Genomic DNA, 478,959 nt, shown 5'->3' with positions numbered 1-478,959 from the left:
ATATCATTGCACGCAGAGTTTGGTGAACGTGTTGGTGTGTTTTATCATTCCACGCAGAGTTTGGTGAAGGTTCAGCGTGCGGATTGAAGTGGTTATGGCGACCCCACAAGAACGTAGTTGGTGTGTTTTAGAATATCATTCCACGCAGAGTTTGGTGAAGGTTCAGCGTGCTTATAGGCGAAGGTTTCAAAATCAGGCTCCTTCACACACGTCAATTTTGAAGTGGTACCGGGATTTTGTGGATCGTCATCAAAGGATAGGCCATTCAGGGAGACCATCTGTCAATGCGGGAATTGTGGAACAAGTGCGGGAGGCATTTGTTCGTAGTCCTAAGAAGTCTCGTAGAGCTAGTCGGCAGTTGAACATCCCTAAATCCACCGTATCTAAGATCCTGCGTACGCGTTTGAAGTTTCACCCCTACAAACTGCAATTAGTGCACAAGTTGAAACCTGATGACCCTGTAAAACGGTTAGATTTCTCTGAACATTTTATGTTACTAATGGAGGATAACGTAAATCTGTCAGGAAAAATAATTTTCAGTGATGAGGCAACATTCCACGTTGGTGGAAAAGTGAACAGACATAATGTAAGGATTTGGGGGAGTGAGAATCCACATGCAATTTTGGAAGTTGAAAGAGACTCCCCTAAAGTGAATGTCTTTTGTGCCGTATCGAAACGTCAAGTATATGGCCCATTTTTCTTTCGAGAGGCCACTGTGAAAGGTACAGCTTATCTTGACATGCTCACTGAATGGTTATTTCCACAATTGGAAGAAAATGAAGGCAATGAATTTATTTTTCAACAAGATGGAGCACCTCCTCACTGGCATTTACATGTTCGGAAACATCTGAATGAGCGGCTTCCAGGAAGGTGGATTGGACGTGCCGGAAATGATGATAATGTCTTCTACAATTGGCCGCCGAGGTCACCTGACTTGTCGGTCTGTGATTTTTTTTTATGGGGTTACATAAAAGATTGTGTCTATGTACCCCCATTGCTTCAAAACCTGCAAGAACTGCAAATTCGCATCACTTCTGCAATCCAGTCCATCCCTGTGGATATGTTGGAGCGTGTGTGGCATGAATGGGAATATCGCCTTGATGTCTGCAGGGCCACTCGTGGGGGCCACATTCAATGTCTATGAGTTGTAAAATAAAATATTTGAGTTTTTCTTTCAAATGTCACCAATTTCATTTAAATACGATTATCCAAAGCGACGTAATACCACTTTAAAGTATGACAGTATATTTATGGACACGCTGTATATATAAACCTAAAAAAGGCTTGATTTAGGCGCATAAACCTAAAATAGGTTCTAACAAGCAAAATAGTTTTTTAGGCTCTATAAAACTTCATCAGTTGTTGCATTTTTTAACGAAACGCTGACATAACTTACTATTTCTTACATACCTGTAAAGAAAAAAATAGGTTAAAAACCTAAAATCAGATGTCTACTAAAGAGACAAATCTCGCGTTGTGCGTCAGATACGCGGGGTAAGTTCTGGGGGAGTTTTGTGAACTGTTGGTGAAGAATAAAACAGTTCTCAAGAAAATTGGTTCTTCCGATAAGGCATTCCTTCGGCCTTGGACTAACATCAAAGGAAACAGAAACGCAATGTAAGTCACACCGAGATTGTGATATTTAAATATTTCTCACAGCTGGAGCTCATATTGCATTTATTGTTAGTGATGTATCATTTATCTGAATAAATAATTTTATTAGGCCTAACCGATTTTTCGGGGGGGAGAGAAAATTGACCTCCTTCGGATGTCCCGTTTTGGGGTCAAAATATTTTGGTCACCCTACTGCAGCGTCAAATACGATCAGTAGATAAAACTAAGAACACGTTGTTTTCCCGCATTTTAAACACTTGCTTTTCAGCATAGAAATTACATAGCATTTTCAAATGTTCTTTTATAATTAAATACATTAGAAGAACTTCAACCAACAACTTGCTGGCTTTCTTCCTCCGTGATTTCGAACAAATGAACAACGATTTCACAAGTCACGTGATCAAGTCTGCAACGATGTGTGTCCCGCCCTGTGGTCCCGATTGCTCGTGTACTTGGCGGTTTCGAATTCCACTAGGTGACGTCACTTCCTTCAAGACCATACTTCAAATCTATTTTTTGTACCTTTCGGACACATCCTTAAGTAGTGAATTCCATGGATGTTTTATGATGTATTTCATCCTCATTCAACTGTAATCGCAGAGATATTTCGTATCCTCGTTTATGTAATAATATGACACGTAAGGTGATTGTGTTTAAGACGCACTTCATATCATTAGCGGAAATGTTCCTCTCCTCTTTGATAAGATTAGTAGAAGTTGGGAAATAAGGCCCGGCCCACATATTCGTAGAATTACAATTGTCATAAAATTCTGTTACATTTGTTACGACAACTTCGGCACGATTTATCACGTGTGTAAGATGACTAATTCCATAACTATCATGTTGAATAAAAATCTAGGAATACTTGAACAATTTATCACTATAGCTCTCAGATTATTTTCACCTAAATAGTACTTTAGAATATCCATGAGTTTTTGTCCTAAAAATCTGAAATTACAAAGTATTCCACTTATTGTGCATTTTATATAAAGCATTATTTTCTTGTGCAGTAAACTATCCTTTTACCGTACAAGGAGAAAAAAAACAAATTCAATTAATAAATATATTTTCGATGAATATTTTTTTAAAAGAATGCCCCTCCACTCGTGCTTTATTCCACAGCATATTGTTGGTAAATCAGTTCACTTAATGTTGATTTCATTTTTGTTATTTAGCGTCGCTTTTCTGTCATTCTCAGCTAATCGCGACGATGAGGAGGATGTTTCTTATTTGCTTTATTTTACTTCGAATATCTGCCGCTTTTGGCTAACCGCGAAGATGAGAATTAGTGATGATGTGATGAAATTGATGAATAGTCAGGCCGAATCCAGGACCCTTGACGTCTTAGCACGTTGTTATAACCACGTCGCCACGTATGTCCACCCCTTCAATTAATCGTAGAAACAAAATGACATCATAAAATTCTGGGTCCTACTAATCATATGATCATAGCTATTGCAACGCATTATTAACCGAAATTTTATGATTTAAAAAGATATATTAAATACACACCATTATTGCGCAAAGTGATCGTCATTTTTTGACTGATACTTAGTCATATTTGAACATTAGAACATAAAGGATTACACTGTGACGAGACTTACTGTTTGATTGAAAATTATGATGGCGTAGTGGTAACGTCGTCGCTTTGCAATCAAGGGGTCGGGTTCGATACCCAGTGGAGGCACATAATGGTTTGGTTCGGATCCCGCTTTAAACTGTAGATCCAATCCCGATTAGCCTTCTGTGCATAAAGTTGACTTCAAATTGAAATCAAAACCAAAAATGTGTGAATGTGCATTTAGAATTAGCAGATCACTACACGGAAAAAAAGAGGGCATACTATCCCAAAATGTAGGACACACATTATTTGCTGTAAATAAGACACATTATTAAAACATCTTAGCATATAGCAAAATATATAATTGACAATTGAATACGAAACACCTTGCAGAATTTCCTTCCATCGGTATAAACCCCACAGCAAGAAATTCCACCAGGCATTGCACAATGACATCAACAGAATATCTACGGTATAGGGTGCGAAATCCTGGGAGGACAGTGGGGACCAATAAACTTGTCCGAAAATATCCTCCCACCAAAAATTTCCGGGTGGTGAGAGTTTTCGTTACAACAAAAATGTGAGCAATTGGTTTTGACTTCAAATATATAGCGCAAACACTCTAAGTAGTGTTTTTGTCATTGTTGCATGCTTTCTCTCTCTTTCAAATGATCATTAACAGATCTACACCATTAAAACTAATTCCTCTACTAACTGATTAAAGATTTCTATAAATTGAAATGCTTTTATTATGTATAAGTTTTGGTTTAGTTTTTGCTTTCCATTAATATAAATAAATTAGATTTCACATTTATTTTTTTCTTACATCCATGTTTTATCTTTATTGCGCGTATATTCTTAAAATGTACAAATATTTCATATATATATAAAAGTGACCAATTAATTTCTTTTTATGTATTTAATAATAAAGCATTTTTAAATATTTAGCAATTTACGTTTATATTTAATAACATTATAAATAGGCCTATATATACCATTATGTATATATGCATGTGTGTGTGTGTGTGTAGATTAAATTCTTCTCCCCGCCATCAGTCTTCAACGATTTCCCTTCTCTCTCTCGTCTTGTTTGTTTGGCACACACCGCCTATGAGCGATTTCTTGCCAGGGGTCCTATTTGGTAGAAGTACACTTCACTCAAGAACTCCTATACTTATACATGAATAAAACTTTTCTTCGTCGTCGTATCGTCTATTAATGATTTCCACTCCTCTTCGTCTGGTTTGTGATGAGAAAGTTTGCTTACATTCCAAGTCTCTGTTTGTTTATGTTACAATGTTGTGTTTCCTTGCAAAGCTGCACAATATCCACATGACGTTAGACCGTGGTTCGTAGAGTAGAGTCGAAAGGGACATCGGAAATGGGATATCCACACGTTGTAACTGTTTATAAAGAGTATTGCGATGTTGTTGTCGAAGTGGGCATTGTAAAAACAAATGTGTGGTTGATTGTATAGGTTCTCCACACTGACAGGAATTTGCAGGCACGGTATATGAACTGGGATGTATGGCAACGTGACCTGTACTTATTCTCATGGTAAACACTAAAACTGCACGGGGTAGTTTAATGTATTGAAACCATGGACGTCAACGATTTCGCTCCCTGCTATGGTCCGAAAACTTTGTTGTAGCTTCAGTCCTTTGTTCAGTCTATTGACGTGTAACTCGCGTGATTTATCTGAAACGCATATTTCCTGAATTCAAATTATGTGAGTCAAAATATAGGGCGTTTATGATTTTTTCTTTTATTTCCAGGACGCCCGGACATAAGGCTAAAATGTAGGACATGTCCAACGAAAATAGGACGTCTGGGAACCATATGCGGCTGTCGCCGCGGGTCGGGTAGCGACGGTGCGTGATGCGTTACCACGTTCAACGCACATCGCTGCTCCGTGGAATATTAATCTGCATAAAATCAGTTTCGCAATGAGAGTTTACAGTGATAATGGGTTTTAAAAGCAGCTGCAAAGATGTTCAAAACAAGACCAAGATCCTTGGGCGTCGCCAGAATTTTTTGCAGGGGATCGGGCAAATGATAAATGTTGAATAGTAGAAAAGTAATAAGTATTATTACTACAGTTATAAATGTTATTATACAATAATAAATATTATAAACTAACAGAAATAAATTTTATTCGAAATAATAATAAGTATTATTATTATATAAATGGGGAGACTCGATCTACCAAATAAGTGAATCAGCACCACTATTTTCCATTATTTATTTTGCATTATTTGCAGTTAGTATCTGAAATGCATTTTGATATTAACTTTTGCACGTCTCGTCCAAGAAAAGGCTTTTAAATGTTAGAGGGATTTTTTCTTCATAAAGTTTGTTGTGTGTCCTCTCACCTACAACTGTAATTATTAGTATTTTGAAAACTGTGGAACCATTTGTTCTTTGGATGAAATGGTAGAATATAATCTTGTTGCTATATTTTTCACTCAATCTTTTCGATCCATAGCATTTTTACTTAGATTATTCTCTTTGAATACTAACTAAATGAACTTTATTTCCGTTCTTAACAATAAGAGTAACAAACTTTCGGCTTTCTTGTATTTTTAAATGAACAATGTCCATTTCCAGGGGGGTCCACCGACCTGTTCGACCCCCCCCCTCCTGACGCCCATCCCAAGATCGTATCTGTAGGACTATTCAATACTAAGAAAAAGTTGCTTCGGTAATTTAAAAAATTAGGGCCGATTAAAAACATCTGAAAATTAAGATTATATTTAAAACCTTTCCGCCTGAACCGTATTTAAATTTCATCATGGTCCATAAGTTTTTTTTTATTTATTTATAGAATATCATGATTTTCGTGAGGCGGGACATGACCAAGGGGGGGGGGAGAGGGGCACCTGGCCCCCTGATATATCTCGAAAATTCGAAAATGTAATTCGAATGGTGAAATTGTACCTATATTTTATTAAAATTAATAATATTTTTTTCTGTGATTTACAGGCTATAAGTTACAGCAATCAACTGACATGTCCAACAAAATAACGAGAGAACAATTTTACCAGACATAAAATACATTATGTTTAACTAGGGGTGTGCAGGACTGGATTGGGAATGGAAATTTTATCATCACGACGATCGGGACTGAAAAAATTCGCCATTTTGCAACACGGTGAAAAATCTCGAATTCTACCCACTATTTCCCCCCAAGTGATTAAATATGTAGAAAGCCCCCGTGGCGGAGTGGTTAGCACATCGCGCTGCGACACCAGGTGTCCCAAGTTCGAATCCTGGCTTGGTCATGGACGTTTGTGATGTATATTCATCATATCATCACTCATCCCCATCTTCGCAAATTAGCCAAAAGTGGCACAAGAAGCGAAGTAAAATAAATAAAATTAAAAAAAAATATGTAGAAAAATCACTGAAATGTGTAAAAATGATTGATTTGTTGTTTTAAGTCCACTTTATGCACAGGAAGGCTAATCGGGACTGGACCCACAGTTTAAAGTGGTATCCGAACCACTGTGCCATGTACCTCCAGAGGGTATCGAACCCGGGACCCCTTGATTACAAGGCGACGACGTTACCACTACGCCATCCGGGAGGCCTTAGTGTGTAAAAAATATGTAAATATACTGAAATATGTAAAAACATGTAACTATATTAAAATGTATAATATGCGTATTCTTTATCATTTAAGTGCTTTTTTAGGTTCCTGCCAGTAAACATGTAATTATACTAAATTAATTTCTCAATATTATTATATTTTAAGACGTTTTCTTGAAATAACAATATTGCAATGTACTCCCTCTGTCCCATAATTATAGTCCGGTATGCCAAAATTGTAGTACAGAAATGACAGACGAAGAGGCAGATGGAAAGCACAATTTGTACTGATCCTTGAGTAATAAAGTTGTATGACTCATTCCCTTCTTTTATGTTCTTCTTCTGTATACACCAATGCCACAGTTTGAATATCGGGCAATTATTATGAGACAACAAACAAAGGTGTACCGGACAATAATTACGGGACAGAGGGAGTACTAAATTGGAAAATTCGTATTTTGTAATCTGTTAAAATTATATCGTGAATGTGAATAACAACAGTTTTGAGTACGGTGTGGCCAGATATTTTTCACTGCGAGAGATGCATTCATACTTCTACATTGTTGAAAAATATTCTCATTGAATGAACGTGTTAATGATAAAAGCTGGCGAAATCACCTCTACTGTCATTGCGGCAAGTTTTCGTAGTTTGGCATTTATTTTTATTTATTTTTATTTGAGATTACAGCTTTAAGCAGTTTTTCCCATGTCTATTGGACAGATAGAGTTCTTTTTTTTTAAAAAAAAAAAAACTCGCATCTGAATGTAAACAAGTAAACAATGGGCTATTTAAAAATAGAACTTCAGACGCGAAATAGGATGCATTTGTTTTAAAGGTTAAATAACTGTTTCCCAAATTGTTTTGTGTTAAGAAATGTCCATTTTCTTTGGGAAGAATAAAAAAATATTTTACCTGTGATATTTATTTTGTGGTGGGGGAAACTCCCGGCTCCCCCCTGTTAATTCGCACACTGCTTATAGATGACATTCTCTAACGAATAATTCCGTCACTTTTTAGTAATTACGAACTTCCTGGATCCAGACCAAAACTTTATTTCATAAACTTTCCACCAGAGGCCTCCGTTTAAACCTCGTAATTTAGTTTCGCCCCCCGCTTCTCGGCTCTCTCGCGTTGGGCAGATCACATTTGACAGACGCGGATAGCAGTGTATACTTCACAGCGAAGAAAAGTAGGCGATTTCTAGTCATAATCATCAAGGTTTTTGAAAAGGTACGTAAAAAAGCCAAATGAACGAACATTAAAGCTGGTCCACATGTAATGTTTTTGTCGACAGTCTTGCTGATCATGCCAGACGAATGAAACCAAAATAAAAGTGGGAACGGCAAGTTTGACGTTTTGCATGAACTGAACTAGGTTTCACGACCGTTCGAAAGACTGACGAACTGGAACTTTTTCAAGCATAACTGAAGACAAGTCGTTGCATGTAAGACGCACATCCTACTAATCGGTCAAACTTCGCTTAATTTTGCACTGGGATTCCTTGATGTTGGATGAGTAATATCTTGGTTTTTCAATTTCTGCGGTTACTAGAGTTAATAATTGCAACAGGTGTCCATATCCATACGAAAATAATTATGCCTATACTAATGTTCCTGCCGTAATTCACGAAGCAAATTGAGATATGAGAATTTACCCCTCTTAAGTAACCGTGAGCGATGTACAAATTTATTTTTGAAATCTCGCCGCACACATCGAAATTATACTTGTAAATATTTTGGGGACGACTGAATCAGCATGAAAAGTGTAGTCTTATCATGCAAGATTGACGACAAAACATTACGTGTGGGCAGGCTTAACGCGATTGCATTTAAATGTTTAATTCTCCCTTTCAAGACCCTTTTTAAAACTTTAACAAAATTCGTACTTGACTAGGATACATATTTGACCATCGAATTCTTGTGCTAAGCGGCAAGTTACTTTGCATACGTGTTCTGTCTGCAGGAAAAACTGTCCCGTGCTTTCCAAGATTTGAAGTTTCGTAGTACAGTAAGATGGTGCTTTCTTTGATTTATCGAACCTTCAGAAAAACTAAAAATAGTGCTGGTTTGGCGTAACTCATACATTTGGATGTTACTTGATTTACAAAAACATTGGAACTCGATGCAATGTCCGACGAGACTTATCTGACAGCGTGGTAGTGCAATTGGCCTGGACGTCAAATGAATTGCAGTACTTCTGAAACCTTCCCTTCGCGACAAATACGCTACGTTGTTTATAACCAGTGTGCGAATTAATGTGGGGGGGAGGGTGTGCGCCGTGGATTTCCCCCACACAATAATTTCTATCCCCGGCAGTAATCCCTACCAGTGATGTTTTTATCCCCGCCAAAGAAAATTGAATTGCAAGTATATTATACCATTTCTTAACTATGGAATAAACGCCACTAAAATATCATTCGCGAAAACAGTTGATTGATTTTTAAAACTACTGCATCGTATTTCGTGTCTGAAGTTCAATTTTTAAATAGCTCATTGAAGATTGTTTATATTTGTTTATTGTCGTCGGGTGCAGAGGTTTTACTAAAAGCTCCCAGAGCAACGCCGTTGCTCAGCAGATTTCTTCAGCTTTATTCGTTTGGAGGTACGTAGATCACATTTTTCTCGTCTCAAGCAGTCATTAATTTGGTCAAGTTTTCCCGATGTTAGTAATTCAATACATGGCCGTAGATAGCAAAAAATTTCGGGGGGGGGGTTCACTCATAATTATTCTCATGGGCGTCGCAAGAAATTTTAATAATAAAAATAACTAATAATTATTAAAATTTCATAATAAACTAATTGTTCCCAAACTCATTATTATTGCTGTCCTTATATCCTTGAGGAGACTTTTCCACTCTTCAAGCAGAAATGTGAATATGCAGCACAACTCTTTTTACTTTATAATTATTTATTTATTTTTAAGTTTCATGCAGTGTGTTCTGAAATGCACAGTTATTAAATTTTAGATACCTCAAGAAATAGCTTTAAAAGTAAGAGACATTTTAGTCATAAAGTTTGATGTTTGGCCATTCACATAAAACTTATTTTTTGGAATTTTGAAAACTGTGGAATCAGTTATTCTCTGGAATAAATAGTAAAACATAACCTGGTGCATGTATTCCTCAATTTTTCTATCTAACGCAGTTTTTCTTTGGTTGTTCAGTTTGAATACTAACTGGCAGTGGCGGCGATTAGGGGAAGCGAGGGGGGCAGTTACCCCCTGCTTTTTGCCACTTTTGCCCCATACTATGATAATTTCTTTCTACAAAGGGAAATATACTGTCTTTGCCCCCCCCCCCCTAGTTGTGGCACCTTGCCCCCGGTTTTGGAACCCAATCGCCGTCACTGCAACTGGGCATTATTTCAGTTATTAACAATAAAATTAACAAAAGTTCTGCTATTTTGTAACTTGCAATAAACTATGTGAATTCTTGGGGGGGGGGCGTTCTGTGTACCAGTTCGATCCACTTTCAGACACTCATATTGTTCCTATATTTAGCAAAAAGCATTACATACAACCACTATGCACTATACAAGTATTTGCTTTATAGGACCGCATATAGGTAAAATGTATGAACTATACAGAATGAGCATAAAGTCTCTCCCTGATTACAAACTTGTATTGCTAAAGAACTATGCTAGATACAGATATGCGGTTTGTTGGAAATGGTAGCTTAACTCATAATGTTTTGTTATCAGTTCACTTCGACATGTGCTCCCTTTGTTGCCCTTAGAACGTCTAGGCGATACTCAATTTCTCTGTCTTTGCCAACATCTCTTCCGTCACCGTCTCAATAGCATCCCGTATTCGTGTCTGAAGAGTTTGCATATCAGGAACTGGTGAACTAAACACTGTGTTCTTAACGTAACCCCATAAAAAAAAGTCAAGAGGGGTTATGTCCGGCGAACGCGGTGGCCATGGTATGGGAATCGGAATAAGAATAAAACAAAACAAAGATGAAAAAATAACTTGATGTATTGCATTACTTATTGCCATAGGTTTTATTTGCCTATCTACCGTGAAAGTTGAGATATAAATATTCATAATCAGGGAAATACTTTATGGGCACTCTGTTTATCGACCGCCGGGTGAAGGATAGTGAATGTAACGCGCTATGAAGCAGGATATCTTAGGTTTGAACTCTTTTCAAGGGGGATTTAAACCATTATCGAACAGGGAATTTAAAACTTGGAACGGGAATTTTTGGACAATCACAAGGGATTTTTCTGTCTGATCCAGGAACAGCACTGGTGAAGAGGACAGCAGAAGTGAAAATGAAGGGGTCGCGGGTGGGCTGCGATTCTGAGAATTAAATCAGTTTCACTCAAATTTCAGAATCAAAATGTTTGAAAATTCTAGCTCTATCATTTCAGGATTGTCTCCCTGTTGAATTTTTGTGAAACTACGAATACATTTTCGAAAATGTGTTACAAAGTTTGGTTTCTGAAGTTCCATTAATCCAACATGCCAGAAGTTTCGGGGGGGGGGGGTTAAACCCTAAGTTACTTTTATGTATAGACAGTGTAACTAATACGAGTACACACCTCCAAACATAAAACTGTAATAGGCTAAGGTATCATTTCATTGTATATTACATTATTTTATTTCATTGTATTAGTATATTGTAATGTTTGACTGACATGTCCAATATCACAGCATGAAAATGCAAATGTGATTCATGAATGAAATAAATCTAAATCTAAATCCACACATGACAGGCAGGGAGGGCATGCAGCTAACATCCAATGGCTAATCCAAGGTGCAGGCGATACATGTCACTGTGTAATTGAACGCATTTTCGAAAACTTTGCTCCGTCTGTTTACCATTACTTCCTAACTTCTGTTTTCCATAACTTCATTAAATAATCAAATTACATTTTAAAATATATAATATATTATATCGACTGTATTTCATTCAGAATGCAATTGCAAATTGAAGATTTTGATGTCATACTACTGATGCTATGAACAATGATTTGCGTAAGGCAGGAGGGACAAAAATTAAGAGACATTAAGAAGATAATAGTTTCCTATATAAAATTCACATATATGTGCTATTACGTGTTTTATTAATATTTATATACAGTATGTAACATTCTTATTCGTAAACACGGATTTTCAAAACACCTGTTCTTCATAGAATTAACCAGTTTCCGACATGTTTCGGAGCTTATTTTATTCCACTAGGCTTGCACAACAGTTTTCAACTCTTGTTTGGACTTGACGTCTGCTTTATGGACTCGCTTCTTCAAAATTGCCCATAAATGCTCAAAGGGATTTAAGTCTGGACTTCGAGCTGATGTTTGTAGTACAGGCCCTTAGCCAGGAATTCTTAGTAGGGGGGGCGAAGTCAATCCTAGAGGGGGCAAATTTTTAATATATTGTGTTGTATTGACAGTTATAGCAAGGTACAGAGAGACACTTGCCCCCCACCTCCTCCAAAAGTAATAAGTAACAGGAAAGGGATGTTATCTTGAAACTCCAACGAACAATAAAAGTTCAAGCAACATCAAATAGCAATATTTCGATTATAACCTTTCGGACTACCAAAGAATACAAAGATAAAGTTTAACATAAATAGGCTAATCGGGACTGTATCTACTTTATATTTACAGGTCAAAAATGTTAACAGATGATTAATATGTACTGTACCAACAACTTTGGGCTTCTCTGCAGAACTGATTAAGGAAGTCATTTATAAATCGTGCTTCATAATGTTTCCCACTAGTTTCCAGTATGCAAGATTTTTACGCACAAAGGAATCTAACGAGAATCCAACAACACCATTGTGTTGTGTTATGCAAGAAAAATCGAATTAATTAAATAAGAACGGTTACATATTATCTAGACTTTGATGAATTGTGTAAAAATTGTAATACATATTTTGTAGGCCTACTTGCTAAAACATTGAAACATGGGTCTCTTACTCCACCATGGATTCTATTTGCTTCAAATGAAAGACTCTTGCATCACTACAGACAATGTTTGCCTACTGGTTACGTTAACCATTTTGCAAAATATTGTGTTGTTGAAATACATGTGTTTGACACCCGACAAACAAATAGGAATCCCTTGATTGATCAATGACTTCTTGGAGTACAGTGTCATCATTAATATTTAATATCAAGTTTTATAGAGGGAAATTTTGTATCCTCTTTACATTATGAAAAATACCTTCCTTAATGACTATGGTACGAAACCGAACGATATGAGGCCTCCTTCGCCTTACCCCATTTCCGCGGCACGAGGTCTCTGGGCCACTTATCGTCACCACTTTTTGAGCAGAAGCGTACAAACACCAAACATCGGTTTCTTTATACTGATACTCTTCTCAGTCACTATTTACTTGTCTAATTCTACTTTCGATGTTACAAGCAATCGAAATATGGCATCTTCTGTTCTTAATGTATGCAATCCCATTGATAGCTTCGCAGTTGCAAATGGCATTAATTTTTACTGCCGTTTAAAATTCTGAGAGCAATATATAACATAATATGGAAACGATATCATGCAAACAGTAAGGGTTGAAACTTAAATTTTCCTTTATAAAATGGATATCATAACACACACCTATGTTGCTTATCATATTTGATGCGTTTGCATAGAGAAATGATTCATAAGATTTGAAATTGATATTTACACTCAATAAAATGCTTAGTGTAACTCTTATCAAACTACAAATTTTATAGTTTTCTAACCGAAATAATAAATGTGAAACACTATCACATTTTCATCATGTTTGATAATAATTTGAGCCAGTAAGCTGTCGCACATCTTTCATTAGCCGATCTCCATCATAACACACTACGAAGCCAGGGGTTTCCAGGTTCGAGCCTGGGCATGAGTGTTCTTTGTGAGCAGACGCGAAACCACAAATTTTTATCTGGAGAGGGGGTCAAGTACCATGACAAACGTGCCAATAATAATAATATTAATACAGTGGTGGTAAAAAAAAGGTAAAGTGTTCCCCTGTGCATAGCACCACGCCATAGTGGTAGTAATAATAGTAGCATTAAAATACGTTATTATCGTCGTAAATCATGCAAAAGGGGGTAGAAGTCGGTGCTAAAGCATTTGTGTTTCAACAAATTATGTGAAATATTAGTCAAACACGTTCAATTTCATATTAGCTAGTAATGGAAAACAAGCACGCAAACTGTATTTTTCAATGACAGAATATGCATCACGGACATTATTCTTTTTGTACATATGACACGTACAGTATAACTTCCATGTACACTTCATTCAGATCGTTTTGGCTCCCAAGGCTGACTTCCGCCGCCCCCTAGCAATGGCTCTGAACTTGGACTATATGAACAGTAGGTATTTTGTTTGCGAGCGAAGCGAGCAAGAAAATTTTACGAAATGTACTTTTATTTGTATAAAATTTGAAATCGAAGGTGCAATTGCCCCTCTGTGCCCCCTGCAAGTGCCCTTAGCCGTCTGGAAGAAAAGTGCAAGAAAGACTTGAAAATTAATTCCATCTCGAGTATCCATTTGTCCTGCTGTTCTTAGATTCTGCTAGTCATGTTTCTTTACTTCAATGTTTGCCCCCCCTAGATTGGACTTCCGTCCAAGATTGGGGGGACAATGCCCCTGCCACCCTGTGGTTGCAACACTGTTTGTGAGTGTCTCTTCATCAATTTCACGTCATCACTCGTTGTCACGATTAGCTAGATGTGGCAGAAAAGCAACGCTAAGTAACAAAAATCAAATATCCGCTCCCTCTCTCTATCACATCAATCGCTATTACCAAAAGGTAGACTTTGGAAACAAAAAATTATGCAGTTCAAACCTCATAGCAACACATCCAAGAAAAACATCCAAACACATTAGGCACCTTTAATACAATACTACTCAAATTGTCACAACTGTTCTATATACTGAAAATTGCGAAATCAATTCCCGAAGTCTGAAACTGGAAGGGAATTCTTTCTCCCCAATCCTGATACGACATTATACGGAATCCACCTTCATAAATCACAAAATCAATAAATGTTTTTGTTATGTTGCTTGAGTAATACAGAATATAATTGTAAATATTAGTGAGAATTCCAGGTAGGAATATGTTCTGTATTTTTCACAGGGGGGGCAAGGCAGGCTCTCAGGGGGGGCAGTTGCCCCCCCTGCCCCCCTCTAGCTACGGGCCTGTTGTAGTAGTTTGGGCACATTCTATATTAGCCAATTCATGTTAACTCGCGCCTTATGATTACTGTCATTGTCTTGTTGGAATCTGTAGATAGGCGGCATGTCCATTTTTTGGGCACTCTGCTTTACATTGTTCTTCAATATGTCCAAATAGACATATTAATTCATGACACCATCCAGGCGCGTGCCCAGGATTTTCGTAAGGGGGGGGTTATGAATCTAACACATTTTCCAGTTCACAGGTCAAATTTCTTGTAATAAATTAGATAATTAATATACTTGGATTTTACCCCCAATGAACGCAATCAATGTATTTGCTATGGATGCTTCATGTTTTTATTGCATCGTATAAAAGCACCTGCTTGAATATTTCCAAATTATTAATATTTTATATTTAATTGCTCAAATATAATTTTTTAACAAAAAGTATGTGCACTCAACATTGTAACAACATTAAAGAGATTAAGACTACTTGATGTCTTAAAGACAGTAATAAATAAGGTACCACAGTTCAACAATTTAAATTCTGAAATTTAGGCATCGAGGTTTCTGTGCGAGTTCTGACAGTATGTCGTCACAAGTAACTTTTATATCACGGTGAATGTTCAGAGCAGCTAACCCATTTAATCTTTCTTCGCAAATGGTATTTCGAAGATAGGTCTTCAAGTGCCTCAAAGTTGAGAATGATTTCTCATTTGATGTTGTTGTTACCGGGATTGTACATAATATGAGCAAACGTGTGTTTACCCAGGGAAATATTACTTCACTGCACATATCAATTGCTTCAAGAGCATTTACTAGACGTCTTTGCATTGCTGCAAGATGACGATACCACAGTTTCATTTCAGTGTGAGCGTCGTCGCCTTGTAATCAAGGTGTCCCGGGTTCAATACCCGGTGGAGGCTAATAGTGGTTCGGATCTCACTTTAAACTTTAGGCCCAGTCCCGATTAGCCTTACTGTGCATAAAGTGGATTTAAAATATCAATTCAATCAACATTGTACTTGTTGTGGAGATGGTTTTGCTAAATATTGTGTACATTTTTGGCATTGTATTATTATATTATTGGTCAAAACATTTGTTTGACAGTCGACAAACAAATACGAACCGCTTCAGTAATTAACATTTTCTACTACAGTGTCATTAATGTGTCATATTCATTTTCATATTAGGTCTATGGAGAGGAATTTTGTATAATGTTAACGTTATGGAACTGCGAAACCAACTGTTGAAGGGGCCACTCCCCCCTTCCGCTCCGAAGCCCAGTACCGCACCACAGGATCTGTCACTGAGCCCGACAAAATCTTGCCAGACAGTGCTCGAAATGCAAATTCGTAGCCGAAAAGGGAGGGGATGTTTGATCGATTTTGGAAATACGAGGGGTACATCCTTGTATGGATCAACATGGAGACAATACAGTAGGTGGAGGATGCTCAATATGAAAATTATTCTAATTGGGGGTATGATTTGTGAAACTTTCTTAACTGAAGGCAGCATCCCCTACTTCGACCACTGATGCCAGAAAAGATGCTTTCAGAAAATGAATTTATTACTGCACACGTATATTACTTATTGTATTTGTTGCGTTTGTACAAGAGAAACATTCAGAAGATTTGTAAGGAATATTTACAGTTAATAGGATGCCTATCTAGTCTATCCCGTGTCGTAATACAAACTTTATCCCTTTCCTACAAAATAATAAAACTGTCCATGCCAACCGTGATTTTATAATGTGGTTGCATACATATACACTAGAGACATTAGTGCCACTGCTCCGACGCCAGGGTTTCAAATACCTTGGTGGATCTATAAGATAGGTAATATCGTTTTTCGAGGGTTTGTGAACAAAACAAAAAGTAAATGATTTTAAAGTCCATTTTATATTCAGATACGTTAATCGGGACTGGTCTTAAAGTTTAAATCGGGATACGTACCACTGTGCAATGCACCTTCACAGGGGATCAAACCCAGGACCTCTTTGATTACACCACCATCGGTGAGGCCCCTGAAATCATTGAGGAAACTTGTTCATCATAATGTTCTCTCGCCCTGCGAAAGTTTATTGGTGATATAGGGTGACATCCTACACACGTCTTCCAGACATACACACGCGGGCACACCCCTCCCCTGCACACACACGATTGTATGCTTACAGCACATGCTGTGCCCTCCCAGAAAAACAATTCTAAATCCGCCTATGGATATATCTGCTATCAAATAATGAACGGCACTTACCTCGACAGTTCCTTGACATAATTTTGCAACAAGGTTTGCAATATCTTCTGTTATGCCTTCTTGTTGAATATCAAGAGTCTGAAAGTTCGCACGTTTCACTCTCGCAATTCGGATGGAATTCCTCTTAACTTAAATCGACCTTTTCTGACGTTCTATTTGTGGAAGGTGAAGCTTCAACTTCCATTTTTTGTTTCTTTTTGAAATAATCTAATAATGTATTTCTCCTCTTTTTTTCTATCCATCTTTAGTTCCACGTCAAAAATCTATTACACATGCAGAAACCTAACACACAACACGACCACTTCGACTTGCTACCTTGCAGACTGCAACTCGCTGCAACCCCAGTGAACACCAGGACTTGGGAGAAAGATACCGGGCGGTCGAATGTCTGAACCATGCATCCAGCTTGGTCCAGCTCAAATTACGTCACCAGTGTTGACAGCAACCAGTAGTGTCAGTGTCAGTAGTGTTGGCAACTGCTAAATTATTTACGCACAAATTCAAGCGAGATCTTTCACACATGTTACAAGAAAATTCAATAAACTGAAGGCTGGAAATTGGTTGCAAAAAAAATATCTAATTTGTAAAGAGCACAAGAGTAAAACGTATAATATTTTGGCATATTAATTGCTTTTATTTTGTTTATGAAACTGACTGGGCCAGTTGCGCTATATAACGCATCCCTCCCTTCCTCCCGGCATGCTATTGTACAAAACATCGATTGCCTACTTCGTAAAACCATGCCTCGCTACTGCCTGCAGTGGCGCAGGAACGTTTTTCATTTGGGGGGGTACAAAATTCAGCGTCTGCACCTAGAAATACATTTCGGTGGGTCCAACCAAGTGTTGCAATAATAACAATAATAATAATAATAATAATAAATAATAATAATAATTATATTTAATTTAATTAAATATGTAAGTTAATTAATATTGTATTGTTGTTATTACGTGAATAGGTAAAATATACGTAGTAAAAGAATAGAGATATAACAGCATCTAGCTCGCATGTAGTTAAGATCGCCAAGATTTGCATAAAAACAACTGCCCTGGCAAGGAATTTAATGTCAAATAGAAAAATAATTGAATATTTATTGAATAAGAAACAAAAGTTAGATCAAATTAACGAAAAGTACAGTTTCTGATTAATATTTTATGGATATTATCATTAGTTGTGTGCATAAATCTTTGGAACCTTTCAAAGCCGTATGAGCCAAATTCATTGCCTTCCAATAAGTTCAGCGGAAATAACCATCGATTATATAACAAATGCTAAACAATTATATTTTGATTATTTACTTTTACTTCTTGGTAAGTCTTTCTGGGAAGTGTCCGGACCCCCTCCTAAATACGTCCTTGATACTTAGGTATAGTGAAGACATGGGAAATATTCTATTTTAGAACAGCACACACGAATGTCCTGTTATTTAATGCAAAATTTGCATAACTATTTTTTTTTCTTTGTTTTTCTTAGAATTTATGTTTTTTTAACAGATTTTAAAACCAGATAACAATTCTGAAACATATATAGCTCTGGACTTCGTTCTGGGCTTATTTGAATTTAACGGAACGGAAACTCAGGAGTTCGAAATGTGAAAATTGCGAACAAAGATACATCTATTCATTTTAATGCAGGTTGAGATTAAAAGGGGTGAGGAGGATCTTGAGCCACCCCAACCAGGAATAATCATCTCCCACCCACTGGATATAGAAACCACATTATTGAATATATCATACTTATAGAGTTCCAGTTGAGTTCATTCTAATTTTAAATTCCCATAGCTACGCATAAAAATATATTTAAACAATTTATGGCAGATGTGTGGCCGCGGTGGCTCAGTCGGTAACGCGTCTGACTACCATGCTCAAGGTCCCGGGTTCGATCCCCGGCCGGTTCAAATCCGGGAACTTTTCTAACGGTGAAAGCGGCCCCGGCGCCCACCCAGCGTCGAATAACATGGGTACCTGGGGGAAACCCTGGGGGCTAAAGGCGGTCAGGGGCGTGATGCTGATCACATCACCCCCACTCACGACCGGATCAAGAAAGTGTGGGGCGTTACCCCCACACCCCCTATACGCCTTCATGGCGTGGTGCTATGCATAGGGGAACACTTTTTTTACTTTTGTGTACCACATCCAATGTCTTTTAGAATTTGGTATTTACTCAGACATCTGTAGGGCGTTGTATTAAAAAAAAAAAAAGAAAAAAAACTGAGTTGAGATGGTTCCCGATCAACTCGTAAAAAGTCTAACTTTGAAATATTTGTGAAATATTTGACAAAGCATTTATTTGTTTGTGCTCTTCAAGCACTGAAAGTACTATCATTACATATACAAAACCGAAATTCTTCAGATGTCAGAGGAAGCAAGGAAAGGCATACGCTCAAAAGTTGTTTTTTTCGTTTCAATCTTTGGTGGACAATGTGAAGAACCGCCCAAGGTTTCTTTTCGTATAGAGTAGTATTAAATGCAGATACATGCGTGTGTTTTAGGGTGACATGTCAATTTCTCGTTTATGTGAAAAGGTAAACTTTAATATAAGCAAAAGCATGTGCACGTCACAGTTAAAGATTTTCGCATCTACAAAGAAAATCCAAAACACATTCCCACCTCGCCGGCCTCCGTAGCGGAGGGGGTTAGCATCGGTTAGCATAGCGCGCTTTGACGCCAGAGGTCCCAGGTTGGGCATGTGAGTGTTCATCAATTTCATCATATCATCACCCATCCTCATCTTTGCGATTAGCCAAAAGTGGCAGATATGCGAAGTAAAATAAACCAAATAAATCAATCAAACATTCCCATCTCACTCAAAGACCTTGCGAATCCAATCCAAAATCTACCAATAGAACCTGCAGTGAGTTTCATTTATCTCGTGCATTCATCTGACTAATGTAATTTTCTTACAGTTTAACTTTAGGGTATAACTTAAAATGGCGTTGTGTTTGTGTTGCATTCGATACCAAAATTAGATTTTAAGTGATTAATGTCCAATTATAAGTATACCGAATACATAGGTAAAAATAATCCCCTCCCCCCTCCTCTGATAATATCGCAAATTGAACCCTGTTTAAATGTCTAGGAAAAATTTCATTTCACCTAGGAATAATATCGCGATGCGATGAGTCGAGAATTGTCACAGCCTATCTCGTCTCCTGTGTGGCGAGGTCCTTCTCGTTCATGTTTGTGTTTATTTTTGTTTCGGTTTCCACTCAGAAGTTATTAAAACTTACTCTAGATTCACTTCATGCTCAGATAGGCTAATCGCGACTCTATTTTCAAAATCTCTTATTAATATATAGTAGGTTTAAGTATAGTTTTCCGAACACCCTCTTACAAAGTTATGATAAATATGGGTGAGGTACAGCAGTACATTGTACCCCCAAGTTGGTCTGTAGTGTCTCGTCTCGTTCGTGTAAGTATTTTGTTTTGGAAAATTCCATTTTAAATATTCAAAAGAAAATGGGATCAGTCATATACTCTTCTGATGAAGATTTGTATCTTATCTTCGAATCGACGCGACCACTTCTTTAGAAAAGTGTACCCCCCCCCTCCCTTACGCAAAGGAGCATTCGTCTGCAGCGTGATTGTCTGAGAGCAAATCTGATTCCATCGTTCCACACACATTTTAAACAATTTTCATCTCCTTAAAGAGGTTTCCAAGAACTTAGGTCAATGAACTAACTAGTAGCAACCACAATGTAGTAGAATAAGTTTATTTGATTTGGTGGTGTTTTAAGTTCACTTTATGCACAGTAAGGCTAATCGGGACTGGACCTACAGTTTAAAGTGGGATCCGAACCACTTGTGCCTCCACCGGGTATCGAAGACGGGACCCCTTGATTACAAGGCGACGATGCTACCACTGCGCCATCGGGAGGCCCGTAGAATAAGTTTAGAATGGTTTGAATTTCTGTGGTAAGGAAGATAATGTTTAGGCCTATAAGTTATAAACAATATACAGTAGACGCGATTATCCGAGCTAATTGGGACCGAGATTGCCTCGGATACGGAAAAACTCGGAAAATACGGAGATAATGTGCTAATAGGTCGTAAATGACGAAACAACACTTAAAACTGTATAGTAATTATTTATTACTACTACAACATAAATGAGAAGATTACTTTTTCCGCTTAGAATAGGCCTACACAGACTTAAACACCACCGTAACAATCGGATACACCGACAATGTAACGAACACATGCAGCGCGGACGGTGACTTGACTCCATAAACAAACAGGGGGTTGCGTTATGAAGCGCGATGTTTTCCAAACACTTCTTCGGTTTACCCGGAGCCACGGTTAATCGGGACTTTGTTAATCACGAGTCTACTGTACACTTTTTTTATTGGGTGAACTTAACATAGGTTCTTTCACCTTGCGTCTGCTGTTAAATTAGCAAGGGGGGTACAGGGGGTACAACTTGATTTACGGATTTAGGGGGGTACAGTACCCCCCTTCAAAAATTTAGGGGGGTACAATGTACCCCTGTACCCCCCCGTTCCTGCGCCACTGACTGCCTGCAACAATTATTATTATTATTATAATTATTGATATTTTGAAATAAATATGCATCCAGGTGCGAAATAAGATTTTGACTTACTTTGCCTACTAATTGTAGTGATTCAAATCTCACAGAACTTTGCTCTGCTGGTATAAATGGTATAAGAAGGGGAAAGAAAGAAATGGGAAGTTAGCAGCACTGTCGTAACAGGAAAGGGAGGGTCATTCTCCTAAGAGGGTCATCGTGGGTGAAAGAAAGGGGAGGAGGGATTCCTTCAGTTCGCATTCCAAGGGGTACGGCTCTTTTCTTGACCATACTGAGAAGGAAATTCTCTTTCCTTTTCAGTGACTAAGGAATGAATGAATGCCTGTGCATTGCTGTAACTCAACTCCAATATTATCAAAAGTAATTGAAGAAGCAATACATTTCTCATTGCCAAATGTAAACATTTTACAATATTGGCAATTTATGAAATAAAATGTATTTCTGCTTTGAATTTTTTTAAATGACGAAACCAATGGGGGGGTTTTAACCCCCACCAACCCCCCCCTGGGCACGCCACTGACACCATCAATAAACTGGATGGTACCAACACCTTTGGACGACATACAGCCCAAATTATTAATGACCCACCACCGTGTTTAACTGTTGGAACTGTGTTAATGTGATCATTGTCTTTATTTGATTTTCTCCAGACCCTGTTTATCCCATCTGACCTGTATATATTTATCTTGTACTCGTCTGACCATATGACAATATCCCAAAATTCCTGATCCTTGTGGATGTGCTCTTTCGCGAATGAGTCTCTTCTGCGATGTACCTTATCTACATACGGCCTCTTTCGTGGTATTCTGCCATGATATCCATACTTCCACAAGGCACGTCGGACAGTTTGATCGGACATCATCTTTTGCCAGCAACATTTTCTACTAACGGTCGTAACTGGGGAACACTTGGTCGGGGAGTTTCTCGCACTCTTTTAGTCTTTTTAAAATAAAGCGTTCATCACGTTTATTCAACCGTCTGTCTCTCTTTTGGTTTTCTCGGCACATTCTGTGTTGAACCTTCCTCTCTAAATTTGTTTACTGTGTACGAGGGTCACTATTTATATTTTGAGCCTTGACAACACTGAATGAAGTTAGGCGCGATTTGACGTTTGCACGGAATCGTCTGGCATTATTGACCATAACGTACTTCAAATGTTTTGTCAATAGCTTCATTTGTGTTGTTTATGTTGCCTTGCAGATTGCGCGACAACAATAAAATGGAATTAACTCGTGAACATTTTCGTGCGATGATTTTTTACGATTTTCGACGTGGATTATCAAGACAAGAGTGCATCGATCAACTTACTTCCACATTTGGCGATGAAGCCCCATCCTTGCCACTGTGAAACGCTGGTATAACGAATTTAATCGTGGCCGCCATTCGCTCACTGACGAGATTCGCGAAGGTCGTCCAAAATCAGTTGTTCAAGAAAACATTGATGCTGTGCAAAACCTAATACTGCAAGATCGTCATGTGACATACTGTGAGATTGAGGCAACCATAGGCATTAGTTCCACCAGCATATATAAAATATTACATGATCATTTAGCTGTGAGAAAGGTATGTTCTCGTTGGATCCCACACAATTTGACAAAAACTCAAAAAGACGCTCGCGTCAATTGGTGCAAACAAATGCTCAATAAATACAATCGTGGTGCTTCAAAAGACGTATATGAGATTGTAACAGGTGACGAATCATGGATATATGCATATGAGCCGGAACGTAAATAGCAGTCGACTGTATGGGTGTTTCAAGATGAACCCAATCCAACAAAAGTTGTTCGCGCTCGAAGCACATCGAAACAAATGGTTGCCTGTTTTTTCGGGAAAACTGGTCATGTGGCAACTGTGCCTTTAGAGGAACGTAGAACGGTCAACTCTGAATGGTACACAACAATTTGTTTGCCAGAGGTCTTCGGTCAAATACGGAAAACAAACGCCGTCGGATCATTGTTCATCAAGACAATGCCAGCTGTCACACATCTCGTCTAACAACCGACTTTATGAACAGTCAAAAAATCGAATTGATGGGTCATCCGCCGTACAGTCCTGATTTGGCACCCAATGACTTCTTGTTCCCGAATGTCAAGAATAAATTGCGTGGACAACGATTTTCGTCGGCGGAAGACGCCGTTGATGCGTTCAAAAACCATATTATGGAGGTGTCTCAAGAAGATTGGAAAAACTGCTTTGACAAATGGTTCGAACGAATGCAAAAGTGTATTGACCATAAAGGAGAATACTTCGAAAAACAATAAAGCAGTTTTCAATGCCAAATTCCTGTTTTTTCATTGTTAGGCTGGCTCAAAATATAAATAGTGACCCTCGTATTGAACTGTGGAGTGTGATTTATTGACTGTTTGTCCATTTTTTCTTAACGAATAATCTCTAAGGGAGAAATTTATAATATCTTTCAGATCGGAACTAAGTTCCTTCACCTTGCCCATTTCGAACACGCTGATAGATAGATTGACGATGGGCCTACAACAATACCTACGCCAGCATTCTGCTCGACGGGGAGTGCGCCTGCATGTTCAAACTTGTTACGAAGTTGCAAACTGCCCGAATAGCGGTGGCGCTGTATGCGAGGAAGATTGAAACTCTTGCCTGTACGAATAACAATGTTGCATGAAACAGGGTGTTTTTCTTTTTTCACACAAATTATATGCTCTGTTTATACACTTTGAACATACATTTTTATTGACATTTGTTGGTTACATTTTTATTGACATTTGTTGGTAAAACCTTCATTAACATTAATTTCCAGGTACATAAGAAAATTATTGTTTACTAGTAGATGACATTTTTCCCTCTGAAATTCTATTTGTACTGCCTGTATACTGCACTTGCTGGCTGCTAACGAAAGGCGATGAGAAATGGAGACGAAATAAGTCTGTCTAATTTCTGTGTTCTGGGGATTGCTGGATTCAGTGTCCTAATAGACCGGGTTAAAAATGTAAACATAAACATTGGTGAGGTTTTGCCCGGTCCCCTCGGAACTTCCGGTTTAGGCCAGTCCCCGTTGTTGCCAGTGCAGATTCACCAGCATACGAAGTAAGAAATGAACACTTGTTTTAATCAGTTATGCGATGATAGTCAAGAAAGGTATTTGTTAAAGTTCTACTATGAAGGAGTGGACGTCTAGAATCCGTCGGATGATCAACTGCAGAGCAGATTATTAAAATATGACGTGTCTTTGTGGCTGCCAGTTGTATAGCAAACTACGTACCACAGAATCTACGTACATACAAGTATCTCATATACACGCACGACGAACGCTTAGATATATATATATTGAATTATTTTGTAAATGGAAAAGTGAGGGAAATATAATTCTATAAAACAAGCGATATTATTATATTATAAAGTATGCTTAAGTGAATCTTCGCCAACAAATCTGCAGAAGTAATGACACATAACAAATGATAGTAAATATATGTGCTTTCAACGTCGCCTTTCTGCCCGAGCGATTTAGGGAAAACCTATGATATGGCATGCCACTTTCACTTGCACGAATTTACTTCAAGCAGCAAGGGAGTTTTCAGATTGAAGCGACAAGCGATAACGGGGTTTCGCACAGAAGCATTCGATCTAAAGCAAACCATTCACAAGTCACGCTTGCGCAAATAACAGGCCGGGGCAACACAATGCACGGTACTGATAAAGCGGCTCAGTCCGAGCGGCAAGCGACACCTGCAATTTGTCGTTCGGAAGGTATTGTTTATTTTTTAATATTGATTTCCATGAGACACGCATCGCTGCAGTCTTAAAGCTTCCTTACGTGTCGCTTGGACTGGACTGTTGTTTTCTCAGAACCATACATCGTGTCGCCTCGCTCTGTTGTACTCGTATGCAAGATGAATTGTTTCTTTTAGAGTAAAGGGGCTGTTGCTTGTCGCTTCGGTGTGTAATCTCCGTGCCAATTAAAATAAAGTGAATCCTCAGTGATCAAAGAAATTTTTCGAACCGAAGCGACACAAGCTGCACATGTCGCTCAGATTCCCAATGTCGTGTATTGTGCCGCCTGATCCCAATGGCGTGTATTGTGCCGCCTGAGACTTGATTTCCCATGAGCGGTAAATGCTTATTTATAGACTAAATGGGCCTGTGTCGCTTGTCACTTCGGTACGAACCACTGCTGTTGCGTGTCGCTTCGGTTTGAAACCTCACTATGATGCGTGCTTTTCACCACAACACGATCAACATGTTTGTAACAAAATGCAAGTCGTAAAAATCCTTCCCGGCTACCAGTTCTTTCTCGTTCTGCTTGTATCAACAGGTTTCCCTCTCTACGTCCTTCAGAAACCTACGAAGTGATACTTGACTCAATAAATTTGTTCCCGATCGAACTGTGCAACCATATGCTACACAGCTGACACCCTATTTCCTTGTAAAAGAATCTCCACTTTGCCCTTTCATATTAACGTCCATAGCATCCTCAGCGTAACCGGATGTTCGAGGGGGACCAGACGAGTGCGCATGCTCCGCAGTAGCTCCGCCTTTAACACCGTCACCGTCTATAGATGAGGCTCTTTCTTGTCCGTTCTTTTTGTGTTATCAAGTATATTCGAATCCCAAATTAATTGTTTGTTGTTAAAACAAATTCTCACCCTCCGGAAGAGTTTTGGGGGGGGGGTTCAAGAAAATATCGTTGGTAGGCGGAATTCACCCCCCCGTCCCCCCCGGTATTTCGCACCCTGAAATTCATCACTTTAACCAACCGAATGGCTATGCTACTGCCTTGTTTGGGAATACGGGGTGGTATTAGTCATACATATGGTAATGCGCACTCTTGAATTTAGGTTGTAGAATGTAAAATGAATGTTGTTATTTGTCGCGAATGGAAGTTTTCTGTTTTCTATTAAACATGGAAGCTGCCGCAAATATTCCCACTTCCTATCCTTAATGCCATCTGCGTAACGTCGTGTATATCGAATAAGTTTTTACGTGTGCTGTTGGTGCAATGTGCTCATCTGCAGAAAACATCGCACAAAATAATTGTAATATTTTAGATTTGACAGCATGTTAAGAGATTTTGTGTCAGGCGACTTAAAGGTAACTTTTTAGATTTGTGTAGTACTATAATCATAAGAATAATCAGGAATGTCGTTTCTCTCTTCAATTTTCCATTGCTGTACTCCAATGAAGTGCAATTCTCCATAGTCATTAGAAAGAAATCGTTGATTGAAGGTGAATATCTCAACCCGGTAATTCATATCCAGGAAAATAAAAAAATCAGGTTAGTGAAGACATGTTCTTTGTCTAAGAATTTGCAAGCAATTCCATCAACGTTTGAGTAATGCCACGTTGGAAATATTTCTATATGAAGGAAGTGGTAAGAATTAAAACTAGAATAATGTAGCCAATTTCTTGCACGTGGATATATAAAATCTGTGTTGTGTGTATCTGTCAAATTTTTTACAAGATCAGTCCTTGCTTATTCACTCGAAATGAAGCAAAGAAAGGAGGTGGGATGCATTAGCTTATTGGCTGAAATAGGCCAGCCTCAAAGATAAACGGGATTTTCCCGTCGGACGCTGCTATATAAGTAGCGTACAAGCATAAGATTTTAGTTTTGATCCAGGTTTCTCGCAGGAACAGCGCCAGAATTTTTCGACCGGTGCTCCATATTGATAAATTAGGGTGGGCAGTACAAACGTAAGGCATTAGGTGAGTTTGGCTAACACGTATCTCCCCTTCTCTCTCTCGAGATTTCCCTCTACCATGTGTAGAAAGAGATTTGGACGCAAGGAATTCATCAAACCTAATCATCGTATCTTTCTTACAGGGTACTTTCGAATGCCAACCTCCCTCCTGAATAGTACACCCTGGAAACTGTATTCTTGTAGGCAAATGAATCTCTGGCGCCTGTAACCCTAATCAAGATAATCCTCTTAGTGTTTTGTGTCTCCTTGCATGTTTGTGTTCGACCTTTCATGACGTTCATCTAATTACCATTCAACCTCACCATCACTATTGGTCAAAACTAGCAGAAAATCAACTTGAAATATAATAATGATTACTTTCCACAAAAATAGTATCAACAGTTCATAGCAGTTCGTAAGTTGGGATAGTAATTTCAACGGTACCAGTTAGATATTGTGAAAACACATTTAACTCGTTTATTTTCCAATTATTTACATTTGTACCTTATATGCATAGCGGAACATTTTTCAACTTGGGATTATGTTTTTTCACTGAAAAAAGCGTAATTTTTAACATTACAAGTATTTATTGGTCGTTGCTGTATGGCGGATAAATCTTGACTCACGTTGTCTATCGTCAGCTGATATGCAGTGTTTCAAAATTTATGAACCAAAAAATACCGCACAAACTATTCACAGAAGGTTTTTAAGCGAAAATTGATCCACAAACCATTCACGGAAGGTTAGGTTAGGTTCAGTTAGGTTAGGCAAACAGAAAATTAAATTGGAAAAAAAAAACGCTCACACGTCATCTGGTAAAACGATCGGGTGGTTGCTACACTGACAGGGGGTTACATATTCGAACGCACAGAACATTTGATTCAATTAGTCTATTGTAATGGTGGCACGAGTTATCGTGCAACGGAGATACATGAATGTCGAAAATTACATTATTTAACGGCCGAATAAGTTGCACAAATGGAAAAAAACACGATTGATGGGGAGAGGCATTTGAAGTTTTGGAAATGAGTAAGAATTAACGTTTGTAGAACATGTGAGGTTGTTTTGGTAATGGTTCAATTTTTTTTCTTTTCAAATTCTCCTAGCTGGCAAACATTGTCTCACGAAATTTGAAACTTCCTTAAAGGAATGAGCACTGTTTTGATTTTGAAAAATAATTATTATGTTGAAAAGAACAACTCGACCGTACGCAAGCATGTGCACTTCCCATGGACAATGCATTTTCCATTGACATGTGACTGTAAGTACGGTATCGTAGACTAGTGGGAATTAATGTAGAAGTAGATCTGAACCTTAGTGGAATGCATTTAGGGACTTTATTTTAATGCTAAGAGAACCAAACCAAACCTGACCTGCCTAACCTGACTACGAAAGCATATATTGAACAAATTCTTAAGTAATTGCCAAGACTCCGCAGTATGTGTTAACAGAAGTTAATCGAAATTGAACCATGTTAAGATTGCATTTGTAGCATGATGAAATCGTAAGAAAACAAAAGGAACTTGGGCTGTTGTTTTTATTGAACTACAGGAAGCAGTAATTGTGCAGAAATTTCATTCCGAAAGAAAAGTTGCAGAAGGTGTCGTACTCTTAAATAGAATCAACTTAAAACAACCAATATATAACAACCAGCATAAGAAAACAGTTTCAGGAGAACACACGCTCCTTTCATCACATTTATTTTCATTTTGTCTTTACTTACCATCTTTACATGTTATCTTTAGTCAAATTAAAATAAATGTCTGATGAAAGGAGCGTGTGTTCTCCTGAAACGTCACAAAGAAAAACTGTTTTCTTATGCTTGTAATAACCGTAAACTACAGGAAAATAATATAACAACCAGGCACGCATGGATTAAACTTTTCTCCACTTTATTTTTAATGTAGATAATCAGGTGACTTCAGTGAGTTTTGCTTTTGAAACAGAATATAGTTTTAGACACTTTAATAAAACTAGGGGATGTGAATTGTTTGGTGACATTTGTAAAAATATAAGCAAAATAGCATAATTTTGCACTGTGTTACAGGCAGTTCATAGATATATCGGATTAGCAAAATTATCAGTAATTTTAGTGTCATACTTATATCAACAAATATCAATTGGAGTGCTGATTAATATGTCCCATTCCTACTACGTAATTAAAGGAAAGTGTCAGTGCACTAAAAATGTGTGCGAAAATGTACAAAATAAATATTGTTTTGTAAATGTGTGTTCGGATTTCTTGAACAGGAGATGTCATCTACACCAAATTCAAAGAAAGATGTTTCAAAGGTTCAGGAGATGCTGGAGAGGATGTCGACTGCATCCCCAACAGCCGAATTAGTGCAAGTGGAGGAGGTGGTTAACGATACAAAGCCACTCTACAGAGTTGCGGTTGATGGTAAGTAATTTCATTGTCCAGCAGCTGTTTCAAGTGACATCAAACTGTTAACTTTGCTATATGCAGTGTAAGTTCAACAACTGCAGACATCTATGCACAGGTCCACTTGGAGAAGGCAGTTGACCCAAGGTCTGTGGCAGAGTGGTTAGCATTGCACACTACAAAGCCTGAAAATCTATGTTTAAATATTGGGTTTCATTTATGTTCTGCTGTCTGTTTCTTCACTTCACCACAAATCCTTATTGTTGTGATGAGTCTAGACCAATTATAATAATATAGAGTTGATGCCCAAAACCAGACTGGTCAGCAAATTAGCCAATGTACCTTGCTGGTTGCACTAGACACATCTCTGCACAATTTAAAGCCTGAAATTTAGATTGGGGCCTTTAACTGACTCTATCCCTCGAGAATTACATTGATTTTTTTAATAAATAGATTTTGATGTTTTATGTAACATAATTGGTTTTATACGGCGCACGCTTTTAGAAGGAACATGAGTTCCAGTGCTACTGCGCAGTTGCCAAACTAACTGCTAGCACAAGGGAAGGACAGAAAATTCGCGATGTGTCCATTATTTTGATAATGCATGCACAGTATATATGAGTACAGTGAAATAATATAGTGAATATTTCTACACAGGATTGTGATATCATATCACTGTAGCATTTACGAGAAACTCATACCTGAAAGATACTTGAAGGTATTCATTCATCACCGCTCTCGTCGTCTTCCTCTGTCTCCGTGTCACTGATTTCACTCATTTCAGAGTCACTCTCCTGGAGGTTAATGATTAGATTTTGCACCCTTGGTGCCTGTACTACTGGTGCTAGGTTTTGAGAGTGACATTATTTAAAATAGAAAGATCATACGGAACACACAATATTGCACGAAAGCTGTATTTAATATTTTCACAAACTGTTCTTTGTGGCGCAGGAGTGAACGATGAGCGAATAATGTTACACTGGCCTTGCTACGAAAACGCTGAACCCAAACTGACCCAGACTTTCAATGTTCGAGAACGCCCAGAACAATGAAGGGTCATTGTTTATATCGAGGCAAATTTAACACAATAACTCAGTTGTGTCAACACGGTGGCAACGAAAAAAAAAAAAAAAAAAAACAGGCGGAAGGAAATGAAAGTTGATGTTTCCCTTGTTTCTTCAACAAACGATAACTCCGGCTGTAGGCGACGGAAATTCATGGGACTTGGACAGTCAGGTTCAAAATGTCTTTCCTCATCTTATGATGAACCTTAAGTGGTGAGTTTTATGAAAACTTCTTGCGTGCAAGAAAAATACAGAACACGCCGTTTAACTTCCGCGCCGCAGTCTCCTAACTGTACAGCGTTGCACTCCTGCCATTGGCTGACCGCCACGCACACCCTCTGCGTGGCCCCGCCCGATATCGCTTCTAAAAGCGTGTGTCGTATAGTATACAGAAACCACAAATAATAAAGATATTTGATCCGAAGTGAAGGAACTCCAATTCTGGGGTATTTTTACTAATTTATTTCCATCAAAATTTTGTTTCTTAGACACCCATGAAGGGAAAGAACACAGAAAATACTAATTGCGTTAAACCGAACACTCATAAGCAAAATGTCAATAACTTTAATTTAAATTAAAGACACAGGTGTATATTATTACATAAGATGAATTATATTAAATAAATTAAAATTAGAAACAATATCAAGAAAATGTCCCCTGCTGGAGCAATAGTTAATAATAACATTTGAGTTGCATTGAAAAAGTAAACTTATTAACACTATTGAACCTAACGTCAAATTAGTATCCATTTGTCAAGTTGCCAACACCATAGAATGTATCTCCTAAACAAAATAACATTTGGACCTTGGTGATTGAGGAAAAATGGAAAATTTTGGAACATAAAATCATGAATTTACTGTATTCTTCACCAGCAAATTTTATTCTTTAACATGCGAGAACCCTAAATCTTCTCTTCCAGCAGCGGGAACAGGAGAGACGAAGGATGAAGCCAAGATGAATGCAGCAAAGGTAGTTCTGGAGAACTTGGTTGGTGAAACGAAAACATCTGCAATCCCATCCCAGACATGCAATGGCATTGGGTAAGTGTGACCATTTGGATATATTTTCCCAGCGTGTCAAATTATAACATAACATTTGAACTTGAAAAGAGATGTTTTACACCTTAATGCATTAATTGTTAATTGATTAGTACATCATTCTTCATAAGTTTTCATCCCCTTGGTTTTGTTTTCACAGTAAGCTGACTTCACACTAACCTGAAATAATCATGAAAAGTAAAGTGATTTGGAAATTAAAATTTCACTTGCTTCACATACTTCATGGACAGTGTTGACTAAACTGGGAAAAACTTTGATTTTAACCCAGGTAAAACTACAACAGCAAAAACTAAGCTGGTTTGGTAGCTTTGTTGGTAGAACAATGGCACAGTATGCCATGGCAGAGATTCAGGTTTGAGTCTTGTTTGAGCCTACATTTTTTGCTGGAATTTCTACATGAACTTAAGTAGCAAATGTAATTTAGCATTTTAAACTGTTTAAATTGGCTGAAAATTTATTTTAAAATTTCTTGGAAAACTTTGGTCTGCTAAGATAGCAGTAGGTAAATTGTTTTCATTCTTGTTCTCCTGCAAATACTTTTGTCGTCAGTTGTACACTGGACCCAAGTAATAGTACTGTGGCTACACCTTCGCATGCATCAGATGTGATAATCCACTGGCAACACTGCGAGGAAGATCAGCTCTGCTTATCGCTCCAACACCGTGGAATGTTGAAATTCACATTCGAAATAAGAGCTAGATAAGGTACTTGTTTTTAGTGAATTTAACAAGATGCGAACTTGCATGGTCGATTGATTAATTGATTTGCTTTTACTTTACGTTGCTTGTCTGATACTTTTGGCAGTACCATTGACCCTCTGTACCCCCTGACGAAAGCGAAATCTTTTGCTTGGTTTATGAAGATTTTGTCATTTGTGAATGTTTTCAGTTGATTTTGCTTGTGGAAATGTGTTATTGTGAAGTAAAGTAAGTTTGTTACTTTACCGTGTAGGAGAACAGTCCAAAGTTTTGTGATTATGCAAGTCTATTAAACTATTGATAAAATCTAGATAACGGTGAAAGCCAAACCACACGAAAATTCACATGAGTGCTCTAGAAGGAATTCCAAGCCCATGTAATTTTTCCAGATTTTTAATATCCTAGCGAGGAAAATTGAAAACAGCTGCCCTGGGTGACAGCCAAAGGTCCAACCGAATCAGTAAACCAAAACTATAACTGGATGACAACTTGTTCAGTGCAAATATGGCCAGCTGATGTGCCAGAAGTGTTCCCAACCTTAAATTAGTTTTTTTTTTAAAATTAATTTTGCAATAACAAATTCATCTTTAATTAGCATGGCATTATTGACTATGACAACTGAATGTGATTTAAATCACTTTGAAGAAATAATTTATATAATAATGGACATAAGGGTTTTGTAGATATGAGAATCACTTTTGGTGAAAGTACATTAATCTCGTAATCATTTAATGGTGTTTATTAGGCTCTAAGAAAGGAAACACAATATATGTACTGATGGGGTGAAGCTCATACAAAAGGAAGTGTAATAAAGGGTGTTCCATATATTGGCAGACCTGTTTTTATCAAAGTTGGCATCTGTTGTCATGCTGATTAATGTAGCCTCAATTGTTTTCACTCGTTCGTTGTGGTTTCCTTCCGAAGATCCTCGAATAATCCAGGAGCGTGAAATCCATCCATCCGCTGAGAACGACTGTGGGGTTTGACAGGTGGAGTGTGATCGTACACCCTGCGATTTCTTCTTATGAGGGTTTGTGAAATCACAGGTGTACACCAACAAACCACGAACCCTTTTGGAACTGAAGGCGGAAATCATACGGGTGATTGGAGGCATCAGGACAGACATCTGCGAGAGGGTTATCAATAATTTTGTTGAGTGTATAAATGCATGTAGACTCTGTAGGGGTGGACATATGCCTGACATTGTCTTTCATACGTAAATGGGAGATGTTACTGCTTACATATATGTGAAATATAACTATTTTCATGATATTTTTCCTATTTTTATTTAATTTTCTAATTCGGCATCCTATATGGGACACCCTATATGTAAACTGTAAACCCACTAAAATTTATCTTGACTATAAATTTTATAGTCAAAAATAGCAAACATTTTTTGTAGAAAAATATACTAAGTACTAATCATGTTAAAGCGTAAATAGTGTCAGTATCATTAAACTGTAAATAAACATGGCAGTTGATATTTTGCAAACTACCATTAAAAAATTATACCAAAATTAAGCTACAAAGACTATAAAAATATTGTTAATTACGAATTATAGAGTACATCCAGAATGTTTTATTTTCACTGGAAGAAATGTTACTGGTATTTTTATACGTAGTTTTATTAACACACTCAACAAACATTTCCATAGTAGGTTCATATATACAGCATCAGAAACAGAAAAATGTATATTTACATATAATTTTTTATTTGCTTTAATCAAACTTTTCAAATATTTTACAGGGCCATTTACTAGAAAAAGCCTTTGTATGAAAAACACATATGCCAAAAACCATACAAGCAATTTTAAGCATGTTTTTTAAAATAAAATAAGAAATCCAATTTAAATATAGAAATATTTATCAAATGATTTTTCAAAATAAAAAATATGATTTTTTATTTACCCTGCTCACAGATCAATAGTTTTCAAGATATAAAATTGTTTAGAGCTGTGGGTAATTTCAAATTTAATTCTGAAAACAGGCTTGGTGTTGAGGCTAATACCACATTAAGTAGACTGGTGTCGAAGCGTAAGCCTGGTTAAGCGTTCATTTCAACCGTAAGTATAATCATGTGATTCTTTAAGTGGATGAAATTTTGTTGACAAGAAGGTTTTATTGTTGATTTTTCTTCGTTGTAGGATGGATCTAAGGTCTCCTACAAGTGACAGCAGACTGCCTGAGAACCCAATTGGCATCCTGCAAGAGATGTGCATGGCGAAGAGATGGCCAGCACCCTCGTATGAACTCGTGTCAGAGCAGGGAATGCCACACCAGCGGGACTTTACTATTGCATGCGTATTGTGCAGTTATACCGTACTGGGTGAGTAGAGCATAAAAATGATTTCTAGTCTGAATTCACTGTGTACAGAAACTGGTAGTGTAATTTTCAAATTTAAGAACTCAAATCTTAATAGATAATGATTTTTTGCTGACATAGGTTCATTGGGACTGGCCTACTGTTCACCTTACACTGGAGTTCTAACTGGCCACCTAATGCTTACAAGCTAACAGCATTAGCCACTACTCTTGGTGAGGCTCTGTCTGTGTTTTGAAATTATATCTAACTTCTTAACCCTGAATTATTGATGTCTTAATACAGGGTGTCCCAAAATATATTCACCAAATTTAAACAAAGATAGCATTACAATTTCTGCATAGAATGGGACTAAACTTACCATTGTACTCATCTAGTGTTAGGATTTTGATGCAAATGCATCTTCTTTTTTTGGTAAGGCAGAAACATTGCATAAGTAGATAGAAATGTGTTTTACATGTAAGTGAATTAATTGGGATACCTTTGTTATAGCATTTGTTTGAATTTTTTGACAATTTTTGGAGTAAAGGCCATTTTTTAAACTTTTTAAACTGTTTGTCATTTTTTGACCATTTTAAGTCATTTTATGCATTTTTCTACATTTTGGTGAAAGTAACCCTTTGAAGGAGAGACGTTCCCAACTCTTGTCTCATTGCCTTCAGTGTAGTTCTGAATGACTGTGTTTGAAGAAAGAAAGAAATTCTGTGCAGTATTGTTGATACAAGCTGTTGTGTAACAATTCAGCTCAAACAATGTGATTGTAAAAATATTGTCGCCAGACTGATTATTGTTAAAAACAAGGGGTACAAAGTTTTGTGCTCTGTATTGGACATTTTGTCAGGGAAGCAATTTGCACTCCATGCAATTGAAAGTGAATTAACAGCAAGTGTCTCAAGTGTTATTGTTCTTTTCAAGTATGCTCCTCTTGTGTTGGTGGAAGTTGAGAAATTTTTCCATGTACAAGACACTCTTGTCCGAAAACAGACAATCATTCACTTTTGAAAATTTGCATATGATTTTCGTTGTGTACTGCAACTCTGTACTTTGAAGTGTAAAAGATGACAAAAAGTGAACTTTCTTACTTGTACTACCATACGCAATGAACATGTGATTGACACTGTAACGTTAATTTTTAATTTGAATTTCTGTTGGTAGTTTATAAATTTGTTTTACAAATATTTCAGAATTTTTAGGTCATTTTTCTAAGTTTATAGGGCATTTTCTTGGATGTATTAGGTCATAAATGCATTTTTTTAAATATAATTTTTTTGGCAATTAGCCCTATTAATTACTAATGTGTTTGATGCTTTAGCTTTATGTATGTATTGAACATGCACTCTTCTCCATGATGGATATTTTCCTAAGTGTGTGGTTCACTGTAAAGTATCTCCCCAGGTGAAGGTAGAGACTTTGAACTTGTCATATGTAAATTCCTCGCAATAAAGATTCACACACACTGAATACTCCTTCTAGTACCTTCGATTCGTGTAGCATTTTTTGGAACACCATGTATATTTTCAGATGCAAAATAATGGTGAAAGAATTATTTCCCAATGGGAAAATTGTTTAGTTACGTAGGAATGTTATGTTTAAAACATATTTAGCATAATCTTCTACCAGGTATCCAAAAAAGTTCATGCTGTATTTTGCAGTGAGACATAAAGCCACTGTAATTTCTGGCAAATGTATTTTATTCAGAAAAATAAGCTCCTTCAGCTTCAATTACATTATCCCAACGAGATACAAGCTTATAAATCCCGCATTTGCAAAAGTTCTGGTCCCTAGGAGCAAAACAATTGTCCTATGACCTGCGTGACATCATCTCGGTTTAGGAACTGTTGCTCACGCAAATGGTTATCCATGGCCAAAAACAAGTGAAAGTCAGATGAGGCAATGTCCGGGGAATAAGGAGGAAGAGGTAAAATTTCCCAACCAAGTGTGTTGATTACCTCCTTGGTCGCTTTCTCCGTATGAGGTCTAGCGTTGTCTTGAAGAAGGATCACTCCTTTCCTGTTGACAAGTGCTGGCTGCTTCGTCGTAGTGCAGCTGCAACCCTTTGCAACTGGGACGAGTACACCTCGGATGTGATGGTTTTGCCATGCTCTAGCAATTCAAAGTGCACAACACCAGCGCTGGTCCATCAAACACAGAGCAGAACCTTCTGTTGATGAATGTTTTCTTTGGGGGTCAATGCAACACAACCAGGGGACGACCAATGATGTTTCCTTTTGCGGTTACTGTATAACACCCATTTCTCGTCACATGTCAATATCTGGTCCAGGAATGGGGCTTTCTTGTGGCGTGACAGCAATGATGCGCAAATGGTGAGCCGCTGGCGTTGGTTTTCCTCGGACAAAACGTGAGGAACCCACTTACTGAGCTTCCAAGACTTCCCAAGGTTGTGCAGAAGAAATCGAATGGTTTCCTCTGTCACTCCAAACCCTTGTGCAAGTTCTTTGCACGTTTGCTGTGGATCGCGCTCGATGATCTCCTTCAGCAGTACTTCGTCGATAGTGGCGGGGCGTCCAGCTCGAGGCTTGTTCTGGAGGCTCTCATCGCCCGATGCAAAGCGACTGAACCACTTTCGCGCTGTGCACTCACTCACTGATGCCTCTCCAAACGCGGAGCATATCTTTCGAGCAGCGGCTGCAGCATTGCTGCCAAATTTGAACTCATACAGTAAACACGGCCGTAAAATGTCCTTTGACACTGACATGTTCCCTTCAGGATTGTAGTTTCTTCAGACCTGCTGCCTATGCGACCGACACACCTCCCAACTCTGCACCGACTGACGATTGCCGGGAATGTAAACTTCTGATGTCATCCAGACAGGGTTGCCGACACATGCCATTTGACTTTCACTTTTCGTTCCAGCGGCATGAACTTTTTTGGATACCTGGTACATAAGCTGTTGTGTGTATTGCAGGCAAAGGGAGCTCCAAGAAAGTAGCGAAACACCAAGCTGCACTTAACATGTGGAGGAAAGTTCAAGAGGTTGGCCCGAACCTACAAGCGTTTGTTCCTTCTCCACAGTCTTTAGTTTCTTCACAGAGTGAAAATTTAAGGCTATCCCAGGTAGGTCTCTTTGCAACTGCATTCTTACGGGGTGGAAATTCCATGAATTATGCATGAATTTTTTATTGTGTGTAGCGACTAGGCGTGCAAACTTTAAAAGAATAAAATTCTGGTATAACAAGTCCATTCAGATGCACTGGTATATGGGCATTAATTATGCTAAGATTGGAAATTTAAATCTTCCATTTTTCAGTGGGGCACTTTTTCAAATTATTGGCACTTTTTTTTTATTATTTTCATGCTCCATTGCAAGCATTGCAAACAATGGGAAATTTTGTAGCAGTAAATCTTGTATTTTGTAATCTTTCTTTGCTAATTAGTACTCACATTTGTTTCACAAGGTTTTCCATACATTTGCAATGAAAAAAGGAACAATTTTTCGATGAAATTCGTCCAAGAAAAATGCTTAATTGTCATTGATCTTAGTTCATGGCTATTTTGCAGTGTTGCCAAATCACTTTGTACAAAGATCGAAAATATCGCAATAACATAAGGACAATAAACATACAAAATATATTCAATTGGGTTAGTAAATAATAGAAAAATGTCTTAAAATTGTATGAAACATAATTTTATTACATATTTGAACTTGTAAAATAAGTTTACAGCAGTTTCTATTAAAAGGTACATTCGTGATGTAAAAAAAGGAGTGATTCAATAGTCTGTGTGTCCATATCACAACTTGAAAGTGAAGGATACCCGGTTCGAGGCTCGGGATTAAAAAATGGCTTCCAAAAAGATGCCAAGATAAGTGTCGGGGCCACAAAATTATAAATTTGGCTGTAATATGTCCAAATTAGCGTTCATCATGGACAAAAAACTGAACAGTTGATCTTGAACAGTGACATCATTTTTATACTCGGGAATCTACATAGCAGAAGTGGTGAAGTATTATGACGCTCCAGGAGAACTGAGAACTCCAACCGGTATTATCCCTTACTTTGGAGGAAGCCCCCTCACAGGTCACTCTCACAGCGCCTGAAAGCGCAGGTGGGAGGAAATTTGCCGGGGGAGATCAACTACCCCAAATAAAATATGACGTCAGAAACCCCATCTGAGTATAAGTAATTTTCGTATGACGCTCCAGGAGAACTGAGAACCCCAACCAGTATTTTTCCTTTGTTTTGGAGGAAGCCCCCCTACAGGTCACTCTGAATAAAATTTAAATTACCATAAATCCTTTACCACTTATGATATTTAATGTACTCTCAATGAGTTACAAACACACTGTACACAGTTCAACTATTAATCATAGAAAAATACAAGATTCTTGTTTCTTTAACAAAGAATGCTCTAACCAGATAATGAAAACGTCGCCTGTCAGTTGATGTACATCATGACGCTGCACTCGAATTTTGTGTAATTTATCTTGCAACACACGCCTCACACGAATGCATGCATATTTGTACACTGTTAATTTTTGGTAGATCTACCTAATTTGCGTCGACATGAGCTCATGCTAAAAGTTTGGAAAACAGCTTACCTTCTGTAGCTGGGAAAAGACGCCATGCCGTTGTCCCTCTGTGGACTATTTGGGCACGATATTTTTAACATATCACTTACGCATCTTCCTTCTCCAAATCTTGAAGACGTTCCTCACCCATTACCGGTGTGGAAACAACACTCAGTCCTTGTCTCACAAATGTGTGATCACCAAAATTTTACGGGAAAAGATTATCCCTTCTCTTCACCAACAAGCTTCTTCCGCTCCATTTTTTTCCAGCCTCAACCGCTTTTTTTTTTCTCTTCTTCCAACCTGTACCACCGTCTTTTTTGTACAACAGATTTAACTCGGATAATTTGTTAGTTAAAATAGTTGTATATTATCACAATACTTGCAGATGCATATGTCCAAGATATTTTTGTAATAAACGTTTGAACAAACTGTCTATCTTTATTCATGCGATAGCATGGAGAATATTACGCTGTAAATTTTATAGGTTTTCGCCATCACTGCAAATTGTCCTTGCGTGCAGCCGCCGTCACATCAAAATGTCCTTCTGCATAGCGAAAGCAAACTGTTTTTGGCGGTAAATTTTACGACAATGAGATCTTCAACAACAAGAGATTAAAATTTGTTATAAAGGCACTTGCAAAAAGATGACTTTGAATTTAACTTCAAAATAACATTCACGTACAATGTGATTTAAGAATTTTACGATTTATAATGACTTACAAATGGTGCCATCTAGCGTTATTTTCTGAACTTCGTATTGTACCGGTTTACGGACGTAAGTAGATTATTTAAATGTTCTCAACATTCATTACATTCTTTTAATATTATGATGCCATATGAATATTTGATATGAAGTTAGAACTTTTAAAAAATACAAATATGGCCATCTAAGCGTGCCAACAATATTGTCAACTCTTATAATATTGGTACTTTTGTGACGTACTTGTAAGAGCATTGTAAGATTACACGTAGGCATGGCCATGCATTCCAAATATACATTAGATAATTTGTGAAGAATATAATTTTGTTCAAAAGTTTCATTATTGTCTTATTTGTGAATGCATAATTTATGAAGTATTGTTATTTTGTATATATATTGACTGATTATTTTTTCTTTTAAGAAATCGCAAGCTGGATAGATTTGGGTACATGTTTCAGTATTAACTTTCTGTTTGCAACACACTTTGACATTGGGGTCGCAATCTGCTAGTTATTGTGCAAAATTTTATCAAAACTGAGGCAAGTAACACATTTTGGTAAGGATGTAATACTTGTATATCCTACCAACCTCATTCATCAGAGTTATCCCTTGTGGTGGTTACGTTATACTGGGAGATTCAGATATCTCAGGTTTGAATTCCGGCCTGGGCATAGGTGTTTGTAATGTCCATTCATCAATTTTCAAAAGCAAAGTAAAATAAACTAAATCAATCAAATCTGGGAAATTTAGCATTCAAATCCTTTAGTTTAAAATGTTCTGGGAGACTAATGCTCAGACTACCAGGTGTTATCTGTGGACTTGCTATTGTTAAACTAGGGCTGAGCCAATACCACGTAGAACCGGTACCAAAGCCAATATTATTACTTATTTCCACTGGTACAGATACTTGCAAATTGCAATAATTAAAGTTTGTTCAGAATATTCATGTGTAAATATTCTCCTTATACATGAATTTACCAAGAAATTTACTTTAGAATATTCAAGAATTGCATGAGAATAATAAAATGGATATTATGCAATCACCAAATAGTTTTTTGTGCAAGATAAAAATAAAGTTTGAATTTTGCATAATTTTCAAGATAATTAGACTCTGCGTGAGTGTGCAGTTTTTTTTTGGGCTTTTTTGGCGGAGACTGTGAAAGACCAATATGCCGGAAAAGTATCTGCTGGTATTGGTGGATGAATTCCAACGGATACTTTCAGATACAGACACCACTGGTATCTGCAGATACAGATACATTGGCATTGGCACAACCCTAAGAGACCCCTGTGTACAGACTCGGCTTACCAACTTTAAAGAATAAAATTCTGAGAGATTCGGCCTTTAGATGAAAATTTTCTGGAAGAATAATGTTCTGAATATCAGCTATTATCTGTGGTCTTACTATTAATACAAAATTGATTCAACTTCATGAAGACTACGTATCAACCACAGTTTTTAAGTAAACAAAAATAAAGTTAATATAGATAGACTCTAATGAAACCTTAATATTATAATGGGGTGACTACTCACTGGGAATGCCTTGAATTCTGGGAATTGGGCGTGAATTTTTTTCTCTGTAGATGTGAAAATTTGCGACTTTTTAAAAAATACAAATGCCATTGAATTTATACATATTTATAAATGCCCTGAGGCATTTTTTTCACAATTTAGCTTTTACTTTTATCGAGGAAGAATAATAAAGCTGCGTTGGAAATGGAAAATAATTCTCTCAATCCATTTACTTTGTTAGTGTCCTTTGCAGTATCCGAGAGAGGGTAGATTATTGCAATACAAGATGTCTACAAGTTGATTAGGTAAATTTGAGTTCGAAATTCTTGCACAATTAACAATTTTTCGTAGATGAATGTATCCCTTAACATTTGTGACCTATGTTTGGATAGGATTTTTGAACCTGAGTATGTTAAATGGCAAATGTAAACACCACACTTTAAATTAAATATTTAAATACATATACCATTAATTGAATGTAATTAGAATTGTTTTGATACATTTGAATCACACTCTCTCTATGATGTTAATGCATTTCTGTGTATGTGTGTGGGGGTGATGTGATGTTGAAATGGAGGAAACATCTGCTTGTACCCTTGAACGTTTGGAAAGTTCGCCTTGAAAATCTGGAATTTACTTCAATTTTATTATGGTCTTAAGGTGGCCACCCTATATAACAAAATTCTTTAGAATGAAATAGGATACTATAAATTTATTCATACCAAACACTAAATTTAGAAAATAGCATTTTAAATGCTCTTAATCCCACTGTAACGTACTACTGTACGGACAAACTTGATCTGTGTAACGAAGCAACATTGGGTGGAGAGAAATAAAGAAGTCTTGAGACTTTGATGCAACAATGTGTTTAAACTTTCTATTCCTACTTCCTCCCACTTACCTCAACATTGACTAATTTAGTCTTCGAAATAATCTTGTGAAGTTTGTTTTGTTTACAATAACAAATTTCTCCGCTTGAGACATGCATACCAAAAGAAACTAAAAATATAATATTAAATCTCTTCATTTCGGGTGAAAGCAAAGTCTGTCCGGGAGACAGAGAGTGAGTTTGTTTCCGGAAGACTCCCGGCCATTCAACAAAGGTTGGCAAGCCTAGCAGTAACCTTTATTTTTTTGACGAGTTTGTTTCTTTTCAATTTTATTTTTCCAAAGTAGAGTTTTTATTCTAGTACTTTTTTTTGCCAAAGTAAATACAGTTATTATTTCAAGTTAGTATCGTAGTTTGTAAGTGAAATGACCTACGCCTGTTTACGAAAGTTATTTTCAATTATTTCTCGCACACTAATTACTGATGTTACAGTTCATACTTGATCTCCCGACAAAACACTGCCAATTTGCTCTGTGATACAAAACGTTCTGATAGAAGGTGAAAAGTCATGAGAAACTTCAATTTACATGTGGTTTCATGTACCTGTCAGATTCATAACATGCTCTATAGTTTTTTAGGTTAAAATTTGGTAAAATACATTTGTTATAAATGCATGAATATCGTATATTTAAATTTTTAAGCCTACAATACAAAAATGTTGAATTTTCGTTTTTTTGTTTTTAGTTTCTTAAGCATGTAATGTGTTGGAATTTGTGGAAGAGGCCACAGTTCTAATTTTATGCCAAATTAGTCTTATTTTGCGATATGAAATGCATGAAAATTGTGTTTACATGTCCATTCATATACAGAAACATTTTTTTGTTGTAACAATTTACATTTTTCGGTGTTACTACAACCCCTTGGGAGACTGGCCGCTATTAGTTGGTTGTCTCTAGGAGAATTTTCTCCATTAATTTTGTTTCGCAAGATACTCTGGGACACAATCTCTCAGTAAGGTGTACCTGGGACTGCCCAAAATTGAAAACTTGTTCCTTCGATAGCCAAGGCCTGTTGCACAAGTCTTGTCCCATTGATTTGTTAATGTGACTTGAGACAGGAGTCCTTATGATGATGGATCAACACCTAAATCCCTCTTCCCTCTAGAATTCAACCTGGCTGCATTTAACACACTAGCTTAGAACTCCATAACCATTTGGTAATGCATGAACATTACATTGTGCTTAAACATGGGTGAATGAATTAATATAGCAAGTCAGGGGTTATTTTGGTTACTTGCCGAACTCCATGGTGGAGTGGTTAGCACAGTGCACTACGATGTTGTGGGTCACAGGTTCGAATCCTGCCAGGGGTGTTCTTTGAGTGTGTCACTTCATCAATTTCTTCATATCACTCATCCTAATCTTCACGATTAGCCAAAAGCGAAGTAAAATATTGAACCAAATCAATCTTATCAATATTTTAGTTTCTTCACACCTGCAGCAACTAATTATACCTGCCACAAAAAGTAAATTTAGATTTTGTGCACAAAAATCCAGCCTGGGTTCACTTCAGTAGCGGCTCGTGCCTAAAATAACAGGTGAAGAAGTACATTTATAGGCAATGAAAAAAAATAGTATATTGAACTGATTCATGCTTGACTCACCTACGTTTTGTAGATCAAATCGATCCTATCTTTCAGGGCTGCAAATCTATCGATAACACAGTGCGACAAATTTGAACTTTGTGTCTTGCCGTGAGATGAAGGAAGGTGTTCTTTACTAAATCAAATATGCTGATTACGAAAATGAAATCATGTTCCATCACGTACCATTTTTTCTGGAATGAATATGCCACATGTACCACTTAGCCTATATTTCATGCAGTCAGCAATATATTATAATTCATGAAAAACAAAGTAGCAACATTCCAGACACTTGGAAACTACTCCATTACGGTACAGGAGGATCCTGTAGCTGGATTAAATACAGATCATGGAACAAAATTAATCTTTTGTATTACAACACATAAAAAAAGGTACGAGAAAGCTGCAAAAAGCTTGAAATGTAAAGGGTGTTTTTTGAAGAGTGATAGAACTTTCGATAGGGATAGCTGTCATTTGTTTTGTTTTGATGACATGTTGTTTTGTCATTTCATATCAGTGAGCATTGGCAAATGATCATGTAAAATATATTTCCAAAATCAATGTTCTGTTCACCAAACGTATAGAGCACTTCGGAAATATCGGTGCTGTCAGTGAATTGGCCTCCAAGATCATGTGACCCAGCAACAATTGACGCTTTGGAAGCCAACATAACTCGTGTTATTAACGGTGTACATCCCCGATTACTTGAAAAAGTGGTTCAAAATTGGTCTGATCGAATCCGGTTCATCACAGCTAGTCGTGGTGGACATATGCCGGAAATTATTTTCAAAAAGTAAATGTCAGAAAATTATCTTTCAAATGAAAACATAATTGGCTTCAAACTTATTTTTTAATGTGTTTTATTTCAATTCAAAGTTCTATCACTCTAAAAAAAAAAACACCCTATACCTACAAGTTAGAAACGTGTCCTGGAAACTTTCCTTTGTGGGTGGATGGTGAAACTTCTTGTATGAGTCCAGCAGTAATCTGCAAAATGGTTTCCTGACCATCTTCCCATATATCGTCTTTCCATGTCAGCGATATCTTGGTGAAATCGCTCACCATGTTGGTCACTCGCATCTCCGATAATAGGCGGGAAAATATCCAAATAAGAATGCAGTAAATGTATGTATTTTCAAAGACATGTTGCACCCCATAGCCTTGTAACAGTCCAGCATGTGTTCAGTCAGTTCCCTGTAATTGTGAGACCTGACGTTACCCAAGAAATTGTTGCATACATCTTTGAAGACAAGACAAGCTGTCTTCTCAGTATCTGTCAGCAACTCTTCAAAGGTTATGTCTTTCATCAAGTCAGGAATCTGAGGCCCAATGAAAATGCCTTCTTTAATTTTGCGTTACTAATCGAAGGAAATTTGGACAGTAAAAATTAAAAACCCCTGCCATGTTTGTTCATTGCTTTCACAAAATTCTTCAGATGTAGCGGTAGTATCAGCACACTGTCTTTGTCCACATTTTTTTCACCCTGATTGAAGCTTTCTCTCAATGGCCACTGTTTCACTACATAATGGCCTTTCCTTGCCCTACTGTCCCAGTGACACAAGAAACAGCAATATTTTGTGTAACCAGTCTGCATTCCCAGCACAAGCTCCAGAACATTGTGATCACCACAGATTTTCCATTTGTGGTTCGAATAGCCAATATACTTCAGAAGTAGTGTCTCATGTTCTCGTAGGTTTCTTTTAACTGAACGGAATGGGCCACTGGTATTGAAGGTTAATCTTTTCCGTTATTCAAGAGAACAGCTTTGAGACTAGTTTGAGGAATCATTGAATAGGTGCCATTTTTTCGGATTGTGAATCCTTAGAAATTCTGTAAACAGCCCATTAATGTCATTACAATATGCTAGACACTCTGCCATTGAGAATAAAGTGGAGAGACCAAGCTGTCGTGTACGGAATGATATACTAGTGTTTGGTTGTAGCAGGTATTTTTCTTGAAGACGAGACCCAAGTAATTCTGCTTGCCTTTTTGAAAGATTCCGATCTTTTACAAGATCGTTCGATTCTGCCTGTGACAATGGCTGTGGTTGGGGCTGTGATGTAGATGGCGTGTAATCAAGATCTTCGTGATCACTACCATCGTCTCTTTTCATCTTCCAGTGTCCATTCCACTGGTGGTTTTGGAACTGGGTGCATTGCAGATTCCAAATTTGTATATGAAACTGTGTGTTTTTATTTACTTTAAATTTCTGTTACTTGCGTTAAACAAAAGTAGCAATCTGTTATGTGGTCTCTGTTTCTTCCACAACTGTGGTACGGCAAACGGCATAGTTATGTGGGTTCCATGCAACCAACCTCTTAAATAGCGGGAGCAACGTGAGCAACAGTTCTGTGGTGCCCAACACTTACCCTCGTCTACCTTTGATTCAAAATACAAATCGTATGCCTTTTTGACGAGCAGAGAAATGAGATGTCTTTGCGACTCCGTCGTAAACTCACCACACACCAAACAGAAAAGGTTTGGTGAATTAACACACTTCCTAGACTTCGCTGAACACAAGAAACATGCACAAACAGTGTTCTTTACGTTAGGGGATTTGCACGACACACACTGCAGGAATAGACACTGCTTGATCCCACTAGCAACTGACTGATGCAAATAACTGCAACTCCACAATACCACAACCAAGTGGCTCTCTATCCCTTCCCTCTCCACCCCTTCTCCTTTGCAATGTTGAGCCCTAGTAACAAGCTGGGCTGATAAGCGCCATGACAACAATAACATGCAGTCGTGCGCTGTTGTGTTTCCAGAGAAAAGTTTAGGTGATATTGAGAAACTGTTTTCACTATCGTCATCAGGGCACTGAACTCCATAGGAATAACATGTTTTTGTTCTGCGGCAATTTTCATTGTCCCACAGTGTAATTTCTTCATGGAAGGGGTGACATTCAATAATTTCGTTCAAGAGCTCCTTTTGGATTGAAATGCATGCAATGAGTTCCTTTTGTAATGTCTTAGTCACCACTGAACAAGGTTTTTTATTTTCTTGTAATGGTTCTGTGTTTCTAACGAACTTCTCGGTATTAATAATTCAACAAGTTCCTTGAAATTCCCACGATTAAGCGAAGACACTCTTTCGTCGTGACCCCTGAACGAAAGGTCTTGTTTACATAAATACAGCATTGTGTCAACTATTAATTGTAGGAAAAGCCTATTTAATCGTAAATTTTCATTGAACCGTACAATTAAAAGCCTACTATTTTCTTGAAGGGCATCTGCTATGGTATTCCAGGTTTTTTAAAAAACTTTGAATTGTAACTTACACTTTAAATGTTCCACCAAATCATCAGAGAATGCGTTATATTGACAAAATCGTTATACCCTTCTTTATTCCACACGTTGTATTTGTTGCTAAACAGTAAACAAGACCAGCAGAACAACGATTGCAAATATAGACTGCTACACAACCAAGGAAAGTCGACAAACCAGGAACTTTTAAATTTAATGTTGTACGATTTCCCTGCCTTTTGGTTCTCTCGCTTAACTGATATTTGAAGAATGTCAATGGGACTCCCACAATTTAAAACTTCTTTTTTGTCTTCATCCGTCCATCTGGAAAATGGTGTCTGTAACAAATTTCACACTAAATCATTTACTGGGTTCACTGTACAAATCACAGCCCAACACACAAACACAACATGCGATAGGAAACGCGAAACACACACGCAGAACAAGATCTCGCGAGAACGCAACGATTTTGCCACAACCACTGGATGCAATGTTTTCTGTCAATGAGAGAACTGCTGCACCTGCAAGGCGACACCCGTTCAAGGCCAACGCTAGGTGATGTCACTGTTGCCATGACAACCAGCTAAAGTCTTCCACAACCTGGCGGCGTTTGCTCTTGGGTTGTTTATGCTACGACAAACTCTTCACGTGCGTAGCGCCGAGCGGTGTATTATTTGATTATTATCGTGTGCGTTCTGCTGGGAAATAGTTTAATTTAACAAACAAATGAAAAATGTCAATGTTAATTTGAAAATTAGGTGAAAACATCTGCACTTGTTGCACTTGGCCAGAAAAAGTAAATTTCGATTTTGTGCACAAAAATCCACCCTGGGTGAACTTGCACAAGAATTTAGTCAGATTTGTAACTATTACTTTGATTCGATTTTCAAATTCTCTTGAAGTATAGATTGATTGGTTTTACTTTGAATTCCTGCCCCTTTTTGCTATTCGCAAAGATGAGGATGAGTGATATGATTGATGCATGGACACTCACAAACCAGGGATGCCTGGCATTTTAGCAGGCTGTTCTAATCACTCCACCATGAAGACCAGTCATTGAAGTAAGTATCGTTTAGTGCTTTCAAACAATGTAGAGCTGACAACATATCTCGCTGAAGTGAATGAGAGATTATTTTCAAGAAAGACTCTAAATTTAGTTAGAATCCCAACAAGGTGTTTTTATGTGAAAAATAATGATTGTGCAGGTGTCTCGCTCTCTCGCACTCTCTCTCTCGCACTCTCTCTCTCGCGCTCTCTCTCTCGCGCTCTCTCTCTCGCGCTCTCTCTCTCGCGCTCTCTCTCTCGCGCTCTCTCTCTCGCGCTCTCTCTCTCGCGCTCTCTCTCTCGCGCTCTCTCTCTCGCGCTCTCTCTCTCGCGCTCTCTCTCTCGCGCTCTCTCTCTCGCGCTCTCTCTCTCGCGCTCTCTCTCTCGCGCTCTCTCTCTCGCGCTCTCTCTCTCGCGCTCTCGCACTCTCTCTCTCGCACTCTCTCTCTCGCACTCTCTCTCTCTCTCTCTCTTTCTCTCTCTTCTCTCTCTCTCTCTCTCTCTCTCTCTCTCTCTCTCTCTCTCTCCCCCCTCCCCTCCCCTCCCCAACCCCATCTCCCTAGTTAAACGTGACAGTGAGAATAATTGAGTGATAGAATGGAATATGGGGGAAACACAATAATAGCAGCAATGCCTTGCACATGTTCGAACCTGAGACTTCTGGCTTCGTAGGCAAATATGCTGTCTACTGGTAGAATTAAGTCACATTAAGAAATTTTGGATAATGTCTCATTTGGGGCTCGCTATTTATCCCATATCAAGGTGTAAATGTTAAATTCAGTGATTACATCATTATAAATGCATACCTGTCGAAGCTACCAGACGAGTGGCAAAAAATCGATCACTATCAAAAAGCTGTGCAGAAAAAAATGAACACTTAAGTGAATTAGAATGAATCACTTCTCTCCACATAACCACCAAACGGATATCTGTGAGATAGTGTTAATCCTTTCTATTTAAACAGACTTGTGTAGTGATTGTAGTTGAGTAATATTTGTACATACTTTGTAGGTGGTGCAAGATGATTCAATTCTGAGCAGATATGCACATTTGAAAAGCAGAAAAATTGCCAACCTGAATCCGGGCCATAGCTTAAAAGTGCGGGAATTTTATGCCAACCTCAAGGCTAACAAGGGATTGAGTCTTACTGAGTTGCAGGTACGCTGTCTCGTTATATCAATTGTGTAAAAGTAGTTTTGTCTTATGCATTCCTTATCTTGAACAGGATCAGTGTCTTACTGATTTTCTTCAGCTCAATCTCATAACACTATGCTTCCACCTTTATCTTAACAGCATGCAGAACAGTTTCTGGGAGGCTCTTCCCAAGCTCTTCCCTCCTTGGCAATGTTGCCAACTTACCTCTCTTGGAACCAGATCTGGCTCTTTCTCTCACTTGTTTGACTGTGAATTGGGGCGCCCGCCCCCTGTGCCCCACTATGATGCCATCACTCGCTACGACCCACATAGACCAACTTTTACCATGAGTATACATTTTGCACGTGACATTATTATATTGGCTGCTTCACCCCCCACCCCATCTTACATCCCCAGCCACTTTTTTTTATAGTGAAGTGTTAATGTGAAATTGACATAATATTGTTATCAGAGATTCCTTTTTTTCAATTTCATATGACAATCGGTGGATTATTAAGATGGCCGATGCTGCTGGATGTAGATGGTGAAAACTAAGAATAAATTGTCATACTTTTTAAGTTAACAGTAATAGCAGCACCACCACCCTTTGACAACTAAAATTACCTTAGGAGGCACTTTGTCCAGCCTTAGTAAATCTGGCTCCTTAAGTCAGTTTTAACTCCATTTAAGGTGAAATTTAGCTCTTTTATGCACATCAGGTTTGGCAACACTGCCAGGATGGCCGTGGGAGGCAAGGAGAAATGCATTGCACTTATGCGAGTATTATTTTATTTGTTCTCTTGGGAAGATCAAACTTTCGATGGCATAGAAAGAGATATCAATGGAAAGAGGGCAGTTTGAAGATGTGTTTGTAAAGCAGAAAAGTCGAAACTTCCATTTAAATAGTCGTAGCTTAATGTTTTTCAAACATAATTTCAGCTTAATAATAAACATAAGAAGAAGTGCTTCCGCTTTCAACATGGGGAAAAATTATACTCTTGTATATGGCCAGTTTTTTTAGTATATCCCATTCGGACGATACGGAAATAAATGCACAACTGGTGCACAACTGTAACTCCTCCCCTTTGCAAACAAGGTTTGCTGCCCTCCGTGAGAGTGGTTACCACAGCATGCTACGATGCCAGGAGTGCTGGGTTCGTATCCCGGCATGGTTATTCTTTGTAAATACCCGGTCATTAATTTTATATCCTCATCGTCGCGATTAGTCATACTTGGCAGAAAGCAAAGTAAATTAAACCAAATCAGTGGAACCAAACAATAATCTTGTACACACTTTTGCCTGCCGTGTCTTTTGCATGACTCATGCTTCGAATTATTCTACTACGAGATGAATACAGATTATGCAATTCAGTCTTCCCTACTAGGGTGCTGCAGGGGGGAGCATTTCGTTTGAGTGCCAAATAGTTTGCATGGACAATACTAGATAGCGGTCCCGGGTTCGATACCCGGTGGAGGCACATAATGGTTCGGATCCCACTTTAATCTGTAGGTCCCGTCACAATTAGCCTTACTGCATAAAGTGGACTTAAAACACCAAATCAATCAATCAACACTAGATAGCATACTGAATTTAACATCTTTGCTTGAACAAATGATGTTTGAACAGCCAAAACTATCGGTATATACTTGAAGCAGAGCAGTACATGCATAACTGTAATTTGTCTGTGGCAGGGGGCCGTCAAATATGGATCGTGAAGTGAGAGACGCAGTGAAATTGAAACTTAACTCAACATGGTCATCATGTCCATGTGAAAATCTAGTTTAGCCATCTTACCAATGCAGTGATATATGAAAATAGTGATTGTGGGCTGAAACTGCCAGGACTGATATTTTACATATGTGGGTCTACGTTATTGTCACATTAATTGTATATGATAGAGCGTGGGAGTACGAGTGAGCACAAGTGGTTCTATGCAGCACTCCATTCTCAACTCTCCTGTTAAATCTTTTGTAGGTCCAGATATTTGTCCATGTATTTTTTTTTTTTTTTGTTGGGGAATGCCACAGTCTTTACTTCCAACCCCTTAAGGATCAGCAACTTGTAACTGTTGTTACATATTCCTTCCTCTCTCTCCACTTGATGTATTACCTCTGTGTTGCCAGTGTAGCATCTTTATGTGACAGAACAGTCATTTGGGGAATTATAATGTTCTTAGAAACAGGAAAGAAAGCATCCATAGATGTGTTGTTCAAAAGGCCCTTTACCAACCACGTATGAGCTTATTGTACCGCAATCAGAATTCCAGCTGATCCAAAGACTATATTGTGCATTAATGTTTAGTGATAAATTTTATGTGGCATGTTTCAGTGTAACACAAAATTTGTAACTTTGTTGTGAATATACGAGGGTCATCCAGAAAAAAGGAACGTTTTGGTACAAAACACGAACGACAAATGTGTGCAAGAAATTTATGGTACAGAAACGACATACCTTACTCTACTTTTTCACATATTCACCATACACATTCAAGCACTTACCATAGCATGATACCAGTTTGTTGGTACTCGGTTGCTGCCAATGTATTCAACCGTGTATGGCACGAACTTTTCTCACATTCAGAAACCTTATCACACACTGCACCTTGCAATTGGCAGGATTCTAAATTTTGTCGCAAATGTTCAGGGCTCACAGCCCGATCTTACACGTCTGCACAGTCTTGCTGCTTGGCTCAAACTGATAGGACGTAGCTGATGAACTCAACGGTGCTGTCGTAAAATTCATAAATAACTGAAGTGGAAGTGTATGGTAATGATGAATGCCACTTTGCCACGGCCGATGAACTCAAATGCTGTCACTACACAGTTGAATACATTGGCGGAAACAAGAGTTCAATGATGTTATCAACATACTGGTATCACGCTATGATAAGTGCTTGAACAGATGTGGTGAATATGTGGAAAAGTGAAGTATGTAGTTTCTGTACCATAATTTTTTGCACACATCATTAGTAGTGTTGTGTTTTACACCAAAACATTCCTTTTCTTTCTGGATGACTCCCGTAGAATACATCAAGGCGATGCCAGAGGTATCGGGTTGGAATCCTGATATGGGAATTTTTTGCGAGAGTCGCTTCGTCAATTTCATCACATCACCCATTTCCATCTTCGCGATTAGCCAGAAGTGGTAGTCAAGTAGTCATGTTGTAACATATTTTTTATTTGGCATTGGATCAAATACTGGTGAGATCTTTACGCATCTGATGACAATCAGCCGAAATAGACAAACTTAATTAGGCATATTTTGGCATATTTTACCTATTTTGCATTTTTGCAAATGTATTTCTTCAATTTTCTCATAATAAGACATATTTCTGTAATTTCGTGATTGTCTTGCATATAATCGGTTATTTTATAATTTATGTTTAGTTATTATCGATGACAGGTTGAGGAAATTACGGACAAAGAAATGAAAAGCAGATGCAGTCTTTTCTTACCAACTGGAACAGAACAATAATACCCCCCTTTATTTATCCTGCCAACAATTGATAGCCTTGCTAACATTATTGAGGAAAAATGTTCTCAGTCGTTGTTGTGCGGAAACTGGAATCACTGTAAACCAGTTTCAATTGTCCTAATTTCTTTACCTTTTTTTTCTCTTATCGCAACAATCGGTCAAAAGTAAAAATAATATTCGGTACATTACAGCCCCTACTGTATCGGCAATCTAGTACGGGAGTTTCAAGATCACTTGTCGTTTGAGCCATGCACGTATCAGCGTATATTTCTCTGAAGCAGGCAAACTAAAAGAAGGCTCTGTGCAAGTAGTGACATGAGACTGCTGCACCAATGAACACTTGAGAGGGAATGGGATTGCATGGAGGGGGTAAAGCAACTGCTGTTACCAGCCTTCGCAGCAGCGTGTACTGCTTTGCTCTGCCTACTTGATTTTCCTCCCTTCTCTGTTGTGCATATTTTTGGCATTACTGGAAATATTTCTGCGTTTTTGACATATTTTTAATTTTTTGACACATTTTTCACAAACTTTTTTCATTGATTGATTTTGGTGTTTTAAGTCCACTTTATGCACAGTAAGGCTAATTGGGACTGGACCTACAGTTTAAAGTGGGATCCGAACCACTATGCTCCACCGGGTATCGAACAATTTTTTTTTTTTCCATACCTTAGTTATAGATGTTCAAAATGACCGCCATTGGCAGTAATACATTATGTGCAATCTGAACAGATCGACAAACAGCAGATATGGTTTCTGTGGGAAAGGAAGTGTAGATTGTCTCAATTGCATGTCCCACTTCAGTCAGTCTTTCTGGCTTTGTGGCATACACAGCATTCATCACATGCAGTAGATTTAACACAAAATCAGGAGATCTGGATGGATATTTGACTCGTTTCTCGAAAAAAAGAATTTCTCACCTCTCCCATTGTGTGTACACTAATGACGACCACTTGGCAGGCTGTGATGGGATTAAAAACAAAAGGTCTGTGCTCTCGCACATGCCCAACAGACATTGCAGCTTCAAATGCAAAAAGTTCAGTAAAGTAATCTTTAATAATTTCTCTGCTATTAAAGTTCAAAGAATGTAAAAATTATTTTGGGGCGCACTGTATTACAAAATATTGGTAATAAGCATTATGGTTTGATTTTTTTTATTTCCTGCAATTCCCCCCACTCCCCCCAACACACACACACACACACACACATTTCTTCTCCACATGAATCAGTCCATACAGCCTGGTGACTTCAACTGGTTTCGTCTTGGACCAAGAAACTACTTTGTTAAACATTTATTTTACAATTACAATTGTATAAATTATAAGTTTTATTCATAGAAATAATAACACTAAATTACAAGGTCCCCAGAAATTGTATCTCTGAATCGATGAATCTATCATTGCAAATTATTTTTAAATTTGAATATTTGGCATAAATAAGTGTTGTCTCTCGCTTAATTGTCCTTTTCCTAGCTGAATTTTGCCTCTCTTCGTTTCAGAATGTGCAATTGGTTGATTCAGAATTCAATTACGTAAAGTTCCTGGAGGAAATCAGGAGGGAGCAGGTTTTTGAGGTGACCTACGTGAACATCAATGAAGAGTCCGTCACAGGTATGCAGTTACTAGTATATGTATTATTTTGCATTACAGATTAATTGATATTGTGTCCATTTGTAAACTTCAGTTTCTCAAAACGGTGAAAATATCTGTTCTGTGTATGGTGTGATTGAAATTTTGTGCACTGTAGTACAGTTTAACGTTTGTGAAAACTGTTACTTTCCTTCTTAATTATATGCACAAAGATGTAGTTTTTTTAGTTATATTAGTATCGGAAAGTTAACTGATAGGGATTTTTTACGTATACCGATAAGCGACTGATATAAAATTGACCGATACAGGGTACTTGTATTCAACTGCTCCAATATCAAACTGCAAATGTTGCTTGAAGAACATGAAAGGTTTGTTCGCCCTCTTAGTGTATTCAACTAAGTGATTCCAGATGATTTAGTCTTTGAAAGGGAACTGTATATTTGAAGGGTCAGGATGGAAAAACCGGGAAAGTCATTTTTCTGTCGTAAGCAAGGTAGTGTCCTACACCGTGGCCATGTGGTCTAAGGTGTCAGGTTTGGGCTACGTGACGTGCACAGGTTCGAGTCTCCTGGGGCAAAGCATAACTTTTCTCTTGGGATTTCAGCCTGCGTATGGTACTGGTGGCCGCCCACCATCATGAGGAAATTGGTGAGCTACGAATGAGCAGTGTAACCCTGTCATGATGACAGGTTCGTTGTGCTGACCACACATCACCCCGTAACTGTTTGGATGATCTACAACCTTGGGATGTGGCAGTGAGGCTGGCAATCTGTTATTTCACAATTTTGTCACAATGTCATTTATACACCACTTTTGATTCCGAAATGTGCAGTTTTTGTACAGAAATCTTGATGTTCTATTAATGTGTTTCTAATTGATTTTATTCATAAAAATAACAAAATGACTGAATATTGCACTAAACTAAGGCTATTTTTAATGTATCAGATGGTAAGATTATGATTCATATTACAGATACGTCAGTACCAGTAGGTAAAAATAGAAGGGTAAAGTCCGTGAAGGCACATTTAGGGTATGTGGGGGTAAGGCCCCACATATTCTCGATCTGTCATTTTGGAGGTGATGAGATCAGCAGCATGCTCCGGCTACCTTTCTCCCCCCCACCCCAGGGTTGCCCCCAGGTAATCATTAATTTGAGCCTGGGTGAGCCCTGGAGCTGCTTCAAGCACCAACAAGGCTGAAAAAATTCTGACCTTTCATCACTCACCTGAGAATGGAACCTCTCTCTCCCACGTGGCAGTCAGATGCCCTACTGACTACACCAGTGCCTCTCAATTCCGATAGAGTACTCGTTAATCTCTCCCATCTCTAATAATGAGAATGTGAAGGTATAAGGGGTAATGTACTTTGTATTGAGTGCTCTTAAAAAAATTGAAGATTCTGAAAATCTCCGGAAAAATACATTTAAAGTTCATGTAGGAATCCTACACAGTCGACATTTATTTAAAATATTGATTTTTACATTGAAACATTTCTTGTATGTTGAAGTTTTTTGTTAACCGCATAACCACACCTGTATCTGGTTTGTCAAAAATTTAGAGAACGTTTGCATTGTTCAACTTGCACATTTTTCAATCTTGTCTTTGAGGATCAGAATCAGTGGCAGCGATAAGGGGGCAGATGCATCCCCACTTTTTCGCCACTTTTGCCCCTGCACTATGCTAACATTTTCTACAAAGGGAAATAAATTGTCTTTGCCCCCTTCCCTTTCCAACTGCCACCACTGATCAGAATTACATACTTGCCAAAAGTAGCAACCTTTAGTTGTACAGCAGAATGTTGGATACAACGTCAAGAATTAGTAGCCCAAGTTCGGATTGTTTAATTCAGAATTAATCATTGTTAGAGGCACATAATTTTGGTAAATAAAGAGGGAAAATTTTAGTATAAAGAGCCAGTTTCAGGTTCAAAAGCGGTAAATAAATAACATTTTGGTGTTAGTGGTGAAATATCTGATCAAAAGCAGTATATAAAATGACATTTTGGTTTTAATATTGTGAACATAGTCCTAAATTTGATTTAAAAACTGCACTTATTACGCAAAATACACATCCCTTCTAATGCACATTTATGTAGTTACCAGAGTATTAAGTTTATTCCTGTGTGAAGGGGTCAATTTTTGCTTCTCAAATATTTACAGCAGAATTAATAAATTTTCCATGAATTGCATAACTCACAGGATATCAAACTTTATGGTGTTGCATTGCTGAAGAAACTCTTTAATTTTGTGTTCGAGTCTATTTCACATTTTGCAGTTCATTTCGCATAATTTCCTGGCAGAACATAGTAGAAAATTCACCTTGCACCTTTCAGAAACATGAAAAATTAACATTTCCACATTTCATGTTTTTGTCAAACAAAATATGCATGCTTCTTAATCATGCTACACAGATAATTTTTATATAGTTTGATTACTATTTGTGGGTTAACACATACTGGAGTCTCGGTGATATGATATTTGGTTTGCAAGCAGTCATTTGTTAAATGTTAATCTTTGATACAGACTGCGGCCCTCATCTGCTTCACGTATGTGTGGTGCAAAGAGGTGTTATGCTAAATCCTTTTGTTAGTTTAGGTGAGTAAGGTTTAGGGCTCGTAACATTAAAATAACGTCCCTAAATGCACGGCCATGAAATAGGCATGTGGCAGAAGTTCATGCTGTTGCCAGGTTAGAGTGCAACCCTTTGTGTTCAGAGGTTTAATGTATGTTCTTAAAGGTTCGCATTACCACTTTTTGTGGATGGAAACTAATCTGTTATTTTTAGTAGTTTTTATTTTTTCTGCGATGTTTCTTCCTGGTTTTCCAGAACTTTTCCAAGCTTACATCAAGCACAACTTCACGTAGCTAGTCACTACACTTCTAAGGAATGAATAACTTGTTCTGATTTCCTCCTAGGCAAAATCTTCCACATGTAGAGTGACCAGCCATGTGAGGTTGTATGTTGTGTGTGTATCTTGGTGTAAACTTGAAAAAGTTCTGAGAAGCCAGGACGAAACATCGCAGGGAAAAAAAACAAACTAAAAATAACTTAGATTATTTTGCATCAGAGGTTTAAGAGTAGTCACATTTAGATATGGGACTCCATTTCTGCGGCCTGTAACAAACTTTTAAATTCACCTGATTACCAGCTCTGTATCAAATGGGAGTCTAAAGTGTCCCGGAGAGAGGTCGGTCTGACTGCTTGAACAAGGAAAGTCAGCCCGGTTTCAAACAGTGTGCGGGAACCAGTCTTTTGTCCTGCTCTCACTTTGTGGCACCAGTGCAATTCTGCCCAGCTGCCCATTTTGATGGCTGTGCTTTTAAATGCTTCTATTACCTGATTGCAGAACATCTAATCTTGAGCATGGAACCCCCTTCCTGTTGTATGAACATCTGCTATAACTTGACAAGTTTAAAAACAAGATGCTGCAATCCATTGTTTGCGCACCTCGCATCACATTTCCCCACCCCATTGTCTGCGGCGACGTTAGTTCGCAGTGTTGCAAACCTGGAGAGAGAGGAATCGTCTGAGAATTTTCAACGAAATTTGAATGTGAAAGACATGAATTAGTATTCCCTCACCTACGCTACCTATTGATTATGCTAAATTCTAAATACATTTTCATATTTTCCCTTTAAATCTTAAATGAATTAAGTTATATGAGGGATATTTCTTACCAGCATAAGAAATGTAACAAATAAAATGATAGAAAAATGAAAAATATATAAACGATAGAACTGAGCTCACCTTCTAAATGTTTTCCTGTTCTCCTTCAGTTTCACTCCCACTCATCAGAGTCTGTGTCCGTGTCTGAATCGCCTTCACGAAGTCTAATTATCAGTTCATCTACACGCTCGTCCTTAAGTCCATCTCTTTCAAAGTAAGAATCTTCAATTTTTTTTCACGTGTTCACAACATTTAATCCATTTCTGTACAGAATATTCACTAAATAATTTTCCCAGCAATTCTTTCTTTGCGTCCAGTGAATCCGAAATGAATTCCCTTGCCTTACCCTTGATTTCCCCCCTCACACAAGTTCAATGGGATTTAAGTCTGCGTGGTAAGGTGGAAGTCGTCTTATGGTGTGTCCCGCATTTCTAAATTTCGTGTCAATCGCATACTGTTTCACATAAGGTACACTTTGAATTTTTAAGTACAATTTCCTTTTGTTTATTGTTCACAATACTTTCACTCTATTCTCCGCATCAATTTCAGTTTCGTTTGCAGGTTTGTCTGTCGCTGAGAGCCACTGTACCATGAAAATCGTCATATTTGTTTTAGCTTAATTTTGCTGAGTTGGCACCACTGGTACTCTCAAGGCCAGACCAGTGAGTAGAAGAGTGGTGGGGAGGATGACATAATAGGAAGTGCTCCGCAGCGATCTGCGCATATCGGGACTTAACTTGTCAGGCTATAAAACATAGTGTCAGAGATGGCACCATGGTAGCTCGGTCGTTAGGCTGTCAGATTACCATGCGAGAGACCCTGGCTCAATACCTGGCGTAGGCTGTCAGATTACCATGCGAGAGACCCTGGCTCAATACCTGGTGGAGGAGATCCGGTATTTTTGCACATGTTGAAGTAGCGCTGCCACCCACAAAGCATCGTATAAAGTGTGTACCTGGGGGAAACTCTCTGGGTAATGGTAGCCAGGGGCATGGTGCTGATCACATCACCCCCACCTTCGGCTGTGATCAAGAAAGTGCAGGGCCCTAACTCCTCACCTCCTATATACCTTCATGGCATGGTGCAAAGCACAGGGGAGCACTTTATTTTTACTTTACTGAAATATCTGTAAACTGAGAACAGCTGATCATTGCGTGGCCTCTCACATAAGCTACTTTTCAAATCATAATTTCTCTAAGCTGGGTCTTTCCATGTCAAATCAACCAATGGTCTGAACCTTGAGATGTCAGAAATTGATAATGTTTGATACAGCGATAGTACCAGTAAAATTGACTAAAACTGCAAAATTTCAGATTTTTTGTGCAGTTTGAGTTATCGAATTTCAAAAAAAGCAAAAATTCTAAAATTTAACATATTTGGAAATCTAAACAGCAGTAAATGCAAAACTATTTGACTTAGAGAGCTCAAATTGGTGTCATTCTCTTCTGCTTTTAATGGGCTTTAATTTGAAATGCAACATGGCTGTTCTATTTCAATTTTGTAATTTTTAAAAAAACTCTAAAAAATGTTTTTTTGAAAAAAAATGTTTTGTAGACATCAATTGACTATTTGTGTGCAAAATTTCATAATGGGACTGTAATGGGTTCCTATGGAAAATGAATTATTTTGCATTATAATGTGTGTGAAATTTGCTAATTTGTTGACTTCAATGTTAAAACCATAACTTAAGTTGAGTGGTTGATGTTGAAATCTTCATATTAGTCTATTTTATAATTTTTGGACTACAAATAATATGGAAATTTATAATATTTATCACTTTTTTTTGTTTTTGTCCTCTTGATAGGTAGAATGATTAAACAAAAAATCTGAAAAATCTTAATCCTAAAGGTTCAAAAATGTTTTTTTGGTTGGTGACATGGAATGACCCAGCTTTAAACTTAGTCCCACAATCATTCCCAGTATTCTAAAGCACTGCTAATAAAACGTGCAGAAAATAATTAAACATGTGGCACCATTACTGAATTAGTCTTTTGGTTCACAAGCTTCTTTTACTTAATTGTAGGTGAGCACCAATGCATAGTCCAGCTCTCAACTCTTCCTGTAGCAGTCTGCCATGGTACAGGGAACTCTACAAAGAATGCTCAGCAATCGGCAGCCCGGAACGCTTTGGAATATCTCAGAATAATGACAAAGAATTAATTCGAAAATGGGAAGGTGCGGATTTTTATTTTTGACGTGCCTTGCGAATGGCCTTATGGGATTTTTTTCTTTATTTTTTTCCATTAAGATACTGTTTCCATAACTGCAGTAAGTATCTTAATGACTATTCTTGTTTATGTAATACTTTTTTGCGAGCTAGCGGAAAAGTAGTGCTGAGGTGTGGTACATAAGTGTTTAGTTATGTATAGTGGCAACACTACAATATTGTTTTTTTTTTTTTGCAAGCACCGGTAATATTGGTGTATGCTGTGATAATTGCTTTGTATGTTGTGATCACTATTATAGGAAAGCAGTGTTCTGGGAGAAGACATGTATACGGTTAGTAACAATTATTTCATTTTGAAATTTTTATTGAATGATGCCAAGTTAGTTATAATGCGAAATAATATATACCCATACTTGTAACTACATACCTGTGATGGACTTCTCATCTACGTCCGCATAAGTGACTTCAAATATCTGCTCCAATCTAATTTCTACGTAAAACTTTACATACTTCAATCCTGAGTCAACCAGTTGCACATTCTGGAACGAAGAGAGGCAAATTCAGCTGGGAGAAGACAATAATTAAGCTACAGATAACATGCCTGAAATCGGCAAATTTAAAAATAATTTGGAATTGACACACATTAATCTGTTGAGAAAGACTACTGCTGGATGAAAGGAATCCCAACTTGAGATCCTAACAAAACAGCATGCATTAAATTCAAAACTGGAATCGTAATTTTTACTATATCGTGTACATTTCTTCCAGAACCCTGCGTACAGCAAGCAGTATGTATGTATATTGTGTAATTCTTTGTTTATAGTTCCAATCTTTTTTCAAGCATAAATAGCTTAAATTTATATTATTATTGTCTCTTTTAAATAAATACACATTAAGTGAATGACTACTTTTTCTGAGAGACTTACTTGTTGTGGTTCTATTGATTTCAGTGGCCCTGCCACCATCCACCGTGGAGCTTTTCACTTGGGAGTCTTGCAGAAGTTAGCAATTCACTTACTTGCATTTATTATAAAACCATGTCTTTCATAAGTTTTTTTACATGAATTGATTTTGTTAAAATCACGTATGTTTGCAAAGGAAATGTAGGGTGTATTTGTTCTTCAGTCATCTCGTGTATTTTTCCAACCTGTACATTTCCACAAAGGGAAATAAAATATTTTACAGCACATCCAAAACATTTAGTAAATCTCTTTTTCAGTACAAAAGATAATTCATAAAATTTTGCACTTTCAAAAGTTTGTTTAGAAAGAAGAAAATGAAGTCAAGTTTGCATAACTTTACATTTGATGTTACTTTCTTTTACATAGAAATTGATTTTCTTTTTATTTGGAATATTTTAATTATAGAAAGTGTAACTGTTTGTAGTCAGCCAGCCCTAGGGAGAAAGCTGATATGATTCAGAGAAATCTTATGCTGAACCCAAATGCCCTTCCATTTGCAAAACTTTTGTTTCCACAATAGAAATATTTACAACAGTTTCTATATTTCAAAGGCATGTAAAGTACTGCATATTTAAAAGCCTGCCCTTTATGCTCCATTTCATCATAATGGCAACCAAATTAGTGTTGCCACATTTTAAAATTCACATAACTCGAACAATCTCTGGAACATTAACAAGAGAGCTAGTTCCCAAAATTTCTTATCAAAATGTCACCTATTGAGACAAAGCATATATGGGTAGGAGTTAAATAAATCCTTTTTGATATTGCACTAAAATTTCAGGTTATACAGACATATTTCATGTAAAACTGAAATGGTATACTCTTCTATAAATTGCCAATTATATGAGAACTCATTAGTTGTAGGAAAAAGTTAGTTTGGAAATGCATCCCTTCCAAAGAAAATAAGCGTAGGATAACAATATAGCTAAATAGGCATATTTTCTGATGTAATATCAATTTAACTTGATTCTCTTGGGGAAGAAAATGTTATAACATGTCAACAAGAAAGGAAAAATGTTAAAATTGCAAAGCGAGGCAATTACATTTTTTGCCCAACTTTCTAATTCCTATTTTAACCATTTTTTTACCAGAATTTATCGGTTTTTGTATGGTTTGTTTTCCCTTGAGAAAAGAGAATGCCACAGAAAATATTTGTAGGTTTCCTACACTCTTCAATGTTATAGATACTGAATTAATTTTAAGACATAATCATTCATATCGGACATATGTGAACCAATCTAGGATTTGTGATGTTAAAACTTTGTGAACATTTTAAATAATTTTGAGACAGTCACGCAATGCGAATTTTCTTATGTATTGCACGACTGTGTTGCAAAATTATTAAAAAATGTTAATCTAAATAGTTGTAATTGGAATTGCCCAAAGTAAAAATTAGTTTGTACTTGTTGAGTGGTCTTTTTGTATTGTTAACTATAAAGTGTAAGAAACTTAAATGCATAAAATAAACTATATTTTGTATTCTGAGACTTATTATTGCATTGATATGTCTACGACATCAGCACCATACATACATTTTTTACTTCCACAAAAGAGTTGGTAGAGCATCTGGCTACCATGTTGAAGACCCGGGTCCGAATCCCGGGCCAAATGATTTGGACCAGGAAATTTTCCAGTCGTTTTAGTTTCTGCATGGCTCTGAGAACCACCCAGCCTCATATCAGTTGGTACCTAAAGTGTAAAGGTGGCTAGACATGATGCTGATCACATCATCCCAACTATGGCAGAGATCAAGAATATATGGAGCTCTACCTTCACATCCAATATGCCTTCATGGTACGTGTGCACAAGCACAGGAGTACCTTTACCTTACTTACCTATAACTTACTTAAATGTTGCATATGGAGAGTAAATTTAAGAGAAATTTAGAGAATGTGTGTTGGCTTGAAGGTGTAAGCAAACAAGTTCACAGGGTATGGAGCATGTTTTATATATGTATAAATAGTGTAATTGTTAACAAATGTTATAACTAGTATGAAGTGATACCGTGGGCTTCGCCAGAAATTTTGGTAAGAGGGTCCAGTTCATAGATAAAACTTCAAGTTGAAAAAATAATTATCATGCTTATTATAAAATATTTATTATAAATAAATTTGGAATAAAATTTGTTCATAATTATTTTTAGATTGCCTATTATTGGTTTTAAGTTATAAACTGTTAAAAAAACTGAATAGCATTTCAGTACATTAACTTTTAAAAACACATCTTCCAAGAAAAAGCTTTAAATGTTTCAGAGAAATTTTAATCATGTGGTTTGTTGTATGACCTCTCATAAAACTAATGTTGAAAACTACGAAACCATTTAGTCTTTCCTGTAAATGGTAAAACATGCAAATATAAACTGGTTCCTGTTTTTTACCATTTTTCAATTTAATGCATTTTTACTTTATTATTCTATTTGAATACCAAGTAACTGAACTTGTTTCAGTATTTAACAATAAAAAGTTTTATGATTTTTTTTGTAACTTGAAATGAAGGATGCAAATTTCCAGAGGGGTCGTCGTGTCCGTGGCCGATACCAATGGTTGAAAATTGTGACATTGAAAGCCGTTTAAAATATTGATTAATTGGAGTGGAATTCTCACCCACTAATACCGGGTGCGTCAAAAAAACTGTGTATAAACTTTGAACTGTCGGATAATTTATTTTGCAACCTACAAGGTTAAATTTCTGGGAAAAGAAAGGCTACAGTCCAATTTGAAAAATAAGTTTACTTTCTGGTCAAACTGAATGTTCCAAATGGTGGTTAAAGTAAATGTTCAAAATGTTGCCCCTTCATCCTCGATAAATTTCCGAGCAAGGGGTCACGTGGGAATGGTGTAAGTGCTAGTAGTGGGCTACGCATTCTGAAGAAAGGCAAGTTGCGTGTGTACATTCCAAGGCTGGTGCAACAGATAAGTGACGACCCAGATTGCAGGGTACAGTTTTGTGAATGGGTTCAGGAGATGGTTATACGTGAATCATTGTTTGGTCGGATGAAGCACAATTCAAACTTGATGGAACTGTCAAGAGGCATAATTGTGTGTACTGGCCTGAAGATAATCCCCACATTACTGCTGAAAAGGCTGTGAATTTGCCTGGTGTAAATGTATGGTGTGATTTGTCTCCTAGGGGACTCATTGGTCCTTTCCGTTTTGAAGGTACTGTAACTGGAGAAAAACACCTAACAATGCTTGCTGATTCAATTTTCCCTGCCATTCGTGCAATGTACGGTAATGACAGGTTTTATTACCAACAAGATGGCACCCTGCCGCACTATCATAGGGATGTGTGACCATACCTGGATCAGAATGTACCAGACCAGTGGATAGACTGCAGGGGACCAATCGAGTTTCCTGCACGCTCTCCAGACCTTACGCCGCTAGATTTTTTCTTAGGGCACAGTAAAAGATGAGGTGTACCGTCGTAAACCACGTAACCTGGACACACTTTGGGATGAGATTCAAACGGTGTGTGCAGAAATCCCATTGGACACTTTGGTGCGAAGTACGGATTCAGTTGTGACTCGTACTCAGAAATGTATCGAAAATAAATTATCTGACAGTTCAAAGTGTGTGTACATTTTTTTGACGCACCCGGTATTATATGCATCAATTTCCCAGAGTTTTCCTCTAACATCAGAGTATTAAAATCCCCTTTTATGCAATCGCAAAATATAGTTTTTCCACATAATATTGATGCAAAATCAATAGAAACCTTTCATTTTGCATAACTTCCAAGATAATTAGACTACGTGAAAACTAGTCATTTTTGCGAACAATGCAACTTGAAGGGTCCAAATGCTAAGAAATTATCGGCCACTTAATAAAATCCAACGGACACTTTCAGACACATTGATATCGGCTCCAGGGTGCAAAATAATTTGTTGATGGGGGGGAGAAAGATCTTAATCTACAGGGTGTACCAAAAGTTCCATTACCCCTTCCTCCCCTTTTGAATTGTAGACAAACCTGCAAAATGTTATTTTAACAGCATGCAAGTAAGATATACTAGAAATGTACATGGAAAATCGGTAGACAAGGCCTAGAATGAAAGTTAGTATTTAATGAGTAACAATTCACACCCTTGCAGTCAGACATTGCAATAACATGTGATTTCATGCTACCTATCACCTTTATTTTCATTGTTCCGTATAGAGGAATAGGAGAGAGAGAATGAGTATCTTAGCCTGTTCTAAATATGTTACAAATGCAAGGGATAAATGATAGGTGTTAGTCGTTGGGTAACAACTTTAAATTCACTATCAATTAAATGGACAAAGTTATTAGTGTTCCCTGAAGATTTAATTACTACTCTCAAATTTGTAATTTGGCCTAAGTTTATGTACAGTTAGAAGTAAATCGCCATTCTTAGGTATTTAATGAAAGAAAATTCCTACAACCCATGCCTTATCCTGAAGAAAATCTTGCATTGTGTATTGCCTCTTGATTATCATTGCCTGGCTTGTCTACCGAAAAGAAATATAAATTATTTGGATTTTATAGGAAAAAATTGCAATAAAGCGGTATTCTATTGACTGGACACGAAGGCCTATGTGACATCTTGTTTCTCGCTGTGGTTTTGCTTAATTAAACTAAGCTGTTCTCATTAATACTCTCAGAATTTCATTTTCCAGTTCTTCTTTGCCTTGTAAATAAGGTTTCCTGGGTTCGATTGTCGTTTGGATCCCACTTTAAACTGTAGGTCCAGTCCCGATTAGCCTTACTGTGCATAAAGTGGACTTGCAACACACACATCTTTTTCAGCTTGTTCGTAAATTCCTTCCTGTAGGCTTCCGTTGGTAGGTTATTTGTGTTCATAGCATATAGGTGGTTTGAGTGGGTCGGGCTGTTAAGTTCATCAGTATTTGTACATGTTCAACTTTCGCCTGCTGTTGTGTATTCAAAGTTTTCAATAAGTAAAATGATTTAAATCAGCTGTAATTTTTGGCAATGGTAACTTGTGCATTTAATTTGAACCAGATATTTCAGGCAGAGGTGATTCTCCCCCCCCACCAAATATTTATGGGGGGGAGTTTTTGTTCCAACAAACAAGATAAGCAATTACTTTTTATTTCAAGTATACTTTACTAAGAGTAATATCGAAAAAACACACAAATTAGTGTAGTTGTGTGTGTTCAATGCCTTTTCTCTCAAAAGATCATTAACAAATCTACATCAATATGCACAATAAAAGGAAAACAAGAATGGAAAACAATAATAACTATGAAAGTAATTGATTTATATTAACATAAAGCAAAAACTAAATAACATAATAAGACCACTTCAACTAGTATTTCATAATTTATTAACATCTTTAACCAGTTAGTAACGTAATTAGTTTGCTACGTTATAATATCTGATATATGTAAAAGTAACAAATTATTTTCTTTGTGTAATTAATAATAATAATATTTAATTTAGTAATTAATTTTTACTTTTAATAACATTATAAATATGTATATCGTATAATTTATATGTATATTTGCAGGGAGGGGGGTTTGTAGATTAAGATCTTTCCCCCCCCCACCAGTCTTAAATGATTTCGCACCCTGACTGGAAGTGTGACCTTTTCGAACACACTCAAATGTCAACTTCCCTCCTAAATAGTACACCCTGGAAACTATTCTTGTAGGCAAATGAGTCTCTGGTGGCTGTAACCGCAGTCAAGATATTAGTTTTGGTGTCTCCGTCCTAGTTTGTGTTCATCTTCATGAGGTTCATCTAATTACCATTCAACCTCACCGTCACCATTGGTCAAAACTAGCAGAAAATCAACTTGAAATCAGTCTTGATTACTTTCCACAAATAAGAGTATCAACAGTTCATAGCACTTCGAAAGTTGAGGTAGTAATTTCAACTCCACAAGGCTTCATTATTTATCAAAACGGAACTCCGTGAACAACGATGTTGCATTATACAAGTCTCAAATATTTTTTTCCATACGTGAAAGAAATAATTTGAATCTCAGGCCAATCCATGGTGTCTGGAAGAGGGCGATGGTGACAGGGGGACACCCCCCCACATGGAAAATGGATCTTACCACAAACTTACACATTACACACATATATTGCATTTCATTCACAGTAATGTATGTTAATTATTGGAAGGTTGGGTGTTGTAGGAACATGACAGCTTCAATTTGATTCAGTGTTTCTTTGAGAGGGCAGCACTATTAAGGGGGGAAATATGTCTCGTTTGCCCCCCTGGAACAAATTACCATGCTTGCCCCTCCTTGGAAAAAAATCTGCGGACGTCCATGGACCAATCATAATAATAGTGTAATCCACCTCTTAAATGGACATATTTTATGTTACGATAAAATGATACGGTTGACGGGGTTATTTCTGTATATAGGCTCTCCGATCGTATAACGCTCTCGCCTTATAATTAAGTGGTCCTGGGTTCGATTCCCAGTAGAAGGCCAATGCACACTTGTTAGGACTATTGTTTGAAATGGAGATCGTGACAATTAACCTATTTGAGCATGTGGACTTGAAAGAAAATCACTACTGGATTATTTACAATTTTTTTCTTTAATTTGGCTGCCTCATTATAGGTCTCTGAGACCCTCAAATCAAGCTTTCTTTCCACCCCTTTCTTCTTTGAAATTCATGCAAGTTAATCATAAGAATGGCATAGCTGATAGTGAAAATTTATATGTTGGAAGAGAACTTGTAAATAGTGCTACCACTAATTACATTAGTTCAGTAATTCTATAGATTTTTTCCAAACCTACAAAACTGTTACATTAAAATTTGGTCACCTCGGTATGGTAGTGATTGTGAATACTCGTTATTAATTAGAACAAATTAAAAATTGTTATTTAGATACATTGCATTATTTGAAGACGACAGCTATGTAAAAAATGTGATGGAATAAAGAAAGTGGCACATCAAATTACCCACGGAGTGGTTATCGCAGTGCGCTATGATGCAGGGGTTCAGGTCCGAGCATCGGTGTTTTTGTGACTGTCCATTCATCACTTTCATCATATCATCATTGCGATTAGCGAAAAGTGAAGGAAAGCAAAATATTTTTTTAAAAAAATTAATCAAACATAAAATTCCGCATGTTATCTTTCCTGGTATTGCAGTGTGGACCCAATTAAAAAGGTCGATATAATTCCGTGCGTACCTGGAGGAAGCAAGGCGAAGATGATGTTTTATTTTTTTTATTTATTGTTTCTTACCTTGATCATACCCAGACAGATTTATGTCTAGGTCCGGTGCTGACAACATCAAGAACTCCCTTCCATTTATGCACAGTTCAGTTAGTCCAACCTTTAGCCCAAGTCATGTCAGATGGTTAGTTACATTTTTTAATATTTTTCCACATTCCAAATATCTTTTTTTTTCTTATATATATGGCTGCTTTCGAAGCAATTTTTCCCCATTGAAGGCTGGGAGCTGCAATCCTCCAAATCCTCCTAAATTCTGATTAACTCTTGATCATAAATCTTATAATTGTGAGTATCCCATAAAGCTTATTAAGCCTGTTGATTGCTTCTAATCATAGCAGTGTTCATTAGATCACATTTTAAAATAGAGTTCTGATAGTGCCTTTAGCTTTCCAATGACAAAATTAAGAAAGAAGAAAGAAAAGCTTGAATTGATTTAATTAAACAGGATATTTGCTCAAATTTTCATAAACTTACTAGACAAAAGTTTCTCCAAATAACATCAAAGCTTGTTATGGGATGAAGCTTGTGAACTTTCTAGTATCGACAATATTCACAAGTAAAATATGCATGGAGCGAGGACCAACCTATACTTATAGAACCATTTACATTTCCTAATTGTATATATTTATTGAATGTAATTGGGTGGGCACAGTAATTTTTGGGTGGGTGTTTGCCCACCCCTGTCGCCGTCCCTGCAGGCAATTCCCATGTTGATGAGGTGCAAAGAAAGCAGCGTTCTTTCCAAATGTTACAACCTTATCAATATATCTTCTCCCTAGAGTAAAGAAGAACATTTTTGAATGAATGGTTTGATTGGTGTCAAAATGAACTTGTAACAGTTGGGGAATCATACAGACAGTTTGCTGAATTCAAGCCCCATAAACCATGGTTTCATCATGTCAGTGGTACAAGAAATGTAATTATATTAATTAATAGACCGAGATCGGGTCAATTATGTATGCACTAGGCAACATTTATTCAGAATTGGAATAACGCATAATAAGATATAGGGCTTCCCTGATGGTGCAGTGGTTGCGTATTGCCTTGTAATCAAGGGATCGCAGGTTCGATACCTGGTAGAGGCACTTTAAACTGTAGGTCCAGTCCCAATTAGACTTGCTGTGCATAAAGTGGACTTCAAAACAAGAACTCAAGAGTAATAAGAGATGTGAATGTGGCTGGGAAACTGCAGACGTGGAACATGTAATACTGGAATGCTCAAAATATAATGGAGAAAGAAATATCTTCTATAAAACTTTACAGAATTTAAAATTCAGTGTCTATAGTGGAACCACGAGCAAAACAACCTGCGCAGACCCGCGACTCCTGTGCACCGTACCCCGCCAGTAGACGAGGGGGGAGAATGGACCATGCTTCCTTATGGGCCGAGGTGGAGGGAAGAAGGGAAAGCTGCAAGGGGACTTTTCGTCCCAAGGGTTTTTCCCTTGTGGTCGATCTATAATAAATTTGTCAAGTTCGGTTGTCAATCCAGATGTTCTAGAAAAGTGTAGCATACAAATTTAAAGGGAGAATGTTTTTCGTTTTGTCTGTGAAATGAGGGTGGGGAAGGTGAATTTTTTTAATGTAAAGCTATTATTTATATTTTATATGATTTAAAACTGATTAAAAGCTGTTAGGTCCAAAAGAAAGAAATGAATAAATTAAATATCTGCATCACAATATAGGGCCAAACATGAAATAACGTTGAAGAAAATTACTGCTATAGCCATCCTTTCAACATGTTGATCTTTCAAATTTCAACTCTACAACTTTCTGTGCTTCTCTGTAATGCTTTAGGTAAAGTAAAAACTATCCAAATAAAAGTAACTTGCTTAAGGAGTGAAGTAATGTAGGCCATCAATTCCTCTCACGCATCATCGTTCGAAGGTTCAGACTCGCTTGGAGACATCACAGTAGCATTTTGGGGCTCGTGCTAGGCTCTGGTTCAATTATGTGAATTGACAGTGACGTGTGGAGTTGGGAAAGCGATGATTCCATTTCAAAGAAATGTGTAGTAGTAGTAATAAGTCACATTAACAATAGTAATAATAATAACTGTTAGCATCATATTACTTTACATGATCAAGTTAGAATATAAAATATTGAATGAGCAGTATAAAGTATTCAAAAGCATTTAAAACTGCTGTGACAGTGTAGCAATTCATTCAATTTCATTTAGAAACTGAAGTCACAAGTGATTACAATATAAGGTTGAATGCATTGCTGCAAGTGGGGGAGGGGGATGCCATGTTCCCCAGCTAAATAATTTGTGCAAAGCGTCTCGTCGTTTAGTAGAAAGGGCATCGGAGGGGCAGAATAGCAGATTGAGCCACAAAATTACTCAGAAGTTCAAAAGTTAATACAGATTTGTAAATGATAATAAATAATTATACAATTTCTAAAAGCTGTGGAGGCCACGGTGAGTTGTCACTTTAATGTTGGGGACTGCATGGTTCATCCTCCCCCCCCTTTTTAGAGATGCCACTGCACAATTGTTCCAAAGGTTTGAACTCCCCCCCCCCCCTTACTCCCACTTGGGAAGAATTTCCTCTTCAAGCACTGGTTGAATTGGCACTATTAAGAAATCAACTGCTGAACCATGCATTTTCTTGCTTCTGAGACCTTATTTGAAGAAAATATTTAATTGATTCGAGAGAAATTGTTGGCTTATGAGTTTACATGAAATTTTTCCGTCATTCACTCAACGTGGGTATCCAGTTTTCAGTTTTGACTTGGATTGAGATGAAAATTAGGTTAATATTTAATAAATATCAGAATCAACACCAAGTTGACATAAATGAAGGTAAACAGTGGTAAGACAATCCTTATGCCATTTTCAGTTTTATTCAAAGTGATTAGGGGAAAACTCAGTAGGTTTTTATTTTCCTGTGGTACTGACATACGTTTCTTACAATTCACCTTTCCCATTGGTTTAACATTACAAACTGCAAATAATAAGATATTGAGTTTTATGAAAAGTTCTTCATGAAGCTAGAAGTATTATTCTATTTTTTTTGTGTGTGATGTTAGTGATCTTATTTCCTAATCTTTGCTAGTTTCTTCGGGAAGTACTCGAAGGGGAAACACGAGTATTCTGCTCAAAATACCCGAAATGGCTTCATATTTCATTTCCCAGCACTCCTTCAGATGGTCAGACACCAGTTTCGTTAAACTTGTTCCGTCTTTGAAATCGTGTGAGATGTGCACCGTTAGAATGATCACTGAACGTTTCACTGGTGCCATCTTGTGGTCAGCCAGAGCATGAAAGAACATGGCTGCCTCGCCACAGAGGTTGTTGATATCCTCAATAATGAGAACCTTATCGCTATCCAAATATTGGATTGCGGTAGAATAGAAGTCGTTAGCTCTGGACCCTTCAGCAAAGTGAAAACCAATAATAGAAGATGATTGCCGGACGGACGTACCCATCAGGTTCTTTGCCGCTGCGCTCAGATTTGTGACCAGGCGTCTAGTAGTTCCATACGTCTCTGGTGTTGATAGGAACAATAAGACTGCCGGTTGCTGTGGATTCGCTAACATGACAGGCCTCAGAGCTGTTGATATTTTCACCCACGTCTCTCTGGGCTGTGTTGGAAACTGTTTTCTGAGATTTGTTACCTCTTCCTTCAACCGAAGCTGAATTACACCATCTTCATTCGTCAGACCATACAAATAAACATACACCACAATTGCTCCTATCACAGAAGTAAGGCAGAGAAGAAATCCATGGTTTAACTTCAGCTGAAAATGAGAACAGTACAGTTTTCGACGCAATTACAGTAAAGATTACCATGGATGCTTTAATTTGGTCTTGAGAAAAGAGCTAGGCTATCTACAAAGCCCGGGGACTAAAACAGAAGAAATAGTTTGGGATATGCACATAAAATTGTTCATGCCAATAAGAAGATGGAGCTTCAGAGTTAATTCAGAACGGCCCCTACATTTCATCTGCAATCTGCAGGAGTACCGTGGGTCACAGTTGTGTGCCCAGGATTTTCGAAAGGGGGGGAGAGGAGAGGGAGGGAGGATACATATACTTTTTTTAGTAGTCATCCCTGTACCATCTTTTCCTGTCTGTAATGTTCCTTTTTTATTTTTTATGAATGCTGAAGGCACAAATCTCCAAGGGATATCCCCATGGATGTCTAGGTGATATCCTGTTCTGGATATTCATGGGATATGTTGTACAGTGGGATCCATGAGTATTACCCTGCAAATTGTCCATGTCTATTTTCATAAATTTTTCTCTTCCATCCTGTGTGTTTTTAAGCGATGGATTTGTATGTATGCTGGTTCAGAAGTTGTCAACAGCTTGTTTTGAGTTTTCTTTTAATTCTTGAAGCTCTTATTGGATCAAATAAGATGTACGATCATGGTGATGGACAATTTGCATGGTAATACTCATGGATCCCACTGTACAAGGTACGTCCACGAAAGTAAGTTCCGTTTGCAATTTATGCCAGCTGCACTGCAATCGCAAGAGTGAGCATGTGCACCGAGTATAGAGCGACCACAAGGAATAAACCTTGGACGAAAAGTCCCCGTGCAGCTTTCCCTTCTTCCGTTCAACTTGGGCCATAAGGAAGCATGGTCCACTCTCCCCCTCCCCTCCTTGCGGGAGTATGGTGCACATGTGTTGCGGGTCTGCGCAGGTTTTTATGCTTGTGGTTCCATTATAGTTGGACCCAATGGCAAGGCAGAGACATGAGTGTTAGAGAAGACAGAAGTGCGTACGCTTCATAGTGGGTTGCGATAATGTTCAAGAAAATTGAAACACCTGCCACGTGTAAAGTGCGATCATTCATACGGTTTTTGAATGCACAGAATATGTCGGCAGCTGAAATTCACCATCAAATTGGTGAACAGATCATGTGTGTCTCAATGGTACGGAGATGGGTTCGACAATTTAACGAAGGATGGAACAATGTGTGCATGCTGAGGAACGCAGTGGGCAACCATCTCGGGTGACAGACGAATTGGTCCATGGTGTGGAAGAGAAGATTTAAGAGAAGAGACAATTCACCCTGACGACACTGTCTGTGCATTTTCCACAAATTTCCTGGTCGATGCTTCATGAAATTGTGTTGGCCAGACTGAACTTCTGCAATTTTGTGCCAGCTGGCCCCACGCTCGCTTACAGAAGATGACAAAAAGAATTCTCAGCGATTTGGCGCTACAATCACCTGCTGACGTATGTGAGGTATTCGTTTTGGCAACCTTGGGAATTTGTGTAAAAGTTATGCCGTGCCATGTGTGTTTGTAGATACAGTGAGAGTCAAAAGTTTTTTTTTTAAAAGACTAAGTATTTTGTGAGTGCAAAAAATAGTGATTTTTTTATGAAATATAAGTTGTAGAGGAGCAATTATTCTTACGCTGTGAAATTTCATGGAATAGTAAGTACGATGGCAATGTTTGAAAGTTATATGTGCCATTTCAAAAACTTTAAGACGACAATTGTGTGTTCATGAAGTACGGTTCTCATGAGACATCAGGGATTCCTAAAACATGTATTATTAAGATCCAAACCTCCAAGTAACACCCCCATTCTACGGTTTGCTATCCTCAAAATGATCAATCGTTGAGAACAGGACCAGCCACTCATAACTTTATCTCCATATAAAGAATCATTGCCAAAACAAAAAAGGTAAACTAGGAAAAAAGCATCTGCCATGGAACAAAGTGGCAACCAAGGCAAGGTCAAAGAGGAACGTGAAGATGAAGAGAAGGCTTTGGAAAGTCTCATCGCTTCTCATGATTAAGGATATCTGTTGTTTCATTGTACAGGTCTTTCAGAAAAATGACCACTATTCTAGGAGGATAAAGTAACTGTATCTATAACGGTTACTTTTGGGTGAGGAACTGTAACTTAAGTAGCCTTTAAAAAAAAGTACCAACACTGGTTAGTAACAGGGTGGATGAAAATAATGATTTTAAAAAATCATTTTTGACGATTTTTAAAATTTAAATCAATTTTTTAAAATATTTAAATCGATTTTTGATTTAAAGAAAAACACTTACAATTGTTTGTATGGTTGGCAACATATGGCACCATACATATAAATATATATATATTTTTAAAATGGAAAGGCTTTTTCTTGTAAACTGCCCTGTAAAATATTTGAACAGTTTGATTAAAGCAAATAAAACATTGAATGTAAATATACATTTTTTCTGTTTCTGATACTGTATATATGAACCTACTGTGGAAATGTTTGTTGAATGTGTTAATGAAACTATAATAATTTCAGTAAATTTTCTTCCATTGAAAATAAAACATTCTGAGTGTACTATATATATGAATGGCTTATTGCAGAAAGGGACCTGAGTCACTTTTGCACAATTCTGAGAAAAACAATGAAAAATCGTATAATATTAATAGTGTAAGAAAGAAATGTGCCGTTGTTGGCTCAAATATTCAACATAATGAATAGTTAATTTTGCAACCCTCAATGCACCCCCCCTGCAGTATGCTGCTAGACACAGTGGAGATGAAAAAATTAACTCCGATACCTCAAAAATGTGACTCGGGTCCCTTTCTGCAATAAGCCATTCATATAGTCTTTGTAGCTGAATTTTGGCAATTTTTTTAATGATTGCCAAATATCAGCAGCAATGTTTATTTACAGTTTAATGACATGACTTACGGTTTAACGTGATTAGTATTTTGTGTGTTGTTCTATGCAAAATGTTTGTTATTTTTGCCTATAAAAATTATGTAATTTTTAAATCGAGAAATTTAAGTGTGTTTTCAGTTTACATATTACATTTTCTTTCATATGAGCTTCACCTCATCAGTACATATATTTTGTTTTCTTTCTTTTCCTTTCTTAGAGCATAATAAGGACCATTAAATGATTAAAAGATTAATGCACTTTCAATAAAAGTGATTCTAACATCTACAAAATACTTATGTATATTATTCTATAAATTATTTATTTAAAGTGATTCGAATGAGTGATTTTTTTAAAAAAAATCACCTGATTTAAATCACAATTTAAATCAATCCACCTTGGTTTCTATATCCGGGTTTGATATGTGGTGGAGGCACATAGTGGTTTGGATACAACTTTAAACTATAGGTCCAGTCCTGATAAGCCTTTCTGTGCATAAAGAGAAATTAGAAATGAACTCAACAACAACTGGTAACTAGATACCTACAGTGGTTTCGTTTTGGCTCTGGGCCAAGATAGTGCATGACTGCAGATGGCGCATGGCACGGATGCCGGAATGTGTGAATGCAGTTGGCCACCACTTTAAACAACTCTTATAACACTCGTTATGCAATATAAATATAATTGCCTGCATGCTAAAGGTATGTGGTACAAATAAGCAGGACGTCACGGGTCAAAAATGCTAGCTTCCATGCCATGCACCTTCTGCAGTCATGCACAATCTCGGCCCAGAGCCAAAACAAATGCACTGTATTATGAAGTATGAATGACTGTTAAACTTACCTTGAGGTTTTGAAATCTACCTGCACCATAACAAGTACAATCTTTGCCCAAATAGACTTTTGGTTGGCCTTCTTGGCTGAAAATTTCATTACTGAAAAGGGAGATAAGTGTGAAAATTTCCTGTCGTGCAGGTGGTTCTTGTATCTCCTCAGCTTAAGTAAACAATTTCTCAAATTACAATGCTACATTATCATGTCAAACATTTCGGTGGCATCTACCAATGTCCAAGCTGTATCAAGGGCCTCCCTGATGGCATATTGGTAACATCATCGCCTTGTAATCGCCAGGTTCGATATTCGGTGGAGACTCATAGTTGTGCGGCTGTTCGGACCCCACTTAAAAATTTAGGTCCAGTCCCGATTAGCCTATCTGCAAAAATTGACTTAAAACAACAAATCAAATCCAAGCTGTATCGATCTACTTTTTGTCACCTTGGCACAGCCTGCCACTGCCTCCCCCCTTCCACTTTAATACAATATACATTCTGATTGTCAATTGGAGAGGATATTTATGGATTTAATTTGAAGGACATACACTCCTACTGTCAATCTAGTATATGGAATGCAATATAAAGGGCAGGTGCAGCTTAAGATCTGGGCAACAGCCTGGGTTGCTGCCCTTCGAGACCCTCTTGAGTAGCATCAAAACCCTATTTCTGATTACATATTTGTGGCTATTTGTTTGGATTTTTGTAGACAAGAATTAATGGAAGTAAATTACTGTAGGTATCGGAAAAATATAATTTAAAAACATGTTAATGGAACCTTTTTTTGTGCGTAATGAATGCATTTGTACGTACTTCGGTGTTATAGGTACTAATTTTCATGAAATACAGTTGATTTATACGTAACCAAGCTACAACAATGTCACAAAAGTGACAGTTGCTAATGGTCGTCCATGGAAAACAGCATGAGGAAAAATTACATGCTTGACCAGAAAGTAGAATTTATACGAGAAATGGATGCTAATCCACATAAAACTAAAAATTAAATAGCTGCAGATTTAGGCATCGCTTAAATGATCATTCGTAAGTGAAATGCTATTTTTAGATATTTTTTTAAGATTGGGTAGTAATGCTATAGAACTACAGTGTCTACTGTAGTACTTCAGCATCAAAGTGTTCACTAATAAACTGGCAAATGAAGTACACGGTGAGGCAGTCAAACGGGAAGATTTAAAAAATTCACAAAAAATAGAGAGAGCAAATATTATTTATTTTTGGAACATGAATGTACTGTAGGGCCTCCCTGATGGTGCAGTGTTGCCCTTGCCTGGGTTCGATACCCAGTGGAGGCACATAGTGGTCCGGATCCCACTTTAAGCTGTACGTCCAGTCCAGATTAGCCTTACTGTGCATAAAGTGGACTTAAAACACAAAATGAATCAATCAATGAATGTACTGTACATGAGTGGAAATTACTAGTGTACCTGAAAAATGTTCATTTTTTTTTAATAGGTGTCAGTAAGATGGCATCATTGGTTTTGCACACATTGTCGGAGTCTCAAGAGTAAATCCGCCCATGACGTTGTCTAGCACCTCCAATGGAATGTTGTGGATCTCTTGCCGAATTCGCTCCTTCAAATCATCCCTGGTTCTTGCAGGATTGTCCTTGAATACTTTGGATTTGAGGTAACCCCAAAGGAAAAAGTCAGGAGCCGCACGGAATATCGCCGAATCTGCTGATGAGACGACCAGGAAATGCGAGTCTAAGCACATCCATCAACACTCTGGCAGTATGGCTAGTTGCACCATCTTGCTGGAAGAGCGTTTCTTCATCTGGGTCATAGCCATCGAGGGCAGGCAGGAAAAAGGTTACCAACATGTCAGCATAATGTCCAGCGTTTACCGTCATCGTGTTACCGTGTTCATTTTCGAAAAAGTAGGGGCCGATGATTCCACGAGATGATAATGCACACCACACTGTTACTTTTTCTGAATGGAGAGAGTGTGGATTAATTTCGGATGAATGAATTTACTCTGAGACTCCGACAATGTGTGCAAAACCAAGGATGCCATCTTACTGACACCATATTAAAAAAATGAACATTTTTCAGGTACACTAGTAATTTCCACTCATGTACAGTACATTCATGTTCAAAAATACTAATATTTGCTCTATTTTTTGTGATTTTTTTAAATTTCCCGTTTGGCCTCACCCTGTATATTTAGATTCGGCAGGTGGGAGTGAAGCCGGCTGACTGTAGGTAGGCTGTCTCTCATGAGATGTTATGCCACGGGTTTAAATAAACACACACAACCACAATAAACATGTTGTTTAATAGTTAACACTTTAAGTATTTAAAAAATAAGGCTATTCTTTTTTGTAGGGGACCACCTTTTCCTAAATGTGCCTTCATGGCATTGTGCTATATGCACGGGAAACTGTACCTTTACCTCATAGGCGCCGACTCCATGGGGCTTGGGGGGGGGGGGGGGGCTAAACCATCAACTTTGGGGAGGCTATGACCAGAGACAGTATGAGTATTCTTAAAAATTTTACTAAAAAGTGTTTCAAAAGACGATGTGCATAAACTAGTGTAGTGGATGGGACGTTCGGGCTACAAATGGTTCTCACATGACATTCAGAACGAGATCATTATTAGAGAGATCTGTTTTGCGCTCCGTGGTAGCAGATATTAAAAGTCGGGAATATTTTGCTATTATGGTTGACGAAACTTGTGAAATATCCATCTGTGGACAATTAATATTCTGCATTCGAACTGTGAATAAAAAATATTTTTTTTAGGAATTCATCAGCTTTTATTAGGGGTGTGCGGGACGGGATCAGGATGGGAAAAATTTTCGGGACAGGAAATGTTTGAAATTTTCCGAAGCTCTGAAAATCTCGAATTCTACACGTTATTTTCACTTTAAGTGATTTTTGGATTAAAAACTAACAATTTACGATAAGTTCCAGAAGTTGACAATGCAGAAAACGTCGATAAATAACGACATTTTAAAATGATCATTCGGTATTTCCCGACTGCTCGGGATCCCGAAAGGTCAGGAAATAATTTCCCGAAGTCGGGATTGGGACGGGAATTTTTTTCCAGATCCTGGTCCCGACTTTTCGGGATCCCGCACACCCCTAGCTTCTATGAGATTCCGAACACTGAGACCAAAACTTAAAAAAGGGAGAGAGTGAGTCATTCATTAATTTGTTTCAGTGAGCAGAGCCCCCCCAATAATTTTGACAAGTCGGCGCCCCTGCTTTACCTTACCATCTCTGATGAAGGGTTTAGATATTCATGTGGTGTCTTAGAAAATGGTTTCATGCATATCTTTGCTTGAAAGCACAAGCACAGTAAGCAAATGTGGGCAACTAAAGCATGGTTTTCACAATTGCTTGTGTATTTCTAGTGCAACAGATCCTTACCGGCCTGAAAACCAGAAAGGTGGACGAGGCATGTTGGAACACCCGAGAGCATCCAATACTTCACACACGTGCCTCTCTTGTGGAATGATACATACTTATCGATTTCCAGTCATTTGAAGTGTATGGAGGTGAGTGATGATGTAAGTAGATGTAGTACTTCCATGGATTCCTCAACAACAATCACTGACAGCATTTATTGTCAGATTTTATCCATTGTGATGCATTCTTCAATACTGTACTGACACCTAGAAGTTGGTGTTGCATATTTCCGGGTGCCTAATCCCATAAACAAAGTCTGTTGAACAACGTGAAATTTATGAAGTAATAGCCACACACGCAGACCAACAACACCCAGATTTGAAATTAGAATCTTTGGTAGTAAGATAGTAAGTGGACTGTTGGTCCTGGCAACACTTATCTAACTTCTTTATCAAAGAAGAATGACTCTATGATATACGTGTCAAGGATTCCCCAGATGTTCTGTTAAAAATGGTATGACACCAGTGGCATATTTTGAAAATGTGACCTGGATACTGCAACAATTCTTTATTATTGCACAATATTTTTTTAACATCTTAATTAGATAGAAATAAAACACCAATGCAGGCATGCAAGTAAAACAAAAGCAGAAGTCAGGCATCTTCAAATTTTTCGCGAATTTCTATACATATGAAAAGTTGGTTTACTGGTTTACCAGCGACAAACCAGATAACATGGGAGAATATGGCACTGGATGGTTCCACATGTGGTTGAAATGTTCTATTGTCAAGGGTGCATTTTGAGGGGCTCTGGACCTTCCCCCTCCCCCGGAAAAAAATTAACCAAGTCATAAATGAAGTGAGCACAATACTTGTTTACTGTTGTATAAAATGAGTTTTTTTTTCTGCAGAACTTATATTGTGATTATCCACCTTTGCGTTAACAACTTATTCATATTACTACTACTAATAATATTCATAAAAATAATGATTAGGGACTATTTTTAATCAGCTGGACCTAATAAACCTTTTGGAATTCAATAAGTAATCTATTTATTTTTTTTACATTAATTTCTTTGTTCAAATTTTAGTAATGGTTACTATGTGTAGTTATGTATAGATAACCTACATAATGAATACATGGAGTTATTATATCTGTATTCTTATATCTTTTTGTCTGTTCATGTAATAATAACAATTAATTGACTCATTTAAATAAAATATTAATCTATTAACTTTATTGTTTTATTACATATCAGTTCAGACCCTGTACATACCTGCCTATTGCCCCAACAAAAGATCTCAGGAAATAATTTTGCCCTATATTTTAACGTTTGAGTCAACCTAGCCTCATTCTCGAGAACTCCTTTGCATAATTTTATTTTCGATGTTCTTATTTGGGGAAGTTTACCATGGCATGATCTGTAACTTAACAAATGCTCAGTGCATGTTTCAACAACATCAATAACTTCAATAAAAATAGTAATATACATAATCATAACACAAGAACAAAGGCAAATATACACATAGACAACCACAGACTGAACCTATACAAAAGGAGTGCCAAAAACACAGGAATACTACTATACAGTAAACTTCGATGTGAAATAAAGGAGGAAATAAATCTTAAGCTATACAAAAATAAAATAAAATATCTCCTAGAAAAATCACCCATGTACATAATCAATCTGATACAATATATATATCAACATGTATGAAACTTTAATTAAGCAGATATCCATCCCATATATGTAATCTAGTGGATGTAATATATAAATTATGTTGATCTACATCCCAAATATGTTATCAAGGGTATGTAATATATAATTGTAACTACAACTATTATATGCCATGTATATAATCAAACTGATGTAATAATATATATACTTGTAACTTTAATTATGCAGCATCCCATATATGTTATCAAGTGGATGTATTTGCACTGTAATCATGCTAATGTTATATGTAACAAATGAGTTCTACACTAGATAGAAATATCAACAATGTAGTCAACAGAATGAGAATAAATTACAATTACAATCAACAGAAAATATAATTTTGAAGGCAACTGAACTCTACCGACTATGTGTCCATTGAACATAGCATATCAAACAAATAATTCGTCTAGTTCACCATGCTAAGTAATTTTCTTAATGACACTCAAAATAATAAAAAGAAAACTATTTTTCTCCCAATATGTAACACTATAATTAAAATTAGCATACTTGATGGTCTAATGGTAACAGTATCACCTTGTAATCTACATGTACCATTCGACACTAACTGGCAGTAGATTGTACAGTGGATCGGATCTCACTTTAAACTGTAGGTCCAGCCTGAAAGTGGACTTAAAACAAGCCATAATTAAGATAAATGATCACTATTTCTTTTAATTTCAAATTTAGGAAATCAAAACTATGTTTTTTTGAATTGTTTCATGGTAAATTAAGGCCCTTTTATAATGTGCTAATTTTTTTTAAAAAAATATTTTCCTGTGATTGTTTTCTAAAATATCTGGAAACCCCAGATCCATCTCATTAGTAAAATTGTGTGAGCGTTGACACAGGCAAGTATTCTTTAACTGCTGTACATTGGGATACAGAAATATTCACCAGATGAATTGTCAATCATAATTTTTCTCTTCTTCATATATGACTACATGCACTCGTATGACTAGGGCTAGGAATATGATGAAATATGATATTTTCTCTAGCCCTTGAAGACAATACTAAACCTGATTGTTTTTATTTTGCATTTTCTGGCCTTTTATGTCATTTTTCAGCATTTTTTTTTACTATTTTTGTTGTATTTTGAATTCATTTTTGAGGTTTCCTTTTCCCTGTTGTTTCGTGAATTTTACATGCATTTGCTAACACACCTTACTTATTTAAATGTCCTAACATTTTTTAGCAAGTATGCCATTAATAAAAAATAATGCCAATGCAAAAGTACAATGTTATTTTAATTGAAATCTTTGACAAGGGATTAACTCATTCACTGTGGTAAATTGATTTTTCCTTCCGGAAATTAAAAATACCTTGAGGATTCCTTGCTGGCCACTAATATTGCTTTAATCTCTGATTTTAAAGTAAAATAAGTCAACATGAAAAAATTATAATCTGATGAATGCGAAATACAACTGTATTTTCAGATACTGACCGACTACTGTATAGTACAAGGCCCACTCTGAATAGAGGTGATTGACATACAGAAAAACCTTGTGGCGTATTTTATGTAACCTTGAAGTAAAATAAAGAGGTGGTTTAAACCACCAAACAATGGGCTTTATCAAATTACTCAACTACGCTCTTGTAATTTATGAAAAATCACTCATTTGAAGATTCAATTTATTTTAGATAACATTTTAATAATTTTTAATGCCATTCTATAGGTCATTTTGAGATTTGTTTGGTCATCAACTTTCAAGCCTTTGTTATGAGCAGGAAACGGATTTATATGTAAATACAGGGTGGGCACAAAGTCGCTTTCCCCAATAAATGAAGAAATCAAATATTTGGGGAAAGCGACTTTGTGCCCACCCTGTATTTATGTATGAAGCTGAAATCAGTTACATTTTGTATTATCTTTGCGCATCATGACATGTAGACTTGAAAAATTCAGTTTTTATTTTCCATATTTGTACATATACTGTATTAGGTTTTGGCTCATATTTTAGTTATATTTACATATTATTTCCATATTTCAGAACATTTCTCAACATAGGCTATACTTCATATTCGTGCATGACCGAAAGAGTTGGGTGGATTTCTTGCAAATAACTGACGTGAAACAAACGAAAGTTTACGACCTTTTTTATACCATGCAAATTTGTTAATTACATGTTTTCTGTCATCCGAACAAGGTTTTTTTCTCTCCAATTTTACACCTCCCAACTGTCTGCTTTTGCTATTGTAAAACACTTGAAATTTCTGTTTATTTACAATTGTTGTCAACAATAGAGAATGCGGGCTCAACCATCTGCTCCTGGTTGTTAGAAACTTTTTTTTTTTTTTGCAACGTTGGAAGAGTTCCCAAGTCGATCAGATCAGCCCATTGCTAACCCAACCCGTACTAATGGTTGCATGCTCGACAGCAGTGCCAGAAGCAACGATTTTGTGGCACATGTACGGGATTCGCTTCTGATTTATCTTCAGGACAATCACGGTAGTAGTTACAATGACGAGACAGTATTTTATGTAGCTTGTGTAGTATCTCATATTATTAAAATGGCCAATTTTTACAATTTTAAGTCCATATTTAACTCCATATTTTGATGAAAAAAACTATATATGTATTTATATATTTAGCACATTTTTACTACATGTAAATCCGTTTCCTGGTTATGACACTGCTGCAAAGGTTGTCAAGTTCTTCATTGATATGTTGTTGTATCTCTTCACTCTCGCATTGAGTAAAATGAAGTGAATGAACGTAGCTATGGACAATTTGCCTGGCAATATTTATACATCCAGTTCTACCAATTGTGTCTTGTAGAAATAAACATTATACAGCAATATTATTAATACATGCATGTAAATTAGTAAATAAATAATACTACTATATAATAATAATAGTAAGTATACAACAATTTATTCACTTAATATACATAGTAAATATTTTATGTTGTAACCAACAATTTCAAACTTTATGGTTTGAAACCAGACTATGTTTACCTAAGTACAAATCATAATATACTGTGTGCATATGTAATTACTTGGTTACTACAAACTCTTGATTTGAACATTCATGTTAGCTGCACAAACTAAATTGCACATGTGTGACAACATAATTGCAAGTAAAGGAAAGGAAGCCATAACATTTTAAAATGCTGGTATATATTTTTTTCATGTAAGCTTGGTTAAGATATAATTATTAAAAATAATTCTATAAGATTAACCAAGAGTACACAATTTAACAAAAGTAAGAAAAATATTATGCTATACATGTATATATTATTTTAAGAAACACATCACAATTCTCACAGCCTCTGTTACATTAGAAAAATAACATCTTTCTCAAGTTATCCAGACAAGCCTGAATTATTTTCGGTAAAATTTTCAAAGCTGGGAAACGTCTGTAACTAGTTTATTCTGTAATTGTTGACATTCGTACTTACCTATTCTGCATTGCAAAAGATTGTTTAACAAGGGATTTAGCTTTTTTTAACGAAAATAATTTCCATTTTCGAGATATCGAGTAATTAATCTTCCTTGTTTTTCCCCTTCCATAGGTATTTTTCGGTGAAAATGAGTGCTAATCGAACCTAACCTAACCTCATAGGCATACTGTCCTTGTGATGGTTCGTAGGGCTATCGTGAATTTTTGGGGCTAACGTCAATGGTTTTTGGGGCTAACATCAATGGTTTGTGGGGCTACCCGTGGATGGTTGACGTTAGCCCCAAAAACCATCCACGGGTAGACGTTAGCCCCTAAAACCATCCATGGGTAGCCCCAAAAATTAATGATAGCCCCACGAACCATCACGGGGACGAGGTATGCCTACGACGTTAGGTTAGTCCTGTTAGGTTAGGTTCCATTAGCACTCACATACAAACATGAATTAATGGTGAAATAACTAGACCGATGAGAGAGAACACTTGTACGACCTATCACAAGTCTACAGAAACTCAATTACGTAAGTACTTTCTCCTGTAAATTGGAAGAAATCCATTTCTTGGCTTTGAAAATTTTACCTTATTTTCTACTTTGTAACAATGTTTTTACTATTTTGAATTTTATTACCACAGAAGGGTATATTGTAAAAACTGCCCTTGAGGCTACAACACACCAGCTCCAATAAAGGCAATTTTATCATCATTATTATTTAAAAACACTCATTTCATAAATAGTCCATAATTTTTTTTTCCTCTGAAAGAGGAACTTCTATGTTCCTGTACGTGCACAAAAGAACTAATCAGGGAACTACAATTCCTTAACCCTAGAACACTATCATACGTAAAATTTACGTATGCCTTGCACTCAAATCTTTCCCCTACCTCCCACCCACTCACCCCTCTGTCTAGCAGTGCCTCAAGTTGTCTGTCGGACATAAGGCAGCACTGTGGTAAGGAGGGTGTAAGCGCTGATCGTCTTGATTTGGTTTGTTATGTTGTGCACTGTACGTCAATTTTACGTAGCTGTAGTAAAACGAGAAAAATCTTTCACATAATTTTGGCATTTGTAAATTCGATTTGGATAGTTAGATTTTGAAAACAAAAGTTTAGAACCATGCACTATTTTCTTGTAAGCCTTTAAAATTACATTCGTCCCTTATTTACAGCATTATGAATATTATTATTGTTTGAACTTTTTGCCTTCATTCTTAATGTACGGACGGGCTTGTCAATCAAGACCTTCTCTTGAGATATTCTGTTTAATAAAACCATGTTTATACATTTTAAAATGAAGAATAAAACTCCAATATAAGGAAAAATAAACAAAATAATGTTCACTAAGCATAGTCATTTTGTTTTCATGATGTAGAGGTTGTTTTAAAAATCTATTCATGTACGTAAAATTTACGTAGTGCTAGTCATACTGTAATATTGGAACACATTCTAAGGTTAATAATAAAATATATGTTTTTGGCCTTTCAGCTCTCCCCAACAGGAACACTTTTATCCCGGCAAAGACTTGAATTCAGAACCTTTGGTGACAAGATAGAGTTGACTGTTCAAAGCCCTTAAACACACGGCCATGAAATTAGGTTGGTGGCAGAAGTTCAGGTAACACTTTACTATACCGGAGACGGATTTCTTCAAATTTACAGGAGAAAGTACTTACGCAAATCATTTTCTGTAGCATTGTTGATGTTTGGGAATGTAGTTTTGATCCATTTTAATGAGAATGCATGTGATTTTCTACGAAAATCTATTTCCGACGTGCTATTGCTGCTGCCGCAATTTGCTTTCTGCACTAGAGCACAATACGCTCTTGTATTGTCCGTATATGCTAAATTGAACGAAAGGAGTGCTAATGGAACCTAACCTAACAGGCCTAACCTAACCTAGTAGGCATACCTCGTCCCCGTGATGGTTCGTGGGGCTATCACAAATTTTTGGGCTAACGTCAATGGTTTTTGGGGCTACCCGTGGATGGTTTGTGGGAAATAAGGAACAACAATAAGTACTCGTTAATGTAAGAAATAGACATTATTTTCGTTAGAAATTCATTATTTCACCTAAAGAAATGTTCCGCAATGCAGAATAGTACGTTAGCAATGTAAAAAATTGCGAAATAAATCATTGATAGGTGTGTCTGGTATAGTAAAGTAGTACCGAAGTTCATGCTGTTGCCATGTCGGAGCACAACCTTGTGTTTTCGGAGGTTTAAGAGGATGAAAGATCTCGTTGTAGAGTTGGTCTTTGTGATCCTTGTGATACAAACTGACAGTATTTGCTCGAAAGGTCAGGGATGACAACTGCATACCCCGGAGAGAGGTCGGTCAGTCTGACGCTCGAACTAGGCAATGCAGCCCGGTTGACACTGACATACAGTGCACGGGAAGCAGTGACTTTTGTCTCGCTCTTGCTGTGCTTTTCCCACTTGTGCCACCAGCGCAATTCTTCCCAGCTGCCTATTTTTATGGCCGTGTGTTTAGTTACCAATGGGGATAGTGATTCATTCCAATATATAACCATTACACACACACACACACACACTTGGGTTTTCTATATAGAGCCAATTCTCCACGTGCCTGGAAGCACATACTGACGAGGCATGCTGAGTACATTGTGTATCTTTATGCAAATTGATTTTTCATCCCATTACAACATATAAACCTCTTTTTCAGCAAGCAGCCATTTATTGTCTGGGATATGAACTATGCCTGCCACCTGGAAAGTGGTAAGTTGATTGCTCATTTATTTCTGTTTTCTATAATACACAGGATCTTGCATTTATGTTTCTGCATGACAATGTTGTTCCAATTGTATTCCAGCATCTAAATTTATTCATGCTATATGAGTAGGTTAGGTGGGCCAGTTTTGGTGTACTTAGCATAACAATTATGCTCGTATATGCATATAATGATACTATTTATACATTTCCAGTAAGTTACACTTGTTAGGTTTGCTTACTGCAGTATTTTCATATCTTCCATCATCTGTTGCATGTGAATACAAAACATTCCATAAAAAAATACTTCAGATATATAGTCCACTGAGAATGTAAATGTTCTATTTCCAATTTTCCATTTTTTCTGGAGAGACCTTTAAAGTTTGATATATTTATTGGACCTTTGTCACTATTGAACTGAAAGATTGTGCTATTGCAAAGGCTCTCTCTAAAAAGAAGTACTTTGGTTAGGTATTTATGCTGTAATTAACTATTGAAATTTCAGATAGAATAACTCCATGCAACACTAACTTTGATTTGAGAGTGTTAACTGTTCTACCTAACAGATACAACACTGCTCTATTTGCGACATATCGAGTAAGTTTTCTTGGTTTCTTTTTGCCTTCGGTAACACACAAAATGGCGGTCACAGTTTCACTACCGTACTTGGCATGCAGTGTTTCCACCCCACTGCACCAAAAAATACCTACGTACCCCCACAAATCATTGATGCATAGCCCCACGAACCATTTCTGGTAAGGTTAGGTTGGGTCACGTTTAGGTTACAATAGTTAAAAATTGGTTTAGTAAAACATATGCGTTGCCCCATACACCATTCTCGCATAGCCCCATGAACGATTGACACATAGCCCCACAAACCATTTGCAGAAACGTACCTTCTTCAGTGACAAAAACACATGTTTGGAAACACTGACCGGGATTACATCATCACACACAGGCAACATGATAACATCCGGATGTAAGGAAATGGATGCAAGAGCTTTCGTGCATTGGTCACACATTTATATTGAAAAATACATGATTTACCGCCAAATTCAATGAACGATGCGAGAAAACACTTCCCCGAACTTCCACAACTATAAAGAAACTGCATTTGGTAAGTAATTTCACTTGTAAATTTGAAGAAATCCGTTTGTCCGATGTAAGAAATTTACCATAATTTCAATCAATCAAGTACTTTGATTTCACAGTTATTAAAAACTTTCTCTCTTAACAACAGTAGTAAGAACCGAAGTCCACTACAACTTCTTAGCTGCTCCCACAAGTGACTGAGGTTAGAATGCAATTGGTTTATCTGATACTCAGATGGTACTTATGATTGGTTGAGGGAAATTGTCATAATGTTTTATTGGATGTTGGAGTTTTCATTATCATGGCTGCTTCTAAATTTTGTAGATGAACCAAAACCACACTCAATACAGCAATATTGGTTGTATGTAGGCATCAGACAAAAGACAGAGATGAAACAATTGCATCCTAAATGGACCAGAGCCAAAATATTTCAATTTGTTTACAATTTTGAGATAGAACATGTGCATTCTCAATGGATGATATGCAACAATTGCACAACATAGTTTTCATGAGCTGTTTTCTTGCAAATTAACATTTTTGTTTCTTCAACCTTTGAATTTACATATCCTCCTGTACAACTTGCGAAAACCATGAAACACTCAGGAGTTTAACCACTATTTCTTTATCTTAAGATCATATTTAATACTGTTAATGAACCACAATTTACAAAACACATTTCAAGCTAAAATTTAAGGCATAGTGAACAAATAATGCATAATTATGAAACTATGCATTATGTAACCTTGTGCTAGGCCACAACATTTTCTGTAACGTATCTTTAAGATATTAAATACACTGTGATTTTACTGCACATCTCATGTGTGCTGAACATTTTTCTTTGTCTTTTTTTCTAAACTCAGCCGCAATTTTCTGCTGCACTTTTTAAGTTACATAATATTATAAAGTCAACATCAGTCACATGCACATGTAAATAAGTAACAACCCAAGCAGTGTCACTTTCACTTTTGGTCACTTTCATGTTCACTGTCCCCAAAGCATGTAACTGATGTTAACTTGATAATAAAGGGGTTGGCATAAGTCAGTTTAATGAAAATGCAAACAATGTTACCCTTTATATTTACATAGAAATAGAAATTACCTGCTACAACAACTGCTCAAAATGGCCACCATTGTTATTACAACTTTTTGATACTGATTTACAGATGCTATTACACAATTGTGGTGTGAATATTTGTGAAACATTAAGTTCTACAGCGTGTTCAAAAAGTGACACAACCTTATGGGAAATCTCATAGGTGCTGAATAACTCTGCATTCACAGAAAATTAGCCTTTGGTGTGCCATATCACGTAGTCACGTGTTCATTACATTCTTTGAGCAGACAGTGACCTCTGAACGGTATGTGACAATGGTTAGACAATTTGTTAACACGTTGTAAGCTGAGAAGTTGGAACCCACATGGTTTCAACAGGACAATGCCACAGCCCACACAGCTGGGAACACAATGCGTTACTTGGAAGAGTGTTTTCCAGGACGTCTGATCTCAGTGTGGTTATGGCCACCGCGATCACCAGATTTATCGCCACCAGACTTCTTCTTGTGGGACTATCTTATGGGATTCGTCCACGTTACTCATCCGCACAGTACTCCGGAATTGAAAGAGAATATTCGTAGCTGTGTTGGTAACATCTCACAGATAACATTGAAAAGGGTTTTCAACAAGACGGTTCGTCGTGTCCACTTGTGTGAAAAACAAAACGGCAGTCACTTCCAGCACTTAATGTAAAAAATGTAATAAGAAATGTTTTCCCATAAGGTTGCGTAACATTTTGAACACCCTGTATGAGTTGATTCAAGTGTTACAAATCCCGTGGCTTCACGGCAAAAACATTGTCTTTCAAATGCTGCCAACAGTCCATGAAAGTCATGGTCATACTGCCACCATTTTTGTAGAATTGATTGATTGATTGATTGAGTTGGTGTTTTAAGTCTACTTAATGCACAGTAAGGCTAATGGGGCTGGACCTACAGTTTAAAGTGGGATCGGAACCACTATGTGCCTCCACCATTTTTGTAGAAGGAACACTCGCTGTTCTGTAGAAAGCTTTTATGTTCATCTTGATGCGACCAAATTTCAAAATGGTTAGTCTGTACAAACAATCACAACACACTCTCACGTACACCATCGATGTTTCTAGGGACGTCTAACACCTAACTTAGCAAGAACAGGACGAAACAGGTCATTGCTAATGGAGGGGTTCATGAAGGTGCATTGAAATCCGTCCATCACGTTGTAGGGTGCAGCGGTAAACTGACTTATGCTGACCCCTGTATTACGTAAAAGTGAAGCAAAAAATTACAGCTGATCTTAAAGGAGAGGCAAAGAAAGATTGTCAGCTACACAAAAGCAGGCATTTGCAGCATGGTTCACAGTGTTGCAATCTTGCAATGGATATGACTGGAGATGTGCCTAGAAGAGAGCTAAGGTCCTTCTACATGCTATGACCAACCTATTACTATATTGCGAAGTTCTTCTCTTTTGCGAGACACTTTATACCTGAAGCGTTTATCAACACACATGTACTCTAGAGCTGTTGCAAATTCAGACACAGAACTGAAGAATTCACCTGTTAAAGAAACATTGTAGCAAAGCTTTAATTGCTTCAAATGCCTGCAACCCTTTAGTACCTTTGCCACACCATTATCGGTAATTTCATTACATGAACGAATACTCAAGCTCTGTAGTAAAATACAGTTGCTGGAGATACTGTCCAATACCTGGTCATCCAAATAACTACAATAACAAAGTTCTAATTCTAATAAACCTGCTAGATTTCCTTCGTTGAAGAACTTACACATTTGTGCTGATGGAAAACAGGTCCATTTCAATGCGAACCTCTTCAGACGCAATTCTCCAATGAGTTGCAGACCTTCATCTGTGCCATTCAGACGAGAGATCCCGAATGCTCCCAATTTCGTGCAAATACTTAATTTTCGGAAAAAACTTTCAGTTAGACTTGCGCCAAATATATTCAGTAACACCAACGTAGTTTTGTGTTTCTCTATTAAATAGATGATATCACTATCACCTATCTGAGAAACCCCAGAAATATCCAGCTCTTCTAGGGTTTTACACGTATCAGAAAGGGATCTAATATGAGAAGCGGTTAACTTCGTCTCACACGGAATCAGCAGCTTCCTGATAGTTGTGCATCCTGCAAAAAGATGAGGTGGATACTCCTGTGAATAGTCTGGGTCCTCCGTCAGCAAATTATAAGTATGCAGTTTTTGCAGCTCTTTGAAGTTCTCAACAGACTGTACAATTATATAAGGTAACGGAACAGCAACATTTTTCACCACCAAAGTGCGAAGAATTTTACAGTACTGAAACAGTGCACTTAAAATTTGATCTGTTCCTTCTTCAAATACCCGATCAATCAAGTGGAACTCACGCAGAAGGGGAGCGTACGAAAGAATATTGACCGTGTCGTCAGCTTTACTATTTTCATCACAAACGTATTTTCGGTCAATCCACAGATCTGTGCTTTTCACGATATCATTCCAATGAGTACATACATTTCCTACGCTCAACACTAGATCGTGAGTTGAAATGTATGAAAATATTTTCGACAGTAATTCATTTGGTAGATTATTAATATGCAGTGTCATGTAGCACAATACAAGTTAATTTTATGCCACACAAAACAGCAATTAGTGGATGGACGCAAATGTATTCTGGAAAGATAACAAAATTGGAATTACAATTTTATCATTAGAAGTTCACGTATATTTTCAATATAAATAATTGAACTAGGTACATGAAAAAGTTTTAAATAAGTTATATGATACATGCAGTGTTCAAACTAAAGAAAATGCAAGCAAAGGAAAATTTCATATTTTGATAATTTTACCTGATGTTCAGAACTTTTGGAAGCCAAGGACACAGGCAGGATGTTTTCCAGGGAGAGGAATGTGTTAAGAATACCTTCCTTACGCCTGTTTGTTGGGGCTCAAAGTAAATACAGTATTTCACCACATAATTGTTGCCACCACATACTCTCATACCGGGACTCCTCGATGATGCAGTGTTAGAGTTGTTGCCTTGTAATCAAGAGGTCCCGGATTCGATACTCAATGTGGATGGGAGATAAAAAGAAATACTGACATTTTCCCATTTCATGACAGTGTGTGATCCCCAAAGTGATTGTTTTTGCATTTCTGGAATGAAAACTGGCATTTAGTAGAAATTGTGGTGTAGGAAACTTCAACAATTAAGACGTTTAATACACAAAACTCATTATCCAAATTAACTGGGAAGTTATTTCATGAAATGCCAGTGAGTATCTATTTTCCTGATCTTGGTACTGACATTTTAGAAATCTATACATCTTATGCATAAATATATATATATATATATATGTAAATTTTTTAAAATTCACCTAACCTATACTATCTCTCTGAATTGACTTGTTCACTCTTGCAGGCCCGTAGCCAGAATTTTATTTTGGAGGGGTATTCTAAAAAGTACGTGAAATATTCCCGAGGTCGTAGCTAGTCAAATGATAATTTCATTAACCAATTTTTCATTCGACACTAAAATTTAATAGTACTCATTTACATTCCAATTGTGTAATGTCTTTTTTCCGTACATTTTTCCAGATATGTTTATCATTGTAATTTTTGCTTTTGAACCTTGTGTTTTTCAATTAAATATATAATCTGTTTATTATTATGAATATTCACGTTCACAACTTTTCTTTAGCAAATTTCATTCTACACACACAAGAACGTGAAAATTCGAAAAGTAAAATTACAATCGGCAGCAAATGAATTGGGTGCTACAATCACTTGCATCTAGCCTTCAGGCTAAGGCAACAGAGGTAGCCTACATTATTTCACTATAACAGATCACCACAATATATATATATATATATAAAAAGATCATAAACTACATAATATTCATAAACCATACACAATTTTTCATTTTCTGGCAGATTTATAGTGTCCTTACATTTATAAGTACACAGCATCTGGAGAAATCTTTGTTGCATATAGGAATTCTATAGGAAATGCCAACAAGACTATGATCTATAAAATAATAGACGATAACCTCATCTTCACCAACCCTTCCAATAATTATGATCATATTGTCAATGTACTTTAGTTATCAATCAGATATCTGAACTGCAAGTTTTACTTTGATACTCTTTCTAATATCTAGTATTATAAAAGTGAAAATTTATTACAGAAATTCGAAGGAACCATAATTTTGCACAAGACTGAGAATCATAAGAACAAAAGAAACAAGTTTCTAAACTGAACCCTTTTTGGGAGTGGAATCACAAGAAGCGAATCCAGAAGTGGAAATTAACTGCTTGTTCATTAATAACAATAATAATAATAATTTTCATTGTAGAAACATGTGAGAACATCACATGTATTACAATCGTCAGAAATATACATATAAAGTATCTATAGATCTTACAAAAAAACAAAAAACATCCAAAAAGCATTACACCACTTACATAAATTTAGTTGTTAACATTATTGTTTTACAATCATAACTATTTTACCTAATACAATTAATTTCAAAGAATTCTTCTACCCTATATATACAGTTTTCGGTTAATATTTTTTGTACTTTTCTTTTGAATTCTAAAAAGGGCAGTTGCCTTAAAGACAGAGGGAGAGCATTGTGAAACTTAACTGACATGTAGTAGAAGGTTTTTTGTGTCTTCTTGTAATTACATCTAAACAATCCCTATTTCTGGTTTGATAGGCATGTGAACACCCTAACTCCTCATAAATGTGAATGTTCTCTTTTATATAGAGTAGGCATTGGAATACAAAGATAGCAGGAGCTGTCATAATACCTAGTCTAACAAAACTTAACTTACAGTGGCCACGGCTTGGAAGACCACACATTAATCTTACACATATTTTTTGCATTTTTAATAACCTTTTTATTGAAGGCTGATGACCCCAAAGTAAGGTACCATAGCTTAAGTGACTGTGTATCTGTGCATAATAAACAGTTTTTAGAACCTTCAAGCTTACACACAATCTTATCCTACGGATTAAATAAACCCCTTTGCTAACCCTGGATTCAACTCTACTGATATGATCCTCCCATTCCAAATGATGATCTATTAAGAATCCCAAAAAGGTGACAGAATTCTTTTCATGCCCTGTATTATGATTATTACTATTATATGCAAGTTCCAAGTTTTGGATCTTATCAGTGTTTATACAAAGCAAGTTAGCAGTACACCAGTTCTGTACAATATCAGAAGTAGATTTTAATGAGGACCTTAAAAGATTATTAGAATCAGAGTTCAAACAGATATTGATATCATCAGCAAATAGGTAACTACTGACCAAGGGTGTTGAAATGTTATATGGCAAATCATTTATGTAAATAATAAAAAGAATAGGACCCAGAATAGATCCTTGAGGTACTCCATGTTTAACAGGTAACAAGTTTGACTCCATTTCTTCAAAAACTACTCTCTGAGATCTCCCACTTAAATATGATTGCAAAAGTGACAGCGCTCCATCCTCAAAACCATAAAATCTTATCTTTTTTAGCAGAAGAGAGTGAGATACAGTATCGAATGCTTTGGACAAATCATATAGTTTCACATTAACAACTTTCTTACTGTCTAACCCTAATATACAATTTTTCAAGAATGAGACAGCAGCCTTAACAGTGCCTAGCCCAGTTCTATAGCCAAATTGAGAGTTACTAAATAACTTATTTTGTTCAAAATAATCAACGATCTGATTATTTAGGACAATCTCAAAAACTTTTGATATGACTGGAACCAACGAAATGGGTCTGTAACTATCAGGAAAAGACTTATTACCCTTTTTAAATATGGGTATCACTTTTACAAGCTTGAAATCTAGGCTATTCTATATCTTGCAGATCCCAAAATGCACGTAAAATCCAGACGATGGTAACACTTTACTATACCAGAGACGGATTTCTTCAAATTTACAGGAGAAAGTACTTACGCAAATCATTTTCTGTAGCATTGTTGATGTTCGGGAATGTAGTTTTGATCCATTTTAATGCGAATGCATGTGGTTTTTTACGAAAATCTATTTCCAACGCGCTATTGCTGCTGCCGCCATTTGCTTTCTGCATGAGAGCACAATACGCTCCGTATTGTCCGTATATGCTAAATTGAATGACAGGAGTGCTAATGGAACCTAACCTAACAGGCCTAACCTAACCTAGTAGGCATACCTCGTCCCCGTGATAGTTCGTGGGGCTATCGTGAATTTTTGGGCTAATGTCAATGGTTTTTGGGGCTACCCGTGGATGGTTTGTGGGAAATAAGGAACAACAGTAAGTACTCGTAAATGTAAGAAATAGACATTATTTTCGTTAGAAATTCATTATTTCACTTAAATAAATGTTCCGCAATGCAGAATAGTACGTTAGCAATGTAAAAAATTGCAAAATAAATCATTGATAGGTGTCTCTGGTATAGTAAAGTAGTACCATCACCGGGGTAATATTTACCCATACGTGAATTCTTATGGGTTAAAGTAAATTTGAAGTTTGGAGAATCTAATTTGTATGTTTGCAAGTTGTAGAAAGTATGTTATGACAGTTTATGAATGGGAAAGGTTCTGGAAAAGAAGGAAAGTGTACAAGATCAAGTAAACACACATAATGACCATAACCTTTGGTGTACAGTAAGAATTAGCAAGTTATTTATTTATTATTTTGGTAACAGTTTCATGCATCGGAGACACATTTCTTCAATTTTACACAAGAAACTACTTACGGAAATGAGTTTCTCAAAGGTTTACAACCTTCGTCGATATATATTCTTTCTAAAACTTCATCGTACAATGCAGCAGAACAATAAATAATCACTTTTCATGTAATAATATTACGCATTTTGTGAAAATCGACATCATCATGCCGTTGTTTCCAAGATGTACCTGCAGATGGCTCTAGCGTCGGAAGTCACGCGATCTCGCTAGTGGAATCAGGGTTTCCAAACGCGTGATTTTTTTGGAGAAAGTGCACTTTTTTTTTTTCGAGAAAATGGCATGCCATGGATGTGACTTTAGGTTATTATCGGACGTAGAAGATCCCTTGGATTATTGTATAAGGAATTCAACAAACTGAATCCCAAGACGAGAAAAAATTTCCTGGAGGAGAAAATCGAGAAAAACCGACGTTGTCCGGATATGCGTGATTGAACGTACCGAGGACATTTTTCGATGATGAAGCACATATTTAGGGGTGAAATAAGTGCTAATGGAACCTAACCTAACAGGCTTAACCTAACCTCGTAGGCATACCTCGTTCCCGTGAATGGTTAGTGACAGAAAGTGTAAAATAAAACAACTTACTTACCCTACGGTTGCCGGAACACCGGCTGTCTGCTAGCACGGTTTTGCGTGATTGAACGTACTGAGGACATTTTTCGATGATGAAGCACATATTTAGGGGTGAAATAAGTGCTAATGGAACCTAACCTAACCTCGTAGGCATACCTCGTTCTCGTGAATGGTTAGTGACAGAAAGTGTAAAAAAAAAAAAAAAACTTACTTACCCTACAGATGCCGGAGCGCCGGCTGTCTGCTAGCACGGTTTTGCGTGATTGAACGTACTGAGGACATTTTTCGATGATGAAGCACATATTTAGGGGCGAAATGAGTGCTAATGGAACCTAACCTAACAGGCCTAACCTAACCTCATAGGCATACCTCGTTCCCGTGAATGATTAGTGACAGAAAGTGTAAAAAAGAAAACTAACTTACCCTACGGATACTGCAGGCAAGAAGGATGTGTCATGGAATAAATACGTGAAAGATACTGTGAAGGTAAGTTAATCTCTTAATTTTTACTAACGTAACCTAAACAAACCAAAACTAACGTAACCTGGCTAACTTCGCATGTTTCGTGACTTGAAAGTATAATTTCAAAAACCCAATAATTCATGGAACATAGGAATTTTCATGCACAATAGAGTTGGAAACACTGATATTCGAAAACAAAAGAAGCGTTATTATTCGCAAAGCAAGCGATATCGCACCGTGACGTGCTTTCCGTAGCATTCAGGAAAATGGCTTATTTTAGCAGAAAATGTGTTTGTTTTCGTGCAAAAAGCATAATGGCACCTTCGACTATGTTCCGCAATACATAATTGGTAAGTACTAACCACGAGAAACACAAAATATCCGATTTAAATGTGTCTCCGATGCATGAAACTGTTAATATTATTTTTGCTTGCTTGTTAGCATACTGCGTTAGGACAGTTTGATGCAAATATACCTGAAAAATGCAAATATTCACATGTTTCTCCTTGATTAGGTTACTGACAAATATCCGGTTTAGCTTACCGTCAACTTTCCTTCTTTACTATTTACTTTCCTTCTCACACTGTCACAGCTTACTGCCTGCTCGAAACGTCAAGTACCTGAAAGCACAGATTGCATTTTTTTTTGCGCAAGTGATATGCCCCGAAAGGAAAGTTACCATGTACAGTGGGATGCATAAGTATTACCAAACAAATTGCACATTACTTTACCAAATGAAAGCTTGAGGAATTGAAACAAAACGCCAAACATTCTGCTGGCAATCTCTGCGCCAGCTTACGTAAAATCTATTCATTAAAATCACATAGGATGTACTTAAAGCATGAATGAAAATAGCCAGGCATGGACAATTTGTCAAGCGACACTTGTGCATTCCACTGTACAGTACTTGTACTGCGACGCCAGAGATACAAAATATTAAGAACAGAACATATAATCACGTGAGCGGAATTATAGCTGAAACTAAGTTAATAAATTAACCAACGAAATGTTTAAACGGAAAATATAAATGTGGCCCCTGTAATAATAATAATATTTTATTGTCATTAAGCTTGTACAGCAATAGACGTCGTCAAGAACAAAATACATGTGAAATATATTATAAAATAATATAAAAATTATAACCCGTTTTATGTTTAAGTTGCATTAAAATACAATATTTTTAATTTCAAGAAATTCTTGATTTGAGTGCAATGGTGTAGCAACTAACCAGGCATACAGTTTATGTTTAAATACATTCATAAGCATATTTGTCACATCAAGAGGTAGCTTTCAGATTGCTCAGTATCAATTATTTGATTGTGACGTAGCGTAATTCATTGTGGATCAGGACAGTGGGGCGTAGTCAAGCTGGTGGTATAGTGGAACCACGAGCAAAACAACCTGCGCAGACCCCCAACCCCTGTGCACCGTACCCCCGCGAGTAGGGGAGGGGGAGAGTGGACCATGCTTCCTTAAGGCCCGAGGTGGAGGGAAGAAGGGAAAGCGGCGCGGGAACTTTTCGTCCCAAGGTTTTTTTCCTTGTGGTCGATCTATAGTGATTGTTGCAACATTGCTCTAGTTTGTTACTTGTTCATGGTCAACATCTATTGCAAAATAAAATAACTTCACTTAAAACAAAGAGCGTTGCAAATGTAATTCTTAAATTAAAAGTCTAGTTTAGTTTCCAATAATAGTTATTTATGGCTGAAGGACACAAGGTCGTATGATGTCTGGCAACAGTGTGGAATTCTAGCATTCACTTGTTTTTCGTCAAAATATATTGAGGCAAGGTAGAGCCATCGAAGATTGCCGATCTTTCATGAGCGCTTGACGTCACCGCAGAGGCACTGAGCTCGGTTGAAGCAGACGACCCATAGCATTTATATGGAAGATTCAGAGAGCGAAAGTATTTTTCTACTTTGAGGAGGGGGAAAATATGAATTGTCATCCTCCGAGATGGTATTGAGGTATACTTTTGACGATTAGTAACATAATTGAAAACGCGCTACTTTTAGAAGGGGGCAAGTACAAGTGCAAATGTATTTTGAAAATCCATGTCTGAATTTTTCTGATCAATGCGTAACAATGAAAGTTGCAGTGTTCTCATTTAGCATTTCATTGTTTTATAAATCGTATTATAATTTTAACAAAAACGTCGCATGCTAAAAAGAATTACATAATAAATGAAAGAGTTAAAAATAAATAATTGATTGATAGATTTAGTTTATTTTACTTTGCTTATGTGCCATGTTTGGCTAATCGCGAAGATGAGGATGCGTGATGAAATTGATGAAAGGAAACTCGCAAAAGAACACGCATGCCCAGGCGGGGATTCGAACCCGGGAACACTGGCGTCGTAACGCGTAACGCATTATAAGGAAATGAACAGTAACAATCTTGCGGAATACTATTTCTTTAATGCGAGAAGCATTTACGAGTGGTTATTGAAGTAGCAAATAATTACTCCCTCTGTCCCATAATTATTGTCCGGTACAATTTTGTTTGTTGTCCCATAATAATTGTCTGATAGGCAAACTGTGACATTGGTGTATACAGAAGAAGAAAATTAAACACGGGAATGAGTCATACAACGTTATTACTCAAGGATCAGTACAAATTGGCCGATCAAGTATTCAAAATAACATAAATAAAAAGTCACCACTTTGGCATACCGGACTATAATTATGGGACAGAGGGAGTAATAATTTGCAGTTTTAATAAAAATTAAACGAAACTTACCCCTTGCAGTCTCTAAATGTACTTGTAGGGGTATGCATAACCTGTGCTGAAAATCGCTACTGTAAATGAATTAGCGCAACAGCCCTCAGACAGGCAAGTCCTGCTAAAGCGGCTTCTTCATTGGGTGACGCATGGTCAGCGCATCGAATCCCATCGCGCCTGTTTTCTGGCTTTCGAGACCGGAGCCCGCTAACTATTTCCAAATAGCTCCCCAATTGTCCTCCCGATTTATCACCGAGAATCGAACCCGGGACCCCTCTTGCCAAAGGAGACTATTTGGCAACGCAAGAGCCCAGTGTAAATTAGTAAGGTATTAAAGTTTAATACTTATCCCTGTTCGAAAAAATGAACTGTGAAGTGAAATCAATCTTTCATATGTAGCCTATAATTTTCCGCGATATGCAAAGGGGCTTCCACTAGGAAAATAATGCTATGATGCTTCAGAAAATAGTGGCCATCTGACATACCTGAAATCATATATGGCGGGGGAAGGGACAGGGTTGCGTAGAAAGGTTTCTACATGACACGTAAGTTACGCTTAAAACGCGTAAAATACATATTAAATATAAAGTATTTAATAAAGAATGAAACAAAATATTTTTTTTTGCTATGGATATTGTTATGTATGGCAGTTGGAAGTAGGCTTTAAAAAACTTTCCTTCCGAATTTGTAAAGTAAAAAAAAATGTAGTGCTCACCTGTGCTTTGCACCACGCTATGAAGGCGTATAGGGGTGTGGAGTTAGGGCTCCACACTTTCTTGATCACGGCCGAAGATGGGGGTAACGTTGATCAGTCCATAGGCGTGCACAGACCCTCTGATTTAGGGGGTTCAATCGAAGAAAGAAAATCCTCATTTAATCTCCCTGTTTTATTGCATTGTTGGGTATGGAATAGAGGCGTATATAGTGTCCGGACCCTCCGAAAATCAATGTATTAGAAGAATTCAAACTTTGTGGCACCAGTATTCTTTGCCCCCCCCTCCTTATTCCCCTCTCTGTGGTTCACATACTATTTTACATGTCAACGTGGTTTCGTACAGCAGATTCAACACAACTACTCATATTTTTTTTAATTTTTAACCGTGGCGGCAATTAGGAGAGCGTGATGGGCAGTTCCCCCCACACTTTTTGCCCCCGCACTATGGCTTCTTAATGCTAAGTCTTGTCTACAAAGACAAAGTAAACTGTCCTTGCCCCCTCTCCACTTTCCCCAACCAATCGCCGCTACTGTATCCAATGCATTGGTAAGTTATTCTGCAAACTCATAGAGGTAACACCATTAACGAATAGTGGGGGAATGTTAATAACAAAAAAGATGCTAGAGAACGAAGTGGAATAGTTCAATTTCACAAGAAATAATACACCTTCCTCCCTTCCGTAGTTGCTTGGAATATTCTCCGGCTTGAAAATACTTTTTTTTTTTAAAAGAACATAATATTGTTTAACAAGTGTGACAAGATTCCTCTACACTAAAATACTAAGTGAGAGTATTAGAGGGGGCAACTGCCTTCTCTTGACCCCCCGTGCGCATGCCTATGGATCAGTCATAATTAGCATATGCAAGTGTATAATACGCACGAAAAAGGAATTTGAAGCTGTTACTAAAACTTCGAAATCCAATCCAAATAAATTGTCGTTAATCCTTAAGTCTTGTTTTAATACAAGTACCGTGTAAGACGTATACATCAACAGGTTTCTCAAGTTTAAAAACATATGAAAGAACAATTCTATATTTAAAAAATGTTAGTGAGGGTGAGGGCGTGAGGTGATCTGTGTAAACAATCTTCAGAAAAAATATGATTTTGTGCTAAAATATATGAGAAATAAAATTTAAAATGTAATATAATTAAAGTAGTTTTTATATTAATAATTTACGAAGGAAAATTAGTTTTTTACATCTGCGTAAAGACCCGGTTTTCTACGCGAGGTAAATTACTAGCAAATTACGCGTTTTTCGTTATTTACCTTTCCAACCCTCGGGAAGGGAGCTCACGATTTCGTTAGCACGGGCCTCGACTTCCAGTGTACCTGAAGTAACAATGTATTACACAGCAGATGACAATGCAAAATCCTAATTAAAACAAATATGTGACAAATATATATATAAATGTGTTGCAGCTATTGAGGGCGCCAAAGAAAAGACAGAGGAGAAACGAGGAGAGCTGTTTTTAGATCTCGCACAATGCCTTTTTCACAGAAATGGGTAATCCTGCATTTTTACGTGAATGTTGTCTTTTCGTGTACTTACGCAATTATCGACTGGAAAGCTGTGATATTTTATATTTCTTGCTTTAGTTTTCTGATAATTAGTTTTCACAGCTTTCCATAGCATTTAGGAATGATTTAAGTTGACCAAGAACAAAAGAATCTCCTTTGAATGGGCAGCGGGCAAAATAGGGGTTCCTTAGGTACACGATTTTTCGAAAACTATTAGATGCATTTGAATCAATTTTGTGATAAATTGATTAGGAAGGATGAATCTTAACAGTAAAAGTTGTAACTTTTCCCCTGCTACTATATTTTAGAAGATATTCGTTGTCAAATATCTCAAAATTTGAATAGGCAACCTGCCTTCTCGTGCCGAGCTTCTCTACGGTGACGTAATCCATCCACGGACAACTGCGCATACGATCTGCGCAGCCGGGAAGAACCCCCTGCCTTTTCATTTCATACAGTTTCATGTACACAGGAAATTCACAACGCAGCAATACAGGCAAGCATAAAATCATTCATACTATGATATTATATCATGACAGACAGTTATTTTTCGAGGAACGAAACCGTCTATTTTGGTCATTACGGAAAAAGATTGTCGCTGTAGAGAATTCAACCTTTTTTTATTGATTGGAAATAAATTATAGATTGTGTATTTACATTTTTACTTAAAATAAACGCAAGGAATGTATAATTATTTTGTCTGAATAACTCGTGCGTAAGTAGATGTGCAATTCAAGTCGATTATAAGATACGCTGGTAATAAAATGTTACTAAACTACACAAAACACCAGATGGCGGACATAAACGTTTTCTCGACTAATCATTGAAGTGACATTTATATTCTGCCATACAATAAATGGATGGTAATATGTGCATGAAATATGGAAAGACGGTACTGTGTCTATTACATAATGTAAGAGGTAGATGTTTGAAGCGTTCAAATAAGTAAAAAAGAACTGATAAATGAAAGACAAGAAATTACCATGCATTAGAGGTCTGCACGGGCTCGGGCCAGGCCCTCGGGCCTAAGCCCGGCCCGGCCCGCGGGCCGGACTCGGGCCATAAATAACCAGAACTTCTCTTGCTCGGGTCGGGCCCGGGCCTTGTGGCTATTTTGTTAGCGAATATTGTCATCGAAAAATAATTTTTAATTATTGAAATTATGGTTAACTTCGAGAATGAGAATACATTTTTTTATAACAGCTAGTTAACGAAGTACAACAGTGCCCATTTTTTTTTTCAAATGCTGAATTGGAAAGTAATTTTAATTATGTTTTCGGGCTCGGGCCGGGCTCATGTTTACTTATTATCGGACTCGGGTCGGGTTCGGGTTTCTTTTCCTCGGGCCGGGCCGGACTCGGGCCTAAGACCTCTACCATGCATTGAAACAGTGCTAAATACTAGTTGTCCGTACAGTGGTAGTCAGCTAAAAAAAAATGTATGCTGTACGTAAATCCTCATGAGTTCGAACGCGGACCTCCGTGACGGAGTTGTTATCACATCGCCAGTTGTTTCGGGTTGAAATCCGGCCTGGCGTTTGAGCATGGATGTTTTTGTGAGTGTCCCTTCAATTTCATCACATCATCCTCATATTCGTGATTAGCCAGAAGTGGCAGAGAAGCGATATATCATTCTATGTAGAGTAGAATGGAAGAGAACTACTGCTGGTAAAAAAGTAAAGAAAATGACTAAAGTAATAACTATAAAGTGAATGAACATGAACAAATGCGAGAAATAAAGTGAAAGAAAATTACCGAGAATCTGAAAAGACTTAAAACGAAAGAAAATGTAACAATGATGAATTAGTGTCGTTACTCGTCCGCTACAGAGCGTGATGATATATATTAACAATAACAGGTGAATATGTAATGCTTTATACAATATGACCACTGGGGTGTAGTCCATGCTACCGCATTTACCGCCGGTGAACCAACTTTTTTCATATCTTTAATATATAGGTAATTGCTCATTCTATATTATGAAAACTACTTAAGCCAGAATTTAAGTAAATTATTTATATTAAAGACTGGTTTATGTACACCAGTGACCGTGTACATAAGCGAGTGTCTGTTTAAAAACACGCGGCCTGCGGGCGTCAGTAACACCGCTGCAAACGGCGTTGGCGGGAGAGAACTGCTTGTTGCTTTCTGCTTTCTGTACCGCGCTTGACATGCAGTGCTGCTCAGGGTGCGAAATTACTGCAGATTGGTGGGGGCAGACAGACACACACATTTTACATATATATACATATATAATGTCATTAAATATGTGTCAATTATTAAATAATCAAATTACGTATATTATATAATATGCAATATATTATATCGACTGTCCATCATTCAAAATGTAATTGGGAATTGAATATTTTAATATACTACCAATACCTGAGTAAGGGGGAGGGGTAAAAATTAAGATACATTAAGCAGATAAGGGTATATTACCCTTATTTGTGATAACAGTTTCCTATATAAAATTCACATCTAATGCTATTACGTGTTTTATTAATATATTTATATACTTTGCGGTAGCTAACGAAAGGCGATGAGAAATGGAGAAGAAATAACAAGTCGGACTAATTTCTGTGTTCTGGGGATTGCTGGGTTCAGTGTCCTTAGAGATGAGGCTCTTTGTTGTCCGTTCTTTGAGTATGTTTTGGATATTATATATATTCGAAACAAAACTCTCCCCCCCCCCCCCAGAAAAGATTGGCGAAGGGGAATCCAGGTACAATTTTAGGTAAAAAGGGATATTTTATGAAAAATATAGATTTTTTTTACTTGCATGCCTGCATTGGTGTTCTATTTCTATTGTATCTATTTAATCTATGTAAGGTCTATAATTATTTACAACTAGCTGATTATCCGGCGCTGCCCTTGTATTTATTTATCCCAATCTTCTATTAGACAGAAAAATAATGAATTCTAACTATAGTGTAAAATGAACTTGGGAGTTGAACGGCATTGGGAGTGTCACTATTCATCTTAGCGACCCCGAAAACTATCAATTCCACACTAATATCGGCCGTTTTCGATTATTTTTACATGTCACTCCCTTCCCAACCCCACTCCTAGGGGTGCCAGGGGTCTCTTACCCCCACAGTATTGCTTTCCAGATTGTAAGTGATTTATGTGTACCAAGTTTGGTTAAAATTGGCCCAGACGTTCGAAAGTTATACCGGAACACACACACACACATACATGCATCCATTTTTGTATATATACAGGGTGTCTCATGAGTAATAGCGCAAACTGACACAGGTGAAAGTACACGATAATAGAAGCAAAAAAAGTGTTACTAAACATGGGTCTGCAAACGAGCCGTTTTCGAGATAATCGCGAATGTGTGGTTACAAGCCGCCACTGACTTCATTGTTTGTAAACGTCGTCCTAGTTGGTAAAATGTTAATAATGTGTGCGAATATCTGGTTACAAGCCGTCATTGATTGAATTTTGTAAACACGGATTGCTTTACTCCTTTCGCGATCCGAGGTTTGCTCTTTGTTTACAGTGCTGTACTGCGTAGTGGAAATTGAACCTTACAGCAACGAAGAGTACATTTTACCAACTAGGACGACGTTTACAAACAATGAAGTCAGTGGTGGCTTGTAATCACACATTCGCGATATCTCGAAAACGGCTCGTTTGCAGATCCATGTTTACTGAGACTTTTTTTGCTTCTATTATCGTGTACTTCCACCTGTGTCAGTTTGCGCTATTACTTTTGAGACACCCTATATAGAAGATAGATACGAATTGATGCGGTCAAATTTTAGGAATACGCCACTGAAAGTGATGTTAAAGAATGAAAATAGATACCAATGAAGCCGTTTAAAACCTTTACCAGCCTCAGAACAATTGCATTCCGTAAAAATATTAGGTCAGTCAAAAAGTAAATGCAATCATTTTTTTTATTTTTCACAGCAACAATAGAAAACTTACAATGATATCATTTTTCAACATAGTCCCCCTGCACTTCAATACACTTGGTCCAACGTTCCACAAGCTTTTACGATACCCTGAGAAAAAAGGTTTTCGGTTGAGCAGCAAGCCACGTATGCACCGCTTCCTTCACCTGTTGATCTGTGTCGAATCGACGGCCTCTTAAAGCATCTTTAAGTGGACCGAACAGATGGTAATCCGACGGGCCGAGATCGGGACTGTATGCAGGATGCTCTAACACCCTGAAGCCCAGATTCTGAAGAGTTTGAGCGGTGTTGGCGGCGGTATGGGGACGCGCGTTGTCATGCAACAAAAGAATGCCTTCCGACAATCGACCTCGTCGTTTGCTTTGAATTGCAGGCTTCAGCTTGTTCGAAAGCATATCACTGTTTCGTTCACTGTTTATTGTTGTCCCCTTTTCCACATAATGTTCCATAATTACCCCTTCTGAGTCCCAAAAAAGTGTGAGCATCACTTTCGCTGCAGAGTGTTGACGCTTGACTTTTTTTTCACTGGAGATTCAGGGTGTTTCCATTCCATGCTCTGGCGTTTGCTCTCAGGTTCGAATTGATGGATCCATGTTTCATCTCCAGTGATGATTCGTTTCAAAAAGGCTTCACGTTCGTGAGCATGTCTGTCCAATAATTGCTGACAGATTCTCACACGATTTCGCTTGTTCTCCTCAGTGAGTTCTTTAGGGAACCATCTCGCACAGACTTTATGAAAGTTGAGCCTGTTATGGATAATTTCATATGCAGAACCATGACTAACGCGCATTTTGTTTGCCACTTTATCGTCGGTTATTTTTGAACTTTTCAATCCACTAGTAAACACTTCGCAGCGGTAAAACATTGTCACCGTATTGTGCTGAAAGTCTTCTATGGATTTCAGCTCCTGGTACACCTTCAGACCACAAAAAACGGATTACAGAACGCTGTTCTTCTATGGTACACACGGACAGTGGCACAGCCATGTTTACTTGGCAACACTGCAGAGCGAACTGAAGTGATGACGCTGTAATCTGCCACAGGCGAAGACAACGATACTATCTATCGGCTTGCGAGCGCAGAAAGCTGTACAGCCAACCTACGAAAGAAAAGAAAAACATTGCATTTACTTTTTGACTAACCTAATACATCACATGCAAGACAAAACGAATAAAAGTAATGGTAGACAACATACCTGTTAATATTTATGCTTGGCACTGTACCGCTATTCGTTTTGGCATTAATAATTTAACTCGTTGCGAGAGCAAAAATTGATTTAAGTCCACTTTAATGCTTGGATGTGTGAATCGGGACTAGACATAGTTTAAAGTGGGACCCCAACTACTACTTCCGGGTATCGAAACCAGGACCCTCTGATAACAAGTCAGTAACGTTACGTCATCATTGCAAGAGCTCTAGGGCAAAGATGCAGTGATGTATCTGTTGTGTAAGGTGCTGGCACCTAGGCAATCAAAGCTGCACTATGCCAGTGCCTGAGGCAGTACGCAGTGTTGCCACATGAAGGGAAATTTCCCTATTGCAGGGAAATTCGGACCGAAATTTTAGCCAAAAGGGAAAAGGGAATTTCGATTAAAAATACCACAATTGCAGGGAAATTTTAAAGTCATATGACTACATTACTATAGTTTATGTTAATTTCGAATTTCATATCCACATTTTTTATTTTTCTGTTCCTACTTGTTTCTGCTCCTTTAAGTTTATTGTACGTTGGTTTTATGCATCTTTGGATAAATAGTAACGATGAGGATTTACAATTAAATAAATTCCTGACCAGGATTCAAACCTGGGACATCTGATCAGGAAGTGATGAAACTGAAATGTGAATTTTTTTAAAATATTTTTTATTCTAACGAATAATTCCACCACCACTACTAATAATGCTGCTGCTGCTGCTACTACTACTAATTATTATTATTATTATTATATAATTTGATTAGGTGAAGGGAAAAATTGGTCCAAAAAGGGATATTTTGCCCCTTGGAAAGGGAAATTGTGCCCTCATATTGTGGCAACACTGGCAGTACGTCCTCCGACCCGCACCGATATACAGTAGAGCGTCGATTATCCGAACGTCGGTCAACCGAACGACCGCTTAACCGAACTGTGTACTCGCTCGCACCTGTTACTCTCCCACCCTACCGTCCATCATCCCCCTCACTCATGGCCGTATTTAGAGGGGGGTTTCTAGGGTTCAAACCTCCCCCGAAATATCTGACATGTTGGATTAATGGAAGTTCAGAAACCAAAATCTGTAACTATTTTCAATTTTTTTTTTTCGAAGCATCATAAAAAGTACAAGGAGACAATGTTGAAACGATCGAGCTAGAATTTTCATATATTTGGAATTCTGAAAGTTGAGTGAAACAGGATTTATTCTCGGAATCGCAGCCCACCCGTGACCCCTCCATTTTCATTTCTGCTGTCCTCTTTCCAGTTTAGTTCCTGCGTCACAAGGAATATACACTGAAAATTCCCTTATGATTGTCCCAAAATTCCCTTTCCAACTTTTAAATTCCCTGTCCGATAAAGTCAAAAATCCCCCTTCATAGGAGTTCAAACCTAGGATCTCCAGTTTCGTAGCGCATTACGTTCGCGATTGAGGTTACAATCCATTCACCAGGCTAAGTTTTTAAAGAGAGTAAGTAACTGGTTCCACACTTTTCAAAATTCCAAAAATTAAGTTATAAGGTCAAACAACAAAAACTTTATGACTAAAATTTCTATCTAAATTTTAGAGCTTTTTCTTGAAGGTGTCTTAAAATTTGATAATAAAGTATAATAATTGTGCATTTCAGTACACACTGTACGAAACGTAAAAAAAAAAAAAAAAAAAAAAAAAAAACTTGTGCTCGATATTCACTCATCTGCTGAATTGAGTAAGCCACCTTAAGGATATAATAATAATAATAATAATAATAATAATAATTATTATTATTATTATTTTGGAATAAAATTGTTTTATTATGAAATTTTAATTATTATTATATAATTATTGTTATTATTTCTATTATTCAAATTTCTGGCGACGCCCATGGGAACAATTATAAATGAACCCCCCCGAAAATTTTTCTTGACTACGGCCATGCCCTCACTCCCAAACCAAGTTTCCCACAGTAGTCGCCGCACTGAGCCACCGCTGGCGGAACATTGCTTCTAATGGGGCCTTCATAAGGCGCTGCTGACCGGCCAAGCCGCCAGTCGCTGTGTTTCAACAATCAGCACACTTCTGTCGGTGTATGTATTGTTCATGCAAAATGCGTATGTAATATGTACATATTTTTGTTTAATAAACTGTACCACATACTATATATTCCTACTAAAGTTGCCTTTGTACGTTACTTTGTAATACTTAAAGAGATGCCCGTTTTTATGAATAAATTTACTGTACAGTACTTCTTTTTGGCAAATAAACATGTACAGTTCGATTATCCGAACAAACCAGTTTTCCGAACACCCATGTCCCCCAATTACTTCGGATAATCGACGCTCTACTGTACCTCGCTTATCTCTTGCTCTGGCTAGCACGGCAAACACTACATATCAACGATCTTCTATCGTCTGGTTTTGGGAGGGTTGGGTGGGGGGAGCATACCCCCTTTTTTAGCGGTCGCATAGTAAGATTCATTGAAAGTTCATAGTTTGTTTTTAGACTTCATTTAGTATGAGACTTCTTCAGAGAAGCGTACATGTACCTTATGGATAAGGTTTTGTTAATAGTAATTGCAACTTCAATCCATTGTTGGCAATTGTAAGTTTCGAGAGCTGATAGCGTCGAGACGAAGCGTCAAGGACAATAACATAATCAAGAAAAGCGGTTTGCCTTAATGATCTCTGTACATTGTGAAAGTTTGTTTGTTGGCACATGACACTAGTATGTATTGTTTATACTGTTTATACTCGAGACGAGACCCTACGAATGTCAGGGGTCCCAGGTTCGAATCTCGGCTTGGGTGTTCTTTACGAGTGTCCCTTCATGAGTTCCATCCTACCATCACTCATCCTTGTTGTCGCAATTCGCCAAAAGTGGAAGACAAGCGACGTTAAAACAACTTCGGCGCCAAGAGTAATCGTCTAGGGTTACGGTTCGGAGGTGCGATGTTGAAAATCAAGAACACATGAAACGTGCATTTGTGCATTAGTCTCTACACAAAACACCAATCAACTTTTAGAAGGTTTCTATGAGAAATAAGCCAATGAAACTAAAGACTACTATAGAGTGACTTGCATCATTTTTGCCACAACCACCACATGTTTTGTAATTTGAAGCGAGCAAACTTTCTCAATACATTCTACCGGGTTGCCAGAATTGAAGTTACCCAACTCAGAGCCCTCTGTAGCCTGTTTGAGGCATCGTAGAACTCTAGAATTTGGTGAATGCACTATGCAGACCACGGGGAACAGATTGGCGATAAAAAAAAATAGTTCAATTTTCCGCCACCAGGTTGAAATGTGGCGCTGTACTTCCATGATGGGTTGTATACATAATCACGTTAAGTGATTTAGATGATTTATCAATTAAAAAGACATTTGTTAGTGGCTAGAAGTTGCGAGAAAATAATCTCTCGTTTATTGCAAGATTGCAAGGTAAAGGTAAATCCATAACCAATTGAAGCAGTTTACGTCATTATTACAACCCATCATGGAAGTACAATGCCACATTTCAAACTGGTGGCGGAAAATTGAACTATTTTGTTATTTTTTTATCGCCATCCTCTTCCCCATGGTCTGCATAGTGGATTCACCAAATGTCAGAGTTCTACGATGCCTCAAACAGGCTACAAAGGGCTCTGAGATGGGTAACTTTAATTCTGGCCACTCGGTATCTTACAAAGGAGTAAACAATTGTTAAAAATGCTGACGAAAGGAAGACATCAGCCGATGTTTTTGTAGAGACTGCCTCTGGTAGGAATGTAGGAGTCTTCCCTTTGACATTTTGATCAATGGCTTGCCTGTTGTATACATTATAGCGGTCTCGCTTCAATACCTAACATTCTACGCTCAATGATGATTGATTTAATCTACGTCCGTCGCCTTTCCGCTGTTTTGGCTAATCGCGACTCTATGCTCAATGTAACTACATCTTTTTTCAACAAACCATAACGTAATATGACACTTCAAGAGCTAATAGTGTTTTAGGTTGGAAATAGGTTTTGCGCACCCCTCGACACACCTCTGCACCGTCCCTGCGTCAGTATCAAAAATCCACAAATCAAATCGTGACGTGCCTTCTATATTATCCAGCCGGCTCGGGGTGGCAGAGTGGTCAGCGCAACGCGCCACGACACCGGAAGTCCTAGGTTCGAATCGTATGTTTGTCTGGCCTGTTGAATTGAAGAACAACATTGGAAAGAGGAAAATAAAAATGAAAACATAATAATTGAAAATCGCTTTGGAGCATGATGCTGATCACATCACGTCCGCTACGGCCGAGACAGAGAATGTGTGGGAACCAGTGGCGTAGCATAGGCGTGGGCACCGCCGTTCACCTCTCGACATTTCGTGAAGTTTTTCGAAAATATTTGTGAGGATACACAGTGCGTATCTTTAAAATCATATTTTTTTTTTACTGGTATTCAAGATCAAATTTCAATTTGGAATCGTGAGGGTATCGGCATCAGTATCGGTTCGAAGCGGTATCGGCTCAGCCCTGGTGTATCCGGAGAAATCCGCATCGTACAAATCGAATTGTAAAGTAAATTTAGTTTATGTAAAAAAAAAATCTCGGACGTGATGGAGGGTCTTGGTTTCGATTTTATACAACTTTGGCTCGTTTTCGATTCTCAGCCTAACTCGCGAATCCAAAGTTGTCTTTCTTTGCATAAATTTAAGTGTCTTAGGCAAGATTTCAACAATCAGACAATGCCTACGGTATTCCACCCTACTGCGTGGCCGGAGATACAAACAAGAGCCCCTCCCCTCGCAGGGCTTCATTCATGAACTGTGGACGCATACTATCAGAAAATAGATCCCATGCTTAATCTAACATTGTTTGTAGGGGGGGTATGCGGGGGTCAGTCAAAACCTTCCAACCTTCCAACCTATTTCAGGTAATCATTTTCGAATCCAAACAGTGGGTACATTTTGAACGGTGGTGCATGAAAAACGCTTAATTTTTCTGTAATTTTCTACAATGCAAGTATTCTTTTCTTTTTAATGTACCTTTTTATTCCAGAAATGCAAAAACAATCTTTCCTGCCAAAAATAACGCGATGAATTTGAGATTTTCAGTGTCCAGAAGGCCTCAACACTGTTTTCTTTTAAAACTTCCTTTTCGTACCAAAAAACAAGTCTGTCCTGCACACCCCTAGGTATTAGTACTACAATGCGATGCGATCCATTGTAGTGTAGACCGCCGCGTCGGTGTTGCGCTATCGGTAAGCGAGGCACTCGCGGCCGTTTGTCGGCATCGTAGAGTGTCGATGAAGGAAACGCACAACAGTTTCCGTAATTATTTTAAAAAGTGATTCACTCACCAGATTTACAAAAAAAGGTGTTCGAACTAGTCGCCTTGGATGCGCACACATTTTTGATACATCTTTATTAAGACACCCACTAAGGTAAGGTGGCGGTGGGGCAAGAAACAGGTTTTTATGTTGGTCCTGAAAGTAGACAGGAGACTGCGAAGTGATAAGGGTCCTTGTTTCGTATTGTGTGGCCTTTTTATTAGTCTTGCCACTGTGAAGTAATAGGGTGCTTGTTACGTATTGTATGCTAGTGCAACCACAAAGTGTGTTATGGTTCAGCAAATGTTTTCTACTGCACAGCGTGTATTTATTTATGATTCATATGTGTTAACTCAATCGGCAAGTGAATTCAAAGGCGGTTTGAAACAAGATTCCAGGGTGCAAAGATCCATGCGATTTTTATCTCTGGGGTAGATAAAAAAAATGCTGTATACAAGTCAAATCCACACACCCTGGAAAAACTGAAACGTGACAACTGCCAAGAAATTACTAATATTTTACAACGGGAACTGTAGCGAGTTATGGGTAACTTCATCAAGAGGTGTGAAAAATGTGTGTACAACGAAGGCAGCCAGTTTTAGCATTTTCTTTCATAAATTGGTAAGTTATCACTCTTTAAACTAGTTAAAGTGCTTGATTCACGCCTCCCTTGCCGATAGTGAAAACACCGACGGACAGCCTACACTTCAATGGATTACTCTGTACTATTGAATAAATGGATTAACAGTTGAAAACGTTTTTAATAAAATCTATTTTGTTTTCTTCTGCAGTGTGGCTTTGAGTAAGAAGTTTCCTGCCAGTTTGTGTGCACCATAGCACTGCTACAGTAGAATCGGATATGCCATCAGTAGTGGACATTTTGCCGGACGAAATATTACTGAAAATATTTTCATATATTTCAATATATGATCAACTTCTAAGTTTAAGTCGCGTGTGCAGACGATGGAAGAATATTGTGAACGCGCCAATTTTGTCACAGAAGTTTGTGTTCGTGTGCGACTACAACAAAACAACTACAGAGACCATAAGGTTTCTCTCTCAGGTACCATTTCTCGGCCATTTTCATATGGAATGTCGCTATAAAAAGGACGATGAGACGAGCATTTTAAATGCACTGTACCGGCATTGTAAAAGAGTGCATTCACTTATCTTGAAGAATGTATCCGTGAATGGTTATGTACTGTTTCGCCAGGTGTTGCAAAATCTAAAAGAGCTTCAAGTCATGCACATAGATAGCGCTTGGCCTTTCTTCGAAGCGCCTGTTCATGAATTCCCCACAGCGTTCGGACAGTCTACATATTTGAAAAAGTTATTTCTTCCTTCTTTTAAGGTTCTGCGTAGTTCACATCTCCGAGCGATTGTTGACAACTGTAGATTCTTGGAAGAACTGGATATCAGCTCGGCGTGGGGCATCAGCGATACAGACATAGTGTACCTGATCGAGCAGAGAAAGGATACTTTGGTAAACCTCAAAGTGTATGGTTCCATGTTAACAGATGAATCTTTCGGCAAAATCTCCAAGTGTCGGAAGTTGGAAACACTTCAGATTCGCTGTTGCCAGGGCATGAGCAGTTCGAGCCTTAACAGCATGAGTGCCTTACATTTGAAATCACTAGCGCTGCTCCAGGCAGTCAAGATACCGTCACGTGACATGTCGAGACTGCTCAAGGAAGGGCACGCTGCGAACCTGGTATATTTGGACCTTTCTTCCTGTGATTTAATAGATGATCAAGTTGCTCACAGCATAGCAATGCACTGCACTTCATTGCAAAGCCTTTCCCTTGTCGATTGTGGAGGGATAAGCGACAGGGGAGTGAAAACAATTCTATCCGGCCGCAAGAGCCTCAGAAGACTGGTAATATCTCGCATGTACTCTCTGACCGGAGAATTCCTGAGTTTCATACCTATCTACGGAACGTCTCTGAAATATTTGCAAATTGATAAGCACCTTCAAAACATGCTACCGTACATTGAGGATAATCCCGAAGCCTTCCTGAATCTTAAAATCGAGTGGGTCTAGCATTTGCCTATACGGCTTTTCAGGTATCGTTCTGAACCAAAGACTTCTTCTCTCTTTACTGATTATTTACTTTCGACTAGATAGAGGCTTGTTCCTTAACATGCCTTCTTTGTCATTTCTTCAACCGGTATAGGTCAAGGGGAAGCATGAGTGGCATAGATATGTTGGGGGAGTGTCCGAATCCCAGCGCACTGTTACGTTAATTGCCGTCCGAATCGAAAAGTTCCCGAGACGATCGGCTATCGACAGCCTTAGCAACTTGGAAATACATGCTGACAGCACCAAACCTGACATGACTAACCTCTCCACGTAGGTATAGAATAATAGAAATACGCATATAAATACGTTAGGCAGTTTAACTTTTGTTTATTTAAGCAATTATGTGCATACGTGAGTAGGTTAGGTAGGTCAGATTTGGTGCTGTTAACATGTATTTACAAGTTGCTAAGGCTGTCGGTAGCCGCACATGTTCCCTAGTAGGGCAGTTCCTGTTCTTTCCGTCAAGTGTCATTCAAACGTCTCCCACCACGGCACGCGGCTGAGGTGCACAATACAGAAGCAGACGCCAACGACACATCACTTTCCACCTATTTACTACTTAATTTTAAAATGTGGCCTGCGATTTCTTACTTTATAAATGTTCTGAATGCAGTTTTATCGATAAAATATCCAAGAGATTTTGAGTTTTAGATCGTCTGTTCAATAAACGCTATCTTCACAGAAAGTTTCAATATGGCAGCCGAACGTAGGGCTACAGCGAATTGAAGCGTGAACCTTCTATCTCTTCCTTGCAACTCTATCTATGACACAGATTCGAATTAGGATTCCTTGGGTAGAACGGCGTTTAGGCAGTAGAAGCTGCTGATTCGGACAAACCCTTAGGGGTTAGTCACAAGCTATATACAAATATATTTTAATCATCCAGTACTATGCTAATGCGAGATTTGTGCAGTTTTGATTAAAAGTTGATATTGTTTAGTTCGAAATATAACAAGCTTATATGTATATAAGTTGAATTTGAATAGAGACGTTTTCTTTAAAATACAGAGAGAGTAGAAAATACTTCTGTATCTTGTCAAATTATTCCAGAAAGAGGATAAATGTTGCAAGCGGTTTTAGGGATGGGACACAGACTTCGGTTTAAAAATCCAAACGAAGAGCCTATGCTGCGTTTATCGAGAACTCGTAGCATCGAAACAAGGAATCAAACAGAAAAAGCAATGAAGGAAAGTTGTTTGCCTTAATGAGATTTATATACTGTGAAAGTGTGCCGTGTAATGCTGTAAATGTTGTTATACTAGAGACGAGACTCTCATTCCGATACGAGACGAGACTGTACCAACATTCGTCCCGGTACCATCCCTAAGCTGTTTGCAGGTTAGAAATAGAAGGAAATACAAATGTATAACATTAAATGTGTAATTCTCAACTGGCTGTATGCATATAATGACTAACATTATACTCTCAGAACAGTGCCTTCTTAAGAATGTACATGAACAGATATGTTGCAATGGACGTGAACATATTTCAAACATTTTCAACAAAGATTTAATTTTTAACATAAGCTACAATCCTGTTCCTCTGTGGAATTATATGTGTTTACATTTTTACTTCCAAGATGTTAAGAGTTATTAAGTAAGTGTATTTTCATTGAGGTTTAAATTGTTCATATTGTAAATAGTTATAGAACCTAACCTACTGGATTTTTGTGAGAATGGAACATGGTGTATGATGTGAAACTGAAGACGAGGTATGAAAAACGCACACACGTTTTAATAAGACTTCAAGCAAATTCATATTTATATATTATACATATAATCTATGCTTTATGTACATAAGCTGCTCTTGAGAATATTTTAAAGTAAGGGTCATATTTCTGTGTTCATGACGTTAGAAAATTCAATGAAGCAAGAATATGAATTGTTCCTTGCAGAATTTGTCAAGTAATGACGTCTTATGTTCAATACAGGGTAATTCATAATTTCCTTCGGAGTTTCTGGACTCAATAAAAAGTGACCAAGATCGACACACCAGAGAGAATTATATATCCACAGACAAGGGAAAGACCCTTGGCCTTATCTGTGGTATATCATTAGATGTGGAAACCCGCCAAGTTTTTGTAGAAGATTACGGATCCTTAATATGTTCTCCATTGCAGATGTGACACAAGTCAATCCTGCAATCTACTGGGACTGGTCAGTCAAGGAGGTGGTAGCACAATACGAGGGGAGAGTGAAAAGTATTGAGCCTCATGTGGAAGTAGTGATGCTAGGTAGTTAAAATTTTGGAGGATGTAAGTTTGAGTTTTAGGATACTCTGTGCGAACTTTTATGAAATTCACATGTTTTCTTCTACTTATTTGTCAGATTGAAAATGAATCAAAGTGTCAGAGAAGAGAGTAGCCGACAGGACCGTGATTCGGTACCTCTGTCGGAAAGGCCTCACTGCACAGGCTGCTTTGGTCGAGTGTGGCTTCACCGCACTTCCCCATCCACCTTATTCCCCCGACCTGCCTCCGTCAGATTTTCCTCTTTTCCCTGCTATGAAGAGTTTATTTCGAGGACGTCACTTCCACACGGAGGAAGGCGGTCATTCAGTGGTGCGAGACTCAGGGCAAATCATTCTACCAGATGACTGTAAACAAACTGCAGCACAGAATGCATAAGTGCATTGATCTGGGCGGGGGGGGGGGGGGTGATTATAGAGATTATGTAGAGAAATTGTAATGAGAAACTGTAGCTCAAACACCCCTTCCCTGTGAGTCTCAGAACTTTTCACTCTCCCCTCGTAGTTATGTCCTTGCTCTTCATAGAGGCAACCGTTTTCTATTAAAATTCTCGTACATGGGGAATGGGATGCTGGACGTGCTGTTGTTATATTAAATTGCAGGCTTATTTTAATTTTAACCTGAGATTTCATGTCGGAACACGACAAATGAATAATCATTACTGTAAAAGTAGAATCGTGAAAAAGAGGACCGTGAACAACCCATTCGACAACCAACAGTAAAATACTTTTGAATCGGTGAGACCAAGAAGGGAAAGATTCCACTTTTTGAACAAAATGGGCTGAATACTTTGAATACATATCAGAGCTAAAATAAAGGTTTTAAAAACAAACCACTTATGGAATATTGTTACTATGGTTATGATGAATAAGTTTGTAATTGTAAGTTTCTTCATTCGGCTTTTAGTTTTGGTTGTTATGAGTTTTTTTTTTATTTCCCGAAAGTAAGGTCGAGTGGAATCTTTCCCTTCTTGGTCTCACCGATTCATTTTTCTTTGTCGATCTTAAAATGTAGTTTAGATAAACGAAATGAAAATTTATTTTATGAAATAATTTTAAATCGTGTAGTAATAACATGTTTCATTTTGCCTTGTCTATGCCTTGTTTGCTTTGTTATTGATTCCAGAAACCACGGAGAGAATTGTGGATTACCTTGTATATACATATTGCTTTTAGTGCATAAAGATAATTCGTTATTGTAAAGATGAACATTTGAAAGCACATTTTTATATTGCTATGAGATAATTATAATGCAAGTATTAATTCCATATATTTATTATATATTTTAAAAGTTCCAAAATACAAGGAAATGTTTGTTAATCAGTCACAAGTGTATATAATGTATATAGTACAGGCTGTGCAAGTCCATTTTTGGCATTTTACTGTACATCTGGACAGGAGCCACTTTACACACACACACACACATGTAGGGTTATATAAAACAAGTGATTTTCCTATACAGGCAGGTATGGCGGCCATTTCAATACGCAAATAGTTTTACATGGAAGATTCTGTGTGTAAATGCAAAATATGGGAATTAATGTGGCTTTTAAAAGAAAAAGCTAGATATACCTCGTGGTAGGAATTTTTACGTTTGTGATTGACTCTCCATCTATTTCGTCTTATCATCATTCATCCTCATCTACGCAATTATAGCCAGAAACTCGAAGTAAAATAAATCCATTCATTCATTCCAATACGGTTGTATATCCTTCTCAATTTGCAAATGAATTTACATGCAGTATCCTGTGCAACGTTCGAAAACATATGCGATAATTTTGGAACGGTGGCAATTTGCGAAAATATAAGTACACCCATGGACGTCCGCAGGATTTTTCCAGGGAGGGGCAAGTAAGCCAAAGAAGGCATAGTTTTCACCATAATAGTGATGCCCACTCAAAAAACACTATTTCAGTCTAAAATTATCATGTGTCTTCAACGAATTTATAATAATTAACATATATTACTGTGACTGAAATGAAATTGTGTGCGAAATATATAATTTTTAGGCGGACATTCATTTTCCATTTTCCGTGGACCCCCCTTGCCCCCTCTCCTTCCGACGTCCATGAGTACACCTTCTTATAGTAAATTTGTCCATTCTACAAATTTGGTCTCACGAGTGATAACCGAGTTATGACGTAATTTGTAATTTTGTTTTCTTGATTGCATCCATTTTTCAAGATGGCGGCCAAGGCTTGAATGGACATGTTTGGATTCAGTATTTTATATTTAGTAAAATAACGGTTTCCATCTCTTGAGACGCCATTGATAGAGACACTCAAAATATAGTTAATGGCGGATATTAAATCAAATATGTCTACTACTTTGAAAATGGCCACTATAGCTATCTGCATCGGAATTCGAATGGGTCCCCTTGTAATTACTTCTTTTAAGTAACCCTACATATGTGCAAAGTGCAACATTTTACATTTTTTTTCTTCGGGTAACTATTACTAACATAAATAGACACCGATTTTCTAAATTTTCTGACCTTTCTTTCACTGGAAATATATGTAAATAATGCAATGAATAAATCAAATTATATTACGAGAGTAAACTATAACTTGTTTACACAGTTCTAAATGTACATTATAGTTTGAGCAAGAATTTATAGGCCTATATATTTTTTAGTGCAACGTTTACCGAAATGTAAATTTTCAGTGTTCAATGCTTTCCGCTCAATATTTTGTGAATTGTTATGTAGCTCGTATATTGTTAATTAATTGTGCTTATATATTTGTTGTTTCGTTTAATTACGAAAGAAATATTATTTTTATGTGTTTATAGAATTCATGAATGAATTCAACATTTGTGTTAAGTAATCTGAACTACCTATTTCACATTGCTATGACAGTGGATTGTTTCTTTATCATTCAGCTAATTTATTTGTAATAAAATATTTCAATTATGCTTTCATGCAATAAAGCTTAAAATTATAAATCATTCCTTCTTTTAATTGATTTATAATAGATATGTTCAGTGTTGTGTTGTTTAGAATTGTGGAAGGGAAATTGTGGACCCGTCCTCCTTCTATGATCATTTTTTTCTGTAAGCTCTTAACTAATCCATGAATAATGGATGAGAAACTCTATATTTAATCCATGTAATCTGTGCGTATGAGACGTTGACTAGAGCCACCTACCGGAACGTTCGAAACCACTCTGTTGTTGAAACGACATTTTGTGAGAAAGCGCCAGGGATATAATTTTATTCATCAGGCAAACGAATGTTTTCTTTAGCTCGAGTTATTTAGCTACAGTAAATGTCTGATTATACGTAGATCTTACCAATTCCATTTGAAATCGTAAACTGAATATCGGGATTAAGTAGTTATTCTGATTTTTTCTTTTAAATCGATTAATCTTCCATCTGGTGGGAGGTTCTAAGAGAAAGAATTTTACTTCTAGTAGTCTAAATCTATGCACATACTCTCTGGCTCCACAAGTTTAAATTTGTTCCCCATCTTCCGCGGTGGCTCAGTCGGTAACGCGTCTGACTACCATGCTCAAGGTCCCGGGTTCGATCCCCGGCCGGTTCAAATCCGGGAACTTTTCTAACGGTGAAAGCGTCCCCGGCGCCCACCCAGCGTCGAATAACATGGGTACCTGGGGGAAACCCTGGGGGGTAAAGGCGGTCAGGGGCGTGATGCTGATCACATCACCCCCACTCACGACCGGATCAAGAAAGTGTGGGGCGTTACCCCTACACCCCCTATACGCCTTCATGGCGTGGTGCTATGCACAGGGGAACACTTTACCTTTTTTTTTTATCTTCCTCCATAATATGTGTGTGTGTGTGTGGGTGTATATATATATATATATATATATATATATATATATATATATATATATATATATATATATGTGTGTGTGTGTGTGTGTGTATTCTACATCGTTATTATTTTTTTAACCATCCGTAACTTTCAGTATTAGAATTGAATTTTAAGGGAACAAGAGAGAGTTGCTTTTATAAATATAGATTCAAATATTACACGCATAGTCGTACAGTTGGATCCATGAGTATTACCGTGCAAATTGTCCATGACTATTTTCATTAATTTTTCTCTTACACCCTATGTGTTCTTAAGCGATGGATTTTTATGTATGCTGGTGCAGAAGTAGTCAACAGCTTGTTTTGAGTTTTATTTTAATTCTTGAAGCTCTTATTGGGTCAAATAAGGTGCATGAACATGGGGATGGGCAATTTGCAGGGTAATTAATACTCATGGATACCACTATGCCTGACGGGTCGGGGGGAGGGGAGGCAACAGGAACAATTGATCCCCATCCCCCGGCACCAAGAATAGTTCGTGTGGAAAACATATATAGGGTGAAGTCACTATTTGAACATGTTAAGTTTTATTTAAAAAGTAAATAAATAATCACTCATTGCATAAAATAATGTGACAAGTAATACACAGAAATCATGGTAGAAATTGTGACTAAATGTAATATAAAATTGACGCTGAGATAGGTATTGGCATTAAAACATGCTTTGCAATTAAATTTAAGAGCGCTATATCGGTGATGCACTGGAAATGGAAAGAACAAAATAAATTAAATTTCGTTTCATCTTTCACAGTTTTTGATTTGGAGAGATATTCTTCAACTAAACATTTCTTGCGTATTGGGTTCTTCGATAATAAATACTATGTGCACATATTGTTTATCCAACATCCCCAGTAGTAACATATAGTTGCTTTGACCCATTTTTTTACTTCATTGAGTTGTGTTTCTATTTAAACGAATGCATCGGTATGAGTGTTCAAAGTGGTAAATAAAGTACTAAGGAAATATATTCTGATTCTTTCCTCGCACACCCCTCACTGCACATACGAGTATTTCAGAATGGTGCCAAAATGTAAACTTTTTTACGTGTAATGTAAAAATACATATTATACATAAAGTAATGTGCTCCCCTGTGCTATGCACCACGCCATGAAGGTGTATATGAGGTGTGGGGTTAGGGCCCTACACATTCTTGATCACGGCCGAAGGTGGGGGTGATGTGATCAGCACCTCGCCCCTGGCCGCCATTACACCCCGGAGTTTCCTCCAGGTACCCACTTTATACGACTCTGGGTGGGCGCCGGACCCGCTTGAACAGTTGGGAAAATTCCCGGTTCTCACCTGCCGTGGATCGAACCCGGGTCTCTCGCATGGTAGTCAGACGTCCTAACGCCAAACTGAGCTACCGCGGTTGAATTTTATATTATTTTAAGGAAAGATCTCCAATTTTGATAGCGCGGTCTACGCCCTGCATCGTTACCCCACACATTTTTTTATTGCAAATAAAATAGATATCTGAACATATTCATTCGCATTCGAGTGCATTCCTTTTTAATAATCAAGTTAAAATATTCAAACTTTTTAAAGCAAATTCACCAAGAAATGGCAAATGCTGTAAACATACCTGTTTTCTTTATTGGATTTATTTTTTAGTAAATTCCACCTTTTGATCGGACAACTGACTGCACTGCCACCTGGTGATTCTTTACCAAAGTTCATCAGAAGGTCTTCTGTCTCGCGCACTGGCCAGGGTCGTGTATCAGCAATATCCGCGCGTGCATTGAACTTCGGAGTTTAATTGAATTTAGTATTGTTTCAAGTTCTTGCTTGTTTTGTAAGTACTGTTCGTACGTTATGTTACACAATAATGGTTGTACAGTACATGGGTATGTGTCAGGGGCGGCGCCAGAAATTTTCGACAGGGTGGGCAGAATCTCCTTATTGATAGATTAGGGTGGACAGTATAAATGTAAGACCATATATAGTATATAAAGTACGTGTATGTAAGACGTATGCATCCCCCCTCTCTCTTACACTCCCGATTTTCCTCGTACTTCTTTTTCCTTTCCTTTTCTTGTTTTCCTCTTTATTCTTTTCTAATCTATTCTCGCATCTTGTTCCATTTCCTTTCGCTTTGTCTCTGATGGACACAATTATTTCGCTTTGTCTCTGATGGACACAATTATTTCAAGGAAGTGTTTAGACATGCGCAGCCATACCCCAGCCATTCATTCTAATCACATTCTTTCATGCATGTTAATACAGTGAAATAAATGTGAATTAGGTTTAAGCTTGTGTTGCAAATACAAGGCACATACTTGATTTTGTATTCGGCGAAAATGATAGAAAGTGCGATGGTAGACAATCGTGAAGTCTCTCGTAATTTAAATGCATGTTCCCGCGCATAGTATTTTCATCGTATAAGTTTTTGACTGAAAGAGTTTTCTTACTCCTTGGGGGTTACTTTTCTTAGCTTACAAGGTTTGTACAACTGAGAAATCTATCTGAATGTTTGTAGTAGCGGCGATTGGGTGCCAACATTTGAGGGGCAAGGACAATATACTTTTTCTTGGTAGAAAAGGATTAGCATAAAAAAGGCATAGTGCGGGGGCAAAAAGTGGCAAAATGTGGCGGGGAACTTCATCCCCCACTTCCCGGTCCTCCTAATCGCCGCCACTGAATGTTTGAATTAAAATGAACGTCTTATTACGAATGATTTAAAACACACCGAAATCAAATTCTTTGTTCATTGTCCATGAAGTATTCCTAGGCTAATGAAAGGCTATTTTGACAGAATATCACTCACAAACAGGTAAGATCGAAAAATCTGTCCAGAATTGAAGATATTATTAGCTAAGTTGCTTCATTTTCTGAACTGTCATGTTACTAATGCGGGAGAAGCAATACACGTATGGTTGATTACATGAACATATTTTTTGAGGTAACAAAATGATTTAGGACACAAGGAATTCATCGAAGTTGATCACCGTGCCAGTAATAATTCATCTATTTTTCATAATGACTTGGGTTACATGGCGTGACCATTTCGAAAACACTATAGAATGTCAACCTCTATCCTGTGCAGCATACCCTGGAAACTTGATTCTTTCAGGCAACGAGTCCCTGGTGCTTGGAACCACTGTCAAAGTAATAATTTATGAGAGTTTGTATTTTGAGTGTCAGCTTGTGTTTGTTTTCGCCCCTTCGTAACTTTAATCTAATCACCATTGAACCTTATCGTCATTATCAAAATTAGCAGAAAAATGACTAACATCTAAACAGCCAATGAGTCATATATGACCCATGGTGCCGATTACACCATTCACGTGCTTTTAGGACCTTCATACTTGTATGTGACGTTGTAAACTCTGACAGATGTTGAGACAAGACATTGAAATGTCATGTGGAAGAAAATCCACCCCCTCCCCTTTCTCTAATATTCAAATTAGCTATTTTTTGCCAAAATGCAAATTGTACATATTGCGTCATATTTCAGCTTGTATGAGAACTAGAACTTGAAACAAGTTCCACTTTGTTGCAAAAGTTTGCACCCTTTTTCCAAAATAACGGGAGAAGAGGGGGCGAACGCCAGATTGTTTTTCATTGAAATTTGGGGACTTGGCCCCTCCCAACCCCGTTTTTCTCAATTGGGCTTTCTAAATTGTTCACGGTCGCGTGCTCCGATGTTTTTGTTTTCAAACAAAAGTTATCCGAAGTAGATTGCTCAAATAGTCTCCAAGATATAACGTTTTTCTGAAATAAGTGTAAAAATTTAAAAATCGCGCGCAAAGGCCGCGGCGAGAGAGGGGTTACTTTCGAAAACCGGCTCGGCTGTTTAAAGGTTAAATATAACAAATCAACCACAACTTACTGTTCCAAAAATGGAGTTGCATTAGTTCATACCTCTTAGAAAGTTGAGGTGGTAGTTTCAATTGCACAGCGTTTCATTAGTGGATCAAGTCAAGGCAGCTAATTCCGTGAACAATGATGTTGTTTTCCCAAAGTCTCAAATATTTGTCTCAGGCAATCACCCTCCTAAAATGGACGCACCTTCTGTGGTGATAAAATGCCACGTTTGGTGCGAGTTCTTTCTGTATATTTTTCCCCAAAGGCATAACGCTGTCGCATTATAATGAAGACGTCCTGTGTACGACTCCACCCTCCTCTGGTGGAAGCACAATGCACGCTGGTTTCACGTTAAACTGTAGGTCTAGTCCCGATTAGATTATCTGTGCATAAAAGTGGATTTAAAAACAAACTAATAAAATCGTCTTCTGGATACTTCAGCTGCATCTACAGATTCTGTTGACATTTTCGGCTGATTCATGTGGCAAAATTTATGTATGGAACGAGGATTTCTAAATATGATAAGCCACTCATTAGCAATTGAATAATTCTGTAGCTTTTTCCATACATAACTGTTTTATTAAAATTTATTCACTGCAGTATATAAAAATTGTAATGAAATAAAAAATTGACACTTCTGGAATTTTAATGCAGAGCTAATTAAAACTATAATATACTCTCTAGCATAATTAAACCCGAAGGTTTATGGTTTCAGCAACAGAAGCCTTCCATCTGTCCCTATTCGGGGCAAGATCAATCCAATCTTTTCGATCCTTGCCGATTTCTTTTAGGTCCATCTCAACGTTATCCCTCCATCCTCGTCTTGGCCTTCCTACTGGTCTCTTACCATCAGGTTTCCCAACAAGAATCCTGTAAACTATTTTTTCCCTCTGCCATTCGTGTCACATGGCCTGCCCATCTAAGTCTTCTTGATTAAATTATTCTAATAATAATAATAATTAAAAAGTCAAAAGAATGTATTGTGTTGCCGGAGGAAGTAACACTAAGATGACGTTTTTATTTGTTTATTTGGAGATTATTTTAACCATACCCAGGCCGGGATTTATATACGTATGTGGAGGCTCGGAGCTGCAGTCCTCAAGTTCGACCTAAATTCTGATATACTCTTGATCATACCCTGCATAATTTTGAACCTCCTAAGCGTACTAACTGCTTTTAATCATGGAAGTATTAATTTGATCACAGTTTTTGTTTCAATAGCTCTAGTATTTACTTTCACTTTCTAATGACAAAATTGGCTTTTTATATGTGAATAAATCTAGCATAGATAACATTCACAAGTAAAATATACATCTAATGAACACCAGAATACACTTATTTATCGAATTATTCATATATCTCCAAGTATATGTACTTATTGAATTTGATTGGGTGGGCAATCGGGTGGGCACAGGAATATTTGGGTGGGCGCTTGCCCACCCGTGCCCACCCCTGGCGCCGTCCCTGGTATGTGTGCAAGTTTTGTATGAGTTAACTCACTGGAATGAAGATTCGAACGAATTTCTGCAAAGTGAAAAAAAAGCTGCGACAGGAAGCTTGTACCAATTATACGGAACTGGCAAAGAAGGTAAGTTGAAATTTGTGTCTGTCTGGATGCAAGAAAATATATTGTTTCCTATGCAAGTGCTATTTGTAGTGAATTTAGAACACGTGATCAATTTGAAAACGAATTACAGAACCAGCTCACTATTATGTGAAGTAAACAAGCGCATTTGATGGGGTAGTTGCAATGAATTACGTAGCTATTGCAAAATTAACACATTTAGTTACATTCTTAAATTTATACTACATAATCATTCATTTTTTAAAGTACATATTGGTACCCTCGACCCTTTACACCCCCCTAAAGTGAACAATTTTTGCATGTTTTATGAAGATTATGTTTATGAACGCTTTCCGTTGTTTTTAGCACGCGAAGACGTATTATGAAGTAAAATATCTCTGTTACCTTAGCCTGAAGTAGCCCAGCCCAAAAGTTTCGCCGAAGTGAACCCAATACGACAATGCAAATTAACACCAGGCGGGACGTTGCCTACTGCTTCATGAACACAAAATGTTAATGATGAAAGTCTATAGATTTAAAATAGACATTAATTATTTTACATTAATATGTATTACACATGAAAAAAAAACCAATGTGAAACTATTGTTATGAGTGTTAAATTTGTTTTGGTTTATAATTTACGTTTTTAGTTAGAATTTGACCATCATAGCAATTTTAGACACTGTCGACCCCCCCCCCGCGATAAGTTGATGATTTTTGTGTCATTTATGAATATTATGATGTTCTATACGAACGATTTGTGTTGTTTTTAGCTTTTGGAGATGCATTATAGTGGAGTAATGAGAGTTCTTTGCCCATCTGCATGTGATATGAAGGAACATGTTGTTACGTTGTTTGTTTTGTAACTTGGAGCCGTGTTGGAAATATTGGAGATTGAAGGCTGGCAATCCTGGTGTTACGTCAGGGAGCGCGAGATTTACTGCAGACGATGTTTCAGTAGACGAGGAATGCCTGCGAGGTTAGGTTAGGTAGCATTAGCATAAATACAATGACAAATTATTATTTAGGCTAAGAGAACTAAACCTAGCTGGCCTAACCTAACGACGTAGGCCCCGTGACGTCAGAACACAAGGTTGCTAAAGTGTGGTGCAGTAAGTGAGACCACCGTCATGTGACATGTTATTGCCCGGATATTCTTTGGAAGGTGGGCGTGCATATGGAATTGTCACGCAAATGAAAATTACTTCCTTCATACATACCAACATTCGTTCTAACTAAAATGATGAGAGTTGCACATTAAATAATAATTAAAAGCATCAAATTGGTATGTCTGAAGGAAGTAATTTTCATTTGGGTGACAATTCCATACAATGAACTTTCTTGCGTACTTTAGTTCTTTGGCCTCGTTGGCCAAGTGGTCGAATCAAGGTCCTGTCAAAATGTTCCTTTGTAAATGCCCCTTTATCGATTTTATCTAATCATCATAAGTTTCAGGTTACTAAATTTAAAAATTAAGGATACTTTTCTTAACGTCCTGGGACCTGAGTAGGAAAGTATTGAAGAGTATATTTTATGATTGCGGAATGCAAGGTATCAGTTACGTGCGGTGACGTCGACACTTGGGGTAGCAGTCAGTGGCATGCTCAAGGGGGGGGGGGTTGGTGTGGGTCACACCCCTCCTCCCTTTAGGGCCAGTATTCCTACAAAAAAGAAGAATGTCCATAACAGGAAAAAATTGCAAAATTATGAATGAGTACTAGAAAAAAAAAGTAAACGTAACCCCACCCACATTCGAAAATAAAAAACTATTTGATTTGACTCTAAGCCTGAGATCCTGGGTTCGAATCTCGGATTGGCCATTTGTGTTCTTTGTGTGTGTCCCTTCATCAATTTTGTCGTACCAAAGGTAGCGGAAAAGCGAAGTAAAATAAACCAAATTGAGCAATCATTCAATGATTTGATTTCATTTTTGTTACTTAGCGTCGCTTTTTTGTCACATTTGGTTAATTGCGAAGACGATACGATGAAATTGATGAAGGGACGAGCACAGGGAACGCCCATGCCCGGGTCGGGGTTCGAACCCGGAACTCCTGGTGTCGTAGCGCTCTGTGATAACCACTCCCCCACGCTTGGTTGATTTGGTGACAGGTAACGAAACACAACACACTTTTTTGTAGTTTCTTCAATGATATTCATTTGACTTTTTGAGTTCTGAGATACATTTTTCATTCCAAATTATTTCATTATTCACTGCAACACATAAGACAAGAATGCGCACTCATCACGGGTTCGAATCCTGGCCTGGATTGTTCATATGAGGTCCCTTCACCAATTTCATCATATCATCACTCAATCCTCATTTTTGCGATAACCAAATGTGGCAGAAAAGCGAAGTAAAATAAACCAAACCAACAACAATATGAACACTCGTTCTCTTGCCCAAATAAATACATCCGTATTTATGACTGTTAGAGACCAAGAGTAGTATATTTAAATAAAACACTACTAAAACGAGAGTCAGAGAGAGCCTGAGCACATATTTGTAATTTAATCATTATATATTCTATATTTGAAAAAGAAAAAAAGAAAGAAAGCATAACATTGTCTGCACATAACACGTTCCCATACATACATACACACATATTGTACAACGTGTAAAAGGTTGTGTAAATACAGAGAACATAAGTACTGCAGAAAATTTTACCCTTTGTTCTTTAGAGGATTTACAAAAAAAATATGAGAAACCAATCCCCTATCTGCCCTATAGGAGATAGACTGGGGGACCTGAAAGCCTGGGCTTTCAACCATGGCAGCGGGGTCCGAGAGGACAAGGGAGGTAGAGAGAAATCTTCCTTTTCCTTGGGCCGGCCGTTTCTACCTGGAAACTGGTCTGGCGGAAGAAGAGCGAGCTAGGGTATCCAGCCAGCTTTGCCCGCGGAGAACACCGATGGACGAGAAGCGCGTAGAAAAGAAAGTGTTGCGTATGAGCTGTGGTGGCTTTAACAAGACAATAAATATTGTGATTTGAATATAATTCGAGATGTGAGATTGATTGATCTATCTCTGCTAGACTAGCTACTCCTCAGTGCACGTCACTGCAAGTTATTTTGCAAAATAGTTCTGGACTTTTTACGGGATGGAAAACTTGTCGATCCTGTCCTGCCTCCAAAAAGTTTCAAGTTTGATTCTGCCCCCGAAAGTTAGTCCCAAGTTTGTTTGAATTAATTCATTGAATTGTTGTTTTAAGTCCACTTTATGCACAGAAAGTCTAATCGGGACTGGACATACAACTTAAACTGGAATCCGAACCACTATGTGCCTCCACTGGGTATCGAACCCGGGACCACTCCCCAAGTTTGATTCTGTCTCCTCCCCCTCAAGCGTTAATTCCCAAGTTTGATTTCCCCCACAAGTTAAGTCCCAAGTTTGATTCCCCCCACAAGTTAAGTCCCAAGTTTGTTTCCCCCCACAAGTTAAGTCCAAAGTTTGATTCTCCCCACAAGTTAAGTCTCAAGTTTGATTCTCCCCACAAGTTAAGTCCAAAGTTTGATTACCCCACAAGTTAAGTCCAAAGTTTGATTCCCCCACAAGTTAAGTCCAAAGTTTGATTCCCCCACAAGTTAAGTCCAAAGTTTGATTCCCCCACAAGTTAAGTCCAAAGTTTGATTCCCCCCACATGTTAAGTTCCAAGTTTGATTGTCCCCACAAGCCAAAAGGTGCAGAAAATACTAGGGCTAAGCCGATACCGATACTCTCACCGATACTTTTAAAATTCGATTTTAAAACAATAGAGGCTAGTTATCGGCTCGGCTCTAGAAAATACAAATTTACATTTGTCTTGTATCACTTATGGCACCGAATAGTCCAGCACTGATTGCTTGGCAATTTATTTTTAAAAAAATCATATTTTTGTTGTTATAACCCCTATGCAAGGGTAGTTCAAAATAGGCTTTATTTATCTAAAACTTGCCTTTGTTTAAAAATGTCGGCCATTGCCTTTGCAAACAGTTACGATAATTATGAGTATTGAAGTATGGAAGGAGACCTGAAAAACAAAAACTGTACAATGCCACTTGCAACCCTTTCCCATCCACTTGCATGCGTTTGAGGATAAGAGTTCTGTGTGCATATCAAGTTCATATCCACATTTTTTACCATCACTTTTGTTCGCACATCCAGAAAACCTGTGTGCATAGATTATTCAAGTAACCTGAGAATTCTTAACATTTAAAGTTTCTGTAACGTCACTAATATAGCACTGCCTTAAGAATAATACCCCATATGTAAAATACATGTTTGTTTTATTCTCTACACATACAAAAACACCATTGGACGTCAGCTAAGAAAAATTATAGAAAGTTAGGATAAAAAAACACATTGTTTTCAGTGGATTTCAAGCTACTTTTTATGTTCTGTACCTTGTTTTCACCATCTCTAATGTAAATGGCTTAAATTTAGAGCCAAAACTGATATTCAGTTTTCAACAAAAATAAAAGTTTTTTTTTTTAAGGAAGTACCAACCTATGTGGCAGCAGTTAGGAAAAAATAATCACCCTCTAGAAAAGTGATTAATCCGCCAATGTAATATATAAATGAACTTTTTTGTGGTGCAAATATTGCTCTTTCATGCAGTATTATTGTCATAATTATTTGGAAAGTATTTCGGGGTAGTTACGCCGGGTTCGATACCCGGTGGAGGTACATAGTATAATTCGGATCACGCTGAAGGTCCAGTCCTGATTAGCCTTTCTGTGCATAAAGTAGACTGAAAATCAAAGTCAATACTATATTTCTGGTTGGTTGAACCCCCTCCCTATCTCTCGCCACACCATAAATGGATTGATTGAATTAGGGTATTTTACGTCGCTTCTCATCCATTTTGGCTAATCGCAAAGATGAGTATGAGTGATGATATGAAATTGATGAAGGAACGCTCACGAGGAACACTCAGGCCAGGATTCGAACTCGTGATCGTAGCGCGCTGTGCTAGCAATGGAGGTCGGCACACTATAATGGAGAACATAAAGTTTTACCAAAAGTAAAGGGTTGAAATTTTATTTTCCACAACTTTCACAACATATATAACGCGATAACACGGATCTTCGGATGGCTGGCCTTATCCTGTACGTCCTCCAAAGTAGCACGATGAAGATGGACACCCTCAAGATGACGTCAATCACCAGAAGGGAGACAAAATTCACCAGGAATGTACCTTCCACGCCGAACTCCTCCAGCAGCTTGGACGGGTACTTGAAATGGCAGTACCCCGTCGAGCAGTGCATCTTCCCCCTCCCGTAGCCGTAGAGCGAGATGAGGACACCCTGGTAGCTGTAGCGGACGTAGCTGGTGTAGGACAGCAGTTGCATGCAATAGGGCATTGCCTTCAGTTGCAGGAAGCAGCCGGACAGAATCACTTGTGGAATGCTCACGACCACCACTCCAAATATTCCAGCCTGCAATGGAAGAAAAGCAAGATGTAAAATTGGGTTTTAAAATTTATAGCCCCTTCACACCGGTGATGCCCCAACTCACAACGTCTCAATTCAGGAACCATGACGAAAAGTCCCCAATTCATGAACTGGTATTTCCACATGAAATGTTTCCAACTCAGAGAACGTCTCAATTCAGGAACCATGACGAAAAGTTCCTAATTCATGAACTGGTATTTCCACATGAAATGTTTCCAACTCAGAGAACGTCCCAATTCAGGAACCATGACGAAAAATTCCCAATTCATGAACTGATATTTCCACATGAAATGTTCCCAAGTCAGAACGTCCCAATTCAGGAACCATGACGAAAAGTTCCCAATTCGTGAACTGATATTTCCACATGAAATGTTTCCAGCTCACAACGTCCCAATTCAGGAACCATGACGAAAAGTCCCCAATTCATGAACTGGTATTTCCACATGAAATGTTTCCAACTCAGAGAACGTCTCAATTCAGGAACCATGACGAAAAGTTCCTAATTCATGAACTGGTATTTCCACATGAAATGTTTCCAACTCAGAGAACGTCCCAATTCAGGAACCATGACGAAAAATTCCCAATTCATGAACTGATATTTCCACATGAAATGTTTCCAACTCAGAGAACGTCCCAATTCAGGAACCATGACGAAAAATTCCCAATTCATGAACTGATATTTCCACATGAAATGTTTCCAACTCAGAGAACGTCCAATTCAGGAACCATGGCGAAAAGTTTCCAATTCATGAACTGATATTTCCACATGGAAGGTTCCTGATTCAGGACGTCCCAATTCAGGAACCATGACGAAAAGTTCCAAATTCAGGAACTGATATTTCCACATGGAAATTAATTTAATACCAGCTGAGTTAATTAAATATGGTGGAATTTCGTTAATATATCAAATTCATAAATTAATTTGTTTAATATGGAATAAAGAAGAAATCCCTCAACAGTGGAAAGAATCCATAATTGTTACTGTGTTTAGGAAAACAAGGAGATGCATTATCTCCATTGCTCTTTAACTTTGCCGTAGAATATGCTGTTAGGAAGGTAAAATAAACTATCGAAGGACTAAAATTAAATGGTGTGACTCAGCTGTTAGCATATGCAGATGATGTAGACTTAATAGAATTAAGAATAATGCTAAAATATTTTTCAAAGCAGCTAAAGAGGTAAGTTTGGAAGTTAGCGAAGAGAAAACTAAATATATGCTTACAGGCCGAAACCAAGTGTTAGGTAATAATTAAAATCTAATTATTGATAACAACTCGTTTGAACCAGTTTCCAAATTCAAGTACTTAGGATAAATACTAACAATTGAAAATGATATTAAAGATGAAATAAAAAGCAGGCTTAATTCAGGAAATGCATGTTACTTCTCTCTTCATAAACTTTTGTCTTCTCGTTTAATATCTAAGAAACTAAAAGTTAAAATATACAAAACATTAATTTTGCCTGTATTATTATATGGATGCGAAACTTGGTCCCTTACATTGAAAGAGGAACATAAATTGAGAGTATTTGAAAATAAAATTCTTAGGAAAATATTTGGACCTAAAAGGGATTAAGAGACAGGTGTGTGGAGAAGATTACATTCTTTAGAACTACATAATTTGTATTAATGTCCAGATATCATTAGAATGATTAAAGCAAGAAGACTTAGGTGGGCAGGCCATGTGGCACGAATGGGAGAGGAATGAGGAGTTCACAGGATTCTTATTTGGAAACCTGATGGTAAGAGACCTGTAGGAAGGCCAAGACGAAGATGGAGGGATAACGTTGAGATGGACCTAAAGGAAATCTGTAGGGATGGAAAAGAGTATATAGATCTTGCTCAAGATAGGGACATATGGAAGGCCTGTGTTGCTGCAGCCATGAACCTTCGGGTTTACGAAGGCTAGAGAGTTAGTTAGTTAGATATTTCCACATGGAATGTTCCCAACTCAGAACATCCTAATTTAGGAACTATGACGAATCCCAATTTAAGAACTGAATTCTTCAACAATAACTACCTTGTACATTATTATGCTCTTTAAACTAGCAAATAATGTTTTTGCAATAATGAATTTTTAAGATGTTTTCGTTAATGATGAAAGGTGAAGTATGAAATTTAGCTGTGTGTTGAAACCTTGTAGGCTGTATTAAAAATAAGTTGCCACATAATTCTTATTTAATAAGGTAGGTGAACCAAAGGAGGCCCTAGTTAAGCTTCTAGGGTAATTTACAAATTTCTAATGAGAGATAAAGTGTAAATCACCAACCCTGAGACCTTCTGTAAACAAACGGTCTCACCGATTCGATGTATCACTCCGCGTCAGCTGATTCATGACCGCAATCATCTGCTGTTACACTCATAGTTCGCCGCACCTATTCATTTTATATAAGAGCCTCTGAATGTGAGAACCCGCTCTCAAAACATCAGACGAATATGCAGCCGCATACATTGTTACTCTCCCGGTCATTCTCTCTTTCATAACCCTTAAAACTGCAGACACTGACACACCACTGCACTGGGATACAAACTTAACCACTTCATTTACTGGTTTCTCAGGATACCACTGACAGAACGTTACGTAAATATTGAGTAGAATCTGTTTCTCGCCCCTTTTCAAAGGCTGTCCTTGCTGGTGTTTTGAAAACAAGCTCGGAGAACACGGAGACCTTCCAGCACGCATAGAACTCGGCATGTTGAAAGTGGCACTACTTCCTTGCTGTTCACATGATTATTTTTAGAAAATAACCAATGTTATAAAATATCATTATGTACACAAATCTCTAAGCTCATTGAAAGTTACAATGCATATTACTACAAAATGTTCACACTTATCTTGCCTTGCCATGTCACCAAGTTATTTTACGAAGTGCACTATATTTGGCGGAACAAAAATCGTTATTAGGATGTTTGTCAAAGTTTCCAACCGCAATAAATTTACGAACGTTGTTTGTCTTGTTTTGATCATCATCATCAATATATTTATTGGACTTACAGCATTGCATATGGCTGTTTATGCCCATCATATTATTTTATTTATATAAGATACAATTTACATAAAATCTACAAACACATTTCAAATACACTACTATCTATATCAAACCTTAGAAATATACATTACCATGTTATATCATTTTGTCTAAAAAAAAATGCAAGTAAAATATATTCAATTCGCATGCAAGATAGAAGCCAAATTTATGGGAAATGATTACTGGTGCAAAGAGTTAACCATAAAGGTGAAGCAATAAGTAAAAAAAGAAAGAGCATTGGGTTTAATGTGAGACGTCATTTGCGGCAGCGTATCCCATACTACAAATTGGCCATTATTGCTTATTGCGATGGTGGTGTAATGGTTAGCATAGTTGCCTTCCAAGCAGTTGATCCGGGTTCGATTCCCGGCCGTTGCAAGATTTAATTTATTGAGTGGCCGCAGTGGCTCAGTCGGTAACGCGTCTGACTACCATGCTAAAGGTCCCGGGTTCGATCCCCGGCCGGTTCAAATCCGGGAACTTTTCTAACGTTGGAAGCGGCCCCGGCGCCCACCCAGCGTCGAATAACATGGGTACCTGGGGGAAACCCTGGGGGGTAAAGGCGGTCAGGGGCGTGATGCTGATCACATCACCCCCACTCACGACCGGATCAAGAAAGTGTGGGGCGTTACCCCCACACCCCCTATACGCCTTCATGGCGTGGTGCTATGCACAGGGGAGCACTTTACCTTTTTTTTTTTACAAATTGGCCATTGTTTTACCTTACGTAATGAATCCTGTAATAACGCTGGATTTTCGTGTGGATTATTTTACTTCTATGAGTTTGCAATGCTTTCTGCATGCAGGTGGTTTTGTTTACAGAAGGTCTCAGGGTTTGTGATTTGAACTTTAGATTTCTGAAATTAAAGGAATCACTCCTATAACTAATTAACAACGTTTACCAAGTGGATATTTTGTAACGTTGCTTGCAACTTTTTTTTTAAATGAGAGAATTACAAAACCGTTACATCTGTTCCCGAGGTGTCCCATGGGTCCCAAAGGTGGCCCATGGCTTATAGTTGGCTTAGAAAATGATGCTTGTGGTCAAGAAAACATATTTATTCATGTTCGTTCACGTTTCTACATCTTATTAGAGAAAATTGTTGCTGTCAAACTTTTAATTGACGAATAGCCGACCTCCGTGGAGGAGTGGTAGGAGTGGTTAGCACAGTCCCTACGACGCCATAGTGCACCTAAGGGGGGCGGGTACATTAATGTAGTGCCATTTGTTAGCTGTGTTAAATACTAATATCATTTTCGCCACCTTTGGCTCACCAACCTTAATATTTTGCAATAAGTATTCAAAATTATTTTATCTTTGTACAAGTGAAGAAGGATCAATTTTCATAATTCCTTGCGGTTGAACCTAAGTCGTTCCCATGACGCTGTGCCGAGAGGAAATTTTGGGGGCTCCAGCCGGTAATCGAACACAGAATCTCTTGATCACAAAGCTCGTCGGGGAGCTGTATCTGTGCGCACCATGCTTAACCGAGAACTTATTTTTTGACAGCGTGACTTACAGAAAGGCCTAAAGCTGCTCCGAACAGGAGGCCGGTGTTCTGGCCGATTTCGACCTGAAGCGTGCAGAGAGCCCACACCATGAAGAACCTCGTCGTTTCTGGTGGCTGGTCGGTCAGGAAGTAGACTGCGACGATGAACAGAGTGGGGCACAGAATCTGAAAAGACAATTCCGTTCTATGTTAAATTCATTTACTTCAAAATTCATTCATAAATAGTGACTCTGCTTTAAGCTTTCTTAAAATTGCAACATGCCCTTCGAAAAACTTCACCCCGAATGTATACTGGGAAACGATGTAGACAAGGAACTTAGGAGCGATTCCCTTTGCTGTAATCTAAAAATTTTCGGAAGGTACACGCTAAGTTTCCTGAACCGTAAGCCATGTTTCCTTTAACTGTGGGATAGGTTTCCATCTAATACTCGTGTATGAACAAAAATCATTCAACTTCCACACACAAAAATAAAAGCAAGCGGTCCCGGGTTCGATACCCGCTGGAGGTACATAGTGGTTGGGATCCCACTTTAAACTGGTCAAGTCCCGATTAGCCTTACTGTGCATAAAGTGGACTTAAAACACCAACTCAATCAATCAACAAAAAGAAAAGGCCATTAATGATGAAATACTGATGATTATGATGATGATCATACACTCATAATTGGCATAAAAGAGGTATGTTATAATAACGAAGGCATTTTTAAAATATATGAAATGCGTATGTTAATGATTGCATTTAAACGTGAGCGCTATAGTGATATTTTATAGGCTGGAGTAGAACATGTTATTGTATAATATTTTCTTATTGATATGGCTTCTGTGAATTTCCAGTTTGCATACTGTTAATAACTATAACAATGTTGCTAAGTGAAAAACTTGGAAAAATACTTTCAAGCAGGGTTTCGGAGCGGAGCGGATCAACGCTCCAGCTGTTGCCCACGCTCCGGAGCGAGGAGCGAGATTCTAAGAAATGGTTCGCTCCGCTCCGGAGCGGAGCAGCGGGAATCAGGAAAATTTCTCGCTCCGCTCCGGAGCGAGGAGCGATATTCTGAGAAGTTGCCCACTCCGCTCCGGAGTGACTCCGGAGCGCTCCGAGGTTGGATAATACGAGTGTATACAGAAAACTAACGATCAAAGGTTCCGAGTACAGTAGTAATTTTGTTTGTGGAATTTGTTCGGCATTTGAAAATCGCCCGTTATTGTTGTTATAAAACTGATTATTACTAAAGCTAACGCCACGGAAACAGACCAGACAAGATTACGTCACTCACCTACAGTGTTGCCAATAAGCAAGGAATAATCCTTACACAATACACCAGGGAAGGCACAATCAACTACATACGTACAATGCGAAATGTGTCAACTGTGAAGCGTAGAAGAAGTGTGGCAAACCTGGAGGGCCAGGTGTGTGGAGGAGGCAAGGGGAAGCTTCGATCTTCACTGGAAGAGAGCGATATTATTATTATTATTATTACATTTTCATTATCACTTTTACTACTCTACTACTACTTCTGGGGACAATATATTGCAATAGCAGGTGTGCCACCTGTGGTTTTATAAGTTGAGAGAATGGAACCACTCTCTCATTTCCCGCCACCAGTGATCGCGACTGAAACTCATTTCGGTTCAACTTCTGGTTCGGGCTAAGCACTTCGGCATATCGGCCCGACGTTACAGTTCACGCCGCGGGAGAAGTGAGTTATTCCGGAATATTGGTTCGAGTAACACTGGCGGAACTACTGCAGAGAATCCATTCGACCTTCTAAAGGCCAGGAGCACGCAGAGGAAAGGCGAAGCAACTTGTACGGAGGAAGATAAAAGGCAGACAGGTGTTCATGCAAAACTCGCTGGTGCACGATTGCCATATCTAACTTTCTTTTACGCTGGTTATGTATGATACTTTGAATGTGGCGAAAGGGAAAAGTTGAAAGTAATTGGAAATTCAGGTTGCTATTTTTAACTTTTCGATTTTTGAATGTATGAAGTTGAAAATCGGAATCATGCTTATTAATGTTACCGTAAACACGGCCAATTAGGAAACGTTTTAATTTGAAATACAGAGTTTTCATATCTAACTTTATAAAAATCCTGACACTAGAAAGTTGAAAACCGGCTTAACCAAAAATGCAAGTTGCCAGATTTGGTTTAATTTTATGAAGGTATAAAGTCGAAAATCGGAATGCTGTTTGTATACAGCCGAACAGGGGAATTTAAATAGTATGAAATACAGGGTTGTCATATCGATTCTTTTTCCCAATTTTAAAGGCAGGAAGTTGAAATAGGTATTTAATGGTTACATACGTATACTACTGCAAAAATTACAAAACGTCTGGTTGCCATATCTAACATTTCAAGTTTGTGAGCAGTAACCTGGAAATAGGCATGGTGGTTATAAGAAAATTGCAAACATTTTGGAAAAACGACGAATGGGATGTTGCTATATTTAACTTTCTGAGTGTAGAAAGCCAGAAAACGTATACGTGTAAAATTAATATTTTTTGTATTGAGTACGTTGTACAGAGCAAACTGAAAGCAAGTTTTCAGTAATGAACAATGTGTAGTCAGCAGATAAATCGAAACAAGATGTATAAACCTTAATAACCGTGATAAACACAAAATGTAATATTATCTACTTGGATAGGGGCATGTCCTGAATTTTATGGTTTCATTTTGAAAAACAGGGCTGCTTCCTCACTGATGGCATTTGATTTGATTTTTGTTACTTAGCTTTGAATTTTGGCTAATCGCGACGACGATAATGAGAGAATTGATAAATGTGTACTGAAAAAAAAAAACAAAAAAGTAGTGCGCTGTGCCCCGATAACATAGTGGTAACAACGTCGGCTTGTAATAAAGGGGCACTGGGATCGATACCCGGTGGAGGGACATAGTGGCTCGAATCCCACTTTAGGTAGGATTTAAACTGTAGGTCTATTCTCGATAGCGTATTGTTGAGTCTTAAATCCACCAAAAGTCCATAACAAAAGGCATTGTTTCAACGTATGTTGAATGTATAATTGCAATGTATATTGTGATAAATTAATCCTTAAGCAAATATAAATTTGTAATTCTGTTTAACAATAAGATACTTCACTTTCCTTTACATCTATTCACAAGAGCATAAAAATACAACTTGGAAATTCATTTCCAAAAGAACAATATCTTACTCATATCTTTTACGTGTGTATGTGTGTGTGTGTGTGTGTTTTCTGAAATCTGGCAAAGTCCTAATAATGTATTCACTACATAAGTGTCTATTACATAACAGAAAGCATCATTGGGTATACAATATCAGACGAATAACGAATTCCATGGGAATATTTCTGCGAGTTCGTGGATGTGAGTTCAGCTCTCAACGACAAATGGTGTTGGTTTGACCCGCGTTAATGTCATTGGTGTTTCCTTTGTGTTTGTTTCTCTATCACAGTATATTTCTTTTCCATAGTTTCAGTGTCCTATTTTTTTACCGACTTATCTAGGATTTGTTTAAAATTACGGAGCATGATAAATATACGATTAAAGGCAAGGCAAAGGTAACAGTCCGGAAAAGACAAATTGAAACTTATACTTAGTTGAAAGGACAACTGGTCATTGTTGATTTCAATTATAGAAATAACTTGATCGAAATACTTGGTTTTCTTTTACATACATTTTTGCAATTCTTTTTGTGCACCTTTCCATTCCTACTTGAACAGGTAGACTATAAATAAAAACTCGGCATGGTTTCCTTGAATTCATTATTACAGTATAGATCTTCCATGATTCTCGTGGCTTATGATGCATAGACTTAACAATTACGGATTTTTCTTTGTTGTTCTTGTATATTGATTTAACAAATCTAGTCACCTTATAATTCCATTAACGGAGACTGGTTGGAATGATTTCTCCATACGCATGGACGTCCGGAAGGGAGGGGGCCACGCCATCCGGAAATATAAGTCAATCAAAAAGTACATATTTCACGCATATAATTTCATTTCAGTCACAGTAATATATGTTAATTATTGCATGGGCATTGTAGGAACATGATAACTTCAAACTGTAGAATTTTTTTAAAGGGAGTAATACTATTTTGGGAAAATTCTGCCTCATTCTGCCCCCTCCCTTGGACAAATATCTTGCTTGTCCCTTCCTGGAAAAAATCCTGAAGACGTCCATGTATCAGCGGCGTTAAAAATTTCATTAAATGTCCATACATCACCGTTGACAAGCACACATAATATGCATGTAATGATACAAGAGAACACAGCTTTTAAAGGCTTCTTTTTATGACAGTGAAGAGAAGAACAACACGTGAAAGTAATACTTTTAAAAGAGAACAATCTAGCCAGAATTAGTGTAGCATAATTCTAATACAACTGGCAACACTGGATATGTCTGGCAAAGGCGATGTCTCTACCATGTACGGATAAGTCGAACGCAACGTACAGCGCAACCAACGAAGTTCTCAACCCCGAAACCACACACAAACAAGCTATGTACCAGTTTCACCCTCCTCCCCTCTTAAAACGAGCACAAGACCAATGCGCTAGCGGCTAGCGGGTTGCACTGACGTCAGTCACCTGCAAGGAACACGGAATACGACACAAAACGAAGCTGTCTGTTGTATGGGGGAGGTGGGTCGGACAAATCCGCAAAGCAGAAAAACTGATTGCTTGAAATTATTCGTAACCCATTCAACACATAACATTCAAACTCTTATATCTACGAGTCACAATACAAAATAGTACATCTCAATACAGAAATACTATTTACGTAATTCATATTTCAACTTACATCAAATGAACAATTTACGTACTATAGCTCTCTCTCTCTCTCTCTCTCTCTCTCTCTCTATTGAGCCAAAACAACATTCTTGTATTGTTTTACCAATGTTTAATGTGCACGATTGATTGATTGATTTAGTTCATTTTACTTCTCTTCTTTGTCGCTTTTGGCTAATCGCGAAGATGGGGATGATCGATGTTATGATTAAATTGATGAACGATACACACAAAGATTGTACACTCGCCTCACTTAGTACTCCGGCAGTTTGTTTCTTTATACAGCATATTTGCAGAAGATACAATTCAACATACAAGTGTATAAAACAAACTTATTACTAACTTCGTTGACCCTGTACAATCCCATGCCGGGATTTGAACCACCCCACGGATCCCTGACGTCATAGGGTGCTGTGCTGTAGAGCGACCACAAACAAAAAAGCTTCGGCCAAAAGTCCCCGCGCACCTCCCCCTTCACCCGTTCGACTAGGGCCATAAGAAAGCATGATCCACACTGTCCCTCCCCTCCTAGCGGGGGCGATTATACAGACAAACAACTAGAGTACGTGGAATCAGGACTGCAGGCTCTTTTCCATGTGGTTCCACAATAACCACTCCGTCACGGAAGTCGGCTTTAATATGCACATTCCCATTATTCATAGTTGCATTACAGCATTCGTGTAAAAAAAAAAAACAACTCCTAACCGCATCGGAGCGTGCTGTCAAAAGCACCACGCTCCGGAGCGGAGTGCTGTTGTCTCACGCTCCGCTCCGGATCGGATCGGAGCGTGCGTCTAAAAAATGTGAACCACTCCGCTCCGTAGCGGAGTACTGCTGTATCACGCTCCGCTCCGGATCGGAGCGTGTGTCTCAGAAAGCCCAACCACTCCGCTCCGGAGCGGAGTGCTGTTGTATCACGCTCCTCTCCGGATCGGAGCGTACGTCTCAATAAGCTGAACCACTCCGCTCCGGAGCGGAGTGCAATTATATCACGCTCCGCTCCGGATCGGAGCGTGCGACTCAAAAAGTCGAACCACTCCGCTCCGGAGCGGAGCGTGTCTCTCAAGAAGTCGAACCACTCCGCTCCGGATCGGAGTGCTGTCGTACCACGCTCCGCTCCGGAGCGAGGAGCGGAGTAGAACTGACGCTTCGAAGTCGCTCCGGAGCGCTCCTTGCAACGATACTTCACACTGAATATATATTGTACGCGAAGGATGAGCAGACTAACACAATTTTAGAATTAAATTGCAAGTCCTCAGCGCTCAACTGGGTTTCATAATGTTATTATACTTACATTGCAAGATTTAAGCAACACAACTCAACTTCCAAAATATTATTTCACTTTATAACATTTGATATAAACTCATTTTTCGATTTTTAACACAAGACATTTTTAATTCAATCTTCTTACATATATAACAAAAACGAATCGGAATCAACAACTTAAAACAAATATCGACAATGATACAGCGTTCTTAAGCTCAATAGTTCCCTGTTAATTTTATAAACTTGTACGCAATCGAAATAAAGTAAATATTGGTTATTTGTGAATGTAGAAGACAGTCACATAGTCCCCCCACTCTGTATAGAAAACTACTCGAGGGATCAAACATTTTATGATCACCCTGTATGTTATCTAAAATGTGCAGATCACAAGGAGTTTTGTCAAGACATAAAAATTATGGGTCAAATTATGAGGCATATATAATTCACACATACGTGAAACAATACTTAGTAGTAGCCTTGCGGAACCCAATCTCCTTGTTGGCTAAACTACTTAATATAAATAAAATACAATATGTACAGTCATAACACGACTCCTCAGTACATTAATTATTGAATTATTACACATCCAATAAACACCTTGCCTCCAATTATTATTTGATCCCTATATATAACTTCCTTAATATTGATTTGCTTGAACATGCCCGGTCCTTGCATAACATTTAGATACACATACGACAAGCTTACTAATAAATACTATTACTCCTGAAAGTAACACATTTCATAACTATCATGACTGACTTCACACATCTTTCTACAGATCACAGTGAAATTAATTCACCTCTCATTTCTACAATAACATTATTAATAAAATATATTTCAAACGCTGTCAATAACTATCATTTCTTTCCCTCAAAACAGTTAAAACATTTCAAACTATAGACATTCTGTAATGTATCACCTTTCGTGTACAAGGGCAAAATTTTCTTAATACTTAACTGGAACGATTCATAATTTGCATAATGCCATATACAAAACATTACATAGTAACTTATAAATTTAATTGAGATTATTCACAGCAGTTTTTAATTATGCTTCCATTCCTGACAACATAATTTGATTTAATTGTCTCTCCCTTGGATCAAATGACACTGCATTTTCATTCAGCCCATTACTTAAAGTAACATTACTGTTAGGGGAAACGAATGGTCGTTCACAGGGCTGACGACAATTAGAACATAAATTTACATTACTGTCGAAAACTGTACTATTTTTCGGTGAATTAGGAAAACAAGCCACATTAGGATCTGAATTGGACCTCGTTTGTAGATAACCTTGCCTTGTATTAGAACGTTTATCATTCTGTGGTGTCGCACTGTCTCGTCGAAATTGGGTATTGTTATAACTTCTGTTATTTGCATTTAAGTTTCTTCTAAAGAACTGTTGATTGCCATAATTATTTTGATTCCTTCTTCTGAATGTAAAGTCCTGACGCCGATCAGAATTGTCATTCACATCTTGCCGTCTATTATACGAGCTACCACCGGATGTAGAACCAAATCTCTATTGTTGCGAGAAAACTGTCTATTATTCCTTTGATTAGGATTTTGCTCGCTGTTCCTTGGTTGTGTGTTAACTGTCTGAACTTTGTACTTTTGTTTATCTCTGAAATCTGACACATTTGAATCCTCAGTAAACCTGGATGTTCTCACTTCAAAATCACTGGGCAAATCACACTTCTTACCAGATCTGGTCTTTATCAAATCCAGTCTCTTCAATAAATTAATAACGTCGTCAACCTTCGTTAGGCCAGCACCTAATATCGTCTGTGCCGTAATCGATGGAAACTGATTAATCAAAATGTCTATGACTTCTGCATCTTTAGGACGCTCTACCAAATTGTAATATGTTGAATAAGTACGAGTGGCAAACGCCTCCATGCTTATACCGCTATTTTGATCATACTTTCTGTTCCTCAATTCGGACAACTGAGCCTGCGTCAATGAGTATGAAGTGTACTTGTTCAGAAACTCATGTACAAAATGTTTGTATGTCATAAAGGAATCCACGTGCGTATTGTACCATCCCTCGGCTGGCCCTTGAAAACAATTCCGAATAAATTCCAATCTCTGAACGTTTGGAATCTGAAGCAAATCCAAATGTGAAGTTAAGGTTTTAATAAACTTCCTTGGGCTAGATTTCTCTGGATTTCCAGAAAATTTAGGCAACATATTCAAGTCATTCAATCGTAGATACTTTCGTGGTTGTTCCTTAGAAGTAGATGGTTTATTTGTATCAGAATCAATGATAGTAGCGTGCCTATGGTGCTTCGTGTTATAATTAGGTTTAAATCGTTTGCCAGAAGTTGCTTGCAAATTATATCTAGTTTTGTTTACTTCAGACATATCAGAGTCTATATTGCTAGATTGTGAAGCATTATTTGCTGGATCAACATAACTAACATGTGAAGTTTTATGAGGCTTCTTTAATCGAGAATTTCGCACATTAACTGGTGAAGTAGGAGCTGACAAATTAGATTTAGGATTTCCTGTAGATTTGCGTTTTCCTGGCATATGCAATGGAAAAGATTCATCTTCTGAAGCACTGGAAGATGACAAGGATAAAGATACAGGATGCTCTGGATTACGTGATATTTCAGTAATGTTGCCATTGTTCCCTGCAGCTTTATGGATTGTTGAAGTATTAGTCATCAGCAGTTTAGCTGTTACATCACTTAATCGTGCTTCACAGATCTCAACACGTTGAATTAAACCTTCATTATTACTTTCCCTAATCTGGCTGATAACATTCCACTGCTCGTTTACCTGCAAACCCAATCCAGCAACACTATCTTCTAACTTACGAATGCTGTTGGTATTCGCTTCACCAGATATATTCAACTGTTGGAAATTTTCATCCAACACTTTAACGTGTCCCTTTATTTGATCATTTGCTGTTTGGCAAGCTTCAGCAACCTGCCCAATCTCCATCCGGAGTGAGTTGCCCAACTCCTTAGCAGTGTTGTTCATATTTTCCATACACTTCACCGTTCTGTCTTCAAGTTCTGCAAACTGCTCTTTCTGAGATTTATCATGCTCTGACAATTGCTCTCTCTGAGATTTCTCCAGCTCTGACAACTGCTCTTTCAACTGCTCTCTTTGAGATTTCTCCAGCTCTGACAACTGCTCTCTCTGAGATTTCTCAAGCTCTGACAACTGCTCTTTCTGAGATGACAACTGCTCTTTCTGAGATTTTTCAAGCTCAGACAACTGCCCTTTCTGAGATTTTTCAAGCTCAGACAACTTTTGCCTTACGCTGTCATTCGATTCCTTCAATTCCCGAAACATGACCAATAATTGAGCATTAAAATTTTAACTGTACGCCTCGGCTACGGCTACTTATTTAACGTGCCTGACGTCAGTCTGGATCTACATTACAATAGTAATGTCAAACCCACAAAAACAATTAAACAAATAAACAAAAGGCAATCATTAAGAACCTATTTACCTTTTGTCTCAGGGTAAGTGCCATCAGTTGGAGCCCAAGAGATTACATAGGGTAGAACAAATCACACCACAGGGTTAGTTCTATATATATATACACTGTAATTTCTATAAAAGAGCACATGCATAAACATTACATCATTGCCCCTTTCATTCTCACAGTCACACTCGCATTCATTTCTCGGCAATCCAATAGACATGAGTTATTAATACAATAATAGTTCGGCGGCATGTTTAAAGTTAGCTACATTAATTTAAACTGTTCTTAATTTGACACTTTACTTTTGCATTTACGGAAAAACATGTTCCGGTCGGAGCTTTACCTGTACAACAAAACACTACTCCTTTTAAGTCGTTGTTGTTGAATGAATGTTAATCTATATATTGTTAATTTCGAGGTTAACAAGGATCACTGATATATAATTATATTGACAATTTATAGCGTCGTACACTCTGAATGTTAAATACTTTGGATGAATGGATAATTGAACGCTGTACGGTTTTACATGTTAAAATGATAGTTGATGCAATTTAATCACCGTAATAAGCAATGTCTGTTCGAGATTTTTAATGTAATTTAGCGAGTTCATTGGATGTCACGACGGGGCGAACGAAGCTTATCCATTTTCACGTCCATTCCGGCTTACCTTTGTCGGCTCTGACTGAAGTCCTCGTGGTGAAGTCGTGGATGTTTGCGGCGTGGTCAATAGATGGCTTCCGGGCGATAAGATAGGATCTCCGCATCTTCAAGGATTGGTAACTGGGTCGGACGCCCCCCAGCAGGGCCTTTCTCTGTCTCTACTCCATATCGATAGTACACCGACACGTGCGAAATAACACAACCCGGAACGGTGCGACACACAAATACTTTAAGCGGGTGGTTCGCGGAAGATTGTGTAGGATAACACGCCGAAGAAAAATCTGATTAAAACTGGTTGATAGCGCGTCGAAGAAAACCCGAGTAAAACTGTGTCTTCCGCTTCTCTGCCCGTCTATTTATTTGTTATTCAAAAGGTCTGTTACGGTACCCTCTCTGTCCAAGCGTTGCTAAATTGTCATCAAGTCGTAGCCTCTTGTTCTGCTATCTTCGCCCGTATATTTGGAGTTCTTTGACCCTTCTCGTGCAGCACCTCGAGTAGAGATTAGCCAAAGATCGGGCCTATTGTAACCTGCACGTTCGTTCCGAAGACAGTGCCAGGGAGTCTGTAGCTATTGTTATCCAGTCTAGCTGTTTAACCTTTAATATCGGGCTTAATTTATCTCCTATCAAATTCTGCTTTGGGGATCTCGTCGATGATAATCTGCTGCTGGGCTGTCTTTAATTTCAGTTGAATCTGACCATTGGTAACAAAGTAGTATTTTTATATTTCTTTACCCGAGGCTCGGCCTCTTCTCTCGGGAAACAGGCTAGTCCTTCGCTCTCTGCCGTCCAAGTCCCGGTGAACAGCAACAATCCAATGCATATTATTGCTTATTACGATGATTAATTGATTTATCTGATAATTAGCAAGATTTTATCGTTATAACATTCCCCTCTCCTTACAAATGAATTTTTTCTGAGCTTAAGATTATATGCGAAGGAGAAATTCATCAAAACACAATTAATAATTAACGTTAAATCTTGCCTAATTGTTACACATAGGCGCTCGAATAGGGACTCGAACCCTGGAATATATAGTTGTCTTTCTCTATAGACTAAATTGCACTTTTCAATTAATTTTACATCATTACATTTAATATTAACCAAACATAAAATTGCAGGATTACTCAACATTCATTTGCAGTTCTTGACTCTGTAACATTGCTCATTTAAACAAACACCTTGCTAACACTTATGAGAATTATCCTATTATGTATGCATATACATATGTAAACTTACTACATTCACACTCTAAGTTATGATGAAAATTCACTCTTTGAGATATAGTTCAGAATTATTGAGTTAATACATAAAATATTTCTTATCATCAATTCAAACCTTTTAAAATACATGTTTCTTTACTAAATAATATCTATTCTGGGTAATAAGAATATAAATAATACGTTATTAATGTTGGCATTAACATAACATGATATATACTCAGATATTGATATGTATATGTATATATATATATATATATATATATAAGTTCTCAGTTTTTTGAATATTAATAATAATAATAATATCATAATTGTGTTAAATTATTTACACTAGTATGCGGAATAATTTACAAGTTTAAAGGCTCGACTGGTAATCTGGCGCGTTGGGATTGAGTCCCCTACTCGTTGATGGTTGAGGCCATTGTTCTTCAGTTTCTTGCTTCTCATTGTTGTAGGCGGTTCTTACTAAATGAATAGCTTGTGTTCTGCCTTCTTTCATACGATTGTCTTCCTCCTCGCGTGAAAATCGTATGTCGCCCCGCCCTCGGTAACCTGCGTTTGTGTTCTGTCCGCCTCCACGGTAGTTTCCTCGATTCGAGCGTTTGGTATCCCTGTCTCGCTGTCTTGGAGGACTGTACTGCGATTGTTCTTGTCGATTGAATTGTTGTCGACGTCCATTGTATGTATTACGTGTAGTCGCCTTTTGCACTCGTGGAAAATTTTCTACTCTCTTCCTATCAAAATTATTATTCCCTCTTCTGCTTGATTGATCTTCCCATCGATGTTTTTCGTTCTCCTTCAGCAAATCCATGTCTTCAAGGATAAGCGACATTCGGTCAAAATTTTCTAACACATCTCCTGTAAGCTGTCTCTGTACGTAGCTCGGGTACATAGCTCTGATAGCCGTGAGGATTTCTATCACTTCGGTTCCGGGCTTAAGCGAACGGAATTCATTCACCCTCTGCCAGAAAAACTGTTTGTATGTGAGCTTTCCGTTGACGTCGTACCGCTTGTTTCTTAACTGGGTAACCTTCCTCTCTACCAATGATCTGCACTGAAATTGTTCAATGAAAGCTTTTTCGAAGGTGCTAAAGGTCTTGAACGCTGGTACCTGGTGGTCTAACCAAATGCGTGCGGAACCGCGAAGAAGTTTCTGGATGAGCTTCAGGTGATCCTCTTCGTGAATCCCATATAAAATGCAATCTCTTTTGAATTCTTGAAGAAACGTAGATGGCAAAGTTTCTGTCTTCTCTTGGTCGAAAATCATAAAGTTGTCCAGTGAAAACTTCGAGAAGATGGCACGCCTGCCTATTTCCGAGGTGGCTACACTGGTCTGTACCACGGAGTGGACTCGCGAGCAACTGCTATCCTGCTCCATGACGTCATCGCCTGTGGCTTGACTCCCCGATCGAGATGGTTGCTGCGCTAATGTCGCCAGGGGCGTTGTTTCTCCCTGGTCTTCCTCGTTCCTTATTCGTGGTGACGTAATAACGATTGAAGAAGTCTCTCTCTGCATCGTTTCTTTGATTCGCGTGACGTCTTGGCGTAAGTCTTGCGTCATGTTTTTTATCTTCCTCCATTGCTGTTCTTCTGAGGTCATCTTTGTTTCGATTTGTCCAAATCTTTCTTCCACCATTCTGGAATCCGCTGCAAGTCGACGATCAACCATTCGGAATTCCTCTTCCATTCTCTTTTCCACGTCATTCTTCTTTTCTTCTATCTTCTCTCCCAGGTGTGCCAGGTGTTCATGGATCTGCCTGACTTCAGTTTCCACTGTTTTTTCCAGGTTCTCAATGTCTTTCGAGTTATCACGATGTCTTTCAACACACTCTTCTTGGGCCTTTTCTATTTTCTCATCATTCTTTTTTAATGCTTGTAGAAACTGATCCATCATCTCTCGGTGTTGTTGTTCTCTCTCTCTTCTTCGCAATTCTTTTTGCCTTTCCTTCTCTTCTTCTTCCAATTTTCTCTTCTTCTCCTTCTCTTCTTCTTCCAATTTTATCTTCTTCTCCTTCTCTTCTTCTTCCATTTTTCTCTTCTTCTCCTTCTCTTCTTCTTCCAATTTTCTCTTCTTCTCCTTCTCTTCTTCTTCCATTTTTCTCTTCTTCTCCTTCTCTTCTTCTTCCAATTTTCTCTTCTCCTTCTATTCTTCTTCCAATTTTCTCTTCCTTTCTTTCTCCTCTTTTCGACGTTCTTTCCCTTCTTCATGTTGCTTCATCATCGTAGTGAAGAGCGTCATTATCGCTTGAACATCCATGGTGCCTTGGGTTGGTAACACTGCCGTTGGTTGCTCACTTTCAGGGATAACGGTATTCTCCGGAGCACGGTTGCTTTCTCCTCCCTGGTCGCCTTCCAGTAACGTCACTTCCTCTCCTTCCTTTGGATTGTCCATTTCTTCAATCTTCTTCCTTTGTCGAGTTATTCTCTCCATCACCCTTCTCCTCGGTCGTTATTCTCTCTCTCTTCTTCCTTGGATTCGATGCGTTCTCGCAGCGAGATATAAATTTCTCTTTTCCTTTTCATAAATAGACCCTACGGGGTTTTACGTCTCCCCCCTTACCATCCTTGATCGATGCTTTATCCTTATCGCCGCATAAAAATCCAAAATCTCTCGCTATGTAAATTACTTTAACCATTGTTACTTCACGCCCACTATATATATTGCACAAACAATTAAATACTCAATTCACATGCTAACTATGCGTAAATACACTTAAATACTCTAAACTAGAAAATTACTGATTATAGCAACACAAAGAACTAAACGCTTCATACTCTAGGCGTCCTGCGTGGTATTTTTTTTTTAACTGCAATAAGTGATTAATATTTGATTTTCTACCTCTATCAATCTCTTGGTTCCTGTCGAAGGCATGTAGGCACATAGCTCTATAACTGAATAATTATGGCACAATAAACTCATTTTTGCGACTATTAATAACTTCCTTCCAACTATCGACACTTATTTAAACTTCGGGCCTACTCGGGCCTAATTATCGCATATTCGGGCCTACTCGGACCTACACGTCGAATGTTCGGAATTACTCGTCGAATATACATGTCACATGTTCGGAATTACTCGTCGAACCTACTTGTCACCTTGTTCGGGATTACTCGTCGAACCTACATGTCACATGTTCGGAATTACTCGTCGAATATACATGTCACATGTTCGGAATTACTCATCGAATATACTAGCCTACTTGTCGCTTGTTCGGGCGCCATCTTTTAACTGTACGCCTCGGCTACGGCTACTTATTTAACGTGCCTGACGTCAGTCTGGATCTACATTACAATAGTAATGTCAAACCCACAAAAACAATTAAACAAATAAACAAAAGGCAATCATTAAGAACCTATTTACCTTTTGTCTCAGGGTAAGTGCCATCAGTTGGAGCTCAAGAGATTACATAGGGTAGAACAAATCACACCACAGGGTTAGTTCTATATATATATACACTGTAATTTCTATAAAAGAGCACATGCATAAACATTACATCATTGCCCCTTTCATTCTCACAGTCACACTCGCATTCATTTCTCGGCAATCCAATAGACATGAGTTATTAATACAATAATAGTTCGGCGGCATGTTTAAAGTTAGCTACATTAATTTAAACTGTTCTTAATTTGACACTTTACTTTTGCATTTACGGAAAAACATGTTCCGGTCGGAGCTTTACCTGTACAACAAAACACTACTCCTTTTAAGTCGTTGTTGTTGAATGAATGTTAATCTATATATTGTTAATTTCGAGGTTAACAAGGATCACTGATATATAATTATATTGACAATTTATAGCGTCGTACACTCTGAATGTTAAATACTTTGGATGAATGGATAATTGAACGCTGTACGGTTTTACATGTTAAAATGATAGTTGATGCAATTTAATCACCGTAATAAGCAATGTCTGTTCGAGATTTTTAATGTAATTTAGCGAGTTCATTGGATGTCACGACGGGGCGAACGAAGCTTATCCATTTTCACGTCCATTCCGGCTTACCTTTGTCGGCTCTGACTGAAGTCCTCGTGGTGAAGTCGTGGATGTTTGCGGCGTGGTCAATAGATGGCTTCCGGGCGATAAGATAGGATTAGGATCTCCGCATCTTCAAGGATTGGTAACTGGGTCGGACGCCCCCCAGCAGGACCTTTCTCTGTCTCTACTCCATATCGATAGTACACCGACACGTGCGAAATAACACAACCCGGAACGGTGCGACACACAAATACTTTAAGCGGGTGGTTCGCGGAAGATTGTGTAGGATAACACGCCGAAGAAAAATCTGATTAAAACTGGTTGATAGCGCGTCGAAGAAAACCCGAGTAAAACTGTGTCTTCCGCTTCTCTGCCCGTCTATTTATTTGTTATTCAAAAGGTCTGTTACGGTACCCTCTCTGTCCAAGCGTTGCTAAATTGTCATCAAGTCGTAGCCTCTTGTTCTGCTATCTTCGCCCGTATATTTGGAGTTCTTTGACCCTTCTCGAGCAGCACCTCGAGTAGAGATTAGCCAAAGATCGGGCCTATTGTAACCTGCACGTTCGTTCCGAAGACAGTGCCAGGGAGTCTGTAGCTATTGTTATCCAGTCTAGCTGTTTAACCTTTAATATCGGGCTTAATTTATCTCCTATCAAATTCTGCTTTGGGGATCTCGTCGATGATAATCTGCTGCTGGGCTGTCTTTAATTTCAGTTGAATCTGACCATTGGTAACAAAGTAGTATTTTTATATTTCTTTACCCGAGGCTCGGCCTCTTCTCTCGGGAAACAGGCTAGTCCTTCGCTCTCTGCCGTCCAAGTCCCGGTGAACAGCAACAATCCAATGCATATTATTGCTTATTACGATGATTAATTGATTTATCTGATAATTAGCAAGATTTTATCGTTATAAAATCTGAAATACCCGTAGGTAATGGCACGATAGGAACATTCTTCGTTGTCATTGCACTAATTTGTATTCACGACAACAGAACGAAAATATGAAGTACACAAAGGAAGGGACACTAATAAGTCTAAAATTTATAATTCTTCAGTGTAACCAAATCTCGCACACTGGCCACCAATTTCTTGCAACGATACTTCACACTGAATATATATTGTACGCGAAGGATGAGCAGACTAACACAATTTTAGAATTAAATTGCAAGTCCTCAGCGCTCAACTGGGTTTCATAATGTTAATATACTTACATTGCAAGATTTAAGCAACACAACTCAACTTCCAAAATATTATTTCACTTTATAACATTTGAAATAAACTCATTTTTCGATTTTTAACACAAGACATTTTTAATTCAATCTTCTTACATATATAACAAAAACGAATCGGAATCAACAACTTAAAACAAATATCGACAATGATACAGTGTTCTTAATCTCAATAGTTCCCTGTTAATTTTATAAACTTGTACGCAATCGAAATAAAGTAAATATTGGTTATTTGTGAATGTAGAAGACAGTCACATCCTTTAGTACGCTCCGCACTCCGCTCCGAAACCCTGCTTTCAAGACGGCGGTAATTACATTGCGCAATAAAGTATTATATCTGTCTACTCGAATGCACACCAAACTGCCTCCTCTGATACGTCATTATCAGGCACATATCTAGAAATATATTTCGGGGCGGGCGGGAGGGGGGGGGGTGCGAACCAAGTCTCTCAAAATAATAACAATGTTTAAACTAAAATAATTATAATTATATTAAATAAATTAAAATAGTATTTATTAAAATATTGAAATTGATTAATATATTTTTATTACATGAATAGATAAAAGGACGGTATAAGAATAATGATGTAGCAGCACGTATTCATTATCTAGTTTACGTGTAGTTATGGTTGGGAAAATTTGTAAAAAGAAACTGCCCTGGCAAGGAAATTAATGTCAAATAGATAAAGAATTGAATATTTATTTAATATAAAAAAATAGTTATATCCAGTTGAGGAAAAGTAAAGTACCTGGTGATATTTTATGAATGTTACGTTGTAAGTAGTAATAAATCTTGCATAAATATTGTACTATCATTCAAAGGCGTATGATCACAATATAAACCTTGCCTTGCAATAAGTTTGGAGGAAATGAGTAACCGTAGATTAAACAACAAGTATATTTTCATTATTTAATTTAACTTATTTTATTATTCCATTCCGGGCGGGGGAGGGGGGGGGGGCGGGTCCGGACCCCATGGACTCTCCCCCTCCCCTAAATACATCTTTGGTAATTATAGAAAACTTTGCACAAAGTCACATCTTCACAAAATTTCTTGGCTGAAACTGATCAACTCGTGGGTCACATTAATGTTGGTGAGATTCCATAAATAAATATAAATGAAGTGAAAGTAGACGATATATGCTAATGAGTAAGGTCAACCCTCGACTACAACCTTGCTTAATCCTAAATATCTTGGTTACGATTTCATTTTAAATTTATTTTTTACATGTGTGTTTCATGTTCAAGCAAAATTCGTCTTTGTATTCTGTGATATTAGACGAGAGGATGAAAGTTTATGAATGTAAACTATAAGATTAACAAACATAGAAACTGGAAAAAGTATCGAGTTTACTTGATTTAAAGCACATAGTAATATTCCATGGTAATATTACAGGAAATTCCCATGATGATGAGTGTGCAAAGGAAGCAGCGTGTCTTCCAAATATTACGAACTTATCATTATACTATACGGATCTTCTCCCTAGAGTTAAGAAGAAAATTCTGAATGAATGGTTTGATTGGTGTCGAAATGAACTTACAACAGTTGGAGAATCATACATATCATTTGCCGAATTCAAGCTCCACAAACCATGGTTTCAACATGTCAGTGTTACAAGAAATGTAATTAAGAGACTGGGATCGGGTCATTTATGTACTAGGCAACATTTATTCAGAATTGGAGTAACGAACAATAAGCGATGTGAATGTGGTTGGGAAAGTGAAGTCGCGCAACATATAATACTGGTATGTCCAAGATATAATAGTGAAAGAAATACATTATACAAAACTTTATATAATTTAGAAGTTCAGCTTCCAATAAATCTGACAAGTTTTGTTGTCAATCCGGATGTTCGGATGGGTTATAGTCTGTTAACATTTTGTAACATATAATTGTAAAGGGGGATGTTTTTTTTAAAAATCTAATGTCTGTGAAATAGGGGGGAAAAGACTGATATTTGTAATATAAAGCTATTATGTATGTTTTATATGCATATTATATAATGGGCAAAAACGGATTACAATTTGTTAGGTTCAAAAATAAAATAATAATAATAAACACACATAAAGAAATGTACATAAAGGCAACTGACCTGAAACGGCAGATCCACAAGTGACTTGGCGAAATAGTAGGCTTTGAGCGAGTACCAGTTGTTCATATACTCCCGCCTGAAGACATCCATCTCCGCAGGAACTGGAAAACAGATAGATATAATTATTTTTAAGGATTGAGTCTCGAGAAAGAAAGAAGTATTGTTTTCGTTTTTGGTAAAGAGCTTGCCTTTGTGTGCCCCGCTTCATTCAGTTTTGGCTCATCGTTATTCGTTAAACGTGTGCCGAACTGGTACGCTCAACACAAAATGTCCTTGCCAAAAATGTAGTAGTTACGATACAGCCAGAACTCGCACAAAGATAAGAAGAGTGGAAGAGGAGGGAGAGAAATGGAGAAGAAAAAGAAGAAAAGCAGAAGCATGGGGGGAGAGAGAAATGAAGGAAAGACATAAGGAAGTAGTGATAACTTTGACGCTGCCTCGATTTTACAGACACCTGCTTCCTTGTCTCTTTGGGGCCGACATGAAAGATATCGGCAGACAGTCTGTCCACCGTGAGGTTTTGCTTCCATTCATGAACTTTTCAGTGTTGCAGGAACGCTTTTGATTAGGGTTGGTGGTGGTTTATGAGTAATGGGGCCAGGAAGGGGGTGGGGCACTTGCCCTCCCTGAGATTTCTAGAAAGAACAAATGAAATTGTAATAGTGAAATTATGGCAATATTTTGTAACAAAAAATATTGTTTTCTGTGACTACAGGAAGTAAGTTACAGCAACTATTATTATTAAAGTAGGGTTATATTTAAGCTTACGGTAATTTTACACTTATTATCTAACTATAAAAAACAGCTTTTTGTCCAAGATAAATTAATATGTTAAATATCCAGTAATGCAAATTCTATATAAATACACAGAATATTGAAATTACAAATGTATGTAATTTTAAAAACATTAGTAGTAGTGGCAATAATAATAACCACAAAAATAATAGTAAAATAATTATAATAAAAGTTTCTATAACTGCCGTATCTGAGAAAAAATCCTTCGGGCGCCCTTGATATATACATGGACCAATTTTCCGCCACCAGGTTGAAATGTGGCGCTGTTCTTCGATGATGGGTTGTAATAATGACGTAGACTGCTCTAATTGGTTATGGATTTGCCTTAACCTTGCAATCTTGCAATAAACGAGAGATTATTTTCTCGCAACTTCCAGCCACTAACAAATGTCTTTCTAATTAATTACTCAGATAAATGACTTAACGTGATTAACCCATCATGGAAGTACAGCGCCACATTTCAACCTGGTGGCGGAAAATTGAACTATTTTTTCAAAAAAATTATCGACATCCTCTTCCCCATGGTCTGCATAGTGGATTCACCAAATTTCAGAGTTCTACGATGTCTCAAACAGGCTACAGAGGGCTCTGAGTTGGGTAACTTTAATTCTGCCCACCCGGTATTTTAGAACATGCCACATGGCTCTCAATTTGTAAAATAAAAATTCGCACAACCAATGTAAAAACAATATTTACAAATCAATATTTGAATTTCTTTACAAATTTTACGGCTACTTTCAAGCTAATTTTCACAGGTTTTAAAAATCTGTTCAGGAACAGATAAGCTTCATTCCATTGTTTTGCCCTCATTTTATAGTTATATTACCTTAAAAAACGTTTACTTTGTTATAAACTCAGATCAAGTGAGTTAACCAATGCACAAAAAATAGGTTCACGGTGGTGTGAATTGTTTGGAATGGAAACTCTTTTGCATTGAGCTACTACACATGAGATTTTAAAATCGAAGCACGTTTCACAATTATCGCCGAAGAAAAATAAGTACAAAACCGACTAACAAACGATCTGCAAGCAAGGAAATGGGACAATGTGAAAACTACGCATAGATGTTAATGTAGTGTTCGTTTATTCGTGGTTCCGCACGGCAGTGCGGTGTTCGTACCATCCTTACGAGCTGCCGCCTCATCTTGCTGTAGACCAACTCCATACTTACACGTTATAACCGTCTGCATGATATTGCCGTATATCAAGAACATGACAACGAAGGAGACGCAGCCGACGTTGCTGAAGACTTCCGAGGCTTCGTTGCCGATCCCCATGAACATGAGTCCGATGAAGATGCCGATGATCACGTGCGAGAAGATGCGGAGCCATCCGACTTGCTGAAATAGACGGGAGTGGCGAATTAAGCCGGTGCCTTCTTAAAACAAGGCCTTACTCTTTGCTTGCAAGTGACGTCATCAGCGGTAGGTCGTGTAGGCCATCACACGATATGTACTAGAGTCGTTTTCACGTTCAGAAGACACAATGGCCTCTTATGGGCAATGCTTTTCTTATGGGAAATACGAGCGCGCTGTTGTCAAATTTCTGGATTTACAAATTTAGCTTAAGTAAAATCGGTACCTGCAGTTTTGCAGGAAATTTTGTAGAGAATACGATGGTGAACACAAAAAACTGGTGACTTGCTTACATAATTTTAGATAAATTAAAAACGCAAATTTTCTGTGAAAACACAATTTTTACATTGTTTTCATTCCTAACGTTGAAACATGCCGTAAAATTGAAGCTTTCGTTATGAAAAAAATTGACACTGTTTTTTAATTGTCATAGGTGACGGTGGTACTCAGAATTTATCAATACTTTAAAGCATATTTGCATTAAAAATATTCAAATAAAGTATGTGGAGATTTTTTATATTCGTGCAGTAGAAAATGTCGTCGCTGGCCATTTTTTGTTCTGTAATTCCAAGTAAAAACTTCCAGCGACAAAGTTGTGGAGAAAATAATGTAATTATTTTTTATAACCACTCAAAGGTTCCCAGAAATATTACTTCCATGCATTTGGAGTTTCTTTTTAACCCGAACCGCGCGCGAAGTAAGGAGACGTTGTCTGGCCATCTTGAGCCGACTCACCGCAGCATTCTGGCTATCACCACAAAGTTTTCCAGTTGTTATTTTATTTCCATTCAGTAAAAATATGAACTTCATGCAGTTTGTTATAATAGAATTGAAATTACTTAAATTTAATAATTGACAATTATTTCCAATGCTGCTGTTGTGAGCAACATTAGTGCTGTCGCAAATACACGTTGTTTTCGTTTACATTACTGTCGACATTAATGCTGAAATGAAGATCACCTTTCAGTTTCCAACGTACACATAAATTTATAGACACCATATTAACCTTTGAAAGGCTTTCCAACACGTGACAAAATATGGGGCTTCAAGATAGAAATATGACATGCCTTGCTTGAGTCATTCGCGTCTTATCAGTTCACGTGGGCCATAACTCATTTGTTTGTTTGGGTTGCAACTTGAATCTAACCCATGTGCCAGGGTCCCCTTACTTGAGTGAGAGATCTGCTTTGGTCTGTTTAGACTTTTTCCCGCTCCCGAAAAAGTGTTTTCAGTTGTGTGAGCTCTCAGTGATTTTTACTTTTTAAAGTGATTTCTGAAGTGTCGTATTCGTGCATTACACTCGCGTGTGTAGTGATCGCAATGGATCATAGTAAAAAGGGTAACTGTAACGTTCACAGTATAATATTAATATTAATAATTACATATAATTATCATTATATATACAAAATATGTAACACCTTCATTCTGAAGGAAGGTCATGATTTCCCGGCGACATGAGCTAGCGCTGTATTGGCAACACTGTGCGGTTTCTCCATAAGCGCCGTTGTCTCTTCTGAACGTGAAAACGACTCAATGGATCATAGTAAAAAGGGTAACTGTAACGTTCACAGTATAATATTAATATTAATAATTACATATAATTATCATTATATATACAAAATATGTAACACCTTCATTCTGAAGGAAGGTCATCATTTCCCGGCGACATGAGCTAGCGCTGTATTGGCAACACTGTGCGGTTTCTCCATAAGCGCCGTTGTCTCTTCTGAACGTGAAAACGACTCTAGAGTGCTGCAGGGAGAGGATTTCGTTCGAGCGCCAAATAGTTCTCACGGACGACGCTAGATAGCGTACTGAATCGAGAGCTGCTTCGGTCGAGCGAATAACGCTCGAACAGGTGAAACGAGCGGCATACGCTCGAAGCCCAGTAGTTCACCGTAATTTGACTGCGATAGTGGGCCTTCAAATATGGATCTTGAAGTGAAAGATGCAGTGAAATAGAAACTTAAGTAAACATAGTCATCATCTCCATGTTAAAATGTATTTTAAGTCTCTCTTACCAATACAGTATTATATGAAAATGAAATAGATGATTGTGGGCTGAAACTACCAACTCTCGGATATTTTACAAATATGTGTCAACGATTTTTGTCACATTAAAATGATATTCTATTGTATGCGCTCCAGGGTGGGAGAGACTCAAGGTTATTAGAAGTATAGAGGTTGGGTCAATCCGTTGTTTACTCAGATGATGAAACGACGGTAAGAGGTGAATTTATCCATGAAACGAATTCCAAATCTATGCGCTAGTGTTGCACTATGCAGATAGGAAACCATGCCAGAAACTGAACACACGAAATCGAGTACACAAACGAGCATTTCCACCCATTTACATTTTGTGGCTTCAGACAAATTGAAAATGTCGATAGGTACTACTTATTGCTATGCGGGACAGAATATTATTGATCGGAAGGGGATTTTTTTTTAAATCCCGACATTCGGTACGGGAAATGTTAGCAATTTCCCGACTAAGTCTGGAAATTTTCGGGGCGGGAAATGTTCGAAATTTCCAGAGGCTCTGGAAATGTCGAATTCTACACGCCATTTTCAAGTTAAGTTTTGCATCCAGGGTCAAGGAAAACAAAGAAATGGACATAATTTCTTCTTCGGAGAATATGTTGAACCTAAACCAAAAAGAACACAAATGATGAACTCGACAATGTAAATTGATGAAATTTAGTAAATCATTTGATGAAGTGAACTAATTCTGAGTGGACTAATCACAGTAGGACATAATCAGCACAGATCCTATTACTTCATGGTGACGTAAAGTTTCCGCCCAACCGTTTGACGGCGTTAGTGGCTATCGGATCTCCTTTTCCACAGCCTACAGTACGCATCCTAATATAGACATTGTTCTTGTTCTGGTGTTTAATATCTGCATATTGCAACACTGTCATTCTACACTTCACGTGACTTCACATTGAAGTGATACATTCATTTGACCGGTTTTACGTCATCGCACGCAAAAACTTCAACCGTTACCATGGATATGGACCCGGGCTGGGAGAGACTAACGAGTACAAGAGAGGGAAACTGGTCTCATAGAGTACTCTAAATATTGCGTTTCAATTATCTCGATATTTACGTTTATTCAATACATTTCTGCAGCTGTGATGCTGATATTTCGTTGCGCCCCGTGACCTACCAGTGATGACGTCACATGCAAGCAAGAGAAATCTGTACAGGCTTTGTATCATAATAATCAAACCCAGTGGTGACCTATGAGAAAATACATCTCAGATGTGACCTGTCACCCTCAATGTCACCCTGCTATGAGAATAGATATCTTCCTGGTTGTACACGTGCGGTAACATTCTGGTTTAGGAATGCCAGAGAACCAGTCAAATGACACTTACCATGTTTCTCCACGTGCAGATAGTTGTCCTCTTGTAGAGTATCCAGAACTGGGCCCATAGCGACGTCTGGTGGGATGGATACCTCGCATCCGCCTTGGGAATGATACCCTGTGTGTGGTTGTCGATGCTGATCACAGTGTTTAGATCCAGCATCTTTGCTGCAAGGACATTGACACATTAGTTTCTTCAATATTTGTAGTGTACACCGTAGATAGTTGATTGTAGAAATTACATCAAAATTACTATGACCGTTTGTAAAGAAATAGCCGACCTTCGTGACGTAGTAGTTAGCTCAGCGCGCTACGACGCCAGCGTTCCCAGGTTCTTTGTGAGTGCTCCTTCATCAATTTCATCATACTATCACTCATCATCTTCGCGGTTAGCCAAAAGTGGAAGAAACGAGAAGTAAAACAAGCCAAACCAATCAATCAATTAAACTTAATGTAATTTTAGTGATTCAGTTTGCAAAATATATTTAACGGTAGACTTAACTGCAATTTAAAAACTCTTATTTATGTTAATGCAAGATAAAATATCAAGCTTAAATTTGAAAGGTTTTTTATTGTGATATAAATTATATCTCAACGCTGCACTATAGATCTCGTATACAATCGTCACGATTAGCCAAAAATGGAAGAGAAACAATGTTAAAGCGAGGAGGGACAATTTCCCCTAGATCTTTCTAGCTGGGGCAGCTGCCGATCACTGTTGCCAACTTCGCTCTTTTGGAGCCAGATCTGGCTCTTTCGTTCACTCGTTTGGCTGTGAACTGTGACACCCGCCCTCTGCCCCACCATGATGCCAACACTGGCTCCGACCCATAAAGACCAACCTTTGCCATGAGTGTACATTTTGCACGTGACGTGATATTCATATATATAGGCTGCGTCACCCACCCCCTCTGTCCTCCCCAGGTATTTTTATATATAGCGCTGTGGCTAAGGTGAAGATGACAATATTATTATCCGGGAATCCTTTATTTTCGATTTCATATGAACATCACTAGATTATTGAGATGCGTGATGCCGCCAAATCTAGGCGGTGAAAACTAAGAATAAATTGCCATCACTTTAAAGCTAACGGTAATAGCAGCGCCCCCACCCCTCTGACACCTAAAATTACCCTAGGAGGCACTTTATGCAGCCTTCGTTAATCTATCTCCTTGAAAGTCATCTTTAGCTCTATTAATGGTGAAATGTAGCTCTTTTATGCACATCAGGTTTGGCAACACTGCCAGGATGGCCACAGGAGGCAAGGAGAAATGCATTAGGTTGTTTCACATTCCAGTGATCATTGTACACAACAAACTTTTAAATTGTCTGTCACTTATGGCCGTGTGCACGAACGAAGATCAAATTTTAAACTCGGATCGGGAGAGGATCACTGGAAAATTCCATTGCACGAAGACGGTTGAACACTTGATCGCGATCTAGGAACATCAAAACGAGTTTATCTTCTGATCGGCCATTCGCGACCGTTTTGGTGTCTGATCCTGGTTCACGATACTGACGCTTCGACTGCAGGCAGTTGTTTTTGAATATAAAAAGAGCGGAAAGTGATATCGAGGGCGTGCAAACGCTAGAGATTTTGGAGGTACAACGCTGATAATTCGAGAACTATGTAAAATAAAAACTGCCAAAATAATAATAATAATTTGTGGTTCTGTGATGCAAAGTCGTAATGTTTCTAAATACTGTACTTTCTATCCCAGAACACAAAACATATATAAATGTCATATATTACGTGCAAGTGCAAGGTAAATTAGAACGGAGCAATGTTTACGATATTGCTACATGGTGTTGGAAATATGATTGTATAAATTTACGAAAATACATGTTACTGGCTATTTACACGACACAATATAAATATATAAGAATTAAGAAATGAAAAATTCAAATACTTACCACAGTACAGTAATAATAGAAATAATAATAATATATATTTATTGAGCGGGCGAGGATCACCGTACGCTGTTCTCCCAAAATCGAATGCATTTCGTAAGGCATTAAAGTTCCGTAGAAGAAGGTTCCATGCTTTCTCCTTCTCCTCTTGTGTTGTGTCGTCAGTTCTTTTTTAATATTATTATTTTTTTACACTCCACTACATCCGTTTACATATTGAGAAGGTTGATTAGTACATCTCTCAAATTCAGAGAAGTTTGCAGCCCGAACTATTTTATTCTCCTACATGTTGATACTTTAACACATCACATTACTCTATGGGGTTCTTGATTGTCATTTGTTTTAGCCAACCAATCAGGTATAGCCTTACAAATTAATCTCGGATAAGTTAAACGGAATCTTGTGAACTTCTTTTTTCGTTGGTGCAATGCAAATCTTTAAACCAAGTTCATGTAGAGTGGATTAAACTTGATCTCGTTCATCTGAACTTCGAAATAATCGGCGTTGGTGCACGCGGCCATTAGAGACAGACTGGGGTTGGTTGCATGGATATGCACGAGAGGTTGATCTGGTTGCAGAATAAATTACATGTATTCCTTGCAACACAGTAAAGAAACGTTGAATTGAACATGGTGTTTATTTCAAGGGAAACCTTTAATACATTGAAAACATGACTGTACAGATTTCTAAGAAAGGAAATGTTTATCTTACTTGTTTCCGTAGCCTCTTTTGTCTCTTCAGCGAACTCGCTTTCTGGAATCTTGTCTTCGACGTCTGATTTTTCCAACGCTGTCTGGAGTTTGTCGTTAACATCCCCCCGATCTCCGCTGGCCACTTCAATAACTGAAATGAGTAATATTAATTTCACTTCTTTTAACTACAGTAGTAACATTATGGTTTAAATAACTCCTTAGGCATATACCAACAATTGGAACGCGATGCACTATTTAGCCACTATTTCATATCAAGCTGATGGCTGCGTTTGGATCAATGAGATAGAAGTTTAGGAAGAGAAGCGGAAAACCTGAAATAGATTGTCTTTTGTTCACACAAATTCAATGTGCTGTCTTGCCTAACTATTTAATGGCGGTCAGGCACGTACCTAGAAATATATAACAACAATATTTGTACTTAATATGCCCACTCATAAGAGTAATTATTAAATTAATTAATTGTTATTGTTATTGCATGAATAGGGAAAAGATGTTATAGGAAAAGATATATAACAGCACGTATGTATTCATTATCTAGCTTACTTGTAGTAAATATCGCTGAAAATGTACACAAAACAACTGTCTTGCCAAGGAAATTATAGTAAAAATTAAAACTCAATGTTTATTGAATAACAAAAAATGGACGTTATGTTCTGTTGATGAAAAGTAAAGTTCCCGATTAACATTTGATGCATATTGTTGTAAATAGTAGTGTGTATACATCTTGTTGGGTAAGTGGCAGTTCCAAGCCATGTGATCCCAGTCTAATCCTTGTGTACGTAAGTTTGGCGGAAATAAACTCCACTCGATTAAACAACAGATCTTAAACAACTATATTGTTTACTTGGTAAGTCTTTCTCGAGGAAGGGGTGACCACCCTTGAGATGGACTCTCCTAAAGACGCCCTTGGTGGCGGTAGACGTGAAGCACTAAGAGAGACATAGCAGCAGAGATGGACACTGCTTACCGAAGTCTGCCGGGTTGTAGTACGAAGGGCATTCATGCCCTACAGAGCTGAAAAAGGGCAAGACGTCCGAAGCCCTTCCCCTGTACAGGCAGTGGCCCTCTGAGAGGATGTAGAGGTGATCGAAGAGCTTGAAGATCTTTGAGCTGGGCTGGTGGATGCTGCAGATCACTAAGCGGCCATCTTGGACCAGGGATTTCAGATGAAGCATCACTTGGACGGACGACGAGCTGTCGAGCCCACTGAAATGAAATATGCAACAAGTGGATCATATTAATACGGCAGATAACATGCTTGTACAAGTTATACCAGTCGAATCACAAGGAGTTGGATTTCGTAACTGGAATGCCCTACTAAAAACAGATGCAAGGAACTCCAAAACAAGACTTAGGCTGTGTCCGAAAGGTGCAAAGTGCAGACTTGGAGTATAGTCTTGACGGAAGTGACGTCACCTAAGGTGTAAATCAAAAACCCTGAGACCTTCTGTAAACAAACGGTCTCACCGATTCGATGTATCACTCCGCGTCAGCTGATTCATGGCCGCAATCATCTGCTGTTACACTCATAGTTCGCCGCACTTATTCATTTTATATAAGAGCCTCTCAATGTGAGAACCCGCTCTCAAAACATCAGACGAATATGCAGCCCCATACAATGTTACTCTCTCGGTCATTCTCTCTTTCATAACCCTTAAAACTGCAGATACTGACACACCACTGCACTGGGATACCAACTTACCCACTTCATTTACTGGTTTCTCAGGATACTACTGACAGAACGTTACATAAATATTGAGTAGAATCTGTTTCTCACCCCTTTGCAAAGGCTGTCCTTGCTGGTGTTTTAAAAACAAGCTCGGAGAACACGGAGACTTTCCCGCACGCATATAACTCTGCATGTTATTTTTCTAAGGCTAAGTCAGGCAATATTACTAAGTTGCACTACTTCCTTGCTGATCACATGATTATTTTTAGAAAATAACGAATGTTATAAAATATCATTATGTACACAAATCTCTAAGCTCATTGAAAGTTACAATGCATATTACTACAAAATGTTCACACTTATCTTTCCTTGCCATGTCACCAAGTTATTTTACGAAGTGCACTATATTTGGTGGAACAAAAATCGTTATTAGGATGCTTGTCAAAGTTTCCAACCGCAATAAATTTACGAACTTTCTTTGTCATCATCATCAATATATTTATTGGACTTACAGCAATGCATATGGCTGTTTATGCCCATTATATATTTTATACAATTTACATAAAATGTACAAACAAATTTCAAATACACTCCTATCTATATCAAACCTTAGAAATATACATTACCATGTTATATCATTTTGTCTAAAAAATGCAAGTAAAATATATTCAAAGAAAGAAGCCAAATTTATGGGAAATGATTACTGGTGCAAAGAGTTAACCATAAAGGTGAACCAATAAGTAAAAAAAGAAAGAGCATTGGGTTTAAAGTGAGACGTCATTTGCGGCAGCGTATCCCATACTACAAATTGGCCATTGTTTTACCTTCCGTAATGAATCCTGTAACAACGCTGGATTTTCGTGTGGATTATTTTACTTCTATGAGTTTGCAATGCTTTCTGCATACAGGTGGTTTTGTTTACAGAAGGTGTCAGGGTTTGTGATTTGACATATAGTGCAGTTCGAAAGCGCCAAGCAGACGAGACTACAAGACCAGAGCACGCAGTACACAAGCGGTGCACACTTGCAATTTGAGGTTCTGTGCTTGCTTTTCGCTTGTTTTAAAAAAATGGACGTCGGAAGTAAATTGTAGCTCTTCCATTGTGTGGAAAGTAGGTATAACAAGTTTTTAAAGTACTATGTAATTTTTTATTGGTTTTAATTATATATGCATGGTTTCTTTCTCGTGTAGTGAGAAGTATTTAAAAGTGAGAAAACAGGTTTTTCTTTTTTCCGCAATCGCAAAGCATATTGCGGAACGTGTGAAAATTAACTTGGAAGAGCCAAGTTCTTTCATATTTCTGTAATTAATAACGTGCTGTGTTATACAAACTTCACGCCGAGTCATGTGTGTGTTGTTCACGGAAAACAATAGGTGGTGGGTGTCTCATCTCGAGCAAGTTGGTGTCTTTTTTTCACATCATCGCATGCAAAATATTAATCGCTAATGTTTTTAAGAAATGATTAAATATTATCATTTCTACCTCTTTACCAAAGACTGGAATATAAATATACGGAATCTTATTTCGCGTAGTTGGAAATATCCGGGAACAAGCTCATTTATGTCACGTATTAGGCGCTGCAGTCAAAGTGCAGTTCGAAACCTTTCCGCTTCCATGCTTCAAGACCGCACTGCGAGTATGTTCTCGAAATATGGTCGCTTCAAGTACGATCTTGCAGCTCTCGGACACAGCCTAATATTGTATTTGTAGGACTACCAAATATCAAGAAAAAGTTGTTTGACAAAACTGAAATATAGTTTTTTTTACAAACTTTGAAAACCTGAAAATTAATAATTGTGTTTAAAACCATTCTGCTTGCACCCTACTAAAAATGTTATAAAGATCGGACAACATGCTTTGGATTTACAGAATTTCAATAATAGCAATCGTTTGCAAAACTAAAAAAATGGCTCTTTTTGTCCTCACGACGATAAAAAATAGAAGGTATACTCGAGAAAAAAATGGCTATCATAGATTAGCGCAGAATTGAATGAGCTGAATTTTGATGTAACTCGTATTTTTGTAGGTCTACTGGTTAATTTTTAATTGGACTCCAAATTCGAGTATCTATAATTTTTAATCCGACTCGCTACCTGGCTGGAAGTGACGGATGCCCGGCTGGCTTGTAGAACTGCTTTTCGCGAGTAGAACCTGTTTTAATTGCAACTTGCTTCTCTACTATATGCTGTGACAACAACCAATAAGAGAGGATGTTTGGTCATATGAAGATATTCTGAGCAGCCCTGGCCCAAAACCATGGTAACGGTTGAAGTTTTTGCTTGCGATGACGTGTGACCGGCCAAGTGAATGCATCACTTCAATGTGAAGGCACGTGAAATGACAAAACGACAGTGTTGCAGTATGCAGATATTAAACACCAGAACAAGAACAATGTCTAGATGAGGATGTGTACTACAGTCTGTGGGAAAGGAGATGCGATAGCCACTAATGCCGTCAAACGGTTGGGCGGGAACTTTACGTCACATACCATGAAGAAGTAATAGGATCTGAGCTTATTATGTCCTTTGCAATTAGTCACTTCATTAAATGATTTACTAAATCTCATCAATTTACATTGTCGAGTTTATTATTTGTGTTCTTTTTGGTTTAGGTTCAATATCTTCTCCGTAGAGAAAATTATGCTCATTTCTTTGTTTTCCTTGACCCTGTACATCCAGGGCCAAGGAAGTCAGTAATAAGGTGTGTTATATACAGTGTACACCAGGGCCGGTGCTAGTAATTTTGCCGCCCTGGGAGGTAGCGGCAGATGCCGCTCCCTCTCGAAAGCCCCCCCCTCCCGTCATTACGTAGCAACGGGAAATTGAAAATTAATATATTCCTAAGTAAAACATCAAACTATAAAATAAATAATTTTATTATACTATTAACCAAAAAGGATATTTCGCTCGACCACAGTTAAACACTAATTTTATATTAGACTTAATACTATATTTTATGAAAACTCTCTCTTTCTCTTAAATGTATCTTAAATGTAACAAGTATTAGGAAAGAAATGAAGGCTTGACTTCATATGTTTAACGTTGTAGGTCTGTGATATATGATTGGATTTTTAAAATGTGGGTGATCTAAGGTCTGAATTCTTTCCTGCGTTTTCCCCGCATAAAGCGGCTCTGGGGTTCACCCAGCCTCAAATGAATGGGTGTACCATGGGGGCAACCCTGGGAGGTAAAGGCGGCCGGAGAGTGGTGCTGATCACATCACCTCTAAAATGGCCGAGATCGAGAATGTGGGTGGCCCTACCCCCCACATCCCCTAAACGTGCCTTCATGACATGGTGCAATGTGCACAGGGAACTTTACCTTTGCATTTAATATTCTTCTTCGTATAAAGCTATCTTGCATAAAATAGAAACAAAGGTGTTTCAGACATGATTGATAGGAGATAGTATTTTTATTAGCGTTAATTTCCAAGAAGAACTTTGTTCGCCACTTGCCACGTTTACCGACAAAGTTAATAAATCCGAAGTTCTACACTCACATTAGGTGCAAAATCATGACTCTTTATCAGTTTAAGGTCTCCTTTCGTGTAATTGTTTTCTTATAGCCAAAAACGCTTTTCGTTCATCTTTTAATTCAGTAGCTTTCATGTGTTAACATTCTGGGAGTTTTCTACAATTTTCAAAGATAAGATTACATGTCTTTAAGCTTACTAATATCAGAGCTAATATCATAAAAGAAATGGAAAATTCACTATGATGTTTAAGCTGCTAAAACCTTTCTCTTAGAGCTAAAATAACCGTCTACGGCCTGGTAATAAAAATCAACTTTGTACCGCTTTAGTGGATCTTCAACAGTTTCATCATACTGAAACTGCTTCTCCTTTCGATTTCGGTCCTGTACAGTGTTGCCTATCTTTGGATCATCTATATCAAAATTCGATGCCAATTCATCAACCTGGACTCAAAGGTCGCCCCCCCCCCCCCGACGCCTCCACGAGTGGAGGGAGGGAAGTCCTACCAGGCTGCCAAGTGGCGTCTAAGAAACTTTGAAATTTTCATCACTCCTGCTTTTTTCAAAACGTGGAATAAGAAGTCATACGTACCATATAATTAGTGAGCAAAGAAATGTAAAGCCACACAACTAGTTTGCAATACACCGAGCCTCATGCGCGACCATTTGGACAGTTTTATTGTCGCCAATTATTTGAAGGAGCGCATCCTAGACCTCTCCCATTTGACATCTCAACAAAGTTAAGGCATCGAATCTGCTTTCCCACCATGTGACACTCAGTGGTTTTAAAGTGACTACTGAATTGTCTTAAAATCACTTCCTGTGATGTAATAGGGTTTTTGATTAGAGACAATTCGTATAATACATATCGTTGTTGCCAACAATAAGTAGTTTCACGTTCACCACACTCTTCGGTTGTTTAGAAATCGTAAGAAGAAGGATCTCTAAATTTCCGCTTTCACATGTCAATGAAACTTTAACATGAGTTCAGTGTAGGTCACAAAAGAGATTTACATATTGTTATGATATCTTTTGAACCACGAGGGGGGGGGGAGACGATAACAGGGAGTGTATGATACAGGAAATGGTATCTTGGCTCTGTGTAGTCTGTTAAAAAGGGCGTGTCTGTGTTTGTTCCTTAACGTGCAATGGAAGAATAGATAATTTGGCGTTTGTTTGATTACTCTGCAATCACATGCAGGAGATTCATAACGTGATGTTCTTTTGATTATATGAAAAAAATACTGGTGACATTTTGAAGGATTCTATAGAGCAGAAGTTTAAAATGTATTATACAAATTAGTAATAGTATTTTAAATATTTGTGGCAACGTGTTCAATTCACTGAAGTATTCTTAAAAAATGTATACTACTATGTAAGACCATTACAGACACATTAACATTTATTTCATAGAACTTATAAGCTATATTAAAAAATACAATACTTCTGCAACTCAATTCTGCTTTATGGCCAAGTTACAAAGCAAAAATTAAGCCATTAAGCTAAACTCCTACAGCTGATCAAAATCTAATTACGGTTTCGCAGTAACGCAACTTAGCTTTGAACAAAACTTCGTGTATATTTTGTGCTTATAAAATACCGACACGAAAGTTGTATTAATCATTTTACACATCGGTAAGAAGCCACACTTGGTTTCTACTGCAGAAATTAAAGACTACACATCGAAAGGTGGAAAAAATCTGCCCTTACATGTTGACCTGAGACTGCAGTGGCGTTTCTCAGGATTTTCGAAAGGGAGGGGTTACGTACACTATTTTTGGTAGTCATTCCTCATTTTGCCATCTTTTCCTACATTTGACGTTCTTTCTTTTTAGGAATACTGGGCCATCGGGAAGGGTTATAACCCCCACCAACTCCCGCTTGGGCACGCCACTGCCTGTGAGAATGAAATATTACTTTATGACAAGTTTGCGTGAAAGCAAAGTTGTACAATATTACATTTCATGTTAGGCAGACTTTGATATATTCGCGGAAACATGTTGTGCACTGAAGAAAAAAAAATCACTTCCCTACTTTTCTGGATCCCGAGCAGTCGGGAAATTCCGAATGGTCATTTCAAAACGGTATTAATTCTTTTCTTTTCTACATTGCAAGTGCCTAGAACTTATCGGAAATTGTTAGTTTTATTCCAGAAATGCAAAGACAATCACTTAAGGTGAAAATGACATGTAGAATTTGAAATTTCCAGAGCGTCGGAAAATTTCCCGACTAGTCGAGAAATTGCGAATATTTCCCGTCCCGAATGACGGGATTTAAAAAAAAAATCCGTTCCGATCAATAATATTCTGTCCCGCATAACAATAAGTACCTATCGATATTTATTTTCAATTTGTCTAAAGCCACAAAATGTAAATGGGTGGAAATGCTCATTTGTGTACTCGATTTCGTGTGTTCAGTTTCTGGTATGGTTTTCCTATCTGCATAGTGCAACACTAGCGCATAGATTTGGAATTCATTTCATTGATAAATTCACTTCTTACCGTCGTTTCGTCATCACGAGTAAACAACGGATTGACCCAACCTATACTTCTAATAACCTTGATTCTGAGAGGAAAAATCTGTTTTTGACTGTGGATTTTGAAAAAAAGTAACAACAATGAGGTGCATTCTTGTTTATTAATATTCAGAAATAAGATTTGTACACGACAGATTTGATTGTCCGATAATTAAAATCTTTATTAATTCCAGGTATTAAATGTTCGACGTATTTAGTTGAACAAAGTCTCTCTTGTTTTTGCAACGATACCAGGCCTCCCGCACTGGTGCAAAAATCCGAACAAGGTTAATTTCGGAATTCATTTGTTCGTGCATGAATTAACCAGCTACCAGTCGGCACCACCATCGATGTTAAATCCTAATTTTCTCATTAAAAATTTAGTTTATGTATCTATTAATCAATGATGATCACTTGTACGTGATTTTGTATTTTATTAAATGCCTTTCCCTTCTTAAACATGTATAAGAAAAGTCGTATTTTTAAAGTCAATACTTCTACATGACGTAACATCGTTCCATATGATCTGTCATGGACGTACACTAACTATTTTAATAAGGATGTAGAAGAACAAAAAATAAAACAATGGCTTATTGTGCAGATTTTTATTGTAAAAACTGTCAGAAGAGGAATCCAGAGCTGTGTTCGTGTTCTGTCATATCCTGAAAGGTTAGTTATTTATGAATTCTGTTCGCTCTTTATGTAAAAATAATTTCCATAAAGTTAGTTTCCACGGAGAATAATTCCTAGCATGTCTTCGTATTCTGTATTTTGCTTCATTTAAGTAAAAGGACATGTGTTAAAAAAACGTCTGAAAGATTAAAGGTTCGATTTTGTAACTTAATGTTACTTATAAGTTACACAGGAGGATAGGAAGCCAACGAGAATAGTAGGAATGACTTGAAGTTTGTTTGAAGTTCGGAAAAGCTCATTTGTGCATGTTATAATGCAGAAAGTTGCAAGTTATCGCGCTCCTATTCGCTTCTGCATGAAGTTTATTTCTTCTAGCATTTAAAACTTTGTCAACATGTACAGGAGATGAAAAAAAGCGTGTAAATATTAAAGCAATGAAACCTAAGGTAACGGTTCCTATCGTTCTATGATTTTTTAAAAAAATTCTCTTAGCAGGAAGACTAATTATCGTAGAATTTTAGCAATCATTGTCACACGAAATTTGAACCTTTCTTAAAGTAATTAGCACTCTTTGGAATTTTTTTTTTAAAAATATTTATGTTGAAAAAACAACTTAAAAATTACCTTACGCAAGCTTGCACGCTTCCCAAGGACAATGTATTTTCCATTGACAAGGGACTGTAAGTATCGTAGACTAGTGGGAATTAATGTAGAAGTAAATCGGAACCTTAGTAAAATGAATTTAGGTAATTTATTTATAATGCTAAGAGAACCAAACCTGGCCTGCCTTACCTAACTACGGAAGCATACATTGAACCAAATCATAAGTAATCACTAGTTTTGGAAACGAAATGAGTGTAACTAACCTACATGTGCAATATATGCAAAATATTTTACGAACATTTACACATGTGTTACTGTAAAGAAAAATCCTTTCTCACTGGTGCCACGGGAGGAAGATTTTGTGTTTCAAATCGCATTTTAATCTATGTGGTTTAATCCAACCCTACAGAATTATGGATGTTACTCCTATTATTAATAATAATATATTTTGTTGATGGAATCATCTAATTATACCTGTAGTTAATATTATTGCTGTAATAGCTCTTGTTGTTGGTCATGGGCTTTGATCTACTAGATGGTATGGGTGATTTTGATTTGTTGACATATTTCCTGTCCTGGTATCTTCTTCAGAAATATGTTGTGTCATAACATTTTTCTTGAAAAGCACTCCCGGGAATAGATTCCATGATCCATTTAATGACAAAAATTGCATTGTTAGCCAGTTGTAGGTTAGGCAGTAAGCTTCAGGGACTCTTTCTAAAAGATAATGTGGTAAAACTTTGCTTCATATGTTAGGAAGTTTAGTGCAATATCTATAATATTTTTTTATTTGCATTACCACACACTGTATGGTGCCACAAGAAGTAGTTACGATGAGAAATAATGTGAAAATTGAGTAAAAATAAATCAGTTGAATGGTGACAAGCTCATACGATTTTGCGCAATTGTTGAAGGAGCTATCATAGAATGGACCCTTATACATTTGACACTACTTTATTCAACAGATACAGATAGTGATCTAATGCATATTCATTTTCAGTAACTTTTCTTTGTGTTGACACGCTTTGACCTTAGCTCACTAACAACTCTTGCATCTTGGAATTTATCTTTTTTGAGTGACATAAAATGCAGAATGCTTTGTCTTGCATAGTTATATGTTTCTAAAATAATTTTTCGTCTTTTATTTTTCTCGTAGAGCTGAGATATAGTTGGCGAAAATATGGCGAAAGGACTTGAGGCACAAAACATACAAAAGTTACAGAGTTTGTGGAGACAATTTTTCAGAGAAAAGATTTATGAATTCTAATACAAATAAGTTAGTGCATGATGCATACCCAGATGTAGAACCAAGTAAGTATATTCCATTCCTTATGGAATAACATTGTCATCAGTTATGTGGCTCATGCATAAGAAATTGTATTTTCCCTTTTCTGCATTAAAAAAATATATGTTTTAGAGATACATTTAGCTTAAAGTACATAATACCTAACAACACGATACATTGCTTGAGGATGTTAGAAACAAATGTATTTAATGTTTCACTAAATAAATATTCCAAGCAAGATGGATGAAAAAGATATGATTTTCAGCTAAACAGTCCTGTAAAATATTTGAAAAGTTTGATTAAAGGAAATAAAATGCACATATTTTTCTGTTTGAGACTGTACATATGTGAACCTACTATGGAAATGTTTGTTGAGTGTGTTAATGATGCTTTAATAATTTCAGTAACTTTTATTCCAGTGAAAGTCTGTAGGACCTCAAAGAGATTATCATACCTTATGCAAAATATATTAATTACTAGTGATTCAATAAATATATATATACCTGAATAACAACGTGTTTGTTTATTTTCCCTTACATTTGTTATTAGCAATAGAATATAATGTTTTACATTTCCACAGTATGAGTATTAAATCATTAAGAGTAATGTACTTACTCTGAAACTGTTCTCTTCTTCTGGAGTATTTCAACATGTAAATTCATTCTTGGTGAAGTATAACATGTCACCATAGTGAGTGTCCGACCAAGAAACCTATCAGTATGACACAATGGTTTGTCTAATGGAATTTCATTAACAATATTATGATAATATTCAATACAGTGGAAATTATTTGATGTAGGGTTTTAAGGATTTCTTATAGTCTTTTACTTTATATTCCATATGTTTAATGCTAACAATATAATTTATATGTGTAATTGGAAGTAAGATGCTTGAAATAAATTTTGGGACTTGTAGGCATAATGACCATATTGGGCCATTCAATGTATGTGAGGAAGAATCCTCTTATCTAATATCCTTACTTGAGTTTGAACTGTTCTTTTAGGTCTACTTTATGCACAGAAAGGCTAATTGGGTTGAACCTACAGTTTAAAGTGGGATCCGAAACACTATGGGTCTCCACCGGAGTTAAAAAATGGGTGTGAAGAGCCCCTTGAGAAAGGTTGAAAGTGAAATGTTATAAAGACTTGCAAAGGATATACACAAAACTACGAACTTCCTCAGAGACAGTATAAGAGACCAGCTCTTCTCAAAAAGGTAATGACATTTCTTAAAGTGCTTTCATTATCTCCCAACCTGGTCAATAATTGGTAAGATCAAAAGTTTGAGGAAAGTATAATCTACAAGGTAGGAATAAGCCAATCACTTAACATTTAGACATGACACATTGGATGGTCTAGCCCTTGCAGCAAATCATCATGAGTGAGACACCTATGTTCAATACGAGGCCAAGTTAAATTTACTTCTTGATGGAAGGGATGATATGAGAAACATGCACCAATGATCGACCTGATAGTGTGAAGCTTGAAAGAATGATTATTTATTAACTCTTTATGTTCACTTTCTTTTAGACTGACTAGAAACATGTGTGACATTATTTAGAAGTAGCAGGGATTTTGTCAATATGGCATCCACTATGAGTGAAATGTTGCTGTTCATTGGTTCATTTCCAAGTGGCATATGTCACATGTCACTTTGGTGTGAAATCTCTCTAAATTGCAAAAAATACTGTTGGTTTCTTTGTCATCAGCTGGAAATTTGGACATTTCTTTTGTTTTTTAATTAGCTTTAAAAATTCATGTGGAATATTTATTCTGAATGCATGGATTGTATCATCTTCAGTACTGTGTTAAGTATATGAATATATAAAATACATATCTGTGCAGGATAAGATCTTTCAGTGGTGTATTTTTAATTCCATTGTGTGTGTGTTTAGGAGTGGGGGGCTGGGAGTGTGCTTATCTAGCTTGATCCTACATACTCAATGACTGCTTTGTTTTTTATTCTAAGACATTCATATTTCGAGTCCAGATTTTTGTGTAACTATGAAATATGTAATGCCATATGATGAAATTGTAGTCAATATGTAGAGTGGTTCCAGTAAGTAACTTCGAACAAAACTCGCTTGTATGACATACTCCTACTCCCATTCTAGATTAAAAATTAGGGATTTTTGACAAATACTAAAATGAATAAGCATGCAGTGATTAGTTAATAATATATCTTACAAACATTCACACGTTTATAGAAATGGGTTGAAATTACTCTCATGCAAACCAGAAAAGTGAAATTTCATACAACTTCGATTGATTGATTGATTTGGTGTTTTAAGTCAACTTTATTCACAGTAAGGCCAATCGGGACTGGAACTACAGTTTAAAGTGGGATCCGAACCACTATGCGTCTCCATATAGGCACAACTTCGAGATGGGGTGGTTGCTATATAGGCATTCTAGGTTAACTTGTGTAAGGTGTGACCTTTTCTTACTCTATTTTCCTATAACTATTCATTATCATCATCATAGTAGTTTTTACAGAGAAATAGACTGATAGAATTAAAACAATTACAATTTCATTCCAGAAAGTATTCTGTTTGATAACTTCCCCAATGAGCATACAGCATAACATAACCCATGGTTCTACAGAATAGTTTCTCAACCTATAGGGTGCGACCAACTCCTGGGTCCTGAGGGGACATTTGGTGGGTCGAGAAGTTGGGCTCGAAACTTTGTTAACTGGGTCTTAAAAACCTATTACCTTAAATTACTTAGATATATTGTTTTAACAATTTAAATTCAGGCCGTGTTGTTGTAAAAGAGCAAATATATGATTGTAGACTAGGTGCACACCCCTACAAAGTAATTCCGCTTGTTCCCATCTTATGGGTCCCATGAAGTGTAATATCCTTCAAGGTGGGTCCCCGACTGAAAAAGGTTGAGATCCACTGCTCTACAGCCCTGGAAGGTCCTTGGCCTATCAACTGACTGCCAGTCTGCCTCCCGCAAGCCTACCTAGAGGTGTGGAGATCTTCAACCAGTAATGGGGTGACGTAGGGTCAGCACATCGAACCCTCAGCTGTTATAGGAGATTTCCCAGACTGGGTTACGCTACTCACTTGTAGGTCCCCAATTTTCTTAGGATGGTGGTTAAGTTTGGAAAACAAGTACTGACTGACTATATGTATATATCTTTTATTCCAGTATATTTCATACCTACAAGCCGCCAGCCGATTTGTAATGGTTTCGTTAGATGAATAGTGTTAATGTTCCATCAGTAGTTTTTAATATACGTTTTATGATTTATTCTTATTTCCTGAGACAAAACCTTCGAATCCTGTCTTTTGTTTCCCTGCCATTTTCAGCATCAAATCTCCCCCCTCTCAGGGTACTCCACTGATATCAACTGCAGAGAAAGTGGATGCATTTGTCTTTCGTTTTATGAGGCCATAGACAGATGAATGGAATTTTCTACGTTGGTAAATCAGAAGTGTCTACATCTTGCGATTGAATATGGTAGGCCTACACAAGAGAGAAAATTACAGTGACGGCACCAGAAACAGTTGCTGATATTAAGTATGCTGTATCCTGCAGATTACCACCCACGTTAAACTGTGCAGCAATTGTTATGAAGAGAAAGAGACAATTTGGGAAATGTTGCAACATGGCTCGAGCGCCCTTTAGAACACTTTGGGTAGCGCAATGATCCACTCACCCCACCCTTCCATTCCTGCTTTTATTTTCTGCTAATAATTCGGGACATATCTCGTAAGGTCGTAGTATTTATTTTATTTAAGTTCATAAAAATGTTCTACAAGGATAAATACCATTGTTCAGTTAATGCAGGGGTCCTGGGTTCGAATCCCTGTTAGAGCTTTCTTTGTGTCATCAATTTTTCATAGCATCGTCGCAATTAGCCTAAAATTGAAAAAATGCGACGCTACATAAACAACGACGAGGGAGGGGTAAAAGGCATTGATCTACGAACAAAGTAATCGCCGTAGAGTTTACACAAGATAAAATCGCGATTTGCCCAAAATGTCAGAAAAGCAACGCATAATAAAAATACTAATTACCACAGATAATACACGGACCATTTTTCATGCACAACGGAATGATTTACGTGCTGGAATTTCAGGAACTTGAAATTATTTTCGTATGTTGTGCTTCTGGGCTACTTATTCTTTATATCTCGTAACTTAGATGTAGAAATCATTCAAACGTAACGTGCATTAACTGAACAATGGTATTTATCCTTGTAGAACATTTTTATGCACTTAAATAAAATAATTAATTCGACCTTACGAGATATGTCCCGTATTATTAGCAGAAAATAAAAGCAGGAATGGAAGGGTGGGGTGAGCAGATCATTGCGCTGAGACGCATTCAACTGTCACTGCCAAGAGTAAGATATGATTGGCGGAGAGGTTGCTATGACAACGCTTTACGTTTCGAAACAGCCGTAGGGTGGCTCCACATTCCCGGGTTGGTATACGCACAGATTACAAAGGAGAGATAGGAAGTAAGCGATCTTATTAATCTGTGACGATACTACACACTGAATATATATTGTACGCGAAGGATGAGCAGACTAACACAATTTTAGAATTAAATTGCAAGTACTCAGCGCTCAATTGGTTTTCATAATGTTATTATACTTACATTGCAAGAATTAAGCAACACAACTCAACTTCCAAAATATTATTTCACTTTATAATATTTGATATAAACTTATTTTCGATTTTTAACACAAGACATTTTTAAGTCAATCTTCTTACATATAACAAAAACGAATCGAAATCAACAACTTAAAACAAATATCGACATTGATACAGCGTTCGTAATCGCAATAGTTCCCTGTTAATTTTATAAACTTGTATGCAATATAAATCAAGTAAATATTAGTTTTGTGAATGTAGAAGACAGTCACATTTTAATGAATGAATCCTGCGAATCTCGTGAATTCACACCCGAGTTCATCAAGATACATCTTAATTGCCTCTAGATTATTATTTCTCGAGACAGTATCTAGCCCATACCTTCCTTTGTCTTCTTAAACCATTAACAGTGGCAATTGTAAGGAAAATTGCACTATTCTCCTATGACATACTTCTAAATAAGTCCCTCGCCTGCGCAGTGCCTTGTGGGAAGAAAGAAAAAACGTTTGCCAACACGTACAGTAACGATTGTCGTGTGAGGCGAAAACTAGCAAACGGGAAAGTACGACACCACTACTCCCAATTGTAATAATATTTTCCACATTATTATGTAAAAGAAAATTACCGACCGAGAAAAAAGATCTGAAAGCTACATTAATTATAATTCTCTAAAAAAACTAAATATGCTGACCAAGGCAGTACTTTATTTTATAAAAAACATAAACTAAATCGTAACATTTCAACCTTCTAGCAAGGTCTTCATCAGACTCTGTATCAAGTACAAAAGTAACAAGATACATAAAAAGAGCATTATATATACACAAAAGGAGGAGCAATTGTGGTGATGGAAAGAGAATGGTACTAGAGGAAGTTTGAAGACCTAAAAGAAAACTGATATGAGGAAATTTGTGGAACAGGAGAAGAACAAACTATAAAAGAAAGGGTCATAAAAGACTGTAGGAGGAGAGGATTCAAGAAATGCATAAAGGAGACAGGAAGACTACCTAGTTTGAAAGGCTTTCCAAAGATACACAAAGAGGAGATAAAGTTAAGACCAGTAATGAACTGCAGAAACAATATTTTGGAACCCTTGGAAAAGAAATTAAAGAAAGTGATTGAAGTGTTAGTAACACAGCAAGAAAGCAAAGCAGTTAAGAACAGTGAACAAGTAGTAGACCTCATAAAAGGACTTAAGTTAAATGAGATGAAGACGACAATGTTTAGCTTAGACGTGAAAAGTATGTTCCCGAGCATCAAGAGGGGACACGTTTTGGACATTATTAAAAAGAGAATGGGACAAGAAATTATAGGAGAATGGGATAGTGAAAGGGTAGTGAAGGCGCTGGAAACCATTTGGAATAACGGTTACAGTATAATGGGAGATAAAATAATGTTAATGAGTGAAGGACTAAATATAGGTTCTAGCCTAAGCCCAGCATTGGCTGAATTGGTTATGAATGAATGGGAAAAGAAAGTGATAGAAAAAGGAGGTGACAAAATAATTCTGTTTTGCAGATATGTGGACGATTGTTTTGGCATATGGAAGGGAACAAAGAGGCAGCTCGACATTTTTGCCAAAGAAATACAAGATGAAGAAAGAGAGATATTATTGGAACTTGAAATAGAAGAAGAAGACAAATTAAGCTACCTAGATATATTGATGCAACAGAAGAGAGGACAAGAAATTGAAACCGCTTGGCATCAGAAGAAGTGTGCAGCAGGGGTATTCTGCCACAAAAGAAGTGATGTAAGTGAGGGGACAAAAAATAAATTTTATAAAGAATATGGAGGACAGAATCAAGAAAATATGCATGAAAGAATGTGAAAAAGAAGGCAAAATAAATAGCCTATGGAAACAGCTGGAAAAGAATGGCTATGAGAAGCAGGATAGACTGGACATAAACAGAAGAAGGAAGAAAAGAGAAAAGGGAGAATTGAAAGAGAAAGAAAAAGAGGAGAGATGGTTTGGAATAAAGAGTATGGGGAAGACCACAGAAAAGATATGCAAAGTGCTTAGAAAAGCGGGAATTAAAACTTGCAGGAACGGAGGGAGAAGCATCTTAGGAATAGCGAGGAATGCAAGCAAGAAAAAGGAGAACAGAGAAGAGGAAGAGGAAGGGATTATCTACGAAGTGAAATGTAAAGAATGTCAGAGTGTGTACATAGGAGAAACGAAAAAAAGGCTGAAAGACAGGTTGAAACAACATAGGGATGATGTACGACTTAAGAGAGAGAGAAATGCGATATTTAAACACACGAGAGAAACAGGACATGACATAGAGTGGGATGAGGCTAAGCAGATAGGAAGGGAGAAGAGAATGCTAGTGAGAAAATGGAAGGAAGCCAAGGAAATAGAGAAGAAAGGTGAAGACATAATGAACTGGAATGGGGGACTGAAGTTAAACAAAGAATGGAAGAAGTTGTTAGAAAGAGTGGAAAGGACAAGAGAGAAAGAGGAGAGGAGAAGGGAAAAATGAAGGAAAAAGAGCGTGAGATATTCCATATGAATATCTCTCACATTCTATATGAAAGTAATTATGTTTGCTTTTTAGGAAAGTACAGTTGGAAAGTGAAAACCACCTTCTAGAAAGTTCCTAACAACTTTCTAATAGTCTGGAGGGAGTAATTTTGTGTATATATAATGCTCTTTTTGTGTATCTTGTTACTTTTGTACTTGATACAGTCTGATGAAGACCTTGCTAGAAGGTTGAAACGTTACGATTTAGTTTATGTTTTTTATAAAATAAAGTACTGCCTTGGTCAGCATATTTAGTTTTTCATAATCATGGAAACAAGGCTTAATGGTGTTATAATAATTCTCTAATAACTAGGTAAAAGATAAGGCGAATAACATTTAATTATAATCGAACCTACAATCCTAATAGAAAAATTAAAAAAAAACATTGATTTAAGTACTATATAAATAATCACTAAGCCAACAACTTAATAATCTACTTAAATAATAAAATTCAATTAAATATAGGAGAACAAAAAACAATAAGAAAAATTAATGGAAGTAAATAGTAATAAATATTCACGAATATTACCAGCTCAACAAGTCCAACTGGAGAATCCAATAGAAAACTAGCTTCGTGTAAATCAGCCTTTAGTTATTCCCAAATTAAAAGTAACTTGGACGGAGTGGGGGGGGGGATGTCAGTGATGTTGAAAGAGTATGAATAAACACGTGAATACAATATGATAAAATGCAAGTAACAGTAACATGTAAACATTTTCAAAATTGTTACGAACTTTCTGGAGTTCAAGTCCTTTTGCTACCATATTTAATGTAAAACATTTACTTAAGAAAAAGGGAGGAAGCATTATATATTCACTTGCCACATTGCAAGATCATCTTCGCATAAATAACATGTGCTGTTACGGCAGAACTTCCATTGATTTCACAATGTGAAATTGGCACTTTTTTTTCCGTCTCATTCTTCCGCGATATTCACAACAATTGCATGAAGGCGCAGATAATGGCTGTGGATTCATAGCAAAAAGCCATAAAATTATTATGAGCCCCGGGTGTCATTAAAGCATGAACAATAAGATCGTAAGTTCACGTAACAAATATTACACGGGAATATCTACGTAAGCAGGGAGTGGAAATTATAACAGGCGTAGAGACTACGTAAGCTGAACTGCTAAGTCATTTCGGTATTTGTGTGTTTTTTCCCGAAATTACCCGGTTTTCAGCATGATATTTCGATGATTTTTTTTAACTACAAGTAAATCATACACTGTACTTTTTATTGACGAGATAAAAACTGGTCAGGTGATTATACACTGCTGCCTGTTTTTCAATGTGCGATTGAAGTTCGGTAGAGGTTACTGCAATTTTGGGTTTTTCCTGCAGTCAACTTCTCAACTGGAGGTTAAATAATGAAATAAAAAGTTACATTGGTGCAAAAATAATCTTGTTGTACTTGAAGTGCGTAGTAACTTGGAAAACAAAGGATATGATCGCCAGACTTTGATTTGTGTACACGTACCGAAAACATCTGTCCTATCGTGAAGCCAATTCAGAAAGGGAAAGGTGGTGTGGTGCATAAGGGCGGTAGCCTGCAGTGGGTGTTCCGTTTTATATCGCGAGTACGAATCCTACTGCTGACGTTTTTGTTGTAGTTCATTTATCACGATTTGGACATCGATTCTATGTTTTATTTTGGGCGATCTTAAAATACGTATTAAAAATTGTTGCTTTTAATTACATCGGGTACAGATACTTTGTAAAAGTTGCCTACAAAGTATGAATGTTCAATGAAAATATTTACTTTCTCTGTGATGTGACGTTCTCCCGGGTACGGTACATGTACAAACCGAGAATAAAGTTGTAGTCAAAATATACGTGCAAATGTCAACTTATTTTTTCTTATTAGTTATTACGTAGTTTGTATTTGATGTCTCTTTCGTTCCGTGGGAAAAATAATAATTATTTATACCATATTGCTATTTTGTCTTGTGTGAAGTCGATCTGTTTCAGGAAAAAAAGCCAAATATGTAGTACTCCCTCTGTCCCATAATTATTGTCCGGTACACTTTTGTTTGTTGTCACAAAATATTTGTCCGATATTCAAACTGTGACATTGGTGTATACAGAAGAAGAAAATGAAACACGGGAATGAGTCATAGAACGTTATTACTCAAGGATCAGTACAAATTGGCCGATCAAGTATACAAAAGAACATAAATAAAAAGTTACCATTTTGGCATACCGGACTATAATTATGGGACAGAGGGAGTAAGTGTTTTCTCCTCATATTTATTTCTTTGTAGCAACGCAATACGTAGAACGTTAGGTTCTGTATTTACAATATAAACAATGAATTTCAACAACCGCATGTGCCTTATTGTAGTTCTACCTTTTCACACCAGGCGAAATTTGATTTGATTTGAATTGAGACATTTAGATGGCAGTGAGATCGAATTTCACGCGGAAGCATTGCCAACTCACAATGGACATTTCCACTTTGACATGAAAAACGTTTTAAATCCATTCATTTTACAGATAATGACACAAACATGAGATGAGCAAAATATCTCGGCGATATTTGTTTTGGTTCTCGAGAAACACGCCTTCAAACACCGCTGAAATTCACCTCCTACGTCACGGATTTGAAAATGTCCTCTCCACAGACACGAGGTCCTCTGACGTCATCCATTAGAAATGCGTGCAGGCAGGGCTTCTGGGCGTCCCGTCAACTTAGCATGAGCCGCGGAAGCGACAGCAGTCACTCGTTACTGTGTAAAACAAGTATCTTGTAACTTCCAGTGCAAAAATCTGTGCTCTATTTCTTGGAGATGAATTATGCCCTAGCAGTATAGCAGTATTTACTATAATTCAGCCACTCGGTAGAGGGTTTTCCCATTAGGGTGACAAAGCAAAACTTGTAGCAGTCAATGGCTGAACACGTGGACAGCCTTGTTCATTGCGAATACATAGGTTGGTTCTGACTTGCAAGAACTTAATGTTATAGGAATGCCTTTTCTGGAATTACAATTATTTTCGTCATAATATTCTCTTCGCAAATTTTAAGATAATACGTTTAGAACACTGGTTTACACGCCAATTTCTGCAATATAAGAGGTGATACGGTATAAAAAGGTACGGGGAGTTTTTAAATTTCTTGCAGTAAATTACAGTTTTCTTCAGTTAATATATATATTGCAAGTTTTTTTATTTAGCCTACTTTTACGTCGCTTTTCCATCACTTTGTTTAACCGCAACGATGAGAACGCATGGCTAATTTATTATGTATCTTCTCTAACATTACATTTCTTCCCACTTTTGGCTAATCGCTACAATGAAGATGAATGACTACAAGCAGTATTTGAAGTCGGGGTGCACACCCAACCTGCCACGATACGAGACGAACTTTTTCTTCTGTCTCATCTCATTTCGAAAACATTCACTAGTTCTTGTCCCATCTCCTTTTATGAGACGAGACGGAAAATGTATCGTCTCGTGAGCAACACTAACATTAACAAGAGAAGCATCCCCCTAGCTGTCCCCAAAGTCTCGAGCAAACATCCTCCCATGTAACAATTTCCAGTTCAATGAAATGTCACTCACAAGGGAACAGTCATGCTCAGGTCGAGAGTCAAATCTGGAACATGCGACTTCCTCAGATAAATCATGAACTTTGTGTATAATAATTACAACGCCAGTTCATTTCTGGTAATTCTGAATCTGCGGTTTGGTTTGCATATATAAGCAGGATAATATTCAGTTTTCGAGGGCTCGTACCGTTAAAACGAGGAGTCAAATATATATATATATATATATATATTAATATTTAATTTGTATTTGTATTTATAATGATAACTAGGGGTCGGAAGTTGAGGAAAAATCCTTTTTTTCCCTAGTGTCCGAAGACGAGGCCAAACATAATATATGTTCATTTTGGGTCGTCATTTGTCCTTTTTTGCATTTTTCGGCTTATTGGTCTTTTATAGGTGTTAGAGCTTTTTTTGCAACTTCACCTTCTTTCGACTACGTTTTTACTGCCCATTCTCAATTCGAATCATCATCAGTTCATCACCTCTTAAACGTCCTTTCTGTAGTAAAGAAATAAAAAAAGTGTTGCGGCTCCGGACTGTTGTCTCCCTTCACCGCTGAGATTATGATAAAAAAAATAACACTCGCGTACTGATTATACGTGGCTTTATTGTATATAAAGCATGAGCGAACTGTAAATATACATAAAAATACATGAAAGTACGTAGCGTTGTGAAAAGCGATCTTTTCGCGTGCAGGTGTCTGCCTCTGCTGTACGCTCGACGATGTTCTATTGTTTTTAGTAATTCTTAACGCCAAGAGATGGCGCTGGTTGGCCTTTTACATACTGTTTTGCGATTGACGGAACATGCCGCCCACCTTGAACGCACTGCCTTCAACCTAATTAAGTCACACTAGTTACACTACACTGGAAGGGGGCACAGCCTCCCGACTGCTCTCTTCGTCTGGCCGTGGATTGTTTTTATGGATACCACCCGAACAAGTCCATCACCTCCAGGATGTAGCTCGATGATTCTTCCTAACTTCCAGCTCAAGGGGGGGAAGGTTGTCTTCTTTGAGTAAGACCAGGTCTCCAACGCGTAGATTAGTGTTCTTCCGTTTCCATTTGGATCGTTGTTGAAGGTTTGCGAGATATTCACGTGACCACCTGTTCCAAAAATGTTGATATAACTGTTGCATATGCTGCCACCTGGATAGTCTATTCACTGGAATTAAGTTCAAATCAGGTTCGGAAATGGTAGTGAGTGCCTCACCAACTAGAAAATGGCTAGGGGTTAAAGGGTTGAGGTCATTCGGGTCATTAGATAAAGGAGTCAAGGGTCTAGAATTTAAGCAAGCTTCGATGAGTGTTAGATATGTGTAAGTCTCTTCGTAAGTGAATGAGGCGTTTCCTATTATCCTCTTCAAGTGATACTTCAGCGACTTCACTGCATCTTCCCAGAGGCCTCCCATACTTGCTGACCTTGGGGGTATGAAATGCCATTCAATGTTGTCAGAAGCTAGGAAAATCTGGACCTTTTCTTGATGAACTTGTGACATGAATAATGCTTGTAACTCTCGTAATTCACGTTGTGCACCTACAAAGTTTGTTGCATTATCAGAGAAAATTTTAGCACATCTTCCTCGTCGAGAGATGAATCGTTTCAATGCTCCAATAAATGAATCTGTAGTTAAGTTGCTGACTAGTTCGATATGTACAGCTTTTGTAGCCAGGCAGACAAAAATTGCGATGTAAGCCTTTTCTAGTCTGCTGCCACGACGATTGTTGGTTTTGATATAAATTGGACCGCAATAATCTACACCGCTGTGTAAAAATGGTTTACTTGGTGTCACTCTTTCTCTTGGAAGGTCTCCCATCAGCTGTTCAAATGTCTTCGGTTTGTTTTTGAAGCAAACAATGCACTGATGTACAATTCTTCTGGTTAAATTACGTCCACTGAGGGGCCAATACGATTGTCTTAGTGACGTCAGCAGAAGTTGAGGTCCAGCGTGGAGTAGTCTTCTATGCTCATTTTCAGCAATCAAAATAGTCAATCTGGAGTTTGCAGGTAGAATAATTGGATATTTTTGGTCATATGTATTTTCAGATGCTGCAAGTCTTCCGCCCACCCTAATTACCTGATTCTTGTCGAGAAACGGATTTAAGTTAAGTAGTCTGCTTGACTTGGGTAGTTCTGCTTTACTTTTGAGAGCTTGCAACTCTGGTTGAAATTCTTGTTCTTGAGTAAGTTTTATTAAGCATGTAATAGCTGATTGCAGTTCAGTTGTTGTCAATGGTCCAAACTGTCGTTCATGCTGTAACTTTCTTGAGTTGTGAGAAAATCTCATACAATACGCTGTTATTCTCTGTAATCTTTCTAATGTGGAGTATCGTTCAAGTAACTCAAATGACTTTGTAGTTGTTAAGGCGACTGTAGTTTTCCTTTGTTCAGGTAAATCTTGAGGTTCAACTGTAATCTCATTGTGATCAATAAGTTCATTTGTTAGCCATGATGGTCCATGCCACCAAGATTTAGCATTTGGCATTTGTGATGGTAACAAGCCTCTTGAAATATGATCTGCTGGATTGTCTTGAGTTCTTACGTGTCTCCATTCGTAACTGCTTGTCAGTTTCTGTATTTCAGCCACTCTGTTGGCCACGAAAGTTTTCCATTGTGATGAAGGCGCTTTCAGCCAAGCTAGTACAATAGTAGAGTCTGACCATAGAATAATCTTCATTCCTGTCCATTTTAGAGCTTCTGTGACCTTGTGTGTAAGTCTGGCAAGAAGTAATGCTCCACAAAGTTCCAAACGTGGTAAAGTTACCTTTTTTAGAGGGGCAACGCGAGATTTCGAACAAAGTAAAGTAGACGTGATATGTCCATTTGAATCTTTGCATTTAATGCTCCATAACCAAGCTCAGATGCGTCGCTGAATCCGTGTATCTCTACTTCTGATGTTGGTTCGGTCATTGTCCATCTGGGAACATGAAGTTTCTCTAGCTGTGGTAGTTCCTTGCGAAAGTGATCCCATTCTGAATGCAGTGATGATGGTAATGTTTCATCCCAATCTAGTCTCAATCTCCACAGATGTTGAAGAAATACCTTTGCTTTGAGTATGACTGGTCCTATTATTCCTAATGGATCGAAGATACCAGCAATGGTGGATAAAATAGATCGTTTGGAAATTCTTTCACTTCGATTTGTATCCTTTATTGTGAAGTAAAATTCATCTGTGGTTGGATTCCATAATAATCCTAAACTCCTTATAGTTTGTTGTGCTTCATCAATGTGATCTAGTTTTGTTTCTTGATGTTCTACTGGAATGTGAGATAATAATGTTGGGTCATTAGCACACCATTTTCTCAATTGAAATCCTCCACGTTGTAATAATGCGATGAGACTGTTCTGCAATTCTAATATTTCTTCCTTTGTATTGGAACCTGTTAGAATATCATCAACGTAGATATCTCTAAGTACGACTTCTGCAGCCTTTGGGAAGTCCTGTTTTTCATCTAATGCAAGTTGTTCAAGACATCTCGTAGCAAGAAATGGCGCTGAAGCTGTCCCATACGTCACTGTTGAGAGCTGAAATGTTTGGAGAGGTTTCTGTGGGTCATCACGCCAAAGAATCTTTTGTAGACAATTATCTTCTGAATGAACTTGTATTTGTCTATACATTTTCTGAATGTCACAATTAATGACGTATTTGTGTTGCCTAAATCGTGTGACAATAGCGAATATGTCATCTTGTATTGTAGGTCCCACCATTAGAATATCGTTGAGTGATAATCCACTGGAAGTTTTGCATGAGGCATCGAAAACAACACGGTGCTTCGATGTGGAGCTTGTTTCCTTGGTTACGCAATGATGAGGCAAGAAACATTCTGAAATGTGACATTCATCTTCCTCAATACGTTGCATGTGTTTCAAACTTTCATATTCGTTCATGAAATTGACATAAGCATCCTTCAATTCTGGATTCTTGACGAGCCTCTTCTCCAATAAATGAAATCTTCTTGTTGCTATTTCCTTCGAATCACCTAATTTGCTTATGCTGTCCTTTACTGGCAATCTAACAATAAATCTTCCAGTTTCATCTCTCTTGAAATTAGCCTTAAAATGTTCTTCACAAGCAATCTCTTCTGCAGATAAGCTAGGCTTAACGTTGCATTCTTCAAGTGACCAGAATCTTTGCAGTTGATCTTCGATTCGTTCTTCTATGCTAAGACAACATACGTTTGGTGATGCATGATGTGACGTAATATCATATTTACCTCCCACGATCCATCCGAAAGTGGTTTTCTGTAGAGTTGGCAACCCTGGTGCGAGACGTATTTGACCTATGCAAAGCAGATCAAAGAATCTTCCCGCTCCGATCAGTAAGTCTACTCTTTGAGGTGTATTGAATTGTGGATCTGCCAAATGAATATTCTGTGGAATATTCCAATTGCGGACATTAATCGGAAGTGCTGGCAGTTCTTGTGTGATTTCAGGCAGAACGACAAATTCTAATGTGGCAGAATAAGCATTAAATCTTGATTTGACAGTGGCTTGAACGCTGTGACACGCCTTTGATTCTGATGCGCCTATTCCATTTATGTGAGACACCCTGTTCGTTCTTTTCAATTTCAACATTTGCGCCATTCTCGAACTGATAAAGTTTGATTGCGATGCCGAATCGAGAAGCGCTCGACAACTATGATATGATCCTTGTGCATTACTAACATAAACAACTGCTGTACATAACATTACATTTGTTTGTTTCTGAGTATTCTGTGTTACACATGTAACGGATTCTTTATCTCTCCGCCCTGCACTCGCAGTGACGTAGTTTTCTGATTGAGAAGACGACGATGATGATGCGCTGCGGGATGATGACTGCTGAGAAAAATGCAGTAGGGAATTGTGCCTTGAATTGCAAATCTTACAATTACCTGAAGGACATGTCTCAGATCTATGTCCAGCTTTTAAACAATTGAGGCAAAGTGAAAGACGCTTTACTACATTTATTCGCTCTGGTACTGATTTTGCCTTGAACGAAGTGCACTGATAAATGAAGTGTGTTTGATTACAAAACCTGCACTTTGGTTCATTGTATGAAAGATGAACGTTTGTTTTAAACGTATTCTTACTTTCCGATCCACTCTTCTGAGAATAAGAGCCTTTGTTGCGAAACAGAGGTTTATTTTGTGTGGGCCGATTGTTATCTACGGCATCTAGAACTTGACACCTTTGTTGCAGAAACTGAATGAGTTCTGACATCGACGGAAGTTCAGTACCTGGAATTGTTTCTTCCCATTCTTTATGAGTAACGCTATCTAATTTATTTGTGACTAAATGCAAGAGAAGAGCGTCCCAATTTTCTGTCGGTTGACCAAGCGATTTTAAAGCACGTAAATGTTTCACTATACTGTCTAGAAGTCGCTTCAAAGCGGCAGCCGATTCCCTTTCTACAGGCGGTAAATCAAACAATGCCTTTACGTGTTTGTTTACAATGTACCTTTTGTTTTCAAACCGCTCCTTTAAAAGTGACCACGCCGTTTCGTAATTCTGTGCAGAGATCTCGAGCGCTTGAATGACTTCAAGTGCTTCCCCTCGCAGCGAAGAACGCAAATACTGAAATTTCTGAATAGCTTGCAATGACGAATTGTTATGAATTAGTGCTTGAAACGTGTCAAAAAAAGACAACCATTCATCATAATGTCCGTGAAATAACGGTAGATTTATCACTGGCAATTTCACTGCAATATTGTCCTGCGTTTCTTTCGGCACTTCATTGTGAATTTTAGACGTTGCGTGCGACTGGAGTACAGTTTGTGCGCGCGCCGCCAACTCAAAATATGCATTTTCGAAGTGTTCCCTTTCTTGACCTTCCTGTTCCTGTAATGACTCATCTTGCAAAAGTTCAATTTCTGACTGAATGTTTTCGAAGTCTTTCCACGATTCAACAAATTTCTCATGACGTAATGTTAATTGTGCGATTCCATGATCTTCTGTGAGGCTATCAATGTATGCTCTGAAACGCGTTACTCTAGCCTTTACTTGTCCCCGCTTAACGATAAGCTCTTTCAGTCTCTCTGCATTCATTGTTGCTAACGAGAATTCAAACTGTTTTGTCACGACACCGATTCACTGGAACTGTTCGTTGCAGTATTGAAAGTTCACTTACACTTCACTGAACACTAACACAGGGTAACACAAAGGGTGTGAGGATGTAATTAAATAGGAAAGTGACGAATCTTGCATGCACTCACTACCTACCTTGTTGCTGCTGCGATGCGACGGTTGGCGTCCATGGCGGGCTCAATCTCGTTGCATCCGGATTTGGAGGACCAAAATGTTGCGGCTCCGGACTGTTGTCTCCCTTCACCGCTGAGATTATGATAAAAAATAACACTCGCGTACTGATTATACGTGGCTTTATTGTATATAAAGCATGAGCGAACTGTAAATATACATAAAAATACATGAAAGTACGTAGCGTTGTGAAAAGCGATCTTTTCGCGTGCAGGTGTCTGCCTCTGCTGTACGCTCGACGATGTTCTATTGTTTTTAGTAATTCTTAACGCCAAGAGATGGCGCTGGTTGGCCTTTTACATACTGTTTTGCGATAGACGGAACAAAAAGAGAAAGAAAGAAATATATTTGAACCATCCCTGAAACGAGAGAAAAACATTTTTGGACGACTGAAATAGGATCCAAAGTCCTATTTCTGTAACCCTAGTGTGGTTAGGCCAAATATGATTCTTCAAATATGATTTTTCAAATTGTGTTAATCTAAAAAAATATAATGTCTGGACGAAGATGCATTTCATTCATATAGTTTTTTCGCACTGTGTGTTTCATACCACCAGAATTTTCATTCATTAAATATGTAATTAAAACTGAAGTTATTAGTTAATTTGGATCACATTTATACGTCCTTTTTTCCGTTTTTAGGTCCTTTTTTGATATTATTAGGTCTTTTTTTGGCAATTTATAGGTCTTCAACTTACGAGCCCTAATGATAAGCCTTTGCATACGTTGTTAATTCTATATTTTTGGAGACTTGAGACGAGAACGAGAATTGCCCTCCCAAACCGAGACGGATGTTTATAAATTGAGACGAGACTGTCAATGAGACATTTACAAATAAACACGAGACAGACATTTACAACTCTCAACGAGAACGAGACCATGGCTGCCATGTCTCGTCTCGATAGAATCCGTAGTGGTGAAGTTGTGAACCAACCCATTAAAGCGTTCGGGGTAACGAGATGAGGCAGTTTTTTTCGCAGTACAAAATTCAAAATATATCGTACCATTTCAGCATGGGATATTGTTATGAACATGGGCCTATATCTAGTTCACGTGGGGGGGGGGGGGATGTATCAACTTTTGGTTTGATTAGGGTTGCTTTATTTCGTAAGTGAAAATCCAGGACACTGCTGGCCGGAAGCTTGTTGGGGAGCAGGGGTTGCTGGACCCGACAAAGTTGTGTGTATGTTGTCACGAAGTCACGCTAGGATTGATTCTTTTCTGTTTATCTGGTGTCACTGCATTTTTAAAAACCAAATATCTTTAAGATGACTCGAGGGGGGGAAAATAACTGATTTGATAGTCTCAATGCAGTTTCTTATCGCAGAAATTCCGAAACTATCAGGAAATTGCAGACATTTGGTCTGCACTCCCATCTGGTGTGTGGAATTACGTAATTTCCTTCCCATCCGTATCCCGTCCTACGTCTCTAATTTAAGAGAATAAAATAAGTCCGAAGAATTTTTTATGAATAAGCGGATGAACAGTTAACTCTGGCAATTTTACTGAACCAAAGATGGGTGGACCCGTTGAACCCTCCTTGTTGTAAAAAAAATTGAGTGGAAATATCCATTGTTCCACACCCAATCTACGATCAGCGAACCTCAGTGGCGCGTCAAGTATCTGATCGCTCAGCGAGCAACGTGATCGTTCAGCTGCTTGACGGCCAAACAGACGTTGCTGCTCACTTGATGGCTGAGCGAACTTGAACCTAGCTCGCCACAGGTTTCAGCCACAGCATATAACGTTTTTGTGTTTCGATCTCATGAGGCAAAGGGAAGAAGAGGAAAACTGTATGAGGGTGGCGAGCCGCGAGTGGTGACCAATGAGGAAATATTTATGACGAACGGTTTGCGATACAGCGTAATTAGAGAGGAAGTTCAAGTAACAGAAGGTGATGTAATATTCCAGTTTTTTGTAATTGTATTAAAATAAAAGTGTTGTTTATTCCATATAATAAATATTAAATATACACCGTTGTTTTGGAAAGTTGTGCAAGGGTGTGAAAATGAAAATTTCACAGTTTTGTTCACATCAACTCTTCTATTTCCATAATTAACAACTCTTGAGACACCGAAATCTTGTCCACTCGACGCAGCCACATTGATCACAGGTTATTCAAAGGCACTGATATTTTGATCAATGAGCAGCGTCAAGTAAATGACCTGTCTGCTCAACGAGCGAAAATCTTGCTGAGCGAGCGTCGCTCAGATACTGGACGGGCCCCTGGTTATTTTTGCATTGAAATACCCGATGTTGGTTAAGACTGGAGGTGAATTCCAACTGGAGGTTGGCTAACCTAAAAGTTGACCAGACATTGAAAAACCGCACAGTGTGTCCAGAAAGTCCCTCCCTCATTACAGACGTTTGTACCTTGTGAGGTTTTTAAGATAGAGGAGCGAAACTTGTGGCAAAATGTGGGATGACTCACCAAGTTCAGGTCCCATTGATCTGGTATTAGTGAAACTGGAACTCTGTCCAAGAAGTTAAACATATTTTCAAATCCGGAAAAAGCTCAGTGTGCGCTTTCATACCACGAGACATATTTACCAGAAACTGTCCAAAGGAACTTTCACACCAAGTACGGAAAGACACCCACCACCTGTATTTCGGTATTCCAGTACGTTGATATTTTTCATATTTAACGAATACCGGGCAACTTTGCCATAGGGATGGTCTATACCGAGACGAGATAGTCCGTTTCTTAGGGAAACACGGATGGCTTAGTGGTAAAGTCATCGCCTTGCCATAAAGGGGTCTCTGGCTCGATACCCGGCGGAGGTACATAGAGGTTCGGATCCCACTTTATACTCTAGGTTCAGTCCCGATTAGCCAATCTGTGCATAAAGCGGACTTAATATCCATAAGAAAGCCTATCTCGTTCTTGGTCTCGCCTCGTGTTGTCCCTCCCGGCTAGACTGACGTGGCAATCCAGTTAATTTTCTTGGAGACGAGTTTATATTTGTTAGGTCTGCCGGCGTATCAAGTTTCATCTTACTAGCTCAAGTATTTTCCGAGATGTCGATTGCTGACACGAGCGAACACTGCTTCCAGTTTCTGCTGATCTAAAAATAGTTCGCTGTATAGCCTTGAAATGCAGGCCTCTCTTATTCAAGAAAAAGTTCCGGCAACCTTGTATAGAAGCCAAGAGGTCAGAAGTGTCTTTATGATAAATGAAAGACTGCGCATGTGCACAGTCATTGGATATCACGTCACAAACACTCCCCTCTTGAATCAGCCGTCTCAATATTAGCATCTGTAATTTATATTCAAACATTACATGATTGATTTATTTGAATTATTTTTGTTATATCTCTATCTGGGAGATGGTCAAATAATTTCGGATCTTGGTTACCCGGTCCATAAAATAACCGGAACTAGTGGCCAGATCCGCAATCGAAAATTGGACTTTGTACCTGCAGTAATTGATTGAATTGGTTTGTTTTAGTTCGCTTTTCTGCCACTTTTGGCTAATCGCGAAGATGAGGATGAGTGATAATAGAATTGGAATTTTTGAAGGGACACACAACAAGGTACACTCATGCCCAAGCCGGGGCCTCCCCGATGGCGTAGTGGTAACGTCGTCGCCTTGTAATCAAGGATTCCCAAGTTTGATACCCGGTGGAGGCACACACTGGTTCGGATCCCATTGTACTCCAGTCAGCTTATCTGCATAAAAGTGACCTTCAAACAAAACTCAAACCCAAGCCTGGATTCAAACCCGGTACCCCTGCTGTGATACAGTGAAATACGACCTTATGGGGGAGGCACAAGTGGTTCGGGTCCGTTACTTACCTTATGAAATGTGATACAAACATTTATGGTAAGATTGGAAGGTGTCTTTTGAGTTTTGTTTTTACCTTCACTTTATGTACAGATAGGTTAATCGGGACTGAACCTACAGTTTAAAGCATAGGCGTGCGCATGGGGGGGCAAGGGGGGTAAATTGCCCCCCTAATCATGGACGTCCGCAGATTTTTTCCACGGAGAGGCAAGCAAAGTATTTTTTCAGGGGGTAAACTAACCATATTACCCCGATAATAGTGTGGATCCCTCAAAAACGAACACTTGAATTTGAAATTATCGCGTTCCTGAATCTGCATTTAAATTATTAATGTAAATAGCTGTGACTGAAATACAGTTATGCGTGTGAAATAAATACTTTTAGGTTGCCATTCGTTTTCTAAGGGGGAGGTGTGGCCACCCTCCCTTCCATTTCCAGACGTCCATGCCCCTTTATTGTAACTTTCATTTAAAAATTTATTGTAGAGGAATTTAACCATGAGGTCAAACATCAGTTTGAGGGGCAACAGTAATTACTAATTTACTAGGAACAACCTTAGTTCAGTGAATTTCTTACCGCCGTTATTAAACGATATTATACTCTTAAAGAAAAGGAAGTATTTTCAAACCGATGAAAGTTCCAAGCAACTATGGGGGAAGGGGCTGCATTATTTCATATGTAATTGAACTCTTCCGCTTCGTTCTCCGACAAATTTCTTGTTATTACCAGTCTCACATACATTATTAATCAATTATGCTGCCTCTATGTTGCTGCATTTTATTTATTATTATTATTATTATTACATACACCCATCAATACAAAAAAACTAAAATAGTGAGTTAAATGAAGTTTGACTAAACTTTCATCAAGGCTTAGCCAACCCCCCACAACCAGAGTGTCTGCGCACGCCTTTAAAGTGGGATCGAAACACTATATGCCTCCATCCGATATCGAGCCCGGGACCTCTTGATTACAAGGCAAGGACGATATCACTGCTCCATCGGGGAAGCCGGAAGGTATCTTTGACCGCACTATTTCTAACGACCGAAAAAATAATTCCAATTTTAAACTTATTACATAACATTGTGTGCAAACTTTATGTATACATGGTAAACGAAATGATATACACGTGTATGTAAAGAATAATCGACACTGTTTGTGTGAATCAAATTACCCACTAAAACTGTAGGATCGCTAGCCAACGCTCGAACAGGGTTAGGCAACGCACCAACTCAAGGAGGAACCTAACACGAAAGGAGAGAGAGGCAAACATGCTCGTTTACCTCCCTTTTTCGAAAAGCAGTTTCAGTGTCCTCGCGTGAAATAAACTTTGAATTGCCCAATCCAATAAGCAAGTGTTCTCGGACCAGTTTCTTGTACTTTAACTGGCTGTTTAGGTGAATTGTTTTATTGTGATTACATAACGGTAGAAGGTGAATGTATCCATGAAAGCGATACAAAATCTTTGCGCTAGTGTTTCTCTAAACAGATAGGAAAATAATGTCAGAAAAACGACTGAACCCGCGGGATTTATAATGAGCAATATGACAATTTTTGTTTCGATATTTTACAATATAAACACAAAAATATACAAATTAGTGACCAAAGTCAAGTTGAGTATCTGCGATGCAAGTATAGCTTACGTGATTAAGTAATACTGTAATATATATATATCTTTAATTCTAGTTAGTATCTTGTGTTGCTTCAAAGTCTTATCATAATGCTTGCCCATAACTGTGACAGTTTAGCTTAGTGGTTCCGTTTTTGATTTGTAATACAAATAATACAATCTATAATGTAAATTCATGAAATTCGTTAAATCATTTTATGAGATGTACATCGGCCACGGACTAATCGCTAAGCCTTATTACTTGTCCATGGTTTGTGACCCAAAGTTTCCGTCCAACCGTTTGATGGCGTTAGTGACTGCCAGTTACTATTTTTCCATGTTATTTAACATCCCGTTTAAGAGATTGTGCTGGTGTTTAATATCTGCATATTGCAACACTGACGTTTCATGGCTTCATATTGCAGTGATACATTAGCTTTACTGCCAGTACGTCTTTGCACGCAACACACTTAAATTGTCACCTTGGAGATAGGCCGAGGTTAGTTGGTTCATCTTGACCCTCCTTCGCATGGCCTTTCGCACTTGCAAGTTTCTGCCCGGCCACTTCGTTTCGTGGGCGCTGGTGTAGCGCAATGGAAATATATGAATACGTACCTGGTGGGTTCGTCGAAGAACATTATTCTGGGATTGGTGAGCAGCTCCACCGCTATGGACAGCCTCTTCTTCTCGCCTCCAGACAAACTCTTCACCATTGTCTTGCTGGAGTCCTCAAGCCCCAGTACTATCAAAATTTGGCAAATCTGGAAATAGAATGTTGCAGTTTGAACCACTAGAAATTACTAGGGTACACTTGACCCCTTCTGCGAGTCTAAAACTAATAAGAATAATTAATCTTCATTAATCAAAATGCAAGTGGAAATGAGAGATATCCAGCGTGATATTTGAAACAATTTCAGTCGGTTCTCATGAAGCATCAGGATATTATATAAATTTTATACAGTGTGTCATTTAAATGGCGCCCACAGAAACGTGTTTTGTTCTTGGTGCGTTGTTTCGGCACTACAAACGTTCAAAAGAGCCCGTTTTACTTAACCTTTGGAACTTTGAGATTTTTAAATCTGGAGTTTAGTTTGTCACAGACAACTAGTATCAGAGAGACAAGTGGATAGACAAACCTTGGATACGTTATAGCAAGAGGTTCGTTTCTTTTTCTACCTCAGTTCCATCGTTGTTTTTGTACCGTTTCTCGTATTATTTTACTTCCCGTCGGGAAGTAACGCGTTGGAATAACGCCTTCATCGCTTAAATTTACAACACATAATGTGGTTCGTAATATGTCATTTCTCGCAAAATAAAAGTGCTCCTTGCAACATGCTTAATTAACTTACCCGTCTGTGTTTCCTGGGTTTGTTCTCGTCGTTCCCCAGCTTCAGGTCTGCTGCTATCTTCATAGTTTCATAGACCGTCAGATGCTGAAGAAATGCAAATTCCTGTGTGATGTAGCAAGAGTTCTTCTTGAAATGGCGGAGGTTCCTTTCAACTCCGTTTACAAGAATTTTCCCTCCGACATCCATCACGCTGGAACGACAAAATAATCCATTTCTGTGTATACATGCATGAGTAACGCCGAAAATCTTTTCAGGTAGAGGATTAGGTCGTTGAGAAAACTTGAATAATAGGGAATATACAACAATAATAATATTATAAAATAATAAAGATAATCACATTTTATTCCAAAGTTACTACTGCTATTATTAATAGAACCTTGAGTAGACTCTACCCACCAGATGAATGAATATTTTTTTAAAAAAATCATAGTTAGAAATGCATACGTACTTCGAATTACGACTCTGCGAAAATTTCTTATCCCCGATTTTGGAATTCCCGACAAAAATTCCTTCTGACTTGAGGGTATGGAGTAAACTCGTAAACCAAAGGAATTTTAAAATACTATCTGTATGGACGATGCTTCATAATGCAGAAAACTTAGCGTGAATATCTCTTGCAGTTTTCATGTTATAAGCAAAGTTACGGTTGCCCGACTTTTGAACCACTCTGTAAAATAGGATACGTTGCTTATTTATGGGGGGGGGGGGGGGGTTGGTAACCACGGAAGTAGCTAGCGCCGCCAAGTGGACGGTTTGAACAAACGAGTACGTATTGAACCTTCGTCCAGTGGGACATAGTTTGGCCTAGCATCCAAAGCCTCGTAAGAGAGCGTGTAAATTGTAGGTTCAAATCCCTAGCAATAAGTGATGAAAAAAAAGCTCAACTGTGTTGATTTGTAACATTGTTTAATAAAGAAGAATTAAGATATTACATTGGGCTTAAATACACCCTTTCCTATCTCGATTGTGACAGTGACAAAAATATCGGAAATATTGAGTGTGAGGTGCAACTTGCGCATGCGCTTCACCTTCTAGCATTCCATTTATCTCACCAAACGACGGTAGATTTATAGTTTTACGACACGCTAAGAACAATTCAATACTCATTGGGAAGGTTTCAGATATTCACGAACCGGAACGCCGCTCCCGACCATTTCCAGTCTTTCATATAAGGTAGGCGAACCAAAGGTGCCCCTAGTTAAACTTCTAGGGCATTTTACAACTCTCTAATGAGAGATACATTTCTGAAATTAAAAGAAATAACTCCTATAACTAATTAACAACGTGTACCAAATGCATATTTTGTAACATTGTTTGTAACTTTTTATTTTAAAAAAAAGAAAGAATTACAAAACCGTTACGTCTGTTCCCCAGGTGGCCCACGCCTTATAGTTGGCTTAGAAAATGGTGTTTGTACTCAAGAAAACATATTTATTCATGTTCATTCACGTTTCTACATCTTATTAGAGAAAATTGTTGCTGTCAAACTTTTAATTGTTGATATGCATTATATACAGTAACGAGAATAGTCGACCTCCGCGGAGGAGTGGTCTGCACAGTCCCTACGACGACAGGGGTCCACAATAGCTAAAATGGCTGCTGGCATCCCGAGACAGTTCGTTTTCTGCATGGTGCACCTGAGGGGGACTGGGTATATTAATGTAGTGCCATTTGTTAGCTGCGTTAAATACTAATATGATTTTCGTACAGTGGGCCACCTTGGAAACACGGGCTACCTTTGGCTCACTTACCTTAGGTCTATCTGGTTCATTTGTGTATCATGTATGTTTCTGCCCTTGCTCATGAGTATACATTTTCTCAAGTTCAGCAGTCTAGCCTTCAACACCCGAAGTCTTTTTTCCAGCCAATCTTCCTTGACCTTGAATTGACATGACAGTTTCCCATAAAGACGGATGCACGAACCAAAGGCCTGCCAAGCTCACATTTGGCAGCTGTGGGAACCAGAATCACACGAACAACTGCAAGAAGTGTGGCTACACACACAACCCCTAGAAAGTCTTCTATGAATGAATCAAGCGATATGTCTTTTGTGTGTTCAAATACACACGCAAATTCTAGCATAGTTCTTTTTTAAACTCTCGAATACTAGGTGTAACAATTAAAAAAAAAAATCAACTCTTAAAGCAAACGTTTCCGCACATATAAACATGTAAATATTTTTTATGATCTGGTTATAATCGGACAGCATTGCTTTGGCATATCTAAACAACATAATAAAATTAAGCATTTATTACGTATCACAGTTCGTAGCAAATGAATCTCATAAAATAATTTATAAACTTTCAATCACTGTAGATAGAACTTGTACCTCAAAATAATCAAATGTCTTGATTATTTCTATAAGCAACAGTACGAGCTTCACCATCACGAGTATGGGAATGAATTGATTAAAGAACTAACTAACTAACTAACTCTCTAGCCTTCTTAGACCCGAAGGTTCATGGCTGCAGCAACACAGGCCTTCCATGTTTCCCTATTTTGAGCAAGTTCTATATACTCTTTTCCATCCCTACCGATTTCCCTTAGGTCCATCTCAACGTTGTCCCTCCATCTTCGTCTTGGCCTTCCTACAGGTCTCTTACCATCAGGTTTCCCAACAAGAATCCTGTAAACTCCTCGTTCCTCTCCCATTCGTGCCACATGGCCTGCCCACCTAAGTCTTCTTGATTTAATTATTCTAATAATATCTGGACATGAATACAAATTATTTAGTTCTAAATTATGTAACCTTCTCCACTCACCTGTCTCCTCTTCCCTTTTAGGTCCAAATATTTTCCTAAGGATCTTATTTTCAAATACTCTCAATTTATGTTCCTCTTTCAATGTAAGGGACCAAGTTTCACATCCATATAATACTACAGGCAAAATTACTGTTTTGTATATTTTAACTTTTAGTTTCTTAGATATTAAACGAGAAGACAAAAGTTTATGAAGAGAGAAGTAACATGCATTTCCTGAATTAAGCCTACTTTTTATTTCCTCTTTAATATAATTTTCATTTGTTAATATTACTCCTAAGTATTTGAATTTGGAAACTGTTTCAAACGAGTTGTTATCAATAATTAGATTTTGATTATTACCTAACACTTGGTTTCGGCCTGTAAGCATATATTTAGTTTTCTCTTTGTTAACTTCCAAACCTATCTCTTTAGCAGTTTTGAAAAATATTTTAGCATTATTCTTAATTGTATTCACATCATCCCCCAGTAAGTCTACATCATCTGCATATGCTAACAACTGAGTCACACCATTTAATTTTAGTCCTTCTTTAGCTTCTCTTACCTTCCTAACAGCATATTCTAAGGCAAAATTAAAGAGCAATGGAGATAATGCATCTCCTTGTTTTAACCCATCATGAATTGTAAATTTGTCAGACATATTAATACCCACACGAATTTTACTTTCTGTTTCACTGGTGCATACTTTTATCATACTAACAAGCTTCTTAGGTATTCCAAACTCAACTAATATATTATATAGTTTATCTCTTTTGACTGAATCATATGCTTTTTTGAAATCAATGAATAGCTGATGGACATTTTGATTATATTCCCACTTTTTTTCAAGTGTCTGTCTGATGTGAAAAATTTGATCTGTAGTTGATCTGTTACGTTTAAATCCACATTGATAATCACCTATACTTTCATTAGCATATGGGGTTAGTCTTGTTAAAAAGAATGTTAGATAATATTTTATATGTTGTTGAGAGTAGAGAAATTCCACGGTAATTATTGCAGTTCATTTTATCACCTTTTTTAAACACAGGAACAATTATGGATTCTTTCCACTGTTGAGGGATTTCTTCTTTATTCCATATTAAACAGATTAATTTATGAATTTGATACATTAATGAATTTCCACCATATTTAATTAACTCAGCTGGTATTAAATCAATGCCAGGTGCTTTGTTATTCTTTAGCCTTTTAATAGCATCTTTAACTTCAGTCAAGTTGGGTTCTGGAACTAAAGGTTCTGCTGTGTGTACTTCATTCACTTCTGTTTTATCTCCTACATGGACATTTAAAAGGTCATTAAAGTAGTTCTTCCATCTATTTAGAATATCACTTGGGTCAGCTAGAAAATCACCGTCTTTATCTTTTATCAAGTTTACTTTAGGTTGCCACCCCTTTTTAAATTCATTTACACCTTTATATAAATCTCTGATATTTTTATTTTTGCTGTTTGTTTCAATTTCGTTAATTTTTGTTTTCAAGTAATCTCTTTTTTTACTTCTAAACGTGCGGTTAACTTCTCGCTTTATTCTATTATAATTGTTTAGATTTGTATCATCAGAGTTATTTAACCACCTCTAGCCTGATTTCTTATTTCTATTAGATTATGACATTCATTATCAAACCATGGCTTACTTTTTCTCGGTTTATGGTATCCTATACTTTCTTTAGCTGCTGATTCTATTGCATTACGTATGTGCTCCCAATTCTTATTTACGTCTGTTTCATTTATATTTTCATCATCATTTAAATCCTGCAAAACATCAAATCTATTTGACAGTTTAATTTGGTAATCTTTCTTAATTCTTTCATCAGTAAACTTTCCTGTATCAAATTTTAGAACTTTTAGATTTTGTTGCTTATGATTTATCACTGAGAGTCTTCCTCTTAATTTAGCAATTACTAAATAATGGTCACTAGCACAGTCAGCACCTCTATGTGTACGAACGTCAATTATACTAGTATGCCTTCTCTTATCAATGAGAATATGATCTATCTGATTGTGAGTTTTACCATCTGGAGAAGACCAGGTATATTTATGGATATCTTTATGTTTAAAAGTGGTACTTTTCACAATTAAATTCTTTGAGGTTGCAAAAGTAATCAATCTTATACCATTATCATTACTTAATTCATTGGGTTTAAATGTCTCTTCTTTGCCAATTTGTGCATTACAGTCACCTAACAGAATTTTCATATCATACTGAGAAAATTTATCAAAGACCTGTTCTAACTCTGCATAAAAATCATCTTTAGTATTATCATCTTTATCTTCCGTTGGTGCATGTATGTTTATTAAAATAATTTTACACCACCTACCCTGTAAAACTGCATATGATATCCTATCATTAATAAATTCTACTGTTTTAAGAGCCGATATAATTATATTATTTATGAAAAAGCCTGTTCCAAAATTATGATTTTCAGTACCACCATAGAAAAAAGTATAATTTTTAGTTTTACAATTCCCTTCTCCTGGCCACCTAACTTCCTGGACAGCTACTACATCTAATTTATACTTCACTATCTCATTAACTGTACACTGAAATGCCCCAGGCCGGTAAAGGCTCAGAACATTCCAGGTGCCTAATTTAATATCCTTATTCCTAACGTAGATCTTATCCTTAGTCCAGGGACCTCCCAAAGTAGTCCCCACCCGGAGATCCGAACGGGGGACTATTTTACCTCCGGAATATTTTACCTTGGGAACATCCATGGCCTTATATTGTTGTTTCTTGACATGTGTTTTTACAGTGCAGAGTTGTCAGCTCTACGTCTAACCCCCAATATGAATGGAGGAACTACTACACAAGACGAACACAAACACATTAGACAGCACAACTACTACACAAGACAAACACAAACAAATTAGACAGCACAACTACTACGCAAGACAAAACCAACATACTAGACAGCACAACTACTACACATACATACTAGACAGCACTACTACCACACAAGACACATACATACACAATTGATTATAGAACATCAACATATTTTAAAAAATTTAAATTAAATCTTCAATAACTTAGCTTCTTCATAAAGAAATCATATTTCATTCACATAGGTATGACTCAATTTTATAACCACTTTACAGTAGAAAACTTCTTGAGATTCTTATTTTACAAGTTATATTTAAATATACGATTTGTATTACTTTTAGTAAATGTTGTTTTTATTTCATTTTAGGTTACAGGTCTTTTTAACATGCTTAAGCCTGGGGAAATATGATGACTTTTGTTGCTTAATGTGGAGATCAGCTCAAATCCACAGCTTGGAATACAACACTGAAGAATTATGAAATTTCTTGCAAGATTTGTCAGTTTCCATTAGAATAATTGCATTATTATGATTTTTCAACACTCAAAGTCGCTATTTTATTAGCAATGCGACCATTTCCACTTACAAGGAAAGATCAAGGATACTTATATTCATTATACGATTTCCTGTTCCAAATTCGGAAAACTTTCCCTTATTCTCAAATTGATAATGTATCAGAATTTACACAAATATCGCTGCAATTCAAGTTAAAACAGCATTCTGGGCATTCACCGCTAAACTTTTAGCATGTCCTCAAACAAAATTTTTCATCATATTTTGTCCTCATGACAAGATGCGATGTCATTTTATCTACCATCTTTTTTCTTACTCCCCACAGTGTTTCCAAATTATATACTTTTTCACTATAGTCACAGAATATAAACTTTTATAATTTTTCTTGTACGAAATATAATTTTTACCACATTTTGTTATGAATTATACTGTCATGCATCGTTGATACAATATATTGTTATATTATCATCAAAACTTATGTTCTTTTATTTAATTTACATCATAAAATTGTTTGATCAAATATTTTTACCCTCAGCGGGAAAAAGGTTATTTTCCGTATGTTATAGTTTTTTTTCCCAACAGAAGAGTTTGACATATAAAAACATACTATAACATGTGTAGGATTTAATATACATTTTGACCAAATTGCCAAATTTATGAATAATTTCTATTTAAAACAGGTTTATTCTGGTTATATTTACTTACAAATTAACACATGCATGTGTTCAAACCAAAATTATCTTGCAAAATTGGCTCTATATTATTCTATTGATGTTTTTATGCTTATTTCATTGCAATCGTAAGTACTTAACGTAACTTTGTATAAGTACTGTAAGTGATAATTCTTATAATATTCAATTTCAATCATTAACGAACTTCGTGTTGATGTTTGATTTTTCACGTAAGTAATAAATCAAAGAAAATTACTTCAACATTAATGAAATTTAGGATTTATATTAACAAAATAACTGTTTTTTACTAAGCTAATATGCTTAATCAAATAATATGGTGAGCCATATAATATACTTATAATGGTACGCTGGCGAAGTTTAAAATAAAGGTCTCCCTCCTCTTAGTTAGATTGGAAGGTAGTTGGAAACACTTCATTACTCCTGTATTGGATAAGAAAGTGGGGGAAGGCAGTTGCAGACAAGGCCATCACTACTCTATGCGCACGTAAACTTGTTTCACGGAAAGCTTTCTGTTGGAGTCTGTCAGGCATGATCTGGGCACTTTGTGGAAGATTTTTGTGTTCCTACCCCCTCCCTCTCTCTCTCTCTCTCTCTCTCTCTCTCTCTCTCTCTCTCTGTGTGTGTGTATGCGCGCGCGCGCGTTCGCACGCCGACACCTGTTTCTTTTTAAGTTTGGTGTATTTTTATTGCATCGACTAATTGCTGTTATGGCTGGGAATGAACAAGGTTAGTAATGGGCAAATAAAAAAGTATAAAAAATACGAAAATTCCTGGCATGAGTAGTTAGTACTAACGTATATTCTCGAGCTCGTCCATTTTAGAGGGGATACGATCAGTACCACGCTCCAGCCGCCTTTCTTTTCTCCAGGGTTGTAGTAGAAATGAAAAAATAGAAATGTTTTGCATTCTGCGTATGTGACAGTATTCTTTGGATATTGTTCCTGAAGTATTTGTTAACATCCTAACCCGCAGTTTTTTCAGGATAAACTAGTTGAAGGCCGCGAGTGGTTCCTGAGAAGTCATGAACATATCACAGAATGCGCACTAGTTTAGCTCACGTTTCTTGGGGGAGGGGGAGAATGATTTACAAATTTATTCTACGAATGCTTACGTCATTGTGACCATGGAGTGTATTTGGCCGACTAACAAGGATCTGGCGTCTAGACACAAGGCCAGTATAATGGTCTGTGGAGTTTGGGCTGTGTCCTACGTTTGTGATTTCCTTTCACAAATTTCATCTTAACACACCTTTAATCCTTATCTATGTGATTACTCAAAAGTGGAAGAAAATTGAAGTAAAATAAATAAATCAATTGCTCATTGTGTTCCTGCGTTTTCCAAAATTTCTTCCTGATCGAAAATTAATGTTTCACCGATGTAATGCATCACTATAGTCATGTGAATTATTATTTTCCGTCATCATAGTGTGCTTAATCATTCCTTAACTGTGTGGAAGTTTTTATGTAGGCAAAAAAATGGTTAAGAGTAAATCCCAATTGATTGCTAGAAATTTAAAATATCATAACTCTGACGTGACGCATATTAACTGTTCTTAGTTCGCTGTCAAGGAACGATTTCTCCTAACTAAAAAGGATTCCGGCCTCCGTGGTAGAGTGGTTAACACAGCTTGCTTAAATACCGCCTTGACATTGTGTTCATTCGGTGTTCATTGTGAGTGTCTCTTCATCAATTTCATCATTTCATCGCTCATCCTCATCGTCGCGTTTATCCAAAAGTGGCGGAAAAGCGAAGTAAAATAAACCAAATCAAACATATATAAGAAGCTGAAGGGAAAAATATTCCATATATACACTGCAGTTTTTTTGGCAGTGTGTAGCTGTCTTAGGGTCGTATGTTCGAATTAGCTGACCTCAAAATATACGAAGAGTGAAAGATTAATGGAAATCGGAGGCACATATCTATTACTTTAGTAAGCGTTCAGTCGTAAATCATGTGGACACAGTGTGATTTTCGTGCAAGGAAGGGTTCCTGGGACATCAACTAGGTCGACGTTTACTTATAACGTTACGAGGGTATGGATTTCTCTCAACAAGTGCAACAATTGTTTATGGTCATGGAAATTATTTATACAATTTGTTTACACAACGTCGTTTTTTACCTCTTGAAATTAATGGTGACTGGAGAATAAAAGACACACGTGGTAACGTGCTTTGAAGACAGAGGTCTTAACTTCGAACCATGATTAAGGCATGTTTGTCCCATCACATCCATGTTATCAATTGCTCAATCATTCTCATCGCCACGGATTAACCAAGAGGCAAAAAGGCAACGTAATATATCCTAAATAGAAAAAAAATACAGAAAAGGGGCAAGGAAATGCACATATCGTATCGAGTCAAGGTTGTGTGTTGCAAGAGGGAAATGTGCAAGGGAGAATTCCCACCGAAGAAACACGCAACACGAAACAAGTGTCGCTTGGAAGCCAACCCTCAGTAATCAATGCAACCTTTCGAACCAAAGAGACACGGCAAGATGGACGTGTCGCGTGTCGCTTTCGTACCTCTCGGACTGTGCCGTTTTCTCAATACCGTGCATCGTATTGCTTCAGTTTCTTGTTCGCGCATGCGCAGCGAATGCTTCATTCCAACGATCTGTATTTAGACTCTAGAAGAGAGCCCAACCGGCATTATGTTTGATCCTCTAATTTGTTGATATAATAAAGTAAGATATGTACAATGTTTTAACAATGTGTTAGGATTTAAACACAACGTTCATTTCGCTTTATCAAGTTTTTTGATGCAGTTATCTATCGGCTATAATTTGCCTTCAACATCGTGAAAAGAGGCCGTGTTTTGGCCATTTACCTGACTGCTTTTATTTGAAAAAGTCAGCTTATGGAGGCAATTTAGTCCAAAATATATTAGTCAACATGGTGAAGTACTCTAGTGCATTTTTTAACCACCGGGCCGCGACCCGATACCGTGCCCTCGTATCAACTATACTGAGCTGTGAAATGTTCTGCTGAAAGTGGTTGACAACTATCATAATCCCAATATCATATTTGAGTTGTGAGTTTTCGTTTTTTAAGTCCATTTTATGCACAAATAGACTAATCAGAACTGGCTCTGCCCGGTGCCTCCCCGGTTATCGAACCCGGGATCACTTAATTACAATGAGACGACGTTACCACTTTGTATTCCATATTTTTATATTTGTTAACAATCCTACACACGTAATCAAGCTATTATTACTCTTATGATTATGCTAGAATTTATTTATCAATATTTAATTTCTTAGGTAGCTACATGTTAATTCATGCATAAAATCTACAATACTGAGGAATTTTACGAGGAAAATTCTTCGGCTAAGGGCATTGACTTAAAAAAGAATACCGTGACATGGTTTCAAGAAGGTTGAGAACCATTTCTCTAGTGTTTAGGTATTCGCTTTATTCAGGCTGAAAAGTCTAGCGTATACAGTTTGAGTTCAGTGCATATTTTTTCTCAGTTTTCTCGTGCACAACATGCCTCTCCCAAGTTTCAATAACTTCACAAATTTTACAACGAAGTTTTCACGTAACAATGTCTCTTGTTACGTTATTTTCGGGTGACTAATAAACTGATTAATGCAATATATCGATACCATCATGCAAACTGAGCATATAAATCAGTGTTGTTTGCCGCGTGCATCTTGTCTCTTCGGTGTGAAACAGTCGTGTCGCGTGTTTCTTCGGTGTGAATTCTCCCTAACCATATATCACACAATACAGGTGAAATTGTTGTAGGTTGACGTGAATTGTTAATCTGCCTAAACTCTTAAAATACTCTAATCAGGCACGTATCCAAAGGGGGGCTTAGGGGGCTCGAGCCCCCCTGAAAGTTTTAGGTTTATACTAGATAAAATGAAGTTTTTGGTTTCTTGTGGTGTGAAATAAAACAATGTGACAATAATTTAAGGAGATAAATAATTATCGAGGCAAGACGGAGAGTGTTCTATAACCCTGTTATTGATAATAGCACGTATCCAAGATGGGGCATAGGGGGATAGACTCAACCCAGGAAATTTTTCAGTTTACGTTAGATAAAATTAGGTTTTTGGCTTCTTGAATAATGTGAAAATAATTTAAGGGAAGAAATAATTATCGAGGCAAGACTGAGAATGTTTTATACCCCTGTTATTGTTAATAGCACGTATCCAAGGTGGGGTTGAGGTGGCTCGAGGGCCCCACCCAAGATTTTTTTTATTTTTCACTAGATAAAATTAGGTTTTTGTTTTTTTTAATAGTGTGACGATGATTTAAGGAGATAGACAATTATCGAGGCAAGACGGAGAATGTTCTATAACCCTGTTGTTGATAATATTGCATGTAAACTTTTCTTGCGCTTTCGGTGTTGTCGCAGTGCACTTGAGCACAATGTAGAGACTTGTCAGCATTTGGAAGCTGCACAACAAAGGTAGCGCCACACGTAGGGCGATTCGTTGTAATTTCTAATCTCTGGAAGGCGGGAGAGGGTACATTCTTGAATGAGAGAAGGAGTCAACTACTGGCAATATTAACGAATCGTTTTATCTGCGGAACGTTCTAGAATATAATGAGGATATAAATAAGCGGATTCAATTTTTCGGTTCATCTCTACAAAGAATCGATTAATGAGATTTCAGAGGTAAGTGTGACAATTCATACAGTCGATTAGTGATCAGTCAGCGTCCTCTGGTTGCTTTATAAGATGTAGTGATTCGAAAATGAAAACATTGACGACAGCAGCCTTAGTGTAGTGCCAGCTCGGGTTGAGGGCCGAAGAGATCAAGGCCCCCCGCCCTCCCTCTCACTCTCTCTCTCTAAAGTGAATATTTCAGCAGTACCATATATTGGAGTGGTTTATTAAAACAGAAATAAACTTCATAGATCAACTGAAAATCAAAATTTTGAGTGATGATTTAGTTTTGCCAGAACTAAATTTCGTATATGCAGTCCGAGAATTTCATGGTGTAAGAAATACTTTTGTTTAAGCCTACTGGGTTCAAAATACATTGAAACACTTAACTACCATAAAGAGACAGCCGAAAATTTTATGAATGTCGAGAAGAGAAAGGAAGAAGATGTTGCATATGTAGACATTTTAGGCGGAAATTGCAGGCTCTACCAGGACCCGAATCAGGGCTCTACCAACTGAGCCACCTAGCCATCCTTGACTTCAACCGATTTTTCGTACATGTCCTGCGTATATCAAATCGTAAGGTGTTGCCTGTATAGTGAACAAGCACAGAAAATATGAGAGAGAAGAAAACTGAGGAGCATTCCCACCGGTTGAGGAGATTTTTTTTCTTCTGTGGTCAACAAGTGCTACTACTTCGAGGTGACAATGACAGTGGCCTAATAAGGGAGATTTCACACCGTGTCACCTGTGTCATCCTAAAGGATCATATGCAAACCTGCAGGAAGAACGCATCTTACTTTAATCTCCAATACGGAATGATAAAACTTCTTGTGAATTGATTTTAAAAAAATGTGTCTGAGATAAAGAGTGGCGTGCCCAGGATTTTCGGAAGGGAGAGGGGTTACGCATACTATTTTTGGTGGTCAGTCCTGATTTTGCAATCTTTTCCCTGTCTTTGACGTTCTTCTTTGTTTTAAAAAGAGAGGAATACTGGGTCAAATGGGGTTATGACCTCACCAACCCTCCCTTGGGCACGTCACAGGAGATAAATGAATAAGCATTTGATCATACTGGGAGACGAAACATTAGATATGTTGGGAACGGAAGGGTTTTCATTGTGCATTAATTGTTTCGTGATCCAGCTGTATTCGAGAAGACTGCCTTTGTTTTGTGCCGATATATGATAAGAGAGCGGAAGCTGTGACAGGCATTTTTGAACACTTGTGAGTGCTAAGGCCTGAATCTGAACAATTTGGTGGGTTTCGGCTTTTATAAGAGCTGCAAACATGGGAGGGCAAGACACGTTAGTGGTGTTCAGACTCGAATCAGAGAGGAATATTCGAGAGCTGTCTGCGTCCAGTTGGCAGCCCACAATTTGAATCTCGCGTTGTCGAGTGGATTGTCCATCCCGTACATGTGTAACAGCTTCGTAAAAACACTCAAAGACACCATAGATGTTTTTATGCCTGATGAGAAGAAATGGACAAACACACCTACTGAGATGGTTCCGGCACACAATGTTAATGCATGGAAACAGAGGAGTCGAGAGGTAAAAAATGTTCCGATTTCACGTTCTGATTAAAATGACAGCCTTAAGTGGTGACGATTTAAGGGATAGTTGCTACCCATTTTTTTTGCCTCAACATTATGGCCTCTTAATGTTAAGCCTTGTCTACCAAGAGAAAGTAAACTTTCATTGCACCGCCCTCCGCCCCTTCCTGTTTTGGAACCCAATTGCCACCACTGGTCTTAAACATACAATTGTGAGGTTTTTACTATACCTCTTTAAAAAATGATGTTGAGTCCCCCCCCGAAAGGAATTCCTTGATACGTGCCTGACTAATATCAGGGTTTCTGTTCCATTTATTATTTCAATTTTGAGGGTCTTCATGACAAAGTGCTTTGCATACTGCTCTATGAAACCGGAGACCCTATGTTCGATTGATTGATTGATTGATTGATTTGCTTTATTTTACTTCGCTTCTTGTGCCACTTTTGGCTGAGTTGCAAATATGGGGTCAATCAAACTCAATCAAATATAGGGATGAGTGACGACATGATAAAATTGATGAATGGACACTCACAAATCCATGGCCAGGCCAGGATTCAACCGCGGGACGTCTGGCGTCGTAGCGCGATGTGATAACCACTCTTTCACTGGAGCCGGCATCTATTTTCAAAGCTTGGGTAATATTTAAGAGCTTATTGTGTTCGTTCATTTTTTCTGGTCACTCCAACATTCGTCCTTATCGTTGAAAGTAAACAAGAGGGATATAATATGGTCGTAAAAATAACAAAGTTATCACTTTTTACTTTTTATATTTGTTTTAGAGCTAATGACAAAAGAGAGAAAAGAAACGAAAAAATGAACAACCTATTTTCATTCATGAAGGAAATAAATCGCCATCTCAGAACCTGATTTCTTGAGAGCTCAAAATGGACAACAAATATTTCTTCCGAGGCCGAATGACCACAGAAAGAAACGTTGTGCTAATTCCTTGATGACTCATGGTTAACATTGCTCTTCTGTGTGGTGTTCCCGACTGACAGCTGTGCAGCTCTTTCTTATCTTGGATACAGTTTTGGCATTGACGCTGCAGTGTTTCCAATTCAATATCGTTTTTTTTTTTTTTTTGTAAAACGTGAGGTCTCAGTGAGGCTTCACTAAAGATTTACACTGTACATGACAATGCACCGTTATACATTGTTATTTACTTTTCTTACTTTACGACGTTTTTCTGCGTTTTTGACCAATCACGACGATAATTGGATGAAATTGATAAGAAACACTCACATGAGGACACCCATTTCCAGACCAGAATAAGGATAAGACATCCCTATAAATCAGCGCTACTGCCGAAATCAGTAAGCGGATGCGGAAGTGACTAGCGCCGTCAAACGGATAGGATGAAAACTAACAACAGCCTCAAAATAATGGATAATTAATAAGATGTGCCCTGCCAGGCTGTTCCCTAAATCTATGATAGAGGCTAACTTATAAAATGATTAACACTATAAAGTATATTTGTATTACATTTTGTGTAGTACTGCGCTGCAACGTTCTAAGTCGTATTCACGCACATAGCTTTAAAAAGAAACTATTGTAAAGATTTTAGACTTTTCCTGGGCATTACGAAGTCATGGGAGATTGTGACACATTCACTAATCTCAAACTTGGTTATTGACTAACCTGCGGTGTTGCATCCTGTAATACGATTATTCTTTGCCAGAACATGAACCAGGGGCACTTCGTCACGAGATTGTGAGTCGAGCACTCGAAGAAAACCATACACGCTTTAGAACCTAATTTTCTAAAGCATTGATCATGTTAAGTCTACAAAGAAGATCTGTAAACCTAGGAATACGGAATAGGGTCGGAAGTAGAAGATCTTAAGCTTGAAAAAGAATCACCAAATGTTTATTACAGAGTTACTGCACTTCAGACTAATCTCGTAACATATTCACATTTAGATGAATGTAAGTTAATGTTCAAATTACCCAAGACAAGCACATACTTACGTGTGTCCAGCTAGTATGTTTAGAAGAGATGTTTTCCCAGCTCCCGAGGGTCCCATAATGGCTGTCAACTGACCGCCACTGAAACGTCCGCTGAGACGATCCAGGACCGTTTTCGTTTCTGTAAATATAGGAAAAGGGAGCGTTAGGGAAAATGAACCTTCCATAGAAATGTTCGCCGATCAACTTAGACACCATTTGAACACCTAGTCTAAATTTTGAATTAAAGATCTGTGCATATGTGGGAGAATCCAAGTAATATTTCAAGTGGGCTGAAGTCCACGGCAAGGAGTTCACTGCACAACCCTCTTAGTTGTCCTTGTGAGCGTACTTAAAGCAGAATTCATGTGGATTAGTTTTGCTACAACCGAGGAACACTAGAGAGAAATTGGATAAATTATAAAAGCAAGTTGGACTTGCGTTTAGGACATCAAAATTAGTTGTATGGGATGTGCTCGATATGCTTAGAAAATGACGTTGCTCAATTTACGTAAAAACTAACTTCAACTGTAACAGTTGCCGCAATTGTCAAATTGGATTTTTTCTTTGTAAATGTATATTTGGTTGTAGCTTTTCCGTTATGCACCAGTTACATTTGTTTTACATTTCATAATTTTATAATACAATATTTTCTCTCACAATATAGTTGGTAAGTACATAGTTGGGTTCCTCAAAAGTGTTGACAAGGCGTATGCGCCATTATATCCTGCTTCTTTTAGGTCTCTTAAGAAATAATCACGCGTAGTTACATTAAGACGACATTCAAATATAATATGATAAGGTGTTCCTTCAGTTGCACCACACTGACAGATTTGGGATTGCACAATCTTCCTAGTGTACAGGTCTTTAGGGGCTAGGGTGTAATTTAGCCGACATCTAAGAAGGCTTGTTAAAGAGTTTCTCGAAAGGTTAATGTCTTGATATTAAGGTTCTTTAGGTATAAGTGGTTGAATTGAATAATATTTTTCCCCTTTAGTCTTCCCCAGGGCCGGATTAAGACGAAATTGGGCCCGATGCTGCAGCGCAAATTGAGCATGATGCACTTGCATACTGTGATTAATATATATATATAATTTTAATGTTTTTCTTGTTTTTATGTTTTTTAAAAAAATATTATTATTGTGATTATGAAAATGTACCATGAAATGATTGAGAGGTGCACTAGTGCTGCTTACATATATTGCTGTTTTTCAAGCCTTAGCAAGCGCAAATTCTTCGATCGTGTCAGTGAAGTCAAGGCTGCGCTGCAGCTCATGCTCATAAGCGCCAGCATGCTTAGCCTTTCCTGCCCCATTGAAGACCGCAGCTCACCTTTAACTATTCCCAACTTTGAGAAGCTCCGTTCGCAGGAGGCAAGGGACACCATCATGCACAGATAGATGCGCAACGCAATCTCGACGTTTGGAAATGTCCGAGAAAGATTCAACGATGACAGAAGACTGCACATGGTAAGCTCTGCCGATTCGTTCACAGTCACCGGTTTCTGAGTGCGCATAAACGCAGCAAACTGTACCAGCTCAGCCGCCAGTGTGTCTTCCAAGTCATCTGGATACGAGGAAACGAGATTCTTTGCTTTGTCCTCGATCTGCTCAATGCTCAATGACGTTAGCTCCGAGGGAAATCCAAATGTTTTGCAAATACCGTCATATGCCTTCATCAGCTTTTCCAGTTCAGGTAACGGACCGTCGATCATGACCAGATACGTCTGAGTTTTGAACGTTTCCTTTTGGCTGAGATCTGCTTCGTTTGCAGCTCCTTCATCGGGCTTTCGCTTACGGCCTCGACGCCGCTCATCTTTGTATTCGCCGTGTTGAACATTTCCGGTCGCCATCTGCTCATACACGTCAAATGTATCCCGTGCAAACTGAACCGTGTCGACCAGTGATGCCATCAAGCCAATTGCCGCATTCATTCTGACTGTAGGATCTTGGAGGCTAATGCTCGTACTGTTGAGACGGCCAAGGATATCGTTCCAGGCAGTCGCCATAACTGCTGTCTCAAGTTCGTTCATCCTGCGTGAAAATCCCGCGCTCTGGTTTCTCGTATCTGCCTTCTGCTCCTTATCTGCCGAAAGCTCATCCAGGACTTCCTGAAGGCTCTTCCACCAAGGCCGCCGTTAGGGAACGCGAGGCCCTGTGCGAACTATATCCGCGAGGCCCTTGTATTATGTAATGTTAAAATATCGATAACATCAGTTTCTTGTAAAATTATTCTCTAACGCCAACCTGGTTATTAGAATTGTGCAATTATTACCTATTGTTAAGCACGAGCGCACGTTCGCAGTATCGCCGTCTAGCACCAATAAAATTTAAAATTTGGCAACCAGCTTTTCTTAATGACTTTTGCTGATTGAGACCTAATTTTAGCGATACAAGCCCCAGAATTTTTTTCTTATTCTCTGTGTTCGCAGGCATGTACTGTAAATTTACCCTTGTTGTTGATATGATTTTTTTTCTCCCAGAAAACTCACTAAATACTTTTCATGCTAAATACTTTTCATGACAGGGGTGGCAACTTGTGAGTTTTTTTACGAGTTTATAGGATGCTGGTGCTTCCAATTAAGTAACTAATCTGATATAGCCTGCATGCGTGTATTATTTTGACATACTTAAATATATCCAAAATTACTGAAATCATAAACAAAGTGGCCACGACATAAAGATAGTGCTACAAATATGTGTATCAAAAATTATTAACATAGGCTATTGTTTGCTTACTTATAGAATGAAATATGATATGAAAATATTATTTTATGGAAGCAATACAAATTCACTACAGTTTCAAAATTCAATGAAAAGTAAAGAAAACAATTATGTTATTGGATATGATTAAATATTGCTACTTTTTAGTTAAAATAACAATATGATATTAAACATTCCCGTTTTTGCAATGAAATATAATGAACGTCAGATTGATTGATTTGTTGTTGTAAGTCCACTTTATGCCCAGAGAGGCTAATCGGTACTGAACCTACAGTTTAGAGTGGGATCCGAACGACTGTGCCATGTGCCTCCACCTGGTAACGACGTACATCAGAATGAAAACTAAATGAAAATGCAATAGTGTTTACATTATGATTTTGTAGGACACCTGTACTTCAGACTAAGGAAGAAAAATTGAAATATATATAGTACGTCCCGCGAATATTTTATGCCCCAGGCCCCGTAATGCAAGATCATGCTCTGCCAAATACTTAATGACATATAGGCCTAGTATTCGTTTCAAGGCCTCACGCTAATGCTACTTTTCCTGTGAAATTCACAGTCCCTGTTGCTCATCAATAGTTATGTTTTCTTGCAGTCTAAATTCACATTCAGTTCACTTTTAAGGCATTGAATTTGACTTTCTGATATTTCATGGTTTTGTAGTCGATAGCTTAAATGCCTCCAGGGCCGGATTAAGACGAAATCGGGCCTGATGGTGCATACCGTCGATTTTTTTGTATACAACTAACTTTCAAGGTGAAAATTTTACTACCTGTGTCTAGGCGTCCTAAATTGGGGCTCCAAATTTCATTCTAAGATTTATTTTCAGGTTAATATAGCAAAAGAAAACTGTTCAGCTTTCGGAAAATACTCGTTTGTTTTCATCTGGGCCTATTTCAGGAATGGGCCTAATGCTTCAGCATCAATAGCCACCACGTTAATACGAGCCTGGTCTTCCCTGTAATTGACCATTGTTTCTGCCAACTTTTCAACAGTAAATTGAAAATTGAATAAAGTCGTGGCACCTTGTGTAGAAACTGTGCATCGTTGTGCTTATAAATTAATATAAAATTTCGTACGGCAAAGTTATAAAAGCATGGACACGGAGCTACATCACTCGGTTTGGGAGATACTGGCCTGCCCTCTGTTAGCTGGTTGCAAAATTAGAGCGGTGCAATGGGATCCATGAGTATTACCGTGCAAATTGTCCATGACTATTTTCATTAATTTTTCTCTTACATCCTGTGTGTTTTTAAGCAATGGATTTTTATGTATGCTGCTGCAGAAGTTGTCAACAGCTTGTTTGGAGTTTTCATTTAATTCTTGAAGCTCTTATTGGTCAAATAAAGTGCACGAACATGGTGATGGACAATTTGCACGGTAATACTCATGGATCCCACTGCACAAGGTACACGAGCACATCTGCAAAAGTGCGAGATATTACTTGTATAGACTTATATTGTGCACATTTCCTGACACACCACTGGTCACAAACTACTCATGGGAACAGTCAGAAACTCGCTGATTGGGAGGAAATTACGTAAGAGCCAAATTTCAAAAACTTAAGCATCCTAAAACATGAACATCGTATAAATTGCATGCCTGAAGGTTAAAGGGATAGAATATTTCAATAACTTGTTTCGTAATGCTTCGCTGTATTTCCCAGAGTTTAGTTAATGAGACACCATATTTTGAAGTGCCATGAGAGTGAAATTTGCGTAATAGCATACCTTAAGTTGCACGTCGAGAATTTCAAGGTTAACTGTATTTTCAGCGCATGTTCTGAACCAGTGCCGGACCTACAAATTTTGGGCTTCCCGCAAAATATTACCAAAGGCCCCCCTCTACCTATCTACATAACTTCACACACACACACATTATATGTATGTGTATTAACATATACTATAATATCTGTGTGTGTAATTCTTGATCTCATGTTGACAAACTCACATACAAGGGCCTACAGGGTGATTCAAAATTCCCCTAACACCCCCTAGAAAAAGTAAAGGAGTTAGGCTGAGTATAATTCGCGATTAGAATTATCCGATATGCCATCTGGTGAGATTTTCAGGAACCACTCCATGTAGGATACTTCGCTGCGCTTCACTGTATTGAAGCCGTTCAAAGTATGAGGAACATGCGAAAAAGTAGCGTCTACTGTTCAGTCTCTGGCTCTAAATCTTTTTGTGGGTTAGGACAAGTGAAAGGTTTACATGTGTTTCCATCCCGTGGAATCAACAAAATGAAATTTGTAAATAAATGAGGGAAAACAGAACTGATTGACAAGATTGACATGTGGGGATAACTGAAATGTGGCAAGGAAATTGCGATGAATGCGCGAGTCTGTTCACTTTATTTTCCGAAAGATGATTTTATTACCATGAAAGTAAGTTTTAAATAGTTCTTTGTGAATATAAAATTATTTTTCGAAAACAATGTTATGTATGTAATTTGGAACAGGTGCAACTCTATTAATTGTGAATATGAAAATAGTTTGAGAATTAATTAATGTCTGTAATCATAAAGGTAGGTAAGATAAAAAAAATGACATGCCAATGTTGCTGTTTCATTCAGTAAGTCAATTTTCAGTGAAGATAGCCTTAATGAAATTGTTGTTATTATTATTATTATCCTGTGTTGTTATTAAACCAGCCTGCTTCTTTAGGGAGAAAGAACTGCAACGGCATGTTTACATTTTTGTCCTGCCCAAGCTTTGCAATACAGGTGAATTGCTTTATTTTCAAATCATTTCAGAGAGCCCCAGTTACAACCGAGGTGCAGATGAAATAGCACTGCTTTGAAGAACCAGTGCGTATACATTAGTTTCGTCTGCGTTTTCAGTGTTATTTTTGCCTTTCATAATTAAATGCTTCGCTATCAGCACAGCTTCACCTTCGTTATAGTTCCTGGAATTCACATCGCATTCGCAATATTTAAAAATTTCGCGTAATTTAAACGTTTCTTCCATACCAGCAACACGCTGCTATTACGTGCTACTATTCAATGTAAACAAAGATTTTTCCTACATAGAGCGGCCATATTGGAAGCTACACTAGCGCTCAGGTGGTAGAATTGGTCATGATAGAAACAGGTTAGGCTTAGGGGGAAACATTGGCGTGTTCCAAGCGGACGTTCACCATATTAGTGGCCGCCATATTGAATTCAATTCATTTTTTAAAAAAAATGGGAAGGGAGTAGTGTGCATAGGCGCCGATTTCTTAAGAGATTTGAGGGAGGGGGGTAAAGTTAAGTAAAGCAGAAATACTGATTTCATTTTTTTTTTGCGGGAAGAGGGGCAATTTTTTTCTTAAGGGGGACCTAATACACTTCAATTAACCTTTGAAAAATAGTAATTGCAATAACTGTCTTTGAGAACAAAACATATATAGCAGGGTACATCGAACTTCATTAGCTGGACAAAAAATTCACTGCGCTACTGTGATTATGTAATTATACAACACAATACTTTACATGTAACTTTTGACTGAGACCGTTTTATCATATTCTGTTTATAATACTTATTCTTACAATCCTTTATAAGAGTTTAATATCTTCACACATATTTACATAAAAAAGGAAGGCCCAAGATAAAATTTTTCATCTTGGAGAGGACGATTTTTGACTTTTCCGAAGGGAAACAAAGGAACCTATTTTGCAGTGCGACTGGTTCATTGAAGAGCATGAAGACTGCAGTATTCCTTTGCTTCTTCCTCTATTCTCGCACATATTCATTCATGATATACCACGCGTCTTCCTTAATTCATCGTCGGTTTCAAAAAGGAATTACTGAAATAGTAAATGCACAAGCACAAGAAAGACACTCAAACTGAGCGATAGTCCCACACTGTTGATTCTGCCCATTTCAGAGGAGAATCCTGCGTAATTTCCCACCTGTTGTGTGCGAAGTTTCTGTGTGCAAAAGTTATGTAATATGTTGGAAGATATGCATTGGACCCCTTATGGGGGGGAGGGGGGGGGTCAAACGAGAACTGGATGGGCCCTGGCCCCTCTGTCCCTCCCTCCCGGTTTCGGCGCCCACGGTGATGTGATATATATATATGACACTATTTTCTCACACCTGTAGAATGATACATTTGTTATAATCATGAAGTCAAAACTCTATCCTGATTAAAGATAGGTTGAAGAAACTTTCACCACAGCATTTCTCGTGAAATTGTAGCCTGATTTGATCTAAGGTCGGAATTTTTCCGGCTTTGTCCCCGCAAAAATCTGATCCAGGGTCCACCCAGCCTCAAAACAAATGATATCGTTGAAGGGGGGGGGTAAATGCGTCCGGAGCGTGGTGCTGATCACATCACTTCCAAGATTTCCGCTACAAGCACAGGGAACTTTAACTTTACTTTTACCTGTGTATATTATATTCGTTTCTGTACTTCTGAGTAACTATGTTTATTTTTTATATGCGCATATACGAACCCTCTGCTATGTCAATGGCTGAGGGGCTTACTTGTCTTCGGGTCCCCCGCACTGCGGAGTTTTGCGGGTTGTAGATCCGGCACTGTTCTGAACTCACAATACTTTTGGCATGGATTTAACTTTTGACGCTCAAATGTACCACATGTCCTGGCCTTAGATGTATGACATCCAGACCCGTACCCAGGGGGAGGGGGGCAAGAGGGCCATTCCCTTCCCTGTCGAGCCATGAAAAATTTTGATGCAAACCTACAAAAATAACATGGATAATTTTGAAGATTTTGCAAGAATTGAGATTTTCTTCTTGTACAAATGAGTGGGTTGTCTCTGAAGAGAGGCACACTCCAGAAGTCTGTAGTCTACTATATTTAGTAATTTTAGTTTTATAGCCATTTATACGAAGCTACTAAATGTTCCAATTTGGTGGGGACAGTTCACCATATTTACATCCTGTTTTGATTTTTTCGAACTGCAGTCTTGATGAGAAAACGTCCTCTTTTTGTGCTTAAATCACATTCAGACATTTTCTTCATTATAAGGATCATTCCATTGCTTTGGTGGTCACATTCAGGGTACGAATTCCCATGGCGGAAGGGGGATCTCCCACCTTCCCACCAACGTTGTTCTATTAAAAATTTTCCCACCATTAATATTTTCCGAGGGTAAGAGTTAGTGTTATAACAATAAAGATAAGCAATTAGTGTGTACTTCAGACACACTTTACTAAGAATAACATCATAAACACATACAAAGAAGGAATAACAAATAATGATTACAGCCTGTGTGTGAATGTTGCTCACATCTCTTGTTCTCTCTCTCTCTCTCTCTCTCTCTCTCTCTCTAGGGCTGGTAACAGCATGGGGTAAAAACGTACTTCTACAGTCATAAATAAGATTTTAAAATTATATCCTTTCGTCGGGAATAAAACATAGCATTTACATGTTAATGTAATAGGAAACTAATGTCTTCTTAAAGTTTCTCATTTTTGTCCCTCCACCTAGTTATCTTTAATTTGTAATCGATTTTGCAGATGTGAACAATAACACACACTGCTTCAATGAAGATGGGGTGGGATGCACAACCGACTGTCCTTTCATTGAATGCTAAGTTTTCTTTTCATCGGATTCAGCAGAAAAAGTAAGTACATAAAATTTCTACAGTGTCTAAGTAGGCCAGCTACATCTAGGTAGAGGGGGGGGGGAGGGAGGAAATTCGGTGCAGGTGGTGCGAAAATCATTCTCGTCCTGGGCGCTGAAATCTCTAGCTACAACTCTGATAAGGAAATATTTCCTTTCGAGAGATCATTAAGAGATGTACACCATTATATAAGCATAACACAATAAAAGTATACAAATTTAATTATCATTTTTAATAAAAAGCAGTAATTAAATAATATCTAACACTTATTAAAACATTTCACCTATCTTCTAATTTTTTGACATTTTGAACCAGTCGTCAAAGGAATTAATTTGCTACTTTATAAATGTGGCAAATTAATTTGTTTACATATGTTTATAAATATATATATAAATAAATCAATATTTTTTATGATATTAATTAACTATTTAATAATTGACATATATGTCATGACAATTATATATATATATATACAGGGTGATTCTAAAGGTAGGGTACAAACGAAAATCACAGATACCTCCCATGAAATAGAGACGAAAGTGCCCCTTCCACTTTGCCGAGAGATACCTTCATGAGGAGCTAGACAACGCCGAAAACGTGTGAAAATGAATTTCACACCTCTGTACAGCCAGTACCAGTGAAGATAGAAAGGCGGAACAAAAGAAGTCAAAAGGAACACCAAAGTCGCCCATCCGAAAAACACCAGGCGACAGCTGCGCAACGCGTGCGCATGGGGTTCCACAAAGGAATAGGAGTGTCCCGCAAGACAAGTGAAGGGAAATGGTAGCGATCGACAACGGTAGGGACACAAGAAGCAATGAAGCATGAAGTAACAATTGCACAGCGGGAAACAAACACCATGACTGAAGCAGTGCAGTCGAGAAAAGTAGTGCGGGGTTGCAGAACCACGGGAGGACGACGTAGGATGTAAAAACACACCGAGAATGCAAGCACAGTGGTCCGTGACACTCGACAGGTAACAGACGCGTACATGGTTAGGGGCAGAAATAGCGGCGCTGGCAGTACAGCGCATGGGGAGTCCCCAAACACAGTGGGGAGACACCGCAGCAAGAACAAAGCACGGTGCAACAAAAGAGAAAGAGGACCGGACGGGGATTGGTACCTGCCAAGGAGACAACAAATGCGGGACGAAGGATTCCCGTAGCAGTACCGAGAGGATGTCACACAGAGGTCGTGCGCCAGCAGGACAAACACAGCAACTACGGGCACAGGAGGTTTCTTGCCACGCAAAGGTGCACTTACAGATAGGAATAGTACGTAGTACGTAGTCGTACCCCGGACTTGCGTTGTTACAAAAGTTGCTCAAATTGACGACCACCACATTCAATGCAGGCATTGCAGCGTCGCAGGAAATTGTGGCGAACCCTGTCAAAAATCCCTGGCATGGTACACATCTCGGCTGATGCTGCAAGTATCCGCGCTACCAATGTTTCCTGGTCAGACACCGGGGTCTCGTAGACGACTGTTTTCACATGGCCCCACAAGAAGAAATCCATTGGTGTGAGGTCAGGCGAACGGGCGGGCCAGGGAACGGGGCCCGCTCTGCCGATCCAGCGCTGTGGGTAGGTACGGTGCAAAAGGGTTCGCACTGTGCCATGAAAATGTGCAGGCGCTCCATCCAATTGAAACCACATGCGATGTCGCACGTTGAGGGGTACATCTTCTAGCAGGTCTGGAAGGACTGATGCAAGAAAGGTGCGATAGAGGCGGCCATTTAAACGTGGTGGCAGCAGGTATGGACCGATAATCTGTTCATCGATGATACCTGCCCAGATATTCACTGCAAACTGGGTCTGATGGTGCACCTCGACTGCTGCATGTGGATTTTCATAATCGCACACATGGCTGTTTCGGCAATTGAAGATGCCCACACGGGTGAATGATGCCTCGTCCGTGAAAAGCACGTGGCGCAAAAAACGGGGATCGTCGGTACAAAACTGCAACAGTCGTTGACAGAATTCCACACGTCGTGGGGAATCCCCAGCCAGCAACGCGTGGACTCGCTGTGGATAATAGGGATACAGCAGATCATCATGAAGGACACGCCACACTGTCGACTGTGATACTCCCACTGCAAGTGCAATGCTACGGGTGCTAGTGGACGGTGTGTCGTGGTGCTGATCACATCACCTCCAAGATGGCCAACATCGAAAACATGTGGGGCCCTACCTCCACAGTCCACATACCCTAAAAGATATTCACTTCACTTCACAAAAGTCAGTTACCAACTGTTGTAAACAATGAAGCTCATACTTGGCCCACAGTACAATACAGAAAATACCAAACAATGCTGCAATAAGATGCAATTCTTGAAGTTACTGAACGATGTCATTTAAACTTGTTTAATATTCTATACAGAATATAGTTTTTACATTCGAGATTTAAAAAAATAACATTTTACTAAAAGTGTCCAGAATTAATGCCACTACTGTAGTACAAAAGGTGCAGAAAAGAAATTTAGCTCTATGAAAATAGGAAATCAATTGCGAAAGAAAGATATAAAGGTCAGATATATCCAACCAAGTGGCTTATATAGAGCAAAGATTTATTTTTACACCAGGAATGAAGCTAAGAATTTCATGAAAAATATACATAAAGAAAATTATGTTTATGTGTTCATCCCAGAATCCTTATTGATGAGGGAAGGATTAATATATGGTGTGCCAACTGAATTTGAAGTAGATGAAATTAAGGAAAGTATTGAAGACCCGATAGAAATATCAGTGTAAAGGAAGAAAAAGAGAATTCGAAGAGATGATGGATCATATTATTGTGTTCCTAGTAAGTTAATATCAATTACGTTTAGATCTCAAGAAATGCTTGAAAAGATTATAGTGGTTAGCCACATTTTCGATGTTACACCTAAAGTTCGAAGTGTTATGCGATGTAAAAAATGTTGCAGATTTGCACATTCAGCAGCCATATGCAGGGATAAAGCAAAGTGTGCTAGATGTGGAAAAGAGGAACTTGAAAATTGTAATGACATTCTGAAGTGTATAAATTGCGGAGGAGAACATGTTGCTACTGATAAGTAGACGTCGGATTTTTCGGTTCTAAAAAGTTGGTTTTTAGGTTCCGAAAAGCGGCGGCGCCAGAAATTTTGGAACGGGTGGGCAGAAGCTCCATATTGATAGATTAGGGTGGGAAGTATAAATGTAAGACCATATATAGCATATATGTGTATGTAAAACGTATGTATCCCCCTCTCGCTTACACTCCCGATTCTCCTCTTAATTATTTTCCCTTTCCTTTTCTTGTTATCCTCTTTCTCTTTTCTAATCTATTCTCGTATCTTGTTCCATTTCCTTTCGCTTTGTCTCTGATGGACACAATCATTTCAAGGAAGTGTTTACCCATCGCAGCCAAACATTCTAGTCACATTCATTCATGCATGTTAATAGAGTGAAATAAATGTGAATTAGGTTTATTTAAGCTTGTGTTGCAAATACAAGACACATACTTTATTTTATGTATTCGGCGACAGTGATAGAAAGTGCGATGGTAGACAATCGTGAAGTTTCTCGTAATTTAAATGCATGTTCCTGAGCATAGTATTTTCATGGTGTGAATTTTTGACTGAAAGAGTTTTCTTACTCCTTGGGGGTCACTTTTCTTAGCTTACAAGGTTTGTACAACTGAGAAATCTATCTGAATGTTTGCAGTAGCGGCGATTGTGCCAACATTTGAGGGGCAAGGACAATATACTTTTTCTTGGTAGAAAAGGCTTAGCATAAAGAGGCCATAGTGCGGGAGCAAAATGTGGCGGGGGAACTGCATCCCCCACTTCCCGCTCCTCCTAATCGCCGACACTGAATGTTTGGATTAAAATGAACGTCTTATTAGGAATGATTTAAAACACACACGGATAACCAATTGTTCGTTCATTGTCCATGAAGTATTCCTAGGCTAATGAAAGGCTATTTTGACAAAATATCACTCATACGTAATAAACAAGTAAGATTGAAAAATCTGTTCAGAATTGAAGAGATTATTAGCTAAGTTCCTATTCGTTTTTTGAACTTTCATGTGACTAATGCGGAAGAAGCAATACGTATGGTTACATGAACATATTTTATGAGGTAACAAAATGATTTAGGACACAAGGAATCATCAAAGTTGATTACCGTACCAGTAATAATTCATATATTTTCATAGATGACTTGGGTTGTATGGTGTGACCATTTCGAACACATTAGAATGTCAACCTCTATCCTGTGCAGCATACCCTGGAAACTTTATTCTTGCAGGGCAACGAGTCCCTGGCACCTGGAACCACTGTCAAAGTAATAATTTGTGAGGGTTTGTATTTTGAGTTTCAGCATGTGTTTGTTTTCGTCCCTTCGTTACTCTCATCTAATCACCATTGAACCTTATCATTGTCATTATCAAAATTAGCAGAAAAATGACTTAAAATAAAACAAATCAACCCCAACTTACTCTTGCAAAAATGGAGTTTCATTAGTTCATACCTCTTAGAAAGTTGAGGTGGTAGTTTCAATCGCACAGCGTTTCATTAGTGGATCAAGGCAGCTAATTCCATGAACAATGACGTTGTTTTTCGAAAGTCTCAAATATTTGTCTCAGTCAATCACTCTCTAAAATTAGACGCATCTTCTGTGGTGATAAAATGATACGTTTGGTGCGAGATCTTTCTGTATATTTTTTCCCCAATGGCACAACGCTGCCGTATTATAATAAAGAGGTCATGTGTTCGACTCCCCCTCTTCTGGTGGAAGCACAATGCACACTGGTTCGGACTACTCGTTAAACTGTATGTTTAGTCCCGATTAGCCTATATGAACGTAAGAGTGGGCTTAAAATCAAACTCACAAAATCGTCTTCTGGATACTTCGTGACATAACTTTTTTTCTTTACTTCAGCTGCATCTACAATTCTGTTGACATCTTCGGCTGATTCATGTGGCAAAATTTATGTGTGGAACGAGGATTTCTAAATAGGATAAGCCACTCATTAGCAAATGAATAATTCTGTAGCTTTTCCATACTTAAAATTTATTCAGTTCGGTATTGTAGTGATTATTGTGATTCCTTCTTAGTAGAACGAATATAAAGTTGATATTCCACGTACCATATTGATATTTGAAGATGACAGGTTGCTATATAAAAATTGTAATGAAATAAAAAAGGGACACCTCTGGAATTTCAATGCAGAGTTAATTAAAATTATACTATACTATCTAGCATACTTAAACCCGAAGGTTTATGCCTGCATCAACACAAGCTTTCCATTGTCCCTATCCTGGGCAAGATCAATCCAATCATTTCCATCCTTACCGATTTTCTTTAGGTCCATCTCAACGTTATCCCTCCATCTTTGTCTTGGCCTTCCTACAGGTCTCTCACCATCAGTTTTCTCAACGAGAATCCTGTAAACTATTCTTTCCCCTGCCATTCGTGTCGCATGGTCTTCCCATCTAAGTCTTCTTGATTAAATTATTCTAATAAGAATTAAAAAGTCGAAATAACGTATTGTGTTACCGGAGGAAGTAACGCTGAGATGATGTTTTTATTTGTTTATTTGGAGATTATTTTAACCATACTCAGGCCGCGATTTATATACGTATGTGGAGGCCCGGAACAGCACCAAAACCTCATTCCAATCCAGAAGCGCAAGAACGAATTTTTGTCTGGGGGGGGGGGGAGTACCAGGATAAACGTACCACTAATAATAATAATAATAATAATAGTAGTAGTAGTAGTAATGATGATAATAAAAATTTTAATAATAATGATAATAATGTTATTTTTATAACATTATTATTATTGATTTGCTTTATTTTACTTCGCTTCTTGTGCCACTTTTGGTTAAGTTGCGAAGATGGGGATGAGTGATGATATGATGAAATTGATGAATGGACACTCACAAACATCCATGCATAAGCCGGGATTCGCACCCGGCACCAACATTATTATTATTAGTAGTAGCGGTAGTATCAAGGACGTTATTATCCTCGTAAATTATGCAAAAGAGGGGTAGAAGTTGGTGCTAAAGCATTTGTGTTCGAACAAACTATTTGAATTATTTTTTCAACAGGTTCAATTTCACATTAATAATGGAAAACAAGCACGCAAACTATTTTTGAAAGACAGAAAATGCTTGATAAATGAATTCCAAACATAATTGTTTTTTACATTAACATGTACAACTTTCATGCACGATATATGTTTCACATATATGCAAGATGGAAATCTAGAATTCATGACAGAGAAGAACGATATAGTGCGAGCGAAGCGAGCAAGAAAATTTTTGGATACAATTTTTTTGCAGGCTATAATGAATATTGATTTAATAGGGTGGAAATAATTTCACGAGGCGCCAATGGATTCACTCTTTTACAACTTTTGTGCCTCGCCGATGGTGTAGTGGTAATATCGTCGTCTTGTAATGAAGGAGTCCCGGGCTCGATACCCGGTGAAGGTACATGATACAGTGGTTCGGATCCCATTTTAAACTGTAGGTCCAGTCCCGATTAGCCTTTCAGTGCGTAAAGTGGACTTAAAACAAAAAATCAATCTTACAACTTATTTTTATTTAAATCGTTCGGCGCCCAGGACCGACTCCATCCACCCCCTAGCTACGATTCTGAACTTGATAAGACTAAGAAAAGCAGGCATTGCGAGCGAAGTCCTCAAGTTCACCCTCAATTCTGATCTAATCTTGATCATACCCTGCATAATTTTGAGCCTCCTAAGCCTACTAGCTGCTTTTAACCATGGAAGTGTTCATTTGATCATAGTTTTTGTTTGAATACCTCTAGTAATTACTTTCACTTTCTAATGACAAAATTGGCTTTTTATGGGTTGATAATATGTGAACATTTCTAGCATAGATATTATTCAGAAGTTAAAAATACAAGTTATGAACACCAGAACACACTTATTTATTGAATCATTCATATATCCCCAAGTATATGTACTTATTGAATTTGATTGGGTGGGCAATCGGGTGGGCACAGGAATTTTTGGGTGGGCGCTTGCCCACCCGTGCCCACCCCTGTCGCCGTCCCTGGTTCCTAAAATAGGCTCTAAAAATCCTAAAATAGGTTCTAATAATCTTAAAATAGGTCTTAAAAATCTAAAATTAGGCTCGAAAAATCCTGAAATCGGAAAACTTAAAATAGCTCAAAATTCCTTTAAAATGCTGATTAGGTATAGTCACCGGCAATGAAAATGGGACACCTATATCCTGAAATTCGCACTATCTTGCATAACATTATGTGTGTTGCCTAACCCTACGGCGACGACAGAAGACACCCTTGGAAATTTGCTATTAAAATCCACTTTTCGCCGTATAGTTAGGCAACAACCTTCTTTCATGTTATCCACGGTCAAACTCCGCAATTTTGTCTGTGAGGATCATCGTATATGCTGAAAATAATCTTCCAACAAAAGCATAGTCAGTGGTGTAAACTTCAATGCTGAAATGTTAGTTTGCAAGGCGTGAATGCCACAAAGTGCCCAAGTGACGCGAAAGTGAGCAGGACAACACAGATCAGAAGTTTGCACTTTGGACTGTACAGGTAACAGTGGCACCAGACATTTTGCTTTGTTAAGAGCCTTGAAAAATCACCATGGACTTGGAGGAAGCGAAATCGACTTCAAACAAGTTCGTCATTGAACGTTGTGGTGACCAAAGAAAGCAAATGCCTCCGTGTGACATAAAAATCCTGTAAAACCTTTAAAAATACATAAAAACCTTTAAAAAGGCTTGATTTAGGCGCATAAACCTAAAATAGGTTCTAACAAGCAAAATAGTTTTTTTTAGGCACTATAATACTTCATCAGTTGCGTTTTTTAACGAAACGCTGACAAAACGTATTATTTCTTACATACCTGTAAAGGATAAAAAGGTTAAAGCAAAAAATCCGAGGTTTACTGACAAGTCATGTGTAAAATGAGAAATGGAAAGAGAAATCATGAGAGGTATGGCATATGATAATTTATCCAAACAAGAAGCAAGACAAGTAATAACAGGTCATGTTACAAGCAATTATGTTATACAAGGTAACTCATACGCTGACCAAATAAAAAATCATATAAACAAAAGTCAAACAAGCGAAACTGATACAAGAAGGATGGGTGTTGTAGAAAATAGTATAAAGGTACAAAACACATTTGAAGCCTTAAGTGATTGGGGTGAAAGAAAATCAGACACATACTTGGAAGATGTTTCATGGAAAAGAGTTCCTCCAGAAGGTCATAGAGACTATTCCAAATTCGAAAATAATTTTGGAAAAAATTTCAGACTAAATTCCAATTCTCAAATAGGGAATTATAATGGTGGAAATCCTCAAGGAGAATCAAGGAAAGGTACTCTAAAGAAATTACAAAGTAATCAAAAACAATTAAATGGAAAGTCTACAGGAACTGTAATTCAGACAAGGAATAATGAGGAAGATATGGATAATACAAACAGAAGCATGCAGGAGGTGAACATCGGAATCCATAACAATGAAGAACAGAAAAAAATTGTGTACTTTCCTCAGATAACATCTCAGAAGGATCTTGTGTATAATTTGTTACAATTAATGGCAACATTAACTAAAAAATCTGACTTATTAAGCATAAAAGAAATACTATGAGAATGTTCTGAAATAAATGGCCAGGTGCAGAAAATTATTGAGGATTTGGAAATTTTTGGTGAGACACCTTAGAGTGTGGAAGCCAATATAATGGAGAACATTCGTGGGGTACACTGGAATGTAAGATCGCTGAAAGCAAGAAAGCAAAAACTGGTGAAATTAATAGATGAATATAGACCTGAAATTTTATGTTTTTCGGAAATCTCTGTGAACCCATCAAACGTAAATTATTTTAAAGTAAACCCCACATGATTTATGAAAAGATTAAAGATGATAGTAAAGGAGTCGCAATTATGATTCATGAAAGTATTCCATTTCAACCTATATCTTTTGATTATACATTGTACATTGTCCATATACGACACGGACAAAATTGAAGTCGTAGGAATTAAAATTGCTTTTATCGACCAAAAAGTTAGCATTATATATATATACAGGGTGTTTCATAAGTTCGTTTACAACGCTTGGGAAGTGATTGTACGAGTGAACATAAGGTGGAAAGTTCATGTAACGAAATTCCGGAAACGGCTTTGTTGCCGAGTTATTGGCGTTTGAAAACGTGGGAAAATGATTTTCCGAAGTGAATAATGGCAAAACGGGTGGAGAGAAGCCGTCGGAGTTGGGAGGTCCACTAAGAAATTGGGTACGCTCTTGTCAAAAAATCACGCGGCAATGTTGTGCAATGTCGGCGCAATGGATTCCCCAAAGGACGCGAACGAAGATGTTGAGGGGAGTGGGGTGGGTGTGCGTTCTGCGTGAGCTGGTATCGACGAAAATTGGCATGTGTTGAATGGGACCAAAAAACAAAGAAAATTTCCTGAGCGAAGGGCACCATGACGTAAAAACGAAAAAAATGAACTGTCATAGGTTGCATACCCTGAAGGGCAGATGGGTGTCCGTGTGATCTGACGTTAAGTACCACATTTCCCGCTAGGGGCGCCAACAGTGTAGGTTTCCTCATGAAGGAGCGCACGTGTCTGTGCCATTCGTGCTTCAGGTGCTGTGCCAGCAGCAGGTTGTTAAACATTCACGGTTGAATGGAAAGACGTGAGGTTCTTGGACAGTAGAGTTGGGCAAACATTTGACCTAGCAGTGTTATGTGTTAATTCTTAGCCACAGCCCATTGTGTTCTGTGAAGTGTACTAGTGTTAACGGCCATAAACACTTGTAGCCCGGTGTAAGGGATGGCTGCATACGCGTCCCAAGAGCTGGCGGACATGCATATGATTTATGGGGAGGCTGGAGGTAATAGCCGTGCTGCAAGGCGTCTGTATGGGGCACGTTTTCCAAATAGGGTGTTACCATCGCACACCTTATTTCAAACTGTAGACACTTGACTTCGGGAAACAGGATCAGTGTTGCCACCTTGTCGAGAAGTTGGACGACAGAGAAGTGTGCGAACACGACGGTTTGTGGAAGATGTGCTAACTGCAGTGATGGATCATCCAGGCACCAGTACGCGCGCACTAGCCCACGAACGAAACACCTCCCATGTGAATGTGTGGCGAATCCTGGCAGAAGAGGGGATGCACCCGTACAAATTGAAGAAAGTGCAAGATCTTTTACCTCGGGACTTTGGCCCACGTGAGGACTTTTGCCAATGGTTTGTTTGTTCATCAAATTGAAATTATCCCCAATTTTCAGAATACGGTACTATGGACTGATGAGGCTATCTTCACGAAAACTGGTGTGTTCAATAGTAAAAACAGTCATGTGTGGGAACATTAAAATTGACATGCACTGCTAGTGGCACATCATCAGAACAGATTTGCAGTGAATGTGTGGTGCGGGATACTGCATGACCCTTTGATTGGACCGTACATTCTCCCTGTTCGCCTATGTGGACCCACTTATCAAGCATTTCTCAGTGAGGTTTTGCCTGAACTACTAGAGGACGTGCCCTTGGCACTGAGACAAAGACTGTGGTTTCAACATGACGGTGCACCCCCACATTTCGATCGGAATGTGCACCATTTCCTCAATACCGTATTCCACAACCAGTGCATTGGCAGGGGAGGGCCTGTGCCATGGCCAACTCGATCGTCTGATATTACGCCCCTGGATTTCTTCCTCTGGGGAGAGATGAAACGCCTTGTTTACGAAACACCTGTCGTGTCAGCCGAGGACCTCGTTGCCCGTATCAATGTAGCTGCAGCATCGATAGCAGAAACGCCGGGGTTGTTGGGTCGCACTAGACAATCCTTGATTCGCCGTTGTCGCCTCTGCTTAAAAGTACATGGTGGACACTTTGAAAACCGTCTGTGATGAGGTTCCCTTCACATCTCCATTAAGCATACTGTGTGCCCTTCAGGGTATGCAACCGATGACAGTTCATTTTTTTCGTTTTTACGTCATGGTGCCCTTCGATCAGGAAATTTTCTTTGTTTTTTGGTTCCATTCAACACATGCCAATTTTCGTCGATACCAGCTCACGCAGAACGCACACCCACCCCACTCCCCTCAACACCTTCGTTCGCGTCCTTTGGGGAATCCATTGCGCCGACATTGCACAACATTGCCGCGTGATTTTTTGACAAGAGCGTACCAAATTTCTTAGTGGACCTCCCAACACCGACGACTTCTCTCCACCCGTTTTGCCATTATTCACTTCAGTAAATCATTTTCCCACGTTTTCAAACGTTTCAATATATAAAAAAGCCTTTTATTACAGCAGGGGATTTCAATTGCCAACACACAATATGGGGAGATCAGGATAAGATAAGTTGGGGAAAGTGTTAGTAGAATATATGGATTTGTACAACTTTACTGTAATTATTGACGCGTATGCTACGTATATAGGAAGATTAGGTACTCGGCCAACAGCTATAGTGGGAAACAGATGGTGATCAAAGAACCAGTGACCATCATCCATGTTTCTTTTATATTGATACTAATACAGTGAGATCTTTCACTATCCCGCTCGGAAAATGGAAAATTAACGAAGCTGATTGGAATAAATATTCTAAATTACTTACAATCTTATTTAAAAATGCAGATTTAAATAATATTGATAAGAGTATATATGACTATTTTGTAGATTCTGTTAGTATTGTTATGGACAGATCATGTACAAGAGCAAAAGAGGAAGTTGTAGAAAAGTATCCAATAGTGCACTGGTGGAATAAAGATTGCCAAAAATATAAAATACAGAGAATCGAAGCTACAAAAGTTCATAAAACGATACCAAATGAGGAAACTTGGATTAAATATAAGAAAGCAATAGCGCAGGCCAAGAAAAGTTATATCCGTGCAAAAAGACAATCGTGGGCAAAGTATTGTGAAGACATAAATAACAAAGAGAGTATCAGTACCGTGTGGGCTAAATTCAAATCAATCTGCAAACCACATACCCCTCGATTAATACCAATCAAAGAAACCTGGAAAGATGAATTTATTATGAAGGTAACATGTAATAATAAACACGAACTTGCAGATGCTCCTGATGAAATTTTCTCTTTCATTCCTAAAGATAGACAGTCTCAAGGATTATACAGCAATATAACGATCGATGAAATAAGTGACATAATAATGAGAGCCGAGGACACGACTCCAGGAAAAGATGGAATATCATACTCGATGGTTCAAAATTTGCCGGAATATGGTATAATATATTTGTGTAACATCTACAACTATATAATGAATTCAGGAAATGTACCGCAAGCGTGGTACACTCAAAGATTTTACCAATATTGAAACCTGGCAAAAGCCCACATAAAGGAGAATCTTATAAACCGATAGCTTTGTCTTCAGTACTGGGGAAAATGTTTGAAAAATTAATTCTAAAGAGAATAAGTTGACATATAGAGGGACAGGGTTTATTTTCATGGCTTCAAGTTGGATTTATGAAGGGCATGGGGTGTACAGATGTCTTGGCAATGTTATCATCAAAAATTTATGATACAATGAAAAGGAAAAGTAGTCTTATTGCTGCATTCTTAGATATGGAATATAATAATGTAAATATAAATAAATTATTAAATATTCTACAAAATCTGAAAATACCTTATATGCATCTAAAAATAATTTGGAATCTATTAAAGAATCTTTGTTTATACTTTTACTTTCACAATAAAGTTGAGGGTCCTAGATGGATAACAAGGAGACTTCCACAGGGAAGCCCTTTAAGCCCTTTGCTTTTCAATATATATTTAATGGATGTTCAAAGAATATGTCTTCTTGAGCCATTTGGATTTATACAATATGCAGACGATTTACGTATATATGAGAGTTTAAAGCAAGTAGATAATGGAGTCAACAGCATGGAAGAGATAATAATAGAGATAAAGAAATTTCTTGAGAATAGAACCTTGAATATATCGTCAAAAAAATCACAGCTGATAATATTTAGTAAAAACGGATCTCCGAAAAAAGTGAATCAATACACAAAAAAGTTACACATACCCATAGAAAAGACAGTAAAATATATTATGCTTTATATTTGATAATAAATTAACATGGAAACCTCATGTAAAAATGTTAGTGAACAAGGCAGAGAAGTATTTCGTTCTATGGCTACTACAAAATGGGGAAGTCATCCAAGTACCATGGTGAATTTTTACAAAAACTATTACAAACCAACAATAGAATACTGAATTATAGTCTTTAATACAGTTTAGGAACGTGCATTTCGCCCTTTGGAAGTAATGCAGAGGAAAGTTCTTCGAAGGTGTCTAGGACTGATGAAGAGTACTCCCACTATTGCTGTATACATGGAAGCATGCGAATGGAACTTAAGTTATAGGAAAAGAGAAATGTCCATTAAATATTTGTTAGAAACAATGTCAGAAGTTAATCATCCGTTTAACGACATTCTATTCGACTTGGTTGAATTATATGATACAGGCAAAATTAATAACTGCGAAGATATAGGATGGGTGCAATTATATAATGAGTACTATGAGGATCATCAAAAATTATTGAAAGTAAGGAGTAAGCCCATATATACTCTAGATTTTCCCGTTTGTGAATATAGAGATATTTATTTTCCTGAATATACAAAATATGATTACATGGAAAGATGGAAAGATCTTTACTTTATATATAATATATACAGATGGTTCAAAAAGTAGTCAAAATGTAGGATGTGCTGTTTATGATGTACAGAAGAAGGAATCAATTATGATACATTTACCGGAAGATTTTTCCATTTTTACAGCTGAAGGTTATGCAATTTACCAAGCACTAATATATACATATAAATTGCAAGAAAAAATATATTAATATTAACGGATTCCAAAAGTGTATTATATTCAATTCAGTCCAATTATGATTTATTATTTAAATGCTCCCCATACATTATAAACTGTGTAAAAACTTTAGAAAATTTAAGGAGCAGGGGAAAGATAATTCATTTAACCTGGGTTAAAGCACATTGTCAAAATTTAGGAAATGATATGGCAGATTTGTATGCAAAACAAGCTAGGGTAATTCAACCTGTCCTGGAGCTGAAAACCTGGTACACAGACCTTCTACCGAGGGTGAAGAAAAAGTTGAAGGCAAACTGGAAGGAATGGTGCAAAGGTGAATTTCAAAATGCAGGCAGTTTTTTATCAGAGGATAGCTAATTTCAATAGAATCAGGCCCTGGTTTACAAAAGTTCAAGGTACAAGGAATGTGATAGTATTGCTAAATCGTATTAGGGCAGGTCATACAACTACAAAAAGTCACTTGCAAAAGATTCGGATTGTACAAAACCCAAACTGTACATGTGGCAAAAAGGAAGATATACACCATATCATGTTTGAGTGCAATAGATACACACAACAAAGAGAGACATTCTACAAAACACTTGTAAACTGTGCAATTCCCCTTCCTCAGTGTTTGGAAGCTTTGATTTGTGAACCTAACCTTACAGTTGGATATATATTGTTATCTTTTTTTAGAAAATGTGGCTTAACAATTTAGTAGAAAAAACATTTATTGATAGTGTTTTTTTTTTTAATAATAATGCACTAAAAAATGTAAGTTTATGTACAGTACATAAATAGATATGGGAAAAACTGCTAAGCGGTAATCCCAAATAAAACTAAAATATATAAAGTAAAATTTTTCCGAAAGGGATCACAGAGAAAAAAAAATTCGGTTCAAGTTGAGAATGTCAGTAAGTAAGCAATCAATATGCAGGGTAAATCTGTAACTTCGTATCAACCTCATGAATCCAAAATGATTTACGACCGAGATCTTTTCGTGACATGATCGAACAGGGAACATCATGTAGCCACCGAGTTAAATATGAATGGTCACACCTATTTTCAAGTGGTGACCTCCCAAATGTAGTATTTATTGGTCATTTCATCGTTTGAAAATCTTCAATAGAAATAAGGAGCGACTAACACCTTGTATGTTTTCCGTCTAACCTTACCTCTGCCAAGTTTCGCAGTCGCATTTTCTGACTTTGTTATCCTTTAAAAAAAAAGCTTGCAATTGCGCCCCTGGCTTCAGCCCCCCCCCCCCAGCTTACCTCTTGCTACGGACCTGTCGCATATCTTTTCATATCTATATAATCATCTACGTAGTTGTGTTTAAAGAATGTATACACTAATATTAATTGGTAATTTTTATATAATCTGTGTGTTGATGATGGTTGATGACTTGAAACAATCAACTATACATTTTCAGGAAACTGTAAATGGATGATCACCTATTTACACTTTCGAAACTAAAAAGCTGAATTTATCTACGCATAAGTTCATGTAATTCGAATATAAATGAGAAACGAAATTATTACACAGTCAGCTGACATCCGTCAACGTAACGCACTAGAAGCCGGAGGTCCCAGGTTCGAACCTTGTCAGTTTGTTTCATCACTCATTTCATAGATTCATTTTTCATTCCCATCTCAATTAACCAAATATGTATTAAAGCGACATCTTCCTCTCAGGCATGCACACAGTTTAATTGGAAGTAAGGTATTTTACACGTCATTGTAACGTTTTATTCTTTAATGACTTATCTTTAAAATTTGACAAATATCACCAGGAAAATCTGAAATAACATTTGATTTTTTATCCTAGAGTTAGAAAAGATTTGTTTTGATTTAGTGACATTTTTAGAGATTTTTACATGAAGGTCTAGAGAGTTTGGTTCTCCAGTAGTTGGCAACAGCGCACATTTGATCAGATTCCACTTAAACTTAAAGGTCAGACTGGATTAGCATTTCCGAGCGTGAAGAAGTTTAAAAGACAGATTGGCGTTTGTCTCACCTGACTTAATGCTATGTACAGGAACGCTGTACAAAAGATCCTTGAATTCGAGTGTAATTGGTCCATTTTTGTTGCCGTTGTCGAGCATTTCAGCCACAGACGATGCACAAGAGCGTCCAGACAAGTTTCACACATTGACAGCAGGCCGTAGCCTACTGCGAAGCCGTGTTTATGATTTTTAAAGTAATCTATGACGAAGAACTGGTCGTGTGGAAAGTTATGAGCGAATACACGCAGCACAATGCAAGATCTTACAACCAACTACTTGGACCAAAATAGTGACCTTGGTGTGGAACTCACGTGATCACAATCAGCCGGGAATGTAGGAGGAGACAAACGATAGAACGTTAAATTGACTTCCTGTCAGACGTTGTGCAAAAAATGAAAACAAGCGTTTTTCAGCGGCGGATACATTCTGAGTTGGTTTGCCACGCAACCAAACGTCACATCAATTTTTTTCGAGGAAGAAAAAAAATGTTTCGATTCACGGTAGAGGAACATAGTGGTTCGGATCCTACTTTAAACGTAGACCCAGTACCGATTAGCCGTCTGTGCATAGAGTGGAGTTAAAGCTGAAAACTTATCTAGGTTCAGCCACGGGGCTCGCTAGGGCAGGTCATGGTGGCTTTGGGTAATTTGGTAATCTTAGGCATAGGAGGATCTAGATTTATTTCTGGAAGGATAATGTGCGTAATGTGCAGATTTTCTAAATATTACCCCCCCCCCCACACACACACACACACACTGTGCAATGCGAAGTAAGCTTTCTGATTTATTTTGGCGGGGGGAATTCCACTCAGTGGCGTATTTGTGATTTCACTTTGGGTTTTAGGAGTTTCTGGGTGCCCACATTTCCGTCATGGTGGTAGCGTCGTCGCCTTGTAATCAAGGGGTTCCGGGTTGGATACCCGGTGAAGGCACATAGTGGTTCGGTTCCCAGTTTAAACTGTAGGTCCAGTCCCAATTAGCCTTGCTGTGCATAAAGTGGACTTAAAACACCAACTCAATCAAAAAAATCTTCCGTCTGACAAGTGCCTTAACACTGTCGATGACAAATGTGTGTGCCCTTTTATTTTTTTATAGAGAAACCTAATTCCAATTAGTATATTCTCAATAGTCTAAGATATCAATATATTGTTTAAATTCGCAATAAATATCGGTATTTTATGAAGTTTTTCTTCTTTTTTCAGTTGGCGAAAGAAACAGGACCACACAGCAAGAAAATTTTCAAGGTACGTTGTAGCAAAAACAATGCAGTGAAATTAACGATTACTTAGTAATATTTTTCAATGTGAATTTTTAACCGGAAGCATACATTATCATCAGACAACAGCAAGTTCTAATCCACTACGTTGAGAAAAATATTGACGTTATGGAAAATGTCCATTTATCCACAGAATGTTGTAACTTGTAAGGGACTATCAAAACTTGATCCTTATTTCGAGTATAATAAGCTATATTGTAGACAGCTCTACAAAACACACTGGTGAGCTGCTTGCGTTTAAAAACCATGCAGAGATTTATCCAGAATTTTCCATCCGAATGGGGGTGAAAGTTCGTATGTAGGGGTGTAAGTATAAATTTAGAGTTTAAATGACCATAAATTGGACCTTCGTTTAAAATTTTAGGGGGTGTTGAGGAAATTTGGGGGTGTTGAAGGTGTTTACAGATCAGAGCAGTTCGAACCAAAAAAATTCTCAATGTATACAGCCATGCATTTAAAATTATTGTTGTGATTACCACTATATACCTTGAAGTTTATGTTTGGTCTTGTTATTGTGAATATAGTGTTATTGATTTTAATTTTTTCACACAAAATTAATTGGAATGGGAACATAACAATAGCTGTGTAATCTGAATGATAACAACAAGGAACACCGGAGACAAGGTATTTACTATCTTCAATGTAATAGTCACCAAAAGGTTAACATGTAAAAATATATTTATTCTTGAAAAGAGTACAAAAACATATGCAATAACATGAAAAAGCGCAAAGGAATAATGTAGATGCAACAATAATAGTGCCATTTTGTTGGCCCCTATTAAAATGGTTTTAATATATATCTGTATGAATTATTTCCGTTACACTTTTACTCAGCGCGGGAATCCGCTCCGGCACGCCCCTGAACTGCAGAATCTTTTAACTTGACCTGGGCGTTATGTAACACGTGCCTATCCTCGCTCTCGTACTTATATAGTCACTGACAACCCAACTTGAACTGATAATTATCACCACAGGAAATTCAAGAGCAGAAATTGAGAAAAATACTACCACCGCGTTACAAAAATTGACACAATGGTGTGATAAAGCTAAATTAAAATTATCGGATACAAAGACCAAATACATAGTTTTGAAAGGAAAATTTAGCCAACATCGGAATCCATTAATAAGAATGAAAGGCAAATCAGTAAAAAGGGTAACGGAGATTAAATACCTGGGAGTGACGCTGGAAGAGGGCTTACTTTTCAAAAGCCACATTGAGAACATAACCTCCAAAGGGGAAGCTCTCATGAACAAAATAGCTACCATTGCATCCAACAGCTACAGACTTCCTCCGTCAGTTATTAACACTTATCTAGTGTCCATCTACTTTTCAATCATCACTTACGGGGCATCGGCGTGGGCCTCGTCGTCATTGCATAAAATAACGTACGTTCGTAAGCTAAGATCATCTTACAGGAAAGTAATTCTCAGAGTTACCGGGGCTTTTAAAACTACTTCGTCGGAAGCGCTGTTTGTCATAATGGGAACTTTGCCAATTGATTATCAAATTAAGCTGAGTGCAATGACTTATCACTTCAAACATGGGAACGAGAGGGAGATAACCGAACAAATGGGAGAATTCCTCCCCACCGTCCAGGAGATCAAGGCGAAGATTCATCGAGACTGGCAGCGTGAATGGGACGAGTGCGAGAAGGGTAGAAGACTGCATAACTTCCTCCCCTGCACGCAGGAGAACGTTTTTAACAGGGAAGTCACGCCATCCAGAGGGCTGATACATCTTCTAACAGGGCACGGACCATACGGATGTTACCTCACAAAAATCGGTAAAAGGGAAACCGACGTATGCCGAGACTGCCGGATGGAAAGAGACACGCCAGAACATAGAGTTTTTTCCTGCCCCGCCTCCGATGAACAGATAATATCGGCCAGAAGAGACCTGCCGAATAACAATATCTTCGAACTGATAAGGAGCGAACATGTAAAGAAGTTATGCGACCTCGCAGACTTAGTGTCTAATATCGAGTTGCGAAGGTACCTGACGGAACCGGAAACCCGGTGCCCACCAGCCCCCTCCCCTCCTCAACAGGAGCCCTGCAGAAGCAGCAGGATACGGAACCAAGTCCCCACACCCCATTCCTTGAGACCGTCACAATCGCGTCGGGAGCAGATACCAGAGGAAGAAGAGGAATCGGTACCGGAAGATTCACCCCGAAGGAGAAACTTCAGAGTGTCCAAAGTAGCCTGGTGCAAATTCTCAGAAATGTGGCTGTAAAAAGTCTAGGAGGCATTTTTGAGGAAAAGCGGACAAACAACATTTTCTGAATGTAATTGATATGCTGATTCCGAATATTTTGTTTGCCACTCTCGATTTTGATGTTATGTGCTTCAAATCGCTAAAAAACAAAAGGGCGGCCATACGAAATGAGTTCCTATTAACTTTTGAAGGAGCAGAAAGAAAATAGTGATCTTTGTGTCAAACATTATGTTTTTGGGAATGCTGAATCCAAATATTATGTTTTCCAATCTGAAATTTTAAGCTATGTGCTCCAAATCGCTAAAAAACAAAATGGCGGCCATACGCAATGAGCTCCAAATAACTTTTGAAGGAGGAGAAACAAAATAGTGATCTTGGTGTCAAACATTATGTTTTTGGGTATGCTGAATCCAAATATTATGTTTTCTAATCTGACATTTTTAAAATTGTTGTAGTTTTTTCCTCTTTTTAAACAAAAGAACCATAAAAATGACTAAACCTATAATCTATTTTTTCTTTTTTTTTACTTTATTTCAAAATGATAGAAGCATAGAACCATGGATCCACTTATAAATTTGAAAAGACCTGCACCTGTGAGCCATCATCTTAAGATGTCTCTTATCAGTTCCTTCAGAACATTGCCGCAAACAAAGGATCTAGCTACTTCAGATATTCAAGATACTCTCCTCAAAGCTGAAACACTGGGCCAGGTAAAGCTAGACACCTCCGTGAAGGAAAGGATGATGGCCCCTGGTAAAAGTCACACACAAGTCAAGTTAAGTGATCCTCTACATAAGTCAAATCAAAGACCTTTAAGTCCCTCTATGAAGTTAAATTGGTAGTAAGTGGCAAGGAAACCATTTTAAAAACTGACAGGAATATTCTCCAGCGCCTCGTAACTGCTTATGATGCAGGTCGTAATGTGGATCTAAATCGCATTTTGTGTCACGAACTAATGCCAATTCCAATCTCCCGTACCAACACAAACGGAAGTCTGAGAACAGGAAACAAAGCCATTCTAGCTGATGTGATGACCAAGGATGTAATTTGTTCACCTGATATATCAATTCCGTCTGCGTCATGCTTTATAATAGATGGTCAAGCATTAGTTGTTGCACTTGGAAAGCCTGCAGGAGTTTTTAAACTTTGGTCAACTGGCAGATGTATTTCTTAACCTTGTTCTTTTTATGGGAAGAAGCTTTAAGAGGATTGATGTCACCTTTGATCCGTATAACGCAACTTCAATCAAGGCTGAAACAAGGGATAGCCGCTTGAAACATGCTCATTTAGTAAGGAGAGTAATAGATAATGGATCCGTGCCAATCCCCAACAAATTCAGTGACTTTCTTGCTAACTCAGAATAAAAAAGACTTGGCCTGTTTTCTCTGTAATCATTTGATCAACAATGCTCCTGAAGACAAAATATTTGTGGTTTCCGGTGGATTTCACAAGGAGGATGACGTACGAACAAACAATCGTGATTTGTCTATTGAAGGATTGCAGGCAAACCACGAAGAGGCGGACACGCTCATTGTACTTCACTGTCTTCATTCTGGTGCTGATAACATTGTTGCCTCAGCACGTGATGCAGATGTATTAGTGAAATTGGTAGCGTTATTTCACAAGATTAGATGTACGAAATTGTGGTTGCGAGCAGGAACATAAAAAAAAAATACATTCCAGTACATGAAGTCAGGCGGAAGCTTTCATTTACGGATCCTGTCTTCGAAACTCTCATCCCATTCCACGCCATAACAGGATGCGACACAGTATCCTACATTGCTGGGATCAGTAAGAAGACAGCATGGAAAATATTTAACACTAATAATAATGATCTACTAAATTTTGGTGAAACAAGAAACAGAACACAAGGCAGAGAAGTTTGTATGAAAGTTGTATGGTGTACCGGAGGCAAGCAGCTGTGATGAAGCCAGAGTAAAGCTGTTCAGCAAAGGAAAAACACCACAAGCACTGCCCCCCCCCACCCCATACCGATGCTCTACGGTTACATGTACAACGGGCCCACTATCAAGCCATGGTGTGGAGGCAGTCGGTCATACCAAAACTTGTGTTCAGAGGCCTGCACAAGACCTGGAGCAGACCCGTTCGCGAGACATCGCTCCTGAAATGCCATGCAACCTGCGCAACATCCTCGCTTGAGCAGCTTGTATGCCCACCTGCCCAGATCGTTCCTGGCAGGCATTGTAGACCCACCGGGTACCCGCAGTCTTACGATACCTAGTAGGTCTCAGTTCGTTCTTTCCATCAACTGCAGACCCCTCCCTCTGCATGACGTAGTTGCTTCGAGTAGAAACTGCACCGGGCCCACACCGTTCTGCAGTGTTGCCAACTGCAATAGATTTTCACTACTTAAAAAAGGGAACTCAAAGCTTCGTAAGCCACATCACCAATGAAATGAGATTTACGAATGTTGCTCCCTCACACACACACACACATTGAAATAGGTTTTCCGTGGCACAGGATCCATAAGTATATGTCGTAAATAACCAACATACGTATATATAGTGATATAGGGCAGGACTGAAACATGTCACGTTCGACGCTGAGGTCGCGAGTCCAACAACACACTGTTCTACTGCGAACACCAGGGCCGTAGCCAGCCAGGGGCATTGCCGTTACCCTCGTTTGGGGGGGGGGCAAGTACTTGGATAAACGTAACAACAACAACAATCACAATAATAGTAATAAAGTAGCATGAAAGGCATTATTATCCTCATAAATCACGCAAAAAGGGGGTAGAAGTCGGTTCTCACGCATTTGTGTTGAAACAGAGGATTAGAAATATTTTTTTTCAACACGTCAATTTCACATTAGCTAATAATGGAAAACAAGCACACAAACTATTTTTGAAAGAAAGAAAGTGCATGATAAATGCAGTCCGAATGTACATGCATATGGCATGTAAAATTTCCATCTACAATATTTTCTTTTCACATGGAGCGACGTATTACATAATTAATTCATCCAACTCGTAACAAACCAACATTAATAGCAAATAATATCACGGGCCGCCATAGCATTCTCTGTTTTAAAACTTTTCTCACTTAGATCGTTCGGCGCTCAGGGCCGACTCCCGCTACTCCTTTGCTACGGCATTGAACTTGATGAGACTTGTACTTTAATGTTTGACCCCCACCCTGACCCCTCCGCTAGACAATTTTCGTCCAAGGTTGTGAGCAATGCACTCTGCCCCCTCTGGTTGCGCCACTGCGTGCCTGGTTAAGGCACCATGCAATGAAAAACAATTAGTTTTCAGTGAGGAGATTTTTGTTTGCTCGATCATTCATTTAGATAAATGAAGCTGTAATATTGCGTGCATTTCCTGGCAATAAGATAAAAACTGCTTACGCTGAACTGAAATCGCTAAGTATATAAATTCTCCTTGGAGAAGAAGCTCCTCCTAGGACTTCGTAGGATTTAGTAGCTACGTAAGTAGGCAACACTGGCTGCAGCCGTCCACGTGGTGATGAAACACCTGGAGCGACACGTTGCCGGAGGGCTGTTTCCTTCCAGCAGGTTTTGCAGGCGCCCGGGTCTTGTTGAATGCCCAGTTACCTTGTAAGCGCAGAGCGCCTTGAAGACCAAGAACCCGGGTAGAGACGCAAGTCGACTCGTTGCCGTGGGCAGGCGAGCAGGTAAACCTGTTATCGCGTGCAAGCGGGCAGTGGGTAGGTAAAAGGCAGACTATGCTGGCCTCTACTTGTGTTACCACCACCCACTATCTTGGGATGGAAAATGGTTGATGGACAGCTCGTTCCAAAATTTCAATCGCTGCCACCAATTCCACAACCCTGCTACGACATTGTCACGTGTGGATGTTTGGGTGGTTGTATATCCGCTACATGTTCCTGCAGGAAAGGCCAGCTTGTATGTACTGCAGCTTGCAAATGTGCAGATACTGGCACTAAGGAGTGCATGAATATCTATGACTAGAAAAATGTTATACTATTTTTGTAGGCAAAATAAGGTTGAATAAGGATAACGTGCGGATTTATCATACACTCATACTGTTAATATTCAATATGGTCTTATGCTTTGAATATTATTATTATTATTTTGCATCTTTACTTTAGCAATGTTCTATACTTTCTTCTGTATTAAGAACCTACTGTTACACTGTTTTATTCCTAGTTCAAAAGTATGGATAAGATAAGTCGCCATTTTGTTTCTTAGCGATTTGGAACAAACAGCTTAAAATTTCAGATTAGAAAACATAATATTTGGATTCAGCATACCCAAAAACATAATGTTTGACACCAAGATCACTATTTTCTTTCTGATCCCTCAAAAATTATTAGGAACTCATTTCGTATTGTCGCCATTTTGTTTTTTAGCGATTTGGAGCACATAGTTTAAAATTTCAGATTAGAAAACATAATATTTGGATTCAGCATACCCAAAAACATAATGTTTGACACCAAGATCACTATTTTCTTTCTGCTCCTTCAAAAGTTAATAGGAACTCATTTCGTATGGCCGCCCTTTTGTTTTTTAGCGATTTGGAGCAAATAGCTTAAAATTTCAGATTACAAAACATAATATTTGGATTCAACATACCCAAAAACATAATGTTTGACACCAAGATCGCTACTTTCTTTCGGCTCCTTCAAAAGTTAATAGGAACTCATTTCGTATGGCCGCCATTTCGTTTTTTAGCGATTTGAAGCATATAACACCAAAATCGAGAGTGCCAAACAAAATATTCGTAATCAGCACATCAAATACATTCAGAAAATGTTGTTTGCCCGCGTTTCCTCAAAAATGCTTCCTACAGTCAGAATTTTCTAAAATTGTCCCAAACTACTGGGAGACGAGGAGCCGCCGCCAGGAGAGGGTTACGTCCGTCCAATCAGCCTGGGGAGAGCCATGAAGGTTGCCCGGAGAGAAGTCGTCGAAGATGAAGAATTACCTAAAAACCATCTCTAGGGATAAAATAATACAATAGCATAATAACGAAAAAAAACCTGTTTAAAAGTAATATCAGAACCCCACATTAAATCGTGACTAAAGTTTCTTTAATAATAAATCCAAGATAAGGGACCATAAACTCTTAGAAATTTAACTTGAAAATTGCTAGACTTGGAATCTGCTGGAATCCAGTAGGCATCCTAGAGACTGGATGTAAAGGAAATTTCGAAAACACAAACAAATTAAATTTAAATTAAATTTTTAACAATGTAAATGTAGTAAAAACCATGAACATACATTCATATACTTATTATTAATTAGTATAATCTAATATAAGAGGTTGTTTATCTTTTTCCTTTTTTTATATAATTGTTTTTAATATTATCATCAAGTCTACATATAATTATTTGCGTATTTTATGTATTTTGTGTCATCTTTATCTATTACATATCTAACAATTACAGTTTCCGCATAATTAGCATGCTATCAAAACTTAGTACCCTGTATTACTGATTCACGTTAAATTATGCGGCTGCGATTTCATTCTGAGATCTCATAGCAGCCTCAGTCTGCAAGGACATTGAACCTCGCCCGGCCACTGTCGCTAGCGTGGAATGCAGAGTCAGCTTCATGTCGAATAACCAAGTTGACACGGAGTGCTGACGCCGGTATCTTATCGGGCGTGTGTCCTCAACACATAACTGCAACAACGGCGAGATAAATAAGAAACTACAAAACCTCTTACAGTAAGCGTTTATTAGGAATCGATGTCCACTAAATTAATGAACTAGTCCAGTATTTCAGTGCACTTAACTTCCTTCCAAATAGCAAATTCTCGCCACACATTACAATAAAGCCTGATCTGGAAACCAGACAGGGAACTTACGTCCGCGCAGACTAATCCAAGCCATCATTCATCCCATCACCCCATCATACTCTCCCCTCAAGCTTACAACAGTTCTGGATACCAGAATGGTTGTCCCTCCTGTACATAGCATTCCCTACTATCTATACGATAACTAAAACTAACCAATAAACTAACACAAATTAATCCATAACTACTATTAAAAAGTTTAATTAATTACCAATCATACAAATGCACAGTAAATTTACAAGAAAATTCAAGACTTGTTCCGGTCACCAGAACGGTCTATTAAAATAATACAAACTAAAAATTATTAAATGTAGCTATGTATACCATCTCCATGTATTTTCTTTTCTTTTTTGTACTTGTATTTTACGTATGAAAATAAAGACGAAAAGAAGGAGGATAAAAAGGCGGGGGAACCGTTTAAATTCAGGAAACTGACGTCCTGGTTTATTTAAAGGTACCAGGACATTAAGAGAATACCCTCGAAAGTACGCGGGTGGAGGCAGGCTACTTCGGGAGCCCCCCCCCCCTTTAGATATGTATATGTGTCTCAAAAAGTATTATTTTATACTCACTCAATATGTTCTGCACTACTGTCTTCTTCATGTTCTAATTAAGTATTGTATCATGATTCATTCCATGAACTAGTGTACGTATCTTGTATATCAATTAAATTCAGAAGGAAAAGCTTTGTAATGAGATGTAGTGAAAATGTGATCAATGAAATGTATGATAAAGTTATGAATGTATACATTCTAAACGTCAATAAAAATTTACCGATGCGAGAACGAGATTAGACGTTTCGAGATTTGTCGAGACGAAAACCAGAACGACACAGATTTTCAGAAAATTTGGCAAAATGTAACTTGGTGACCGAAATTCTCAGCCCCGTTCTAGTCTTTGGTAAAGGATAATGCGTCATGTTCGGAATCGTGCAATTTATTGATATGCACCAAGCGATATCTATCTGATTATGCGGAGATAAGTTACATAAATTCACAATAAGTAAATACTAATAAATTCAATAAAGACATATTTAATACCTTTAAGTCCTTAGAATAGAACCCAGCTGAAAAAGGCATTCCACACACAAAGCAAGACTGGAAATACATATCCAAGAAATAGTGTATTTTAATTTAATTTGAAAGGAAATTTTTATCGTGAAATTTTGGAAGTTTCGATTTTGTTGTGTTTTGAACGCCCCGTTTCACTTCAATTGAATCCTGAATATGGATGAACGTGCGTGAGGGGAAACACAGCTGCATCTACCAGCCGTTTGCAGCAGCGCGCACTACTTTGCTTTCTCTCCTTCTCTTCCATTATGCACGGTCTTGCTCCACATTTTCCCGAGACAGAGTGTACATCGACGCTGGTAACTTTCGCCTTTCAAGCAAGGTGTTCCGGGAAGTATACATTGCACAGTGTCTCGGATCCCAGTTTTTAACTGTAGGTCCAGTCCCGATCTCAATACAAAACGTGTAAATATACTCGCGCAATCACACTATCACTGCCAGTCTCTCTTAAACTGTCGCATTTGACGCGTCCTCAACACCAAGGCCAATAGTATGAGAAACCGGACCACAAGTGCATACACCACAAGCGCTACGAGATTGTCCAAGAACAGCCCGTCGTCAACGTCCAGCTCTTTCAAAAGCTTGTTGGGCGTTCTGTAGTGACAGTACGCCGTTGAGCAAGTGAGGTCTGTTCTGTTGAAGGAGTACAAAGCTTCCATCATGCCCTGGTAGCTGTACCCGAAGTGACTCGTGTAAGTAATCCAGCGTATGTTGGCAGCCATTGTTCTTCTGTGGATGAAGAATCCTGAGAAAAGTAACATTGGAATTGCAGATGCCGGTGCCATGAAGATTCCGATCTGAAATTAGGGAAAAGAATGACAAATACAGCACCACTAGTAGGTTAGGGCCATTTGACCTTATTAAATACCACACCTGATCAAAGACTATTGCTTTACATGTAAAATCTATCCAATTTCTTGGCAATTTAAAGAATACTCTTGACTTGATGACAAACTTTTATATCCAAATTCATACTTGAAGATACGCCTCAATTGTGAAATACTAGCCCCGTCCAGTTCGCTGCACTTTTTGACGCTCTCTGCGCACTCGCGCGCCTACTTGGTTACACGGTGCAATTCTACTTTGTTGAACGTTAGTAATTTCTTTGCACCAGCCTGACACCGGAATACGCCTGCACTACACCTAGTGGCAAAAAGTGCAGTGAACTAGACGGGGCTACTCTCTAATTCATATTTGCACGAACATCAAATGAGGAATTTACATACAGCTCTCTATTGAGCCAAAACAACAACAATTACCAATGTAAAATGTGACTGAATGAGTTAGCCAGCAGAAATGATTGCGAAAGCAATAAATAGTAGTTCAACAAAATGTGTAGTTTTTGCATTTTCCATCCGATTAAAACTGTTTACTGCCAATGCACATTACTTATATTTTACTAGAATGACGAATTTGCGTATTTATTGCAGGACTTTTCAAACATCTGCAGATGTGGCTAATACCGTTTCTGTTCATGCCTATCATTCGTAGTTATCCAGAACCACACATGAGTTCTCGCTCAGATCACTATAATACTGGGTGATTTTTTTAACCTGAATCATTTGAATATCTTGAAAAAAATCATCCTACAAAAAAATGTTCCAAATAAAAAGTTGATAGTTTGGAGGGGGAAGTTTAGTGGTGCAACACAATAACACCCCCTCCCCCTCTTGTAGGTGGGGTGGGGGGCAACTTTGAAATTTCAAATAGAAACCCCTATTTTTTATTACAGATTCGGATTTTACGGGAAAAAATACATAAGTTTTGTCTGAAACATTTTTTTCGATTCGTGATAGATGGCGCTCTAATCGACAAATTTTCATTTCTTGAATGTTTACACTTTAAAACCAATGTATTTCATTTCCCAATTAATTTAAATTCAAAAAATAAAACATTCTCGTGCATGAACTTTGTACTAATTCTTGACAAATCTTTTGAGATTTCATTAAGCTGGTAATTCGCCTATTTACAACATTTAAAAGTTAGATTCGAAATTTGTTTAATTTTTTTTATTGTTGTGTCAAAGATGCTTAACAAAGCTACAACAGAAAAAATAAAAAAAAAATAAAACAATGTCAAGAAACAGTTCCTTTTTAGACTTTTCCTGTTAAATCATTTTTTGTTTATCATTGTTTTTTAGATCACAAGAATGCTCCGAGTGATTAATTTGACTAAGCTGTTGATACTTTTTAATATCAATGGATGTATTAACTGTAGAAGAGAAAATTGAAATGGTTCTCGTGTATGGAGAATCTGGCAGGAATCTCCGTCAGGCTGTCGTTGTTTATGCTCAGCGTTTTCCAGACAGGGTGCGTTCTTTCGCTTCGTTTCAACGTACAGTCAATCAATTTACTACTGAAGGAAGTGTTACACCTAAACAAAGGACCCGTCGAAGAACAGTTACTTGAGAAGAAAATGAAATTAATGTGTTAGCTGCTGTGGCCCATGATCCTCATGTCAGCTCGCGAGAAGTAGCTCGAAATTCCGGATTGTCCCAGAGCAGTGTTTTGAAGATTTTACAGCGTCATAAATATCATCCATATCATGTGTCATTGTATCAAGAACTTCATGGCGATGATTTTCAAAACGAGTGACGTTTTGTCAGTGGGCACGTGAACAAATACAAATAAACCCAAATTTCTTTCGTCTGGTATTGTTCTGTGATGAGTCATCTTTTACAAACCACGGAACGGTCAATCGGCATAATATGCATTACTGGAGTGTCGAAAATCTGCACTGGCTGCGCCATGTTGAGCATCAGCGTCCATGGACTGTAAACATGTGGTGTGGAATTATTGATGACAAACTCATCGGTCCCTACTTTATTGATGGAAATTTGAATGGTCAACAGTACCGTGACATTCTTCAAAATGAACTGCCAATATTACTTGAAGATCTTAACTTGGAACTGAGACAGAACATGTGGTTTCAGCAGGATGGATGTCCAGCGCACTATTCGAGAGCAGCACGTGAAGTACTCGACCGTAACTTCAATGGCCGATGGATCGGCAGATCTGGTCCTGTAAATTGGCCTGCCAGATCACCAGATCTTACTTCACCAGATTTCTTTTTGTGGGGCTACCTAAAAGATAAAGTGTATCGAGAATTTCCAACTACTCGTGAAAATATGATAGAGCGAATCCAAAACGCTTGTGCCATAATTGAACCAGAGATACTTTTGAGTTGTGTACATTCATTCGAAGCGCGGATCAATAAATGTATTGAAGTTGAAGGTCACCATTTTGAACACTTAATGTAATTGAGAAGTGAATGTAGTTTACTAGCCATCGAGATATCTAGAGCTAAGAATTGGCAAGTAATTTTGTATTTTCAAAATAAATTTATTTGTTTTACAACAATTTAAAGTCCTGGAACAAAAATGTTTTATTTTTTGAATTTAAATGAATTGCGAAATGAAATACATTGGTTTTAAAGTGTAAACATTCAAGAAATGAAAATTTGTTGATTATAGCGCCATCTATCACGAATCGAAGAAAATGTTTCAGACAAAACTTTTGTATTTTTTCCGTAAAATCCGAATCTGTAATAAAAAATAGGGGTTTCTATTTGAAATTTCAAAGTTGCCCCCCGCCCCACCTGCAAGAGGGGGAGGGGGTGTTCTTTTGTTGCACCACTAAACTTCCCCCCTCCAAACTATCAACTTTTTATTTGGGACATTTTTTTGTAGGATGATTTTTTTCAAGATATTCAAATGATTCACGTTAAAAAATTACCCAGTATAGTGTCACTTTTAGCATTACCAGATATATCTGATTCTGTTTACTGCACATCCCTATTATTCATGGACGCATTACAGCATTCGTATATAAAAATAACTATTTTTCCCCTTTCTTTATTGGTAATATTTATACATACACTGATACATACACATTACTTTCATAATAAAAATAATTATCGCTCCGCAGGGGAGTGCTGTTTTACAGTGGGATGCACAAGTATTGCTCTGCAAATTGTCCGCGAGTATTTTTCTTTTGCATCCTACGTGTTTTTATGGAATAGATTTTTACGTACGCTGACCCAGAGGCTGTCAGCAACTTGTCTAGCGTTTTGTTTCAATTCCTGAAGCCCTAATCGCGAGAAACAAAAATAATAACATGGCGATTGACAATTTGCCTGCTACTGTATTTGTCGCTAGCTGTACCATCAGCATTACCTGTAAGTTAAAAAGAACTCCGCACAGGAGCCCCATGCTCTGCCCCACTTCCACGAGGAGAACGCACACTACCCACACCATGACGAACCTTGAGAGGTCGTGGGGTTGATCTGTCATGAAGTAAACGGGGACTACAAACAAGGTGGGACACAGTATCTGTAAAGATAAACATAAGTGACATGTTTGGGTCTGTAATATTACAAAATAAAAAGCCGGAAAATTTTATAAAAAATTTAAAAATAAGCACAAATCAAACCATCCATAAATCACAGAACAATCAATAGCTTACATCTACACCACTGTAGTGTAAAGAAATGTTATTAACAAAATTATATAAGTGAACATTATTGAGATGAATGTGGCGTTTCTTCAAGACGTTCTACAAATGTAGTCTCTCAACAATTGGGACTATTTTCCACACATTAAATATCCCTATATTGAATGGATTGATGCATTTAAACAATTGCCCTCATTGGCGCAACTTGGAACATAACTTGAGGGGGGAAGGAGTGGCAGAACAGAAACAAAATGTAAAAAGTTCCTAGCTATACTAAGAGAATACAGTTGAATGGAATTAATCTTCATTAATATAATTTATTGCTTGTGATCAGTCATTACTCATTACTTTAAAAGTCACCAGTGAATTAAATTAGTTTACAATTTTTTTAGGTGAAAAATCTACTTGAAAATTACAATTTATCAATTGGTGAAAAAGAGTAAACTTTTCAAAATACAAATTTGAAACACAGGTTGTTTCTATAACTAAACACAATAAAGCACGAAACATATAGATGACGTTTAGTCAAACTGCGGACACAAAACTGACAGTTAAAGTGATCATAGCTAGTGATTTTTTTTAAAAAATAACAAAATATCTTAATAAGCATACAGTCGAATAATATTGAAGTGCAGATAAGCAAGGCAGAATTGTACAGATAGATCCAGTGAATATTTTTTTACGTTTTGAAAGTTTTGTGTGACGTTATTTTGAAAGCCACCACAACGTCCAACACGTTTTTCTTTCAATTAAGGCTTTATAAGGATACGTATATGTGGAAATCTGTATGAATGGTTGAAAGTATAATACTTTTCTTCTTAACAAGAATCAAGAGCCTACACGTGAATACGTCATTCGTGTTGGTTGAACTTCCCAGACAGACCCACCTGTATACATCCACCTTGACAGGTAAAAGCAACAAGACATTTGTTTTGGTGAGATTCGTATCAACAAGGTTAAGCTACAAACAAAATTAAAGAAAACTGCCTGAAATGTTGCTATTTTGAGTAAACACTACGAAGAAAAATGCATCACACAGAACACAGAGGCCTAAAACACAAACACACGGAACATATAACTACAAAACAAGCAAATAAGGTGCAACAAGAAACAGTCTACCAAGAGCTACAACATCCAACACAAACCGGTTCTGAATACCTTGAAAAATCTGGCATTCAGACCAAACGTAGGTGCAAAACAAGTTACAGTAGCAAAACACGATCCAGTTAGACAAACATCTTACTCGAAATCTTTGAAGAAAATGCCATCTTAACGAATCCTATAGAGGATGGAACTCATTGATGAAGCTTGCTCTTAGATGAACTGAAATATTTAGCAAAGGAGAAAGATAGGCAGTCTTTAGATGATCTTTAGACGTAAAGTTAAGTTGAATTATTGCTCTAAATTCTAAACCTTGGCCTCCCCGATGGGTATTGGTGACGTTCACCCCTTGTAATCAAGGGGTCCCGGGTTCGATACCCGTTGGAGGCACATTGCAGAGTGGTTCGGATTCCACTTTAAACTGTAGACCCAGTCCCAATTACCCTATCTATGCATAAAGTGGATTTGAAACAAAAATCCTTAAGCTTAGGAATTATTGTAGAGTGGGGTGCATAAGTATTACCAAGCAAATTGTCCACCATCATGTTTATCTTTTTCTGTTGCACAATGAGAGCTTCAAAAATTGAAAAATCTCCAAACAAGCTGTTTGGCAATATGCACCAGCACCAAACAAGCTGTTGGCAATCTATGCACCAGCACAAGTAAGAATACGGTCTTTAAGACCAGGAAAGATACAAGAGAAAAATTAATGAAAAATGTCACGGACAATTTGCCGAGCAATATTTGTGCAAGAAAAGTTTTTACTTGATAAAAGCCATAATTTATCAAGTAATAGTATATTCTATTAAAGACCATCAACCTACTTTTGGTTCTTAACTTTTATAGGATGTAGAAAGCCAATAAAAACCACATTTTCAAATGAAGTTCTTACGTAAACTATCAAATTGGATTTTCCATGTCGTTCATAGGATTTCAAATCAATAACTACAATATTTCTTATTCATTGCTGTCATTGCTTTATATTAATAATAATACAATAATATAATTTAAATCAACTAAACTCTGCTGTATTTTACAATTTGTAGTTTCTGTTCATAATCCATATCAAAAATAATATTTTATAGAAAGAGTATTAAGTAAGGTCTTATTAGTCAGGTTGTTTCACAAATATATAATTGAATGCTAAATCTAGCAAAATAATTCTTATAAATAATATTTTAGTAAAATATTAATGTAATAAATTTTAAAATACAATTATTTCGAGTTAAGTGAATTAAGTTATATGCTAAGTAAGTACCAACCTGGAATGGTAGATCTGCAAACGATTTTGCAAGGAAGTAAGCAAAGACTGAATACCAGTTGTTCATGAATTCTCTTCTAAATACGGCCATTTCAGTTGGAACTGAAAATATATAAAAATAAGATTGACATATTGAGATTCGACAAAAGATAAATTAAACTGATAGAATATATTGCACATGTAAACTTACTTCCAGCACTTAAGAACCCTAGCGTAAAATTCAAGAAATCACAGATTATTATCAGGGAATATTTTTATGATTGAATGGTAGTAACAATAATTCTATGTAAGCTTGCAGTTAAGACATTATTCATTAGCTAACTTCAAATAATAGCCCAGGCCCAAAACCCAACAAGCCACCGCTGCGTATCTGATCCACATTCTCAAGAAATAGAAACTTAAACGCAGTTCAGAAATCCAGTAGTAAAATGACCTTGGTCACTGCATCGCTGATTTTGTCTCATCACTAGTTCATCTGTTCATCAATTATCCTCATCAGCGACGTAGCTACGCTGTTTGGGTGGACACGATATTTGTGTTCCATAGTAAGTTTCTAATATATAGTATTACTTCTTAAGTAAATATGAATATGGTACAATAGCTAGAAAGATTAAAAATCTATTGCGATGTACATTCAAAGTTTTTAACATAAACTATTTAAGTTTTTATATTAAATTTTGCTCTAAGCCACGGAAACTTGAGGTGAGGGTACGTGAAAGTTCCGAAGGAGCCAGTGCCCCCCCCCCTCTTAACGACGTCCTTGGTCCTTATTGTTTCTACCTAACCCAATAGATAGAAAAACAACGCGAAATAACAAAAATAAATATAGAGATAATCTTATTCTAGGTTAGGCAGGAATGAGGCCCCCCCAGATAAGACATAAAATCAACTTTTCAGACATTGGTTTCACAACTGTTCAGCCGATAGTCTTTATCTTAGGTTAAGTAGGAACGAGACCCCCAGACAAGGCATAAAATCAAGTTTTCAATCATCGTTAGCATAATTGTCCAGCCGATAGTCTAACCCATGTAACGTGGACGTTGCATACTTACATGTCAAGACGGTGGGCATGATGTTGCCAAAGTAGAGGAACATGAGGATGAAGAACACGCATCCATTGTTGCTGAAGACTTCGGCAGCCTCGTTCCCGATCCCATAGAAGAGCGAACCAAGGAGGACACCCACCACAATGTGGGCACTGATTCTGAGCATTCCCAAGTGCTGCCAAAAAAGGTAAATTGCATTGTTATTTATGAAGGAAGTAAACATTTTATCATATTTATTTGCATAACCGGCAACCAATAATAAATTTAACTCGTTTTCAAAAGCCTGAAATTTTCGAAATTCCATAACTAGTAAATAGAGTGCTGCAAGAAGAGCCCCAAATAGTTCTCACGAACGACGCTAGATAGCGTACGGAATTATGAGCTGCTTTGCTCGAGCGAATAACGCTCGAACAGGCAAAAGAAACTGTACACACTCGAAGTCCAGTAATACACTTGTAATCGTAATTTGTCTGTGGCAGTGGCCCCTCAAATATGGATCTTGAAGTGAAAGATGCAGTGAAATTTAAACTTAAGTTAACACAGTCATCATCTCTATGTTAAAATGTAGTTTAGTCTATCTTACCGATACACAGGGATATGTGAAAATGAAATAGATGATTGTGGGCTGAAACTACCAAAGTGGATATTTCACATGTATGAGTCTACAAAAATGACATTCCATTGTAAACGCTCGAGGGTAGGGGAGTTTGAGCGAGCGAAGGAGGATAGCCTGTGGTTGATGGAAACTGAGCTGTTTGTGTAATATTGTGGTAATATTAATAGTTGTTAATTAAGTGAGTACTGTTTATAAAGAGAGAATTTTGTGACTGGAATTGAGTTAAACCCATATACTTATTTAAGTTGAAGTTTAAAACTACGGTAAAAGGAATTATACTCATTAATGTGATTTTCGTAAGGCAGTCTTGTTAACGTCATGGCGGATGCCATAGGTTATATGGAACTTAATAATCAAGTAGAAATTATAACGAACTTGGTAGAAGACAATGAAATTGTTATAGAAGATAACATTATAGAAGAAACATCTAGAAAACAAGCTAAAAGAGTCAGATCTTCTGAAGATGATCAAGTTCCAGCAAAAGCGGTAAGGATAGACAGGTTAGATAATAGAGATAAAGTAAACACGTTTGGAGAAGGTCGAAGAGAAAATAATGTAGACAAGTGTAAAATGTATTATGATACACATAATGGGCCATATTTAGTAATAATGACTAGTACTAAAGGTGCAGAAAAGAAATTTAACTCTATGAAAATAGGCAATGAATTGCGAAAGAAAGATATAAGGGTCAGATATATCCAACCAAGTGGTTTATTTAGAGCAAAGATTTATTTTTACACCAGGAATGAAGCTAACAATTTCATGAAAAATATGCATTTTCATAAAGAAAATAATATTGATGTGTTCATCCCGGAATCCTTATTGGTGAAGGAAGGATTGATATATGGTGTACCTACTGAATTTGAAGAGGAGGAAATTAAGGAAAGTATTGAAGACCCGACAGTAATATCAGTGGAAAGAATGAAAAAGAGAATTCGAAAAGATAATGGTTCATATTATTTTGTTCCTACTAAGCTAATATCAATCACGTTTAGATCTCAAGAAATGCCTAAACAGATTATAGTGGTTAGTCACATTTTCTATGTTACTCCTAAACTTAGAAATGTGATGCAATGTAAGAAATGTTACAGGTTCGCACATTCAGCAGCCATATGCAAGGATAAAGCTAAGTGTGCTAGATGTGGAAGAGAGGAACATGAAAATTGTAATGAAACTCCGAAGTGTTTAAATTGCGGAGGAGAACATGTTGCTACTGATAAGTCATGTGTAAAATGGGAAATGGAAAGAGAAATCATGAGAGTTATGGCATATGATAATTTATCCCGGCAAGATGCAAGAGAGAAAGTAATAACAGGTAATGTTCCAAGCAATTATGTTGTTCAAGGCAACTCATATGCTGATCAAATAAAAAACCATATAAACAAAAGTCAAATAAGTGAAATTAACACAAGAAAGACTGGTGTTGTAGGAAATAGCATAACAATACAAAACAGATTTGAAGCCTTAAGTGATTGGGGTGAAAGAAAATCAGATACATACTTGGAAAATGTTTCATGGAAAAGAGTTCCTCCAGAACATCATAGAGACTATTCCAAATTTGAAAATAAATATGGAAAAAATTTCAGACTAAATTCCTATTCACAAACAAAGAATTATAATGGAAATTCTGAAGGAGAATCAAGTAAAGGTTCTCTAAAGAAATTACAAAGTAATCAAAAACAATTAAATGGAAAGTCTACAGGAACTGTAATTAAGACAAGGAAAAATGAGGAAGATGTGGATAGTACAAACAGAAGCATGCAGGAGGTGAGCACCGGAATCTACAACAATGAAGAACAGAAAAAAATCGTGTACTTTCCTCACATAACATCTCAGAAGGATCTTATGTATAATTTGTTACAATTAATGGCGAAACTTATGGCGACATTAACTAAAAATTCTGACTTATTAAGCATAAAAGAAATACTAACAGAATGCTCACAAATAAATGGCCAGGTGCAGAAAATTATTGAGGATTTGGAAATTTTTGGAGAGACACCTTAGGGTGTGGAAGGAAAAATAATGGAAAACATTCGTGGGGGTACACTGGAATGTAAGATCATTGAAAGCAAGAAAGCAAAATCTGGTGAAATTAATAGATGAATATAGACCTGAACTTTTATGTTTATCGGAAATCTCTGTGAACCCATCAAATATAGATTATTTTAAAGTAAATCATTATCACATAATTTATGAAAAGATTAAAGATGATAGTAAAGGAGTTGCAATTATGATTCATGAAAGCATTCCATTTGAACCTATATCTTTTGATTATACATTGTCTATATACGACACATACAAAATTGAAGTCGTAGGAATTAAAATCGCTTTTATGAATCAAAAAGTTAGTATTATATCTATATATATTCCTACAGGTGCAGAGTCACAGAAATTAACGACAAATACATTATCGCAAATGTTTCAATGCATAGAAAAGCCTTTTATTATAGCAGGGGATTTCAATTGCCATCACACAATATGGGGAGATCAGGATGAAGATAAGTTGGGGAAAGTGTTAGTAGAATGTATGGATTTGTACAACTTTACTGTAATTAATGACGGGTCTGCTACGTATATAGGAAGATTAGGTACTCGGCCAACAGCTATAGATTTAACGTTAATGTCAGATGATATATGTGGTCAATTTCAGTGGGAAACAGACAGTGATCAAAGAACCAGTGACCATTATCCATGTTTCTTTTATACTGATACTAATTCAGTGAGATCTTTCACTATTCCGCTCAGAAAATGGAAAGTTAACGAAGCTGATTGGAATAAATATTCTAAATTACTTACAATCTTATTTAAAAATACAGATTTAAATAATATTGATAAGAGTACATATGATTATTTTGTAGATTCTGTTAGCATTGTTATGGACAGATCATGTACAAGGGCAAAAGAGGAAGTTGTAAAAAAGTATCCAATAGTACACTGGTGGAATAAAGATTGCCAAAATTTTAAAATACAGAGAATTGAAGCTACTAAAGTTTATAAAACAATACCAAATCAGGAAACTTGGATTAATTATAAGAAAGCAATAGCGCAGGCCAAGAAAAGTTATATCAGTGCAAAAAGACAATCGTGGGCAAAGTATTGTGAAGACATAAATAACAAAGAGAGTATCAGTACCGTGTGGGCTAAATTTAAATCAATCCGCAAACCACATACCCCTCGATTAATACCAATCAAAGAAACCTGGAAAGATGAATTTATTATGAAGGTAACATGTAATACTAAACAAGAACCTGCAGATGCCCCTGATGAAATTTTCTCTTTCAGTCCTAAAGATAGACATTCACAAGGATTATATACCAATATCATGATCGATGAAATAAGAGACATAATAATAAGAGCCAAGGACACAACTCCAGGAAAAGATGGAATAACATACTCGATGATTCAAAACTTGCCGGAATGTGGTATAATATATCTTTGTAACATCTACAACTATATAATGCATTCAGGAAATGTACCGCAATCGTGGTACACTCAAATGATTTTACCAATATTGAAACCTGGCAAAAGTCCACATAAAGGAGAATCTTATAGACCGATAGCTTTGTCTTCAGTACTGGGGAAAATTTTTGAAAAATTAATTCTAAAGAGAATAAGTTGGCATATAGAGGGACAGGAATTATTTTCAAGGCTTCAAGTTGGATTTAGGAAGGGAATGGGGTGTACAGATGCGTTGGCAATGTTATCATCAAAAATTTATGATACAATGAAAAGGAAAAGTAGTCTTATTGCTGCTTTCTTAGATATTAAAGGGGCATATGATAATGTAAATATAAATAAATTATTAAACATTCTACAAAATCTGAAAATACCTTATATGCATCTAAAAATAATTTGGAATCTATTAAAAAATCGTTGTTTATATTTTTACTTTCACAATAAAGTTGAGGGTCCTAGATGGATAACAAGAGGACTTCCACAGGGAAGTCCTTTAAGTCCTTTACTTTTTAATATATATTTAATGGATGTTCAAAGAATATGTCCTGAGCCATTTGGATTTATACAATATGCAGATGATTTATGTATATATGAGAGTGTCAAGCAAGTAGATAAAGGAGTCTCCAACATGGAAGCGAAAATAATAGAGATAAAGAAATTTCTTGAGAATAGATCTATGAATATATCGTCAGAAAAATCAAAGTTGATTATATTTAGTAAAAAAGGAGCTCCGAAAAATGTGAATAAATATACAAAAAAGTTACACATTCTCATAGAAAATTCAGTGAAATATTTAGGCGTTATATTTGATAGTAAATTAACATGGAAACCTCATGTAAAAATGTTAGTGAAAAAGGCAGAAGTAATTTACAATGTATTTCGTTCTATGGCTACAACAAAATGGGGAAGTCATCCTAGTACCATGATGAATTTTTACAAAAACTATTACAAACCAACAATAGAATACGGGATTATAGTCTTTAATACAATTTCGGAACGTGTATTTCGACCTTTGGAAGTAATGCAGAGGAAAGTTCTACGAAAGTGTCTAGGACTGATGAAGAGTACTCCCAATGTTGCTGTATACATGGAAGCATGCGAATGGAACTTAAGTTATAGGAAAAGAGAAATGTCTATTAAATATCTGTTGAAAACAATGTCAGAAGTTAATCATCCGTTTAACGACATTCTATTCGACTTGGTTGAATTATATGATACAGGCAAAATTAATAACTGCGAAGATATAGGATGGGTGCAATTATATAATGAGTACTATGAGGATCATCAAAAATTATTGAAAGTAAGGAGTAAGCCCATATATACTCTAGATTTTCCTGTTTGTGAATATAGAGATATTTATTTTCCCGAACAATATACAAAATGTACTGGAGCTGAAAACCTGGTACACAGACCTTCTACCGAGGGTGAAGAAAAAGTTGAAGGAAAACTGGACGGAATGGTGCAAAGGTGAATTTCAAAATGCAGGCAGCTTTTATCAGAGGATAGCTAATTTCAATAGAATGAGACCTTGGTTTACAAAAGTTCAAGGTTCACGGAATGTGATAGTATTACTAAATCGTATTAGGTCAGGACATACAACTACTAAAAGTCATTTACAAAAGATCCGGATTGTACAAAACCCAAACTGTACATGTGGCAACAAGGAAGATATACACCATATCCTATTTGAGTGTAATAGATACACACAAGAGAGACATTCTATAAAACTCTTATAAACTGTGAAATTCCTTTTCCTCAGTGTTTGGAATCTTTGATTTGTGAACCTAACCTTACAGTTGGATATATATTGTTATCTTTTTTTAGAAAATGTGGCTTAACTATTTAATAGAAAAAAAATTGTTCATAGTATCTTTTAATAATAATGTACTAAAAAATGTAAGTTTATGTACAGTACATATGTATATAGATATGGGAAAAACTGCTTAGCGGTAATCCCAAGTAAAATGTAAATAAAATAAATGAGCGAGCGAAAGTGGTCCCATGCAGGACTATAAATGAAAAAAAAAAAAGTTTATTTTTCTGAAATAAATAGTGGCCGCGGTGGCTCAGTCGGTAACGCGTCTGACTACCATGCTCAAGGTCCCGGGTTCGATCCCCGGCCGGTTCAAATCCGGGAACTTTTCTAACGGTGAAAGCGGCCCCGGCGCCCACCCAGTGTCGAATAACATGGGTAACTGGGGAAACCCTGGGGGGGTAAAGGCGGTCAGGGGCGTGATGCTGATCACATCACCCCCACTCACGACCGGATCCAGAAAGTGTGGGGCGTTACCCCCACCCCCCTATACGCCTTCATGGCGTGGTGCTATGCACAGGGGAACACTTTACCTTTACTTTTACCTTTTTTTTCTGAAAATATTACATGCATGCTCAAGGGGATTGATAGAACAAGTGATGCAAATTTGGTCAAAATCGCAGGGGGTTATGGCGGATGGTCGGTGATTTGACATGGAATTACATATACGTACTTAAGGGTTATGACGCAGCATTGCATACATGTAGAAGTAGTGCACAGTACATTAACAATGTTACATCCTGTCAAATACTCACAGTATATTCCGTGGCACTTCTAGCAATAAACTGTGTAATCCCCTATGAACGAACGTAAATATTACCGAACCGTACAACCACTCTTGCCACCTTATTGTAAACTCACCTCAATTAGTACTCCGGTAGTTTGTTTCTTTATACAGCATATTTGCAAAATATACAATTCAACCTACACGTGTACCAATATACGCTGTATAAAACACACCTTACTACTAACTTCTTTGACCCGGTACAGCAAGTATGCTAAAGCCGTGTATGCATTGTATCTAAAGCTTATACGATACATACCAAATCCCTCAACGTACACAACAACGTACGCTTGTATAGAATGCGGAACTGTGTCCAGGTGGACACTTTGCAGCAGTTGTCCAAATCTTGAACGAATTGGAAGCTCAGCCGTTTCTGCTCGCCTTTCTCATTGGCCATAGCATAAGACGTTCCTCCTTCCAGCATTTTTGCTGTTAATGAAAAGCAAAAACCGTAATGAAGATTAAGATAATCTAGATTTGTTGTACAGTTAAATATCAGTCAATTATTAAACCTGCAGGTGTAAAGTGCAGAGCTCTGCAATTCCGAAGATGATTCTGTGAATCATCTAACGCTAACCAAACTAACTGCACAAATGAATTGTACTTAAGTCACGCTTGCTGTGATACTACAATCCAATTAACAGGAGTAATCGCAGCCAATGTTTTGAAGTTAGTGTTTCCAAATAATCCTTTCCTAAAATATTATTTTCTTTAAATTTAAGTGTGTCTAACATTCAGTGGTAGAAATTTGATAGAATGCTGTGAACCTCTCATCACTGCAAAAGGTCTGAAGGGAAATGGCTCGAAATTCTGCTAAAATATTTGTGGCTTGAAATATTTGTAGAGTAGATGTACAAATATTAGTCGGCAAATCTTCGCGATTAGCCAAAAGTGGAAGAAAAGTAAAGTAAATCCTAAATTTAGCCTGCAAATTGTCCATCGGCATGTTCATTCATTTTGATTTTACCCAATGTGAGATCAAAATACACTCCAAAATGAACGAAAATGCTATGCAAGATTTTCTCGGTGGTAGAGGAAACGGTTTAAATATGGGCCCCCCTCTTTATTTTGTCATTTTGGGAGGAAAAAAATTAATATATCAAGCACCTGCCTTTAAAATGCATATCTATGAAATATATACTTAAATGTAAAAGCATGCTAAAGTATAAAAGGTCTCCATATTTTAAAAAATCAATTTCCAAAAAATGGTAAAATGATGTATTTCAAAATTGTGGTCTAAATATGGGCTACTAGTGGCAATATCACAAAAAGCAATTAAAATTTTTAAAAATAGTCATTTATCGCTAAAACATTATAAAAGTCATATTTATGAATCATCTTTTGCTTTGAAAATCACGCAGGATGGGAAAAATCGAAATTAAGAAAAACATCCAAATATTTGTTGAAAATGTGATCTCAACATTAGACCTCATGTTATAGCCCATATTTAGACCATCACGCTATTTTTCTTCTTCGATTTATTTTCGCTCTCTGTGGTACAGTGGGATCCATTAGTATTACACTGCAAATTGTCCATGACTATTTTCATTAATTTTTTTCGTACATCCTGTTTGTTTTTAAGCGATGGATTTCTATGTATGCTGGTGCAGAAGTTATCAACAGCTTATTTTGAGTTTTCTTTCAATTCTTGAAGCTCTTAGTGGGTCAAATAAAGTGCACGAACATGGTGATGGACAATTTGCATGGTAATACTCATGGATCCCACTGTACATATTTCACAAACAAATCACGGAATTATAAAGGCCCACATTTGTTTTATGTACCGCTAATATCATAACCTATACAAAGCAGATGAGAATTGAGAAAACGCTGAGTTAAAACATACCTGCAAAAAGTTTTCGGAGGTCGCAATTCTATAACAGCATCCAAGGCCGAAACTAACCACCACTTTCTCTTGCAAATTGGCGCCTCAACCCTTGTCCTTGAGAGATAACCAGTTCCCATAACCTCTGCCAGGCTGCAGTACCCGGGAGTGCTGATAACTCCAAAACCCATATTTAAACCTTCGTCCATATTTAGACCTTCTCCTCTATTCATACATTCCACTGTATGTACCGGCGACAAACAAAGCGCCATATGTGCACTCCTCTTTCATCTTATCGAGTTTGGTAATTTATCTGAACATGCGTGTACAATTCAATGGCAATCGCTGCCCTTTCCCCTTATAACTGCATGCCAGCTTGTCAAAATCATGTCAACCACACAAAGTGTACAAGTAGGAAGTTGTTCTCACTTCTTTCTGTGACGTCATCCAGCTCAGGCGAGCAGTCGGGTGATTCGATGCTGGTCGCCAAGCTGTTCTCGTCTGTAATTACGAACGCTGCTAGTTTGTCGTTCACTTCCCCATAGTCTCCGCTTGCTACTTCTATGACTGAAAAGATAAGAGGCATTTTACATGTCTTGAAGTGATTCTCAGTTCTCACTCAAGGAAGGGTCAATGATATGTAAATTGCAGTGGATCTATACGAGGTTTATCCTGTTGGTAATATGCTAATCCCCTTGAACTCTACAAATTATAGGGTTCAATGGCTAATCTAAACTGTCCCAGGAGATGTACAGTGGGTTGATAACGAGCATTGGAATGTTCTTAGAGCGGCGGAAAACTGGGAACCGACTGTCTTTTGTTGAGGCTGCAAGGCGAAGGAGCGCATGCGCCATCTACTGATGCAAGTTGCCCCTCACGCTGAAATATTTTCAACATTTTTGTCACCGTCGTAGGTAATACACAATTTAGAGATTATCGTTTGACGCACAGCAGTTTACCACAATTACGATATTTTGTTTGTCATTGGTGAGAATACCAGCTTTGTTTTGCACGCCCTGTTATGGAGCTTTGGTTGTTTTGCCAAACTATTTCTGTCAGGCGGAGTTAATTTGCTTCACCCGAGGCACTGTTTCTGCCACAGTCGTCCATTAGTTCCTTAAAAAGTATGACGTAAAGTGGGATCCATGAGTATTATCGTGCAAATTGTCCATCACCACGTTCGTGCACTTTATTTGACCCAATAAGAGCTTCAAGAAATAAAAGAAAACTCAAAACGAACCGTTGACAACATATGCACCAGCATACAAAAAATCCATGGTTTATAAACACATAGAATGTAAGAGAAAAATGAATGAAAATAGTCATGGACAATTTGCACTCATGAATCCCACTTTACAGGATAAAATATTCATAACACGCAGACTAAAGTACAGATGGATTGTTCGAAGTGGAATAGGCGCACTTTCGTGTTCTCGGGAGTTTTAATCGAAAGTTCTCACAAACGTGCACAAAACGACAATTCTATAGTTCTTCTCTTCCGATTAAAGATTTTTCAAGCATTATTCAACATCAATTATCGTTTATTGGTAAGTTAATTGCAGCAAAACTGTTAAAATTATAACAACATTAAAGATCCTCCGCTTGACGTCATCTATTCGTGTTTGTTGAGTATCCCGGACGGACTCACCTCTAGAACTCCCACCTTGCTGCAGTTTAGTATATTGCACAGACAAATGGACAGATGGGTAACTTACCAAAGTAAGTTGGCAGAAACAATGGACAATTATAGGGAAGACTAATGGGAAAAATACTATTCAATTCAACCACTTATACCTAAAGAACCTTGGTATCAAGACATAAATATTTCAAGAAATTCTTTAACAAGCCTTCTTCGATGTCGGCTAAATTACACCCTAGCCCCTAAAGACTTGTACACTAGGAAGATTGTGTAATCCTCAATCTGTCAGTGTGGTGCAACTGAATAAACACCTGATCATATTATATTTGAATGTCGTCTTCATGTAACTACACGTGATTATTTCTTAAGAGATCTAAAAGAAGCAGGATAAGAGGTTTGTTAAAAAAAAAAAAGACCGAACTTTTTTAATAGCCCGCCAACGGTTGCAGATGGCGTGATCGGGCTACCGTGCGCACCTAGCGGAATATCTTGGTAAGAGATCGCCTTTTACTGGGTTCCGATCTATGCATTAGTTGTCGAGTAGCAGCCGATTGAGTGAGGTCGTGCACAAGCGGCTCGTTGGATTAGTGACAAAGCAACAGTGATCGAGTTGGAGGAACAACGCGTGTGTGTGAAATTTTGTGTTAAACCTGGGAAAATTTTTACGGAAACATTCCAAATGCTTAATCAAGTATAGTGGGATGACTGCATGAGCCGAACGAAGTGCTATGATTGGTTTAAGCGCTTCAAGGAGGCAGGAGTTCGATTCCTAAAAATCCAAGGGCTGGACGACCTTCCACGTCAACAGACGACCAAAATGTTGAGATTGTTCGCGCTGTAATTCGTGAAAATCGTCGTTCAACTGTCCGTGAGGTTACTGAAGAAGTTGGCATAAGTGTAGGATCCTGCCATAATATCCTGACTGAAAAACTTGACTTGCATCGCGTCAGTGCAAAATTCGTTCCTCATTTGTTGGCAGAATCGAGTTCAAATCTGTCAGGAACTGCTTGCAAATGCAAATGCGGATGAAAACTTTCTCAAGAACATCGTAACAGGAGATGAGGCATGGGTTAATGGATGCGATGTGGAAACGAAGAGGCAGTCTTCGTAATGGGTGGGGAAAGGGTCTCCTCGATCAAAGAAAGCACGGATGAGTCGGTGAAAAATCAAGGTGATGATGGTTGTGTTTTGTGATTGGAAAGACGTTGTGCACCATGAATTTGTACCACCTGGTCAGACGGTAAACAACTAAGTCTACCAAAGAATTCTAACACGATTGAGAGATGCTGTGCGTAGGAAGAGGGGGGAATCGGTCGTGAATGTTGCATCATGACAACGCTCCACCTCACACATCGCTCCTTGTCACAAGTTATCTGCTAAAAATCGCACTTCTGTTGTGCCCCACGCACCCTATTCTCTGGACTTGGCCCCTGCAGACTTTTTTCTCTTTTCCAAACTGAAAACCACTTTGAAAGGACGGCGTTTCCAGACCATCGAGGAAATTCAGGAAAATATGCGACGAGAGTACTGCGCGCCATCGAAAAAAGTGCGTTTCAGTAGGCGTTCCAAAATTGAAAGAAACGATGGCAAAGGTGTATTGACGCTGGGAGAGAATACTTTGAAGGGGATAGTGGTTGAAAGTGTGTATCGTGAGCAATAAAGCAAGAACAGCAAAAGTTCGGTCTTTTTTTTAACACACCTCGTATAATGAGGTATACGCCTTGTCAACACTTGACTAAGAAAATAATATATGTACTTACCAAATATATTGTAAGAGAAAATATTGTATTATAAAATTATGAAATTGTAAAATTAAGAAATGTAAAACAATTGTAACTGGTGCATAGCTGAGAAGCTACAACCAAATATATATTTACATTTACATATATATATAAACTTACCAAAGTCTGCAGGGTTGTAGAGGCGAGGACATTGCAGTCCCACTGACCGGAAGAACGGAAGGACCTCTTCTGGCGAACCGCGGTATATACAGTTGCCTCTGGAGAGGACATAGAGGTGGTCGAAAAGCCCGAAGACTTTCGAACTCGGTTGGTGAATGGTGCAGATCACCGCGCGGCCATCTCGGACCAAAGACTTGAGGTGAAGCATCAGCTGGATGGATGAAGAACTGTCCAGGCCACTGAAATAGCCAAGAAAAACTTTGAATAGGGAATTAACATGTTAAATATTTCATAATTACCCACTCTGTATATGTAGATTGGAATGGAACCAATATTTCGTGTACAATATTTTGTTTGGATTTTTAGATACTGATAAAAATCATGAGCTTTGTCAATATATAATATACCTTAGCTGGACAATGCTTAAAAATTAGCAAGTTTAAGTATAATTGATTGATTTGGTATATTTTACTTCGCATATCTGTCAACTCTTGGCTAATCGCGAAGATGAGGATGAGTGGTTATAAAATGAAATTGATGAAGGTACACTCTCAAAGATCATCCATGTTCATGCCGGAACTCTATCCGGTAACTTCGATGCCGATATCGAGATATAGGAGGAAATTTGATCATCGAATGTAACATCTATATTTAAAGACTTTGTTGCAGGACATAGATGGTATTGCTCATCCTACAAACATAATGTAACATATAAAGATGTATTGTACTATATGTAGGCCTATATCCACTCGTATGGCTAATTCACTTTAGAATATGCCTCAGTTATCTGGTATGAAATTAGTAAATTTGTGCACTTTCTATTTTATTTGAAAACATATTAAAGATGTACTAGTTCCAAAACATATTATTATGTACATAAAAAGTGCATTAGGTAATACTGTTATCGTCGAGCTCTGTTACGGAGTATTTAGCTTAGCGCGCTTCGAAGCCAGGATCATATGTTCAAATCTTTCATCACTTCATAATTCATGCACACCGTCGCGATTATCCTAGATAGGTAGAAAAGCATCGTAAGATATCCAAAACATAATTGCATTGTCAGCATTGTAAAGGTGCTTGAATACGTGGAGGATAATTAATAATGCTTATACTGCGCCTGACTTTCAGTAGAATTGAAAATAATGTAAAGTCTGATTGTAATATAATTAAGCCTTGTTTCCATATTAAAAACACTAAACCTTGGTCAGCAACTTAGTGTTTGTAAAGTCTGCTGTAAAACACAGTATCTTGAAAACTAAGTTTATAAATTAACGAAAGTAGATCATTATGCAGTGTCACTTTATTTCTCTCTGAGAAAGAGTAGATTCAATATCTCCATTCGTTTTTACAGATATCGATATTTTGAAGGCAAAGAAACTAGCAGTATTCTGTGAAATTTTCTCGTACCTTGTCGGCTCGTCGAGGAACATGATTCTTGGGTTCGTGATGAGTTCGACCCCAATCGAGAGCCTTTTCTTCTCCCCTCCAGACAGATTTCCTACCCTGGTTTTGCTGCACGGGGTGAGGCATAACAGATCTAGAATGTGCGAGATCTGAAACAACAGAAAAGTTGAGGAAAAAGGGGGTTTAATTTTATCACATAAGGTTGTATTGGACAAAAGAGTTCGTAGCTCACTTTGAACTGAACAAAATATGTCTATCTTAATTATTATTTAGTCAATTCAAACTCTGAGCAAAGTGTACTATTTAACGTTTATTTATTACAATATATATTATTTAAAAACTAAAATTTCGTTTAAGTATAACTTACAGTTCAGATTTTTCCGTTCTTTTCACGAAGATTTAGTTTTACAATAATCACTTTCTCACCTTACAATTGTTGTAATACTGAAACTTATTGAACATCAAAACTACGATCCCTAGTTGGGAATTAATTTAGGAATACTGAAGAGGTTTTCTCGGGCAATCAGCCAGCCTCAAGAATTATTAATTTAGGAACATTGAGCATAGGACAGAAAATCCAAAGGGTATTCCATATCTTCCACCTGTAATTCGAACACTGCTTGAATCCTAGAATTTATTTGCATGTGACTGTACAAAGCGCACCAAAAAATACATATTCCAAATAATGCCTGCGAACACAGATTTTAGGTGTCACTGCAAAAATGTACATCTCTGTGTATATCCAGTGTTGCCAGATGCTCATAAATTACCTTTCAGAAGTAGTTATTTCGAATATTCAAGGGAACATCTCTTACGTTATACCACAGACTTCTAAGTCTGTGGTTATACTTAGGTAGGCGCATCCAGTAGAACCAACTGCTCGAAGAGCACTGCAAGACCATAACACAAAAACTTAAACCTACGTGAATATGTTATAAGAAACTGGTTTGATTCCCAAAGAAGATACATTTCAATGATTTCAACTCTGAGACGAAATCATCATACTAGTACTATTGAAAACGCATATGTATTACTTACCAAGGTTCTCTTCTCCCCTTCCTTCGCTTTATTTCCTAGTTTCAACCCTGCTGCTACTTGCATAGTTTCCTTAACCGTCAGGTGCGGAAGAAACTCGAAATTCTGCATGATGTATGTTGAGCACTTTCCGTGTGGCCGATTCGTGCTGCCATTTATTTGTGTGGTGACGGAACCACTGTATCCATCTACACTGAAAGTATTTATATCTATTTCAATGTCTGAATCTATTTTTGAACGAATTCACTATTCTTGTGAATAGTTGTTAGATCAATACTATAGAAAGTAATAGAGAACAAAGAATTTATATTTGCTAGTCTCCTGTTTTCTATGAACGAACCTTTATCGGAACAGATTCTAATATAGTTGAAGTCCTGATTCGAACGCCAGTTCGTTATCTTTGACATAAGGAAGACAACCAGACGCGTATCTGGTTTCGAGCCAATGCCTGCTTTTCTGAGAAGCACTGTTGTCACTTTTACCTGCAGTGTTAGACATCCAACACGAACTGCGACGACGTTATACTCCCAAGGTCTCTACATTCACAACACAATAGAGTAGAGGAGGCAAATGTGGAATACCCTTTTTGTTTTAACTGTAATTACTTTAATTTTGCACATTTTGATATGAAAATTCAACAAAAAATAAAATGCACATTCCTTCTCTGCAAAAAATCCACAATGGACGCGTGGGTTGCATCAGTGCTGTCACCTGTACACACCGTCTGATAGTTCAAAACTACCCCGATAGATGGTAGACGTATGTAGTTGTAAAAATCATGGTATTCCACTTTGGCCGACTATTGCACATTTGTCTCCTCTACTCTAACGCAACCTACCAAAGGTAATCGCAATTTCACGATATGAAATCTCTAAAGAAACTGAATTGGCAACATCGCGTTTGCTCCACATGGATTTCACAAGTCCTGTCAGTTCCAAAAGCACTTTGTACAGTATCAAATTAATCATGAACAAGTCGTTGAATTGAACGCAATTGAAAGTCGTTGAACAGCGTTCCCATTTGAAATCTTGAATGGTCTGAAAATGCTCATGTACACAAAGAAAAATTGTACAAGTTCACATTTGACCAAACTGTGGCAGTGTGTACGGCATGGAATGAAATAAATAGACTAACTATTACCTGTAACAAAGATAATTTTATTTCCAAAGATAGAAGTACGGCATATTAGAAACTAGAAAAAAGTGATGTATTTTCTCGAGCACTCTTTAAACGGAAGCATTTCGTTTAACATTTTTGCTAGCATAGATGCTAAGTAAATGCTTCAAAACATCTTACAGCAGATAGCACTTTACATTTACACGAAAACATTCCATTTCATGGAACATTCCGGTTAGCTTTGCACGAAATGCACATCGAGTTACACCGTCTATGGTGAGTGCACGGTGTTTATAATTGAAAAAAAAACTAAAATATTCTTCCATACGTGTAGAGTAAATGCTATAAAGTATGTATTGAAGCAACGCCATTCTTTTGTATCTAAAACCATTTAATACGAAACGTTATTCCTCTCTGTTGAATAGTTATCGTTTTTTAAAAATGTGAAGTGATATATTGTTTACATGGCCGCCATTACATCTGCATTCGTGACCCAGAGGTCGCTTTTCGATAATCGATTTCAATAGCATGTGCTCTGATTGGCTGACAGTCAGACCGCGTTAATTAGAACCATTCATAAATAGAAATTATTTGACCGAACCTTGGATCCAATGAGGAAAATGACGTTGTCTCTGAAGTCATTTCCTTTTTAGCGTTCAATTCAAGGACTTGTTCATGATTTATTTGATTGATTTAGTTTATTTTACTTCGCGTTTTGTGCCTCTTGGCTAATTTGCGAAGATGGGGATGAGTGATAAAATGATGAAATTGATGAATAGACATTCACAAACAACCAAGCCCGACCGGGATTCGAACCCGGGACCCTTGGCGTCGCAGCGCGATGTGCTAACCACTCGGCCACAGGGTCGGGCTCATGATTTATTTGATCGTGTACAAGGCGCTTAAGACGGACGCTATTTGTGAGAAACGAATAAGGGGAGGATATACTGGGCTCCATGTGGACTTGATATATGGTTGTCAGAGGAAAACTGATGATGTTTTTTAATAATAATAATAATAATAATAATAATAATAATAATAATAATAATAAAGTGACGTTGAATCAGGACTTCAACTTTACCTAGGTATATAGAATACGTTGCTTACGACCGAAAACAAAATGCTGGAGGCACAAGCGTCACGAGACGGATGGTGTGAACAGAAGAGAGAGCATATTTTACATTTGAAACATGTTTTTATGCCATTTCACTTTCATTACACGCGCGTACAGTTTAGTTAAAAATTGTTTGCACAAAATTTCTGCTCGCTACTCCGATTTGACTCCCCTGCACGTATAAGATATCGATAACGCATTAGAAATAAAAATAAATGCAAAATTTATCACTGTTCCAGCGATACACTACAGCTCTATATTTGAACGGCAAGATCTTTGTTATTTTATATTAATATATTAAACGGAAAACATGTGAAGAGAATGAGTGAACATTTATTTGATGAAAGACTACTATTTTTTCTGTAATTTACTTGCCGTATACTGTGACTAAATAATTGTACATATGTAGAGAAGTTGAAAAACACATAACGAGAGAAAACATTACATAATTTGAAAATACCTACATTTAATAATTGTATTATTGTTAGAAAAACTTCGTAAAGTGGCTCATATTCACAGAAGTGGTACGAGTTCTTTTATCTTCTTTTCAAGGTTTGCCTTTGTTTTATGAGTTTTCCCAACAATTGCTTGGGAATAGAAGGTGGTACCAGGTCTGACGAAATTACTAACAACTGTTGTCCGAGGTCAATTAGCCTTCACATTCTTCAAGTTTCCTGAGAAATCTTAAATAAAAACTTGAAGGAAATACTAGTAGAAGGGAAAATACTTTAGACCTAACAATAGACCCGTTAATTGACATTAATGGCTTTTTTATTCATTATCGAGGGGTGACGCTATTGTTATTTAATCTAGCGCCACGTGTCGTGTGTGGAGGAGGAGATGAGTCATCGATGACTCATGCACACGTGTGAGTTTGAAATTAATGGTTTTCCATTAGTGCACAAAAGACACTATTATGTATTCCGTTTTTGACCTAAGCTAACACTATTGTTGTATATTATATATGCGTTTCTGCCGGATATGAGTCACAGATGATTTATACAGACGTTGGAGTTTGGAATTAATGGTTTTTCCATTAAGGTACAAAAGACACTATTGTGGAGTTCATTTTCGGACTATTCTAACACTATTGTTGTATATTATATATGCGTTTCTGCCGGATATGAGTCATGGGTGCTTTATACAGACGTGGGAACTTGGAATTAATGGTTTTTCCATTAATGTACAAACGCCATTTTGGCGTTGGTGGTGAGTCATATTTGGTATAATTAAGGATCCGGATTTACCCGTATTCAACCGGTGCCGACGCGTTCGATCGGAGGTAGAAGATATTATAACACATGTTCGCTTTAAAGGCGAAGAAATTGAACGATGTATTCTATATGCAAACGAAGTATGCGAGCGGAATCCATGTTATTAATATTAACCTGTTACGGAAGAACCTGTTATGTGGTTGCATTCATCGGCACCCCCAAACCGCGCGCGTTCATGGACACGCGTGGGGGAAGAAAGGGTCGCCATTGTTACGGCCCCCTTCGCTTGGTCTTCTTCCGAAGTTGAATGGAAGTCAAGTGTCGCCAAATTTTTACACACGAGTATTGATTTTCTTTGAGGTTCCAATTTTATTTGGCAGAAGTAATCTACGCGTTATTTCTGCCGCCTTTCGTAACATTGCAAAGACTATTTGACCAAAACCGTAAGGAATTTGGTTGAACTAAGAACATTCAGTTCCAGTATCTACAAGTTAAAGTGGATGGCAGCCACTATTTGCCCTTATTTCGGGGTTGCGAACCACGGACCATTTGATTATTGCCTTATATACATCAGGATTCACGTAAAATTGACCAGATGTTTTTACTGTTAGGGACAATATTTCGCATTTTTTTGTGTGTTTTTACTCAGAAAACGCTATTTGAACGATTCAAGCAAGAGTTCGCATGGCAATTTAGACACACAAACTGTGTTTCTTCAACTTTAGCTGAAATTTAGGTTTATTTTTTACTCTAATATCACAATTTCTTCTATTCAGACAACATTTTTTATTAAATTTTGGACTCACAAAGACATTTTTCAACTTTTAACTTGTTATTTTAAAAGTTTATTTCCATTTTTTACTCTAATATCACAATTTCTTCTATTCAGGCAACATTTTTTATTAAATTTTGGACTCACAAAGACATTTTTCAACTTTTAACTTGCTATTTTAAAAGTTTATTTCCATTTTTACTCTAATATCACAATTTCATCTATTCTGGCAGGAGTGTTTATTCCAGTTTAGACTTGCAAAGATAATTTTTTCAACTTCTTTTATTAATTTTTCTATTTATTGCCTTTTGTATCTTATATTTATTAATTCTTAACTTTGAGTTTTGTTCTTTATTTAAAGAATTTCTCTAATCACTAAGGAAGAAGTACTTTTAAGTAAAACTGTACCCACAAACTTTATTATTACTATTATTATAATTATTATTATTATTATTGTTGTTGTTTTTTGTTTTGATGTAGTTGTTGAATCTTGTTGTTGTTGTTAGGGTTTATTGACTTCCACTACGGTATTTTTGGTTTGGTTCGTAGGAAAGTTTGTTTATTTTAGAGTTTCCTCGGTATTTTCTTACTGTTAGGGTAGGTAAAGTTTCCTAAATATATGAGTAGGGTTCCATATATTCTTGTTCTTGCATGTTTTTCATATGATGTGATCACCACAACTCTCCAAGTGATTTTACTGCATGTTTCCATTTTTATTGAGGCTTAGTGATTCCTAGAGCCACTTTATGCATGACAGAAAGCTTGAAAATTTTGATCTCAGATAGCCGTCAACCTTATGTCAGAGTATTTTCGAGTATATTTTAGTCTTATTATGGCCCACTAGAATATCACGGCTTGCTTATTTTTTAAGTATGTTGCGCAGTTATTGTATTTTTGCTTTTGCTTTCTAGATAAACTGTATGAAATGTTTAATATTTGTACTTTTTGCACTTATAAGAGGCCAAACTTTTACTGTAACTAAAATTATTATGTCTCTAGGCACTGAAACCCCTTTACCAAGAGTACTATAACTGCATGTTTATTAATATTGTTTCTTTCATCCCTCAAATATAACAATTTAACAATATAATGACTAATCACAGGACAAGTCGATGTTAGCATATGACTACGTGGCTCTTAAGTCCACCTGCCAAACTTTTCTTACCATGCTATTTACTCTTATAGTTTTTTATTCGGGGTACATTTCAAGTACTACTTGACTTTTTGAGTGTTTGATTAACACCAGGGGTTATTTGTATCTGTTATGCTGTATTATTTGAGGCTTCTAATTTTTATTCTACAATCACTATATGTCCATGAGAACTAAATTCCACTGACTGAAGCTTAAAGCTTAGGCTCTGCAGCATGTTGAATGGTTAAGCACTGGTCAATATGAATTTTACAGAGGCTAGTAGGAGGCATAGGAACACACGCCAGAGCATTATTAGCGTGCAAGAAGCACTTTCAGGGAGTACTACGAGGAAACGAAGTTGATTTTTTTTGAGGGCTTTACCAGTTACACAGCCAATATTTGCTATTTCAAGTAACTACATGTACCAGAACATTTTACAGCCCAACACTAACTAGACTTCAATTTATACTATATTAGGGGCTAAATGTAGCAAGAACACTGATTGTACATACTTTTGAGAATCCAACTATATAAGGATTTTTTCTATGTAAGTATATTTTTATTGATTACTAACTTTAACAGACCAATCAGGAAGACAACAAAATTCACTAAACTTAGTACTATAGTGTAGGTGATTGCATGAAAAGTAGAAATTGTAACATCCACAAGATTTCGCTTTTTTTTGCTTTTGTGACTAATCGTAACGCTGAGGATGAATGGATGGCCAAAAATCTTAAGGACTGGATGTATTTTACCACTACAGACGCCTATGTAGAAACACTAGAGTACTGTTAGCTTTCAAAATTGAGGATAAACTGTACTGTTTCTTAAATATTTTGTACTTGGCACGTTACAGTTATATCCATTTCAGGACAAATATTGCTAAAACTCTCAAATTTACTGGTACAAGTTGATATTTCTGCTATCAGAGGAATTAACAACCCTATTTTACAAACAAATGGTATTGTTTACACTTTATTTACTTCAATCTGAGACTAATATTTTACAGTAATTGAATCATTCAGCCCTAGTCAATACTTTACTGCATCAGAAAGTTTGTTATTAATCTAATAAGTATGCTATTTTGTGATATTCTAATGCAAACGTTGTTTAATTCACTGGTTATAATGCAAACTTTTGCACAAATTCGATATATTCACTACCTTCAAACCAAACAATTGTACTTATTTAGCGCATTTCATTTATATTTCTTGTAATTAACTTATGTTTCTTATAATTAACAAACTAAACTAATTACTTTGGCATGTTAAAAACCTTATTTTTTACTATTTCCTATTCTATCAGGTTCTATATTGCTGTTTTTATCAATTATGTAAGACCACACTCTGGTAAATGCACATAGAGTATTAGTAATCCCAAAGTGGTGTTTTTGGTGTCCAAGTTCAGATGAGAGTCTGCTATGTGCCTTTTGCAGGGGATTGCATGTGAAGTGTATGCATATTGAGCATTATTGAGTGTGTAGGCTTCCAAGTTTTGCTGTTATTTTCCTATAATTCTGCGAGACTGTAGAGAGTTCTCCCTTTTCAACCAGTTTTCTTTCATTGATTGGATACTTTTTGGGAACTTAGCAGTTTTTTATGTTATGAAGCAGATTGTTGTAGAATATTTTGCATGGTCTTTTGTGATATTGAGTGCCTGCTGTAACGGAAGTAAGTATCTTTCCTTCTTGTGTTGATGTTCTCGTGTAGGTTTCCTATTTTCGGTCAAGTTGCAGTAGGGAACTTAACAGTTTTTTATGTTATGAAGCAGATTGTTGTAGAATATTTTGCATGGTCTTTTGTGATATTGAGTGGGTGCTGTAATGGTAGTAAGTATCTTTCCTTTTTGTGTTGATGTTCTTGTGTAGGTTTCCTATTTTCTGTCAAGTTGCAGTACTTAGAATAATCGCTATTGTCTTATTGATCTACGAAGCTCCTTTGAATAATCATTTGCATGTGACCCTATACTCCACGCTGTACTTTGTTCTGGGAGCTATCTTTTGAAGCCTTGGCATTCTGCTAGTACAGTATTATTATCGTAGAGGTAAATTAGTTCGTGAAAATATGTATTTTTCTGATTAACTATAGTCACTTAGTTGTTCTAGCAGGTATAAGTAGTTACTGCTGATGTTGTTAATTTTCTATTCGCAGGGGCTATGTATGATGTAGCGTATTTGTGTTGGCTGTCCCTTTTATTCCTATGTTGTTGAGTTTCTCCATAAGCATGTCCTGTTTTACTCTATTCTATGCCTTGTTGCTGCTAGATATCTGAGGTATGTTGCTGGTTCATATCTGAGGTAGCTTGTTTGACTATCTATTATTTTTGCTATGGCTGTGGCTATTGATGTCCCTTTCTGAATTCCATGTTGGTTTCTGTTTATCCTTGTTGCTGCTTGTTATCTGAGTTAGGTTGTTTGACTTCAGGACTATCCTTTTTTAACTTTATTGTTGATTGCTGTTTTGTTTATTTCCTTATTTGTTTTTATTTGTTAACTGAATCTATTTGTTTTGTATAAATATGTTAGTTGATATAAAATTACAGTAAATTTTCATGAATTTATATATTAAATTTCAAAATAGTGTTACTTGCTAAAGATAGCGGACAAAATAAATTAAACTTTGACAAATACTGAACAAGAAATATACAAGTATGTTGATAAATATCAATTTTTAAAAATAATTTTGTTACTATAGTAAATAATATTACAAGACACAAAACAAATAGATTCAGTTAATAAATAAAAACAAATAAGGAAATAAACAAAACAGCAATCAACAATAAAGTTAAAAAAGGATAGTCCTGAAGTCAAACAACCTAACTCAGATAACAAGCAGCAACAAGGATAAACAGAAACCAACATGGAATTCAGAAAGGGACATCAATAGCCACAGCCATAGCAAAAATAATAGATAGTCAAACAAGCTACCTCAGATATGAACCAGCAACATACCTCAGATATCTAGCAGCAACAAGGCATAGAATAGAGTAAAACAGGACATGCTTATGGAGAAACTCAACAACATAGGAATAAAAGGGACAGCCAACACAAATACGCTACATCATACATAGCCCCTGCGAATAGAAAATTAACAACATCAGCAGTAACTACTTATACCTGCTAGAACAACTAAGTGACTATAGTTAATCAGAAAAATACATATTTTCACGAACTAATTTACCTCTACGATAATAATACTGTACTAGCAGAATGCCAAGGCTTCAAAAGATAGCTCCCAGAACAAAGTACAGCGTGGAGTATAGGGTCACATGCAAATGATTATTCAAAGGAGCTTCGTAGATCAATAAGACAATAGCGATTATTCTAAGTACTGCAACTTGACAGAAAATAGGAAACCTACACAAGAACATCAACACAAAAAGGAAAGATACTTACTACCATTACAGCACCCACTCAATATCACAAAAGACCATGCAAAATATTCTACAACAATCTGCTTCATAACATAAAAAACTGTTAAGTTCCCTACTGCAACTTGACCGAAAATAGGAAACCTACACGAGAACATCAACACAAGAAGGAAAGATACTTACTTCCGTTACAGCAGGCACTCAATATCACAAAAGACCATGCAAAATATTCTACAACAATCTGCTTCATAACATAAAAAACTGCTAAGTTCCCAAAAAGTATCCAATCAATGAAAGAAAACTGGTTGAAAAGGGAGAACTCTCTACAGTCTCGCAGAATTATAGGAAAATAACAGCAAAACTTGGAAGCCTACACACTCAATAATGCTCAATATGCATACACTTCACATGCAATCCCCTGCAAAAGGCACATAGCAGACTCTCATCTGAACTTGGACACCAAAAACACCACTTTGGGATTACTAATACTCTATGTGCATTTACCAGAGTGTGGTCTTACATAATTGATAAAAACAGCAATATAGAACCTGATAGAATAGGAAATAGTAAAAAATAAGGTTTTTAACATGCCAAAGTAATTAGTTTAGTTTGTTAATTATAAGAAACATAAGTTAATTACAAGAAATATAAATGAAATGCGCTAAATAAGTACAATTGTTTGGTTTGAAGGTAGTGAATATATCGAATTTGTGCAAAAGTTTGCATTATAACCAGTGAATTAAACAACGTTTGCATTAGAATATCACAAAATAGCATACTTATTAGATTAATAACAAACTTTCTGATGCAGTAAAGTATTGACTAGGGCTGAATGATTCAATTACTGTAAAATATTAGTCTCAGATTGAAGTAAATAAAGTGTAAACAATACCATTTGTTTGTAAAATAGGGTTGTTAATTCCTCTGATAGCAGAAATATCAACTTGTACCAGTAAATTTGAGAGTTTTAGCAATATTTGTCCTGAAATGGATATAACTGTAACGTGCCAAGTACAAAATATTTAAGAAACAGTACAGTTTATCCTCAATTTTGAAAGCTAACAGTACTCTAGTGTTTCTACATAGGCGTCTGTAGTGGTAAAATACATCCAGTCCTTAAGATTTTTGGCCATCCATTCATCCTCAGCGTTACGATTAGTCACAAAAGCAAAAAAAAGCGAAATCTTGTGGATGTTACAATTTCTACTTTTCATGCAATCACCTACACTATAGTACTAAGTTTAGTGAATTTTGTTGTCTTCCTGATTGGTCTGTTAAAGTTAGTAATCAATAAAAATATACTTACATAGAAAAAATCCTTATATAGTTGGATTCTCAAAAGTATGTACAATCAGTGTTCTTGCTACATTTAGCCCCTAATATAGTATAAATTGAAGTCTAGTTAGTGTTGGGCTGTAAAATGTTCTGGTACATGTAGTTACTTGAAATAGCAAATATTGGCTGTGTAACTGGTAAAGCCCTCAAAAAAAATCAACTTCGTTTCCTCGTAGTACTCCCTGAAAGTGCTTCTTGCACGCTAATAATGCTCTGGCGTGTGTTCCTATGCCTCCTACTAGCCTCTGTAAAATTCATATTGACCAGTGCTTAACCATTCAACATGCTGCAGAGCCTAAGCTTTAAGCTTCAGTCAGTGGAATTTAGTTCTCATGGACATATAGTGATTGTAGAATAAAAATTAGAAGCCTCAAATAATACAGCATAACAGATACAAATAACCCCTGGTGTTAATCAAACACTCAAAAAGTCAAGTAGTACTTGAAATGTACCCCGAATAAAAAACTATAAGAGTAAATAGCATGGTAAGAAAAGTTTGGCAGGTGGACTTAAGAGCCACGTAGTCATATGCTAACATCGACTTGTCCTGTGATTAGTCATTATATTGTTAAATTGTTATATTTGAGGGATGAAAGAAACAATATTAATAAACATGCAGTTATAGTACTCTTGGTAAAGGGGTTTCAGTGCCTAGAGACATAATAATTTTAGTTACAGTAAAAGTTTGGCCTCTTATAAGTGCAAAAAGTACAAATATTAAACATTTCATACAGTTTATCTAGAAAGCAAAAGCAAAAATACAATAACTGCGCAACATACTTAAAAAATAAGCAAGCCGTGATATTCTAGTGGGCCATAATAAGACTAAAATATACTCGAAAATACTCTGACATAAGGTTGACGGCTATCTGAGATCAAAATTTTCAAGCTTTCTGTCATGCATAAAGTGGCTCTAGGAATCACTAAGCCTCAATAAAAATGGAAACATGCAGTAAAATCACTTGGAGAGTTGTGGTGATCACATCATATGAAAAACATGCAAGAACAAGAATATATGGAACCCTACTCATATATTTAGGAAACTTTACCTACCCTAACAGTAAGAAAATACCGAGGAAACTCTAAAATAAACAAACTTTCCTACGAACCAAACCAAAAATACCGTAGTGGAAGTCAATAAACCCTAACAACAACAACAAGATTCAACAACTACATCAAAACAAAAAACAACAACAATAATAATAATAATAATTATAATAATAGTAATAATAAAGTTTGTGGGTACAGTTTTACTTAAAAGTACTTCTTCCTTAGTGATTAGAGAAATTCTTTAAATAAAGAACAAAACTCAAAGTTAAGAATTAATAAATATAAGATACAAAAGGCAATAAATAGAAAAATTAATAAAAGAAGTTGAAAAAATTATCTTTGCAAGTCTAAACTGGAATAAACACTCCTGCCAGAATAGATGAAATTGTGATATTAGAGTAAAAATGGAAATAAACTTTTAAAATAGCAAGTTAAAAGTTGAAAAATGTCTTTGTGAGTCCAAAATTTAATAAAAAATGTTGCCTGAATAGAAGAAATTGTGATATTAGAGTAAAAAATGGAAATAAACTTTTAAAATAACAAGTTAAAAGTTGAAAAATGTCTTTGTGAGTCCAAAATTTAATAAAAAATGTTGTCTGAATAGAAGAAATTGTGATATTAGAGTAAAAAATAAACCTAAATTTCAGCTAAAGTTGAAGAAACACAGTTTGTGTGTCTAAATTGCCATGCGAACTCTTGCTTGAATCGTTCAAATAGCGTTTTCTGAGTAAAAACACACAAAAAAATGCGAAATATTGTCCCTAACAGTAAAAACATCTGGTCAATTTTACGTGAATCCTGATGTATATAAGGCAATAATCAAATGGTCCGTGGTTCGCAACCCCGAAATAAGGGCAAATAGTGGCTGCCATCCACTTTAACTTGTAGATACTGGAACTGAATGTTCTTAGTTCAACCAAATTCCTTACGGTTTTGGTCAAATAGTCTTTGCAATGTTACGAAAGGCGGCAGAAATAACGCGTAGATTACTTCTGCCAAATAAAATTGGAACCTCAAAGAAAATCAATACTCGTGTGTAAAAATTTGGCGACACTTGACTTCCATTCAACTTCGGAAGAAGACCAAGCGAAGGGGGCCGTAACAATGGCGACCCTTTCTTCCCCCACGCGTGTCCATGAACGCGCGCGGTTTGGGGGTGCCGATGAATGCAACCACATAACAGGTTCTTCCGTAACAGGTTAATATTAATAACATGGATTCCGCTCGCATACTTCGTTTGCATATAGAATACATCGTTCAATTTCTTCGCCTTTAAAGCGAACATGTGTTATAATATCTTCTACCTCCGATCGAACGCGTCGGCACCGGTTGAATACGGGTAAATCCGGATCCTTAATTATACCAAATATGACTCACCACCGACGCCAAAATGGCGTTTGTACATTAATGGAAAAACCATTAATTCCAAGTTCCCACGTCTGTATAAAGCACCCATGACTCATATCCGGCAGAAACGCATATATAATATACAACAATAGTGTTAGAATAGTCCGAAAACGAACTCCACAATAGTGTCTTTTGTACCTTAATGGAAAAACCATTAATTCCAAACTCCAACGTCTGTATAAATCATCTGTGACTCATATCCGGCAGAAACGCATATATAATATACAACAATAGTGTTAGCTTAGGTCAAAAACGGAATACATAATAGTGTCTTTTGTGCACTAATGGAAAACCATTAATTTCAAACTCACACGTGTGCATGAGTCATCGATGACTCATCTCCTCCTCCACACACGACACGTGGCGCTAGATTAAATAACAATAGCGTCACCCCTCGATAATGAATAAAAAAGCCATTAATGTCAATTAACGGGTCTATTGTTAGGTCTAAAGTATTTTCCCTTCTACTAATACTAACATGTGCTCTGTTGGTAATGCTAGTATGATGGTGGAACTTTTTATTTCAATCTCTTAACCGTAGTTCGATAGGAGCACGACAGACGGAAGTGCAAAAATGCTTTATCTATTTTCTCTCTCATCTGAATCATGTGACTACTTGATAGCAGAACACTTACTTGTATCCAGCCAGAATGTTCATGAGTGAAGTCTTCCCAGCTCCCGAAGGACCCATAATGGCGGATAACTGGCCGCCGAGAAACCGACCGCTCACTCCGGACAAAATAGTCTTCTTTTCTGCAAAACAGCAATGCCATCTGTTAGCTGGTTAACAAAGCGCGAAATATGGAAGGTTGATGTTAAAAGTTAAAAAGGGACAAACAGTGACGAAGAGAACTAGTTTAGCAAACTATCATTCATTTGAAAAAAAAAAAAACTTGTCTCTCCCTGGAAAAAACCTGCGGATGTTATGATATGATATGATTTATTTCCATCCACTTGATCATATAAGTACAAATAGCACTATGATATGGGATAGGTCAATTACATGTATAATTTTGAGTACAAAGGAATTAACACATACTTATGCATATTAAAAAGTATAAAAGAGCATAGAATAACATAAAAAATAGAAGAAAAATGAAAGGTTATGGCTATTAGTGAACATAAAAATAAAATAACATAAAAATAGAAGAAAAGTCAAAGGTTATGTCTATTAATGAAAAATATGATCTAAGTACTCTGTACTATAAAACAAATACTTCATAAGCAAGCTTTTTACTGTTATTTTAAATTTGGTTGCATTATGATTCTTGAATTCCTCTGGCAGCTTGTTATAGAGTTTTACACCTTGAAATCCTAAACCATTATGTGTTTTGGATGTGCGGACAGTAGAAATGTGGAGGGAGTCATGCATACGAGTGCTGTACTTGTGTATGTACAGATTTTTTTAGAAGATTTTAGAAGTTGTATGAATAAAGTACAACGTTTCTAATATGTACAAACATGGAAGAGGTAATATTTGAAATTCATTGAAAATTTGTTTTGTTGGGTTTGAGAGGGATACATTCTTCATAATTTTTAATATGCGTTTTTGCCAAATAAAAATTTTCTGCATTTTGTGTGAACTGCCCCAGAAAGAGATACCATATGTAAGTACAGGTTGAATTTGTCCAAAATATACTGTCCTTAAATCATTCAAAGTTACAACATTTCTCAAAGTTCTCATCCTGTAGCAGAGCCTGCTTAACTTTTGAGTTAAATTAGTAATTTGCATGTCCCAAGACAGGTTTGTGTCTATCCATACTCCTAAGAATTTTATTGCATTGCATTCTTTGACGACTTCATTGTTAATAATTACATTTAAGTTTTTTATTTGTTTTACTGGATTAAAATTTATTAGAACTGTTTTATTAACATTCAGGGAATGCTCTTGTTGTTTAGCCAGGTGTTTAGTTGTGTTGTTGTTGAAATGGAATTCGTTTGAAGTTGCTCATATTCCAGGCTTTTTACTATGATATTTGTGTCATCCGCAAAAAGTATTGTTTGAGACTCTGATAAGGTTTCTGGAAGATCATTTATGTAGAGTAAAAATGAAACTGGTCCTAGAATTGAGCCTTGCCGTACACCTGTATTGAGGAACAATTGGTCTGATTTGATTTCGTTAATATCTACATACTGACATCTGTCTTTTAAATAAGACGTGAACAATTTTTTTGCTAAACCTCTGATTCCATAATGGTCCATTTTATCTAGTAAAATGTCATGCTGAACCAAATCAAATGCTTTGGTAAAATCTAAAAATAATCCATCCACATGCATTTTTTTGTCTCTCGATTTTAGTATGTTATTTGTAAATTCGAAAATAGCTTCTGATATTGATTTACTTTTTTGGTATCCAAATTGATGTTTGGATAAAATGTCATATTTTTCTAAGGAAGTTACTAATCTATTTAACATAATTTTCTCTGCTTTAGAGAAGACCGACAAAAGAGAAATTGGCATATAGTTTGAGCATTCTTCTTTGCTGCCTTTCTTTAATAATGGTCTCACTTTTGCTATTTCGTACTCACTAGGAAAAATACCTGTTTCTAAAGATGTGTTGCAAATACTTACTAGTGGTTGTAAAATACTATTCGCACTTTTTTTGAGTAGAGAACTTGAAAATTCATCTGGCCCTGATGAATACTTATTTTTTAAAATTTATAATTACCTTCTCGACTTCTCCCTCAGTTACTGGTGTGAGAAAGATAGTGTTTGTGTTTCTGGGACTGTTGAAATATGTTCTTAATCTAGGTGTAGAGATTACTTCATTTTTATTTACGGTATTGGGAATGTTCACAAAGTATGTATTAAAAATTTGTGCCACATCAAGGGGATTGCTTATTTTCTCTCCATCAGCCATTATTTCTGTTTTTTCATTCACGTTCTTTCTTTTCTTACCGGTTTCATCATTAACGATTTCCCATAGTTTCTTTGATTTATTTGCAGATTTGCATATTTTATCTGTAATGGCCAATTTCTTAGCATTGTTTATTACCTTCCTGAGAATAATTACATATTTTTTGTAGTGGTCTTAAGTATGGGATTCTTGTTTTTCTGGATTTCTTTATATAATTTTCTTTTTGTTTCACAGGATTTTTTTATCCCTTTAGTTATCCAGGAAATTGATTTTGTTTGATTTAGGGGTTGTCTGTATGTTTTGTATGGAAATGCTACTTCAAAATGATATTTTATTGTCTTTGTGAATAAGCTTACTTTTGTATTTAAATTTTCCTTCATGAGCACATCAGTCCAGTTTTCTATCTTTAATAAATATACAAAGTTTCCTATATTTTTCTTGGTGAATTTTCTTTTTTCTACAGTAGTGATATGTTTTGCAGTTTTTTCTTTTATATTCTCTGGTATATGGACACTTATGAAAACTGCTTCATGATCGGACAAGGCTAAAGGTAAAATATTTGTGGTGTATTCAAAAAAATCTTGGTTAATTATTATTTGATCAATACATGATTTACTTGTTGGTGTTATCCTTGTTGGTGAATTTATTGTTGCAATCAAATTATGGGAGGTTAGAATTGTATTTAGTTCATTTTTTTCAGGACTGTGTTTTAAAAAATCTATGTTTATATCGCCCGTCACTATAATGGGCCGTTTTTTATGTAGTAAAATGGACAACATTGTTTCTAATTTTTTAAAAAATGTGCCTAAATGTCCATCTGGTGTTCGGTATAAGCAAACTACTGTTGCTTCTTTTTGCTGTAATTTTAAATTCACTACTGCGTGTTCAAAATTGAATTCTTCATTTAAATAATTAGTTTTCGTTACGTTTTCATATGGTATATTGCTTTTAACTAGTATGGCAGCACCACCCCGTTTGTGGTGTTTACGGCAATATGCGCTGGCTAAATTTAATTAGTTTACAATGATTGAAATTTTATTTCGAGTTCTGAATTAATCACAAGTCTACGCTTCTACATTAACTGCTGTTAATATTTTTGTCTCATTAATATTTTTAGCTATCATCTTTCAATATGAAGTCGATTGAATAGTTCTCTAATAGGTTTCATTTGTTTTAGTGTATCATAGTTACCCTAAGAATAGACCAAGAACTCGGTAGGCATGTAATATAATCTGTGAATAAAGGACGTTGACTAGAGCCATCTGGTGAACGGATATAAACTCATGTGAACTCGCAAGCCTGTCGCATATAACTTCATTAATACATGATCCAGCAGAATAATCTCCTGGTTTTGGAACGTAAATAGACAACCCACCATACATCACACCCTAAATTGCATTAGACGAAATAACAATATGTGGCATTTTGTTTTAAACAATAACATCTGAAGATTTGCAATATGTGCAAAGATCAAAAACCAGTGGCGCAGGAACGGGGGGTACAGGGGTACCGCAAATTTTTGAAGGGGGTACTGTACCCCCTAAATCCGTAAATCCAGTTGTACCCCCTGTACCCTCCTTTGGTAATTTGACAGCAGACGGAAGGTGCTACTGTTAAAATTACCTATTATCAATTCGCCCAATAAAAAAATGTATTATTGTTTATAAATTTTAAGCATTATAGTCCTTACCACAGAAATTCAAAACATTTAATTGTAAACTTGTTATACTACATTGTGCTTGCTACTAGTTAGTTCATTGACCTAAGTTCTTGGAAACCTCTTGAAGGAGATGAAAATAGTTTAAAATGTGTGTGGAACGATGGAATCAGATTGACTTTCAGACAATTCGCTGCAGACGATTGCTGCTTTGCGTAAGGGGAAGGGGGGGTGGTACACATTTCTAAAGCAGTGGTCGCCTCGATTCGAAGATAAGATACAAATCTTCATCAGAAGAGTATATGATTTGGTTTGATTTGGTTTGATTTGCTGTTTTAAGTCCACTTTATGCACAGTAAGGCTAATTGGGACTGGACCTACAGTTTAAAGTGGGTTCCGAACCACTTGTGCCTCCACCGGGTATCGAACAGAAGAGTATATGACTGACCCCATTTTCCTTTGAATATTTATAATGGAATTTTCCGAAACTGAACACTTACACGAACGAGACGAGACACGACAGACCAACATGAAGGAGGGGGGGGGTACAATGCACTCCTGTACCTCACCCATATTTTTCATAAATTTGTAAGAGGGTGTTGGGAAAACTATACTTAAACCTATATATTAAGATATATATTTTTTAAAAAAATAGAGTGCCGATTAGCCTATCTGAGCATGAAGTGAATCTAGAGTGGAAACCGAAACAAAACTAAACACAAACAAGAACGAGAAGGACCTCACCACACCGGAGACGAGATGAGGCTGTGACAATTCTCGACTCATCGCATCGCGATATCATTCCTAGGTGAAATTAACTCTTTCCTAGACATTTAAACAGACTGCAATTTGCGATTTTATCAGAGGGGGGGACTATTTTTCACCTATGTATTAGGTATACTTATAATTGGACATTAATTGCTTAAAATCTAATTGTGATATCGAATGCAACACAAACACAACGCCATTTTATGTTAAACTCTAAAGTCAAATTGTAAGAAAATTAAATTAGTCAGATGAATGCACGAGATAAATGAGACTCACTGCAGGTTCTATTGGTAGATTTTGGATTGGATTTACAAGGTCTCTGGGAGTAAGATGGGAATATTTGATTGATTGATTTGGTTTGCGTCAGACGTTACATTAACTGCGTGCAGTCTTCCTCAAAAAAGTAGTCGTTCATGGAGTTGTCTCGGAACATATGGGAAACAAAATGGTAATCCTTGTACTTTCCAACTGTAAAATAAAATTTTGCATAACATCTATCGTTGCTTTGTTATTCACGAATGAAATCCGGGAGTTATTTCTGCTGCACCCTGTATACTCGATAGTTTTCTCCGCTGAACTTATTGGAAGGCAAGGAATTTGGCTCATACGGCTTTGAAGGATTCCAAAGATTTATGCACACTACTAATGATAATATCCATAAAATATTAATCAGTTACTTTTCGTTAATTGGATCTAACTCCTTTTTGTGTTATTCAATAAATATTCAATTCTTTTTCTATCTGACATTAAATTCCTTGCCAGGGCAGTTGTTTTTATGCAAATCTTGGCGATCTTAACTACACGTACGCTAGATAATGAATACTTGCTATTATATTTAATTTCTTTTACTATCTTTTACCTATCCATGTAATAATAACAATACAATATTAATTAATGTACATATTTAATTAATATATTAATTTAATTAAATATAATTATCCTAATTATTATCATTGCGACACTTGATTGGACATATATATATGGGAGGCTGAATTTTGTACCCCCCCCCCCAAATGAAAAACGTTCCTGAGCCACTGTCAAAAACAATATGTGCTCAGTCACAGGATGCGACCAGGAAGTTTTTAACAGTTCTGCAGGCCGCAGACGAGCTGATATCACAGAAGTGGCAGATTGGGTTCCAAAACTGGGGGGCAAGGACAGTTCACTTTCTCTTGGTAGATAAAGTTTAGCAGCATAGTGCGGGGTAAAAGTAGCATAAAGTGTGTGTGGAGGGGAGTAACTTCCCCCTTACACCCACCCCACCCTCCCTAATCGCAGCAACTTTATCGCAGCAATTGGCCGAACTTCAGGGCAAGACTTCGGGAGTGTAGGTATAGCTTGTTAGGGAACTTTCAAAACGAATTGACATGCAACAGACGACAACCGACACGCCATACGTCTCACTGGAAAATCAACCTTTAGAAACAATGTAGCCTTTCAGTCGGAGTGGTTAGCACAGCGCGCCGGGTTGGAATCATGGGCGTTCTTTGTGAGTGTACCTTCATAAATTTCATCATACCATCACTCATCCTCATCTTCGCAATTAGCCAACATTGACAGCAAAGTATAATAAAATAAATCAGTGAATAGCAACTTTCGTACTGAAGCGACACGACAAACTCCACATGTCGCTTGTCACGTGTATGTCGCTCGAACTGGGCCGTTCACTCAATATCATGCGTGTCACCTCAATCTTCTAGGAGCGCATGCGCGTTGAATGCTTGTTCAGTAGACTGGACAAGGTACTTGTCGCTTCGGTGTGAAACTCCCGTGTCGCTTATAGCTTCCGCCTGAAAGCTCCCTTATGGGGAATCGACACTCAAGCGACACGTCCCGCTTGGGATCGAGTCTATCAGCAGCAACGTTTCACACACTAGTAGCATGACAGGCAGCGCAAGCCTGCGTTTGATCGCTTCTTCCTTTGACTTTGGTGTGAATTCTCCCTTTCGAGGATATAATATTTAAAACAAAGTGACGGCACATATTGTTCTTGTTCTTTACGCATACTGCAAATCTTCACATATTGACATTTAAAACAAACGCTCTTTCGTGCAGTGGTTCTCAAAGTGTGCGCCGTGGTTAGCTTGCAGGGGCGCCGCGAAATGTTCCAATATTTTCACTGAAATGACATGATTGTTCCAAATATGTGCTTATTTAGTTCTTTCTACACATAAAATGTTTCTGAATTTGAAAAATATCTCCACTACAGCAAAATTCTAATTGAATGTAGAAACTAAGTTTATCAATTCTGTTTAAAGTTACTTGGGTATCAATATAAAGTGATAATTATGAATCATTTGAAGGACCGTTCCTAGTGATATTTCTTTATGGCCAATTGCTTCGTGTTTTTCATTCATAGTAATTGAAAGACTAAAATTGGTAAATGCTGTAAGTGCCGAAATAATTCAAACACTGTTTTCCACGTTAAACTGTGAAATGTGCCATGCTTTATAATGTGGTAAACGTGAAAAGTGGCTGGTAGCCCTCTAAGTAGTTCAAAGGGTGTGTAAAGAGGTCACTAGTGTGCACGTTCTTACGGGCTGATGTGCGGAACGATGCGATTTCCCAACACTTTTGCTTTTGGCACTTACAACGTTTACCACTTTTAGTCCTCAATTCATGGTTACCCCCTCTGGATGTGGAAGCTACATCGACTGTTAGATAAAACTTGGATTAATGCAGATTGGGCGCGATTATAATTTACTGAACACTTCTTGACCTGACCCTTAAATTCTGCCTTTTATTCACCTAACGTACTAGTGCAACTACTATACTGCTGGACAAAAAAAACCGGACACCTTAATATTTGACATCTGAATTGCAATTACTTATGAATTACGCTCTCAGTTAAGTATTGAACAATTGAACATTCATTATTGAACATTTTGCATAGTTTTCCATTTACTATTTATTTATTTATTTACTCGTATTTACTTATTTGGGACACCTAGCAGGCTCAAAATTAATTTCATTCAATTTTGTTTTAATTTATTGATTTTCAATTCCTGTTGATGTTATTTTGTTTAATGTCTAGAGAGGCATGAATTTTGGTTCATAGTAACCATAGTAACAGATATTATTGATATTGTCATTTCTGGTGTTTATCTTGCAAGTGTATTGTTAAGTTTGCTAGCTTGAAAATGAAACGTGAAGAGGTAGTAAAAGCAGTAGCTCTTCGTGATGATGGTCGTAGTGTGCGTTATATTGCTAGGGTGCTAAATATAGCACGAAGTACTATCCATGAAGCTCTCAGACGGTATGATGCAACTGGTTCCTATGGTAGAAGACCGGGTTCTGGCATTGTTCTGTTCGGAAACGATGCACAACAGCACGGGAAGATCGTTTCATGTGTATCATAGTATTAACGGAACTATCGTACGACTTCAAATATTGTGGCACGGCGTTTGAGAAATGTTCATAGAGCTGTGGTTTCTTCACGAACAGTTCGTAGAAGACTGAATGAAAGTGGTTTATCATCTCGGAGGCCGGCTACACGTCCCAGGTTGTTAGCACGTCACCGGAAACGAAGACTGGAATTTGCTACACAACACTTACATTGGAATGTGGAGCAGTGAGAAAAGGTTTTATTCTCCGATGAGTCAAAATTCAACCTACGTTCATCAGACGGGTGTGAACAAGTGTACAGAAGACCTAGTGAGCGTTATGCACAATGTTGTTTCGTTGAAATAACACCCTTTCGAGGCGGTGGTGTAATGGCCTGGGGAGGTATTTTTTTACAAGGACGTACAGAGTTGGTTCTTGTAGAGAATGGGGCAATGACAGCTCGCAGGTATATTACAGAATGTTTTGCAGTTCATGTAGTACCATATGCACCATTCATAGGCCCAGATTTTGTTTTTATGCATGACAATGCGCGTCCTCACATTGCAAATATTGTCACGGAGTACCTGGACAAAGTTGGGATTACGCGATGAGAATGGCCACCACAAAGTCTGGACCTAAATCTGATAGAGCATGTCTGGGATCAACTGAAACGACATATCAGAAACCGTGCAATAGTTCCTGGAACAATTGAAGAGCTAAGACTTGCTATTCAAGAAGAATGGGAGCAATTGGACCAATAAGTGATTGCCAACCTTATTCGAAGTATGCCACGGTGGTTACAAGCTGTAATTGATGCTCGGGGAGGTAACACCCGCTACTAGACAGCTTATATACCCCACCAGTACCAGTTAACAATATAAAAAAAAAATATTGCTAAGATTTTTTTTCTAATTTTTTTTGGTAGTTTTCTGTAACTTTCGTTTATGTTCTAATTTAACTTATTAACAATAAATTTTAATTTGCTTTCTGTTGAATATATTCAGGTTTTTTTATTTCCAATAATTTCTGCAACATTTAGTTAGCCTTCGAATCAGAATTTATGCGTTATCACAAAAAATGCAAGTGTCCGGTTTTTTTTGTCCAGCAGTATATAAATAATGACTTGGAAACAACCAAAATAAATTAATTACTAATGAAATATTTTCTGATATCGCCCTTCCCCGCACAGCATAGCAAATAGTACAGCATGGTGCTAAGTTGTAGACTTTATTTTACATATATTTTAGAAAAATATTCATGTTGAATTTTATATTATTTTAAGGGAAAACATTTCCCCTAAAGTCTGATGCCGCGGTCCGCCCCATTACTCCCCCCCCCCAATGGTCATCCATGGCATGGAATTATGTTTCATTGCGAGTGTTCTATGTTTTTTTAAAACACCATTCATCCTCATTGGTGATCAAAAGATATTGAAAAAACAAAACTTAGTGTGCAGATGCGAGACTACAATTTGAAATATACACAGACATACATAGTACAGATCGGAAAATTAATGTTCATAGAGCTGATGCAAAGACTGTGCCTAGTTCACTTCCTTTCGCAAACGCAGCTTGTGATTTTGAAAGCCATGTGCAAAGCATATAACAGATGCCCGGAAGCTAAAAAGAAAGTACGGCCGATGTTTCTTTGTTAACCTACTAACCCACACGAGAAACCTTACTGGGAATTAACCGAGGATCAAAAATGGAACTTACCTTTCTTGTAGCATCCTGTAGTCACGCAGAAAGCAACGTTCGAAAACTCCACTTTCACAGGGTCACAACAGTCTGGAATTTTCGACAATGTTAAAGAACACGATAATCTCTCTTCCATCATGACCATATTCCCACTCCAGTTCGCCCAAGTGTATAGCTGTCTTCTGCTCTGAGTGCGAATCTGGATTACGATCTACAGAGACATCTTGCGGTTGGTTCTAATCGTTGATCCATAAGCGACTATCTCACTAGGCACGGAACAGCGAAGTGAATCCACATGCACCAATTTTTATTTTTTTAGTGTTTGGCCAACCTTCACTCACGCGAGAGTTCAGTCACTTTCCCTTGAAGGTCAAGTGACCTACAGCGAAAGGGAAGTGTTGCCAACTTTGGAAACGAGCCAAAAACGGTCTTAAAAACTAACCAACATCTGGAAGTGGAAACTACAAGTTCAGGGTTGCCAGTATCTGTAAAATTAACAGGCTTTCCCCAGGAATTTATAACATTGGTAGTTCAGATCGACTGGAATATGAAATAGGCTGCTATCATGTTTTCATATTGTGAGCTGCTTTAGTCGTGTGATTATTGTTATTATTTATTGTTGTTGAAGCATTTATGTCGTCGTTATACCATATATGTGCTTTAAGTATTATTCGTGGCTATTAAACATTTCGAGTAGTTATAATGTGAGATTCCTTGCCAAACTTTGATGCAATAAATTGAGAACTCTGTGACTGATCACGTTAAGTGTTCGACTCTCGATTTCCTCATCAAAAGTTTCGGGTTTGAGTCCTGTCATAGATATGAGCCTTCCTATCAGTTTCATTTAATCATTATTAATTTTTACCGCAGCGATTAACCTAAAGATGCAGAAAATGGACATAATACAAGACAAATACACAAGGACTTTTGTGTTTGAAAAGCACACGTAGCGGAAGTTAAAATGTTAAGTTACGTCACACCTATAACTTTATTACTGTATTGGCTCGCGTGGAATTGACAAGAAGTTCTTACACCATGAAGTGAATGAAGTGACTAGCGAACGGGTTCATAATGAATATAAAACAGCAAGAATTCATTTTCACTTTTCTTTTAAGATATTGAAGATCGAAATGACAGTTGTGTGATTCTATGTGTAACATCTTCTTTTGTCTTGAAGGCCGCGTTGTGGAACCTGCTTCCCTCGAGTGTTTTCACATACTTTTTACTATCCAATTTACAAATTCTACTGCGTATTTATAGCCGGTTCCGAAACGCACGAGACATAATAATGAGGAGTTGCGTAAGCAGAAATGCTTATTGTTGAAGTCACGCATCTTCATTTGCGCATAGCCAGAGGCTACTGGCGAAAGCAGGATTTTTTTTCTCGGAAGGGGCTTGAATAGTACAAGGGTTGATCAAATGAAAAGGTACAAAACGACACTGTCGGCGTAAATGAATACTTTATTGAAAGTATCCTCCATAGGCCTGAGCACATTGATCCCATTGATGAACGAGCCGAATGATTCCTTTTTCCCAGAATTCCTTTGGCCGTGACGCGACCCAGTCCTTCACAGCGTCCTTGAGTTCATCGTCCGAGGTGAAGCGCTTTCCTTTGAGATGCTTTTTCAGGGGACCAAACACATGGAAGTCACAGGGGAATAAGTCCGGACTGTAGGGCGGATGGTCTAGCTGCTCCCACTTGAACCTGGCCAGTTCCGCGTGTGTGACCCTGGAGACGTGTGGACGTGCGTTATCATGGAGCAGAACCACACCCTCCGTGAGTAGCCCCAGTCGTTCGCCTTCCCCGTAAACGTTCACCATCCGGCGATGAATATCGGCCGGTTTAACACCTTCCGCTGTCAGAAAACGGATAACGCCTCGCTGCTCCTCAACAGTCGAATTTGCCAATTTTAACGCCATCCTGTCCGAACACGCACTGCCGCGTCACTTGGACGGCGCTCTGTATCGGAGCCTCTGCTCTCTCCTGCGCATGCGCGTTCCCCTGCATGCTCCGATGCCGCGTGGCGACTCCAATCGCACCCCTACATATCACGCTACCTTCTCCCATCGCGGCATCGGTATTATATAAATGATTCCGTTGTTACGACGTTTCGTACCTTTTCATTTCATCAACCCTTGTAGATATCGCATAGCTGCGTTCCAGGTAGGAGAGGGAAAAGATTTTTCGCATTTACCATTTTTTAACCTTAGTTTTAAAAGTTGTTCAAAGACAAAACTGGTAATTTTAAGGATCATTTATGTCATTTATCACTTTGGTTGTGCCATTTGAAAATTCTGATTTTCTCAAAATTTCTAGAGGGGTTGTAGCCCCACAAGCCCTCCTGCGTACGCCAGTGATCGGGGTGATTTAAAGATGGCGGAGATGCGCATCCCGAATTGAGATCATTACAATTCTACAAAATCTTCTGAAAAGTAGCGTTACGAGCTAAAGTTCTTGTCCCAGGGCTGGTCCCTGGAGACGCAATTGGGGACGTTGAACTCGAATGTGTAAACGCTAAGTTATAACATGCTGGAAATAACCTTTACATGCAATTGAAGAGTGTTTATAAGATACTTTCATAAACGAAGTGGCCCGGGGCCGCTGTTACGACACGCTAGGCCCTATAGAGACGACAGCAGATTAAACAGTAGGAAAAAGTTTTGCCCAGTGGAATATAACATATTTTACCCTGTGCGTACAACAGAGATTCATCGTTGCCACTATCATAGCATTTATGTGTTTATTTATTTATTTATTTATTTATCTATTTTGTGTCTGATAGAAGTAATATCGTTAGTATCCTAAGGTAGATGATCACAGTAGCCGACAGGATGAAACCCGCTGAGATTAACCATTTTGCTCAATCCATGCTTCACTTTCTTTGCCCTGTTAATTCAAATTAACGAAAATTATCACATCGTACAATACAAGAGCCGCGCACATGTGAGTTAATTTATTTACAAATTCCCCTTTAAATGATGTAACTTCTAATTGTGACAGAACTTTAGTTATTTTCTTCTTCTGATACAGTTTCCGCCTGGTTTTTCGCTCCGAGTCAGTGTTGCCAACTTATCTATCTTTCGTGCACTCGTTTGCCTGTGAACTGGGGCGCTCGCCCCGTGCCTCACTATGATACCCTCTTATATTCCCAGCTTCTTTTTTCTTTATAGCGCCATCCATGACATGGGTGATGCCACCGGATCTAGATGGTGAAAACTAAGAATAAATTGTCATCAATTTAGAGTTAAAGGTAATAGCAATAACGGTTTGACAACAAACATTACTCTAGGAAGCACTTCGTAAATGTAGCTCCTTGAAAGTCAGTTTTAACTCCATTTAAGGTGAAATTTAGCTCTTTTATGCGCACCAGGTTTGGCAACACTGCCAGGAGGCAAGGAGAAATGCATTGGACATACGGGAATATTTTTTGATTTGTTATCTTGGGAATATCAAACTTTCGATGGAATAGAAAATGATATCAACGGGAAGAGGGCAGTTTGAAGAAGTGATTGCCCAGCAGAAAAGTCGAAACTCCCATTTGATTAGCCGTAACTTGATGTTGAAGTTCATTCCCCATAAGGAATACATGGGATTCAGAAAATTCTTATTCGTCATATATATTTTACAGGTCGTATCTAGCTTAATAATTAACTTTGAAAAACGCTTCGACCTGCCGCATGAGGAGAAATTCATACTCTCTTGTACCTCCACGTTTTTCTTCAGTAGCATTGCCCATTCCGACGATATTCAAATAAATGCACACATGGTGTGTAATTGTATGAATCCACGAAGTGTTGTCCTAGACGGGAGCAGAGAGTTCTCCTTATTGGCGAGAGATGGCACCAAAATTCAGTTACTAGCGAACCCTGGCGAGAGAAGTGTGAACTTCGTGTTCATTCTAACCGTAATTCTCGCAAACAAGCCTTGTTACTTTTTTGTAGCGCCATAAGAAATAAGTGGGAAGCAGCTAAGTGGGAATATTTTTTGAGAGGGGCTAGTCATAGTTGATATACACATAAATACTCTACAAAAAATGCATATTTGCTTTAAACGATGACCACTACGCCAACGGGGTGGCGAGAGTTAATTGTAGTGTGAATATTTGAAAGATGGAAATAATACTGGAGGTAAATGTGTTATGCGTTTGTATCGGCTTTGAAATATATACAGGATATCCCAGAAAATGTGTCCACAGTATAACAGGAATTTCACCATTGCATTTTGAAGCACTGGGATTGGAACAGTTACATTCCAAGAAGTGCCCATGCTCTCAATGCAGATGATCCGGGCTGGAGAGTGAAGTTTTGTGAGTGGTACTTGGAAAAGCGTGCCGAAAATATGAATTGGACGAAGAGGCACAGAAGAATTCCGTCGTGTTCACCAGACATCACGTTCCAAGATTTCTTATAGAGTGATACATGAGAGATAAAGTTTACAGTACAAAACCGGCAATAGTCGTCGAATTGAAGGCAGCCACTGAACTAGAATGCGCACATATTCCAAACGTAATTATGATTCTTGATGTTTGCGATTGCATTGCTTCGCGTTGCAGGGATCACAACGGTCATTAGTTTAAAAACAGGCGTACAGGTAGAACATTCCTCATCTGTAGATTCTGTTAAATTTCGAATATGAACTGTATCTTAAAAAGCATCGACTCTATATCATTCCAAATGTCGATATATTTTATTGGGACACCCTGTATTGCCGTATGCCTATCCTGTTTTATAGAAATGGAGGCGTCGGAAATTATTGATCTAATGGTCAAGTTTAACCTTAAATTTAGCTAATTTAGAGCTCTCACTCATTAACATGAAAAGTTTTTAGAATAAAAAAAAGTAAAAAAAAAGAAATAGTCGTATACTTGGTTAAGGTCATATCATTTCCATTACAATATTCTCTTGCATCTTTCTGACTGAAGCGCAAGATCGCAAAATGCTGCCTCGGTACGACGTCACACCGCCACAGGCTACACAATACCGAATGTGAATTGAGGATCGTGAATATACTGTGCTGTGGATCTTTACGCAAGTTGATTTTCAATTCGCGAGAGGTTTTATTTGTTCTCAATGTTCAGAAACTCTCCTTTTTACCTTCAATACAGGAAAATAAGAGTTTGCGAGATAGAAGAGAAAGAAAAGGTAGAAGGGAAAAGGAAGAGTTCAATGTTTCCACTTGAAAAGGAGTCTCGAAAAAACTTCGTTGGCGAAAGAAACATCGAACAATTGACTAACGGAACTCAACGAGTATTGAAAAAAGACACGAGGAAGCGAATACGTATCCGACATTAATAATTAAATTATTTCATCATTTCCTTCGCGTTCTGCTTCCCATTGTGGAAAGTACAAAAGTTACATTTCAAATGAATAGAAAATGTAATTCAGAAGTTCTTCCTTTCATGACATTTTTTTGCAAAAAAATAATTAATATTTCTGTCAAATGAAGAACAATGAAATTGTAATTGACAAAGCGGATTATTATGGGTACGAAATCAATAGCGAGAGAAGGTAGAATATTTTTGTAGCGTATTTATTCCATTTCCTATTCATTGTTTGGGTTTCTCTCATATCGTGTAGTTATTCTTCCACATCAGTGGAAAATATGTATTATCCACTGCGAATGAAACTTTTGCTTTTTGTGGGACGATGACACATACAGAGGTAAATAGAAAATTCATACATGTACAAGGAAATTCTCTCTTTATGTGCAAATTATTATTAATAACAACCAAACAATCGCAACTATAAAATGAATAATTGGTTTCCTAATGGTTTGGATTAAGCCTTAAATATTATTACTTTCAATTGATTGATATATTTATCTTCCCACTCTCTACTTAAGACAATAACAGATATTTAAAATACTGTTGAGAGTTTTGGTTAATATAAAGACTTCATATTGTTGTGTCCCTTGTTCAATTTCATCACATCACTCATCCTAATGGTCCCGATTAGCCAAAAGTTACAGAAAAGCGATGATAGACAACAGAAGTGAAATTTCCTAGAAGTTTTAGAAGAATGAAAATTTTCTATTTGTAGATTTATCGTTGAGTGCTCAAAAGTCATGTCTCGTAAAATCTCTACTTTCAGAAAGGGATGGCGGTATCTGTAAACTGACTCCTTGGACACTGCTGAAGATCGAAAGTAACATTAAGCCCTCACGTTTCCTCTTTTCTTCTCTTTTTCTATTTGTTCAAGAAGAAAAGTAGATGCGGGTATCTGCCTGCCTACAAATGGCTTTAATTTTCTGCTTCAACTCTTGCAATTTGGCAGTGCGGAAAATAACCCGTGAAAAGTTTAAAATCGCGAAAGAGGGGGAAAGTCTTGAAACGTTTCTGATTTGACGGTACAGTGGGACGCATAAGTATTGCAAAGCAAATTGTCCACCGTCATGTTCATTGCCTTTATTTTTCGCAATAAGAGCTTCAAGAATTGAAAATAAAACGCCAAATGAGTCGCTGACAACTTCTAAATCAGCATACATTTGCGGAGCAATACTTATGCATCTCACTGTATAAAGATCACTTTAAGATATCCCATCTCTCAGATTTTTTAAAAAAAAATTCGATATCTGTATGCTCCCACTAGCAAAACAGCATGGTATTTGGAATTTTTAAAATACTGGTGCAAATTCGAAAATGGTACAACCTCGACAGGCTTTGACAGTGTATTGTTGTTTATTTTAACTTCGTAAGTTTTCAGAACGAGATCTATAGCTTCATTTGTTTCGGAAATTTGATAGATTTCTTGATATGTTTTCATCGAGAATCGCTATTGTTGACCGAAACGTCGAAGATGAGTACCTGCGTTTTATGGCGAACAAAAAATGAACAAAGTTACTGACTTACAAGCCCAACGATAACAGACAACTTTATGAAAATATGACTTGCCGGCTCCCCTAGCGGAGTGGTTATCACAGCTCTACATCAGGGGTCCCGGGTTGGAATCCCGGCCTGGGCATGGTTGTACTTTGTCAGTGCCCATTCGTCAATTTCATCTTATCACTCGTCTTCATATTTGCGATTAACCAAAAGTGTCAGAAAGCGAAGTAAAATAAAGTACATCAAATTGCATGTCCAAGTGATCACGTAAAAGAAGAAAGATTTCCACAGACAAATGAGAGTTTTTACAGTGAAAAATGAAGCATATCCAACAACTATAATACATAAAATATGTTAGCATACAATGTTTGCTAATAAACATGTACAGATTTTCGAAGTAATTTGCATTACGAGTAATGTCTCCTAACGCGAGACCCTAGGTGTTCTGTCAGTTCACAGACGCTTTGTGTCATTTCAGCACGCTCCACAACGAACGATTCTCTATTTTCCGTTCCACGACTCCCAGCGTCGAGTCTATGAAACAATAGCTTAGCATTAAACAGGAATCTTTTGTTCAACATTCCATTTCCTCTCAGTGACAAGAAGAAGATCGCTAGATACGAATATTCATCTTGAAACTACACAACTTCTGGATACATAGAAGTTCGTCTGTCGGAAGTCATACCTTTTTTTTAAAAAAAAAGAAATCATCTTCCCGCTGTTACTTCCAACGCAAGAAACTTCCGTTGAAACGAAAATGCGAGAGGGGAGATAGAAATCTCGGTTTCAAGTTCTGAATGCAGCTTTTGGTTTAGTTACACGTGTTTTTTTCAGCCACCACCCACCTCTTCCGTAATATCACTACGCGAGATCTATTCCTTTGGTCTAGGAGAGAAGAAATGAGTTGCAACCTTATCTTCTATTGCTTGTATCTCTTGCCATTGCAGTTTAAAGGGTCTCTGGCAAGTAGAAGATCCACCGTTTTGTAGAGCTGCTATTATGTGGCATGACCTCCACTTATCAGTTAACACTTTATTAATTTGTAATATATACATGCATGCATATAATATTTACATACAATTATTGCTTTCTAAGTAATTAACTAAACCATTTCTATCCACATTTACAGCATTATTTTCGACTTGTTAAAATATTTTGTAAGAATTTTGATTATCGAGGATGAAGGAGAAGTCGGTAAACAAGGCAGTGACAGTGGTGCTTGATGTCCACTCTTGTACAAAGTCCTGTAAAAATTGTTCTCTGTGTGTTTCATAAAGTTTACACTGAAATATAATATGGTTCGGAGTTGCAATATTTCCACTACACAAACAAACTGTTGAAGACACTAAGTTCTTCTTTTAAAGATGAGCTTCGGCGATAGTGTGATTTAACCTGCAGCGCATTATAGTTGTGAGGGAACTCCGGGAGAGTCGTATATGTATAAACCAGCATTCGTTTTGAATTCTTTCTTGTATAGAATAGTACACCTTACCGCATTCAGTTCCAGTATTCGTCCACAAACTCTGACAGTCAGTAAGTAATATCTCCATGACCTTCACTTGACTTACTTCTAGTCAAATTAACACATTTGCACACAGTAAAACGTGGATTGGAGAAATGAATAAGACCGTGAAATCCGCTGTCATCCGACTGTTTTAAAAGTACATAACGGGCATTAAGCTGTACCCGAATTAATGTAATGTTATGATTCACTATTTTAGAAATATATTTATGGTGCACGTTTACTTGTAGGTAGGTATGTATACCTGTACTGTATAATCATTATTTATCTTTATGCATGAAAAATATTTCAAAAACAGTTTTGTAAATTAACAGGCAAACTGTTAAAATTTAACAATAGGATGTTGTACAATTTAATGCAACTCGTGTTCTGCTATGTAAACATCAATTTCACGTTGAATTGATGCCAATTGCTCTGTTCAATGTAAGTCCACTCTGGTTAGTAATTGAATTTTTTTTTTCAATTTGCTGAAATGTTTGAACACGAAGGTAAGAATGTAAATCTGCTCCCGGTGCGCATTGCACAGTGGAATGCATAAGTATCACCAAGCAAATTGTCCACCACCATATTTATGCTATTTGTTTTACCCAATGAGAGCTTTAAGAATTTAAACAAAACACCAAACAAAATGCCGACAGCCTCTGCACCAGTATACTTTAAAATCCATTCCTTAAAACACGTAGGATGCAAGAGAACAACATTAATGGCAATAGGCTATGGAGACACCTAAAAGTTGACATTCTCGATCTAGGCCACACTGGACGTGACGTTACCAGCACCGAGCGAACCGTTAAATTCAGTTGGCCACAATTCATTATAACGACCGTCCGAAATCGTGCAAATATTTCACTGACATCAAAAAAGGCCTTCTAATTAATTAGAATATCACTATTATCAAATTCTGCTATACACTTTATAGAACTTTCTATTGTTGGACTGGAAATTTTTTGTACTGAAGCAGTCAAATGAACAAAAGAAAAACAAAAAATCGTTCCATAAAAACTTTCCGATACTAGTTTTCTGCAACACGAATTCAACAGCTGCAAACAAAAGCTGCTTCTTGTACAGTGGGATTCGCTAGTATTGCTCGGCAAATTGTCCATGACTATTTTTATTAATTTCTCTCTTACATCGTGTCTGTTTTTAAGCAACGGATTTTTACGTATGCTGGTTCAGAAGTTGTCAACAACTTGTTTTGAGTTTTCTTTTAATTCTTGAAGCTCTTATTGGGTCAAATAAAGTGCACGAACATGATGATGGACAATTTGCAAGGTAATACTCATGGATCCCACTGTACAAGGGCAAATATTCACCCCCTCCTCACCTCTCGGGAGATTTTCATCGCCATAACAGCGGAAGGAATTACATCGAAAAGTTTTTCGTTTTTTCCAAACAGACATGCCATGCCATTTGTTCTGACAAGGTAATGCATATTTCACTTAGCCGAATTAGCCTACATTTTCCAAAACGTGAAGCGAATTTGAGCTCCTAAAAGCCGTGGAACGACCAAAAAATTACTTTTGCAAGATCAATCATGCGACATTCCTCCTTCCTTCCATAATGCAATTTCCATACTCAACGCGTGGATGAGCAAATTGGTCCAGGTTCTGTTAGTCACCTCAACGAATTGGAATGTAAAAGGCTTTTAAAGTCGTTCGCATATTCGTTGCAACCTACCACCAGAGGCGCTACTGGGCAGACCTAAATCATTACAGCATTAACAGCCTGGACTTCATTTTGAAACATCTCTGAAAATTTCCATACCGTTGCATAACGATCGAATTCGCAATGTTAAACTGAGAAACAAGATTACTAATTGAAGTAGAATTGCTGGTAGCTTCTCGAACTGTTGCAGAGAGTTTCGCAAATAACCGAATATTTATCGTTTGCGACTCACCACTAGAGGTGCTAGTGACTAGTAATGATTAGGAACTAAAGCTAAAACTTATCCATATTAACACATTCGGTAATAAGAGTTACTGTATTTATTTCTAAAGTAGGGAAACGTCTGTAAGGTGTGTCTCAAATACCTTTGTCAGAAAAGTTCCAGGACTGATTTTTTTATTCTTTACCTGTGATATTCAAACAAGAATGTAACGACCCTACGTGGCCGCCACATTTAACGACCCTGCGTGGTCGCCACACTTAACGATCCTACGTGGTCGCCATATTATTTAAAAAATTTTGTTAACAATGTTTTGTTAAAGAAAGCATGCTAAATGCCCTGCGAGGCATACGCATTATCTAATCTTATACACATTTCTGTAATTGTTGTATTGTTGTTTAGCACACATATGTTGATTGTATTACCATGTGCTTTTAGTAACTTCTTATGTTAGTGGTTTTTACAATGTAAAAATAGGATAATTCATAGCGCATTGGTTGCTACTCTTATAGTTTGAAGGGAGTTTGCAACGCTGCAGCCGGCTTAGTTCCGATCTTTTCCACCCTCCTCAGTGCTGCCACCAAACAGTATATAAACGGAGCAGCGAGGCCCGGAGCTCAGTCGACTGCCAGATGCCGACTGCGAATGACCTGGTTCCCAGATCTAATCTGGACGCTCCCCCAACCAGGTTCCAATAGCCGAGAAGCCAGATGGAAGGAGGAAGAGAAGCAGATAACCTACCTAACTACCAGGTCTGCCCAATACGAGCTTGGATTGCTCCCTTAGGTCGTGGCGGCCTAAGCCCAAGTCTCATGGGTGCTCTCGGACGTTTCCTTTGTACCTTGCCGTCTCTTGCTACTGCCTGGACATACCAACGGACCTGTCCGTTCCCTTGCAGTAGTCCGAGTGACCCGCGGCGTCCTTTGTCCCTAACACCTTTGCGATTCCACGGCCCCCACGCAATTGCTTGGACGACTCCCGCGGGCTCACGCCCGTCCCACGCAATTGACTTGGGCGCCTTCGCACGTTGTCCCCTGTTGACGGGGCACGTGATTACTACAAAGGCGGCTATTGGCTTCACGCACAAATTGATGCCTCTAAATTAAATAAGGTCCCTAATACCACTCCAGGCACCTCACTTCGAGGAACAAATGAATGGTCCCTGTCCTCCCTTATCTTCTAGACCTTCGGAGCAGTAATGGCATCTGGCGTAAGTGTTCTAAACAGGTAATTTACAGGTGTGAGTAAAGATTAATAAAGTTTTACTGGTTGGCCATTTACCTTTCTTTGCTAAACCGCGCAAGCCCTGAGATACTTTGAGTACATGTCTTCGGCTGGTTACAAGCTAGCGTATATGTGTACACTTTTGCATCGCCTACTGGTGTAGTGTGTGGCGTGCAGTGTGTAGCACGCAGGTGGAACGTTGCAAGAAATGGGTGTTATTCAGTCACCTGATATGTGTTCTGAATAGAAATGGCCTTGGGAGTGTTTCCATGTAAACACACTAGGTGGCAGGGCTGTGCTTAGCAGCCGACTGTTTGGTTGTTGGCTCATTTAGTTGGAAGTTACACAAGTGTCGTGATGGACGTGCATTCCGAGCAGAGAGTTAACATTAAGTTTTATGTTAAGTTGGGAAACCTCTAGTGAAACATGGAATATGATGCAGCAAGCATTTGGTGACAAGGCATTATCGAGAAGTTGTATCTTTAAATGGCACAAAAGGTTTCGGAAGGGCAGAGATTCAGTGCAAGATGATCCAAAGACAATGTTGATCCCATTTTTTCATGCTAAAGGTTTGGTGCACCATGAATATCTGCCTGAAATACAAACGATAAACAAAAACCTTTATATTGACGTCCTGAAACATTTGCGTCAAGCAATTCTACGGCACCGTCCTGTGGGCATCTGGGCAGTGGTTCTTACCGCACGAGAATGCAAGGTCACATACTGCTTTATCAGTCCAGGAATATCTGGCCAAGCATCGTATCTCTGCTCTACCACATCCCCCATATTTACCCGACCAGTTACCGTGTGATTATTTTTTGTCTCCCCGTGTGCAAACACCGCTGAAAGGGAAGCGTCATGAAGATATTGGTAGCAATCCAAACGGTTTTGTGACAGATGTTTTGAGAAGCATCCTAGATAAAGCTTTTCCTGCTTGCTTCCATGACCTCCAGAAACGGTGGCAGCTGTGTATAGATAGCCGAGGGGACTATTTTGACAAAACCTAGAACCATCAGTTCCTAAGTTGAATGGATTATTTTTTACGAGCTCAGTCCTGGAACTTTTCTGACAAAGGTTGTAGATATCATATTTTTTCAATTCGTTGCAAGAAGTACATTGATTTTCATGTTGATCAAGGAATGTGAGATTGAAAAGGTAAAAAAAATACATTTCTCATTGGAATAATAATCATATTACTATTATTAATAATATACTGCTGGACAATGAAAACCGGACACTTTAATATTTGACATCTGAATTGCAATAACAGCTCGCAGGTATATTACAGAATGTTTGGCAGATCATGTACTACCATATGCACCATTCATAGGCTCGGACTTTGTTTATGCAATCGTACTTAATTCAGTTTCTGCAACATTTAGTTAACCCTTGTACCAGAGCTTTTATCGACCCATTGCGTTATCACAAAAAATGCAAGTGTCCGGTTTTTTTTGTCCAGCAGTATACTAATAATAAAATTGTTACGTTGCCACGTTCAAAAAGATAAATTTCGCTGTTGCTTGTCGCTGCACATTGCATGCATATTGCATCGTACGGATTCATTTCTCAACTTTTTGGAGCATGTACTTTATTTTGAACAAAATGGCAGAAAACCTACTGGCACAGAAAGCACTTATTCCACGTTGAGTACTTGCTGTTGTCGTGAGGATGTGCTCGAAAGACCGTCTTTGATGTGTTCATATATTCTTATGAAAATATAAAGAGCTCCTTGTCAGAAAATGAGCTTGCGTTTAATGGGAAGTTAGGAAATTGTGGGGAAGGGAAACTGACTTTCATTAATTTTTATCTTTATTTCCAAGGAATGAATGTTTGCGTTGCTGGTGCAAGAGTTGTCAGCAAGTTGTTTGGCGTTTCGTTTCAACTTTTCAAGCTCCCTCCTGAAATAAAGAGAATAAGCATGGTGATGGGCAATTTGCATGGTAATACTGTACATGTTTATGAGCACCTGCTCATTTATATTAATATGACCCACTCTAATTTAGCTTATATGTATACATTCCATTACACATTTAATACTTACTTGATAGTTTTTTTTAGTGGGATACAATTATTCGCTTCTTTTGTGTTACGATACGCATTTTTCTTCTTTAATCGATGAAGCTTGTGTGGTATTGGTATAGACGATATATCCATGAAATGAGGAAGTTCATTTCCAACTGACAACGTTCCTGTGATAATTTTCTAATGTGGAATTGTTACTGCAACTAGAGCTCCAACGAGTTCTTCAAATGATGCATTTCAACAATGTTTGACCCCTCTTCCGTGGATGTTATGTTAATCGAACATGCATAGTGTCTTTCTTCACGTGAATAATTTTGCGGCTTCTAGCTTGAAAGAGCTTATGAATATTACATGAGGAAAAATATTATTTTTCCGGTATTGTTTGTCTACACAGGTACGCTGTCTGTCAGTAGTGGTTTCAGGCGGTTAGGAGGGAACACTGAAACATTGAGATACAGATTTAACCGTTTGTCAAAAAAAAATTATGAAATGTCGTAATTATCGTGGATAGATTTTTAGAGTACGAGGGGAGAGAAAACGTCCACGAATATACTTTCTGCATTCTGGTAATAATTCTACCTTTTAAGAAAGTAAGGTTAAATCTATACAGGTTTACTATGGATCGAAAACTGCGTATCTAGTACAGAGGGATCCATAAGTATTACCAAGCAAATTGTCCATCACCACGTTTACCCCCTTTTGTTTTATGCAATGAGAGCACCAAGAACTGATCAACCTCTGAACCAGTATACGTAAAAATACAGTCCTTAAGAATACATAGGATGAAGATAAAAACCAACGAAAATAGTCATGGACAATTTGCTGAACAATACTTATGGATCGCACTGTACACGTTATCAGAGAATGTGGAAAGTTTACCAGACGAACCTACCGAAACGCTTGAAAGCACACTTTCTTGTTTAAAAAAGTAGTTTTTTTTCCATGAGTCAGCTACCTTTAGCCTCATTAATAACTAATATTTTGTCTTGAAAAGTGCTTCACAGTGACAATAGCTGCAATTAATTTCTAATTATATATACAGGAACTAATCTTGACAAATTTATTTAATGTGACTTCTGAATATTACTATTAAAGTGTGTAGAATTAGAGATTTCTTTCTACATAATATGTGTGTATGTGTGTTAGTATGAAATTCTAACACACACATATTTCGTATTGAAATTTTAACAATAATCCTAGTCGCTCAAAAGGAGGTTTGAAAATACTTGTTTCTTTTGATTCCTATTCGTCAAAATTCTTGGATAAAATAAATAAAATTGAACTTTCTCCTAACTTGAAACATAAAACATGAAAAGGAAGATATAAACTGATAGAAACATGATGGTCAAAATAAGAAAGAACAGAAGCACTAATACAGAAGACACGGATGAAAATGACCAAAAACATGAACTTTGATGAAAATAAATTAAAAAAAAACAGGATGCATAATTTGTGTCGAATCTTTCCGTTAAAAATGGGTGCAGTATCTATTATTGTCGCTATCCTACAAAATAATAAATCCTCTGTCCAGAATTTTGTTTATATTTGTATTTTAGTTATTAAACAACTCTTTCTTACAGTTTTGATTAATATGCTCAATAATGAAGGGGCGATAGATGAAGGAACGAGCATAAAATGCAATATCGTCATTCTGTCATGTATCGAAACCTAAAATCGTGAGAACTAGGATGCGACATTGTTAGTCGATGAGGTGAGAATTTTATTTTAAAAGGCTTTATAATTATAAACACAGTAAACTTGCAACTGTTTTTATAATTATTATTATTTTTTCAATAACAACCTTTACATTCGTGAATGATACGTGGAAAGTTAAGCAAGAACCATCGAGGAGCAATTTTGTAACTGTCGCTCAGTAATGAACGCTTAGTAATTTCACTGTAGCCAGGTTTAAATTACCCATCACTACATCGCTGACCATCGAATTAGAATTCTGGCGCTCGTGGGTTGAGTGTAGGCAGCGGCATTTTCTGGTAACAGTGGGTCCGAGATGAAATGTACTCGCCAACACCGCGTTTCTTTCACTTGATTTTTTTACGAAGCAGTATTGGGTAGAGGAAAATGAAACGTTCTGGCAGCACTGACAATTACGACCTGCCATTTGCACTGATTGCAGTTGCTGGCTAGGACGAGAATAGGGCAATTACACAGTCGAACTGTTCTTTTATGCTTGTTAGGGGATAATTATCTTTCCTCATTCACGACCGCGAAATAATTATTAAAAGAGGGAACGAGGAAACCACACGAGAATGAAATGGTTATCGAGAAAGGTAAAACAAGAAATATCATGACTGTAATTAAATTATGAGGACGAAAATGAACGCGAAGTGCATGTAGGCGAGGAAACACAAATATTAGACGTTCGCCTGCTGCAGATGGTGCATAAACATATGTGAGAAAGTAAGTAGTAGTGTTTGTCTACATGAAATATTAGCCGATACAATGCAAGTAAGGGAAACTCACCAGTAACTGGTACCCCTGAGGAATGTTCTTTATATTATAACCTACCTGGCACCGTAGAGTAAGTTTCATCAGGGGCGTGCCGTGACCTTTCGTGATAGGCAAGCGATGGGTTAATTTTTCGTTTCGGTTAATTATAGCAATTTCAAACATAAGCCTACACACATCCCTATCTACAATAATGTGCATAATGGTGAAGTATCGGGCTTGAGTGTGTGAAGTGCATACATACCGTAAAATCAAATCTTCGCTGCAGGTTTATAAAGATGAAAAAAAGCCTCTCGATATAAACTTGTAAATTTCAACCATGAAGAAAATAATGATTTACTTGATATTTGAGGGCAACCGTAAATTAAATTAAGTTCTTTTATTAACCCTGAAAATAATCAACATCCTATTAGCATTTCGATCTTAAATAAACGGACGGGTTTCGGTTTCTTACTTGGCTAGAATTATGAATCATGACTTGTCTTCAGTTGGATGCAAGCGCAAATGTGATTCTGGGAACGTTCATGTATTTGCACTGCATTATAAAAATTGCTCAAGTCACTGTAGCCTGTATAGTTCCATGGTCCTAAATTTGTATTGAACAAAACACATGGCCAACAAAATAATTTATTAAGATCATTACTGCCACATAACCACATAATATTGTTGTACTGAGATGTTTTAAACTGTCTAATGAAAACTTTCCCATCTTTCTTAGTTGGTTTGGATATGCACAGTTCAGGACACGGTCGCTCATGGTTCACAATCACAAGCTCCAACTTTACACCATATGTTCTCGAACTGAATGGTTTTGAAAGAAGGTCCCTAATCAAGTCCTTACCTGCAGCACTGCAAATCGATGGCTCGTCTGGTATGTCAACCATGGTGGAATCCTACTTTTACACCAGGTACAAAAACACGACACAAAGAAAGAACAGAAAAAACAGCACAAGGTCACAGTAAAAAACAACACGCATCCGCAGCATCTACGCTTCTAAATTAACCTTCCTTTTTTCACCCTACCTGCAGTGTTACATACCCTCCATATTTCCGATTAACTGACCACATGACGAATATGTTCAAGTACATCCTGTGATTTCATTTCTTATAAATAGCATACGACTGGTGATCACTGGCTAACTTCATAATGTAATTTGTTGATTACTATAGAGTTTCAAGCATGAAAATCGTACCGCGTTAGGTGGTGCTACGGATGCACAGAAAATTCTGGAAGCTAGCAACACTTGTGGCCCGTGTGGACGAATTCTTTCCAACACCCTTGCCAAAGACAGATGCGGTCTTGGTGTTGCTTGCCCTCGGCCTTTTTTCTTCGTAAACGGGGATGGACAGTGACCATGCAAGAACTGCATAAATCACTCGAAAAGCGGGGAGAAAGGCAAGCAGTCCTCTTCTTCTAACGCTGTCAGTCGTGCCGCATCGCCCAGCGTCTTCAAGGGTGTAGCCGGTTTATGTTTCAAGCCAAAAGAACAGAAAATAGAGGAAATGAAAATTCTGCAATGTAAATATCTTATAGTAAATAAATTCCATTCTAATGTGTATAAAGGCATTGAAAAATACGAACTTAAGATATCAAAAGTGTTTTAAAAAACAACGCAAGCGGCTCTTGCCTAGAGGCCAGCATAGTCTGTATTTTACCTACCCACTGCCCGCTTGCCCGTGAGGACAGGTATACCTGCTAGCCTGCCCACGGCAACGAGTCGACTTGCGTCTTTACCCGGGTTCTTCGTCTTCCAGGCGCTCTGCGCTTACAAGGTAACTGGGCATTCAACAAGATCCGGGCGCCTGCAAAACCTGCTGGAAGGAAACAGCCCTCCGGCAGCGTGTCGCTCCAGGTGTTTCATCACCACGTGGACAGCTTCAGCCAGTGTTGCCTACTTACGTAGCTCGTAAATCCTACGAGGTCCTAGGAGGAGCTCTCTCCTCCAAGGAGAATTTATATACTTAGCGATTTCAGTTCAGCGTAAGCAGTTTTTATCTTATTGCCAGGAAATGCACGCAGTATTACAGCTTCATTTATTTAAATGAATGATCGAGCAAACAAAAATCTCCTCACTGAAAACTAATTGCTTTTCATTGCATGGTGCCTTAACCAGGCACGAAGTGGCGCAACCAGAGGGGGTAGGGTGCATTGCTCACAAGCTTGGACGGAAATTAAGTCTAGCGGAAGGGTCAGGGTGGGGGTCAAACATTAAAGTACAAGAAAAAACAGACTAGCAGAATTTAAGAGTAGCAGGGCTAAAGGGTACTCAAGATGGAATTAATTTTCATATTTTTCTTGCATTTTCCTTCCAGACGGCCAAGGGCACCTGCAGAGGGGGAATGGAGGGGTAATTGCAACCCCTTGATTTCAAATTTTATGAAAGTAGAAATATATTATAAAATATTATCCAGTCTCATCAAGTTCAATGCCGTAGCAAAGGGGTAGCGGGAGTCGGCCCTGAGCGCCGAACGATCTAAGTGAGAAAAGTTTTAAAACAGAGAATGCTATGGCGGCCCGTGATATTATTTGCTATTAATGTTGGTTTGTTACGAGTTGGATGAATTGATTATGTAATACGTCGCTCCATGTGAAAAGAAAATATTGTAGATGGAAATTTTACATGCCATATGTCTGTACATTCGGAATGCATTTATCATGCACTTTCTTTCTTTCAAAAACAGTTTGTGTGCTTGTTTTCCATTATTAGCTAATGTGAAATTGACATGTTGAAAAAAAATATTTCTAATCCTCTGTTTCAACACAAATGCGCGTGAGAACCGACTTCTACCCCCTTTTTGCGTGATTTATGAGGATTATAATGCCTTTCATGCTACTTTATTACTATTATTGTGATTGTTCTTGTTGGCACGTTTATCCAAGTACTTGGCCCCCCCCCCAAACGAGGGTAACGGCAATGGCCCTGGCTGGCTACGGCCCTGGTGTTCGCAGTAGAACAGTGTGTTGTTCGACTCGCGACCTCAGCGTCGAACGTGACATGTTTCAGTCCTGTCCTATATCACTATATATACGTATATTGGTTGTTTACGACATATACTTATGGATCCTGTGCCACGGAAAACCTATTTCAATGTGTGTGTGTGTGGGGGGGGGTAGCAACATTCGTAAATCTCATTTCATTGGTGATGTGGCTTACGAAGCTTCGAGTTCCCTTTTTTAAGTAGTGAAAATCTATTGCAGTTGGCAACACTGCAGAACGGTGTGGGCCAGGTGCAGTTTCTACTCGAAGCAACTACGTCATGCAGAGGGAGGGGTCTGCAGTTGATGGAAAGAACGAACTGAGACCTACTAGGTATCGTAAGACTGCGGGTACCCGGCGGGTCTACAATGCCTGCCAGGAACGATCTGTGCAGGTGGGCATACAAGCTGCTCAAGCGAGGGTGTTGCGCAGGTTGCATGGCATTTCAGGAGCGATGTCTCGCGAACGGGTCTGCTCCAGGTCTTGTGCAGGCCTTTACTTGCCCCGCCTTTCCTTACTGCACGCTTCTGAGTTTCATTCTCATCGTGAATATTGACCCAAAGGAACGGTACGAAAATGAATGACGTACTTACAAATAAGATAAGAAGAGCTTCAAATTTTCACGTCGTTTACCTTTATCTGTGCAGCTTTAATATTTTGTTTTTGTTGAAGGTCACGTGGTATTTATTGCCAACTTCCATAAACAGATACACTAGCCATTCATGCCAGAAACTAATAAGTATATGATATGCCTTTACAACTGTAATGGCTTCCCAGATTTGTAGCTGCACGAACGTACACGACTTTCTCATAATGCATTTGAAAGTTTTTCGTTTATTCTCCATGAGTATATGATACAAAGCAGATCGATGTAATCTTGCTTGCTAATCAAAGTCCATTTGTGTTTGCTTGTCGGGCAGGACGCAACAATTTAGGAACGTTGAGTAACGTTCGAAAGTTCATATCTCTCAACCATGATTATTCATCTGGCCGTTAATGTAAACAGAACATCAACCCACTGCTATCTCAACTTTTAATGTTTCTGTTGGTCTCTTAAATAAACATATACTAGCAGAAAGTGTTGTTTTATACTTCAGATTTATGAAATTGCATATTCTAGGAGACATTGTACACAGTTCAGTGAAACATCGATAACGTTCCATCTATGGGTGATAGGGCTAATAGCAAATGCTAATAGTAGGCAAATTGTTCATCACAATGTCCATTAAATGTTTTCGTAACGTGGTGTTCAACATCTGCTGCACCACAAGTACAGTTTTATTAGCATGCTATGTTAATTGCACATTGTCTAGTGCTTTTGCTTATACCATATATTACTTATGCACAAGGCATATGAGCACGTACCCAAGGGGGGAGCAAGGAGGCCATGCCCCTTCGAACTATGAAATATATAATATGTCAACCTACAAAACTCTACGAAAAATCATTGTCGAATTTTCAGATTTTGCAAGAATTTCGACTTTTTGTCCTCGCATAAATGAATAAATAAATGGCTTGCTTGTGGAGGGAGACTAGCTCCAGAAGTCTGCAGTATGCAATAGTTGGCAATTTTAGTTCTACAACCATTGGTGCAAGTCTACCAGAAGTCCCGATTTAGTCGGGACAGTCCATTCGTTTTAATAACTGTCCCGACTATTTCGAGCAGCAGTCGTGATGAGAAAATGTCCTCTTTTTTTTTTTTTTTGTTAATTCACATTCAGACATATTCTTCATTATAAGAATCATTGCTAATACATATAATTTAATTTATATATTATTTTCTAAACAGATTTATCAGGGCTGTTCAATGGAGCTGGCATAAGAAAATTAAAGAAAAATTTGAAAACCTTGTTAATTTGCGAAATACAGTACTGTATGCCTTGTGAGAGCGTTTGTCTGTAAGCAACAGTGTTGCTGGTTGTCGGGTCCGATGGGGTCTATCGTCGACGACTGTGTCCTTTGCGTTGGACCATGATATTGCAAGTCTATAATTGTACAGTCACGGACACTTCTGGGTTGTAACAATACCATTGGCTCCAAATGAAATCGTTACAAGCCAGAAGTGTCCGTGACTGTACGTCATGATGCTACCGTAGTGTTGGTGGCCACATCCCCTCTATTAGAATAGGATAGATAAACGCAAGCAGCACATACGCAAAGGTGAAATAGGTAGGTTGAAAATAGTCGAACATGCATGGAATAAATCACATGTAGAATTCAGTAGAACAACAGAACTGTGCTACACAGAGAACCAAATTGGAAACTAAGGAAAAACAAAGAAGCAGCCTTCATAGCAACGACCCAAACCCTTTAAGTCTCCTCAGAAATAGAATAACTGGAGCAAGAAGTAGTATAGAATCCCAGATGGCGCGTGGAGTGTTGAATAAGTAAAAATGAAAGCACTGGATAATGTCCAATTAACATTGCACGCTGATAAACATCGTCAATAACGCTAAGAGAATTTTTACAATTGCATTCCCTAAAAAAACATAGACTTCCCTAAAAAAACAACATTATAGATTCCTACAGGCACCAGTACAAAACGCCTTGGTATGGATACCATTGAATTCAAAGACAGTAGTGTGTTTGGTACTATTATTGGCGCGATAAATGATGAGCCCCTCTCAGGCAGATTTGCTTACACTTAAAACTAGCTCAAAATGTGCATATGAGCTTATTGCTCAAGTGTGGTACTCTGTCTAATCCAAGATTTTTGTAAAAATGCCCTCGGGAATTTCCCGTGAAATGATGAGGCCCCTCAGATTGATTTGCCTACACTTACAAAAGCCACATCTGTGAGATTGTTGTCCATAAGCTTGTCAAAAATATGCCCCTCTTGATATTTTTTTTGGCTACACCTAAAACTAAGCCAAAAATGCTTATAAAACCCACACCCACCCACACCCACACCCACCTACACCAACACATATTTACTTCCGGTCCACTTCCGGTTTAAGTTCAATTGGACACCAGGCTCAACTCATATATCTACTACTAAGACAATGCATTGTGCAGAGGCCTTCTAGAATTGCTCTGTGACTCTCTCATTTCTTACATCATAAACATATGATTTTTCACCTATAAGAATAACACTACATATGGTGTCATCAGGGAGTGTATCGTGGAATTCACAAATAATTTTAACGTTTGTCCAGTCATTAACCACAACTTGTTTTCTTTTTGAAGTGTTGATGACAAACATGGGTCTCTGTGTTTTGAATTCATCTGGTGTGTAATACATGTCAGTATTGCCAGTAGTGACCCTTTTGTATGCTGTAAATGCTTCATATAATTTAAGGAAATCATCCTTGGACATGTCTAAATTATAATTTTCTCTAGGAAATACCTCATTTCTGCCATTTTTAAGATATATGTTCTTGATGTTGCAGTTATCAAATTTACTTGAATTTTTTTCCTGATTATTGTGTCTTCCAGTCTGAAACAGTACCACCACAAAATCTGGCATGTCATATTGTATACTGGAGAATGAATTTGTAGCATCAAACTCATAATAGGTGCCAGTGGCAGGCTTCTGTACACATTGATATGTATAAAATTGTAAAGGTACCTGTGGATTTTTTATTATATCTGCTTTGTATTTATGAGCATAACTGGCCTCATATTCAACAACCGGGATTCTTAGCTCCATAGTCTGAATAATGCATTTGCCCTCATCAGGTAGGGTATTAGGCAGAGCTTCCCCTGTAGAGTTTAATGTACTGTACCTCATCAAAGCATTATTATCATTGGCAGCTCTTCTAAATGTAATTCTTAAACCACCCTTCCACATAATGTCTTTGTAATCTGAGAAGAATCCTGGCAACAGGCGCATGGGGAACAATACTGTGTGGTTCTTAGATAATATTTTATCACCAGCCTCAAATCCACCTATTTTGTAGTAAGAAGCCTCGGTTTTGGATAATTTTAATGTGGCCAAAGCTGTAGAGGTAATGCCAGGGTAATCTACTCTTGTTTATAACAACACCATGTTTTCTGATCTCAATTTCAGAGAACAGATGTGGCACAAAATTATCTACCAACCTTATATTTGAATTTGCCGGATAATCTGTAGCATCGAGCTTTACAACATCAAATTTGATGTATTTGATGTATGCTCTGTGAGGGTGTATAAAGCCATCCCCTACATCAAGATCAACCTCAATCTCTGTGTTGGGTTGATTTAAATTTGCAAAGGTCCTCCTGTGGGGGGGGGAATGATTGTAGCTCATAACTCTCAATATTTTCCATTTTTTTGTATGTATTTTTATTTAAATATTAATCTCTATGATTGCAGTTGTTGTGGCTCCAGCAAAATCAACTAATTCTTCTTTTTCATTAGTGACCATCAACTCAATGTAATCTATTCTATTATGGCACACAGGAAAATATAATGTTGGGGATGGAGTGTAGATGATGGGCTCCATAAATTCAGAGTTAGGTTTGAATGTTGCAATGATGCCAGTTTGTTTGTGAGTGCCCATGCCATTTGATTTGGTGATCATACCCTCGGCCACATTACAGTGAATATTCATAGTCTCTATGGCTAAGAATTTAGGTATATTAATAGCAGTGTGTTTAATGGCTGGTTCAAGTTTTGTGTTGTTCTCAAATCCTAACAGCTCTCCTATAGTACCCAGATCCATTGTTTCTGTAGCAGATACAATCTCTACTCTGTGAGTGACAGAATTTTGAGTTAATACTATACCTCTGGGTAACTGAGCATTTAGAGTAGATAGATTATATTGCCCTGGAGTGATGACAATTTTTTGATCACCAACTGCAATTGTGTTGTTGTGGTGTGTAATATTAGGGATCAAGTACATGCCATAAAATGCTCTGAGAGCTATTGTTTTGGGATACACTATATCATCATGTAATCTAAGTTTCAATATTGAATTTTGGCTGGTGAGATGGAATACCCCCATGATGTTTCAGATACCACAGGGCCTTTTGAAAATCTTCAATTGATGGTTTATTTATTTGAGACATATATCTAAGAACAGATAAACACAGATGTCCACAATTAACATCTTTGAAATTTTGAACACGGGCATTATTGTAATAAAGATTAGCTGATTTTAGATATTTTACTAAATTTTCAGGTGGAATACCTCCAAATGAATCAAACACAAATGCCTCATCTTTTAAATATTTAAGATAACAGATCCAGTGAGTGCCTTGATTTTTGTACTTATCCAAATTAACTATGCCACACTCTTTGTTGAGTGGTTGTTCTGGTAAAAAATCAGACATGTACACACCTCTAAAATTTTTGATGCCCAGTGGCTTGATTAAAGCTTCAATATCTTGGTTTGTAAGCGGCTCTTGTTTTTTTTAAAACTTATTCATGGCTCTCTTAACACCTTTGCCTTGTTTCTCTATGGCCAGATTATGGCGCTTCAATTCATCTAATTCTGCCTTATTCTTCTTGGCATCTATAACTGTTTTTGCTATAGCAGCTGATCCCCCAGCCAAGCTCCCCACAGCCCCAAGTGCTGCTAAGATGGCCGGGATAGTAAATATAAATCCACCCACATGTGATTTTTTTCTAGATTGCTGTAATTTTTTTAATTGAGGGGTACTAAGTAATAATTTCATACCATGGCCTTTTGCAAGACAAGAATTTTTTTTCTTGCGCTGCTTTTTGGTTAAAAGACTATCAATAGTTTTAAGAGATTTAAGACCTGCATAAGGTATCTGATACATAACACCCTTGGCCTTCATCCTAGGTTTATTATATACATATTCACAACCCCCACCCCAGTTTTTGTTTGGTGTTCATAGCTATGGTGGTCCCCAATGCTGCTATTTTTTCACTTAAAGAAGCATCTTTGCTTACAAATCTACCAAATGCAGCCACTTCTAATTTCTTGTCTGCAACATGTCTCTTGTCAAGATCAGTATGTGTGTTGTATGCTATGTCATGGTCTTTGCAAGCAGCATCTAGGGGATTAACACCAGGGTCCCCTCTGTTTAATCTATGATCTAATTTTTGTGCCTGGACCACAATACTGATAGCCTGGAATGTGTAGTTCAAATGGCAGCTTGTTTATGATGTCATTAACCAGCCCCCGACCCTCAGAGATATTCCAAAATTTAGGTGGTAGAGTATTAATAATTTTTATAAGATATCCAATCCCCTTAGTGTCATTCACTATAAAATTAGACAATTTGGTGCTTATCATGTCCATAATTCCAACCTTTTCATTGTAAAAATTGTGGTTGCCAGCATTTTCCTTCCCAGCTATCACCAGCAACATATCTACAAGTTTCCTGACATCATCAACCCACACAAATTCTTTAGGCAGGGTGTTGTATTGTTTGATTCCACTGCCAGTCTTGATCTGTGACCATATGGGCTTGATTAAATTATTGTATTTTGCTCCACTGCTAGACTTGACTCTTTTTTGTGTGGGATCATTGTTCTGGTATAGAGCATCTGATTTTATTAATATTTCTTTGTAATGCTCATAATCTTGATCTGTATAGCTGCCAGGCCTTTTCCTAGTCATCAGTTCCCACAATCCAGGTGTGCCAGGATATTTAACAAAACCACCTTTTTCTCCAAGATGAGATTCTGAATAAACAATCAGATCATCTCCCATAAATGTTACTCTGAAATTGCCAATTCCATGTATGATGCTACCATCACGCTCTGTGTCAGCATATAAGTCAAAGACCTCATCTTTGTTGTCTTTAGGTGTGCTTAAATATTTTTGAGCAAGAAGACCCAATTCAATAGGATCCTGAGTAGCTTCAATTCTTCGAGGAGCAACAGGACTAGGTGTATGAATACTAGAAAGTGGGGTGATTGGATAATCTAATATGTTCCTAGCAGCTACAGGTACAAGCTCTGTGATCAAATTTTGATTTTGCTCTGTAACAGTTTTGATATTTTTACCTAATTCACTAATAGCATCGATAATAGGCTGTTCTGTTTGCTTGTATTGTTCATAGATTCCTCGGTTCTCTGATTTCCATCCCTTAAATCTTTTTACAAGATAATCTCTTAATTTAAGATCATCAATGATTGGCCTTTTCATGGTTATTTATATATGTTTCAATGTCTAGAAAATTGTTGATTTTATTTCTATATTTCCCACTATTGGCTTTCCTTGTCATATCAATTGTGACAAACCCATAGCTGTCTTGATTCGAGCACCCACTGCAAAACTTGGAAAAATCATTGTAGCTCAAGTCCCCACCTACATATTCATCATGTATGTGTTTGAGGTTGGTATGATCTTGATGAAATACACATATAAAATTGCTGTTGTCTCGGATCAGCTGCTTCGGTATTTTTGAAAAAGTCTGTGCCAGGTAGAAGCAATCAATGTTTTTGTGTCGGCCCTGTGTAAAAAAATTTCTAACCTTGTTTTGATTATCCAGTATAATGTCATCAAACACAACAACAGAATTATCGAGACATTCATGGAGTGGCTTAACATCTGATTCAAAAGTGGCTATATCCAGTCCATCATATAGCTTCATCAGCTGCTGATATTTTAATTGTTCCAAGCTCTTAGAGAAGACATACAAGTGCCTGTTTTTCCAGTCTAACCAGTTGGGTGCCAATAAAAAATTATCAATCATTAGTGTAGTTTTACCACAAGCCGATGGCCCAACAATAACACATCTAATATTATCAGGCAGCAACTTGCCATTTCTCTTATTCTGCTGTTCAGGCTCTGGCAGCCTCTTTATAACATCCCAGGTGTTCATAGTATCACATTGTCTGCATCGATCCAGCTGTGTTCTGGGAGTCCTAGCCATTTGACAAGTAACTTGCTGCCTTTTCTGCGGATGATTTTTTCTATGAGATATGTGTCAGGCTGTTTAGTTTTGCTGAGTTCTTCTTCATAAAACCTGCCTTTGAGAATTTCTCCTCGGTGATCTTTTATTATATATGTGTTAAGGGTCCCAGGTTTAACTTGAACCACTGTAAATAATTCAGTGCTCCAGTTTCTTGTAAAGCCTCTTTTGAATAAGTGCTTATATTTGCTGATTCTTACTTGATCACCCACCTTGTATTTGGCTTTTCTTGTTGTTGGCTGGTATCTAGGATAATAAACAGTTCTGATCAATTTTTGCTCATCAAAAGAAGTTACCTCAGAGGGCTTCATGTTGATTGTGGAATGGACCGAGTTGTTATATTTATGTAGAAGTTCTGGAAGAATATTAAGCCATTTATAATTACCTTGAAGTGTAAATTGTTTATACATATGATTTTTTAGGGTTTTGTTGAATCTCTCTACAATTGAGGCCTTGAGATCACTGTAACTCGAGTAATGTTGTATTGACTGGCTTTTAATAAATTGTTGGAACACAGAATTATAGAATTCTTTGCCATTATCTGTTTGCAAATGGCGCGGTGATCTTCCACTCTGATTGATGATTGTCCTGAAGGCTTCTGTAACACATTTTCCAGTCTTGGATTTGAGTGGCACAGCCCAGGCAAATTTTGAAAATGTATCTATGACAGTGAGTATATACTTGTAGCCCTTGTTGATTTTGTCTAAGTTTTTCAGCTGTCCACTTGCCATCTCAACCAAGTCACACTGCCATAAATCATCTATGCCTTTTGTAACCACTGGCAGTCTCTTATAATTATGTCTGGCTTGTCTGTGTAATTCATCAACAATAATTTGTCTAGACATAGTATGTAAACAAGAATATTGCAACTATAGGGTGTTCAGCAGCTGATACTACAGGATTTTCTAAATACAGTTTGTCTCCTATTTGTATATAAAATTCCAGAGAGCCATCATCTTCAGCATAAGATGTTTCTAATGTATTGGGATCTGTAAAATCCTCTAACTCTACACTGGTGATTTTTGGTTTGTTTTCAGCATTTGTTATTGAAAAGGTAGGGTAGTGGTGTGCCTGTGGTTGTAGCCAATATTTGATCTTGATTGGTCTCAGTGTGCCCCCAACAAAAAACTGGTAATAAAATTGTGCAGGGGACAGCATATATATTTTGCCACCTGGTGTAAACGGTGAATCATATTCTTTGTTGGGGATACTGTACAATTCAAGAATTTCTGTATGTTTAGGATTCTCGATTATGCCAGTTATTTCTTTTTCTGCTGTAAGCAATCTACTTGTTACAGATTCAAGGTGCTCATTGATAGTCCTAACAACATCATCATGGCCTGGCTTGATCTTTATGTCCACAACAAGTTTTTTTGTATTGTTGCACAATCTCTTGAAGCTGTGTGGCAAAAACAGAGTATTTGCTTGATTGGATTCCATGGTCCCTAGCTGTTGCTTGATATTAGCTACAATTTGCTGTAAATTTTCAACAACTGCCAATTTTGAATTTTGAGCAGTAAGATCATAGACTTGTCTTCTGATATCCTCAAACAGGGCATGCAGTTCATTAATATGTTTATTAGTTTGTAGAGTGGCAACTGTCTGAGTAAGTTGTTTGATCTCTGTCTGGATATTCTTGATATCTTCTGATTTCAATATGCGATTCACTGCTCTCTTAATATTTTTAAGTTCCTGTGATGTAGGCAGATTTGATACAGTATTCTGCAAAGATTCAAGTGCCAATTTCACATTATTTAATTCAGAAGCATCAACCACACCACGCATAGCATCTTGGAGCAGGGCTATATCTGCCTGAGTAGGTGTTGATTGTTGTAAAATTTCAAGCTTTGTTTGGATATCATCGATCAAGTGATGAAAATGAGATAGCTCAGATTCAGTGTTGAGGTTTTCAAGTTTTGTGATCTGTTGCTGGACACTGACAAGGGTGTCTACAATACCAGACAGGCGGGATTCTAGAGATTCTTGTACATTTGTCAGATCACTTTGCACTGCTGCTATTGTACCCTCAAGATGGGTTATGGTACTTTGAATTTTTCCAAAATCTTCATATGTTTCAAGTTGCAGCTTAATGTTGGCAACACTCCGAGTTATTGCACTCAAAGCATCAGAAGATGGCAAGTTGTTCATAAAATTTTCAAGTGTCTCAATTTTTTCTTTAACCTCGGCTATGGCATTGTTCAGAGGGTCCAGATTAGGTATCTGTAGTGATTGAATCTGTTCTTTTAGAGTGGAAATCACTAGATCAAAATCTTCTTGTGATTTTATGCTTTTGACAATTGTTTGGAGCTGTGTCTGGACATTATTTATCTGCTCTTCCAATTGTTGTTTCAATTGCTCAGAGTTGGTGGCCTGGGTCTTAAATTTGGCTTGAAGAGCTGTTACAGCCTCCTCTAAACTTGTTGCCAGGTCAGTATATTTCTGAAGCAGCACTTTGAGTTCTGAATCAATTTTAAGAAGAGGGTCCATGCATTGTGATTGCAAATTTGTAATTTCTAGTTGAAGACTGGCATTAAGTGTAGTTTGTAAAGCTTGTAAATGACTTCTTAATTTTTTCACTCTGACATCAAGCATCAGAATCTCATCACTGTGATCTTCATGTCTTGTATGGCCAAATATATCATTAGGCATTTTGTTTTAGTGGTTATTTATTATTGAATATCTAATTCTTAATTCTACAAAAAAAGGTATAAGCTTGTCATAGGATCCTGGGACCTCAATATATAAGCAGTCACCAGCAGAAACAGTATATACAGTGCCAGAAATCATGTTTGAGTGCTTAATTCTATAAATATTTCTCCCTATTGAAATCTTGACATTACCCTCGGGAGTTGTAATAAATTGTAATTGACCACCTACAGGTAATTGGTAATGATTTAAATTATTGTTAAATATGTACAATGTTTTACCTGTTTCATCATCAACATCTGTAAGTATGCTGTTCAGATGAATAATTAACAAAGCACTTAGTTTAGATATTATATCAGAAGAGGGTGCTGGTGTTGGCAGGTCCATAATAGCCTGTTTTTTGAACCCAAATAAGTTCATAGGCATGTTTATTTATTTCAAATCATGCTTTGTAATTGGGCATTGATTACCATTTTTCAAATCACAATGCCACCATGGTAGGGTATGTATGCCACATGATAAAATACATCTCTTATCATCATGTGGGTCCAGAGCCACTTTTCTTACAACATTTGTAGTCAACAAGTGATCCACACTCTGAATTCTGGATTCTGATGTTCTTATTAAACTCTGTGATTTGAGACAATTTTCATAATCTTCAAATTGGAGCTCTTTGTCAACAGTTACTCTGCCAATGCCCTTGCCCTTTTTTGCAACAACACCACTACATGTTTCAAAGCTGTACATCTTGGCCCTTAACCCAGCAAATGCCACAATAACATCACCAAGTGTCTCATCTTTTAACTTGCCAGGCACCTTTTTGTTGTGGGGTTGAATCTTTGTATGTTCACTGGTATCAAAATATTTAAACAATTCAGGCTGTGTTATATCTTGATAAACATCTTCTGTCTGAATATCAAGAATAAAACTATCTGTGTCCATGTACATCAGTTTTACACAATTACCATAAAAAGGCTTCAGCACATCATAATAGAGCTTTAACATGTGTAATTTGGCCAATTCCAATATCACAGCCCCTACATAAATAGGCTTATCAAACTTAATCTTTGTTTTTTTCATGTTGAAAAGTGCCATATTTTCATCATAAATTCTTCTATAATTGAAATTAGGCTTTGCAATCAATTTTTTGCTCAGGCTGGGGTCAGTAATTATTTTAACATCAGTATGTTTTCTGACATTTTCTATGGTTTTGCCATACACTGAATTTACCATCAATTTAAACAAAGTCTTATCAAATTGGCTCATTGCAGATGTTCGAAGCTCTGTGTTTGTATCAATATATGGCTTCAACCATCTTGAGTGCCTGAACCTCAAAACTTTGCCAACTTTGGTCACTTGAACACCATGATCCATTAGGAACTGGAGGTTTTTATAATATATGACATAATCCTGTTTTGGCTCCAGAGTCATCTTGAGCTTCTTCTGTTTAGAGCCAGGTGAACACTTAACCTCAGGAATTGGAGGCAGATCAGAAAATGTGTTGTGTAAATCATCAGGAATTGTCAGATCAACCTCTAAGAACAGGCCATAGTTACTGTCATCAAAATCCTGAAGATCTTCAATATTGAAATCTTCAACCCACTCAAGCCCTGCATATGGCAATTTATCCATCATAGCATAACCATATAGGCTGTTGGCATCCACATACAGTATATAATTTGATGGCAGTGCTGGATCATAATCAGGAATATATTTGTTGTTAGCTCTGGCATATCTCTGAGAACATTGCAACATGCCTCCTCTTATACATTGCTCCATAAACAGATACATGTCTTGATCTTGGATTAGATCCAGTTGCATTTTAGTGTTTAAAAACATTGCAGACCATGCTAGGCCTGGTGCACTGTAAAAATACATTGGATCCAGCTTATAATTTTCCATGGAAGATTTTCTAAATGCCTGAAGTATATCAGCTAAGAGAGTGACATCAAGTTTTAAATATGCCTTGTGATAATCACCAAATGTCTGGCATTTTAAATTGTTCCACATCAACTGGGCATGGTGATAATCTTCATCAGTGATTCCAGATGCTCTGAGTTTGCTGTAGAACTCTTGTTGTGGTGGCAGAGAACACTCATTAAATTTAGAAAACCTGTAACATAATCATATGGGTATACACCCTTCCGCCTAATTAAGTTCAGGTCCTGATTTGGAAACAAAGCACATGTGATTTTGAATTGATCATCAGATAATTGACTGGCCAGTGTAGCCAGGCTAGCAGACAGAATTCTGTAGGAATCAAGAAATCTTAAGTGAATGGGAACACCATTAACTTCAATTTTCTTGCTAATAGCAATATATTTCTCATTATTTTCTGCTAAAATATTTAAATTCTGCTTGTCAAACCCCTCGTACCTGATCAGATGATGGAAATCATAATTAGATGCACCATAGCAAAATATTGGGACAAATTTTGGTCTCTGGATCTTAATATTGCAGCTATTACACAGGGCCATTTTGAATTTACCATCTGTATGAGAATGGTGATGCACCTTGATATTTGTATCTGAAAATTCAGAATCACATACCGGGCATTTTTCTGCATTGTTGAAATCTTCAATCTGATCCTTTGTTAAAGGCAACATGAGTTTTGATTTTAATAAGATATTAGATGCTATGTCATGGCACTCATTTTCTATTCTATGTGTAAATTTTTTGATGGCATCTGGTCCCATGTATAAATATTCTTCACTAACAACACCATCCTGTACAACAACATAATAAAAACTAGAAGGTTCATGTAACTGGTATGATGTAATTGAAGATTCATCAGGATCTGGGCTGCAGAATGCAAGGGGTTTGAGGTTTGATTCAAAATCACAGACTATATATGCTGGGTGTTCCAACAAGGCTTCAAATTTTTTGAATCTGGCATTTTCACTTGGATGTCATCACCATATGAAGAGGTTTATGGTTGCCACATTATTTTAAATGTTCAATTAACTTGTTGTTAGCAATTTCTGCATTCACTTCCCGAACCCCATTCACCATTTTTCTACCATCAAATACAGTCAAACATCTTCTGCACAACTTGAATATTGTATTGGATTTGCCTTGTTGTGTTCTAACTAAAGCTTCAAGACTGTGTATCAGAGTGTAATGGTGTGTGTCATCCCCTTCACTTAAGAGCAGATCAATCGGAACAGCAGAATCATCATCAAGTGTACTGATTCTGAGAGGTGCTATCAAGCAATTGCCACAGCCAGTAGAACAAATAAAAACATTAATAGATAATTGTTTACCATTGATATCCCTGGCCTTTTTTTCAAATTTATCAATATTCTGAACAGACATTGGATATTCTAAGCCCTCCATTGCTTCATCAAAATCATGTTCATGCTGTATATAATAACTTATTCTCTCAGGATCCCTTAAAACTGGATACAAAGCAGCTAAAATACACCACAAAAAGCATTTCTCATCATTATTTTCTATGTTAACCACGGCTCTTTTGTTTTTAATATTGGCAGGTAATGGCAGATATGTAGATCCTTGTAATGGGCTGAATTCAGAAATATTAATATATAACTTGTGTGGAGTTCCGCATAGGCTCCATCCTGATTCTTTTGCTGCAAATTCAGAGTGTTTAATATTCAATTGATCTATCAAACTGCTTATTATTTTGTCTGAATTTGTATTTGAATATATAGCTACAGTTTCTGTTATGTGGGGCTGTGTAAATTTTGTGCCATTTGCTTTCTTATATTGTGTAAATAATTTGAGGGACAGCTTATAAGAGCCATTTTGTGCATTTAGAATTGCCTGCACATCAGGATTTATACTGTTCAAAAAATTCTTAATATCACATTTTTGCTCTGATACAAACCGGTAATCCCTAAGTTGGCCAGCAAAACTGCTATGGATGGGTTCATAGCGTGGCTGCTTTGCTGCTCTAGCATTAACAGGTGTTTCATGCTTCCTTTTCAGACCAGATGTAGATGGTTGTGGGGGCAATGTTGATGACTGTGCAGAACAAGTATCTATATGTTTATATGTGAAATATTCCATGCTATATTTTCTATGGCATTTAGGGCATATTTTAGTGGGAGTTCTGTATTTGTCTGGATTACAATTCCTTTGGTGCCTGGCCCAATTGGGGCTGGATATATTTTTATTGCATTGATTACAATATTTTTGATTTGGCATTTTTGTTGTTCATTATATAAAATTTATTGGGGTTCAAATCAAAACTCTATACTTAATAAAAATATCAGTTGGGTTCAGCAGTGTGCTTTGTATACTTAGTGTGTGTGTGTGTGTGTATGTGTGTTAATATTTTTGGTTTTGGTATTTATATAAAATTTCTTGGGATTCAAATCAAAACTCTATACTTAATAAACCTATGACAGGTTGTATAAAGCTGATAGCCTACATGCATAAAGGTAGAATAAGTACAGAAGCACTGCCCTAGCACAAATGCATGTCTACACAGGCATGTCCTAGAAAGGCAATGACCTAATACCATGTATCATGTATAAGAAACTGGGGCAGATATAAACCTGACTCTAAATATGAGTGGATTACAACAAACAAGCAAAATGTGTCAAATATCAGACCTGTATGAGGAGCAATGCAACAACACATCTGTACTCCTCAGCCACTCTCACAATACTAACTGATATGTAATGCAAAAGCTCTTGCATCATAATTTGTTGCATAATATTGGGTAATAATTTGTTGCACAACATAATGCAAAAACTTTTGCATCATAATTTGTTGCATAATATTGGGTAATAATTTGTTGCACAACATAATGCAAAAGCTCTTGCATCATAATATTGGATAATAATTTGTTGCACAACATGATGCAATAGAAATAAACCAGAAGTAAACATGTGTGTGTGTGTGTGTGTGTGTGTGTGGGGGTGTGGGTGGGTGTGTGGGTGGGTGTAGGTGGCTCTTATAAGCATTTTTGGCTGTTTTAAGTGTAGCCAAAAAAAATATCAAGAGGGGCATATTTTTGACAAGCTTATGGACAACAATCTGACAGATGTGGCTTTTGTAAGTGTAGGCAAATCAATCTGAGAGGGCTCATCATTTCACGGGAAATTCCCGAGGGCATTTTTACAAAAATCTTGGATTAGACAGAGTACCACACTTGAGCAATACGCTCATATGCACATCTTGAGCTAGTTTTAAGTGTAGCCAAATCTGCCTGAGAGGGGCTCATCATTTATCGCGCCAATAATAGTACCAAACACACTACTAATGACGACTCCACAATCCGACTTTATTGTTTACTGCTCTTTATGGATAGGCAGTCCAAATTATCTTCAGGCTTATTGCTATTAGTTTGCCTATGAGTTGTAACCTCCATGGCGGAGTGCTTTGGGTGATCAAGTCATCATAGGTTCCGGGTTCGAGTCCTGACACGGGCACTGGTGGCGTAGTGGTAACGTCGTCGCCTTACAATCACGAAGTCTCGGGTTCGATACCCGTTGGAGGCACATTGCACAGTGGTTCGGATCATATTTTTAACTGTAGGTCCAGCCACGATTAGCCTATCTGTGCATAAAGTGGACTTAAAAACAGAAATTCAAATTCAAAAATTCCTTTGTAGGAGTTCATCATTCATCTTATTGTCATTCATTCATCCTCATCGTAGCGAGAAACCAGAAGTGGTAGAAAAACTCTCTAGATGAGTGAATGCAATACAAAAAGTCTACTAGTGTGAACACAAGGACAAGCTCTAAATATTTAAAGAGTTAAACATCTGCTAGAAATGTAATGAATACAAATTACTAATGCAAATACTCATGATGTATTTTTACAGTCGCAGAAGACCTTTAGCTACCAAACTACTCTGTTGAAGTTCAATGAAAGCCGGGCAAACTCCAGGGGTTCACCATTTCACCAGACTTCATGCCAGTGTATGAATACCGCCCTCTTCCTGATCTTCTTCCTAGTTCTAGGGAAGAACCTAGATTTCCTTCTGCGGTGTAGATTCTTCAGAACTTTCTCGATCACCAGGAGCAGGAAGCTTACGGTGAGTCCGAAGAGGAAAACCACGAAAATGGGCAGAATGTCTTCGAAGCTCACGCTGGGCGTTCCGTCCGACGGGAGTGTTTTCTCTGGCGGCCAAGAGATGGAGCGCAGTCTGTTTATCACACCAGATTCCTCGAACAGCTTGATGCTAAGCAGAAAGGATGATAATTACGTTAATAGTTAAAAGCAGAGAGTTAGAATTGATATGCTATTTAGCCTCATGTCATTTGATCTTTGTCAAGAAAATTGGAAAATTTTGAAATAACCTAACACACTACTAAATTTGACTATCATTGCATTTTGAAAAGAGACATGGAAATTGTATACATTTAAGAATAAGATATTGTACCAACTCAAGTAAACATGTAAGTGGGTGTTTGGTATATTTATATAGTAATCAGTTCTGTTATTTTGTCAGCGTTTCATGCAAATACAGGAAGACTTGCAGTAAGAGTATACACTGCAGGAGAAGCAGGGGAATGTGAAAAGGATGTCAAGAAGAGGTGAAGGCAGGTAAAAGAATAGCAGGATTAGAACAGAGTGGGAAGAGAGGACTGGTGGAAGAGGAGATGAATAAGTAGAAAAGTGGAGAGAGTGGAAAGAAAGCAAGATTATAACAAAGTATGTTGAGACGAGTGGAGAGTGTGAGATGAAGAAGGCATATGAAGAGTATAGGGCCAGATGCACTTCCAGGAGGAGAATACTGCACAAGGAGTTGGAGAAAATGAGAGAGAGAGAGAGAGAGAGAAAGAAGACAGTGCAAGTGGAAATATCATATTGTGGAAGTTACAAAAGAATAAAGTAGGAGATGACCGGTGGTGGAAGAACATATGAAGATAATGGAGAGTGTGGGAAGATGATGACGGGGTTGGAGGTACTGGTGGAGAGGAGGAGGAATGTGCAAAAGAAAAAAAGATGCAGAGGTAAGCAACGAAGGATAATGGTGAACACAATAATTCTGAACTCTAGTCACTCGTTGATTATGGTAAAAAGAAACATTACAAAGCAAAAGGAAACGTATAACACAAATGGCAAAACTTCTTGATTGGAGAAGTGTATACCTACTATCTGTTCAAAAGTTGAAGGTAATGACTGCCTTTTGAAACAGCCACCCCGAGGGAACTGACAAAGTAGTCCTTGGGGACGTCCACGATGGGGCAGGACGCCTCCTGCGCGACGCTCTTGCCCACCTCGTAAGCCGTCATGAAGGCGAACTTCATCCTGCACGCTCTCTCCAACCCTGCGAGCACAGAGGTCGGGAAGTTGTCCGGGTTGGGCAGCATCAGCTTGTTGAACAGCGCCAGCATAAGCGGGTCGGTGGATTTCTGTGGTACAGAGACAGAGTGGTAGGTTATCATCGGTGCAGTCAACCTGCATTATGCAAGGTGTCACTTTACAACACCGACCAAATTTCACAGCGCATAGGGGATGTCAGCGTATTTTTATCCTGTGTATACATGGTGTCCGAGATGTTTCCGTACCCCTACTAGATCATATTACATATATACATATGTGATACATATTTATGTATTTATTATAACATATTAGGAAACTATACTTTACGTTGACTGGGCAGTTTTCGTGGCGAGAGCTCTGGCAGTTTCTCAGCACTGCAACTATGTCCGGTGACATCAGCCATGGGCCAGCACCTGACATACGAATTCGAGTCAGCGTTCCATGTGACCGTCAGAGCAGGGTTGCCAACTACGATAAACGAAATCATTCCCTGGCAACTTAATACTGGCTAATTTTCAACTCTGTCGCAACAGGATGCATGCAAGTAGGTGTGCGGGGACTTCTCGGACATACTGCATGCTACCACGCGGCACAGATTCAGGGTTGCCACTGGCATTTACTTTTGCCGTCGTAAAGGCGACACTACGCCGTGGAAACTATACCATACCAGCAGAGACTCCTGAAGGGTTACGGGTCTCCCCGATGGTGCAGTGGTAGCGTCGTCGCCTTGTAATTAAGGGATACCGGGTTCGATGCCCGGTGAATGCATGTTTAAACTGTAGGTCCAGTCCCGATTAGCCTTGCTGTGCATAAAGTGGACTTAAAACACCAAATCAACCAACCAACCAATCCCGATTGGTTACAATCCTGGCACGGCCCGTTGACTCCAGTTATGCCTTTTATCACCATCCATACAAGCGGACACTTACTCTGTGGCATTCCCAAACCCGCAGGTTTATTGCTACAGCAACGTTTTTTCCACTTGTACTTATCTCTTGCGTCGTTGCCTTGTAATCAAGGGGTCCCGGGTTCGATACCCGGTAGAGGCACATAGTGGTTCGGATCCCACTTTAAACTGTAGGTCCAGTCCCGATTAGCCTTTCTGTGCATAAACTGGACTTAAGAAATACCAACAAGTTGTGCTTATCTGGGTAAGACCAATCAAATCTTCCGTGGCGGAGTGGTTAGTACAGAGCGTTATCACGCCAGGGATCCTGGGTTCGAATCCCGGCTTGAGTGTCCCTTCATCAAAATCGTCACCAGCTCATCCTCAACTTAGAGATTAGCTAAAAGTGGCAGAAAAGCGAAGTAAAATAAACCAATTCAAGCAATCAAGTGAGTATAAGATTCAAGTGTCAGTCAACAGCCATAAGATTTCGTAATTCAGTTCCTTACCTCGAACATCGTGTAATCGGAGGAGCCATCCAGAACGCCCAACTGGTAGGTGCTCTGTTGCAGCATTTCTCTCAACGAGTGGAACGGCAGCTCCAACTGGTGGACGGCGAGGTAGGAGATCAGGGAGGCCGAATACGCCGCGTATAGAACCACGGCGGTCAGGTACGTCACCACGTACACCGTCCTGGCTGCGGTTGATTGCGGAGTGACCTCGTGACCTGACGAGAATACACAAGTTTGTGAATGAAGGATGAGAATTGTTGCGAGCCATGCTCGTACAGTGGGATGCATAAGTATTCCAAAGCAAATTGTCCACCACCATGTTCAGACAAGCTGCTGTTAACTTCTGCACCAGCATAAGCAATAACCCATTCCTTAAAAACACGTACGATGTAACAGAAAAATCAATGAAAACAGTCGTGGACAATTTGTCGAGCAATACTTGTACATCCCACTGTACAATCATCGGCAACAAGAATGGGACGCATACATGTCGGTGTGACGTATGTATGTAGGCTATCTATTACACTGAAAATTACATTTGAGATATAATTTTCTAGCATTACATTACCATAATAGATTATATTTAACTTGGCGTCATCACGATAAGAGATAATTTACTAGAAACTAATTTGAATTTACTTACTGATTGATTTGTATTTTAAAAAAAACAGACAAGCCTGTTGCTCAAATCAACTTGAAATGTTGCTTGCTTGCTAATACATAAAAAAGTAAAACTTGATGTTTCAAATGTCACGGTGCTATATTTAACGCCATTACATAGACATTTGTCCATTACAGATGAATTGTTGTCAAAATGTCCACATTGAGATTTGAGTTGCAAGGTTACCAACTTGAGATGACAAATGATTTTATCTAGGTATTCATGATGTTGCATTAGTGTGAATGCAACATTTAAAGGTTAAATGTTCTAGACACGATCAAACACAATCCGAGACTATGGATCAAGTAATTGCAATCTGTGCATATGAGACGTTGACTAGAGCTATCTACCTAATCGGTTCGAAACTACTTTGTTGTTATGTAGTTGTGTTGTTATAAGTTGCCAACCAGTCATGACTAATCTCGTTTACAACTCGTAGATTGAGCGAATGTTTTCTCTCTAGCCATGTAAGTTGATGTAAAAATGTATACAATTACTTTATAATTCAATATAAAACTAATCTAACAATTCCATTTAAAGGTATTGCTTTATATTAGTGTTACGTCATTGTAAGTTGATTGGCCTGCCATCTTGCAGAGCGTTCGAAACGATATTTTTTTTCTTTGTACGGACGAGAGTCTAGGATTTCCCATACATAACAATCCAGTCTTACCTTGCTGACAGAATGCTCCATAAATGTACAAAATGGAGTTATAAAGAGAGTACTCTTGTGGATCGTCTTGCTTCTCGTAGCCCATGTTGCGGCCACAGACGTACAGTGACGTCAGAATTATGGGCTGGAGGATGAGCTGGGCGCCAATCGCCATCCACAAATCCCATTTGAAGGGGAGCAGGAAGTTGTTCCAACTCAGATCAGCTTTCACCGGCTTTTCCAAGAATATGCGGTACCTAGAATGAAGTAATTGAAGGAGCAACTTACGTACTGGCGCCACCAATTATAAGTTCACAGGCAGTGGTGATGTTCGATATTTTTTTTGGGAAGATGGACATTTTCTTCGGAACACTTTCTACAAACTTGTTATTAATACTTTGTACACTTTTTAAAGGACGATTAAAAGTAGATCAGGAAAGTGTTAGAAAAACTATTTTGTTACATTGTACAGTGGGATGAATAAATATTACCAGGTAAATAGAATTGTACTGATGCTGGGCAGAGGTTGTAAAAATGTTTTATTGACATTTTGTTTCATTTCTTGAACCTTCATTGCATAAAACAAAGTGAGTGGACATGACAACGAAAAATTTACCCTGAACGGTAAGGCTATAAGTGAACATTTCTGCAAGCGATCGGTCGGTATTGTTGCTACAACTATTCTTCGTCGCTTTCTTCTTCCAAAAGAACCAAACCTAACGAGCCTAACCTAACCATCGATGGTGTTTAAGTTGTGTCCGATAAGTGAGATCTCACAAAGCTACCAGCCAATGGCTATGCTTAAAACAGCTGCAGCAGCAATCACTACCAAGCGATCTCTGAAAAGTTGCTTTTATGCCTTGTCAAGGGCCTCACCCCTGCTAATGTACTAATAGCTATATTCCCCGTGTAAAAAATATTTAATACTCCTATAAGCTTAAGTAAGTAGGTTTAGCAGGTTAGATTTGCTATTCTTATCATCCTGTTTCTGTCCGTGACTGTACTCCGAAGCGCGGGGCTTGAGTTCCACGTCTGTATCTCGAGACCCCAGAGAACGCATAAAATCAAGTTCCCAGAACTGCCCAGTCGAAAGTCTTGTTCTAATTTAGGCATGAGTGATGCCCCCAGACAGGGCATAAAATCAAGTTTCACACAGCTTGCATAACTGTCAAGTTGATAGTCTTATCCTAGGTTAGGAGTGAGGCCCCCAGAGAATGCATAAAAAGACTTTCCGAGTATTTTTTTTTTTCAAAACTGTACAGTTGAGTGTCTTTTATACCGAGTCTTACCTGGTAAGAAGAATAGGTAGAGTGAAATCCACAACGCGCTGCCTGAGTTCAGTTATAGTGAATTCAGCCACTCCGAGTTCTACCTCGTTTCTCAAAATCATCCCTATCATACCATTCCATTCACCATCTTTAGTAAGAGATCCCCAAGCATCATCAATAGAGTACTTGAAACGCGTTCTGTAAGCAGAAAACAAGGCGTCCACAATTACATATATTTATTTTAACATTACAGTCAGGTTATAATTAATTCATTGGAAAAGCTTGTAGTTGTGATGTCATTAACATTCCATTCCGGGATAGCTAAAGCTCGCTTTACGCAGGTGCATCATCTTAATATTGTTGCTATAACCTTAAGTTTAAAAACAAGACGCTGCAAATAGCTGTTGCGCAGCTCACACCACATTTCCCCACTCCATTCTCCGCAGCGACGTTGGTTCACGCTGTTGCAACCTGGAGGGAGCGGAATGGTCTGAGGATATTCAACCAAATTTTGTATTCGCTTTTTCCTGGGCTGTTTTCTACCTGTCGGAGTACAGAAATTCAGCTCACCTTTCGCCAACGACTCTTTTCCTTCCTATAAAACTTGGCCTCCCAGATGTCGCAGTGGTAGCGTAGTCGCATTGTAAGCAAGGGGTCCCGGGTTCGATTCCCGGTGGAGGCACATAGTGGTTCGGATCCCACTTTAAACTGTAGATCCAGTCCCGATTAGTCTTACTGTGCATAAAGTGTACTTAAAACAACAAATCAATCCAATCCAATTTAAAACTTGAGAAACCATCCATTTAGATACTCCCGTGGCGGCGATTGTGGACTCGACAACATTATACTTAAGTTTAAGTAACTCCTTCTGATTTCGCGGATATGTTGTAACATTGTAAACAATTTCTCTGGCCTGTCCTCTAAGGGGCTTTCCAGAGCAGATTGTGGATTTCGTTGGACCCTGCATGATTTGATTTTTGCATTTCAAAAATATGCAGCCAAGATTAAAGAGCAAGAACATTTCGATGCTTTAAAAAAGAACACAGGCAAGCGTGTTATCATATTGACTTCTCGTAGTGATTGTTGTACGATAAACAAATTATTATCCTTAACTATAAAGCCAAAATTAATGAGAGAGTTTAAAACACCCCACTCGGCTTTTTTTACAAAAAAAAAAACAAAAAAAAAAACGGGCCACTGCTCGATGTCGCACTCAGAAAATGAAGTCATTCTTCCCTGTAGTTTCTCTTCGCTATAAACCTTAACGCGCGTGCGTAATACTACAGTTGATGATCCGCGCACCGCACGCATTTTCAAAGACCGGATTGAATCAAATGAACCACTGATAAACTGATATAATACGTATAAGCCGGCACCGTCAATGTACACAGTAAAAATAGTTTATCATATTTGTTTTTGTTAATTTTGCTGAGTTGGCACCACTGGTACTCTCAAGGCCAGACCAGTACGTACAAGAGTGGTGGGGATGATGACGTAATAGGAAGTGCTCCGCAGCGATCTGCGCATATTGGGACTTGTCAGGTTATAGCATAAATGCTTGTAACAATCTTCTAGTATCTTTTATAGCAGACAACACTGTACACGGAAGCATTTCATGTAACATTTCCTTCTAAACGGTTCCTAAGAAGTCGGGCCATAAAAGTTCCGGGAACGTGTCATTTTACAGCTTTAAAAGATTTGTTTCAGTGCCATGGGGTAATATACCTTCACACTGTCACTGTCCGCTGAACCGTGGAATATGAGAGCTATTGCTGCGAGTTGGGTAGCGACAGAGCGTGCTGTGTTGCCACGTTCAACGCACACCGCTACTCCGTTAAATAATAACTGTACAAAATCGGTTTGCAAGGAACTTCAAAATAAGACCAAGATCGTACGGTATATGTAGGACTACCCAATACTAAGAAAACGTTGTTTCACAAAATCGCTAAGACCCTTTTTTTGGCCGAATTTGAGAGAGATCGGTTGCTTTGAAACACCAAAAAATAAATCGGCACTTCTTGTTCTCATGACGATATAAAAAATTGAAGGCGTACTCGGAACAAAATTGAATGCCATAGATTAACGTAGAACTGAATATGCTAAATTTTAATGTAATCATTTTCACGTAGGTCTACTGGTGAATTTTTAATTGGAATTCAAACTCGGGCATCCATTTTTTTTATCCGACAGTAAAGTGTAGTTGAATGCCAAGGTAACCACATCAATACTTGCATTATTCACAAAGGGGTACTTTGCACCACACGATTCGTCACGTGACCTCCTGGCGGCACGATGGAAAAGTGAGATGGATTGCCTCTGCCCCTTGACAGATGGCACCACAAACTCTGAACAATATGGACGTGTAATGGAGCACGAGAAAGATGAATCTGTGAATTCTGAAAGATGAACGAATTCTTCTAACACGCAAGTCCACTCTGTTTACCTGAGAGAAATAAGAGTTTGTACAGTAAGTAGAAGAGGTACAGAAAGAATGAATCGAGGTATTGTACAGTCACGGACATTTCTGGGTTGTAACGATACCATTAAACTTTCAATGAGATTGTTACAACCCAGAAGTGTCCGTGACTGTACAAGTCTTAGCTAAGGTAAGGTGCTGTTCGACAGACATTATTTGGTTGTTTCTAAATAGGATTTCCACTAACTTCATTTAAGTAGTCTTTAATTCTTCTTATTGAAAGTGGAAACTTTTATAATTGATAGCGAGAGGCATTTAATCACATAAGATCAGTGGCGTCGATTGGGTTCCAAAAGTGGGGGGGGGGGGGGCAAGGACAGTTTGCTTTGCCTTTGTAATGGTGAATTGCATTGCAGCATTGCTGCAAGTGTGACAGACCATTGAAAAGCAAATTGACATGTGCTAACTTGCTGCAAAATTATGTGGACTTGAACTGAAAACTCATGTTTCTTGCACACTTAGATTTAACTTGCATCCAACTTGAAACGTCAGGCAAGTCTTGCAAGAGAAAATCGAATATACTGCGCACTTACAGTTAACTTACGTGCTGTCTGAGTAAGGTTTAGCATAGTGCGGGGTGGGGCGAAAGTGGCAAACTATTTGCTTCCCTCCCCCCAAATCGCCACAACTACCTACAATTACTAAAAATGATAATAAAAATTCATGTATGGCGAAAAATATCAAACGAATACCCAAAATTAAAAAGAAAATGAGAAATAAATTGATTCAACTTTCCGCTATTTATACTTCTAGATATATCAGTCTAAAGTTTGGCTACTCGCAACAATGTGCTAACCACAGCGCTAATTTGGAGAGAAATTTGATGGATAACAGCACAAAATATTTAAGTTTACTATAACTTGTTCGGGAAGAGGGTTAATGTCCACTGGATAGCGCTTTTGCTTATTGCAGAACTGGCAAATCTGCAATTTACAATCAATTTAGAAAAATAATCCTGTTCTGTATTCTTACTGAAAATACAAATTACAGCGGCTTTTCACAATAAATGTGAATGAAAGAATATGACAATAAACACTTGTCAGCTTCTCAAATAGCAATGATTGTCTATTGTTTTCTAGTTCAGACTTGTAGAATGCAAATGCTTCTCTCTGTTTCCACTGAAATAATTGGGCAACCCGATCTAGGGATGGGTGTTCATCATTTCACCATATCATCACTCATCCTTTTGTATTGATAGGTTCTTGGGTTCAATACCCGGTGGAGGCACATGGTACAGTACTTCGAATCCTGCTTCAACCTGGTACATGACCCTCTTTCTCCAGGTAAGCCCCGGGCCAATTTTGAGCAAAATAAAGTTTTATAAAAATGACTGTAGATCGGACCCTAATTGCCGTAGACAGACGGATAATATATCACTACACGTGGAATGAACCATAGATTCTGACTATATAAAATTTATGCACATTCGGCGTATATATGGAGGAACGGGAGGAACCGGAAAATTCAAGAATTTTCTTGAAAAAGTAGGGGTTTTGCCCTCCCCCCCACAACCCGACAAATAGTACAGGACATTGTTAAAATACAGATGGAAATAATCTATGGAGTGATAGGAACAAGAATAATTGCACTATTATCATATCAACAATAGAACACGACTTGTACCCCCAAAACAAGTGGTCTGAGCGCCACTGACTCGTTTAGAAATTTACGAAAGTGCACATTTGGTCAAAAAAATCATTGGAACAGGAGTGACTAATGCGCGCCAAATATTTCACTTTCTTGCATGTGCGTCTCCAGTCTATCTTCATACAATGCAGGTCACGTTACAGCCACTTGAGAAACACTTGTGCTCGACAACAAAGACTTGTTTTCGTGCGTGCCTAAATCTTTGCTTTGTTACAACGCAGTTTTCCTCAACCCACCCTCCCCCCGCTCTTGTGTCGACACGGGGAAAGTTCCTTGTGACCTCCGGTACCAACCAGCAAACTTTTCACCCATCGAGTTTCCAGTGGTGGAAGAAACGCATTGCTTTGAACAACAAATCCCGCCTTTGTTTGTCGAAATTCTTTTTCCTTTGAGAGGAATCCGCACAAAATAAGCCGCCATATTCCCGCCTTTTTTGTTCAACAGCAAGACGTGCAAGAGTGATTATTGTTTAATATGTGTTGACAATAATATGAAAGAAGAAAATCGCAATTGCAGCCAAAAATAGCGACATTATAACGTAAAAACTAGGAGCATAACAAGGTATCTCGTTCGAGATACTTGGGCACCAAGAGGTTTTAAACTACGGGTCCAGTCCTGATTAGCCTTTTTGTGCATAAAGTGGACTTAAAAGCAACAATTCAATTGAAACATCACTCTTCGCGATTAGGTAAAAGTGGCAGGAATGCCAAGTAAAATAAACGGAATCCATCAACTCAATCACACTGAACGCAAGCAATGCCCTATTGATTTAATTCACAGTCAGCAATAGAACATTCTTCCTGGCTACATCGTCTCCTGGAAATGTTTGTCTCTGGGGGGACAAGCATTAGCACACAGAAATATTCAATAATAGAATCGTAAAACATAACGAAAATTCCATTGCCCTTCAGAAAACCTTTAAAAAGGCTCAAAATGACCTAAAAATTGTCCCAAAATAGGAACTACCCTTCGAAACCTCCCCTGTCCCCCTTCCAGACGTCCATGGTGCACACTTTGATGATATCACAGTCTGTGCAAACTTGAAGCATAAATTCTTCTTCACGTACGAAGGAGGCATTGGCCTGAAGGCGAGATAAAAAATGCAATGGAATCTCTTACGTGAAATTCAACTCTTGCTGCAAAATGTCCCATATCCTTCCGAGGTAGCCACTAACCCTGTAGCTGTCTCCGTCCTTGATAACCTCTGTGATCGGTGGGTCCTGAAAAGATGGCATGTATCATTTTTCGCATGTGAGTAAGTACAGCCAACGGCAAAGATAATTGTCCAACACTATCTCCATTTTTTTCTCATCTACATCCTGGGTTGTTTCCAAGAACGGAATTCTGTTGATGCGAAACAAGTTTTGTTCTCTGCTTATAGACGTTTTTATTTCATCGTTACACTGGAAAACAGACTGGAAGAAAATTGTGATGGACAAATTACTTTTGCCGTTGGGTATACAGTGGGATTCACAACTATTGCTCGGCAAATTGTCCACGACTATTTTCATTGATTTTTTCTTCTATCTTAGGTGTTTTTATGATTTTGTTTTATGTATGCTGACACAGACCTTGTCAGCAGCTTGCTTTGTGTTTTATTTCAATTATTTAAGTTCTCATTATGTAAAACAAAGTGAGTGAATATGGTGATGGACAATTTGCTTCGTATTACTTATGGATCCCTCTGTACAATAGGAAACAAGTTGGGACTTGGTTTACTGCTCCACAAGCACTAATCAGAAACTGGCAAACGAATCATTGCTTACAGATTCTTGAACACTTAATTATATATTATACGTCTGTCAGTATACCAACTCTTCCTCTTGTACAGTGTCTCTCAAAAGTTTTAGGACAACGACGTTTTAAACTAGGCAACCCAATTTACACAAGCCGTTGGTGGGTTGCGTGCAGAGTTAGGCTCAATTTCAGGGTTGCCACATGCACAATAGATATTTATAAAATACGCGAAAGAAATATAAACAATTATTATTGTATAAAATTATTAAAAATATCACTATTATATCGCAAATGACAAAATTCTTTCTGAAAGAAAAAAAATAGGTTTTCTAGTATTTCATCGCTGATGAGTCTACAGTAAGGAAAAGAGGTAAGAGGAAACGAAGGAGAGGAGAAAGAGAAAGCGAAAGGAGAAGAGGAAAAGTAGAGGAGAGAAGAAAGAGAGGATAGACGAGGAGAGGAGATGTAGTGAGGAGAATGGAAAAAGATTCAAGGAGAGATGAGGAAAAAAGAACAAAGAAGAGAAAAGAGGAGGAAAACGAGAGGAGAGGAGAGATGGAGAGTAGAGTAAAGGAGAGAAAAAGAGAAGAACGAAAAAAGAGAGTGCAGTGAAGTCGGAAATCTAAGACAGGAAAGGAGATAAGAGGAGTGGAGAAGAGTGGGATGGAGATAAGATGCGAGAAAAGTAGGGAAGGCGATGTGAGATAAAAACAGAACAGAAAGAGGGGAGAGGAGAAGGAGAAGGAACTGGAGAGAAGAGGTAGTTGAAGAAAATATCGTCTGAGCGTCAAGAATGGATGCATTGGTCAAATTATCGACATGAAACATTCAATAACATTTTGAAATGTATTAGAGAATATATTAGATCGGTGCGAAATGCCTTTTGGCTGAGTTCAGAGCAAATTAAAATCTTCCATGTAAGATCTTTGATTTTACCTGCGATTACACCACTAAAAAAAATGAACGTAATTTTTAATATTTATAAGAATTATTCAATTTTTCTCTACTTCTCGGTTCGTTGAAATTGAGATTTTGTAATTCAATATTTCCCCTTCCCCCATCGTTAATTCCAAACTGATTCATTCCGTTTCACACGGCGTGGACAATGAACACAATGGGATATCTCTAAAACTTACGAAAATTTTCTGCCACCGGAAGGGTTTGAACCTACGACCATCAAACTGACAAACCTGAACGGTAGCCACTACCCTACAAGCTTTCGTTCCTTAAACCAGGTAGAAGAACCGCTACACCACGCTTTTACCTTCGAATGAATCAACAATTTTTTTAAAAGTATTCTGTCCCTTTAATATTGTAAATGTCGTTTGGTATACGTGTAGTTGAACTTTGACTTTAATTTTGATTTCCTTTCTTGTAGTATAACCGATATCTTCGAGAAATAATTTTCGAAGTGATTAAAGCGAGAATATTGGTACTTGTGAAAATGCCAGTTATTTCTTCTAACTTGTTATTGTGATTAGACATTACTAATGGAAAATATCTAGAGGCTTGAACATTACAGGACGATGTTCTTTTCCTGTGATACTGTAACAGACAAGATGCTTGTTTACTGATGCAAGTCTTGTGTCCAGAACAGTCTTATGAAATGTATTTGCTGTTGCGTAAGGTAACACGAAATAATTACACCGTGTGCGAACTACCAAATCTGTGCAACGTTATACGTAAACAGGCGGAAAATTTTATTCATAAAATCATGTCACATTTGACAGTATTAGTCAAAAGAGACTCGTGGGACACTGTGTTAAGGTGCTGGACTAAATCCTTCTAATTTTTCTTCCTCGAAGAACAACAATTTCTAAGGAAGGGCAACAGTGATGATCTTTCTTATTTCTTTTAAATGCTTACACTTTCCTTTAATTGGGTTAAAAATAAATAAGAATATTGCTTGTATTTCTGTCATTGACGTAGACCAGAGAGACAGACAGACAGACAGATATTACAAAATAGTTCAAATAGTGCGAGCGCCATTAAAAAGTCATGATAATTCTATGTTGCGTGATAGACGCATGATAAGAGGAAGAAGAAGAATTTGTATTCTATAGCATGTTATTGATTGGTTGTTATAGTAACCGTGTGTAAGATGTACGTGAATGGCTTCCAGGCATTAAAGTTATGTTGTTAATTTGAACCTACGTGTTTGTATGTCTTGTAAATGTATAGATAAGAATTCACACACAACAAAACAAGGCTTACATCTATGGCGCAGTTGTACAGGATATTCTTGGTGATTCCTCGTAAGAAGAAATATGGATGAAGACGTCACGAAGAGTACGCGACGATCATCATTCCAGCATAGGTTTATGCAAGGAGAAATTGTGTCGGCTTGATCAATTTCTACGGTACGTACCAAGATTACACGGTTTGTGTACTATTTACAATAACTGCACAAGGGTAAGGTTCAATCAATGCGATACAAATTGTGTCTACGGCGTAGATTACAATAATTGTACAAGAACAAAGTTTAAATCAGTGTGATACGGATTGTGTTTAAGATATTGTGATATTTAGTTGACCACAATTATGAATATGTTGGGTTTGAATTTATTCTCTGAGTTCCGGCCAGATTCGGAAGAAATAGAAGATTATTTAACGAGGTTCGAACAGTCTTGCTTGGCTCATGATGTTAATGAAGCCAGGAAGGTACCCATACTGATTGCAGTTATAGGGTCTGAAGCTTTCAAAGTGCTGAAGAACATCCTTGCACCTGAACCAGTAGATCGTCAAACGTATTCGATCCTCAAGGACAATCTGCTTAAACATTATGGCCAGAGAACAAACAAATATGTGGAACGTTTTAAGTTCAGGCAATGCATCCAGGAAAGCGGCGAGGATGCAACACGATTTATGGTACGTGTGAAGCAACAAGCACTTAAATGTAGTTTTGGTCAGTACTTACAAGAAGCCATTGTAGAGCAAATAATTGTAGGCGTTAGTAGTAGTAGAAGCCCGCTTCACAAACCGAAAATGGGGCTCGGTGGGGCTCGCCTTAATGGATTTCTCTTGTAAGGCATGAGCCCCATTTTCTCGCAGTGTTGCCAACTCCTCACTCGAAAAAAAATCACCAAGGTTTTTTTTGGTCTAACCTAACCTAAAGCAAGGAGCTGGCAACCTTGCTTGAGGCTTCTTAATGGTTTGCTCTTGTAAGGCATAAGCCTCATTTTCTCGCAGTGTTGCCAACACCTTACTCGAAAAAAATCACCAAGGTTTTTTTTTCTTGGTCTAACCTAACCTAAAGCAAGGAGCTGGCAACCTTGCTTGAGGCTTGTCTTACAGTGCATAAAGCAAGGTTGCCAACCTACTGGTGCTTTTGCCATAGCTTTTTACAAAAAAAAAAGAGGAGAGAGAGAGAGGGAAGAGTTAAACAACCGACAGCCTACCTACAGCTTTTTTTTTCTTGGTCTAACCTAACCTAAAGCAAGGAGCTGGCAACTTTGCTTGAGGCTTGCCTTACAGTGCATAAAGCAATTTTTGCCAACCTACACACACTGGGCAAGGAGAGCCGGCAACAAACACGCACTACCGTAAAAGAGAGAGATGGGTGGATGGACTACACTGCACGGGTTCAACGTCATCAAGTGAAGATTGCCTTAATGGTTTTCTCTTGTAAGGCATGAGCTTTATTTTCTCGCAGTGTTGCCAACTCCTACCTACATTTTTTTTTTTACTTGGCAAGGGGCTAGAGAGAGAGAGAGACCTACGGCTAACAACAGTGGTGAGCAAATGCGCCATATCGTAATTTTCCAACTCCGGCAATGTTTGTATATCGTGACCTTTGTAAACCTCTCTCGGGGGAACGATGTGCCACACACACACACACACACACACGCGCGCGCGCGCGTGCGCGTGTATTGTGACGCAAGCAAACAAACAAAATAATAATAATTGTTGTTTTTTAGGATTCCTGGCCCCCATAACCCCGCCAGGAGTGCGTGGTGCCCAACCAAAAAAGTAAAGGTTTTCCCGTACGGCCTTCGAACGTAAAATTGATTGACGTGGGGGCGAATCTCTTCGGGGATGTCTTTCAATTTGTATATTTACCCGTGCATACTATTCATCATTAATTTAGCCGTGTTCTGTTTGGCGTCTATTTCGAGCAGTTTGCCCGGTGGTAAAATTTTATTGTTTTTAAATTTTTTACACAAGGCTATGATCTTACGGATGCACGTGGCGTTTAGCGTGTCCTGTGAGAAATACACGTGAAGATCAGCTTCCGTGCAGCCGGTGTGGGATTCGTGACGCCGCGATAAACATCAACTTCCGTACCGGGCGGAACGTCCGTTCCGGCGGCGTGGAATTCGCGCCACTCCCAAGTTCACGTTGAAAGGGGAGAGGCCAGCTGCCACCATGATGCTCTGGTAGAGTGACGTAAAGTCCAATGTCAAAATAATCTCATCCTCCGTTCTGTTTTTGAGTGCCACGTTCATGTGAGGGTTACGGTGTACGTAACCCCCGACCAGCTTGTGATGATACTCGAGATGCTGCCGTGGGAAACACAAACATTGCTTGTTCTGCAACGCTTCGCTGAAATAGTAATGCGAGAGATGCCAGTTGAGTTTGTGCCCTCGAACCTGGTCCGCGCGCAACACGCTGTGGCAGCACAATTCGGGTCGCCCTAAACTCAGAGGCCTAGTGAGTTGGCAATACTGACACGACCTAGTTTTTGCTTATATTGTCACCGCAACCGGATGCGACGACGAGTGGAGAGAAGAGAGAGGGGGAGGAGAGAGGGGGGGATGACTTTCGTTTCTGTGGAAGCTTCTGGACAGAACAGTGAAGTTTTTGCGACTGTGCGCGATTATACTACCATTTGTGAGTGTTAAATTGCTAGCAGTTTTTTGTAGGTAAGTTTTGTTTCTTGTTATTTTTTTTGCATGTGTGTGTGTGTTAATAATAATAATTACGAGTGGCGTTAGTGAACAGAAAGTGTTGTTTTGATTAAACATCGAAATTTACGATAAACAAAAAAAAATATGAGCATACATAACGTGCGCTTGAAAAAAAACTATTCTTCATCGCGAATAACATAAAAGCGAGGTAATAATCGGAGGGAGGGGAGGGACGATGATTATGATCATGTTAGTTTACTCATGGTGGATGGTATTGACGCGTGTACTCTGGGTTAGATTTGTTGTTTTATGCACAGTAAGGCTAACCGAAACTGGACCTACAGTGGGATCCGCCAGGTATCGAACTTGGAGATTAAAATTATACAAATGTACAGGGGAAACTTTATTTTTTTGAATGTGTTGATACTCTAAGTTGGATTTGTTATTTTATGCACAGTAAGGCTAACCGAAACTGGACCTACAGTGGGATCCGCCGGGTATCGAACTTGGAGATTAAAATTATACAAGTGTACAGGGGAAACTTTATCTTTTTGAATGTATTGATATTCTAAGTTGGATTTGTTGTTTTATGCACAGTAAGGCTAACCGAAACTGGACCTACAGTGGGATCCGCCGGGTATCGAACTTGGAGTTTAAAATTATACAAGTGTACAGGGGAAACTTTATTTTTTTTGTCTGTGAAGGTTCTAAGTTGGATTTGTTGTTTTATGCACAGTAAGGCTAACCGAAACTGGACCTACAGTGGGATCCGCCGGGTATCGAACTTGGAGTTTAAAATTATACAAGTGTACAGGGGAAATTTTATTTTTTTGAATGTGTTGATACTCTAAGTTGGATTTGTTATTTTATGCACAGTAAGGCTAATCGAAACTGGACCTACAGTGGGATTCGAATTATACATGTACACAGGGGGAAACTTTATTTTTTTTTGTCTGTGAAGGTTCTAAGGTTTTGTGAATATGTTGGAAAAGCACTAGTATATACATAGAGCAAAGTTACAAGGTTTTACGTCCCATAGGAGTCCTATTGGAAACATAATGATTAGTGCTTAAACAAGAACATTTTCATAGTTTCACACCTCTACTAGATTGGTAGAAAAATATACTAGTAGGCAATAAAATCTGAAGAAGATTCGTGTCTAGCAAAAATAAGCTAAATAGAATTACACATGCATACAATATTTATTGTGCTTTTTCTATCTACAATCATATTTTTCTTATATATTTTTTTAAATTTTTTTATAGGGTTGACTAAAGCACATATTTGAGGAAGACACCACCCATAAATAAACCCCTCAAACTAACACTAATTAGAATTAGCTTACAAAATTTTTCTCATAAGACATTTTTTCGTAAACACTACCACCAACAGATCACATATAAATAAACATACCCCAAAAAAAAAATGCGCTCCATGAAAAGTTGCCCTGTGTGCAAAACAACCATATCAAGCAAACATTTTGCAAGACATTGTCGCACCTGCGTGCCAGGCAAGCATTTGGCTGCCACCGAACTGTGTTCCGGATGCAATAAACGCATCACAATTGCGTATGCCAAGAAGCATAAGCTTACTTGTCTAAGCGAAAGTACATCTGGGGCTCAGCCTTCGACCTCCACCAAGAGGAAGGCAGAAGCAGCCCCCATCAATGCACCACCCACGAAACGCGTCAAGCCTGCGATGAAAGCGAACCAATCTGCTTTCGAGCGTTTGTTGGAGGATTTTGTCCTCACTTCGGAGGGCTTATGCGACGTTCGTAGCTTTTTAGAGGAGAAGCGAGCAGAGATAATTTCCATTCTTTGTAATGCACTGGCTACGTACTCCTCCACCAAATTCTACGCATCGCTACGTTGCCAGTACAAGAATCCGTCCGATGAAATTTACAGCTTCTGCCACAACACCAAGGCGAAGACGCTGCATCTGGCGGATGTCGACAACCTCGAGGTCATCTACAACCAGTTTGCCGAGGAGCTGCTGGTTAAACAAGAAGAACATCAAGCTAAGGGCTCGGGGGGTTCGCTGTGTGGGGGGCCTCACGAACTGCGCGTCAAACTTTGCAAGTTTACGCCTCTCTCCGCCTCCAGCTACGTCCCCTTACCACCTTCCATCGCGGCAAAGAAGGCCGTCCTGAACATTCAGAACAGTGACGCCAAGTGCTTTCTCTGGTCGGTGCTGGCAGCGTTGCACCCTGTCCACTGGAAAAACCAACCACGCCGGGTTAACCACTACCTACCCTACGAGTCGGAACTGGAAGATGCTATGGCTGGGATCGACTACCCGGTGGGGGTCCCGGACATTCGCAAGTTCGAGGCCCGTACACACAACCCTCGGTTGGCCATCAACGTTTACGGCCTCACTGACAAAAATGTGGTGTACCCCATCCGGGTGAGCGATGTAGACGACGATGGTGCGCAGGAAATTCACCTTCTGCTCATCAAGGACGAGACCCATCACCATTACACCCTCATTCGCTCCCTCTCTAGACTTGTTTCGAGCCAACGGTGCAGTGATAGTCACCACGTCGAGGTGTGTCGCAGGTGCTTGTTAATGTTCGACGGACGGGATCAACACAATTACCAACATGTTCGAGACTCCAACATTGCTGCCGAGAAGCTTGCCAGCCACAAACTTTATTGCAATGCCAACGAGCCGGCTGTGGCAGTCTTACCCAAACCTGGCACCGTGGAGCGTTCCCACATGCACGGTGCCATGGTGGAGCACCCCGCTATCATCATCGCGGACTTCGAGGCCTTCCTCAAACCCCTGTCCACTTGCGATCCCGATCCCGAAGTTTCCTCAACCACCCCTTACCAACTCCACGAGGCATCCAGTTTCGCCTACGTTGTGGTGCGGCGAGACCAACACATCGCCCCCGAGCCCTACGTGTACCGTGGTCCCGACGCAGCCAAACACCTCCTCGAGAGGATGGTTGTCGAGGCCATCGAGATAGGGAAGGTACTGTTGGCCCCCAAGTCTATGCTCCCACTGTCCCCCGACGATCAACGTAGACACGACGAGGCCATCGCTTGCCCTGTCTGCGTCAAGGAGTACACCGCCAACAACCGTAAAGTCCAACACCACGATCACTTTAACGGTAGGTATGTTGGTCCTTGGTGCAACGGATGCAACCTCATGGCCCGGGACCCTCGATTTATTCCGATCTTCTTCCACAACGGCTCGGGGTACGACTTTCACCACCTGATCAAGCATCTTGGATACGACAACGAGGGAATCAACGTTCTCGCCCAGAACGAGGAGCGTTACATCAGTGTGAGCAAACGAGTGTCGATCCCAGGATCACGCTCTACCGTCGAGCTTCGCTTCCTCGACTCCCTGAGGTTCCTCCCAACAAGCCTCGATGCTCTCGCAGGGAAGCTTAGCGACGAGCAAATGCTCATTACCTCCGGAAACTTTCCGAACTTGGACGCCGGTCTCTTCAGGCGTAAGGGGGTCTACCCCTACGAATACGTCACGGACCCTACCAAGTTCGCGGAGACGTCGCTACCTCCTCGAGCAAACTTCTATAGCAAGCTGCGAGGCTCGGACATATCTGAGGATGACTATAACCATGCTCAGTCCATGTGGCGCGAGCTGGATTGCCAAAATCTCGGGGACTACCACGATGCGTACCTCAAACTTGATGTGACGCTCCTCGCCGACGTGTTCCAGGCGTTTCGTGCAACTGCGAAGACCATCTACAAGCTGGACCCTGCATACTTCTACAGTCTTCCCGGACTGGCCTGGTCGGCCATGCTTCTTCTTACGAAAATCAGGCTTGAGCTTCTTTCGGACGTGGATATGATGCTGTTTGTAGAACGTGCCGTGCGGGGTTGAATGGTCCAGGTGTCGCAGCGATACGCACGCGCCAACAATCACCACATGGCCACCGGTTACGACCCTTCGCAACCGTCCAGCTACATCATGCACACGGACGTCAACAACCTCTACGGACACTCCATGATGCAGCCACTCCCCTTTAGAGGCTTCGAGTGGGCCGATCCCTCCAACTTCGACGTTGAAGGTTTCGACGATTCGGAACGCGGATTTTTTGCCGAGGTGGACCTCGAGTTCTCCGAGAAGGTGCAGGATTTGTTCTGCGATCTTCCGCCAGTCCCGGAATTCAAATGCCCGCCCGGCTCGAACCAAGCAAAGCTCATCATGGACTTCGAGCCCAAAGAGCGTTATGTCCTACACTACCAAAACCTCCGGTGGTTGATGAAGCGGGGGTTACCGTCCGCACAGTACATCGAGTTTTGATGTTCGAGCATTCTCCATGGTTGAGGCCATACATCGAGCTCAACACCAAACATCGCACAGTCGCCACTTCTGATTTCGATCGCGATTTCTTCAAGTTAATGAACAATGCGGTGTTCGGGAAAACTATGGAGAATGTACGGAATCGCGTGGACATAAAATTGGTGACGAGGAAAGAGCGATGTCGTCAGCTTGTCGCGAGTCCATTGTTCAAGTCTCGAACAATATACAACGAGCAGCTGGCTCTGATTCACATGAAGCGAGGTGAGGTGAGGCTCACCAAGCCCATCTACGTTGGAGCCACGGTTCTGGATCTGAGCAAGCTACACATGTTCGAGACGTACTACGACATATTACGTGCACACTACGACCACAACATCTCGCTTCTCTACATAGACACGGACAGTTTAATATACCAGGTTCACACAGCCGACGCGTACGAGGATATGGCCACGGTTCCATCTTTGGTTAACCTCTTCGACACCTCGGGCTATCCCCAGCCGAACCGATACGGCATCCTGGCTCGCAACAAGAAGGTGCCCGGCAAACTCAAAGACGTGAAGGACGGTGATGTGGCTCTCGAGAAAACCGGTCTTTGCGCCAAAACCTATGCTATTCGGGCAGAAGGATCCATCACGAAAAAGGCTAAGGGTGTGGACAGGCAGGTCGTCCAAAAGTACCTCAAGTTCGTGGATTACGTCAAAACCCTTCAAACTAGGACGTCAATTGCAGGAGTGGAGCAGCGCATCCAGAGCGTCGACCATGTGTTGACAACCAACCAGGTGAGAAAGACTGCCCTGGACGCACGCGACGACAAGAGGTGCGTTCTGAAATGTGGGATTCACACGCTTCCATGGTGCCACCATCGTCTAAAAATTAGTTTCAAATGTAGTAAATGGCATGTATGTATGTATGTATGAAAAAAAAAAACAATTTATGTAACAGAAGTTCTAATTTAATATAGCCAAAATATTAGAACAATAGTGTTTATCTTCAAATGCAAAAAAAAAAAAACAGGTGGAGGTTTGGGATTTTTAGCGGGACTAACTCCCTGCCGCGCCCTACGGGGTGAATATGGGGCACACGCAGGGCCAAAGGGGAAGTTCCTTTGTGCGTTCAAGTGTGATTTATTTCTAAAATGCATCAAAATTAATTTTTTTTATTATTTTTTTTTTGTTCCAGATTATTCTCACAAATGTAAGAAGGTGTTCCTCGCAGTACATCCTAAACATTGCGTTGCAAGTTAATCTAATGTTTGAACCTACGGCCAGTATAATTTTTTGAAAATAATGTGATTTTTTTTCTTGTACTTAAAACTGTTCGGTCACTCTTTCATTTTTGACATCATACACAAAAGACTTCTCTGCAATCAGAATGACGCTACATAGGGTATCGGCAGGCAGCGCGTTGTGGAACTCGCACACGATCTTGATGTTGGTTCGATCGTTGACCACCACCTGCTTTCTCTTAGATGTGTTGATGACGGTCATGGGCCTGCGTGTTTTGAATTCGCTGGGCGCGTAGTACACGTCCACGCTTCCCTCGGTCACGCGTTTGTAAGCCGTGTAAGCTTCGTAAAGTTTGAGGTAATCGTTTTTGGTCATGTCGAGGTTGTAATTCTCGCGCGGGAACACTTCGTTCCTACCGTTCTTCAGATAAACGTTCTTGATCTTGCAGTCGTCGAATTTGCTCGAATCTTTTTCCTGATCGTTATTGCGTCCGGTCTGAAAGAGCACCACGACGAAATCTGGCATGTCGAACTGTATGTTGTTGAACTGCGTCGTCACGTCGAATTCCATGTGACTTCCCGACGCCATCTTCTGCACGCACTGGTAACCGTGAAAGTGAATCGGCACCTGCGGACTTTTCAAGATCTCCGCTTTGTACTTGAGGGCGTAGTTCGTTTCGTATTCCACCACCGGCATTCTCAATTCCATGCTCCGGATGACGCACTTGGCCGCTTCGGGTAAAGTGTTGGGCAGCGGCGTGGTGCCGTCCGGACCCAAAGTAGCGTATCGAATCAGTGCGTCGTTGTCGTTGGCCGCTCTTCGAAACGTGACGCGCAGTCCTCCCTTCCACATGATCTCCTTGTAGTCCGAGAAGAAACCAGGCAGCAGACGCATGGGAAAGAGCACCGTGTGACTTCTCGTCGATATTTTGGTCCCGGCTTCGAATCCCCCGGCCTGGTAGTACGCTGCGTCCGTTTTGGATAATTTCAACGTTCCCACTGCCGTCGACGTGATGCCTGGATAATCTATTCTGTCGATGACGGTGTTGTGTTTCCTCACCTCCACCTGCGAGAACAGGTGAGGCACGAAGTTGTCCACGAGTATCAAGTTTGCTGCTGCGGGAAACGCGTCTCCGCTTTCCTTCTTCACCACGTCGAATTGAAGGTAGAGGTCCGCTCTGTGAGGATGAACAAACCCGTCGCCTACGTCCACGTCGTATTCGATCTCCCTGTTCGCTTCGTTGAGATTGGCGAACGTGCGACGGTTGGGAGGGAAAGATTGCAATTCGTAACTTTCGATTTGCTCCATTTTACATGTATGGTTATTTATTATACGTTGATCTCCACGATGGCCGTCGTAGTGGCACCTGCGAAATCCACCACGTCTCCTTTCTCGTTCGTCACCACCAACTCTATGTCGTCTATGCGGTTGCGACATACTGGAAAATAGATCGGCGAAGAGGGCGTGTAGATGATCGGTTCCATGAACTCGGAACTTGGTTTGAAAGTGGCTATGATTCCCGTCTGCTTGTGACTTCCTAATAATCCGTCCGAAGATTTCGTGATCATGCCTTCCGCCACGTTGCAGTGTACGTTCAGAGTCTCTATGGCCAAGAATTTAGGAATGTTTGCTGCCGTGTGCTTGATGCCAGCTTCGAGTTTTGGGTGGTTGTTCTCGAAACCTAAAAGTTCTCCCATGGTGCCCAGGTCCACGGTCTCCGTCGCGGATAGGATTTCCACTCTGTGCGTGACCGAATTTTGAGAAAAGTACGTGCCTTTGGGTAACTGAGCTTGCAAAGTGGAAAGATTGTATTGTCCTGGCGTGACGACGATGTGTTCGCTTCCGACGCTAATTTTGTTATTGTGCTGCGTGACGTTAGGTATGAGGTACATGCTGTAGAATGCACGCAGAGCCACGGATTTAGGATAGACGATGTCGTCGTGCAGCGTGAGTTTCAAGATTGAAGATTCGCTCGTGAGATGGAACACGCCCATCCTAGTGATGCTGTTTGAGGTTCCACAATGCTTTCCGGAAATCCTCGATCGTAGGGTTATTTATTTTAGAGAGAAACGCGAGCACGGAGAGGCAGAGATGACCGCAGTTCACGTCTCCGAAATTTTGAATGCGTTCGTCGTTGTAGTATATAGAGGTTTTGTTCGTTTTCAGATAATGAATTAAATTTGTAGGTGGAACACCTCCGAAAGAATCGAAAACGAATGCTTTATCATTATTTTTGTGGTAACATATCCAATGCGTGCCTGGATTTTCTTGACCGTCCAAGTTGACTACTCCGCATTCTCTTCTTTTAACGCTTGAAGGTAACGAGTCGGACATGAAAACTCCTCTGAAGTGTTTGATTTGTAACGGTCCGATCAGAGATTCAATATCTCGGTTGGTGAGTGCTGTTGTTTCTTTTTTTTAAACTTTTTCATCACGCCCTTGCCCCCTTTTTTCTCCATGGCCAGGTTGTGACGTTTCTGTTCTTCCAATTCCGCTTTGTTCTTCTTCGAGTCGATGACGGTTTTCGCGATGGCGGCACTTCCGCCAGCCAAACTTCCAACGGCCACCAATGCTGCCAGGATGGCCGGGATGCTGAATATGAAACCTCCGACCTTTTGCTGTTTCCGCGAACGCTGCAAGCGTCTCAATTGAGGTGTGCTGAGAAGTAATTTCATTCCGTGTCCTTTGCTCAAGCAAGAACGTTTCTTCTCGCGTTGTTTCTTGGTGAGTAACCCATCGAGGGCACCTAGATTTTTAAGATTGGAGTATGGTATCTGGTACACGACACCCTTGGGCTTCATGTTGATGCTCTATGTGTTATTTTTACGGTATGTTATTTATATATATATTCTGAGATTTTTCTCGTGTAGTTTTTTTTTTTACGGTATGTTATTTATATATAAATGTTCTGAGATTTTTTTTCACGGCCTCGCAGTCGTTACACAAATTCTATTACGTGCTTCGTTTTCTTGCCAAGAAGTTCCTTTGTCCCCTTGTACACGATTCGAGTTTTGTTCTCGATTAAAATAGATAGCTTCTCGTCGGATAACATGTTAGCGTATCGATCTGGTAAAAATAGACTGTATTGTGCGTTGAGCAACAGGCGTACCTTGGGACCATACTGGGTAGAAACGATTGAACCGGAAGTTATCGTGTAAGGTTTGTCGACTTCCAATTCCTGAATTTTTACATACTCGACTGACAAATTTAGCATTTGTTTTAATGCTTGGAGATCACTCATTTTTTCAGTCGTCATATCAAAGAAAAATTTCAGTGTTAGAGAGAAATTTAATTGTTTTTTTTTCACGATGTGTGTTATTTATATATACCGAAGATTATTTTTTTACGATGTGTGTTATTTATATATCAAGTTTTTTTTTGACACGTATATATATTATTATTTTTTTTAACAGAGAAAAAAAGTTCGTGCTTCGGAAACGCGATGATGTGCGTAATGATATCTTCCGTCTCCTGCTTAGACTTGCGCCAATTTATTGTGTACCGTCTTCTTCCCTGCCTTGCCTCGTGCAATTCATCTAACCTATTGTTTAATTTTTCCCTTGCAGCCGAAAGCAGAATGTTGAGATCACCGCACCTCAGGCCGCTGATCTCCCGAAGATGGTCCTTGAGAACCATTTCACAAGAGATGCGAAATTCCGGCGTCGTTCTTGCTATGATTACAAGTTTCCCTACATCCTCACAATCGCCGTTTACTCCGTGTTTAAATATTTTACATAGTAGCTCGGGCGGCAAATCAGTTATACGAGACATGTTGTTATTATTATTATTTTTTACTCTATGTTATTTATATACCCCACCCCAATTTTTGTTTCGTGTTCATGGCGATGGTGGTACCCAGTGCGGCGACCCGTTCACCCAGCGATGCGTCTCTGCTCACGAACCTTTCGAAAGCTGCGTGCTCTAACTTTCTGTCTGCTTCGTGACGTGCATCCAGATCCGTCTGCGTGGTGTTGTAAGCGATGTCGTGATCTTTGCATGCGGCGTCCAACGGATTCACACCCTTGTCTCCTCTCTCCAATCTTTTCTCGAGTTTGGTACCCGGTCCGCAGTACTGGTAGCCAGGTAAATGCATCTCGAAAGGTAACTTGTTGATGATGTCGTTCACGAGCCCCTTTCCTTCGGCCACGTTCCAGAATCTCGGAGGCAGCGTGTTGATGATTTTGATCAGGTAACCTATGCCCTTGTCGTCGTTCACGATGAAGTTGGAAAGTTTCGTGCTGATCATGTCCACGATGCCAACCTTCTCGTTGTAGAAATTACGATTGCCTGCATTCTCTTCGCCGGCTATCACCAACAATCGGTCCACGAGCTTCCTCACGTCGTCCACCCAAACGAATTCTTTGGGTAACGTGTTGTAGCGTTTGACGCCGCTGCCTGTTTTGACCTGGTTCCAAATCGGTTTGATGAGATTCCTGTACTTCTCGCCGCTGCTCGATTTCACCCTATTCTGCGAGGCGTCGTTGTTCTGGTACAAGGCATCCGTCATGATCAGAATTTCCTTGTAACTCTGGTAATCTTCGTCGGTGTAATCTTTCGGCTGCTTTTTGGCAACGAGTTCCCACAGTCCCACCGTACCCGGATACCTGGTCCAACTATCCTTCTCGCCTAAATTAACTTTAATGTCGTTGCCTTCGAAGGTCACCTTCGATTTCCCAATCTTCCACACCACACCACCACCTTCGTTGGTTTCCATGCTGGGATACAATCCGAACACTTCATCCTTGTCGAATTTCCCCGTACTCAGGTAGTCTCGTGCCAAAGGTCCCAACTCGATTTTATCCGAAGACGACGTGCTACCTATGGCTCGACGTCGTGTCGGTGCTTCCTTCAGTTCGAAAAGTGTCGAAGGAATGCTCGAAATGGGCGTGGGTACGGCGTAACTTTTAGCTGCGAGCGGTACGAGTTCGTTGATCAAATTTTTATTTTGTTCCGTGACACTTTTAATTTCTTTACCTAGACCGCTGATGGCATCGATCCACAGGTTGATCCTGACGTTTCTTCTCTTCGTAGAATCCGCGATTCTCGGATTTCCAACCTTTGAAGCGTTTCGCGAGGTAATCGCGAAGCTTGAGATTTTCGTCTTCGATTTTTCGTTTCGTCATAACGTTTATTTATATACGTCGTTTCTCACAACGTTGCAACGTTTAGAAAATCGTTGATTTTGTTTCTGTATTTTCCGTCGTTGGGTTTCCTCGTCATGTCGATCGTCGCGAATCCGAAATCGTCACCGTTCCAGCAAGTAGAGCAGCAGCGTTCCGAAAATTGATTGTAGTTCATGTCTCCGCCTACGTAGTCATCGTACGCGTGCTTGAGGTTGGTGTGATCTTGACGAAACAAACATATGAAATTAGCGTTGTCGCGTACTAACTGTTTTGGAATTTTGGAAAACGTTTGAGCTAGGTAGAAGCAATCCATTCCTTTGTGACGACCTTGCGTGAAAAAGTTGCGAATTTCATTTTGATTTTCCAGGATGGCGTCGTCGAACACAACGACTGAATTTTCACGACAATCGTCGAGTGGTTTTATTTCCGAGGCGAACGTTGCAATGTCCAGACCATCGTACAGTTTCATCAGTTGCTGGTATTTGGATTGCTCCAAACTTTTCGAGAACACGTACAGGTGCCTGTTCTTCCAATCTTACCAATTCGGTGCGAGGAGAAAATTGTCCACGAGCAGTGTCGTTTTCCCACACCCCGAAGGACCTACGATCAGACAGCGGATGCTGTCGGGAAGCAACTCACCGTTCTTTTTTTTTCTCGTTTGACTTTCCGGATTCGGTAGACGCTTCACCACGTTCCACGTACTCACAAGATCACTTCGTTCGCGTCGATCCAACTCTTTTCCGGAAGTCCCAGCCATTTGACAAACAGTTTGTCACCTTTCCTACGCAATACTTTCTCGATGAGGTACGTGTCGGGGTGTTTCGTTTTAGAGAGTTCCTCTTCGTAAAATCTTCCTTTCAAAATCTCACCGCTACTATCTTTTATTATATACGTGTGTCGGTTTCCGGGTAAAACTCGAACCACCGTAAAGAGTTCCGTGCTCCAATTTTTTGTGAATCCCTTCTCGAAGGTGCGTTTGAATTTGCTGATCCTCACCTGGTCTCCAATTTTGTATTTAGCTTTTTTTGTCGTGGGTGTGTACTTTGGACAGTAAACGGTAGAAATCAAACGCTGCTCGTCAGACTTGGTAACGTCAACTGGCTTCATGCCTATCGTTCTGTGTACCGTATCATTATAGGTGTCGACGAGTTCCGGCAGGATGTCGACCCATTTGTAATTTCCCCGAAGCGTGAATCGTTTCCACATGTGTGTTTTCAAGGTTCGATTAAATCTTTCCACGATGCTGGCTTTGATGTGACTGAAGGTCGAATAATGTCGAATGCCATGTTTTTGAATAAACTTTTGGAATACAGCGTTGTAAAATTCTTTACCGTTGTCCGTGTGCAGAAACCGAGGTCGTCTGCCGCCGCTTTCGCGAAAAATTAATTTGAATGCTTCCGCGACGCACGATCCCGTTTTCGCCTTCAAAGGTAGAGCCCATGCGAATTTCGAAAATGTGTCTATGACGGTGAGGAGGTACTTGTTGCCCTTGTTCCATTTATGTACGTTTTTCAAATTGCCGCTACTCATCTCCACGAGGTCACTTTCCCAGAGGTCGTCGATGCCCTTGGTTACCACAGCCAAACGTTCGTAGTTGCGGCGTGCAGGTTTATGCAATTCTTCGACGATGGCTTGCCTATACATTTTTTTTGTTTAGAGATTACGTTTCAAGAGAAGCACCAGCGTGATGGGATTCAAAGAGGGTGGCACCTCGCTCGTGTTTTGAATGATCAGCTTATCGCCGGCACTCACGTCGAAAACGGTGAGATCTTCGTCTTCGTGTATTTCATATATGTTGCGCGTTTCGTTCCAACGTGCCAGAGGAATGTTTCCCGCTTTCTGGACACCACGATTCGATATTAAGGTCATGGTGGGAACGCTAGCTTTTCTGCCGTGAGACCAGTACGAAAATTCGTTTATCTGAATTGTGCCATCGAGGAGAAACTTGTAGTAGGGATGATAAGGATGCAACATGTACAGTTTGTTACCTTCGACGAACGTGGAGATTCTCTGTTGATTGGGAACGCTGTTGATTTCGATGGCTTGCAAGGTGAACAATTTGGCGAATTTAGTGTCGAAGGTGACGAGATTACTGTGAACTTGTCCGAGTTTATTTTCGATGGGCAGCAAATGCTCAACTATGGTATCCGTTACGGCAGAAAACGACGGTTTGATTTTCACTTCCACGTTCAACTGCTTGTAGTTTTCGTTGAGTTCTTGCAACTTGGCACCGAAAGAGGCCAGCGTCGATTCCTGCGTGGATTCCAGCACTCCAACTTGATCTCTGACGTTGACGACGATGTTCTGAAGGTTCTCGACTTGATTCAATTTCGAGCTCTTCTCGGTAAGATCGTTCACGATGCTTCGCATCTCTGTACACTGCGCGTGAAGGTCGGCGACGCTCTGCGAAGTGGGCAGCGTCGACACCAGCGAACTAATTTCGTCTCGAATCTGTTCCACGTTCGCCGTTTCCGTTTCTAGTCGTTTCAGCATTCGAGATATGTTTCTTTTCAAAGCGTGCAATTCTTTGGAGGTGGGGAGATTGGCCACCCTACTCTCGAGATCGCTCAACGAACTTTTGATGTCGCTCGAATCGGATAGTGCCGTCACCGCCGTTTTCAATTTTTCCAAATCTTCGCTCGAAGGCACGCTCGTCCGTAACGATTCCAAGTCACCCTGTATGTTGTCGAGTACGTGATGAAAATGAGCGAGATTCGTTTCGACGTTCAAATTTTCTAAATATTCGATCTTCTGCTGAACCGTGCTCAACGTGTCTTGAATGCTCGTCAACGCTCTTGCTTCAGCGTGAATATTTTTAATTTCTTCGTTGATCAATTCCAAGGACGCCTGAAGCGTAGCGATGGTGGTTTGAATGTGTTCGAAATCTCGATACGCCTCCAATTGAATTTTTATGTTCGCGACGCTTTTACCGATGACCTGCAGTTCGTCCGACGATGGTAGGTTCGTCATGGTATCTTCCAAAGTCTGCAACTTGGATTTAATTTCTTCCAACGTGCTGGTGAATTCTTCTTGTAATTTGGAAACGACGACGTGCAAGCGTTCTGCGTCTATATCGTTCACGACGGTTTGAAGTTCGGAGAAATTCTTTTCTATTGCGGAAGTTCGTTCTTCGATTTCGAGTTTCAATTTTTCCAAATCTTCATTTTTCGATTGAAATTGCTGTAATTTGGCCAAATCATTTTGAAGCGAATCCACGCTCAACTGTATATTTTGAACGCTGTCGTAAGAAGGTACGTCGACATAATTTTTTATCAGCGTCTTCAGTTCGGAATCGATTTTCAGAATGGGGTCGAGACATTGCGTTTGGAGCGTGGCGATTTCCGACTCTAAACTTTTGTTTAAGGTCTCCTGCAAAGCGATCAAATCGGTCCTCAACTTCTTAACTCGAATGTCCAACATGAGAATCTCTTCTGCGTGGTCTACACGCTTGGTGTTGCCGAAAATGTCGTTAGGCATTTTTGGTTAACGGTTATTTATAATAGGATAGACGATTCGTAATTCTACGAAGAGAGGAATGAGTTTGTCGTAATCTCCGAGGAGTTCCATGTAAAGATAATCTCCTGCAGAAACATCGTACGTAATGTTAGAAAGCATCTTGTCGTGCTTGATTCGAAAAACATTCTTGCCGGTAGAAATTTTGATTTCGCCTGCGTTTTCCGGATTCACGGTGATTTGAAGTTTCCCGTCGATCGGAATTTCGTAGAAATGTAAATTGTTATTAAAAACATAAAACATCTTGCCCACATCGTCATTCAGTTTCGTCCAAATGCTGTTGAGATGAACAATCAGTAAACCATTGAGTTTAGATAACACGGAAGGTAAGAGGTTATTGAAATTTGGCGGTGCAGTCTCCATATTGATCTGTTTGCGGAAGCCAAAAAGATTCATTTTTCTTGTTAGTTATTTAAGAATACGGTCAAAGTTTTTTTTTTTTTTGTAATGACAGGTAAAGTTGTTTTTTTTCCACATGTATGTAATGCGTCACAATACAAACGCGCGCGTGTGTGTGTGTGTGTGTGGCACATCGTTCCCCCGAGAGAGGTTTACAAAGGTCACGATATACAAACATTGCCGGAGTTGGAAAATTACGATATGGCGCATTTGCTCACCACTGTTGTTAGCCGTAGGTCTCTCTCTCTCTCTAGCCCCTTGCCAAGTAAAAAAAAAATGTAGGTAGGAGTTGGCAACACTGCGAGAAAATAAAGCTCATGCCTTACAAGAGAAAACCATTAAGGCAATCTTCACTTGATGACGTTGAACCCGTGCAGTGTTGCCATCCACCCATCTCTCTCTTTTACGGTAGTGCGTGTTTGTTGCCGGCTCTCCTTGCCCAGTGTGTGTAGGTTGGCAAAAATTGCTTTATGCACTGTAAGGCAAGCCTCAAGCAAAGTTGCCAGCTCCTTGCTTTAGGTTAGGTTAGACCAAGAAAAAAAAAAGCTGTAGGTAGGCTGTCGGTTGTTTAACTCTTCCCTCTCTCTCTCTCCTCTCTCTTTTTTTGTAAAAAGCTATGGCAAAAGCACCAGTAGGTTGGCAACCTTGCTTTATGCACTGTAAGACAAGCCTCAAGCAAGGTTGCCAGCTCCTTGCTTTAGGTTAGGTTAGACCAAGAAAAAAAAACCTTGGTGATTTTTTTCGAGTAAGGTGTTGGCAACACTGCGAGAAAATGAGGCTTATGCCTTACAAGAGCAAACCATTAAGAAGCCTCAAGCAAGGTTGCCAGCTCCTTGCTTTAGGTTAGGTTAGACCAAAAAAAACCTTGGTTTTTTTTTTCGAGTGAGGAGTTGGCAACACTGCGAGAAAATGGGGCTCATGCCTTACAAGAGAAATCCATTAAGGCGAGCCCCACCGAGCCCCATTTTCGGTTTGTGAAGCGGGCTTCTACTACTACTGACGCCATTAGAAAGAAATTACTGTCTGAACCTACATTGACTCCAGCAAAATGTCAAGATATTGTGCTTCAAATGGAATTAATTGAACGGGAAACACAAATGTTCGCACATCGTGAAAGGGAATGTAGTTCTAATGTAGTTGCATTTGCTGGGACACAGAAATTTAAACCATGTTTCCAATCCTCGCAAGCGCACAAAAAGAACTTTGTCAATCCTCAGAATAGAAGTTATAAAAGCACCGAAGAATGTGATAGATGTTCCAGAAGACATGATCTTGGACATTGTCCAGCAAAATATTCGATATGTTCATTTTGCAAAAAGAAAGGTCATTGGCATGTAAAATGCAAGTTTAGGAAAAATAATGGTGGAGTTGCGACTAAGACAATTACAAGTGATCAAATACCCACGTCTAATATTAAATCTTTAGACGCTATTGTTGAACAAAACATACATAACGAATTTCATGATTTGTCTTTATTGCACGTTGAAGTCAGTGATTCTCATCCGCCAGAAGATAGTACTTGCACTATTTCATCGAACACAGAAAATACGCAAGTGGAAGATGCAACACTCACTCGTTCAAAAGCAAGGAGTGTTAGTTTCAAGCCAAGAGCACAAGCTATAGATGGCACTAATGTTCTTGTGTCAGCAGAACCGTGCATAGTTGATTTGTGTATTGATAAGCGAATTGTACAATGTGAACTAGATACTGGATCTACAGTTACTTTGTTTAATAACAAGTCTTTCAAACAATTGTTTCCACATCGGCGAACACAATTTACTTCACTAACGTTACGAGGCGTGAATAATGATAAGTTAAAGTTGAAAGGTCAAACCTTGGTTGATTTATCATTGAATGATGTATTGTATAAATTGCCGGTTATATTGTGTGAAGAAGAACTGCGTTATCCGTTGATTGGACGTTCATGGCTGGACAGTATTCATCCGGGTTGGAGAAAACTGTTAGCACAATGTAACACATTGTTCACAAATACGGGGTCCGAACGAAATGATAACGCAGATATTAATACTAAAATACCGGAAAGTGAAGGTTTGAGGGCACAGCTGGAGAAGAAACTTGACCCGAAAGGAAAGGAGAAGAAAGAAGAGCATCTGAGGCAGTTGGCTCAGAAGGCGAGAGAAGAGAGAGCTGGAATTCGAACACAGGCAATGAGAGATAAGGATGTTGAATCAAGGGAAAGTGACCAACTGCGATACAAGAGACATAAATACATGACTGAACGGGAAAGGCGAGTGGATCGCCCACCATTTCTTGGATCACGGCGGGGCCGAGAAGAGAGGAAGAGACTTGACAAAACTTATCTGGCATATCTTCCGAATGATCCAGTCTGGGTGCAGACCCCGAAGGTAAATTCTCCGAAGCATGTACCAGGAATGGTATTGTCTAGAGTTGGCAACAGCCTAATATATAAAGTGCAGTTGTTCGACGGATCGACACGAACGGTACACGTCAGGTGGCTACGAAAACGTGAGTGTGAACCAAACCCCTCATCAACAGATACTCCTGATCCAAACTTTGAATCGATACCAGCAGGACAGCCGGAGGATGCAGAGGGAAGAGATAACCAAAACCAACATATACAGACGCTGGGCACACACCAATCAGAAGATCGAATAGACTCAGGAGACCTCCTGATAGATACGGTGAGACCAGCACTTAAAACAAAAAAAAAGAGACTCCAGGAGGAGATGATAGACGCATGATAAGAGGAAGAAGAAGAATTTGTATTCTATAGCATGTTATTGATTGGTTGTTATAGTAACCGTGTGTAAGATGTACGTGAATGGCTTCCAGGCATTAAAGTTATGTTGTTAATTTGAACCTACGTGTTTGTATGTCTTGTAAATGTATAGATAAGAATTCACACACAACAAAACAAGGCTTACATTGCGTACTTAGAATTATTCATACAATAAAGAACATGTCTAATTATGAGTTAACAAAAAAACAATAATAAAGAGACATTTTCGCATCACGATTGCAGTTCGAAAAAGTCGGGACAGGGATTGAAAGTAACGCACTGTCCTGACTAAATCGGTGAATCGGACGTCTGCTAGCGTTGCATCAATGATTATAAAACTAAAACCACCCAATATTGCAGCTTGAAGACTTTTGCGCAAAAAACAGATTCATTTATGCAAGAGCAAAATTGAAATTTTTACACATTTCAAAAATCGACGATGTTATTTTCGTACTTATTTATTTATAGGTTCACATTTAAATATTTTAGGGTTCGAGGGGGGAGCATGGCCCACATGGCCCCTCCCCTGGGTAGACAGTGGAAGAGAAATTTTGGAGAATCTTTCTAATTAATTTAGTATTTACATTCACCTTATGCTGAGATAGATTAAACCGTTTATTGACAATCGTGAACTTTTCGTTTAATAAATACTATTTGGTTTTAGACGACGGGAGAACATTGGTCGAATTTCCTTTCTTGCTCTTTTGAGAGAATATATGCTTCTACAATAGCAATCGCGTTCGGAAACCGTGAAAAAAATGACTTGGTTTTCAAAGGCAGACAAGCTTGGTAGTCTAGATTGCTCGCGATCAAAGTGATTCACTCACGCTATTCAAGGCCGCTTCTTATCGCAAAACACTGTGGTTCGATGCACAGTGTCTGCACCCAGCACGTTACAAGTGACCAGAGTCGAATTTTAAAGAGAATCTGAAGAATGGTAGATTTCATCAGAGGCGGCTAGGTAGGCACCAGCTCAACATGCAATAGTTTAAGTGATAATTCCTGACAAACAAAAAACCGTATTGAATAAGTATTAGGATAGTAATACGTGTATCCGCTCCTTTTTAACAATGTAAGCTCGAAGGCAATCTGTATTCCATTTATTTATATTGGCAACTTGGTCAACCGGAGGTTATTTTATCGCCTTCGATGATCGAATTGTCTGATCGATTATTTTTTGTTTACCCAGGAACATGCGCCATACGAGATTTCCGAGACCGGGTTACGCTACTCACTCGTAGCTCCCCAATTTCTTCACGATGGTGGGTTTCTACCGGTCCCATACACAGGCCGAGAACCTAGAGAGTGAGCATAGGCGGACTCGAATCCATGCCGTCCTGCAGTCGGAGTCCAAAGCACAGCTCCTTTGACCGCACGGTCACGGAGGAGGACTTTTCTTATCTTATCTTTGGCTAATCGCGACGATGAGGATGAATTATGAATAGAAAAATAAAGAAGGTCACGCACAAAGTAGAGGACGATCTTCAACCTCTTGGGATGACGAGTTCAAGCCCTAAATATGAGGATTTAAACCTTAGACGACCTCAATTTCAAAATTATAAACAAAATTCCTACTTACACTAAACTTCTCATCAAGGCCAAAATAGTTTGTAACTGTCAAACTACCCCTGAATACAAATTGACATTTTTTTTCCATGTGAGTAAGAATTCAATGTGTGGCATACAGACATAGATGATACCTTTTGAGAAACAATTAACTGTACCCTGTCCCAGCATCTCTGGAGCACAGCCACGCATAGCGGAAGAGAAGTGGGGAGAGGGGATCGAGTGGACAGAGTGAATCAGTGCACGCTGCTGGGAAGGCTGGTAACTGCAGTGGCTTTCCTCCCTCCACGCAACCCCGTTCCTCTCACGTGTTCATTGCTGCTCAGATACTTTTTTTCGTTCACCTGCTCCAGAGATAAGTGGGACAGAGTGTAGTTCGCATACATGTAGCAAGTAAAGAAACTTATCCCAGAATGAAAATTCCACATAGTTTTAAAACGTTTGTTTAAGCAATGAATGACTGGAAACGGATCACACATAATTCCCTTGCCCAAATCTAGTGGTCGAAAATTAATTTCAAGACATTTCATATCTATTCACCATATTCCAAGTTATAAGGAACTATTTCGTAGATGTTCATGAAACCGTTATAAAATTACAAATAAAATATATTCACAAGCTTAGATATACCAATACGAAGAAAGAAATTCAGAGTTAAATTTCAAATGCATGTGTATAAAGTAATTCTAGAAGTACAGAGCTATATCTGAGTATTTAACTTCTTTTTTGCAGATAACGTTACAATATTGAGGCGACAGAATAATTAGGAACTGTAGCTCCAAGAAAACAAAGGGCGTAGTGTATTGGTTAGAGTTCTTGAAAGCATTGCGGTCCCACGTTCGATCCTCCATACTAGATGTTCCTTAAAAAAGAATCCCTTCCATTAAACAAGAGCATGGTAACATTATTTGTAATAGCAGTATATAGTCGCTACATTGTTCTGCATATGAAATTTATATAAAAAAAATAAACAAATAAATGAATTGACACACGTTCAACGGGATATTTTTATATATAAGATCGTGAATTATGATACTCTAATGATAATTGTGTACTGCTTCAAAGACATTGACAAATATTAATGAAATAACTATTTATATGTGTGGCAATTCAGGACATGCTAATTTTACCCCTTTTCCCACTTGAGTTCAATGCAAGGATACCTCCGCAAATATCGAATGAAAAGTTCTCACCATGTGCAATTCTCCATTAAATGTTTTCGCCGAGTCTTACTACTTTCGTTTTCTTTGTTACAAACAATACTTGTTTGCACGTTACATGCAGGAGAGTTACATCTACATTTCACATTGGTCAGTTCCTTTTACCTTGCTTAAGGAGCGAAAGCTTGTAGGGTAGTGGCTACCGTTCAGGTTTGTCAGTTTGATGGTCGTAGGTTCAAACCCTTCCGGTGGCAGAAAATTTTCGTAAGTTTTAGACATATCCCATTGTGTTCATTGTCCACGCCGTTTGAAACGGAATGAATCAGTTTGGAATTAACGATGGGGGGAGGGGAAATATTGAATTACAAAATCTCAATTTCAACGAACCGAGAAGTAGAGAAAAATTGAATAATTCTTATAAATATTAAAAATTACGTTCATTTTTTTTAGTGGTGTAATCGCAGGTAAAATCAAAGATCTTACATGGAAGATTTTAATTTGCTCTGAACTCAGCCAAAAGGCATTTCGCACCGATCTAATATATTCTCTAATACATTTCAAAATGTTATTGAATGTTTCATGTCGATAATTTGACCAATGCATCCATTCTTGACGCTCAGACGATATTTTCTTCAACTACCTCTTCTCTCCAGTTTCTTCTCCTTCTCCTCTCCCCTCTTTCTGTTCTGTTTTTATCTCACATCGCCTTCCCTACTTTTCTCGCATCTTATCTCCATCCACTCTTCTCCACTCCTCTTATCTCCTTTCCTGTCTTAGATTTCCGACTTCACTGCACTCTCTTTTTTTCGTTCTTCTCTTTTTCTCTCCTTTACTCTACTCTCCATCTCTCCTCTCCTCTCGTTTTCCTCCTCTTTTCTCTTCTTTGTTCTTTTTTCCTCATCTCTCCTCGAATCTTTTTCCATTCTCCTCACTACATCTCCTCTCCTCGTCTATCCTCTCTTTCTTCTCTCCTCTACTTTTCCTCTTCTCCTTTCGCTTTCTCTTTCTCCTCTCCTTCGTTTCCTCTCACCTCTTTTCCTTACTGTAGACTCATCAGCGATGAAATACTAGAAAACCTATTTTTTTCTTTCAGAAAGAATTTTGTCATTTGCGATATAATAGTGATATTTTTAATAATTTTATACAATAATAATTGTTTATATTTCTTTCGCGTATTTTATAAATATCTATTGTGCATGTGGCAACCCTGAAATTGAGCCTAACTCTGCACGCAACCCACCAACGGCTTGTGTAAATTGGGTTGCCTAGTTTAAAACGTCGTTGTCCTAAAACTTTTGAGAGACACTGTACACATAAATTTGTTCCTTTTTCGATCCGAACACGTGAGGGGCCAACAATATTTACAACGATTAAATTTGGCATCTAATTGAACATTCAATAATACAAATTGGTTGTTCGAATGATTGATTTGGTTTATTTTACTCCGCTTTCTTCCACTTTTAGCTAATCGCAACGATGAGGATGAGTGCTGATGTGATGAAATTGATGAAGGGACACTCACAAAGTACACACATGCCCAGCCCGGGATTCGAACCCGGAAATTCTTGCGCCGTAGCGCTCTGTGATAACCACTCCACCACTCAGGTTGGCTGTAACTCGAATTTCATAATTGTAGGGTAAGTTAATTCGAGAAATCGATTGCCTAACATAACAAAACTCTTTGAGTTATGGTACAATTTCCAACAAACCACGTGCCTCTATCTAGCGTACTCCTTGTGTAATATATGTTTGAATATAGAACAAAACTTTATGCTCACCCTGTCCTCCTTACTTATTGTATTATTGTACAATAACCGCCATAAATGGGTACCTTACTTGTTGCGATCAATCACTTAAAAGAACACGGTGGGATAAGTTATTTTTACTTTGTAATAATAGTGATAGCAACAATAAGAATAACGCTTTAAATTGTCCTGGAATAAATTCCTTTCTAACCTACCTGGATGGTGACCGCTGTGATCTGTATTCCTTGCAAATCTCTTCTCCTATCCCATAATATTTCCTTTGAATATGTTAAGCGAGAAGACTCCTCCTTACTCCAACTCCCGACAGATGTCGTCACAATCGGCATCTCCCTCCTTACCCTGTAGATTTCGAAAATCTCTACTGTCCTTTCCCCTTGCACAGCAACGATGAAGACGCAGTTAAACGGCACGAAGATGTCTTTGAAGAAAGTAGAAATGGACTGATTTGATGTCAGAAACAAAAGCCAGTCGGATTCATGAGTTATCCTGTCCTCTAGTGACATCTGTTCGGAAGAGGCAAGTTTATTTTTTTTTAATTACGTGAAGTTATGAGACATTTATAATATCTTCCACATAACCATCGTTTAAAACGAAATTACACATATTCTTCGTTCAAAAGAATGCTTAAAAGTCTTTGAGAAGTAATTAAATTATTAGTCTCATCGAATGATTCTTATTGTATGCCAATGAAGGAAATTTTGAACGAAGAACAGAATACGTTATATCTAACAAACAAGATTACTTAGAACACTATTTTTCTTAACTGAAAACTGTTTCTGGAACGTTTTAAACCACGTATCCAAAATGCACTTAAAAACTACAATATGTTCAGTGTAATCATTGCAAGACTTAATATGTTTTTGGCAACAAGAAAAAGATGATAAGTCAGCCCATAATCGTTTCACTTAGAATATTACAAAATAGATGTCAAATCGGACAAATGTGGTACAGTGGGAATCAGAAGTATTGCGCGGCAAATTTTCCATGACTATTTTTGTTTATTTTATCTTGCATCATACGTGAGTTTAAGGAATGGATTTATACGTTTGCTTGTCAGCAACTTGTTCGACATTTTGCATCAATTCTTGAAGTTCGCATTGCGTAAGACAAAAAAGAATGGTCACGGTAAAAATTCAATTTTCTTCACAAAGTTGCGTTCTTTTCACGTGGGATGACCCAAATGATAGTAAAAAGTTAGCTAAAGGAATAATTTTGATGACAATAGGCTCGAAATGCACGACAAGGGCTGTTTTAATTAGCAGGATTACACATCTATGCCAAGCACGCGTAACTGATCCAAATTGCTCGCGAAATAGAAAGATCAGTCCTTCGTTATAGGTAATTAGAATATCGGAAAGTAATTAAAGGAACCAAACAGGGTAAATATTCTGCGAGGAACGCTGGGAAATCGATACCCGATGCTCATCTCTTTTCCAAATAAGTTTCCCTAATTGCCCGAGGAAATAAAGAGTTCGAAGAGTTGTTCCAGTCGACTCTGATACAGAAATAATTTACTGATGGGAATCTTTTCAGAAGAAACAACTGTGCCTTGGAACTGTTTTCATTCGAAACATTTATTTGCTGCGGGATATTTAATGAAACATAAGACTTCGACATTATGTATAGTTTTTCTTGCTAATATTGACGTTTTTGTAAACTTAGAAATGTACACAATTTCTCATTATATATGTAATTAATTATCTTACTCTTTACTTTTCCTCACCATTCCTGTAATTTCCCTATTATTATAGATAATTACTAGAGGCGCATATTTTTGGTTAATAACAAAAGTAAAATTTCGGTACAAGAACTGAGTCAATTTCCAGTTCAAGAGCTGTAAATAAGATTAAATTAATATAACGGCGAAAAAGCATTTTGACATTTTTGTTTTAAAAATGTGAATATAATCCTAAATTTGATTTAAAAACTGCACTTACTACACAAAATAAACATATCCCTTCTAATCCCACGTTTATGTTATTACCAGAATATTAAGTTTATTCCTGTATAAAGGGGAGTAGATGGTATCCGCGCCAACGTCTGTCGCTATTTAATATTCGCAATTCATTTGCACGTACTTAGAACTAATTTGCACGGGTTTTAATTAATTCGCATGTACTTAGAATTCATTTGCAAGTACTTAGAATACTTTACATTTATGTATTTGCATGTTTATAACTTTTTTATGAATATATATTTATTTATTTTATGAAAAATATGTATATAGAAGGTAATTAGAGGTACTAAACGCTATGCATATGGTTTTATATTTATTACTGCAAAGTATGTAATGTATAAAATGTTAATATTAATGTTTATAATATTGAAAATAAGAGTTTATGGTTTATGAACCGCTTTGAATGGTGGTAATGGGTGTAGGTACAGGTCCAATTACGATTTGGGACGGTCCCGGTACTCGAACCTGCGATATGTAATATTATTAATTAGTACTATGCAGTAATTTCATCATGTTATGAAACACGATGATCTCAGACGCTAGACAGAATACTGTCTCAGAATCTCGACTCGGCGGTGAGGGTAGAGGAGAAAGGAATTTGGGAGATGTGCGGTCAAGGTCAAATGACGTCACAACGTCAGAACAAAGAAAGAACTGATTGACCAATCAGAGATCGCGTCGGTAGATTTTCAGAACCGGTTTTTCCAAGGTTAACCAGTACGCAAGAACAGGGGAAAGCTATGCAATAGTGTAGGGCAGGGGAGGGATTCAACCAGACAACAAAGAATGTCTGAGAATGCGCAGCAAGGGTCAAATTTTTTGAAACTGCGCGTCGCTTGCATGCTACGGCATGTTTCTGTCAAAGTATGCCAAGGTTACCGAGAACACTAGAACAAAGGATGATGGGAAGGAGTTCAAGGTGAACTAGAACGCAAGAACAAAGAAAGCGTCGGTTTTATTTCAACCAATCAGAAAACGCGTCGGTTTTATTTCAACCAATCAGAGAAAGCGTCAGTTTTGTTTATGAAGTATAAAAAAACGCGTAAAAGCGAGAAGATGTTAGTTTGAGAAGAATTTCTGAACCATTGTGTCAGAAAAGATATCAACTTGTGATTATTGTCTGAGATTTGAAGACAAAGAACTCAAAAGAAGCTATAATTAAGGTAAGTGTTTTTATTATGTAGTGCGTTTTTAAATAATGCGTAAATGCAAATATTGAAGCGAATCAAGAAACAAATATGTGTAATATGAACAAGTACTACAACTATTTTTTCTATTTTTTACAGGTGATTCTATTGTCTCTGTACGTGCGACTGGAAGGATCTGTTAGTGAAAGATGGCGTCTACAAGCTCCACAAACGAGGCTAACCACACTGCGGTGAGTACTTCGAACGAAATTATATGTAATTTTCATTCTGGAAAGTATACTTCCCCACTTGAACTTGTTAATGCATACTATGATATGTGTGACAGAGTTATTTTCCACGACGATATCCCTTCATGTGATCCGACTTTTTTCTGTGAGACAGTGCAAACAGCAATGTGTCAATTAGGGGTGGGGGCAAGTCAATTTTCAATTGTGGATGAAAGAGAAAGATATTTTAGACGATTTGGAATGCTAGGACGGGAGGTATCCATTGAAATACCTAATCAGGTTGTGGGGGACCCTGAATATTTGGTTGGGTCCATGTTTCAATTTCTAATGAAAAAGATTTTCTTTGATGTGGCACCGGACAGTCAGGTTGGTTTGATTATTTTCGGCAATGAAACCAATAAGGATATTTATATCCCTTGGCGCCGCCTTTCGGCATTAAATCCTAAAATTATTCAACACTATGTAACCAAAGTGCTGAACAGCAATGAATCCTTCTTTGTGGATAACACCATCAAATGCATGGCGCATATTGTCGAACCCAAGCGCGGTAGAGGGAGGAACAAGTACCCCCTTTACAGAAAGTACGCCCCTTTACTATCAATAAACAATCCCAATCAGAGACAGACTGCTTTTACTATTATGACTAACGATGACAATTTGTGCTTGCCACGCGCTATTGTATTTGCCCAAGCTAAAGTCGACAAGAACACAAACAAAATCCAATCGTTTCGTAGATACGATAATAAACTGAAAGAAGCCGCTATGCGGTTATGCCATGAAGCACGCGTTGATCCAACCAATGGATGCAGTGTAGAGGACATTGTTAAATTTCAGAACAATTTGGGACCAGAGTACCAAATTGTAGTGTTTTCAATGAAAGAGGGAGAAAGGGAGTATGAAGTTATTAGGTCAACACCGTTCGCCCCCAAACAGATTAATTTATTGTATCACGATCAACATTTTGATATAGTTAATTCTGTCCCCACACTTATTGTGAAGAAGTACTACTGCCCCAAATGCCAAGTCGGATTTAATAATAAACCTGAACATACTGAATGCACTAGGTATTGTTCATTGTGTGAATACACTCATGATGGCAATGAAGCCACTAACACTATCCCCAGAAAATGCACTGCATGTAACAGGAAATTTCTGTCCCCGGAATGCTATGAAAATCATTTGCGCACAGAAGGGCGGAAATCCAGTGTTTGCCAAACTATACACCAATGTAACGTTTGTTACAAAGTAGTTAACAAGAGAAAGCGCAAAACACCACACAAATGCGATGAATTTTTTTGTAAAAGCTGTAATGCTTTTGTTGACCCAGCACACAAATGCTATATTCACCCTGTTAAGCCCGAACCAAGTGTAAAGTTTCTTTATATTTTTTATGATTTTGAGTGTATGTTGATAGAAAGAGAAAATGACCAGAAACACGAAGTTAATCTGGCTGTTGCTAAGCAAGCCTGTCATGTGTGTAAAGACACTGATGCTGATTTCTGCGAGACGTGCGGTCCCCGTGTTTATATTTTCCCTAATATTCAAGAATTTATGCAATATATCCAAACTCCGAGGGAAGGGTTTGATAAAATTGTGTGTATTGCACATAATGCAGGACGATACGATTCACATTTTGTTTTAAATTACCTGATTACTAAAGAGAATATTACCCCCTCCGTAATTATGCAGGGTAGGAAAATAATAGAGATGTCTATTACCAAGAAAATAGTGTTCAGGGACTCGTTGAATTTCATGCTCATGAAATTGAAGGATTTGCCTGCAAGTCTGGGACTAGCGGAAGATTTGCAGAAAGGCGATTTTCCGTATTTGTTTTCAACCCCTGCAAATCAGAATTATGTAGGTCCATTCCCTGATATTCAATATTATGACATAGATTCCAAGTCCCCCAAAGAAAGAGAAGAGATGCTAAAATGGCACGAGGAAACTGTCCAAGCAGGGAAAATTTTTGATTTTCAAAAAGAGTTGCGCGAATACTGTATTAAAGATGTGGAAATTCTTGCTGCTGCATGTATTAAATTCTCTAATCTGATCGAAGATCTGACTGGAATACAGTGCTTTGTTCGCTGCGCGACTCTTGCGTCGTTAGCGTCTTTGATATTTAGAAGTAAATATCTTAAAGAAAACACTCTTATTAAAGTTCCGCCATTTGGATTTCGGGAACAAGACCAACAGTCTCTAATTGCCTTAAAGTGGTTAAAGTGGGTCGAAAATACTGAAAAAATCACTCTAAGACACGCAGGGAATCTCGGGGAGGCTAAAATAGGACGTTATAAGTTGGACGGGCTCCATGAAGAAAGTAAAACTGTTTATAGTTTCCAAGGGTGCTACTACCATGCTTGCCGGATTTGTCTTCCTGACAACAGAGATAAGCCTCTTAACGAGACTGGCGAGACCCTAGATCATAGGTACGAACGTACTGTTACCCGTAAAGAAATATTAGAGCAAATGGGGTACAAAGTTGTAGAAAAATGGGAATGTGAATTCAATGAGGAAATTAAAAAAGATCCAGAATTACGCAAATTTATTGCTGAGAATTGTTATTCCCTGAATAACCCACTTATCCCAAAACAAGCTTTTAATGGGGGACGCACTGAACTTTTCAGGGCAGTTTATGAAAAACAAGAGAATGAAAATACGAGCATGAAATTGCTAGATGTAGTTTCCCTTTACCCTGCAATGATGAAGCAAAGAAAAATGCCTACAGGGAAACCAGTGATTTACACGTCAGAGTTTCCTACCTTGGATAATGTGTTTGGGGTTGTAAAATGTGATATTCTCCCCCCTAAAGATTTATATTTACCAGTACTGGGCATGTCATGCAATAACAAATTAATGTTTGCTTTATGCAGAACTTGTGCACAAAGCGAGAATCAAGAACAATGTACACACGCAGATAAAGAAAGATACTTACATGGCACCTGGGTATCAGAAGAACTGAAACTAGCTGTAAAAAAAGGGTACAAAATACTCAAAATATATGAAATTTGGGATTTTCCTTCGGCTGATCAGAATGATAATGTGTTCAAAGACTATGTAGACACATTTCTTAGACTGAAACAACAGTCTTCAGGATATCCTTCCGGCTGCAGTTCAGAAAATGACAAAGACAAGTATATTCAAGATTTTTTCGATCGTGAGGGAATTCAACTTGTAAAAGATGAAATTGCACTTAACCCAGGGCTTCGTTTTATTTCCAAAATTCTGCTGAATTCAATCTTTCGGAAATTCGCGCAAAATCCTTTAAAAACTAAGTCTATTTTTGTAAATACAGAACAGAAATTCCATGATATAGTGTTTAATCCACAGTATGAAATCAGTAATGTTGTTCCTATTTCCGAATCTTGTTTATTAGTGAATTATATTGATCTGGAAAGCAAAAATGAACCGTTAGTACTCTCAAATGTACTTGTCTCTGCGTTTATTACTGCTTATGGAAGAATGCACTTATATTCTTTTATGGACAAAGTCAAGGAAAGTATTCACTACATGGATACGGACTCTGTGTTCTATGTAGAAAGAGAACATGAAAAACTTATTCCTACAGGCTCATTTCTTGGTGAAATGACGGATGAGATTAAAGACCCCTACCAAATTACATGCTTTTTGGGTGGTGGTCCCAAAAACTATGCATATAAAATGGTGAAAAAACATGATCCTCAGGATGAGCAACATGTTATTAAAGTAAGGGGCATTACCATGAATTACAGAACACGACTCCAGATTAATTTTGATTATTTTAAGCAACTGGTCAAAGGGGAAATTGAAAAGCGAGTTGTTGAGAACCCACGTAAAATTAAACGAAAAGCCAATTTTGAAATTGTTTCTGAATCTGAGCAGAAAACACACCAAGCAGTCCACACGAAACGAAGAAAAATTGAAAATTTTGAAACGGTTCCATATGGAATCTAAATAAAAAACGAGTGTTTTGTTTTATTTTTTTATTGTTTCTTAAAGCCCCAACATTGTCTGCAAAATCTCTATTTGGCGGGATATACAGGGGCACTCCCCGTTGATGCGCCGCCTGGCGCAGAAACTGCATCTCCCCTCTCTTCTGCGCCTCCGGCGCGACGAGGGAGGGGACACCGGGCGCAGGCGGTGAACAGCACGCACGTGGTCCATAAGGGCCTTTTTGCCCCGGAACCCCACCTCCCAGCATATAGGGCATTCTCTCTTGATTTCATCCTGAAAAGAAAAGATAAAATTAATTTGTGGTATATATTTGGGCCATTTGTGTCTGCGCTTCAAGCAGAGAACGTGTGTTGTTCAACATGGAATTGCGTTTTACACACCCGTTTGCAATGATGGTTTGTGGGCCATCACAAAGTGGAAAAACCACTTTTGTGGATAAGCTTCTATTTTATAAACATAAAATGTTTACACAAGTTCCAAAAACAGTAATATGGGCGTATGGTGCGGTTCCTCCCAGATTAAATTTAAGCCAAAATACAAATATTCAGTTTATTGAAGGAATCCCTGATGTAGCAAATATGGATATTGAAACTCCTGGATTAATAGTCATTGATGATCTAATGAATGAAAGCAGCAAAGATTCAGCAGTCGCAGATATATTTACGAAATATTCTCATCACAAAAATATAAGTGTTATTTTTATAGTACAAAACTTATTTCACAAAGGTGCTAAAATGAGAGACATAAGCCTCAACTCACACTATCTTGTGATATTCAAAAATCCACGTGACAAACACCAAATATACCATTTAGCACGACAATTCAAACCTGACAATAGTAAAAGTGTTTTGGAAGCTTTTCAAGATGCAACTGAAACACCACACAGTTATTTAATGTTCGATTTAACACAAAATACACCTGAAATTTTACGTATGAGGGCGCATATTTTCCCCGATGAACAAATGGCTATTTATGCCACTGGAAAGCATGTCAACAAACCATTTCTTGTGCGAACGTCAGAATGACATCACAACTAAAAGAACATGCTCCGGCACTTAAATTATTGTGTAAATTAAAACCTATTCAACGGAAACGCCTTTTGCAACGAGCAACACCAGGACTAGTTCGTGTACTAGGACAATGTGCAGCCAATACAGTACGCGGTAATATTCCGCTTTCAGGGGTACAAAAAACTAAGCTTCAAAAGTATAAGGCCAGTTTGCGTAAACTAGCGGCGAAGGGCACTTCGCTCAAAAATAAAAAGAAAATATTAATTCAAAAAGGCGCCGGCTTTTTGCCATTTTTAATCGGTCCTATTATATCAGCGTTAGGTAGTGCATTGTTTTCACAATGAGCGTGAGAAAAATGATTCTTGTTCCCGAGGACTTTGCCACTAATATGCATGCCTCCGTTGAGAAAGCTCAGAGACACGAATCAAGATTAGATTCTAATATTCGTACAATATTAGCACGTGAAGATATAGGGGAAAGTGAAAAATGGAAACTTTACCAACAGGCACTTCGACAATTTGTTAATTTTACTAAGCCTATTCCCACACACCTACCATTGATCGAAGAAGAAAATAAGCTGCCGCAAATAAGTGAACCAGTGCAACAAGACGACCCCCCTCCTAGTGTTACTCTCAGGGAAGAAATTCTTGCTTCAGTACCGAAAACTGTTCAGAAGAAAACAGAACTTTTACTTAAAAGATTATTCTCTTCTCAATATATAAATTGGGACGCATATGGAACAGTGTACATAAATGGAAAAAGAATTCAGGGTTCAAATATCATAGATCTGATTAATGATTCTGTTCGCCCCCGTAAGAAAAGTAGAGATCCTGTCGGGAGAGATCAGTTCCAATCTATCCTTCATTCTCTAAACATACCCAAAGAATATATAGTTACACGCACGCCCCCACCCCCTTCAAAAAATAGGAAAGCTGAGTTTATATGGGAAGATATATAAAGTATGGATCTTAAAACATTGTATTATACACATGAACTACCGACTTCATTTTCCAATACTGAAAAATTATCCAAACATTCTACGCAATCACGAAAGAATATTTCTGAGTGGCTATCAAAACAAGATGCATATACTTTACATGTTCCAGTTAGAAAAAAATTCCCACGTAAACGTTACGAAACCACTTTTCCCCTGGAACTTATGCAAATGGATTTGGCAGATATGCAGAATATCGCCAAGTACAATGACGGTATGCGCTATATACTTTGTGCAATTGACGTGTTTTCAAGGCAAGCGTTCTGTATACCAGTGAAAAGCAAAACGGGTGAAATTATGGCAAAAGCAATCACTAAAATTATAAACATGTTAGAATATCCTCCTGTTTACTCCCAGACAGATCAAGGAAAAGAGTTTTATAACGCTCAAGTGAAAAAAGTGTTTGACAAGTACAATATTATTCATTATAGCGTTTATTCAGAACTAAAGGCAGCAGTAGTGGAACGATTTATTCGTACTTTAAAATCAAAATTGTATAAACACTTCTCAGCCAAAAATACGTATCGTTATGTAGATATTCTCCCCCTTGTAGTAAAATCATATAATCACTCGTATCACCGTTCTATAAAAATGGCTCCTGTTGAGGTGAGCGAAAATAATGCGCTGCAGGTCTGGTCTCAGTCTAGAAACAATACAAGTCAAAAAACCAATAATATCAAATTTAAATTTAATATCGGTAACTACGTAAGGATAAGTAAAGCCAAAATGAAATTCGAGAAAGGATATCTACCTAGTTGGACAGAGGAAATTTTTATAATTAGCGATCGTATGAGTACTGATCCCCCTACATATCGTATAAAAGACTGGAGTAACGATCCTGTCAAAGGCATTTTCTATGAACCAGAATTACAAAAAATTACACTTGATCCAGACAAGCCATTTACTATCGAGAAAATTCTAAAACGAAAGGGAGACTTTGTCCTAGTAAAATGGAAAAACTACCCCCTCGCATGTGCAAGTTACGTACATAAATCAGATATTACGCGTGTTTAGGTTAGTTGCTATTATGCCGCTGGACGAATTCCACGTTACATTACCTTCCAATGTAAACTTGAACTTGTTTCCTGAGAATAAAATAGCACATTACCGTACTAAGCTGAGCGAACCAATAGAATTAAATGAACAATGGGTGGTGGCGGCCACAGAGCTTCATTTAACTTGGAGTTTTTATAATATTGTTTCCGATACAAATAGCATTTCATATCAATTTAAACCGAAAAAGAAGGACCAGATTTTTTATAGTGAAAGTATAGTTCCTAAAGGTTACTACTCCAATATTCAATTATTATTAAACAATATTCCCCCTTCAAAAAGAAAACTGCTTGCTCAACATGTCCGATTTGGCTATACTTTGTCCACGCATAGTATGTATACACAAACAACGCTAGAGGAAGATGAAATTATGAAATTGTATATATCTCCACAATTAGCTCCAGTGTTTGGTTTTTCGTTGGATACTCCCAAGTCAGAAATATCTATACATTCGGTTATTGGTCCAGGTACGGCAAGATCAAGTTCTATTTATCCTTGTAATTTAGATTATCATATCCCCCGTGAAATCAACATATGCACAGATATTGTCAAATATCAAGCAAATATAGGTCCCGTAATACGAACGGTTAGTGTGGTTGATTATGAATATGGAGCAATAAAAAGTTATATATTTGAGCCCAGGCAGTATCTAAAAGTAGAGAAGCGTTACTTTGAAACAATTGAAATTATATTAAAAACAGAGCATGGAACTTTGCTTCCATTTGAGTTTGGAGCGTCAAGCGTTACATTACATTTTAAAAAAGTGGAATAATGATTTCTGAAGGCAGTGATAATGATTACTATGTAACTTTGGTTTCAAATGCATCCAAAAATATTTTTCCGACTAATACACCTTCTCATTTTTTAACTAAACTTTCTAATGCTGTTAAGCTCGAGTCTGGAGGCTGGTTAGTGGGTCTGTCTGAAATTCATTTCACAAACAGTCTGTTTAATATTCAAAAAGGACAAAATGAAATTATGTGGACTTATTATAACCAAGACTCGGATCAGTCAAGTAAACAGAGCGGTAAAACAATCGTTCCCCCTGGATATTATTCAAATGTGGAGTCTGTTTTACAAGTTTTAAATCAAGATCATATTGGAGAAGCGCTATTTCGATTCGGTTATAACCCGTCCAGCAATATTGTTGAGGGAAAATACAATGCACAATTATCTACACTGAACCTCTCTGATATTTTGGCTCTGCAGTTAGGATTCGAACCAAATAGAAATCTTGTTAAACAACAGCATAGTTCGAAACAGACCAACCTAAATATTGGTTATCCCCAGCAGGTTTTAGTATACACTAATGTACTCAGTTACCAGTTTGTAGGAGATACAAAGGCACCTCTTTTAAGAATGTTTACATTTTCTTCGGTCCCTTATGGCCGGTCACAATCTATAATATTTAACCCCGTTCATTATATGCCTGTATCGAAATATTTATTTGATACAATAGAAATAGTTTTAAGAGACAACACAGGTCGTAAACTCTCATTTGCCTTCGGAGATCTGAGTGTTAAACTACATTTCAAGCGACAATGAGATACGATAGACGTCAGTTATATCGAGATTATTATCTCAACCAGGCGGGAACAGGTTTACCTTATTTTTCCGGTCCTCCCTATCAGAAAGGCCACGGAGCCCTCGGTTCAATATTTAAAAGCTTGTTTCGTTTTGCTGCCCCTTTATTAAAACAGGGTGCTAAAGCAATTGGCCAGCAAGCTTTACATTCGGGAATGGAATTTGTTGGGGATGTTTTACAAAACAGGCCTCTCAAACAATCTTTCAGAGATCGTGTAAATCAGGCTGGACAAGCTCTTCGTGAAAAGGGGGAGAGAAAAATTTCTCAGATTCTTTCAGGAAAGGGGAGACAGAAACGAAAGGCTAAAAGTATAAAATTCGAACCACCCTTTATTACCTGCCAGTCACGCAAAAAAAGGCGAAGGGTACACAGAGATATATTCGCTAATTAACTACCATGTCGTTAGTAAACTGTAACTCATCGGAATGCACAAATACAGAATTGGATTTGTTTTCTCTCCCATTAACTCAAACTAGCATTGAAAATTCTTGTTTAGTGGAGTATCGTCCCATTTCATCTTTAACTAGTAACAGTCCATTAGAGTTCGCCATTACTGGAGACAGTGGGGAATACATTGATCCAGCACACATTTATCTGTACCTAAAATGTAAAATAACTAAACCAGATGGTACGGCCTTAGCTGCCGATAACCTGGTTGCCCCCGGAAACAATTTTCTACATACAGCATTCAGTCAGGTCGACGTTTCGTTAAATGACAAATTGATTTCGTCCTCTGCAGGGTGTTACGCTTACAGGGCATACATTGAAACATTACTCAACTATTCTAATGAGGCTAAAAAATCTCATCTCACTGCTGCTCTCTGGTATCGCGATACGCCTGGGAAATTAGAAAATCTAACTGAAAATAAAGGAATTGAAAAACGAATGAGTCTTGCTGCGCAAAGTCGGTCATTCGACATGTATGGGCGACTGTATTCTGATTTTATGTGCCAACCTCGCCTTCTCTTGAACAATGTGTCCATGAGAATTAAATTACATAGATCAAACGATGCATTTTCATTGATGGCCGCCGAGAATTCTTCTTATCGTGTAGAAATACAGGACATTTCTCTTTATGTAAAAAGAGTTACTGTATCTCCAGATATAGGTCTTGCTCATGCAAATGCTCTTGAAACTACTACAGCTAAATACCCAATTACACGCGTGGAAGTAAAATCAATAACTATCCCTCAAAATATTACTTCTTATAATCTAGATAATATATTTTTAGGTACTGTTCCTAAACGTGTAATATTAGGTTTTGTTGAAAATTCAGCTTTCAATGGTCAAATACATAAAAACCCCTTTAATTTCCATCATTTCGGATTGAATAAAATTCAACTCCAAGTTGGAACTAGAACCATTCCAAACCAACCTCTCTGCCCCAGCTTCACAGACAAAAATATTATCCAAGCATATTACAATTTATTCTCTGGAACGGGAATACATTACCAGGATACAGGAAATAGTCTCTCCCGAGAAGATTTTGATAATGGATTTGCTTTGTATCCCTTTATTCTTTCACCCACAATGGAAATTGACTCTACTTGGGACATATTACGCGATGGGAGTGTAAGTGCTAAACTGTCATTCTCTGCGCCGTTGCCTACGGCGGTCACGTGCATTATTTATGGAGAGTTCGATTCTCTGCTCCAAATAGACAAACATAGAGGTATTTTCCCAGATAATACAAAATAATAATCAGTTGAGTACCAGCCAGGAAGGAGTACGGATCACAATATGAGGACTGTCGTTGATTTTCAAGGATTCCGAGACAATTCTGGCAATTTTATTCCTAAAGAACTAGCTATAGTCGATGCAGACTCAGATAGTATGCAATCATGGATATTTCTACCACCTTACGAATGGGATACTTTAGATATTGGAGCAAAAAACGAAAATATGTGGCAAACACAAAACAAGCATTCTCTCGAATGGCCTATCGGTGAACTTTGCTATTCAAAATTGGTTTCCGTACTTTCCCAGTACACCAAAAACGCATCAGTTATTTATTCTTTTGGAGCTGATAAATGCAAGTTTCTGATTACAATACTTCACCGCACTGTGGTTAACCTCGAGGACCTAGGATGCCCTAAAGCGTCACTGTTAGCCTTCCCTGCACAAAATTGCTGTCGCAATTATCACAGATTAAGAACAATCAAATGTGCTCTTAGAGACGCACATTTATACGCATCTTATCTCCGTAGCTTCATGCTTCAACAGCATATTATAGGAGAAGCCACAAGGACTGCACCTAAACAGAACACCTCAACATCAGACAGTGGATATTCCTCTTTAGCTTCGTTTTACAACGACGTTTCAAGTGTGTATTACTTATCCGAGCAAGGTTGCTCTTCCGAAAATAGTGCATTTTCGGATAGTGAACAATGAATAACATTGAAATTGAAAAAACTGTTCAATCAGACAAATGTCTGTCTTTTATTTTTCGAGGTGTTTTTGCTAATAACACATTGCCAAAAAATGTGCAATTGCCTGCTGCATTGATTATTAACACCGACAATGAATCTGGACCAGGGATACACTGGACAAGTTTGTTTATAAACAGTGATAAGGAGGCCATGTACTTTGATAGTTTTGGTCAGCCTCCTAGTGCAAATGTACTAAAATTTATAAAAAAGAACTGTATATCATGGTGCATCAGTGAAACGGTGGTTCAAAACCCAAACTCATCAATGTGTGGAATTTATTGTATTATGTTTTTACATTATATGTGCCGTGAGTTACCCCTAACCTATTTTCTGTCATTGTTTGGAACAAACTTAAAAAGAAATGACAGAATTGTATGGACAAAATTCTCAAGTGCCTTTAATTAATTTACAGTGTGCCTGCAGTGAATACTGCATCGAAGACCAGTGTCTTATTTTCTCTATTGCACAAGCAATAGTAGAAAATTATCCCAAGCCTACATGTTCTGAATGTGAACTTGGCGAACCAAAAGAAGAACTTCACAAATGTCTAAATCTTGAGTGCATAGAAAAAGAGAAAATGGAACAGTTGATCAAAACTTACAAGGGTGTTATTTGCTGCTACTTCCAGCAGGCTCATAAAAGAATATTTATACGTGACAGAAAGGCGTTCGATGCAAAAGTGGACAGTGTAGATATCGAACTAGTTATGAAACTGTATACTAAATTTCTGCATAGTACATTTTTCTATAATAATCATCATATTGCATATACATGCAATGATTTGTGGGCTCCAAACAAATCAAAAACAGAACGAAAAGGTGTAATGTATATAAATGAATTTATCACCTGTAATAATAATAATGTGTACTTTTCTGGGGCGCCAGTACAGACATTACGCAGAAGAGAATTGTACGGTAATCCCGTACGTCACTGTGTGTTTAAATATAATGAAAAGCCAACAAAAAAGTTTCACTTTTGTGGGCAGGGATATATGTATATACCCGAATGAATATGTGCGTTGGATTCGCACCGGTTTCACTCATATGATTTTTCTTTGGAGAACAAGTTCTGGGAAGCTATTTGTTCCACAAAGTAACAACTTGAAAGCATTGTACTTTGAGTAGTTATAATGTATAAATATAGCAGCGTAGTGTTAAAGTTGTTTACTATCTATGTACAATTTTGCTTGAGAAAATATAAAGCGTTGTGTGAACGCTATGTATTACAACATGTGTACAAAATGACTTATAAAAAAACTGTAAAGCGTTGTGTTAACGCTATGTATTCTGTATATGTATAACCTGACTTATAAAAAACTGTAAAGCGTTGTGTAAACGCTATGTATAAATAATTTGTAAAATTAATTTGACTCTGTATTTATTTTGTAGTAGATTAGTTTTAGAACAATAAACTTGTATGTAGTAGACTTGTGCGTTTTATTTCTTTTAAAAAATAAAAGGTTTATAGTTATATGTAGAGTAAAAAAAGCTAATATTGTTGGTGCAAACGGTCCTAGGTTCGATCCTTGTTAGGGATCTTGCACAAATCTCAAATACATTAATCGCGAGTGTTACTACAATTCACTTTTATTCCGTCTCGCCACGCTAAACACTTTGCCGCTAAAACAAAAAAACACAACCGAGATAGAACTTGACAAGTTAGTTTGTATTTCGGATAAAACACTAGTCAAATTCCATTCTCGTATAACACTTGTACTTAGATAAAAAATGCAATACTTACAATATGCATCATCATGTTGACAAACCAGAAAACTCAGCAGACACCAGCAAACTCAATAGAAAAAATAACAAAAATGTGCGGTCAAATTCGGATTCCCAAGTTTAAATACCCCAAAAATCAAAGCTTTTTCTACCCACCCTTATTTTCCATACTGGAAACTAACAATCTCTTTAAATTCACGCTGCCTCGTTAACTCTACGAGTCCAAATTTAAAACCCACAGCCTCTCTTTCCATTAGATAAATTCCTTACGTCCACCCGCCTTGAATTATATCACCTTCACCTCATGTCCTTTTAACTTAAAATCCTTTTTTCGTCCAAATTCTGTACCTGCCTTCGCGCTTACTATTTTACTGCCCGTATCGCTCCACACACAGACGGACTTTTCCGCTTAGGGGAGACTTTTAAAATTAGCATTTTACAATCTCTTGTATTTTTTCAAGGGACACAATCACCCCGTGATACATTTTCTTTTTCCACCTGAAATCGAAGCGGTTCGTTTCTCTAACCAATTTATTTTCTCCAAAATGACTTGTCGTGTATTTGTCCCGTCACAACAACATCCCGCCCACAACCCTTTCGCCTTGACCTACATTAACAGAGGCTTCATTCTCGTCTACCTGCGCGGAATATTAATTCATTCTCTCTGTCTACCCTCACAGCCGAGTCGAGATTCGGAGACAGTATTCTGTCTAGCGTGTTGCACCACCGTGTTTCATAATATAATGCAATTATTACATAGTACTAATTAATAACGTTACATATCGCGGGTTCGAGTACCGGGACCGTCCCCAATCGTAATTGGACCTGTACCTACACCCATTACCACCGTTCATAGCGGTTCATAAACCATAGAAAACTTATTTTCAATATTATAAACATTAATATTATCGATTTATACATTACATACTTTGCAGTAATGAATATAAAAACATATGCATAGCGTTTAGTACCTCTAATTACCTTCTATATACATATTTTTCATAAAATAAATAATTATATATTCATAAAAGTTATAAACATGCAAATACATAAATGTAAAGTACTCTAAGTACTTGCAAATGAGTTCTAAATACGTGCAAATTAATTAACACCCGTGCAAATTAGTTATAAGTACGTGCAAATTAAAAAGACCACCCATGCAGCGACAGACGTTATCTCACATCGATACTACTAAGGGGTCCATTTTTGCTTCTCAAATTTTTACAGCAGAATTAATCAATTTTCCGTGAATTGCATAACTCGCAGGATACTTCAGACTTCAGAAAGTGTTGCGTCGGTAAATAAACTCTAAATTTCGTGTTTAAGAGTCTATTTCTCATTTTGCAGTTCATTTCGCATCATTTCGTGACAAAACAGGGTAGGAAAATGCACCTCACATCTTTCAGAAACATGAAAACATTTCAATGTGTTATTTCACAATTCGTGTTTTCGTCAAAAACGAAATATGCATGCCTCTAGTAATAACGATTATTGTGTAGTGAAGTGGTTCTCAACCCTAGTGAGACGCGGCACGGTAAATTTATTTCTTGAACGTCTGTGCCCCGATCTCAAGAATTTTACTAGTAAGTGCATGTTCTTATACATTAATTAATATGTACCTTTGAAATTAAATATAAATTCATAAACTATGGAGGGCATGATCATTAACGTTAATAGTTGGATTATGTCTAGGCTTGTTGACATGGTCGTGTACAAAGGGGGTGGGGGTTAACAGTTTAATAAACTTTGCTCTAATTGTATAATAAAGTAAACAACATTTCAAAATTAGTTCACACACTACATTGATTGAAAGGGTTTTGAAATTAATGTTAATATCAAGTAGGAATGTTTTTTGATATAAGAGCTTACCTGAAACAAATTAATAATAATAGCTATTCCAAATTATTTAAATAAAATATTATTCACAGTTTAATAACGATAAGTTTATAACAATTAAATTATAGGTATTAAAAGAAGTTGTTGACAAATATTGGGTTGATGCTTAAGTTCGTAGCGGTTGTGTTTGGTATGGTAACACTGCGGTGTTAGGTGTTTGTTTGTCGTTGAATGTTCATCAATTGGAGTGGCATTGTTGTGCTTGTGAATACGCATTGAATTTTACAGATTTGAAGAAAGACTGTGTTATTTATGGGCTAAAGAACAATAAGTGTCCAGCGGGTAAAAAAAAAGAACATTTCCGACATATTCTTCTGTCTGAGTTTAACATAGCGGCAAAGGCAACGGAGGCGGCTCAAAACATTTGTCCCTTGTACGGGGAGAATGCCAACGGGTAAAGCTGGGCAAGAACATGGTTTTGTAATTACAAAGAGGGCATTTTTGACTTAAGTGTTTCTCCACGTTCAGGAAGACCATCGGGTTTTAATGAAGACAGTTTAATCCACGAGGATGCACATCAGTTGACTCGAGAATTAGCAAATGTGATGAACTGTGACCATTCAACCATCGTGCGACATTTGCATTCCATTGGTAAGGTTCAGCATAACGCACGCTTTAAATGAAAACAACTAAATCGGCCAGTAGGCCAGGAAGACAGCATCAAGTGCTGCGACACGATAATGCACGTCCACACTCCGCTAACATGACAAAAGTTGCTATCCAGGAGTTTGATTGGGTAGTTATTCCACATCCTCCCTACTCTCCCATATCTTGCGCCCTCGGATTGCTACCTTCTCAGCTCTCAACTCATCAATCTTCAAGGAAGCTCCTTTGGTGACGAAAATGCTCTTTCAACTTGGCTAGACGACGCTTTTAACCCCGAATCAGGCGTTGAATTGCAAACTGCTCCAGTGTTGGCTGGAGAGAAAAAACTTATGCATGAACCCAATATAATACGTATTTGTTATTTCAATTTTCTTGGAAGTAAGAAGCGAAGCAGGAAAGGAAACATCAGAACTAGAGAAAGAAGAAGATAGGTAAGGGAAAGATATAGAGAAGAAAGACAGTGTAATGAGAGATAGAGAAAAAGGTAAAAACAATCAGAGAAAGGGTAGGAGAAAGATATAAATGACGAAACTAGAAGATAAACAAAGGGCGACTCTGAAGAATGTTAGGATAGAGAGAGTATATGTACATTTAGATACATTTATAGTTGCCCACCATAATTTATCAGTATCTATATCCTACGATCCCGATATGTGTAATATAAAGTAAAGAAATAAATGGAGGAAGAACACATTGAAACATTACGATACGTTAATCATTCCGGCATGGACAGTGGCTTACCCAATGCGGATTGATGGGGACATAACTCCCTTTGGCCTAATATTCCTGAAAAAAATAACGTTCTTTCTTTGCAGGAAAAGATGGCAAAATGAGGACTGACTACTAAAAAGAGTATACGTCCCCCCCTTCCGCGTTTCGAAAATCCTGGGCACGCCACTGGCCATGAAGGCCGTTTAATATTGATGTCGCAATACTAGAGAGCATTGTTCCTTACATCCAAATGAAGCTCATATTTACAACATGAAAAGATAATATATGACACCACGTTTAATATCGTTATTATCGTTTTACCAAATATGACCAATCAAGACATACATGTGTGTGCGTGTAGAAACCACTGTCATTCGGCGTATTCGCAGAACATGGTCAGAATATTTTTTATTAATTTGTTCGTGCCTCAGTTCGAATGCCAATGCACACTACACGAAAAGCGGCGTCCGTGTGTCGATACCGATGGCCAGTGGGTTGCATGCATGTATAACATTACAAGTGCGTATCAGATGGGTGAGATAATGATGTAGGGTCATTTACACACGACGGCATTGAAATACGCATGGTCATTAATTGTTCCTTCCATTACTGGTAAGGTGAATCGGTTTTACAGTTCTCTGGGATTAATATTCACGGATCTTCATTAATTATGCTGTTAAATAGTAAAAGTATACAAATATCAGCTTGAAGCAAGCCAAAGGTAAGCCAATGATATAATCTACCTGTTGCGGTATGTTTCATTTCTACCTGTAAAATCTTATGTAACACGCCTATGTTATTTATCTTTTAATTTTAGTTACTGTTAATATTCATTTGTACAATCTTAATTAGATATTACCTTCAGGGCAGAAATTAACGAGAAGGATTACGGAGACCCCGTCAGAAAAAAGTATCAAGAAACACTGAACAATATTTACAGTCGGGACGCGATAACAAGCGGCGTGCAATCAGAACGGCAGAACGTGACCAAATTCTGTCTCCTCGTTGGCTGTCATGTGGCTGGGGGTTTTCTACGTTGCCACTTTCGCACAAACAGACGGACAGGCTAATCAGCTGTTGGCAAGCTCCGGAAAAAATTAACAAGCTTACCGCTGTACCATCGGGGAGGCACATGTGGGTGTGTGAAGTGAGATAATTTGGGAAGCTACGGATAATACAGGCTCTGGCAATACAGAGTTCAATTAATTACAACGAAACGCTTGGCAATTGCTCGATTTCCTAAACATTCATGATACATTTGGTACATGTGTAATTAATGCTTCGATCTACCTGTATGTAAAAACATAAAAAATGAATGAAAGAACAGAAGTAGTAGTTAAAGAATCAGTTATTTTTGCTGAGAATGAGAACAATGGAAGTGTCCCGTTGTTGACTGTTTAACCAGATGTTTAATCCTACACGTGTTTCTGTGGGCTCGCGAAAATCTTGAAGTAGGTCAATCCGTACCACGCCGGTTGCTAGCGCGTCCCAACTGTAAGTACATTATTTGCACTCTGTACCTCCACATCGTCACCCCATATGCCTTCGTGGCATGTGTGCACACGCATAGGGGTGGGTACCTTTATTAATAGTTGACTTTTTAATAGTTGTTTTCACCTCCGGCTAAAAAAAAGGTTGGGTTTCCTTCAAAATACATGGATTTCCTGTTTACAAATTTATATTCTTAGGATTTCTGCTTACTTAATTCCACAGTTTTCAAACTTGATCAGATATATTTCACTTTCACAAAGAATACAGTTGCAAGAAAGAATTAGATAACATTCTTGCATGCTAATATGGTTCGAATTGTTTACAAACTATCTCATTTTCAAGGGATGCTTGTGTACATTAATTTGCCGCATTTCAATCTGTTCTTCACACTTACCAACTAAGTCAGTAGCGTTTAGATTTCTTTATTCTGAAATTACCTTCAGGAGAAATTGTTGTTTATTATCCTCCTTCCCCAGTATGATGAGCAGTGATTTTCTGCATTCGTGAGTCCTGGAGAAATCCAGAAAATTATCTTGGTTCATCGCGGACACCTGCAAACCTCGTAGTGATAATCATTTAATTAAAAGGATTAAGCTTCGTGCTACGGAAAAATCTGCAGTGAACAAGTGTGATTAATAATTGTGTGTACAAGGGCACAAATTTAACTAATACATAGCTACAAGAGATAAATTGTATTGTACTGAAAAATGTACGGTCAGCGTTTGAATCTATAGAAACTGATTTGAAGCACATGGAACGTGTTATTGTAAATCTGTTAACTTCAGAAAACAGACCAGTCTTACTAAAATGTAGAGATATTCTTTGCTTAAAATTTGTACACATTCCATTTCTGATTTACTACCAGAGGCGTCTCGTGAACTTCTTCTTCTTCTTCTTCATGCCCCTCACCGCTTGCATGGTAGCAGTCTTGGACAACGGTCTGAAAACATTGAGGGCTGGAAATTCGCGCACTAGTATGAACAGCACAATATTTTGTTACACTTCACTTCACTGCAATGATGAGGGATGATATCAAAAGCGGAGTTCACACTGTCGAGCAAATCCATAGAGAATCCACATAGTAGAGGGGGAAGGTGAGGAAAGTAAAGAGGGCAAGGAGAGAGGAAAAGGAACCTTTTTTCGAAGGAGTCTGTTAAAGAGTGCCTGACGTTGTGTATTCCATACCGGGCATTGAAAAAATAAATGGGTGGGGGTTTGTTTATGTTCTCCACAGGTACAATTGGGAGAGGGAGTTTGGTGAATTCTTGCCAGATGATCGTTTGTAGTCACGTGTCCCGTTCTAAGGCGTAGGATACAAGTGATCACTTCACGAGGCATTTTTAGGTGATGAAACCAGGGTCGAATAGGAAATTTATCGATGAACCATTTATAAGTAGTGGTTTGTGCCACTGCGGCATGAACCCAATTTTCCCACTGGGAATGAATTTTTTTTTTGACCCGAGGTAAAAGATCAGTATAGGCAAGTCGGATAGGAGAGGGGGAAGGAACGTCCACAGCTGTTTTGGCATAAAGATCCACTAGGTCTCGTGAACGCATGCGTCAATTGTGGGAAAATGGACAGCTTGCTCTGCGACGACATTCATGAGCATTTCTACATTCTAATTTCTTCATATAGGTTAATTGATTGATTGATTGATTGATTTAGTTTATTTTACTTCGCGTCTTGTGCCTCTTGGCTAATTTGCGAAGATGGGGATGAGTGATGAAATGATGAAATTGATGAATGGACATTCACAAACAACCAAGCCCGACTGGGATTCGAACTCGGGACCCTTGGCGTTGCAGCGCGATGTGCTAACCACTCGGCCACAGGGTCGGGCACTTCTTCATATAGGAGAAGTATTTATTTTACACGAAAACGCTCAACTAAGCTTGTATTACATTTCTTGGATCGGAAGTGACGCATGCGTCAATTGTGGGAAAATAATTATTACTTTCTTTCACTTCAGATCCAAGAAATGTAATATAAGCGTAGTTGAGCGCTCTCGTGTAAAATAAATACTTCTCCTATATGAAGAAATTAGAATGTAGAAATGCTCATGAATGTCGTCGCAGAGCAAGCTGTCCTTTTTCCCACAATTGACACATGCGCAGCATGCACTGCATGCGTTCACGAGACGCCTCTGTTTACTACTACTGTTTCTTACAACAGTTCCCTTTTAAATCTTTTCCAGATTATTTTTGTCAACTTGCTGAAAAACTTGCAATTTTAAATTTTACTTACCTTCGTCACAACTCTTGTCGATTATCAAGTACACAAAATTGACGTTCAATTTTTCTCTCAACGCAATAATAAATCTACCTTTCGGATCGAACGGATCAACTGTTTTATCTAAGCACTGCTGCTGCTGCTGCCCTCTGGTAACGGGCGTGAGAGAGAGGAAAACTACGAAAACAAGAAACACCACCTTCATCTCTCTTGGTGTCCGAGTTTGAACTGATACCAGGACAAACCCATTTCCTTTGTTCCTGTTAGATAAGCGAATACTATTATTCATCTCTTTCTTTACCTTTCTCGTACGTTTTGACACGGGATGTGTTACGCAGAGTAGCCAGCTATTGATACGAAAACTTCACAGGATACGACATAAAATATTCAATAGACTGCCCTGCTCAGGAAAGTGTTCGACAATAGGATCATGACATCAAAGTGATCACTTGAATCTGATCAGTCGATGGCACGTGTCTTTGAACTGTAATATTCAGTAGCATTCAACATTGTTGTTGCATTCAACAAATAAAGCGTGTAAAAATTCTTGTTAAGAATGTATTGTTATTCCTATTATCAGAAACACAACAGTTTTATGCTATTAATTTAGCATTATATGCTTTAACTTAAGTTGAATTATCCTTAAAAAGTCTTAACTGAAAGAAATACACCAAAGAACAGTTGTTCTGTGCATGTGTGGGCCACTGACTCAAGTCACACGAAAAACTGGCGAATGCAAAAAAGTGTTCTTGTATCTTGAAAATTGCTAATTCACTTTGTGCTATGAAATACAAGATTCAAGAAATGAAACAAAACAGCAACTAAACAGTTGACAATCTCTGCATGAGAATCGGTACGAGTCCATTCCGTAAAAACACTTTGGATTTAGGAAGAAATGAATTAATGAAGTGACGGACAATTTTCCTTGGAATATTTACGCGTACCACTCTACAAGAAGATAGTCTTCATAATGTCACATGCTGAATCAATACGAACCTTCCAATTGTCACGAACATAGATTGCCGTACGATAATGGCTCTTGAAGCCTACGAGTGTTTTCTCTTATGTACACAAAGTAGAATTAACAAAGAACTTGGTTTCGTCGACAACAAGTCCTTCGGCCAGTGTCGGAATATTGAAGGAAGTAATATGTCATTGGTCACTTGATATGATTCAACTCTGGTGCAATTAAGAGTTCTTTCCCAAGCATAATATTTATCTAGTGTCATTTATCTCTTCCCGTTGCTATTAATAAAATAAGAAATGGCTCGTTCTTTGCTGATATAGTGAGGTATTTTGTTTCTTTCGGCAGCATTGCCAACTGCTGGTATTTTAGCTTGAATTTTCAGAAGAAATGTTTGCTGTTCTACATAAGTGATGCCAATTTTTCGATGAACTTTAACACAATCGTCTTGACGAAAGTCTTCTGATCAAAGGGACCCAGGTTCGATACCCGGCGAAGGCAGTAGTGGTTCGGATCCCACTTTAAACTGTAGGTCCAGTCCCGACTAACCTTTTCTGCGCATAAAGTGGGCTTAAGACAATAATCAAACAAGAGTGCAAGCATCACTTTTTTTGTAGGGACCATATCAGTGGCGTGCCGAGATGGCTGAGTGTGCTATGCACTCCTCAAGCATTGAGCAGACTTTGCTATACACACAGAAAACGACATGCATCAACTCGATTCAATGCACTAGAAACGCATCGAATGGTGCACTAAAGCGTTTATTTGCCTTTGCCAAAGAACCATGTATACAATTTGATGCACTTTTTACATCATTGGTAAAGGTAACGAGAAAGTGCATAATTTGATGCAAGTATTTCTTTCTATATTGATCTTCACTATGATGCATTAATCGATGCGTTTTTTTTTCTGATGAACCTTTTTCGATGGCGTGCTTAAACATTTGGTCAGAGCTACAGACTTAATGCATTTTTTTATTTCAGCTGATGCATTTACTGTGGCAGAAACGTCGGATCTATGAAAACGCAGACTACAACAATAGCAAGTCTAGAATTACTCCATTAAGAAAATCTTGAGCATGCCACTGGGTCTTGGTTCGAATCCCGTGGATGTTTCTTTGTTTGTTCCCTCATCTACCTCCGCTACCAATCTGTAAAGGTAAATAAGTGGCGACGCGAAGTAACCAAAGGTAGTCGGTCAAAATAATTGCTACTTATCCATTTACCCAACCGCTTGAAGATATAGGTCACCTCCACTGTTCAAACATATCTGGGACCCCTTGATTACAAGGCATCAACGCTACCACTGCGCCATCGGACATAAAGTGGACTTAAAACAACAACCAATCAATCAATGTTGAAACATATCGAACAGTCTTGGTGAATTCTGCAAGGTAGGAATTTATTTGGGAGGAGGGACAAATAGATTTGTGATATGATAAACCTTCACGCTATCTACACGTGCTTCCTTAGAATAGTCCATTAGCGTCCGCAAAGTGTGCACGAGGTATTAGTCACGACCACAGGAACACGAAGGATTACAATATATCTGTTACACAAGAGCCACTGTTAGTTTGGCTTTGAAACCGTTGGTGGAAACTTCTTCAGTTCTATCTCAAGTAGCTTATGTCTGGGTCTTCAGTCAAAGTAAAATGTAGGTAAGTTTGCATTGAAAGGTTTCTAAATGTTCTCTAACCCGTTTTAATTTTCGGGGAAGCATTCTCCAACTGTTCGCTCGTGCACGAGCTGTACCGAACAGCGTATTACCTACCTTTTGATTTCCTATAAATCAACTTGCCAATTCGGTTTGTGCTGTGAAAATCATTCATAACGGTTTTGCTTCCGAAGTCGCGAAGATAAAATTAAGTAGAACGTGACTGCTATGCACCTTTGTTAATTCTTCATCTCTTCCTTCTCGCAGAAACATGCCCGAAGGTTCCTGGTTCGAGTCGTTGCCTGTCTTCTATTGAGATTGCATTTCCAAAAATTTCAGCGAATCATCGTGGCGGAGTGGTTATCCCAGCGCGCTACGAAGCCAGGGGTCCCGGGTTCGAATCCCGGCCTGGCCGTGAGTGTTATTTGTGAATGTCCTTTCATCAATTTCATCATTCGTTACCATCTTCGCCATTAGCCAAAAGTGGTCGAAAAGGCGAAGTAAAATAAACCAAACCAAATCAATTATTGTCAAGATAAAGGCTGGAGAGGTAAAAAATGCGACAAAAATACAAATTCACAGGACAGGATTGGTTAAAACCTGTTCCCCTACTTCAACATTATCATTTTCCTTGGTTGCTTACTTAATGTAAAGAAATACACTTCTATTCAGATAAAGTGTCACATGCTTCAAATGTCCAACCTTATAAAATGTGCCACTTTATGTGTGCAGGAGTCTACAATTCAGAAAGTTACCAAAGGTAATATTTTCAAACTCTAAATTTAATATGATAAATGTTAGTGTCTTATCAGCTTTCTTGCATTTCTATTATACTTAAAGAAAACGGTGTTTTCACTTACTTTACGTTTATGCTATCTTATAATCTCTTTTCATTCTACTCTGTAAGATATAATGTGAAGTACGTAAACATGACTTTTGTTTTTAAGAAATTGTTGCACAAACTTAACTCCAATAAATTCTACATTTCTGGATTCACAACTAAAGTTAACAGTTTTGACACTGCTGTGTGCATGAATCGAAAATGTTCCCCTTCGGGCTTTTTGCGATCATAAGTAATCGAAAATAAGACATTTCAATGCCTGTAGAAAGACATGTTGGAAGTACAGAGTTCGAAATGTACACCAAGTCGCGTCTGGAACAACATGCATGTCCGGAATTCGATATCCTACATTTTTGTCGTTCCTTTTATCTCTATGACTTCTTTCTTCGCTTTTTTCTACCTTTTGTTAGGTCTTTCAGTTTGCTCACGTTCTTCTTCCCACTTGATGACGCAGGAACTCTCGACCCTTAAGCCACGTCACTGATAGAAAAATGTGTCGTGCTTCGCATTTCCCCGTTCCGACATTTTCTCTGTCCATTCAATGCTGCCAGATCATGTGGATAACAACTATTGAAGCTATGTGAAAAACGCTGTGAGACATAAGAGACGGTAATTTTACTTGGGTCCACTTACATTAGACCAATTTCTGGCCCAGTTTGAGTTTCATTGAAACTTAAAACTCTCTGATACGACGTGATTCTGTAACTAGATTTTTCGTTCAAACCTTAAACTGTTTCATGTTCCTTCTGTCTTACTAACTACCTGTGCTCATCTTTGAAATCTGAAGTACAGCGCATACAAGTGGTGTAGAAAGTGGCCGAAAAAAATGGTTCCCGATTCAGATGACAACATAGATGTCAGGGCTGTAGTCATACTGATTTTGTTTAGAAAGAAATCCAGCTTTATTAGGTTTTTGATTACATTGTGTGGACTTATTTCCCTTGAAAGGATTGATTGATGTGGTTTATTTTACTTCGCTTTTCTGCCACTTTAGGCTACTTGCGAAGATGAAGATGAGTGATAATATGATGAAATAGATGAAGGGACATTCGCAAAGAACACCTAAGTCCAGGCCGGAATTCGAACCCGGGACCCCTGGCATCGTGCTAACCACTCCGCCACGGGGGTTCATACACAGAAGTTAACTTTTTCGTGTTAATAAAGTAGAAATATTGTCCTGAAGGAGGAAATGCAAATATTGAACAATTTTGTCAAAATAGTAAGTGTGCTATACATACTCCATGTGATCAGAAGTATCCGGACACCCACCTGAAAATAAAGTACAAGTTTGGGCAACCCTCCATCGGGAACACTGGCAGTCAATACAGTGTTGCCCCACCCTTACCTTGATGACAGCGTTCACTCTCACAGGCATACTTTCAATCAGGTGCCGAAATGTTTCCTGAGGAATGGCAGCCCATTCCTCGCAGAGCGCCAAAATGAGAAGAGGTACTGATGTGGACCGGTGTGGTCTAGCACGAAGTCGGCATTCCAAAACATCAGAGAGATGTTCTATGGGATTCAAATCAGGACTCTGCGCAGGCCAGTCCATTAGTGGGACGTTGTTGTCGTCAAACCACTCCCCCACAAGCCCTTCAGTATGGACGGGTGCTCGGTTATGTTGAAAGACAATGGTCATCCTCGAACTGGTCTTCGACGGTAGGCAGCATGAAAGCTGTTAAAATGTCAACGTAAGCTTGTGCCGTGACATTGCCATGTAAAGCAACAAGGGTCCAAGCCCCCTCCAGGAAAAACATGACCACACTGTAAACACGCCACCTCCGAATTTAACTGTCGGCACTATACAGGCTGGTAGATGTCGTTCACCAGGCATTCGCCCCACCCACACCCTACCATCGGATCGCCATATTGTGTACTGTGATTCATCACTCCACACAACGGTTTTCCACTGTTTTATGGTCCAATTTCGACGCTCCTTGCACCACACGAGGCGGAGTTTTGCATTAGTCTGTGTGATGTTTGACTTATGGGCAGCTGCTCGGCCATGGAAACCAAGTTGCCGCACCTTGCGCCAAACAGTAATGGTGCTTGGAGTAGATCCTGATGCAGTTCGGAATTCCTGTGTGATGGTGGCGATGGATGATTGACGATAATGCTGTACGACCCTCTTCAACACTCGATGGTCTCTGGAGGTCAACATGGGAGGTTGGCCTGCACGCTTTTGGGTTGTACACATCCCTTCACTATAACATCGGAAACAGTGGACAGAGGGATGTTTAAGAGGGTGGAAATCTCACACACAGACTTCCTACACAAGTGGCACCCAACCAACTGACCACCTTGAAAGTCTGTGAGTTCGTCAGACCATCCCATACTGCTGTCTCACACTGTCTGCAGACTGCTGAGTTCACTGAGTATGTGTTTCATGCGGTAGATGGCAGTACTGTGTCTCCCTCTATGATAAATGCATGTGTCCGGATACTTTTGATCACATATAGTATATTATATCTATGTGTATATATGTATATATATATATATATTCTTGAAATACGAAGGTCTCGTGACTCCTCTTTCGAAGGTAGTGTTCGCCACTGTTGCTAAAAAAAAGTCCGCCCGGCCAAAGAATAGACTTGAGGAAACCCAGACTTTCCGACTCCAGGTCAGGGGGGGGGGGGGGGAGCGGTGTTGTGTTACTACCGGTTGCTACACACCTGATTCTTGTCCAGTTGTACACAACACCTATTCCTGTCAACATGCCCCCTTCGGTCGCATTTCAGGGAGAAGCAGGGTCCGTAAACCGTTAGTTTCCCCCGCTCTTGAAGGTCTGGTCATAACTCGCCTTCTTTTCAGCCCCCATGTTTACAACCCCGGCAGGGTCTCTGTGACGTCATCAGAATGAGACTTCGAGTGTCTGCTATTTCCAACACTGTAAAGCATTCAACGCTCATGTTTTTAAGAGAAAAACACATATTGAAGAGCATGGCAACACGACTTACACAGAATACATGAATGTGATGGTGCATAGAAAAAATTATAAGTAAAATCACAAATTTACTTACGGTTAGTGCTGGAAAGAATTGGAAAAAGAGCAGTACTGGATCCATTGTTTTTGCTTGATGGTATTTTTCCTTTTAATTTTTGGATCCTGTGGTTCAAATATAGAATTCGGAAAAAAATAATGTTCTTCCTTGACAAAACACGAACTACTTTCTGTTGTTTTGTATTTACGATTTTTTTTCGTTTTGTATTGAACGAAGGACGTATTTAGAGGGGTTCAGGGGGTCCGGACCCCCGCCCTCTGAAAGACTTATCAAGTACTAAAATTAGATAATGAAAAATATATTCGTTTTGCGTTTGTTGTATAATTTCCTCTGAACTTATCGGAAGACAAATATTATATTGGGATCATACGGCTTTGAAGAACATTACAAAGAAGAATTATACACACTACTACTCAATATGATTAAAATATTAATCAGAAATGTACTTTATGTTACTCAATGTTCGCTCCAAAATTGACCAATGACCTCTCTAATCCCAGATATTTATTATGATCGATTTTACTAAGCAAATGCAGAGTCAGTTACCTGTATCCTCTTCCTGGTTTCACCTGTTTGCATATTTATACCATTGGTGACCAGGAAGAGCTTAGGAAATGTCTGATACTGCATACCTGATTGTCAAGTTCCTGTCTGAAAAATGATGGCTGAAAAAATGGGAATTGGAGGTTCATTATATTGATATTTGTAATTATTTCATAGATCTTTACGATTCCCAAGTTCACTAAAAAAAAGCTTGTTCAGTAAGTTTTGTTTACCATATCCTCTTTCCAACCAATTTCTAGTCCACACTTTTTATTTTAATTTTTAATAGAAGCAGTGGCTATTCCCCTACAACGTTCTTCAAATCGCTCGTCCATCTTTTCAGCTTGTCTGCTCTGCGCAATGCCTTGTGGGAACAGTCTACCAACGAGTATCGTGTGAAGCGAAAACTAGCAGCTGAGCCAGTACCACACAACTAGTCCAAGTCCAACTGGAAAATCCAGCAGATCTAGCCTCGTGTGATTCAGGCATTACGTTGAAACTGCCTAGACTCGTCCGGCATATTCAAAGAACAATATGAGATGACGTCACGACATGGAGACCCTTGACTTTCTTAAGAATGATTTCTTGTTCTTTATAAGCAACTAGCTGATTATCCAGTGTTGCCAGGGTATTTATTTATCCCAATCTTGTATTAGACAGGAACATAATGAATTCTAACTATAGTGTAAAATGTAACTAATTTTAAATGTGACCCTGAATGTCCCCAATTAGCTTAGCGACTCCGAAAACTATGGATTCGACACTAATCTAGGTCATTTCTGGCATTTTGTTTTTCACCCCCTCTCACCCCCCATGCCGATAGGTGATGAACTTCGAGTTGAACCTTATTGGGAGTGTCACGAAAATTATGGATTCCATTCGCAACACAGCCTGAATGTTAGACAACCCGAGAAACACGATCGTTGTGCGGGTGTGCGGGATTGCATAGAGTCACGGTTGTCTGTTTGTGCGGAATTTAATATCCGTGATTCGAGATTATTTTTACATGTCACTCCTTCCCACCCCAACCCTACGGGTGCCAGGGGTGTCTTACAGCCACAGTATTTCTGTCCAGATTGCAAGTGATACGTGTACCAAGTTTGGTTGAAATTGCTCCAGGCGTTCGAGAGTTATGCCGGAACAAACAAATATACACACCCAAACACACATACATCCATTTATATATATATATATATATATATATATATATATAGAGAGAGAGAGAGAGAGAGAGAGAGACAGAGAGAGACAGAGAGAGAGATTAATTTTCCATATATGCGTTAACTTACTGAAAAGCATCTCTAGAAAGCCTTATTTGGAAGAATACGTACTAAAACTGCCATTTGTGCAAATTTGGGGAGTCTTCCAACATACGTCACAGAAATTATCGAACACAAGAAAATCTGATGGACTCTCCTGCATGCTTCCACCTTGCTGCATACAGACTCGATAATGTCTTCTTGGTGCGTTCGAATGGTCTGAGCGTGTTCATTATGTACGCCAAGAACGCAACGCTTTAGCAGCACGTGTATCCATTTCAGAAAATCAATGTCGTCCTTCGTAGTCTTTTACAACAGTTTCGATGGCAACAGAACAACATTCAAATGCTTTGGTGTTGGAAGATGAGCCAAATCAGTATAATTGACATGAAAGAGCTTTGAAAGTAGAACATTTTTTTGTCAGAACGTTAGCGAGATACCAGAAGAAGTTGCAGGAAACTTGCTTTGATTAGTTTTTGCTCGGTGTTTGTTGAAATTTCGAACTTTGGTACGATCCTTCTTCAACAGCTAATATTTATAAGATGTTCAGCTTCACGATTGTCAGTGATAAGCAACGGCAGGCCTTTTTGAATAACTGAGGCAGAACTTTTTTCAACATCAAAGTACTGAGCAGCGCAAATTAGTTCTTAATCGTACAATGACTGTCTTTCTGGCTTGTTTCGCGCGACTCTTAATTGCGCTAGGAACTTTATAAGAGTTAATTAGTTCTAAGGTATGTGAATTAAACTTTTTGTTTGAGAGAGGAGGGATGTGGAATTCTCTTAAATTATGTTGTCTTCCACACTACAAACTCTCTCTCTGTATTGTCACTTTTTCTGCCTCTTTGTTACAATTTTCCGTTTCTCTGTGTATTTTTGTTTGTTAATTCTTTCTTTCGCATTGTCTATCTTTTGCTTGATGTTATCGCTGTCTTTCTCTTTATTGATTTATTGATTGATTGAGTTGGTGTTTTACGCCCACTTCTTGTACAGGTTAATCGGGATTGGACCTACAGTTTAAGGTGGGGTCCGAACTTCTATGTGCCTCCACCTGGAATCGAACCCGGGACCCCTTGATTACAAGACGATGAAGTTACTACTGCGCCATCGGAGAGGCCTTATCTCTCTCTCTCTCTCTCTCTCTCTCTCTCTATGTGTGTGTGTGCGTATGTGCTTTCTTTCTAATTCGATTGTTTTTGTTGCTTTTCTACCTCTTGGATTAATCACAACGACGAGGATGATTAACGAACTGATGAAGTATAGAAACACTGTCCTCTCGCTTCGTGTTGCGTTACTCTAACCACTGCGCCACAGATGGCGGCTTCCGTGCTTTCCTTTACCCTTATTTCTCCATCTCTCGGTCTATTTTGGTGTTTGGTGTTAGTCTTTGCAGTGACATATTTACAATGCCACTTACAATTTACAAGGGTATTGCAGTTCTACCATTTCAACTTCCAATGTACTTTTTAGATCGAAGCCGACAGCTCCCCTTAAATACACCATTGAGCCTTTGCTAATCTCTTGATCCCTCTTCTTCTCTCTTATTCAGTGGCTTAAAATAGAGGAATTAGTGACGTCATTGTTTCAACCACTGGTACCCGCTTATGAGCGGTGAAAATCGCCGCGTCATGGGGTGTAAATGTTCCTATAGCAATTTCAAAAATTCACTTTAATGCATAGTCTTAAATCGTTCATTGTGAACCCGGTTCAAGTGAATATGTCGCTGCCAGATTCATTTTTATCAGCAGCCACGAAATAGTGTCTGGACAGAATTCTGACGGTGTTACATGTGGAAAAGGGAAGCGCGAGATGGCCAAGAATGGCTTCTTCCTGCATACGATGTGGCAACGTTGCCTTGCAGTGTTGCCCTAGTACCAACGCTAACCCTCCGTCCAATTGGAAAGCGAGCCAGGGTCAAGAATCGCCACTTCCCGCATACCATGTGACAACCTTCACCGCGCAGCGTTGCCTAATCTCACACTTCAACGGGAAAGTAACTGTTCCGAGAAACATTGATGTCATTTTTTGCATCATGTAGAGTGAGATGCATTAGTATTACGAAGCAAATTGTCCATCACGATGTTTATCCTGCCTGTTTTACGCAATGAGAGCTTAAAGAATTGATGCAAAAGGCCAGACCAGCTGTTAACAACATCTGCACCAGAATGCGTGCCACGTCCTCTCACGTGAGCATCTGCCAGCTTAGCACAGGGTAGAAACAATGAGATACCTCTGGGTACAGATCAGGGTGACTAACGCTACGAATATATGGAAAGAAACAATAGATTTAACCCACTACGGAGGGTACAATTCGTAATATATTCTTGAATAATTATATACAAATATTAGATAACTTTGGCAATCTTTTCATACAATATTTTTCTTCTATTTTTATTTCTTATTATTTGTAGCCAATTTTCTTCTTTGGGCTTCTTCTTCTTGTATTGGCTAATGCTTCTTCTTATTATTGCTAAGGCTTCTTCTTCTTGTAATTAATAAGGCATCTTGTTCTTATTACTACTACGGCTTCTTCTTCTTGTAATTACTAAGGCTTCTCCTTCTTGTAATTACTAAGGTAAAGCTTCTTCTTCTTGTAATTTCTAGGTCATCTTGTTCTTGTAATTTCTAGGTCATCTTGTTCTTGTAATTTCTAGGTCATCATCTTCTTGTAATTTCTAGGTCATCTTCTTCTTGTAATTACTAAGTCATCTTCTTCTTGTAATTACTAAGGCTTCTTCTTCTTGTAATTACTAATGCTGCTGCTTCTTGTAATTATTACATATTGTGTATTTTTCTTCTCTGGGCTTCTTTGTCGATCTTATCCAAATTGACGTAAATATTAAGAAAATCGATCTCCCAGACAAAGAGAAAGGGGTTAGTTAAAGATCGCCGCCTGGCCGGCGCTAACCTTAACTTGGAGCTGCAATAGATGCGCCTACCAAAAGTGCTTGGGTGCCTGCCGTGAAATGGCGCTACACCTGGGAAAACAACCTAAAAACCGCACGAAACTCTCAGTTCGTGGGAACCGAAAAAGACACAGAATCGTAATTACAATTCGACTTCTTTACTTTTATATCATGATCACTTATGCTATTACTGAATATTAATCACCCTTTCCACCTTATTTATATCCTGTTATTGTATTAAGTTCATTTATTTCTTTCATTATAATTAGTATTAATATCTACAATCATTATTTCACCACATCAGCGCTTTCCTTTTTCTCTATTTACAATTGTATAAGTTTTCTTGGGTGCTGCCATCTCTGGCCCACTTTCTAAGCTGCTTTATGTATCATCAAATATAAACGTCGTTCTTTTTGCATGCTGCCGTCTATGATCCTATACTTCAAAGAAGAACAATGCAGTTTGTGTACGTGACATGCGTAAGAACTCAGTCCGTAAAACACGAATACTTGAGTGAAGTTCATGAAAATATTCATTGACAATTTGCGGAGTAATACTTGTTTGCGCTCAATGCTTAATTGCATTACTGGTGAACTTGTGTGTCAATCTACCGAAACCGGAAGTATTACAATAACAGAAACGCTCACCAAGATCAACAGGCAGGGGCGCCGACTTTTTAAAATTATTGGGAGGGCTCTGATCACTGAAATAAATGAATGTATGACTCACTCCCTCCTTTTTTTAAGTTTTGGCCTCAGTGTTCGGAATTTCGTTAAAGCCCATGAATTCCTCAAAAATATTAAAATTTTCATTTACAGTTCGAATGCAAAATGTCAAATGTTCACGGATGGATATGTCACAAGTTTCGTCAACCATAATAGCAAAATATTCCCGACTTGTAATATCTGCTACCATGGAGCGCAAAACAGATCTCCCTAATATATCAATGATCTCGTTCTGAATGTCATGTGAGAGCCATTTGTAGCCCGAACGTCCCATCCACTACCCTAGTTCATGCACATCTTTTGAAACTCTTTTAGTAAAATGTTTAACAATACTCATAATTATATACTTAGTATATAGTAATAAGTCATGTGTTTTGCTGTCTCTGGTCATAGCCCCCCCCAAAGTTGATGGTCTAGAACATTTCAAATGTGTATTTAAAGTTAAGTTCATGTGGCACAATTCAGAGTAAACTTTACAAGAGAAGCAAAATAATACATTAGATTATCTTAAGCAAAATTATTTGGGGGCTCTGCCTCCACATCGATAACATTGGGGGGGGCCCCCCAAACCCCATGGAGTCGGCGCCTATGTCAACAGGATATTGTTGATAGGGTCATACAAAAAGAAGAAGAATACCTAATTGAACAACGAGAAGATACATTGTCGTAAACGACCGAATAGATCGAATTATAGAAGTTGCATGAACATGTGGCAACACTGCAAATTCTACCAACCGCCATATTTCGCTATCCTGGTTCATTCAGAGGCAATATTGATGTGAGTTTTCAATATTAATGATGTCTTTTCTAGGCGACAGATACCCGTTTTGATTTAGAATACGTGCCAACTGAATAAACTTCCCTACTAATGCATTTTCTTTGATTTGGAAACATTGCAGCAAAAACGTACATTTGTGTGTATGACGACGTGATACAGCTCCGCAGGAAAGTACTTTAACACAGACGTTTCCTCATTGGTTGCAGGAAACTCATCTTTTCTTGCGTTGGCTTTGTTGTGGACAAACGACAAAGGCTCGCGTAGAATCATTCCCATTTCTTCCCCTCAGATATTTCGCCATTCCAGGGAAAACAAACAGATGGACGAAAAAAGGATGTTTTCAAAGAAAATAAAAGCCACCTGGAGATGACAATCGATGAACTTAGATTCGGCTTCTTGTTTACAGATATCGCAGGAGGTGATGCCGTCAGGGACAAATAGGATTTCCCTTTGAAGTCTTCGTTTCAAAGCTGTTGGGAAAGGTGGTCACGGAAGAGAGGATCTGCCCTGCACTAAATCTACTGGTAAGTCGATTTAGCTCTTTTCTCTACTTTTCGAGCTGCGAAGATATTACGGCAACTTGTTAAATAACAGCGCCAAGTACACAGACTCCTCTCAGGTACAGGGATAGTGTTAGGCAAAGACAATATTCACAGCACAGAGAAATAAAACCACATTAATGCAGTAGATAAACTAAAGAGTTTTATTCTTTATTTATGGCAATTATAATGCGAATATACTTGAGACGAAGGCGAGGATTTCGCTTTGTCGATGAATTGACTCAACTAAAACGCATAAAACTCAATGCGTGGCTATCGGCAAGCCTATGATCACATTGACCTAGCTTGCGCCCAGAACTACCATACCAAGATGTATGCAGAACCCCGAGGAGTTCTTTTCAAGTTTGAAAGCTTCGTTGATCCGTGGCGAAAGTGTGTTATTTCTTACGCGATATCCTCGCTTTTATACTATTTCGAGAACACAGATTCAAGTACAGATGAATCACTCACTATTTACAAAAAGATGCTACCAACAAAACTGACATCTATGCATGTTTAGAAATACAAATGCGTATAGTGCACTCTCGCAAACATGAATATACATTAAACTACTCATAATAGAGCATAAAATACAATAAACAATAAACAAAAGATATACATTACAAACAAGGTGCATTATTACATATAATAATTACGCTTTCTTTCACGAAAATAAATATATTAGTGACATTTTCTACTGGTGACGTCACGTAAAAATATGGATCATATCATATATTTTTATATGAGAAAGGAAGAGAATCAAAGAAGCCACAGAGAGAGAGAAAAGGAAGGAGAAAGAAAACATGAGTTACAGTTGAAGAAGAAGAAATAAAGAAGCGAGACAACACGTGTGAGCGTACGGGGTAGGGGAGAGAGGAAGAGTGAAGCGTGAGAGAGAGAGAGAAGGCAATAAAAGAACGATATATATATATATATATATATATATATATAAATAAATAAACGAGACAGAAAGATAGAAGCTAAATTTGAAAAGAAAAGAGTAATTTAGAAGAAAAACAAACAGGAAGAGATAGAGAGAGTAGGAAGAATAGAGGAAGTAAACGCGAATGAATATTTACTAAATCTGAAAAAAGTTCGAAATATAGAAGGAAGATACAAGGAAAGAAAGAGACAAAGCAGTTACAAATAGAAAGGAGGGAGGATAGTTCGACACATTTTCCTCTTATTTCAAAGGGGATCTAGCCTTGATAACCTGTGGACTCTCATGAGTTATTATGAAGAACACAATTAAGCTGAACACAACAGTGTCAAAAGGACTGCTTTTCTACCTATTAGCTTCTAGCTACACTCTGGAACACACAACATCGTAGCTAAAGCTTAGTGTATTCGTGAGAATATTTTACGTTTTAAATACCTTTAATTGTGACACAATTCTCTCATAAAATACTTCTAATTGTGCAAATTACGTTCTATAAAATACCAGAAATGCTACAAGATTAAATATTTATTTTCTAGGTATCATAGAATCATGTACGTCCTAGTTCTGGTACTATTTACATTGAAGCACGTCTTAGGAGCGAGTCTACCTCCGTCTAACCTCTTTGCCTCCATCCACGCCATCTGGAAGTACAGATTCCTGACAGTAATTTTTCACGAAGAGGAGGCTGAGGGTAAGTTGCTCGTAGCATCAATTTCATACCTCTAGTAAGCTACTTTTCACTTCACAAGTTCATTGTTTTTAAAGTGCACCACATGGAAAGAAATCTCTTCAATTAGTTCAATTGTAAGATTGGATCACAGTACGACAATCAAGGTATAAGAATTTTAAATGGATTTCCCTCAGAGCATACGAGGCACGCTAGGCTACATAGGGAGGGAAAAAAAGTCCGTCATATTAATATGCGTGGGCCGGTGTTGCAGATTATTTAGTGACTACAAGTATTTCAGCTCAAAGTCTTTGCATTTATGACATTTATACTGACTATTGGAATACATCCATACTCTCATGCCCCTCCTAAACCACGTATTTTATTTTAATGTTTGTGTTTACAAATTGAAGATTAACAATAAGTGATATCCGACAATATTTGTGAGACAGGTTTTAAAATGGCAACACTACTAAACGGGGCGAAAAAAGCAGAAACATTTATATATATTTTTATATCGTGTTCGAAAATTAAGATTTTTCAACTACACTTCTGGACTTGTAACATGTAAGAAATACTTTACAAAAATCACCAGATCTCGTTTATCCCACACAATTGGGGATGGGGTGAAGGATTTAGCCTTGCCTAAGGTAATGGGAATTAATTCGTAGGCTCTGCCTTTTGGACATCCCTGAACCGACAGGAAATTACCCATTTCCCTGTCTATTCAGGCAAACTGAAATTTCTCCCGCGGCCACGTTCAATTATTCATCGCAGTCCATCACTTTCGGCCAGACCTAAAGTGAGGCACAGGTTAAACAGATGGGCTGATCTTCGTTGTAATACGGTTCCGTCTCGCTTTCACCAGCGCCATCTACGAACGGGATTGTTTGCGGACGATGCTGTCCGGCGAGCCTCATTAAAGCAATTGTAATTAAACGCGAACCATTTCCTGCGCCTATTGTAGTCCAAGCTAATCTCTACCACAGCGGATATTTCATATCCTGTATGTAACCATGAAGGAGCACAATTAGTTCACAGGCTATTACTTACGCTGCTATGCGATTAGAAGAAACAAAAAACTTTTGGATGAATACATGTGTACTAATTTGTGCTTCTAAAACGAACAGATTAACGATATCCATCGTCTCTGCTTCCTGCGATATTCTGGCTAACTTCTTACAACGTTTAAAGTGTAACCTCAGTGAAATTATTTACTCAACGAATATATATTTCAGAGATGGAAAGTCCACCGTTTTTATTTAATAACAGTACCTAATTCTTCATTCCTCATACATAGGTTACCTTACTACTTGAGGCAGTTTTGCCAAAACCTGAGAGCACAATTTCTCTTTTGAGGTGCAAAAGTTTCCTCTTGTCTAATCTTTCAATGGAAATTGCAATCACAAAACTTCACATAACTATTTAGATAAATGTTAGAATTTATTCAATGAATGAGAATAAGTTGGGAATAATGGGTAACTAGGATTTTGATGTAAAATGAATGTATGTTGCGAGAAACATCCCACAACTTTAATGTCATTGTTAGATCAATGCTGGTTCAGTTATTGCTATAATTTTATATATTAAGTAACGGAAGGGTATTGTTTGTTAAGAGGCTAAATTTAAATGTTTGATTATGGTTTGTTTTATGGAAAAATGTATTATACATTTCAAAATGATATTCTGAAATGCACCTAGAAATGTTTTTCATGAAATTTCAATTTTCCCTTTCCACCTAAACAAATACCTGAATTTCAGTTCATGTAGTAACATAGCTTTGAGGTCCAGCTTATCATGACTGTATTCCAGAATCATGGAGATTTGAATTTTCTCAATAATTTTCCCAAGCTATTGCTATTTCTTGTTAATGTTTTAGTATTTTTTTAAGCTGGAACTTCAATTTTGGTATCTACAACTTCACTCAGCCTTATCGAAGCAAGGAAAATAATAATAGTAATTTACTTTCTATTTTATTCCACAGAACACCAGCTAACAAAATATCTAGCAGTGCTGGGATCCATGTCTGCTTTCAATTACGTACAAATGGCAGCTATTAACCTGACATCTAGTGTTGAACTTACGGTACTAACTTCCAGGCGATATAACTTCAAAGAGTTGAGGTATGTCGTATCTTGGGATTCTACAGTGAAGGAGTTCGTAAAAGAGGTAAGTGGTGAATTACAGAAATAAAGTATACAAATGATATTTTGAAATATTAATAAAAATGAGTAGAGTGAAGTGCTATTTTGATACATTTCAACCCAGTTTGAGCTTAAACATAATTAATTAGTGAGATTTGAATATTAAAAAAAGCAATCTTTTGACGAAGACTTGTTTAAAACACATTTCGACACTTGATATTTTATAATCTGTGGTTATTTGTGCTTGGCAACTCTGTCTTTTAATGTCTCATTTAGTTTACTGTGCACAGAAATCTGTTCAGTAGCCGAAATCGTATATTCAGCTAACAAAGAAGCACATCGTAAGGAGTACAGTTAGATCCATGAATATTACCGTTCAAATTGTCCATGTCTATTTTCATGAACTTTTCTCTTGCATCCTATGTGTTTTTTAAGCGATGGATTTTTATGTATGCTATTGCATAAGTTGTCAACAGCTTGTTTTGAGTTTTCTTTTAATTCTTGAAGCTTTTATTGGGTCAAATAAAGTGCACGAACATTGTGATGGATAAGTTGCACGTGAACACTCATGGATCCCACTGTATCTGTGGACCACGTTTAAAACACCTACTTCTGATAGGGTATGTCCGAAAGATTTGTTCCGGACTTAACGTACATCGATGTATTTTGGTACTTTGATACATCGGTGTATTTTGTTGCATTCATAATGTAATGTGTTATTTCGGAAAGCAGGGTAGCACGGGAATAGAGTGTGGTCTGGCAACCGTGGATTAGTTTAACTTTTTCGAACAACGTACATGCGATATTTCTAAGTACCGTAAATATGTATTTTAAGAAGTTAGTCAACTGTTTACTTTGTATCTAGAAACACAGTCCTTCCTTGGATTATAACAGATTCCTTACCAACGATATTTCTTAGAAAAGCATTCTTGGCTTTATTTAAAACGTTTTATTTGTTTATTTATTCACTCTCTAAAACATGTTTAAACACTGTCTAAAACATGTTTCGAAAAAAAAAAACGCTTTATTTTTTCTTTTCTTTAACAACACATATTTTGCCAACCCTGCTGATACTTATGTGCTTGTGTTTCAGTCATTGAGTGAGTCACCACAATGCTGCTTATGGATTCTGGCTTCAGCAGCTTCTGGCTTGGGAAGCTACAACGACATGAGTGACATCTACGTTCCTTACGACAGCCAAGTCTTCTTAATCACCCAATTAGACGCGACATATCGCTTCCATGAAGTGTACCAAGTGACGCCAAACCATGAGCTTACTATACTTGAATTCGGTACCTGGGACGTCACATCCGGTCTACAGCCCTCCACAACTCATATCTGGGAGAGAAGGGCCGATTTGCAAGGTCTACGACTGACCGGAGGATCTTCATCCGTAAGTGCGTGTTTATTAACTGTTCTAAGAGTTTGAGAAAAGTGTCGAAACTGAATGTAGTACAGGTTTACACGCTAGGTGGCTCTAGTGGTACCGTTTTTATGAAAGATTATAGATAGATGTAGATGGAGTGGCAAGACCAGTTACTCGCCTGAAGCAAATAGGGCTGTTAACTGCCAAACTTTTCTGGTGGCGGCGCCACCCTCGTTGTGTTCTTAGATCGTAGGGACGTTTTTCGAATATACGATCTAAAAACTCGGTGCTGCTTGGATCTTATATCGATAACACTATGTTTAGAAAAATTGTAATGGAAGAAATCACACGTTACATTTCAATTTAAGTAGTTTTGATTCATGGGTTTGATTTGTGTGACTTCACTTGTGTTGTGGCTAATCACGAATATGAGAATGAGTGATGATATGATGAGAGGATACTTGCAAAGAACATCCGTGGAACCCGGACCCCTGGAGTCATAGCACGGCGCTAACAACTCCACCAACGGGGTCGGCTCAAGGCGGAAAACATTATGATGTTTCGGCGGAAAACATTATGATGTTTCGTTGGCATCTACTTTCTGCTTCCCTACTGTGTCTGGCGTTCGAACTGGCACCTGGTGGGAAAAATGCCAACTGTGCTGAAAGCCAACCTTTCGATTCGGACGAGTTCGACGGGAAAGAGCGTAGCGGCCCGCTTGCGGATTCCGACCCGCCACCCGGGTGGCACAGCACGTAGCCACCACTACCGAAGCGACAACTTCCAATAGTTACCGTAATTTAATTAGTAAGATACTTTTGAAGTAAACTGGCTTCTCTCTTTCAGGACCATCCCATGGTTATTATAACTCTCAAGAATGGAGAATATGTACTCGGTGGCTACGCAGGAGACCTCTGGTTGGAACTGGAGAAACTACTTAATTTCACGTAAGTGTGTGAAAGATAAAGGGTTGTAAGTGTACTTTACGTGCAGGAATCGGAACTGGAGCTACAGTTTAAAGTGCGCCTCTGTAAGAAACGGAACCAGGGATCCTTTGGCTACAAGTCGACTGTATTAGCCACTATGCTATTGAACCACACGAAACATTATGTGCGTATTAGATTTCTATATATCACTATGGCAGTTCTTGTATGCGCAGTTTGAAGCATGAAATGAACACTAGGTATTTTTGATTGATTAGGTGAATTGAAAAATGTTGTGATATACTTGTGGAGGGAATAATAATCAGGAATTAATAATAATAAATGGAAATACTCAAATCATTAGTAATGCAAGCTAAGATACCTAGCGTACCGTGGCTTCCATACTTCGTCGTCTTGACGTGTCTTGACACAATATGTAACTATTTGCCCCCCAAAAGGACCAAAGCTCTAGCCCTAGGATCATGGTCCCTAGAGGGGGGGGGGGGGTAAGGCCCCTCGAAACACTCTACTACGTCACACTTGGAGTCCCTGGGTGTTCCCGAGGGAACGCTGTGGATTACCTTAAGAAGGAAGAAAACAGCGAGAAAGTTTCCACCTGTCTCCGCAAGCTCTTAAGAAATTGGATGGCTTTGGAGAGGAGACGCCCAGCTTCCCAGTTTCATCCCCCCTCCCCGCCAGTGACGTCAGAAGACAAACAACACGTCATCAGAGTTGCAGATTTAATATGATTCACCCTGCAAACCACCAATCTTTTAAAGCAATTTCAAAGAGCTCGAAAATCTGAGATAGTAGCCTGTAACGGATAACATGTTCTCTCAGTTTCAACTGTCGATATCTCGGGAATGTATACAGCGTGTTTCAGGGCTGATGATACAAACTTTCAGGGATGATGGACAAGGGCACATGTATCAATTTGAGATAAGGAACACTGGTCCGGAAACGACTCAGTCGAAAGTTAAAAGCGAAAATCGGTGTAAGGTGGATAGCAAGATGGGGGTCCTGTTCCGTGGCCAGCTCGGTCACCTGATCTGACCCCACTTGATTTCTTCTTGTGGGGTCATGTGAAAAGTCTTGTGTACGAGACTCCTGCTGAGACTGAAGAGGCAATAATTCTCGCTGCCTGTGACATTGTTCGAACGAGCCTGGGGTTGTTCCAACGGGTACGCCAGAACTTTGTGCGACGATGTCATGCCTGCAGCGAAGCTGGGGGACGCCACTTTGAACAACTGTTGTGAATGTAGCAGTTTGTGAAACTTGTGCAGGTAATAAAAGTATTACATCTTCATACACCGATTTTCGCTTATAACTTTCGACTAAGTCGTTTCTGGACCAGGGTTCCATATCTCAAATTGATACATGTGCCCTTGTCCATCATCCCTGAAAGTTTGTATCATCAGCCCGGAAACACCCTGTAGAGCTAGAAACATGAAATTTAGTAGACAGCAGCAGAGTGATTGCCGTTACGCATCGAAGTTAGAGTTTTCAATTGCAATTCGTCGACAGATGGACATAACCCCAATTTATCAAATTTACAGGAGAGAGGAAATAATGAATTCTTACGAATACATGTGACTCAACCTTGCTGTTAAGGAATAGACGTAGAGATACTGACTCCAAATATATCTCATCAGAAAAGTCTATTTAAACAGAACTGAAAACCTCATTTATGCAGTTATATAGGCTACCTCTGTTCTCATACGATGAATTATGGGTAAGAAATTCTTACAAGGTACTGCATTATATTAATTTGTGAAAGAATTGAAATGGATTGTATAAATAATCACGTTATGTGATTTAGCTGGGTTATTAATTAGAAAGACATTTGTTAGTGGCTGGAAGTTGCGAGAAAATAATCTCTCGTTTATTGCAAGATTGCAAGGTAAAGGCAAATCCATAACCAATTGGAGCAGTTTAGTCATTATTACAACCCATCATAGAAGTACAGCGCCACATTTCAACCTGGTGGCGGAAAATTGAACTATTATTTCTTTATCGCCATCCTCTTCCCCATGGTCTGCATACTGGATTCACCAAATTTCAGAGTTCTACGATGCCTCAAACAGGCTACAGAGGGCTCTGAGTTGGGTAACTTTAATTCTGACCACCTGGTATATTGCAAAGGCCGCATCGGGTACAGAGCGCATTGAGTGGTAGACTCATGAATTTTCTGTGACGTGCCCAAGGGGGCGGTGGAAGTCATACCCCACCTTTTGCACCAGACATCTTGAAACGAAATATCGTCAAATGCAAATATCGTCATTTCCATCGTTGCGATTAGGACCTTTCATATGGTATAGTCATACTCAGAGTTACCAGGTTAACATACGGGATAAAATAGAAAAAAAGGAAAGAGAGCGAGAGAGAGAGAGGCGAGAATAAGAAAAGTAAAGGAGATGACACGAAAGACTAGAGGACAAAAGAAAGTTATGAAATACTCAGACAGGAAGCGGTTAAGCAAGAGAGAGAAGTTTTTGAATGAAGGCGAAAATAGAACAATAAAAATTAGCAGAAAAGAATTCAAATTTTAAAAAAATGGAGAATAAATATGCAATTGTTCCAAATTATTATGTCAAGTCACCAGGATTGGCATGCTTAAAACAACTGTGTTTTAAAAAAACTTGTTTTAAACATTTAAAACACACGGCTTTGTTTTTTCACAAATGTTTAAAACGTTTTAAACAGTGTTTTAAACTTTTTTTTTTCAGACTTGTTTAAAACACATTTTGATGGTTGATGTTTGTTAGCGTTTGTTAGTTTGTGCATATTTGCGTGTTTTGTAACTTTGCTTTTTCATTCAATCCGTGTCAATTTGTTTATTGTGCATAGAAATCTGTTCAGTGGCTGAAAATGTATATTGAATTAACAAAGAAACAAAGAAACATGTCGTGATGAATACCCGTGGGTCGTTTAAGACATCTGGCTATGTTTTTTTACAAGTGTTTGAAACATTTTCAAAATTGAATGCCATGTGAATGAAACAGTTTTGTTCCTCGTTTAACATATTCTGCACATAGTTGTTATTCTTGTTAATGTCAAGATTTTGTTGCATTCACGATAAAATGTCCAGTTTAGATTAGCTACCACGTGGACTGAGTGGGACCTGGCAACTGTCGGTTAGTTGAAGCTTCTCTAACAGCCTACAAGCGAGATTTAAGATTACCATAAATATGTATTTTAAATAAATTAGTCAAGCGTTTAATTTATAATAAGAACACAGTCCCTCCTTGGATGATTAGCAAATTCCTTATTAATCATTATTCTTAGAAAATAAGTCTTTTTGGTATTATGTTTTAAACGATTTGTTTAAAACATTTTTTTCGGTTATTGTTTAAAACACTGTTTGAAACACTTATAACATGTTTAAAACAAAAAAAACTGTTTTGTTTCTTTTTTAAAAAAACTCAAATTTTGCAAACCCAGCAAGTCACACTTGAAGAAATACACGTGTATTTTAAAACATGAGTTTGAACAGCTCCAACAGCACTATTACATTTCCGATCCCAAGATAAACCCTTTTGCTAAGACGTATCTTTGCAGCCATAAGCAACAAAGCAAGAAAGGACGAAACCGCAAGCATTCTTGCATCAACAAAGCAAGGAACAATTGATTCTGAACATCCTGAAAGTCCCAAGACTGAAATTCCATCAAGCTCGAACGTGAAAAGATTACAGATCTGCTCCTAGCAACAGCTGGCTGAAGGCAAGGCAGTGATAATCCTCGACAAAGTAGAAACCGCCCGAAGTTCTGGCAACTTCCAACCCGCTTCTTGCTTCACGGCAAATTAGCCTTTCCCGCTACACAAATCGTGCAAGGGAACTGTGGTGACTTTGAGATAAGCGTCTAAATATAACTCAATTTCCAGACCTGGCCACTCTGCTAACTCTTGTCGCTTTTGATGTTCCTTGCAGGAATTTCCCAGGTCTTTTTTGATTGACAGATTTTCCATTGTGCTTTGTTGTAAGGTCCGTTAGATGAGTGGTTTGCTTATATTTCAGTTGTTCAAAGTCTTTTTTGTAGGTTTGTGCACGAGGAAAGCATTTCCCCCTTGCACAGAACACTGAAACACTAATGTTCTTGTCTGTTTTATGTAATGTAAAACTTACACTGACGGGTAATACGCACAAAGTTTCAAAGAGTAACAGCTGCCACTGACATTATTAAACTTTTTACAAGTTGAGTAGCCAGTCAACTCATCTCTGCCAGGTTGAGTTGTGAAACGTGAAACCACCGCGAGACAGAAATGATGGGAGGACCAGAGTTGCCAACTGTACGGTTTTAACACTGGCATGCGCAGAATTGTTTTTCGAACTGGGCTGGAACTGTAAAGGTGCATACCTAGCTTCATTCTGAGGGGGATACACTGTAAAATATTTCGCAATTCCTGTTTTTAATTCGTTTCAAAGGTGTTCAAAGACAGAAGTGGTAGTCGGGGATCATTTTAAGGAGAGTTTAGATTTTTCCGACCACTTTACTGCTTTCTTTTGGAATTTTTGATTTTCTCAAAATTTCGGGAGGGGCTGTAGCCCCATCAGCTTCCCCACTGTGTACGCTAGTGGGATCCATACGTGCCTCACGATCTTTATTGAACCGAAACACGAAGTTTGTATTGTATTCACTGGCGTACGCAGAGGGGGCGGAGCAGATTGGGCTACAACCCCCTCCGAAATTTTGACAAAAAAAAATATCATTTTCAAATAGTAGCAGTGAAGAACTCGGGAAAAACCTGAGTGATAAATAATTCAACCCACCTTAAATTGACCATCGAGTGCAATTTTGGAAGGTATAATGTTCGAAATAAATACGAAATATTTATTGTGTATACCGTCCTCCTAGGAAAAAGCTATGTACAGTGGGATCCATAAGTATGACCGTGCAAATTGTCCATGACTATTTTCATTAATTTTTCTCTTACATCCTATGTGTTTTTAAGCGATGGATTTTTATGTATGCTGGTGCAGAAGTTGTCAACAGCTTGTTTTGAGTTTTCTTTTAATTCTTGAAGCTCTTATTGGGTCAAATAAAGTGCACGAACATGGTGATGGACAATTTGCAAGGTAATACTCATGGATCCCACTGTACTATTCACCTTTTAAATTCCAGTCCATACACAACACAAATCCTGCGTACGCCAGTGGTTGTACAATTTATATTTCATTGTAATAAACTCTTGAAGGCATGTTTCGTAAATAGGATTAAGGAAACAGATTTCGGAATATTTTCGAAATTTTAGTCACATTGAAGAGCACAGTTTGAGTGTTGGAATATACGGTTCAGCACCTTAATGGTTAATGCATTCCGGGGGCTCCAGCTACTTGCCTTCTTAAACACGCCCGTGTTCCTTTCCTCAGGACGAAGATAGTTACTTCGAAGGACAGAGCCTGGGGCAGCCCAATGGCGGATGGTTCCTGGAATGGACTGGTGGGGATGGTGCACAGGGGCGAGGCGGACGTTGCGATTGGGGGGTTCACCGTCACCGATCTTCGGTTTCAAGTCGTGGACTTCAGCATACCAATCCTCATGACTCGGTAGGTACTATTCTCTATAAACTGGCACGGCTTAATCAGTTCCTTATGATCTGATCTTTCAATTTTCGTCTTTTTCTACGAGGGCTGAGTCTAATGAAACCTTAATTTGGTTTTGTTCTTTTTCATTGTAGATTTCTTGCATGGATGTATTTAAGGGGGGGGGTTCAGAGGGTCCAGACCCCTTCGAAATTAAACAATGAAAATATACTTGTTCGGCATTTGATTTATAATCTAGCGTTAGTTATTTCCACCGAACTTACATTGGGATCATACGGCTTTCAAAGATGATTTATTGTTGTTATTATTGATTTGCTTTATTTTACTTCGCCTTTTGTGCCACTTTTGTCTAATTTGCGAAGATGGGGATGAGTGATGATATGATGAAATTGATGAATGGACAATCACAAACATCCATGACCAGGCCGGGATTCGAACCTGGTGTCGTAGCGCGAACACTACCACTTATAACAATGTTCATAAAACATTAATCACGTTTACTTTTCGTCAACATTCGATTCTTTATCTATTTGATATTAATTTCTTTGACTAAGGCAGTTGTTTTTATACAAATTTTGGTGATGTAATCTAGATAATGAATACGTGCTGTTACATCTCTTGTTTAAAACAGTCTTTTTATCTATTCATGCAATAATAACAATACAATATTAATTAAATTGGATATTTTAATTGATATTTTATTTTAATATAATTATTTTAGTTCAAACATTTATATTATCATCATCTCTGAGTGACTTCGTTCGTACCCCCGAAATATACAGCGTGTCCATAAATATACTGTCATACTTTAAAGTGGTATTACGTCGCTTTGGATAATCATATTTAAATGAAATTGGTGACATTTGAAAGAAAAACTCAAATATTTTTGTGCATGTCAACAATGGACATCAATATCAGAAATGGACAACAATGAAAGAGATCAAACATAGAAACTGAAATAAATTCACTCCTGACAACAATGGACGATGCGGGTTTATTGTTGGATATTTAGCAGACAGGCAGGTTACATGTGAATGTTTTCCTTTAAACTTGTGTTGTTATTACAGAAGATTTAAGAACGTAGTTGGTGTGTTTTAGAATATCATTACACGCAGAGTTTGGTGAACGTGTTGGTGTGTTTTTATCATTCCACGCAGAGTTTGGTGAAGGTTCAGCGTGTTTATAGGCGAAGGTTTCAAAATCAGGCTCCTTCAGACACGTCAATTTTGAAGTGGTACCGGGATTTTGTGGATCGTGGCTGCATATGTCATCAAAGGAAAGGCCATTCAGGGAGACCACCTGCCAATGCGGGAATTGTGGAACAAGTGCGGGAGGCATTTGTTCGTAGTCCTAAGAAGTCTGTACGTAGAGCTAGTTAGCAGTTGAACATCCCTAAATCCACCGTATCTAAGATCCTGCGTACGCGACTGAAGTTTCACCCCTACGAACTGCAATTAATGCACAAGTTGAAACCTGATGACCCTGTAAAACGGTTAGATTTCTCTGAACATTTTATGTTACTAATGGAGGATAACGTAAATATGTCAGGAAAAATAATTTTCAGTGATGAGGCAACATTCCACGTTGGTGGAAAAGTGAACAGACATAATGTAAGGATTTGGGGGAGTGAGAATCCACATGCAATTTTGGAAGTTGAAAGAGACTCCCCTAAAGTGAATGTCTTTTGTGCCGTATCGAAACGTCAAGTCTATGACCCATTTCCCTTTCGAGAGGCCAGTGTGAAAGGTCCAGCTTAACTTGACTTGCTCACTGAGTGGATATTTCCACAATTGGAAGAAAATGAAGGCAATGAATTTATTTTTCAACAAGATGGAGCACCTCCTCACAGGAATTTACATGTTCGGAAACATCTGAATGAGCGGCTTCCAGGAAGATGGATTGGACGTGCCGGAAATGATGATAATGTCTTCTACAATTGGCCGCCTAGGTCACCTGACTTGCCGGTCTGTGACTTTTTTTTATGGGGTTACATAAAAGATTGTGTCTATGTACCCCCATTGCCTCAAAACCTGCAAGAACTGAAAATTCGCATCACTTCTACAATCTAGTCCATCCCTGTGGATATGTTGGAGCGTGTGTGGCATGAATGGAAATATCACCTTGATGTCTGCAGGGTCACTCGTGGGGGCCACATTCAATGTCTATGAGTTGTAAAATAAAATATTTGAGTTTTTTCTTTCAAATGTCACCAATTTCATTTAAATACGATTATCCAAAGCGACGTAATACCACTTTAAAGTATGACAGTATATTTATGGACACGCTGTATTTTCTAGATACGTGTATAATTTTTTGCATGTATAGGGTTGCACAAATTTGCCAATTTTGGGCATAGATTTCTTGTTCAGTGTTGAGTAAGCTTGCAGCTGGTTTGAAAACCCATTACCATTGTTAATTATCATTGAGGAACCGATTTTATCCAGGTTTTTATTCAACGGAGTAAGATATGTAGTGAATGTGGCAACACCGCACATATTGACTTCACAATGATGTCCGTTGACCGTGGAAACTGCGGGCTGCTACACTTCGTCATTCATTTCCACAATTAGAATACTGCTGTCCCGTCTGGTTCATGGCGTGTCCCACTCAGCTCTCTATAATCGATTCTCTTCTTCACTTTTTGCCTGGCTATAGTTCGTTAGAGGGTTCCCTCATGCAATTTACAACGACGCTTCTCTTGTCCTTTCTAAAATTAGACTCCCTACCACCGTCGTGTCGTGTATGCACACGCAGAGGTTAAATGATTCACACACGTAGGTACTTGATAATGTAAAGATTAACACGAGGATACAAAATAACAACGATTTAATACTAAACTTACAATAACCATTTCTAAGAGTGCTGAACACACAATCCCTAAATCAATAACTTTACAAACAATTGAATATCGATTCAGATATTGTGCACACTTAACATTCCCCCTCTTCCTTATTTGACATAGTTACATTTCAGTCTATCAGGCGGTTTTCTCTGTCGAGAGGACCTCCTACACTGATGCTTCTGTTGTCGCTCATGTGGGCTGCAGGAATCATCCAAGTACGATGTAGATGGTTTGTCATCCGGCGTAGAATCTTCCGGCGCCACAGAAACACTGCCATTACTTCCAGTTTTTCCTGTAATGAATAAGTCTTCATCGCAGAAAACTGATCCGCCGTCTTGACCTGTATCTGGTCCATGAATTCGTTCATCATTATCCTCGATTTCTAACTAAATTATCGTCGCCATGTATAAATCTCTGTCGTGTGTGCACACGCAGAGGTCAAATGATTCACACACGTAGGTACTTGATAATATAAAGATTAACACGATGATACAAAATAACAACGATTTAATACTAAACTTACACGTCGTTTGCTGAATGATTTCAATTATCCATACAAAATTGTCAATGGCAAAATCCGATGCAACACACTCCTTCAGGAATTCCACTTTCGAGTGCCTATGCGCACACAACACGAACTTATTTTACACAGAAAAACCTACACTCGAAATTCAAAATAAAACCCTCTTCTACAGACTCCCCACTAAATATAATGACCTCCCATCAAGTGTTCACATGTTTTTTCTCGGAATGTCTTCTATCAGAACATGATATAAAAAAAATGCCATCTTTGACTTATTTATATTAATCTTTTTTGTGTTATTTTGTTATTTTTATATTTGCTCTTTTCGTCGTTGGCAATTTCAGCGTAAAATGGCCATCCGTGTTGTATTTTAAATTTCCTCAATAAATAAATAGTAATACGACACGTTAAGGGTTTAGGATTTTCTGTTTTATCCAATTAAAGAGAGTCCACTGTAGCTAATAGAAAAATAGCATTAGCATATTATACATAAATAGCATTAATACAAGTATTATTATTATTAGCACGTTTTAGAAAACGTTGCAGTGTTGCATGTCATCTGATTAACCAATTGTACAGTGGGATCCACGAGTGTTACCGTGCAAATCGTCCATCACCATGTTCGTGCACTTTATTTGAGCCAATAAGAGCTTCAAGAATTAAAAGAAAACTCAAAACAAGCTGTTGACAAATTCTGCACCAGTATACATAAAAATCCATCGCTGAAAAGCACACAGGATGTAAGAGAAAATTGAATGACACTAGTCGTGGACAATTTGCACGGTAATACTCATGGATCCCACTTTACCAGGCAGCGAGAGGGTTTGGAATTTGTAATTTAATTTGCTCAGAAATTTTCATTACGAATAGTAGTGGAAATATCCTGATTTATTTGAATTCTTTGGTGTTCAAAGCACTTGCTAAATTAGTTTAACGATGTTGACCTGAGGATATTATAAGGTTTCCTTAGATCCAGTGATTATCAACTAATTTAGATCTAACTTTATGGTTTAGATTTGTCAAAATCCTAGACATAATCGAACTATTACTCTTTGTGATTGTACCATTTATTAATACAGTAACTTTTTAATTCGAACTTCAAGAAGACACGAAAAGGTTCGAATTATCAAAGGGGAATAAAGTTCTGTTCGAATTACCTATTAATTTGAATTATTATCCAAGTTCCAATTTATTTATTTTCGAGGGAACTGTCACGTACACAAACTGCGTTGCTTTTCTTTGAAATAAAGGACCATAGATGGCAGCATGCAAGAGGAACAACGGTTATAAAAGATGCTGCATAAATAAGTTTGGAAAGTGGGTAAGAGATGGCACCACCCAGGAGAACTTATACGATTGTAAATAGAGACAACGGAAAGAGCAGATGTGATGAAATAACGATTGTATATATTAATACTAATTATAAGGAAATAAATAAATAAGTTTAAAATAATAACAGGATATAAATAAGGAGAAAAGGGGAATTATCATTCAGTAATGACATAAGCGATTAAGATACAAAAGTAAAGAAGTCGAATTGCAATTTCGATTTTGTGTCTTTTTCGGTTCCCACGAACTGAGAGTTTCGTGCGGCTTTTGGGTTGTTTTCCCCAGGTGTAGCGCCATTTCTCGGCAGCACCCAAGCACATTTGGAGGCGCATACATTGTAGCTCCAAGTTAAGGTTAGCGCCGGCCAGGCGGCGATCTTTAACTAACCCCTTTCTCTTTGTTTGTTTGGGAGATCTGTTTCATTAATATTTCCATCAATTTGAAAAGATCGATAAAGAAAAGAAAGAAGAAAAAAGTACACAATATGTATTACAAGAAGAAGCAGCCGTAGCAATTATAAGAAGAAGAATCATTATTAATTATAAGAAGAAGCCTTATTAATTGCAAGAAGAAGGCAATTTAATTATTAAATACAAGGAGAAGAAGATTCATTAATCATAAGAAGAAGATGCCATATTAATTATAAGAAGAAGATGCCATATTGATCATAAGAAGAAGAGGCTATAAGAAGAAGATGACATATTGATTATAAGAAGAAGAGGCTATAAGAAGAAGATGCCATACTGATTATAAGAAGAAGAAGCCATAAGAAGAAGATGCCATTTGATTATAAGAACAAGAAGCCCGAAGAAGATTGGTTAGAATTAATAAAAAATAAAAATAGAAGAAAATTACTGTATGAAAAGACTTCAAAAGTTATTTAATATTTGTACATAATTAATCAAGAATATAGTACGAATTGTACCCTCAGTAGTGGGTTAAATCTACTGTTTCTTTCCATATATTTGTAGCGTTAGTAACCCTGATCTGTGCCCAGAGGTATCTCATTGTCTCTCCCCTGTGCTACGCTGGTAGGTGTTTACGCGAGGGACGTGGCACTGATTAATGGCGCCCAACGTGGAAGTAAGAACGCGAGGGACGTGGCAGAACATTAATTAACAAGTTCCAAAAAATTAGAAATGTATTTAGGAGTATCTTGTTGGCATTAGAATTTATGGTACCGTGGTTTCATGAACGCAGGGAACCACTGTTTTTGTACACTCCTGTTCTAATAAAGTGGCACATATTTCAACTGTCAAACCTCATACAATATGCCACATTATGTGAACAGGAGTGTACTTATGGTGGAGCGGATTTCGTTGATGCTTTCCTGTCAATTTTACATCCCCTAATTGCACATCAACACGGTAATGGACATTTAGCCTATCATTTCATTTCCCACCGTCTTTAGCGTGGGATGTACAAATATTACCAAGCAAATTGTCCAGCACCATGTTTATTCCATCTGCTTTACTACCCGACCCCAGTGGAGGAGTGATTATAGCAGCGTGCTAAGACGCCAGGGGTCCTGGGATCGAATCCCGTTCTAGGCATCGGTGTTCTTTATGAGTGTCCCTTCATCATATCATCAATCATCCTTGCGATTGACCAAAAGTGACAGAAGAGCGAAGTAGAATAAACCAAGTCAATCAACAAATCAATTGTTTTACCCAATGAGAGCTTCAATAATTGAATTAAATCATCAAACAAGCTTGTGACAATCTCTACTATATCAACGTAAATATCGATTCCTTAAAAACACGTAGGATGCAAGGGCTGTGAACAATTTGCCGGGCAATACTTATGCATCCGACTGTACGTCCGCCATTTTACTGTAGTTTCACTGTTCGTAGTTCCTGGATCGAATGCAGTTCATCTTCAGATTGGACTCACGAACGAATGACTGCATTAGCCGACGGCAGTCTTCCCGAGATTTAGGGAAGTTTTGGCGAGTTGAGAAGCGGCTTTACCGCAGCTGGAGATGGGGGAAATCTCTCTCCAGGGATAAATTGAAATAGACCAACCGGAAATTCAAAATGAGTGTGCTTCGCAGGAATTCCGAGTAGATTTGCGGCCAGACGAAAGCTACGTTCCGCTTCAGTTTTGCAAGCAGTCGAGAAACTTGCTAGAGACTTCATTCGCTCGTGCTGTTTCGAGCTTGGTCGAATGAATCATCACCGTCTGACGCTCTGCACCAGACCCTTATGGTCTGATATTCTAACATCCAGTGGCGTAGCAACATATCGCGAGGCCCTGGGCGAAATCAGAATGTGAGGCGCCCCCTCGTTTTTAAATTTGAATGGATATAAAATCGTCAGGAGTACAGTGGGATCCATGAGTATCAGTAGCGTACGCAGGATATCATCAAGGGGGGTGTTATTTCGAAAACTTTCTACAAATTCACATTACCATTGTTTTATTATACTTTAATTAATTAATTAATAATAATAAATTAATTAATAATTCGTATAATTAATTAATTAGTTTAATTACTACTAATAATTACTACTAATGCAGCTGCTATTTATGAAAGAAATAGAACAAAATTATATTTCTTTTGTTTCTTTGTTACAAAATAATTGTCTAGTCAGCGGTTATTTGTATATGATAAGTCAGACATTTTAAGTGTGAAGAAAATCCATAAAAAAAAGCAAATACATTAAATTTATTGAAATAATCGAAATATGAAACTCATTCAAGGAGCCGCGCTGGTCTAGTCTGACAACTTCGTGGGATATCCGGGTTCGATTCCCGGAATTGGTTGGAATTTATCCAGCCTTGTCTCCGCACCCAGTAGTGTTGCCCACGGGACGAGACGGGACAGGCTTTTAAAAATTCGAGACGAGACGAGATTGACCATGTGTCATAAGACAAACGAATATTTTCGAGACGAGACAGCATTTCCACGAGACTCCACGAGACGAGCGAGACAGGCCAAAGTCTCGTCTCGTGGGCAACACTAGCACCCAGCCTCATAGCAATGGATACCTGAGAGCAACCCTTGGGGATGAAGGCTGCCGGAGGATGGTGCTGATCACATCACCTGCAAAATAGTTCGAGATCGAGAATATTTGGGGCCCACCACACCACTACGTGTGCCTTCATGGCAAGGTGCTATATGCACGGGGGAATTTACATTACCTTTACGTATGGAACTCGCCCAGGATGATGATGAAGCGCGAGAATACATGTTGCTAAATTCCACTGAGTCTATGTTTTCGTTGAAAAGTAAGTTTATAGACATTCCAACACATTTATCACTTCTAGGTGATTCACAAAGCACTTCTTCAACATTATTTAATGATGTGGATGTAGACTCAGCATCACTTGAGAGTTCACAAGGGGATGTGAAATCAGTACCGGGAAGAACGTTTGCAATAAGGTCGGCACACTGCGACGAAGCAAGGAATTTTCACAATTCTCGCGAGAGTCACTGCGCGACTTTTTGCAAAAAGAATTGCAAAATTGAACTTTGCAGCCACTTAGATTGTGTTTGGAATGTTGTGTTTTTCTTCATGCTGCATGGGAATAATAATCCAAATTATTATTATTATTATTATTATTATTATTATTACTGTCGCAGATCTTTGACTGTGATAAATTAGCCATTTTTAATTTTTTCTACAGCATTTTCCATATTATTTCAAAAGCTCAAGGGGGGGGGGTTTAAACCCGGTAACCCCCCCCTTGCGTACGCCACTGATGAGTATTACCGTGCAAATTATCCATCACCATGTTCGTGCACTTTATTTGACCCAATAAAAGCTTCAAGAATTACAAGAAAACTCAAAACAAGCCGTTGACAACTTCTGCACCAGCATACATAAAAATGCATCGCTTAAAAACACACAGGATGTAAGAGAAATATTAATGAAAATAGTCATGGACAATTTGCACGATAATACTCATGGATCCCACTGTACGTCAGTGAATAATCATATTTAAATAACAATAAATTATTGAAGAAAATGATATTTAATAATTTCACTCAACCTAAAAATGTATATCCGGGAGCTGAAATATGGAGCTGTGGGAATATCCATTGCCTTCTTGAGTTGCAAACAACCCAAGCATTTAAATGCCTCGCACTTGCTTCGAGACAGTTGGGGTGCTTTATTGTTAACATATTAAAATCGTGAGTGCAAGGTCGAGAGAAAGAAGAAAATACAAGACAAAATGTTTTTTATTCGAGAAAATAATAAATGGGTAAAAATGTCCAAGCAAGTTATCGTGAATTTTTGCATACATTTTTCACGCGAGAAATATTTTTAATTTTTCCGGGCCCCTTACGCTTATAGCCCGCCCGCCTGTATGCTACGCCCTGATTTGACGTATTATAACGTTTAACTAGAATTTGAAGCCATATAAAAACATAATGTTTTCATTTTATTGCCCACAAAAATTAGCCTTTTCCATCTCCCCCCCCTCACTTCTATTTAATACATTTTTTGTATCAACCCCCATGAGACGCGAGACCCCCGGGCGGTCGCCCACTTTGCCCACACCTTGCTACGCCACTGCTAACATCCACCAGACTGTCGCAGTTATTGTCACTTTAAATCAATTGATCTGAATATTCGTGCTTCGTGTTCAGAATTCAAGCAGATTGAACTATAAACTCCTGGTAAATTACAGAAAGAGTAGTTAGCAAAGTTTGGTTTGATTCACTTTACCTTCCAAGTGCAATCTGTTGTAAGGAATATGATTATGTTGAGTGGGATCCATGAGTATTACCGTTCAAATTGTCCATGACTATTTTCATAAATTTTTCTTTTACATCCTGAGTGTTTTTAAGCGATGAATATTGATGTAGCTGGTGCAGAAATTGTCAACACCTCGTTATTAGTTTTCTTTTATTTCTTGAAGCTCTTATTGGTTCAAATAAAGTGCATGAACATGGTGATGGATAATTTGCACGGTTATACTCATGGATTCCACTGCACCTACTTATGACTATTTATTTGATCATACGGGTTAACTTAACATTGGGAATCTTTCAACTACAGCACCTTGAATAACGTAGTGTGGAAAACGGCACGGTTCTGCGCTCTCTGGCTGGTTCCACTCGAAAATGATCCGCTAGAGGCGCTGGTGTTGGACCCGATGCTTGGTATTCGTCTGCTTATAATGGAAGTAAATGGAGTTTTTGCTGCAACGTCTGATTCTTTTACATGAAGCATTTCTATGAATGTGATAATTGCTATGATATTTGGTACAGTGGTCGCGAAGATATTAACGAACATTCTAGACAGTCGACCACGTCCTGTTATCGTCATACTTTCGTTAATAATACGGGAGAAAAAATACGCGTGGAATGCTCTTGGCAACTAAATTTTTGTGTATGAATTAGGTTCATTATTATTATCATCATCATCATTTCTTTTAAAGATATACACACTGAAGCATTTGTATTTTTGATATTTACTGTATCTTTTCTTCCGCTTTAAACTAATCGCGGCGATGATGATAATGATGATTCCATGAAACGACAAGGGGAACCCAAACAACTTTCTTAGTGCCATCGACATGAGTGTAAGGAAACTTTCAAACCAATGGGACAAGCGACACGGGATGTTCACACTGTCACACTAGTGACACACACTTCCAGACTGTAAAATAGCATTCATTGCACATGAGGGTCCAAACAGCAAACGACACGTTCATATGGCATATTCGCGTGCTACTTGTTACTTCGGTCGGAAAGCTCCTTAAAGAAAGGGTGCTCAGACCGAAGCGACGCGCTACAAGGGGAGTTCCCAACTAAGTGACAAGCGACATGCTGCCTTCAGTCTATTGGCAAGCGTTCGCTGCTAATTGTGCGAACAACAGATAGGCGACGCGACAAACCGCACATTACAACAACAGATCTAGGCGACACGATAAGCCACACGTGTCGCTTTGTCGCTTGTGCGTCGCTCAAACTGGTCCATTTCCTCAATAGCTTGCAACATGTTGCCGTGTTTTGTTATTCGCGCATGCGCGATGCAATGAGTGTCTAAGCGACAAGGTGCACGCGACACTTATCGCTTGAGAATTTCACCAACCGAACGCTGGCCTGTGCTTCCCGTCATGACGCTACGATGTGAAATGTTGCTCTTGATTGGCTCGTTTCCAAGCAACATGTGTCGCTTCGGTGTGAAAGTTGCCTTGGATCGAAGGACCCGTGTCGCTTCGGTGTGAAAGTTGCCTTGGATCGAAGGACCCGTGTCGCTTTGGTGTGAAATCCTCGTATCGTTTGTCGCGTGTTACTTTGGTGTAAAATCTCCTTGAGGAAACGGTGCAGTCAGAGCTTGTGTCCCTACGGTTCGAAAGGCTGCATTGATTACGGACTGCTCGCTTCCAAGCGACACTTGTGGTTTGTCGCCTCGGTATGAAATATCTATCAGGATACTATTTATATTCTAATAACATAGAAAAATAAAACTCTAGTACACAATCCAACACCTGACGTCCGGAATCACTTTGCGATGTTTCTTGTGTTACGCATGCTATTTATTTATTAATTTTATTTTACTTTTCTTTCCAAATTAATGTCATTTCGTGACTGCAAATCACTCCACAAATATAACTGTTTCCATCAATTCACTTACCGCCTTTCTAGAGAAACAAATCTACACAATATATTCCAAAAGCTAACTAAGCCGCATTACTTTCATAACAAAATTAGCACCTGGTTCGATCGCACTGCCATCTATGTTTGTCATTCGTCTGGGGAACTAGTTTCTTGGGTCGTTTTCCACACTACGTTATTCAAGGCGCTGTACTTTCAACATAAAGTTGTCAGAAACTATACTAGATAATATGACGTTTTTAAGCACTCTAGGCGTAATACACAAAGAATACACGTCACTTTGCTTCGGTAAAACACAACCTGGGATAAAGAAATAAGATACTTACAATTTTTTGATTTCAGCTTCAACCATCTTTCTTTCAGTAGTGGTCGTGATAATTTTTTACCTCATTCTTTATTGATATTTTTTCTTTCCAGAATCGAATACAAGTGGACATAATTTCTACAAAGTTTTATATTAACAAATTTGAATAGTTTTTTTTACAATATTGTCTCATTTTAACTTATTATTGAATAATTTGAAATAAAATAGGTTTTAAAAAAAATCGCTCCTATGTTGGGATATGGTTTGCTATGGTGAACAATAGATGGCTCTGGACTTATGAGTATTTTTCTAACATTTTTGTTTATTGTATCTGAATGTTTTACCGTGGTGGAAATGAGTTAATATCTTGATCTTTTTTACAAAATTTAGAATTTTATTTGAAATTGAGAAGATAAACCACATGTAGGAAGATAACAAAGCTTAATTTCTAATTGCCATAAAGAAAAATGTATGTAATTTCCTTTTATAGAAGTAATAAGAAAGCTAAATTTTTCTTGCCAAATGGCTTTCATATCAATATTATGATGATATTGATATATGGCGCTCAACAAGGGTTCGAACTACACGACCCTGAATGTCCCAAACCATCCACTGCACAACTCAACCAAGACATTTTACATGAAATTTTAAAATGTACATAAGTATGAAATTTTTCTTGTACAAATGATATAATTACAATTTGTTTTTTGAATATCCTGAACTTTTCTGTTTTGTTTTGAAACATTTACCTAAATAAATTTATTTCACAATGATTTTTTAGTTTTACTATGTTTATATGGAAACATACAAAGGCAAAATGATATTTGTACATAATAGAAATCAAGTGATAAAGATTGTGATGTGAAATTATGAAATGAACCCACATCATATTGAAATATGCTAGCTTAATAGCGTAATGCTATACAAACAAGAATAGTAAATATGGTATAATACCTGAGTGAATGACTAATTCGCAATGACAATATGCAACAATCATGTTACAAAATAGTAGTAAGTTCTACAAGAAATTTTTAACGAAATTCAGCAGGAAGCACTTTGCTACTTCCAATCTTAATGCAATACAAGAAATAGTACAAACTCTTCATTTATGAGCAAGATGCATATATATATATATATATATATATATATATATATATATATATATATAAATATATTTATTTTTGCTGACCTCACATTGTCAACATGAATAAATAAGTTTAAAGAATGAATATTATGTATGCAGTATATTTGCAACTGAGTGTGTGTACACCACATGTCATTCAAATGCCAGTTATACCTGAACATGGACAAAAGAAGCATATTGAAGGAGCATACAAATTTTACCTTCAGCAGTAACTAATTAAACACTGGGCATATTCTTTTACATGTAAGTGTGTGGAATGCCATATCGGCGCAATACCACCTTATTAATCTTGCAAATTTAAAATTTTGGTTATTTGCTCTTGCATATATTATGCTAACTGAGTATTAACTATGAGTGAAAGCACAAAATTTGTTAACTGGTTATTCCGACTATTTACACACCATCAGTGTTTATGCTCATTGCATACCAAGATTGAATATTCAAAAATTAAGGTTGCATACCTTAACTATTCACAAAGAACAAAACATTTAAGGAAAATCTATCTCCGATGAGCTAGGTACAACTTACATTATACTGGAAAATAAATATTATGTGATTTTATAACATTACCTTGAGAAATCTAAGGGTATTACATATACATTTTTATCACATTTAATATACCACTCTACAGAGCTTACGCGTCTATGTGTATATCAAGTTACAAAATATTACCAAATTTACATTACTAGAAAATATTGCATACCTTGTACTTTACTATTTCTTTTTTTTACTATTAAATATATATATATATTACCATGCACTTATGTCTGAATAATTAGAAAAATTAAACACTCAGTATACTTAAGCTAAAATGGGATTGCATTGATTAAAGTGATTATTTCAATGAACCAGACAAATTACCATCTAAATAAGAAATACCATTTTTTTTACACCATAAACTTTGTTACTTAAAATGCCGTGTATCTACAATACTGCCACAGCAACTTTATAAAAATCGAATTTTTATATATATGCTTGTATCTATATGGTATTAATTGAGCATGAACCATGAATGAAAACTTAGACCTAATTCGCCACTCACTTTCAAGATTGAACATTCAAAGTACAGTAAATCACAAGAGACAGACTACTAAATACCTTACATGTGACTGAGACACTGAACGAATTAATGGAATACTGAAAATATAACTCACTATCTAGAAGTCAAACATTACCCTAATTACCATAATGCCTTTGAAATATTTGTTTTTAGTGGAGGTGTGGATACCAAATTGATCTCTACAAATTTTTGTTGTTACAATGCCAATACAATTTCAGGTAAGATTTCTCCTAGTGTCATGTTATGAAGAACGAACTTTGCGATCGATTAATAGCATAAAAGTGAACAGCTGGCTGCAAATGTATCACAAAGTACATTGCACTTCGCCATATTTATTAATTTGTTATTATTTGGAGTTCAAGAATTAAACATAAATTCAAAGACACCAGAATACAAATGCTGGACTAGCATCATGAATAATAATGTTATTTTGAGACATGAAGGATATAAAAGAAAATAAATGTATTTATTTTGCAGCTGACTGTACCAATAGCGATATTTAAAAACTGATACTTGTCAAATCTCAAACTACCTGATTTAAGATTTTGCCACTAAAGCAGTTTACGTTACATCAACATACCTAGATGTGTGCACATATAGAGATATACATGAAGATACATACACACTTATCATCTCTAATATTTTAATGTACTACCTACCACTCAACTTATTATTAGAACATAATTCATAGTACACTTATGAGAAAACAAAAGTAGTTAAGTTACTATACATAAGCTTCAATGGCATTACATTGCATGCATATGGTTAATTCTATTATTTAAACAATCCAACCACTGCATTATGGTAGTACTAGGAAATTTTGTACTGTTCTGGTTTCATCACCTTAATATGCTGAACATGGACAAGAAAAATAATGCTGCAGTGCACGTTACTTAACATTTTCTTTTAACATATTACGTTGCACTTAACTTTTTTTTTTTACGAAACACTTATGAAAGAATAAGACAACATGTTAGTAGTTATGTACCCCCGTTGAAGTCGATAAATCAATTGATTGGAAAAGATCGATCAAAGATCAATTGATGATGTAGCTGTGTGGGCAAGCAAGTGTGGTGGTTTTGAGGGTTTTGATTGGTTGTTGGGAAAAAGTGGGCGGGGCTTAATGATATGGGTTTCCTGTTACTGAGGAGCTTGATAAATGTTTCCGGGGGGTGTTTTCGTGGGCTTTGATAAGTTTGGCGGGTTTCCTGTTGTTAATGAGTGATTGATAAGTGTTTCCGGTCTGGGGGGCGTTTTCGGTGGCTTTGATAAGTTTGAGATTGCGGGAAGTGTTTGCTGTTGTTAATGAGTACTTGATAAGGGTTTCCGGTTGTTGATGAGCTAGGTGGCTATTTTTTGGGGGGCGTTTCCCGTTTGAGACCGTTGATGAGTCTGATATTCCTGGAAAAGTGTGTAACGTTTTTCTGTCTGAATAGAACATGCCCGAACATGTTTTGGGCGTAGGTTTGGATGAATTTGCAATTTCAGGGAGTCACGTGACTGTTTGTGACGTCACAAATGGAAGTCACGTGACCATAATTGGAGTACGTGTTTCCGGTGTCTGAGGAAAGATGGCGTTGATGAGTTTGAAATTCTGGGAATCGTGATACGTGTTTCCGTTGTTTGATGAGAGATGGCGTCTAAACTGTACTAGGAGTTGAAGTAATAAAACCGTTTGTACATACAAGTAAATGTTATTATTGTATCGAAATAAATAGATGTAATATACTTACAAAATTCTCTCCCTCCACCAATGCAGCACTGTACCAGTCGAGGCGTTACGGCAGAATGAAAAATCTGCAGTGATGGTCACAACACATGCATATCAGTTCTGTGTAGGGTTTGGTCATTAGCGGTACGGATGCAACGTCGTTGCTGATTATGCATGCCAGAGATAACCAACCACAACTTCCGCGTTGAGTCTGCGGCGGGGCTTGATGATATGGGTTTCCTGTTGTTAATGAGGAGCTTGATAAGTGTTTCCGGTCGGGAGTTGAATTATGGTTTTTGGGGGGCGTTTTCGGGACTTTGATAAGATTGCGGGTTTCTGTCGGTTGGGGAATTGATAAGATGGTCTCCTGTTGTTAATGATGAGGTGACGGTTTTCTGGGAATGTTGATATGGGTTGAGGTTTCCTGTTGTTAATCAGGAGGTGACTACGGTTAGTTTTCTGGGAATGGTGATATGGGTTTCCGTTGGGGGGCGTAAATGACTGTTGAAGTTGATAAGAGTCGACGGTTGAGAAGATAAAGGAGTTGGAAAGAAAATATGTTGGGATGTTGAAGCGATATGGAGAGATTGTGGAACACGTGTTGGGACATGTCGGGTGTTTCTTGGAATGGGCATGTAGAAGTTCGTGGGAACGTTGATAAGGTATGACTGTGTGCAGGATACGTTAGTAGGCGGTGGAATGGAGAGCGGGCAAAAAGGAAAAAAAGTTTCCGAGAGGCAGCATGTGAATAGAATAAAAAAAGTTGTGTTCTCGGAGGAGGTGGAGATTCATAGTATACCGGGAAAAGAGGAGGACCGACGAGGCACGTGGGCGTTGGATGCCTTGCGCGAGAGAATGCGCAGAGAATATCAGGGAATTTGAGGAGGGGTAGGTAGGTATATAAAAGGTTTTGGCGTGTTTCACTTACACAGTTCGGCAGACTGTACGCTATCAGGTAGTAATCATCTGCAATTTTGCTGACACTTGTTCCGGGACACCTTTGCTGATATTTGTTCCTGGACGAGCTAGGTATAAAATCAGTATTCCGAGGTGAGTACTATAGGTTTCGTACGCCTATATGTGAGTAAAATGTAAATAGAACCAATGTTCGGAAATCCAAAATGGCGACCGGAAGTGGGGTTATCGTGGAAACGGTAAGACTTAGGAAAAATCTGTTTGCGGATTCATCACGTACGCCTATATGTGAGTAAAATGTAAATAGAACCTATGCTCGGAAATCCAAAATGGCGACCGGAAGTGGGGTTATCGTGGAAACGGTAAGACTTAGCAAAAGTCTGTTTGCGGATTCATCACGTACGCCTATACGTGAGTAAAATGTAAATAGAACCTATGCTCGGAAATCCAAAATGGCGACCGGAAGTGGGGTTATCTTGGAAACGGTAAGACTTAGCAAAAATCTGTTTGCGGATTCATCACGTACACCTATATGTGAGTAAAATGTAAATAGAACCTATGCTCGGAAATCCAAAATGGCGACCGGAAGTGGGGTTATGTTGGAAACGGTAAGACTTAGGAAAAATCTGTTTGCGGATTCATCACGTACGCCTATACGTGAGTAAAATGTAAATAGAACCTATGCTCGGAAATCCAAAATGGCGACCGGAAGTGGGGTTATCGTGGAAACGGTAAGACTTAGGAAAAATCTGTTTGCGGATTCATCACGTACGCCTATATGTGAGTAAAATGTAAATAGAACCTATGCTCGGAAATCCAAAATGGCGACCGGAAGTGGGGTTATTTTGGAAACGGTAAGACTTAGGAAAAATCTGTTTGCGGATTCATCACGTACGCCTATATGTGAGTAAAATGTAAATAGAAACTATGCTCGGAAATCCAAAATGGCGACCGGAAGTGGGGTTATGTTGGAAACGGTAAGACTTAGGAAAAATCTGTTTGCGGATTCATCACGTACGCCTATATGTGAGTAAAATGTAAATAGAACCTATGCTCGGAAATCCAAAATGGCGACCGGAAGTGGGGTTATGTTGGAAACGGTAAGACTTAGGAAAAATCTGTTTGCGGATTCATCACGTACGCCTATATGTGAGTAAAATGTAAATAGAACCTATGCTCGGAAATCCAAAATGGCGACCGGAAGTGGGGTTATGTTGGAAACGGTAAGACTTAGGAAAAATCTGTTTGCGGATTCATCACGTACGCCTATATGTGAGTAAAATGTAAATAGAACCTATGCTCGGAAATCCAAAATGGCGACCGGAAGTGGGGTTATTTTGGAAACGGTAAGACTTAGGAAAAATCTGTTTGCGGATTCATCACGTACGCCTATATGTGAGTAAAATGTAAATAGAACCTATGCTCGGAAATCCAAAATGGCGACCGGAAGTGGGGTTATGTTGGAAACGGTAAGACTTAGGAAAAATCTGTTTGCGGATTCATCACGTACGCCTATATGTGAGTAAAATGTAAATAGAACCTATGCTCGGAAATCCAAAATGGCGACCGGAAGTGGGGTTATGTTGGAAACGGTAAGACTTAGGAAAAATCTGTTTGCGGATTCATCACGTACGCCTATATGTGAGTAAAATGTAAATAGAACCTATGCTCGGAAATCCAAAATGGCGACCGGAAGTGGGGTTATCGTGGAAACGGTAAGACTTAGGAAAAATCTGTTTGCGGATTCATCACGTACGCTTATACGTGAGTAAAATGTAAATAGAACCTATGCTCGGAAATCCAAAATGGCGACCGGAAGTGGGGTTATCTTGGAAACGGTAAGACTTAGCAAAAATCTGTTTGCGGATTCATCACGTACACCTATATGTGAGTAAAATGTAAATAGAACCTATGCTCGGAAATCCAAAATGGCGACCGGAAGTGGGGTTATCTTGGAAACGGTAAGACTTAGGAAAAATCTGTTTGCGGATTCATCACGTACGCCTATACGTGAGTAAAATGTAAATAGAACCTATGCTCGGAAATCCAAAATGGCGACCGGAAGTGGGGTTATGTTGGAAACGGTAAGACTTAGGAAAAATTCTTTTTGCGGATTCATCACGTACGCCTATATGTGAGTAAAATGTAAATAGAACCTATGCTCGGAAATCCAAAATGGCGACCGGAAGTGGGGTTATTTTGGAAACGGTAAGACTTAGGAAAAATCTGTTTGCGGATTCATCACGTACGCCTATATGTGAGTAAAATGTAAATAGAACCTATGCTCGGAAATCCAAAATGGCGATCGGAAGTGGGGTTATGTTGGAAACGGTAAGACTTAGGAAAAATCTGTTTGCGGATTCATCACGTACGCCTATATGTGAGTAGAATGTGAATAGAACCTATGCTTATAATACTGACGTGTGCATAAATAACAGTTTTTCTTTTATTTTCAGATGGCATTGTTACCTTTTGATTTCGACCTTTTGTATGCTGACCTTAAGAACGAGAATCAGAAGGGAGAAAGAAGAAACCTATGGAATAAGAACCAGGCTAAACATGCGGAGAAACATATTGCGTGTTACGTCGACTTTTGCGAAGAAAACAACTTAGCGGAAGATCTGTTAAAAAATCTGGAAGAAGTGTGCAAAGATATGGAAGTGAGAATCGACAACCTGATAAAAATGTTTTCATGTATAATCGGGAAAAAACAAAAATCTGCGGTATTCGGGGATTTCGTCGAAAATATAAAACGTGGGCAGTATGTACCTTCCCATCTATCTCTTCGAGTGTGCTTTGAATTGATGGAGTTATTTAAAGGTGTCAGACAGCAGAAAAAAGAGGAGAAAATGGGGGACGAGGAGAAAGGAATGAAGAAGAGAATGGTGGAGCTTTTGAAAAAGAGAAAATTGAACAGCTAGAATTAACATTACTAATACACTAACACACTGTTCAATTTTCTGCGGTTGCATTCGAAGAGATAGATGGGAAGTTTATTGATTTGTTGCAATACAATTATTCACCTGTAGAGTTTCATTATGTGTAACAATTTCTGTGTATATATTTTGTAAACTGATGATCGGCACTATTGATTTGTTACAACACTGATATTATATAATTACTCACCTGTAGAGTTTCATTACGTGTAAAAATTTCTGTGTATATATTTTGTAAACTGATGATCGACACCAATAAAGATTGCGATGTGTAAATATGAACTTATTATTTGACAAAATGAAATTAATATAAGGTACTTACATCGTCCCCGTTCTCCATTCTGATCCTTCGTTAACAATTTCAAAGTGTGAAATGATCGTAGAGAAACATATGCAGCTGCCGCAAACACAGATTCCAGTATCATATCGTCTTTCAAGATAGTAAGTTGATTGCTGAATCTGGCTAATTGGTATATCCGGTAAACTCTGATTGCAGTATCATATCAAATCCGGTCTAGCTCAATTAGGAGCCGAGCTATTTTCTTATCTACGTCCTTCTTCCTTTGGCGATAGATAAACATTTCGGACGTTCCTTCGTTAAGAATTTATCTACATCCTGTGTTTACAGATAAACATGAAAACCGTTACATAGCGATATCTACGAGGAAAACATGTGGTGAAGGCGGTTAACCATTTCCGGGATAATTACATAGGGCCAGTAGAACCGTTAGGATCGGAGATAACTGTTGCGTCATGCTTGCGTATATAAAGAACGGCGTTTTCTCCACAAGACAGTCTTCGTGAAATAATCATTGTACGATCATGGACGTACAGTTATCCGCTGACGATCTGTTAGTGCTATATCGTGACGGATATTACACAACATCTGCACAATTACGGGAAGTGTTGGCGATTATTGCGCAGAAAATCATCGCGGGAGAAAGTATCTCTTTGGTCGAGGAGTATGACCACTTACTACGGACAGTGACAACATCCGCACCCGATCTTTCAGGAGGAGGATGGACAGATATTCCCGAAGAGTCCCCAGGCCCTCCGTCGACACCTGATTCTGTATCCCGAGTCACCAAGGAGGCGCAGGCATCCGACACAGGAACTAACGCTGCATCCAGATCACAGCCGGAGCCTTTGCCAGGACCGTCATGGAGACCTGACCCCCCAGCAGAACAGCCATCAAATGGGAAAGGTAAGAAAAGAAAACGTGCTTCAGTGTCTCGTGAACAGATAGGGAATATAACATTACACAACATTCAAGAACGTGAATATCCTAAATTCCGTTCCAAGGGACGACGTGTTGAATTCAGTTTCTCACACCCGCCAGAAAATGTCGATCCTCACACTTGGATTCGCGAAGGTGTTGAAAATCTTCTCACCTACGTTAAAAAAGACAGCAAGGATGAAGACAAAATAGGGTTAACTTTGTCTAACATATCTGACCCAACTGTGAAAGATATTTACATCGGGTGGCATAGATGTGATCAGTTGCATAGTGATATGGTGTGGAACATTATGTACAAAATACTACAAAGTGCAAAAACCTTCACTGCTACAGATCGCTTAATTTTACGAGCAGACCATGTCAATATACCTGTTGGAGGTGGGGGTAATCGAACATATTGTTTACCTAATTATATGTTAAGCACTCAAAAAAGAAGTATTGTCGGTGTGCCGAATAGAAAAAAACCACTCTGTTTAGCTGAAGCGCTGGTCATAGGGAAAGCCCATGCTGATAAAAACCCGTCCTATACTCAATATAGAAGAAACAGAAATCTTCTTAAACCTGTTTTCGAACTGATGCGAAAAGCAGATGTAGATCTGACAGACAATACGTGTACTGGAAGTGGAATTCCGGAACTGAGAAAATTTCAGCAAGTTCTCCCTGAATATAAGATTATTGTATACAACAATCTTCGTGATGTTAAAGATGTTTTGTTTGAAGGACTGGTTGAAAACGCTTCCAAATTTATATACCTTCTCTATGATAATACCAGACAGCATTATGATGTGATAGTGAACCGTGTTGGAGCATTTGCGGCAAAACAAGAATGTCGCGGGTGTAACGAACTCATATTTCAAAAAGCTCATAACCATCTGTGTAAACAATTGTGTTCTATGTGCCGTTCAACTCCACCGTGTGTACCTGAACAGGGGGTTCGCAGAATATGCCAGACATGTCACAGAATTTTCAAAAATGAAAACTGCTTCACGAATCACGTTTCTACACCATTCCGAAACGGTACAGTCTGTAGTGAAATACAACAATGTCCCCGATGTTTCAGAATTATTCTAACTCACAATACATATGAAAAAGTGCATAAATGTAACATGAAGTACTGTACTGTATGTAATTGTGTGAAGCCTATCAATCATTTCTGTCACATGGCTATACCGAAACCTAAATTGAATTCAAAATTTCTATATATATTTTACGATTTTGAATGTTATACAGATATTCCTTACTCTGAGAAAGAAAAAACTTTTCTGCATGTTCCGAATCTTATTGTAGTGCAGACAGCCTGTCACGCATGTTACAAAAAAGAGGATTTAACGGTTCCATGTTCTGTCTGTGGAACAAGAGAGTTTGTATTCTGGGATGATCCTGTAGACACATTTCTGTCCTATCTCGAATTGCAACATAAGTTTACCAACATAACCATCTGTGCACACAATGCACGAGGTTATGATTGCACATTTCTATTAAGGAGAATGTTGGAAAGAGAAATGAAACCTCGTGTCATCTTAGATGGAACCAAAATCATTAGTATGACATACCAAAATCTTCATTTTGTGGACAGTCTCAACTACGTTCAGACAAATCTTGCAGGATTTTCCAAACTTTTTGGTTTGCCTGTGCAGAAAGGATATTATCCGCATTTGTGGAACACCTACAAGAATAGAAATTACATAGGGCCGATGCCTCCTCCTTCTGCATACGGATATGAATATATGAAAACAGTTGAAGATCAACACCGTTTTATGTCTTGGTATGACATTGAATGCAATAAGAATATACCTTTCAACAACAAAAACCAACTTCTCCAATACTGCATCAAGGATGTTGTCTTGTTGAGACAAGGATGTCTGAAGTTAAGACAGAATTTTCTAGATATATGCAAAATAGATATTTTCAAGGATTGCATCACAATAGCATCTGCCTGTTCCCTGATTTACAGAGGGAAATTTATGCCGGCTAATACTATAGGGATAATTCCTAAAGGAGGTTACCATCATGCAGATCAGATGTCCAAGTTTGCATTGAAATGGTTAACCTACGTTGAAGAACAGAATCATGTAATACTTCTTCACGGTGGACGTACTCGTGAAAAATATGTCATAGGAGGACGTTACAGAGTGGACGGATATCACGAGGAGACGCAGACAGTGTATGAGGCGCTTGGATGCTACTGGCATGGTTGTCAACGCTGCATATCAATTAACAGGGATATGTATCCGAAAAATGACGATGAAGATGAAACCGATCAGGATAGTAGCAGTCAGAAACATAGTGACATGTTGAACACTGCAGCCTTCAGATACGAAACAACATGCCGTAAACTTGCTGCTTTACGTTCGGAAGGATACCATGTCGTCACAATGTGGGAATGCGATTTCAACAAAATATTGAAAGCAGATCCTGAACTCGATAGATATCTATCGACACATCCTATTGTTTGCTGCATTCCTTTAAATCCACGAGACGCCTTATATGGAGGAAGAGTTGAAAGTGTCAGGACTTACTACAAGATCAAAGAGAATGAGAAATTACAGTACAATGATTTCACAAGTTTGTACCCTTATGTGAACAAATATTGTGCTTATCCTGTCGGACATCCTACCATATTTCTAGGAAATTCTATTCCGTCAGTAAATGAGGTTCTGAACATGGAGGGCCTCATCAAATGTACTATTCTGCCGCCAAAAACTCTTTTACATCCTGTGTTGCCTACAAAAATGCATGGAAAACTCATGTTTGTATTGTGTAAGGAGTGTGCTATCAAATTGAAATGTGAAGGTACATGCCAGCATTCCGATGAACAACGCGCACTTTCGGGAACTTGGGTCATTGCCGAGGTACGTAAAGCCTGCAGTTTAGGTTACGAAGTGTTGTCGATGTCGGAAGTGTGGAAATATGAAACATCCATGTACAACCCTGTCACAAAAACTGGAGGACTTTTTGCAGGATATGTCAACACCTTCTTGAAAATAAAACAGGAAGCGAGCGGTTGGCCTTCATGGTGTCAGAACGATGAGGATAAGAAGAAGTATATACAGGAATATTTTGATAGGGAGGGTATTCTATTGGAAGAAAACAGTATAGAAGTTAATCCAGGAAAACGTACTCTGGCTAAACTCTGCCTTAATTCTTTATGGGGCAAATTCTGTCAACGGGACAATCTTTCCCAAACAACCATCATCAAGGAATCGAAAGATTTTCTCGATAAAATGACTGACCCCAATATAATGATCGGAGGAGTTGTGTTCATCAATCAGGATACTGTTTTAGTGAACTGGAAATATGTTGAAGAGGCTGTCAGTCTGAACAGGAAAGTAAATGTTCCTATTGCAGCCTTCACGACATGCCATGCTCGCCTCAAATTGTATGAACTTCTCGAAAAGTTGGGTGACAGAATATGTTATTGTGATACAGATTCTGTCATTTACATAGATAGCCCTGAAATGGAATATCACCCCCAGACAGGTGACGCATTAGGAGAACTCACCAATGAATTGACCGATTTCGGCCCCGATGCAGTTTGTGAACAGTTTGTTTCAACGGGACCGAAAAGTTACAGCATGAAAATAACTAAACCATTCTCCGAATCACGGTATATCTGTAAAGTGAAAGGGATTACATTGAATACCACCACATCGGAATTGGTTAATTTTGATACTATGTGCGACATGATAAATAATGAGAAACCTGAAGTTATAGTGGAAAATATTTTCAGAATTAGAAGAACAAAACAGTTCCAGGTTATCAGTACAAATGAAAGAAAGCTGTTTCAACCAGTATTGCTGAAACGACGATTCGACCATGAACATTTATCGTTTCCTTTCGGATACTGCACAGACTAAAATATGTATGTAGTGGTCCAGAGTTCGAACCCTTCTTCGGACAGCCAGTATATAAAATGTGTTTACAGACTGGCAGATCTTCATTTTTCTTCAGAACCTGTAAGACGTTTCTTCAGCATAAAACATGTTTCCTAAACTTTCCCATCCTTTCACCATGATGGTTTGCGGAGCATCAGGAAGTGGGAAAACTACCTTTGTGACAAACATAGTCAATTCCATCGTTCATCTCGTCGAAGGATCCGTGAAGAAAATCATATGGTGTTACGATCAGGAAAACAGTCTTCCGCAAAATCTTCGAGATGTGCAATATCATAAAGGTATCGTCGATTGGCAGTCGTGGAACGGAAAAACCCCCACTCTCATAATCCTGGACGATCTTATGATGGCTGCTCAGGGAGAAAAAGTCGCCGACCTTTTCACAAAAGGTAGCCATCACAAAAACATTTCGGTGGTGTTCATAACACAGAATCTTTTCCACCAAGGAAAAAATTGCAGGGACATTTCGTTGAACGTGAAGCACTTTGTTATTTTTAAAAATCCTCGAGATATGAACCAATTCACTGTTTTTGCAAGACAACTTCATCCTCATCGCATGAAGGAACTCGAAAAAGTATATATAGATGCTACCACGCAACCTTACAGTTATTTGTATATTGATCTCTCACAGTCAACACCGGATCCTTTACGTTATCAAACAGACGTTTTCAACCAGAATTACTCAACTGTATATCTTCCTCAGGAATGTTTAAAACATCGAGATGAGGAAAACGAGGAAGATACGTACCAACTCACGTTCTAACAGGAATAGGCATTCGACTTCTTTCAAGAAACATTCACCTTTCTTGCACGTGTTGAAAAATTCACCTACCAAAATCCGTAAATCATTATTGAAAAGTGCTCCGAAAAAGACGATACGTTTCATCAGCGAATGCTGCCTGAACGTTTTAAAAGGAAACTTGAAAATTAAACCATCCGCAAAACGCCGTCTGACACCTTACAAGTCGGTCATACGCAATCTTGTGAAACCGAAAGTGAACATCGAGAAACGCAGAAAGCTTCTTGTTCAGAAAGGAGGATTTCTACCATTACTTCTAGGCTCCTTGTTATCGGGTCTTCTCGGTACTCTCATTCCTCATTGAGAAATGACATCTTCTTACAAAAAAATGATCGTCCTTTCACCGGAACAGTTAGCACGTATTCGTGGTTCCGAATTGTCTGTGACTCAAAAATTATCCGTTCTAGATAAGAAGATGAATGATATTCTAAAAATGAAAAATATATCAGACGATCAAAAATGGCGTCTTTACAGAAAGGAACTGGACGAGTATTTATGGTTGAGTCGAAAATCCAAAGAACCATTACAGATTCCTATTGTGCAAGATAACGACGGTTCTTCTACTATTTCACCAGAATCGACGTATTTTCCTCAGAATCTGGCAGAGACATTACCCCGTAATACACGCCATCAGTTACAGAATATCATCGATGAGTACCAATCCACGGCACAACATTTGATAGACGAACGTCAGGAAAAAACACTTCCGGATCCGAAAACATTGAACTTCTCATCGTCGCCAACGGAAAGCCCTGGACCGTCTCATCGACAGAAGAAGAAGAAGAAGAATGTGACCGTCCGTGTTTCCAGGAAAACTACACCTTTTCTGAGAACACCTGACGCTTACAAACTGGTTCCTCTGAGAAAAAGCCGTAGACAGAGAGATCGGTCATGGGAGTCTCTAAGTTGAAACACGATAAAATTCTCACCAAAATATATTACGATCCCCGACACCATGCTTCATTCTCATCTGTAGATCGTCTGTGGAAAGCGGTACGGGATAAAAATATATCCCGCGATACGGTGAAAAAATGGTTGATGCATCAGGAAACCTACACTCTCCACAAACCTGCGAGAAAAAGGTTTCCTCGAAATCATTACAATGTATGGAACATAGACATGCTTTGGGAAGCCGATCTCAACGACATGACATCGATACAAAAACATAACGACGGATACAAATATCTTCTGACAGTGATCGACGTATTTTCAAAATATGCCTTTGCATTACCGCTAAAAAATAAAACAAGCAATTCGGTAAACGAAGCTTTCAAAACTATTTTCGAAGAAAACAGACGGAAACCTGTTACACTACAGACCGACCAAGGAACGGAATTTACAAATTCTACATTCCAGAAATTTTTAAAAAATGAACATGTACAGTTCTCGACAGCAACAAATTATCCTGTGAAAGCGAGTGTAGTGGAACGTTTCAACAGAACATTAAAAGAACGGATGTGGAAATATTTCACCTCAAAACAGACAAGACGTTATGTAGATATTTTACCGCAACTTCTCGAAGGTTACAATACAGCAATCCACAGTTCCATAGGAATGGCCCCTCGAGATGTCAACGAAACAAACGTTTACATTGTGTGGAAACGTCTCAACAAACCTGACAAACATGTTTCACAACCGTCTTCAGATCTTAATGTAGGTGATATTGTACGAATTTCTGTCGTCAAAGGACATTTTGAGAAAGGATACGAACAAACGTGGTCACGAGAACTTTTCAAAATCCATTCCCTTGTTCAGCGAACACCTGTACCTGTATACATATTAGACGACTTAAATGAAGAACCAGTAAAAGGTACATTTTACAAACATGAACTGCAGAAAGTTTATTCGGATCCTGACGAAGAGTATAAAATTGATAAAATTTTGAACACCCGGGGAAAAGGAAAAAAATTGGAATACCTGGTTCGTTGGCTCGGATATCCGCCTAGTCTCGATTCATGGATCAAGGCATCTTCCGTAAAACAGTTATCGGGAAAATAATTTCCAAAACATATTTATATCAAAATATAACGGTACTGCGATCCAGTGAGTCTTCTGTGTTCGGCGAGAATGGATGATAATTTCTACGTTTACCTCCTATCATCTGCATCGGAGGAATATTTTCCAGACAACACACTCACCCATTTCACCGTAAAACTTGCTAAACGAATCGATCTGTCTCCAGAATTGTGGGAAGTCGGATTGGCAGAACTACATTATTCAACTCTATACGACAATGTTTTGGAAACTGATTCTGGAATGTTAACTCTTCCTGTTCGGACATATGCAAGTGCTGAGGACCTAGTCTCTACCATCATCGAATCTCTCCCCGACGACCTGGAAATAAGGAGATCCGTTCTCGAGAAATTCTGGCATTTTTTGACGGAACCGCAATGGGGAACATTTGGATCTACTATCTGTACGGATAACACACTCTATATTAACGAACAACCATTTTATTTTCCTGCAACAACATATACGATAGAGGATCTGATTTATTTCCTGAAAACAGACCCTGCTAATGTAGCTGTTCCTACTCATCTCAGGTTTTTCTTCAAGCAGGCCGTGTACAAACATCTATCCGTGATAGGGGTTCCGAAGCCTGAACCTGACGATGCTCCAACAAATACCGTTACACCCATAGACGAAACTGATGACTATGCTAAATTTCGATATGACATATTGAAATCTATTTATTCTACGCACGCAATGTCCAATAGTGTTGTGGATAAAAACCCATACATATTTATTTACTCTGATCTGGTGAAACAACAATTGGTCGGGGGAGAAATGGTACGTCTCTTGCGTCTTACCCGAAAACAGTGTTCGGACACAAATACGTCTTGCACAGTACCCGTAGCCCATCAAACATTCGACCCGATTCATTACGTTCCTCTGGATAAAGCCTCTTTCGAAACAATAGAAATTGCGTTGTACGATAGAAAAGGAAATTTCTTACCTTTGAGAACTGGGTCCGTACCCACCATTGCTGTTTTACATTTTCGTAGAAAAGCAAAGTCCTTTTAAAAAACAGTAGACAGCTATTTCTCTCAGTCTTTGTCGAAAAGCGAATGAATCACCATGAATTCGCAGACCGAATATTATAGTAACCAAATCCGTGGAGGAATTGGGCCCATCTACCGTTCAACTAGAAATCAAAAAGGGAGAGGATTGGGGTCACTTTTCGCAGGACTGTTTAGAATGGTGAAACCTCTACTCTGGAGCGGTGCAAAGACGATCGGAAGAGAAGCTTTAAAAACAGGAGCTAACATTATCACCGACATTGCAACAACCCAACAAACTCCGAAAACTATTGTTCGTCAACGGGTACGTGAAGCAGGTCAAAATCTTCAAAGTAAAGCACAACGGAAAATCGACTCTCTGGTAGGTTCTGGTATAAGAACCAAACCTGCAACAAGAATTGCTCAGTTGATGTTAAAACGTTCAGCCACCCGTATTGGAACATCTACGATCCGTAAAAAACAAGCATCCAAAAAACGAAGGAAAACATCTGCAAAATCTAGGAGAACACGTAAAAGAAAAATCAAACAGAAGGTCTCAGGGAAAGATATTTTTGGATAATGATGGAGGATAACATGTGCATGATCTCGCAGTTCGACCTCTTCCGGAAAAAACCTATTCAACAAAATGTGGAGAAAACGTACACAGCCGCCTACAAACCTATCGCTTCCATCGATAATCAGAATATAATTCAGTTTGTCATACCGGCGGCAGGAACTGATTTTCTCGATCTTTCATCTGCCTATCTTCGTCTGCAAACGCAAATGGTTAAACAGGATGGAAGTCCCATGAGTGCTTCCGAAACAGAAAATGCCCTCACAAAAAACTGCGGCGTCGTGAATTATCTTCTCCATTCACTCTTTTCCCAATGTACAGTGACTCTCAACGGCATTGCTGTAACAACCGCCGATAACAATTACGCATATAAAGCAATCTTCGAAGCAGCTATCAATTACGGAAGCGATGCCGCAAACACGCATCTCACGAATGCCCTGTGGTATTTGGACACACCTGAACATCAAGATCAAATCACTGCCGACAACACAGGTTTCACCACAAGAAAAAAATTTTTCCAGTATGTTCCGACGACCGGAAATCCTACGGAAGTGACAGCCGTGGTCGACCTTATGGGAAAACTTCACATAGATTTCTTCCACCAGTCTAAATACCTGCTCAACGGTGTTGAAGTACGCATAGATCTAGCTAGATCACGTGACGCTTTTTACATCTGGGGAGACCAGACATCACCTACAGTAAGAATAAAAATTTTAAAGGCTGTTCTCGAAATAAATCACATCATTCCTACTCCTACCACCAGTTTGGCCATAGACAGAGCACTCACTTACGCTCCTGCTCATTATCCGTTCACCAGAAGCGTCATCAAAGCTTATTCTTACGTCGCCGGAACGCAGCAGATTTCCATCGATAATGCTTTTCAAGGTCCTTTTCCGAATGTTGTTCTTTTTGCTATGGTATCCACCGCCAGCTTTCTCGGAGACAGTAAGAAAAATCCGTTCGACTTTAGAAGTTTTAACCTATCTTCTTTCCATCTTGTGAAAAATGGAGAACTCGTACCTTCCGAACCTTTACAAATCACCACAGGAGGAAACAGCGGATTGATAACACGTGCTTATCAAACTCTATTTTCCGGTACAGGCATTCACCACGCCAATTACGGACACCAGATCACACGGAAAATGTTCGAGAACGGATTCTTTTTCCTGATTTACGACATAACACCAGACTCTTCAGGAAACGACACGCACACCAGTCTCCAGGAACAAGGCATCATCGGAGCCGAGATGCAGTTTTCTCCTCAGCTGTCGGAAAATATAACATGCCTTTTGTATGCTGAATTTGAATCTGCAGTAGATATACCTAAAGATAGAAGTGTCATCCTCCATCAGTGAGACCGAATTTTCCATAAATATGTGTGCCTGTGTTTCTGACTCCCAGTGTTACCGAAATAGCTCTTATGTAAACATTATACTGCTTGTGATGGAAAAACCCACCAAAGTGATAACCCGTACTATTAAGCATAGTAGTGTTTCTTCGAAAGTGACAACTTCAAAACCTGTGAACATACAATTGTTTCCCGAACTATTTGACAACAGCCCAGGAAGCATAGAAATGACCAAAGACAGACACATTATTATACATTATTGAAAACATAAGCAGCATGAACACGTCGCAGATCAGACAGATTCTATCTCGAAACTGTTCCACCAGAAACATTTTTTACGGTGTTTACCCGAGAGATCTTTTACCTCGGACGTTTCCTAAGCCGGCCTTGGTCATTGCAAACACTGACAAGTCCGACTCCCGGGGTACACACTGGGTGGCCTTCTATTTCGACAAAAACAATGTGGCCGAGTATTTCGATTCATACGGATTTCATCCTTTCTATCAAGAATTCGTAACTTTTCTGAATAGCCATTCCTCGGTCTGGACTTACAACAACATTCCCTTACAGGGGGTATTGGCCACAACATGCGGTCATTACTGTTGCGTGTATGCTTATTACAAAGCACGTCACGTTACAACCAAGGATTTCATCCACACATTTCCACCAGGTATCAGTAAAGATGGATATATCCTACACCGTTTTCGTCAGATCTTCAAATGTTTACCACATTCCAAGTGTTCCAGAGGGGAACAAACGTGTTGTTCTATCCACACGATCCAGGCTCGCGTCATGAAGAAATCTAATTAAAATATGTGCTGCCGTATCTTTCTCTCAGTGCCATCGAGACCGTTCTAGTGAACACACCATGGAACCTACTGCGGCTTCTATAATGGAGAAACACGACAAACTTGTAACACGTATGACCCATAAGGATGATGTTTCCAAACGTAAACCTCGCAAACGTGTGCAACCTATTAAATTAGAAACCGTTACTATCAAGAACGAGACGGTGGACGAGGGAATGGATGTGACTACGGACGGTGATTTCATAAAGAGACGTAGGGAAATTGGTTTTTCCACAGACAAAATCGAGTGTCCTAAACTACATGACGTAGATGCATGTTTAGATCTCTATCTTGCAAACACATATTTTCTGAACAAGGAAAAAAACAAGTACGTAGCCATAGGATTCGAAAAAGAATCCCCTTTCAATTTGGTGTGGGAGTTTTCGCAACAGGGGAGATCACCCGTACGCATCGATTCTAAACAGATTAGAGAACTGTGTGCTTTAAAATCTGACTTACTGAATTACGTCGACACTGGTCGACGATTCAATTATTTGGTTACTGGAAATATCACCGTTAGTGGTGTAAATTTTTTCGGGAAACGTTGCATCTCGATGTATCAACATCATTCACCGGATGCTTTCATTTTCACAGCCTCTGAACTACATTTATTTATGTGTAATCTTTTCAGACCTCTGCAAAAATTAATGAACGAACGTTATCATAAATTACAACCCGAAATTGAGGCTTTTGTATATTGTATAAAGAAGAATATGGTTTCAGAAAAAAAAGAAGTACCCGATGTATTGAACTATTTTTATGTACTTTGGTACAACGAACTGATGATTGAAATATATCTTCAGAACAATCTTGGACACACATTGATATTGTAAATAACTTACGTTATGTATCTGATGCTGTAAAGTATCCATTGTAAATCTATTCCATATTGTAAATGAACCATTGTTATTTTTATGTATTGTAATTCAGTCTTTGTTATTTTATGTATTGTAATATAACCCTTCAGGTATTGTAAACCTTCTATATCATCAATTGTAAATAACACATTTGTGTTATTCTATATCCATACTATCAATTATAAATAAAACATTTGTATATTTTGAACATTTCTTTTATTTATTACAATAAAAAGTGTACATTTTCCAGACATTTTCAATTGCACAGGTTTTTTCACCTTTACCATGTTCTTTACATTTTAAACTTTCTGAACTGTTTTTGACACTGCTTAACTTTGGACATTCAAGTTCTTCGATATTGCATACAGTCATCTTACCCTCACCTTTTTTCCCCACTAATGTTTTCACCCATTCCATTTTCTCCGTACCTTTAACATAAACTTGCTGATTCATAAGCACTAAATACAGAAGATCTTCTAATTTCTCGTACGGTAGCCATCCATCATTCCAATCGAGACCATGTTTGTTGGTACGAAGCCAGTAATTCACTCGGCGATACTTTTCACTCAACAAGTGTAAACCATATGGAGGTTTCACTAAACAGTCAAATGCACTGTCGAAAGGAAATTTTAAAATTCCTACTTCTTTACACACAAATTCTCCTTCGACTCCTCGAAAACCTTGAATGTCCAAAAAACAGGCATCCATTTTGTTCAACAGGTGAACACTGTCAATGTATCATCAATACTGCCCCGACATACCGCACACTTGTCCAATTGAGAGGCACAGAGACCACAGGCTACAAAATGTCGACACGGAAGAATTACCACACTGCAAGCGTTTTCAAAACATATTTTACAGAGTAGCACAGAATCCACACTCTGATTATCGGATGTTTTTTCAGTAGTTTCCACACTGTCGCAATATTTGCAACTTTTCGAATCACTGTGTAACGCTGCAACACTCTGTATGTAACTACAGTCTGGTATTGCCCGGTAATGTTCTAGAATCGGGCAATCTTCGGATGTCCAATCACACACTCCGTACCCACAATGGAAACATATTACCCTATCACTGAATCCTGAATAATAAAAACCTGCAGTGACTAATTCTTCAGCAGTCTGACGTAATCCTATTGGCCACTTTCTGTAAGTCTTGTATCTCGCATTCACCGACATATAATCGGTGGTAAAAGGACCGCCTGCTATCAGACGAGTATGGTAAGTATACACTCTCATATGTCGAACAAAAAAAACTCGTCTGATACTGTAGGTATCGGGTATGAAGGTTCAGCCAGAATATTCTCAACATCAGATACTGTAGCTGACGGGGTCCTCGGTATCGGCGATAAAGGTTCAGCCAGAATATCCTCAGGATCGTCGGGGAACAGCCGTCTGCGAAAATCGAAACCTTCGGGAGGAACCACAGGGAAACAAGGATGACCTTCTAAGTTAAGTAACAATGGACGATCACAGCCAGAACACCACACGGAATTTCTGTCTGCCAACAAAGAAAGCCACTCTTTCACTCTCTTCTTCAAAGCTTCGCCTAACTCTTCCTTCCTGCGACGTAGTTCGCAGATACACCCGTGACTCGGAAATCCTGTTCTCTCGTCACCTCTTCTTTTCCTCTCTTCTATCTCCTTCAAAGTCTCGCAGCGACGGTGAATTCTTTTTCCTGAGCCGTTGACCACGTGACATCCACACCAGGGAGATTCAGGTATCGCTACATACATAAACGGGAAATAACTCAGCAACCGATCCAGGGCCGTTCGATCGCTGTCCAGATCGCCGCAAGACCGAACAAGTTCCCAGAACTCTTCGTAGCTGATCTCGTAGAAATTCACACCATTATCAGACAGACGTGTACCACTTACATCCATCCTCACATGATACTAAGATCCTCCATCCTTTCTATTTATACCTTTTTCCCTCCTACGTCACCATTTCCGTTAAACAAACTTCAAACTACAAGGCTACGCCCAAAACATGTTCGGGCATGTTCACACAGAACCGTTACACCACCCTGAAATTGCAAATTCATACAAACCTACGCCCAAAACATGTTCTGGCATGTTCTATTCAGACAGAAAAACGTTACACACTTTTCCAGGAATATCAGACTCATCAACGGTCTCAAACGGGAAACGCCCCCCAAAAAATAGCCACCTAGCTCATCAACAACCGGAAACCCTTATCAAGTACTCATTAACAACAGCAAACACTTCCCGCAATCTCAAACTTATCAAAGCCACCGAAAACGCCCCCCAGACCGGAAACACTTATCAATCACTCATTAACAACAGGAAACCCGCCAACCTTATCAAAGCCCACGAAAACACCCCCTGGAAACATTTATCAAGCTCCTCAGTAACAGGAAACCCATATCATTAAGCCCCGCCCACTTTTTCCCAACAACCAATCAAAACCCTCAAAACCACCACACTTGCTTGCCCACACAGCTACATCATCAATTGATCTTTGATCGATCTTTTCCAATCAATTGATTTATCGACTTCAACGGGGGTACATAACTACTATGTTTCACTATAAATCACTTTTGAAAGAATTACAATATATACATCTGGTTAATTTCACAAAGCACACTATTGACATTAAGGCAATACTAAAAAAATTTTGTGTATGTTTTCGGATCCAAGATTGTCTGTATTGTTGCCTATGGATGTGGTTAGTAGTTGATATACATCTTCATTTATAGTTTTAAGTTTTGAGAGATACTCCTCTCTCTTTAGCTTCGAACATCTCCACAACTTCATGTGATCAAGGGACTGATTGTGTATGGTTTGCCCAGTGTGACAATTGACAACACTTATGGTAAAGTAAAGTAAAGTGTTCCCCTGTGCATAGCACCACGCCATGAAGGCGTATAGGGGGTGTGGGGGTAACGCCCCACACTTTCTTGATCCGGTCGTGAGTGGGGGTGATGTGATCAGCATCACGCCCCTGACCGCCGTTACCCCCCAGGGTTTCCCCCAGGTACCCATGTTATTCGACGCTGGGTGGGCGCCGGGGCCGCTTTCACCGTTAGAAAAGTTCCCGGATTTGAACCGGCCGGGGATAGAACCCGGGACAACACTTATGGTGGACTCTTTATTCTTGGCAATACAAAAGTAAGGGCCTACATATAAGTTGCAGTACTTTTTTATGCTCGTATGCCAAGGAGTGTTTTGCTGATGGTTTTTCATAAACACAAGATCACCTATGTTTACCACTTGCCTGCTGGAGTGAAGTGCATTCAACTTGGCTAATTTCTTGCTCCTCTTCTGCTTATTTTTTGAACTAGCCATCAACAACTTATTTTCCCAGGGAGGTTCTGAAGTTGTGGAAGTAATGCCTAGCAACTTTCCATAATCCACTTGGGTGGTGCTGTTCAGACGTAGTTCCGAAGGCGTGAAGTCAAACTGGTCTGAGATAGAGTTGTTCAACAACGACAATGCATCATTTACATAGCGTGGCCACTTTGTATGACTTTCTTGACATAAAACTCGCATCAATCGATTTAGTTCAGCATGGTACCTTTCCACCAGATTTGAGCTTGGGTGGTAAGGTGGAGTGAAATATAGTTTTATGTGGTACTGATTTAAAGTCTCTCTGAACTGAGCTGATCTAAACTGTGGTCCATTGTCACATATGATGACGTCTGGTATTCCTAGATGTGGCATGTAAATGTTCAAGTTTTTTTCAAAATTGACTTGGTATCACTATTGGGTATTGGATATGCCATTAAGTACCGTGTAAAAGAATCTAAAATGGTCAACAGGAATCTCTCTCTATTTGGACCTGGAAGAAATGGACCTTGGAGATCTATGAAGATCAATTTTCCTGGTTTTAGACTGGAATGTATGTACATGAGACATTTCACAGGATGCCTATTCGGTTTGTTACGGATGTAAATCTCACAATCCGAGATGTACGCTTTTACGTCAGATTTCATATTTTTCCACCAGAAATGTCTAAATATTTGGTTCATTGTTTTGGTGGTTCCAAAGTGTCCTGATTTGTCATGGAAGTGAATTAACATGTTTCCAATTAGATGTGAGGGTACGCACACTCTCAGCCTTGAAGGGTCATGGAAATCCCTTATACACAAGATGTTTTCATGTACAGTATATGTTCTTGGCCAGTTTCTAGACTGTCTACTCTGACTAAGTTTCTTGCCCAACACATGTAGTTTCACTTCGGACAGCGCCACATCTCTATCCTGAGCTTCTATAAGCTGTGATGATGTAACCAGAGGTTGCAATGATTCACTTAATGAGAACTGGTTCACTTTGTAGATTTCTGTTGGGAATTCTTGGAATGTTCGGCTGACCATATCTGCAAGTTGATTTTCAGTTCCTTTGCAATACCGCACTTCAAAGCAATATTGTTGAATTTGAATAAACCACCGTGTAAGGCGTGCATTCCAGCCATGTGCAGACTCCAACCATGTTAGGCTTTTGTGATCTGATATGATGATAAATTTGCGACCTTTCAAAAAGGACTGGAATTTGTCTATGGTATTGCTAAGACTTCCAATTCAGTTGAGGTATATGACCTCTCAAAACCTTTCAAGATTCTGCTTACGAAGCCCAAAGGTTTAAAGTTTCCTTCAATAAACTGAAAACAATATCCTGCTACACCTACAGCCGAGGCATCAGTCTGTATGTAAAAAGTCTCCTGAAAGTCTGGGTATGTTAACATTACATCTTCGGCTATTAGTCGTTTGATTTTCTGGAAGGCTTGTTCTACGTTATCATCCCACTTCCATTTGGAACCTTTTCGTAACAGTTCATATAAGGGTTGAGCTATTAAAGCATAATTTTTATGTACTTCTTGACCCAATTGAATGGCCCTAGAATTTTTTGGATTTGTTTGAAGTTTTGTGGTGTGGGTAATTTAAGTATAGACTCAACATATCGTGGATCTTTCTTATACCCCAAAGGAGAAATGATGTGACCGAGGAACGTAATTTCTGGTTGACAGAATTCACATTTTTCTAGTCTGAGAGTCATTCCGGAGTTCAATATCTTTTTTAATACAGTGTCTAGATGTTCAAGGTGAGATTCAAAACTAGGTGACTTTATGATCACATCGTCCACATATACAATGGTGAAATCTTGAGTACCATTTAGCACCTTATTCATAACATCTACAAAGATTGCCGTCCCGTTGACGTAACCAAAAACCACACGTTTAAACTGGTATAAGATGTCTTCGAAAGAAAATGCTGTAAATTTTCGACAACTTTCATCCAAGTCAGTGTGCCAAATGACATTGGATATGTCTACGCAACTGAGGTACCTTGACCCATGAAACTTTGACAATAATTCCACAATTTTTAAAGGGTGGATTTGTTTCAATTTTACATGTGTGTTAATATTTCGTTGATCAACACATATGCGTAAGGTACCATTTGGCTTAAGTACCACCAAAAGAGGTGATGAGTATTCCGAAATCGAGGGTTCTATAATATCCCAATCCAATAACTTCTGGATGTGTTCCCTAACTTCTTTTCTGTACGCATGTGGAATAGGATCTATCTTACTGACAATGGGTTCGCTGGTAGTTAATTCTATTTTATGTTGATAACCCTTGCAAAGACCAGGCCTGGAAGAAAAAACTTCCCATACTTGATCAGCAAATTGTGCAGTTTGCTTTTTTGTTGTGAAGTTAAATTATTTGCTGCTTCCACTTTTTCTCGTATTTGCTGATCAGATGGATGAATGTTTTCTTCACATTTCACTGAACATACTTGCACTTGATCAGCAGTTTTCAATGCAATATTCGATTCAACCAATGGTAAATATTTGCACACGGACTTACCTAGTCTAGACTCAAAAAACATGCTATTGTTTTTCAAATCTAATTTGGCTTGAATAGCATAAATTAAGTCCAAGCCTAAGATCAACGGTACTTGCAGATTGCGCACAACCATGAACTGTACATAGAAATATTGGTTTGCTATATGTATATACACTTGAGTAATACCTAAAACTCTCTCCGTCTTGCTTCCTGAATAATCTACCAACTTTATGTTATTTGTAGGTAGTAATCTGGGTCTGGAAGCAGAAGAAGATACAGCCTCAGCCATTATGCTGGTTTCGGCACCCGTGTCACAAAGGGATTTATATGTTTTATTATTAATTCCTATTTCAATGAGCACCGAAGCACTCTTATTAAACTTCAAGTTCACAGGTACTAGATCATTACTTGCACTTGCTTCATAATCATCAATATTTACATCTTTACAATTCAAATTTACATGAAGGATGGTAGGAATGTTTTCTTCACTCCCGTCACCTACCATACTACAGGAGTGAACATTCAGTTTTCCTGTTCATTACATACACTTAATTGTTCAAATTTGCAAACGTCATCATCTAGCATAGATGTGTTCGTTGGATTCGAATGCACCATACTTTCGGTTGTAACGCATACTCTATGGATTGGGTTATTCACTGGAGTGAAATTAATAATATTTAGCCCATTTAGTAGTTCGATCACTTTAAGCATACCTTCCTTGTTCCAGTGGATCATGTCTACCCGACGGTTATGAATTGGACCAATATGCCTTTCAAAGAGAGCATTGTTGATGGTTTTACCATCTTCCTTGAAGAATACTGGGGCCACATTTATTACTTTGACCTCGGAGCCATCTTCCAATGACATTATAAATGCATTCCATTCTTCCCACTTCTCCCTGAAGCTTGAGTATGGAGATGACATCGTTTTTGGAATGGGTGGAAGTGTCAATAATACAATTTTCTTTGTTAGGTTTTTCAACTTTGCCAATAATTGCAGGTATAAACTTTTCATGTCTTTTAACGGGATGCTCTTAAGCATATCATTAGTGCCAATTAGAAGTATCACCGAACTTGCAAGCTCAGTATGCGAGCTTACCCTTTTCAGAAGGTCCTGTATGGTTTGCACACTTTTCGATAAGCCAATTTGCCTTGTACCTTCTGCTGTATAAGTTATATTGTATCCTACAATAGTTTGTGCCATCCTTAGCACTAAACTATCACCTAAGAGTTGGTTGCCTTGTATCATTGGATGCGGTGATTTTAGTACTCTTCCGTCAGAATTGCCCTTTTGATTTGAAAAGCTTTCACCTTTCACCATAGATGTCGGAGGATTTTTTACCTCATCCATGTCACCTCCAACTTCCACGTGGGTGAGCTTTAGTTTTCCGAAGTGGGTACGTCTTTAGTTGTGCGTGACTTAAACATTAATTCATTGGTGTTAAAGCTATCATTTTTAGTATTAGTGCTTGACATGGAGTTCAAATTTCTTGCTGCCCTTTTGCCAACTTGAAAATTCTCTCTTTTGACCATAGAGACGACCTGACTTGTTTGTTTACCCACACTATTCTTTGTTGGTTTATAAATCGGCACATATCCTACATTGCTTTTCAAAGATTTTGAGTTTTCGATTGCTTGTATTGCTTCACCGAATGTGTTGATGTTATTCATTGTGATATGTTCCCTTATTTTGTATGGTAACAAAGTAGACACCTGAGCTATGATCTGAGCCTCCTCATTGTTGGTTTGCACGAGAGTCAGCAATTTGTAAGTCTTACAGAAAAAATCTACAACTGTTCCATGTTGTGTTGGTTGAAATGGGGTATTCAGAATTTTGGCCAACATGATACTTTTCCAACGTGAATTTTGGTAATGTTCTAGAAAAATCTTAAATTGGTTATACGTATTCAGCTTGTCCTTTATTGTTTGATACCATGTCTTTGCGCTCTTAGTGAGCAATTTTGGTACATAACGTAGGTATTGAGATCTGTCTATTTCATACAAATCCAGAGTTTCTTCTATCTTTTCTATGAATTCCGATGGAATTTGATCAGTTACTATGCCATTGAATTTGGGTAACTTTTGTAGGTGCTCTGGTTTCATGTGTAACACAGCAGGCTTCTGTGGACTAGATTTCAAACTGGTATTGGAGCTTGGAACATTCAATGGAACCTGCATGGATTCCTGTTTTATGTTTCCGCTTGCATCATTTTCATCACTACTGAATGCCATCACTTGTACTTACCTTAATTTGTCTTCATTTCTTGTTGATCGCAAGTTTCTCTTTCTATTTTTTACTTTCTTCACCATTTTCTCTTGTTTTTGACTATCTGAGGAGTCGTTGCTGCTACTGGATTTCTCGGAACTGGCAACCTTAAGTCGCTTTACATCCTCTGCTTGATTTTGAGAAAAGTACGTAGAATTATTCTTACGCAAACTGTTCTGATGATGTACATTTACTTCCATAAATTCAAGTAAGCTTGCATTGATTTTACTACTCTCCTTAAGAGAGTCTCTAATTTCACTTAAGGCATTAACTATACACTTGTTGCTTTGTTCCACATTGTTTTTACCTTCTATTTCCAAATCAAAACTGTTTGTGGCAATAACTACACCTGAAGGTGGACATGCATCATTTTCTGGGCACAAGAATTTACATACCTCCTCTATGTCTGTTGCATTGCTGTGTCCTTTTTGCTCAATTTGGATTTTTGATTGGCTAACTGCTTCTGTGTCTAACTGACTAATAAGTGCAGACGTAGGAATCAAGATTGGTGAGTCATCCAATAGATTTCTTGAAGTACCTCTGTCTGGCATGCATCTCCCTTGTTTTTCTTCTAATTCTCCTAATTTTTTCTTAACACTCCCTAATTCTTGCAAAAACATTGAAGTGGTTCCATTTTCACTTTTATTTAAAATCTTTCTCACTACCTCTTTGGTGTCTGCTAACTCCTTTCGAACTTCACTAATTGAGGAAGAGTTGTCCTGGATCATTTTTCTACTCTCCTCATTTTTCTTTTCCATTTTGTCAACATTTAGCTTTAAACAGGTGGTTTCCCTGTTTCGTTTATCTATCTTCTTATCTGACTTTTCACTACTCTGACTATACTCCACTCTGCACTGTGCCAAATCCTTTTGCATTTGTTTCATTTCACTTTTCAATTCCCTTACCTTTTGATCTAAACTTCTTTCTAGACTAACTTTTGTGTACATTATCAATGACATTATTTTATCTAGTTTCTTCTCCATTTTGTTGTGATTTTCCTTTTATACACTTGCACTGAACTCACCTGCCTAGTTCTTTGTTCAGTATCAGTCTTGCACGTCAATTTATCTTATGTCATTTATCCCTTCTAAGTCTCATAATCTTATTTATGACGTTTTTAAGCACTCTAGGCGTAATACAACAATAATACACGTCACTTTGCTTCGGTAAAACACAACCTGGGATAAAGAAATAAGATACTTACAATTTTTTGATTTCAGCTTCAACCATCTTTCTTTCAGTAGTGTTATTTATTTTATTTACATTTTACTTGGGATTACCGCTAAGCAGTTTTTCCCATATCTATATACATATGTACTGTACATAAACTTACATTTTTTAGTACATTATTATTAAAGGATACTATGAACAATTTTTTTTCTATTAAATAGTTAAGCCACATTTTCTAAAAAAAGATAACAATATATATCCAACTGTAAGGTTAGGTTCACAAATCAAAGATTCCAAACACTGAGGAAAAGGAATTTCACAGTTTATAAGAGTTTTATAGAATGTCTCTCTTTCTTGTGTGTATCTATTACACTCAAATAGGACATGGTGTATATCTTCCTTGTTGCCACATGTACAGTTTGGGTTTTGTACAATCCGGATCTTTTGTAAATGACTTTTAGTAGTTGTATGTCCTGACCTAATACGATTTAGTAATACTATCACATTCCGTGAACCTTGAACTTTTGTAAACCAAAGTCTCATTCTATTGAAATTAGCTATCCTCTGATAAAAGCTGCCTGCATTTTGAAATTCACCTTTGCACCATTCCGTCCAGTTTTCCTTCAACTTTTTCTTCACCATCGGTAGAAGGTCTGTGTACCAGGTTTCCAGCTCCAGTACAGGTTGAATTACCCTAGCTTGTTTTGCATACAAATCTGCCATATCATTTCCTAAATTTTGACAATGTGCTTTAACCCAGGTTAAATGAATTATCTTTCCCCTGCTCCTTAAATTTTGTAAAGTTTTTACACAGTTTATAATGTATGGGGAGCATTTAAATAATAAATCATAATTGGACTGAATTGAATATAATACACTTTTGGAATCCGTTAATATTAATATTTTTTTTCTTGCAATTTATATGTATATATTAGTGCTTGGTAAATTGCATAAGCTTCAGCTGTAAAAATGGAAAAATCTTCCGGTAAATGTACCATAATTGATTCCTTCTTCTGTACATCATAAACAGCACATCCTACATTTTGACTACTTTTTGAACCGTCTGTATATATAAAGTAATAATCTTTCCATCTTTCCATGTAATCATATTTTGTATATTGTTCAGGAAAATAAATATATCTATATTCACAAACAGGAAAATCTAGAGTATATATGGGCTTACTCCTTACTTTCAATAATTTTTGATGATCCTCATAGTACTCATTATATAATTGCACCCATCCTATATCTTCGCAGTTATTAATTTTGCCTGTATCATATAATTCAACCAAGTCGAATAGAATGTCGTTAAACGGATGATTAACTTCTGACATTGTTTTCAACAGATATTTAATAGACATTTCTCTTTTCCTATAACATAAGTTCCATTCGCATGCTTCCATGTATACAGCAACATTGGGAGTACTCTTCATCAGTCCTAGACACTTTCGTAGAACTTTCCTCTGCATTACTTCCAAAGGTCGAAATACACGTTCCGAAATTGTATTAAAGACTATAATCCCGTATTCTATTGTTGGTTTGTAATAGTTTTTGTAAAAATTCATCATGGTACTAGGATGACTTCCCCATTTTGTTGTAGCCATAGAACGAAATACATTGTAAATTACTTCTGCCTTTTTCACTAACATTTTTACATGAGGTTTCCATGTTAATTTACTATCAAATATAACGCCTAAATATTTCACTGAATTTTCTATGGGAATGTGTAACTTTTTTGTATATTGATTCACATTTTTCGGAGCTCCTTTTTTACTAAATATAATCAACTTTGATTTTTCTGACGATATATTCATAGACCTATTCTCAAGAAATTTCTTTATCTCTATTATTTTCGCTTCCATGTTGGTGACTCCTTTATCTACTTGCTTCACACTCTCATATATACATAAATCATCTGCATATTGTATAAATCCAAATGGCTCAGGACATATTCTTTGATCATCCATTAAATATATATTAAAAAGTAAAGGACTTAAAGGACTTCCCTGTGGAAGTCCTCTTGTTATCCATCTAGGACCCTCAACTTTATTGTGAAAGTAAAAATATAAACAACGATTTTTTAATAGATTCCAAATTATTTTTAGATGCATATAAGGTATTTTCAGATTTTGTAGAATGTTTAATAATTTATTTATATTTACATTATCATATGCCCCTTTAATATCTAAGAAAGCAGCAATAAGACTACTTTTCCTTTTCATTGTATCATAAATTTTTGATGATAACATTGCCAACGCATCTGTACACCCCATTCCCTTCCTAAATCCAACTTGAAGCCTTGAAAATAATTCCTGTCCCTCTATATGCCAACTTATTCTCTTTAGAATTAATTTTTCAAAAATTTTCCCCAGTACTGAAGACAAAGCTATCGGTCTATAAGATTCTCCTTTATGTGGATTTTTGCCAGGTTTCAATATTGGTAAAATCATTTGAGTGTACCACGATTGCGGTACATTTCCTGAATGCATTATATAGTTGTAGATGTTACAAAGATATATTATACCACATTCCGGCAAGTTTTGAATCATCGAGTATGTTATTCCATCTTTTCCTGGAGTTGTGTCCTTGGCTCTTATTATTATGTCTCTTATTTCATCGATCATGATATTGGTATATAATCCTTGTGAATGTCTATCTTTAGGACTGAAAGAGAAAATTTCATCAGGGGCATCTGCAGGTTCTTGTTTATTATTACATGTTACCTTCATAATAAATTCATCTTTCCAGGTTTCTTTGAGTGGTATTAATCGAGGGGTATGTGGTTTGCGGATTGATTTAAATTTAGCCCACACGGTACTGATACTCTCTTTGTTATTTATGTCTTCACAATACTTTGCCCACGATTGTCTCTTTGCGCTGATATAACATTTCTTGGCCTGCGCTATTGCTTTCTTATAATTAATCCAAGTTTCCTGATTTGGTATTGTTTTATAAACTTTAGTAGCTTCAATTCTCTGTATTTTAAAATTTTGGCAATCTTTATTCCACCAGTGTACTATTGGATACTTTTTTACAACTTCCTCTTTTGCCCTTGTACATGATCTGTCCATAACAATGCTAACAGAATCTACAAAATAATCATATGTACTCTTATCAATATTATTTAAATCTGTATTTTTAAATAAGATTGTAAGTAATTTAGAATATTTATTCCAATCAGCTTCGTTAACTTTCCATTTTCTGAGCGGAATAGTGGAAGATCTCACTGAATTAGTATCAGTATAAAAGAAACATGGATAATGGTCACTAGTTCTTTGATCACTGTCTGTTTCCCACTGAAATTGACCACATATATCATCTGACATTAACGTTAAATCTATAGCTGTTGGCCCAGTACCTAATCTTCCTATATACGTAGCAGACCCGTCATTAATTACAGTAAAGTTGTACAAATCCATACATTCTACTAACACTTTCCCCAACTTATCTTCATCCTGATCTCCCCATATTGTGTGATGGCAATTGAAATCCCCTGCTATAATAAAAGGCTTTTCTATGCATTGAAACATTTGCGATAATGTATTTGTCGTTAATTTCTGTGACTCTGCACCTGTAGGAATATATATAGATATAACACTAACTTTTTGATTCATAAAAGCGATTTTAATTCCTACGACTTCAATTTTGTATGTGTCGTATATAGACAATGTATAATCAAAAGATATAGGTTCAAATGGAATGCTTTCATGAATCATAATTGCAACTCCTTTACTATCATCTTTAATCTTTTCATAAATTATGTGATAATGATTTACTTTAAAATAATCTATGTTTGATGGGTTCACAGAGATTTCCGATAAACATAAAAGTTCAGGTCTATATTCATCTATTAATTTCACCAGATTTTGCTTTCTTGCTTTCAATGATCTTACATTCCAGTGTACCCCCACGAATGTTTTCCATTATTTTTCCTTCCACACCCTAAGGTGTCTCTCCAAAAATTTCCAAATCCTCAATAATTTTCTGCACCTGGCCATTTATTTGTGAGCATTCTGTTAGTATTTCTTTTATGCTTAATAAGTCAGAATTTTTAGTTAATGTCGCCATAAGTTTCGCCATTAATTGTAACAAATTATACATAAGATCCTTCTGAGATGTTATGTGAGGAAAGTACACGATTTTTTTCTGTTCTTCATTGTTGTAGATTCCGGTGCTCACCTCCTGCATGCTTCTGTTTGTACTATCCACATCTTCCTCATTTTTCCTTGTCTTAATTACAGTTCCTGTAGACTTTCCATTTAATTGTTTTTGATTACTTTGTAATTTCTTTAGAGAACCTTTACTTGATTCTCCTTCAGAATTTCCATTATAATTCTTTGTTTGTGAATAGGAATTTAGTCTGAAATTTTTTCCATATTTATTTTCAAATTTGGAATAGTCTCTATGATGTTCTGGAGGAACTCTTTTCCATGAAACATTTTCCAAGTATGTATCTGATTTTCTTTCACCCCAATCACTTAAGGCTTCAAATCTGTTTTGTATTGTTATGCTATTTCCTACAACACCAGTCTTTCTTGTGTCAATTTCACTTATTTGACTTTTGTTTATATGGTTTTTTATTTGATCAGCATATGAGTTGCCTTGAACAACATAATTGCTTGGAACATTACCTGTTATTACTTTCTCTCTTGCATCTTGCCGGGATAAATTATCATATGCCATAACTCTCATGATTTCTCTTTCCATTTCCCATTTTACACATGACTTATCAGTAGCAACATGTTCTCCTCCGCAATTTAAACACTTCGGAGTTTCATTACAATTTTCATGTTCCTCTCTTCCACATCTAGCACACTTAGCTTTATCCTTGCATATGGCTGCTGAATGTGCGAACCTGTAACATTTCTTACATTGCATCACATTTCTAACTTTAGGAGTAACATCGAAAATGTGACTAACCACTATAATCTGTTTAGGCATTTCTTGAGATCTAAACGTGATTGATATTAGCTTAGTAGGAACAAAATAATATGAACCATCATCTTTTCGAATTCTCTTTTTCATTCTTTCCACTGATATTACTGTCGGGTCTTCAATACTTTCCTTAATTTCCTCCTCTTCAAATTCAGTGGGTATACCATATATCAATCCTTCCTTCACCAATAAGGATTCCGGGATGAACACATCAATATTATTTTCTTTATGAAAATGCATATTTTTCATGAAATTGTTAGCTTCATTCCTGGTGTAAAAATAAATCTTTGCTCTAAATAAACCACTTGGTTGGATATATCTGACCCTTATATCTTTCTTTCGCAATTCATTGCCTATTTTCATAGAGTTAAATTTCTTTTCTGGACCTTTAGTACTAGTTATTATTACTAAATATGGCCCATTATGTGTATCATAATACATTTTACACTTGTCTACATTATTTTCTCTTCGACCTTCTCCAAACGTGTTTACTTTATCTCTATTATCTAACCTGTCTATCCTTACCGCTTTTGCTGGAACTTGATCATCTTCAGAAGATCTGACTCTTTTAGCTTGTTTTCTAGATGTTTCTTCTATAATGTTATCTTCTAGAACAATTTCATTGTCTTCTACCAAGTTCGTTATAATTTCTACTTGATTATTAAGTTCCATATAACCTATGGCATCCGCCATGACGTTAAAAAGACTGCCTTACGAAAATCACATTAATGAGTATAATTCCTTTTACCGTAGTTTTAAACTTCAACTTAAATAAGTATATGGGTTTAACTCAATTCCAGTCACAAAATTCTCTCTTTATAAACAGTACTCACTTAATTAACAACTATTAATATTACCACAATATTACACAAACAGCTCAGTTTCCATCAACCACAGGCTATACTTTCTTGGTCTATCTCTTTCAGTAGTGGTCGTGATAATTTTTTACCTCATTCTTTATTGATATTTTTTCTTTCCAGAATCGAATACAAGTGGACATAATTTCTACAAAGTTTTATATTAACAAATTTGAATAGTTTTTTTACAATATTGTCTCATTTTAACTTATTATTGAATAATTTGAAATAAAATAGGTTTTAAAAAAAATCGCTACTATGCTGGGATATGGTTTGCTATGGTGAACAATAGATGGCTCTGGACTTATGAGTATTTTTCTAACATTTTTGTTTATTGTTTCTGAATGTTTTACCGTGGTGGAAATGAGTTAATATCTTGATCTTTTTTACAAAATTTAGAATTTTATTTGAAATTGAGAAGATAAACCACATGTAGGAAGATAACAAAGCTTAATTTCTAATTGCCATAAAGAAAAATGTATGTAATTTCCTTTTATAGAAGTAATAAGAAAGCTAAATTTTTCTTGCCAAATGGCTTTCATATCAATATTATGATGATATTGATATAATAACAAATTCATAATTTGTACATTCGTGGTTTTTGCATTTGTGCGGCGATATCTCATAACGTAATTAGGTAAGATTATACATCTTTTTACAGCAACTTCATAATTTATTACAACTTTTAGCTTCCGAATGTTCGTCCGTAGACCAGACGGCGTGACGTGGAAGTGGACAAATTTTCTTCAGCCCTACAGTAGTGACCTCTGGTGGACGCTTTTCTCAACTATCTTGGTGATGCCTGTCCTTCTTTTCACACTCCTTCTGTTCAGATCAAAATTGTTAGAAGACCAGGACTCGAGCGAGGATATGAAATATTTAAATCTCTATGACTGCTATCTTTACATATATGGGGCCTTTTGCCAGCAAGGTGAGTTATAAAAGAAAGGTGAGATTTATATAGGTGGATCTGTTGATAACTTTTCTTGTTTGCTGAATTTCTTTGGTGCACTCCTTCGTGACGTAGGTTGCAAGTGCTTAAAACTTTGAATCAAATTAGTAATTAAGTAATTATATATTTTTCCTTTGTACCTGTATGTAGACAAGAAATGACAAATATAGGAGAATTACAATGTTAGGAACGATATACATAAATTTGATGTTACATATTTCTCATAATTTGAAGTATGTTACATATTTTCACATATATTTACTTAAAATTGAATGTTTGCGTCATTTCTCCAGTTTACACTTAGTAATGCTCATATATTTGTCAGACATTCAAAATATGATTTCTTAAAAAATTCGGAATTTTTTATCTGATTAAGAAAGCTGTTCCTTCATTCAATGAGGGTCTCCATGGTGGCATAGTGGTAACACCGTCATATGTGGAGATGCTTCAGTACACTTGATGATACACATCTATAAATTCCACCTATTTAGTCCTACTCGTAAAGAAAACTTTTCTTTTTTTTACTTGGTTCACTTAAATGGAAGTTTTACATAAAGTTTTGTGTACTTTAATATTTTATTTTGTAAAAATGTTGTTTTATTGCAAGACAAAGATATTTCAAGCCCCTACCCAGGGGAACGGCCATGGGGGCCATGCTCCTCCCCTCGAACCATGAAATATTTAATTGTAAACCTATAAGAAGCCACGAAAATAACATCGACGATTTTTCAAATTTGTAAAAATTTGAATTTTGCCCTTGCATAAATGAAAGTGTTTGTAGTGTAGAGAGGCAGACTCCTGAAGTTTTCAGTCTGCAATGTTGGATAGTTTTAGTTTTATAACAATTTTTTTCCCACTTTTCCCCTGCACTATGGCTATGATAGTGGCGCAACCACTGGGGGACAGGGGGGTATTGTCCCCTCCCCAACCTTCGACGGAAGTCAACTATAGGGAGAGCAAACGTTGACAGCCAATGACACCTGCAGGGGACACATAGGAGAAATTTCTCCCATTAATTTCAAATTTTATGCAAATAAAAATACATTTCGTAAAAATTTTTTGCTCGCTTCGCTCGCAATCATTGTTTTCTGTAATGTTTTTCAATAATATGTCTTGTGTATATACGTATTGAATAAACTTGGAATACGTACACAATTTAGTGTTAGCATGTTGCATATGTATTTTCTAATTTCATATCGCTCCATGTTGCATATGTGTGAAACATATGTTGTACATGAAAGTTATACATGTTATGTACAAGAATAATTATCTTCGGAATGCATTTAGCATACATTTTCTGTTATTCAAAATGCAGTTTGTATGTTTGTTTTCCATATTAGCTAATGTGAAATTGAACGTGTTGAAAAAATATTTCAAATCGTTTGTTCCAAACAAATGCTTTAGCACCGACTTCTACCTCCCTTTTGCGTAATTTATGAGGATAATAACGTCTTTGATTATTATTATTATCAATATTATTATAGGTACGTTTATCCTGGTACTTGCCCCGCCCCCCCCCCCCGACAAAAAATTCGTGGTTGCGCCTCTGGGCTATGCTAAGCCTTGTCTACCTTGACCCGCTGGAGGCACATTGTGGTTTGGATCCCACTTTCAACTGTAAGTCCAGCAGTCCCGATTAGCCTATCTGTGCATAATTGTGGACCTAAAAGAAAAACTCAAACCTTTCTGCCAAGATAAAGTAGACTGTCCTTGCCCCCCAGTTGTGTCCCCCAAAACGTCCAGCCCTCCACTCCCTATTGTATTTTTGTACGAGAAATGGAAGCATATTTCTTGCAATATATTTTTATGTACTCTTAAGACATTAGCATTGCTATGCTATTTTTTTATTCCCATAAAATGTTTATACGTCTCTTGAAAAGTATTTCTTAGAGTGGCGAAGTTTAAGTGACCTACCTTATATATATATATATATATATATATATATATATATATATATATAAATAAACATGTTCCGGTTTTGCCCCACCCTCAATGAAAATCCTGGGTGGTCTGATTATTTAATTCTTTTTCTTGGTATTCATCAAACTAATGCCAAAGGACTATTGACGCCAAATAACGAACAATACATTCTTGTGACAGTCAGATTTACCGTCGACCTGCCTCATTATTATCATCATCATTATTATTATTATTCTAATCCATAGCGGTGAAAAAATGTGCTTAATCAAGGTATTGAGTGTTTTTATTTGTATGTATGTATATTTGATCTGCCAAGCCAACGGGAGGAAGGAGAAAGTAGCGAGTCTCACGGGCGAGCGCCAGAAAGGTCACGTTATGCGTCTAAAACTTATGAAATTCGACCTTAACGACAGCCATCCGAATATCTCGGATTCCAGCGGCCGGACTGATGTGAAACTTTTGCTAGCGCAGCAACATGTATGGAAGGACGGATGTGTGGAGATTCGTCGCAATCAAACAAGAATTACGGGTGCCAGATCGAATTGGTTATAGTCGATCAGTTTATGGACACAGATTGCAGTTGAGCTGTGGGCGCCGCGCTGACGGCGGCTTAATCCGAACGTTTCATACCAGAAGCACGGCCCTGTCCAGGCTGAGAGACAATGGAGCGAAGTGGAATGACCTTTCCGGAAGCGACCCTTCAACGACCGCCAAGCGTCCTTTTTCGAAATCCGGATAAAACGAAGGACCTGCCATTTCGACGCACAGGTTACCGCGATTCTTGTAGCGAGAGCACCTCCGTGCTACATCTCCGTATACCGTGGACTTAGTTTTGTTTCGCGAACACTAGTGTGTGATAGGCAGTAAGTCGATACGAGTGTGCTTACCTCAATCGCTGGAGGAAGTCGAAGCGAGACTGTGTTTCCGTTATAATCTTACGCAGTTTATAGTTTTGTGAAACAAGGAACATCAAAAATCATGGCCGACTAAGAGAGAAAGAGAGGAGAGGGGTCACCCTCGGTTCGCCCCGATGCCAGACGAGACACCACAACGAATGCCTACATCATGCCGAAAACCCGAGCTACGCCGCCGGATGCCTACCAGCCGCCACACAGAGAGAGAGAGATGTCGAACGCTGCCATGTCGACGTCACGGCGCTTGAGATCGCCCGACGGTGATGGAGAAGACGCCGACGACCCATGAACTACCGCCCACCGCCCAGATGCGACGTCCGAATCACGCCTGACCACGGAGATGCTCACCGACCCCGAGAGGAAGAGACGCCGAGGCCCTTGACCTTCTCCGAGCAACGCCGACGACCCATCATCACGGATCCGCTGAGGGACCAGATGCATGAACGCTCTTCGCCTTCTCGTCGTTGCGACCAAGGAAGAATAAGAAAACCTTTCGTGTGCATAGTAAGTGATTTCAATCGCCCGCGAAGACACCAGGATGCGCCGTGGAACCAGAGAGATGGTAACGTATTCATCTGTACGAATGTCAACACGTACCGACTCGATTGATATTTAGAGAATGCCCTAGAAATTCGTAGATGTTTTGAAAACGCCCACACAACTCGAAACTTCATACCAAACTCCCGTTGCGCTTAATATTTGTATTTAATTGTCTCAGGTCAATTTTACTCATTTCTTGTGGTTTTTAATGTTCTTAAATTCACTGTTGTTTGTGCTCCTTTTGTATTGATTGAAGTGCGTACTGCTGGAGTAAAGCGCCGCCCGCTTAATTGTTTAATCTATTTGAGGTTTGTTCATTTTAGTATGTGTCAGCGCTGTGTCGCTGCTAGCTACGTCAGGTCGCGTATGTGATTATTTGTTAAAGTATTTGCCTGGTAATATTAATTGCTCGTCGCGGCGAAGTGTTGAAGTCCCGCCTGCTAGAGAGTATATGTTTGCGTCACTCAACGGAGGTTATTGTTATGTTTAGGACCACGTGAGGCCAAGTAAAAGGAAAAACGTCCGCCCACGTGAGCGTAATTGCCGTTGAGACGCTTTTGTTTATTCTGGACAAATAATGTATTGTCACCGCACCGACCTATTTTTTAAAGGTGAACTTAAGTAAGGGCTGGCTAGTGATTTGAAGTAGCACTGGAGCAAATTCACAAATGACCTGATTAGACAAAAGTCAATGTAAAAGTAAATGCGAATGGAATAATTAGGGCTCGTCGTCAAAAACCTGTACATTTTATGTATTACTTTTGTTGACCCGCCCCGTGGATTGAATCTGTGGGTGGATGTGTGTGAGTGCAAGAGGGGGTAATGTACTAAATTGATTTTTTTCTTGTTATGAATAGAATATACTTTTTATTTTTATGTTAATTTGGGCAATATCATTTCATACGCATGTCGCTACCCGTGATTTTCAGGTATGCAGCCAGCCGCTTCCCGGCTACAGGTAAAGGTGTGGTAATTGAAAGTATAGGTTTTTTTGATATGGCTAATCGCTATGCACTGTTGGTCACCGTCCCCATACAGGAAATAAACCTGGACCGTTAAGCACTCTCACTTGTCCGAGGGAGATTTTGCCACCTCTATCTAGGTAGTGGTAGCTTTTGTTTTCCCGGTTAAGGGAGGGCGTTTCACATTCTCACATTTTGTGATCTAATTTATTATTAAATGCCAAATATGATTACATTGCAGAACAGTTATAATGTGTAATTGAGTGGTTGGTTGTCATCTTAGGTATGATTTTTAGCATTTAATAATAAAAGTTTATCTTCCTTAATTATATCAATATTAAGTTAATATATACAATAATATATATTTAACAATATAGTATAAATGTAAAGTTAATTGTTCTGTATTTTCTGCTACCGCTTACCTGATAAAACTAATCTTCTCGTGAAACGTACGTGGACCTTAAATATTCACCTTGTTCTTTCCCAGGTCATGAGGATACGCCGAACAGCCTGACGGGAAGGGTAGTCTACCTTATGACGTATATGACCGGACTGCTCGTGTATATAGCGTACTCTGCGATACTAATCTCTTACCTCACTGTCCAACCTACAGTGTTGCCATTCCTAACTCTCAGAGATTTACTAAACGCAAAGAATTACCAACTCGGGGTTCTGAAAAACACAGCTGACTATGACATGTTCGAGGTAAGTTTTCATGAAATTATTTTGTCTATGTATGTATGTATGTTTTTGTACATGAAATATAGAGGAATGTGTCGCCTCACATGTGGCAGGTTTATGGAGTCTATTAGTAGTGGCGTCACAAGCAGACGACGAGCTGGAACTGAGTCTACATAACGAGAGAACATGTTTTCTTCGTATCCAGTTCAATGCTATTTTCCTTCGGAAGGGGTATCTTTAATTACTGTGACAGCAGTTATGAAACAAAATTATGATGCGTGTCGTACATCAGTGTAAAGATGAGATTTCGGAGAATACGACTATATATCACACATACCTAACAGAGGATAAGGTAAAGAATAACCAGAGTAAGAAAATCTTGCATTTTCAAAACATTCCACTTCCGAACACAGCCGAAGTCTACCCGAAGTTTACCTGATCTGAAGTCGGCCACGCTGCCGCAATGGATGGTGGGAAACCGTGGGAGACCAGCAGCTTCAAGCGATTGAACCGGCGACGCCCATTGGCTGAGATTTCTTTTGGGGCATTCGCTTTACTCGATTTCCTACTCCATTTATTCTTTACATTCTCATCTGAAGGTATATGTTATATATAGACGTATTCTCCGAAATCTCGTCTTTACATTGATGTACGATGCACATCACAATTTTGTTTTATAACTGCTGTCACAATAATTAAAGCTACCCCTTCCGAACGAAAATAGCATTGAATTGGATACGAAGAAAACACGTTCTCTCGTTGTGTAGACTCAGTCCCAGCGCGTCGTCTGCTGTGACGTCACACTATTGGACTCCATTGACAACATATTCTACTTTATTCTTTTATCTTGCTTTTATGGCACTTTTCAACTATTTTAGGTTAATCACGAAGACAGGAATGAATGATGACTACATGATATTGATGAATGAAAAACACACAGGAATATCCGTGCCCAGTCCTGAATTCTAACATCTAGCTAAGGTCGATTCTGTAGAGGTGGTTCCTTTCTCATTTTAAACTATATAGATCCAGTCTCAATGTGCATGCATTAGACATAAATAATCTTTGGCAAATATATTGCTATCCTTATCTAGATTGTATTTTTGTTGTTGCTTTTTTGTTCATTAGATGTTTGAAATGAAGTACATTTAAAACATATTACTGTATTTTTATGTTTTCAGGCCATATAAGAGTCATCTTTGAGTTATGAAAAGTAGGTGTAGTAGTTAAGTAATAGACAAATCTCTATAGCCTTAACTTCACCAATTAAAAGAAGGGACGAAACAAATAATTTTTAAGATTGAATGCACGCTAAGAGAAGTATTATAAATAGCTGGTATCGGAAAGTATCGGTTGGATTTAATAACCGATACTGGCAGATACTTTGACAATTCCCAAGGGCTACAAAAATTCTAAGCGGCACTTTTGCAAAGTAGATTTATCTTGGAAGTTATACAAAATTCGAAGTTTCCACTGATTTTGTACCAATATTATGTGAAAAAAACTGTTTTGTGATTACTAAAGAAAAACTCTGGTATAGTGATACTTAAAATTGGACAGGAATACACTCTCCACTAATATTAATCAATATTTCGAACAAACTTTTAATTACTACAATTTTTAAGCATCAGTATAGGTGGGAATCGGCAACAATATTGGTAGCGGTTGAAAGTACACGTCTCAGACCTAATTATCAATATAGTATTGTTTGTATTGATTTTATTTAAAATATGAAGGAAGTTTGTATTTGAAACCCTGAAACAATAAAATAAATTCACATGACACATTCAATCAGTATGATTCATGATTGAAATTGAGCCTCGTCTTCACATCTGACATAATTCACTCATCAATGTTTTCTTCTTGTTTCCTCACAGTCCTCAACAGAACCACTGATAAAGAAACTATGGAAAGAAGTCATGATCTCCAACCAAGATAATTTCGTCACAACCGTTCGAGAGGGACTGACGAGAACGTGTCATCACAATTATGCTTTCTTCACGACTTACGAAGTAGCCATAGGAGTTCTGGACAAGGCACCTTGTACTGTCGTCTCGATCCCCACAGACTACTTCCCGAGTTCGGTAGCAGTTGTGATGAAGAAGAAGTTTCCCTACTACGATGCGATCAACTACCAGTAAGTCCTATTTAGTTATTTTTCGATGATCGTCTTGGTTCATTTTTGAAATGCGATTTCGCAACTGTTTTTGTTCCAAGGAATTCGCGATTCCAGTTGATCTGATTTGACATCAGGGGAGATATTTTGATTGCATGCTTCGGCATGCGAGTTCAGACATAACCACTGATCTTTATCGATGTTTTCATACACCGACCAGGATACATAGACATTAACTGTTAAAAAGCGTGATCCCCTCCTTCCTTGCCGTAAAGAAGTACAGTATTTTCGAAGTTGTGAAAACATCACGACTTGCAAAGTTGCAGTTTTATTTCAACATTTCGGAGCCTTTTTCTGTCACAAGCACTAGTTTGTTCTTCGTATTTTTTGCGATATTTTGGATGAATGAAAAAACACAATCATGTATGGCAAAGTTAATGTGGAACAACTGTTTTGTGTTCTGAATTATTCATTATCGTTCTTTTTGTCGCTGTATCGTCTATAATTAATAATAGGGGAATTTTGCACCAATATTTCAGAACTTGATAAATCTTTCCACGTTGTGCAAGGTACACGGCGCTAGTGTAGGTGGAGCTCTTCACATGAATTGACTTTCATCTCTTACGTTGTGCATCAACAAGCATTTTTTGACCGCGTGACCCCAATTGTTGTGAATATCTGTTCGATTTTTTCTTAATATATTTTACAATATTGACTATCCACCTTGAGCAATTATATAGATGTATTAGACAACCATTAAAGAAATAGTGGTCTATAGGCGGCAATTTCTTTAATTCTTGGAATTATACTGACAGTAGCATGCAACAGGGAATAAGTGCGATCATAATGCATGTTTATATAGACCATAAGGCGCCATTTTAGGGCATGTTTTTCAAATTTTAAGTGGATATGTTGCATGATTTTAATGCATATATGCATGCAATGTATATTTTGGACATTTTTTAGTTACATACAAATCCACCACCTTGACTTTGAACCGAAAATCACAATTTATGGAAATGTACATAAACATTCATCAATTTCAGGGGAGATAGTTTTTTGAGTGCTCCTTCTTTCACTTTGAACTCTAACAGTAGCATACCTATGCATAGAATGAATTTAAAACCAACTTCTCTATGCTAGTTTAGAATTAATACAAAAAAAATGTGTCAATATGATTCACGATTTTGCATGTTATAAGAATGAAGTCTATTTTTGTGCACGCTTTACAAATGTATCTTTCTTCAATGCACATATGTTCAGTCTATGCAAGAATAGAATTCAAACACGAGTGTTTTTATTTCTTTGCTCGTTGCAGTATAAAGAAAATGGAAGAAAATGGCGTACTCTACCGCATACGTAGAAAATGGTGGAGCATGGTGGACGAAATCTCAACTCATGGCGTGAAGGAAGTACAGATTCACCATGTTGCTGCAGTGTTTTTCCTTCTTCTTTTTGGAGTTGCCATTGCACTAGTTATTTTCCTGGTTGAACTGGTTACATTCAAGCTAAAAAAGATAAAGCGAAGAAAGAACTTCAGGCAAAGATTTGCCTGGACGAACTGACATTTCGGTCTCGCACTTTACTATGCAAGTCTGTGTCCTTCAAATAGTTTTGTGCTACGGCCGCACGCAGCGCTGCGTTCGAAGACATCGTACAAAGGTGAAATACGTAGAGGTGAATCCATCGAACAGTTTTCTTATGTTTTAGGGAATAGGTTTTTTACAAATTCGCAACAATGCGCTTCGTTTCCGCTCTTCTGGTGTGCTATTCATGGATGTTTTAGTTCATTCTCCACTTTTCAGCTTTAGATTTTTTTTTGCAAAGAAAGACGAAAATTACTGTACGTTCAAGTACGGTAGTCACCTTTTCAATGCTATTTAATGGCATCGCTTGTCTTAAACGCTTGAAGATCCACTATTCTCCACCCACCCTTATATTAAATTGAAATTGTTTTAGTGACCTTTTTGATCTACAGTAAACGAATTGGTACTCGCGAACAAATAGGAGTATATGGAAGCATGGGTGCCCATCCCCCAAAAATCATTCATCAAAATCCCCCCCAAAATAATTGTTCATCATAAACCCCTCCCCAACACACACGCACAAATAGTAGTGCGGATAAATATGCAGTAATTTATTTTTGTTTGAATGTCGATAATTTGATTTCATTTTTTTAAAATTAAATTTTCGAAAGAAGTAAGTTTTAGACAATGAAAACTGACAGTATGTTACAATTATCCAATCAGTCGTAGCACATACAAATCGTGCCTGAAATAATCCAAAAATAAAACCGAAGTTCGCATGTCGGGAAGTTCAGAGGCGATTCGGAATTACCACAAAGAAAACACCAGACATTGTTTACCACTGACTGAGATAGATGCCAACAATCAAAAGGCGCATGACATTCGAAACCTTTCATTGCAGTTGAAATTAGAGACTAAAAGAAAGAAAAAGCACGGATCACTTTCATCTTTGCTATATACCTGCCGCTGAAGGAACACGCGTCACGGTGTTGCCATATCATGCGGTACGGTACGGTACGCAGTGCAGCCGTCTGACGCTGTGTTGAGGGAAACGTGTTATAAAAAGGAACAACAATGATGAAATGTGTTATTGTTTTTCGAGGAAAACGGAATAACAATGATGACAACAATGATGAATTGTTTTCTCTCTCTTCATTTCCATCTCCCTTACAACATGAACGAATTAATGAAACGAGCATTGTTTACAGGTTACCTTTTCAATCCATTCTGAAAATATTGAATATATACACTTTCAATAATCATTTCTTTCCGAAGTCGCCGTTCAAGTCTGCCCATCTTTCAATTATACCGCAACTGAATTGCACAAAGTCCAGTTGGTGAGGCGTCTGACTTTTACGCGGGAGACCCGCTGTGGTTTGGGGAACTTTTTCAAATATCCTTAGCAGGCATCCCTGATGGCGTAGTGGTAACGTCGTCGCTTTGTAATCAAGGGGTCCCTGGTTCGATACCCGGTGGAGGCACATGGCACAGTGGTTCGGATCCCACTTTAAACTGTAGGTCCAGTCCCGATTAGCCTTCCCGTGCATAAAGTGGACTTAAAACAACAAATCAATCAATCAAATATCCCTAGCGGCTCCGGAGTCGACTCAGCCCAAATGAGTAGCTGGGGCAAACCTGGGGTGAAGGCATTTGGTGAACCACATCACCGCATCACTTCCATAATATAGCCTAGGTCGAGGTGGAGAATGTGTCGAGCCCTACCTCCACATCCCCATATGCCTCCATACTTTACTTTATTTTCCGTCCATAATTTTTTTTTGTATGAGAATCCCAGAGATTTTATGACTGTCCATAAAGATGTTTCCCCACCTTGAAAAAGTCCCGAATCTTTCAACGAAACGCGCAGTTTCCCTACAGTGGGATGAACTTTCCTCCTATAATAAGAGTAAATATGGCGACGAATAGCGTCTTGCTGAAAGGTATCTAAATTTGTCACGTGTTTACTGATATTCCTCTTCTTTCCTGGGGTTTCTAGTTTTGAAGCCTCGCATTGATTTATTTCTGCCACATTATGTTCTTCTTTCCCTATGGTAACAATAGTGTTCTTAGACACGCCGAAAGTAAAGTCCGCGCGTTTATTATGTCCCCATCGGCAACCCTTTTATAAAACTTAACACTGACAACAATAGCAAACAATAGCCAAGCCGCTCCCGATAAGCGCGTGCACTCAGACGTTGTTGCCACATTTTCTTTACTTACATTTCTTGTAGTTGCAAGGCGCCTCTCATTATTTTTGCTCCATTACCACGTGCGGGGTTGATTCTTTTAAACTAGTTGTGTTGTGTTATGGTGCTGTTTTGTTGCTTTGTTATAGTGTTGTGCTTCTAGTTTTTTCTTTAGACTTTGCATAATGCAAGTTATCACTCACGGCTGCTAGTGAAAATCCTAAGTATGAAGACAAAACTGCAGAATATTATTTCCTTCATGGAGAGCACAGGTGCCCACCCCCCTCAAAGCCAATGGCGCATTCCCCCCAAAAATCATGTCATGGGTCCCCACAGATTATATCATGTGCCCCCCCCCCACAAAACATCATTCGCGCCCTCAAACCATATCGTAATCCCCACAAAGTATTTAATTACGACAGTGTGTCTACCGAAAGTAACCTTTTCTTAGCTTTACAGAACACTATACTTGATCTGACCTTATTCCCTAAACAGGGGTGTCCATCACTCAAGACCACCCCTAAAATCGTTCATAATCCCCCGAAAATAGTTTGGATGAATGTGTAATAGTTGATGTCTATTTGAATGAAATACCATGTTACATTGTCCATATTTTTTGATTGTTCGATTTTCGAAAAAACTTAAAGCTAGCACATTGATTGGTTAAATGTAGTAAATGAAAATATATAAATATGCATATAAATAGTATTTTTGAGTGGGTTTATAAAACTCAATTTGAGTATTTAACACATTTAATTCAGAATCCCCCCAGAACACCGGTGTCAATTAAGGCCTAATATGTAAGAGTTGGATATTTCTCCCCCCCCCTTCGATAATACCCCTAAACACTTCCTTTTTAATCTTTATCTGTATTTATTTTCTCTTTCCATATTCTTTAATCTTGTTTCTCTTTCTTTTTCTTTTTTCCTTACAATTTCCTTCTGCTTTTCCTCTTTTATCTCTTCAATTTGGCAACATCGCTTTCCTACTCCAGTTTGTTGCTTCTACTTCAAAAGAAAACCGCCAGCTTGGGTGTTTCTTTTGACAAAGAGTAGCGCTCCCTTTGTTAACCGCTGGGGATATAATGAACGCGCGGACTATAGCAGCAGTCCTGTCCAGAACTTTATTTACAGAAATGATTGGACCCCCATTGTTTCTCTCTTGCTCAAAATATTTTCGCACATAACAAACGATCTCCCGCGTTTGGCCTTTGAGAGGAATTTCTCGAGTATTGCCTCCTGTGTTTGACATTCTTCACACAAGCACACGACATACTCAAGCAGAACACAGAAAATTATGTACAAAAAAAAAAAAACACACTAAAACAACACGCTATATACAACAAAGAATACTCTAAATCCAGTAAACACTAAACAAACGGACCGGTTAAAATATCACAGCAACGCAAAGCAACAAACAAACACGTCCTCTCCCAACAACATGAAAACTTATCGCAGGAACAATCACCCGATAAGCGGCAACACCGAGATAAACGTTTTCTGTTGCTAGGTAACCAGGGCTTGAGTGTAGCACTGGGACGATTTTGATTGGCTCGCATGCGAGCAACCCACCCTCTCGCAGTGACGTAGACCCGCTTCCTCCACGTGCTTCCCAAGTGTCAATACCAAACTAATTTTGCGGCAGGTATAACATAAAACATACAAAACTACGCAGGATCACTGCCATTGTTAGTCTTCTGAACCTTATTCTTTACCGTTTGTCTGCTTTACTAACCTTGTATTATTATTGCGAACAGCACGTCTCCCCCTTTCAAAGGCATAAGGCATAAGATGTGGTGTTTCATGTCATCCCATCGCCACGATCACCCACAGGTAGGTAGAAAAACGAATAACCATAACTAAAAAGCAATAACAAATCAATCAAACGAAACGATCGATCCCTCCATTTTGGTGTGAAGATACATAAAATTGGTAGCTAAACTATAAAATTTTGTACCCCCCCCAAAAAAAATTCCCATGATGCAGGCACGCCATGAATCCCTACTGTGAGGACCCCTGTACGGAAGGGAAAATTGTTCTCCAGAAAACACGCAGTAAATACTACGACTCTGAAGTATGCGATAACGGACATAAATATAAATCAAACCATATAGCATGATTACTTCGGAATTAAACAATCTGAACTTGGGCCCTAATACCAATACGGTTTACTGGAAATCAAAATAATTGAACTCTATATTTAGAAACAAGCTAATAGCATGGTCTAATCCGTATAGAAGGCTTTGTTTGTGAAGAGATAGGATGTGAACAATTTTGCAAGACAGAGCCATCTGCTGGACATAAAAGTAAATTGAACAGGCGAGTACAAAAAATTAGATTGTGCGGAAATTCAGGAGCAGCTTTTAAGTTTCTTTGTGGAACCTTGTTTGCACGAAACCCTTTCTCGTCAGCGAGCGATTTTTAATTAATTAAAATGTTATATGAATAATTACGCTCTGCTGCAGTTTCACGTGCAAACAGAACAATACGAACATATAGTATATGAGAATTTTCTTGGTGCAAGTCTCGTAGGAAAGAGGAGCTCCCAGAGAGCTTAGAATTATTCTTATCTGCTGAAAAGCCAAAGGTTCTGTGTTCGAATCCTGGTTGTCATGAGTTTTGTTCTTTGTTTTTCTCGTCACTTACAGTAAACACAACGCGGCACGCCTTCCTCAATCTTACTTTCCAGATCTTGTGGCCGTGCATGATAGTCGCTACAGACATCGGCGTAAATTGGTAGGGGAAGGGGGCGCTTGACCCTCCAAATTTTCAGGATTATTAAAATTTTACAAGTTAACGTAATTTTTTTAACCTCCTGGGACTTAAGGAACACAAATAAAGAGTATTTTTTTTTTATGATTTTTCAAATGTAACTGATTCAGCAAAATAGTCATTCACGCTATTTTGTCCTATTCTGCACCCCCAAGTTAAGCCTCAAGTTCGTTTCTACACTCACCCCACCCCCTCAACGTTACGCCCATGGCTACATATAGATAGTGTCCGGTAAATATCTACCAATAAGAAATTAAATTATCTCGGCAACCAATAATGATAGGATCGTCCGGTTTCGTTTGTCTGAATGAGAAACTCAACAAGTTTTATCACCAACACAAAATATTCAATGCACTCACCTTAATAGATCGCCACGTGTGCTCCTTTGGTTGCTTGACAAACATCAAGGCGATACTCAAACTCCCTCCAGGTGTTTTGTAACATTTGAGGCGTCACAGATTCACATGCAGCGATAATTCTTTGCCGAAGATCGTCCAAGTCTTGTGCTGGTGTTTGGTACACGAGAGTCTTGATGTACCCCCATAGGAAGAAGTCTAGTGGGTCAAATCAGGTGACCTCGGCGGCCATCGAATAGGTCCTTTTCTTCCAATCCAGTTCTGTGGGAAATAGTGATCGATGAAGTTTCTGACATTCCGTGCGTAATGCGGAGGAGCACCGTTCTGTCGAAATGTGGATCCATGTGGTACAGCATATGTTCCAACATTTCCAAGTAGGTGTTTTCTGTAACTGTATCCTCTTCAAAGAAAAAAAAGGCCCGATCACAGAATCATGAGTCAACCAACGCACACAACACATTTAATTTTGGATTGTTCCTTTTGTGTACAATGTCATGCACAGTTGATCGAGGAATTTGAAGTTGTGTACTTGCCCGTCTGATCGATTTTCGTTGGCTGCGTTGAAAAGCTTCCTGAACTGAGTGCACTTTTGCCTCACTCACATTTCGTGCCACTGCCTTCCTTCCGCAACACAGAACCCGTCAACAACAATTGTTTATGCCATCGAACAATGGAATGACGCTCTGGTGGTTCCTGTCCATATTGTTGTCTGAATTTTCTCTGTACGATAACAGCAGACTTGAATTCAGCAAACCAAAAACAGCACTCAACTTTCTGACGCACTGTAAATGAAGCCATTTTGCTCACTTGTAAACAAACGCGAAGCGAATGCGCTCTAGCAATGTTGCCACCTTCCACCTCTTGGTGATAAAACTTGTTGAGTATGTAACATGCGTACATACTTCTGCCCCACCCCCTTCCTTTAGAAACTGGGTCAATCCTGGGAGGGTAGTTAGATGTTTGGCATGTAGGTGGCAGGCTAGTCTCTGGTAGTGCTCTCTGTGCAGTCCGCACTATTTCATACACTTCATTCGCTGGAGACGAGGGTGACGTCAGCACTCGAAGGCTTGGAAACCTTTACAGAATTCACTAGATATCCCGTTGTAAAACTTTGCATTAAATGTATATAATTTACTTAAGAAGACTTAAAAGGCATCGAGTTAAATTTATTAATGTAAGTTCGAGTGTAGTTTAGTTGTGTCTGTAAGACTGATTAGAAAGTGTTGAATATACTTCTTCCCAGGTTTCGATTTGTTAACTGAAACCGAACAATGAGTTTTGTGTGTTATCAGTAGCCAGGTAGAGACACCTGTGTTGACGGTTGAGTCTCTCTGTCCATAGATATGTTAAATACTAGATAAATGACCTGTCATTTCAAGTACAATAGGTGTCGGATCCGCTCTAACAAGTTCCCATTTGAATCAAAGCTGAAAGAAATTCTACCCACACAGTACGGGAGCACCTAATAAGGAAAGAAAGACCTTTTTTAAAATTGTAAAAGCATGGAATATCCCAATATATTTCCCCGCCCTTTCCTTAAGAAACACTTGACGTCAAAACTCTTCCAAGAAGTTCCACAAGAAATCAACTTCAGAGATGGGGGTAAAAATAGTATCTGGCATTCCCTTTATAGAATTTACCACTTTATTAACGAAATGGCTATTTCAAGCATCAATAACTAAGGTAAAAATAATTTTCTTTGACAAAGAAGAGGAACTGAATTTCTGTGAATCTTTCTTTCTTTGAGAGTGCGAGGAACAATATACATTTTCAAATAAGTCTAAGAATTTGTACGAACACTGGTTAGTAAAGTAGAAGGAATTCCATTTCACCAAGGTGAAATTATACAGGCAGGTTCACCAGGGATAGTTAACGAGCACGATAGACGATGACACGTGAAGGTACGCATGTTTGTGAAGACTAAATCAGTGTTATGAAATTGACTTCCACGCGTGTGCTTTAACTTAAGTTGAATTATGCTTGGAAAGCAACGAGCATTAAATTTTGGTCGAGTAGTGGAAACTAACAATAAACTGTTCTTTGTTGAGGTAAATTGAACATCAAGTGTCACTCTTGTAAAATCTATACGCTTTTCTGGCAAGCCTTAATTGTGCAATACTCCAGAATTTCAGTTCGTGTAAGTCTGTTATTGTTTCCAATCTGCGTCACACGAAAATTCCAAAATACCTTGCACCCATCTTTCGGGAGAGGATGTAATTTGGGAACGTGACACTTTCGACATTAGCGCCACCAGCGGTAGGCTTTAAACTCCACCGTTGTTTTCTCTTACTGCATTCCTGTTTGTTTTATCCAACCTCTGCTCAGATAGGATAATCGCCTACTGTGCTGGTCTTTAGCTACTGAATGAACTTCTGCAGCGGAGTGTAATAACGCCTTCACGAAGCAAAACATAATTGGAAGAACGATTCGAGATTGTTATTTTAATGTAGCTTATTAATTGCAAGATAAACATTTTCCGAACTTAATGATTTCCAGAAAGGAATGCAGTCGTAACAGAGGAATTACATGCATTCTGTTGGAAATACGAACCTGAATTACGGCATTTAATTTCTACGTGATTTCTGAACAGACGAAAACGGTTTTTTTTTCGGAGCATTGAATGTGCAGTTTCACTTCCATTGTGGCAAAACAAAATGGCTTCAATTGTAGGAATTTTCCCTTCAACGGAGCAACTTGACAATGTACGTATGTGCTAAGTACCACAGAGTTCGTACTTAAAAACTTCCTTCAAGTGTGTCGTCACGATGGCGTATTGATAAACTACTTGCAAACAGGTCCCAGGTCAGATTCCCTGGGTGAGTTCATTGTGATTCAGTTACCATTTTAAATTGTATGTGCAATCCCTATGTGTGTATAAAGTGGAATTTTGAGATAACTTTACGTAGTAAATCTCGACTTAAAATAACTTCAAATGTAGAAGTATTAATTCAACCATTAAACAAATATTGGTGGAATCTATCCTTGACAAATATAGTTTGCCAAGTAAAGCAAATATTGTAATCATTTATGAATTTGACGTCGCTCAAATAAGAAAAAGACAACATATTTTTGTAGAGTAGAACATTTAAAATGTGTACTGCAGCACAATTCACACAGAAGAACATGTGCTTTAGAAGGTATATTAACTGCTGGATTTACTTTTCATATTAAAGAATAGTTCATGTAATAGTGTAAACATTTTACACATGGTGAGGATGAATGGTGACACGATTAAATTCATGAGAGGTCAATCATAAATACGCATGGACAATACACAGAACAAGCACCACAGAAGATCACACTGACTGTGAAGTCAGACACCAGGGCCTCGTTAGTCTGCAAAATGTAGTCCAGGGTGTACTTCGTTGAAGAGAGTTTAACATTTGAGTGCCTCAGAAAGTGTCACACCTTACACCCTACACTAAGTTTGAGAGATTTAGTACATGAATTCAACATTAATATTTTAAAGGGAAAGAAGTGATAAATGGCTTCTTTCTAGGTGACAAGAGGTAATAATAATGTAGTACATCGTAGGTGCAATCATTGCTGTAATATATTACGATAGTGTTGATTATTTCGATTTAAGAAGAAGTTTATGCCATTGAAGAAATGGAATTCAGGAACAAAGGAACGTCGGCAAGACTCATGCACGACCTCACGCGGAGAAAAACCAAAATTTCTCGAATACTGGCGAAATGGTTAGAGGTGAGCGGTCAAGTGAATATTATTCTCCCTGTCCGGAATGGAACGTTCAGTATCCTCGACCGCTATGCACTGTATTTGCGGAATTTTCTTCCACCGTTACGGGCATGCGGTGAGGCCTTCGCTCACGTAGAAATTGTTCGTTGATGGATCACTCGGTGAAAAGATGAACGCACCCAGCAGAAAATCAGGCCAGTGGGGTTAGTAAGGGAAGTTTCTGCTGCCAGTAAGAACCAATGAGTATTTTCGATATTTTCGTGAGAAACTTGCAAAGATATAGACTTCATGTTAGTCCTTACTATAAATCGTACATGATGATCTTCTATTCGATGGACATATTTCTAAAATTTTGCGAAGAGCTAAAGAATGTTACGAGTAATATTCTATTACTGGAATGTATTTAAAATGAGAATACTTCCGTTACATAATTTATACATACATGTACAATTACAGCTTAGAAAATAAATCGAAAACCAGGAAATTTTAAATATGGCATGACGATGGATCCTTACACAATAAATGTGTTACGTGTACATTGCAGATAGAATGTAAGAAATCTGAACACATTTATTTTTTTAAGCCACGTTTAAAAATTAGTAGCCGACCTTGAATTATTTTGCCTCTGTCTTTGTGCTTTCATGTAACTGACATTGTGACCTCAATCTGTTTTGTTTTTAACTCCTTGACATTTCTGTAACTTCTTGACTAAAAAGAAATGCTATACTCTTCCCCAGAACAAAGAACGAAATGAATCTCAACTCTCTCAATTACCAAGGTTCATTTCACATTAATCTATTCTAGTGCTGATGAAAGAGTACTCTTCTGTACTCCTTCATCTGATTTGTTGAGAGAAGCAAAACAACTCCTTCTGGAAGAATTCTAATTAAAAGTAAGTTCCTGTGGGCATGTGTTTTTAATCTCCAACCCAGCGGTTCTCTTTGTACGCGCTGTCACTTCCAAACGCAACACTCTATCAAAAGATTACTTAATCTTGCAGTTCTGGTTTTAGTGTAGAATCTTTCGATGGAATGAACAGAAAGTAAGAAGACTCAGCCATAATATAGATGACTATTTGTTATTTTGTAATCATTCGAGTTAATTGTTTAGTAATAATTGAATTTATTTGACATTATACAAACTTAAAATGCAATTTTGTAAATACAAGTAGTTTCTTTCTGATTTACGGATTGTTTCAATTATTCTAGTGCCGTGTTAATATATTCTAAGGATATATGTAAAATTTCCAAGCTTCTTAAACTGAAGCTAGGAGCTGCTTGACACTTTCGTATTATGTACGAAATGTGTTTTTTTGAAACTCTTTGTACGCGCGTACTTGCAAAATGAAGGTCATTCAAGGTTATTTATGCTGAAAACCATTTCTATTTTGATTTACTTTCCACTTTACATGTACGTGGGCTGTTAAAGAATTATCATTATTTTTTATCCACATAATTTCTCGCGCTAGAATTTGATTTTGTTATGTTATTTGCTTAATGTGTA

At 38.1% G+C, this 478,959-nt stretch overlaps 7 protein-coding genes and 1 non-coding gene across 14 annotated transcripts; 4 read left to right on the top strand and 4 right to left on the bottom strand.

The window, feature by feature from the left end:
• The first annotated feature begins 26,702 nt into the window (after positions 1-26,702).
• On the top strand, positions 26,703-62,838 carry LOC146000226 (protein Loquacious-like). Of its 5 annotated transcripts, none has more exons than XM_083137628.1 (8): positions 26,703-26,750; positions 29,591-29,741; positions 31,707-31,827; positions 34,688-34,869; positions 37,790-37,938; positions 49,382-49,528; positions 54,475-54,586; positions 60,254-62,838. In XM_083137628.1, the coding sequence occupies exons 1-8, from the start codon at positions 26,718-26,720 to the stop codon at positions 60,388-60,390; spliced, it is 1,032 nt and encodes a 343-aa protein (XP_082993754.1). In that variant the 5' UTR covers positions 26,703-26,717; the 3' UTR covers positions 60,391-62,838. The 5 variants fall into 5 exon arrangements, with proteins under 5 accessions (XP_082993754.1, XP_082993756.1, XP_082993753.1 ...); XM_083137630.1 differs by lacking the exon at positions 26,703-26,750 and adding an exon at positions 26,864-26,934; XM_083137627.1 differs by lacking the exon at positions 26,703-26,750 and adding an exon at positions 27,004-27,030.
• Positions 62,839-71,375: 8,537 nt separating this feature from the next.
• On the bottom strand, positions 71,376-79,535 carry LOC145999866 (uncharacterized). The gene is made up of 3 exons (XM_083137135.1): positions 79,370-79,535; positions 75,993-76,083; positions 71,376-72,279 (listed from the first exon to the last, which is right to left on the bottom strand). Exons 1-3 carry the CDS (start codon positions 79,399-79,401, stop codon positions 71,581-71,583), a joined length of 822 nt encoding a protein of 273 aa, XP_082993261.1. The 5' UTR covers positions 79,402-79,535; the 3' UTR covers positions 71,376-71,580.
• Positions 79,536-102,456: 22,921 nt separating this feature from the next.
• Positions 102,457-117,068, top strand: LOC146000225 (uncharacterized). Its single transcript, XM_083137626.1, has 2 exons — positions 102,457-102,513; positions 113,198-117,068. The coding sequence occupies exon 2, from the start codon at positions 113,266-113,268 to the stop codon at positions 114,445-114,447; it is 1,182 nt and encodes a 393-aa protein (XP_082993752.1). The 5' UTR covers positions 102,457-102,513; positions 113,198-113,265; the 3' UTR covers positions 114,448-117,068.
• An 8,768-nt stretch (positions 117,069-125,836) lies between these two features.
• On the top strand, positions 125,837-468,483 carry LOC146000147 (putative glutamate receptor). The gene is made up of 12 exons (XM_083137488.1): positions 125,837-125,958; positions 236,734-236,775; positions 400,197-400,314; positions 401,806-401,960; positions 403,921-404,105; positions 405,174-405,473; positions 406,293-406,393; positions 411,739-411,915; positions 459,523-459,764; positions 464,609-464,826; positions 466,680-466,939; positions 468,237-468,483. Exons 4-12 carry the CDS (start codon positions 401,819-401,821, stop codon positions 468,481-468,483), a joined length of 1,872 nt encoding a protein of 623 aa, XP_082993614.1. The 5' UTR covers positions 125,837-125,958; positions 236,734-236,775; positions 400,197-400,314; positions 401,806-401,818.
• On the bottom strand, positions 130,420-235,806 carry LOC146000218 (ATP-binding cassette sub-family G member 1-like). The gene is made up of 11 exons (XM_083137616.1): positions 235,544-235,806; positions 211,446-211,563; positions 196,527-196,716; positions 195,793-195,938; positions 163,664-163,902; positions 162,695-162,826; positions 160,083-160,240; positions 156,519-156,687; positions 154,553-154,653; positions 135,911-136,066; positions 130,420-131,348 (listed from the first exon to the last, which is right to left on the bottom strand). The coding sequence occupies exons 1-11, from the start codon at positions 235,629-235,631 to the stop codon at positions 130,950-130,952; spliced, it is 1,896 nt and encodes a 631-aa protein (XP_082993742.1). The 5' UTR covers positions 235,632-235,806; the 3' UTR covers positions 130,420-130,949.
• Positions 134,697-134,768, top strand: TRNAG-UCC (transfer RNA glycine (anticodon UCC)). Its single transcript has one exon. It is a non-coding gene; the product is annotated as a tRNA-Gly (tRNA).
• LOC146000220 (ATP-binding cassette sub-family G member 4-like) lies at positions 245,145-291,349 on the bottom strand. Of its 3 annotated transcripts, XM_083137618.1 has the most exons (11): positions 291,058-291,349; positions 281,372-281,489; positions 268,231-268,420; positions 267,196-267,341; positions 265,789-266,027; positions 262,678-262,815; positions 260,683-260,852; positions 253,761-253,929; positions 252,710-252,810; positions 250,070-250,225; positions 245,145-246,692 (listed from the first exon to the last, which is right to left on the bottom strand). In XM_083137618.1, exons 1-11 carry the CDS (start codon positions 291,182-291,184, stop codon positions 246,327-246,329), a joined length of 1,920 nt encoding a protein of 639 aa, XP_082993744.1. In that variant the 5' UTR covers positions 291,185-291,349; the 3' UTR covers positions 245,145-246,326. The 3 variants fall into 3 exon arrangements, with proteins under 3 accessions (XP_082993744.1, XP_082993746.1, XP_082993745.1); XM_083137620.1 differs by lacking the exon at positions 268,231-268,420; XM_083137619.1 differs by lacking the exon at positions 281,372-281,489.
• On the bottom strand, positions 326,281-385,418 carry LOC146000223 (glutamate receptor U1-like). The gene is made up of 8 exons (XM_083137622.1): positions 385,328-385,418; positions 364,327-364,635; positions 336,879-336,979; positions 331,658-331,834; positions 330,390-330,625; positions 329,053-329,270; positions 327,487-327,746; positions 326,281-326,569 (listed from the first exon to the last, which is right to left on the bottom strand). Exons 2-8 carry the CDS (start codon positions 364,633-364,635, stop codon positions 326,287-326,289), a joined length of 1,584 nt encoding a protein of 527 aa, XP_082993748.1. The 5' UTR covers positions 385,328-385,418; the 3' UTR covers positions 326,281-326,286.
• Positions 468,484-478,959: the final 10,476 nt, after the last annotated feature.

The sequence above is a fragment of the Lepisma saccharinum genome, chromosome 16 (genome assembly GCF_977018435.1).
Source record: "Lepisma saccharinum chromosome 16, izLepSacc3.1, whole genome shotgun sequence".
Taxonomy (NCBI): Eukaryota; Metazoa; Arthropoda; class Insecta; order Zygentoma; family Lepismatidae; genus Lepisma; species Lepisma saccharinum.
The sequence above is the reverse complement of the archived record's forward strand: the minus strand, read 5'-3'. Positions and strand labels throughout refer to the sequence as shown.

Coding starts and splice junctions, on each gene's coding strand:
- LOC146000223 (XM_083137622.1), bottom strand. CDS start 364,635: ATGTCACTAGAGGACAGGATAACTCATGAATCCGACTGGCTTTTGTTT. Junction 336,980..364,326: donor TCACAGCGGTCACCATCCAG/GTAGGTTAGAAA, acceptor CCATCTTTTCAG/GACCCACCGATCACAGAGGT. Junction 330,626..331,657: donor CTACCTATTCTTCTTACCAG/GTAAGACTCGGT, acceptor ACTTCATTCTAG/GTACCGCATATTCTTGGAAA.
- LOC145999866 (XM_083137135.1), bottom strand. CDS start 79,401: ATGCCTCGTCCACCTTTCTGGTTTTCAGGCCG. Junction 76,084..79,369: donor CCTTTCTGGTTTTCAGGCCG/GTAAGGATCTGT, acceptor CTCCCTTTTCAG/TAATGAAATTTTCAGCCAAG. Junction 72,280..75,992: donor GTAGATTTCAAAACCTCAAG/GTAAGTTTAACA, acceptor TCTCATTTTCAG/CTGAAGTTAAACCATGGATT.
- LOC146000147 (XM_083137488.1), top strand. CDS start 401,819: ATGTACGTCCTAGTTCTGGTACTATTTACATTGAAGCACGTCTTAGGA. Junction 405,474..406,292: donor TGACCGGAGGATCTTCATCC/GTAAGTGCGTGT, acceptor TCTCTCTTTCAG/GACCATCCCATGGTTATTAT. Junction 459,765..464,608: donor TGGGGCCTTTTGCCAGCAAG/GTGAGTTATAAA, acceptor GTTCTTTCCCAG/GTCATGAGGATACGCCGAAC.
- LOC146000225 (XM_083137626.1), top strand. CDS start 113,266: ATGCCATCAGTAGTGGACATTTTGCCGGACGAAATATTACTGAAAATA.
- LOC146000220 (XM_083137618.1), bottom strand. CDS start 291,184: ATGGTCATGATGGAAGAGAGATTATCGTGTTCTTTAACATTGTCGAAA. Junction 266,028..267,195: donor TTCCTCGACGAGCCGACAAG/GTACGAGAAAAT, acceptor TGGCTATTTCAG/TGGCCTGGACAGTTCTTCAT. Junction 253,930..260,682: donor TGTGTACGTTGAGGGATTTG/GTATGTATCGTA, acceptor CTTTTTTGGCAG/CACTTGGGAATGCTCAGAAT.
- LOC146000226 (XM_083137628.1), top strand. CDS start 26,718: ATGTTAAGAGATTTTGTGTCAGGCGACTTAAAG. Junction 31,828..34,687: donor CAGACATGCAATGGCATTGG/GTAAGTGTGACC, acceptor TCTTCGTTGTAG/GATGGATCTAAGGTCTCCTA. Junction 49,529..54,474: donor TGAGTCTTACTGAGTTGCAG/GTACGCTGTCTC, acceptor TCTTCGTTTCAG/AATGTGCAATTGGTTGATTC.
- LOC146000218 (XM_083137616.1), bottom strand. CDS start 235,631: ATGCTCGACAACGGCAACAAAAATGGACCAATTACACTCGAATTCAAG. Junction 195,939..196,526: donor AACCCAGGAAACACAGACGG/GTAAGTTAATTA, acceptor TTCTATTTCCAG/ATTTGCCAAATTTTGATAGT. Junction 160,241..162,694: donor AAAAGAGGCTACGGAAACAA/GTAAGATAAACA, acceptor ATGTCCTTGCAG/CAAAGATGCTGGATCTAAAC.